General features: G+C 43.3%; 5 protein-coding genes and 1 long non-coding RNA gene across 8 annotated transcripts; 4 read left to right on the top strand and 2 right to left on the bottom strand.

Moving 5' to 3' along the window:
* Window positions 1-77892: 77892 nt before the first annotated feature.
* tarbp1 (TAR (HIV-1) RNA binding protein 1) lies at window positions 77893-298623 on the bottom strand. Of its 2 annotated transcripts, XM_033025902.1 has the most exons (30): window positions 297658-298622; window positions 290261-290358; window positions 288353-288422; window positions 285945-286093; window positions 285252-285304; window positions 285070-285167; window positions 281646-281781; window positions 280824-280920; window positions 271446-271535; window positions 246902-247040; window positions 244991-245090; window positions 243741-243919; window positions 238010-238104; window positions 226011-226172; window positions 211074-211267; window positions 190914-191175; window positions 190492-190674; window positions 172903-173102; window positions 170038-170109; window positions 168348-168468; window positions 164112-164222; window positions 163541-163690; window positions 152198-152284; window positions 148384-148586; window positions 147607-147688; window positions 145662-145836; window positions 131396-131590; window positions 120334-120458; window positions 109753-109889; window positions 77893-79377 (listed from the first exon to the last, which is right to left on the bottom strand). In XM_033025902.1, exons 1-30 carry the CDS (start codon window positions 298529-298531, stop codon window positions 79212-79214), a joined length of 4803 nt encoding a protein of 1600 aa, XP_032881793.1. In that variant the 5' UTR covers window positions 298532-298622; the 3' UTR covers window positions 77893-79211. The 2 variants fall into 2 exon arrangements, with proteins under 2 accessions (XP_032881793.1, XP_032881794.1); XM_033025903.1 differs by lacking the exons at window positions 77893-79377; window positions 109753-109889; window positions 120334-120458; window positions 131396-131590 and having other exon boundaries at window positions 145672-145836; window positions 147596-147688; window positions 297658-298623.
* LOC116976223 lies at window positions 160812-180711 on the top strand. Its single transcript, XR_004412898.1, has 3 exons — window positions 160812-160853; window positions 168243-168246; window positions 180702-180711. It is a non-coding gene; the product is annotated as an uncharacterized LOC116976223 (long non-coding RNA).
* A 1695-nt stretch (window positions 298624-300318) lies between the features above and the next one.
* c8h1orf198 (chromosome 8 C1orf198 homolog) lies at window positions 300319-321888 on the top strand. The gene is made up of 4 exons (XM_033025900.1): window positions 300319-300706; window positions 307085-307135; window positions 309865-310452; window positions 320363-321888. The coding sequence occupies exons 1-4, from the start codon at window positions 300377-300379 to the stop codon at window positions 320417-320419; spliced, it is 1026 nt and encodes a 341-aa protein (XP_032881791.1). The 5' UTR covers window positions 300319-300376; the 3' UTR covers window positions 320420-321888.
* Window positions 321889-325885: 3997 nt separating this feature from the next.
* Window positions 325886-380265, bottom strand: ttc13 (tetratricopeptide repeat domain 13). Of its 2 annotated transcripts, none has more exons than XM_033025898.1 (23): window positions 380026-380265; window positions 368708-368802; window positions 363721-363796; window positions 362959-363029; window positions 362455-362520; window positions 359388-359480; window positions 359142-359258; window positions 357102-357212; window positions 356527-356609; window positions 356066-356207; window positions 354686-354860; window positions 352538-352694; window positions 350517-350647; window positions 348129-348261; window positions 342989-343081; window positions 341136-341219; window positions 338850-338934; window positions 336444-336550; window positions 334834-334969; window positions 333182-333261; window positions 332211-332289; window positions 327853-327932; window positions 325886-327313 (listed from the first exon to the last, which is right to left on the bottom strand). In XM_033025898.1, exons 1-23 carry the CDS (start codon window positions 380246-380248, stop codon window positions 327199-327201), a joined length of 2532 nt encoding a protein of 843 aa, XP_032881789.1. In that variant the 5' UTR covers window positions 380249-380265; the 3' UTR covers window positions 325886-327198. The 2 variants fall into 2 exon arrangements, with proteins under 2 accessions (XP_032881789.1, XP_032881788.1); XM_033025897.1 differs by having other exon boundaries at window positions 336444-336553; window positions 380026-380256.
* Window positions 380266-380337: 72 nt separating this feature from the next.
* On the top strand, window positions 380338-396019 carry arv1 (ARV1 homolog, fatty acid homeostasis modulator). Its single transcript, XM_033025901.1, has 5 exons — window positions 380338-380589; window positions 388431-388550; window positions 389250-389403; window positions 393192-393416; window positions 395463-396019. Exons 1-5 carry the CDS (start codon window positions 380350-380352, stop codon window positions 395567-395569), a joined length of 846 nt encoding a protein of 281 aa, XP_032881792.1. The 5' UTR covers window positions 380338-380349; the 3' UTR covers window positions 395570-396019.
* A 66930-nt stretch (window positions 396020-462949) lies between these two features.
* desi2 (desumoylating isopeptidase 2) lies at window positions 462950-504215 on the top strand. Its single transcript, XM_033025896.1, has 5 exons — window positions 462950-463083; window positions 484927-484999; window positions 488212-488305; window positions 490512-490653; window positions 501111-504215. The coding sequence occupies exons 1-5, from the start codon at window positions 463045-463047 to the stop codon at window positions 501348-501350; spliced, it is 588 nt and encodes a 195-aa protein (XP_032881787.1). The 5' UTR covers window positions 462950-463044; the 3' UTR covers window positions 501351-504215.
* The last annotated feature ends 27591 nt before the right edge of the window (window positions 504216-531806 follow it).

Genomic DNA, 531806 nt, shown 5'->3' with positions numbered 1-531806 from the left:
CCTCTTCCCTGTAGGCCGACTCATCGTTGTTGCTGATGAGGCCAATCACCGTTGTATCATCTGCATACTTGTTAGTACCATGTACAGGTGTGCAGTCATAGGTGAAGAGGGAGTAGAGGAGGGGGCTCAGCACACAGCCCTGTGGAACGCCGGTGTTCAGGGTGAGGGTTGAAGAGGTGTGCTTGTCTAACCTAACAGACTGGGGTCTGTTGGTTAGAAAGTCCAGTATCCAGTTGCAGAGGGAGGGGTCGATGCCCAGGTTACCGAGTTTGGTGATCAGTTTTGATGGTATAATGGTATTGAATGCTGAGCTGTAATCGATGAACAGCATTCTTACGTAAGTGTCTCTGTTGTCGAGGTGGGAGAGGGCGGAGTGAAGTGCCGTTGAGATGGCATCCTCCGTACTCCTGTTCTTGCGGTAGGCAAACTGATAGGGATCCAGTGTGGGGGGTAGGCAGCTTTTGAGGTGTGCCAGGACCAGCCTCTCGAAGCACTTGGTGATGATGGGCGGAAGTCGTTGAGGCTTGCCGCAGTGGAGTGTTTTGGCACTGGCACGATGGAGGTGGTTTTAAGGCACGTGGGGACAACTGCTTGGGCAAGTGACAGGTTGAAGATGTCAGTCCAGACGTCTGTCAGCTGCGCAGCACAGGCCCTGAGCACGCGCCCGGGGATGCCGTCAGGGCCAGCAGCTTTACGTGCATTAGTCCTACTCAGTGCCACGAATACGTCGTAGAGGGTGAGTGTGAGGGGTTGGTGATCGGCAGGTAGCACAGCCTTGATGGCTGTCTCTAGATTGTCCCTGTCGAAGCGGCCATAGAAGTGGTTAAGCTCCTCAAGGAAGGAGGCGTCGCTGGATGTGGGGGTGGTGTTGGAGGGTCTGTAGTCCGTGATGGCCTGGATGCCTTGCCACATGCGTCGGGGGTCGGAGTTGTTGTTGAAGTGCTCCTCAATCCTGAGCTTATGGCAGTGCTTGGCCTTCTTGATGCCCCTCTTCAGGTTAGCCCTGGCTGAACTGTAGGCTCGAGCATCGCCTGACCTGAAAGCGGTGTCCCGTGCTTTCAGCAGTAGCCTGACCTCGCTGTTCATCCATGGCTTCTGATTCGGGAATATGGTCACCTGTTTGAGGGAGGTGACACTATTGATGGTGGAGTTTATAAAGTCCAGAACAGAGGATGGGTAGGAATCAATGTCCGTGTGGGAGTCAAGGGTGGCCTGGGCTGCAAACGCCTTCCAGTCAGTGTTTCCAAAACACTGCTGAAGTGTGAAGTCCGCTTCCTCTGACCAGACTTTAACTGTCCTCACAGTTGGTTTAACCCGTCTGATGAGTGGGGAGTACTTAGGGAGCAGGAACAATGAGACGTGATCAGACTGACCAAGGTGGGGGAGGGGGATGGCTTTGTAAACTTCAGCCATGTTGGTGTAGACTTTGTCCAGTGTCTTGTCTACTCTAGTGGGGAAGGAGACATGTTGGTGGAATTTGGGGAGTACAGTCTTCAGGTTAGAGTGATTGAAGTCACCCGCAACAATGAAGGCTGCCTCGGGGTTGTGCGTCTGTTGATTGCTAATGGCAGTATGCAGCTCTTTCATTGCAAGCTTGGCATTAGCATCAGGAGGGATATAGGCTGCAGTCACAACAGTGGAGGTGAACTCTCTGGGCAGATAGAACGGTCTGCATCTAACCAAGAGGAACTCAAGGTTAGCTGAGCAGTGACTTTCGATGATGGTGGAGTCCGTGCACCATGCTTCATTGACATAAATGCACAGACCCCCACCTCTGGTCTTACCGGAGTCTGATGTCCTGTCCGCTCGGAGTAAATGACGCCCCGATAGCTGGATGGCGCTGTCAGGAACGTCAGTGTTGAGCCAAGTTTCCGTGAAGATCAGGATGTTGCAGTCCTTGATCCAGTTGTGGAGGTGATCCTTAGCCGGAGTTCGTCCATTTTGTTTGCCAGTGAGCGCACGTTGGCGAGGAAAAGGCTAGGAATCGCTACCCTGTGTGGGGCTAGCTCTAACCTGGCCTTTAACCCACCTCTGCGTCCCCGGCGGTGTTTTCGTACGCGTCGCCGTCTGTTGGTGCTTCTGGTCGGCCGAGCTGGCTTGGTGCGCGCTGGTGTTCTGCCGCTCCGTTGCTCCGCGTCTGCGTCTCCGTGACTCCGCAGGCGTTCTTCAGCCCCGCGGCTCTGCTGATGGTCTCCAGCCCTGGGGCTTACCTGGCGTTCTCCAGCCCAGCGGGTCGGGTGGCGGTCTCCAGCTCCGCGGTGTTCTCCAGCTCCACGGGTCGGGTAGCGTTCTCCAGCTCCACGGGTCGGGTAGCGTTCTCCAGCTCCACGGGTCGGATGGCGTTCTCCAGCTCCACGGGTCGGGTGGCGTTCTCCAGCTCCACGGGTCGGGTAGCGTTCTCCAGCTCCACGGGTCGGGTGGCGTTCTCCAGCTCCACGGTCCGGATGGCGTTCTCCAGCTCCACGGGTCGGGTGGCGTTCTCCAGCTCCACGGGTCGGGTAGCGTTCTCCAGCTCCATGGGTCGGATGGCGTTCTCCAGCTCCACGGGTCGGGTAGCGTTCTCCAGCTCCACGGGTCGGGTGGCGTTCTCCAACTCCGGCACTCACCTGGCGTTCTCCAGCTCCACGGGTCGGGTAGCGTTCTCCAGCTCCGGGGCTCACCTGGCGTTCTCCAGCTCCACGGGACGGTTGGGCTCCGCGGGTCGGGTGAGGGCCGCGGGTCTGGTGAGGGCCGCGGGTCGGTTGGGCTCCGCGGGTCGGTTGGGCTCCGCGGGTCGGATGGCGGTCTCCAACCCCGCGACTCACCTGGCGGTCTCCAGTCGGGTGCTCTGTTGCTCTGATGAGCTCAGACGGAAGACGGAGATCGCCCAGAAAGTTGTTGCAGCCACAGGAACCGAAGTCCAGAAGTTCCTGTCGGCTGTACGAGATGGATACAAGACTGCTCCGAGTGAGCAGCCTTGAAACAGGTAAGGGGATCGTCGCTATTTTTCCCATTCTAGGGAGACACAGGGCGTCGCGGTGTGCCCGCGTCGCCGCCATTTTGGAAGGAAGTTCACAGACACTAAATTTGGTGTTATAGTGGACAATGATGGAGGTTGCCTAAGGTTACATCAGAATCTAGATAAAATGGGTAAATTGGCAAGGGAATGGCTGATGGAATTTAACAACAAGTGCAAAGTGGTGTAATTAGCTCCGTTATTCCCTGGGAAACGTCTTCTCATTTTGCACTGTACAATTGTTGCTTTGCAAGATGACAATAAAGGTTGATTGATTGATTGATATAAAAGTGAATGGGGAGTATTACTGAACAGTGAGGTCCAGGAGAGCCAAGGGCACATATACCTAGTTCCCTGAAAGTGGTGACATAGAGATGAAAAAGATATGTGGTATTGTTGACTTCATTGACCAAAGCATCTATATAACTAAAAGTCTCAGCTTCACCACTTCCTGTATATTGATTTTAGAAAAAATGCTACCATATATCGCTATGATTCTTGGCCATCTTACTCACAGTCCTCCTCCACTGAGGCATCCCTGAGGATTTTTTCGATCGATGAAAAATAAAAAAGTTATGAGTGTTTAAAAAATCGTGAGATCAGCTGATTAGTCCTCTCACCTGTCAATCACCATGATAAAGGTAACGCCCCTTCCGGGGGGGGGGAGGGGGGGGAGGACAGGACTATAAAACCCCGGATGCCTGGACGCGAGTCAGTCACTCTGGAAGATCGTGAGGGAGAGTCCACAACTGTGAATCCAAGCTGTGAATCAACTGAACTGTGAGCCTGCAATGTACTGCAATAAATGATTTGTTAGCCCTTAATGACAATGTAATGAGTTGTTTGGCAATTTGGTGGCCTGCGCTCTGCTTGAAATGCTATGAAATTGAATTTGGTGGCCTGCACTCTGCTTGAAATGGAATATTAAGGAATAGTCGTGAGTGCACTGCCGGCCCACCAGCCCTGAGTGACTGAGCAGCCAGCCCACCAGCCCTGGGTGACTGAGCTGCCATTCCTTGTCTATCTGTAAGATCAAGGAATTACGCCAAAACAATAGTGCAAACATTTTCGCAGAATCTTACTCAGCTTGCGTTGCGTTGGGGAAACGGGGCCCAACGGGTCAGGGGGGTAGGGAGGGGAGAGGGGTTCTGGAGGGTGGGAGAGAGTGACTGAGGGTAGGGAGTGACTGATGGTAGGGGAAAGAAGAGGGAGGGAAAGGTGAAGAAGGGAGTGGAGGAGGTGAGGGGAGAGAAGAGGGAGGGTGAAGAGGAGGGGGAGGGAGTGTTGGGGGATGAGGGGAAATGAACCGCACCTGCACAGTTGGGGCTTATGGGTGAGCGGTGGAATATTGCGTTGGGGCGAATGAGTTACGCTGGGGGAATGGGCGATGGGGGTGATTGGCTTCGGGGGGGGCGCCTGTCTCCGGAGTGAGTGCCAATGCCGCATTCGGGGACCAGCCCTCCTGTGTGATGTTACGCCCCACCTCCTTGCGTTTGGGGACATTGCCCAACGGGTCCTACTTGGTCTAGTACATAATACAATCCTCACACCACTCCAATGGTAGAATATCACAAACATACTACTATTATAAATCCATTAAAAACCCATAAAATATCAATAGTCCCAGATAAACCCTTGCAACTATGGAAGAGAAAGATTCAATCCTTCAAAACCCAAGAAAACTTATATAGTTGAATCGTTATCGGGGACCATATCCCCCTTGCACCAACAATAAATCCAAATGTTGCAATCCAAATTCCTCCACAGTTTATTTTTCCTCCACTTGCATAGCAAATGCACTGATTATTAAATCAGCAACTTAACCGTTTCCTATAACACCTGATGAACTGTCTCAGACCTGAAATGTTAACTATTTCTCTTCCCACGGTTGCTGTCTGATCTGTTGAGTTTTCTGTACTACAGTGCCACTTATTTCATTTTCAAATAGATCCACAATTGACTTTAGTTTTTGTGTTCTGTACATCTATTATGAAATTAAAAACTGCATGAGATGTTTAATGTCTTTGTCTACTGATTAATGTTTTTAATAACATATGAAGTCAACATCCCCCACCCCCTGTTTCTCTGCTTTTCCACACCATCCAACCTTTTCAATCTATATTTATTTTCTTACCAAAATAAACCACTTCCCACCTACTGGTTTAATTAAAACTCCAGCTTTTTGTTGCTCATTTCACCATCTTGATACCTCACTGCAGTTCAATTTGGCCCTCAGAATTACTCATAATGACCTTCTGTTGACCCCATGCCGTCCTGTGCAACCTCCAAATCATTAATGCTTCACCCACTTTGAACTACTCTGACAAACCTCTTTTAAATCCTGTTCTTCTTCCAAACAAGTTTTATTCCATTTTTATATCTTCCTTCAATTTATTCACCTTAATCTCCTGTACTAATAGCCTATTTATAAAATGTCAGCATGATTGATTCTTCCAGGTGGGAACTGTGTTCTCACTTTTGGCTCTCACAGTCAGAGTGCCATAAAACTAAAGTCACAAAACTCTCTGTAGATCTTCAGTACTCACTCCGAATAAATTCATGACCTTGTTTATTTAGCTGATAATGGAGTAAAATAATGAAATAAGTGACCAATGCAAAGCATCATGAATGATAGTGTCTGCAAGTTTAAATGTGGCATTTAGGAGGGGGAAAGGGTAGGGGATTTACAATCAGTATCATATCTAATTAAAGGTACACAAAAATATCTAATTAAATCTTATACGACTCCCAGGATCAAATATATGTATATTGGTTCAACAATCTTGTTATCAATTAGTGTCATTAAATCATTATTAAACTGCGTTCATTAGACAAACAGAATATGATGGCTAATTCTATACAAAAACATGCTGTTCTTTATAATATACTTTATATTACAATGAAAGTGTCAGTGTCAGTAAGTGTCAGTAAGATTTAGGTTTGTCAAAGAATTTAAAATATATATTTTTATAGAATGAATTACAGAATTGCACAGCACGGGACGAAGCTCATGGTGCCTGTGTCAACTCTTTGGTAACGCTCTCCCAATTGGTCCCAGTCCCCCTTATATTTATAAAGATTTAGCCACACTCGTATTTGTGTCTCTATTTATAGCATGCTTTTTACCAGACTTGTCAACTCGTCCTGCTGTTGTCAAAGATTTATGTATGTGAACTCCCCAGGTCTCTCTATTCTTGTAATTCCTTTAAAAATTTACCACTTAAAGATCGCCCTGAAGAAATTAATACAGCAGCATGGTAGATTATGTACAAATGAGTTTGTATATTATGTTTGAAATGAAAAGAAGCCTGCAGTTCTAAAATTGCAATCAAATATTCATAAGAATTCAGCCAATCCCATCAAAACATTTTTATTCTTACAAACAAAGACTTGGGTTTCAAATTTCAAAACCACTGGTCTCCTGCAAGGTTACTGGTCTGGAGTGAGTTGTCAGAATTGGTAATCAGACAATGTAATGAATGGGATGTCAGATTACATTCTGTGAACTGTCATGTTGCAGCCAGAGAAAACTTCTAAATGGCAAGAGCTTCTGATGTGATTAGTATTTATTATAAGAAATAAATGTGATGGTGAGTGATTACAAGGTAGTAATCATTGTGTCATCTCCTGGACCTTGTGAATAATTGCCTGCATGTTATACAATCCCAGTCATGTATTATTCTATATAAAGAACAACTTGAAGCTCTAATGACAGGAAGCTCAATCATAAAAAAAAAGTTTGCTATCGATGACATCAAATGCACCAGCCTCATTAACACTACTTGTTACCTCCTCAAAACATTCATTCCAGTTACTCAGGCGTGACAATCCCTTAACATGTAATTTTTGACTGCCCCTGATTACAGTGCATTTTTAAATGAAGATTTACACTGCACCTCAGAATGGACAATAATATGCCCAACACCAAAATCAAACCAAACAGGTCAGGCCTGTAATTAGTTGCTTTACTCAATGTTAGCAGTCCTCCAGTCCTGTGGAACTATCCCAATAGCCAGAGAGCTGAGAAGAATTAGCAGAGCCTTCAAACATTCCCCCTTTTTAACAGCCTAGGATATATTGCATCCAGGCCCAATGATTTATTCACTTTCAAAGATGATGAACACCTTAACACTTCCACTGTGTTTATTCTGTCTGATATTTCATGCTTGTTCATGTTATGTAAATCAACATCTCTTTTGTGAAGACAGTCACAAAATATTCATTTAGATCCTTATCACATTAGCTGCCTCCACAAACAGGATACATTTTTTGGTCTCTAATAGGTCTTCTCTTTCCTTAGTTACCTCTTGCTCCTTATAACATTCTTTGGATTGTCATTGATTTTACTTGGTGGCATGTTGCCACACCGTATCTTTGCATTCCTAATTTCCCATTTAAGTTCATGCTGACACTTTCTATGTACATCCAGGATTTTAAGATTCCATACAAGAATACAATTACTTGCGAAACTATATATGCCAGTTGCAAAGAGCTGGATCCTAGATAGAGAGAACTGTGCTAATTTAATGGTCCCACAGATGTTCTATCACAGCCTCTGTTTGTGTACACATGCACAAGTAACTGTTACAGCTGTGACTTTTAACAAGTCGCCGTTTAGCAATGTCTTCACCCATATAGCTGCTCTCAGCTCAAATGCATCGTCTGTTTTCAACCACAACATAAGAGGTTTCTAAGCTTCTACATCAGCAGGGATATCAGTCACCAATTTTTTGTTAAAGTAATGATTACTAGACAAATGCTCTAATGTCTTAATGGAGTCATATTGGTAACAACAAGCATGTTGGGTGAAATGACACAGAAGCAGCTGGCTCAGCGCATTATTGAAGCTGAAAACTCTGACAAGAGGTGAGTTACAGGAAATCAAGCATATTGATGACTTCCATTGCCTGTGTATAGATAATGCTAACAGGGATACACCCACACAGCAAAATATAAAGTTAGGCAACAGTGAACAAACCTTGCTCCAAAGGTTAAGGAAAAGATATACACATTGTAGAAATGAACAATGTTTAAAAAGTGGACTATATTCACAATGGTAACCCTAGTTATACACCCAGTTTGGGCATTACCACACTGAGCCAGGGCTCACTGGCCTACCTGCCTGCCTTACCAAAACTGCCTGCATCTTTACTTACCTGGGCCAGGTGCCAAAAGCCAATCTCCACTTCCCCTTCCTACACCCTGGACGACCCCCATAGGAACAGGGCCTCAGGTGGCATATGAGAAGGCCCCACCATGAAACATTACCAACAGACATTGGCTGCTGGCAAAGATGGAGGTGGGGTTAACTGCTGCCATTGATTTTGCATTGATCTGACTTTCAGTAACATTTAAAATTGAAATAAAAATAATTTAAATTAAAAATTATTGCAATTTATTGAAAAATATTAAAAAATAAGATTAACTGAAAATTCAAAGATAATTTAAAAAAAAAGTGAAGATAATTTATTTTTTAACAAAGTAACTAAACTATCAGTTTGTCTCCTAAATCTTTGCCCTATAATTAAATCAACAAGACTTCAGGATTATCTCTTTTATATTTATATAACTTTTCACATAACTTTCAGCATAAGGTGGACAACATGTGCTTTTCATTCAGTGCATGGGAATCTCAAAATTCTTGAAATTCCTAATTCAGTAACTTAAATACAGTTTGTTGATTGGGAACAATTCCTTAGTGTATATGGAGCTCCTCAGATCCTTGATGTCCACAGTGTTCCGCTACGATGCAATTTTACATCTTTCATTATCATTGGTAAATTATTATATTTTAAAAAAGCAGTTAGAAGCAAGGGACCAGTGATGTAGGATAGGAGAGACCAGTAGAAGAGATATCCCTGCCCACTGACCCACATTGGTTCCAGATTTGGCAATGCCTCAGCTTCACAATTCTCATGTTGAATTTCAAACCCTCCTCTGCCACACCCCTCGCAGTTTCTCTGACTCCTCCCTCCCTGCAATCCTTTGGGTTCTCCACAAAATCCAATGCCTGGTTTTCTCCTCAGTTCAGCTACTGCACCACTAATGCACCACCACTTTAACTGCCTGAATCCAAAGATCTTGGAGTTTCTTCCTGAGACCTTTCCACTTCCTTCTCCTCCTCCAAACACTCCCTTGGACTCCTTGAAATCTGTTTGATGAAGTGTTTGCTCACTGGTCCTTGTAGAATGTCCTTGTTAATTCTTCTAGAAGAATTTTCAGATGGTTTACAGTAAATAGGCTATATGAATGTAAGTGTTTATTGTTGAAAGTGACAATAGCTTTCTTTTCCTGGAAGATATTTGTTAGCAACAATCCAAAGGTTTTCTTGACCAACGATAGACTTACTATGTAATTTGGACTTATGATGCCCTAGTTAATGCTCTATTACTGTTATATTTAAGCAATGAGAAATATTGTAATGGGAAGTAGATAGATCCATAACATATCTTTGTGTCAAGATAAAAGTGATGTTTATAGCAATGTGGCGAATCATTTCACAAACTCCATTTTATCCTATGCCAAGTATGGCTGCCCTGCCTGCAGCTGTTTGTCCTTTCAAAGTTTTTGTTTTGGAGGTCTAGTCCTTTTATGTGGGGGGTGAAGGGGGGATGGGGGGGGGGAAGGGGGAAGGGGGAAACTGTATTTCTCAGTCCCTACCTGGTCGGAGATGCGGCTTTCCTCCGAGCCGCATCTTCGCCCTTTCCTCATGGCCTACCAACGGGACTGGAGCAGCGTTTCCTGCCGGGACCAGCCAGAACCTCAGCTTCGGCGGCGGCACAGCGCTGAAGCACCATCGCGGAACGGGCGATGCCTTACCCGGGTCGCCGTGTGGTAAGCTCCGGATTTAAACTGGTATCTGCAGTTCCTTCCTACATATTCTTTAAATAATATTGATTGACTACAAGTGTGAGAGTGAAGGAAAAGTTTTCACCATTGGTGTAACACCTTCTTCTTGCTGGAAACCAGAACAAAATGCATGAAAATATCAGATCAATGTGAGGCTGCGAATGGGAATCAGATATTTTCCATTGATCAAATTTTGGAACAGAGATAAATATGCAGAAGGGATCTGGATCTGAAGAAGGGTGTCGACCCGAAGCATCACAAATTTATTTTCTCTGGAGATGCTGCCTGACTCGTTGTGATACTCCAGCCTTTTGTTTTCTTTCTTCAAAGGGATCTGGACATCATTCAAAGTAACTGAAGAGTAGATCTGGGTCAAGTTCCAAGGACCCAGAAATAATTCCCTCCAAGATGCCACAAACAATAATTGATGGAGCGGAAGAATGTCCTACTTTAGGCATCGTTATTCAGTCATATCAAAAGGGAGCAATCAGAACTTCAAATAGGCTGTCATAAATGTATTTGTTGGAGATCATGAAGTTGGATCTTGAGATGTTGTGTTATTTTAGAAGGTGGATGTTTGCTTATTTTCCAGTACTTTTTACTCACAGGTGATAAAGGCTAACAGATATTTAATTATGACATGAATCTGAATGTTCTGGAATCAGGCACAACACAGCAGGCAGTTATTTGGCTAATTGAATCCCTGCCAGCTAGTTCAATGAGCAATCACCCTGTTTTCTCATATAATGTAAATATTCTCCTTTGACTATTTATTCAATTTCCTTCTGTGAACAATGCTTGGATCAGTCAGGCAAAACGTTCCAAATCTTAATATCTCCATTACATCTTCCAGGATTCTCTGTTCTACATGGAACAAACTCAGATTCTCCGATGTATCCAGGCAAGCATATCTCCCGGAGATGCTGCTGGATCCATTCAATTATCACAGCACTTTGTGCTTTGCTCAAGATTCTTGCATCTGCAGTTCCTTGTTATCCATGTAATCATTATCTATCATTCCTATAACCAATCCAATAAAGAATATATGTCCTCTCCAAATGCTTAACATCCTTGCTTAAATTTGGCACTCTGAACTGAGCATTCTGGTTGCCTAACACTGTTTATTTTCAATGTTGTATAACAGAAGGTCAATTCTTTTGAGAATGAGGGAGAAATTCTCTTTAAAATTGAATGCATTCTTATGGAGACACAATAGATGGCAGATGCTGGAATCTTGAGCAAAAATCAACCTGCTGGAGGTACTCAATGGGTCAGGCAGCAGTTGTGGAGGGAATTGCACAGACTATGTTGTGGGTTGGGTCCCTCCTAAAGATACCTGTCTATTTTCTCCATTGCTGCTGCCTGACTCATTCACTTCCTTCACCATTTGTTTTCTGCACATGTACACTCATGGTTCAGGTTTGTGTCTCTTGTTCCAATGTAGATTTATCACCATGCCCCTCCCCCCTCCCCCAAAAAATAATTCTCACAATCAAAGATCCTATAGCAAGCAAGATAGACCACTCCTTCTAAATGCAATCGGCTGACGTGTAGTACGCAACGGAGCGGAACGTGGGCCTTTTTTCATCCATTTCCGTAACCTGACCCGACTCGCAGTGTAATCAGCGTTGCGGGGGAACAGTCTGTGTTACTAAATTATAATTCTGAAAATGAGGAAGACTTTTCCCAAATAACGTTTATTTTTACGAGGATGTTTCCGTAACCGGCTTCCATCTCCCTACTAGTATCCTCTGGGATCTTTGGTGCGGAGACGGAAGCCGGTTACGGAGATGGGGCCGTAAATTACCCATGAATCTGCCCATGACCGTACTACGTCTCTCTCGTCGAGTGATCTATCTTGCTTGCTATAGGATCTTTGCTCACAATGGAGACTAGGTGCAAATGGCCAGGCCCACATTCTCTGAATGCTTGGCTTCTGACTGCCTAGTAGACCCTACCCTTCCAGAGAGCTCTGAGTATTGGGGAGTTCCTGCATAACTATCATTAGCTCCAGAACCTATTTCTTTAAAATCGTCATGTCACCCGATGCTCAGAAATGTATCTTCTGTCCAAACCTGCAGACTTTGATGTAATTTCTTACAGAACTAAAAGGTTGCTGCTCTGATTACAAGCATTTTTTGATTTCGTCCTGCACACATTATAAAGGGCAAACCACATATGTATTCTAGGCTGACAGAGTCTCAGGATGTGGACAAATCTAGGTGAAGAACAGACTCAAACATGAGAATTTTCTGGTCATGAAATGTTAACAAATACAGTTTCCAAATAGAGCACTAGAACAATGGGCATGGTGGTGCAGCAGTAGAGTTGCTGCTTTACAGCACCAGAGACCCGGATTCAATCCTGATTATGGGTGCTATCTGTACAGGGTTTGTACTTCTCCCTGTGACCACATGGATTTTCCCCGGGTGCTCCCGTTTCTTCCCACACTTGAAAGTCGTACAGCTTTGTATTTTAATTGGCTTCGGTAAAAATTGTAACTTGTCCCTAGTCTGTAGGATAGTGCTAGTGTAAGGGGATCGTTGGTCAGCGCAGATTTGGTGGGCCGAACCTTCACCCAACCCTCTTTAACCCCATGATTACCCCTAACTCCACTGCACCATTTGTTGCTTGGCCCACCCCTCAAATACTTTCCCTCAAACCCACGCCAGTCCCCCATTCCCCAGTCATTGCACCAGGATTGCTAGGAAGATATTCCACGCTGGGTGATAAGCAGAGTTTTATAAAGGTTCAGCATAATGCCCTGACTTCCGATCTTCATTCTTTAATAAGCCTAGGATTGTATGTACATTATTAGTTATGTCTTGTTGGCCTATCCTGTCATAATCAAAGAATTGTGTAAATGCAGCTATCAGTCACTCCCAAATCGTAACCTAAGTAAAATTTAGCATTTACTAGACCAAGTGTAGACCCATTAGGTCTGCTCCCCTCAGATTTTTGAACATTTTCATTAATAGCTCGAGAAACAAAGCATAATTTTTCAGATAAGGCGATTTTGGACTCCACGGAAAAAATCTCCACCGGAATATGTAAAAATGTTACCGTTAGCACGTCGTTTTTTCGAGAAGATGCGATTATACACAAACAAATAAACACACAAACAAATACAGGTACATATAAGATCAGACCTTTAATGGGTACTAGACCAAGTGACGACCTGTTGAGTCTGCTCCCCCAAAGCACCCGTCCCCTACCCGTAGCCCTCACGGGAGGCGGGAAGGGGACAGAGAGGGAGAGTGAGGGGAAAAGGGTTTGAAGGTTGGGGGGACACCCCTACCCATAGCCCCCACATGGTCTGCTCCCCCAACGCACCTGTCCCCTACCCGTAGCCCCCACGGGAGTCGTGGGGGGCAGAGAGGGAGCGGCAGGGGGGCAGAGAGGGAACGGGGAGGCAGGGAGGGAGGGGGGTAGAGTTTGAGGGGTAGGAGCGGCGCATCATCACTGGTTCCTGAATGCTGGCAGCTCCCAGCTGCAGGCAGCAGGCTCCAGGCTCCAGACTCGAGTACGGGGGGGAATGGTCGGGGTGGGGGGGGGGGGGGGGGGGGGGGGGGGGCGACATCAGGCAAGAAGACAGTGAGGTTTTTTCAAAGTATTTTTAGATTTTCTAACATTTTCATTAATAACTCGAGAAATAAAGCATGAATTTTTCAGAAAAGGCGATTTTGGACTCCACGGATAAAATCTTTATCGGAATTTGTAAAAATGGTACTGTTTCTTCGAGAAGATGTGATTATACACAAACAAACACACACTCTGATCCAAGACCAACTCTGAGGGAGAGGAGGGGGAGAGGAGGAGCGTGGTGAGAGGAGGGGGGAGAGGAGGAGGGGGGGAGAGGAGGAGGGGGGCGAGGAGTAGGGGGGAAAGGAGAAGGGGGGAGAGGAGGAGGGGGAGAGGAGGAGGGGGGAAAGGAGAAGGGGGGGAGAGGAGGAGGGTGGGAGAGGAGGGGGAGAGGAGGAGGGTAGCGGAGAGCAGGGAGCAGCGGGCAGCGGGGAGCAATGGGGAGGAGCAGGGAGGAGCGGGGGGAGCAGGGAGCAGCGGGGAACGGGGAACAGCAGGGACAGCGGGAAGCAGTAGGGAGCAGCGGTGAGGAGCAGGGAACTAGCGGGAGTGGGGGGGAGTGGGATGGAGTGGGGGGAATGGGGGGGAGCGGTGAGCAGCAGGGAAGAACGGGGGGGGGCGGGCATCAACCAAAGGGCTGCGAGTACGGCGGGGGGAGGTTGATGTTACTCGCAGCGCGAGCAAGAGCAAAGATCTTAGAGCAGAGCAAAATGGCCCATTGTGACATCATCAGTGAAAGACAGAATGTTTTTTCGGATTTTTGAGCATTTTCATTAATAACTCGAGAAATAAAGTATGAATTTTTCAGATAAGGCAATTTGGACTCCAGGAGGAAAATCTCTACCGGAAGATGTAAAAGTTTTAATGTTAGCACGTTGTTTTTTCAAGAAGATGTGATTATACACAAACAAACAAATACACAAACAAATAAATACACACACAAACAAATACATCCACATGCAAGATCAGACTTTTAATAGTTACTAGACCAAGGGGGACCCGTTGGGTCCCGTCCCCTCAACACGTGGTTGCGGGGGGCGGAGCCTGTGGCATCCCACACACACTAACCCCCCCACACACTCAGGGGGTGGGAGGAGGGTGGAGGGGGGGGATTGGAGGGGGCGAGGCAGAGGGGAGGGGGGAGAGGGGGCGAGAGGGGGAGGGAGGAGAGGGGGAGGGGGGAAGAGGGAGAGGAGGGAGGAAGGGGGGAGAGAGTGGGGAGAGGGGGGATTGGAAGTGGAGGGTGAGGGGAGAGGGTGAGGGGAGAGGGTGAGGGGAGAGGGGTGGGGAGGTGGGGAGAGGGTGGGGGGAGGGGGGAAGGTGGGGAAAGGGGGAGGTGGGGAGAGGGGGGAGGTTGGTAGGGGGGAGGTGGAGAGAGAGTGGAGGGGGAGAGAGAGCAGGGGGAGAGAGGGGGCGAGAGGGGAGGGAGGTGAGGGGGAGGGGGGGAGAGGGAGAGGAGGGAGGAAGGGGGGAAAGAGTGGGGAGTGGGGAGAGGGGTGATTGGAGGTGATGGGGAGGAGCAGGGAGGAGCGGGGGGATAGTCATTAGAAACGGGAATAGTGCCGGAGGATTGGCGTACTGCACATGTTGTTCCATTGTTTAAAAAGGGGTCTAAGAGTAAACCTAGCAATTATAGACCTGTTAGTTTGACGTCAGTGGTGGGCAAATTAATGGAAAGGATACTTAGAGATAATATATATAAGCATCTGGATAAACAGGGTCTGATTAGGAACAGTCAACATGGATTTGTGCCAGGAAGGTCATGTTTGACTAATCTTCTTGAATTTTTTGAAGAGGTTACTCGGGAAATTGATGAGGGTAAAGCAGTGGATGTTGTATATATGGACTTCAGTAAGGCCTTTGACAAGGTTCCTCATGGAAGGTTGGTTAAGAAGGTTCAATGGTTGGGTATTAATGGTGGAGTAGTAAGATGGATTCAACAGTGGCTGAATGGGAGATGCCAGAGAGTAATGGTGGATGGTTGTTTGTCAGGTTGGAGGCCAGTGACTAGTGGGGTGCCACAGGGATCTGTGTTGGGTCCACTGTTGTTTGTCATGTACATCAATGATCTGGATGATGGTGTGGTAAATTGGATTAGTAAGTATGCAGATGATACTAAGATAGGTGGGGTTGTGGATAATTAAGTAGATTTTCAAAGTCTACAGAGAGATTTATGCCAGTTGGAAGAGTGGGCTGAAAGATGGCAGATGGAGTTTAATGCTGATAAGTGTGAGGTGCTACATCTTGGCAGGACAAATCAAAATAGGACGTACATGGTAAATGGTAGAGAATTGAAGAATGCAGGTGACCAGAGGGATCTGGGAATAACTGTGCACAGTTCCCTGAAAGTGGAATCTCATGTAGATAGGGTGGTAAAGAAAGCTTTTGGTGTGCTGGCCTTTATAAATCAGAGCATTGAGTATAGAAGTTGGGATGTAATGTTAAAATTGTACAAGGCATTGGTGAGGCCAATTCTGGAGTATGGTGTACAATTTTGGTCGCCTAATTATAGGAAGGATGTCAACAAAATAGAGAGAGTACAGAGGAGATTTACTAGAATGTTGCCTGGGTTTCAGCAACTAAGTTACAGAGAAAGGTTGAACAAGTTAGGGCTTTATTCTTTGGAGCGCAGAAGGTTAAGGGGGGACTTGATAGAGGTCTTTAAAATGATGAGAGGGATAGACAGAGTTGACGTGGATAAGCTTTTCCCACTGAGAGTAGGGAAGATTCAAACAAGGGGACATGACTTGAGAATTATGGCACTGAAGTTCAGGGGTAACATGAGGGGGAACTTCTTTACTCAGAGAGTGGTGGCTGTGTGGAATGAGCTTCCAGTGAAGGTGGTGGAGGCAGGTTAGTTTTTATCATTTAAAAATAAATTGGATAGTTATATGGACGGGAAAGGAATGGAAGGTTATGGTCTGAGCGCAGGTATATGGGACTAGGGGAGAATACGTGTTCGGCACGGACTAGAAGGGTCGAGATGGCCTGTTTCCGTGCTGTAATTGTTATATGGTTATATATGGTTATATGGTGAGGGAAGGGGAGAGGGGAGAGAGGGAAAGGGGGAGGGGAGAGGTGGGGAGGTGGGGAGGTAGAGAGGTGGGGAGATGGTGGGGGGAGGGGGGGAAGGTGGGGAGAGTGTGGGGGGGAGGGGGGGAAGGTGGGGAATGGGGGGAGGAGGGGGGAGGTGGGGAGAGGGGGGAGGTGGAGAGAGAGGGGGAGGTGGGGAGAGGGGGGAGGTGGAGAGAGAGTGGAGAGGGAGAGAGAGGAGGGGGAGAGAGAGCAGGGGAGAGAGAGGAGGGGGAGAGAGGGAGGGGGAGAGAGGATGGGGGAGAAAGAGGGAGGGAGAAAGAGGGAAGGGGGAGAGGGAAGGGGAGAGAGGGGGGGAGAGAGAAGGGGAGAGAGAGCAGGGGAGAGAGGGGGTATAGAGGGGGGATAGATGGGCGGGAGGGGGCGGGAGGGGGGGAGAGGGGGTAGAGGGGGGAGAGGATAATGGGGGGGAAGAGCAGAAGCCTGGCGGGCGAGCGGGCTGCAGTCACAGAAGAGGGCTGATTCCCAAACGCTACCGTTGGTGGCTGCAGGCTTCAGGCTTCAGGCATCATTCAGGCTTCAGGGCCTGAGTATGGGGGGTGGTTTTCCTGAGAGCAGATTTGCTCGGTTTAGCAAGGACAGGTTCCATTATGTCATGTGAAGGCAGCCAACCCAAAGCTAGAATCCTGAGGCATTGCTTTCTCTTTCAAAGGCTGCATTAGTCCCTGTCATGTTTTGATCAATATTGATCAACAGTTTACACCCCATTAGGCTTTTAATTATATCTTGCTCATTATTTATTATTAAATATAACTTGTTTAAAAAGGAACTGCAGATGCTGGAAAATCGATGGAAGACACAAATGCGAGAAACTCAGCGGGTGAGGCAGCATGTATGGAGCGAAGGAAATAGGCAACGTTTCGGGTCGAGACCCTTCTTCAGACTTAAATATAACTTGGTTTCCCTCATTGTTCGTTGTAGAATATACTTTTGCTAAAACTTCAATGTATGGATTCCAGAATGACCATCCTAACCAAAGATAGACGTTGCCTCACCTGCTGAGTTTCTCCAGCATTTTTGTCTATCCTAACCAAGGAAATCATTGTGTATCATTGACCTTTGGTATTGTTTAGGTAATGACGTGGATGAGGCCACATCATTGATGCAATCACAATGAGAAACTCCAGGCCGCACCTGGAGTATTGAGTTCAGTTTTGGTCACCCTACTATAGGAAAGATGCTACATAGCTGCAAAGAGTGCAGGAAAGATTCACAAGGAAGTTGCCAGGATTCAAGGGCCAGAGTTTTGGGGAGAAGTTGGGCAGGCTAGGACTTTATTTCATGGAGTGCAGGAGACATAGGGTGATCTTATAGATGTGAATAAAATCACGAGGAGCATGGGTAGGATAACTGATAATTTATTGTATTATTGTTTATTGTATTCATTGAATTATTGTTTATTATATATTTATTTGTTGTGCTGTTGAGTTAATGTACTTGCAAAAGGTGCAGTAAGTAAGAAATTCATTGTTCTATTCCCAGTGCATTTGACAATTAAGCACTCTTGACTCAAATGGTGAGAGGAGAAAGATTTCATACTGTATTCTGAATGGTTTGACTGTCTTCATCTATGGATGTTTCATCTGGTCAGCTGGCAATAATAAACCAATATGAAAATCAATGCACCTCATCACTGCTTTGGGCGCTGCAGCTCTAGCTGCTCTACCAAGGTTTCTTTTTTCTTTTTTTTTTACTCCAATTCAAAATGTCCTAACTTGAACATCCTTAAGATGATTAATGTTCCTGACTTTAATGTGTATTATAAGCCAGCCAGCATTTTCCTGTGGCCTCACCTGCACTGGGCAACATTCAGGCTGCGGCTTTTTGTTTACATGTTTTCTAGGTTCCTCTCAGCTGCCCTCATGCTCTTTTCACAAGTTTCTCTGCCTCCCACACGTGCTTGTCACGTGTTCCTAGGCTGAGGGAGGGTTGTGGTTCGGATTGTAGTGTGGTTCAAGAGTGATGGTTGATGGAAAGTTGTTATGGAACCTGGAGGTCATGGTTCACAGGCTGCTGTACATTCTTCCTGATGGTAGCAACAAGATGAAAATATAGCCAGAATGGTAGTGTGGATTTTTGATTATGTTAAGTGCCTTTTAAAGGCAATGCTTTGTGCAGATCCCCCGAAGTGGGAGGTCATTAGCCTTGATAGACTGGGCAATGTCCACCACTTTCCGAAGTCCTTTTTGTTCTTGGGCGTTTATGTTACCGAACCAATGCGTGATGCAATCAGTCAGTGAGTTCTCTACTGCACTTGTGCAGAACTTCAAAAGAGTATTTGGCTGCATGCCAAATCTCATCAAACTCCTGAAAAAGTAGAGATGTTGATGAATTTTCATTGTGATTGCATCAATATTCTGGCCCTAGGAATTCAATGAATACGATCTAAATGCAAAACTGCAGATACCTGAAACAAAGGCAGTAAATACTGGGAACACCCAGCAGCTTGGACAGCTCTGATGAAAAGGTCATAGATGTGAAAAGTTCACATTTCTCTCCATAGCCACTGCCTGATCTGCTGAGCTTTTTAAGTATTTTCTGTTTTTTATGATGTATGTAGACAAGAGTTTCCTTGACGCTTAGACACTTGTCCATGTATGTGTGGTTCGAGTGCATCTGTGTCTTTGCATTTTTGTCTGCATTTGGCTCTTTGCGTATGAGTTTAAAAGAGTGTGTCTGTGTATTCATGTTCATGTGTATCTTTGTGCTTGTCTGTTCTGTGTGTTTGTCCATGTTTGTTCACCTGTGTGTGTGTGTGTGTGTGTGAGTGTGTTTGTCCATGTTTGTTCACCTGTGTGTGTGTGTGTGTGTGAGTGTGTGTGAGTGTGTTTGTCCATGTTTGTTCACCTGTGTGTGTGTGTGTGTGTGAGTGTGTTTGTCCATGTTTGTGGTGTATTGTATATTGTATATTGGTGTGTATTGGTGTTCTCCATTTACATCAATGCTACATATGCGCAGCAGATTCACCATTTTGTATTGACATCCTTGCCATTGAACCAGGAGCTTGAACTTTATCAAGTACATGTGGTGGCCAGACTACAGACATCAGCCTACAATAAAATAATTCATACTATGTGGATAAATATTCACATAATGTGGGAGCAAGCCACATTTGATCCCAAGGGACAGCCTAAGAGGGAGAGGAATTAAATATCTTTCAACGTTTCTACTAAGTTTCCCATTCTGTTCCTATGTACCATTATTATTTAAACTAGAACACTTCTTACATGAGACCAGCAGGAGTTTATGATGAAAATTGAGGCCAGAAACATGTTGACTCCACTTATTCTCAATGTATTCATACAATGTGCCTGTTCCTATCCCAAATTCAAGATCAATTTGCGGAGTAACCTGGGAACATCTCGGAGTTTGGTCTGGCATGCGGCTCTTTCTCCATTAACCAGTTCCCCTTTTCAACATTTTGCCTTTATTGCATCAGTGAGCTATGAAGTCCTCAGGCAAAGTAAAGAAGACATGTATACCTTCCCTTGCACTCTGCGTGCATCAGATCAATTCTACTCTACTTTTACCAATATTTTATATGATTTTTGTTTCTTATTCTGAGTCCCTGTTACTGATCTGTTTCATTGTTAAGTTACAAATGCTGCCTGACCCGCTGAGCTACTCCAGCCTTTTGTGTCTATCTTCAGTGTAAACCAGCATCTGCAGTTCTTTCTGACAAATTGAATACCTCATGTACAAATGGACAAGCTGACAATAACACTATTAGATGGACACAATTACCTAGAGGTAGAAATCCCATTGCATGGTACATGTTTTGGGGTCTCAAATGATTTAAAGGAAGAGCAAAATCAATTGAAAAACTTTGTTTAGGCTTTAGCAAGAAACGTTAAATTCATTCAGTGGTTTCCATGCATGTGAACATTAGAAATGCCAATTGCCATTGCCGCCACTTGTCCCATTAGGTCCTATCCCAGTTGCCTTTTCTCTAGAGATGTTGCCTGACCCGCTGAGTTACTCCAGCTTTTTGTGTCTATCTTTTATGTAAACCAGCATCTGCAGTTTCTTCCTACACCCATTGTTGGTCTGGCATTATCAGCCACTTTGGATGCTACAAAGAAGGAGTGGAGGCAAGTTATCCTTGCTCGTGAAGTTTGGGTAAGAAGATGAAGAACAAAAGAGAATGCACATGGTTTGAAGAAGCCGTGTAGACCTCAACTAGAACACCAGGCCTCAACAACTGGAGGAAGGACTGATTTAGTGGAATTCAGGAACATATCACTGCAAACCAAGAAATCTATCTATCTATCTATCTATCTATCTATCTATCTATCTATCTATCTATCTATCTATCTATCTATCTATCTATCTCTAAAACTCTAATCTAGTGTTCTTCCAGTTAGCACGCTTTTCTATTTGCGCAAAATCGGTACGCAATAGCGCTACGATTGTTTGCCAGCTCACTCACAGTTCTCCTATGCTGCGAGTGCAAAAAGTTTTGTTCCGATCGGTGGTATATTGTAAAAGTTAGTGAGGATTATAAAATCTTAAAAACCGCGCGTACGCAGATCGATCTCCTCTCCTGCCAGTCAGCGCCGTGCGGATTGGTCTTCTGTCACACCCCGGGATGGTCCGCCTCTTCCTGCGCCATCACGCCTTTACTGGAGCTGAGGATGGTCGCCGGAGGTCTCCAAGTGCTATAACTGCCAGAAGAAAGGCCATATCGCCTCAGTATGTCGGGCCAAGCTTAAAACAGGAAACCAACCCCCCCTTTCCCCACAAACCCCCTCCCCCCCCAATCCGACACCCCCCGTGCACACACACCCCTTCCCCTCCCACTCCACACCCCCCAGCAACACACCCCCCTTCCCTCCCCCCTCTCCCCCCTCCCCTCCCACACATGAAGAGGAGAGGGAGGGTGTGCTGGGGGATGAGGGGAAATAAGCCGCACCTGCACAGTTAAGGGCCTGTCCCATGAGCATGCGACTGCATGCGGCAAGCGCGACCAAACCGGAAGCAGGGGCCGCGTGGAGGCCGAGTGATCCCGTACGAGTTGACGTGAAGTTCGAACGAAGTCCGCGGGAGGTTCGCGCTAGGCATACGCCGTCAAGACACTGTGTACGGCGTCGAGACGGTGCGTACGGCGTCGAGACGGTGCATACGCCCATCGAGGCGGTGCGTACTGCCTCAATGCAGATGCGGTCCGGGAGGCCGTTGCCGCGCGGAATTTTTGAACAGTGTCAGTTTTTCGGAGCCCCGCGCGATGTCGGGAGCAGCTCTGCACAACTCCATACAGCTCCGGCGATCGAAGTGGGACCGGCCCCGCGAGGCCGTACGGCTCGAGCGACCACGTTAGGTCACTCTTGCCGCATGCAGTCGCTTGCTCGTGGGACAGGCCCTTTAGGGGCTATGGGTGAGTGGTGGAATATTGCGTTGGGGAATGGGTTGCGTTGGGTGACCAGACCTCCCGTGTGACTGGGGCCCAATGGGTCCCACTTAGGCTGGTCTCCTCTAAAGGGTCAGAAAATATTTTCTTTCTTGGGAACCACAACTGTCCTGATATTTTCTCCGTGTCCACCTCCGTAACAATGTCAAATAAATGGTTGGAGACATAGATGATAAGATTTAAATTTTTTCCAAAGATTACAGATTGCCTGAAATATGAAGCAATAGGACCATTTTATTGGTACACAAAGAACTGCCATTTACAGTAAGTATCACAAAAATAAGATAAAATAGACAGATGTGATGATTTGCTCAGGGTGTATGGTCGGTCAGTAACCAGTGAGATATCTCAGCATTGGCTTTTGTACTCAACCCTGCAGGTCAACCAGGGTTTATGCAGGATGATAGAGACCTAACAATTCAGGCCTTTTATGAACATCTGTTAGTTTTGTGATTACAGTTACATCTTTTCCAGATTCTCATTTATTAGTGGAATCTAAATTCCTCTGGTGTGGTGGTAGGATTTGACTTTGTGCATCTGGGTTAAATATTGAGATGTTTGTCCAATAACTTCTGAAGTTTACATTGAATCTACACTTTCAGGCAGCGAATTACAGATTAGACTAACTAATGCTTGAAAAAACATTCTCCTCAGCCTGGTTCTATCCTGTTGCCTATTATTTATATGTCCTCAAGTGATCATGGTCATACATCATAGAAAGCAAATCTACATCAAGCACCCATTTACACTTTAGTTTGGTCTAGTTTAGTTTAGAGATACAGCACGGAAACAGGCCTATCAGCCCACCGAGTCCGCGCCGACCAGCGATCCCCACACATTAACACTACTCTACACACACTAGGGACAATTTTACATTTATACCAAGCCAATTAACCTACAAACCTGTACGTCTTTGGAGTGTGAGAGGAAACTGAAGATCTTGGAGAAAACCCACGCAGGTCACGGGGAGAACATAGAAACTCCGTACCCGTTGTCAGGATGAAACCTGGGTCCTTGGCACTGTAAGGCAGTAGCTGTACCCCTGCCCCACCGTGCCGCGATACATCTTCAGCAGTCCCCTCAGATTCCACCAATTACCAAAGCAATGGTTCAATTTGCAGCCTCCAATTAACCCACCAGCTCACATTCATCCATGGGATGTGAGAGAAATGCAATGCACCGAGGAAACTCAGTGTACAAACAAGCACCCGTTGCAGGATTGAACCCGGGGCCACTGGGACCATGTAGCTGCACACTTCACACTCCTTCGTTACTCTCCGTTGGTAGAAAGATTTCCCCCAATTTTATTCAGGTCTCCCACTATTCTGTTTATTTTCCCTCTATGCCTTGAATAACTCCAACATCCTCAGGTAGCTGTAATTACCAGCCCACGATACACACAACATTATTTTAATGGGAACATTTTAAGAAATTGGAACAAACAATGAACAAAAATAGTAAGATTAAACGAGAATTTACCAGTTTGAAGTTTGATCTGTATTTTATGAGGAGTTACGATGAGGGATTACGTGAAGAACCCGCTCAGCACGCATGCGCGGCATACTTCAAAGCAGCGGTGCGGAATCACAGATAGACACAGTTATTGAAGTAAACATAGTAAAGACAAGGAGACATCAGTTTATCAGTTTGACCCATATTATTGAGGGTGGGAGCGGAGGGCACGTAATCCCTCATCGTAACTCCTCATAAAATACAGATCAAACTTCAAACTGGTAAGTTCTCGTTTAATCTTACTATTTTACTTCGGAGTCACGTGAGTGATTCCGTGAAGACTTCAAAGCTCTGTGATTTCAAACCGTGTAACAGGTATTATTTCACGCACTGCCGAAGTCCTTGAGGGAGGAAGTGTGTTATCGTAATCAACCAATGAATCTGTTTGTAGAAAAACACAATGGTATTTTTTAACAATAACAATAAAGAAATTAAATTGCTCCCCTGGGCTTAAATTAAATATTTGCAGTCTGTAAAATCTTTTCTGCAAATAAAACAGGTTTTGCCAATGGCTTATTATAGAATTTCTGAACGGTCTTTCCCCCCACCATCCTACTGTAGCCAGGATGTGGTCTATAAGCACATCCTTTCTTTAGCCGTCGACGTGGATGCTGCCCTGGTGGAATAAAATTTGTACATGTTAGTGTTTATCCCAGCAGTTTTTAGCACCTGCTTGAGCCATCTCGCAATGGTTTGGCTCGTCACCCGACCATAAGGTTTTTTATGACTGACCCACAAGGCTTTTCATCTCCCTCGAATATTTTGGTTGTGTCTATGTAGGATAGTAGGTGGGTCATGGCACATAACCGTGGTTCTGGCGGTTAAGCCCGGAATTCCACGACTGGATTAGGTGTTCCTGGTCTGCTCTGTTTGACCAGTCTCTGGATAACGACAGAGATCTGGTCTGGAGCTGTGAGCATGCTGTCCAGTCGCAATAGGTGTAGTGACTGGACCCGCTGTGCAGATACAAGTGCCATCAACATGAGTGTTTTTGAGCATAGATTGTTCCAGGTTGAGGGATCTGGCTGGTGGCCATCCCCTGAGGTATGTCTTGGTGAACAATCTTGGGCTGATGTGAACCCATTGGGTAACGCTTTAAACTGCTATAGCTGCCCCATCCAGGTAAATTTCAGGTATCTGCGATGATCCTTGTGAATGGTACTAAATAGTAAACATCTTAAGATGAATGCTTACCATGAAGTATCCTTTGGAATTTAGTTGTTTGGCAGTAACAACCGGTTCCATTTTGAAATGTATGTACTTAACAAACATATTTAGTGAAGTTAAGTCAATGATGATGCGACATCCACCATCTTTTTTGGGTTTAGTGAATATATTTAATACGAATTGCAAGGGTTCAGGTTTTCCCATGATACCCTTTGTAATTAGTCTCACCAGTTCAGCTTGTCCCTCTCGTTTCTTTAACGGAGAGGGGAAAAATACCCTCTGGGGTGAATGTTGACCTGGTGGCAATTTTTCTAGTATGAATGTATTTGTATTCACTAATGCCATTGAGTATATACTGATCACTCGTGATAGACTCCCATGTGTTAGTATTACTCTATATACTGGTAGGAACCAGACCCACCTACCTCCATGGTTATGGGTATTCTTCTGTTTCCTGCCGGTCCAACGAGTGTTGCACGTCGTCTGACGTGGCGGTGACGTTGGGGGGTGGCACATTTTCCATGGGGTCCGCTCTGGGCCCTGGTCTAAAGAAGACTTTCGGTGATAGAATGCGGACCCCGAGCTTTCATCAGTTCCATATGGTAGACGTTGACTGATGGACGCGATGGGGTGCTGCTGCGTAGGAATTACTGTTTTTGGTTTGCTCGTCCCGGCCCTGCCCTCATGAGCCGAAAGCTTTGTAAAACCTCTTTCATGTCCTTCATATGCTTTGTGAGGTTTTTGCCAAAGAGCAGTGGGTCTGGCTCAGTGGCTGGGGTATGCACAACCCCGCAAATGTAGGATTTTTATGGCAGGTCTTATGACTTGTTTACGAAGGTTGTGGTCATCTCCGTATTTGTCCACGGAACGAGGAAAACGATGTGATGGCTGACGTCAGGCTTTTAACGGCCTCCTGCACATGGGGTTGCCACGTAGCTGTCCACCACACCTAGCAGCTCTTCCTGTTCCTGCACCCCTTGCATACTCCCGAGATCTTCAGCCATTGCCCCTGTTCTTGACCAGCCCAGTCCTGGTCACCAAAGCTATCCTCTGGAAAGGAGGAAGCAATGGACAGTGCACAAGGCACTGTGGAGGGAGTGCCTGACCTCCCTCTGCAAGAGTGCCCCTCCTGGGGTGCACCTCGCTGGAGCTTCTGCTCCAAGAGCCGCTCCATGCGACTCAGGCGGCTGTCTCTCCCCCGCCTGGGTGGAGAGACGTCCCCGTCCGACAAGTCGGAGCCACCGGCCGGATGCCTCTTCTGTGGCTTTACTTCCAGCCCGCTGCTCAGGCGCTAGCGGGGCTGGGCTCGGACGCGGTGTCGGGGAATAGCGGACCGCCCGGTAAGCGGTCCTACCGCCTTGTTGCTGCCCCCGCCAGACGGAACGTTCCTCCGTGGAGTCGAGCGGGAGCAGGTCTGTTCTGTTGCTGCCCCCCCCAGATGGAACGCTCCTCCGTGGAGTCAAGCGGGGGACTGGTTTGTTCTAGAGCCTTTCTTCTCTGCCGGAAAGCAGAAGGCTCCCTGTGAAAGAAAAACACGACCTCAGCTTACCTGACGGTCCGTTCTTTCACCTCCGTAGCGGGAGCGTCTGACTCCCGATGTGCCGCTGTTGCTCTGCTGAACGTAATGCCGCGCATGCGTGCTGAGCGGGTTCTTCACGGAATCACTCACGTGACTCCGAAGTAAAATACTACATTTTACCACACAGTTTCATATGAATACATTGTGTTTTCTAACATTAGCAACAGTAATTAATGGTGCATGATAACTGTTGTATCACCATTAACTGATAATTAATGACAATTTAAATTTGTGCAACAGAGCTTGATTATTGTGCGCTCAACACAATATTTGGATTAATTCTGCTACAAACTGAATTCTATGTTGAACCCACTGATTTTTCATGAGAGGACGTTTTCTCCACCCTTACCTGCTCCACCAACTCCTCTCGGCCTTTCCTTTCCTTCTTGTTTGCTTCCCAAATGCTTCTGGTGCTGATCTAGAATTGCTTGGTGTTTCCCTTTCGCTTTTTCCTGTCTTCTTCCAGATCCTCTACCGTGACACATTATTCCCTGAACTTTCCATCTCTACATTGCACCTTGTCCTCATTATCCACAAGGAACCAGCATCACAGACTTGCCGTGGGTACCAAAGTCACGGATACCTCAAAGGCACTGGCGATGACACAGAGACGGCAATGACTATTCACAAATGGGACCAGCATGGATGAAGCATCTTGGTTGGCATGGACGAGTTGGGCTGAAAGGCCCGTTTCTATGATGTACGACTGTGAAACTATGATATACAATGGTCAAACCCTGCATGGATAGAATGATGGCTAAATAACGCTGGAGTGTGGCGATCCTTTACCTGCTAGTCCTAGAAGAGCATCTAATATCATCCACTACAATTGTTCTACTCTTTTAAGTCTCTATTCCAATTATAATTCTATCAGGAACACTATATTCTGCACCGGTATTTTTCTCTTTGCACTACCTCTTGTACTTGTGCATGGCTTGATGGCATGATTTCGCTGGATAGCATGCAAGCAAAGTTTTTCACTATCTCAGTGTATGTGACAAGAATGAACCAATTCCAATACCAATACCAATACTGTATGTATGTATGTTTCATCTTGTATATTGCAGCTTGCTAAACCTCATGCATTCTTTTTTTGACTGAAGCAGCAAACAGCAGATTTGTCAGCATAACTGCTCATGTTCTCAGCCACACTTCTCCTGCCCCTGTCCCAGGGGCCCTGTAAAGCTGGTCCTTAAGCCCTTCACAAATCTAGTTCTCTGTCCCTTCGTATGCTGCCCTTTGGCTCCCGGTCACATTTGCCATCACGTTGAGCATGGGTTTTTCAATAGATTTGCAGTGTTAAGTTGTTCGCTAAATGCAATTGTGCCTTCTATGGGTGCTGAAGCAGTAGTGCAATCATGCATGCATGTACCGTGCTCACCCACAGAGACCCCTAGCAACACTGGTGCCATGCCTGTCCAATTTTTAATGACTTTGGAATTAATGGTGGTCACTTCATGTGACTGCATAGAGGGTGAGGATTTGCAATCCATATGCACAGGACACCTGGAATATCATGCATATAAAGAATGGTCCCTAACAAAACTGGAACGGGTCTCCTTTACAGCACCATCTTAGCACAGGAATACCAAAACCCCTGTCTCCATCTCACTACTCTCTCCCGATATATCCTCCCCTCTTTGTTGGAGAGATGATCACAAAACATTTCAGAAACAGAGGAACATGAAAAGAATGCCGCTGACTTAAAAGACTAATCTATCTCTCTATCTGTGGCCCCTTCTGATTAACTACTCAGCCATCGGTATAAATATTCATGATTATTCACTGCCTGGGGTCCTCACACTTCACATGCCAGTAATTGCTTTCCTCAATTTAACTGATTTAATAGGCCTTTTAATCCAGTCTAGTCAGAACCAGAGACCTTGGGGAGGTCCATTTTGTCTAAATATTGTGAGGTTGCTGGAAAATTTGAGCCTTCTCTTGGAAAGATGCAAATATCAAAGGGGGGGTCTGTTCACAGGTAATGAATACTCTAACAAACTTCTACAGATGTACTATAGGACGTATCCTCACCAGTTGCATGGCAACACCAATGCACATAAACACAAGAGGATGCAGAGAGTGGTGGGCTCAGTTCGGGCCATCACGTGCCAACCTTCTCCACCTTGCCCTCTTCCCACTGCTACCATCGGACAGGAGGTGCAGAAGCCCAAAACTCCACACCAACAGGTTTGGGAACAGCTACATTCCTACAAACATCAGGCTCTTAAACCAACCCGCACAACCCTAATCCTACCTCATCAATACGGGTCACTTGCTCCACCATGGACTTGTTTTTCTAATTGTGTTTTGCACTGTCTTGCTTTTCTTCATTTTTATAATCATATAGAATCTATGTGTAATTTAAGTAGAACTTATGTGCAGGCTGTGTTTTTGTGTGTCAGAGTGTATGTGCCTGTGATGCTGCAGGCAACATATTTGTTGTGCCTGCATATGACAGACTTGAGAACCAAAACCATCCGATTTTGAGAGAAGTTTCAAGGGCCTGAACTTAACCCTCACCTTGATGGGCAAAAGGCAACTTATTTCAAGCACGGTCTTGCAGCGGTAGAGTTGCTGCCTTACAGCAGTAGAGGCCCAGTTTCAATTCTGACTACCGGTGCTATCTGTACGTTTTCCCCGTGACCTGCATGGGTTTTCTCTGTGATCTTTGGTTTCCTCCAACACTCCAAAGACCTACAGGCTTGTAGGTTAATTGGCTTGGTGTAAATGTAAAATTGTCCCTAGTGTGTGTAGGGTAGTGTTAATGTGTGGGGATCGCTGGTCAGTTGAGACTCGGTGGGCCGAAGGGCCTGTTTCTGCGCTGTAACTCTAAACTAAGCTCAAACTAAATTAAACCCATACACGGAATGGAGTTTCAAATGGAGGACAGAACCAATTTGAGGGTTAGAGAGAGTATGAGCAAGTGAATCATAAACTATTCCTGGATAAATGTCCAAGGATGGATTAGGTGACTTGCTCTATGACAACACCATCTGAGGTCATTCATGTTCTCCAGGTAATGGATAGCCTTCCCTCTCCTCCTGTCTGGAAAGCAGGCCATTTGTTGTCCTTTTGCCTTCTGTTCAGGTTGTGATGACATGCAGCATGACAGCATCAGCTGCTTAAAACAGTTGATGTGAGGACCACGATCGTCATTCATTCGCCTTTGCTTCAGTAGACTCGAGCAGATTGCACAACCCGAAAGACAATATGCTTTCGAATTTTCTTAAGGCATAGAAGGAGATTGTTCATCCCATCAAGCCTTTGCTCCCTCTCAGAACAGTCCAATCAATCCCAGTCCCTGACCTAGTTCCCAGAAAACCATTCTCTCTCATGTACTCATCAGTTTCATCGTGATTCTCCTACCGCCCACACCAGGATGGCGTGGTTAATGGCCATTAACCTACTAACCGGCATGTCTTTGGGGTGTAGGAGGGAACTGGGCAAACATGTAAATTCTGCTTATTGAGCGCCGGAGCTCAGGATTGAAGCTGGGTGGCTGGAGTTGGCAGGGGTTGGGATAAAAGTTTAGACATTTTCATGGTCAGTTATATTTGCATTTCTGAGCACAAGAAAAGGAACAAGCCATGCTGAGTTTCTCATTTGTTTGACATTGATCCTCATGGTAGGGATTCTGATTAATTTTATCAGATCACCTTCTTTCATTTCTATGAAAAGTCCTTAAAATTGTTACATTTAGTGTGAATTACAAGTATGCATGTGATGCCAAGTGTTAGTAACACAGATGGTGATAATTTTGGATACGTTTCTATCTTGAAGGACTACATAACAAATAAATCTGCATAGAACCAATTGAATGTTGTAATGACACAGCACAGTGAGCGATTGCAATCAATTCTGCCCCCACACTTCAGGAAGGAGGTCATGACCTTGTAGAAGTTGCAAAAGGATATTGACCTGGACAGAGCCAACACTATATGCAGTCACTGGAAAAGCTGGTTCTGTGTTACAAAGTTAAAGGTGAAACTTAAACACAAGATGGTGGGATCCAAACACCAACTCAACCAAGTTTACATGAGTCTATAACTTGTTTTCACCTAACCCACAGCTAACAATGGCCTGTTTCCTTTATCATCATTACTTTTTTGCATATCTTTCATTCATTTGTTCTATATCTCTCTGTATCACTCTATATCTCTCGTTTCCCTTTCCCCTGACTCTCAGTCTGAAGAAGGCTCTCGACCCGAAACGTCACCTATTCCTTTTCTCCACAGATGCTGTCGGACCCACTGAGTTACTCAAGCTTTTTGTATTTATCTTTGCTAAAAACTGATAATAGCAGAAGCACAGCAAGACTCAAGTCAACAGTGTTTAATTGTCATATGCACTGGAAATGGAACAATGAAATTCTTACTTGCTACAGGCACATTAACGCAACAAATAAATATACAGTAAGCAATAATACAATAAATTATTAATTAAACTAAGCAGATCCTATAAACAACACATTTATTACTATCACATCTATAACCAACACATTTATATCTATGGATCCTTCGCCCAACCATGTAAATGATTTGTCCAACCATCTGTCTATCAACCACCCCCTCACCTCTACCCACCTATCACTCGCCAAGCCTTCTCCTGTCCCTCCTTTCTTTCAATGTTCTTTCTCCTCATCACAATTAGTCTGAAGAAGGGTCCCAACCTGAAATGGCACCTATCCATGTTCTCCAGAGATGCTGCCTGACCTGCTGAGTTACTCCAGCACTTTGTGTCTTTTTTTGTTGTTGTAAACCAGCATCTGCAGTTCCTTGTATCTCCAATCCAGGCGGGATTCAGCCTCAGTCAAATACTTTGACCAGCCTTCTGCTTCTACAGATGCTGCCCGACCCACTGAGTTCCTCCAGCAGTTTGTCTTAGCTCTTGCTTTGCAGCTGCCAGAGAGAGCCTGTTTCATGTCCAGCATGTATATGTGACTGGCACAATGGCATCACTGCAGTTCCCTCCTGACAACATATCAAGGTTTCAGGTACACAAAAAAATGCTGGAGAAACTCAGCAGGTGCAGCAGCATGTATGGAGCGAAGGAAATAGGCGACGTTTCGGGCCGAAACCCTTCCTCAGACTGATAGGGGGTGGGGGGGGGGGGGAGAAGGAAGGAAAAGGGGGAGGAGGAGGAGCCCGAGGGCAGGGGGATGGGAGGAGACAGCTCGAGGGTTAAGGAAGGGGAGGAGACAGCAAGGGCTAGCAAAACTGGGAGAATTCAACGTTCATGCCATCGGGACGCAAACAACCCAGGCGGAATATGAGGTGCTGTTCCTCCAATTTCCGGTGTTGCTCACTCTGGCAATGGAGGAGACCCAGGACAGAGAGGTCGGATTGGGAATGGGAGGGGGAGTTGAAGTGCTGAGCCACCGGGAGTTCAGGTAGGTTATTGCGGACTGAGCGGAGGTGTTCGGCGAAACGGTCGCCCAACCTCCGCTTAGTCTCCCCGATGTAAATCAGCTGACATCTAGAGCAGCGGATGCAGTAGATGAGGTTGGAGGAGATGCAGGTGAATCTTTGTCGCACCTGGAACGACTGCTTGGGTCCTTGAATGGAGTCGAGGGGGGAGGTGAAGGGACAGGTGTTGCATTTCTTGCGGTTGCAACGGAAAGTGCCCGGGGAGGGGGTGGTACGGGAGGGAAGGGAAGAATTGACAAGGGAGTTGCGGAGGGAGCGGTCTTTGCGGAAGGCAGACATGGGGGGAGATGGGAAGATGTGGTGAGTGGTGGCATCACGTTGGAGGTGGCGGAAGTGGCGGAGGATTATGTGTTGTATTTGCCGGCTGGTGGGGTGAAAGGTGAGGACTAGGGGGACTCTGCCCTTGTTGCGAGTGCGGGGGATGGGGAGAGAGAGCAGTGTTGCGGGGTATGGATGAGACCCTGGTGCGAGCCTCATCTATGGTGGCGGAGGGGAATCCCCATTCCCTGAAGAACGAGGACATTTCCGATGCCCTGGTGTGGAACGTCTCATCCTGGGAGCAGATGCGGCGTAGGCGGAGGAATTGGGAGTAGGGGATGGAGTCTTTACAGGGGGCAGGGTGGGAAGACGTGTAGTCCAGATAGCCATGTGAGTCAGTTGGTTTGTAGTGTATGTCGGTCAGAAGTCTGTCCCCTGCGATGGAGATGGTGAGGTCAAGGAATGGTAGGGAAGTGTCGGAAATGGTCCAGGTGTATTGGAGTGCCGGATGGAAGTTGGTGGTGAAGTGGATGAAGTCAGTCAGTTGTGTGTGGGTGCAGGAGGTGGCCCCAAAGCAGTCGTCAATGTAACGGAGGTAGAGGTCGGGGATGGGGCCCTGGTACGTCTCGAACAAGGATTGTTCAACGTACCCGACAAAGAGGCAGGCGTAGCTGGGGCCCATGCGTGTGCCCATAGCTACGCCTTGTGTTTGGAGGAAATGGGAGGAGTCAAACGTAAAGTTGTTGAGGGTGAGGACCAACTCCGCTAGGCGGAGGAGGGTGTCAGTGGCTGGGTATAGGTTGCTCCTCTGGTCGAGGAAGAACCGGAGGGCTTTGAGGCCATCGTGGTGGGGGATGGAGGTGTAGAGTGACTGGACATCCATGGTGAAGATGAGGAGGTGAGGGCGTAGAGAGTGGAATGCGCGGAGGCGGCGGAGGGTGTCTGAGGTGTCTAGAACATAGGTGGGAAGGGATTTGACCATGGGGGATAGTATGGAGTCAAGGTATGTGGAGATGAGTTCGGTGGGGCACGAACAGGCAGAGACAATGGGTCTGCCGGGAGAGCCGGGTTTGTGGATTTTGGGGAGAAGGTAAAAACGGGCCGTGCGGGGCTGGGGAACGATGAGGTTGGAAGCTTGGTCGGGTAGGGCGTGGGAGTTGATGAAGTCGGTGATGGTGCTAGATATGGTGGCCTGGTGCTCGTCAGTGGGGTCATGGTCCAAGGGTAAGTAGGAGGAGGTGTCCGAGAGTTGGCGAGTGGCCTCAGCTTTGTAGAGATCGACGCGCCAGACTACCACGGCACCTCCCTTGTCGGCTGGTTTGATAACCCAATCTGGGTTTTTGCGGAGTGATTCAATGGCAGTGCGTTCAGGGGGGGAGAGATTGGAGTGAGACAGGGGAGTGGAGAAGTTGAGGCGGTTGACGTCGCGGCGGCAGATGCCTGGATGACTGGTTGCAAGGGTCACAAAATTCTCATCTGCACTTGGAACAGGAGCCAGGACAAACTGACTTTGAGAATTTAAATGTCCTAGCGATCCCTTTTGTGGCACAATTGCACAGCGGCTAGAGCCGCTGCCGTACAGTTCCAGCGACCCGGTTTCATTCCTGACCTCGGGTGCTGTTAGTATGCTGGTTGCATGTTCTCCCTGTGATAGCGCTGGTTTCCTTCAAGTGCTCCTATTTCTTCCCACATCCCAAAGAAATGTGGGTTGACAGGTTAATTCTCTACTGTAAATTGCCCCTTGTGTAGGTGAGTGACAGCATTTTAGGATAAGTATTTATTTTATATATATGAAAGATGGAGTTCCACAGTGCAAAGTGCACTGCTTCCTCAAGTATATATTCCTGCTTTTGACTTAGGTCTACAGGGCGCTGTTTCCAAACGTGCAAATGTGCATATTGATGATGAGACCAGAATGATGCCTGATCAGGGCATATTGGCTAGAGGGAGAGGTTGGACAGACTTGGATTGTCCTCTCTGGAGTGCTGGAGGCTGAGGGAGACCTGATAGAAGTATATACAATTATGAGCGGCATTGCTAGGCTAGAGAGCCAGAACCAATTTCCCAGGATGAGAATATCAAATACTACAAGGCATAGCTTTAAGGTGAGAGATGTGGATGTTGGAAGGAGATATGAGTGGCAAGCATTATACACAGAGAGTGGTGAGTGTCTGGAACGCGCTGCCGGGGGTGGTGGAGAAGGCAGATACGATAGTGGCATCTAAGAGACTTTTGGATAGGCAATTGAATATACAGGGAATGGATGGATGTGAATTATGTGCAGACAGGTATGGGTTAGTCTTAGCATCATGTTCGGCACAGACATTGTGGGCCAAAGGTCCTGTTCCTGTGCTGTACTGTTATATATTCCATGTTCTATGTTCTATGCTAATTCAAATACATAGTGAACTGCGAGGAGGATAGTGATAGACTTTAAGGATAAATAAATAGGCTGGGGGGGGAATGGGTAGATCGGTGGTAAGTGAATTGTAATGCTGATAAATGTGATGTGATATGTTTTAATAGGAGGTGAGAGAAGAGGCATTATAAGCTGAAGGGCATAACGTGCTTCAAGAACAGAGAGATCTGGGGGCAAATGTGCATATTTATTTGAAAGCGGCAGAACATGATCACTATACACTTTACAATGACAATGATACTCAAAAACACATCACTGGCCTGTAACTGTATGAATAGGTAGCAGCAGTAGGCCACTCAGCTTCCCAAGCCCAGTCTAACATTTGCTTACAGCGTAGCTGATCTGATTGTAATCTCAAGTCACCATTCCTTATCAGGATCTATCTGCCTTTGCCTTCAAACCTCTGCTTCCACTGTCCTTTGAGGAAGAATTCCAAGAATCACAACCCACTGAGAGAAGAAATGTACCTCATATTTGCTTCTAGTTCTGGATTCACCTACGAGAGAATTAGGTTTCAATTACGTGTATTCTCAGTGTTCTTAGGGACTACAAGCCCAGCCTGAGTAACCTTAACCCACCAGTCAACCCACCCACCCCAGCTACTAATCTAGTCAATCTTCTCTGATCTACTAATCTATGAATATATTTTCTTAAATTAGGATACCAATAATGTACAAAATAGTCTGGATGTGTTCTTATTGTCATTCTATATATAACGGCGAGGGTGAAATGCTCGGAGAAGGAGAAAGAAGTACAGCACACAGGCCTTGAACCTGGTGAGATGCAGGAGGAGACCGGCCAGGACTCACCCCACAGAGCCCTGTCCCTCCACGCACCAGTCCCTCTCCCAACCCCTGCAGAGTAGTTATTAAGATGGCTGATCCATGGGCAGTTGCTGATCAACCCCGGCTGGGTCGCCTGGGCGAGGGTGTCTGATGTTGTGAGACCCGAAACACCCGATGACCCCAGATCACATCACTGCGGATGCCTCCCAGCGCATCTAGAAGATGTATATTTTTCACACTCAAACATAACCACTATACTTTAGTATTTAATTCCCTGTGCAGTAGATGAGAACATGCAGTTAGCTTCCCTAATAACCTGCTGAACGTGCCAATTGTGAACTGTACACTAGGACACCAAGATTCCTCTGCATCTCCGAGCGCTGCGGTCTCTCACCATTTAGACAACATATGTTTTAAAATTTCCTACCAAAATGGACATATTCCCAGTTTTTACAACTTTGACCATTCCCTTAACCCATCCATATCTTCTTGTACCCTCTTTACATCATCTTCACAGAATACTTTCCTACCTATCCTTGAGAGACTGGTGGTGGCACATTAACTCCAGCCTTCCAAACAGTCTTGATCCACTGCAGTTTGATTATTGTTGCAATAGGTTCACAGCAGACACAGCGCCCTAGTCCTACAGTCAACGCTGGAACATCTGCATTACAAGGGCACCTATGTCAGACTCCTATTTATTGACTATTGTTACGCTTTCAGCCCCATAATCCCAACCAGCCAAACTCATCTCCAGACTCCAGAACCTAGGACTCAACGACACCCTACCCCCTCCCCCGCTGCAATGGACCCTCGACTTACTGACCCATAGACAACAATCAGTGAGGATAGGTGACAGAACATCCTCCATGATAATTCTCAACACCAGTGCTCCGCAAGGATGCTTTCTCAACCCCTTAGTATATTCCTTGCATACTCACGCTGTGTGTCCTAATTCTGCTCTAACTCCATTTACAAATTTGACACCGCCGTAATGGGCCAGATCTCAAACAATGACAAGATGGAGTTCAGAAAGATGTCGAGATGTCGAGATGTGTAACATGGTGTCAAAACAACAACCTCTCCCTCAGTGTCAACAAGAGGAACAACAACAGCAACAAGACCGCATGAAATTACAGAGGTTGTGGATTTATCCCTGTCCATCACACAAACTAGCCTTGGGAAAGCAGTCAATATAATCAAGGATCATTTACACACTGGTCATTTCCTCTTCTCCCCTCTGGCTACAAGATAAAAAACTTTGATAGCACATACTACCAGATTCAGGAACAGCATCCACCCCAATGCTAACAGCCTACTGAATGGTTCTCTCATAAGTTAAGGCAGCAGTTCATCTTCCAATCTACATCATTGTGGTCCTTAAACATTTTTCATCTGCAGTTTTATTATATGCTTTGTTCTGTGCTCTGGTATTTTTCTCTTTGCACTACCTTTCGTACTGGGCTTGATTGTACTCATAGGTAGTATGATTTGACTGGATAACACACAAAATGCATTGTATCTCGGTACACATGATAATAATGTACTAATACCAATATAAATCAGAAAATTTAGGAACCATATATTTGGTGCCTTCATCCAGGTCCCATTTAACACGTCAGAGGTTGTGTCCCCAGCACTGAGTCCCGTGGTACACCCCTCTGGACATCTTGCCGACCAGAAAGAGACGCACATGTCTACTCCCCATTTCCAGTTAAACAAGCAAACTTCTCCCCATGCCAACGTTCCCTCCAACGCCATGAGTTTTTATTTTCTGCAATAACCTTAGCAAATGCCTTCTGGCAATCCAAATATAATATTTTCAATGGTGCACTTCATCCACAGCACAAATTATTTCTTCAAACTGATTTCTCGTTCTCAAAGCCATGTTGACTTTGTCTGATTCCCTTGAACTTTTTAATGTGTCAGGACATTATTTTTAATAATAACTGAGGGGTGACATTGCAGAGGTATATAAAAACATGAAGGCCATAAATAAGTTGAAGAGCCACAGTCTTTTCCCATAGTAGGAAAGTCTAAAATTAGGTAAAAGGCATAGGTTTACAGTGAGAGGGGAAAGATCTTAAAGGGACCGGAGGGGCACTTTTTCACACAATGGGTGGTGCGTAGATGGAATGAACTATCAAATAAAGTGGTAGAGGCGGATGCAAGAAATTTCAGAGAATTGTAGATGTGGTGCAGACCATCATGTAAACCAACCTCCCTTCCATTGACTCCATTTACATTTCATGCTGCCTCAGCAAGGCCACCAGCATAATTAAGGACGAGTCTCACCCCGGACACTCCATCTTCACCACTCTCCCATCAGGCAAGTGGTACAGAAGTATGAAAGTGCATACCTTCAGATTCAAGAAGTTTCTTCCCAGTTGTTATCAGGCAACTGAACCATCCAATCACCGTCTAGAGAGCGGCCCTGGCCTACTGATTACCTCATTGGAGACCCTCGAACTGTCTTTAATCAGACTTTACTGGACTTTATCTTGCACTATTTCCTTTATCCTGTATGTGTACATTGTGGACGGCTTGATTGTAATCATGTATAATCTATCCACTGACTGGATAGCACGCACCAAAAAAGCTTTGTACCGGGGTACAGTGACAATAAACTGAATTGAAATAAACTAAACTAAACTAAAAGGATCTTCATCAGCTGGGCAAATGGGCCAATAAATTGCTAATAGAGTTTAATGAAGATGAGTGTGAGGTGTTGCATTTTGTTAAGACATACCTGGGCAGGATCTTCACACTGAATGTTAGAGCTCTGGGGGGTGCTGTAGAACAGACGGTGTAGTGATCGCAAGGGAATTTAAATACTCAAAGTTAGTTTGTTCTGGCCCTGGTTCCAAGTATATAATTTCCTGAATGTGGTGTTGCAGCTAGATAAGGTTGTGAAGAAGACTTGTTGGTCTTCATCACTCGGGTACCGAAGTTGAGGCATTATGTTACACATGTTCAAAACATTGGTGAAGTATGTTGAAGCATTGTGTTCAGTTCTGGTCAACCTCCACAAGGAAGGAAGCCATAAGCTGGAATGAGTGCAGAGAAGATTTACAGGATTTTGATAGGACTCAAAGGTTTGAGCTATAGGGAAAGGATGGGGAGGCTAGAAATTTATTCCTTGGAGCACAGGAGGCTGAGGGATGATCTTATAGAAGTGTATACAATCATGAGGGGAATAAGTGGATGTATGCACTGTGTCTTTTTCCCACGGTGTACGGGAATCATAAACTGGAGGACATGTTTAAGGTGAGAGGGGATAGATTTAATGGAAACCTGAGGGAGAACCTTTTCACACCCCTTATGGTGGGTACATGGAATGAGCTACCAGAGAAAGTAATTGAGGCAGATACAATCTATCTATATCTATATCTATATCTTCTATTCTATCTATATATATCTGTATACAATTAAAAGTCTTGTCTTGTTTGTCCGTGAGATCAAGAAACTAAGCCAAAACGGTACACAACAGTGCTAATTTTTGGTGAGATTGGTTTGCGTAATGGTCTGGGTTACATCCACAGCTCTTGTGGAAATTTCCTGTGGTCTTGGATGGAGCTGTTCCCAAACCATGCAGTGATGCATCCTGTCTTGACACCTGGTTACAAGGTTCTCAATCTCTTTCCTGTACTCTGTCTTGTCATTAATTGATATCCAGCCCACTACGATGGTGTCGTCTGCAAACTTGTAAATTGAGTTGGCAGCACAGTCATGGGTGTATAAGGAGTATAGTAGGGGTCTGAGAATACATCTTTGTGGGGCACCAGTGTTGAGGATTATTGTAAAGGATGATTTGTCATCTATCCTCACTGATTATGATCTGTTAGTCAGGAAGTCGAGGATCCAGTTACAGAGGGGAGTGCTGTCCAAGTTCCATGAGTTTGGAAATGAACTTGGTTGGGATAATCATATTGAAAACAGAGTTGTAGTCTGTGAATAGCTGTCTAACATAGGTGTCCAGGGATGAGTGTAGGGCCAGGAAGATGGCAGTCCCCCTGAGCTATATAAAATCAAGAGGAACATAGATAGCATGAATGGACACAGTTTTTATCCAGGGAATGGGAGTCTAAAGCTTGTGGGCATAGGTTTAAGATGAGAGGGGAAAGATTTAAAAGCGACCCAAAGGACAACTTCTTAAGACGTTGGTGGGTATGTGGAAAAAGAAAATGGTAGAGGTGGACAAAATGACAACATTTAAAAGATGCTTGTACATGGCATGGAAAATTTGAGGTGGTTTAGGCAAAATGTAGTTAAATGGGACTGGCTCAGGTGGGCAACTCGGTCAGCATAGATGGGCTAGGCCGAAAGGCCTGTTTATATGTTGTATTACTCTGTGACTCTCTGATGCTGTCTCAGAGGGAAACATTGCCAATCCCTCTGCCTCCACAGATGCTACCAGACCTATGGCGGATGTGCGGGAGTGGGCGCCGTCTGTGTATGGCAGCCTGCCCGCAGTCCGCCTCTACACCTTTCTTTATTTTATTTTATGTTAGTGGAGGTCTTCTATGTGGGGGGTGGGGGTGGGGAAGGGGGAAACTTTATTCTTAGTCCCCTACCTGGTCGGAGAGGCAGCATCCCTCCGTGCTGTTTCTTCGCCCCGTCCTCGCGGCCTACCACCGAAAGGGGAGCGGCGTTTTCCTGTCGGGACCGGCTGGGACTACAGCTTCGGCGGCGGTGGCGCAGCGCTGGGATACCAACAAGGAGCGGGCGATGCCTACCGGGTCGCCATGCGGTAAGCTCCGGAGCGCTTTGGTCGCCGACTTCCAACATCGCGGAGCTGTGGCTGCGGGCGTTCGGCCGCGGGCGGCGCTGGATTTGGATTTGGAGCGCCGCAGAGCCAGAGATCGAGTTCGCCGGGGTCGGAGCTCCAGCCGGCGCGGCCGGAGGACTACAAGTGCCGCGGTCTCCGCTCTCCGGGGAGGGGACAGCCGCTCCAGACTTTTCCAAGCTGCTGAGGAATGTTTCACCCGACGCCGATGTTTCATCTTTACGGCAAGAGGGCCCTGAAAATCATCGGACTGGCTGCACGGCCACAGATGGGCCCTGACCTTGGGATGTTTCACAGAGGAAGAGGACTTAATTTTCTGGTGCCTTTCCCCCGCAGTGGAAATGTTTTGATTCTGCTGTGGGGGGATGTTTGTGTTGAACTCTGTAATATGTTGTGTCCATTTTTATTCATTTTTTAAAAATTTTTTTTTTTTAAACCTTTTTCTATGGTTTGCAATGGAACTTATTATTATTTAAATTATGTAAAGCGCTTTGGGGTCAATGCAAATTGGCTTAAAATGCGCTATATAAATAAAGTTTACTTACTTACTTACTACTCAGTTCCTCCAGCAGTTTGCTTTATTTGCTCTAGATCATGGCATCTGCTGTCTCTTATGTCTGATAAACCGATTTGCCCCATATGTTCTTCACACTTGCAAAAGTCACATCAGGGCATCAATAATGCAAGAAAGGATTGAGAGAGAAACCACGATAGTCCAGAGGTGAACATGTGGACTGCAGCTTGCATCATTGGGGAAAGCCCAATGTATTTCTCAATGATTCGATAATTAACTGCAATGTGATTGACTGATGGATCCCCTGAAATTATCCAGAAGCCATCTCAAGTCAGGGGCAATAAACATCAACCTTGCTAACCATGCCCATATCTTGTGGACTGTTCTATGAAGTAATTCTCCCCATCACTCCCCTCCCCACTATCTGAAATCTGTCTGATGTAATGTCATCAACCTGAAACACTGTTTTTCTTCCCACAGAAGGTGCCTGAGTATTTCTAGAATTCTATTTTAGCTTCAGCCTGTTCCTAATTTTAAAAACTTCTGATAAGTTGTCTCTTAAAAAACCCCAAAAGAGATAGAGTATCTGAAAGAAGCGGCAAGAGAAGCGGCACAACAGAAACAAGCTAATTCCCTCAGGTTTCTACCAGCAACTGTGGGCATTGCCCAGAGCTGTGGCCAACTTTGTTGTAAATGAGTTATGTTTCATGTTATAAATGCCTTTCTTTGCATCACAATGCAACAGTCAATGAGAAAGGGAATAACAATTTCTCCAGTTTCCCTTGTCCTTAATCCACAGAAGGTGACATTTCCGAATGATTTCCCCCTTCAGATTCCCCATTAGAAAGCAATAAATCCTCTTAATGATGCTATAGATGTAAGGGACCTCTCGGAACACAGGAGATCTGGGTATGGGGAGGTGATCTGCACAACTCATAAGTAAGGAAGCACAGTGAAAGTGTGTGCATGTATTTAGTTTACAGCTGATTTTACTGGACAGTTTGTACATGCTTAGAAGAAGATTGTTCTTAGCTCTGGTGCCTCACCTCTGGATAAATCTTAAATTGGGATACTCGGAGTAGAATAGGATATAAATAATTGGATGGGAATCTGAATTTAAGCAGTACGTGGGAGCTCATGGAGACTAAATATCAGATATCACTAATTTTGTAAATCTCTGATCACATGATTTAATTGAATTATGAACAAAAAAAATTGTCTTTGCTTGCAAGGGTTAAACATGGCACAGGGAAAGACTTCAGTTGTACACGCTTCTATTGAAACTGTTCAGTGACAATCAGGTTCAATAGTGTTAAAGTGAAACTACCCCTAAATTGGTCCATTCCTTGAAGTAAGTTTTCCATTTCCCCTGGAGATAGCGCGGCTTTCAGGCAGATAGAAAACTATGTGAACGAAGAGAAGGGGTTGCGGCACGGTGGCGTAGCAGTAGAGACTGCTTTACAGCGCCAGAGACCCAGGTTCGATCCTGACCATGGGTGCTGTCTGTACGGAGTTTGTATGTTCTCCCTGTGGCCGGCATGCATTTTCTCCGGGTGCTCCGGTTTCCCCCCCACACTGCAAAGATGTACAGGTTTGTAGGTTAATTGTCCGGTAAAAACTGTAAATTGTCTCTAGTGTGTGTAGGATAGTGCTTGGATCGCTGGGAGGTGCATTCTCAGTAGCCCGAAAGGGCCTGTTTCTGTGCTGTATATCTAAACTCAACTAAACAAAACTATATCTTACATCACTCAAGGCATTGAACTTGCATTGAATGGGTGGGCTACAAGGGGTAACCCTTTCCTGCCCATCACTGTTCAAATGTTTATCTGATACTATTTCTACATTGAATTGAATTGAATTGAATCCTTTATTTGTCATTCAGACCTTTCGGTCTGAACGAAATGTCGTTGCCTGCAGTCATACATGTAATAATAAACAACACACAATAAACACAAATTAACATCCACCACAGTGAGTTCACCAAGCACCTCCTCATTGTGATGGAGGCAAAAGTCTTAGGGTTACTGTCTCTGTTACATTGTGGATACAAACCCAGACCATAGCTCAAGCAGCTGAATTATAGCTCTCAACCTGCCCCCACCCCGCTCCCACTGAGGCCTCCCCCTCCATGTGTACCTGAGCAGCACTTTGGCACATCCTGAGGAGGACGTGTAAGACTCTGCATAAATACGTCATTATTTTCACTTGAATTAATTAGGTTCTGTATCATTGGCATCCATAGACTGACTCCATTATGTCCCAGTGTGAAACCATATCCACAGGCAATAGTTCAGTTTAGTTTAAGAGATACAGCACGGAAACAGGCCCTTCGGTCCATTGAGTCCGCACCGACCAGCAATCCATGTACACTCGCACTTTCCTAGACACTGTGGTCCATTTACAATTTTTACTGAAGCCAAATTAACCTTCAAATCTGTACGTCTTTGGAGAGTGGGAGGAAACCGGAGAACCCGGAGAAAACCCATGTGGTCAGGTGGAGAACATACAAACTTCATACAAACGGCACCCGTGGTCAGGATCGAACCGGGGTCTCTGGCACTGTAAGGTAGCAAGTTTACTGCTGTGACACCGTGCAGGCCTGGAAAGTAACAGGTAAGAAATGCAGAGTCTAATCAATCCTCCATTTCACATTCACTTTTAAATTGTTCAGATGATTTATACCTTTTTCTATGAATACCAATGTAAACGTTGAGGGACTGACACATTCAATCAAAAGCCCCTCATGTAATAATTAGCAAATGAGATAGTCCAGCAAAGTCGGCTAATGCCAGACTGCGTGTCTTTTTGTCTGCTTGGCTGGATGGGAATACATTGGGAAATCATTTCCAAGTGACGAAATAATATAGATATGGTGGCTCAAACTACATCCTGCGTTTATTCACACTCAGTGAATCTGATCATTCCTTTGCCTTGTTTGCAACAAGCTTGTGTGGACCACAAAACACTGCATTCTAAATATAGTTCCCTCGTGTCTGATTTAAAAAAAAACCATCTTTAGCTTCTTCAGGTGCTCTTCAGTGACATTTCTGACTGGCTGCTTAATTAAATGTTGATGGATTCAGCAACTGAAGCCTTAAATATCTCTTGCCTGAGGATTCGGAATTATCGCAGATTAACATTTTCCTCTCTGGGGTTTGGCTGCAGGTCTCTGTGCAAGATGACGCGATATGTAACAGAACAAATAAAAGGAATGCTCAGGGGCAGCACAATGGCTTAGCTTCGAGAGCTGCTGCCACACAGCTCCAGCGACCCGAGTTCGATCCTGACCTCGGGTGCTGTCTCTATGGAGTGTGCATGTTCTCCATGTGACTGTGTGGGTGGTTGTTAAAAATTGCCAGTGGTTCAGGGGAACGTTGGGAGAATTAAACAGAATTTTTGTTGAATTAGTTAGGTGGGTGTGTGTTGATTAGAATAGATTTGTTAAGCTGAAGATCCATGTGATTCCATCAGTATGAATTCAGCAGGTATCCCTCCACAAAAATTGGATGAGATAGTCATCTCCTGGTGTATATCTTATTTTTATTAATTCATTCACTAGATATGGAAGTGACAGAATCTGTTTCGGAAATTTTAGATTGATTAGCTTTCATCAAAACTGACAAAACAAGAAAACAAGAGTATTTCAATTTGCAGAGAATGGGGACCGATGGAGAGAACATAGGTAATGTCTGTAACTTACAAGGCATTTGTTCTCTCATTTTCCCAGCTCATTGACCCAGGGCAATAACTCGCTTTCTCTTTCCACAGATGCTGCCTGGTCTGCTGGGTTTTTCTGCCATTCTCTGTTTTTACTTCAACTGGTGACGTTTGTTTTTTGCCACTGAATCTATTTAGGATCCATCTTTAGGTTTTCTCATGAATATCATGGAACTCTCTTTCCCTGATCAGAATTTCATGTTGGAGATTCTCAAACACCTCATCAGTATCCAATGGAAATCAATATAACTACAGGTGCTGCAGATTAATGTGGAGGCTATGGAAAAGGTGCAGAAGTGAGTTGCCAGGAAGCTCTCTAGATTAGGGGGCATTACCAATAAGGGGAGGTTGGAAAAACTTAGATTATTTTCTCTGGAGTATCGAAGGCCGAAGAGAGACCTGTGGAAGTTTATAAAATTCTGGTAGGGTAGACTTTCAGAACCTTTTTCCCAGGATGGAATTGTTGTAGATTAAAGAGTATAGCTTTAAGCTCAGAAGGGAAAGTTTAAAAGAGACCTGTGGGCAAGTTCTTTACACAGAGAGTGGTGGGTGCCTGGAAAGGTTGTGTCCTGACCAGTGGGTTGGGTGAGTAGAAGGACAAGGAGGAGGTATAAGGTTCAGTGGGCAGGGAATGGTGTGCAGAAAAATGCAAATGACAAATGCTTAAGATTCAGCTATCTTTTAAATAGATTATGAGATTATTCCATTAATTCCATAATAATTCCAATTCCTATAATTCCTGTCAATGAGCAGAAATCTTCAGGAGCTCATATTACTGATTCATTACACCCATTTCCCCACTCTGCTATCACCACATCCACCATGTGCAGAGACACTCCACATGGATACAAAATATTGTGGCTGAATTACTCAATTAGTTGTCCAGGAGATACTGTATGAGGTTAAACTCAATAACATAAACCTTACCATACCAGCTGGAGATTTAAAGTCAGTTAATTAAATAAACCTTTAAACCATTAAAATAAAACCCAGTATCAGTAATGTCGACAATAAAACCACCAGGCAGTCATAAAATCCCATCTGTTATCAAAAAGAAATATGTCACCCTCAATAAAAGCAGAGGATGCTTGAAATACTCGTGAATGTCAGGCAGCATCTGTGGAGAAAGAAACAGAGACAAAGCTTCAGGTTGATGGGCTTTCATCAGAACTGAAACATTTTAAGATAAACTGGTTACATGTTGCAGAGAAAAGGAGGAGAGTGGGAAGGACGAAAGGAAAGTGTGTGATAGACAGGGGAGATTGAATGATAGAGCGGGTGATGGAGTAGTTGAAAGCAGTGGTAAAGGTACACTGAGGGAGATGTAACTGGAGGGGGACAAATTAAATCTGAATTACCAAAAGAAAAGAGAGGAAAATATTGAATGTTGGAAATGGAAGTAGCAGTATAGTGTGGAGATTAGTAAAAGATTTAAGAGAGATATACACACTAGTGGAATGCGAGGATAGATGGTGGATGAAATGCCGTGTTAAGGACTGTGAAATTATATATTTTGGTGAGAAGAATGAGAGGCAAATCAACCACAAGTTATAATTCTAAAAATGGGGCAAGATCACAGAGATCTGGGGATACAAGTGGGCCAAACGTCCTGTTCATGCGCTGTGCTGTGTTGTTCTACTTGAATATATTCCCTCAGACGTGACATAGCAGGTTGAAAAGTGGTTACAAGAAAATATGAATACTGCGAAAAGATACTATGAAAGAAAAGAGCCTTTTTGAATGAAAGCCCCACATTCACTCTCAGTAAAACATGTGCCCATCCCCATAAACTCCTAATGATGTTATTTGCTACTGCTCTCAGGGAGTTGGGCTGTGACGAGGGTTCTCAAGAACCTCTATGGATGCGGCAGCTGCTGAGCTGAAAATTTTCATTAATTTTCACAATTATTGGTTGGCTTCCGAACTAGCACCTCAATTATTAACCTTTCACACACCTCCATAACCCATTGTTCCCCCAGGTACACGAGCATTGTGCATCCACTATATTTCATGGGGGTGGGGGAGTGAGAAGAGCTGAATTAAAAGGTACTCTCCCACTGAGCTCTGCGTGCTCCTGACTGATTAAAAGGAAATCACAGCAGGACATTAATGGAACCCTCACAACACAGCACAAAGTTCATCAGAGGAACGGCTCATATAATTCTGCCATTCTATCTTTTATTTTAAAATAATTAAATACAGCTTGACAGCCCTAGGAGATGGAGCAAGATGAATTATTAATTATAAGATTTTTTTTGAATGATAATCTGATAGGCAAATTTATTTTTAAATTGGTATAATATGACTTTTGTTGGCTTATGTACTGCTGCTCTGCGATATTTGTGTTTGAGCCAGCTTTTAACTCGGATTAAAAACATTAATATGGTTCCACTGTAAGTAATTAGCACGGTAGCAAGCTTTCTGATATAAGTGTGCTGCTTAAAATAATTAAATCATTCTGTGCTGATCCTGATATATATATATATATATATATATTATATATCCAACCCACTGGAATGATGGTGTCACTCCCAATAGTCACACTTTTGTAGCCACCTTCATTTCAGATTTCTGGCATCTTCAGTACTTTGCTCCTGGGTAATTATTTTGAGAACATCTGAGAAAATTTGTTATTTAGAGATAAAAAAAACAAAATGTTACATTTGATGGAAATCCCACATAAAACAAAAATGTTGGAAATATTCAGGCAGCACCCATGGAGAGAGAAACAGAGTAAACAGATTAATGACCTTTTATCTGACAACATTACAGAAACATATTATCTGGTCTTTTACCCTTGATATTTACGGTAGCTTTTATGGGTGCAAATTGCTGTTCCATTTCCAATATTTCAATACCACTGCTCTTCAAAATTACTTAATTGGATTACTTAATTACTTGAGGCTAGATTTTGGAACATGGCTTAAACTGCTGACCTTCCAAAAAGCTGAGTGGGCTGCCACAGAACGGGTCCTAAACGCTCATGACAATCAGGTTAAGCCACAATCAAAGCACCGCTTCCAGTTGTAAGGAGGATACCGAGGCTTTGAATGGACTCCAAAAAAGGACCAGGGACGAGAGCATTCAGTTACATGGAAAATCTACAGTGAGGAGTAAAGTTAAAGGTTAAATAGATGTGTTCAGTATTTTGAAACGATGTTTTTTCATTGCAAGAGCCTCAGAGGATACATATTCAGGAAAACTTGCGAATGACTCACAGACGAGGTTTAAAAAAAATGAGCAGTTTGGTTTTATGGACTGGAATCCATGCCTGAAAGGAAGGTGGAGACAGATTGCAATGAGTATATTTTTTCTGTAATATACGAGGTAATGTTGATGGTTAGCAATCATTGGTGTTTTATGGCTGCACTGCTTGAACATAAGATTGGAGGCTCTCTCTGTTGTATAGTGTAGAATTAACCAGAGCCAGTCTCCCTGTACGGCAGCAGGAACGATATTCTTCAATGTAGATTTTTCTTTTATCTTATAAAGTGTCCTTGTCATTCTCTTAAATCATCAATTATTTTCCAGGGAAATGCTGAGGCACTTTTCAAATGTCAGAGCAGACATGATCGGCTGAACGGTTTCCTTTTTTTTCTGGTTACAGATACAAGCTAACTCAAATATGTCTAAATTATAAAGAAGTTCTTAGCACACCACTTGTTTAATAGCATACATTCAGGTAACTATATAATAATTCCATGTCTTTCAGTTAAATAATGGGGTGCGGGGTGGGGTTAATAAACAATTATAGTATGGTTTACATAAGAAGTTAAATCAACGTGAATATGTTAGATAGGATTTAATGAATGCAAGTGAATAAATTGATCAATAACATTTAAATTGCTGAGGTATTATTTTAAATAATCGTAAAATTCCATGTAATTGCCTGTTGACATAAATCCATGTGACAGTAACAACAGTGGTATAATATATTACCAGCGGCTCCAAGCTAATACTTAATAAATAATACTGTTCAAAAATTACTTTCAGTCATTCCAGGTCTCAGTGGATGGCTAGAATGCATAGGAGGTTACTGTAGTGGTTAAGTCAGAAGATTCCCTGAGTGTTTATATTCTTTCATTAGATGCAGAAATCATGGCAATCCCCGCATTTATTACCCATCCTAATAGCCCATCTCTTGAGAAAACTGAGTCAGATCATAGAAAGGTTACTAATTTCCATCGCCTGAATAATTCTGATGACCCATATGGTTCTTCATAGCAATCCAGAAGTTTTACAATCATCATTAAGCTTTTCTTAAATTGTAAATTTGTTTATTCACAGCAGGTAACGATGAGTTATAGTACAGGAGATCGTTAATCTGGTTGAATGCCAGGATAATAATCTTGCTGTAAAAGTTAGCAAGGCCACCGAGCTGATTGTTGACTTCACTACGGGGAAGTTGATGATCCATGAATCTGTCTTCCTCGATGGGATGGTGGTGGAGAGAGTTAACAGCTTCAAGTTCCTGGGCATGCATACTGTATCTCTGAAGATCAGTCCTGAGGCCATTACACTGATGCGATCACAAATAAGCCTCTCCTGGACTGCAACCTTGACATGGAGGAGAGGCTTGTGTACTCCAGTGATCCTGAGAGCTATGCCGGATGGAGTTTCATACCCCTGGCAGGTTCAACCAAACCGGACAGGTCTCGGGTGAGGAGGCAGACGAAGCAGTCCCTGGCCCTCCAGGTTGGGGGTTGGGCGTGGGGTTAACTACCCCACCCTGGAAAAAAGTGTGAGTTACAGAAACATTGATGAATGAAAACCAAATTACACACTTGGTTGAAGAAGGTGCCCCAGCGATGGGGAAAATTACGCTTCCCAGCCAAACCTGCAAGGGCGCTGGGAAGCTGACACACCTTCTAACGCCAAAGAAATCCATCCTTGTGGGGACATGGAGTGGGCTCAACTGGGGAGATCTCGAAAGAACTGCCAACAACCGAGTGAGGTAGAGGACATTTGTAAATGGCCTACGCTCCCTGGCGGAGCAAAAGGTTTAAGAAGAAGAAGGAGATCACAAAGAAGCTCATCGATGCTGCTTGTTCCTCAGCAAGTTGAGGAGATTTGGATTGTCACCAAATATTCTGTTGAACATTTACAGCTGTACAGCAGAGAGCATACTGTGTGCACAGTATTACTGTACCTCGGTACACGTGACAATAAACTAAACTGAAACTGAGCGGTTGAATCATAGCTTGGATTAGTTCCTCAAATGCCCAAGAACAGAGGAAGTTGCAGAAAGCGATGGACATTTGTGGCCCGTCGCAGACGACGATAGCATGGTTGTGCAATCTCATGTCTTGTGGGATTGAGTGTGGCTCACAGGTCCAATGTGCGAACCACATATGTGGGAGCTGTGGGGGTACATGAAGGTTATATTACAGAACTTAATTCTCATGATGTCTGCATTGTTGGTAAGGCTCCCATTACTGTCGATTCTGAGCAATCCGGTGCTTGGTTAGAGGGAAGTTAGAATACACTGCATTCAGAAAGTATTTAGACCCCTTCACTTTTTCCACATTTTGTTACGTTACAGCCTTATTTTAAAATTGATTAAATTCATTTTTTTATCATCAATCTACACATAATACCCCAGAATGAACAAGCGAAAACAGGTGTTTAGAAATTAATTAAAAATAAATAACTGATTTATCACATGTTCATAAGTATTCAGACCTTTTGCTATGACACTCAAAATTGAGCTTAGGTTCATCCTGTTTCCATTGATTATTCTTGAGATGTTTTCTGCAACTTGATTGGCGTCCACCAGTGGTAAATTAAATTGATTGGACATGATTTGGAAAGGGCCACCCCTGTCTATATAAGGTCCCACAGTTGACAGTGTATGTCAGAGCAAAAACCAAGCCATGAAGACGAAGGAATTGTCCGTAGGCCTCCGAGACAGGATTGTGTAGAGACACAGATCTGTGGAAGGGTATAAAACAATTTCTGCAGCATTGCAGGTCCCGAAGAGCACAGTGGCCTCCGTCATTCTTAAATGGAAGAAATTTGGAACCACCAGGACTCTTCATAGAGTTGGCCGCCCGGCCAAACTGAGCAATTGGGGGAGAAGGGCCTTGGTCAGGGAGGTGATCAAGAACCCGATGGTCACTCTGACAGAGCTCCAGAGTTCCTCTGTGGAGATGTGAGAGCCTTCCAGAAGAACAACTATATCTGCAGCACTCCACCAATCAGGCCTTTATGGTAGAGTGGCCAGACGGAAGTAACTCCTGTGATGAAACCAAGATTGAACTCTTTGGCCTGAATGCCAAGCGCCCTGTCTGGAGGAAACCAGGCACCGCTCATCACCTGGCCAATACCATAACTACAGTGAAGCATGTTGGTGGTGGCAGCATCATGCTGTGGGGATGTTTTTCAGAGGCAGGAACTGGGAGACTAGTCAGGATTGAGGGAAAGATGAACAGAGCAAAGTACAGAGAGATCCTTGATGAAAACCTGCTCCAGAGCATTCTGGACCTCAGACTGGGGCAGAGGTTCACCTTCCAACAGGTCAATGACCCTAAGCACACAGCCAAGACAACGCAGGAGTGGCTTCGTGACAAGTCTGTGAATGTCCTTGAGTGGCCCAGCCAGTGCCCGGACTTGAACCCGATCAAACATCTTTGGAGGGACCTGAAAATAGCTCCCCATCCAACCTGACAGAGTTTGAGAGGATCTGCAGAGAAGATTGGGAGAAAGGGGTCTGAATACTTATGTAAATGTAATATTTCAGTTACTTCTTTTTAATTACTACTGAAGGTAACTACCATTGTGTACATTATACTACTGTTCTACTGAATACACTATGCTGTACTACTGTAATACATTATTCCTTATTATGGTATATGATATATACCCCAATATAAACTATGTAGCAATGTTACAAAATTTTGAGATTTTAAAAATCAAGTATGTAATTTATCCCATCAGATAAAGCATAAAAATAAGTTTAATTTGACACCTAATTCACTTTCATATCTCAAGTATTTAAAAAGTTATGGCCATTTTCATACTGGGAAATGAGCATCTTGTTCCCTATTGATTTTCTATGGACATAACAAAAAAGCTGTGATCGTGAACAGTCAAAAGCCCATAACTTTCTTAAAAATTAAGAGAACTGAATGAAATTTTCAGTTATCATAGATTGAAGCATTCTGAAACAAATATAAAATAATCTTACTTGGATGACCTGAAATTAAAGCATATAATTAGTTAGTTACCTAATTGTAGCTAATTTCAGACTTCAATTACTAGATCTAAACATCTATCCATTTCTTAATAAATGATTAACATTTTTAAATAGCCTAAATGTCCAAATAATATTCACAAATAATTCACAATAAAACATGATTTTTAAATCTCATTTACATTAATTTATAGGCCAAATGGAAGGAATTTAGTGTTTAATTGCTGTAAATAAATGCCCATTTAAATCAGCTTTCCAGTGGGTCCCTGTGGAACGCGCTGGTTTAGAACGTTCACATTGCGGTAGATTTGTGCCCCAAATGCCGAGAAAAATACTGCGTGATATAATGGGCCCAAATTGAGCTACTCGCAATATTAAACTTTGTATAAAGGGATCTTTAGAAGCCCTTTTTAATGTAAAAATATACAACCTAACTTCTGCTATTTGCTTTATGAGACCCTGCGGTTGCTGGCGGTCGCGGGTTTAGAGATTGATTTTTAAACTACTATAACTATTATTCAAGGCCTTTAAACCTAATAATAGCTTTTGCGACGGGGTCTTCCAGCGATTTTTCGTTAATAATTAACTAGGCTGAACATTTTCGATTGGAACAGCTTAGAGAAAATCGCGTTTTAAACCCGCCCCCTCTAAACGGCGCCAAAATCGCGCACACCCTCAGCAGCAGATCTTCAACGACGCTTCAGGTAGGCTTTGCAACATACCTAAACTATGCAACTGTACTCCTCATAATCCCACCTATATTGCTGTATTAATCTGATAGCACCATTAAACAGCTGCCCAAGGCAAATTAGACTCCATTGACCCGAGAGCTTCAGTGTTCATTGTTCTCTCCATTAATTGACAGGCTTGGCTTTTCAGATCGAATCCCGTGATCTTCCCCATCCTAAAGTAGCTGAGAGTTCCTCAGCCTGGCTGCAGCTTCCAATCCCGTGTTCGAGATGACCACTAGCACAAGGGTAGTGAGTCACTGCTGAGGAAATAAATGTTTTCGTGCCCCCTGAGATCACCATTATGTTTTGTTTAGATATATTCATACTAAATGAGTTGAAATTTAGTTGAAGTTTTCATTAATTTATTTTTCTACAGTTAGAACAACTATACAAAGTAATACATTTTAATTGCACAGGATCTTGGTGAGACTGCACCTTGAGTATTGTGGACACTATTGGACTCTTCAGATATATCAAATAAACTTATTTTAGAAGGGGAAAAAAATATACAAAGTGCTGGAGTAACTCAGTGGGTCAGGCAGCTCCCCAGAGAACATGAATATTGAAGTTTCGGATTGGGACCGTTCTTCAGACTGTTTTTAGGGAAGGGGTGAGCTAGAAGATAGGAGGGGCAGGGCAAACTCAGAGGGAGTTTAGTGCTTCCAAGATGGCATCCAACCTAGGCAACTATTTGCATGCTAGCCACAGGAGCAGATCTACAATCACATAGTACAATCACTTCACACTCTTTAATCTCTGCACCTACTGCAACATTTCGTACATTAACTATAATCTTCTTAAACTCCTCTCAGATCTGTATTCCCTTTATCATGTATCTGAACACTGTGGAGGGCTCTATTGTAATCATGTATTGTCTTTCCACTGACTGGTTAGCACGCAACAAAAGCTTTTCACTGTACCGAGGTACATGTGACAATAAACTAAACTCAAACGCAAAGATTCCCGAGACTGATGTGAGGGGAGATTGAGCAAAGTGAGAGGGGATTTCATTTGATGGCGTTCATTAGGTTCAATGCAGGGAGAATGTTTTCCCTGGCTGAGGCATCAGTGAAGACAGCTTCCCTGGGACCTGGTCTCATCATACGGATGAACCATTTAGGACTGAAAGGCAGAGAAAAGTTTTTATGCGGAGAGTGGTGGATTCTGAAATTCTCTACCTAAGAGTGCCTAAGAGGGATCTCAATAGATTTCTGGATGTTTATGGAATAAAAGGATAAGAGGGTAGAGCTGAGAAAAAAACTCATGATCTTGAATGGTAGAGTAGATTTGAAGGGCCGAATGGCCTCCTCCATTCTCAGGTCTAATGATATAAAATCACAACGCAACTCCCATTCAGTGGATCATTTTTTCCTGCGGATAGCCGGCAAAAAGCAGCAAATGCTGGAAATGTGTAAGAAAGAACTGCAGATGCTGGTTTAAATCGAAGGTAGACACAAAATGCTGGAGTAACTCAACGGGTGAAGCAGCATCTCTGGCGAGAAGGAATGGGTGATGTTTCGGGTCGAGACCCTTCTTCAGGCTGGAAAGGCTTACCTGGAACACCATCGCATGCCCAGAGACCTGGACAACACAGAAAAACAATTATACATAAATTACACATAACATTCCTAAAAGAAAGAAAACTGCCAAAAAAGAAACCAATCAATGAATCAAATAATTACTTGTCTTCTCGTTGCCGTGTTTGGTTTAATCCTTTTGCAGAATTTGCCGTCTGACTGACCCTTTTGGAACATACAAAATTTTACTTTCACGATTATTTGCATCAGGAATAAGATCAATAGGTGTTCATCTTTTAAGACTTGTTTTAAGACGTCAATCTCCTGTTAGCTGCCATAACTTTTCCCGTGCAATAGAGGTGGCCTGGGAAACCGAATACTTCCAAACTTATTTAACATAGATCCTCCACCGTTTGTTTGTAAATGTTCCTAACCATTTTTGGAAACAAACATAAACTTAAGGAACAGAAGATGAGGCCTGGGGGAGTCGGTCATAATCATATTGATGGGGTGGGGCAGACGTGCAGGGCTGAATGGTCTACTCTTGCTCCTACTTCAATAGTTCAATGGTGCTTTATTGTCACGTGTGCACGTCACAGTGAAATTCTTTTAGCACAGATCACACATGTACAAGTTGCCATTTTTTGGCACTATTTATAAAATATCCAAAGTCCAAATATCCACACGCTCGATGTCCTGGAGCAACTCCTGATCCAGGTAACCCCTAGGCTGCTGCAGGGCCGCCTTGGTCGTCCTCAACCGGCTTGGCCCGCGAACCGACGTCCCTCTCCTTGCCTGACCGACTTACTTTCTAATATTCTTATGCATGCTCTGTGCTGAGAATACCCTGCAATGAACCATAGCTTGGAAATCAGTCTCACGTTGCTTGGCAACATAACTCACTGAATTGTCACATATTGGAGGAAATCCTATTCCTTAGCCTTTGATACTAAGCTCAGCATTATCTTTGCGATAAACTAAGAAATAAGCTGTTAGTTGCAATGACATCTTTTCAGTTGACCTTAGAAAACGTATTTCCAAATCTACTCATATTGTCCCAACTTCCATCCTCCGTGGAATCCTCCCTTGTAAGGAGAGTGACCTCTTGTTTTAAAATTCTATTGTCCCTAAATCAATATTTTATTTAGGTTTAAAAACGATGGATTTCAAACTATCCACCACCTTTGATTCTAATTCCTTCTAAATGTCGCTATGGACGTCTCACTGCCTCCCAAGAGTTGTGCTACACATGTGGGGTGTTGCACTTGGACACGATTGTAAGTTATTTAGTTTAGGGTTAGGAGGTCTGACAGTGGCAGTTATTTTCGCAGAGGTAGGCTGCAGCCTGTGGTGTATCACCAGGGACAGTGTTGGGGCTCAGCTTTAGACTTTAGAGACTATGGAGATAGAACACAGAATCAGGCCCTTCAGCTCACCGAGTCTGCACTGACCAGCAATAATCCCATACACTAGGGACAATTTACAATTGTTTTTAACAAAGCCATTAACCTACGAACTTGTACGTCTTTGGAGTGTGGGAGGAAACTGGAGCACCTGGGGGAAACCCACACGGTCACAGGGAGAATGTACAAACTCCGTACAGGCAGTAGCCGTGGTCAGGATCGAACCCAGGTCTCTGGCACTGTAAGGCAGCAACTCTACCGCTGCACCACTGTGCTGCTCTGCATTCCACTGCAGGGTTTCCCCAAAGCAGGCAAAGCAGGCAAAGTTGCTTAACTATGCCGGTAGTCCACATTTTGTCATTATCATCACCAGCCTATTGCAGATATGGGCATGGGTCAGGAACCAAGTCATCTTTGACTCGGCAATTCACCTCACGTGAAGCTGAGAGCATGAAGGCTGCAGTCGGGGTACAGGCTCCAATTCCCTGTCGAGAAACACACACCAGCTCAAAGCTGAGGTAGTGAAGTCTCTTCAGGTTTGGGTGCAGGGAAGAGTTAGCATGTGGCTTGCAATCAAAGCCATGTGCTGTCTCTGCTTACTTGTCTCTAGCAAGAAAAGGAACAATATAGTTCTCCTCTGTCCTAATAGAGAGTGTCAATAGCTTCTATTCTGCGCTCTGGATGGTGATTTCCAAGGCTCTGTAAAGATCTCCAGCTCCAGCCTGTAATTAGTATTCTTATCCCACAGTCACTGGCAATGCAGTCCTGGCCATGCTCTGAGATTGCCTTTATGGCAGGGGCAGTTAGCAATTTTCAGTGAGGATGTCAGAAGGAAAGACAGATGCCTCACACATTGCTCTTTGCGGAGGATTAGATGGGGGAATTACTCCTCGAACAATATATCGCTGGGTCCTTTCTCCCTGCCTCTTCCAGCAGCTTTTCCTGTTCTTTGTGGCTTCTGCTCATTCCCCGACCAGATCAGCAAGGTGTCAGCAACCAGCAATCACTTCCCATCCACTTCCACAACTTGATTCAATGATGAAAAGCACCAAGTTTGAGTATTGCTGAAAATCCAGACCATAATCTTACATTTATGGTCCCTTTCAGTAATACTTATTGAATCCTTCCCTGTTGATGAATTGTTCCGTATAAGCGGTGGGGCAAGAGCTGGCAAAGGTGACGTGAATCCAGGTAAGGAGGGATTAATTGGCAGATACGTTTGGTGGGGGAGCAAAGGGTAGAGATGGTAACCAAGGAGGTGAAAAAAATGTGCAAATGATGGGACTGATCAGAAAGGATCGTAGGGAAAGGTGTAAATAAGACATTGGTATTGAAGCCTCTCTGATTCTCTGACGCCTCTAACCAAATGTAACGTTCACATTGTAAGTTCCCAAGAATTTATCCATAAATCTGTGATCTCACTAAGCTTTGAGAGCACAGTGAGCAGTTAAATCCAGCAGCACAATGAAAGTGTTCAGTTCGCTCTGGTCTGTATTTGACCTGTATCCACGAACAAAGAAATATGACAGCTTGGTATTGGTGAACTTTGTTACTCTGTCATTTGTCAAATTAATTGGTTGCTGGATCATACCATCCCCTCTCATTTACTGTACTTAAAAACTCCTTGTTTCATGGTGTAAAAAGGTGACTGTGTCAGCAGACTACTCAGGTTTATAAGGGACAGCTTAAAAAGCAATGGTATTCAATTTTCTGGCGTGTTATCAACCTAAAATGCTTATATAATTGCCGGCTCATGAGGTTTTGCTCTTGCATAAATAATATACCCTCTTTTTGACCTCTGAATACAGTAAACTGTTTCCATTGCCCTAAGGATGCAAGTGATTTATGCTGATAAGAATTTCTGGCCTTAAGGGGCCAGGCCATCTTATTGAGAGCTCTACTTAGGCTCAGGTTAACATCTAATGTGCCATGATATCGGCCTTATTTATTTTACGCAATGGTGTTGAATGTAGGCACTGTTGTAATGTAGGAAAACTGGCTGCTAAATTGCACACAGGAAGACTCCAGAAACACTATTGTGAAAATGACCTGGCCATCATTTTCTACTGTTGATTAAGGGATGCATATGGTTCACCACACTGGAGAGAAACTCCCTCTTTCTTAAAATGGCTCCCCAGGCAGGGGAGCCCCAATTTTAGCATTAACCTGAGCATTAAGATTTGACATCTGACATTTACTTTAGTGGGATAACTTCGGACTAGTGTGAATAGGTGATTGATGGTTGGCATGGTTTCCATGCTGTATCTTTCAATTAATGAATCACACTAAAAAGGCACTCCAACAGTGTTGCGCTACACAAGTATTGCACTGGAACCCCAATCTGGGTTCAGCTCTTTGTGGTGGAATACGAAGCTGCAACTTTATCAGTCAGAGGTACTATTTCTGAAGTTGAACAACAGCTGGAACTAAAGTCAAAGCCATTAACATGCTCAAGACAAATAAAGTCTGCATAAACCTGATTACACTTTAGATATAACATCTAAATAACATCAATGTTAAACTGGGTGTGCATGTGCGTATGTGTATGCCTGCATGCGTGTGCGTGTGAGTGCATGTGTATGTATGTGCACGATCAATTTAATAAATGGGTCAACCAACCATGCAGAATACACACCAATACCCTTTGCTTTTTTCAAAAGTTCAAGAAAAAGACAGAAGTACTACAAACAATGCTTTAACATCTTTCCCACCTCCACTTTGTTTACGGGGAGTACAATATACAAAATACAGTATTTGTGGTAATATAATGTGGCCAATATCTTACACTGGTGAAAGAGATCTTCAGAATACCAAATATTAAGACCCGAGTAAAAACTAAAGATCAGGTCAGCGTTCATGGTGTTAAATGGTGGAACAGTCTTGGTGACCAACTGGCCTACTCCTGCTCTTATCTTTTATGTTCTTACATAAGCATATGATATATTTGTGCAGCAAAATATTCATATCACATTAATGTTAACTGGTTCCTATTTCAGTTTGAAAATGCAAACAAAGCAAATTCATTCATGCTGTGGTTAACAAACAGGTTCTTTGATTCCTCCAGGTTGCTTTGACAGTTTACTCAAAATGATGATCAATTATGTTCTGTTACTTCAGTAGGTTCTTTGTCTGCACGTTATCAAATCACAGAAAATAGTCACTTATTTAATTCTATTCCACAAAGTTAAATATACATTGATACCTTTCAGAGATTACTATTGTCTCGTGTCACCTGTACCGAGATCTTGTTTGACATCCGTGCAGCCATGGGTTATAGTGGAGAACAATACTGGCCCTTATTTCTACCAAGTATACAGAATTCAAACCACTACAATCTGACCCTCTGTTGGTGAGGGTGTTTGAGGAAAATATTCAACTCATTCTGAGATCAATTATAAGCCAAAACCTATGCAAATGGAGCAACAAACAAATTACTGGTGGGTTTCAGCCCTAAATATGAACAATCCCTTTCCCTCCCCAAGGATGCTGCTCAACTCATTGCGTTCCTCCAATATATTGTTTGTTGTGCCAGATTCCAGCATCTGTTGTCTCTTGTATCTCCAATACAAATGGCGGCCTGTTCAGGTATGAACTGAAAACTTGAACCCAACCCAAGCCCTAAAATACTTCCAACACCCAACCTTACTCTGTAGTTCATGCATGAGTTGTTAGCCTAACTGCAGAATCCCTCTCAAGTTAACTTTAGCTCTTTTCATAAGTGGATCTCACATGCTCAGTATTTGCAGTGCAACTTTCCCCACCTCTATCCATCCTGCATGGTGGTGCAGTGGTAGAGCTTACAGCACCGGAGACCCGGGTTCAATCCTGACTGCGGGTGCTTGTCTGTACGGAGTTTGTACATCTCCCCGTGACCTGTTTGGGTTTTCTCCGGGATCTCTGGTTTCCTCCCACAGTCCAAAGACATAGGTTAATTGCCTTGGTATAATTGTAAATAGTCTCTAGTGTGTGTAGGATAGTATTAGTGTTGCGGGGATCGTCGGTCGGCATGGACTCAGTGGGCCGACGGGCCTGTTCTATGCAGTATCTCTAAACTAAACTAAGCCCCTCCGCCTCCTCCACCAACCCCCATCCGCACCCCTTTCACCAACCCTCACCTTGAACAGCTCCTCCACCCGCCCTCTCCCTGCCTCCCTCCATCTCAACCAATCCCTCCTTCATCCTTTTCATCAACCCTCCATCAATCACTCTACCATCTTCCCTCTCCCTCCACCAACACTCCCCTCTCCTCCCCCCCCCCCCCCCCCCCCACCCTCATCACTGCCTTCTATTCAGTTAATACTGGCTGCATAAAGAGAACATACTCCACCCTGCAAATTCTCTTTTCTCACAGAACAATGGGCTAGCTAAACATTTATTCCAAATAAAGGCAGCCTTTGAATCAATAGTTACATTTATTTCTATAAGATAAATGAATAAACAGAGATGGGAGATTGCAACCTTCACGTGGTCCACCCTGTTTCGACGAATGCAATCAACCTGGCGTGCACAATCAAATAAGATCAAATAGAACAAATTGTCCTGCAACTTTAGGCTGTGCACGCCATACACAAGAAGAAGTATGAATAAACAGAATGCTGTTGAACCCTAAGATACTTATTTCCCATTTTACGCCTTTCCTATAGAACAGCAAAGACTCCATTATTTGCATGGTTGGCCCAGGATTCATCTTCATCCTTTTTCATGTTTAATTGCAGTTTAGACAGGGTATCCTCGCCGATATAGAGTTGGGATGAAGGGCCTGTTTCCGTGCAGTATGACTCTGTGACAAACAAATTGCTGGAAACACTTAACAGGTCTAGCGATCTCTGTGGAGAGGGAAACAGAGTCAATCTTTCAGATTGATGACCACTCATCAGAACTGGGAAATCTGAAGACAAACTGGTTTTAAGATGCAGAGAAGGAGCACAGAGCAGGGGCAAAAAGAGCAAAATGGAAGGTCTTTGATAGATGAAATCAGGACGATTAAATGCCATAAGGTGATGGGTGAAAGATGATGCAAAAGGGATTAGTAACGCACAAGAAATCACTCTGAAGGAAGCAGATATAGCAGACACAGACCGTTATCCAAAATGACCAAAGGGTAATGCCATCGATATCAAAATCTGAAAATAAAACATATTTCACTGAAAATGCTGATTACCTTAAATTATGAAACTTAATGTCAAGTTCTGAAGGCATAGTTGGGTGCTGTACCCAAGCTTAAATTGAGTTTTGTTGTAAAAGTGTCGAAGGCCAAAGACCGAGAGATCACAGTGGGAGTGCAACCGAGAATTAAAATAACGGGAAATGGGAGCTTAGCTTCACGTAGACTGAAAGCATGTGCCCAGGAAACAGTCACTTCATCTCTAATTGTTTTCCCCAGCGTAGAATAGCCTGAATTGTGAGCAACGAACACAGGATGATAAATTAAAATAAATACAAGCAAATCATTACCACATAAGGACAGTACCTTTTTGGCTTCTGCATGGTGGGAAGTGTGGAGGTAAAAGAGCAGGGGTTGCACTTGGATAATGTGCAGGCTGTAGGGATTTATTAACATTGGCATCATGTTCAGCACAATTATCGTGGGCTAAACGGCCTGCCGCTGTGTTGTACTGTACTGTTTTACGTTCCATGAACCCACCCTTCTGCCAATCATTTTAAACCCGCTTGAGCAGCAGTAGCTTTGTTAGCTGTTAGGATTTTCAATTTTTTTCTAAATGTCAATGACAAAAACCCAATAAAAAATAAAAATTTTAAAAGATTAAGAATTTTTTTTTAAATCATCCAAAAATACTTAAATTGGTAAAAACATTAAACAAACATAACTGGGTTGAAGGCCAACATGCAGATGAAACAAGTAATTAAGATGATGTATTAGCCTTTATTACAGGAGGATTTGATTACATTAATAAGGAAGTATTATTGCAATTGCATGGGGCTTCAAAGGGAATGCCCCTGAAGTAGTGTGCACAGCTTAGTGTGTACCGATGGAAGGATGTTCGTGCTGGACAGGATGTGCAGCGATGAAGAGATTGAGTAGACTGGGACTCTGTACCCGAGAGTTTGGAAGAATAAGAGATCTCATCCAAACCTACAAAATATTTAACACAACTGACAGCCGAGATGCAGGAAGGATGGTTCCCCCTGCTTGAGGAGTCTGGGACCAGGGAACCCAGCCTCAGAAGAAGGAGAATTTATTTCACTCAGAGGCGGGTGTACTTGTGAAATTCACTCCCTCAGAAAGCTAATCCGGCTCAATTGTTGCATTCATTTAAATCAGAGATAGATACATTTCTGGTCATTAAGGGAATCAAGGGATATGGGGATAGAGCAGGAAAAAGGAATTGAAGTGGAAGACCAGACATGATATTGATGAATGGTGGTGCTGGCTGGGAGGGTCAGATGACTATCTCCTCCTCTTAGTCTGTTGTTCTATGTTAACTAATTTTCTTTTGGCAAGAGTCAGCCAATGTTGACCTTGCCAGTGGACCTCCTGGGGATTCCAGCAACGGGTGATGGAACTTAGCCAACAAGGTGAAAACCCCCCATTTATTTGTCGTCCCTCACATGGATACGGGCTTGCTATTCCCAAGGGATATTCAGGAAAAAAATGAAAATCCAAGCTACATTTCCAAGAAATTACCTTTTTCAAAAGTAATCTGTTACCTTTAATTTGTAATTTTTATATTTTCCTAATTACTGTACATGGAACATAGAACAGTAGAGCACAAGAATAGGCCCTTCGGCTCACAATGTCTGTGCCAAACATGATGCCAAGTTAAAGTAATCTCCACTGTCTGTATGTGGTTGATATCCCTTCATAATCAGGTGTCTGTCCAAAGGCCTCTTAAACACCACTATCATATCTGTTTCCACCACTCGTAGCATGTTCCAGGCACCCATTACTCACTGTGTAAAGACTTGTTCCACACATCTCCTTTAGACTTTCCCCTCTGACCTTAATTAAATAAATCTTTGACATTCTCACCCTGGGAAAATGTTCAGTCACCCGACTCTATCTATGCCTCTATATACTTTTATCAAGTCTCCCCTAAACTTCCGACTTCAGAAAAAACTATCCAGCTTGTCCATCTTCTCCTTATTGTTAATACCCTCTAATTCAGAGTGCATCCTTTAGACGTTAGACTTGACTTTAGAGATACAGCGTGGAGACAAGCCATTCAGTCCAAGTCGACCAGCGACCACCCTGTACACTAGGGACAATTTACAATTTCCCAGAAACCAATTAACTTACAACCCTGCACATCTTTAGAGTGTCGGAGGAAACCAGAGCACCCAGAAGAAACCATGTGATCTCCCTATCCATCTGCTCCTGGGCCTGGCCAAGATGGCCATTCGCGGGTCCAGGCAGCGGGTAGTCGACGGACGCACCAGGGTTGACTGCCTGCCCCTTTTCCGGGCATACGTCCGTGCCCGCCTGTCCCTGGAGAGGGAACATGCAGTGTCCACGGGGACTTTGGAGTCCTTCCGTGGACGCTGGTCGCCGCAGGAGGTAGAGTGTTTTGTTGATAAAGTTGGCGTTATATTAATTTGATGATCGTTTGTAAAACTGTCAACATAGGCAGTCTTTGATTGTGTTAATTTGTATGTTTATTTTTATATATTTAATAAAAGTATTTGGATAATAATTTAAAAAAAAGAGGAAACCATGCGGTGACGGGAAGAATGTACAAACTCCATACAGCCTGTAGTCAGGATCGAACCCGGGTCTCTGGCATTGTAAAGCAGCAACTCTAATGCTGCAACATTATGCTGCCCACTGCATCGCTCACATCCTGGTAAACCTCTTCTGTATCCTGTCCAAAGCCCCCACATCCTTTATATAATGGCATGACCAGAAATACACATAATGCTATAAATGCAGCCAAAGCAAAGTTTTTGTAAAGTTGCAATATGACTTCCTGACACTTATACTCCATGCCCCACTGATGAAGGCAAGCATACAATAGGCCTTCTTTACCGTTCTAACTTCTTTATTTGGCACTTTCTGGTAAAATGCTCAAAATGCAGGATTCTTCTTGAAATAGTGGAGAGTATTGTTCGCCTTTTAATATAGGCGCGATTCTTCTCTCTCCAACAAATTTGAAGAACACACTACATGATAAAAATCCGATTATTCACAGCACTCTACAAATCTGAAGACAAGTAAAATCAACTTTTAAACTAAGAAATGTATTGCTTCTTTCACCAATAGCCAATAACCCTTTGTTCAAGCCATCTATTATAATAATAATAATAATAATAATAATAATAATAATAATAATAATAATAATAATAATAATAATAATACATTTTATTTATGGGCGCCTTTCAAGAGTCTCAAGGACACCTTACAAAAATTTAGCAGGTAGAGGAAAAACATGTAAGGGGAATGAAATAAATAGTAGAGACATGACTAGTACACAAAGTAAAGACAGAAATCAATTCAAAACACAATATGAGGCAATTAATGCACAGATGAAAAGGGAGGGGGACGTGGGGCTAAGGATAGGCAGAGGTGAAGAGATGGGTCTTGAGGTGGGACTGGAAGATGGTGAGGGACACGGAATTGCGGATCAGTTGGGGGAGGGAGTTCCAGAGCCTGGGAGCTGCCCTGGAGAAGGCTCTGCCCCCAAAACTGCGGAGGTTGGACTTGTGGATGGAGAGGAGACCGGCTGATGTGGATCTGAGGGACCGTGAGGGTTGGTAGGGGGAGAGGAGGTCAGTGAGATATGGGGGGGGCCAGATGGTGGAGGGCTTTGTAGGTGAGGATCAGGATTTTGTAGGTGATCCGGTGGGAGATGGGAAGCCAGTGAAGTTGTTTGAGGACTGGAGTGATGTGATGCCAGGATTTGGTGTGGGTGATGAGTCGGGTGGCTGCGTTCTGGACCAGTTGGAGTCGGTTGATGTAGGTGGAGCTGATGCCAAGGAGAAGTGAGTTGCAGTAGTCCAGTCGGGAGGAGATGAAGGCATGGATGAGTCTTTCAGCAGCGGGAGGTGTGAGAGAGGGTCTGAGTTTGGCGATGTTGCGGAGATGAAAGAAGGAGGTTTTAATGACATGGCGGATGTGAGGCTCAAGGGAGAGGGTGGAATCAAAGATCACGCCAAGGTTGCGGGCCTGGGGAGATGGGGAGACAGTGGTGCCGTCGATGGTGAGAGTGGGGTTATTGATTTTGCTGAGTGTGGCTTTGGAGCCTATGAGGAGGAATTCTGTCTTATCGCTGTTGAGTTTGAGGAAGTTATGTTGCATCCAGGTTTTTATAGCTGACAAACAGGAGTTGATATGGGAGAGGGGGGGGTTGTGGGGGGATTTGGTGCCGAGGTAGATCTGGGTGTCATCGGCGTAACAGTGGAAGTCCAGGTTGAAGTGGCGGAGTATCTGAACAAGGGGGAGGATGTAGATTATAGATAAAACATTTACATATTGGGAAAGACTAGGAATCAAAAAACTTGGAGATCTTTACGAGATGGGAACTCTTCTCTCATTTCAAGAATTACAGACGAAATATCACTTGAAAGGTAATCAATATTTCAGATATCTTCAATTCGAGACTATGTGAAAACATATACCCAAGACGACCAAACTTTGCTACCAGATATACTAGACGAAGGTATGAATAGAAATTCAGAGTCAAACAACTTAACATCATATTTGTATAACACCTTTTTAAATATAGAAATCCCATCATCAGAAGTAATTAGAAGAGACTGGGAAGATGAACTAGGCCTAAAAATTCTAAAAGACAGATGGGAAGAAAACCTATATATACACAATTGTTCGATTAACGTTAGACATACGTTAATTCAATTTAAAATACTGCATAGAGTCTACTATTCAAAGTCTAAACTGAATAAGATCTTTCCAAATGTATCTCCTATTTGTGACAGATGTCTCCTTCAAGAAGCAACTATAACACATCTTCGCTTCTTGCATAAAATTACATAATTTCTGGAGAGGAATTTTTGAAATTCTCTCAAAAACACTAAAAACTAAATTGGACCCCGACATGGAATTGATTATTCTAGGAACGTCAAAAGCGTGCTCTGAGCTATCAATATTTCAAAGACGTTTCCTCAATTATGGCCTGATAACGGCAAAAAAACTGATACTCAAATTTTGGAAACATACATCTGTCCCTACTCTTAAAATGTGGATTACAAACATGTCTAAGACGCTACATCTTGAAAATATGAGACTTGTCATTTTTTGAAGACATGGACACCATTCATTGATTTATTACAAGGTGCAACACAATTTTGGAGTTAAATCTAATTACGGGTTGGGTGATGGGTGGGGAGGGATACGAAGCAGGTATAGTCAAGTCAAGTTTATTTGTCACATACACATACGAGATGTGCAGTGAAATGAAAGTGGCAATGCTCGCGGACTTTTGTGCAAAAAGACAAACAACCAAACAAACTATAAACACAATCATAAACACACATATACCTTTACATCATAAATAATGAAAGGAAAAACGTTCAGTAGAGTTAGTCCCTGGTGAGATAAGCGTTTACAGTCCGAATGGCCTCTGGGAAGAAACTCCTTCTCAACCTCTCTGTTCTCACCACATGGCAACGGAGGCGTTTGCCTGACCGTAGCAGCTGGAACAGTCCGTTGCAGGGGTGGAAGGGGTCTCTCATGATATTGTTGGCTCTGGAGTTGCACCTCCTGATGTATAGTTCCTGCAGGGGGGCGAATGTAGTTCCCATAGTGCGTTCAGCCGAACGCACTACTCTCTGCAGAGCCTTCTTGTCCTTGGCAGAGCAATTCCCAAACCAGATGGTAATGTTCCCGGACAAGATGCTTTCCACCGCAATTGCGTAGAAGCACTGGAGGATCCTCGGAGACACTCTGAATTTCCTCAATTGCCTGAGGTGGTAAAGGTGCTGCCTTGCCTTACACACGAGTGCTGAGGCGTGTGATGCCCATGTCATTTCCTCGGAGATGTGGACTCCCAGATATTTAAAACAGTTCACCCTATCCACAGGATCCCCATTTATCCTCAATGGAGTGTACGTCCTCGGATGATGTGCCCTCCTAAAGTCCATGATCAGCTCCTTCGTTTTTTTGATGTTCAAGAGGAGACTGTTATCCTGGCACCAGAGTGCTAGATCAGCCACCTCCTCCCGGGAGGCCTTCTCATCGTTGTCTGAGATCAGGCCCACCACCACAGTGTCATCAGCAAACTTAATTATTGAGTTGGAGCTGAACCTAGCCACACAGTCATGTGTGTACAGGGAGCACAATAGGGGGCTGAGGACGCAACCCTGGGGCGAACCTGTGCTCAGGGTGAGGGACTTCGATATATTCCCTCCCATCTTGACTACCTGGGGCCTGGCGGTGAGAAAGTCCAGGACCCAGGCACACAGGGAGGTGTTGAGCCCCAATTCCATTAGCTTCCCGGCCAGTCTGGTGGGGACTATCGTGTTGAAGGCTGAACTGTAGTCTATGAACAGCATCCTCACGTAGCCCCCCTTCTGGCTGTCCAGATGGGAGAGAGCGGTGTGCAAGACCTGGGAGACCGCATCGTCCGTGGATCTGTTCGGACGGTATGTGAACTGCAACGGGTCCATGTTCCGAGGGAGGAAGGCGCAGATGTGTTTCTTCACCAGCCTCTCAAAGCATTTCATGACTACCGAGGTAAGGGCCACCGGACGGTAGTCATTCAGACAGGCTGGGGAGGCATTTTTAGGTACCGGTGCAATGATAGATTTTTTGAAGCAGGCAGGGACAACGGAGTTGTCCAGGGAGAGGTTGAATAATGTAGTGAGCACTGGAGCTAGCTGCGTAGCACAGGACTTGAGTACTCGCCCCGCGATGCCATCGGGGCCTGCAGCTTTTCTCGTGTTCACCCGTGTCAGAGCCCTCCTCACGTCGTGCTCGGACAGCGAGAATGTGTGCACATTCCTCCCTTCAGCTTCGGTAGCCAGCCCGCTGGCGGTATTGTCGATAGTCGGCAGACCTGGGGTGGTGTTGCCCCTCTCGAAACAAGCGTAAAAGGAGTTCAGGTCATCAGCTAGGGAGGTGCCGGCACTTGCGGATGAGGGAGGGGTGCTCCGGAAGTTGGTTACAATCCGTAGCCCCTACCACAGGCTTCTGGTGTCCTGCTGCTCCATATGTAACTCCATCTTGTCTCTGTACCTCCTCTTTGCGTCCTTCACCGCCCTTCGCAGTCGGTAGGACTCTGCCTTGTAGACGTCCATGTTTCCTGATGCCAGGCCCGAGTTGTAGGCAGTGGTGCGAGCATTCACGGCCACACGGACAGACCTGTCTACCCAAGGTTTTGGGTTCGGAAAGGTGCTTACCCTTACCGTGGGGACGATGTTGTCGGTTATTGTTGCGATGAAGTCCGTGACTGCTTCCGCGAACTCACTGACGTCACTGGAACTTGCTTCGAACATATTCCAGTCGACATCACTCAGTGCATCTTGCAGCATGGCCTCTGACTGGTCGGATCACCGCTTTACGTCCCTCGTCTCTACCGCTTCACGAACTATCCTCTGTTCCCGAACTATCATCACCTTTTGTTTTTCTTTCTGTTTTTGTCTTTTTATTTCTCTACGTCTTCCTTATTTCTTTCCCTTACTCACTCTTTGGCTGCACCACTTTGGTAGTCTAGGGGTTCTATCCTTGCACAACCACTTTTCCTCTCTCTTGCTTTTTCTTTCTTCTTTTCTCTCAACTATAGCTAAAAATTAAAATTGAAGCTGTACGATAACTGTATTATGTCATATGCCGCTGGTTATATTTTTGTACACTTGCTTCTAATAAATAAATAAAATAAACAAATATATAAATAAAGAAATAGACAATAAACAATAGACAATAGGTGCAGGAGTAGGCCATTCGGCCCTTCGAGCCAGCACCGCCATTCAATGTGATCATGGCTGATCATCCCCAATCAGTACCCCGTTCCTGCCTTCTCCCCATATCCCCTGACTCCGCTATCTTTAAGAGCCCTATCTAGCTCTCTCTTGAAAGTATCCAGAAAACTGGCCTCCACCGCCTTCTGAGGCAGAGAATTCCACAGACTCACAACTCTCTGTGAGAAAAAGTGTTTCCTCGTCTCCGTTCTAAATGGCTTACCCCTTATTGTTAAACTGTGGCCCCTGGTTCTGGACTCCCAAAACATCGGGAACATGTTTCCTGCCTCTAGCGTGTCCAAACCCTTAACAATCTTATATCGCTTGTTGAAAAAACTTCACGAGTTTCCGCGTTTCCTTAGTACCTGCCGAGTACGTTCGCATTATGAGACGCTACGAGACATCCACGAGCTCCGACGTACCCGCTACGTACGTTCTACGTACTTACCACGAGTCTGATTTTTTTTTAAAACTCGATAGAGCTCTTGGGTGAACTCGCATCGTGGGACAGGCCCTTAACAAAATCATCTTAAATACATCTATAAAAACAGAACCCAATTGATTTGGCCTGCTGACTAATAACTCCATAGATGGTCCTGATATTGTTTGATCATATGAGAAGTACTGTAGGAGGAATGCAGCATAAGTTCCTTGACTCATGCATTGCCATTCAATTAGATCAAGGCCTACCTGTTCCTGTGCCAACTACACTTTACTGCCTAATCTCGAAGACCCTTGGTTCACCCATAACTCAAATAGGCTGTATTTTCTAATAGAAACACAGAAAATTGGTGCAGGAGTAGGTCATTCGGCCCTTTGAGCCAGCACCATTCAATATGATCATGGCTGATCATCCAAAATCAGTATCCCGTTCCTGCTTTGTCCCTTACTTATATAAAATTTATATTAATCTGGCTTACATTGAATTATTCAGCCTTCAGAACTCTCTGGGGTAGAGAATTCCAAATATTAATCACCCTTGGAGATTAATATTTCCTCCTCCTCATCTTAGTTTCAGCCAGAAGACCCCTTAGTCTGAAACTGCGTCTAAGATAATGTAGATTCTTCATAAGGAGCTATAAACATTCTTAGCATCTATTTGGTCAAAAACTTATGTTTTAATAATATTTCAATTATATTCTTCAATAAAAACATTGCTATGAACAAAGGAGCTCAATTATAACACCTAAAGCAATCTTGAGGTTTTGGTAAATATAAATATGTGGGATCTTTACACAACCATACTTTTGGGGAGATGCTGTTTTAAAATGTTTTATCATTCGACGGATGATCATACAACTCCTGAAAAATATGAGATATACTGGTTAAAAAAAAATGGATAAAAGGGTACCCCAAGTTGTAAGTTAAACAAAAAAGGATTTTGTTTGCTACAATTCAAATGTGGAACTCCTGGGAGACAATTTAGAATAAAAACAGATAAGCAGGAGCAAGGGTACACCATTTGACCCCTTGAGCCCCCTCTGCCGCTCAGTATAATCATGACTTTGTTTTAATATAATTTTACCACTGTCTGCCCTACACCCACTGATGTATTTTCTCCAGAAGAAACTGGATAAAATTAGTGATCTGATCTACTTCTACAGGGTAGAAAGGTTTGGAACCAAAAAGAAGGAAACAACAACCCCTCCCAAGCTCAGAAGGCAGCGAGAAATCGAGCGCCTAATCAAAGAGAGATGGGACCTGTGGAAACGGTGGAGGAAATCCTCACTGGAGGAAAGAGTGGGCATCAATCTCCTGCAAGCAGATCTAAAGGAACGCCTGGGAAGACTGCGGAGAGCAGAAACCCTCAGAACTCAAAGCAAGAAGAAGGAGAGGGCAAGAACATCCTTCTACAAGGATCCCTTCAGATTTGTGAAAGGACTCTTCACAAATGAACAGAGTGGGTCACTTAAGGTGTCAAAGAGGGAATTGGAGGACTACCGGAAATCAATGTACATAGACAACTAAGATTTGAGTAGAGGGGAATAGCTCCAGACATGCCACCCATTCCTCAACCAGAACACCAGTTGGACGACAGCCTCCCAAGGTGGAGTGAAGTCAAGAAAGCCGTAAGGAAGGCAAGGGCAGCTTCAGCTCCAGGACCAAACGGAGTTCCATACCGGCTGTACAAATATGCTCCAAATGTTCTACAGTTCCTATAGAGGCAAATGAAGAAAGCATAGAGAAAGCAAACCATCCCAAAAACATGGCGAAGAGCAGGGGGAGTGGTGATCCCCAAGGAAAAAGATGCCTCAAACATCGACCAATTCCGGCAAATCAATCTCTTGAATATTGATCTTCTTTAGCATTGTTGCTCAAAGGATGATAACCTACCTGAAACAGAACAACCTGATTGACAGAAAGCTGGTATACTAGGCTTCTCTGGATGCTTAAAACACACAAGCATGATATGGCATCAAATCCAGTCTGCAAAAAGGGAAGGAAGAGATCTGCACGTCTTATTCCTGGACCTAGCCAATGCTTTTGGATCTGTTCCCCATTCTCTCTTCTGGACAGCCTTCGAGTTCTTCCATGTGTCAAAGACCATTACAAACCTGGCCATAAACTACTTCCAAGATTTGCAATTCTGTATTACAACAACAGAATACACAACATCATGGCAATCACTGGAAGTGGGAATAATTGCAGGTTGCACCATCTCCCCACTAGCCTTCACCATGGCGATGGAAGTGATCATCCGAGCTTCCAAGTGGGTTGTAGGAGAGCGGCTGCAGTCTGGGCAGTGGCTACCTCCCATTCGTGTCTACATGGATGACATGACCACCCTGACCTCACACATCGCATGTACCAAGCGCCTGCTGGAAAAGCTTCATGCAAACACAACATATGCCCGGATGAAGTTGAAACCCAGCAAATCCAGGAGCATATCCATCATCAGAGGAAAAATCGTAGACAAGCGATTCCACATTGATGAAACACCCATTCCAATGGTGTCAGAGCTGCCAGTCAAGAGTTTAGGACGGTGGTACAATGCAAGCCTCAAAGACTCAGACCAGTGTGACCAACTGAGGGAAAAAACCATCAAAGGCCTTGCTAGCATAGACAAGACCTAGCTTCCTGGTAAGCTGAAACTGTGGTGCCTGCAGTTTGGATTGCCCCCCCGTCTGATGTGGCCTCTGATGGTCTACGAGGTCCCCATCACCAAAGTCGAGAAGCTGGAGAGTTCATACATCAAGAAGCGGCTTGGACTCCCGCGTTGCCTCAGCAATATCGGCTTGTATAGACACAGCACTCTGGAACTGCCTGTCTCTAGCCTCACAGAAGAATACAAATGCACCAAGGTGAGGCTGGACATGACCCTGACCGAGTCTCAAGATGATGCGGTACGAGAGGCTGCTCCCAGACTGGCAACTAGGAGGAAGTGGACCCCATCGGAGGCCGTACAGCGAGCAAAATCTGCTCTCAGGCATGGAGACATTGTAGGACAGGTGCAGCAGGGAAGAGGTGGGATTGGACTCGGGACAAGTCGACCCACAAGGCACAAGGCAACATCCATCCAGGGAAGAAAGCTGGTAGTTGCTGATGTCCGTCAACAAGAGGAGGCGGAGAGATGCACAAAGGCAGTCTCACAGTCCAAACAGGGCCAGTGGACTACTTGGGAAAACCTGGAGCATCGTAAGCTTACCTGTAAGGACCCGTGGGAAATGGAACAAAGCCATCTTAGCTTCATCATCAGAGCCACCTACGGTGTTCTTCCCACACCCAAGAACCTAAACCAGTGGCTTGGAGAGGTTCCATCATGTTCTCTCTGCCAAACCCCAGCAACATTAAGGCACACCCTCACTGGCTGCAAAACCTGTCTTTCACAAGGCCGCTACACCTGGGGGCACAATCAGGTGCGGCAACAACTGGCGATTATCTTGTTAGGAAGGAGAACCCTCCCCCAACGCCTGGTTTCTCGAACACCACCCCTTTTGTAAACGCAGGACAACTTCCAGAGAAGCCATTTGCAAGAAAGGTCACTGCCTCAAAAAGGCTGGCAGTATCATCAAGGACACACACTATCCTGGCCACACACTCATCTCCCTGCTACCTTCAGGTAGAGGGTACAGGAGCCTGAAGACTGCAACGACAAGGTTCAGGAATAGCTACTTCCCCACAGCCATCAGGCTATTAAACTTGGCTCGGACAAAACTCTGAACATTAATAGCCCATTATCTGTTATTTGCACTTTATCAGTTTATTTATTCATGTGTGTATATATTTATATAATGGTACTAGACTAAGTGGGACCCGTTGGGTCCCAGCATCACACAGGAGGGCTGGTCATCCAACGCAATATTCCACCTCTCCACCAATTCTAATATTGGTGGCCAGTTGGGGGAGGGGGGGGGGGGGCTTTCTGGAGCGCTAGTATGGGTGTTGTGGGCTGAAGGGACTGGTTTCCAGAGGGCTAGTATGCAAATTGTGCGCCAAATGGATTCTTGGGCTGGCGTCTCAGTCAATCAAGCCTGTTGTGCTGGCAACTCACTCACTCACGGCTGGTGGGCTGGTAGTTGACTCACGGCTAATCCTTGAAATTCTATTTCAAGCAGGGTATAAGGCCACCAAATTCAAGTGCAGTTTCTTACCACTTCTAGCAGGGTGCAAGGCCACCAAATTCAAGTGCAGTTTCATACCATTTGAAGTAGGGTGCAAAGCCACTAAAGACAGCGAGTCGTGACCTCTCCCTCCTCCATCTTGCAGAGACTGAGCCACACCCACATTTTAGCTTCAAGCCATTGCACCCAAGCCACCATCTGCAGTAAGTAGTGCCTTTCAACTTCAAGCCACACCCAAGCCACCATTTGCAGTAAGTAGTGCCTTTCAACTTCAAGCCACACCCAATCCATCATTAGCAGTAAGAGGTGCCTTTCAACTTCAAGCCAAAGCTCCCAAGCCACCATTTGCAGTAAGTAGTGCCTGTCAACCTCATGCCACCATTTGCAGTAAATAGTGCCTTTCAACTTAAAGCCAAAGCAACCAAGCCACCATTTGCAGTAAGTAGTGCCTTTCAACTTCAAGCCAAAGCTCCCAAGCCACCATTTGCAGTAAGTAGTGGCTTTCAACTTCAAACCAAAGCTCCCAAGCCACCACTTGCAGTAAGTAGTGCCTTTCAACTTCATGCCACCATTTGCAGTGCCTTTCAACTTAAAGCCAGAGCACCCAAGCCACCATTTGCAGTAAGTAGTGCCTTTCAACTTCAAGCCACAATTTGCAGTAAGTAGTGCCTTTCAACTTCAAGCCAATGCACCCACGCCCCCATTTGCAGTAAGTAATGCATTTTAACTTCAAGACATTGCACCCAAGCCACCATCTGCAGTAAGTAGTGCCTTTCAACTTCAAGCCACACCCAAGTCATCATTAGCAGTAAGAGGTGCCTTTCAACTTCGTCAAAGCTCCCAAGCTACCATTTGCAGTAAGTAGTGCCTTTCAACTCAAGCCAAAGCAGCCAAGCCACCATTTGCAGTAATAGTGCCTTTCAACTTCAAGCCAAAGCTCGCAAGTCACCATTTGCAGTAAGTAGTGCCTGTCAACCTCATGCCACCATTTGCAGTAAGTAGTGCCTTTCAACTTCAAGCCAAAGCACCCAAGCCACCATTTGCAGTAAGTAGTGTCTTTCAACTTCAAACCAAAGCTCCCAAGCCACCACTTGCAGTAAGTAATGCATTTTAACATCAATCCATTGCACCCAAGCCACCTTCTGCAGTAAGTAGTGCCTTTCAACTTCAAGCCAAAGCTCCCAAGCCACCATTTGCAGTAAGTAGTGCTTTCAACTTCAAGTCAAAGCTCCCAAACCACCATTTGCAGGAAGTAGTGCCTTTCAACTTCAAGCCAAAGCAACCAAGCCACCATTTACAGTAAGTAGTGCCTTTCAACTTCATGCCACCATTTGCAGTAAGTGGTGTCTTTCAACTTCAAGCCACACCCAAGCCTCCATTTGCAGTAAGTAGTGCCTTTCAACTTCATGCCACCATTTGCAGTAAGTAGTGCCTTTCAACTTCATGCCACCATTTGCAGTAAGTGGTGTCTTTCAACTTCAAGCCACACCCAAGGCACCATTTGCAGTAATAGTGCCTTTCAACTTCAAGCCAAAGCAACCAAGCCACAATTTGAAGTAATAGTGCCTTTCAACTTCAAACCAACGCTCCCAAGCCACCATTTGCAGTAAGTAGTGCTTTCAACTTCAAGTCAAAGCTCCCAAGTCACCATTTGCAGGAAGTAGTGCAAGCCAAAGCAACCAAGACACCATTTGCAGTAAGTAGTACCTTTCAACTTCATGCCACCATTTGCAGTAAGTGGTGTCTTTCAACTTCAAGCCACACCCAAGCCTCCATTTGCAGTAAGTAGTGCCTTTCAACGTCATATTTTTGCAAGCTTTAGAACCAATAGACATATTTTTGCAAGCTTAGAACCAATAGAGACATTTTTTACAAGCTTGAGAACCAATAGAGACACTTTTTGCAAGCTTGAGAACCAATAGAGACACTTTTTGCAAGCTTTAGAACCAATAGAGACACTTTTTGCAAGCTTTAGAACCAATGGACTTTTTTTGCAAGCTTTAGAACCAATAGACATTTTTTTTGCAAGCTTTAGAACCAATAGACATTTTTTTGCAAGCTTTAGAACCAATAGACATTTTTTTTGCAAGCTTTAGAACCAATAGACTTTTTTTTGCAAGCTTTAGAACCAATAGAGACATATTGTGCCAGCTTTAGAACCAGTAGACACATTATGCAAGCTTTAGAACCAATAGACACATTTTTTGCAAGTTTTAGAACCAATAGAGACACTTTTTGCAAGCTTAAGAACCAATAGAGACACTTTTTGCTAGCTTTAGAATCAATAGACATTTTTTGCAAGCTTTAGAACCAATAGACATTTTTTTGCAAGCTTTAGAACCAATAGACATTTTTGGCAAGCTTTAGAACCAATAGACATTTTTTTTGCAAGCTTTAGAATCAATAGACATTTTTTGCAAGCTTTAGAACCAATAGTCTTTTTTTTTTGCAGGCTTTAGAACCAAGACATTTTTTTGCAAGCTTTAGAACCAATAGACACTTTTTTTGCAAGCTTTAGAACCAATAGACACATTCTGCAAGCATTTTAGAACCACTAAGGGCACTTACATTTGAGTAGACATGTGCTCAGTGTTATACACAGCTCAGAGAAACGTGACCCTCTGCCTTCCTCCATCTTGAAGAGGCTGTGTGGCACACCACTTCCTGGTTTTATAGTCCCTCCCCCCTGCCACCAGCGGGGGCAGCAGAGAGAATGGGGAATTTTGTAAAAACATTAATATCTCTGTCATTTTTAATCGACGGGAAAATTCCTCGTCACACATATGGCGAAGGGGGGCTCTGAGCAAGGTGGCCAAAAATGACGGCCGTAGGTGGCGGCGTTCTCTCGGAAATCGCAGCACAGATGGCCAAAACCGGTCAAGAACAGACTTTTAGTAATATAGATATGGACACAATGATCTGTTTTGTAGTCAATGCCTACTATATTCTGTTGTGCTGAAGCAAAGCAAGAATTTCTTGTCCTATCAGGGACACATGACAATAAACTCACTTGAACTTGAACTTGACCCTCCTGGACACTGCCTGGGACTGGAAAATGCAGGCTGATCTAGACCAGAAGCTCAACTTTCCACCAGAGATGATCACAACTAATCTCAGGCCGGACCTGATCTCGTGGTCAACCTCACAGAAGTCCCTGTACATCGTGGAGTTAACTGTGCCTTGGGAGGCTGCAGTTGGTGAAGCGCATGAATACAAATGTCTGAAGTATTCAGACTTAGCAGCCGAGGCAGAGTAACGCGGCTGGCGTACCCAGGTGCTCCCTGTAGAGGTTGGTTGTAGAGGGTTTGTAGCCATGTCAACAACCAGACTCCTGAAGGGAATGGGAGTTCGAGGACAGGCCATCCTGCAAGCCGTCAGGTCGCTGTTAGAGGCTGCCGAGCAAAGCAACAACTGGCTGTGGCTGAAGAGGAAGGACTCCAACTGGGCTGCAAAATGACCAGCAAGAGGGGTAAAACGGAGGGGAGCGCACCTGGGATGCCAGGTGTTACTGTTGAGCCCTCTGGACGTGTCGTGGGCCTATCAACGAAACACCAAGGAAGGAGGGTGCCCACCTGATGACCCCAATGAAGTCTTTACCCCGACCCCCACTCAAGATATTAAGAAGGTGCCAATTATAGTAGGGATTGTAATATCAAGTCCTATAAGCTCAACTACATATATGCTACCATTTTTAATATTCAACATACAGTCCCCTCCGTCCTGACTGTCTTGCCACATATCCTAATATTGTGACCCCTGATTCTAGATCCCACAGCCAAGGGAAGACATTCTCCCTACATCCAGCCTGTCAAGTCCTGTCAGAATTCTGTGTAAAAACACTGAGAAATACCACTCAACTTAGATTATCCGATGAATGATTTAACACATTTTCTAAAAGATAAATCATTCCTTTTCTTCATTCCTTTTTCCAATCTCCAAAGAGAGCCAACTTTGTACTGCGGTGCTGAACCACAAACATGTTTCAGCTTATTCAATCACGAGTCAAATCTGGGCCTGTTTTTACATGATATCCACATCTACATGGAGAAATGTACTTTCTGAGGGCTTGATAGCCAATATGCTAATCAATTCTGTAATCACATTGAGGAAAATAAAACTTTCCTTTCATATTTTAAATGCTACCCTGAGATTCTGTGTCCAAAATACTAACTATCTGGAATAATTGTACTATATTTGTGAAAATGTTAAGATCTCCATGAAGATCCTCATCTTCAAAACTTCACTCAAAGTGAAGGCAATATTTTAATTTCACTATATCTTCACATCTGCTCAATCCAGAGAAACCAAGGACCGTTATACTTCTGCAGTTAAGATTTACTTGTTCAGCAGTGAATAATAGTCGGGCAGGATTTCTAACCTGTGGCTGCCCACTGCGCCAGCAAGAACTTTTATGCACTTGGTCAGGTCCACATAAATGTTCTGCTCAACTGTCTTCCAGACACCAGTTGGATGTGACCAATCACTATTTCTCTCGCAAATAATGCTGCCAAGTATAAATTTACTGGTTCTTCGGGGGGGGGGGGGGGGGGGGGGGGAGTTTGATAGCTTGTGTGATTTTGATAGCTTGTGTGTGGTGCAGTGCTGCTGTTTGACGGGGTTGTAATTGGTAGCAACAGTTTATCTGAGACTTTGGCAGTATTCTTGTGGATAAGAGACTAAATTGTACAGTTAGGCATTTTGTATGTATTTCTATAATTGGTTTCTAATTGTATTATGATTTATTAAAGTTACCTCATTGTCATACCATTAATATACGCTAGTTTCAACTCTGTCCCTGAAAGTGAAACGGCTTTACATTATTCAACCTCATCTCATGAAATGACAATTTGTGAAGCCTGGTAATCATAAAGGGCTGTAGTCAACATCCCTTGGTCCTGACTAAAAACATCACCTATCCATGTTCTCCAGTGATGCTGCCTGACCCACCAAGATGCTTCAGCACTCTGTGTCTTTGTTTATCCCTTGGTTTCGATTCTGTTGAAGTCACGGTTTGAAGACAAAATTCAAGCCACCAGGTGTATGAGAGCTGTGAAGAACCAAATGGCCACTTTTTAAATCTATTTGTAAAATAACTATGTTTCAAAAGAATCCATTGGAAGTGAAATGGCGGGAAATATTTCAGAGCCCTGTGTGGCTTCAGGGTGCAGCATCTGCAAAATATCTTGCAGTTATCTTTCTAGATGACTCTGATAGTACATTGCAAATGAACACAGCAATACTGGTACTCTTTTCAATAGCATTGGGAGAGTAAATTCTTCAGATGAACTGTAGGAATTCACTGCCAATTTCTCAAGGGCTTTTATGTGTAAATGCTCCTATTGCTAATAATGCACTCATCCTGTGAAATAAATATTAAAAACGTCAATTTTAAATCTATTTAGTCATAGAGATGGACAGCACAGAAGTCAGCCCAGTGGACCACTATTGAAAATACAATTCTAGAAACCCTTTTGCTTCTGTAGTGGAATTTAACTAGGAAAAACATTATTAATCTGACTGAACAATGGTGCTCTTACTGGTCTTTATTAGAAAAAAGTAAAAGATTGAATCTGGAGAACTACAGGTTTGTCCCAACATTTATATGAACAGTTACCAATTTGTTACAAACACATGCACTGATTTTATTTATAAAATGGATGCTGATGTTGAAACGAGCAGCTGAAGATACTGGGATTGGAGTAAAAAACTGCTGGATGAACTCACCAGGTCAGGCAGCATTTGTGGATGAAATAAACATGTTTCGGGTTGAGACCCTTCATCTAGACTGAAGTGTAGAGGGGGGAAAGCAAGTATAAAGAGTTGAGCAGGAGAATTGGGTCCACATAATCTTCCCGCTAGGTTCCCTATCCCTATGCCCCACTGTTCCCATTTGCCCACCACCTCTCTTATTTGGTTCCACCCTTCCTTTATTGGAATACATAATCTGCATCCATATTCTCCACATCACTTCCCAGCCTCTGTCACCGTCTCCACCCTCCCCTCTCCCACCTGAATCTATCTGCCAATCAACCCCTGTTTACATGAATCCATCTATTGCTTGCCAGCTCTGAAGCCACCTCATCTCATCTCCCCTCTTCTCTTTCAGTCCTGATGCAGGGTCTCAAATTCGAAATGTGAACTGTCCATTTCCCTCCACGAATGCTGCCTGGCCCACTATGTCCCTCCAGTAGCTTGTATTTTGATCCTGAAGGTGAAGCCGTCTCCAAAGAAGATAATGTGACTAAAATATTGGAGAGATGTTTGTTTATAACTTATTGTGACTCAACACAAAGCATTTTGTCTAGTGGGGGAAGCCAAAACAAGAAGTCATAAACTTTAAGTTACAGCCAGGGCACTGACATTAGGGAGCACTTCCTTACACAATATGCAGAGGGAACCTGGAATACTCTCCTCCAAGATGCAGCTCACATTAGAAATCAACTGAAAATTCAAAGGTGAAATTGATGGATTTTATTTTTATAGGAAGGGATGGTGTAACAGAGTAATCGGAGAGGAGATAGAGATCCGATCAGGGGCTGAACAGTTCTCTCTTCTCTTCCCAATCTTTTATACAAAAGAAAATGTTCTGTGTGTTAACAAAAAAGATATATTCTTATTCATACACAAATGTCAAAAAGATGCAAGATATCCATCTATGTCAAACGTGGACAAAAGCATAATGACATCATTGTCTTCTGACAATCTTCAGTGACACTCCATTTTCACCACATCATCCAGGGAATTGCAGACTTCCTCTGTAGCAACACAGTTATTGATTTGCAAGTGGCAAAACGTGTATTAACAGGAGATGATGTCTTAATTTTCACATCTGCGCAATCCCAATTCATGGTCTCACACTCTGCTTCATCATCTGCTGTCGTGTGTATTCCCACACAAGCAAAGCTCCACTCACATGGACATTGAGTGATCGGATGATACCACACTGTGGGATTTCCACACACACATCCAAGTGCTGGATCAAATTGGCTGGAATTCCCTCCCGTTCATTCCTAGAAAAATCAAATTAAATGCAACATTGAGAAAATAAATCTTAATCGACATTTCAGAATAGTAATAACAACACAAGAGGCTACATTATTTCAAGAGTAGATGAGGATATCCACTTCTAAACCATAACAATTAAAAATGTCTGATATACATTTAAAATATCAATAATTTTATGCATTTTAAAGCAAGAAATTCTTCAATTTTATTCCAGAGACACAAAATTAAAATATTGTAATGTTATCTTATTTGGGCTAAGATGTTGCTGATGCCACCAAAAAAATATTTCCTATCACATTTAACATATATAGTTATCAGAGATCAAGGGCTAAAAATAAAAGCGACCCTGTCCACTTCACATTAATCCTTGACTCTAGTTATATAGCCTGAAAAAATAACAATTACTAAAAAAAAACACAGTAAAGAAAATGTTCTAACATTTAGGTCAGCATAAAGAGATATATGCAAACAATCCAATAAACACAACTCCTTAAAGAAATGTGACAATGTTCAATTGAGTTTTATAATTTAACTGACAGTAATCAATAATTTTCCTGGTGCCTGCTGCTGCCAGGCATCAATTCAGGCACATCCTTGGGGCCCTGCAACAGCTTCGTCATCAGACTGACTGAACAGCCAATCACCAAAATAATCTTAATTCACAGCAAACCAGGAAGGAATGAGCACAATTTTCCATTAATATTTTTCAGCAGCATGCACACTAAAGAGTGATTGGAGTACATATGCTACTAAGGTAAAAATAGATAAAAGTAGAATTGCAATCATTAAAACTGTATTTTAAAATCTCATCTAGAAATCTCTAGGTGAGTAATATGCAATAAACACACTCTTAAATGCCTTCTGAAATGCCCCAGCAAGTCAGTAAGTTCAAGGCCAATTAGCAATGGGCCCTGCCACATTCCATGAATCAATCCTATTCATTCTTACATCCAAGAATAATCTGCAGAATGACACATCGCTCAGGATCACCACACCATCTTATGTTTCTATCACTAGATTTATATTGTTGTTTTAATAATGCAGATATCTGAAAGTGCTTCATAGTAGTATTATGTAACAAAACAGAGTCACAAATGGTGACAAAAGGTCAAACAGTCGGGTTTTTAAGAATAGAGGGGTATAAGGAGTGAATTGATGAGTGATGATGACCCCTACTTGTGATCTAGCCACAGTTGCAAATTTTGGTTTAGTCTCCATCCCTTTGCCACTAACCAGAATATCGACAGCAATTTTAGACAATAGACAATAGAATAGAAATAGGTGCAGGCATAGGCCATTCGGCCCTTCGAGCCAGCACCACCATTCAATGTAATCATGGCTGATCATCCATAATCAGTACCCCGTTCCTGCCTTCTCCCCATATCCCCTGACTTCGCTATCTTTAAGAGCCCTATCTAGCTCTCTCATGAAAGTATCCAGAGAACCGGCCTCCACCGCCCTCTGATGCAGACTCACAACTCTCTGAAAAAGTGTTTCCTCATCTCCGTTCTAAATGGCTTACCCCTTATTCTTAAACTGTGGCCCCTGGTTCTGGACTCCCCCAACATCGGGAATATATTTAAGAAGCTGCAGATGCTGGAAAATCGAAGGTAGACAAAAGTGCTGGAGAAACTCAGCGGGTGAGGCAGCATCTATGGAGTGAAGGAAAAATGTTTCCTGCCTCTAGTGTGTCCAAACCCTTAATAATCTTATATGTTTCAATAACATCCCCTCTCATCCTTCTAAATTCCAGAGTATAAAAGCCCAGCCGCTCCATTCTCTCAGCATATGACAGTACCGCCATCCCGGGAATTAACCTTGTTACCTAAAACCTACACTACCTAAATAGCAAGAATGTCTCTCCTCACATTTTGTGATAAAATGGATGATGGTCTCTAAAGGAAGTGACTGAGAACCTTATAAACTGTGATGAAGCTGTAAATGATTGCTGTTTGTATATCTAAAGCTTTTAGATGAAGCATGTAGATTCATTTTCTGCCAACTCAGTTTTATTTATTGCCTGCCTAATTCATTTGTTATTTTTTCCATTTTACATCATGTAATGGTCATATGAACACTGTGAACACTGATTAGGTTTCCAGTTTTCCATGTAGCAACACTGTTTATCGAGAGTCTGCTGAATGATAACAGAGTTAGCAAATATTGCTGAGGACAGTTAAGTGTTGAGAGAGATAGATTTATAAAAAAGCGTACTTTCCCACAAACATTTATCATACTTAATTAAAATTTGCGTTAAATCTATGTATCTGTTGAAGCAATAAAAACAGAAACTTGAAAGAGAGCAAGCATCTATATTATACTTTCAACAGGATGTTACAATATGCTTTGCAGCCAGCAAAGCAGTTTTTAACTATCGTCACTGTGGGGCGGCACAGAAGTAGAGTTGCTGTCTTATAGTGCCAGAGCCCCGAGTTGGATCCTGACTAGTGGTGCTCTCTGTACAGAGTTTGTATGTTCTCCCTGTGACCATGTGGGTTTTCTCAGGGTGCTTGTTTTGCCATATACACGTTCCAAAGATGTGCAGATTTGTAGGTTAATTAGCTTCTGTAAATTGTCCCTGGAGTGTCGTACTGGAACGTGTGTATGGCTGATTGCTGGTTGGCACAGACATGATGGGCTGAAGGGCCTGTTGCCACATTGTATCTCTAAACTAAACTAAACTAAACTAAACTAAACTAAACTATTGTAATACAATGAACATGGTTTCCAAGTTGCGCATAGCAAGCTCGCACGACAACAATGTTACTGTGGTATTGTTTGAGGGTATATTTTGGTTAGAATACTGGTTATTTCTTCAAATTTATGTTATCTAACCTGTTAAGTTTATTTCAGAGAGTAGATAGTAGACAGTTCCTTAGTTTAAATGTATGTTGTGAAACAGGCAGCAAAAGGAAGGTTAACGTGGCAGGAATGGTTAACTAGTCAAGAAAGTAACGTGGGGTTAACAATTCCAATGGACGACCTTGTATTTATGAGCTGCTGTGTTCCTTCCTCTCCCAATGACCACACTGGCCTCCAACCCTGCACCCTGCATCTCAGCACTATGCCAATGCACTGCTGCTCGGCCCCTACTCACCCAACACCAGCCCTCACAGGCAATCTCTGCAGACTGCCCTGCTAGTTCACTCTACACCCGCCCATACAGCGATGGGGTAATTGGAGGGCAACGGTCTGTGCCAGATACCTGGACCAGTGAGGCACAGCCCCAGCAGACACCATTACATTTTGGGATGGGTGGGTGGAGGAAGAAATGAGTGTTCAGAGACCAGAACAAAGAATGTTATGACAAAACAACACTTTACGTGGTTTTACTGATATCAGATGTTAACACAGCAAAATCAAGAAGTAATCAATATTCAGTGCGCTGAAATTGGATGATAAAATTATACTCTTGTCTCAATGGTACATACCATCGTTATTTTACTACAGCCTTGATACATACTGGTAGCCTAAAGTAGGGGTTCAATAACATGCATCATATGTTATAAGATCCATTTTAATCACTGGGTTTAAATCCACATTGGAACTTGCAGTGCAAGTGATTCAGTCCCATTCCCCCTCTTGTTCTTGTTCTCGGTTGTCCTGCAAATTGTATTCTCTCAATTGCCCATCTAATTTTCTTTTGAAAAAATTTGAATGACTTTGCTTCCACCTTCCTTTAAGGCAATTGGTTCACAATCATCTCCTCTCTGTGTAAAACAAGTTACTCTTCATATCCCTATGCATCATTTACCCTTCACTTCACAATTTATGTTATTAGTGTTGCCAAAAGATCTAATATCGAGAATAGCCTCCCTCCATCTAAAACAGACATGATTATATGATCCTGCATCCATCTACCCACTATCCCTCTCTCTGGTTCTACATTTCACTCCCAACCTTCCTTTCTAATCAGATTGCACCATTTGCACTATTTTGATCTCCACTTATCACCTCCATCCAAGGTTAGCATATCCATCCTTCTCTCCCCCATGTGATTAATCTGCCAATCAACTCCTCCATACCTGAATCCTCCTGAAGAAGGGTCCCGACCCGAAATGTCACCAATCCTTTTTTTCCAGAGATGCTGCCCCTCCAGCGCCTTGTGTCTATCCACCATATCGCTTGCCGGCTATTGCCCTACCCTTTAACCTCGCTTCTTTCTACTAGCTATCTCCCTTCTGCTCCGTCAATTTGCAGAAGGGTCCCAACCCGAAACATCGTTTGTCCATTTCCCTCCACAGATGATGCCTGACCTACTGAGCATTTTATGCATCTTTGTCAAGCCTTAACAGTTTCTCCAATTAAACCTTTGGTGGAAAGTTCTCATCCCTGGCATAATCTCGTAAATCTCCACAGCCATTTTCTACGAATTTGACATCTTTCGAGAATTAGACACAATAGTACAATTGTGATTTAATATGTTGCTGACGTCTGAGCAATTAGCACCGTTCTGTTGAGCACTGTTCCTGAGAACCACATGAACAATTGATTATTTTCTGCTAATAAGCGTTGGTCAAAGTCATTGCAACAGATCAGCCGTGTTTTGTGGAAGGAATCGATCCATTCCATTCACTTGCAAGCATCGTTTGTGACTGTTTGTAGAGCTTTCTTGTTTCTGTGGCATTCGGAGTGCTGTGTTAAATTTCTACGAATGCAGTTTTAAACCTGTTAGATCTTGGAATTCTTCAAAAGAACATATATTTTGGCAATAACGTTTCTGAGCCTTCTTGGAACCAGCAAGCATGTGACCACAAACTGGTATTAAGCAATGAAAATAAAACAAAATCATGCTAGAAATCTAAAGTAAGAAACAGAAAATGCTGTAAAACCCTCAGATGTTTTGGTAGATTCTGTGGAAAGAAGATAGAGTTATCGTTTCTGGACAAAGACCCTTTCCCAAAACTGGGGAGGAGATCAAACTAAATACTTTTACTTGCAGGAGAGAGAATGGATAGGATATGAATGCTGCCTGACCTACTGAGTGTTTCCACATTTTCTGCTATTGTTTTAAAGAAGCTACCACTTCAAATACCAGTTTTAAAGGAAAACAAGATAAAGTATATGGGCAATTTATACTTCCTATGAAAAGCAATGAGACTATCATTATAGGTAACATATTTAAACCTCAGCATCCTACTACATTCCAGCTCATAGGTGAGACTGCTAACACTGATTAGGTGGCTTTTTGTGATATCATACATTGCCTGTATACTACTTAAGTCTTGAATCTAAATCTACTGTAGGAGATATTAAGCTAAGATATTAAGCAAACTGCTCTTTGTGAAAAACATAAGATTGTCTTCAGGGTGTGATGAGAGATTTCTAATGCAAGGAGAATGTTCAAGGGGGGAAACTAAAACTGTGCAAGACAAAATTAGTTATTGACCTTTGGACCCATAATTACCACCGGAGCATGTTGCTTCAGCGTAACTGAATAACATAATCAACATTATTAGAAAACTTAACCTGAAATAATTTGTTCAGTAAAATATTGCATGTTTATTATATGATAAGCGTGAGCACAGTAAAAAGTCACTTTCCAACAATTAGTTATTTAAAATTGTGGAAAAGTGGTTCCCAAAGAACTTCAGTGAGATACATAACATGACAAATACAATGAATAATAGATTTCCTTCCAAGGACAAATCCAACACAACAGCAATACATCTATGACTCATGTAATACAAAAGCACCTCTAATCTTGTCAATAGCAATTTTAACAACTTCCATTTTTGTCACAAGATATTCGGGTGATCTTTCATGCAATGAAAGAAGAAGAAGTCAGCATCGGTAATGTCAACAATCGCTATCAACTCCCCACCTGATTCACTAAAGCATTTTATGACAAGAAGTTGCCCTCAACAGTCTATGCTGAATGTGACCTCAAATTTACCAACTCACAAGTGGCTTCTGAAACAGAAACCATTTTGAGTGAGGGCAATTAGTGAAGGGCAATAAATGCAGGTCTAACTACAGTGCCCTCCATAATGTTTGGGACAAAGACCCATCATTTATTTATTTGAAGGTACACAAAATTGCTGGAGGAACTCAGCGGGTGCAGCAGCATCTATGGAGCGAAGGAAATAGGCGACGTTTCGGGCCGAAACCCTTGCCTCTGTACTCCACAATTTGAGATTTGTAATAGAAAAAAATCACATGTGGTTAAAGTGCACATTGTCAGATTTTATTAAAGGCCATTTTTATACATTTTGGTTTCACCATGTAGAAATTACAGCTATGTGGTCTTTGTCTCAAACATTATGGAGGGCACTGTACAATTTAAACATTTAGGAACAAATAGCAAATTTATAAAGTCATCAGTCTTGACTTGAGGCATTCAAGTCACAGCTGGATTTTGCCTTTCAGATTTGTCATGCCTGAACATCTTTTACAGTTTGGTTTCAGTTCACTTTGCTCTTCGTAGTTAAAGAGAAAACATCAATTACAATAAAATGCTTAGTGGTCCGCGATTGCCATTTCTCATCTCATGAGGCAAAAAATTCAAGGGGATATTGATCATAAATTGCAGATGATATGGAAATGGCAAATGCAAAATATTAATTTAAGCCAAATGGAGAGAAGGACAGAGACAAATAGAAATATAAAAATTAGACTTTAGGATGGAAATTAGAAAGATCGAGACACCAAAAGGAGATGGAATATCAGAGGCAACACCATGATATCATGAATGAAAGATTTGCAATGAGAATGATGTCCAGACATCATACACAAAAAGCTGGAGTAATTCAGCAGTTCAGGCAGCATCTCTGGAGAAGAGGAATAGGTGACGTTTCGGTTTGAGACCCTTCTTCAGAACAAGAGTCTCGACCCAAAACGTCACCTATTCCTGTTCTCAAGAGATGCTGCCTGAACCGCTGAGTTACTCCAGCTTTTTGCGTCTATCTTCGGTTTAAATCAGCTTTCACAGTTCCTTCCCACACATTATGTCCAGAGGTCAGTCTGGACAGAAGAGTGTTTCGGAGGCTGACTTTATCATCTGATTTTTGGTTTCCTTTGTAAAGAAATTGGCATGCTTTGAATGGTCTAGTAAAGGGCAAACTATAATTACATAAGAGATTTCACAGCTTGATCCAAGTTATGTATATAAAACGTAAAAAAATGGTTGAGGACCCAGCACTGATCTCTGTGGCAAATTGCTCTTGTTGCTCAACAACCAATCTTGCATCCACGCCAACATGTTGCCTCATACACCCTGAGCTAAAACCTCTGATATGGTATCTTATCAAATGTAATCCGTCATTCTAAATATACAGTGCATTCAGAAAGTAGTCAAAACCCTTCATTTTTCCACATTTTGTTACGTTACAGCCTTATTCTAAAATGGAATAAATTCTTTTTTTTTAAATCATCAATCTACACACAATACCCCATTATAAAAAAGCAAAAACAGGTGTTTAGAAACTTTTGCAAAGTAATTAAAAATAAATAACTGAAATATCACATTTACACAAGTATTCAGAACCTTTGTTATGACACTCAAAATTGAGCTTAGAAGCATTGATTATCCATTGATTATCCTTGAGATGTTTCTACAACTTGATTGGAGTCTACCAGTGGTAAATTAAATTGATTGGACATGATTTGGAAAGGCACACACCTGTCTATGTAAGGTCCCACAGTTGACAGTGCATGTCAGAGCAAAAACCAAGCCATGAAGATGAAGGAATTGTTCGTAGACCTCCGAAACAGAATCGTGTCGAGACACAGATCTGGGGAAGGGTATAAAACAATTTCTGCAGCATTGCAGGTCCCAAAGAGCATAGTGGCTTCCGTCATTCTTAAATGGAAGAACGTTGAAACCACCAGGACTCTTTGGCTGCCCGTCCAAACTGAGCAATTGGGGGAAAAGGGCCTTGGTCAGGGAGGTGACCAAGAACCCAATGGTCACTCTGACAGAGCTGCAGAGTTCCTCTATGGAGATGGGAGAAACTTCCAGAAGAACAACTATATTTGCAGCACTCCACCAATCAGGCCATTATGGTAGAGTGGCCAGACGGAAGTCATTCCTCAGTAAAAGGCACATGACAGCCTGCTTGTAGTTTGCCAAAAGGCACCTAAACAAGATTCCCTGATCTGATGAAACAAAGATTGAACTCTTTGGCCTGAATGCCAAGCGTCACGTCTGTAGGAAACCAGGCACCGCTCATCACCTGGTCAATACCATACCTACGGTGAAGCATGGTGGTAGCAGCATCGTGCTGTGGTGACGTTTTCAGCAGCAGGAACTGGGAGTAGTCAAGATCGAGGGAAAGATGAATAGAGCAAAGTACAGAGAGATCCTTGATGAAAACCTGCTCCAGAGCGTACTGGACCTCAAGAGGTTCACTTTCCAACAGGACCACAACCCTAAGCACACAGCCAAGACAACACAGGACTTGGCTTCGTGACAAGTCAGTGAATGTCCTTGAGTGGCCCAGCCAGAGCCTGGGTTTGAACCCGATCGAGTATCTCTGGAGGGACCTGAAAATAGCTGTGCATTGACGCTCCCCATCAAACCTGACAGAGCTTGATAGGGGGTGGGGGATTAGAGGGAGGGGAGCGAGGGAGGGGAGAGAGGGAGGGGAGAGAGGGAGGGGGGGCAGGGAGGGGTGGGCAGGGAGGGGGGGGCAGGGAGTGGGGGGGACAGGGGGGGCATGGAGGGGGACAGGGAGGGGGGGACAGGGTGAGGGGGGAGAGAGGGAGAGAGAGAGAGAGAGAGAGAGGGGTGAGGGAGAAAGAGAGAGGGGGAGAGAGAGAGAGAGAGAGGAGGGGGGAGAGAGGGAGAGAGGAGGGGAGAGAGAGAGGGGGGGGGGTGGCAAGATTTTGGAGTGGGTGGTGGGCGGGCGGGCAGGCGTGGGAGTCCAGCTGCGGGAGGCGTGGCGCGAGTGTACTTGTGCGCAGGATTTAGTCCACAGCAGCGGCGCCTGGAGGCAGGTGGGCCTCGATTGGTGGGAATGTGGACATTGTGACGTCAGCAGCTCAAGCGGCGATCATATTTTTTAAAAAGTGAGCTTTGTGATCAATTTTATTCAAAATCTCGGGAAATAATTGACCAAGGAGTGGATTTCTGAACTCATAAGATAAATCCCTACTGAAATTGTAAAAATCTCCCCGTTTTTGCGTCGGATTTTCGAGGAAATACGTTGCAAAGGCAAAATGCCGTACACCCACACACACACACACACACAGAGTTTTAAAAGTATATAGATTCTGATATATTGTTCTTAATAATAGCTTCAAACATTTACCTCAGACAGGAATTAAACTTTTTAAAACTTTTTGTCTCTCTCTTCCCTTTTGGAAAAAAAAAAGGAGTTATATTAGCTATTTTCTTATCTTATGGAAACTTCCCCAAATCTCAGGCATGTATGGCAATTAAAATTATTGCAGCAAACACGTCATTGGCCAATTTTTAAGATTTCAGGACAAGTCTACACATCTAACAATTTGCTCTTTTGCATTTCCTGGTTTAATAACCCTGACCAAAGTTCTGTACAGCTGAAGCATGACTTCCACTCCTCTAAAATACACATCCAATGAGAGAAACAGCAGCATCCCATTATTCTTTCTGCAAACTGCGACACAGAGAGAGAGCACAGATCTTCAGTAGTTTTCTCGACCTGTTATTTTAAGCCAAATGTGAATTGTTCCCTGTGATTACAGGTGGATATTTCACTGCACAGCTGAATCTGCAGGGATCGTGATGCAAGGCCAAATGGAGAACTAAATTGATGCTCCTGTCATCAGTCAAAATTCACCCCAGGCAGGTGAATGAAATTCATTGCTTGCTTCCTGTTCTTTTCTGTTTGAAGTTCAGGTCCCAGAAGATTCCTTTGCAAGCAATAAGATCTCATAATGCACACTTGTCATGGTAGATTTATGGCCAGGTGTCTGAGTCACTGATATTGGGTGAGGTTATGGTCCCATAAAACATGATTATTTGTGGCCCATGACCATGCACTTCACAAAGTAGGGATGTTGTTGGAAATACAAGTAACCAGCACCGCATGCATGGTTAAGAATGACCTACCATGCAGATCAATAAATCTGATAATCAGCTACCAATACTGAGCCAACAACCAACAAGATGGATCCAGGGAACACCAGTGATTCAAAGAGTTCATTAAGGAACTTAACACAAGAGAACGTCAACACATCCTGAATGCAAAATTCCCATAAATTTAACATGAGATTTTCATAAAGAACACTCTGAAAATGCATGGAAAGACCCCTAAGAACTCATATTAACCGTGGCAGAACCAATATTAAGCAAAGTTTGCAAATAACATCTCAAACACTTGGCTATGACAGGCTATCATAGTAAAGACACAGGAGAGAGCAGGTGCTGAATTCTAACAAAAAATTCGAACCCATCAAATAGTCTCTCTGGGTAGTCTAGAACCCAATGGTACGAACAGTAATTTTTTCTAATTTCAGGTAACCCGTACTCCTGTTCCCCTTCCAATCCACCTGCTCCTCCCATTTTTCTCCTTTCCCCATAACACCCTCCTCCAGCACCCCCATCACCAGTCTTCAGCCCCTCTCCCTCGTTTCCATCCACTTACTATCCAAACACCATACATGCCAGATTTGTGCCCTATCTTGTTTCATGTGCCCTACACCTTTCCCTTATTGTTTCCTATTTTCACCTTCCTTATTTATCAGATTGCAGTCCATGCAGCCTTCATGCCCGTTTATCCTTCTCCAGCCTGTCTCCACTTTTGCCCTCACCTCTCCTCACGCCAGCTGCCCCTTTCTTTTCTTATCTGCTTCCACCTATTACCACTCTGCCTCCCAACTCCATCCCTTTCTCTCCCCCACCTGCTTCCTTTCTCACCATCACCTCTCGCCCTCCTTGGTTCTCCTATTATCAACTGTCCCTGTCGCATGTCTCCCCCTCTCCCTTTAATGCTGGCTCACTTCCCTCTCCAATCTTAATCCTGAAGCAGACACAGAATGTCGACAATTCCTTTACCCCCCCACCACAGATGCTGCTGGACCCGTTGAGTCCCTCTGGCAATTTTTGATTTTGGAACACTTTACAATAATTTTGGTATATGGTACCAAAATCCTGCATTTTGGTCGACAGCTTTACATTTTCATTTGGAGGTGGTTGGAACAACAACAAAGCTGTAGCAGAGGCAGTGTACACTTTGCAAAGTACATTGTTCTCAGATGAGTGGCAGGCATGATCAGCAAGAAATACATTCCTTCTAAGTAGTGGAGAGGCATACACAAACCTCCTAGACCTCAAGTAATGGTCCTCAACTTCAAAATATTTATGGTTGTTCCAGGCCACAATATTGCCACATACCAGGTTTCACAAGTGGGTTTGCCACTGTGCAGGTCTCCCTCAGACTGAAGTTATAACTATACTGTGATGGAGTTGGGACCGCTTCTTTCACTCCTGAAATATTCCCTTGCTTTGGTTGTGGTGAGTGTAGAGATAAAATGAGGTTTGGGTGTAGCCTAGCAGGGTTTTGAAACAGTTCCATCCAATACAGCAAGAAATTGTAGAGAGTTTTGGACGTAGCCCACACCATCATGCAAACCAACCTCCCTTCCATTGATTCCATCACATTTCATGCTGCCTCGGCAAGGCCCCCAGCATAATCAAGGACCAGTCTCACCCCGGTGACTCCCTCTTCTCCCCCCTCCCATCAGGCAAGAGTACAGAAGTGTGAAAACGGATACCTCCAGATTCAGCTGTTATCAGCTGACTGAACCATGCTATCACCAACTAGAGAGTGGTCCTGACCCTCGACCACTGCTACACCACCATCATTCTATCCCTTGCCCTCACTTCGGTAAATCCGACCATATCGCGGTGCTGCTTCTTCCTGATTAAAGAGCGCACCCCCAGAGGTGAGGACTGTACAGAGCTGGTCGGGGGGGGGGGGGGGGGGGGGGGGGGTTCATAAAGAAATGTGTGGAGGACTGTATTCCTACAAAAACCTTCCGGGTGTTTCCCAATCAGAAGCCTTGGATGAACTATGAGATCCGCACTCTTCTGAAGACCAGACACCACCGGGCTTTCATGTCTGATGATACAGAGGTCTACAAGAAGTCCCGATACGACCTTGGTAAGGCCATCAAAAAGGCCAAAAGGGACTTCTGCTCCAAGCTGGAGGATGAGACAGATGTTTGGCAGCTGTGGCGGGGGCCTGAATGCAATCACCTCCCACAAGGCGAAATCAGGAGGTAGCTCGAATGTCGGCGTAGAATCACTCCCTAACGAGCTCAATGCTTTTTACGCACGCTTTGATAGGGAGAACGCTGATGTGCCTCCCAAGCCCCCAGAAAGTACATCAGCGCCTCTACTTCCTGAGAAGATTACGGAGAGTCGATATGTCAAGGAGGACTCTCTCGAACTTCTACAGGTGCACAGTAGAGAGCATGCTGACCTGTTGCATCGTGGTTTGGTTCAGCAACTTGAGTGCCCAGGAGTGGAAAAGACTACAAAAAGTAGTAAACACTGCCCAGTCCATCATCGGCTCTGACCTCCCTACCATCGAGAGGATCTATCGCAGTCGCTGCCTCATCAAGGCAGCATCATCAAGGACCCACACCATCCTGGCCACACACTCATCTCCCAGCTACCTTCAGGTAGAAGGTACAGGAGCCTGAAATCTGCAACATCCATGTTCATGAATAGCTTCTTCCCCACAGCCATCAGGCTATTAAACTCAACTCAAACAAAACTCTGAACATTAATAGCTCAATGCACTTATCTGTTTATTTATTTATGTGTGCATATATATATATATATATTCAATGGTATATGGACACACTGATCTGTTCTGTATTCATGCCCACTATATTCTGTTGTGCTGAAGCAAAGCAAGAATTTAATTGTCCTATCTGGGACACATGACAATAAACTATCTTGAATCTTGAATCTTGAGGGAGGAGACTATGCCAAAAGTTGGAAAGGGTGAGATGCAGTGAAAAAATGACAGGTAAACTGGTTCAGTGTGATGCTTGCAGGATGTGGTAGGTCAGGGACACTGTTGGTGTCTCTGGCTGCTACAACTGTGGTAAGTGTGTCCAGGTTCAGCTCCTGAAGGACCGTGTTGGGGCACTGGAGAGGCAACTGGATGACCTCAGAGTTTCCTGGACAGGACCTGCAGCGAGATCGTTACACCGAAGATACCGAAAGAGAGAAGGTGGGTGACGATGAGGAAGGGAAGGAAACTTGGAGTACAGGAGACCCCGGAGGATGTATCTCTTGAAAGCAGGTTCACCCTCTTGGAAACTGTCGGGACAGGAGACACTGCCAGTCTGAGCGGCGGACAGGTCTGCGAGTCAAAACGTGGGGCTGAAGCAAAGCCAAAGAGACAGACGTCACGCAGAGCCGTGGTAATAGGGGAGAGGTACAGACAGGGGTTTCTGCGGCAACAGGCAAGATTCAAGGATGGTGTGTTGCCTCCTTGGTGCCAGGATCCAGGACGTCACGGACCGATTGCAGATCATCCTCAAGGGTGAAGGTGAGCAGCCAGAAGTGGTAGTGCTCATCGGCACAAATGACGTCGGGAAGAAGAGGAAAGAGATTCTGCAGCGTGACTTTAGAGCGCTCGGAAGAAGGCTGAATATGCAGGACCTCCAGGGTGGTTATCTCCGGTTTGCTTCCAGTACCTCGTGCTGGTGAAGGCAGGAACAGGGAGATAGGGGATCTGAAAGTGTGACTGAGGAGCTGGTGTAGGGGGCAGAGATGTAGATTCTTAGACCACTGGGATCTGTTTTGGGGTAAGGGCGAATTGTACGAAAGGGACGGGTTGCACCTTAACAGGCGGGGGACCAGCATTCTGGCAGGCAGGTTTGCCACTGCTAGACGGGTGGGTTTAAACTAAATAGTGGGGGGGGAGACAAATTGTAAATACAAGGATGGAGCTAAAGGGAAAGAGAGTACAGGAAAAGTTAAGAAAGACACCAGAATTAATGGGACAGAAAGCTCACGAAGGGATAGGAGAGTATGGCCATGTGAAGCAGGAATCGATGTGAAAGGTAATATGAGTAATGGATTAAAAGTATTATATATGAATGCGCAAAGTTGAAGTAAAGTTGATGAGCTTGAGGCTCAGTTAGAGATTGGTTCATATGACATTGTGGGGATTAGATAGACATGGCTGCAGCAGGATCGGCACTGGGAACTGAATAGTCAGGGTTATACATCCTATAGAAAGGACAAGCAGGTGGGCAGAGGAGGTGGGGTAGCTCTGTTGGTGAGGGATGAAATTCAATCCCTTGCGAGGGGTGACATAGGGAATGTAGAGTCACTGTGGATAGAATTGAGGAAAGAGTAAGAAGACATTAATGGGAGTTATCTACAGGCCCACAAACAGTAGCCTGAATATAGGGTGCATGTTGCAGCAGGAGTTAAAATTGGCATGTAACAAAGGTAATCCCACTGTGGTTATGGGAGACTGGGAAAATCAAGTTGGTTCTGGACCCCAAGAAAGGGAGTTTGTTGAGTGCCTCCTGGATGGATTCTTAGAGTGGCCCTTGTGGCTAAAGAGATCAGGGGGTATGGAGAGAAGGCAGGTACAGGATACTGTAGGATGATCAGCCATGATCATATTGAATAGCGGTGCAGGCTCGAAGGGCCGAATGGCCTACTCCTGCACCTATTTTCTATGTTTCTATGTTTCTCGAGCAGCTTGTATTGGAGCCTACCAGAGAAGGCAATTCCGGATTTAGTGTTGTTTAATGAACCAGCTCAAGTTAAAGGTAGTGACCATAATATGATGTTTTAATCTGCAATTTGAGAGGGAGAAGGTTAAATCAGAAGTGTCAGTGTTGCAGTTGAACAAAGGGGACCATGAGACAGGAGCTGGTCAAGGTCGACTGGAAACAGGAATTCCTAGCAGGAATGATGGTGGAACAGCAATGGCAGGAATTTCTGGGTATAATCCAGAAAATGCAGGATAATTTCATTCCAAAGAGGAAGAAAGATTCTAAGGGAAGTAAGAGGCAACCGTGGCTGACAAGGGAAGTTAGGGATGGAATAAAACTAAAATAAAAGGTGTATAACATAGCAAAGGGCATGGGAAACTTTCAAAGGACAACAGAAGGTAACAAAAAAGGCAATACGAGGTGAAAAGATGAAGTACGAGGGTAAGCTGGCCAAAAATATAAAGGAGAATAGTAAAAGCTTCTTTAGGTATGTTAAGAGAAAAAGATTAGTAAAGACAAATGTGGGTCCCTTGAAGGCAGAAACAGGTGAAATTATTTTGAGGAACAAGGAAATGGGAGAAGAGTTGAACAGGTACTTTGGTTCTGTCTTCACTAAGAAAGACACACGCAATCTCCCAGATGTACCTAGGACAGAGTATCTAGGGAGACAGAGGAACTGAAAGAAATTTGCAATAGGCGAGAAATAGTATTGGGTAGACTGATGGGACTGAAGGCTGATAAATCCCAAGGGCCTGATGGTCTGCATCCCAGGGTACTCAAGGAGGTGGCTCTAGAAATCGTGGACGCATTGGTGATCATTTTCCAATGTTCTATAGATTGAGGGTCAGCTCCTGTGGATTGGATGGCAACTAATGTTATCCCACTTTTCAAAAAAGGAGCGAGAGAGAAAACAGGGAATTATAGACCAGTTAGCCTGACATTGGTGGTGGGGAAGATGCTGGAGTTAATTATCAAAGAAGTAATAACGGCGCATTTGGATAGCAGTAAAAGGATTGGTCCAAGTCAGCATGAATACATAAGGGGAAATCCTGCTTGACTAATCTTCTGGAATTTTTTGAGAATGTGACAAGTAAAATGGATGAAGGAGAGCCAGCGGATGTAGTGTATCTGGACTTTCAGAAAGTCTTTGATAAGGTCCCACACAGGAGATTAGTGGGCAAATTTAGAGCACATGGTATTGGGGATAGGGTATTGACATGGATAGAAAATTGGTTGGCAGACAGGAAACAAAGAGTAGGAATAATCGGGTCCCTGTCAGAATGGGAGGCAGTGGCGAGTGGAGTGCCACAAGGCTCGGTGCTGGGGCCGCAACTATTTATAATATATATTAATGATTTAGATGATGGAATTAAAAGTAACATTAGCAAATTTGCAGATGACACAAAGCTGGGTGGCAGTGTGAACTGCAAAGAGGATGCTAGGAGGTTGCAGGGCGACTTGGACAGGTTGAGTGAGTGGGCAGACAGGTTGAGTGAGTGGGCAGACAGGTTGAGTGAGTGGGCAGATGCAGTATAATGTAGACAAATGTGCGGCAAGAACAAGGAGGCAGATTATTATCTCAATGGTGTCAGATTAGGAAAAGGGGAAGTGCAACAAGACCTAAGTGTCCTTGTATATCAGTCACTGAAAGTAAACATGCAGGTACAGCAGGCAGTGAAGAAAGCTAATGGCATGTAGGCCTTCATAACAAGAGGATTTGAGTACAAGAGTAAAGAGGTCCTTCTGCAGTTGTACAGGGCCCTGGTGAGACCACATCTGGAGTATTGTGTGCAGTTTTGGTCTCCTAATTTGAGGAAGGACATCCTTGCTATTGAGGCAATGCAGCGTAGGTTCACGAGGTTAATCCCTGGGATGGCGGGACTGTCATAGGAGGAACGATTGGAAAGACTGGGCTTGTATTCACTGGCATTTACTGGATGAATTTAAAAGAGAGCTAGATAGAGCTCTAGGGACTAGCGGAATCAAGGGATATGGGGAGAAGGCAGGCACGGGTTACTGATTGTGGATGCTCAGCCATGATCACAATGAATGGCGGTGCTGACTCGAAGGGGCAAATGGCCTTCTCTTGCACCTATCTTCTATGTTTCTATGTAAATGTTAGACCCTTTATCCTGTATCTATACACTGTGGACAACTGGATCGTAATCAAGTATATTTTTTTCGCTGACTGGATAGCATGCAACAAAAAGCTTTTCATTGTACCTCAGCACATGTGACCATAATAAACTAACTATGTCAAATAATCTTAGATTCAGCTCTAACAAACTATTTTCATTCACTCAGGACATTATCTTCTTCCTCATTAATAAATATTTTTTAAACATGAACTATCATCATTTTGATGTACTGAGAACTGCTAGAACCAAGATGGCCTGCTTCAGCAGATAATTGTTCAGATGTAGACTAATCAGCTGCAACATTCATCTGTTGCATGGTTGCAGGGTCTGTGACATTTGCCATCTGCTCCATTTGCATATGATTCACGTTATCAAATTAAAGCATTAACAATCTACACAGGCTGCTCAACACCTATATGACAGTGCAAACTCCAGCAGCGTTCAAACTGAACCCTGCTTCCCAATTGTAAATCAACATACTGTACGGTTTAGTTTTTCAGGGATTTTACTTACCGTTTTGAAAGGAATATGCTTTTTTCAAGCAATAACTGGATTTATTACTCATGGCCTGTTTTCCATATTATTGCTTCTTTGAAAATGCATGTTCCACTGACATCAGCCCTACCTCTGCCATCAGTCAAAATAAGTAGATCTGGATAATAATATAGTGTTACGTGAAAACTAGTATGTAGTGGTAGTGGGAAATTTCTCTCTCAATGTCTCCACCTCTCTTTCCTCTCACCAGGTCTGAGTGACTGAGCTGTCAGCCCACCAGGCCTGAGTGACTGAGCTGCCAGCCCAAGAATCCATTCGGCCCACAATGTCCATACTAGCCTTCTGGAAACCAGTCCATTTGGCCCACAACACACATACTAGCACTCCAGAAAGCCCCCCCACCCCCCACTGGCCACCAATATTGGAATTGGTAGAGAGGTGGAATATTGCGTTGGGGGACCAGCCCTCCCGTGTGAACATGGGACCCAACGGGTCCTACTTCGTCTAGTATTGTCCTAAAGACACATCTGGTAACAAAGATCAATATACCATTTGACTTCCTGAATGCTGTACAGCTTTTATTGACTTGTGTATAAGAGCACCCAGATTCCTTCGAACATCAACACCATTACCCAATCTCTCACTATTCCAATTTTGGCTTTGTATACCAACGTGCATGACCTTACACTAGCAATATTAGAAAATTTTGAGATTTTAAAAATCAAGTCTGCAATTTATTCCACCAGATAAAGCATTAAAATAAGTTTAATTTGACACCTAATTCACTTTCATATCTTCCATATTAAATAAGTTATGGTCATTTTCATACTCAGAAATTAGCATCTTGTTCCCTATTGCTTTTCCATTGACTTAACACAAAAGCTGTGATCGAGGACAGTCAAAATCCCATAACTTCCTTAAAAATTAAGAGAACTGAAAGAAATTTCAGTTATTATAGATTGAAGCATTCTGAAACAAATATGAAACAATCTTACTTGGATGACCTGAAATTAAAGCATATAATTAGTTAGTTACCTCATTGTAGCTAATTACAAAATTCAATTACTAGATCTAAACATCTATCCATTTCTTAAGAAAAGATTAACATTTTTAAATAGCCTGTCCAAATAACATTCACACAAGAATTCACAATATAACATGATTTTTCAATCTCATTGTCATGAATTTATAGGCCAAATGGAAGGAATTTAATGTTTAATTCCTGTAAATTAATGGCCATTTTAGTCATCTTGTGAGTGGGTATTTGTGGAACGTGATCGATTGGAACTTTGCGGTTTGCGGTGAATTTGAACCCCTTATCGGCAGGAAAAACACTGCCGGTTCGTATATTTACATAATCACATTTTCGCCAATGAAAGTTCAAAACCCTAGACATCCATTGCATCCCTGGAGGCCAAGACTGAGCCTCTGGGACGAGTGCCTGGGACAAGCCAGATAATGCCCATGCTTCACAGTCAAGACTGAACTGTCGGGTTAAGACTGAGCCTCCAGGATGTGGTTCCTGAGATCGCCAGTGTCCTCTCACATACACACTGATGATGAGGGACAGCGCCCCCACACAGACCCAGACCTTCTGGTCGCTATTGTCCGTCACCATAAATAAACATATCACCTGCGTTCACCCTACAGTGAGTGTCACTGTAGTCATTGTTGACCCGGTGTCATCTCTGAATTACAGTCTCAGTCTTTCACAAAGAAAGACACAAAGTATCAATTTCTCTGCCTTTTCCTTCGACTCCATTATAGGCGCTCTGTATCTTCCCTCATTTATCTTATTCCTGCCAGTGTACCCTCGTTGTATTTTCCCTGTATCAATTTCTTGGTCTTCCTTTGCTGAGTTCTGGAAAACACTCCAAAGCCTATTGCTGATCTGTCAACGTTATAGCATACCTTCCCTTGATAGCATACCATCTTTTAGTTTTCCTGTCAGTTGTGGTTGAGCTATTTTTCTCCATTGTCTTTTTTGTGGCTGAAAGGTACACTTTTTTCCCTTGTCATAGTTATAGAGTCATTCAGCTGTAAACAGACCCTTCGGTTAAGAGAGTCAAGAGTGTTTTATTGTCATATGTCCCGGATGGGACAATGAAATTCTTACTTGCTGCAGCACAACAGAATATGTGAATATGTAAACATAGTACATAACGGGGGAAGAGAAAAAAAGAAACCGTTCAATAAATGACAAATATAGTGCAAATATAGGGCAGTGGGCAGGTGCTATAGACCTGCACGGGAAGGTAGACGCTCCCGCCCCCATGAGTTTTGGGCAGATGGGGCTCATCAGCCTGAGAAGGTAGTCCATCTAGGAGAGGGAAAACTCTGATTTAAAACCTCCACTGCCTTGTGGCCATATCCAGTCATGGAAAAGGCACCTGGAGTAAACCTCAAGAAAATCCGGAGTCGTAGCCCCTAAGGCAGTTCGTTGTTGTCTACAACCTCGCTCTGGCAGCTCCTGCGACGGCGCTGGTGCCAAACTGTAACGGCCCTGCTGTTCCTTTGGATCGATCAGCGATGTGCAGAGGGGGGACGTGCTGCATGGGCAACAGCCTGTGACATATGACATCGCCCAGGCTTGCATTCGACCACACATCACCTGCAAACTAGGATGCATCACCCATGGTCAGTCATGACTGAAGGGGAACTACTATAATTCAATAATAATAGTCTTTTGCAGTTCAGAGCTCAGAGCTTATTCGTTGTTGTGTTTAATAGCCTGGTGGCTGTAGGGAAGAAGCTGTTCCTGAACCTGGACATTACAGTTTGCAGGCTCCTGTACCTTCTTCCTGATGGCAATGGTGAGATGAGTGTGTGGCCAAGAAGATGTGGATCCTTGATGATTTGACTGCCTTTTTGAGGCAGCGACTACGATAAATCCCTTCAACGGTGGGGAGGTCAAAGCCGGTGATGGATTGAGTAGTGGTCACAACTTTTTGTAGTCTTTTTCGCTCCTGGACGTTCAAGATGCCGAACCAGGCCACGATGCAACCAGTCAGAATGCTCTCTACCGTGCACCTGTAGATGTTTAGTCCAACATGCCCATGACAACCAACATGCCCAATCCAAACAATGGTCCATTGTTGGCTGTGGAAGAGGTGATCATGAAGGGATACGCACAGTGAAACTTCACTGTTCTCATCCCTTTGTTATCACCTTTCCTGAGTCGTTGGTGCATTAGGTCTGATTTGTTCTGTATCTTTTCATATCTCTAATTTCCCTCTCACCTGACTCTCAGTGTAAAGAAGGGTCTCAACCCGAAATGTCACCTATTTTATTTCTCCAGAGATGTTGCCTGACCCGCTGAGTTACTCCAGCATTTTGTGTCTATCTCACTTGCCTGCCTTTGACCCATGTTCCTCAAACCTACCCTATCCATGTACCTGTCTAAATATTTCTTAAATTTTGCAATAGTACTTGCCTCAACTACCTCCTCCGACAGTTTGTTCCATTTACCCACTCCCTTTATGTAAAAAAGTTACCCCTCAGGTTCCCATTAAACCTTTTTCCCCTCACCTTAAATCTATGCCCCCCAAAAAAGTAAATTTAATTTTAATGCGAGCCACTGTCACCTTTTTACTTTTTAATATAATTTCCCAACCAACCACATCCAACCTTCTCTCATACCTTCATGGTCTCCTTTGTTTATCTTTTAATTCATTTGTTTTGGCAATGAATTGCAATTTGGCCCTATTTTTACGCTGCTTAGCTGAAATTATTGTGCAAATTAAATTTAAACACAAATAAAATCTGGATACACTTACTCTAAAATCATACTGTTGTGTTACCATAAAAACATTAAAATCCATAATGTGGTAGTTAGTTTTCTCGATTAGACTTGCTAGTGACTGTAATTCTGACATACATCATGGGCAAATAATAATAAAAATTGGCTTCAATATCACAACTATTGGTAACTGGTTTGAGTTGAGCAGTTGAAACACCTTCTCTAGGAAGATCCAATGCCAGGTTTATGGCAAACTAGCTGTGGTGGACCAGGAAACAACATTAAAAGGTATGATGGCAGGTGAAAATAAGAGTCTAGAGGCACACAGTTTTCCAGAGCCGATTCTCCTGTTGATCTGTTGAAATTCAGCCATTGATGTTGGAGAAATTAAATTCAACAATTCGAGTAAATAAGGAAGTTTAAAAAAAACAATGTGTAATGGTGACAATGAAACTATCATGATAACACTCGTTGGTCAGTCTCTTGCTGGAGGAGGAAATCCTGGGAAGATTGACCAGCCGGTCACTAAGTAAATGTTCTCTGACGTGTTGGAAGCATGAGCTCATTTTAAGCACATATTTTGGATTTCCAGCTTACAGTGGAATTTTGCTTTTGTTACCCATGGATGGTTTTAGGATGTACTGCAGCATAATGGTGGGTCAAAATCAGAGTACAGAATGGCTAGGAAGTAAGAACAAAGGTATGGCTAAAGGGCCTATCCCACTTAGGCTATTTTTAGGCGACTGCCACAGTCATAGCAGGTCGCCGAAAAACCGGCAACTGGACCCCCCTTCTACATGAAATTTTAAATAGAATCATTACTTTTACAACAACAAAAAAACGAAGTCAGCACTGGCGTCAACCTATGTTAACCTGGCGACTTACGTTAACCTGGCGACAATTACGACAGCACCTATTTCAGAAGAAGTCAAGCTACGCGCATTGGCATCGAACCCACTGTCGCCGACTGTCTCCGAAAATTTTTCAACATGTTGAAAATCCAGCGGCGACCAGAAAGACACCGCGGCGACTCTTTGGGCGACTGAGGAGACTACTGACGATCATACAGGCGACACCCCGGCGACAGCCTAGTCGCCTGTAGTCACCTAAAAAATGGGACAGGCCCTTAAGACTATGTTTTTTAACAGCTTGGCTTTACAACACCATTACCATAAATAATCAGTATCATTGTTTTTAAAGGGCCTTGTACTTCAGCTCAATAGAATCCAACATAGAGTCATGGAGACAATACAGGCCCTTCGGCCCAACATCCATGCTGACCAAGATATCCCATCTACGTTAGTCCCATTTGCCAGCATTTGGTCCTTATCCCACTAACCCTTTCCTATCCATGTACCTGTTCAAGTGTCTTTAAAATGCTGTTATGCTTTAAAACTACCTCCTCTGGCAGTTCATTCCATACAGCCACCACCCTCTGAGTGAAAATGTTGCCCTTCGCATTCCTATTAAATCTTTCACCTTAAACATAAAGGTGGTCTGGTTCTTGATTCCCCTACCCTGGGTGAAAAACAGTGAATTCACCTATTAATTCCCCTCATGATCTTATACACCTCTATAAGATCACTCCTTATCCTCCTGCACTAAAGGAATAGAGACCTAACCTGCCCAATCTCTCTTTATTGCTCAGGGTCTCGAGTCCTGGCAACATTCCCGTAAATCTTTTCTGCACTCCTTCCAGCTAAATAACATCTTTCCCATAGCAGGATGACCAAAACTGAATACAATACTCAAAATACTAAGCACAATACTCCAAATGCTGAATGCAATATTCCAACATACCTTGTTTAAAGAGAGCTAAGATTTACGTGCGTAAAAGTCAACATATTTATGAGCTAATGCTATTGATGATACTATTACCTTAACTACAATATACTCAGTGATGGTGTTAAATATAAAATTGTGTACTCTTCCATAAAATTCAATGCAAGTGATAAAAATATTAATATGTGGCTTTAGCATTTCCATTAGGTTATTGAGTAATTAGTGTTTGAAATATTTAATTTATGTCATCTCCTATTTAAATATCACTGCCAATTTCTAAATGGAATTTTACTATCCATACGTCATAATTTTTACACTTTACCTTTATAATTATTGCTCAAGCAGTAAAAGGAATGTAAAGATTTTAACGTTCTATCCCATGGTTTTCTGTAAAAACATATTTCTATAAGATAAATTGCAATAAATCATAATATATCAAACCAGAGCATGTTAAGTATATTTTCTTCCAGATAATTCGGTAGGCTGTAGTGTACTTTGCTTTGGCTTTGTAAGCTTTGGCTTCTTCCTGCTCCTTTTCGGACACATACGATTTCATTTATTTATAGATATTGTTTATGACACTTTATAAATATTCTTGTTTTGTTTTTTGTATGCTGTTTCACACTTGCTTTTTATTCTTTTATTCTGTTTGAAATAAAGAATTAAATACTTTCAGGGATTGACTAATATTAGTTAGTGAGCTGAATCTCAGTCAATAATTCATCATCTATCTTCCCATCCCACCATTTAGGAAGCCAGCTAGCACTCCGTGTCATATCATGAAACTGCTGAGTGTACTTTTTACAATAAAATCAAAGGGTCTTGACAACACCCAGTTTTAACAATTATTCTCCAGGAGCAGCAACACCTATGTACACCTATGTACAGGTCAAATATATTCAATTCATAAAATATAGGGCAAATTTCAGTGGGGTAATTGACTTCCCTTCAATCTCTCTCAATCATCAACAAAAAGGACGGTGTTGTTGACATATTATCAAGTGCTACGGTATACTGTTGGTCTAGTTGGCATAAGGACCACTTGGCTCTCATGTCTCCGCTAAACTCAGTCCAAATGGAGAAAACACTGAATTGCAGAAGTGAGGCAATGCCAACAATGCTAAGCAACAAGGGTGGACTTGATATGTGTAGCAATGAAAGAGACTAGGTGAACTTGAAACCGGTGACATTTTTTTCACTGGTCAAGTCAGGTTTATTGTCATAGGCACATCCCGCCACCCTACCAATCTAGTTTAAACCCACCCGTATAGCACTAGAAAATCTGCCTGCCAAGATATTAGTTTCCTTCAAATTGCATCTGAACTGGAGGGGAAGCAATATCCTGGCAGGCAGGTTTGCTAGTGCCACACGGGGGGTTTAAACATGATTGGCAAGGAGACGCAATCCGATGTAGGACCGAATGCAGGTGAGAGGCTGGTAGTCAGTAAGGAAGATGATGAAAGAAATTTCAGTGGACATTATAGACAGTAGCATGGCAGGGAGCGAGGAAAGACCATTGGATTGAATTGAATTTACTTTAATGCAAGAGGCTTCATGGGTAAGGCGGATGAACTCAGGGCATGGATAGGTATCTGCAACTGGGAAGTTGTCGTCATTATGGAAACCTGCTAAGGGAGGGATAGGACTGGCAGCTTCCTTGCAGAGGATTCCAAAACACAATGTAGTACATTAATCTATTTCAATCATTGTTTATATTTTAACAATGAACTACTTAAATTGTACCGAAGAGGGGGAAACAATTCACTTATTTATACTTCATAGTTTGTGTGCGTGTGTGCGCGCGCGTATATCCGCATGCGTGTGTGCGCACGGGTACCCGGACGTGGCGCCGACAGACAAGAAGCCGAAGCAATGAAGTCGAAGCCAAAGAACCGAATAGAAACGAGGCCTAAACGCCAATGAAGCGAAAGAGTCCGAAGACGAAACGCCTACTAACCGAAAGGATGGGATGCCTAAATGCAAACTAACTGAAAGGGCAGGATGCCGAAAAGTCAACAAACCGAAAAGCTGCGGCGCCTAAAAGCAAACTTACCGAATGGCCGCTCTGTCGAAACGCCACCTACCCGAAAGGCGGCGTCGCCTACACGCCAAAGGACCGACTGCCGCTCAACAGAAAAGTCCAATAACGGACTTGACGTTGCCGGGGGGCGGGACTTGTCAGCGATTGGTCCAGACCCCCGTGTCCATCACATCACTGTGAAGGCATGAACATTGTCCCAAACCTCCGCTCCACCCGACCCGCAGCCCGCGGAGGGTGACGTGGGAGAGTGGGGGCTGTCCTGAAGAATGCACACCTTCGGCCGCTTTCAACTTGGTGCTTGGGTTCAGATTGCCCCGTCACCTATGGCTTGTGTGGGGAAATGAACCCCACGCTCCCATCTCCCCCTTCTCTCTCCCCTCTTCTCTCTCTCCCTTCTCTCTCCTCGTCTCTCTCCCCCCTTCTCTCTCCTCCTCCCTTCAGACGCACTCTCTCTCCCATTCCTTCTCTCCAGAGATGCTGCCTGCTTTGTGCGTGGAAGCTTGGGTGCGTTCCGCAAACAGCGAGACGGTAATAAACCGTCTGTCCCCGTGACCGGGGTGAATCAACCTGGTGTGGGTGTCAAAGTCCTGGGGTCGGAGGGGGGGAAACAACCCTGGTGTGGAGGTTGGGGTCCAATGGCAGTGCATCGTGGTCATTGACTGTGGGACGCTCCTGTGGGTGGAGACGGAGGAGAGAGAGAAGGGGGAGAGAAGTGGAGTGAGAGAAGGGAGAGGGGGGGGGGGGGGGATCACCCTGGTGTGGGTGTTGGGGTCCAATGGCGGTGCATCGCGGTCAGTGACTGTGGGACGCTCCCGCGGGTGTGGATGGAGGAGAGAGAGAAGGGGGAGAGAAGGGGGGAGAGAGAGAGAAGGGAGAGAGAGCGGAGGGGGGGAGAGATGGGGGAGAGAGGGGGAGGGGGAGAGGAGGGGAAGAGAGAGGAGGGGAAGAGAGAGGAGGGGGAGAGAGAAGAGCAGAGAGGGGGAGAGAGAGAAGAGGGGAGAGATAAGGGGGAGACGGGAGCGTAGGGTTCATTTTCCCACACAAGCCATCGATGACTGGGCAATCTGAACCCAAGCACCAAGTTGAAAGCGGCCGAAGGTGTGCATCGCTCGGGACAGTCCCCACTCTCCCACGGCCACCCTCCGCGGGCTGCGGGTCGGGTGGAACGGAGGTTTGGAACAATGTTCATGCCTTCACAGTGATGTGATTGACGCGGGGGTCTGGACCAATCGCTGACAAGTCCCGCTCCCTGGCAACGTCAAGTCCGTTATTGGACTTTTCTGTCGAGCGCCAGTCGGTCCTTTGGCTTGTAGGCGACGCCGCCTTTCAGGTAGGTGGCATTTCGACAGAGCGGCCATTCGGTAAGTTTGCTTTTAGGCGACGCAGCCTTTCGGTTCATTGGCTTTTAAGCGTCCCGCCCTTTCGGTTAGTTTGCATTTAGGCGTCCCATCCTTTCGGTTAGTAGGCGTTTTGTCTTCGGACTCTTTCGGTTCATTGGCGTTTCGGCCTCGTTTCTATTCGGTTCTTTGGCTTCGACTTCTTTGCTTCGGCTTCTTGTCTGTCGGCGCCGCGTCCGCACACGGTGCGCACATTTGTGTTTGTTTACATACACATGCGCACAGGAGCCTTGTTAATGACAACTTTTCTGCCAAAAATAAATCCCACCAACTATTCCTATCAACAGATTTACATGGGTGTAGAGTAACAATTTTGACATAATTATAAAGTTAAACATTATTAACATTATTTGGCACATTGTTTAATATGATTTTCCATGATAGGTTTGAGCTCTAAAAGTCTTCCTTCTGGGAAAAATCAGTATTTCTTCCCCTGCAAATCCACATGGCCACCCTCTCCCACCAGCAAAGGGTGCTAGCTGAAGACAAATCCAACAATCCACTGGGATTGGTGTACTCAGTTCCTCTGCATTCAAATTACTCAGCACATTTTCATCAATTTCCTTCCAATTCAGTGTTTTTTTTTAATATTCTTAGTTCAGAAAACGACATGCGCAGAAAGCTCAAAGAAAATAATCTTATCTGTGGTTGAAATGTAATATTTTCTGATTGCTTCATCTTATATCAGATTCATATTAATCTTAACATTAATATTAATTCACAACCCTCACCAACATCATGTTATCAGTTGGGATTTTAACTGAATTTTACACATTGTTTACATTGCATATCAAGTTTTATAATGCAGAATCATTACCGTGTAAAAGCCCAAAGCACTTTGATGCGGTAATACATTGAAAGAATTAATGGCACTACCTGCATTTTCTAGGATACAATTGCCACTATTAGAGATAAGCTCATCATAGAAACAGGAAGTTAAATACATATTGGTGATGCACAGATGTGAAACAGCAGGGGCCAATCTTATCTGGTTTACGAGATACATAATGGATGGCTGGAACCTGAAGCTACCAAAGAACAAACAGAGAGAAACCAGCGCAGTGGTATTTACATGATGTGAAATTTCTGAGTTTAGAGCAAGTTAAAAGATGGCTAAAAATGTCCAATTTTTATTATATTCATTAACTAAAATTTTCTGATTCTATTTTGCTTAGATGTATAATCAAAGGTAAATTACACAGCTGAAAGGACATGATTAAGGTAGGAAAGGTTTAAAAAAGATTCACAAGGATGTTGCCTGGATTGGAGTGCTTGCGTTATCAGGAGGATTTGAATATGCTGCTATAATAGAGATGGCATAATAGAACATAGAAAAATAGGTGCAGGAGTAGGCCATTCGGCCCTTTGAGCCAGCACCTAATGGCTGATCATCTAAAATCAATACCCTGTTCCTGCTTTTTCCCCATATCCCTTGATACCTTTAGCCTAAGGGCTAAATCTAACTCTCGCTTGAAAACATCCAGTGAATTGGCCTCCACTGCCTTCTGTGGCAGAGAATTCCACATTCACAACTCTCTGGGTAAAAATGTTTTTCTTCATATCAGTCCTAAATGGCCTATCCCTTATTCTTAAACTGTGACCCCTGGTTCTAGACTCCCCCAACACCGGGAACATTTTCCCTGCATTTAGCCTGTCCAATTCTTTAAGAATTTTATATGTTTCTATAAGATACCCTCTCATCCTTCTAAATTCCAGTGAATCAAGCCCAGTCGACCCATTCTTTCATCATATGTCTATGGCCAGTGGTGTGTTGTAGGGATCAGTGTTAGGCCCCCTTTTGTCTGGATGATGATTTGGATGAGAATAGAGGTGGCATGATTAGTTAGTTCGTAGATGACACCAAAATCTGTGATTTTGTTGAGACCACACTTGGAGTATTATGTGTAATGCTGGTCGCCCAGCTATAGGATGGATGTGATTAAGCTGAAGATGGTACAGAAAAGATTAACAGGGAAGGTGCTGAGACTGGAGCACTTTAGTTATAGAGAGACTACATAGGTTGGGACTGTTCCCCCTGGCGTGAAGGAGGTTGAAGGGTGACCTTATAGAGGTTTGTGAAATCATGGATTGCTACAGTCTATTTCCCAGTATTGAGGAATCCAAGACTCGAGGGCAAAGGTTTAGGAACTGAGGGGAGCAACTTTAGGGCGCCGTCCTATGGCTGCCTAGCCTGCAGCTGTCTGTTTTTTTTCGTCTCTTTTTCTTATTTTTAGTTAGTTTAGTGTTTTGGTTTGAGGAGTTCTAGCTTTTTATGTGTGGGGGAGGGGGGAGGGGAGGGGGAAACTAATTTTCAGGGTCCCTACCTGGTCGGAGATGCAGCTTTTCTCCGGGCTGCGCTTCGACCCGTCCCAGCGGCGGGCCTGGAGCGGCGTCTCCTGAGGGGACCGCCTGGAGCTTCGGCATCGGCGGCGGCAGTGGCACCGGCTCAGCGGCGGCAGCACCGGCTCAGCAGCGGCGGCGGCACCGGCTCAGCACCAGCACCGGCTCAGCACCGGCAGCGGCACCGGCTCAGCAGCGGCGGCGGCACCGGCTCAGCACCGGCGACGGCACCGGCTCAGCATCGGCGGCGGCACCGGCTCAGCACCGGCTCAGCACCGGCGGCGACACCGGCTCAGCACCGGCGACGGCACCGGCTCAGCAGCGGCGGTGGCGGCACCGGCTCAGCACCGGCGACGGCACCGGTCTACGCGGCGGTGCAGGCGGGAGGCAATGGCCTCAGCACCGGCGACGGCACCTGGCTCATGCACCGGCGGCGGCACCAGCGGAGACACCGGCTCAGCACCGGCGACGGCACGGCTCAGCAGCGGCGGTGGCGGCAACCGGCTCAGCACCGGCGACGGCACCGGCTCACGGCAGCGGCGGCGGCGGCACCGGCTCAGCACCGGCGACGGCACGGCTCAGCAGCGGCGGCAGAGCTGCGGGTCGGAGGACGGCGGTGCAGCGCTGGAGCGCCATTGCGGGGCTGGCGGTGACTTCGCTGAACTGGAGCTGGGTCTGTTGCGGAGCTGCGGGTCTGTGGAGCGGTTTGCGGGCGGCGGCGCTGAACTTTCCATTCGGCGCGGCCCTGTCGGCTCCGGAAGCCACGGTCTCGAGTAAGGAGGCCCGACTATGGGTGGACTTGGGGATGGGACTGGAATTTGTGCCTTTCCCCACAATGGGAACCATTGTGGGGGGATGTTTTGATGTTGAAACTATCTTTTATTGTTATGTTGTATTTTTTTTTATGTGCTGCATGGCAAAAAGAATTTCACTACACCGAAAGGTGTATGTGAGCAAAATAAAATTTGAACTTTTGAACTAAAGGGGATCAGACGGTCAACCTTTCCACACAGAATGTGGTGGGTACATGGACTGAGTTGCGGAGAAAGTAGTAGTGGAATGGACAGTAATAACATTTAAGAGGCAACTGGACAGATTGCTGAATGAGCTGGGAATCGAGGAATATATAACTGATGTAGGCAAGTGAAATTAGTATAGGTAGGTATGATGGTTGGCACAGACTGAATGGCCTGTTTTAATGCTATACATTTTTATGACACAGGAGCTGACTGGGAACTGGGATTCTGTACAGAATCAACATTTTGGTCTTTTTTTACACAGGTTAGCTAATATCAACAATGCTGTCTAGTGCATGCAAATAAAAATAGTAAATGCTTGGCTCAAAATAGCCACAGATAAAAGCAATTACCACCTCCAAAGGTTCTGCAGTTAACAAAGTACATTTAATTGCTATATTAATTCTAACATTAGAATAGAGGCAATCAATTTATGTACCCCAGTAAGCTCTTATATTATAAAGAAATGCTAATTATAGGATAAGGGAGGAAAGTAGAGCATCCAGAGGGAACCTAAGCAATCAAAAGTTGAATATAATGCAAAGGAATGTAGTTGGCAAAATAAACTGGGCTCTTTTCCAGACACACCAATCAGCAACAAGATTAGCACATTCATTCCCGTGTGGATGTATAAAAGTGTTGCTCTGCAGCTTATCATTTGTCATCCAATCAAAAGCACAAAGACCATGATTATTTCCCTGTTAAATTCAACCTGTTATCAGTTGAAAATCTGACTGTTTGAGGGACATAACTCACCCTAACAACAGCAAGGTTTTATCCGGGAAACTGTAGTGAGCAAGATCTTGGCTGTTGGCTGTCTGTTCCACTCCAATGATTGTGTGCCCCTCAGTTTTCTTTTGCTGCAGGTAGTCAATTAGTTGATCAGGTCTCACCTACAAAATGGAGAGATTGAAGATAAAGAAACACACGGCATTATAACTCGCTGGTGACTTGCCCATCATGATTCACTCTTTACTGAAGGACTATGCAAACGTTTCACCTTTCTTCAAATGAGGTTCCCGTGTTTCAGATATGGACTTTTTAAAATTGTGTTTAGCACTAATGCCTTGTGTTTGGCACAGCCTTGTTATTTTCACCTATTTTCTGACATCCACTTATCCTCTTTTCTCCTCTAGGTTTTCTCACGTATTCCACTCATCTGCCAATCACACAATCCCCCCCCCCCCGGTCACACTGTATCTACTTATGACTTTCCAGGTTTTGTCTCATCCCCACCTCTCTTTTCCAGTTTTTTCTCCCCCCCCCTCTCCCCCCACCTTCTCCTTCAGTCTGAAGAAGGGTCCCGACCTGACACATCGTCTGTTTACTCCCTCCACAGATGGTGCCTGACCTGCTGAGTTCCTTCAGCACTTTGCAGATGTTGGAATCTTGAGCAAAAAACAATCTCTAAAGTTTGTATTTTTTCCAGCAAGGTTAAATCTCCCCTCAGTGATCTTTGCATGCTTCCAATTCTGGCTTGATAACCTGTGCAGTGCAACCCCGAGTATACTCGAATTATGGCTAATAGTGAAAAAACTTGGCAGCAAACAGATTAAAATGTTCATTTACAGGATTAATGGACTTCATCGACGAAGACAGCATTTACTGTCCATTCCTAGACGCTCCTGAACTGAATGCCTTGCTCGAGCAATTTAGAGGCCAAGCAGAAGCAAACTTCATTACCCTTTATTATCACTAACTTGCCAGACTGAGCTAGATCGGCAAATTTTCTTTCCAATAGGACTAAAGTGTACCATATGGATTTATACAGCAATCTGGTCATTTCAAAGTCACCAATTCCACTATTAGCATTATATGACTGACTATTTAATTAACTAAACTCTCCAGCTGTTCTAACAAACCCAATTTATTCACTGTATCACTGACTTTCTGTTCGCTTAGCCCCAAGTTCCTCATAAATCAAATCCTTTATACTGTTCCTTAAAGTCAAAGGTTTCAAACGTTTCAAAGATCTTTTATTGTCACATGTACCAATTAAGGTACAGTGATATGTGAATTGCCATACAGTCAGACGGAAAAAACAGCAACAAGACACACAACTACATAAAAGTTAACATAAACATCCACCACAGCAGATTGCCCACATTCCTCACTGTGATGGAAGGCAAAAAAGACCAATCTCTTCCCCTTTATTCTCCCGCGGTCGGGGCAGTCGAACCATCCATCGGGGCGATCGAAGCTCCCGCAGCCGGGGGTCAAAGCCCCCGTATCAGGGCGATCAAAACTCCGGTGTCGGGGAGGTCGAAACTCCCGCAGCTTGGTGTTCCCAGTCAGTCTCTGACCAGAGACTGCAGGCTCCATGATGTTAAGTCCGCAGGCCCCATGGTGGGAGCTCCGAGGTCGACCCCTAGCAAAGGGATCACGAGCTCCGCGATGTTAAAGTCCCGTAGGCTCCCTGAGGTGGAGATCTCGAAATCGGTCTCTAAAAAAGCCGCCAACTCCTCGATGATACGCCGCAGTACGGACGGAGATACGATACAGAAAAAAATCGCATCTCCGTCAAGGTAAGAGATTAGAAAACGTTTCCCCCAACTCCCACCCCCCCTCAGCCCCCACATAAAACAAGCTAAAGAACACTAAAAACATGCATTTAACACATACTATTAAAACACAAAGAAGGAAAGGACAGACAGACTGTTGGTGAGGCAGCCATTGCTGGCACCATTGCTTTAACTACATTTTAGTTGCCAATCCCAGCGTGTTGTATAGCAGGGTTTGTTTGATCACACTCCCTAAAACACATTGAGATGTTCAATAAATTAAAGCCTTTAGGAACATGACAAGAGCATGGGTGGGAATTCAGATCTGCTCCAGCGTTCAACACCATCATGACTTATTTTCTATGAGGCACACAATTTTCCTGCCTTACCTCCATATCCCTTAATCCTTTAATTCTCAGAAACCTTTTAATTTCCATTATGATTGCAATCGATAGCTGAGTTTCCATAGCACCTCAAGTGAGTGCGATGTTTAAGAAGCAATTAGACTGGTACATGGATAGGACAGGTTTGGAGGAATATGGGCCCAATGCAGACAGGTGGGACTAGTGTAGATGGGACATTTTGGTCAGTATGGGCAATTTGGGCTGCAGGGCCTGTTTCCACACTGTATGAAGTGAAATGCAAGAATTCACCACCTTCAGAAGAAATGTCTCCTGTTCCAATCCAAAATGATCTTCCTTTTCTTTTCAGACTTGTACTCCTCATTCTTTACATTTAAATGAGGCACCTCTCATTCTTCTAAACTCCATGGAAGAGGCTGAGCACGCCTCATATGACTGACATGCCATTCTAAGAATGAGTGTGGTGTAGTGGCCATTTGGCCTGTTTTGCATGTCATTGTGGATGGCATGTGCCTTTAAATTTTAGACTGCCCGTTATAATGTGGGTGGGATTTATGACGTGTTTTTGGGCGTGTTTGCAGCTTAACTGCTTGCGCAGAAGTTTAGTTTTTAGATTCGTTTTGGAGAGACGATGGAGAAGGTTAATCCTTCGACCATGTCATTGCATGTCATTGTTACGGAGACACGAGAAGCTTTCTAATATCTGAAGTAATGAGCTGGAGTTCGAAGAAGATTGCCGTAACAAGTCGGAAAAACCTTGGATGAATCTTACTGTTTTCTATCTACAATAAAGAAAATATTCATTAAAAGACTGTGTGCTGAAGCTTTATGAATGGAGAAGCTCTGAAGGTCTCTGAGGCAGCTTGCATGTGTACCGAAGATATTCCCCTTATCCATTCTCATCCAATTAGCAGCTAGGGTGCTAATTACCTGAAAGATATGAAAAATACGAGGTCGCGTAATTTGCGTGCCATGGACACGTAAGTGGGACAGGCCCTTAAATCACTGAAAAGTGGATAAACGCCAGGTCTTTACGGGCTCAGTAATGAATTTTGTAAAAAATTCAATTATTCAATTTCCCCACGCTTACGAGCCCTTTATATTCAAGCATTTAAAGAACTGACTTTACCACAAACCCTTGCCGAATCAACTATTACATTGATTCCAAAAAAAGATAAAAACCTTGAAGAGCCTGGATCATATAGGGCAATAGCTTTTTTAAACCAGAAGATATTAGCCAAGACTTTGGCACGTAGATTAAGCCTGGTTATTAGTAAATTAATACATCCAAATCAAACTGGGTTTATACCTAATCGACATTCGTTTTATAATTTGAGACATTTATTTAATATAATATACTCGCATAGAACGACAAACAAAGATTTAACAATTTTCTCTCTAGACGCAGAAAAAGTTTTCGACCAAGTGGAATGGGCTTATCTTTTCACAGTGTTGGGAAAATTCCAATTAGGAGAAAACTTCATTTCATGGGTGAAGCTGTTATATACTAATAGGACAGCCAGAATACTGACAAACCAAATGCTTTTACCTAAATTTCACTTATCCAGGGGTAACAGACAAGGATGCACCCTTTCACCAATGTTATTTGCCTTAGCCATAGAACCCCTTGCAGAGAGTATTAGATCACATTCGGGCATTCATGGATATAACACTAAATATACCAGCAATAAGATTTTGTTATATGCAGACAATGTACTTTTATACATTACTAATTCCCAACTTAGTATCCCAAATGTATTAAACGTTATAAAACAATTTGGTGCTTTTTCAGGTTATAGAATAAATTGGAATAAAAGTGAAATGATGCCAATAAAAGCTCAAGATCCTTCCCAACTTCAAACATTTCCCTTCAGAATTGTTACCGAAAAATTTAGATACCTCGGAGTCTACATGACTAGAAAATACACCTCTCTAAAACAAATTTCCCACCTTTAATTACTAAACTATATGCCTACATTCAATTCTGGAAAACACTTCCTAATTCCCTTATAGGTAGAGTAAATGCCATAAAGATGATCTTCCTTCCACAACTCCTATATTTATTTCAATCAATACCGATATATCTCCCCAAAAGTTTTTTTTTTAAATGACTCTACTATTACTAACTTCATTTGGGACAACAAAACCCACAGAATACACAAACGACATTTGTGTAAATATAAAGAAAACGGAGGATTAGCTCTTCCTAACTTTCTTTTCTATTACTGGGTGACTAACATTAAAAATATAATTTTCTGGATGGATGATACATGTCAACAGGTAAATTGGTTAAAAATGGAGAGGGAAGGTGGTTTGCCTTTTAACATAGGCTCGATTCTTCTATCTCCAATACATCTGAATAAGTCAACATATGAGCAAAATCCGATAATACACAGTACCCTACGTATCTGGAAACAGTTGAAATTAAGTCTCAAACTAAGAAATTTATCTCTCCTTCTGCCTATTGCTAACAATCCCTCGTTTAAACCATATACTTTAGATAAGGTGTTTGTTCAATGGAAAAACCTTGGAATTAATACTGTGGGAGACCTCTATAAGAAGGGGACTTTCCTCCCTTTTCAAGAACTACAGGAGAAATATCATTTGAAAGCAAGCAATCTTTTTAGATACCTTCAAATCCGAGATTATGTGGAAACATACACACAAGACTGTCGTTTTATGGGTCCAGATATACTAGACGATTGTCTGAATAAACATGCCGACACAAGTAAGTTGAAATCTTACATTTATAACACTCTCTTAAATGGTGATACCCCATCTTTTGAGATGTATAGGCGAGCATGGGAAGAGGAGTTGGGTTAATGTATTTCAAAAGATATATGGGAGGAAAGCCTACTATACATATGTAGATTGATTATGCATGTCAACCAATCACATATAAGTTAGAATCACTAACCCCACCCCACTATAACGTTTATATTAACACTTGCTTCCGGCACTGCTCAGTTCGAGCGGCAGTTAGGATGTTCTGACATCTAACCATCCTTTATGCTGTTAAAGTCTATGTGCTGATTAAAGATGACTTTGGATCACATAGCGTGCCTGTTGCATGTCTACATGGTGTCAGAAGTGGGATTACTGTTCTTTCAATGTCAGGCATTCCCTGATACAATTCAAAATATTGCATAGGCTATACTATTCAAAGACTAAATTGAATAAGATCTTCCCAACTATCTGTGATAAATGTCACCTCCAAGAAGCTAGCCCTTTCTTTGCATCCTGCATAAAGATACAAAACTTCTGGATGGGAATATTCGATATCTTCTCTAAAACACTTAAAATTAAACTGGAGTCAGATGCAAAACTAATAATTTTAGGAATGTCAGAGGCCTGTTCTAAGTTAACGATATTTCAAAGACGTTTCCTTGACTACGGCTTAATAACTGCAAAAAAACTTATACTCAAATACTGGAAAAAGATAAGTTCCCACAGTGAAGATGTGGATCACTGAAATGCCCGAGACACTATATTTAGAAAAAAATTAGGCTTGTTTTGGCTGATAAAGTAGACCAATTTTCCAAAACATGCTCTCCTTTAACTGAATGTCTTCAACAACAGAATGGTTGAACACAAATTTAAAACCGATGCTTGGGATGGGTGAGCGGGGGGGGGGGGGGGGGGGGGGGGGGGAGGGGGAGATGGACAGTGGGGCATTTTTTTCTTTTTCTTCTTTCTCTTTTTTCTTCTCACACTTCTTTGGTGGTTCAGGGATCTTTTCTCCTCTCTTTTTTGCATCTTTCTTGTTTTTCTTTATTCTTTTCTTTTTTTCTTTTTCTCGATTTATGTATCAATTTATCCTTCTCGATTCATGTATCAATTTATAAAATGTTTAAAATGAAGTTGTATGGAAATTGTATAACTCCCATGCCGATTGTTTATTCTTGTACAATTGCTTCTAATAAAATAAACATATCAAAAAAAAAGAATCTTTTCAAGTTGATGATCTCTCGACATTCCACTATTATTTTCTTTTTCAGCTGTATTTGAAATCATACACTCTCCTGCTCCCCTACCTCTAATGAAGATTGAATATGATGTGCTGCAATGGATACATGAATGTAGTGAACTTCATTAGAGCAAAGTGATCCATTTGAATGCCCTCAGAATGGTACAGGTTAATTGTTATTTGTAGCTAAGACTGCCAGTAAAACAGTTTGGCTCGCTGCATTCCGTTTGCAGGTAATTTTGAGAAATGTCATTGCCAATATCATGAATTGCCTTGTAATGATGGCCAACAGCAATTACATATGGTGCCTTGGTCAGCTAATAAAATAGCACTCAAGTGACACGAGTGCTACCTGTCTTACCAATCATCTTACCATGAAAACTTCCAAATCAAAGGCTATCCCTTAGCTTGTACCTTAGCTGCAATTCTCATTCCAGTAAATAAGGAACAGTGGGTACACAAAAATGCTGGAGAAACTCAGCGGGTGCAGCAGCATCTATGGAGCGAAGGAAATAGGCAACGTTTCGGGCCGAAACCCTTCTTCAGACTGCACCCGCTGAGTTTCTCCAGCATTTTTGTGTACCTTCGATCTTCCAGCATCTGCTGTTCCTTCTTGAACAAATAAGAAACAGTATTGGCTTCATTGAGGCTGTTTACTTTTACTTGCTCTTGTTTTTTTTTTGTTCATTCCATATTAAACAAGCTGGTATTGATAGCCTCCTTCATAAGCTGATTCCTGAGGAACTAATGTAGAAACTAATAAAAGAATAACTAATTACCCACATTTATAAGTCCAAAGAACACAGAAAGATGACCGCTGCTGCATAATTTCTAAGGCCTGCACACAAGGGCTGTGATGTGTACCATCTACAAAATGCACTGGATATAAACATCTAACCTATTCCAACAGCACCTCAAAAGTCCACAATATCTGCCAATAGGAAGGACAAGGGAAATTCACTATCTGTAGATTTTCGATCAAGTTGCACAGCATCCTGATATGGAAATATATCACTGGTCCTTCATCATTGCTGCATCAATACGCTGGAACACCCTTCCCATCAGCTTGATGGGGAGTACCATCAGTGGAAGGACTACACTGGTTCAGGGCAGTCGCTCATCACCAATGTTTCAGGGGAATTTCCGGTTGAGTAATAAATCTTGGCCTTGTTAATGATACCCTGATTGTGAAAAGTGAATACATTAAAAAAATTAACAGCAAATCATGGAGAGGTTCACTTAAAACATTAAGATCAAAGAGCTCTGAACACCAGCTTTTCAAGGACAGATTACTTGGAGGAATCATAGAAACATAGAAACATAGAAATTAGGTGCAGGAGTAGGCCATTCGGCCCTTCGAGCCTGCACCGCCATTCAATATGATCATGACTGATCATCCAACTCAGTATCCCGTACCTGCCTTCTCTCCATACCCTCTGATCCCCTTAGCCACAAGGGCCACATCTAACTCCCTGTTAAATATAGCCAATGAACTGGCCTCGACTACCCTCTGTGGCAGGGAGTTCCAGAGATTCACCACTCTCTGTGTGAGAATCAGAGCACCAACACATGTAAGATGCTCTTTACACCAGTTACTATCACAAAATACGTTTCTCCAGAGTCCAAACACTATAATCAATGAAATGCGCATTCCCGAGCTATTGGGTGGAAATGAATAAGGCTACAAATAGAGACATTATGGCTCTCAGAAACAGAACAGCAAGTTCCATTGGGCATACAATGTAGATTTTTAGACATGAAGGTTACGCTGATTTGTAACACATGGCTTATAAGTGCGACATTTAATTTGTCTAATTTATTATTTAGTAAGTTAACATATCAAAAATTTCAGTAATACAATTTTCTATTTGATATTTCAGGTGAATTATTTAATTGAATTATCACCCCTTGTATTACATATGCTTAACCGAAATCTCACTCAGATACTAGCTTAAAACTGACAGACTGCCAAAACTCAAGTTAAATGTCTCATGAAATAGCTTCAGCATTTTCAAATATGCACTCAAAAACAGACCTATACCAGGATGTAATCCGAGACTAATTAAATCCAACTCCACATTCACACCAGTTACCAGAGAGGCTTCAAAAACAAACTGCTCCATTTAGCTGATGCACATTGTGACTGCTCTTCTTCAGTACCTTAAATATCAGATTCTCACTTTGCATTAAAGTGCTGGCATTTAAAATTAACAGGGAAACAAGCCAAAACTACATCTTGACGAACCAGGCCTGAGTGAATGGAGCAAAGAATTGCAAATGCTGGAAATCAAAAACAATAAACAGAGAAAGCTGGCAGTTCTCAGCAGGTCAGGCAAAATCTGTGGAGAAATTGGCTCTGTTTCCCTCCACAGATGCTGCTTGATCTGATGAACGCTTCCAAGATTTTCTGTTTTGTTTCATTTCTGAGTGGTGCTTCCTGAATGAGATGTTGCAAGTGCCAAGTTTGCTATAATAGCCACGTTATTAACTATGCTTGTTTATGGATACAAAAATAGAACATGCAGGTGCTTGGCAGTTTCACTAATTCCCACCCCTATTCCACCAGATCCTCAGAGGGCTTTACTAATCATTTCAAAATATCATATCTGCTGCTGAGCTGTTCACTTTTGCAACTGAAATGTAGCCCATTTCACATTTGTATACTGCTCTTTTCAACAATGGAAGTCAAAGTTCATGTAAGGTGAAGTTGTTTTGCTTATAAGTAATCATTTGAACTCTATATTATATCAGTGAACCGACCTGATATTTTACAATAGTAAACCAAAACCTGGATCGTTATGCTTTATTAAAACAAGGTCATTGTATAACTGTCAAAACATAAAATATTGGTGTAACTCAGCAGATCAGGCAGCATCTGCAGAGGGAATGGAAAGGCGAAGTTTCAGGTCGGGGCCCTACTTCAGTTTCAGACTGATTGTAGTAAGGCGGAGAAAGCTAGAAAAGAGGTGGGAGCGGGACTAAGCATGACAGTGAAGTGGATAGAGGTGAACACTAAATGTAGTAGACAAGTTTTGAAGTGGTGGATGTGAGCTTTTGTATCACCCTATATCCCACTGATGATAGTGTAGGACGAGGTGTATGAAAAGTGTTACATTCCTGTGGTAGCAGGAGAAAGCACCCAAGGTGGGGTGGAACTTTGATTTCTTCAGTTAAGTAACACCCTCCCTTCCCCCCAACCTGGTGCACACCTATTTCTCACACTATCCCGTCCCTCCTTACTCCCTTCCAACCCGCCCCCTCACCTTCCACTGATATCTGGCTTTGTATTTCACTCCTCCTCCTTATCTGACACCCTTTTGTCTCCTTTTCATCTCTAGCCTTTACTCCACCCATGTGCCAATCAAACCCCCCTTCACCTGTACCCATCTATCACTTGCCAGGCTTAGTCCCGCTCCCACCTCTTTTCCAGCTTTCTCCCCCCTACTACAATCAGGCTGAAGAAAGATCCTGTCCCAAAGCATGGGTTATCCATTCCCTCACAGATGCTGCCTGATCTCTCAGTTACTCCAGCAATTTGTGTTTTGTTCAAGATTCCAGCATCTGCAGTTCCTTGTGTCTCCATATAATCCTGCAGCAAAGTATTAAATCGGTTGATCATATCCCTACGCAAGCATGTGCATAAAGAAAATAAGCAAAATAAGAGTTTAAGAGTAGTTTTGTTTTAATTGACCCATTGACAATTATAGGTGAGAGCACTGCAATCCTTTAATTGTCTATAGGTAACAACCGACTGAAATTTAAATCTTAAGTTTAATCACACATTAATTATACGTCCAATATACTGTATGTTGTGGTGTGCTACCCAATGCAGTCTGATGCCATCCCCTTCAGTTTATTAAACACACACAGGTCTCTAGAATAGTATACAGCTGGAAAATATGTTACAAGTTTCTTTGTGACTTCACTTATTTATCAGATATTTTAGCCCAATAGCCTGATATTCACTGAGCAATTGTAACTCATATGACCTTCTCATTTGCCAATGGAAGGGCTAAACGGCACTTTCAAAACATAGGGTGAGGGCATTGAATATATCCGATACACCATTCAGAAGTAACCACTGGTTGGAAACACTATTCCACACACATGCTTGCTGGAGTAACCAGATTACTTACAGCTCAACAAAGATAGAGGATTATGGAAGCACTCAGCAGTCAGGCAGCTTTGGTGGAAAAATAAATGGTGCTGATGCTCAAGGGCCCATAATCAGAATGTGTAAAGTGAGAAGACAAGCATGTTTAAATTGCAGAAAGGAGCAGGTAGGAGAGAACAGAGGGAATGTCATGACATGTTGACTCTGTTTCTATCCATACTGATGACAACATAAACATTTTCTGCATTTGCTTCATATTTCCAGCTTCTCCAGTTTTTAGTTCCTAAGCCTCAAGCTCATTTCTCTGCCCAGAGTTCTGCAGTGGAATCACTCTTTCCTCTGTTAATTGATGATTTATGAAACCAAAGATCAAACAGACAACCTTGTACTCACCTCAATGACAGTTAGCCATTGTTCTGCAGAAACGCTAAGGGCCTGAAATTGTTTGTCATTCACACAATGTATGTTGCTCACAACCAGTGCAGAAGCCCCAAATATCTCGCTTGTTCGACACAAACCTGAGAAGAGAATACATAAAATATAACGACTTGCAAGAATAAATCTGAATCACCAAAATAAAATCTGAACTCAGGAGAAAAAAACAACTTCTCTCAGTCGATTTATTCAATGTTTGCCAAAAGTAAACTTGCATTTTCATTGAAGCCACTTTGAACCATTCATACAGCTGAATAAAAGAATGCAAATCACAAGTTCACAGCAAAATTAAACAACATCTGATTGAGGACTAAGGAGAAACTATTAGTTAATTAAAGGAAACTTTTCTTTCTGCACCAACACGTCATGAAACTAAAATAAACAGAGAAATGTATTGTGTGCAACCACTTTAAGGAGTTCTTGAATTGCAAAAATAAAATGATCTACAAGGGAGAATTACAGAAAATCATTGACATCAAAGAGTGCATCATAATTTAAGAAACATTTAAATAGATTCCATTTAATGAGTTTTTTTAAACTGCATATAATGGAAACAAAAACAGAAAATGCTAGAAGTACCGAGTAGGTCAGGCAGCATCTCTAATCATAGTAACACAATTAACTTTTCAAGCCAAAGCTTCTTTGTAGATAAACTCCACATTTTATTCTCACACAGAGATATTCTTATGTTTTTAGAAAAGATTTCATGTACAAAACAGAGTGATCACCACAAATACATCAAAAGATGCAAAGATAACACTTACATTTTTACAATGTCAAAATCAATTACAATTTAAATTCAATAGAGACTACGTAATATTAAATCTGATAAATTAAACTAACTGAACTGTGGCAGAACATAATGAAGCATGGACATTTAATTCAGAGACCTCGACAAGATTTCCATGAAGAATTGTCAGCTGCAGCTGGAATACGTGTTTACTGCCAGAAATAGCATGCTATAATTTTTGTGTTGTATAATACAAAATAAGTCCAAATTGAAGAATATAGTGATTTCATAAACAAGGCTTGGCTTTTCTTGCTAAATTCATTTATGGGAACAGTTACAGTGCCCTCCATAATGTTTACGACAAAGACCCATCATTATTTATTTGGCTCTGTTGTCCACAATTTGAGATTTGTAATAGAAAAAAATCACATGTGGTTAAAGTGCACATTGTCAGATTTTAATAAAGGGTATTTTTATACATTTTGGTTTCACCATGTAGAAATTACAGCAGTGTTTATACATAGTTCCCCCATTACAGGGCACCATAATGTTTGGGACACATGGCTTCACAGGTGTTTGTAACTGTTCAGGTGTGTTTAAAAGGGAGCTCTGAGTACATAGTCTTTCCGCCAATCATTCCATCACCTTTGGAATCTTTTATTGCTGTTTATCAAAATGAGGACCAAAGTTGTGCCAATAAAAGTCAAAGAAGCCATTATGAGACTGAGCAACAAGAATAAAACTGAGACATCAGCCAAACCTTAGGCTCACCAAAATCAACTGTTTGGAACATCATTAAGAAGAAAGAGAGCACTGGTGAGCTTACTAATCGCAAAGGGAGTGGCAGGCCAAGGAAGACCTCCACAGCTGATGACAGAATAATTCTCTCTATAGAAAGAAAAATCCCCAAACAACTGTCCGACAGAGCAGAAACACTCTTCAGGAGTCAGGTTTGGATTTGCCAATGACCACTGTTCGCAGAAGACTTCATGAACAGAAGTACAGAGGCTACACTGCAAGATGCAAACCACTGGTTAGCCGCAAAAATAAGATGGCTAGGTTACAGTTTGCCACAAAGTACTTCAAAGAGCAACCACAGTTCCGGAAAAGGGTCTTGTGGACAGATGAGACGAAGATTAACATATCAGAGTGATGGCAAGAGCAAAGTATGGAGGACAGAAGGAACTGCCCAAGATCCAAAGCATACCACCTCATCTGGTGGTGGTGTTATGGCCTGGGCATGTATGGCTGCTGAAGGCATTGACTCACTTATCTTCATTAATGACACAACTGCTGATAGTAGTAGCATAATGAATTCTGATGTGTATAGAAACATCCTATCTGCTCAAGTTCAAACAAATGCCTCAAAACTCATTGGCCGGTGGTCCATTCTACAGCAAGACAATGATCCCAAACATACTGCTAAAGCAACAAAGGAGATTTTCAAAGCTAAATATTGGTCAATTCTCGAGTGGCCAAGTCAATCACCCGATCTGAACCCAATTGAGCATGCCTTTTATATGCTGAAGAGAAAACTGAAGGGGACTAGCCATCAAAACAAGCATAAGCTAAAGATGGCAGCAATACAGGCCTGGCAGAGCATCACCAGAGAAGACACCCAGTAACTGGTGATGTCCATGAATCGCTGACTTCAAGCAGTCATTGCATGCAAAGGATATGCAACAAAATACTAAACATGACTACTTTCATTAACATGACATTGCTGTGTCCACAAACATTATGGTGCCTTGAAATGGGGGGACTGTATAAACACAGCTGTAATTTCTACATGGTGAGACCAAAATGTATAAAAATGGCCTTTATTAAAATCTGACAATGTGCACTTTAACCACACGTGATTTTTTCTATTACAAATCTCAAATTGTGGAGTACAGAGGCAAATGAATAAATTATGGTTTTTTGTCGAAACATTATGGAGGGTACAAAATAAGTCTAAATTGAAGAATATCGTGATTTCATATACAAGGCTTGGCTTTTCTTGCTAAATTTATATATGGGAACAGTTACTTGTGACCATAGCTTGGACATAAGGAATATGGCTAGTTAAAAGTGGTTTATAATAAACGTAAATTTCAGTTAACAGTTGCATGCTTTTGTTCGATATGCATCAGATACCAGCAAAATAGTCAAAGGTCTTTGAAATTTTGATCTTTAAATGTAGTCATTAAATGCTTGTTTTCTGCCTCCTTTTAAGATAGCACATCAGTTGACTTATGGAAATGGCCCACTCTTTATGGGGCTTTTTCACGGGGCGAGTTGACGCAAGATGTCACCAGAGTGAAGTGGTCGTGGTCCAGCACGAGTCTCGCACGATATAACGGGGGGTAGATAAAGAGTTCCCACGGTACTCGGCATTTCTGTTATTTGTGCGAGTGACTTGTCCGTCTCCCGCGCTTTCGCGTTAAATCTTGAATGAACATCGTGAACTACACGTGACACAAATGATGTAACTTTTTTTTTCACACACTATAAATATCCTCCCTTGGTTGAATTGGCTCATTTGGAGACATGTTTTACTGTGTATGTGGGAGACACAGATGGACTGAGCACAGTATCTCGGTCTTACTGTGTGTGGGAGAGGGGGAGAAAGAGACGTACACTCAGAGGCAGAGTCTCTCAGCCTGTGTAAGAGGGAGGGAGAGAGAGAGAGAGGCACACACAAGGTGGATGTGAAATCTCACCTGCCTGTTTCAGTGACAGACACCCGCCGCCAGTAAATGAAGACACCCCCATCTGTCTCCCCCTCCTCTCCCTCGACTCCCCCACCTTTCCCTCCCAACTCCAGTCCCGTCCCGACCCCCTGGGAAACTGAATAGAGCAACAATATAGATATAGAAACTGAAACAATATAGAAACTGAATAGTGCAACATGGCAAAAACATCTCTGACACGCTTTACCCCCTTTCTTTGAGATTTTCTGGGAGCCATCTCTGCAAGTGTTCCTGTTAAAAAGATTATCCAACAATGACAATTAGGTGGGACGTCCTCGAAGGACACATGTTCCCTTGTCGATATTGAGACCACCTTTTTTACTCACCTTCTGTCCCCTCTGTCCAGCTTCCGGGTTTACCGTTCGCAGGAGTTCCCACGCGCTATATCTCTAAAATCTGAAGTTAGGTAATGTCTAAAGGAACTGCAGATGCTGGTTAATACGCACAGAAGGACACAAAATGTTGGTGTAACTCAGCAGGTAAGTCAGATCTGGGAAGAAAAACATAAAAAGCTGGAGTAAGTCAGCGGGTCAGGCAGCATCTCTGGAGAAAAAGAATAGGTGGCGATTCGAATCGGAACCCTTTTTCAGACAGCCTAATCGGAATTGAGTCTGAAGATGTGTCTCGTCCCGAAACATCAGCTATTTTTCTCCAGAGATGCTGCTTGACTCGCTGAGTTACTCCAGCTTTTTGTGTCTGTCTTCGGTTTAAACCAGCATGTGCAGTTCACTCCTTACACGGGTCTCTGTACAACATTGATTGGTAGCGTTCCGGACCCTGCTTCGGAAAGGCATCGATCGCTAGTCGGCGAGGACTCCGACCTGTATCTCTCAAAGAAGTACATGTGAAAATTTTCTCACGGACCATAAAAATGCGTAACCTTTCAGTAAAGTCCCTTTTAAAGTCCCTTTTAAAGATTATAGTTATTTTCTTGAATCTCATTAACATAACTCATGAATAAGTTGATGTCCATATGCGGATGCAAATCTTTATTTTTATTTATTTTTTAAATTCAATCCCACAGAAGACAATTTTTACTCACCTTCTGTCCCCTCTGTCCAGCTTCCGGGTTCACCGTTCGCAGGAGTTCCCACGGTACCCGCAAGAGTTATTACGGATATCGCACTGGCCACTTGTTCATATAATGTTGCAATGCTCAACCACAAGTGTACAAGTCACTCTTGGAGAAATTCAAACTTTCTTGAATTTTCTCCCGAGTGACCAAGATACACGATTACCTGCCGTTAGCGCTACGGTGGTCCACGGTGGTCCACGAATGCCGTACTGTTATCGCACGAGGTTCCCACGATGTTAAACTCTGGTTAACTCTTGCGTCAAGTCGCCCCGTGAAAAGGCCGCTTTAAGCCCCTGTCCCACGATGCGAGTTTACCCAAGAGTTCTCCCGAGTTAAAAAAAAAAATCAAACTCGTAGTAAGTACGTAGCGGGTATGTCGGAGCTCGTGGATGTCTCGTAGCGGCTCGTAATGCTAACGGCAGGTATCCGGGAAACACGGTAACTTAAAACCGATGCTAGGGATGGATGAGGGGGGGTGGGGGGTGAAGGTATATCTCCATCTTCCTTTTTCTTATTTCTATTCTTTCCTCTTGCACTTCTTTGGTAGTTTAGGGGTCTTTTCCTTTCTTTCTTTTATTTTACTTATTTTTCTTCATTCTGTCCTTTTTTCTCTTTTTTTCTTTTTTTTAATTTAGGTTTCAATGTTAAAAATGAAGCTGTACGATAATTGTATAACTGTCATGTCGATTGCCTTATTCCTGTTACAAATAAATTCAACAAAAAAAAAGAAAAATGTCCAAGTAACCATAAAACATATAACCATATAACAATTACAGCACGGAAACAGGCCATCTCGACCCTTCTAGTCCGTGCCGAACACATAATCTCCCCTAGTCCCATATACCTGCGCTCAGACCATAACCCTCCATTCCTTTCCCATCCATATAACTATCCAATTTATTTTTAAATGATAAAAACGAACCTGCCTCCACCACCTTCACTGGAAGCTCATTCCACACAGCTACCACTCTCTGAGTAAAGAAGTTCCCCCTCATGTTACCCCTAAACTTCAGTCCCTTAATTCTCAAGTCATGTCCCCTTGTTTGAATCTTCCCTACTCTCAGTGGGAAAAGCTTTTCCACGTCAACTCTGTCTATCCCTCTCATCATTTTAAAAACCTCTATCAAGTCCCCCCTTAACCTTCTGCGCTCCAAAGAATAAAGCCCTAACTTGTTCAACCTTTCTCTGTAACTTAGTTGCTGAAACCCAGGCAACATTCTAGTAAATCTCTTCTGTACTCTCTCTATTTTGTTGACATCCTTCCTATAATTAGGCGACCAAAATTGTACACCATACTCCAGAATTGGCCTCACCAATGCCTTGTACAATTTTAACATTACATCCCAACTTCTATACTCAATGCTCTGATTTATAAAGGCCAGCACACCAAAAGCTTTCTTTACCACCCTATCTACATGAGATTCCACTTTCAGGGAACTGTGCACAGTTATTCCCAGATCCCTCTGTTCACCTACATTCTTCAATTCCCTACCATTTACCATGTACGTCCTATTTTGATTTGTCCTGCCAAGATGTAGCACCTCACACTTATCAGCATTAAACTCCGTCTGCCATCTTTCAGCCCACTCTTCCAACTGGCATAAATCTCTCTGTAGACTTTGAAACTCTACTTCATTACCCGCAACCCCACCTATCTTAGTATCATCTGCATACTTACTAATCCAATTTACCACACCATCGTCCAGATCATTGATGTACATGACAAACAACAGTGGACCCAACACAGATCCCTGTGGCACCCCACTCGTCACTGGCCTCCAACCTGACAAACAACCATCCACCATTACTCTCTGGCATCTCCCATTCAGCCACTGTTGAATCCATCTTGCTACTCCACCATTAATACCCAACCATTGAACCTTCTTAACCAACCTTCCATGAGGAACCTTGTCAAAGTAAAATACTCGTGATGAAGTACCACGAGTTTGATTTTATTTAAACTCGGGAGAGCTCTTGGGTAAATTTGCATCGTGGGACAGGGGCTTAAAAGCCCTGTCCCACTGTGCGAGTTCACCCAAGAGCTCTCCCGAGTTTAAGAAAAAAATCAAACTCGTGGTAGGCACGTAGAATGAAAGCAGCGGGTACGTCGGAGCTCGGGACGTCTCTTAGTGCTAACGGCAGGTACTCGGGAAATGTGGTAACTCGTGAAGATTTTTCAACATGTTGAAAAATGTCCACGAGTAAAATATACTCGGGATGTAAAAATTTGATACTTTTTAACTCCTAGTTATACCGTAGTAGCTCGTGAGTTTATCATAGTAGCTCGTGAGTTTACCGTAGTAGGACCTGGTGTCCTATATCACTATTGTATGTTCATGATGGAAAATACTCAACGGACTATGTATGGTACATGCTTGCAAATTAGTAAACCAAATGTTCTTCTTTGGGTACTGTTGTTCCTGGGATGGGGTGACTGATTACAAATAACCTACATTCTATATTTTGTCATAATGTAGCTGAAACAATGGCGCATTTTGTGATATTTATTGAGATAGAAAGATACAACTTAGTTTGGGCAAAATATTACCTTGCAACATTCTGTATGTCTGATAGATATTGTGAAATGGAACTCAGAAATGATGGGAGGATTACATAAAACTACAATTCAAAGGTAATGAATATACAGGGTATTCTTATTTCCATCATGAACAAACAATAGTGATATAGGACACCAGGTCCTACTACGGTAAACTCACGAGCTACTACGGTAAACTCACAAGATACTACGGTATAACTAGGAGTTAAAAAGTATCAACATTTTCCATCCCAAGTATATTTTACTCGTGGACATTTTTCAACATGCTGAAAAATCTTCACGAGTTACCACGTTTCCCGAGTACCTGCCGTTAGCGCTAAGAGACGTACCAAGCTCCGACGTACCGCTACGTTCATTCTACGTGCTTACCACGAGTTTGATTTTTTTTTAAACTCAAGGGAGCTCTTGGGTGAACTTGCACAGTGGGACAGGCCTTTAAGCCTTATCAGCATTTATACTGGGACTCAAAAACTAAATCCAGGACTGAGCTGCAAGAAACAGTTCTCTTTGTTTGCAGATGGATGCTATGCATCACTGAAAAAGGAGGGCAAGGGCCAGTTCCAAACAAAAAAATATTTAAACTCCAAACCCCTCCTGGTTCTCATATCAGACTCCTTTCATCATCCTGGAAAGTTATCTATGAAAAAAATGTGGAAAGTAAACCAAACAAAATCAGATACAGATGGATCAATTTCCTCAGGGGGAACTTAAGGGAAGTTCTCTTTATTCCTCAGAAAATAAAGGTGACATCAATCTAAATCTATGTTTTGCTATCATTTTTCTTTCCACCTTTACTTTTTATTGAACTAAGTACCAGTGAGCTCAGAAAAGACCGCTGCAAAATCCCCTCGTTTTCAGAATACAGTATGTATTACCGCACATTACATGAGAACCACAAACAAAGAAAATATGAAATAAAACAGGAAACAAAAATTGAGAAGTAAACTACTTTAGAATATGCAGCCAGCAAAGGTGCACGTGTAATGGACTGAAATTTCTACAATAACAAGGAACTAATTTGAGATCAGTGCCTCTCAGCACTTTGCTTTGCTTGGGAAACCCCAAGACAAACTAAGCACTATTCAACCACTGAAGATGGTGGGGAGAAAGTATGCCTCAAGAGCTTGAGTTTATTTTCCAACCATAAAAGTGAAATGCGCCCACAAATTCTAATTTACACTAATAAAACACAGTATTGTCAATGTGTCACATCAACCATGCATTTTGCTGATAGAAGGCAACATTCAAAATCTGGATATTATGCATAAACTACTGACCATTAAATCTATTTATGGACACATAATAGAATATGCAAATCCAAAATGAAACAGAGCGGTGGGAAGGGAATAAACTAAATTAGTAAAAACTTGGGAGGCAAAGGATATCTTAGAGTGTAGGTAATGATACAACCAGGGATTATTTTTGGTCATTACCAACTTACAGTACTTGCAATTTATTCCAGAAACCAAATGTTGATGCCATTGCCTTAAGATTTAACGAAACAAATATCCAATTTTGCCAAATCAAGATAACAGAAAATATCCACAAACTGAACAAAAAATAAAAATTGAATACATCCCACACATGTCATCCTACAGAAACCGGTGTCTAATAACATTCAGAGCTTCATTCATCTAATTAAATTAAATAATGTCGTTTACCACTAATAAAACATTTAATCAAATGTGAAAAATGCCTTACTTTGATTTATTTCTCATTTTAACACTGTTTGAGCAACATTTGTAGTCTGGACTGACATCTTCAACCTGTCACTTGCCCAAGCAGTTGTCCCCACGTGCCTTAAAACCACCTCCATCGTGCCAGTGCCAAAACACTCCACTGCGGCAAGCCTCAACGACTTCCGCCCAGTTGCACTTACCCCCATCATCACCAAGTGCTTCGAGAGGCTGGTCCTGGCACACCTCAAAAGCTGCCTACCCCCCACACTGGATCCCTATCAGTTTGCCTACCGCAAGAACAGGAGTACGGAGGATGCCATCTCAACGGCACTTCACTCCGCCCTCTCCCACCTCGACAACAGAGACACTTACGTAAGAATGCTGTTCATCGATTACAGCTCAGCATTCAACACCATTATACCATCAAAACTGATCACCAAATTCGATAACCTGGGCATCGACCCCTCCCTCTGCAACTGGATACTGGACTTTCTAACCAACAGACCCCAGTCTGTTAGGTTAGACAAGCACACCTCTTCAACCCTCACCCTGAACACCGGCGTTCCACAGAACTGTGTGCTGAGCCCCCTCCTCTACTCCCTCTTCACCTATGACTGCACACCTGTACATGGCACTAACACCATCATCAAGTATGCAGATGATACAACGGTGATTGGCCTCATCAGCAACAACGATGAGTCGGCCTACAGGGAGGAGGTCCAGCACTTAGCAGCATGGTGCGCTGACAACAACCTGGCCCTTAACTCCAAGAAGACCAAGGAGCTCATTGTAGACTTCAGGAAGTCTAGGGGCGGCACGCGCACCCCCATCCACTTAACGGGACGGAGGTGGAACGTGTTTCTAGCTTCAGGTTCCTGGGAGTCAACATCTCCGATGACCTCTCTTGGACCCACAATACCTCAACTCGGATCAAGAAGGCTCACCAGCGTCTCTTCTTCCTGAGGAGACTGAAGAAGGTCCATCTATCTCCTCAGATCCTGGTGAACTTCTACCGCTGCACCATCGAGAGCATCCTTACCAACTGCATCACAGTATGGTATGGCAACTGCTCTTCTCCGACCGGAAGGCATTTCAGAGGGTGGTGAAAATTGCCCAACGCATCACCGGTTCCTCGCTCCCCTCCATTGAGTCTGTCCAAAGCAAGCGTTGTCTGCGGAGGGCGCTCAGCATCGCCAAGGACTGCTCTCACCCCAACCATGGACTGTTTACCCTCCTACCATCCGGGAGGCGCTACAGGTCTCTCCGTTGCCGAACCAGCAGGTCCAGGAACAGCTTCTTCCTGGCGGCTGTCACTCTACTCAACAATGTACCTCGGTGACTGCCAATCACCCCCCCCCCCCGGACACTTATTATTATTTATTCAAATCATTTGCTATGTCGCTCTTCCAGGGAGATGCTAAATGCATTTCGTTGTCTCTGTACTGTACACTGACAATGACAATTAAAATTGAATCTGAATCTGAATCTGAATCTGATTTGTAGTGCTTACTTCATGGAAGAACATTTTTTTAATGGCCGTGAAACTCAACAAAGAGCATAAATGTAATAAAAATGAACTGCAGTTGCTTTTTATACCTAAGATAAGATAAATGCTGGAGTAACTCAGTGGGTCAGGCAGCATCATTGGAGAAAATGGACAGGTGACGTTTCAGGTCTGGACCCTTCTTCAGACTGATTGAAGGGGGGAGGAACTGGAAGCAAGAAAAGACCAGGACAAAGCAAGGTGGTTCCGATAGGCCGATTGTTGGCCAGTGACAGTGTGATGGCAATGTTGAACTCTTAATTTGAGTTAACTTATACAAACACTCCCCTCCCCTTCCACAGTTCACAACGATGTATATCTGTCTTGGGGTCAACACTGTCCCGAGCCAACAATCAGGCCTATCAAAACCACTATGCCTGATGTCATCTGTTGCTGGCCCTGATTTGTCCTGGTCGTTTCTATGTTCTGAAATCATGATTGATGTCCAGTGGAGGAACAAGTGCCAAATAATTTGTGATTCGAAGGATGTAGCAAAAACTGTCCAAACAAAATAACCAGAAAATCTAATTAACGGGTAAAAATGTGGAATCACCCTTTTGTAAATAATTTAATGCATTTATGATTTATTCCCATTTCTTACACATTCTAATGAATTATGTTTGAAGGTGCCAAAGAAATCCAAACTTGCAGGTACACATGCTAAAATAGAACACATAAAAATATCTTATAAACTTAAACATCACCTCCCAGGTTAGTTGACTTATCAATAAGTGATGCCACAACAATAAGTGTACTGTTGGTTGACCTTCCAAACACCGTGGCTCTTTCCTGATGGAGCAGCTTCAGATGTTGATCTGGGATGTTATTTTTCCATGGCATTATCTTCTTTTGTACATCTGTCCAGTCAGTATCTTGATCTATGTCAGACAGGCCATGACCTGCAAAACATTTCCAACCAATAATGAATTTATTGAATTTGTGTGTTGGCCTCTGATTAACTTGATGTACATCATGCTAAACTGAAAAGATGAGTTCTGTAATCACTATTAATATTTCTTAACTAAAATAAAAATAGGATTAATTTGCACATTAGTTCAAAGTCCTGGAAAGATGAACTAAAGTAAAAAATAAAACAAAAATGCACAAAATATTGTTCAAAACACTACAGATTTGCTGCACTTGCATCCACAACAGCAGATATTAATGCTGAATAGTTAGATTATATTTTTAAAACACATTTTCACAATTCTGGCACTTCTTTTGAAGGTCATGAGCTTCACGAGTGCTTGATTAAGCAGTGTGCATACTAAATTAACTACCTAACCTACGCTGTTGTGTTCCAGTGACTTGTAATATTCCCCGAGGCTGGAATCAGCTGGGTTACATGTTCCAATTATCCACACAGGATATGTCCAATTACCTTTGAGACTTCAGTTTTTAAAATTGGATGGCAAAATTCTCACTCTATTGAAAGTAATAAAATAGTTAATGGGACCAAGTCTGAAGAAAGACTAAAATAAAACTGGAATTCGTTTTATGAGGAACGGGGAGGTTATGAGGTGATTTGATACGAAGTGACAGGAGATTGACAGAAATAGGTTGTTTCCATTTATTGAAGATCTAGAATGGAAGACACAGTGTTGAAATTGAATGCAGGCGATTTAGTGCCAAGAGTAGAGATACATTTTTATTAAATTTAAAGTCAAGAGATGCATTGCAGTCAGTTAATGACATGCAGACCATTCCGATGTATAAGCTTGGTTGGAGATTGATGAAAAAGGGGACATTGAAATAAGACGAATGAGACGAGGGAGACTGCTTGTGCAAGGTAAAGATAATCTGAATTAGATTGGTCAATGCTTCATCTGTGTGGCATAATTTGACGTCAGTCATTATATTCTGCATGTGTAGAAAGGAAATGCAGATGCTGCTTTACACTGAAGATAGACACAAAATACTGGAGTAACTCACTCTCTCTGTGAGCCAGTTTAAACCACTCACTCTCATCGTCTGAATCATTTCCCGTTCTCTCCCCTGTACCTGCCATCCCTTTGTTGCTGTGCACGTGTGGAATTCTGTGCCAGAATCTGATTATTTGTTTAATCGATGTAATTACTATTTAATTCTGCTTTCAAAACGGGAACTGAATGCTTTAGTTCTTTTTGGTTTTAGAGATACACACTAGGAGCAATTTACAATTATACCCAGCCAATTAACCTACAAACCCATACATCTTTGGAGTGTGGGAGGAAACCGGAGAACCCGGAGAAAACCCAGGCAGATCACAGGGCGAATGTACAAACTCCGTACAGACAGCAATTGTAGTCAGGATCAAACCCGGGTCTCTAGAGTCGTAAGGCAGCAACTCTAACGCTGCGCCACCATGCCGCTTCATTAATTCTGAAAGGAACGATAACAGGGCCTTGCCCAAATTCGTGGATGGAGGTTACAATGGTGGAATGTGTCCATGAAGGAACTCTTCCACCTCAGCTCAATGAAGGCAATTGTTCAACTCATGAGCTGCAATTACTAACTATAGTCCAAGAGAGAAAGAGAAAGAGAGAGAGCGAGTGAGAGCGAGAGCGAGAGAGAGAGAGAGAGAGCGCAAAAACAGGCCCTTCAGCCCACTGAGTCTGTGCCAACCATCACACTATTTACACATGTTCACCTGCATGTATGAAGTGTTCAAAACTATACTGTACATACTTCCATTCTTCTGAGAGTCTCAGCCACAATTTACAAAACCCTTGATGTTCTGCCACATATCACAAAAATGATACTAAAGACTTGGAAGATGATAAATATTACATTGTTCCTAAGAGAAGTCTACAAACCTATTGTGAGGAATGTCACACATCAGAAACTGCAAGTCTAATAAAAGGAATAAATATATTTAGGTCAAGTCATATGCACAAGTACAGGTACAAAGAAAATCTTGCTTGCAGCAGCACCACAGGTACATAGACAAACACACAAAAACATCAAATATGCATGAATTATACATAAATGACACATTAATTCTACAAGGCACTGCAAAGAAAACAATTGTACATAGAAACAAGAGATGCTGTAAGTGCAAAAATACCCAATTAGAAAACAAGGCAATGGTAGTGCATGAGGTGGTTTGATGGCAGAGGTTGATTAGGCTTGATTCAACAACCTGATGGCTGTTAGAAAGTAGCTGTTCCTGAATCTGATCATGTGAGACTTCAGGCGTCAGTACCTCCAGCCCAACAATAGTAGCACGAAGAGGGCATTTCCCGGATGTTGAGTGATCCTCGATAATAGATGCCACCTATTTTAGACAGCACCTCATGTAGATGCTTTTGATGGTGTTGAGAGCTGAGCCTGAGATGGACCAGGCTGACTCCACCACGCTCTGTTACCTCTTCTGTTTGTTAATTTTTCAGTGACATGCCAAATATCCTTCAACTTCTAGTAGAGGCTCTAACTCGCCTTCTTCGTGATTATATCTCTGTGTGAGGCCCAGGATAGCTCTCTCGCCACCATTAAAAACTGGTAATGTGGTCTGGCATAGTCATGGGTGTAAAGAGTGCTGTCTGAGGCTAAGCACGCAGCCTTGAAGTGCACATAGGGTTGCCAACTGTCCCGTATATTGGGCTAAATTGGTTTGTCCCATACGGGACAGCCCTTTTCCCGTATTTGACTGCTACTACTCGTGTCGAGGGGACTGTCGGGTCGGAGCGCCGCGTCCGGCCCGGCCTCACCCATCCCAACGTAGTGCAAGCCCATGGAGTGCAGCAGCAGCGCCTCGCCCGTGGCCCCGTCGATCGGCAGCCCGGCCAGCTTCGAACCATCGCTTACCGCCGACACCACCACCCCTCCTTCTCATGGCCGATCATCGGTTCAGGAGTTGGATGGGGTGCCGGGCTTTGCGCGTGCCTGGGCCAAAACTCTGCAGATGGCCCGCTGGCTGGGCTTTGTGTGCAGTCCAGCACCCGGGCCAACTCATCATTCACCCAGCCACGGGATTAACAAATTGCCGTCGGGAACATGGCCCTTATTTTGATATTTTGTCCCTTATTTGTGAGTGAGAAAGTTGGCAACCCTAGGTGCAACACATCTTGCTGGGGAGTGACGAGGAAACTATCGTAACAATATTTACCAACAGAGGAAGATAAGGCTCAACATAACTTTAAGATTAAAAAGTAGTGGGCAGTAAATGTCAGCTTTGCCAACGGTACTCACAAAATGAATGAGGCAGAAGACAAAGGTAGACAAAGATATGCTTGATCTTCAAAAACCACATGATAAAATGTGTAGGAGAAAAATTCTAATGATGCATTTCATGGTACGAAATAAAGAGCAAGGTTGTGGACAAAGGATGGCTGAAAAGAAACACTAACAGGAGATTTTTTTCCTTTCGGAATGTGTGGCTATTGGTGGACCTCTGGGACTTTACTGCTACTACAATAAAGAAATGAATTATTCCTGAGCACTGAGAAACTAATATCGGGCAAGGATATTCAATTTACAACTGTCCTGGAGAGCAAGGGAAAGATTGAGAAGTACCTTCACACAAAATGATTCCCGAAGGATAAACAAAACACTGTTAAGACATTGCTAAGAATTGGATTCTGGAAATGCTGTAAAGTGAGGAGCATAGACAGCCGTGGGATTAGTTTTGCACTGTTCCAGATTAGAAGCCACACCACACAAGAAAGGCTGATTGGTTTCCTTATGTGCAAACCTCTTATTTATAGAGTCATAGAGTCTTAGAGTGATACAGTGTGGAAACAGGTCCTTTGCTCACACCGGCCAACATGTCCCAGCTACACTATTCCCACCTGCCTGTGCTTGGTCCATATCCCTCCAAACCTGTCCTATCCATGAATCTGTCTAACTGCTTCTTAAACGTTGGGATAGTCCCAGTCTCAACCAGCCTTTGTGTGGAAAAGTTACCCCCTCAGATTCCTATTAAATCTTTTCCCCTTCACCTTAAACCTATGTCCTCTGGTCCTTGATTCACCTACTCTGGGCAAAGCGACTCTGTGCATCTACCCGATCTATTCCCCTCATGATTTTATACACCTCTATAAGATCACCCCTCAGCCTCCTGCTCTCCAGGGAATAGAGTCCCAGCCTAAACCTTTCCTGACAGCCTCTAATCCTGGCAACATCCTCGTAAATCTTCTCTGTACCCTTTCCAGCTCGACAACATTTTTCCTATAACATGGTGCCCAGAACTGAACACAATACTCTAAATGCGTGTTACTCTAAATGCGTTCTCATTTATGAAAGATATTTCTCCTTCAACACAGACAAATTTCAACGGAAAACATCTGGTTGAAGACTTTGGACAGCAATTAATATTTTTGACTAATTTTAAGACATTGGCCAATCTCATATTAAATTTAAAATTTGATAGTCTTTTATTTACCGTTTAAATCTTTAGTGAAAAGTACCAACGTGTGTTGCTTGCACATAAATTCTAACATGCAGGGGTGCCCTGTCAAAAAACAATGTGCTGCAGCATTAAGTTCTAACTCTGTGTTTCTATTTTGAGACTTGATCCTTCTTTGCACTGAGGAAGCCAAATTTGCATTCACATTGTTTGGTTCCCAGTTTTTTTCCAAATCTTAGTTTATTTTTAGCATACTGAATGCTCCAGTTCAGCAGGATAATATCTGTAAGAATTAAAATTTAACAAGCTCATGTAAGCCAGGTAATTGATCAATAAAAATTAAATTTTGCAAAGTCATCTTAAACATCTCGCAATCCTGAGAACTATCAGGGAGATAAAGTTGAAGCTCAAAAGAAACGTAGAGATATATAAAGGAATGAAAATCATTTAAAATACGTGGAAAATAAATGAACTTAATTGAGAATATTCTGACAAATAAATCTTTTAATTCCCAAGTTATTGCTGGGAACAAAGTGGAAAAATTGGCAAAAAATATTCCATCTAACTGAACAATAACACAAGAATTTTTAATAATGTTCAAAGATGATGCAGCAAAAAAAAGCACACCAATGCCTCTACTTCATCAGAAGACCAAGGAAAATCAGCATATCTGTAATGGCTCTTCCCAACATCTACAGATGCACCACAGTAAGCATATTATCAGGATACATCACAGCCGCATCATGGCTTGATTTGGCAACTGTTTTGCCCAAGACCGCAAGAAACCAGAGAGTTTTGGAGGCTGCCTCGGAAAGCAACCAACATAATCAAGGACTTTTTTTATCCAGATCACCCCTTCTTCTCTCCTCTCTCACGAGCAGAAGATACAATAGTTTGAAAACATGTACCACCACATTCAGGAACAGCTTTTTCCCCGCTGTCTTAGCACGATTGAACAATCCTCCTGTAAGCTAGGGTGTAGTCCCGATCTTCCAACCTACCTCATTGTGAAGTTTGGACATTTTTTCTACAACTATAATGCTGTAACATATATTCTGCACTCTGGTAGTATTCTCTTTACACTACTTGTTGTTTTTATGTATGGCTTGATTATTCTTGTGTATTGAATGATTATGTATAGAATGAAACACAAGTTTGAAGAAGAGCTTGTTTGGGATAATGGTATTGAAAGCAGGGCTATAATCTATATTATTCTATATTATTGACATAGAGGTTCTTCTTGTCACGTGTCCCAGGGATGAGTGTAGGGCCAGAGAGATGGCATCACCCATGGACCTGCTTTGGAAGTAGGTGAACTGCAGTGGATGAAGGATGCTTGGTATCCTGGATTTAATGTGTGCCGTAAACAGCCTCCTAAACCACTTCATGATGGCGGATGTCAAGGCCACTGGGCGGCAGTCATTAAGGCATGAGGTCATCGGTGATATTCAGAGGCTTCCTTGATGATTCAAAGGCAGCAGTCCAAATCTCTACATGACTGCTAGAGCTTCAGAAAAGGGAATAAAAAGGAAATGCAAATGCTGGTTTATACCAAAGATAGGCACAACATGCTGGAGTAACTCAGCGGGTCAGGGAGCATCTCTGGAGAAAATGGATAGCTGACGTTTCTGGTCGGGATCCTTCTTCAAGCTGAATATAGTAAGGAGAGTAGTGAACAAAAAGCTGATTTTTGGATAGACAGGTGTGAGCCCAAGAGGGATACATAGTTGTGAAATGTGAAGCTGGTTAACAGTCCAAGCATAGACTCGGTGACCATTTTGCTGAACACAAACACTTGGTCCGCCAAGGCCTACTGGATCTCCCTGTTGCTAAGCACTTCCATTCCCATATAGATCTTTCTGTCCTGGGCCTCCTTCATTGCCAGAGTGAAGCCACATGTAAACAGCAGGAACAGCACCTTACATTTTGCTTGAGTAGCTTACAACCCAACAGTGCATGCACATTGAATTCTCCAATTTCAGGTGACTTCTACAAACCCCCTCTCTTCCCCTTTCCTCCCCTCTCCCACTTCCTCGCCTGTCTCTATCAAAAAATCAGCCTATCAGGGAATCTCCTCTCCTGAGGTCAAACGTTGCTGGCCTTGAATTGTCCTCTTTTCTTTCTTCGCTTCTAGTTTTCTTCCCCAACTCTCCCTACTAAGGTAGAAGAGTTTCTGGTAGAAGGTAGTAAGACCTTCTGAAGAAAGGTCCTAACCCGAAGCATCGCCTGTCCATTTTCTCCAGAGATGCTGCCTGAAATGCTGCCTGAAATGCTGAGTTACTCCAACATTTTGTCTATCTTCTAAAAAGTAACTCTACTATCACAAAACCATGACCATTTAAGGCACTTGAATAGGCAAATTAGATTAAAACGTTGAGATGGAATAGTAAGTCCATGTCTTGTCACTGAAATCTTATGAATCTCAGGGTATTCACATGACTTTTCCTGTGCATTATTTAAAAGTTACCTTACCTGGTCCCCCGACATCATAACATATATATGCTGAAATTTCAGCTTGTTACATTAAGAATAACGGTAATCTTACATTGTCATTTAACTTGAGGAGGAAACAGAATAACATAATTCTTGAATGCAAGTTATGGCTTGAGTAAATATATTAAAAGAGCATCAGAAACTATATAAAATGCCGCATTACATCTAGATCAACAATTCTCCAAACTTGCATATTTCTCTCTCTCAAACTGAACACTACAAGATCTTTATCCTGTCCTACTTGACCTGCTTTATAATGGAACTAGGGATCTGTAATTCCTAAGATATCGTTGCCTACCCACCAGTAATTTAATACTGTTTTCCTTAAAATGTGGAGCAATCATTTATATATCAGTGCATCGCACTTGTTTTACACAATAGACAATAGGTGCAGGAGTAGGCCATTCGGCCCTTTGAGCCAGCACCGCCTTTCAATGTGATCATGGCTGATCATTCCCAATCAGTACCCTGTTCCTGCCTTCTCCCCATATCCCATGACTCCGCTATCTTTAAGAGCCCTATCTAGCTCTCTCTTGAAAGTATCCAGAGAACCGGCCTCCACCGCCCTCTGAGGCAGAGATATTCCAGAGATTCACAACTCTCGGTGTGAAAAAGTGTTTCCTCATCTCTGTTCTAAATGGCTTACTCCTTATTCTTAAACAGTGGCCCCTGGTTTTGCTGGAGTGCTTACTTATTTTTCATTTGGAAATGGATATGGTTTATTCTGCTCTACACAACACATCAAACATTATACGTTATTTTTCTTCAAAACAAGCAATTGCAGCAAGAGATGGGAGATGATACAAAAAGCAGAAACAGATAGAAAATGAAGTGCTAAGCTTAGCAAAACAAAGTTTTGATAGAAAGGATAAATGTAAATGGTAAAGCTACAACCAAAGAATGAACATCTACAGTAAATATTCTAATAAATGCTCCTTTCACACTCACAAGGGGTGAACACTGAGTGATAAACAGGCTATGCTTCTGTTCGATGAAAAAAACTGGAAGGAAATGTTTGTCAATACCAAAATACTAAATTAAGTTTTCAGATGGATTTTCGAGGGAAGCAGGCTCGGTTGACTGATGTGGAATTAATTAGGAAAACAGAAAGTTTGTGCTGCTGGTAATTAAAGTGTGTATGGCCAAACCATTCGTAGTCCTTGGATACTGCAGAACATGTGAGCAACTGCTCATCTGCATTCAATGCCATTTCAGCTTTAATCATGGGTGACTGACAAGCTTGACTTTAGAGGCTTATGAACTGATTAAATACGAGGAAAACTCTGCATATGGCTTTTGTTCTGCCAGTAAATTCATATGCCATGATCAAACTGAGATTCACACATCTATGTACATCTGTATGCTCAAAGCAAAGGTTTTTGCAAAAACAAAATTTCTTCAAAATTGTTACGATCAGACTTAAATGTCTTGCACAAATGTTTGACCCATTTACCGTCAATTGCTAAATTTGCTGTTTTAAACGTTTTTGATGGGCTGATATCTTCTTGTAACAATAGCCTTCGACAAATTACAGCCACAGAGCTATATAGCACAGAAACAAACCCCTCGTCCCAACTCATCCATGCCGACCAAGTTGGCCGACAGAGGCACTTGCCTGCATGGCTCATATCCCTCTAAACCTTTCCCATCCTCTACCTGACCAAGTGTCCTTTAAATGTCGCAATTGCATCCACCCCTACCATGTCCTCTGGCTGCTCATTCCATATACCCACCACCCTATGTGTAAAAAAGCTGTCCCAGGTCCCTTTTAAATCTTTCCCATCTCACATTAAACATAACCCCTCTAATTTGAGACTTCTAACTTGGGAAAAAGACTATGGCTATTCACCTTATCTATGCCCATCACGATTTTATAAACGTATCTATGCCCCTCATCATTTTTTTTCTTGCAGCATAGGAGGCTGTGGGGAGACTTTCTCCCCACAGGTCACCTCATAGCTTCCCACGCTGCAAGGAAAAAAGTCCTAGCCTTCCCAGTATTGCTGTATAACTTCAACACTCCAGTCCTAATGACATCCCCATAAATGTTTAGCGCTTTTTCCAGTTTAATGGCATCCTTACTTTAGCAGAGCAACTAGAACTGCACATAGTATTCCAAGTGTGGCCTTACCGACAATAGACAATAGGTGGAGGAGTAGGCCTTCGAGCCAGCATCGCCATTCAATGTGATCATGGCTGATCATCCACAATCAGTACCCCGTTCCTGCCTTCTCCCCATATCCCTTGACTCCGCTATCTTTAAGAGCTCGATCTAACTCTCTCTTGAAAGCATCCAGAGAACCGGCCTCCACTGCTCTCTAAGGCAGAGAATTCCACAGACTCACCACTCTCTGTGAAAAAGTATTTTCTCATCTCCGTTCTAAATGGCTTATCCCTTATTCTTAAACTGTGCCCCCTGGTTCTGGACTCCCCCAACATCGGGAACATGTTTCCTGCCTCTAGCGTGTCCAAACCCTTAACAATCCTATATGTTTAGATAAGAAACATAAAAGAACCCATCTCATCCTTCTAAATTCCAGAGTATACAAGCCCAGCCGCTCCGTTCTATTAACATATGACAGTCCCGCCAACCCAGGAATTAACCTCGTGAACCTACGCTGCACTCCCTCAATAGCAAGAATGTCCTTCATCAAATTTGGAGACCAAAACTGCACACTCCAGGTGTGGTCTCACTAGGGCCCTGTACAACTGCAGAAGGATCTCTTTGCTCCTATACACAACTCCTCCTTATGAAGGCCAACATTCCATTCGCTTTCTTCACTGCCTGCTGTACCTGCATGCTTACTTTCAGTGACTGATGAACAAGAACCCATAGATCCCATTGTACTCCCTTTTCCCAACTTGACACCATTTAGATAATAATCTGCCTTCCTGTTTTTGCCACCAAAGTGGATAACCTCACATTTATCCACATTAAACTGCATCTGCCAGGCATCTGCCCACTCACCCAACCTGTCCAAGTCACCCTGCATCCTCATAGCATCCTCCTCACAGTTCATACTGCCACCCAGCTTTGTGTCTTCTGCAAATTTGCTAATGTTACTTTTAATCCCTTCATCTAAATCATTAATATATATTGAAAATAGCTGCGGTCCCAGCACTGAGCCTTGCCGTACCCCATTAGTCACTGCCTGCCATTCTGAACGACACCCGTTAATCCCTACTCTTTGTTTCCTGTCTGCTACCCAATTTTCTATCCATGTCAGCACCCTACCCCCCCCAAAACAATTTGCTCTAATTTTACCCACTAATCTCCTATGTGGGACATTATCAAATGCTTTCTGAAAGTCCAGGTACACTACATCCACTGGCTCTCCCTTGTCCAATTTCCTGGTCACATCCTCAAAAAATTCCAGAAGATTAGTCAAGCATGATTTCTCCTTCGTAGATCCATGCTGACTCGGACCGATCCTGCTACTGCTACCCAAATGTGCAGCTATTTCATCTTTTATAATTGACTCCAGCATCTTCCCCACCACTGATGTCAGACCAACTGGTCTATAATTCCCTCTTTTCTCTCTCCCACCTTTCTTAAAAAGTGGGATAACATTAGCTACCCTCCAATCCACAGGAATTGATCCTGAATCTTTAGAACATTGGAAAATGATCACCAATATGTCCTCGATTTTCAGAGCCACTTCTTTAAGTACCGTGGGATGCAGACCATCAGGCCCTGGGGATTTATCAGCCTTCAGTCCCATCAGTCGACCCAACACCATTTCCTGTCTAATGTGAATTTCCTTCAGTTCCTCTGTCACCCTTGATCCTTTGGCCACTAGTACATCAGGGAGTTTGTTTGTGTCTTCCTTAGTGAAGCCAGATCCAAAGTACCTGTTCAATGTCTGCGATTTCCTTGTTCCCCATAATAAATTCGCCCTTTTCAGTCTTCAAGGGTCCAATTTTTGTCTTAACTAATTTTTTCCTCTTCACATACCTAAAGAAGCTTTTACTATCTATATTACTAAAAGTTCGATCTTGACCACTTCCTGTTGTTCTGTATATTGATTTTAGAAAAAATGCTGCCACTTACGGCTGTGATTTTTGGCCATCTTACTCAGAGTCCCCCTCCGCAACGCAGGAAAAGAGGATTTTTCCCATCGATTAAAAATAAGAGTTATTAGTGTTTAAAAAATGTTGAGATTCTCTCTCCTGAAGGCCACGCCCCTTCCATTGGGACTATAAAACCCGGAAGTGTTGAGTGCCTCAGTCAGTCTCTGCAAGATGGGGGAGCGATAGGGTCACGTCTCTCAGTCTGAGCTGTGAATAACACTGAACACATGTCTACTAAACTGTGAGTGGTTTTACTGTCAGTGCCCTTAATGTGGTTTGAAAATATAGTTTGAAAATGCTAAAGCTGTGTTGCCTTTGGTTTGGAAATGCTAAAGCTGTGTTGCCTTTGGTTTGGAAATGCTAAAGCTGTGTTGCCTAATTAAAGATGCCTTGCCTAATTAAAGTTGCCTTGCCTAATTAAAGTTGCCTTGCCTAATTAAAGATGCCTTGCCTTCTATATAATTAAAAGTCTAATCTTGACAACTTCCTGTTTGCGCTTTATATTGATTTTAGAAAAAATGCTACCACGTACCGCTGTGATTTTTGGCCATCTTACTCAGAGTCCCCCTCCGCTCATCAGGTGACGAGGATTTTTCCCATCGATTAAAAATAAAAGAGTTATTAGTGTTTAAAATATGTTGAGATTCTCTCTCCTGTCAATCACGCCATGAAGGCCACACACCTTCTGGTGGGAGGGGGAGGGACTATAAAACCCAGAAGTGTGGGCATGGCTCAGTCTCTGCAAGATGAAGGAGGGAGAAGTCATGACTCGCTGTCTTTGGTGGCCTTGCACCCTGCTTGAAGTGGTATGAAACTGCACTTGAATTTGGTGGCCTTGCACCCTGCTTGAAGTGGTAAGAAACTGCACTTGAATTTGGTGGCCTTACACCCTGCTTGAAATGGAATTTTAAGGAATAGCCGTGAGTCAACTGCCAGCCCACCAGCTGTGAGTGAGTAAGCTGCCAGCACAACAGGCTTGAGTGACTGAGCTGCCAGCCCAAGAATCTATTCGGCCCACAATGTCCCACACTAGCCCTCTGGAAACCAGTCCCTTTAGCCTACAACACCCATACTAGCGCTCCAGAAAGCCCCCCCCACTGGCCACCAATATTGGAATTGGTGGAGAGGTGGCATATTGCGTTGGGGGACCAGCCCTCCCGTTTGATGCTGGGATCCAACGGGTCCCACTCAGTCTAGTCCTCCTTTATATTCTTGGCTAGCTTACCTTCGTACCACATCTTTTCTCCCCATATTGCCTTTTTAGTTTTCTTCTGTTGCTCTTTAAAAGTTACCCAATCCTCTGGCTTCCCGCTCATCTTTGCTATGTTATACTTCTTCTCTGTTATTTTTATATTGTCTCTGACTTCCCTTGTCAGCCACGGTCACCTCTTACTCCCCTTGGAATCTTTCTTCCTCTTTGGAATAAACTGATCCTGCACATCCTGTATTCCCAAAAATACCTGCCATTGTTGTTCCACTGTCATCCCTGCTAGGTTATCTTTCCAGTCAACTTTGGCCAGCTCCTCCCTCATGGTTCCATAGTCCCCTTTGTTCAACTGTAATACTGACACTTCCGATTTACCCATCTCTCGCTCAAATTGCAGATTAAAACTTATCATATTATGGTCACTACCTCCTAATGGCTTCTTTACCTCGAGTTCCCTTATCAAATCCGGTTCATTACACAACACTAAATTCAAAATTGCCTTCTCTCTGGTAGGCTCCAGTACAAGCTGCTCTTAGAATCCATCACGGAGGCACTTGTACACAGACTACTTGTCCAGCTATAACATGACACCCCAAATCCTATATTCAATATCCTGATTGATGAAGGCAAATGTTCCAAACACTTTCTTCACCCCCCTGTCTTCCTGTGTCACCACTTTCAAGGACCTCTTTACCTGCACCCCTATGCCTTTCTGTTCTGAAGCAATCAGCAGGGCCCTGCCATTTACTAAGTAAGTCCTGCCCTGAATCGTCTTACCAAAATGCATTTATCCAAATTATACTCCATCTGTCATTCCTTATCCCATTAGTCCAGTTGATCCATTTTTTTAAATCACAACATTTATTTGTTAAATTTGTAGATATCAGAGGACAGTTTGCCTCCTGAGATGGAGGCAAGGAAATCAAGAAAAGGAAGAGAGGTGTATGAAATGCTTTGTGAATTTAAGGGCAAGGAGGATGATAGTGGTGCAGGTAATGAAATTGATGCGTTCGGCATCAATGCAGGAGGCGGCATCAATGCGGTCGTCAATGTGGCAGAGAGAGGTGGGGAATGATGCTGGAGGAGGCTTGGAATAAAGTGCGCAAGATAGCTAGAGGCAGGCATAGCTCGGCCCAATGTGAATACCCATTGATGTTCCCATCTCCTACTAATTCGGTGCCATTCTTTATCCCCCTCTTCTATTATACTCCAGAATCTACAGCCTTTTGTTCTTCACTTGTTGCTATCTGCCTTCTCTCTCCACCTGGCTGCAACTGAAAATCTACCCCTCCTTGCCTGTATCCATCAATTGCTTGCTAGCTCTTTCCCCACTTCACCCCCACCTCTTTATACTGTCCATTACCCCTTTTTTCTCTCAGTCAAGGGTCTTCAAACTCTTGCATCTGCTTTACCAATCAATTAGATCATGGCTGGTTTATACTGGTCTTCGGGCCCTCTGCTGTGCAGCCTTCTGTGCAGAAATAAAGTCCTGTTAACTAGCTGGAAGTTGACAGTGCATGCCCTTTCACCTATTTTTGGAGCAATTGGCAAACTCGAAAACCTAATATTTTGTCCCTCCTCCAGATCATTAATATAAATAGCAAATAATTCAGGATCAAGTCATGGGGAATCCACTAGTTTCATGATTTTTGTGTCTTCCAGCTAGTTTGCATTCATGATGTTTGGTTGTTCAGGACACATCAGCCACTATTCATGGATTTTGGTGTAATATTTTAAAAACTTTTGAAGTAGCAAGGTCAAAGCCATTATTGAAACCTCTCACCATGGTTGCGGCCATTTCAAACCCAAAGAGACTGGGATTGAGTAAAAAATATTAAAACATTTTAACAACTGGAGATAATTCAAATTTTACCTTTGTCTTGCTGAACCCAGTCTGTGGGTTTCATATCGTGAAACTGATTTCCTAAGTTAAATACATTGACTGAAGAGCTGAAGGGAAAGAGATCCACAATTCGACTAAACTTCCAGGTAGGGATCCATTCATCTTCTATCACATCTGATAAGCTTGGAAAGATATAAAATATTGTCTGCAAGAGATAGAGGAAGATACATGAGTTAGGCAGAAAACCTCATGGATCTGAATTGCAAGCCACATTTTTAAGCACTATATTATGGCTTGCTCTTACTTTTCATTAAACTTTGTGTAAGTTAAAGACTGTCTGACGAAACTAAGCACATGTTAATTAATCAAATTTGCATCAATGTGCGCCATTACACAGGAAAATGGAATCCATTATTTTTTACGGTCTAGATTTCATTGCATTAGAAAATAAATGGATTGAGGTGCATGGAACCTAGGAGTGAGAAGAAAGTTAAGGAGGCAGAATAACATTATTGCTAAGAGAAAAGATGTAACAGCTGAAATTATTTGTGGCAAATCATGCCAAGAGCCAATCATGCCAGTTCAGTTTTGCTCAAGATTCCAGTGTGTGCAGTGTCTGGTATCACAGCTAGTTCAGTTTTGAAAGGCAAATTAAGGATCCTGCTCAACAAGAATTTTCACCTCCAGTTTAAATTCCATTTGGGGGTGGAAGATTGCAACCTTCACTTGGTCCACCCTGTTTCGATGTATGCAATCAACCAGGCGTGCACGATCAAATAAGATCAAATAGAACAAGTTGTCCTACAACTTTAGGCTGTGCACGCCATACGCAAGAAGAAATTCCATTTGGAATATTTTGGAGGACCAAGAACCAAGTGTTTGTTATATTCTATACAAAAATTTGATGCTCAATTATTGGAAGAATGTTCAAGTATTATTGGAAGTTTATAATTTGGATTTTTTTATAACTTTACAAACATCTACAGCAGGAGTCGGCAACCTTGTTCTGCATAGTGGCCAGGACCCATGTCTGAGCGGATGGCAGGCCATATCTATCGCGATAGTGTGACACTTGGTGTTGTTTTTTGCATTGGTTTTCACGTGTTTTTCAATTAGTTATCTGCAGTTCCCAGGTCCCTTGCGCGCCCTTGGCTTTCTTCCCAACCAATTGTTCAAGCGCTTTTGATTGCAACATGCGCCTTAATTTAGTTCAATAAAGAAACTGACAAGTTACTAAAGAACCTTGTTACTAAAGAACTGGCTGCTTTTCCCAGGTCGGCTCGCCTGCCCCGGGACTGGCTGCAGTTCCCAGATCAGCTCGCGTCCCGGGACTGGCTACAGTTCCCAGGTCGGGAAAACTAATTGAAAAAAATATGACTGCGGGCCGGTCTGGAATTTTTAAGCATATTTTCAAACTGTATATACGCTCATAAAGACATTAAAGGCACATCTTACAGTTGGCAAGTAAAGTATAATTAAAGGAATCAAAGTCATGTTGTGAGATAAACATTTGACCATAAACTTATATTGAATTAAATATTCATAGCTGAATTTTCACATGAACTATATTTGGATACTATAAATATATCTATTGGACATACTTTAATGAACTCCTAATTACATCTGATATATACCTCCTACTGAATCCATATGAAATTTCACGAAGATGCTGTAGGAGGCATAAAATCACTATAAAAGGTCATAAGAATACAGTAGGATGTATATATTATAAAGTGGTCAAAGTATACATTTTAGAAAGAACTGAGGAAGCTTCATTGATCTTGAATACTTTGGGATTTTCTGAAAATGATATGACATGTGTCATGTTGGTCTTTCTCGTTATTTATTCCATATTAAATCTGGCTGAGAATTGCTGTCCACAAAGCTAAAATGGGAAAACTTGACTGAAAAATGCACTTTACCATAAAGCAATAATTAAATAAAATTTGGAATATTTCCAGCACCTCGTCTGTACCTCTAGACTGTAGTCTTCCACTGGTTGGAATTTCCCAAAAAAGAAATGGTCCTGAATTCTCTGCCAATTCCTTCCAGCATTCCTTCACATAATAAGAAAAAAAATAAGTTAAGGGATTTACCTCAAAAAACAAAGTTAAAATACAAAATGTACTGTTCAACCTTTCGAAAGATGCTGAAACCTGACTTATCCATTGTACCATATGTAACATATGTATATAATTAATAGGAAATTAATTGCTAGTCGAGTGCCGGAGGTCGGACGCATTGCCGAGAACAAAGGAGGACCCGGTGTGGGAGAACCGCCAAGAGGGAGAACAACGAAGAACTAAGGGGGACCACAAATGGGATGTGTTAAAATCGGACACGTGAAACTTTGTCTGCACCCTTTATGTGGCGACTCTTTGCAAACCTTGGGTATGCAAAACAAAGATTATCACCGTGACTTGTCACATGAGACATTAAAGTATTATTCATTCATTCATTCAAGCAAAGAGGAAGAATTATCCTAGATTCCCAAGTGCATCTTGTAGTAGCCACAATGGAGAAGGCCTGCCTACCTGCATGCTGTTTCTCCACCTGGGAGGCAGAAAACCTCAGAAAGAGGTGGATAAAATATAAAAATATAACTTTAATTCCTTCTCAGCTTATTCTCAGTGCTGAAAGTGCACAGGGCACTAATTTCCACAGGAAATCTTTTGAAAGAGTTGACTATGGAGAACCTGGAACAAATAGCAGCAAACTTTTAGATAAAAGTACATAATTGTCTCCCACTGACCCTGTAGTTTGCTTCTGTCCAACTTGCTCCAGACAGGATTCTATTATTGGTTCCAAAAACTTCAATTCTTCACCCTCCAGTTTAGACTGTAGACATGCCTCCCAAACCTTTTGTAAAGCAAGTAGGGCATACAGTCTCACACTGAAATTGTGGTTCAGACACCAGGGCAATATTACACTCAGTGCCTTCTTCAAATATTGGCCCTAGTTAATAAAATACAAAGATCAACAGAATTAAAATTAGAATAAGCACTGGCATATTAATAAATATGTATCTGATGAAATAATATATGTGGATGATTCATCACAAGCCACTTCTAATTTAAAAATAAACATGTTTACAAGTCATTATTGATTTATTTTTAAAACAAAAAATATTGCCTTGATTTGTCTGTAAAGAATGCAAATAAAAAGTATATTTTAAATGCTAAAAGTAGAGAAAAGCCCAACCCATGCTATCAAGGCCACGATTTTTACTTAACGCAGTACCAATGGCCATACTATCAACCCACATTCTCTGAATACTCCTTCTCTGAGGAGGTGTACCATACAATAAATGACCCTGTAACCTTAATTTCATTCACCGACCCAAAATGTAGTCTGAACTGACACCTTTTATCACAAAATGAATTTTGTAAATAAACCAGGAGGGATTTAGGTCATAGATATTGCCAAATTCCCCTTTTGTCTATTTTGAGAGACTTTCAGGATCCTATTTGAAATACTTAGAAATCTCACACTTAAAAATCAATGTGTTTTACAGTTCATTATTGATTTATTTTTAAATACAAATATGTATATGTGGTAGTTAGGTTCAAACACATCACTAAGCAGCTGGAGAGGGAGGGGGAAGTACCAGAAGTTGTGGCTCACATCAGTGTCAATAACAAAGGGAGAAAAGGGATAATGTCACACAAGCAATTTTAGGAAAGGATTAAAAAGCAAAACCTCTGTAAAAAGCTCCACGTTACTACCAAAATCATGCACCAGCGAGTACAGAAACTGCAAGATGAATGTGCTGCAGGCGAGATGGTTCGAGAGGAAGAGCTTAAGGTTTTTGGAAAAATGGGTCTAGTTCTTGGAAAGTATAGGGGTATATAAAAGAGAAGGGTTGCACTTCAACAGATTCAGATCAATGCTTTTATTTAGAGCAGGTGTGCTCTGCTGATGCTGTTTAGAATGATGTAAACTGGCTGGGCATATGGTGGGAAGCTGATATAAACTGAAAATGGAAAGTTAGGGAGAGATTTTGGTAATCAAAGCAAACAAAAGTTGGAAAATAGACAAAAGAGGAATTTGGCAATGCCTATAATATAAAGCTAAATGAAACAAGTCTAATGGATAAGGCAGATGAGCTATGGGAACATGAAAATTAAAAAATGCCAGATGCTGGAGATTAGGCAGCCTCAGTGGAAAGAGAAACAGAGTGATCATTTCAGGCTGAAGTCTCTTCGTCAGAACTGGGGAAGACAGGATGCCAGTGGATGTGGAAATATGATATAGCAATTACTGAAGCAAGACTTGACAACAGTGCAGAAATGGTGGCTCAGTATTCCTAGTTATAGCATTTTCAGATGAGATAGAGAGGGGAGTAATAAAAAAAGGATGTCCAAAATTGGTTACAGAATCCCCCCCTAATGAACAATGCATTCTATGCTAATTTTGAACAGAATGCAAACAGGGCGATGACATCTGTCCTGACAGACTCGAATGTGCCCATTCCCATCGTCACTATGGCAGAAGTAAGATTGACCTCCTGAGGGTGAACCCAGGGAAAATAATTGGGCCACATGGAGTTGCTGGCCGCGTCCTTAGGAACTACGCAGACCAACTAGTGGGAGAGTTCATGGACATCTTTAACATCTCTCTACCCTGTTCTGAGATACCCACCTGCTTCAAGAAGACGATTATCATCCCGGTGCCAAAGCAATGCAACTCATGCCTTAATGACTACCGTCCAGTGGCCTTGACATCCAACATCATGAAGTGCTTCATGAGACTGCTTATGGCACACATTAACTCGGGCCTACCAAACAGCCTGAGTTCGGAAGGAAGTTTTATTCATTGCTGGTCTACGTTACACATCTGACTACATTAGTTTGAAAATATGCAGAAATATAGGGTGGAAGAGGTTGCTGGGGAATGAACTGATAAACCTACAGTAGGGATTTGATCAGCAACCAATTCCCTATTCATTAGTTTAGATGAAGAGACTTTTAGACGATAGACAATAGATGCAGGAGTAGGCCATTCAACCCTTCGAGCCAGCACCGCCATTCACTGTGATCATGGTTGATTATCCACAATCAGTACCAACTTCCTACCTTTACCCCATATCCCTTGACTCCGCTATCTTTAAGAGCTCTATCTAACTCTCTTGAACGCATCCAGCGAATCGGCCTCCACTGCCTTCTGAGGCAGAGAATTCCACAGATTCACAAAAAAGTTTTTCCTCATCTCCGTTCTAAATGGCCTACCACTTATTCTTAAACTGTGGCCCCTAGTTCTGCATACCCCAACATCGGGAACATGTTTCCTGCCTCTAGCGTGTCCAATCCCTTAATAATCTTATATGTTTCAATAAGACCCCCTCTCATTCTTCTAAATTCCAATGTATACAAGCCCAGTCGCTCCATTCTTTCAACATATGACAGTCCCACCATCACGGGAATTAACCTCGTGAACCTACGCTGCACTCCCTCAATAGCAAGAATGTCCTTCCTCAAATTTGGAGACCAAAGCTGCACACAATTCTCCAGGTGTGGTCTCACCGGAGCCCTGTACAACTGCAGAAGGACCTCTTTGCTCCTATACTCAACTCCTCTTGTTATGAAGGCCAACATGCCATTAGCTTTCTTCACTGCTTGCTGTACCTGCATGCTTACTTTCAGTGACTTTAGTTTAACTTAGTTTAGTTTAGAGATGCAGAATGGAAACAGGCTCTTTTGTCCATTCAGTCCATGCTGATCATCGATCACACACGTCGACCCAAAACATCGACTGCCAATTCACAAATGTTGCCCGATCCAGTGAGTCCCTCCATCAGTTTATTTTTCACTATATTCGTAATATTTTGCATATTTATGAAAAGATATTTAAATGAATTCAGCCTTGGCAAAGAAGGTATGCAGAATAATGTGCCAAATAGGAAACGTTCAGAAAGGAAGCTTGAGATGGTAGAATGTACAAGGTAAAAAGCAAACCGCCAGAGAAATTCAGCAGGTAAGGCAGCATCTAGCAGGGAAATGGACAGGTCAGGACCCTTTGTTAGGCTGATGGAGTAGAGGAGAGATGGCAGGTAGGGAAAGGTGAGAAGGAATGGGCTAAGAATGAGCAAGTGATAGGTGGATTCAGGTGAAAATGGGTTGATTGGCAGATGAGTTAGGTGGGGAAAGATGGATGGAGATAGTAACCAAGGTGGGAATGTGGAGGTAACAAAAGAGTGCAGATAGCAAAATAGAGTGAAATATAGAAAAGGGATGGTGGGTGGAAGGAAATGGGAGGGGAGAGGAGGTAGGCACAAGGATATCCAGGAACCTGTGTAGGGACGAGTGGGTTAGAAGCTGATCGCAATCGTTTTTTGTGACCTGGTACACAAGATATTGACAAAAAATTTTTTGGCACCGACTGTATTGAATAAGCAGATGGCATCAGAATCAATTTTTGTTTTATTTTTGCTGCAAATGTGACTCCACTTGGTCTCCAGCAGCTGTTGTCATCTAACAAAATTATCATCACAATCACCGTTCCCATATTTTGCCATGTTGCTTCTGGATATCTAAAATGAAATTGGCTCCGAAAGTAGAAATATTTACCTTCTCAAAAATGTTCTTAAGTATCACGTTGATGTGAACCAATATGGCCAGGAAAGTGCAGATACTAGTCTTTGAACTGTCTGGATTCTGGATAAACACAATAAAAGTTATAAAGCTAGAGCACTGAAATACCTATGCATTATAATGAATTACAAATATATATCTTCAAGATATGTAGCCATTTTCCGCCAGCACCAATCTTCAGTAAAACCTCATATAAGGGATTCTGCATCCAGAAAGAAAGTAAATTGTTTTTTGACAACAGGTAATTGTGTTACAAAGTCTAATCTCAACCTGAAAATATAGACAGCTGGCAGGATCACTGAATAGAGCAGTAAAGACAGACTACTGGGTCCGATTTTGCAGTCTCAATGACAGTAAAACCACCTGTTAAAAATTATGTTAAAAATGATAGCTCTTTCAATTTTCAGTACATACCACTGTACACACCAACCTGAATATCTCAGTGTTACTGTCAGCAGAAAAGATCTTTAAAACTACAATGATTTTAAGGAACAAAATCAGTGATCTTCTGAATGGTATTTGTAAACTATTCTTGCCACAATTACGGCTTAGCAAATTCTCTGCGCCCAGGAAAAAAAGTGTGTGGTTTATCATTCTTTTGATAAAACATTAGAAATTATAATGCATTCAAAATAAAAACTGGTTTTCATTTTTTCTCAGAATACAGAATTCAGGCGGCACAGTGGCGCAGCGGTAGAATTGCTGCCTTACAACGCCAGAGACCTGGGTTCAATTCCAACTACGGGTCCTGTCTGTATGGAATTTGTACGTTCTCCCAGTGACCCCCTGGGTTTTCTCCAGGATGCTCTGGTTTTCTCCCACACTCCAAAGACATCCAAGTTTGTAGGTTAATTGGCTTCAGTAAAAATGTAAATTGTTCCTGGTGTGTAGTGTACGGGGTGATTACTGGTCAGCACAGACTCAGCGGGCTGAAGGACCTGTTAACGCGCTGTAACGCGGTACCAAAAATCTAAAGTAAAGAGAGACAGAGAGAGATAGTTGGCAGTATAAACAAACCACAGAAACGTGGTAGACACAAAAAGCTGCAGTAACTCAGTGTGACAGGCACCATCTCTAGAGAAGGAATGGTCGTTTCGGGTCGAGATCCTTCTTTAGACTGAAAGTCACGGGAAAGATCTTATTTCACAAGGATAAACCCTTGGAAACCCTGCAATAAATTGACCACTGTCTTCATGACATTTTCAACCTCTCACTCCAGCCATACCCATCCACCTCAAGGAAACCACCATCATTCCAATTTCCCCCAAAAAATGAAGTGACCTGTCTACTCTGGTTCTTGCTTCTCCAATCCTTGGTTAAAGAATCTGTGCATTCACCCTATGTACTTCCATCATTATTTTATATGTCTCTATAAGATCACACCACAGGCTTCTATGCTCCAAAGAATAAAGTCCTAGACTGTCCAACCTTTCCCTATAGCTCAGGTGCTCGAATCCTGGCAACATCCTCATAAACGTCTGCATTTTTTCCATCCTTCCGATAGCAGGGTGAGCAAAACTGAACACAATATTCCAACTTCTGGACCTTGGCTATGGGCATCCGTCTGCAACCGACCTGGACTTACTGACCACAGACCTCAGTCTGTTAGAATTGCAATACAATAGAACCTCAAAACTGGTGCTCCTCAGGGTTGTGTGCTCAGTTCCCTGCTCTAATCGCTGTGCACGCATGACTGTGTGGCCAACGCTAGCACCAATATGATCTTTAACTTTACCATGATGCCGTTGTTGTCAGCTAGATAAACAACGATAAGATGAGTAGAGGAAAGAGAGTGGGAACATTGTATCATGATATTAGAACAATAACCTAGACTTTAATGTCAGCATGACAAAATATATGGTTGTTGACCTAAGGAAGGAGGGGTGTGAACACAATCACCCTCATCAATGGAGCCGCTGTAGAGATGTTCGATGGCTTCAAGTTCTTAGGCATCCATACCACCAGTACCATAACATGTTTCCTTCAAACTGATGCAGAAAACAAGAAAGCACCTCGGCGTATTTACTTCCTCAGGCATCTGAGAACATTCAGCATATGCAGGAGGATTTTTTCAAACTTCTACAGATGCACTACAGAAAGTATCCTGATAGGATGCATCTCAACCTGGTTTGGCTCTTGACTGCCTGAATCTACAGAGAGTGGTGAACATACCCCCAGGCCATCAGACTCATCGCTTCCTTCTACCCGGAACATCTTCACAGTGCTTTTCATCAGGAAGCCTGGCTTGATCGGCAAGAATACCTGCTCTCCTAGTCATTCACTTTTTTCTCTTCTACCTTGTAGAAGAAAATACAGCAGCTTGAAAGCCCAGATGTTCAGACTTAAGAATAGCTCCTTCCCCACTGCTATCAGACTTCTGAATCAATCACTTATTTCTCATCTCCTTCCCAGAGGTCTGCCATGTGCTCTTAACCTTAACTCTACCTCATTCTGTTATTTTGTTATTGTACTTAAGTATTTTCTTGTACTGCAATCATTGCTCCATTCTGCATTTTTGCATGTGTCATATTTATTGCTATATCTATCATTATTATCTATACTGAGTACTCTATAAGTTTCATGCAAACGAGAAAGTTCATCGCACATGTATGTGACAATATGTGACAATAAACTCATCTGAATCTGAATCAGAAAGAGACACAAAGCCATTGTTCATGTGAACTCCCACAAGATCATACTGTAGGTTCCCACTCTGCCCTCCATAGAACCTGTGTCTGATCTTGACCACAGCCCCCACCCTGTTTTATCCGCCATCTCCCTCGACCTCCCCCCTTATGCTCATTGCTCCTCAACACCTACCTCTGGACCATTACCCTACTGACAAACACCTGGCCACCTTCTTCCAAACCATCAAAGATCTTGTCTTCTCCAACGATCTCCTCCATCTCAGCCTCCAATCTTACAGTTTCTTAAACTCACACTGCACTTTGAATGAATGAATGAATGAATGATATCTTTATTTCGAACGATTAAAAAAAAAAAAAAAGATGAAAATGAATAAATAAAAGGAAAATTATATATATACATATATATATACATAAATACATACACACATACATACATATACATGTACATATATACATACATATACACACATACACATATACATAACATATATGTATACATAAATTAAAAAATCAAAAGCCAATTTCAACATAATACACATTAGACTCGTTCGAAAAGGGATAGGAAGAAGCCTATGCTTGTCAAGTCCTACCCCCATTCTTCACCATTAACAATTGCAAAATTCAATAAAATAAACTAAACTAAACAGACAATTCAAATAAAACTACTCCAATCAAGCTATTAAGAAAAAAAGAACAAAAAAAGTAAAGAACAAAAAGAACAAGCACCATTAACATCTGTGAGATTTACATTCTCCTTCCTCATTACTGTACTTTTCAAAGATATATCTTTTGTACATTTTTTTAAATTGCATTATATTCATACTTTGTTTAATCGTTTCGTCAAGACCATTCCACAAAACCACCCCACAAATGGAAACACACATACTTTTTAAATTGGTCCGAGCATAATGCTGTTTCAAGTTTAGTTTCCCTCTAAAGTTATAACCCCCCTCTCTGGCTTTGAACTGTTTTTGTATGTTTACAGGTAGCAGTTTATTTTTTGCTTTATAAATTATTTGTGCAGTCTTAAATTCTACCAGATCCTTAATCTTTAAGGTGTGTAATTTTAAATACAGTATATTGGTGTGTTCATGATATCCTACATTGTTTACTATACGAATAGCTCTTTTTTGTAGTGTGCTTAGTGATTGTAAGGTGGTTTTGTAGGTGTTGCCCCATACTTCCACACAGTAATTTAAATACGGTAATACAAGTGAGCTGTACAGAATATACAGTGCTCTCTCATTCAAAACATGCCTTGCTTTCCCCATCACTCCAATACTCCGTGCTACTTTTGCTCTCACATGTTTTATATGGGGTTTCCAGCAGATTTTGTGATCAAGAATCACACCCAGAAATTTATTTTCATACACTCTTTCTATTTCAACATTATTTATCATTACTTTTACTTGTGTATTTATTTTGCGTTTTCCAAACAGCATAAGTTTGGTTTTGTTTAAATTTAATGATAATTTATTCAAATCAAACCATGTTTTTAGTTTACTCATTTCTGCTGTGACCACCTCCAATAGCTGCTGCAAATTGTCCCCATCACAAAAAATATTAGTGTCATCTGCAAATAACACAAATTTCAAGAGGTTTGACACCCTACATATATCATTAATATACAAAATAAATAATTTGGGGCCCAAAACCGACCCCTGTGGGACTCCACAAGTTATTTCTAAGCATGTTGATTTGCAGTCCCCTATTTGCACAAACTGATGTCTTTTATTTATGTAGCTTCTCATTCACTCTAGTACAACCCCTCTGATTCCATACTTTTCCAGTTTTTTGATTAGCAAATGATGATCAATTGTATCGAATGCTTTTTTCAAATCTATAAATATACCCACTGCATATTTCTTGTTATCTATAGAACTGGTAATGTCTTCAATTAACTCCATTAATGCCATGGATGTCGATCTGTTTGACCTGAATCCGTATTGACTATCAACTAGCAATTCGTGCTTCTCGATAAAGTTATCTAATCTACTTACATACAGTTTTTCTAATATTTTTGAGAACTGAGAGAGTAACGACACCGGCCTGTAATTTGTAAATTGATTTCTGTCTCCAGCTTTGTATAGTGGGATGACTTTGGCAGTTTTCATTTTACATGGAAATACACCAGTTTTGAAAGATAAATTGCAAATATAAGTTAAGGGTTTTACAATTACACCAATGACTACCTTGATTAAAGCCATATCAATGTCATTCCAGTCTGTAGACCTTTTAGTCTTACAATTACTAACAATGTCAATAATCTCCTTTTCATCAGCTGCTTTCAAAAACATTGAGTTTGGGTTGCTGTCTAACAAATCCACAACCTTCCCCTCTCCTTCTTCTGACTGTGGATTATCGATTTCTTCTGCCAGTTTTGGTCCCACACTTACAAACAATTTGTTAAACCCATTAACCACATCATTCATATCGCTTACAGTTGTATCATTGTCTTTAAAATACTGAGGGTAGTTTATATTCATTGATCCATTCCTGATAATATTATTTAACACATTCCATATGCCCTTGATATTATTTTTATTATCGTTTAATATTTTATTATAATAATCTTTCTTACATATCCTCATAATACTAGTCAATTTGTTTTTGTATCTTTTGTATTTACTTTCTGCTTCTATAGTTCTGAATTTTATGAATTCTTTATACAAGATATTCTTTTTTTTGCATGCATTTTGTAGTCCTTTACTATCTTCCTCCCAAAAACCACAAACAAGATTGCCCTGGCAAACCCATTGTCTCTGCCCACTCCCTCCCAACAAACTCATCTCTAAATATCCTGATTATATCTTGACCCCCCTTTGAGTTTAGAAAGATGAGGAGGGAGGGCCTCATTGAAACGTACAAAATAATGAAAGGCTTGGATAGAGTAGATGTGGAGAGGATGTTTCCACTAGTGGGAGAGTCTAGGACTAGAAGTCATAGATTAAGAATTAAAGGACGCTCTTTTAAGAAGGAGATGAGGAGGAATTTCTTTAGTCAGAGGGTGGTGAATCTGTGGAACGTTTTGCCATAGAAGGTAAAGTCAGTGGATATATTTAAGGCAGAGGTAGATAGATTCTTGATTAGAATGGGTGGTAGAGGTTATGGGAAGAAGGCAGGAGAATAGGGTTAGGAGGAAGAGATCGATCAGCCATGATTGAATGGCAGAGTAGACTTGATGGGCCGAATGGCCTAATTCTGCTCCTATCACATGATCCATTTCCAACGTTCTTCATCAATTTAATTCCTTGTCCTTTACCATGGACATCTCGTCATTTTGTACCTCCATTCCCCATCAGAAATTGCTCTGGGCCCTCCAGTACTTCCTTGAACCAAGACCCAATCAGTTTCCTTCAACGCGCACCCTCCACTGAGGAACTTTTTCTCACCCTTAAAAACTTTTCATTTGACTCCTGATAGAAGTATATAAAACTATGAGAGGCATAATAGGGTATACAGTCAGAATCTTTTTCTCAGGATGGATAAATCTAATAATAGGGGGCATAGGTTTCGGGTGAGATGGGCAAAATGTAAAGTCGTGGTGCAGGGCAAGTTTTTTCCTAAAAAGGTGGTGAGTGTCTGGAATGCGGTGCTCAGGTTGGTGGTTGAGGCAGATGGGATGGTGCCATTTAAGAGATTTCTGGATAGGCATATGGATATGCAGGGAATTGGGGTATATGGAATATGTGCAGACAGATAAGAGTTGTTCTTGGCATCATGTTCGGCACAGACATTGTGGGCCAAAGGGCCTCTGCTTACGCTGCACTGCTGTTCGATGGTCTATGTTTCAACAAAAACTTGCGCTTTGTCCGCCAAGGCCTATTGGAACTCCCAAATGCTAACCATTTTAACCTGCATTTGTATTCCCAGCATCATACCAATCTTTCTGATCGGGTTCGATCCTGACTACGGGTGCTGTCTGTACGGAGTTTGTACGTTCTCTCCGTGATCTGCGTGGGTTTTCTCCGAGATCGGTTTCCTCCCACACTCCAAAGATGTAGAGGTTTGTAGGTTAATTGGCTGGGTAAATGTAAAAGTTGTCCCCAGTGGGTGTAGGATAGTGTTAATGTGCAGGGATCGCTGGCCGGCGCGGACCCGGTGGACCAAAGGGCCTATTTCCGCGCTGTATCTCTAAACTAAACGAAAAAAACGGAACAATTAAACTGCAAAAGCAGCCTCGGTAGGTAAAGCAGCATATGTGGAAACAGAAACAGAATTAAATGCTTCAAGTTATCGACCCTTCGTCAGAAGTGTTAATGCTATTTAAAACTACATTACAATAATGTTTACGCTGTTGATCCTTCTTCTCTTTAAACAAATGCTGCCTAACATGCTGAGCTATAGATACATTTTGCTTCATCATTTTGTGGACTAATACAAATTGGATTTACTCAATACTTCACATAAAAAGGGCTACAGAACAAAAAAATAGATAGCTCAAGTTTTGAAATGCAAGATCATCTGCCATGATTTTGCTGTGATATAGCAGCCACAACTAACTGTGCTTTCAAATTCCAGTGAGGCAAATTCTCATCTTTAGAAATCATAATGTGCTGCATTTAACAGCTGTTAATTTGACCAGGAAGTAGTACCAATTCAGTTACTTTGCTGAAATAGTCACGCAAATTAGGAATACGGCACTGGGTTTCAATTAACTATAAAAGGATTTTTACTTTGAACCATAATTATAACTGGAGATTCCTTTTAAAGCTCCACTTACAAAACAATTCCCTACATAATGAGTCTACACTAATTAGAAAAAAATAATGAAACTGTCCTTCCTTTTGTGAAATCATTTTACCATTAATCATTTTATTCTGTAATTTTGCTTTTAGGTCAGATGATATTGCAGCAATTAATTTTGTTATAACGCAACATCCACATTAATGATCTACTATAATGAGGACAGGTGCATATCTTAGACAAATTATGGTGTGGAGGCATAAATTGGAGAATTAAGGCAGCAGTCAGATAATGAATTGTCAATAGTACTGCACCAAATGGATTATCTTTTAAAAAAGCACTTTTAATTTGAGAGGATGCTCTTTCACTGTCCTCTGCCATCAACGCCAATTCTATTAGTCCGTCTGAAGAAGGGTCTCGACCCGAAGCGTCACCCATTCCTTCTCTCCAGAGATGCTGCCTGTCCCGCTGAGTTACTCCAGCATTTTGTGTCTATCTTCGGTTTAAACCAACATCTGCAGTTCCTTCCGACACCATTAGCCCCCTGGCAAGTATTCTAGACTAAAAGTGAGTGTTCACTAACTCCGTGGGGTAGTCAAACTCAGATGACACATATTAGTGAGACGATCTCAAATAATGATGAGCCAGTGTCTAGGAAGGAAATTAGAGACCAAAGTGGCATGTTTTCCAATCCACATGATTTCAAACATCGAAATTCTTTACTTCTCCTGACGCCCTATATTCTGCAAGTGCCACAAAGACACATACCTGTGCATTTGTCACTGCCACAAGGCTGTGCTCTCAGCCACAGTTTGTAGATGACACCACCGTAATGAGCTGGATCTCGGACAATGATGAGACAGAATGCAGAGCTTAGTAACATGCTGTCAAGACAACAACTTCTTCCTCAAAGTCAGCACAATGACAGAGTTAGTTAGGATGCAGGGTGGAGTACATGATAGAGTCAGCATCAATGAGTGGAGATGCTGGAGAGGAGATGGTCGAGAGCTTCATGTTTCATGGTATAAACATCACCAACAATTTGTCCTAGTCCAACCACGTGGACACTATGCACAATAAATCACACCAATGTTTTTACTTTCTCAGAAGACTCAGGAAATTCAGCATGTCTCCAATGTTTCTGACCAACTTTTACAGATGCACGATAAAAAGCATGTTTTCAAGATTCACAACAGCTTGGTATGCCAACTGCTCTGCCCAAGACCACAAGAAATTGCAGAGATGTCAATGCAGCCCAGTCCATCACGCAAACCAGCCACCCTCCCATCGACTCCAACGTTGCCGCAGGAAGCCAGCCAACATAATTAAGGACCATTCATATCCCGGCATTCCTTCTGCTCGCCCCTCTTCCATCGGCCAGCAGACACAAAAGCTTGAAAGCATGGATACAATTCAAGAACTTCTCCTTCGTTTTCAGACTATTGAATTGATCCCTCAATTATTAATGATGAATTTCTTATCTTCCTATCTACCTCCTTGCGTCCCTTGCACTTTTTAATCTGCACTTTCTCTAATACTACAACATTATATACTGCACATTGTTCCCTCACTCCTCTGCACTGCCTGTTATACATGTATGGTATGATTATACTCATGTATGTACGATTTGCCTGGATAGCATGCAAAACAAAGTTTTTCACTATACCTCATCACGAGTGACAATAATAAACCAATACCAATGCTATCAATACGAATACCAGTACTAATCCAAACTCAATTACATAAATTTCCCCTAATGCCCTCCATCCTTTAGATTTCATTCTAAATTCTACTAGTTTTCCCATCCCTGGGCCACATTGGCCTTTCATATCCCATCTGTTATAACACATGATTGTCTCCTAACTCCATAGTTTTTAAATACTCAGCCTTTATTTACAAATCCCACAGTCAACTTGCCTGAACTTTTCACTGTAAACTTCTACAGCACAAGAACCAACGTCAAATTCACAGTTCAAGCTCAGGCATCTCCTCCTCCTTCCACACCATCAATATTAACCATGCTTGCATATGATGAAATTGGAAAGTATTCATCATCCTACTTGCAACAACATCTGCGTGGCATTAGAAAGCATTCAGTCTCGAATAAATCAGAAAGAATTGCTGATGTATGGATTTGCATTAACCAAAATTTTACGTCAGCATATCTCTGATAATTCTGCCTCTTGCTTCCAGGAGAGGCAATGAGCACAATTCTCAGGGATGGCAGCTTACCTCCTGGTTAGTTTAGATGCGACTGATGAAGCTGTCAGCGTGAACAATGTTACAGATCACGTCGTCAGCAAGTAACCAATCTTTCATATTGTTGCCCACTTACTCAGCATATCTATATCATCTCAAAACCTCGTTGCATCATCAGTAATAACTCATTCCACTTAATTTTGTTTTATCAGCAAACTAAGATGGTTTACATTTATTCCTTCAGTCAAATTGTTGGTATTAATTGTGAGTAATTGGAGCCCGAGTACTGATCCTTGCTGGATGCCACTAATCATATTCTGCCAATCTGAAAAAGTTATTGCTTAATCCTGCTTGTTACTTTCTACCCATTAATCAACTCTCAACCCCACTACTATATCACCCTATATATGCTATCTTAGTTCAGCAACCTTCTGTGAAATCTTATAAAAAGCCTTTTGATAATCCAGATGCATCACGTTAACTAGTTTCCTTCATCTATTCCGCTGGACATGTCTTCAGAAATCTCCAATGGATTCATCAAACATGAATTTCCTTTTCTTAATATCAATGTTTCTTCTGCTCAATCTTCTGCAACATAATTTCGTTCAGACCGAAAGGTCTGAATGACAATAAAGGAATGTAATCTAATCTAATCTAATCTTACTACGTTCTGAGTGCCTTTATATCCTCATTGGTGCTCTATTCCTGCTCTAACTTGGGATTCAAAAGCTCTGGTGACGTTAGCATTTATTGCTGTCAAGAAGCTCCGTCCCGTTGAAATGCTGCAGTCATGGGCGGCACAGTGGCAGAGTTGCTGCCTTACAGTGCCAGAAAACCCGGTTCGATCCTGACCTCGGGTGCTGTCCGTATGGAGTATGTACGTTCTCCCTGTGACTGCGTGGGCTTTCTCCTGGTGCTCCGGTTTCCTCCCATGCTCCAAAGATATACAAGTTTGTAGGTTATTCGGCTTCTGTAAATTGTAAATTGTCCCTAGTGCATAGGATGATAATGTTAGTGTACGGGGTGATCGCTGGTTTATGTGGATTCGGTATGCTGAAGGGCATGTTTCCGTGCTGTATCTCTAAAGCCTAAAGTTCATTTGATGAAGTTGTCCCCATAGTGCTGTTGGGGTAGGACAGTAGATCCAGTGACAACAAAGCACTGGTGATACATTTACCAGTCACAATTGTGTGTGTATAGGACAGACCCTGCAAATGGCATTGGTCAAATGCACCCGATGGCCTGGCCCTTTCTGATGTCTTCAGTTTAGCAGAGTAATGGCAGGAACTTAGAGGTATTAGTGTTTAGTTTAGATGATGTTACCAATCAAACTTGCTAACTTATCATCACTGTTACTCAGGGCAACAAGTGGCAAATATTATGTCCTTGGAAAGTTATGAAAACATTAAAAATAAATTAACTTACTCATTATTAGCTCTTAAAAGATCAAGTGTTTGAAGAATCATATTTTAGGCCTATTTCCGATAATTATTTTCCATTACAAATATGTAACTGGAAGGAATTTATACTAATGGGTGTGACTGAACTTTTTTTTAAATCAAGTTCAATACTTCCAATATTGGCACATTTACAGCAAAATGAAACAGACCAGGAAAGTAAATTCAGAAGCATGACCTATAAATTCCTGCAACAGTGAGATTTTGAGGAAAATTAATGTCCTTCAGAATGCACCTCAGTGTTTGTCATGTGTTGGTAAATAGACTACGAGAGTAATGTGAGGAAATAAATGGGAATTATTAGATATAATCAATACTGCGTTACTTACATAACTGAAGCATTTCCAGAAAGAATCAATAAATTCTGGACACTTCTGTAGTACCAAGATGATGAACCATTCGATTAAGTATTTTACAGATGCCTGGTTATCACTCAAGCCAGATCTGAAGACAGTTTCAATAATGCCAATCAGAAATACCTACAAGATAATATTGATGTAGTGTTAACTCAAGCACACGGGAATTTGATCAACAGAATGTCAATTGCTATATGAAAGAAAACTTGTTTAGGCATGACTAAAATAGAAAACATTGTGGAAATTGGCTTTATTAACCACTGACCTAACTGAATATAATTTGCTTTGCATCAGAATTCTATTAGTGTTTTTAATGAGCAATTACCAATGCTATCTTCTGCATCAATTAAAATCACCAGAGGATAAGAAATCAATTATTTAAAAAGTGGTGTATCTTCAAAATGGGAATAGCTATGGGAAAAATAAAAAGGGTCATATTCAGATACTAAAATTGGAAAAGATTCAAATTACTTCATGCTTAAATACTTTTAGTCTCATTGTGCACATAAAATACCATCCCTTGTCTGATAATACCTTACCTTACCTTATCCAACTGGGGGAGGAGCACGAGCAGTGTTTGCCAAATTCTGTTCTTTAGTCGATGCATCATGGAGTTTACATAATAACGGCCTTTGGTATTCCTCAGTTCATCTTCCTGTGAATAGGTCAAATTGTACAATTTGGCAACTTCTGGAAATTAAACATTCAGGGTATTTGCACAACAAATCCAAAAAGATGATGGAAACCATTCTGTACCCATTTACAGTGTGAATGATTTTATGAACAGAAAGGACATACAATTACAATTCTATGAAAGGTAACCTATCAATTCCGAAGAAATTTGCTACCTAAAACTTAACATGTTCTGTTTTTCTAAAATTCTGATGAAAGGTGCTGAACATGAAATGTTATCTGTTTTTTAAAAAAATGTTCATAGATGGGGGTATTTATTGCATTTATCAGATTCAGATTCAGATTCAGAAAACTTTATTGTCTGTCGCAACAGAAAATCTTCTTTGACGTGGCTCCACATACAAACAGGACAATGTACTGACAAGCAGTCATACAACACAGACTTCTGCGAGCACACACAGTGTGCATAGATCTCAAAAGCAAGTACAAAGATTACCGTGGTAGTCATACTTGCTGTCGTTAAATACCGCACTTAATGACTCTCAGAAAAACACTAAACTCAGAAAACATGCAAACATACGGGAGCAGCGCGCCGCGGGTCGCTCACAGAGTAGCGCCCCGCCCCTTGGGTTGTCAGCAGCGATACAATAATAAAGAACACACAAAATGTAACACAAGCATCCACCACAGCACAAAAATTTGGCCAGTCCTCCTCCATTTCCCCCCCCCGTGGACCGGACCAGAGTCCAGAGTCAGTCCAGGATCGGTTCTTCTACGTTCACCGGAGACTTTGTTGTTGTAGGCCGCAGGCCGGCGATCAAGATTTAAAGTCCCCGCCGCAGCCAGAAACACCGTAGACCGCAGGGCCGGCGGTCGACGCTCCCCTCCAGGGGTGATGGTAAGTCCATGCCGGCCCCGCGGTAGAAGTTGGCCGCGTGCCGGCAGTGATGGCTTCTTCTTCCCCCGGGTCCCCCACGAGGGATCCCGAGCTGTAGGCGCCGCACCAGCTGGAGCTCTGCAGACCGCGGCTTCAGGCTGCGACTTCAGGCTGCCGGCTGCCCCGGGCCAGCGAAACGGAGTGCTCCCCTCCGGCGAGCCCCAGCGAGGGCTCGCCCGCTCCACGCTGAGAGTCCACGCTGCGCCCGCCGCTGAAGCCCCGGGCACGTCTCCGGGAAAGGCCACGCCGATCCTTGATGTTAGGCCACGGGGGAGGCGACCTGGAAAAAGTCACCTCTCCATGGAGGAGGCGACCGAAGCGGTTTCCCCCTTACCCCCCCCCCCCCCCCCCCACCCAAAACACACCGAGAAACACAAAATACATACTTTAAAACATACTAAAAAATAAGAAAAGTTTTTGCCACTCATTAATTCTCAAAGAGGCAGTGAACAGTCAACCACATTGAGTACTGGAGGCTGGGTAAAAATAGTAGATTTCCTTCCCTGGACATTGATGAAACAGATGGATTTTTATGGGAATCCATTGAACAAATCCATCATGATATAATTTGATATAATATTTTCATGGGAATCCACTGAACTTAGTCATTTTGATATGTTCAATTTTAGTTAAGATCTGCACATATTTTGTCTTTGCTCTGATGTCATTGTGCCGAAATAAAGCATTTTAAACATTACTACTGCAAATCATTGACAATTCAGTGATCCTACACCCTGATTAAACCCTTTATCCTGTTTTTTTCCATCCACCTATCCAATCTAATCTTCATCCCACAATGCAGAGCCAATATAGGACACAGCAGTCAAACAAACATGCTGTTTCAAGTGCAAACTTTTCCTCAAAGGCTCTTTACGTGCATGTGCATTGGGATTTTTCAGATGGGAATCCTTGACATCGCATTTACTAAATGGCAAACTCCCATTTTCTTGTGAAATAGACGACATGTATGCCCATGACCTACTGACAATCATCTGTAAAACTCACCCAATATTAATGTTATTAAGCATATAGCTTTTTCAATTCTTTCCAGAGGTGTTAGACTTCAGAATATGGATAAATATTTTAAAGGATTCATAATTAATCTACTGATTTACGAACATGTTGCCAGGACTCCCTGAAGAAATCATTTTTTGGGAAAAATAAAGGTTGAGATAATGGGTTTACCAAGACAGCCCTGCTTGTGGTTCTTAGGGAGGGATATAATCCTTATCAGTGTTGGGGCTGGGGGACCATGAAGTAGATGGTTGTGTTGGAATAGCTCCAGAGGAAATGTGATCAATGATTAGGAGAAAATAGATGGATGTATGAGGAAGTGTCAGAGATCTGGTATTCAGCCTCTGTGAGGTAGAGAATGGTGTCCCAAACAACAACTGTTCAGAATGGTTCTTAATGAGCGGAGCACTGAAGTTCAAAGGGAGGTTGATCAGAATGTAGATCTTTCATACAGTTCAGCTATGGTTAAGAAGTCTTGGTCTCCACCACATCACTGAATACCCCTTGTTCAAGTTGAAGTTCAAGTGAGTTTATTGTCATGTGTCTTGCTTTGCTTCAGCACAACAGAACATAGTAGGCATTGATTACAAAACACATGAATAAATAAACTGATAAAGTGCAAATAACATATAATGGGTTATTAATGTTCAGAGTTTTGTTCGAGCCAGGATGGCTGTGGGGAAGTACCTATTCCTGAACCTGGTCGTTGCAGTCTTCAGGCTCCTGTACCTTCTACCTCAAGGTAGCAGGGAGATGAGTGAGTGGCCAGGATGGTGTGGGTCTTTGATGATACTGCCAGCCTTTTTGAGGCAGCGACTTCGATAAATCCCCCCGATGGAAGGAAGGTCAGAGCCGATGATGGATTGGGCAGTGTTTACTACTTTTTGTAGTCTCTTCCTCACCACCACCTTTCTGTAATTTAAACATGTTCTATTTCTAACTTATCTCCGTTTTGACGAAAGTTCTTTGACCTGAAAGGTGAATTCTATTTCTCTGTCCACAAATGCTACCTCACCTGCTGTGTATTTCGAGCATTTGCAGGGTTTTTTGTTGTATGACCACAATGAGAACAATTGTTTTCTAAAATAGATTTTCAATACAACACATAATAACTGTAAAGAGATCAGATATTCTCAGGACTTTATAGTATGGTGTGGAAAGTCTTGTCTTGAGCTAAATATAAGCAAAACCAAGGACATGATTGTGACCTTTTCCCCCCAACAGAGACAGATGGCTGAGGCAGCCACCACTATCATCCAGCAGGAGCCAGTGGAGATAGTGGAGGTATACAAATACCTGGGAACAGCCTTCGACAACCTGCAAAGGTTTTCCTCTAACACAGAGGAAATCCTTAAAAAGTGCCATCAGAGACAGTACCTACTCAGGAAGCTGAAGTCATTTGGGATTAACAAAGACATTCTCACCACATTCTACTACGCATTCATTGAAAATGTAATAACCTTCTCTTTCACGAGCTGGTTCCACTCCATCACCCTGCAAAACAGAAACCGCCTGTTGAATGTGGTTAAGGTCTGCTCGTCCGAACTCTCACTGCCCTATGCGACCAACAGTCTGTAAAGTTAACACGCAGGATTCTTCAGGACCCCTCTCACTTCCTGTTTCCTGAGTTTGAGTGGCTCCCCTCAGGACGCAGACTCCGCTGTCCGGGTTGCTGGACACAGAGGAGGAAGGCAACCTTCATCCCCAGGGCTGTCCAGCTTCTTAATGCTGATCACTGACTCATGAACAAATGAAATGAAATAACCTTTTATATGCACTTTTTAATTGAAGCACTAAGGAAGCACTTTAAAAACTATTACTATGTGTTGAATGTTGATGTGCGGTGTGTGTTGTGTGATTGTGCAGTGTGTCTGTGAAATGCGTGTGTTGGTTGATTGTGCAGTATGCGTGCTGCTTATGTTTGTTGATTGTGTCCCTCTTTTTTTTTTAAAGCTACTGTAATGCGCCTTTTTAAATTGCCCCTCGGGGACGAATAAAGTGCTTTGAATTGAATTGAATTGAATCAACTCCTCTGTCCTGGAAAAGTTCTGCTATGCTGTTAAACCACTCTACTCCCTACAGATATCCTAGTACAGTGCTTTGTAAAGAATCATTATTCCTGGTAAAAATGTCATGTCAATACAATGTACAGCATTGTACACAATGTGCAAAATTGTGCAAAGTAAAAAAACTTACTTTCTCAAGAAGTTTTTTGACCAGATTCTCCATGAATTTCTTGTGCAACAAATTTGATCCATTCAATTGACAGAGGAAGTTAATGGCCCAAATCCGCACAGATTGATCATCGCGGTTTTCACTGCAAGGTAGCGAATTGGGGGGGAAAAAAACTTTTTTAAAGGAGTTATCCAGTTGATTTATAAAATCTAGCTAATGGTTGAACCGCAGACTGCAGATACTGGGATCAGATGCAAAGAAAGAGGCGCTGCTGGAGGAACTCAGCAGGTCGGACAGCATCTCTGGAGGGAAATGGGTAGTCAACGTTTGTGGTCGGGACCCTTCATCTGGATCAGATGAAAGGTCTCAATGTGAAACATTGATTGTCCCTCCACAGATGCTGCCCAACCTGCTGAGTTCCTCCAACAGCTCTCCTTTTTTTGCTCTTGATAATAGTTTATCAAATTATTACTTTTTAAATAATCAAGAAGCAACTTCATGATAAGAAAATCATAAAACCTGTTTATCTGAGAGCAGTTATATTTTGTTTTGTTTTCTTGGGCTATGCACCAATATATAATTTGTGTACCCATATGAATGACCAACCCTTAGGTGCCTGCTCATGGCATTCCAACATGGCAGGTAGAAAATCGACACAAATATTCTATGCAATCTCCAATCTTACATGTGTGGAGCAGGAGAAGATAGGCGAGGTTCACAATAAATATTTCCCCCCTGTTTTTTTAACCACGGAGAAAGACATGAAGACGAGAAAACTTGGGAAAGTTAATGGTGATATCTTGTGGGTAGTCCATATTACAGTAGAGTACATGCTGTATACCTGAAAAAGAATGAAGGTAGATAAATCTCTTGGATCTAATCAGATATATCCAAGGACACGGTGGGAATCTAAAGAAGAGATTTCCAGTCCTTGCAAAGATATATGAATCATTATTAGACATGGATCAGATGCCAGTAGATTGAAGGGTGGGTAATATTGTGCCTCTATTTAAGAAGGAATGCAAAGGAAAACCTGTGAATTATACAGTGGTAGGAAAGCTAGTGAAGAGGATTCTGAATGATATGATGGAAATATTTTTGGAAAGGCAGGGTATAATTAAGGATGTTTAAGAAAGAATGCAGATGCTGGAAAAATCGAAGGTAGACAAAAGTGCTGGAGAAACTCAGCGGGTGAGGCAGCATCTATGGAGAGAATTAATAGGCGATGTTTTGGGTCGAGACCCTTCTTCAGACTGATGTTGGGGGGGGGGGGGGTGAAAGAAAGGAAGAGGCAGAGACAGTAGGTTTGTGGGAGAGCTGGGAAGGGGAGGGGATTGGTGATAATTTTCCAATGTTCTATAGACTCAGGATCAGTTCCTGTGGATTGGAGGGTAGCTAATGTTATCCCACCTTTTAACAAAAGGCGGGAGAGAGAAAACAGGGAATTATAGACCAGTTAGCCTGACATCTGGAAGGAAACTGAAGCATTCATACGGGTTAAGTGGAGAATGTCTAAACACCACACAGACAGCACTGGAAGTCAGAATTGAACCAGGGTCGCAGGAGCTGAGACAGCAGCACTATCTGTTGCACCACTGTGGCTTTGTGAATGTGCCAAAATTGTTTCCAAATTCACAAACTATTCCCAGTATCCAAATGAGCTGTTCTTCTACCGGACTGTTAAAAATTCAGTGGACAACTATTCGCTTACTTTTCAGTTGCCATGTTGGCTGTACAATCATCTCCCAATAGCTCTATGTAAGTGTGTACATCTTGGATGAGCCTAAATGAAAAAAAAAGATATGACAATTCAAATCCAGTGAATAACAACAATATATTTATTATATATAAAAACCAAAGAGCAGAACATTTAAACATTTGTATTTGATTATACCGTGTGCGGATGTGGCGCCGACGGACGAGAGGCCGAAGCCAAAGAACGGAATGGAAACAAGGCCGAAACGACAATAAACTGAAAGAGTCCGAACACGAAACGCCTACTAACCGAAAGGATGGGACGCCTAAATGCAAACTAACCGAAAGGGCAGGACGCCTAAAACCCAAGGAACCGAAAAGCTGCGGCGCCTAAAAGCAAACTTACCGAATGGCCGCTCTGTCGAAACACCACCTACTCGAAAGGCGGCGTCACGTACACGCCAAAGGACCGACTGCCGCTCAACAGAAAAGTCCAATAACGGACTTGACGTTGCCGGGGGACGGGACTTGTCAGCGATTAGTCCAGACCCCCGCGCCCATCACATCACTGTGAAGGCATGAACATTGTCCCAAACCTCCGTTCCACCCGACCCACAGCCCGCGGAGGGTGACGTGGGAGAGTGGGGGCTGTCCCGAGCGATGCACACCTTCGGCCGCTTTCAACTTGGTGCTTGGGTTCAGATTGCCCAGTCACCTATGGCTTGTGTGGGAAAATGAGCCCCACCCTCCCGCCTCCCCCTTCTCTCTCCCCTTGTTTATCCTTCTCCCTGGTTACGCTCTTGCTTCTAATGTAGGTACTGTTTTTAAGGTTTTGGGATTTTCCTTAATCTGACTCATTAATGCCATGTTGTGGCCTCTTTTGGCCCTTCTAATTGTCCACTTGAGTTATTTCCTCCTTATGGGCCTGACCCACGGCGACTTTTTAGGCGACTGCAGGAGACTATGGTCGCCTCACATCTGGCGACCATCGTCACGGTGTGTGCATGACCACATGGTCGCCACATGTTCGTGGGTAGTTGCCGGGGAGTCGCCTTCATGGTTGTGAGGAATTCCCGCATTCTGGGAACTATTCGCGGCCTCATTATGGTCGGCGCAAATTTTTCAATATGGAGAGTAGCGAGAATTCTCGTGCCCTAGGTGGGCCGCCAGGAGGTCCTAGTGGGTTGCCAGGAGGTTGAAGGTTCTCGTAGGTTGTAGCCGGTGCAAAAACGTAAGCAGTAGTTTTCAGAACCAAGGATAACCAAGTGTTAATGTCCGCCGAGCTTCACAGCTGTGTATCTCTGGCTTCTTAAAAGTTAGAAACATAGAAACATAGAAAATAGGTGCAGGAGTAGGCCATTTGGTCCTTCGAGCCTGCACCGCCATTCAATATGATCATGGCTGATCATCCAACTCAGTATCCTGTACCTGCCTTCTCTCCACACCCTCTGATCCCTTTAGCCACAAGGGCCACATCTAACTCCCTCTTAAATATAGCCAATGAACTGGCCTCAACTACCTTCTGTGGCAGAGAATTCCAGAGATTCACCACTCTCTGTGTGAAAAATGTTTTCCTCATCTCGGTCCTAAAAGATTTCCCCCTTATCCTTAAACTGTGACCCCTTGTTCTGGACTTCCCCAACATCGGGAACAATCTTGCTGGCTGGCTCGAAGGGCCGAATGGCATACTCCTGCACCTATTGTCTATTGGTCCTTTACTTTCCCATCCTCATCCCTCCTCTTTACCGGAACATGCCAGTTCGATGAACTGGCCTTTAAACCACTTGCCCAATAACAACTGCTCTCAGTGTACTCTCCCAAGCTCCTGTCTAATAACATTGTAGCTTGCCTTGTTCCAATTTAGCATCTTCCTGCAAGGGACAGCTTTCTCCCTGTTCAAAATAATCTTAAAGCTTATGGAGTTGCGATCACTATCCTCAAAATGCTCTTTCACTGTAACACCAGTCACAGGTCACCAGCCTGGCCAGGCTCATTTGCCAACACAAGGTCCAGTATGTTCACTTATCGGGCCGGACTATCTACATGCTGTTTCAAGAAACCCCCTTAGATACATCGCACAAATGTTGCCTCACCTAAGCCTTTGGCACTGAGCAAGTCCCAGTCAATAATGAAGAAGTTAAAGTCACCCACTAAGACAACCCTGTCGCTTTGGCATCTTTCCGTAATCCATCGATATATCTGTTCCTTTATCTCCCGATTGATATTGGGAGGCCTATAATACAATCCCATTAGAGTGCTTGCATCTTACTTATTTCTAATCTCTACCCATATCCCTTCAGTGACAAACCCTCCAGTATGTCTTCTCTGAGTGCCAAGTGACAGTCTCCCTAATTAGTAGCACAATTCCTCCACTCTTTTGCTTCCCTCTGAGATCACATCTGAAACCCTGAAACTTTGAGCTGCCAATTGTGTTCCTCTCGCAAACATGTTTCCACAACATCATAGCCCAAAGCACCAAAGTTCATCTGCTTTCTACTTAATACTCCTTGCTTTGAAATAAACACTCTTCAACCCATCCGCGTCATCATATTCCTTCGCCTCTCCCTGCCTGTCCATTTTTTGAGACTTTCTAGTCTTAACCTGTAATTTCCCACCTGTGCATCCAATTTCTGACCCACTACTCTGGTTCCCACCCTGCTACCTCTCTAGTTTAAACCGTCGCAAATAGCACTAGCGAACCACCTTGCAAAGATATTGGTTCCCCTCCATTTCAGATGCAACCACTTGTGCAGTTCACCTCTGCCCCAGAGAGATCCCAATGGTCTAAAAATCTATTAAAAATAATTGAAATTGAATTTAACAATAAGATACATAATTTCTTTGGAGAATATATTTCTTAAAACTACGTTCTTCACTTTACCTTTGATCCTTCCGAAAAACAGGCCCAAATAAACAAGCTTCTACAAAGAGATCCACGTGGTGTTCAGCGCTCATGAAAGAATTTGGGAGGGAATTGTTGGTACCAGAACCAGGAGACAGCCATGTTTGGCAGCAATGAGTAATTAGTACATTGAAGACTCCAGTTTTGGATTGTGAAATGTTAAGCAACTTGCTTATAATCTGCAAAAGGACAGAAAAATTGAAATTGCATTTTTACAAACTGAGTCCGAAAACACTTCACGGCCGGAACTGTCACAATGTGGGTAACAGAAGCAAATTAGGTACAGAGTAAGACTCCGCAAACAACAGAGAGATATATGACCTGATGTTATTTCATTCAAATTAGTCAACGGATATATGTTAGACACCTGTAAAACATTGCTATTCTCTTTCATATGGTGTAATGGGAATTGTAACATTGATAGGAAGGCAGACTGGGTCTTAATTTTAAATTAGCAGTTGAAAGACAATGACGTTTCAATTTAAATATATTCAGGTCCCAGGACGGGCTTGATCTCATAACCTTCTGACTCGAATGTGTGTTCTGCCATACGTCAATGCTGACTATTAGACATAAAATAGACTGAATGTCCACAGGATTTTGAAAGCAGGATAACCTTTCAAGTAGAGGCTCGTCATCAGAATACACTAGGTATTTCCTGTCAAAATATGAACATATTTTATTTTCAAAATGTCTAAGAGGTTAAATATTTTTCAAAAATAATTTTTAGAGGAAATAATTGGTTTAGATTTGTCCTGAAATGCATTACTTATATTTGCCAGTTGTTTTCCTATCCTTGCACCCTGGATGTCCTGCATCCGAGTAGGTAGAACAATCTTCGCAAGTATGTTGCCATTATTTCCCAAGCATATAGGAAAGTGTCTGCTCCATGGCTCCTTCACAATGCAATTTCTTCATTTGTAATATACAGACTAACGTGCTCGCAAACAGGTAGATATAGGAGTACACTCAATACAATCAGGAGGACAAAAAGAGGACATGAATGGATCTTGCAGACAAGGTAAAGAAAAATTCTACGAGATATGATAGGTAAGTTAAGAGTAAAAAGGTGGCTGAAGAACGTCCTCTCAAAGATCGATATGGCTCTTAGTGTAGAGCTGCAATAAATGGGGAGATATTAAATTAATATTTCTTATCATATTTACTGTGGAGAAGATCATGCAAGCTAAAGAATTGAGTACACGTTGAGATGTCTTAGACTATATATGAATTACCAAAGGATAACAGGAGGGGAATGGAACTGGGCGATGGGACTAAGGAAGTGTAACGCCTTTCTTTGTTGATTGAAAATAATAAGGTGCATAGAATCAAAACCCATAGCGACCTGTGACATGACCTAATTGCCTGGGGTGGATGGCCTTCTGCTTCCTATGTTTTCAATTTAGTGATTTTGAATCCTGCAATCAATTAAAACTTCTAACCTAGAATGTTAATTGTTTAATACATTTGGAAGTATGGTGGCTCGATTTATTGATTCGTATCAAGCACTTTGAATTACCCACTATATGTTACTGACACAAATAATGGAATTAATCCCAACAAGGAATCAGAGAATGAAGCAAGATTCTGTCTTGCACGTGATGCATGTAAATGCAAGGCAATTACGGGTTATGTAACAAGTGAAAGAACCCCCTCTTCTTAGCATGGTCCCAAAATAAACACGCTTGCAGTGTGTGGGATTCTCTGCATATAGCATGATCGAGGGGCAATTACACATTGATGCAAGGAGAATTATTTCAGATTCTAACTATTTCAGATGAACCATTAAACTTAATAGGATCACTGGCTTGCTTAATAACAAGTTGTCATTTAAAATCTGACAACTTTACTTTTGGTAATTAGCTCAACATGTCATTGCCTGGTATTCACTTGGTTTGAATCACATATTAATAGGCATTTTGTGCTAATTTCATGTCATTACACCTGACTTGCTACAATTGCATACCAGCTTACAATGTTAAAATTTAAGTGACTACCTAATTGCTTTAGAAAAAACTTGTTAATTTACAAGAATTACTGTGCATTTTAGACTATAAAATAATTTCAAAAGTCTGTAGAATTGGTAACAATCTGCCAATTACCAGGTCTACTTTACTCTGGTTCCCTCCAAAGTAAAATGTGCTTCACTCATGCTATTAACCATTTCCATTATATTTATTATACCACTAAAATGACCGTGCACTTAAGTTATTTCCACTCCAAATGTCAATATCTATTTTGACTTGAATGTAAAAAGTAAGTTAATCAAACAGATTTGCCACTGAGTATTGGGTTTTTCAGCAGCATTGCAATTTTTCTGCAGTTTAATTTGATTGTACTTTGCATCGCTGAGCATCCATTCTGTCATTTAAATATTTGTTCTGGGGCCATCATACATTACACATTCACTGGCAATGTTTTGAAAATAACTCTCCTATTAATTTTACTTAGCTAGCTTAGGGGTGAAATATAACTGGCAAATGATAAACTACTTATTTTGTATGGCTGCCTCACATGGCTCTAAAAGAGAAATCACCGTATAACAGGCTGTTGCATATTCGGTTTACATAAGTAAAATCAATTTAGGACAGTGCTTTACATTAGGACCAGAAAATCATATCACAGAGGGTCATCTGTACATGGAACGAGCGGTGTTAGAAGTACAATTACAACATTTAAAAGACACTTGGACAGATACATGGATAGAAAAGATTTGGAGGGATATGGGCTAGGCACAGGAAATTGGGACTGTCTCAGTTAAGCAACTTGCTCAGCATGGACAAGTTGGGCTGAAGGGCCTGCATCTGTGCTGTGCAGCTTTATGACTTTCTATGACTATGTTTAACTGATGTCTTAGCTAATTAACAATATAAAGGCATCAATTAATAAAGATGACTTAAATATGGTCCCAGATATGGCAGGACAAGAAATGTGCCTCAACGCATGTGGGAGTTTGTTGATGGCGAGAATGTCACGCGTTTTTACCATCTTAAAATCTCTGGCTCCGAGTCAGTATGTTGTGGTTTAGGTTTATTATTATTGTCACATGTACCAAGGTACAATGAAAACCTTTGTTTTGCATTCTATCCAAACATATCAGATATATCATGCAATCGTCAAACTCAAATACAACAGATAGAATAAAGGGGAAGATACAAGGTGCAGAATATATGCATGATTGTCTCCAACTCTGTTAGCCTGTTTTCTTTCCACTGATACCGCCTGACTTGTAGAAACATAGAAACATAGAAAATAGGTGCAGGGGTAGGCCATTCGGCTCTTCGAGCCTGCACCGCCATTCAATATGATCATGGCTGATCATCCAACTCAGTATCCCATCCCTGCCTTCTCTCCATACCCCCTGATCCCTTTAGCCACAAGGGCCACATCTAACTCCCTCTTAAATATAGCCAATGAACTGGCCTCAACTACCTTCTGTGGCAGAGAATTCCACAGATTCACCACTCTCTGTGTAAAAAATTATTTTCTCATCTCGGTCCTCTTATCCTTAAACTGTGACCCCTAGTTCTGGACTTCCCCAACATCGGGAATAATCTTCCTACATCTAGCCTGTCCAACCCCTTAAGAATTTTGTAAGTTTCTATAAGATCCCCCCTCAATCTTCTAAATTCTAGCGTGTACAAGCTGAGTCTATCCAGTGTGCTTACAGCATTTTCTCTTTGCATTTTTGGAGGCTAAAACTGAAAAGCAGGGATGTTATGATCATGAATACTGTATACAGTTCTGGTTCATCATATAATGTAAGAGATTGAAGCACTGGGGATCAAAGCAGAGAAATTTACCAGGACGATCTGAAAAAGGTGAGGGCATACAAATAAAAAAAAGAACACATTGCGTCTCTTTTCTCTTGAGAATAGAAGGTTGAGGTCCATGTAAATGTAAGTAGGTCCACCACCAATCATTCGGCATCCTAGGTTGTAGAGCGTTTCTGGATTAACTGTTTTGCCAGACAAATAGGTCACGGACTCTGAGAGGACTATAATGGTATCAGAACGGTCCGCCTAGGCTGCTGAGGAGCCAAGATATCGGCTCACAGAGTCGGCTGCAGTAGTCGGCTATGGGAACGGATCTTCCGGCTCTGGCCGGGCCAGAGTTCCAGAGCCGCTACAGAAATTAGACACTCCAATCGGTGAGGGGGATTTCAAGTGCACTCTCATAATATTGTCCGGATTAAAGGAGACGCCGGATCACCAGTTGCTGGAAAATCGGTATTGGATCTGTTGCAGGAAGAATGACGGAATGAGTCAAAAAAGTATGATTTCTGTAATATATATCTCATGTAATACAATTTATTCTGCATCCCCAGGTTACAATAGGAGTCCATTCCTGTGGACTGTTCACACGCAAACTATTTGTAAGTCAGAAACAAATTCCAGTATGTGGGAGTGGAACCCAGAAACAGCTGCTAGACACAAAATGCTGGAGTAACTCAGCGGGACAGGCAGCATCTCTGGATAGAAGGAATGGGTGACGTTTCGGGTCGAGACTCTTCTTCGGACTGAATCAGGGGAGAGGGAGATACAGAGATAAGGAAGTGTAAGGTGTGAAAACAAGACAAAGGGGGCCACTTTTCAACATAATTGTATAAGGGGTAAGAGTGTTGTAAAAACAAGCCTGAAGGCTTTGTGTCACAATGCAAGGAGCATTCGTAATAAGGTGGATGAGTTGAATGTGCAGATAGCTATTAATGACTATGATATAGTTGGGATCACGGAGACATGGCTCCAGGGTGACCAAGGCTGGGAGCTGAACATCCAGGGATATTCAGTATTCAGGAGGGATAGAGAGAAAGGAAAAGGAGGTGGGGTAGCGTTTCTGATTAGAGAGGAGATTAACGCAATGGAAAGGAAGGACATTAGTTTGGAGGATGTGGAATCGGTATGGGTAGAGCTGCGAAACACTAAGGGGCAGAAAACGCTGGTGGGTGTTGTGTACAGGCCACCTAACAGTAGTAGTGAAGTTGGAGATGGTATCAAACAGGAAATTAGAAATGCGTGCGACAAAGGCAAAACCGTTATAATGGGTGACTTCAATCTACATATAGATTGGGTGAATCAAGTTGGCAGGGGTGCTGAGGAAGAGGATTTTTTGGAATGTATGCGGGACAGTTATCTAAATCAACATGTAGAGGAACCAACGAGAGAGCAGGCTATTTTAGACTGGGTATGAAGTAATGAGGAAGGGTTAGTTAGCAGTCTTGTTGTACGTGCCCCCTTGGGCAAGAGTGACCATAATATGGTTGAGTTCTTCATTAGGATGGAGAGTGACATTGTTAATTCAGAAACAATGGTTCTGAACTTAAAGAAAGGTAACTTTGAGGGTATGAGACGTGAATTGGCCAAGATTGACTGGCAATTAATTCTAAAAGGGTTGACGATGGATATGCAATGGAAGACATTTAAAGACTGCATGGATGAACTACAAAAATTGTTCATCCCAGTTTGGCAAAAGAATAAATCAGGGAAGGTAGTGCATCCGTGGATAACAAGGGAAATCAGGGATAGTATCAAAGCGAAGGATGATGCGTACAAATTAGCCAGAAAAAGCAGCATACCAGAGGACTGGGAGAAATTCAGAGACCAGCAGAGGAGGACAAAGGGCTTAATTAGGAAAGGAAAAATAGATTATGAAAGAAAACTGGCAGGGAACATAAAAACTGACTGCAAAAGTTTTTATAGATATGTGAAAAGAAAGAGATTAGTTAAAACAAATGTAGGTCCCTTGCAGTCAGAAACAGGTGAGTTGATCATGGGGAACAAGGATATGGCGGACCAATTGAATAACTACTTTGGTTCCGTCTTCACTAAGGAAGACATAAATAATCTGCCGGAAATAGCAGGGGACCGCGGGTCAAAGGAGTTGGAGGAATTGAGTGAAATCCAGGTTAGCCGGGAAGTGGTGTTGGGTAAATTGAATGGATTAAAGGCCGATAAATCCCCAGGGCCAGATAGGCTGCATCCCACAGTACTTAAGGAAGTAGCTCCAGAAATAGTGGATGCATTAGTAATAATCTTTCAAAACTCTTTAGATTCTGGAGTAGTTCCTGAGGATTGGCGGGTAGCAAACGTAACCCCACTTTTTAAGAAGGGAGGGAGAGAGAAAACGGGGAATTACAGACCAGTTAGTCTAACATCGGTAGTGGGGAAACTGCTAGAGTCAGTTATTAAAGATGGGATAGCAGCACATTTGGAAAGTGGTGAAATCATTGGACAAAGTCAGCATGGATTTACAAAAGGTAAATCATGTCTGACGAATCTTATAGAATTTTTCGAGGATGTAACTAGTAGCGTGGATAGGGGAGAACCAGTGGATGTGGTGTATCTGGACTTCCAGAAGGCTTTCGACAAGGTCCCACATAAGAGATTAGTATACAAACTTAAAGCACACGGCATTGGGGGTTCAGTATTGATGTGGATAGAGAACTGGCTGGCAAACAGGAAGCGAAGAGTAGGAGTAAACGGGTCCTTTTCACAATGGCAGGCAGTGACTAGTGGGGTACCGCAAGGCTCAGTGCTGGGACCCCAGCTATTTACAATATATATTAATGATCTGGATGAGGGAATTGAAGGCAATATCTCCAAGTTTGCGGATGACACTAAGCTGGGGGGCAGTGTTAGCTGTGAGGAGGATGCTAGGAGACTGCAAGGTGACTTGGATAGGCTGGGTGAGTGGGCAAATGTTTGGCAGATGCAGTATAATGTGGATAAATGTGAGGTTATCCATTTTGGTGGCAAAAACAGGAAAGCAGACTATTATCTAAATGGTGGCCGACTAGGAAAAGGGGAGATGCAGCGAGACCTGGGTGTCATGGTACATCCAGTCATTGAAAGTGGGCATGCAGGTGCAGCAGGCAGTGAAGAAAGCGAATGGTATGTTAGCTTTCATAGCAAAAGGATTTGAGTATAGGAGCAGGGAGGCTCTACTGCAGTTGTACAGGGTCTTGGTGAGACCACACCTGGAGTATTGCGTACAGTTTTGGTCTCCAAATCTGAGGAAGGACATTATTGCCATAGAGGGAGTGCAGAGAAGGTTCACCAGACTGATTCCTGGGATGTCAGGACTGTCTTATGAAGAAAGACTGGATAGACTTGGTTTATACTCTCTAGAATTTAGGAGATTGAGAGGGGATCTTATAGAAACTTACAAAATTCTTCAGGGGTTGGACAGGCTAGATGCAGGAATGATTGCTCCCGATGTTGGGGAAGTCCAGGACAAGGGGTCACAGCTTAAGGATAAGGGGGAAATCCTTTAAAACCGAGATGAGAAGACCTTTTTTCACACAGAGAGTGGTGAATCTCTGGAACTCTCTGCCACAGAGGGTAGTCGAGGCCAGTTCATTGGCTATATTTAAGAGGGAGTTAGATGTGGCCCTTGTGGCTAAGAGGATCAGAGGGTATGGAGAGAAGGCAGGTACGGGATACTGAGTTGGATGATCAGCCATGATCATGTTGAATGGCGGTGCAGGCTCGAAGGGCCGAATGGCCTACTCCTGCACCTAATTTCTATGTTTCTATGTTTCTATGAATCAAGGAAAATGTACAATAAATCATTGTTAGCTAGGAGAAGGTAAGAACAAAACAAACAGAGATAAAATGCAAACGAGGACAGTCAGACAAGTCAGAGAACTTGGAAGGGGGGAGGGATGGGGAGAGAGGGAAGGCAAAGGTTATTTGAAGTTAGAGAGGTCAAAAGTCATACCGCTGGGTTGTAAGCTGCCCAAGCGAAATATGAGGTGTTGTCCTTCAATTTGTGCTGAGCCTCACTCTGACAATGGAGTAGGCCCAGGACAGAAAGGTCAGTGTGGGAATGGGAGGGGCAGTTAAAGTGTAGAGCAGCCAGGAGATAAGGTAGGTTTAGACGGACTGAGCGGAGCTGTTCGGCGAAGCGATCGCTGAGTCTGCGCTTGATCTCGCCGATATAAAGGAGTCCAAACCTGGAACAGCGGATACAGTAGATGAGGTTGGAGGAGGTTCAAGTGAACCTCTGCCTCACCTGAAAAGACTGTCGGGGTCCTTGGATGGAGTCGAGGGGGAAGGTATAGGGACTGGTGTTGCATCTCCTGCGTTTGCAGGGACAAAGTACCTGGGGAGGGGGTGGTTTGGGTTGGAAGGGATGTGTTAACCAGGGAGTTGCGGAGGAGGTGGCGAAAATCGCCACCTCCAACGGGAACCAACCACTCGCCACCCCTTTCCGCTTTCTACAGAGACCATTCCCCCCGCAATTCTCTGATTAACTCGTCCCTTCCCACCCAAACCACCCCTTCCCTGTGTACTTTCCCCTGCAACCGCAGGAGATGCAACACTGGTCCATAAGTTGGGTGTTTGTAAATTGGGGGAACTTGTAAGGTTTTCTAGGAAGTAATGCCTCTGAACAATCTCAATATTTAACTACATCATAAAAATAAAAAATACAGCAGGTGCTGGAAACTTGCAATGCTCAGTTGTTTGGGTTACATTACAATGACTTTACATAGAATGACAATGTGGACCTTGACTGTTCAAATCAAAGCTGCTGTAGTGTTTGCTGTGTGGTAGGAAAAGCATTACATGGAGATCAATAGCTCTATTTTGTGCCAACAAATATTCTGAGTATAAACCTATTGCCCTGACTAACACGGCAGCTGAAAAAAGCAATGTGACAGCAGAATCTCATCATGTGAATATAAAGTACTGAGGGAGAGGGAAGAAAACAATAACTAGATTAAGATACTTATTTATCACCTGTGGAGAAAATTGTATACTACAGCCAGAAATAAATGGGAAATTAAATTCAGAAAATTTACTTCATAGTACATCAAACCTTTAGATGAAATGGTCATTAGTTAAAAAAAGATTAGTGCTCGGTAAAAATGAGAAGTGAAAACAAAATTCTAATATAATGAAAATATTATTGCAGAGTCTCTCCAGAAAAAAAGATGTAAATCTATAACTGAGTTCATGAATAATTCAGCAGTAGTCATTAGAAGCGAATTAGGTCATGCCCAAAGCTAATTTGTGGAGAGATTGATGAACACTCAAATATTCCCCGGTAACAGTAGACAGTTATCAGCTACATTTTTTTTTGCAGTTTAAGATATGGAACAATAAATACTGTGAAAGCACGACCTTATCTGAGATGACATAATTGAGATTTTATGAAGGCTATCTGAGTCTAATTGCATAATTCCAACAAATATTTTTAGTCATCTAGGGAAAGATGACAGGTCTTTTTTAAGATTAAATTTTCACTGCCAGATTATGCCTTCATGATTTAGCTACCAAACAATTTAATACATAAAATCAAAAATAGCAGCAAGAGGCCTTCAATAACTGGTACTGCTTGGGAGGATGCAGTCTTCATCAACATCAATTACAATATGGAGGCACCATATAATCCTTGAAGCCTTTCCATGAACTTAACACACAAGAAAACTATTTTCCCTAAAGATTTCCCCCCCTAATGCATCTCTTATATGCTGATTTTCCCAGGTTACAAAATACTTGTGCAGGATTGAATCAATATGCCATTTACGGCAGGCTTGAGATCATTTTTCCTTCCTGTGAGAAAACATCTGGAAATAATTGACTGCCTTTTTGCAGCTTTTTGCAAATCGAGGCAATAATGCTTCTAAAAGCATGTAAATCAATTTTTACACCGCCAATGATACATTTACTGTGAAGATACACAATTAGAGTTTAAACATTCCTCTTGAGATTTAAGCCATTCCTCTCAGAGGACTTTGCTTATATGGTATTGGTATTGATTGATGGCAGACAATTGCATTTAGATCTATAGCTGGTGCACAGTAACCAGTAACCTGGTGTACAGGTCGAGATCCTTCTTCAGAGTTTCTTACAGTTTCTTACGGCCGGGTCCAATCGCCGTCGTGGTAGCTCCGTGGAGACTGTGCGTATTTTTAACTTGCATGTTCATTTTAAATTTATTTCTAAGTAATAACACTCTAGCACTAACAACGTACGACCAGGAAACTCTCGTAAAACTAAACTTTAACGTAACCGGAGACTTTTTAAACACTGTACTCACCGATCCAGCGTGGCCGGCAGAGATCATAAGAGCGCGCCGCTGCAACAACAATGGGAGCGCGGCTCCGAGAAAAACCCAGAGAAAACATCGGGGCAAGCGGGGGGGTGGGGGAGATTCGAAATAGGCTGAGAGTCCAAGCCTTCCATCCACCTCTGCTCAGCATTCTTCTGGTGAACGTCCAGTCCCTGGAGAACAAACTGGATGACCTCAGGGCGAGGATCAGATTCCAGCGGGACATAAGAGACTGCAACATCCTCTGTCTGACCGTGACATGGCTGACCCCGCTGGTGCCGGATCAGGTAATCTGCCCAACCGAGTCCTTCACTGTTTACCGTCCCGACAGAACGGAAGAATCTGGGAAATCCAAGGGTGGAGGAGTCTGCTTCATGACCAATAATAACTGGTGCAACCCTGGAAATATTAAGACGCTTTCTCGTTCCTGCTCGCCGGACCTGGAGCATCTGACGATCTCATGCCATCCATTCTACCTTCCCTTGTGAGTTCAGCTCAGTGATCATCACAGCCGTCTACGTACCACCGCATGCGGACCCAGAAGTGGCACTATCGGCCCTATACGATGTGTTATCGTGTTATCGACACGGAAGTGGCAGCGCTGCCTGGTAGCTGCGGCTTCCTTGCAGTCTGTTTTTTCTTTTTTTGTTGTTTTCTTTTGTCTGTTTTAGTTAAAGTTAGTTAAATTTAGTTTATTAGGTTGTGTATGTGTGGGGGTTGGGAGAAACAGGGTTTTAGTCTCTTCCTTCGGGGGGAGGCGACTTTTTCTTGTCGTGTTCCCGTTTCCGTCTGCGCTGAGGCCTAATGGCGGAGCTCGCAGCCTCAGGGCTGGGATGGCGGAGCTCGCAGCCTCAGGGCTGGGACGGCGTTCCGGTGGCGGACCCGACTTCGGAGGCCCGGCCGCGGGCCCAGTGGACGGTAGCGTCTGGAACTCTCAGGTCAGGGGTTGGTGACCTGTTTTTCTGGAGCTCCCGCAACAACAGCTGCGTCCGCTGGACTGGAGGGCGGCAGCTTTGGCAGCTTCGACCACCCCGGGCCGCGGAGTTTGAACCGACCCATTCGCGGAGCACGGTTGAGCCGCGGGACTTACTTACCATCACCCGGTGGGGTCACAACATCGGAGGCCTGGAACGCCTCAGCGCAGAGGGAGAACAAGGAGGGAAGAGACAAAGACTTTAAAACTTTTGCCTTCCATCACAGTGAGGAGGTGCCTGGTGAACTCACTGTGGTGGATGTTAAATTTGTGAATATTGTGTGTTTTGGTTATTTTTATTATATGTATGACCGAAAGGTCTGAATGACAATAAAGGATACTTTGACTTTGACTTTATGTCGACACCAAAACAAGAACCCTGATGCGGCTATGGTGGTGGCTGGAGATTTTAATAAATCAAATCTCAAAAAGGTCATGCCTAACTTCTGCCAACACATCACGTGTGCCACCAGGGGGGAAAGAACTTTGGACCACTGCTATACGCCGTTCAGGAAAGGATACAAGGCCGTTTCACTCCTGGAAAATGTGACCACGCTGCAATTTTCCTGCTGCCGGAGTATAAACAACGGATAGTACGTGAAGCGGCAGTGACGATGGATGTAAAGCGGTGGTCTGACCAGTCAGAGGCCATGCTGCAGGATGCACTGACTGATGTCGACTGGAATATGTTCCAAGCAAGTTCCAGTGATGTCAGTGAGTTCGCGGAAGCGGTAACGGACTTCATTGCAACAATAGCCGATAACATCGTCCACACGGTAAGGGTTAGCATCTTTCCTAATCAAAAACCCTGGGTGGACAGGTCCATTCCCTTTGCCTTGAATGCTCGCACCACTGCTTACAACTCTGGCCTGGCATCCAGAAATATGGACGACTGCAAGGTAGAGTCCTACAGACTGCGAAGGGCAGTGAAGGACGCAAAAAGGAGGTACAGGGACAGGATGAAGTCGCAGATGGAGCAGCAGGACACCAGACTCCTTTGGCAGGGGCTACGGACTATAACTAACTACCGGAGCAGCCCCCCCTCACCTGGAAGTGCCAGCACCTCCCTAGCTGAACTCTTTCTATGCACGATTCGAGATGGGCAACATCACCCCTAGCTCGCCGGCTAACGACAACACCGCCAGCATGCTGGCTAGCGAGACTGGAGGGAGGTCCTCCGCTGGGGATGTGCACACATTCTCGTTGTCCGAGCACGACGTGAGGAGGGCTCTGACACGTATGAACACGAGGAAAGCTGTCGGCCCAGATGGTATATCTGGGCAAGTACTTAAGTCTTCTGCTACTCAGCTTGCTCCAGTGCTCACCACAATATTCAACCTCTCCCTGGCCAAGTCCGTGATCCGTGCCTGCTTCAAAAGATCCATCATTGTACCAAAGAATGCCTCTACAGCTTGTTTGAATGACTACCGTCCGGTGGCCCTCAGCTTGGTAGTCATGAAATGCTTCGAGAGACAATAGACAATAGGTGCAGGAGTAGGCCATTCGGCCCTTCGAGCCAGCACCGCCAGTCAATGTGATCATGGCTGATCATCCCCAATCAGTACCCCGTTCTCCCCAGATCCCTGACTCCACTATTTTTAAGAGCCCTAACTAGCTCTCTCTTGAAAGCATCCAGAGAACCTGTCTCCATCGCCCTCTGAGGCAGAGAATTCCACAGACTCACCACTCACTCTCTGTGAGAAAGTGTTTCCTCGTCACCGTTCTAAATGGCTTACTCCTTATTCTTAAACTGTGGCCCCTGGTTCTGGTCTCCCCCAACATCGGGAACATGTTTCCTGCCTCTAGCGTGTCCAAGCCCTTAACAATCTTATATGTTTCAATTAGATACCCTCTCATCCTTCTAAACTCCAGAGTGTACAAGCCCAGCTGCTCCATTCTCTCAGCATATGACAGTCCCGCCATCCCGGGAGTTAACCTTGTAAACCTACGCTGCACTCCCTCAATAGCAAGAATGTCCTTCCTCAAATTAGGGGACCAAAACTGCACACAATACTACAGGTGTGGTCTCACTAGGGCTCTGTACAACTGCAGAAGGACCTCTTTGCTCCTATATTCGATTCCTCTTGTTATAAAGGCTAACATGCCATTCGTTTTCTTCACTACTTGCTGTACCTGCATGCTTACTTTCATAGACTGATGTACAAGGACCCCCAGATCCCATTGTACTTCCCCCTTTCCCAACTTGACGCCATTTAGATAGTAATCAGCTTTCCTGTTTTTGCTACCAAAGTGGATAACCTCACATTTATCCGCATTAAACAGCATCTGCCATGCATCTGCCCACTCCCCCAACCTGTCCAAGTCACCCCGCATTCTCGATGAGAATGCATTCTCGAACGAGCGAGGTGGGTACAGAACCACATTTGCGCCTTCCTCCCTTGCAACATGGACCCACTACAGTTCGTATACCGTCCGAACAGATCCACGGACGATGCGGTCTCCCAGGTTCTGCACACCGTTCTCTCTCACCTTGACAGCCAGAAGGGAGGCTATGTGAGGATGCTGTTCAGCCTTCAATACGATAGTCCCCACCAGACTTGCTGAGAAGCTGCTGGAACTGGGACTTAACACTCCCCTGTGTGCCTGGGTCCTGGACTTTCTCACCGCCAGGCCCCAGGTATTCAAGATGGGAGGAAATACATTGAACACCCTCACCCTGAACACAGGATCCCCCCAGGGTTACGTCCTCAGCCCCCTACTGTACTGTACACACATGACTCTGTGGCCAGGTTCAGCTCCAACTCTATAATCAAGTTTGTTGATGACACTGTGGTGGTGGGGCTGATCTCCGATAACAATGAGAAGGCCTACCAGGAGGAAGTGGCTGATCTGGCACTCTGGTGTCAGGACAACAGTCTCCTCTTGACTGTCATAAAAACTAAGGAGCTGATTATGGACTTTAGACGGGCACAACATCCGAGGACATATACGCCACTGGAGTAAATGGGGCTACTGTGGACAGGGTGAGCTGCTTTAAATACCTGGGAGTCCACATCACAGAGGATCTGACATGGACATCACATGCTGCCGCACTGGTGAGTAAGGCAAGGCAGCGCCTTTACCACCTCAGGCAACTGAGGAAATTCAGAGTCTCTCTGAGGATCCTTCAGTGCTTCTACTCAGGGGCTGTAGAAAGCATCTTGTCCGGCAACATCACAATCTGGTTTGGGAACTGCTCTGCCCAGGACAAGAAGGCTCTGCAGAGAGTAGTGCATTCGGCCGACCGCACTATGGGAACTACATTCGCCCCCCTGCAGGAACTATACATCAGAAGGTGCAGATCCAGAGCTAGCAACATTATGGGGGACCCCTACCACCCCTGCAACGGACTGTTCCAGCTGCTACGGTCAGGTAAACGCCTCCGCTGTCATGCTGTGAAAACAGAGAGGATGAGACGGAGTTTCTTCACACAGGCCATCAGGACTGTAAACTCTTATCTCACCAGGGACTAATTTACTGTATCAATTTACTGTTGTGTTGTGTCTTTTTTAAATTGCTGGGGGGTTTTCTAATATGTAAATACTGATTCTGTTCTATACTTTTTTGCACAATCCGCAGGCTTTGCCACTTTCATTTCACTGCACATCTTGTATGTGTATGTGACAAATAAACTTGACTTGACATGACTTGACTTAAGACTTTGAAGAAGGGTCTCGACCCGAAACGTCACCCATTCCTTCTCTCCAGAGATGTGCCTGTCCCGCTGGGTTACTCCAGCATTTTGTGTCTATCTTCGATTTAAACCAGCATCTGCAGTTCTTTCCTACACATTCGGTGTAAAACGTAGTATTTGTAGGTAAATAGTGGTCCACATTTGGCTATGGATAATGGAGTTGTACAGTGAGCAAAGATTACTGCATAGTGAACCGAGGCAGATTGTACTCAACACATTTGCACAAGACAGCACCTTCATTTTCTATTTATGAGGGAGACAGCTACATTGCAGCATGGTGATTGAAGGCAATTACAGTAGGTGCAACCCAAAGCTCTCTTTGCAAGTTGTATCCCACTAATTCCTTCGAGGGCACCCCAGTTAATTACATTTTCTGTGGTGACCAGCCGAACAGTTTTCAGACCATGGTTGATTCTTGGTCTACACCTAGACGGGCCACAATCTGCTATTGGTGAGATATGGTGAGAAGGCAGGAATGGGGTACTGAATGTGAATGATCAGCCATGATCACAGTGAATGGCGGTGCTGACTCGAAGGGCGGAATGGCCTACTCCTGCATCTATTGTCTATTGTCTATTCACTTACACCAATCATGTCCTGCAATTCATATAAAATGTCGATGGCCTGCTTTCAGCTATAACCATCCTTGCCCGCTATTCATCTCCACTTGCTGCAGCCTATTATACACCTTAAATGGCTGAACTGTCATTAATCTATGCTAGCTGTAGACAGCTATACACAATATGAACTGAAACATTAACACAAACATAATGTTCTTCTAGCATTTTGGTGGCTGCTTTTCAAACAGGTATTGGAAGTGAAACACACATAGTATACTTTCTCGAAAAGTGATTCTCTCTCCCTAAAAATTAATGTTAGTGTCATCTTAAACATCACAGATCATCACTCTGACCAAAATTTGCTTGTATAAGTAGTTCTGCTCTCATGCTTGTTTCCACAACTTGAATTGGATATAATGCAATTGATGAATTAGGAATATTATTTGCATTGTATGTATTACACAGGCCTAAGGTTATAATGCAATTTCCATTGGGAACTAGAAAACCATGTTACTTTGGAAATTGGCAAATGTTGTCTTAGAAATAAAAACTTTTCCATCTAGACTACAGTAATCAGATACCACTGTCTCTTAAAAACACAGCTGCTACTTTCACCGCAGGCCATTAAAATTGACAAGCAATCACTTGTATTGACAGTAGTGCATTATTACTCTATTCAACAATGTAACATACAGCCTTTATTATTTTTTAACTTGCAGCAACAAAAATAGACGTTATAGCTATTAAAAAGATTTTAATGTTTGAAAATACTGCAGAGAAAAATAACATTGTTGTTGCAAGTCTTAAATTCTCCGGCCCTTAACCCCGTTTTCCCTACTGACATAATAGACTTTATAATGCAATTTTCAACAACACAAAGGTTCTTAGCAATGCAACTATAACAGAACTACCTGAATATTTAATACCATGAGTCTGCTGCCTTACACTTGGGTGAATCTGATGCAAGGTGATTATTATATTAAGATATAGTGAAGCCAGTAATACCCATCACATCAGCATATTTAGGTGAAGATCATAAACTTGCAGTATCATATTTGAGCATAAGCAGTTCTGTTGTGTTCATAGGCATGTATTATCAATTTTGCAAAAACTATGGTGCTAACTTAATTCACATCTCATCATCTATTTGAAGCCTCCAAAGTTTTAACATTTTATTTCTATGTGTTGTTAGATTCAACTGGTAATTAAATAGTCACTGAATAGTTCAGAGATATCTCCCACAAATTACTCAAGATATATTTACTTAAACAAAACCGGAAAATGTGCCAGGCAACATTGTTGGTGGATGAAACAGAGTTAACCTATTGATATTGAGGACCATTCATCAAAACTTGGAAAGAATAAAAGACAACTGATCTTAAGACATGGAGAAAGTAGCAAGTAGTGGAAAAGAGACGGCCTAATGAGGGGTAAAGTGAAAAAAGATGGTTGTAATTGGAAGGAGGTAATGGATCGGCAACTAGAGATCAATCTGGTAATGGCATATTAAATGATATATTTGCTATTATATTATTAACTAACACATTATTGGTTTACAAGCAGATTTTCCAATCACTCTCTTTCATAAGATGATATATTAATTTTTCAGCGGTCTATAAAATGTCAACATGACTTGTAAAATGCAAAAATACACCATTTTATTCAGATGATTAAAGAAGAGCTTGTAAGAAGAAACTTACAATTTGTGAGCAGTCAACAGTATAAATCATGGGCACAAAGTATAAGTGTTTTTGCTTTCCCAGCCTCTCACAGCATATTGCAAGTTCTTACAGGGAATTAGAAACCGTAAAATTACATGGGGAATAATGAGTTGAGTCAAAATGTCCCTGGATAGGTAATACAAATTTAGAAAAGTACTATGGCAACAATGAATTTGGAAGTGTGATAGTTCAATTGTTTTAATAATGAGAAAGTGGAACAAATGCACAAGTGCAATAGTCCTAGAAACTATTCTAATTTTCCATGTAATCATTGGAAACATGAAACGTTTCTTTGATCTAAAACACTCTTAATGTTGTCTGTCACTGCTACCTCAAGAGACCCCTAATGTTGGAATCCTATTATGAAAGTGATTTGTCATACTTATGATATGTTTACATCCTTAAATTTAAATCCTTTAAATTTTAACTGCAGGGGAACATTAGGGGAGCTGGATGAAATAGATTGCTCGTTCGAAGAGCTGGCAGACGCAACATAGGCCAAACTGCATCCTTGTCTTGAAAACCACAATTCACAGGTATGAAAGATGATAAAATACATCTTACCTCCTTCAGTTTCACTCGAATGGGACATTCCTCTGTTATACCAAGCAGTTGGTGGTGAAAGGCAATATGCACAAAAGCACTTAAAGTAGGCCAAAAACGTAGCTGGTTGCTATTCAGATCCACAACTACTTTCCAAGCTAGGTCAAGTGATTTGACACACAGAGATTCTTCAGACCTATAAAGCTAAACAGTTCAAGAATAATTTCTAATGGACAATAAAACATACTCAGGTAAAAATAATATTATCAGTATGATAGAATTTAAAACTGCTTTTGATATATTTTGTTTCAATAAACTCTTGTGTAGACTTCCAAAAAGATTAAAATTACTACAATAGTAGTTACACGATCAAATTTCAGATGTTAAATTTTCAGGAAAAATTCAGAGATCGCTTTCTTCTGACAAGCCCTTCATTTGCTCACCTTAGGCACGACAATTCTCATGCACTGCAGAATGGGAAGTACTTGGTCCGCTGGAACTATGTTCAAAGCTTCAATGCAGGCATGGAGCATGGGAACTGCATTTTCTACATTAAGTGAAGAATGATCACAACTCTTCTTGGCTACATGCTCATGCAATGGAACAGATTTCTTCAACATAAAATAAATGCAGACCCATTGATCATGAACATACTGTGTAGACACCTTTCCCCAGCCCTTCACTGAAGATCCATCCTCGAAAAATCTAAAGGAAAAGAGAAGAATTGGTTTATTTTTAAAACCTGGAACAGTACAGCATTATGTGTAGTAAGGAACTGCAGATGCTGGTTTAAACCGAAGATAGACACAAAAAGCTGGAGTAACTCAGTGGGGTAGGCAGCATCTCTGGAGAGAAGGAATGGGTGATCTTCAGACTGGTTAGGGAAAAGGGAAATGAGAGATATAGATGGTGATGTGGAGAGATAAAGAACAATGAATGAAAGGTGCAAAAAAAGTAATGATGATAAGGGAAACAGGCCATTATAAGCAGTTTGTAGGGTGAAAATGAGAGCTAGTGTGACTTGGGTGGGGGAGGGATCTCATATTTCACTTGGGCAGCTTACAGCCCAGTGGTACGCATATTGATTTCTCTCACTTCAGGTTGCCCCGGCATTTTCTCTCTCTCTATCACTCCCCCACGCAAGTCGCACTTCACGCATCCGGTTCTGTCTGTTCACCGTGTGACTGTGTGGGTTTCCGCTGGGTGCTCCAGTTTCCTACCACACCTCAACAACATGCATGCAGGTTAATTGGAAATTATAAATCCCTTGTGTGTATGTGAATGGTAGCATCTGGAGAAAGCCAATGGGAATGTGGGACGGACAGTTACAGGAAAATCGATGAAAGAATGGAATGGCTTGATGAGCCAACAAATGGCATAGTTCTATATCAAAAGGAAATTTGTGGTTTGAGAGGTAGATGGAGTAGATGCACTAAGCGAGTTCTCCGGTAAACTTTACATAACTCCAGTAAACATTTCATAACATTCCGCCCTCTAACTTTTACACCGGGGCGAGGTCAGCTTTTTTACTCGTCTGCCATTTTTTTTAGAGTAAGTGTGGCCGTCTCTCCGGATGGCTTCAAAGGGTGCAAGGTCGAGTAAAAAAGAGGATGCTGACGTTAGCTTGGAGGCCATTATCAATCTGCTCGAGCAACACCGAGAGGCACTAGCCACCGAGTTTAGAATTTCGTTTGTTCGGCTCAACTAAAAGTTCACAGTGGAGGACCATGATCAACGTGTCTCGTCCCTGGAACTTTCTGCAGAGGACCTTAACCAGCGAGTCGTCGACCTGGAGAACATTTGTTCCACTCTGAGTGGTGACAATACTAAGCTAAAGGCTAAAGTGGGCGACTTGGAGGGCCGAAGTCGGCGACAAAACATATGCATCCTCGGTCTACCGGAATCCACTAAAACCGGACGACCCAATGAGTTTTTCTCAAGTTTGCTGCGAGAGGTTTTCGGGAGCGAGACATTGACGTCCCCTCCAGAAGTCGACAGAGCCCATCGCTCCCTAAACGTTAAACCGGCCCCTGGCCAGAGACCGCGGCCAGTCATTCTCCGCCTGCATCGGTACCAGACGAAGGATCTCCTCGAATTTCGCGGCAAACCAATTCGGATTGTGGAGGATTACAGTCCTGAAGTTCAGAGCCAGCGGGCAGAGTACAGAGACGTCATGGCAGAACTTTACAAACTGGGACTAAAGCCTGCTCTGCTATATCCAGCTCGACTCCGTCCCACATTGTCCGGTGGAGACAGAAAGTGGATAAACTCAGCCGAGGAGGCGCAGAAATACATTGACAGCCTCCCTAGGCCACCTAAACCCCCATAAAGAATCTGTGGGACTTTGAACCCACTGGATGAGAGGTAACACTGTATAGCTCTACCTATTGGCACGACGTGTAGCATATCAGCTAACGTCTGTGGTTCGTTTACATGGCTGAACGTGTTCATTCATCCGGGTGTGCTGCTTATGTACTAAGATACTTATATAAAATGGCTACAGCCAAATATCACTATATGTGCACTGTAAATTAGAAATGATTTCCAGCTGGGTTTTTTTTCTCTTGTGTGCTGTTACCACATATGGCCTGGCCCTATATCTGTGTGCGGTTGCATTCTAACTTCGGCTTTTTAAAAGCTTTTATGGGCCAGTAAGTAACTTTCAAGCTGCAATCATATTTTTAAGGACATGTTAACCCATGTGAGTTTTCGGTTACATATAACCATTTAGTCCACTGTTGACACAGTTCAGTGTTTGCACTGTTCAGTTATTCCAAAGTTGATATTCAGTCTTCAGAGCCATATATTTTTGGGGGGCTATTTGGATAAGCCAAAATGTTATTATAGAATGTAATAATGTATTACATTAAATGTGCTTAAATGTATTTTTTAGTACATAATACTGGAGAAATAGTTTAGCGTTAGACAGGAAGATTCGATTTGTGTAAAATGTTTGTTTGGAAGAGCTTGCTGCTTCTTTCTATAGCAGCTATCTTGGGTGGGGCGGGGGGTTATGTCACTGCCAGTAACATTTTAGCAATTTATATAAACACATCATTACACACTAGTCATTTTCAACCTGCACTGACTCGTTGCTTCGTTTTCAGCCTGTCATATGGTTCATTGTATTTACATTACAACTTAACGTTTTTCTTTATTATGCATGGATAGACACATAAAGCTAGTGAGCTGGAATGTCAAAGGTTTAAACCATCCTGTTAAAAGAAGAAAGTTTTTTTTGCATCTTAAACAACTCAAAGCAGAAATAGCCTTCGTGCAAGAAACTCATATCCGTTGCTCAGACAATGGTCGGCTTGTGTCAGGTTGGGTGGGGCAGGGGTTCCACTCTTCCTTTCAGGCTAAAGCCAGAGGAGTTTCAATTCTTATCAGCCAGAACATTTCCTTTGAGCCACATAATGTGATCTCTGACAAGTTTGGTTGGTATGTAATTGTGACTGGAAAATGATCCAATACACTGGTAGTATTTGTGAACGTGTATGCCCCTAATGTAGTCATGATGGTATATCCGGCCGTGTTCTAAAAACCTGTGCGGACCAACTGGCGGGAGTTTTTACGGACATTTTCAACCTCTCACTTCTGAGGTCTGAGGTCCCCACCTGCTTTAAAAGGGCATCAATTATACCGGTGCCCAAGAAGAGTAAGGTGACGTGCCTCAATGACTATCGACCAGTGGCACTAACGCCGGTGGTGATGAAGTGCTTTGAGAGGCTGATCATGGAGCAAATCAACTCCTACCTCGACAAAAACCTGGACCCACTGCAGTTCGCTTACCGCCACAACAGATCAATGGTGGATGCGATCTCGCTGGCCCTCCACTCCGCATTGGACCACTTGGACAACAAAAACTCATATGTCAGGCTGTTATTCATCGATTACAGCTCGGCATTCAACACAATCATCCACTCCAAACTGGTTACCAAACTCGCAGAACTGGGTCTCTGCGCATCCCTCTGCAACTGTATCCTCGACTTCCTCATCCACAAACCACAGTCTGTTCATATTGGTGGAAATGTGTCAGCCTCGATAACAATCAGCACGGGAGCTCCTCAAGGCTGCGTGCTCAGCCCCCTGCTGTACTCACTCTATACCCATGACTGCGTAGCCAACCACAGTGCGAACTCCATCATCAAGTTCGCTGACGACACCACTATTGTGGGGTGTATCACTGATGGGGATGAGTCAGAATATAGAAGGGAGATCGAGCAACTGTCCATATGGTGCCTGCGCAATAACCTGGCCCTCAACACCAGCAAAACCAAGGAACTGATTGTGGACTTTGGAAGGAGTAGGAGGGGGACCCACAGCCCCATTTATATCAACGGGTCGATGGTTGAAAGGGTCAAGAACTTCAAATTCCTGGGCGTGCACATCTCTGAAGATCTTTCCTGGTCCGAGAACACTAACGCAATTATGAAAAAAGCTCATCAGCGCCTCTACTTCCTGAGAAGATTACGGAGAGTCGGTTTGTCAAGGAAGACTCTCTCTAACTTCTACAGGTGCACAGTAGAGAGCATGCTGACCGGTTGCATCGTGGCTTGGTTCGGCAATTTGAGCGCCCTGGAGAGGAAAAGACTACAAAAAGTAGTAAACACTGCCCAGTCCATCATCGGCTCTGACCTTCCTTCCATCGAGGGGATTTATCGCAGTCGCTGCCTCAAAAAGGCTGGCAGTATCATCAAAGACCCACACCATCCTGGCCACACACTCATCTCCCTGCTACCTTCAGGTAGAAGGTACAGGAGCCTGAAGACTGCAACAACCAGGTTCAGGAATAGCTACTTCCCCACAGCCATCAGGCTATTAAACCTGGCTCGGACAAAACTCTGATTATTAATAACCACTTTCTGCTATTTGCACTTTATCAGTTTATTTATTCATGTGTGTATATATTTATATCATGGTATATGGACACATTTATCTGTTTTGTAGTAAATGCCTACTATTTTCTGTGTGCTTAAGCAAAGCAAGAATTTCATTGTCCTATACAGGGACACATGACAATAAACTCACTTGAACTTGATGTAGGTTTTTTCGAGCAGTTATTTTAATTACTTCCAGACCTGAACATATACTCTCTTATACTTGTTGGAGATTTCAATTGTTGGTTAGATCCTCTTTTAGACCGATCCTCTACAAACCCCAGTACAGTAAATTAGCTTGTTTCATCCAAGCCTTTCTCTCCCATTACGATGTTTGTGATGTGTGGCGCTCTTTACATCCACAAGATAAGGAATACTCATTTTTCTCACATGTCCATCATACGTATTCTAGAATTGACTATTTCTTTCTTGATATTGCTCTGGCCTTCAGATCTCCCTCAAAAGAGTAGGCAGTGGCGATTCAATTCAACTTTGCTCTCGGATGATAAGTATGCAGAGTTTATGGAAAGAGAGAGATAGCCTTTTTTCTTTCCACTAATATATCCCCTGAAATCTCTAGCCTGATCGTATGGGATGCCCTTAAAGCTTACCTTTGGAGGCAGATCAGATCTTACACTGCTCAAATGAAGCGGAAATCCAATAAAGAGCGTTTAGATCTTGCTCATCAAATTGGAGAAATTGACAAGCAATATGCGCAAACTCAAAATCCAACTCTTTATAAAAGACGATTGGAACTCAAAACCAAATTTGACCGACTCACTACTCACTCAATTGAACACATACTTTAAAAAAATAAAGCCATGTTTTATACATGTGGAGATAAAACTGACAAATTACTTGCAAATCAACTTAAAGGTGCTAAAGCGAGACAGCATATTTCTAAATTTTGCATGCTTAATGGCCAGTTCACTTCGGATCACTTGCAAATTAATTACGCTTTCAGAGACTTTTATTCCCAGCTTTATACTTCAGAATCTCAACCGGATCATAAGGTAATGCAGGACTTTCTGAGCAGTCTAAATATTCCCAAATTCTCATTAGATTTTAGGGAAAGATTGGATGAACCCATATCACAGGCAGAAATAGCTTCAGCCATTTCCTCAATGCAATTAGGAAAATGTCCGTGCCCTGACGGCTTCCCGGCAGAGTTTTTTTTAAAGTTCTCTATGCTCCTTTCCCCACAGTTGTGTTCCATTCTATCTGAATCCTACAGACAAGGTTATCTTCCTCCATCCTTTGCCGAAGCCTGTATTACTCTTATTGCCAAAAAAGATAAAGATCCAACCGAATGCGCCTCCTACAGACCCGTCTCCCTTCTAAACACAGATGCTAAAATTTTAGCTAAGGTTCTAGCTCGTAGAATATCATCCCTATTGTTATATCTGAGGACCAAACCGGCTTTGTTAAGAGCAGACATTCCTTCTTTAACATACGTCGATTATTAGATACTGTCTACTCTGCTTCTGAGGATGTCCCTGAGTGTGTTGTATCTATTGATGCAGAAAAAGCATTTGACTGCATTGAGTGGGTCTACCTATGGGCTGTTCTGGACAAATTTGGTTTTGGAACGAACTTTATTTCATGGATCAGGTTACTATACTCTCATCCCACAGCCTCAGTTCGGACTAATTCCCAGTTGTCCAAGCCGTTCGACTTGCATCGGGGAACCCGCCAGGGGTGTCCTCTGAGCCCCATGCTTTTTTACTTGGGCATCGAACCACTTGCCATGGCCTTTGGCAGCTGTGAGGACATAGCCGGTATTTGGAGGGGTAGTACACAGCATAAGGTCTCACTATATGCTGACGACCTTTTACTTTTTGTCTCAAACCCAGGCACCTCTCTGCATTCTGCTATGTCACTGCTCAATCATTTTGGTCAATTTTCAGGTTTTAAGAAATCTTGGAAAAAGCGAACTGTTTCCCATTAACTATGAAGTACAACCCTCGGATCTGCCATTCAAAATTGAAAAAAAACAAGCTCTCATACTTGGGCATTTCAGTTACGAGGAAATACAAGGATCTTTTCAAAGAGAATTTTATCATTCTGTTAAACCAGATCAAACAGACGCTAACACAGTGGTCACCCCTGTCAATGTCACTTGTCGGCCGTATAAATTCAATCAAAATTACCATTTTACCAAAATGTTTGTACCTTTTTCAGGCCTTACCGATTTTTATCCCCAGGTTCTTCTTCGACCATCTTAACTCAGTTATTTCCTCCTATATATGGAGAGGTAAGCGGCCTTGTCTTAATAAGGCCCACCTTCAAAAAACCAAGGCTGCTGGTGGCCTGGTTCTCCAAATCCTTCGCTTTTATTATTGGGCTGCTAACCTGCGCTGCCTTGCATTTTGGTCTTTCTTTCACAACCAGCCCGATTGCCCTGACTGGGTAGCCATGGAATTACACACAGATGATAATATGTCCATACCTGCACTACTTGGTTCCTCACTTCCACTCCCCTCAATTAAATCTGTAAAAAATCCAGTGATTAAACACTCTTTGAGGATATGGGTTCAATTCAGGAAATGCTTTGGGTTGCATAACTTTTCTCTACTGAGCCCTATTGCATCAAACCACCTTTTTAAACCATCAACTCAGGACTTTGTCTTTAAAGAATGGCATAGGAAGGGTGTTGTGCGCTTCAAAGACCTGTTTATGGGTAACACTGTAGCATCATTTGAACAATTACGTAATAAATTCAATCTTCCAAAGTCATTAACAAGACATTATGTAGCAATGTTACAAAATTTTGAGATTTTAAAAATCAAGTCTGCAATTTATCCCATCAGATAAAGCATAAAAAGAAGTTTAATTTGACACCTAATTCACTTTCATATCTCAAGTATTAAAAAAGTTATGGCCATTTTCATATTCGGAAATTAGCATCTTGTTTCCTATTGATTTTCTATGGACATAACAAAAAAGCTGTGATCGTGGACAGTCAAAAGCCCATAACTTTCTTAAAAATTATGAGAACTGAATGAAATTTTCAGTTATCATAGATTGAAGCATTCTGAAACAAATATAAAATAATCTTACTTGGATGACCTGAAATTAAAGCATATAATTAGTTAGTTACCCAATTGTAGCTAATTCCAAACTTCAATTACTAAATCTAAACATCTATCCATTTCTTAAGGAAAGATTAACATTTTTAAATAGCCTAAGTGTCCAAAGAACATTCACAAAGAATTCACAATATAACATGACTTTTAAATCTCATTTACATTAATTTATAGGCCAAATGGAAGGAATTTAGTGTTCAATTGCTGTAAATTAATGGCTATTTAAATCCTGTGAAACGCGCTGGTTTAGAACGTTCACATTGCGGTAGATTTGTGCCCCCAAATGCCCAGAAAAATACTGCAGGATATAATGGGCCCCAAATTAGCTATTCGCAACATTAAACTTTGTATAAAGGGATCTTAAGAAGCCCCTTTTAACGTACAAATAACCAGCCTACCTCCCGTTGTCACCTGTATGAGATCCGGCCCGTTGTCGCGGTCGCGGGTTTAAAAGTTATTTTTTAACCTACTATAACTATTAAATAAAGCCCTTAAAGCTAATAATAGCTCCAGCGACGGAATCTTCCAGCGATTTTTCGTTAATTATTAACTAGGCTGAACAAGCTCGATTTGAACAGCCTAGGGAAAATCGCGTTTTAAACCAGCCCCCCTCTAAACGGCGCCAAAATCGCGCACACGGGCCAGGACAGATTTTCAGCGACGCTTCAGGTATGTTTTGCAACATACCTACATTATATGTTCTATAAACTGCCCAGCTATACCAAAAGAAACAACCCTTGTTGATACAGTTCTTTCTTTAAACCCATCTCAGAATAGACTTGTCTCAGCTTTATATTGCAGGATGTTGGATCTAAGGCGCATGGACAAGCTCAAGGCAGCATGGGAGGAAGATTTGGGCTTCTCTCTCTCGGAAGATACATGGAGTTCCATTCTTAAACAGGTTAATTCCACCTCTCTATGTGCTCGTCACTGCCTGATCCAATTCAAAGTGGTACATAGGGCTCATATCTCAAAAGCCAAATTATCTACTATTTACCATGAGGTTAGTCCATTCTGTGTTAAATGTAAAATTTCTGAAGCCTCTCTTATCCATATGTATTAGTCATGCCCCAGCCTTAACAAGTTCTTCCCAGAGGTCTTTCATACATCATCCCAGGTGTTAAACATTAAATTGGAACCAAAGCCTCTCATCGTTCTTTTTGGGGTCACTGGTGAGGAGGTTAGATTAACTGCAGATAAACGCCGCACTATATCTTTTGCTTCTCTTCTAGCTCAGCGAACAATCCTGCTCAGGTGGACGGAACCTACCCCGCCCACTCATACACAATGGCTGACAGATATTATGTGCTGCCTAAAACTCGAGAAAATCAGGTACTCACTTCAACATTCAAATGGAAGGTTTCAGAAAGTGTGGGGACCTTTTTTAAATGCATTCCAGGCTTTGTAAATGCTTGATCATCAAGTACAGTTTAATAGGTTAACAGTCTACCCATTCACTTATCGTGGATTATTGTTGTGACAGGCTGATATTTGCATATGCTCACTGGCAGTGACTGGGGAGGGATTATTTTTGGTATCTTGTTTTTCTTTTATTGTTGTTGTCTTGTTATATGTTGGCATAAGTTGTTTTTTATTTATTCTTTCCGTACACTCTGTCTGTAACAAATGGACAACTTTGCACTTTGTTATGTCATGAAAACTAAATAAAAAAGATTTTAATTTAAAAAAAAAGGAAATTTGTGAATATAAAAGAAGTGCAGCGAAGGCTCACCATTTTGAGGTTTGAGATGTTATATTTTCCTAGTTAAGCAGACTGGGCTTACACTGATATCAGTTTAGAAGAACACCGGTGATCTTATTACATACGATGTCCTTAGGGTTTTGCAGGATAGTTCGGGAGTTAATGCTTTGCCTGACTCAGCAACTGCAGATCTGTTTCATTCCTCATCAGGTGTGGAAGAGTTGCCTTTTGATATAGAATAAGGCCATTTGGCCCACTGAGTTTATGCTAGCTCGTCAAGCCATTCCATTCTTTCTAATTTCAGGGTACTCATCGTCATTCTTATCCAGTCCCAGTATGGTCCTAGTTGAGAAGCCAATAGTTTCTTCACAAGGGGTGGGAAATTGGCATAGTGGTAGAATTGCTGTGTTACAGTGCCAGAGACCCAGGTTTGATCCTGACCACGGGTGCTGTCTGTACGGAGTTTGTACTTTCTCGCGTGACCACGTTTCTACATGTGCTCCGGTTTCCTCCAACATTCCAAAAATGTACAGGTTTGTAGGTTAATTGGCATTGGTAAAAATTGTAAATTGTCCCTAATGTCCCTTAGTGTACGGGGGTGATCGCTGGGTCTGCGCGGACTAGTTGGGCTGTAGGGCCTTTTTTCCACACTGTATCTCTAAAGTCTAAACTGCTAATTAAGTGGGATTTCAGAACAGTCCTAATGCAATGAGCATTCTTTATCTCTAGCCGGTTGGATGTTCTCTGTGTGATACAGTCTGAGAAGAGTCTTCTTTGCAGAATCTTTGAGTCCTTCAACATTGATTTTCTTTCAGATGATTATGTTATGGTCAGTCGAACAATCATCGCTACTTGTTATAGAGCATCTTATGCAAACATCCTATAGCAAATCATTCAGAGCATAATATACCCTGGTGCTAGTTTTTATTGGCCATGTTGCCAAAAGGTTTGTGCTCCGGTGAGGGTATTAATCATTAAATGTACTTTCAAAACTAAGTAACATCTTTATAATTAGTTAAACATGCCCTTTAAATTCGATATATACAAAAAAACGATAAAAAAACATTAAAATTTGATAACACATTGAATTTGACAAAACGTCTGGACCGTGAACAACTGCACTCAATTTATTTGAACATTGCCAGTTCATCAAATTATATTTGCTGACAGATTTTTGCTATTAAAATACCAGCCTTCTGCCTGATACAGCTTTTAAAACCATAAATGGTGAATTTACAGTTGATGGATCCACATTTTGAAATGCTTTTAAAAATGTAAGCAATTGTGCAGTTGTTTTGCAATTATATTAATCATTGTAAGCATATTCTTTGTTTATAATCTTTTGCTATTTAACATAACAAATTCTTGAATATTCTCCAGTGGGCTGATTAATTTACTTTTGAGAAGGCAAAATAAAGTGCTGATACCTTTAACTTGAAGTTCAAAGGCAATTAAAATAACTAAGTGGATGCAATATTATCAACCAACAAATATTTAATTATTAGGAAAGAACACTGTTGCTTCATACATCGTTTTACAGCAGATTGTGCTTAACTGACCAGTCATCAGTTTGATGAAAAACATCTGATTCGTAGACCCACCCAGCACGAAAAGGCTGCTTTAAAGTAACTCGGTGATCTGTTCCAAAGCCACCATCAATGTTGCCTATTTCATAATAAACTAGACCAAGTAGGACTCGTTGGGTCCCATCCCCTCAACGAGCGTTTGCGGGGGGGAGGGCGGCCTGTGGCATCAAACACACTAACCACCTCTCACAGACACACTAACCAACCCCACACACACATACTAATCCTCCCCCTTGATATTATATTAATATTATTCATTCACTCCTTTTACCCCATCCCCCGCCCTATCCACTCACGCACAGCCCCCATCTGCGCAGGCGCAGCTAGAGGGGGGGGGGGGGTAGAGAGAGAGGGCAGAGAGAAACAGAGAGAGAGGGCAGAGACAGGGACAGGGTAGAGGCAGGGAGAGGGCAGAGACAGGGAGAGGGCAGAGACAGGGAGATGGCAGAGGGAGAGGGCAGAGACAGGGAGAGGGGAGCTTGCTGCCTTTTGGAGCTGGGGTTTCCGGGTGTCCGCTGCCTTTTGGTGCTGGGGTTTCCGATTTACGCCATCTTTTTGAGACAGGGAGAGGGCAGAGAGGGAGAGGGCAGAGACAGAGAGAGGGCAGAGACAGAGAGAGGGCAGAGAGGGCAGAGACAGAGAGAGGGCTGCGGGCGGACGTGGACTCACGGGAGGCCGCGGGCGGGCGGTCATGGACCCAAGGACCCTGAGCGAGGCAGCGGGCGGCCCCGGGCAGCGGGCTGCGGGTGACGTCACTCGCAGCGTGTGGAAAACACAGCGTGCAGACCCATTGTGACGTCATCACGTCATCAGCCAAAGCCAGCCGGTTTTATTTTCTAAGTTATTTCAGATTTTTGAACATTTTGATTAATAACTCGAGAAATAATGCATGAATTTTTCAGATAAGCGATTTCTGACCGTGGGATGAATTTCTGTAAAATTTTTACCGTTTGCACATCATCTTTTCAAGAAGTTGTGATTATACACACACAAATACACACACACATATACAAGATCAGAATTTTAATAGTTACTAGACCAAGTGAGACCCATTGGGTTCCATCCCCTCAATGCACGGATGTGTGTGGGGGGGGGGGGGGGGGGGGGGGGGGGGGGGGGGGCGGCCTGCGGCATTACACACGCACTAACCACCCCACACACACACTAACCACCTCTCTAGACATTATATTAATATTATTCATTGGCTCCTTTTACCCCATCCCCGCCCTATCCACTGACGCAGAGCCCCCAACTCGCAGCCACATCTAGAGAGGGGGCGGGGCTAGAGAGAGAGGGCAGAGAGAGAGGGCAGAGAGAGAGGGGGCAGAGACAGAGAGAGAGGGGCAGAGACAGAGAGAGAGAGGCAGAGACAGAGAGAGAGGGGCAGAGGTAACTTTTTAAGGGTAACTTTTTCCACACAAAGGGTGGTGGGTGTATGGAACAAGTTGCCAGAGGTAATTGAGGCAGGGACTATCCCAACATTTAAGAAACAGTTAGACTGATACATGGATAGGACAGGTTTGGAGGGTTATGGACCAAAAGCAGGTGGTGTAGCTGGGACATGTTGGTGGGTGTGGGCAAGTTGGGCCGAAGGGCCTGTTTTCAAACTGTATTACTGTATGACTACATTATACCTCCACCATGCATGAATGCTTCAAAATCAAGTGGTCGAGTTTTATTGCCATATAATCAAGCATAGAAACATAGAAAATAGGTGCAGGAATAGGCCATTCGGCCCTTCGAGTCAGCAGTGCCATTTAATATCTTATATCTATATTACTAAATCTCTGTTCTTGACCGCTTTTGGCCTTCTGCGCTGCGATTTCAGAGAGAACGCCGCCACCTAAGGCCGTCATTTTTGGCCACCTCGCGCAGAGCCCCCCTCCGCCGCATGTGTGTCGAGGATTTTGTTCCGTCAATGAAAAATGACAGAGATATTAATGTTTTTACAAAATTCCCGATTCTCTCTGCTGCCCATGCTGGAGGGAGGGGGAGGGACTATAAAACCAGGAAGTGGTGTGCCTCAATCAGTCTCTGCAAGTGGTGTGCCTCAATCAGTCTCTGCAAGTGGTGTGCCTCAATCAGAGCTCTGAATAACACTGAACAAATTTCTCCACAGCTGTGAGTACCCATAATGTGGTTTGAAAATGAAAATATGTTTAGTTTGAGGGGAAAAAAGCACTGCCTGAAAATGGTTGTTTGGGTTGAAGTAAAAAGGCACCCTCTCTCTCTCCCTATTCCTCTCTCTTTCTCTCTCTCTCTCCATCTCTCTCCCCTCCTCTCTCTCCCCCCTCTCCTCCCCCCCCTCCTCTCCTCTCTCCTCCCTCCTCTCCTCTCCCCCCCTCCTCTCTCCCCCTCCTCTCCTCTCCCCCACTCCTCTCCCCTCTCCCCCACTCCTCTCCCCCACTCCTCTCCCCCTCTCCCCCTCCCCTCCCCCCCTTTCCTCTCCCCCCCCTCTCCTCCCCCCCCTCCTCATCCCCCCCTAGGGTGGTTATGGTGTAAAAGGAGCAAATTAATAATATTAATATAATATCAAGGGGGGTAATTAGCGTGAGTGCGGGGGGGGAGATAGTTAGTGTGTGTGACGCTGTATGCCGCCCCCCCCCCACCACAGCCGCACGTTGGGGGAACAGACCCAACGGGTCTGCACTTGGTCTAGTATATATATTACTAAATCTCTGTTCTTGACCGCTTTTGGCCATCTGTGCTGCGATTTCCGAGAGAACGCCGCCACCTACGGCCGTCATTTTTGGCCACCTTGCTCAGAGCCCCCCTCCGCCGCATGTGTGCCGAGGATTTTTCCCGTCGATGAAAAATGACAGAGATATTAATGTTCTTACAAAATTCCACATTCTCTCTGCTGCCCCTGCTGGCGGCGGGGGGAGGGACTATAAAACCAGGAAGTGGTGTGCCTCACAGTCTCTTCAAGATGGAGGAAGGCAGAGGGTCACGTTTCTCTGAGCTGTGAATAACACTGAACACATGTCTACTCAAATGTAAGTGCCCTTACATTTTCTAAAATGCTTGCAGAATGTGTCTATTGGTTCTAAAATGTTTGCAAAAAGTGTCTCTTTTGGTTCTACAATGCTTGCAGAATGTGTCTTTTTTGGTTCTAAAATGCTTGCAAAAAAATGTCTATTGGTTCTAAAGCTTGCAAAAAAAATGTCTATTGGTTCTAAAGTTTGCAAAAAAATGTCTATTGGTTCTAAAGCTTGCAAAAAAATGTCTATTGGTTCTAAAGCTTGCAAAAAGTGTTTATTGGTCCTAAAGCTTGCAAAAAGTGTCTCTATTGGTTCTAAAACTTGCAAAAAGTGTCTCTATTGGTTCTAAAGCTTGCAAAAAATGTCTATTGGTTCTAAAATGCTTGCAAAAAAGTGTCTCTATTGGTTCTAAAATGCTTGCAAAGGTGGGAGGGGGAGGGACTATAAAACCCGGAAGTGGTGTGCCTCACAGTCTCTTCAAGATGGAGGAAGGCAGCGGGTCACATTTCTCTGAGCTGTGAATAACACTGAACACATGTCTACTCAAATGTGAGTGCCCTTAGTGGTTCTAAAATGCTTGCAAAAAATGTCTATTGGTTCTAAAGGGGCGGGGACTGGACATTGTGCCTTCCCCCACAGTGCTATCCACTGTGGGGGGATGATTTTTTTGTCTAATTGTAGTCCTGTAGGTCTGTGTCCAAGATGGCTGCCGTGAAGAGAGAGTGGACGCTGGCGCGCTTTGGCTGCCGCTGCTCTCTCTTCACACTGTGTTTTTGATTTTCTGTTTTTGAATTGAATTCTGTTTTTAATTTGTGTCTCTGTGATGTCTTTATTACTTGTTATATTCCGATTATATGTTATTCCGATTACTATGTAAGGTGTCCTTGAGATGTCTGAAAGGCGCCCATTAAATAAAATTTATTATTATTATTATTAAAGCTTGCCAAAAAATGTCTATTGGTTCTAATGCTTGCCAAAAAATGTCTATTGGTTCTAAAGCTTGCCAAAAAATGTCGATTGGTTCTAAAGCTTGCCAAAAAATGTCTATTGGTTCTAAAGCTTGCAAAAAAATGTCTATTGGTTCTAAAACTTGCAAAAAGTGTCTCTATTGGTTCTAAAGCTAGCAAAAAATGTCTATTGGTTCTAAAGCTTGCAAAAATATGTCTATTGGTTCTAAAATGCTTGCAAAAAGTGTCTCTATTGGTTCTAAAATGCTTGCAAAGGTGGGAGGGGGAGGGACTTTAAAACCCGGAAGTGGTGTGCCTCAGTCTCTTCAAGATGGAGGAAGGCAGAGGGTCACGTTTCTTTGAGCTGTGAATAACACTGAACACATGTCTACTCAAATGCGAGTGCCCTTAGTGGTTCTAAAATGCTTGCAAAAAGTGTCTATTGGTTCTAAAATGTTTGCAAAAAGTGGCTATTGGTTCTAAAATGTTTGCAAAAGTGTCTCTTTTGGTTCTACAATGCTTGCCAAAAAATGTCGATTGGTTCTAAAGCTTGCAAAAAAATATCTATTGGTTCTAAAGCTTGCAAAAAAAGTCTATTGGTTTTATAGGTTGCAAAAAGTGTCTCTATTGGTTCTACAATGCTTGAAAAAAGTGTCTCTATTGGTTCTACAATGCTTGAAAAAAAGTGTCTCTATTGGTTCTAAAATGCCTGCAAAAAGTGTCTCTATTGGTTCTACAATGCTTGCATAAAAATGTCTATTGGTTCTAAAATGCTTGCAAAAAGTGTCTCTATTGGTTCTAAAATGCTTGCAGATAGTATCTCTATTGCTTCTAAAGTGCGTGTGCGCGTCGTGTGTCTGTGCATGCGTATGTATGAGTTGCTGTGTCTGTGTGTGAGTGTCTGTGTATGAGTGTGTGTATGTGTGAGTGTCTGTATGTGTGAGTGTTTGACTGTGTCTCTGTGTATGAGTGTCTGTCTGTATGTGTGTGTCTGTATGTGTGTCTGAGTGTGTGTCTGCGTGTCTGAGTATCTGTGTGAGTGTGTGTGAATGTGTGTACGTGTTTGTGACTATGTGTGTGTGTGTGTGTGTGTCTTTGTGTTTGTGTGTATTTCTGTGTGAGTGTGTCTGTGTGTGTGTGTGTGTATTTCTGTGTGAGTGTGTCTTCGTGTGCGTGTCTGGCTCTGTGTGTGTGTGTGTGTGTGTGTGTGTGTGTGTCTGGCTGCATGTGTGTGATTGTCTTTGTGTGTGTGTGTGTGTGTATGTGTGCACTCTGCTTGAAATGCTGTGAAATTGGCTTGGAGTGCTGTGAGGTTGGACTTGCGGCCTGCACTCCATGATGACTTTTGAGGTAAATTCTCAGATTTTCTTTGTTAAAATTTGACCGCTTAATCTCTCTGTATTAAAATTGTCTTTTTTTTTTAATATCAAGAGGCAGTGAGCAGCAGAACACAGCAAGAGACACAACAAAAAATAACTTAATAAATCTCATCTTTAACGTTTAAATTGTTGTTATATTTTAAGCCATTCACATTTTAAACTTTAATAAATCCTTTTTCCACTTGCCATGCCTGCGTGCTCTTCATCACAATAGTAACCTAATAGGCAGGAATGGTTGCGCTGTCGGAGAGCCACTAAGAGTGCATGGGGGGAGATTGAGGGGAGATAGACTGCATGTGTGTGGGGGAGGGGAATGGCATGGAGCAGAGTGGGGGGAGAAGGGAAGAGGGGTGACTGAGTGAACTGCCACCACCAGCTGTGAGTGACTGGGCTGCCAGCCCACCAGCCATGAGTAAGTGAAATGCCAGCCCACCAGCTGTAAGTGACTGAAGTGCCAGCCCACCACCCATGACTTGGTGAACTGCAAGTCCAAAAATCCATTCAGTCCACAATGTCCATACTAGCCCTCTGGAAACCAGTCCCTTCAGTGCACAACAGCCTGAGTGACTGAGCTGCCCGGCCAGAGTGACTGAGCTGCCAGCCCAAGAATCCATTCAGCCCACAATGTCCATACTAGCCCTCTGGAAACCAGTCGCTTTGACCCACAACACACATACTAGCGCTCCAGAAAGCCCCCCCCCTCCCCAACTGGTCAGCAATATTGGAAGTGGTGCAGAGGTGGAATATTGCGTTGGGGGACCAGCCCTCCCATGTGAAGCTGGGACCCAACGAGTCCCACTTAGTCTAGTGCTCATCTAAAATCAGTACCTCTTTCCTGTTTTTTCCCCATATCCCTTGATTTTGCTAGCCCCAAGAGCTAAATGTAACTCTCTTGAAAACAACCAGTGAATTGGCCTCCACTGCCTTCTATGGCAGAGAATTCTACAGATTCACAACTTTCCGGGTGAAGAAAGTTTATCCTCATCGGCACAGTGACTCTCACAGCAGCGGTGCAACGCTTCCGACGAACGCCCGGGACTCTTGCACTGAGGCTGCTCCACGGCCGGAGCTGCACGAGCAACTCGCCGGTCCCGCAAATACTCGCCAGTCCCGGCTCCCCGTCCGCATCTGCCCCTGCCGCTCCATCCCTCCCTCCGCCCCGGCTCTCCAACACCCGCGGCCCATGCAGTTGATATTAGTTTTGAAATTCTCGTTGTTCACAGAATTTCTCACGATAGAGCATGAGAAATTTGTGATCAGCGTGAGAGCGTGAGAATTTGGCGAAATGCGGGATTCTCACGCTCATTGCGTGAGAGTTGGCGGCTCTGGGGGGGGGAGGGAGGGAGAGAGGGGGCAGAGGCGCAGGGGGAAGGGAGGGGGGGAGAGAGGGGGGTAGGGAGGGTGATGGGGGGGAGGGGGTGGAAGTGAGGGGGAAGGGGAGGGAAGGGAAGTTCAATCGGTGAAAAACCGGGGTAAAAAATGGGGAAAAGCAACGTAAGAAAATAGTAAAAAAGCGTAGAAATCACGGAGAAAACCGCTGTCTTTGAAATTCGGTTAAACGTTAAATGTTAAACCTGGAAGTCTTTAAAGCAACGTTAATGTATTAAAATTTTCGAAGTTAAAGCAAAAAAATGAAGTTCAAACCCGAGGGGGTCGGGGGGGGAGACATCACTCACAGCGCGTGGAACACAGCAAAAAACTAGGGGGGGGGGGGTTGGGTGGGGGGGGAGAGGAGTCAGGGGGTGATGTCACTCGCAGCGCGTGGAACACAGCCGAAAAACCGGGGGGGGGGGGGAGGTAACATCGCTCGCAGCGCGTGGAACACAGCATGGAGCAGAGCCATTGTGACATCATCAGCGAAAAACAGTTGGTTTTATTTTCTAAATTATATCAGATTATTGAACATTTTGATTAATAACTCGAGAAATAATGCATTAATTTTTCAGATAAGGCGATTTTGGATTCCACGGGATAAATCTCTACCGGAATAAGTAAAAATTTTACCATTAGGGTGTAGTTTTTTCGAGAAGATGTGATTATACACATCGACACACATCCAAGATCAGGGGAAGGTGGGGAAGGTGGGGAGGGAGTGGGGGAGGGTGAGGAGAGGGGGTGAGGAGAGGGGGGGGGGAAGTGATGGAGGGGGGGAGAGAGGGTAGAGGCCGGGGGAGGGGAGAGGAGGGGGGGTGAGAGGAGGGGGGGGGGGAGAGGAGGGGGGAGAGAGGAGGGCGGGAGAGAGAAGGGGGGAGGGGGAGGATGAGGGGGAGTTGAGGAGGTGGAGGGGGAGAGGAGAGGGGTGGAGAGGAGGGGGAGGGAGGAGGAGGGAGAGGGGGGAGAGAACAGGAGGGAGAGGGGGGAGAGGAGGAGGTGGGGGAGGAAGAGGGGAAGAGGAGGAGGTGGGAGAGGAGGAGGTGGGGGAGAGGAGGAGGTGGGGGAGGAAGAGGGGGAGAGGAGGAGGTGGGGGAGAGGAGGAGGGGGGCGAGGAGGAGGGGGAGGTGAGGAGGGGGGAGAGATGGAAGGGAGGGGGGAGCGGGCAGCTGGGAGCAGGCAGTGGGGCGGGCGTCAACCAAAGGACTGTGCCTTCAATCCAGAGCCCGGGGGAGGGGTCGGCACAGCGGAAGGCTGGTTCCCAAACACAATACTCCCTCGCTCCAGGCTGCAGGCCACGGGTATGTGGGGGAGTGGTCGGGAGGGGGGGGAGTGACGTCACTCGCAGCGCCTGGAACTCAGCGCAGGCCGCGCGAAGCAGATCCATTGTGACGTCATCACGTCATCAGCCGGTTTTATTTTCTAAGTTATTTCAGATTTTTGAACATTTTGATTAATAACTCGAGAAATAATGCTTGAATTCTTCAGATGAGACAATTGCGGAGTTCACGGGATAAATCTCCACAGGAATATGTGAATATTTTACCGTTAGCGCGTCGTTTTTTCAAGATGATGTGATTATACACACACAAACACACACACATCCAAGATCAGAGTTTTATAATTATAGAGATATATGGATATCTATATATATATATCATCTACATATGGTTTGTCCTCCAAGTTGCCCCTCCCAAAGGCAACTTGTCAAGTCCAAACAACACGCCAAGTTATTGACCACCAACAAGAATTACTAAGGCAGAAAATCAAGTGTGAAAACAAATTATTCTGAAAGAGCACTATCGCATCGCTAACCTAGATAAAATTATCCTTCCCTTTCAGATCCAGATTCAGTTCCTTAATATTTTCTCTGCATCTTTCCCAATCAGACCCATGAAAGGTATTAATTTAAGATGTCTATCTTCTCTCTCTACGCTCCAGAGCCCCGAGTTCGATCCTGACAGGGTGCTGTCTGTGTGCAGTTTGCACGTTCTCCGTGACTGTGTGGGTTTCCTCCAAGTGCTCCGGTTTCCTCCTATTTCCCCAAAGACATACAAATTTGTAAGTTAATTGGCCTCTGTAAATTGCCCCTAGTATGTGGGATGCGAAAGTGGGATAACATAGGATAGCATAAGCTACGATCAATGGTTGGCATGGACTCAACGGGCCGAAGGGCCTGGTTCCATGTTGTATCTCTAAAACTGAAAACTAAAACCAGAAACATAACACACCACGAGCTTTATGTAAGCATTTGAGGCCCTGCTGGGCATTTATGGATTATTAACCAACAAATGATATAGATGTATGCTGAATTTATATTATAAAGCAATGGAATATTAATTCAAGCCCAGCTACAACTGAGAAATAAAAACTACACAGTTTCCATGAGAAAAAAATCTCAGGTTCTACTTTTAGTGATGATGGAGGTGATTCTTTGAAAAAAAACACTCAAAGTATACCTCTAAAAATTAAATCGTGAATAAAAGCAAGATTTCCACCATCTGGAGTTTGTTTTTGATTTTTGTCACCTGTTAATAATCTATTAAAATATCAAGTCATTGGGTTCATTAGGAATGGTTTATAAATTACAAAGCACAGTGTATTCAAATTAAAAGAAGCTTTACATTAAATATTGCCTTTAAATATTGAAATATTATCTCCAATTTCTTACCCATTGTTTTCATTGCAGCAGGAAGGCTTCTCAAGGTTATGGTTGAAAGGTCCAATTAGGATATTTTTTTCTAATGACTTGACAGCATCCAGGGAGTCAAGCAGCAGCTCTGGATACTGGGCAGTCATCTTGCAAACCCAAGCTAACGAGGCCTGAGCAGCCACCATTTGGATTTGTCTCCCAAGCTTCAAGAGCTGTGACAAAAAACAAGTTTCTTTCAGATTAAAAATACATCTTGTATACATGTTGAGATGAGACCATTTTTCATTATTTTCACAATTTATCATTTCAAGAGTAAATGCATTTTAAAAGCAATTTCTATAAATTAATACAACCTGAGAGAACACTAACTGCACAAGATAGGAAGTAACAACAAAGCTAAAGTAATTTATCATTCAACTAAAAGAGAAAGCCCAAAACAACACCTTATTTTAGAGCCTTGTATGGTACAAATTAGCAATGTGAACTTCAAATTTTAAATCTGAAGCTTGAAAATTGAAGTCAAGATGTCTGGTATACTGAAGACTAATGCCAGAAGACCTGACCACAAATACTGGCAAAAAATCTCAACATTGCCTTCAAGGTCTGAATGACAAATAAAGGATTCAATTCAGGAAGGAAGGCTGGCATCAAGATTCTATCTGGCCAGGTAATAATGCAAGCCCGCAATGCCTTTTAGAATAAAACGTAATCCAATTGTACATTCATCACTGTTCAGGAAGACAGACGACCCACTTATCTTGCCAACCAGACAAGGGACACAAATGTTGCCTTGTCATCAAAACACATTCTAAATCTAACAATTTTGTTTCAGAGAAATACTTTTAGCAATATTCATCAAAGGGATGAAGAGACGATTGAGGGTTCATTGGTAAGGGTACCAGAATCCTCATCATGATTGTAAAATGACACAAAATTGGAAGGGATTTTCCGCTTCTCATTTGTAAAGAACTGGGAGCAGATGGCCATAATGTTCTAGGTGTATGGGTTCCTTCCAGACCTCTGTGAAGGCAACAGTGAGGTTCCTGAAGGAGGACGTGGTTGCAAATTGAAAAATGTACGAGGAAGTTTGCTTGACTGCACTAGGTGTCAGCAAACAAATTCCTGAAGATACTTGCCCCCTATAATATCGCAATCCTTGTTAGACAATAGACAATAGGTGCAGGAGTAGGTCATTCGACCCTTCGAGCCTGCACCATTCAATGTGATCATGGCTGATTATCCCTAATCAGTACCCCGTTCCTGCCTTCTCCCCATATCCCCTGACTCCGCTATCTTTAAGAGCCCTATCTAGCTCTCTCTTGAAAGTATCCAGAGAACCGGCCCCCACCGCCGTATGGGGCAGAGAATTCCACAGACTCACAACTCTGTGTGAAGAAGTGTTTCCTCGTCTCCATTTCTAAATGGCTTACTCCTTATTTTTAAGCTGTGGCCCCTGGTTCTGGACTCCCCCAACATCGGGAACATGTTTCCTGCCTCTAGCGTGTCCAAACCCTTAATAATATTATATGTTTCAATAAGATCCCCTCTCGTCCTTCTAAACTCCAGAGTATACATGCCCAGCCGCTCCATTCTCTCAGCATATGACAGTCCCGCCATCCCGGGAATTAACCTTGTAAACCTACGCTGCACTCCCTCAATAGCAAGAATGTCCTTCCTCAAATTAGGGGGCCAAAACTGCACACAATACTCCAGGTGTGGCCTCACTAGGGCCCTATACAACTGCAGAAGGATCTTTTTGCTCCTATCCTCAACTCTTCTTGTTATGAAGGCCAACATGCCATTCGCTTTCTTCACTGCCTACTGTACCTGCATGCTTACTTTCATTGACTGATGAACAAAGACCCCCAGATCCCATTGTACTTCCCCTTTTCCCAATTTGACACCATTTAGATAATAATCTGCCTTCCTGTTTTTGCTACCAAAGTGGATAACCTCACATTTATCCACATTAAACTGCATCTGCCCACTCACCCAACCTGTCCAAGTCACCCTCCTCCTCACAGTTCACACTGCCACCCAGCTTTGTGTCATTTGCAAATTTGCTAATGTTACTTTGAACCCCTTCATCTAAATCATTGATGTATATTGTAAATAGCTGCGGTCCCAGCACCGAGCCTTGCGGTACCCCACTAGTCACTGCCTGCCATTCTGAAAGGGACCCGTTAATCTCTACTCTTCGTTTCCTACCAACCAATTTTCTATCCATGTCAGCACTCTACCCCCAATACCATGTGCCTGAATTTTTCTCACTAATCTCCTATGTGGGACCTTATCAAATGCTGTCAGAAAGTCCAGGTACACTACATCCACTGGCTCTCCCTTGTCCATTTTCCTAGTTACATTCTCAAAATTAGCTGCTTTATCAATGCAGCAGTGATAATAAAGTCAATAAGGGTGCAGAGCAAAGCTAATAGGTAGAGGTTGCTGACCAGACTAAATACAAATACATTATTTTTGAAGCCTCAGGGAAATTGCAGAAGGTTTTGATTATTCAGTAAAGGGTAGCTCTACAAATAGACTCACAGAATTTGGAGCAAAGACAGGTTTGAATGCTTTGAGAGGCCATGTGGTAACATAACCTTTATGTGTAAAATATATTTAAAGACAGAAAAGTAGGCCTAATAGAACCCAGATGCTTGACAGTCCTCACAGATGTGAAGAGTGAGCGATGCATCTTTCATGCCAACTGGAACAAAATCAGTTGCTAGAGTAACACAGGTAGATAAGTCAAAGAAATGAAGAAAACAGCCAAATCGGGGTCAAGGAGCAGCTCATCTCGGCGACCTTATGGGTCAAGTAAGTTAAGATTCCAGAGCATTAAGAGTCCTCCAAGGAAGAGTTATGGATGAGGGAGTTGTGGTGGGAGGAAGAAATTATCAATATGGTCTAACAATTAATACTGAAGGTAAGGAAAATATCCAGGAGAATTTACACATTTGGTATTTACTGGTAGGATGTTTAAAAAAAAAATAAAAGCATATTCTTATTTCTTTTTTGTACAATAATAAAAAGATTTAAAGCATACTAGATTAAGTGGGACACGGGAGGCCTGGTCACACGGGAGGCCTGATCCCCAAAGCAACCCGTTCACCAACGCAATATTACACCACTCACCCATTCCCCCAATGCAACCCGTCCGCATACGCAATATTGCACCACTCACGCATAGCCCCCAACTGCGCAGGCATGGCTCATTTCCCTCATCCCCCAGCACTCTCTCCCCCTCCTCTTCACCCTCCCTCTTCTTTCCCTTCTCCTCCTCTCCTTCCCCAATCCCACCCTCACCTCTCCCTTCCTCCCCTTTCCCCTACCCTGTCACTCCCTCCCTCCCTCCATAACTCCTCTCCCTACCCCCCTCCCATCCCTATCTCCCCACTACTCACCTCCCCCTATCCACCCCCACTATCCCTCCTGACCTCCCCCACTGCCCTCCTCTCCCTCTATTCCCCACTCTCTCCCTCCCCACTCTCTTCCTCCTCCTCCACTCCTCACCTCCCTAGTTTCCCCCTCTCCACCCCCTTCTTCAATCCCCCCCACTCTCCCTTCTCACCTCCCCAGGATCTTTCCCCTCTCCTTCCCAATCCCTCCCTTACCTCTCCCTCCCTCTCCTTTCCCCTACCCACAGTCACTCCCTCCCTCCATCCATAAAAAGCAGCATCTGCAGTTCCATCCTCCACAGGTCATTCATTAGCTGTGGGTTAGATCCCGTTGACTTGACGATTGGACCAGTTTGGGGATGGGGAGAGAGGGAGGGAGGGAGAGAGAGAGAGAGACACAGAGTGAGTGTGTGTGTGTGTGTGTGTGTGTGTGTGTGTGTGTGTGTGTGTGTGTGTGTGTGTGTGTGTGTGTGTGTGTGTGTGTGTGTGTGTGTGTGTGTGTGTGTGTGTGTGTGTGTGTGTGTGTGTGTGTGTGTGTGTGTGTGTGTGTGTGTGTGTGTGTGTGTGTGTGTGTGTGTGTGTGTGTGTGTGTGTGTGTGTGTGTGTGTGTGTCAGGAGAGGAGGTTAATCTGCGTGCCGCTGACTGAAGAAATCTGCGTACGTGCAGTTTTTAAAGTTTTTAAACCTCGATAACTTTTACAATATACCACCGATCGGAACAAAACTTGTTGCACTCGCAGCATAGGAGAACAGTGAGTAATCTGGTGAAAAATCGTTGTGCTATTGCGTACCGCTTTTGCGCAAATAGAAAAACCGCACAAACCGGAAGAGCACAAGATCAAAGTTTTCGTTATGTATAGATACTAACGAACAGAACAAGTCTACAATTTCCATTCCTGAGGATAGTACAATGGGAAAAGGTGCAGTGGGAATTGGAAGTTATGCTCGACAACCCTTGTATATTTTGAGGCATGTGTTAAGAGCAGAATTGTCAAAGGTGTGCCAAGACACCATGAACGTAACGCTATGCTTGCGTGAGAGAGAAATGCGGAGTGGTGGGAACATTCAGAACCTCCAAATAGGAATATAAATGTACATTGCAGCTTCTTGGTGTTTTACAAAGATTGCCAAAAAATGCTTAACATGCAGGGGCCACAGCCAATGCTTTTATGAAACGGGTCATTAAAAAAATAAGATATGAAAAATTAAATCTGGAGAGGAAAGTGGAATAATTACCAAATACAGAAGCTATTTTAATAACTGAGTACTTTAGAATTTAATATATTTCATATATTTTTCTCACCACTTTATGCTGACTACTAAACCCAAGGTCAGCGGCTGAAGCATTATCTGTTTTACTCTCCCTCAGGAGGTGCCCGACACACTGAATATTTCCAACATTTTATTTTGTATCAGATTTCAAGCGTTTGTGGTATTTTCGTTTGTGTTTTAAACCATTATATCACTTCCTAAACATGCTTGGTATTTAGAAGTGATGTAATGGTTTAAACGTGTGTTTTAAACCATTATATCACTTCTAAATACCAAGCATGTAATTCTATAGAAACTACAAAGTGCTAAAAAACACTCTCTCACATCATATTCCATGAAGGATAACTATGGAAACTACTTTTACTTTTAAGCTAGAATATCCCACTGATATGAATGGATGCAAAACAAATTTCTTCTATCAGGATAATGCCTGGAGGCAAACTTTTAAAATTAATCTTTGAGGTCTTCTTTATTTGAACTTCCGACCGATTACAATAAATTCATCGCAGACCCTTACATGGGTTAAAACATTTTATTCCAGTCATGGATTAGAACAGAAAAAGAATTGTACACCATAAAATAGTCCCCTTTGACCCAGCATTGGGCCCGTATCCCTCTACTCATTTCTCTTGTCCAACCTTCTTTTAAACTTTGTAATTGTATCCAACTCTACCACCACCTCTGGCAGCTTGTTTCACATAAATACCATTTTCAGAGAGAAAACAATAAAATGAATATTGAATTCTCCAAATTTAGGTAACCCCCACAATTCCCCCCCTCCCCTCTCCCCCACACCCCTTTTTCTTCTCCCTCCCATCGCATGTGTCCCAACTGTATGCGCACCTTTCTCCCCTCCCTTTCCATTCACATTCCTTCCTCTGGCTTCACAATTTGCAACTTCAATCGTTTTGTCGCATACCTTCGATTTTAATCTCTGACCTTTGTTCCAACCATCAGCCTATCAACCCCCACCCCCTCACCCATGTCTACCTATCACCTACTACACCTTATCCTGCCTCTCCTCCTTCCTCCCTCCCCCCACCACCACCCATCCTCCCCCACAAGCAGTCTGAAGAATTGTCTGGACCTGAAAACTCACCTATCCATGTTCTCCAGAGATGCTGCGTGACCCAATGAGTTACTCCAGCACTTTGTGGCCATTTAAAAAAAACTTAACCCTTAGATCTCTTTAAAAGTTTTCACCTCTCACCTTAAAGCTGTGCTCTCTCATTATGGACTTCCTGTCCTGCAAAATGACTCTGAATATCTATACTATCTACTGTATACTGCTCATCTATCTATATTATTATATTACTAAAACTCTTATCTTGTTTGGATGTCTGTCTGCATGTGAGTGAGCTCAAGAAACTATGCCGAAACGGTACACAATAGCGCTAAAAAAATTTGCACCACCTTACTCACCTTTGTCCCGTGGTCATTTGTATAAAGTTTCGTTCAGATTGATGTTATATTTCACATTATTGACATTTAAACGTTTAAAAAAAGCCCACTTTGAGAAGAATAACTGTGACTGTGCTGTGAGAGATTTCTGGCAGTTGCAGCTATGACGTCACAATGGCATCTCACAGTCCTCCAATCACAATGGCATCTCATTTACATACGCTGCCATGAACAATCCGCCACCTGACAATGACATCACAATGGGATCTTAGCTGCCACCCACCTTACTCACCTTTGTCCCGTTATCGTTTATGTCAAGTTTGATGTTATATGTCACAAGTTATTGATATTTAAAAGTTGGATCGGAAATTCTGGCAGTTAGTGCGTGTGGGGGGGGGGGGGGGGGGTTAGTGTATGTGAGGGCGGTTAGTGTGTGGGGGTTAGTGTGTGTGTGGGGGGGTTAGTGTGTATGTGGAGGGGGTTAGTATGGGTGTGGGGGTGGTTAGTGTGTGTTGGGGGGGTTAGTGTGTGGGGGGGCTAGTGTGTGTGGGGGGGTTAGAGGAGGGGAGTGAGCGGGTGAGGAGAGGAAGCAGAGGAGGGTTGGTGGGTGAGTGGTGGAATATTGCGTTGGGGAACGGGTTGCTTTGGGGGACTAGGCCTCCCGTGGGGGCTATGGGCGATGGTGGAATATTGTGGTGGGGGAACAGGTTGCATTGGGGGACCAGGCTTCCTGTGTGACAGGGACCCAATGGGTCCCACTTGGTAGGTCTGTCTGTCTGTCTGTCTGTCTAACTAAAACTCTCGTCTTGTTTGGATGCCTGTCTGTGCGTGCGTGATCCCGGAACTACGGCAAAACGGTACAAACGAGCGCAAAATTGTTTGCACCAATGTCAATTTTCCTTCAGATTTGATGTTATATTTCACGTGTTATTGATATTTACAAGTTTAAAAAAGCAAACTTTGAGAAGAATAACTGTGACTAGGCTGTGAGTGTTTTCTGGCAGTTGCAGATATGACATCACAATGGCATCCCGCAGTCCTCCAATCACAATGGGATCTCATTTACATATGCTGCTGTGAACATTCTGCCACCCGACAATGACATCACAATGGTATCTCAGCTGCCACCCGACAGTGAGTGAGAGTAGGCAAAAGAAGAGGGAGGGAAAGTTGACAGAGAGACAGATAGAGATAGAGTGAGACAGAGAGACAGATTATGGGGTTGAGGGAGTGAGATTTTTTTTTAAAATCTGTTTTAATCAGATTCTTGGGGAGAGCTTTCCTTTGTTAAAACAAATTCCAGAATTTTCCTTGTCGGGATGGAAGATGGGGTAGACGCCCACGTGGGGGTTTTCATTGTGGGTGGGAAAGGTGGAATAGGGGAGAGGTTTCATTTCCAGAACTTTCCTTTATTGACAAAAAATAAAACGGCGCCCCAATTGCCCCGCCCCTCCTGTGTTTACTTAAAATCCACTTTGATAATCAATTAGAAGTGCTGGGGGAGGCAGGAGAAGTGCTATTGGAGTTTTTTTTAAAGTCCAATGCTGGGGGAGACAGGGGAGTGGTGGAATCATACGTTGGGGAACGGGTTGCATTGGGGGACCAGGCCTCTCGTTGGGGCTATGGGTGAGTGGTGGAATATTGTGTTGGGGGAACAGGTTACATTGGGGGAACGGGTGAGTGGTGGAAACGGGTTGCGTTGGGGGAACGGGTGAGTATGGATTATTGCGATGGGGGAACAGGTCCAATGGGTCCCACTTGGTCTGGTGTATATATTGTGGCGGCACCTGGTGGTAGGCCACTGGCAGAGCAAACCCTCGGCTCTGGAGGGAGGAGTTAGCTGTCTCTGTGTGGGAGGCGCAGGTCATGGGGTTGACCCTTAGGGGTATTTAAGGTCGGGTAACGCCCGTGCCCATTTGAGGAGTAGGGAGCTGTATCCTAACACGTCTCAAGCACACAACTGGCTTCCGCTTAGTTTTTGGCAGGACTCCTGCGAGTCCCCGCTATACTGGTGACCCTGACGTTCAGAAGTGTAATCCTGGAAGGGAAATTTCGTCAGAAGATGCATTCCACCGCTGCCGCCTACGAGGCACACATGGCCGAACTCAACGCGGTCTCCCTGAAGCTGCCTACATTTTGGACCTCGCAGCTGGGGGTTTGGTTTCTACAGGCAGAGTCCCAGTTCTAAAACTGCGGTGTATCGGCCAACGAGACTCGTTACCACTATGTGGTAAGCGCTCTGAATCAGCAGACAGCCGGTCAGGTCGTTCCTTACCTCAATAACCCACCGGCGGCGGATAAGTACATAGGCCTCAAGGAACTGCTGCGCTGGATCTACGGGACAAGATCGTATGGAGCGCGCCTGTCGGGTCCTCAACATGGGTGGGCTCGGCGACCAGAAGCCCTCGGCCCTAATGAGCTAAATGCTCATGCTCATGGGCGACCACCAGCCCTGCCCGCTGTTTAAATTTACCCACCTGCAGAAGTTGCGGCGAGACATCCGCCGGCAGCTCTCAGGCGAGAGCTTTGAAGATCCCATCCGGCTAGCAGCGCACGCCGACGAGCTGTGGCTGTCTGACCAACAGCAGGTGGGTGCATTGGAATCCCTAGAATCGGTGGAATCCCCGGAATCGCTGGACCAGATCGATTCAGCGCCCTGAAAGGCCCAGCGACCGAAGACCACGCCCATAAGAGGCCCACGCCCATTAGGGACCCACGCCCACTTGAGCCACATACCAGACAAGTGTCAGAGGAGAGGAGGATGGCTGAGCAGGATCCAATAAAAAGGATGTGGTGTTTTTACCACCAACGCTGGGATTCAGCGGCCCGCCATGTTCATTTCCAGAAAACACGGTGCCGGCCGCTGATAGTCACCACGGTAGCCGGCAGGATGCATCGCCTGTAGGTCTGGGACCGGCACTCGGGGCTCAGGTTCTTGGTGGACACCGGGGCAGAGGTCAGTGTTTTGCCCCCCTCCGGAGTGGACACGCGTGCTGGTATGCGGAGGACCCCCCTTGACCGCTGCGAATGGCAGTTCCATCTGCACTTAGGGCGTCTGCACCATCCCGATCATCTGTGGTGCATGCCATTTCACCTGGCCATTCATTGTTGCGGACGTGGCACAGCCGTTGCTGGGCGCATATTTCTTGCGGGCGCAATCCTGGTGGCCATGAGAGGACAATGCCTTGTCCACGCTTCAACATTGGAGGAGATCTCCTTGCACCCTACTGCATCCGCCGCACCAATCCACAACCCAGTGGCGGCGGTGACAATATATATGCACAGATACTGGCCGAGTTTCCGGGCATTGTGACACCGAAGTTCGACTCGACCAGCCCGAAACATGGTGTGCCGCATCATATTCTTACATCAGGTCCACCGCTCCACGCCCACGCCCGCAGGCTTGCCCCCGACAAGCTGCTGATAGCGAGGGCGGAGTTTTGGAAAATGGAAGCCATGGGCATCGTCCGACGCTCCAACAGCTCATGGGCCTCCCCGCTGCACATGGTGCCGAAGGAGGCCTTTTGGTGACTACCGCCGCCTGAACGAGGCGACAATCGCCGATCATTACCCCGTTCCCCACATACAAGATTTCTCAGCCCATCCGGCTAAGGTTTCTCAGCCTCAGCCGGGGCTAAGGTTTATTCTAAAATCTACAGTTCAGGGATATAACTAGATCCCCGTGCGAGCGGAGGATGTCCCGAAGACGGCTATTATCACCCCATTCGGCCTATTCAAGTTCCTGCGGATGCCCTTTGGCCTCAAGAATGGCGCACAGGCCTTCCAGCAACTGATGGACACCGTGGGGCGCCGGCTCGATTTCCTGTTCATCTATTTAGATGACATCCTCGTGGCGAGTCGCTCGTGGCAGAAACACTGCGCCCATTTGCGTTTATTGTGCTAGCGCCTTAGTCAACAAGGCCTGGTGATTAACCCTGGCAAATGCCAGTTAGGCCTCCGGGCCATCGTCTTTCTGGGCCACCGGGTGATGCACAGAGTTGAGGCGATCCGCCAGTTTCTGGGGCCTTCCACAGTGCGGGGCCTCCAGGAGTTCGTGGACATGGTAACGTTCTACCATCGGTTTGTGCCGGCGGCGGCTAAAATTATGCGGCCACTCTTTCAGTTGTTGACTGGCATGAGGCGGAAGGTGCAATGGGACGCCATCGCCGTGGAGGCGTTTGAAGGGGCAAAGGAAGCCTTGGCTCGGGTGACAATGCTCGTACATCCGCGGGCTACCTCCCCTACAGCACTTACCGTGGATTCCTCGGACTGTGCAGTCAGCGGCGTTCTAAGTAGTCAGTCAATGGCAAATGGCAGCCTCTCACCTTTTTCTGCCGCCAGCTCAAGCCTGCAGAACAGCGCGACAGTTCTTTTCTCCGGGAGTTACTTGCATTGCACCTTGCGGTGCAGCATTTACAGTATTTCCTGGAGGGCCAGGAAATCGTAGCCTTCACGGACCATAAGCCCCTCACCTTCGCATTTGCCAAGGGCTCAGATCCTGAGTCCGCCCATCAGACGTGCCAGCTAACGTCTAGTTCGGAGTTTACGACAGACGTCCGACACATCGCCGGTAAATCTAACCTGGTTGCAGACGTCTTGTCCCGCCCCGCGATAGCAGCCGTTCTCAACCCAGCCTCCGGAATAGACTACTCAGCCTTGGCTACAGCGCAGCTGGCGGAAGAAATGCTGGTGTACCGCACCGCGATCGCGGGTTTGGTGCTGGAGGATGTGCCGTTGGGTCCCTCGTGTACTTCCACCCTGTGCGACGTGTCCACGGACCAGCCGCGGCCTGTTGTTCCGGCGGCCTGGCGCCGTCGAGTGTTCGATGTCATCCATGGGCTAGCTCACCCGTCTATCCGGGCCAAGGTTGCCATGGTGGCCGCGAGATTTATATAGCATGGGCTGCGGAAGCAAGTCGGATGCTGGGCATTCCGTGCCAAATGTCTAAGGTACATCGACACGTCCGGGCGCCCGTTCGTTCATTTTGCGGTGCCACGCTGGCGGTCCGGCCACGTGTACGTGGACATCGTGGGGCCGCTGTCTCCGTCCCGGGGTGTTTCGCACCTGCTGATGGTGGTGGACCGTTTTACACGGTGGCCAGAGGCCATCCCGCTAATGGACACTTCCGCCATGTCGTGCACTCGTGCCCTCGTGGCTAATTGGACGGCCCGCTTTTGGGTTCCTCTGGACATCACATCGGACCGGGATGCCCAGTTCACTTCTGAACTATGGTCTGCAATGGCCCGCCTGTTAGGGACGCAGCTCCACCATTCGACAGCGTACCATCCCCAGTCGAATGGGTCAGTGGAGCGGTTCCACTGCCGTCTGAAGGATGCCCTGAAGACTCGCCTCACGGGCCCTGAGTGGATGGACAAGTTGCCATCCACTCCACGGATTGCCGCCAAGGAGGATTTGTCATCGTCCTCGGCGGAATTAGTGTATGGCGCTCCGCTCACCGTCCCCAGGGAGTTTGTCCCAGCTGCTTATGGGAACTACGTCATCTGTGTTGGTGCACTTGCGGGAGAGGGCTGGCGCCCTGGCTCCTGTCCCGACGTCTCGTCATGGAGTGGCCCCATCCCATGTGCCACCGGCGTTGGTGGATTGTCCGTACGTCTTTCTGCACCATGACGCCCACAGGTCGCCCTTGCAGCACCCTTATGAAGGTCCCTTTCGGGTGCTGCGGCAGTAATTGGAATCAGAGCAGCATCCAGGGGAGGCGACACTGTCACTAGAGATGCAAAGGTATCATGAAATTCTGAAATTAACGTGCTGGAAGAATGGTGAGCCAGTGTAGATAAGTAATGACAAATGTGACAAATACATGTGATTAGTTGCAAGAAGAAACACTGCTCACACAGCTTCAGTACTATTTCACTTACTGCCGCTCATCCAACACTTACTCCATTTTCCTCAAATCTTAACACCATGGAGTTGATCATTTCATCCAATTTTATTTTCTTCGTATCAATTTTCCAAAATACAAACCCAACACATAAGCTACACTATTTTACCCTCTTCAATATCAGAAGATTCCTTTACCATAGCCATTAATCATGACTCAATCTAAAAGAATAAAACATTAGATTGTAAAAGTTCTCTTGGCTGGTAGTTATTATCATAAATTATGTAAGAATGAGGCACCAATTACATGATTGTGGAGAGCTGTGCTAAACCAGATGTACCTAAAGATAAAAATTGTAGAGCTTTGGAAAAAAGTCTTGGATAGCTCAGGCCAAATTGTCTCATCCAGAGCTTTATGATACAATATAATCTACCATTTCCGTGCATTTGCCAATTATGTTAAATTATTAAACAGCATTTAACACTTGCAGGTGAATTATTTGGAGAAGGCATCATTTGCTTGAGTCACATGTTCAAAAGCTTTTATTGGATAATGCCAGCTTTATGACAGGATGAGAGAGGCGAAACAGCAGCAGCAGAAACTAATCATCCAGAAGAAAACTAATTTGGGAAGCTTAACCACAATTATCTCATAAAATAAAAACATTTTAGAAATTAAAATCAAGGAAAGTTTGGAATTAATTTTATCTGTTTCTAGATACATGGCATCTGTAATTCCATATTTTAAAATTATTTATTTACTGATTAATACTGGTATGCCCACAGGTTTGACATTTTTATGGGGATTTTATTTAAAAAATTGCTGTAAATTACTCATTTTCATATCTACAAGCCCATTTTCACAACTAATAACCTTTTTGATCCAGTTGCAGAGTTATAATGAAATAACTTTTATATTTCAGTTATGTATCATTTTAATGACAAATTGTTTCCACTGGCAGGAAAGTCATTAACTTAATATCCATTCATTTGCAGAAGTACTGGAGGACAAATGAGAAGAATTGCTTCCATGCAGAGCCAGTTGCTGTGATTTGGAATTGAGGCAAAAAACTGCACATGCTGGAAGTCTAAAATAAGTACAGACAATGACAGAACACTTGGCAGGTTAGGTAGTCACTGTGGTGATCTGAGTCAACGTTTTGGTCAATTATACTTTATGAGAATTGTAAAAGTGAGAAACAATTGGGATTTTAAATTGCAGAGACAGGGAGGAGTGACGAGAACAAAAGAATGTCTATGATAGAGCAGAAACCAAGATTAACTATTTGATTAGTAAGGGTGTCAGGGGCTATGGGGAGAAGGCATGAGAATGGGTTGAGAGAGAAAGATAGATCAGCCATGATTGAATGGCGGAGTACTGCTTGATGGGCCGTATGGCCTAATTCTTCTCCTATAACTTTAGAATAAAGCTACATTACCATTTTCTGTACTGTCCGTTTAAGAAATGGATGATGGAATTTAGAGGGAGAGGAAAGGTAAAAAAAAAAAACATGCTGGAACTGTGGGAAACAGTGGTTGTGGTAAATATGGAAGAGATTATGAGATATACCCATCAGAACAGGCAACACCCATGGCCAATTCTGAATGTAGGCGTCATTTATTTAATTCTTTATTTCGTGAAGCAAGTGTGAAACAGCATACAAAAAAACAAAACAATATTTATAAAGTGTCATAAACAATATCTTTCAATAAATGAAATAGTATTTGTCCGAAAATGTCATGATTCGGAAGTTTGCAGATGCACCAAAATAGACGGTTGAATAAGATATACATCAACCAGGGAAGTGGGCAAGGTAATGGCAGATGGAATTTAACTCACACAAGTGTAAAGTGATGTACAGACGCTCCCTGACTTAGGTAAAAGTTACATCCCGTGGACCCTTGCGTAAGTCTGATAGATTATGTAAGTCGGAAACAGAAGTGATACTGCGCACACATCAATTTACTATTAGTACTGTGTAGTACCAGTGGGAGACCACGTGGGAGCTCCGACATGGAGACCACATGGGAGCATCCACGAGATTAGCTGACTGGCTTGCTGCAACTCTTAAAGAAAGCAGTGGGCTTAAAGAATTGCTTACGTAAGTGGGAGTTTACTTAAGTTGCCTATTACGTAAGTCGGGGAGTGCCTGTATTTTGGGATGTTGAACCCTACTGGGATTTACGCAGTGAATAGCTGGACCCTAAAGAGTGCTGTTGAACAGAAACACTTAGGGATACAAGTCACCTGAAAGTGGTTACACAGGGACATACAGTTGTGTAGAAGGCAGGACACATCAGCTGAGACGCTGAGTATAGAAATTGGGATGTCACCCGCCTGCATCCTCAGGAACTATGCAGATCAGCTAGCAGAGGTATTCACAGACATTTTTAACCTCTCACTACTCCATTCTAAGGGCCCCATAGCAGAAGCATCCACGTCGCATGGTTGGAAACTAATTCTGTGCTAATTCTGCTATCACCATCATCTATTGCAACAAGTAATGGATGCCACTGATAGTCGCCGGAAGCTTGTGTCCTTTTCAGGACAGACGATGACAGCGAGGTCAACATTTGTAACAAGATGGATTCGAAAGAAGAAGATTCCATTCTAAGGTCCAGCACATTCTATTGTTGCTTTTCTCTCTGAAGTACTGCCCCCATTCATCCAAATTTTCTATCTGCGTTATGAATTGAAGTTTATCATGTAAAAGGCGAGGGTGTAGAAGGAGATAGTTAGAACTTCTAAATGGGAATTAAATAGACGCCTGAAAGATAAAGATGTGTGTGGATATGAGGGAAAAGCAGAGAATATGATTAATTAGAAACCTATTTCAAAAACTGACACACACAGGATGGACCAAATGGACTGTATTCTATGATTCTTGATTTATTGCTTCAGAAAACTAGAAGCGGTCATTCAGCAGAGGTGTTACGGGTAAAATAGAAAGAAAAGCAAGGGGAACGAAGGTGAAGGAGGAGGAACTATATGTGAAGGTGACATGACAGTTTAGACTATGAACATTGGAATAGGGTAGAGTACCTTCTCATCATTTGCAGCCTGCAGATGTCGAATTGAAGCCTGCGTCAGGGAAGAGATGAATCGCCACATCCAGGACCCCCTCATTGGGCCAAACAGTGAAAGCATCTTTGCCATCTCACTCAGTAGAGCAAGATACAGGTTGCATCTGTCAAGATCGAGGACCTCAATAAAAGAAAAACAAAACACATTTTAGAAAAATGACGGAAGGGTGCTCCTTATTCCCTGGCAAATATGGCAACTGCTGGCTGATAAAATGAAACAATAATAAAGCTTTACTTAATACATACCCTAAATAAAATAACATTTGACCAGATCTTACAGACCTAGTTACACCACTCAGAATAGCCACAGATAGTCCACATGTCACAGGTGGACAAGGTGGTGAAGACAGCTTTTGAAATGCTGGCTTCCATCAATAAGGGCATTGAGTGTAGAACCTGCCACTTTATGATTGCAGTTGTACAAGACATTGGCAAGGCTGCACTTGAAGTGTTGTCTTCAGTTTTGGTCATCCTTTTATCAAACCGATGCCAATTAGGTGGAAAAAGTGCAGGAAAGATTTACAAGGATGTCACCAGGTCTTGAAGAACTGAGCTATTGGGAGAGGTTCCTCTAATTCATGTTGACTCTTTGGGGCCTATATTACTGAGCTATCGGGAGAGGTTGGGCAAGCTGGGGCTTTAATCCTTGGAGTGTAGGAGGCTGAGGGATGTATAAAATCATAAGGGATGTAGATGGGGTGAATGTGCACAGTCTTTTTCCCAAGGGGAATCAAGAACTAGAGGGCAGAGATGAGGTAAACAAGGAGGGGGAGTTGCTTTATTGATTAATGAGAACATCATGCAGTAGTCCGAGTTAACACTGAAGGTTCATCCAGTGAAGCTATATGGGTGGAGCTGAGGGGGAAAAAAAGGGATGATTATGTTATTGGGATTGTAATATAGGCCACAAAGAGTCAAAAAGAATTAGAGGAACAAATATGCCGAAAGATTGCAGATAGCTGTAAGATTCATAGGGTCATCATAGTAGGGGATTTTGTTAAGGTTCTGCATTGTTGGCTGCTATGGAAGGTTAGATCGCATGGGATCCAGGGAGGTCAAGCTAACTGGATACAAAATTGGCTTTGTGGTAGAAAGCAGTGAGAGGTGGTGAGAGGTTGTTTCTTGGACTCGGTCTCAGGGATCAATGCTGGGCCTGTTGATGTTTGTCATCTATATGAATGATTTGCATGAGAATGTACAAGGGATGTATAGTAAGTTTGCAGGTATCACTAAAATTGGTGGTATAGTAAACAGTGAAGAAGGTTATCAATAATTACAGCCAGACGTTGATCAGGTGGGCAAGTGGGCCGTGGAATGGCAAATGGAGTTTAATTCTGATAAGTGTGAGGTGTTGCATTTTGGGAAATGAAACCAAGGGCAGGACCTTCACAATGAATGATAGGGTCCTGGGGAGTATTGTAGAGCAGAAAGATCTGGCAATACAAGTACATAATTCCCTGAAAGTGGCAGGTAAGTGGCAGGTGAAGAAGGCTTTTGGCACGCTGGCCTTCATTGGTTAGGAAATTGAGTATAAAAGTTGAGACATTATGTTAGTAAGGGCGTCAAAGGTTACGAGGATAAGGCAGGAGAATGGAGTTGAGAGGGGAAAATAGATCAGCCATGAGTGAATGGCGGAGCAGACTCGATCGGCCAAATGGGCTAATTCTGCTCCTACGTCTTACGGTTACAGTTATACGAAATGTTGGTGAGGCTGCACTTGCAGTATTGTGTTCAGCTTTAGTCACATTGCTATATGAAAGATACCATTGCACTGAAAAGAGAACAGAGAAGATTTATGAGGATGTCGCCAGAATCGAGTGCCTGAGATTCATGGAGACGTTGGGTAGGTTAAACTTTATTCAATTCAATTCAATTCAATTCAATTCAATTTATTGTCATTTGGACCCCTTGAGGTCCAAACGAAATGCCGTTTCTGCAGCCATACATTACAAACAAATAGACCCAAGACACAACATAATTTACATAAACATCCATCACATTGCTGTGATGGAAGGCCAAAAAAACTTCTCTCTCCACTGCACTCTCCCCCCCCCCCCCCCCGATGTCAGAGTCAAAGTCAAAGCCCCCGGCGGGCGATGGCGAATTGTCCCGTGGCCTTTTAAGCCACGCCGGGTGATGCAAGGTCGCACACCGGGTCTTGATGTTAGAGCCCCCGGCGTTCGCTCGCAGTCCCGCAGCCATTCCAAGCCGCGCGGGGCGGTGCTGTAAGGCCCCGCTCCAGGAGCTCTTCAACCCCGCAACTCGGGCGGGAGAAGTCGCCGCTGCGGAAGCCCCGAAAAGCGGTCTCCCTCCAGGGACCCGCGGGCTCCCGATGTTACCGTCCGCCAAACCCGCAGTTGCAGCCACCGAATCTCCGGGGGTCGGACCGCAGCAGCGTCCACCACAGCTCCACCCGCTCTGGACTCGGCCAGCTCCGCGACGTTGAGTAGACGGCACCACAGCCCCCGGTCTTCCTGTTGGAGGCCGCTCCTCGTTGCAGCCCCAACGACAACGGAGACCCGACAAAGAAAAGGTCGGGTCTCCCGTGCAGGGAGAGATTTAAAAGTTACCCCCAACCCCCCCACACCACCCCCACCCCCCCACACACATACCCCAACAAAAATAACAAAAACTACATAAAAACATAGACATAAAATAATAAAAACGCAGACGGACTGCAGAGGCCGCTGCAGACGAGAGTCGCGCCGCCTACCGGAGATGAAGCTTCTAGCACCTTAAGGTGCTAGAAGCTGAGAGATGATATAGCAAAGGTGTATAAAATTATGAGGGGAATAGATAGGGTGAACACACAGTCTTTTACCCACAGTGGGGAATCAAGACCCAGAGGGCATAGGTTTAAGGGGACGACAGATGGCACAATGGGCTAAGTGTTCGGCTGGCGACCGGAAGGTAGCCGGTTCGAATCCCGCTTGGAGTGCATACTGTCGTTGTGTCCTTGGGCAAGACACTTCACCCACCTTTGCCTGTGTGTGAATGTGTGTGAATGAGTGTGAGTGATTGGTGGTGGTCGGAGGGGCCGTAGGCGCAGATTGGCAGCCACGCTTCCGCCAGTCTGCCCCAGGGCAGCTGTGGCTACAGAAGTAGCTTACCACCACCGAGTGTGACTGAGGAGTGAATGAATAATGCGATGTAAAGCGCCTTGAGTATTAGAAAGGCGCTATATAAATCCCATCCGTTATTATTATTATTAAGGTGGGAGGGGAAACATTTAATAGGAAACTGAGGGGTAATATTTTCATATAGAGGGTGCTACATATATGGGATGAGCTGCCAGAGGAAGTGGCTGATGCAGGCACCATAACAACATTTAAAAGACATTTGGACAGGTACATTGATCGAAAACGTTTGAGGGATGTGGATCAAACACAAGTAAATGGGACTAACATGCAATAGGGCAGCCATGGTGGTACAGCGGTAGAGTTGCTGCCTTACAGCGCCGAAGGCCCGGGTTCGATCCTACCTACGGGTGCTGTCTGTACGGAGTTTGTACGTTCTCCCCATGAGCGCATGGGTTTTCGAGATCTTCGGATTCCTCCCTCACTCCAAAGAGTAGGTTAATTGGCTTAGTGTAAGTGTAAATTGTGCCCAGTGTGTGTAGGATAGGGTTAGTGTGCATGGATCGCTGGTCGGTGTGGACTTGATGGGATGAAGGGCCTGTTTCTGTGCTGTATCTCTAATCTAAACTAAACTAAACATCTTGGTCATCATGGACGAGTTGGGCCAAAGGGCCTATTTCCATGAGGTATGACTATGACCAGAATAACCTACAATAATTAGTAATCGCAAAGTGGTGCGTCAGGTAATAAAACTGTCTCACTGCTCCAGTAACCCAAATAATTTCTTAACTCAGTTCATATTTGTGTGGAGTCTGCACGTTCTCCCTGTGACCACTTGGGATTCCCCTGGTGCCTCACTTTCCTCCCACACCCTAAAGACTGTTGGCTGCCTCTATAAATTGTTCCTAGTTTAGTCAGGTAGCAGGATAATCAGGAGGCGTTCATGGATATGCGTGAGATAATAGGAAGCAGGCAAATGTGGGGAGATGAATTGGGTGGATTACTTTAAGAACTATTGTAGCGAGTGTGGGTGGAAAGCCTTCTGGGTTGTCAGGAAATATGAAATAAGTTTGTCAATTTTAATAGACTTTTTTTAATCAAATTTTTTGTAATTTTAAAATACACATATTTCCTGTCAGCCAAAAATCTAAATGTATCTCGTTATACGTATCAGGTTACTCAAAATCTGCATTTATCACAAATAGCTGCAAAAATTACTTAATTTTGCTTTTACAAAAGAATTAACACACCTTGCTTATACAAAGTTTTCGTGCCTTGTTAATTAATCTCTTGTCGATAAAACCGAAAGACTCAACACATCTCTTGAAATTCCCCTTTAAAATAGCCACAGAAAAATTTAAATATTTAGGAATTGAAATCACTAGAAACTATCACGCTATGTTTAACGCCAATTATAGCCCCTTACTTAAGAAACTAAATAATCTAATCAAATTCTGGAAAATGCTCCCGATGTCTTTAATGGGTCGAATAAATGCTATAAAAATGATCTTTTTACCACAAATCCTATATTTATTTCAATCAATTCCAATATATCTTCCAAAAAAGTTTTTCAAAAAACTAGACTCAGACATTACAAATTTTATATGGGATTATAAATCCCACAGAATACAAAGAGCACACCTTAGTAAACCAAAAGAGATGGGTGGTCTAGCGCTTCCTAATTTTATGTACTATAATTGGGCAGTAAATATTAAAAATATGATTCACCTGCTGGACAATTCTGCCCAGCAGGTGGACTGGATTGTAATGGAGAGAGAGGACTGCTCTCCGTGTAATACAGGAGCGACTCTCCTCTCACCAATGAATCTGAATAACAAAAATTATAATAAAAATCCAATGATACATAGTACAATTAGAACTTGGAAACAAATAAAACAGAATCTAAAATTAAGAAATCTATCTCTTTTAATGCCAATAGTCAATAACCCGTCGTTTAAACCTTCAATTATAGATAAATCATTTACACAATGGGAAAGAATGGGAATCAAAACGCTCGGAGACTTGTATGAATTAGGAAAATTATTATAATTTCAACAATTACAACTGAAATATAATTTGAAAAATAATCAATATTTTAAATATCTTCAAATCCGTGACTATCTGAAAAAATACACAAAAGACTATCGTAACATGTCCCCAGACTTATTGGATGAAGCCATGAAGACAAAGGCTGAATCAGCAAATCTAATATCATACTTATACAACATTATTTTAAATACTGAAATACCTACAACTGATGGTATTAGAAGAGACTGGGAACAAGAACTAGCTATAAAAATTTCAAAAGAGAGCTGGGATAAACACTTACTATATGTGCATAAATGCTCGATCAACGTACGACATACTCTAATTCAATATAAAACATTACATAGACTATATTATTCAAAAACTAAAATAAATAAACTTTTCCCCAATGTCTCACCCATTTGTGATAAATGTCAGTCACAAGAAGCTACCATAGCGCACTCTTTTGTTTTTTGTATAAAAATCCAAAAATTTTGGAACGAAATATTTGAAATCTTCACAAAATCATTTAAAATAAAACTTGTGCCAAAAGCAGAATGGATCATTTTTGGAATATCAGAAGGTAACCCCGAATTAAACGTGTTTCAAAAGAACTTACTTAATTACGGGCTAATAATGGGAAAAAAGCTTATACTCAAATTTTGGAAAAATGCTCCAATACCAACAATAAAAATGTGGATTTCAAACATGTACGAAACACTACACTTGGAAGAGATGAGACTCCTCCTAGCAGGCAAAGCAGACCACTTCCAAAAGACGAGGTCTGCATTTATGGAACTATTACAAGCATAAGGTGCAATAGTAATTTAAAATATAAATGGTACCAGGATCTGGTAACGGGGGGTATAAAATAAATTAAAAAAACAAAAAAACACGGTTGGTATATCCTTTTTTGCGAGTTTTGTGTTACAATAGAGCGATTGTTTTTCCTTTTTTTTCTTTTCTTTCTAGGGTCTTGTTTCCTTTCTTTACTTCCTTCTCTAACTTCCTCCCTAACTTCTTTTCCCAACACTTTCCTGCACCTTCACGATTCTTGCTCACTTTCCTTACTTCTTTTATTTCTATCTTTTTTAAAGCTCGAAAAACGAAGTGGTACAACAAATGTAATAAGATATATCTGATGTGTATTATTGTAATTTACTGTACTTCTAATTTAAAAAAAATAATAATAAAAATAAAAAAATAAATATGAAATCTGGTCCAAAATAGCTTATGACGACAGACACAGCATTCCATTTTCAACTCATAACAGAAATGGCAGCATCTCATTTTGCAAACATTTACAATTTCACTACAAATTGACAGGTAAGAGATTAATTCATAATTTTGACAATTTCCTAATCTGCTTCCAATGTCTACACAGCACAAAAAGAAACTCAAGAAACTCAGCAGTATTTTGGAATTTTTTAAAATTTAAAAACTGATATACATTCAACATGTTGGATGTTTATTTGCTTCATTTTGAACCTAAGGAATGACTGAATCATATTTATTTTTGTGTCAACAAAGAGGTCATCTGTTTTTCTCCAAAACATACTGTAAATATCAACTAAAATGGCAATCTATAAAGTGAAAGGATAGTTTGTCAATTTTAATTGACTTTTTTTTATCAAATATTTTGTGATTTTAAAATACACATATTTCCTGTCAGCCAAAAATCTAAATGTATCTCGTTATACGTATCAGGTTACTCAAAATCTGCATTTATCACACATAATAGCTGCAAAAATTAGTTAATTTTGCTTTTACAAAAGAATTAACACACCTTGCTTATACAAAGTTTTCGTGCCTTGTTAATTAAATCTGTGATGTCTGATTAAATGGATCTTTCTTAGCACCGATAATTCTCAACGGAATATTTCCTTTTGTGGAATTGCTTTATCCTTATAAAGTCAGCAATTTTCCTTGAAATAACATTATATAACCATATAACAATTACAGCACGGAAACAGGCCATCTCGGCCCTTCAAATCCGTGCCGAACACTTATTTTCCCCTAGTCCCATCTACCTGCACTCAGACCATAACCCTCCATTCCTTTCCCGTCCATATACCTATCTGGACATTCTGGACACAATAGGTTTGTAGAAATACTGGAGAAGTTTACATTCACCATTCAGTTCCCTTAATAGAAACAAATTCATGTTCATCATATTTAAACTATCCTAACAAAGTTACTCTGAGTTCATAGGGACAGTAGATCATTAACTGCACATTCAGCTTGAGACTGATGTGTAGGAAGGAACTGCAGATGCTGGTTGACACCAAAGATAGACACAAAATGCTGGAGTAACTCAGCGGACAGGCAGCATCTCTGGATAGAAGGAATGGATGAAGTTTTGGGTCGAGACCCTTCTTCAGACCCTTCTCGACCAGAAACGTCACCCATTCCTTCTATACAGAGATACTGCCTGTCCCACTGAGTTACTCCAGTATTTTGTGTCATTTTGCCTTTGAAACGTATCTCCTCGTAAACCAGATGCCGAAACGGGGAAATTTTTACATATTTCAGTAATTAATTTATTTAGAAATCCACTCCTCTGTACATTTGGTACATTATTTTCCTGACTTTTTAATTAAAATTGTTGACCAATCTGACCTTTTTTTTAAATCTGACCGCTGCCCAGCTGCTGACGTTACAATAACAGTGACATTTTTACATCTTCTGGTAGAAATTCTCCTTATGATTTCAAAAATCCACTCCTCTATAAATTTGGTCAATTATTTCCCGAGATATTTACTAAAATTTATCACAAAACTGTCATTTTTAAAAATATAACGGTTGCCCAGCTGCTGACCTCACAAGGCCTTTCCTCGTGGCCCCGCCGCTCTGGATTCTTCTTCTTCGAGTCCGTTGCAATCTCAGATGTCGTTCTGCCAGTATCTGGCGCAGGTCACAGCTGGTCGGGTCGATTCAGCCAGGTCCTGGGGGCTGCACTGGGGGGCGTCATCACACTCCAGTAGGTGGGACATTGTCTGTACTGCTCCACAGCTGCATGTGTCTTCTGCCTGGTAGTTCCATGCTTTCATAAGTGCTTTGCACCTCCCCTGCTCCACTCGTAATCTGTTGAGGGTCTTCCAGGTTGGCCATGGGAGGTCGTGCCCGCTGGCGAGGCATTCAGTCGGAGTGCTTCCTCTCTCCATCCAGTCGTGGGCTCGTGTGTTGAGCTGGTTCCATTCATCTTTCCAGATGTTGGTCCTTGCTGTTTCTTTGGTTGTCTGGAGAGGTGGGACTGTCTGCAAGAAACTGGCTCTGGATTTCAGTCGGGGTGGAGGTGCTGTGTGTCCGTGCAGGGGGTGCCTGGTATCGATCTCCTGTGCTCTCCGCTCGTCTTGGGCGACGATGGATCGTCTGATATGGGGGGGGGGCAATACCAGCTAGGGCGTAGAGGCACGGGACTGGCGTTGTCTTTATGCATCCCGTGATAATGCGGCAGGTGTCGTTGAGGGCTGTGTCAACCAGTTTGGTGTGGTGGGAGCGGCTCCACCTTGAGCACGCGTATTCAGCTGTGGAGAAGCACAGGGCTAGGGCAGTTGCACGGATGGTTGGTGGATCAGCGCCCCACTTTGAGTTTACCAGTTTGCACAGGATGTTGTTGCGAGTGTTGACCTTGGCTTTGGTGTTCTGAAGGTGGGTTTTGAAAGAGAGTGTCCTGTCGAGTGTGACTCCGAGGTACACGGGGTGGAAGTGGTTGGAGAGTTTGTGGCCACCCATGAGACGCTCAGTTGTTTTCCTGCATCTCGATTTTTTAAGATGGAAGCTGCATAGTTGGGTTTTTGATGGGTTGGGTTTCAGGTGGTTGTTATTGTAGTAGGTTGTCATCTCTTGGAGGGCGCTTTCCAGGACAGACTCGATCTTCTGGAAGTTCTCCTGTTGGGTGGTGATGCAGAGGTCATCAGCATAGATGAAGCGGCGGCATTGTGGGGGAAGTGGTTGGTCGTTGGTGTAGATGTTGAAGAGGAGGGGGGCCAGTACGCTGCCTTGTGGTAGGCCATTCTTTTGGGCTTTCCATTTGCTCTTCTTGTCGTTTAGTTGAACGAAGAAGCGCCTGTTGTTGAGAAGGCTTTTGATGACTTGGCACAGGTCGAGGTCACCAGTCATGTCAAAAAGTTTCCTGATCATGGTGCGGTGCTGGACAGTGTCGTAGGCAGCGGTGAGGTCTATGAAAGCTGCTCCGGTGATGAGTTTGCACTCAAAACCGTCCTCAATGTGTTGGGTGAGGTTCAGTAGCTGCCCGGCACAGGAGCGGCCAGGGCGGAAGCCAGCTTGATCTTTAGTAAGCTTGGAGTCTATAAGTGGCATAAGGCGTTGGAGTAGTAGCCTCTCGTAGAGCTTGTAGGTGATGCAGAGGAGGGAAATGGGTCTGTAGCTCTTTGGGGATGATGGGTCCTTTCCAGGTTTGGGAATTGCGACAGTCTTGGCCTTTTTCCATACAGGTGGGGTTGTTTTCTGTGCCATGCATGAGTTCAGCATTGCTAGGAGCCAGGTCTTTGCTTTAGGTCCAAGGTGCTGTATCATTTCCGTCAGTACATCATCGATTCCTGCTGCTTTCCCAGGTTTCAGCATGCTCATTGCAGCTTCGAGTTCTTCTAGGTCGAAGGGCTTGGTGAGAGCGCTGGCTGGTTGTAGGCGGTCTGTTACCGCTGTCCGGTGGTATTCTCCTGTGGGTCTGCGCCGGTTTTGGCTACGACCGTTTGCCACCAGCTGTGCTGCAACTGAGTTTGCTGTGACTGTTGTGAGCGTGGGCGGTGTGGTATGGTCTTCACCGAGGCGGCGGATTGTGGCCCATGCCTTCCTGCTGTTATTGGTCATGTTGGTGTTTTCTATCAACTCCTTCCAGACTTGCCTCCGCTCTGGATTAATACAGCTGCTGTCAACGCGCATGCGCAGTTTTCCATGAGTTTTCCAAGACCCCACCCACCCCCCCTCCCATTCTTCAAAAGGCGCAGAAAGAACGAGAAAGTTCTGCAGCAAAGATCCTACAACTCCGCTCAGCTATCGGATCTTTGTTCTGCAGATTCCGAGGACAGCGGTGCTCACGCGCTGAAGAAGTTTCTCCGTGCTGCCCGTGCAGCTTGTGAAGCCACGCACCTCCCCTCCACCGCCCACCCCCTCAGTCAGCCGGTTCTGTCTCTCTCCGCTTTTCGCAGCCCACACACTTGCCCGGCTCCCCTCCACCTCCGGCTCCCCTCCACCTCCCCCCCCCCCCCCCCCCCCTCCCCTCTCCTCCCTCCCCTCTTCTCTCTACCCGTCACAGGGAACGACATCCTCTCCGTGTCCGTGTCCTCGGCCCGATCGTCTGTCACGCTGGCGGAAGCCATGATCGGCCGGTCCTCCACTGCTTTTGGCAGTCCTCAGCAAAGAGCCTATAGCTCGCTAAAGGATCTTTGGTCCTCGGATTGCTCCGTGCCTCGCTCGGGCCCCCGCGAGCTGCCGCCCCCGCCCCCCCCCCTCTCCTCTCTCCCCTCCTCTCTCTCTCCCCCTCTCACTCCCCCCTCTCTTTCTCTCTCTCCCCCCTCTCTCTCTCCCCCCTCTCCCTCTCTCCCCCCCTCTCCCCTCCCCCCCTCTCTCTCTCTCTCTTTCTCCCCCTCTCTCTCCCCCTCTTTCTCTGTCTCCCCCTCCCTCTCTCCCCATTCTCTCTCCCCATTCTCTCTCTCCCTCTCCCCCTTTCTATCCTCCCCTCTCTCTCCCCCGCCCTCTCTCTCCCTCCTCTCTCTCTCCCCCCTTCCTCTCTCTCTCCCCCTTCCTCTCTCTCTCCCCCCCCTTCCTCTCCCCACCCCCCTTCCCTCCCCCACCCTCCCTCCCCTAAACCCCCTTCCCCCTCCCCTACCCCCTTCCCTCCACCTCCTCCCCTACCCTCTTCCCTCCTCCCCCTCCCTTTCCCCCACCTCTCCCCCTTCCTCCCCCCCTATCCCCCCTTCCCTTCCCTCCCTCTCAGCCTCCCTCTCTCACTCTCTCTCCTCCCCTCTCTCTCCCCTCCCATCTCTCTCCCCTCCTCCCCCTCCCTCTCCTCCTCCCCTCCACCCCCTCTCCCTTTGTCTCTTGCCTTTCTGTCTCTGCCCCTCCCTCTGTCTCTCCCCATTCTCTCTCTGCCCTCACTCTCTCTCCCCCCCCCCCCCCCACCCCCACCCCCACCCCCTCCCTCTCTAGATGCGCCTGCGAGTTGGGGGCTATGCATCAGTGGATAGGGCGGTTATGGGGTAAAAGGAGCAAATTAATAATATTAATATAATATCAAGGGGGGTAGTTAGCGTATGTGCGGGGGGGTATTTTGTGTGTGTGTGGGGGTGGTTAGTGTGTGTGACGCTGCATGCCTCCCCCCACAACCGCGCGTTGGGGGGACAGACCCAACGAGTCTGCACTTGGTCTAGTTTCACATAAATTTTTTGTAATCCTGTCATGCCATCCCCCTTTTTGAAAAGCTTCATATGGGCCTGCCTTTAGGACCAACATATCATCGTTGCTGATCTTACTAAACAGCATTGTATACGAACCTCCAGATGAAGGACTGCAGTGGTTTAAGGCAGTGACTCACTATAACTCTCTCAAAGGTAATAACAATGGGCATTAATGCTCAGATCCTGTAAATGAAGTGAATAAAAATTGCAGCATACGACTTGCTGGTGGCCACTTCATGCAAAATAGCGAGCATCAAGGAAAATCCAATTCAATGGTATATATTAAAAGAACCAATGTTATTAGATTTCCATTTAAGTAATACATGACACCAGTTGTTGCTGTATTGGAAATACTATTTCACTTCTGTATAAACAGAGTTATTTGAACCAAGCAGATTTTAAACTAGAATAGATTTAACCAAATTAGTCATACTTACAGTTTGTAATTCACTTGTCAACCTCCTGAGTGCGTACTCCAAAACTTGCTCCATTGAAGACATGATGCATTCTTGCAGAACATTCAGGATCCTACCTGTAGACAAAGAGAACAAATGGTTTACACAAATTATCTACTTCGTAAAAATGGTTTGCTCCTGTAAGTTAGCAACGGCCCGACAGCAAAAAAAAAAGAGAATCATAGATTAATAATTAGGAACATGTTCACTAAATTGCAAAACATCACAAATCTTGAAGCAAATAATCAGTCAACCTCATATTGCACAATGCTTGACAGCAACCTATTAATGTTGGGTGCAGAAAAGCAGTTCCTGAGGCAGATCTTCAAGGCATTAACCCCAAGTTTTCTAAATACACAATTCTAAAACACCTATCATTGCATTTCAATGAAATTCATTTAAAAACATGTTGTTGCTTTGAGGTTGAGTTTGTCAACAGGAGACTTATAATAAATGGAATGCAATCATGTGTCAGTGCATATAACTAATTAATATTAAAATATACCCCTGAGGAACATGCACAGAACTTGGAATTGAGCCAAATGAAAATAGAGCAGCAAAGGTGAGGGACATGGTAGCAGTTATATCACCACACTAATGGAAGTGTTTGAATCCCTCCATGGCAGCTGCAGAACTAATTTCAAATATAAATTGGCAATGCTCAATATAAAACTATTCAAAATATAAACCCACAGCGCACAATAAAGAATAAATGAATGTCAAACAAAGACAGATCAATGTTTCTTTAAATAAAGAATTCAATTTTTCATGTGGATGAAGACAGACACAAAAAGCTGGCGTAACTCAGAGGATTCGGCAGCATCTCTGGAGAAAAGGAATAGGTGACGTTTCGGGTCGAGGCCCTTCATCAGACTAAGAGTCAGAGAGGGGGACACAGGTATGGGAAGGTATAGAACAAAGCAGGGCCTGCATCGACGACTCAGGAAAGGTGGAGTCCACAATGGTCCATTGTTGTCTGGGAACGAGGTGATAACGAAGATATATATAAATTGTGAAATTAGCACGAGGACTAGGGTGTGGATGGAGAGAGAGGGAATGCAATATCATTTTATGGATGATATTGAATTTTAATACTCAGTTTGCTGAATTGGATGTAGGTTCACAACCACAAAAGCTCACATGAAAAGTTCATGTTGATGGTGGCACAAGAAAAAGAAGCACAGTGAAGGTCAGAAAGTGGGTAGGGAGCTGGCGGAGAGGGTTTTGTGTCTGTAGTCTGATGGGAGGAAGGCTAGGAGAATGGAAAGGATGGAATGAGAAGGCGATGAAGAAAGTGGAAGAAGGAGGGTTCACGTAAATTTATATTTGCAATTATGACATCCTCCATAAATATTAGGTACCATCAATTACTTGGAAGTGTAAATAGATGTAATTAAGTTATTGCAATTGCTAATTGTATACTATAAAATCACACAGTTTACTGATTAATAACCAAAACATATGGTCAAGGAAAAGAGGCCCACCCTCCTGCAAAATGGTTTAATGACAAGCATTTTTTGATTTGGAATAGAGTTTGGCAAATCAAAGGAAGGCAAGTAAAAGAGCCAGCTCCAAGTAAAAAATTATAATTTAACTCGTGTGAAGACTAGCTGTGACAAATGTTATTTTTAAAGCAGCTGAGAATTGCTATTCACATCCTTCTTGTCCTTTGTTAACTATTACGTCACTATCTATCTATATTACTAAAAGTCTGTTCTTGACCCGTTTTGGCGATCTGTGCTGCGATTTCCGAGAAAACGCCGCCACCTACGGCCGTCATTTTTGGCCACCTCGCTCAGAGGCCCCCCTCCGCCGCATGTGTGCCGAGGATTTTACCAGTCGATGAAAAATGACAGAGATATTAATGATTTTACAAAATTCATTATGGCGGCAGGGGGGGATCCCACTCACCCCCTCTCCTCTTCCCCCCCCTCTCCTCTTCCCCCCCCCTCTCCTCTTCCCCCCCCTCTCCTCTCCTCTTCCCCCCCCTCTCCTCTCCTCTTCCCCCCCCCTCTCCTCTCCTCTTCCCCCCCCTCTCCTCTCCTCCCCCCCTCTCCTCTCCTCCCCCCCTCCTCTCCTCTTCCCCCCCCCTCTCCTCTCCTCTTCCCCCCCCTCTCCTCTCCTCTTCCCCCCCCCCCTCCTCTTCCCCCCCCCTCTCCTCTTCCCCCCCTCTCCTCTCCTCTTCCCCCCCCTCTCCTCTCCTCTTCCCCCCCTCTCCTCTCCTCTTCCCCCCCCCTCTCCTCTCCTCTTCCCCCCCTCTCCTCTCCTCTTCCCCCCCTCTCCTCTCCTCTCCCCCCCTCTCCTCTCCTCTTCCACCCTCTCCTCTCCTCTTCCCCCCCCCTCTCCTCTTCCCCCTCTCCTCTCCTCTTCCCCCCCTCTCCTCTCCTCTTCCCCCCCTCTCCTCTCCTCTTCCCCCCTCTCCTCTCCTCTTCCCCCCCTCTTCTCTCCTCTCCCCCCCCCTCTCCTCTCCTCTTCCCCCCCCCTCTCCTCTCCTCTTCCCCCCCCCTCTCCTCTCCTCTCCCCCCCCCCTCTCCTCTTCCCCCCCTCTCCTCTCCTCTTCCCCCCCCTCTCCTCTCCTCTCCCCCCCCCTCTCCTCTCCTCTTCCCCCCCCCCCTCCTCTTCCCCCCCCCCTCTCCTCTCCCCCCCTCTCCTCTTCCCCCCCTCTCCTCTCCTCTCCCCCCCCCCTCTCCTCTCCTCTTCCCCCCCCTCTCCTCTCCTCTTCCCCCCCCCCTCTCCTCTCCTCTCCCCCCCCCCCCCTCTCCACTCCTCTTCCCCCCCCCCCTCTCCTCTCCTCTTTTTAACTATACTGACACTATTTAAATGTGAGTTGAGGTTGTAGTTAGACAAAAATGCTGGAGAAACTCAGCGGGTGAGACAGCATCTATGGAGCGATGGAAATAGGCGATGTTGTGGGTCGAGACCCTTCTTCAGACTGTTGATTGTTTATTCATACACTTGAACATCAAGCAGCAACATGCTTGTTTGCATTTCCCCAACAAATTCCTTTAATAAAGAACTATTTCCTCAGGACATATAACACAAAACAAGGGAGCATAATCATAAGATTAGAAATTAGCTCTGACTTTTTTCCCTCTCTTATGGTTTCATAAGACATTGATGCTGCGTGAATAACATTTTTTTATGGAGATGGTTGGAATTTTGTTAGATATGGCTATCGAAAGCATACACCCAAAAATATATATAAAAGTCAGTAACAGTGGTCAGTGACAACTCCTTGCTCGGTGATACGAGTGATGGTTTTAGCCCACGCTAACTGTTTGCTAAAAATACTTCCATGAAAGCATTGCATTTTTAATTGTTCAGGAATCTAACAGAAGCTTTCTTCACGTCACCACAAGATGTACTCATTTAGCACATTTAAATGCTTGTTCTCTACTGCTCCCTGATGTGCATATGTTAAATATAGCAATCAAATGAAACGGGGTGAAACACAATGGGAACAGCACAAGACTGCTTGAGGAAAATTCACTATTCTGTTCAATAATTGTAAACTATTTTGTTATTTTACGTACAGATCAGTAATTTAGTAAATAATGTATGTAAAATAAGATGACATCTCTAACACAGCACACTGCTTAAATATTTTCACTGAAAGTACAACATGGAGATTTATAGTTGTATTCCACAAAGTGTACATCCTGTAGGAAGCAGATAGCAGTGGAGAAGGGGCATTGCCATTGCTCCATCAACACAGGACTGGCAAGAGAACATGTCCCAAATAACTAAATATAGGCACAAATGATCAACTGTTATCTGGCCAATTAAACTAATTTTTTCGTTGTTACTTCAAGGAATGTGGACGTCACAGCCATGCCAGCAATTATTGTCTCTGAATTGAAGAAGTGGTTAACAGTCAACCACTTTAATGGATCTTGAATCACCTGATCAGTTAACAATGGCAGATTATCTTCCCTGAAGGAGACTGACAAAGCGGATGGCTTTTGCTAGAATCTAGAAGGCCCATGATTTATATTATTGAGGTCAGCCTGATTTTGCTGAAGTTCCAGGTTTTCAATTATTTTAATTCAATTCCCACAGCTGCCTCGGTAGAATTCAAACCCACATTTCAGATCAATAGTTCAGAGCTCTGGCTGCTACCTTCGTAACTTAACAACAATACTACAGTACCCCATAAAAAGAGCATTGCAATCTTTGAGCAGGATTTTGCATTTGATCCAAGGAGATGTTATAACTGTGCCTCGGTTGATTAAAACACTGCAAATTGCCATCTGTTTAAGTCTACTTGATGATGAACAAACAGCTTTGATTGAATTTCACAGCAAGCTTCCCAAAGTCCCAATAAACAATGCTTAAAAAGAGAATGCAATTGGACTTTCTCTCCTAGGTAGTGTACCACACAATTATTGGGGAAGTGGGGAAGAACAGTTGGAAAGAGAGATGTTGCAGGAATCAGTGAGCAAGGGAGGAAAAATGAATTGAAAGATATATGCCAAAATAAACAAGATAACGTACTCTAATTTAGACATTCGAGGTAAATTAATTGGGCTACCTTGACAAAACAAAAGCAGACACATTAAAGCACAATTCTAATTTCTTTGTTCTGTAAGCTTACTTTGAATCTGAATAGGAACATTCAACCTTCAGCAGTCGGCAAGTGAACATTCACAGCTGTACCACACTATTTTTTCTGCAATTCAAATAGCGCAGGAGTATAAAAGAAGCACATTTCTTGTATCTGGTAACTTTCCACCACATTTGAACTCTTGTAAAGAAAACAGAAATTACAGTATGGTATCTTTAAATAATGCAATCTGTTTCGGTGCAGGAATAATTCCATCCACGATTTAACTAAACCAAATACGGAAACCATGAGTAAAACTCCTTAAAATAGAAACCATTATTGTTATCCATCCTTGCTTCATTAATACTTTTGCCTGCCTAAATATCAAAGGGAAAAGGACAGATATCCGGTTTCATATAAAAATGCAATATGAATGAATAAATTACACTGTCATAATTATATTATCTCCTGTCCACGAATTCATGTACCTAAGTGGTATGTAGCTGATAATAAAATAATTTGTGAATTTTAAAGAACATAGCCAGCTCCCAGAAAAAGCAATGGCTCTGGGGTATTGTCAATGAAATGTCACAGTATTGGAAACATATTAATCAGCTACTGAAAATATGCCACTGCTTACATGGGAGCATTTGGCCTCTTCTAACATTGTTCCCAGCCAGCTTCTGATATCTGTTGCAGGTTGGATGTATTAAAAAATATCTAGGGGACAAGGCGCAGAGCTTGGGCAACATTCAGTGCATGTTTCCTTGCAGGCTGCTGAAGATACTGTTAAATACTTTGTCATCCCTTAAGAGCTCAGTAAATTCCACCATGATTTATGTGAAACGGCATCAAATAGGTCAAACATTCAAATTGACCACATTGGGGGGAAAAATCTACTGGAACATTGTTTTGCACCAATGTTCGCCACTTGGATTGCCATCAGATTGAAAAATGAATGGCTCTTTCATGCATTCTGATCACTTGACATTGTGGAATTGCAGTTGCAAACAAAAGCAAACCAAGCAGGGCCGAGGAGGGGAAGGATAGGGGAAGGGTTAGGGGTTAAGGGGGTGGGGGCAACAAAACTATAAGGAAAATGTTACTTTTAATGTACAGAAGTGCCAAATCTGCTAGTATGCTACTAGATTTTTTTAAGGGTTGACTAACCTTCTGAAGTTGTTGCATTGTGCATTGGTGCGGACATCTCTAACAGTTTCAACAATAGCTGTAAGCTCTTGTCTGCTTTCAGTAAAGGTAGGTAAGCATGAGTATTTAACTTTGTTAAGGCATTCAGAAGGGGTTGTAGGAAGCAAACCAAGGCATTCTGATCCCTGCCATCTATAACACTAAAATTAAAAAGAAAAAACAGATGCAGAATACTTTTCAGAGAAAACATTTTTACCACACTTGCCTTTGAACAAACAGAGACTCAAATATGCACTTTCTATTGTCAGTCCTAGAAGAGCATGGGAACATGGTTAGGTTGGTTCATTCACTAGCACATTTTTCCCATCCATATTCAGCTGCAGGAATTTGATTTTCCACCCATATCATTGCCTCCAGGATCTGTCAATGACACAACGTCTCAAACATGCCTCATATGCAGACTGTGCCAATGTAATGCAGGTGCTCAAATACATTCTATCCATCATGAATAGCGTAACTCTTCCCAGTAGAAAACATAGTAAAATAAAGGAATACCAAATTAGAATGACAAGTGGTGCAATGAGTTGCTGCATCACAGGTTCAACAACCTCCGGGTCAGTCTTGATCTCCTATGCTGTCTGCATGTTCTCCCTGTCTCCAGTTTCCAAAGACTGCTCCACTTTCCTCCCATATGCAAAGATGTATGGGCCACTATAAATTGGCCCTAGTGTGTACGTGAATGGTGGAATCTGCGAGGAGTTGATGAGAATTTATTCTTCCATAATCCCATAAATCGCAGCAAATAGCTTAATGTACATCAAAAAAAAATCTATACACACAGACAATCTGCAGACCAAGCAAACAGAAACAACTGCAACCTCACGATAAAACTAGGATAATTTCTCAAGAAAATGCAATGGGTGTAGGATAGAAGTATGTACATTATTGGCATGAAATTAAATCCATTTACATACAACAGCCTGGTTGACATAAGAATTACCCAATCATCTCCATTCTGGATGGATACATTTACACCTTATGCAGGTATTTGGGAATGAAAAGTTACAAACGTTCTGTGCAATTAATTTCACAATTTATCACCAAGAGAACAAGCACTTGAATGCATTAATTAATGTCTAGTATTACTTCTTCACACTCATGTTAACACACCAAGAATTTTATATGAACATGGCAATATTATAGAAACCAATTTTGCTTTTGATGTGCACTTAAAATAGCTAAACACATACATTTAGAATAACAGACATTACCCTTCAGTGCAATGTTGCTCTTCCACATCTGCTGCGAGGAGAATCATCCGAGCAACAAGCTGGGCCTCAAACAGGTCTGGCAAATAACTGCCCTTTTCTCCTAGTTATTAAGAAAGCACAGCAGAAGGGCATTAAATTTATTGTCTATTATTGGACGACGAATATTTCTGCAGTCGTGTTTTCCAGGTAACATCAGTCTTACAATTTTGAAGATCACTATTACAATGGCTCAACATTTCAGAGAAATGCACTCGCCCACAATTCTGCATAATCGTTCATTTAATCCAAGGTAAAGTAGCGGGTAGTGGCGGAGTGGTGGTGGTGAGGACAGGTTATTTCTCCTATGGAGAAGAAACAGGATCATCCAGATAAAGAGACATTCCATTTGTGCAGCTTCAAGGTGGAACAGGTTGCACTTTTTACAATGAAGGTAGACACAAAAAGCTGGAGTAACTCAGTGGGACAGGCAGCATCTCTGGAGAGAAGGAATGGGTGCTGTTTCGGGTCGAGACCCTTCTTCATAATCTCAGGACATCCTGAAGTACCTGACAGTTGATGAAATTATTTTGAAGAGTATTTATGATTGTAATGTAGAAAGTGCCGAAGCCATATTCTGCATAGCAAGTTCCCACAAACAGTTAGTTGAACAGTAAACAGTTTCACGCTGTCATTACTTAATGACTGCATTAAACAGTCAACGAGTAATGCACCAATGACCATTTGATCTAATTTTGATAATGGTGAGAGATAATTAGCTAGTATACTAAAGTTGCTGCTCTTCTTTGATGCAGATTTATGTGATCTTTGTTTTACTCAATGACCTGATGGGCTTTGGTTTAATGTCACATCTGAAAGATGGAGCTCTACACCATTCCAGCCCTCTCAGTAATGCAATGGATGTCAACCTACCCATTGTGGTCAAGTCGCTAGATCAGAACTTGAATTTACTGACTCGTAGGTGAGAGTGTCGCTCATTGAGGAACCCATATGTTATAATTCAAGTTAATATCATTCTGAACTGAAACATATATGTAGGAAAAATATCAGGGCTGAAAAAAAAATTTCAGGGCTCGTTTACACTATGAGATACTCATATATACTGCAGGTTACCTCGATTGAAAAATGCCATCTAGCCTGAAAGAAAATTGAAGTATATTTGAATGTTTAAAAATAGCTTTGTACGGTTTCTTAGATATTGCAGAACATCCCAAGGCATTCAACAGAAAAATAATCAGGCAAATGCTGAACGAGGCAAAGTAAGAAGTAATGGAACGGAGCTAAAATCTCAGGCAAAGACAAAAGCTTTTAAATACCATCGTAACAGATTTCTTGAAGGAATGCCAGAGCTAAATAATTGTACAGATGAAAATATCGATGTTATTGATAAGCCTCATAGGAAATTTAGTTTAGTTTAGTTTAGAGATACAGCGCGGAAAAAGGCCCTTCGTCCCACCGAGTCCGCACCAACCAACGATCCCCGTACATTAACACAACCCTACACACACTCGGGACAATTTACATTTATACCAAGCCAATTAACCTCCAACCCTGTACGTCTTTGGAGTGTGGGAGGAAACCAAAGAGCTCGGAGAAAACCCTCGCAGGTCACGGGGAGAACTTACAAACTCCGTACAGATAAGCACCCGTAATCAAGATCGAATCTGGGTCTCTGGCGCTGTAAGGCAACAACTCTACCACTGCGCCACCGTGCCGGAGATAGAGCATGAGAAATCAGAATGGGATCAATGCAGGGTTTCAGAACCTCTCAGACATGGAAAGGGGCAGGGCCATGGAGAAATATAAAATGAGAGATGATCATTTTTTAATTAAGCAATTGGAAAGTGATACAGTTCTGGTGAATTCACGCATGGATCGTGTTAGTCACATGAATAATATAAATAAGTCTCTTACCATCAGTCACTGGCACCTTCATGTACTGCTTCACCAGATTCTGAACATACGTACGTAGTGCAGGTCGCTTCAGATCTAGTTCTGTGGCACTATCTTCAAGCTTGAAACTCCTGTTGTTGCTGTGCAACCACTCGCACACCTAAAAATAACGACAACACCTAAGAAATTATAGTCATGTTGCACACACTAACGGCCTGTTTCCTCATGGCGTTAACAGGTTTCTCAATAAATTATTTTTGCAGATTTAATTACACTTTAAAAAAAAAAGAAGTACCATTTCTTCTGATCTAAATTGATGAAGAAACATACAGGGTGTGATGGAAACCCAGACAAGAGCATGATATGAATGCCAAGATTGAGCTGGGCACACCTGGAACAGGCTGAATTTGGGTGATTACCTGGATTCACACGTGAGAATGACCAGGTTGACCAAGTCCCCAAAATGCCCTGAATGACTGCAACCATTTGCTAATTCAGGTATGCAGAAACATAGAAACATAGAAACATAGAAAGTAGGTGCGAGAGTAGACCACCAGGTCCGTCGAGCCCGCACCGCCATTCGCTCATGGCTGAACACTAAACAGACACACTTACCCACAAACAGTAGACACAAGACACAGAACACAAGACACTACCCTCCCCTTTATACCGCTATCACCCCTCTCCACCCCAAGAACCGCGTGATCTCCTGGGGGAGGCAAAAAACCGGATAAAAACCTAGGTCCAATTCGGGAAAAAAAATCCGGGAAATTCCTCTCCGACCCCAATCCAGGCGATCAACACTTGTCCAGGAGATCACTCAGGTCTTACTATACTAACCATACCTAGGTCCATATCCCTGCCCTCTCCCCGTAGCCCCTTATCCCCTCGGCAGCTAAAAAACCATCTATTTTAGACTTAAATATATTTAACGTTTCTGCTTCCACTGCTCCCTGGGGCAGTGAATTCCATAAATTAACCACCCTCTTGGTGAAGAAGTTCTTCCTCATCTCAGTTTTAAAAGAGCCCCCCCTTATTCTGCAACTATGTCCCCTAGTTCTAGTTTCCCCGATCATTGGGAACATCCTCGGTGCATCCACCCGATCAAGGCCCCTCACGATCTTATATGTTTCAATGAGATCGCCTCTCATTCTCCTAAACTCCAAAGAGTAGAGCTCCAGCTTACTTAACCTTTCCTCATATGTCAATCCCCTCATTGCAGGAATTAATCTTGTAAACCTTCGCTGCACTGCCTCCAGGGCTAGTACATCCTTCCTTAAGTATGGACCCCAGAACTGTACACAGTATTCCAAATGTGGTCTCACTAATACTGTGTACAGCTGCAGCAAGACCTCCGTGTTTTTATACTCAATCCCCCTAGCAATAAAGGCCAAAACTCCATTGGCCTTCCTGATTGCTTGCTGCACCTGCATACTGACTTTTAGTGATTCATGTACTAATACCCCTAGATCCCTTTGCGTTGCATTACAACGCAGCTCCTCCTCATTTAGAAAATAACTTGCCCTATCATTTTTTTTCCCAAAGTGAATGACTTCACATTTATTAGTATTAAATTTCATCTGCCAAGTTGTTGCCCACTCACCTAGCTTATCTATATCCATTTGCAGACTCTTCCTATCCTCCTCATCCCCAACTTTTCCTCCCATTTTTGTATCGTCCGCAAATTTGATATATTACACTTGGTTCCCTCCTCCAAATCATTTATATAAATTGTGAACAACTGGGGTCCCAGCACCGACCCTTGCGGAACCCCGCTAGTTACCGGTTGCCATCCCGAGTATGAACCATTTATCCCCACTCTCTGCTTCCTATTTGTCAGCCAATCCTCTACCCATGCTAATATATTACCCCCAATCCCATAATTTTTTATTTTTAGCAATAGTCTCTTATGTGGCACCTTGTCAAAAGCCTTTTGGAAGTCCAAGTATACCACATCCACCGGTTCCCCTTTATCCACCCGGGTTGTTACTTCCTCAAAGAATTCGAGCAGATTCGTTAAACAGGATTTCCCCTTCACAAAACCATGCTGGTTCTGTCCGATGAAGTCATGTTTATCCAAGTGCCCCGTTAGTGTTTCTTTAATAATTGTCTCTAACATTTTACCCACCACCGATGTTAGACTAACCGGTCTATAGTTACCCGCCTTCTGTCTACTTCCTTTTTTAAATATAGGTGTTACATTGGCCATTTTCCAATCCACTGGGACCGTTCCTGCCTCCAGGGAGTTTTGGAAAATTATCACCAATGCATCCACAATCCCCACCGCTATCTCCCTCAAGACCCTTGGATGTAATCCATCAGGCCCAGGGGATTTATCCTCCTTCAGTCTCATTAATTTCCCTAATACCACCTCCTTGGTGATCTTAATAGTATTTAGCTCCTCCATTCCTACCGCCCCCTGTTTATCCAGCGTTGGAATATTTTTTGTGTCTTCTATGGTGAAGACTGATACAAAATACTCGTTTAATGCCTTTGCCATTTCCATGTTCCCCACCAACAACTCTCCAGTCCCACCCTCCAATGGACCAACGTTCACCTTAGCCACCCTTTTTCTTTTTATATAGCTATAAAAACTCTTACTATTAGTTTTTATGTTGTTCGCTAAATTCCTTTCATAGTCTATTTTCCCCGTCTTAATTAATCTCTTAGTTATTCTTTGCTGACCTTTAAATGCTTCCCAATCCTCTACCCTCCCACTATCTCTGGCTACCTTATATGCCCTTGCCTTCAGCCGAATACTATCCTTTATAGTTTTACTGAGCCATGGCTGACTGTTCTTACCCTTACCCCTTTTTTTCTTCATAGGAATAAATTTTTCTTGAAGGTTATACAGTAGATCCTTAAACGTACACCACTGCTCATGTACCGTCTTATTCTTGAGTCTGCTATCCCAGTCAACTTTGATCAGCTCAGTCCTCATACCTTCATAATCCCCCTTATTTAGACTAAGCACCCTAGCCTGAGTTTCAACCTGCTCCCCTTCTATTTGAATATGGAATTCGACCATATTGTGGTCACTTGTTCCCAACGAGTCCCTAACTATGACATTTTTAATCAATCCTGCTTCATTACACAGGACCAGATCCAAGATTGCCTCCCCCCTTGTCGGTTCTGTGACATACTGTTCTAGGAACCCGTCTCTAATACATTCTATAAACTCTTCCTCTAGTCTACCCTGCCCAGTTTGGTTTGCCCAATTAATATGAAAATTGAAGTCCCCCATGATTACAGCAGTTCCCTTTTTACATGCGTCAACTATTTGCAGATTTATGTTCTGACTAACAGCGTCACAGCTATTTGGAGGTCTATAAATTACACCCACTAGTGTTTTTTTCCCCTTGTTATTCTCTATCTGTACCCAAGCTGTTTCACTATCCTGATCCTTCAACGCAATATCCTTCCTCTCTATTGCCGTTATTCCCTCCCTTATTAAAAGGGCCACCCCTCCTCCCTTTCTTTCCTGTCTATCTTTTCTAATTGTCGAGTACCCCTCTATATTTAACTCCCAGTCCTGATCCCCTTGCAGCCATGTCTCCGTAATGGCCACGATATCATAACCATATATACTTAATTGCACCGTTAATTCATTTATCTTATTTCGAATACTCCGTGCATTTAGATAAAGCACTTTCAGATGATTTTTACTACCCTTCCTTTCCGTTTTTGCCCCTTTTACATCTAGAGCTTTATCTTCACACATTCTGGATCCTCCTGTCACATTTTGATTTTCCGCTTCCCTAGCCTCCCTAGATGAGCCCTCCAATCTATCCTTCCAAAGCACTGCTGTAATATCTTCCCTGACTAGCAATGCAACACCACCACCTCTTGCCCCTCCAATTCTATCACACCTGAAGCAACGAAATCCTGGAATATTTAGTTTCCAATCACAGCCCTCCTGCAACCATGTTTCACTGGGAGAAGAACTGCAGACTGATGGGAGAAAATTACAATCCAAGATCTGAGCCTTCTTAAACAATTACTGTATAGCATCAAATACCATGAAAAATGAAAAAAAAAACCTAAGTTCCAGGAAATTTCCAAATCCCAATACTCAGAATATTGGAGGTACACAAAAATGCTGGAGAAACTCAGCGGGTGCAGCAGCATCTATGGAGCGAAGGAAATAGGCAATGTTTCGGGCCGAAACCCTTCTTCAGACCTTCGATTTTCCAGCATCTGCAGTTCCTTCTGAAACACTTAGAATATTGGTCTGATTGATTGATAGAATATTGGTTCTGAAGAAGGGTCCCGACCGGAAACATCACCCATTCCTTCTCTCCAGAGATGCTGCCTGTCCTGCTGAGTTACTCCAGCTTTTTGTGTCTAACTTAGAATAAGATGCTCAGTAAGAACAATGGCTCTCCTTAAATGTGGAATGGACACTACACGATGATTGCACAAAACTAATGCATATGTAAATTGTTATCCTCAAACTAGGCTGTCCCTGTTTTAAGAATGACTTGCTTTCTATCTGTGTTTGTGGCTTCTGAGGTAGGTTAATGAAGCAAATGTGGAAACAGCACGCTCTTTCACAGATAAGGCTTTTGATGCCTAACCAGGTGGGTAGTTTTAGAGGTGATGTGCTATTTCCGCTGCTGAAGAAAAGGCTTCTGTTTACTCCTGACAAATGGAATCATAGTTCTCAACAACACATTGAACATTTCTTCTTCCATTTGAGAAGCTTTGAGCCAAAGATAACCAGAAATCAGTAGAACATTGCACATCCTTGAATCTTTCCCTGTCTGTTGATAATCTTTTCACATGATAGGGCGTGGAATAGAGTATCCACTTGAGGAGTCCTATGCCTGACACCCGAACAATGAGGTCTTCTCAACATTGCTCACCTAAGACTCTAATACTGGGGATATTTAAATAATTAAGGCAGATGAGCTACTACTCTCCTCTACCTAGCAGAGCTGGTCCTTACCCACTAATAACTTTGACTCCTCGTTTGACTCCTCCCATTTCTTCCAAATACAAGGCATAGCTATGGGCATGCGCATGGGCCCTAGCTATGCCTGCCTCTTTGTAGGGCACGTCGAACAATCCTTGTTCGAGGCATATCGTGGCCCTATCCCCGAACTCTATCTCCGCTACATTGATGACTGCATTGGTGCTACCTCCTGCACCCACACACAACTCACTGACTTCATCCATTTCACCACTAACTTCCATCCGCAACTCAAATACACCTGGACCATTCCCTACATTTCCCTACCATTTCTTGACCTCACTATCTCAATTGCAGGTGATAGACTACTGACCGACATCCACTATAAACCCACTGACTCCCATGGCTATCTGGACTACACTTCTTCCCAGCCTGCTTCCTGTAAGGACTCCATCCCCTACTCCCAATTCCTCCGTCTACACCGCATCTGCACCCAGGATGAGGTGTTCCACACCACGGCATCAGAGATGTCCTCATTCTTCAGGGAACAGGGGTTCCCCTCTTGTACTATAGATGAGGCTCTCACCAGGGTCTCTTCTATACCCTGTGACTCTGCTCTCACTCCCCATCCCCCCTCTTGAAACAAGTGCAGAGTCCCCCTTGTCCTCACCTTCCACCCTACCAGCCGTCACAAACAACAAATAATCCTCCGACATTTTTGCCACCTCCAACGTGATCCCACCACTTGCCACATAGAAACATAGAAACATAGAAATTAGGTGCAGGAGTAGGCCATTCGGCCCTTCGAGCCTGCACCGCCATTCAATATGATCATGGCTGATCATCCAACTCAGTATCCCGTACCTGCCTTCTCTCCATACCCTCTGATCCCCTTAGCCACAAGGGCCACATCTAACTCCCTCTTAAATATAGCCAATGAACTGGCATCAACTACCCTCTGTGGCAGAGAGTTCCAGAGATTCACCACTCTCTGTGTGAAAAAAGTTTTTCTCATCTCGGTTTTAAAGGATTTCCCCCTTATCCTTAAGCTGTAACCCCTTGTCCTGGATTTCCCCAACATCGGGAACAATCTTCCTGCATCTAGTCTGTCCAACCCCTTAAGAATTTTGTAAGTTTCTATAAGATCCCCTCTCAATCTCCTAAATTCTAGAGAGTATAAACCAAGTCTATCCAGTCTTTCTTCATAAGACAGTCCTGACATCCCAGGAATCAGTCTGGTGAACCTTCTCTGCACTCCCTCTATGGCAATAATGTCCTTCCTCAGATTTGGAGACCAAAACTGTACGCAATACTCCAGGTGTGGTCTCACCAAGACCCTGTACAACTGCAGTAGAACCTCCCTGCTCCTATACTCAAATCCTTTTGCTATGAAAGCTAACATACCATTCGCTTTCTTCACTGCCTGCTGCACCTGCATGCCTACTTTCAATGACTGGTGTACCATGACACCCAGGTCTCGCTGCATCTCCCCTTTTCCTAATCGGCCACCATTTAGATAATAGTCTGCTTTCCTGTTTTTGCCACCAAAATGGATAACCTCACATTTATCCACATTATACTGCATCTGCCAAACATTTGCCCACTCACCCAGCCTATCCAAGTCACCTTGCAGTCTCCTAGCATCCTCCTCACAGCTAACACTGCCCCCCAGCTTAGTGTCATCCGCAAACTTGGAGATATTGCCTTCAATTCCCTCATCCAGATCATTAATATATATTGTAAATAGCTGGGGTCCCAGCACTGAGCCTTGCGGTACCCCAATAGTCACTGCCCGCCATTGTGAAAAGGACCCGTTTACTCCTACTCTTTGCTTCCTGTTTGCCAGCCAGTTCTCTATCCACATCAATACTGAACCCCCAATGCCGTGTGCTTTAAGTTTGTATACTAATCTCTTATGTGGGACCTTGTCGAAAGCCTTCTGGAAGTCCAGATACACCACATCCACTGGTTCTCCCCTATCCACGCTACTAGTTACATCCTCGAAAAATTCTATAAGATTCGTCAGACATGATTTACCTTTCGTAAATCCATGCTGACTTTGTCCAATGATTTCACCACTTTCCAAATGTGCTGCTATCCCATCTTTAATAACTGACTCTAGCAGTTTCCCCACTACCGATGTTAGACTAACTGGTCTGTAATTCCCCGTTTCTCTCTCCCTCCCTTCTTAAAAAGTGGGGTTACGTTTGCTACCCGCCAATCCTCAGGAACTACTCCAGAATCTAAAGAGTTTTGAAAGATTATTACTAATGCATCCACTATTTCTGGAGCTACTTCCTTAAGTACTCTGGGATGCAGCCTATCTGGCCCTGGGGATTTATCGGCCTTTAATCCATTCAATTTACCCAACACCACTTCCCGACTAACTTGGATTTCACTCAATTCCTCCAACTCCTTTGACCCGCGGTCCCCTGCTATTTCCGGCAGATTATTTATGTCTTCCTTAGTGAAGACGGAACCAAAGTAGTTATTCAATTGGTCCGCCATATCCTTGTTCCCCATGATCAACTCACCTGTTTCTGACTGCAAGGGACCTACATTTGTTTTAACTAATCTCTTTCTTTTCACATATCTATAAAAACTTTTGCAGTCAGTTTTTATGTTCCCTGCCAGTTTTCTTTCATAATCTATTTTTCCTTTCCTAATTAAGCCCTTTGTCCTCCTCTGCTGGTCTCTGAATTTCTCCCAGTCCTCTGGTATGCTGCTTTTTCTGGCTAATTTGTACGCATCATCCTTCGCTTTGATACTATCCCTGATTTCCATTGTTATCCACGGATGCACTACCTTCCCTGATTTATTCTTTTGCCAAACTGGGATGAACAATTTTTGTAGTTCATCCATGCAGTCTTTAAATGTCTTCCATTGCATATCCATCGTCAACCCTTTTAGAATTAATTGCCAGTCAATCTTGGCCAATTCACGTCTCATACCCTCAAAGTTACCTTTCTTTAAGTTCAGAACCATTGTTTCTGAATTAACAATGTCACTCTCCATCCTAATGAAGAACTCAACCATATTATGGTCACTCTTGCCCAAGGGGGCACGTACAACAAGACTGCTAACTAACCCTTCCTCATTACTCAATACCCAGTCTAAAATAGCCTGCTCTCTCGTTGGTTCCTCTACATGTTGATTTAGATAACTATCCCGCATACATTCCAAGAAATCCTCTTCCTCATCACCCCTGCCAATTTTATTCACCCAATCTATATGTAGATTGAAATCACCCATTATAACTGTTTTGCCTTTGTCGCACGCATTTCTAATTTCCTGTTTGATACCATCTCCAACTTCACTACTACTGTTAGGTGGCCTGTACACAACACCCACCAGCGTTTTCTGCCCCTTAGTGTTTCGCAGCTCTACCCATACCGATTCCACATCCTCCAAACTAATGTCCTTCCTTTCCATTGCGTTAATCTCCTCTCTAACCAGCAACGCTACCCCACCTCCTTTTCCTTTCTCTCTATCCCTCCTGAATATTGAATATCCCTGGATGTTCAGCTCCCAGCCTTGGTCACCCTGGAGCCATGTCTCCGTGATCCCAACTATATCATAATCATTAATGGCTATCTGCACGATCAACTCATCCACCTTATTATGAATACTCCTTGCATTGAGACACAAAGCCTTCAGGCTTGTTTTTACAACGCTCTTACCCCTTATACAATTATGTTGAAAAGTGGCCCTTTTTGATTTTTGCCCTGGTTTTGTCTGCCTGCCACTTTTACTTTTCACCTTGCTACCTATTGCTTCTACCCTCATTTTACACCCCCCTGCCTCTCTGCTCTTGTACCCATCCCCCTGCCACATTAGTTTAAATCCTCCCCGACAGCACTAGCAAACACTCCCCCAAGGACATTGGTTCCATTCCAGCCCAGGTGCAGACCGTCCTGTTTGTACTGGTCCCACCTCCCCCAGAACTGGTTCCAATGCCCTAAAAATTTGAATCCCTCCCCCTTGCACCATTTTTCAAGCCACGTATTCATCTGCAATATCCTCCTATTTCTACTCTGACTGGCCCGTGGTACTGGTAGTAATCCAGAGATTATTACCTTTGAGGTCCTACTTTTAAGTTTATCTCCTAGCTCCCTAAATTCATCTTGTAGGACCTCATCCCTTTTTTTACATCTTCCCATCTCCTCCCCTGTCTGCTTTCCGCAAAGACCGCTCCCTCCATAACTCCCTGGTCAATTTGTCCCTTCCCACCAGAACCATCCCATCTCCGGGATCCTTTCCTTGCAACCGCAGGAAATGCTACACTTGTCGCTTTACCTTCCCCCTTGACTCCATTCAAGGACCCAAGCAGTCTTTCCAGGTGCAGCAGAGGTTCAACTGCACCTCCTCCAACCTCATCTATTGTATCAGCTGCTCTTGATGTCAGCTGCTCTACATCAGTGAGACCAAGCGTAGGCTTGACGATCGTTTCGCCGAACACCTCCGCTCGGTTCGCAATAATTAACCTGATCTCCCGGTGGCTCAGCACTTCAACTCCCCCTCCCATTCTGAATCCGACCTTTCCGTCCTGGGCCTCCTCCATGGCCAGAGTGAGGACCACCGTAAATTGGAGGAGCAGCACCTCATATTTCGCTTGGGCAGTTTGCACCCCAGCGGCAGTGTTAGGTATGTGATATAATTAGCATATGTGATGTCTTGTGCAAAGACAACATTGACTTCTCTAATTTCAGGTAGTCCCTAATTTCTCCTCCCCTTCTCAGCTCTCCCTCAGCACACTGGCTCCACCTCTTCCTTTCTTCTTCCCGCCACCCCCCACCCTCAAATCAGTCTGAAGAAGGTATTCAACCCAAAACGTTGCCTATTTCCTTCGCTCCATAGATGTAAAGGAGGTGGGGGAGTTGCATGACTGATCTGACAGAATGTCATAGATGCATTTATGCTGGAGAGCACAGGATGGGGGGTGGGGGGGGGGAAGAGTGGTAGAGGGGTGGAGGGGTGGAGGGGGGGAGGGGAGGGGGGGGGGGAGGGGGGAGGTGGGGGAGAGATGCCAGAACCAACTGTTGAGCCGTCCTGAGGTGTCGTGGGCCTAACTCATCGAAACACCAATGAAGGGAGGTACCTATTTGTTAACCCCAATGATATACTTGCATCTACAGGATTTTTTTTTTCCAAGAGAATTGATATGTGGGTAGCTGTTTTTAAATAATAGATACCCCTAGAGTCTACGAGAGCAGGGCGGAAGATGACTCACAGATGGACTACCCGGCTACAGACCACGGAACGGAAAAGACTATGAGTAGGAATAGAGCATCAATGAAGGACCCATCAATGAAGGATCAATTTGATTCACCCAATCTATATGTAGATTGAAGTCACCCATTATAAGGATTGAGAACACAAACTTGTTCATCTGGCTTGAAGTTCCTCTCCTTTTTGTGAGAGTCAAAATGGTGTTTTTGACTTAACTGTTTTTGCTCAACTCTCAAGGCCAAATTGGGTTGAAGCCACTTGGGCCGTCACTTACGTGACAGGCCGGTAGTGACGGTCGCGCGACGGTCCAGCGAGAGTCGCGCGCGTTTTCATACAATACAATACATTTATTTGTCATTTGGACCCCGTTGAGGTCCAAACGAAATGCCGTTTCTGCAGCCATACATACAAAACAAAAAAGACCCAAGACCCAACACAATTTACACAAACATCCTTCACAGCGCATCTTCTCCTCGCTGTGAAGGAAGGCAAAAAAAACATATCTCTCCCCTGCACTCCCCTCTCCCCCCCATGTCAGTCAAAGACAGAGTCAAAGCACCCGGCGGGCGATGTTAAATGTCCCGCAGCCATTAAAGCCACGCCGGGTGATGCAAGGCCACGCACTGGGTCTTGGTGTTGGAGCCCCGGCGGGCTCTTGGTGTTGGAGCCCCCGGCGGGCGCTCACAAAGTCCCGCGGCCATTCCAAGCCGCGCGGGGCGGTGATGTAGGCCCCGCTCCAGGTAATCTTCAACCCCGCAACTCGGGCGGGAGAAGTTGCCGTTGCGGAAGCCCCGAAAAGCGGTCTCCCACCAGGGACCCGCGGGCTCCCGGTATTACTGTCCACAGACCTGCGGTAGGAGCTTCCGAATCTCCGGGTGTCGGGTCACAGCAGCGCTCCACCACAGCTACACCCGCTCCGGACTCGGCCAGCTCCGTGATGGTGAGCAGATCCGCAGCTCCGCGACTGGAGCCCCAGGTCATTCCTGTTGGAGGCCGCTCCACGTTGCAGCCCCAACGACAACGGAGACCCGACAAAGAAAAGGTCGGGTCTCCCGTGCAGGGGAAAGACCTTAAAGTTCCCCCCACCCCACCCCACCCCCACACACATACCCCGACAAAAAAAACAATAAAAACTACATAGAACAAGACAGAAAACAATAAAAAGACAGACGGACTGCAGAGGCCGCTGTTGACAAGAGTCGCGCCGCCCACCTGCACAGCCGTCTGGAGCACGTGATGTAATTTGAAGATAGACACAAAATGCAGGAGTAACTCAGCGGGACCGGCAGCATCTCTGGAGAGAAGCAATGGATGATGTTTTGGGTCGAGACTCTTCTTCAGTCTGAAAGAAGGGTCTTGACCCGAAACATCATCCATTTTGTGTCTATCTTCAATCTTCTTGGCCATGCTATGGGAGTAGATGGGGGCAAATCCGGATCCGCAACGGCCGTGAGCCCCAGGCTGAGTTCGACGATCGTTTGCCTGCTTCTGCTGCTGTTGGAGGTGAGACGTTGCGTCGCGCCAGGGTCTTTCATGTTGAAAAATCTTCACGAGTCTTCACGAGCTTACCGCGTTTCCCAAGTACCTGCCGTTAACGTTACGAGCCGCTAAGAGACGTCCCGAGCTCTGACGTACCCGCTACTTACATTCTATGTGCTTACCACGAGTTAGATTTTTTTTTAAACTCGGGAGAGCTCTTGAATTACCTCGTACAGTGGGACAGGCCCTTAACAGACCTTTCCACCGCCCCGCTGGAGGCTGGATGGTATGGGGGAACAAGTGTGTTTTACACCATTCCGCTGCATGAACTCTTTGCACCATTCTGAATGAAACTGAGGCCTGTTATCAGAAACAAGTTCTTCTGGTTAACCATGGCATGCAAAAATTGATGACCATATGAACCTACGCTGCACTCCCTCAATAGTAAGAATGTCCTTCCTGCAAATTTGGAGACCAAAACTGCACACAATACTCCAGGTGTGGTCTCACTAGGGCCCTGTACAACTGCAGAAGGACCTCTTTGCTCCTATACCCAACTCCTCTTGTTATGAAGGCCAACATGCCATTCGCTTTCTTCACTGCCTGCTGTACCTGCATGCTTACTTTCATTGACTGATGAACAAGGACCCCCAGATCCCATTGTACTTCCCCATTTCCCAACTTGACACCATTTAGATAATAATCTGCCTTCCTGTTTTTGTTACCAAAGTGGATAACCTCACATTTATCTACATTAAACTGCATCTGTCATGGATCTGCATACTCACCCAACGTGTCCAAGTCACCCTGCATTCTCATAGTATCGTTCTCACAGTTAACACTGCCACACAGTTTTGTGTCATCTGCAAATTTGCTAATGTTACTTTGAATCCCTTCATCTAAATCATTGATGCATATTGTAAATAGCTGCGGTTCCAGCCCCGAGCCTTGCGGTACCCCACTAGTAGCTGCCTGCCATTCTGAAGGAGACCCGTTAATCCCTACTCTTTATTTCCTGTCTGCCAACCAATTTTCTATCCATGTCAGCACTCTACCCCCAATACCATGTGCCCTAATTTTGCCCACTAATCTCCTATGTGGGACCAATGCTTTCTGAATGTCCAGGTACACTACATCCACTGGCTCTCCCTTGTCCATTTTCCTAGTTACATCCTCAAAAAATTCCAGAAGATTAGTCAAGTATGATTTCCCCTTTGTAAATCCATGCTGACTCGGACCGGTCCTGTTATTGCTATCCAAATGTGCGGCTATTTCATCTTATAATGATTGACTCCAGCATCTTTCCCACCACCGATGTCAGGCTAACTGGTCTTTAATTCCCTGTTTTCTCTCTCCCGCCTTTCTTAAAAAGTGGGATAACATTAGCTACCCTCCAATCCATAGGAACTGATCCTGAATCTATAGAACATTGGAAAATGATCATCAATGCATCCACGATTTCTAGAGCCACTTCCTTAAGTACTCTGGGATGCAGACCATCAGGCCCTGCGGATTTATCAGCCTTCAGTCCCATCAGGCTATTCAACACAATTTCCTGCCAAATGTGGATTTCCTTCAGTTCCTCCGTCACCCCAGATCCTCTGGCCACTAGTACATCAGGAAGATTGTTTGTGTCCTCCTTCGTGAAGACAGATCCAAAGTATCTGTTCAACTCATCTGCCATTTCCTTGTTCCGCACAATAAAGCAGAGGACCCAGAGCGCCACGCTACAATGACTTTGTTCTAAGAAATTCTACGAAGATTCTCCTGGCGATGCTTTTATCAGGTATCCTTCTGAATGTCAGCTTGTGCTGATTAAAGACTTCAATTCTACAGCACCAGTCCCTGTGGGACTCATTCAAACAGACATGAAGGCAATGCTACCTTTACTAACAATACAAAGAGGCCCAAAGTAATGAAAAACAGATGGTTGCTAATAAGATTTCTTCTCGTGCCATGGAAAATAGTTTTCTAAAGTGTAAAATGAAGCAGCTAGAATATAGAGCTGGCCATTTCTATGGTGTTTCAGAAAATGTAAGGTAACTGCTGGCTAAGACAACTCTGTACTTTTGACTGTTATGCAATTGTAGAATTGTTTATGAAGCATGATTCAAGCTTGGTACCATTGTCTTGGGTGGAACATTATTGTTTGCTTTTTTGCAAATATACATTCCTGGCGGTACTGTTGGAACAAAAAGAACAACCCTTGCAATTCAGTTTTGGATTGGGAGTCATATTCACACGTCGGTGTTAGAAGGCCTTTGGTTCAAATCCCATTTCAAATTTTTGAAATTCCTACCCCAAATGTAAGCAAAAAATATAGAAACACTCAGCAAGTCAAGCAGCATCTGCGCTAAGAGAAACAGAGTTACAATTTAAGGTCAAAGACTTTTGTCAGAACTGGAAAAGAGAAGAAACAAACTAATTTTAAGGAGACATAATTGGTTAAGGAGGATGTCACGGCTGTGTTCAGAGGTGACACTATGGACGGTTCATCTAGTGAGGCTATATGGGTGGAGCTGAGGAACAAGAGAGATATGATCACCTTGTTAGGGGTGTACTACAGACCCCCGAATAGTCAATGGAAATTTGAAGAGCAAATGTGCCGGGAGATTGCAAACAGCTACAAGTCAAATAAGGTTGTTGTAGTAGGGGATTTCAACTTTCCCCAATATAGACTGAGAAAATCATAGCGTGAAGGGTTTAGATGGGATGCAATTCCTCAAAAATGTTCAGAAGAGTTTTCTTAAACAGCATGTAGAGGCCCCCGCACGTGAGAGGGCAACGCTGGATCTAGTATTGGGAAATTGGGAAGGACAAGTTAGGTGAAGTGTGTGTGGAGGAGCTTTTTGGGACAAGTGACCACAGTTTGGTTAGGTTTAAGATAGTTATGGATCGGGACGGAGAGGGTCCAAGTGTTAAAATGCTCAACTGGGGTAAGGCCAACCTTTAGGGAATGAGAGAAGGTTTCGCTCAAGTTGACTGGAACAGGTTATTTGAGAGGAAAGGAACATCAGCCAAGTGGGATGTTTTTTAAAAGTACTGAAGAGGGCTCAGGATGTGTACATCCCCGTTAGAGTGAAAGGCAAAGCAGGCAAACGTAAGGGTACTGAATGTGGATGATCAGCCATGATCACAGTGAATGGCGGTGCTGGCTCGAAGGGCCGAATGGCCTACTCCTGCACCTACTGTCTATTGTCAGGAAGCTTGGCTGACAAGGGAAATTGAGACATTAGTCAAAAACAAGAAGGATGCATGGGACAGGTATAGACAGCTGGGATCTAGTGCATCCCTGGAGGAGTTTCGGGAACTAAGGAGCAAACTAAAAAAGGAGATCAGAAGGGCAAAAAGGGGCCAGGAGATAGCTCTGGTGGGTAGCATAAAAGACAATCCCAAAAGATTGAATAAATACTAGACCAAGAGAGGGGGAGGGAGAGGAGGAGAGAGGAGGAGGGGGGGAGAGAGGAGGAGAGGGGGGAGAGGAGGGGGAGAGGAGGAGAGGGGGGGGGGAGGAGGAGAGGGGAAGAGAGGAGAGGGAGGGGGGGGGGAGGAGAGGGAGGGGAAGGAGAGGAGAGGGAGGGGGGGGGGGGGGGGAGAGGAGAGGGAGGGGGGGGGGGGGAGAGGAGAGGGGGGGGGGGGGGAGAGAGTGCCTTTTTACTTCAACCCAAACCCAAACAACCATTTGCAGGCAGTGCCTTTTTACCTCTAACCATATTTTCATTTTCAAACCAAATTAAGGGTACTCACAGTGCTGTAGACATTTGTCAGTGTAATCCAGAGCTCTGATTGAGGCACACCACTTGCAGAGACTGATTGCGGCACACCACTTGCAGATACTGATTGAGGCACACCACTTGCAGAGACTGATTGAGGCATACCACTTCCTGGTTTTATAGTCCCTCCCCCTCCCTCCAGCAGGGGCAGCAGAGAGAATGGGGAATTTTGTAAAAACATTAATATCTCTGTCAATTGTCATCGACGGGAAAAAGACTCGGCACACATGCGGTGGAGGGGGGCTCTGAGCGAGGTGGCCAAAAATGACGGCCATAGGTGGCGGCGTACTCTCGGAAATCGCAGTACAGAAAGCCAAAACCGGTCAAGAACAGACTTTTAGTAATATAGATATTAGGGCAAGGGTCGGCAACCTATGGCCCCCGGGCCGAATGCGGCCCGTAACCCAAAATCATCGGCCCACAGGCGGATTTTTTCCCCGTAATCATACGGCCCACCGAGCACGGCCAATCGCTTCCCCGTGCACGGCCGTGCTCTTCCCCGAGCGCGGCCGAGCTCTGGCTGTACTGCATCCTGCGCAAAGCCGCCGGCACGGCAGCGCACCTTCTGTGAACAAGTTTAATAAAGAACTGCCGATGCTGGAAAAAACAATGGTAGACAAAAATGTTGGAGAAACTCAGCAGGTGAGACATGCAAGGATTGCATGAGGCTGCCTCACCCGCTGAATTTCTCCAGCATTTTTGTCTACCTTCTGTGAACACGTGATTTGATGCCTGCCATCCGGGGCGGGATGGGGGCAGGGTCTTTGTGTGCATGTGATAGATGTGGCCCACCATCCGCTCACAGACATGCGTCCCGGCCCCTATGCAGAACAAGGTTGCCGATCCCTGCATTAAGGGGATAAAGGTAACTGGAGAGAGAGTGGGACCTCTCAGGAATCAAAGTGGTCACCTCTGTGTGGAGCCACAGGAGATGGGCAAGGTCCTCAATGAGTATTTCTCCTCTGTATTTATCGAGGAGAAAGACAGTAGGACGGAGGAAATTGGAGCTGTCATTGGAAGTGTCATGAGAGCAGTCATTGTTACCGTCAAGGAAGTACTGAAGATACTGTCGTGTTTGAAGGTAGACGAATCTCCAGGGCCTGATCGGATATATCCGAGGACATTGCGGGAAACTAGAGAGGAAATTGCGGGAGCCCCGGTTATGAGTCGTCCTTAAATACAGGAGAGGTGCCAGAGGATTGGAGGATGGCAAATGTTGTGCCTCTTTTCAAGAAGGGCTGCAAGGAAAATGCTGGGAACTATAGGAAGGTGAGCTGAACACCTGTCGTTGGTAAGTTACTGGAGAGTATTCTGAGGGATAGGATATACAGGCATTTGGATGGGCAAGGACTGATTAGGGACAGTCAGCATGGTTCTGTACGTGGGAGGTCATGTCTTACAAATCTGATTGATTTTTATGAAGACGTGATGGTTGATGAGGGCAGAGCTGTAGATGTTGTGTACATGGACTTTAGTAAGGCGTTCAACAAGGTGCCGCATGGTAGGCTGCTCTGGAAGGTTAGATCTCATGGGATCCAAGGAGAGATCACGGTGGCGCAGCTTTACAGCAAATTGCAGCGCCAGAGAATCGGGTTCGATCCCGACTACAGGTGTTGTCTGTATGGAGTTTGTACGTTCTCCCCGTGATCTGCGTGGGTTTTCTCCAAGATCTTCGGTTTACTCCCACACTCCAAAGACGCACAGGTTTGTAGGTAGACAAAAGTGCTGGAGAAACTCAGTGGGTGCAGCAGCATCTATGGAGCGAAGGAAATAGGCAACGTATCGGGCCGAAACCCTTCTTCAGACTGATGTAGGGTGGGGTGGCCTGGGTGAAGAAAGGAGAAAGGAAGAGGAGGAGCCCAAGGGCTGAGGGAGAGCTGAGAAGGGTAAGAGACAGCAAGAGCTACCGGAAATTGGAGAAGTCAATGTTCATGCCGCTAGGGTGCAAACTGCCCAAGTGGAATATGAGGTGCTGCTCCTCCAATTTCCAGTGGTGCTCACTCTGGCCATGGAGGAGGCCCAGGACAGAAAGGTCGGATTCAGAATGGGAGGGGGAGTTGAAGTGCTGAGCCACCGGGAGATCAGGTTGGTTAATGCGGACCGATGGAGGTGTTCGGTGAAACGATCGCCAAGCCTACGCTTGGTCTCACCGATGTAAATCAGCTGATATCTAGAGCAGCGGATGCAATAGATGAGGTTGGAGGAGATGCAGGTGAACCTCTGTCGCACCTGGAACGACTGCATGGGTCCTTGAATGGAGTCGAGGGGGGAGGTAAAGCGACAAGTGTAGCATCTCTTGCAGTTGTAAGGGAAAGTGCCCGGGGAGGGGGTGGTGCGGGAGGGAAGGGAAGAATTGACCAGAGAGTTACGGAGGGAGCGGTCTTTGCAGAAAGCCGACAAGGGGGGAGATGAGAAGATGTGGCGAGTGGTGGGGTCACGTTGGAGGTGGCGAAAATGACGGAGGACTATTTGTTGTATGTGGCAGGTTTGTAGGTTAATTGGCTTGATAAAATGTAAAAATTGTCCAGTATAAAATTGTACAACTTCCAGTGCTGAGTGATGCTCTACCTAGAGCTTTTCAGCGTACTACATCCAAATCCAGATCCAGATAGCTGAATGGATAGCAAATTGGCTCCATGGAAGGAAGCAGAGGGGGATGGTGGAAGGTTGCTTCTCAGAATGGAGGCCTGTGACTAGTGGTGTACCACAGGGTTTGGTATTGGGCCCGTTACTGTTTGTCATCTACATCAATGATTTGGATGAGAACATACAGGGCAAGATTAGGAAGTTTGCTGATGATAGAAAAGTGTGTGGTTTTACAGATAATGAAGATGGTTGTGAACGATTGCAGCAGGATCTGGATCGATTGGCCAGGTGGGCGGAGGAATGGTTGATGGAATTTAATACAGAGAAGTGTGAGGTGTTGTATTATGGGACGTCGAACAAGGGCAGGACCTACAATGTAAACAGTAGGCCTCTGGGTTGTGTTGTAGAGCAGAGAGATCTAAGAGTACGAGTGTATGGTTCCATGAAGGTTGTCGCAGGTAGATGAGGTGGTCAAAACGGCTTTTGGCACTTTGACCATCAGTCAGAGTATTGAGCGTAGAGGTTGCGAGGTCATGTTGCAGTTGTATAAGACGTTGGTGAGACCGCATTTAGAATAATGTGTTCAGTACTGGGCACCATGTTATAGGAAAGATATTGTCAAGCTCGAAAGGTTTCAGAAAAGATTTACGAGGATGGTGCCAGGACTAGAGGGTGGGAGCTATAGGGAGAAGTTGAGTAGGCTGGTTCTCTTTTCCATGGAGCGTAGGAAGATGAGAGGAGATCTTATAGATCATCAACTTCCACTGAAGTAGATGCACAGAGTTTTTTACCCAGAGTAGGGGAATCGAGGACCAGAGGACATAGGTTCAAGGTGAAGGGGAAAAGAATTAATAGAAATCCGAGGGGTAACTTTTTCTCACAAAGGGTGGTGGGTGTATGGAACAAGCTGCCAGAGGAGGTAGTTGAGGCTGGGACTATCCCATCATTTAAGAAACAGTTGGACAGGTACATGGATAGGACAGGTTTGGAGGGTTATGGACCAAGCGCAGGCAAATGGGACTAGGGTAGCTGGGACATTGTTGGCCGGTGTGGGCGAGGTGGGCCGAAGGGCCTGTTTCCACACTGTATTATTCTATGACTCTATGTAGGATGTGTTTAAAAATCTCCATAAAAATAAATATAGACACAAAATGCTGGAGTAACTCAGCAGGACAGGCAGCATCTCTGGAGAGAAGGAATGGGTGACTTTGGGCTGAGACCCTTCTTCAGGCTGATGTCAGGGGGGAGGGAGACACAAAGATAAGGAAGTATAAGGTGTGAAAATAAGACTAAGGGAATGGGGATCAAGGAAAATGTAGAATAGATCATTGTTAGCTGGGAGAAGGTAACAACAAAGCAGAGATAAAATGTAGTCGGAGATAGTCAGACTGGTCGGAGAACTGGGGTGGGATGGAGAGAGATGGAAAGCAAGGGTTTTTTGAAGTTAGAGAAGTTAATATTCATACCGCTGGGGAGTAAGGTCCCCAAGTGAAATATGAGGTGCTGTTCCTCACTCTGACAACGGAGGAGGCCCAGGACAGAAAGGTCAGTGTGGGAATGGGAGGGGGAGTTAAAGTATTTAGCGACCTCAATAAAACTAATTTGTTTTTCTCTCTTTCCAAATACTTCTTCTTCTTATCAAGTCCACACACAAGATTAGAAGTTGTTCAGCCAGAGCTGAACACACTTCTCGGCATCTGCACAATGGTGTCTGTCTTGCACTTCTTGTGCGTGGTAGTGGAATGATAGGTGGAAACAGGGCCGCGATGTGAACACTTTTTCCTTGACCCCTTTCCCAATACTGATAAAAGGTGTTCTTCTTGAAACTTTTTATCTTTCCATACATTCTGTCTGACCTGCTGAGTGTTTACAAATGTTTCTGTTTTTATTTTTGATTTCCAGCATTTGCAACTTGTTTGGTTTTTAATCTCACCGATGGCCCCCATCCAGTACTGAAGGAAGGCTGCATGATGCTATGTATTAGTCAAATGCCTGCACAGGCTCTTCAAGAGGACGTGAAAGTTCTCAGAGAAATTGTTCAACCACCACAAATAAGAAAGATATAAATTGCTACAAACCATCTTGCTCACCTTCTACTAGCGGGGTAATTAAACCAAATGGTAATATTGGGTTGCTCACTACCCTTTATCAATCTACAGCAATAACTTGAAGCCAAATAGCACTTTTACCATAATAAAATATGCCATGGTGGGTCATAGGAGCTTCACTCCATGAATGGTCACACAGTCGAATAATTGCCATTTGTTACCCCTAGCTCGTGATCTATTCCTAAATCAAATTCTACATCAAAAGGACACCGCCCTGCCTGTTGTACCTGTCCATGTGTTCATCCCAGATCTCTAGCTTGGTCTGAAATTACCTCTTAGCATTAAAATATTACACTACATGAGGTTTCATGATGAGATTTATAAAGGCAGGGTTTCAGACTACGGTAGTATTCGTTCAGGGAATTATGCTACTAGGACCATTGATACTCAGCAAAGCAGTAGCACCATCTACAGGAACGTCAAGCTGCAATTTATGAACCATACCACTGGATATATAACGTCTCTTGAGGACATGAATGAGTGGTTCTGTAACAAATACTTTACTCAATGCAGCTCAAAAATAAAAATTCTGCAGGAACAGAGTACATCCACTGATCTCCTAAAATTTTCCAACCAGCTCCTACTCGGTTACAAATCCACAGCTTCATCTCTAACAGGACGAGGATGTTGCAGTCGATTTCAGAGATGCTGCAATTGTGACTGTCTTTGCAAAATGAGATGTCCGAGTGTGGTAGTTACAGAGGGGCCTATCTGCCGTGTCTTTTTCGGTTTCTCTCAGCAGCTGAAGACCTGCTGCCCAAATTGCAACGTAGATTCTGTCCATGAAGGAGCACATTGGGCACGATCGTCACATTTCCAAGAAAAATCCTGGGAGAAAAAAAGCCATTATACATGCCCTTTTCTCAACCTCAATTCAGCATTCGATTCTTCAATTGGCAGTCGACAGATTTCGATTCGCATCTTATGCTTACTCCGCATCAGCCAATATCCTTTCGAAAAAGGCACAAGTTACACTCTGTCAGCTACACTGGGCAGGCCACATAAACCACATGCTTGACACCCAAGTCTTAAAACAGACACTCTAGTCTGAGCTCTGTCCTGGGAAGAACTTAAAAAGAACTTGAAAAGTGAATGGAGGGTTATATTCAAGGATGTGCTCCATGCTTCCTTGAAGAAATTAAACATCTCCACTGACTCCTGGGAATCTCAGTCCATGTTAGCTGAATGTGAAGAAACACGAGTCCATGCATCAAGAATAAACAGCGACCTTGCACATGTGATAGAGGAAGCAGACCATCTCGCAAACTACCTGTGTACATCCTGTCAGCCACCTTCTGCCCTATGTCTGGAAGGATCGTGATTTTCCACACTGGCCACTGCAGAATCTATAAAACCAGAGTGAATGCAAGTCATTCTCGATCTCAAAGATGAAGCAACAGCAGCACCATCTACAGGAGCCTAATGGTACAATTAGTTTGTCAACAATATTGGGTATGAAATTATCTAGGCTGAGTGATACTGCAGTACTTGTTTAAGTGTCCAATTTTCATATCAAAAATCAGATGGTTTAAAATGAGAAAGCATTTTAGTATTGTTCATTTTCAAGACAATTTTAGATTGCTTTATTATTGGAATTGGTTTATTATTGTCATGTTTACCGATATAACAGTGTAAAACTTTGTTTTGCAGATCATACCATATATAATTAAAACAGACGGTGCAAAAAGAGAAAGGAAACAGGAAAGGAAATGTGCACCAATTACAAAGAAAGTGCAGGGCTACACAACTGTGCAAGGGCCACACAAAGTAGGTTGGAAGATTAGGAACACTTCCTCAGCTGATAAGAGGTCCTTTCAAGAGTCTGAAAACAGCGGGAAAGTAGTTGTCTTGAATTTAATAGTATGTGCTTTCAGAAATTCTTGTATTTTCTGCCTAACGGGAAAGGGGAGAAGAGGGAAAAACTGGGGTGTGAGAGTGGTCTTTGATTATGTTGACTGCATTCACAAGATAGCGTGAAATGTAGATAGTAGCAATGGTGCGAGGGGGCAGGGGGTGGCATGTTTACATTATGGACTTGGTTATAACCACAAGTCTGCAATTTCTTGCAACCTTCGGCAGAACAGTTGCCAAACCAAGCTGTGATGCATCTGTACTATGTTGCAACTGTAGAAGTTGCAAAACTCTCAAATCTTCCTAGTGACATGCATTGGAAAAGGTGCTTCATACCTGGAATTCTTGAACAACCCAAGATAGAATGTATAATATAGAAGAAGTTACTTCAATTATTGATTTCACTGCTACATTGATTTACACTTAGAGTTATTGATTTACACTACTCCACTTCTTCTTCTTCTTCTTCTTGCGTATGGCGTGCACAGCCTAAAGTTGTAGGACAACTTGTTCTATTTGATCTCATTTGATTGTGCACACCGGGTTGATTGCATTCGTCGAAACAGGGCGGACCACGTGAAGGTTGCAATCTTCTACCCCACACTACACCACAAGATGCAGGACAGAATGTCACAGGAAATCCTTCTTCCCTGCGGCCATCAAACTGTACAACTCCTCCCCCTTCTGTCGTGGGTTAGACTGACTCCCCTCCCATCCCTCCCCTCCCCAATCTTTCCACATCCACAATCCTTTCCACATTTTAATTTCATGTTTCATGGGGGTTTTTTATGACTATTGGCAGATCAATTTCCCTCCTGGAACAAATAAAGTTCAATCTATTTTTCTGAGACTTTTGAATCACTGATAACTTTGTTCATAAAGAATCCCCAAGGAAAAAGTGATAACAACCTTGGGCAAGATTGCAATGATGGTTTCCCAAAGAATTGCCAACTTGCCACCATGCCCAAGACAGCCCATTCCAGACATCCCTGCCTGTGCAATGCTACAACCCTGGGGCATTTTTGGTCAGTTACTGGGATAAACAGTCAAGACACTTTGTATCAGACCGCTCAGCTTTATGCAAATCTGTTAATGTAATTGATTAGATTTTGCTCAAAGCAGGAAATTTTACTTTTCAAAAAGTCACCATTGAAAATCTACCTCAATAGAGCAACTTGAATTCAAAACTTCCCCAAGCACCAAAAAAAGATTGGTGGCATTCTTTTTGTGGGATGAAAGTGGTAATGTTCAAAATAAAGTTATCTAAAATGTCATTTAAAAAATGGAACTTGTTGAAGTTCTAAGAAGGCAAAGAGTTAAAAGGCAGATGGATTAAGTGACACACCTGCCTCCCTGGTGCAACAGCAGCCAACACAGCAGACCAAAGCAGGATGAGTGGAGAGCGATCATGTTAAGATGGAAAGATTAAAGATTACAACAGCATAAAGATGTATTGAAAAACGTAAAGAAACATGTTGCATTCATGGAAAGCCGAGGCCTCTGAGAAGGGACTCGAGGAAGAATTCAAAATGATGCACTGCAGGAGGAGCCAATTAATTCTGAAAATAAGAGAGCTTCAAGAGATTTGAATGTTAGTTGGAAGCTTGACCACAGGCAACTTGATGCGAACATTAATCCTTTGTCAAACAGAAAGCGAATTTTCTTATATTTCTCTTCCTTTCCTACATTTATGACACAAAAACGCCTAGGGCAGCAATTCCATTTGTCCCATTCCAAACCCTCCCATTTCTCTGCACCTCCACACCTTTTTCTCCCTCACACATGCCCATCAACTCTTTGATTCCCTTTGTCCATTAACCTACAAGAATATACACAAAGCTTAGAACGTTGGAGAAAAACAGAAAACCCAGAGGAAATCAACATGATCATAGAGAGATATGTAAATCCCAAAATAGCACCCAAAGTTAGGATTGAACTGGTACCTCAAAAACTTCCTAATAATGTTTTAAGACTTTTTAGCTTCCATACATACCAGACTGACCTGGGAATGGCAGACTGAGTGAAATTAAGACAATTTCCCCCCCCCCCAAATTAATGCACTATGCAAACAAGAGATTACACAACTCTCGACGGAGAAAACAACTCTTCAAGAAGTCACTACAACTTGAATTTATATAGCATCTTTGCAACTGAACATCCAATTTCACTGGAACATCATTACATCATTAAACAAAAAAAAGGTACTAGCAGTTGAATACATGTTTAGTCAAGGAGGCAGACTTATGGAGTGCCTTAACTGAGGATATACTGTAGAGGAAGAGAGACTCATGTGCTTAGTGAGGTTCAACTGAGATTCAAATGCTTAGGGCCTTGAAAGCCAAAGGCAAAGCTATCAATGGCAGAGAAACTAGTGGGAACAATCACCAGCTCCAGAATTTGAGTGGAAGGAAATTACAGGAGTAGGGAGGAATGTTACCACGTTGGGATGTTTAAAAATGTTGCAATGTAAATATTGGATGATTTTTAAAAACTGTACAATATGGCCAGGGGAAAGGAACAATAATGCAGAAATATTCTAATGAAATTAGGACTTTGCAAGAAATAATACAGCCGGCTGGTTCAACTCTTCATGGCTGCACTGCCCAATAAGCTCTCTTTGGTCTTACCTCCATCCACAATTTTGTTCCCTGAGTTAAAGCCTCTTCAGTCCGTATGGATGCCAGAAAGCTTGCAATGTCAGAGAGCGTCACCATTTCCTAAAAGAGCAAAAATAATTAATTAACAAGAAAATGGGTTTAATTATCCCGAAATTTCAAAAGCAGGAAATTATTTTTTATTATTGTTATACCAACAACTAAGAGTTATCAATGTTTATACAGGAATTGCCAACAGATCGCACATAAATGCTTAAGTGGAGCAGGTATGAAATCAGATTTTTTGCGAAAAAACAAAATGATCTCACAAATAAAGAGATATCACAGATTTATTTTTCAAACCGTGATATCGAAGAGTCCTCATGTCCACTCATGGATAAAAGCGCAAGGGGAAAATAAATGAACAAAGCTGTCAAGAAGAGTGACAACTTTGCCAGCTCGTTATAACTTCTAAAGTAGAGGCAACTCGTGTTTTACACGGGGGTTATGTCACAGCTGCCAAGTTTTCTCAGAGCATTTCAGCATTCTAGTACCTAAAAATCAATATTTTGCTGAGAAAATCAGTATTTTTACACGGTGCTAATTTGCTGAAATTTTTTTTAATGTGCGGTCATACCCATGTAAGAGTACAAGAATGCATAACTTAGTTTATTGTTTATTTGTAATACCAAAGTCAAAGTCAAAGGCAAAGTAGCCTTTATTGTCATTCAGACCTTGCGGTCTGAACAAAATTTCGTTGCCTTGCAGTCCTACATATAGTAAAAAATGACAAAAACACACAAAAAACACAAATTAACATCCACCACAGTGAGTTGAATACTCCTCACTGTGATGGAAGGCAAAATTCTTTAGTCTTTGTCTCTTCCCTTCTTATTCTCCCTCTGCGCCGAGGCGATTCAGGCTTCGGATGTTGTGACCCCGCCGGGTGATGGTAAGTAATGTCAGTCCCTCGGCTGAATCCAAGCTCTGCGAACGGGCCGGTTCAACCTCACGGCCCGGGGTGGTCGAAGCCACCGAAGCTGCGGCCCTCCAGTCCAGAGGACGCAGCTGTTGTTGTATTATATGTCATAGCTGCCTTCTTGCATTTGTCCAGAAGTTTATCATTGAAAGTAGTTTATCATTGAAAGTCATGTCCTTAAGACTCTCTCTCTCTTTAACTTTAAAATTAAAGATAGACACAAATTGCTGGAGTAACTCAGCGGGACAGGCAGCAAATCTGGAGAGAAGGAATGGGTGACGTTTTGGGTCGAGACCCTTCTTCAGACTGAACTGAACTCTCATCTGTGGAGAATACATCAGTATTCTCATCGCATTTCCGTACAAAATATGGAAAATCCATACTGCTTGCCAGCTCTCTAACACCCCCAACGCTAGCCTCTGTACCGCACGACGCCAGCCTCTATATAGGCATGTTACAAAACTTACCTTCAGCGACGCTGCAGTTCTGTCACTGGCCGTGTGCGCGACTTTGGCGCCATTGAGGGGGGGGGGGCGGGGTTAAAATGCGGTTTTCTACCGCCTGTCCTGGATTATATTTTCTCGGGGAGCTAACTAACGCTGAAGATTTGTTCCGATTTTTTTTTTTTAAATCGCTGGACCATTTCAGCGCTGGAGTGAAATAAAAAGCCGCTTCTAATGCCGTGAACGCCAACAACAGGGACGGATTTCAGGTACGGGACAGCTAAAGGAAAGCCGTTTATTTTACATATAAACGTGCTTCTTAGGATGACCTTAATCCACATTTTACATTGCGAAACGGTGATTTAGGCTCCATACGAACCGGCAGTATTTTTCCTGCCGATATGGGGTTTAAATTCACCGCAACCGCAACGTTCCAATCGATCGCGTTCCACAAAATCCCACTCACAAGATGATTTAAATGGCAATTAATTTACAGGAATTAAACACTAAATTCCTTCCATTTGGCCTATAAATTCATGACAATGAGATTAAAAAATCATGTTATATTGTGAATTCTTGTGCGAATGTTATTTGGACACTTAGGTTATTTAAAAATGTTAATCTTTTCTTAAGAAATGGATAGATGTTTAGATCTAGTAATTGAATTTTGTAGCTACAATTGGGTAACTAACTAATTATATGCTTGAATTTCAGGTCATCCAAGTAAGATTGTTTCATACTTGCTTCAGAATGCTTCAATCTAAAATAACTGAACATGTCTTTCAGTTCTCTTAATTTTTAAGAAAGTTATGGGCTTTTGATTGTCCTTGATCACAGCTTTTGTGTTAAGTCAATGGAAAAGCAATAGGGAACAAGATGCTAATTTCCGAGTATGAAAATGGCCATAACTTTTTTAATACTGAAGATATGAAAGTGAATTAGGTGTCAAATTAAACTTCTTTTTATGCTTTATCTGATGGGATAAATTGCAGACTTGATTTTTTAAATCTCAAAATGTTGTAACATTGCTACTCTATATCGCCCGACACCAGTCTCTAGTGCCCCCAACACCATCCGCTAGACCCCAACGCCATCCGCTATACCACAACGCCAGGGGTAAAACCCCAACGGCAGCGGCAAAACCCCAACGCCAGCGGCAAAACCCCAACGCCAGCGGCAATACCCCAATGCCAGCCGCTAAACCCCAACGCCAGCCTCTAGGCCCCAACGCCAGCCTCTAGGCCCCAACGCCAGCCTCTAGGCCCCAACGCCAGCCGCTAAATACCAACGTCAGCCACTAGACTCCAACACCAGCCGCTGAACCCCAACGCCAGCCTCTAACCCCCAATGCCAGCCTCGGCGTGCTTGCCCAGTGTCTCACACCAGTCGTTCTCACGTATTCAAAACAGTCACTGTTACCCTACATTAAATACATTTTCACATTGTAAACCATGCAGCTGATTGATTTGTGATTTACCATGTATTATTGTGATGCTAAATGGGATTACTTTCATTGGTAACCAAATTTCAAATCAAAATAACAAGAAATTGAACATTCACTGGAGTAAGGTATGGTGGAGACAAAGTGAGTCTTCACTCCAGTTTTGTTTTACACTAACCTAGTAATTATCCTTGACGTCCATGACCACATTGAATGGCGGTGCTGGCTCGAAGAGCCGAATGGCCTACTCCTGCACCTATTGTCTATTGTCACCAAAGATCACCACCTTGCTGGAGCTGACATTAAACAGAACAAATGTAGTGGGTTGGGGGAGGGAGGGAGGGGATGGTGGAGGATTTCAATCTTTGATAAGGCAGGAAAAAACAAAGGTTCCAAGGAATTGATGTTCAATAAGCCAATGGTTGTGCCATCCTTACACTCACCAGTAGTCATTTATAGTCTGCGCACATTTCTGATGAAATTTATCGAAGTCTAGAATTCTTGCTCAACATTTAGGAAGACAGTGGTTTATCGGCATCCTGAGCCTTGCAAATGGCCCTCCGTAATTCACCAACGAAAGGCAGACCACTGAAGCAGTGGAGCCCTTGGCTTACCTTTCCCTTACAGCAAACATCAATGATGATTCAGCATAGGTTGCAATACCCTAGGGGCTCCCATTAGAAATATTTTGGTGGAAAATCACCATTTGCAACCACTGGAATGACACCAAGATCCAAGTAAACAGTTTGGATATCATTCATACCTATCACAAACTGAACATGTCTCACATTATTAACCATGCAACTGCTTGATGTGCAATTTAATATCTCATTCACACGGTGATTTGCAGATCAACACATTAGCATCTGAAGAAGGGTCTCGACCCGAAACAATAGACAATAGATAATAGGTGCAGGAGTAGGCCATTTGGCCCTTCGAGCCAGCACCGCCATTCAATGTGATCATGGCTGATCATCCCCAATCAGTACTTTGAGATCCCATTGTACTTCCCCTTTTCCCAACTTGACGCCATTTAGATAGTAATCTGCATTCCTGTTTTTGATTGATTGATTGATTGATTAACTTTAATTGTCATTCAGATATACACATAGACACAGTGCACATTGAACGAAATTTTGTTGCATTGACTCTTCAAAGTAGCAGCAGAATATAACATTTATATCAGGCGATCAGTAAAAGTGCTTAGTGTGTCCATAAAAAGTGCTTCATGTGCATAGTTCTGTAAAATAGATATGTAGGAAAGTTATTAAAAGTGGCAATGTATAAGAAAGTTATGGCATCGGTTTGATTGTGAGTTCAATAGTCTTATGGCCTGGGGGATGAAGCTGTTGCAGAACCTGGTTGTCCCGCTCTTCATGCTGCGATACCTCCTCCCAGAGTTCAGCAGTGTAAACAGTCCATATTGTGGGTGTGTGGGGGCTCTGGTAATGCCCTTAGCTCTTGTCAGACAGCGTTTGTAACCAATGTCCATGATGGAAGGAAGAGAAGTCCCAATGATTTTTTCCGCTGTCCTCACCACTCTCTGAAGGCACTTCCAGTCCGCAGCTGTACAGCCGCCGCAACACATAGAGATGCAGCTGGTCATGACTGATTCAATGGTGCTTCTGTAGAATGTGGTGAGGATGGGAGGGTGGAGGTGTGATCTTCTCATCCTGCGGAGGAAGTACAAACGCTGCTGTGCCCGTTTTACCAGAGATGTGATGTTTGTGGTCCAAGTTAAGGTATCCGTTATATGCACTCCCAGGAACTTGATGTTTTTCACCTGCTCCACTGCTAAGTTGTTGATGCACAGCGGAGTGTGACTGGGCTGATTTTTCTTTCTGAAGTCGACGACAATCTCCTTGGTTTTGTCCACATTTAGGAGAAGGTTGTTCCTGCTGCACCAGCTCACCAGCTGCTCCACCTCCTCTCTGTATGCCTGGTCGTCGTTGTTGCGGATGAGGCCCACTACTGTTGTGTCATCCGCGTATTTGATGATATGGTTAGTAGTGGACCTGGCGACACAGTCATGTGTCATCAATGTGAAGAGCAGCGGACTCAGGACACAGCCCTGAGGGGAGCCGGTGCTCAGTGTGATGACCGAGGAGGTGTTCTTCCCCACCCGCACAGACTGGGGTCTTTCAGAAAGGAAATCCAGGATCCAGTTGCATAGTGTGGTATTGAATCCTAGGGGTGCCAGTTTGCTCACCAGGTGCTGGGGGATTATCGTATTGAATGCTGAGCTGAAGTCAACAAACAGCATCCGCACGTGGGTGTTCTTCTCCTCCAGGTGTTGTAGGCTCAGGTGGACTGCAGAGGAGATAGCATCCTCTGTGGAGCGGTTCGGGCGATAAGCAAACTGGAACGGGTCAAAACTGGAGGGGAGTTTAGAGACCATGTGCTGCTTAATAAGCCTCTCAAAGCACTTCATTATTATTGGTGTGAGTGCTACGGGGCGGTAATCATTCAGGCAGGTTATTGTGGACTTTTTGGGGACTGGTATGATGGTGGCTGTCTTGAAACATGATGGAACAATGGCCTGGTTCAGGGAGGTGTTAAAAATGTTTGTCAGAACCAGGGCCAGCTGGTCGGCACATCCCCTACGCAGACGCCCCGGTATATTATCCGGTCCGGCTGCCTTTTGCTTGTCAATGCCCTCCAGGATTCTGCGGACTTCAGCAGTTTCAAAAGACAGTGTCTGTTCTCCTGGTTGAGGCTCTAATTTCCTCACTGTAGTGGTGTTCAGTGCCTCAAACCTGCCGAAATAATTATTGAGTTCATTGAGAAAGTCTGTGTCATCCTTACAAGACATCTGAGGGGCCTTGTAGTTTGTTATGGCCCGGATGCCTTCCCACATGTTCCTGGTGTTGGTATCATCCTGGAAGAAACCCTGGATTTTCTGTCCGTGGGCGCGCTTTGCTTTCCTTATTTCACGGTTGAGGTTGGATCTCGCTGTTCTCAGAGCTCCCAAATCACCAGATTTAAAAGCCGCATTCCGTGCTTTCAGCATGGCACGCACCTCTGCAGTAATCCAAGGTTTGTGGTTGGCCCGGGTTATGATGTTCCTGATGACAGTGACGTCCTCCATGCACTTCTGTATGTATCCCGACACAGACATGGCATACTCATCCACATTGATGTTTTGGTTGTAAGTGGCTGCTGTCCTGAACATGTCCCAGTCCATGCACTCAAAGCAGTCCTGGAGTGCTTCTATAGCTCCCTCAGACCAGACTCTAACCTGCTTCACAGTGGGTTTCTCTCTGATCAGCAGGGGCTTATAGGCTGGGATGAGCATTACGGAGAGATGGTCAGAGGAGCCGAGGTGAGGCCGGGGTGCTGCTCTGAAAGCCTGCTTGATGTTACTGTAGACCCGGTCCAGCGTATTCTCTCCACATGTAGCAAAGTCCACATATTGATGGAAATGAGGGAGGACAGTCTTCACGTTGGCCTGGTTAAAGTCCCCAGCAACAATGACAACGCCCTCTGGATGATTTCTTTGCAGCTCACTGATGGAACGGTAGAGAATACGCAGAGCCTCCTTAGTGTTGGCCGCGGGGGGGGATGTATACAGCAGTAATGCTAACCACAGTAAACTCCCGTGGCAGATAGAATGGCCTGCATTTCACAGTCAAAAACTCTATGTCCGAAGGGCAGTGGCTGGAAACAGCGGTAGCATTATTACACCAGCTGTTGTTTGTGTAGATGTACACACCCCCACCCCCGGGATTTACCAGTCAAAACAGTGTCCCTGTCAAGCCGGAATGTTGTTAGCCCCCCTAAGCTAACAGCCGCATCAGGTACAGATGAGTTTAGCCATGTCTCTGTCAGAACTATAACGCAGCAGTCTCTCACCTCCCTTTTTGTTGTGAGATCCAGATGTAAATAATCCATTTTATTTTCCAGAGTGCGGACATTCGACAGAAGAACGGATGGGAGCGGTGTCCTCCACGGGTTAGCCTTTAGCCTCGCCGTTAGCCCACCTCGACAGCCCCGCTTCCAAAGTGGATAACCTCACATTTATCCGCATTAAACTTCATCTGCCATGCATCTGCCCACTCCCCCAACCTGTCCAAGTCACCCTGCATTCTCATAGCATCCTCCTCACAGTTCACACTGCCACCCAGCTTTGTGTCATCTGTAAATTTGCTAATGTTACTTTGAATCCTTTCATCCGATTAATTGTTGTATATTGTAAATAGCTGCAGTCCCAGCACCGAGCTTTGCGGCACCCCACTAGTCACTGCCTGCCATTTTGAAAGGGACCCGTTAATCCCTACTCTTTTTTTCCTCTGCCAACCACTTCTCTATCCATGTCAGCACTCTACCCCCAATACCGTGTGCCATAATTTTGTCCGCTAATCTTCCTATGCGGGACCTTATCAAATGCTTTCTGAAAGTCGAGGTACACTACACCCAATGGCTCTCCCTTGTCCATTTTCCTAGTTACATCTTCAAAAAATTCCAGAAGATTAGTCAAGCATGATTTCCCCTTCGTAAATCCATGTTGACTCGGACTGATCCTGTTACTGCTATCCAAATGTGCGGTTATCCCATCTTTTATAATTGTCTCCAGCATCTTCCCCACCACCGATGTCAGGCTAACTGGTCTATAATTCCCCGTTTTCTCTCTCCCGCCTTTCTTAAAAAGTGGGATAACATTAGCTACCCTGCAATCCACAGGAACTGATCCTGAGTCTATAGAACATTGGAAAATTATCACCAATGCATCCACGATTTCTAGAGCCACTTCCTTAAGTACCCTGGGATGCAGACCATCAGGCCCTGGGGATTTATCAGCCTTCAGTCCCATCAGTCTATCCAACACCATTTCCTGCCTAATGTGGATTTCCTTCAGATCCTCTGTCACCCCAGATCCTCTGGCCACTACTATATCAGGATGATTGTTTGTGTCCTCCTTAGTGAAGACAGATCCAAAGTACCTGTTCAATTCATTTGCCAACTTTGGTCTTAACTAATTTTTTCCTCTTCACATACCTAAAGAAGCATTTACTATCCTGCTTTATATTCTTGGCTAGCTTACCTTCGTACCTCATCTTTTCTCCCCGTATTGTCTTTTTGGTTATCTTCTGTTGGTCTTTAAACATTACCCAATCCTCTTGCTTCCCACTCATCTTTGCTACGTTGTACTTCTTCGCTTTAATTTTTATACTGTCACCCATTCCTTCTCTCCAGAGATGCTGCCTGTCCTGCTGAGTTACTCCAGATTTTTGTGTCCATCTTTAGTTTAAACCAGCATCTGCAGTTCCTTCTTACACATTAACATCTGTGTTTACATTAAAGCCAATATCATTAGCACTGAGGTAATGACCTGCAGGCAGCTCTCTTCACACAGAAATATTTATAGTTTTGACCAATTCAGATGAGAGCATGGGATCATCCATGAATCAAAGGGATTGCCGACAATGTTGAGACATAAAAAGATGAACATTTTAAGCACAAATTAGACTTCTAATTAGCTTTATTTCTTTCAGTCAAATGAAAGTAAAACTAACATTTCATGTTTCAAGCATGCTGCATTTGTACTGACGTACAAAGTGCACACTGGTTAGGCAAGAGTGTTTTATTGTCATATGTCCCAAAATGGAAGTGAAATTCTTACTCATAACAGATATGTGAACATCGTACACAGTAGACACCATAATAACCAGCAAAAATACATTCAATATATAAAAAAAACAATATAGTGCAAAGACAAAAACAATGCCCCAAAGTCTCTTGTGCAATCAAGGCAGTTTGTAGTTCAGTGTTTAGTTGTAGTTTGTTGTATTGATTAGTCTAATGGTTGTTGGGATGAAGCTGCTCTTGAACCTGGACGCTACAGCAGAAGGCCGAGAAAAAAATGGAACAATATAAAAAGCAAATGCTTGCTGGTTCCAAGAAGTAACCCTTTATAACATGTATTATATGAAACTAGCAACTGCACAGAGAGCATGAAGCATTTGTCAGCAAAACACAAAGTGCTGGAGTAACTCAGCGGGTCAGACAACATCTGTGGAGGGAATGAATAGGCGACATTTTAGGTCAGGTCCCTTCTTCAGACTCAAGCATTCACCAGGTCTGTATTTGGAAAGGAGCAAAGTCCTGATGAAACAGCTGCAGCAACTCATGATGTACATTATTACAGATATTTTGGCATTAGATATTGTCCATGTCGGATTTATTCAGACACATATGTTGAATCAAAGTATAGAACTGCCCCTATATACAAAGATTACTGCCAAGTTCATAGATACATAGAAAATAGGTGCATTAGTAGGTCATTCGGCCCCGTCGAGCCAACACCGCCATTCAAAGTAATCATGGCTGATCATCCACATCCACTTCACCCATATCCCTGGATTCCACTAGCCCTAAGAGCTCTTACTCTCTTTGGAATGCATCCAGTGAATCGGCCTCCACTGCCTTCTGTGGCCCCTGGTTCTGGACACCCAACATCGGGAACATGTTTCCTGCATCTAGCGTGTCCAATCCCTTAATGAAATCCACTTAATCCCCAAATGAAAGTTAAAAAGCAACATTTCCCTTACCACATTAGTCAGGTGCATAGCAGTTTGTAGAAGGAAACACTGAGTTGCTCCTCGCAATAATATTTGGTGATTGGCCAGAGTACAACACAATACTTCTCTGTAAATAATCAGATATAAAATTAAACACCAAAATATTAATATCAACTTCAAATGAGTCAAACATTAAAAATTGATGTTAAAAAGTAATATTTTTATAATAAGGATAACATAATGGTTCATACTGTACTCCATTAATGTTTTTAATATTTAGTCAAAAGCACATTCCATGACAAAATGGAAGGATCATGCCATTAGGAGTTTTTGCGTTGAAGGTATCTTATTTACTACCAAGATGTCTTATGTTTTTTTAAGTTGTGTTTAAAAACAAAAGATTCAACCTATCCTTGTTGGTACTTACCCTCGCATGAGCAGAACTGTATTGTACACCCTTTTCCTATTTACCTTCTATCATACATCATTTAATCAACTTTATATTTCCAATCTCCATTTCATTGGTACACTGTGAAATCGACAGAAGGATGTTGGGCTGGGTGTTTATGCGTGCTATTTTCATGATATTTATTTTAGTTGTTTATCTTTTTTTAATATTTTACCTTGTATGTATCGTTAGCTTTTAGAAATGTATGAATGGATTTTTAAATTCCGTTGTACATGGTTCATGTTACAATGACAATAAAGAAACTATTCTATTCTATTCTATTCAATCCAATCTCCAATATTGACAGTTTCCAGCTCAATTACAATACCCATTAACAAAAAGTAAATTTGCATTTAAAATCGATATGGGTCAGTTAAAGCTACTTTCCTAATAATTCTCCATACCGTAGAGCCTGAAGCCCTTCTACTCCCCAGGTTTTGCGTGATGGGATGTGTTCTAGAGCTTGAGAGATGAAGAAAATGGGGATGGCACACCAATGCTTGATAGCCATGCTCTTAATCATCTTTGTGAGAAAATCACCTGATCAAAGGAAATTAAAGACTTTTTGGTTATGCACATAAATTGGTTATAGTACAAGACTTTTTGAATAAACTGCAAATTCTTTCCAGCTTCCAAGCCCTCTGGGTTTTCTCCCATGTTATGACATACTAGTATTTCCAAATATGTTGTAATTGTAAAATATCTTATTTTTATCTATACACAAAACAAGTGGGGCCCGTTGGGTCCCTGTCACACGGGAGGTCTGGTACCCCAACGCAACCCGTTCACCCAACGCAATATTTCACCACTCATCCTTTCCCCCAATGCAACCCGTTCCCCCAACACAATATTCCACCACTCACACATAGCCCCCAACACAATATTCCACCACTCACACATAGCCCCCAACTGCGCTGGGGCGGCTCATTTCCATTATCAATCAGCACTCCCTCCCCCTCCTCTTCATTCTCCCTCTTTTAAACTTTAAAAAAAATGCAAGCACTTGCTGCCAGGACTTTAAAAAAAATTCCAATTCCATTTCCCATGCCTCTTCCAGCACTCCCTGCCCCTCCTGTTCAACCTCCCCCTGCCAGGACACAGTGTTCTGTGATTGCACCATTGTTGCAAATGAGATCCCATTGTGACATCATAGCTGTAACTGCCACTGCAACTGCCACTGCAGTGTTCAAGTCATTCTTTCTCAAACTGGATAGATATATTGACAATATTCAACTATTGCAATAACCCAACGTATAAGGTAGATTTCATGCTGTTCAATATCATTATGATTATATCAGATTAGCACAATCTTATAGGCATGCAGTAAAACTATTATTTATGGAGAGAGACGTGCATCTTTTGCTGACATTTGCGGAGCACAGCACCTGGAAGTCTGCTGCTTATCCAGATAACAGTGTTCTTGTTTGGACTAGGGAAGTTTAAAAAGTGGAGTATAAATTGTGAATCTAGCAGAGAAAACAAGCTAAAAAATGCTTAATAATTCCTATTGCAAAATCAATTTGATTTGTTTTTATTAAATTAATGAACCACATAAAGACAGCTGCCTGCAGTAGCCAGATTTAATTAGTAGTATAAATCTTTGGATTGGCCAGATTTATGCTATTCGTGCTTGCCTGTGAAGGAAATCGGAGCATTAAGCGTGTGGGCTGAAATATAAAAAGCAGTTAGAGTTTAGATTTTTTAATCATCATTTAATGTGCGCTCGTGAACATTATTCTATTAACTATGATGCTTCCCATAGTGAAACAGCCCACTGGCGTGGCTGCCAATAGAATCGTGCCTGGCAAACCTAATGTAATCTTTTGAAGAGATAACTACAATAGTGAAGGGAGGATGTTTATGCATATTATTTATATAGATTTCCAAAAGTCTTTTGATCAAGCTTTCAGAAGAGACTGCTACTGTAAGTAAATTTAAAAGCCATTTAATGATCTGGCTAGGAAAGAAGCTGACAAATAGAAGATAAGAAGGGGTGTAAAGAATCGGTAATCAAGGGAGCTGAAGCTGACAAGTTGTTATAATGGACCGGGCGGGGGGGGGGGGGGGGGGGGGGGGGAGGTGTCCGTTATTGCCAATTGTCCTCTATAACCAAGTACGGTATTATTATTATATAAGTATGTGGATAAATGTGAGGTTATCCATTTTGGTGGTAAAAACAGGAAAGCAGACTATTATCTAAATGGTGGCCGATTAGGAAAAGGGGAGATGCAGCGAGACCTGGGTGTCATGGTACACCAGTCATTGAAAGTAGGCATGCAGGTGCAGCAGGCAGTGAAGAAAGCGAATGGTATGTTAGCTTTCATAGCAAAAGGATTTGAGTATAGGAGCAGGGAGGTTCTACTGCAGTTGTACAGGGTCTTGGTGAGACCACACCTGGAGTATTGCGTACAGTTTTGGTCTCCAAATCTGAGGAAGGACATTATTGCCATGGAGGGAGTGCAGAGAAGGTTCACCAGACTGATTCCTGGGATGTCAGGACTGTCTTATGAAGAAAGACTGGATAGACTTGGTTTATACTCTCTAGAATTTAGGAGATTGAGAGGGGATCTTATAGAAACTTACAAAATTCTTAAGGGGTTGGACAGGCTAGATGCAGGAAGATTGTTCCCGATGTTGGGGAAGTCCAGGACAAGGGGTCACAGCTTAAGGATAAGGGGGAAATCCTTTAAAACCGAGATGAGAAAAACTTTTTTCACACAGAGAGTGCTGAATCTCTGGAACTCTCTGCCACAGAGGATAGTTGAGGCCAGTTCATTGGCTATATTTAAGAGGGAGTTAGATGTGGCCCTGTGGCTAAGGGGATCAGAGGGTATGGAGAGAAGGCAGGTACGGGATACTGAGTTGGATGATCAGCCATGATCATATTGAATGGCGGTGCAGGCTCGAAGGGCCGAATGGCCTATTCCTGCACCTAATTTCTATGTTTCTATGTAAGTAGTAGAAACAAAAGACTGCAGTTGTGGATTAATACACAAAAGGTCACAAAGTGCTGGAGTAACTCAGCAGATCAGGCAGCATCTCTGGAGAGCATGGATAGGTGCTTTTTCGGGTCGAGACCCTTCTTCAGACTCTGTCCAGAACTAGGCCTGGAATCCAGGTGAGTCGACCGTTCCAGCCTGCTGGCAGCCGGGAGAGAGGCGAGAAACGATGGAATCAATGGTCGCACCCGCAGGCGACTGGAGTGTAGTTGAGGGTCGTTGTTGGCAGTGGCAGACGCGGCCTGGAAGCAGTCAAATAACCTGTGTGAGCCTGCGGTGGCAGCAGAAGGTCCAGCTGGATGGCGGCGCATGTCCGGGGTGGAGTGGGCAGCCGGAGCTGTAAGAAGTAGGGCAGGCGGCGTGGGCCTGGGGTGGAGTGGGTAGCCGGCACTGTAAGAAGCAGGGGATGCGGCGTGAGACAGGGGTGGAATGGGAAGATGGCACTGTAAGAAGCAGGGGAGGCGGTTGAGCCAGGGGTGGAGTGGGAAGATGGCATTGTAAGAAACAGAGGAGGTGACACGAGGTGCCAGGGGTGGAGTGGGCAGTCTTTGGTAGGTCAATCCACTATAACCGAAATCCGTTATAAAGAGTTCTGCTAAAATGAGGGTTTGCTATACATGACCATTTCTTTAAATAATTAAGAGGAACAGTAAATAGAAGCAATAAAATCACTGGCTATAACCAAAATAACTAAGATTGCACTTCCGCAATGTGCCTCAAACATCCTGGCAAACCTAGTTACTCAAATGTCATCCTGAAATGCACACATAAGAAAAATTCAATTCATCTGTCTCTTTCAGAACAAGTTTTATAAATCTGAACAGCTCACCTTTAAATTCTACAGGCATATTTTCCATAAAATCAACCAAGAATGTTTGTAACTTCACACCTAAAACAGGACAGTTGCCAATCATTTGTTCAGGAGATCTGAAAAGTTAAAATGTAATTAAATATCAAGGCAAGCAAAGAAGTGATAATGCCAATAAACAAAAAGAAAATTGGGCTATTTACCTGCTGTAAAATGTACTTTCTGAAAGAGCATCCATCACCGGCCCACAGAAAAACTTAAATTAGAGAGAAAACCTTGAATTAATTTAAATTTAGAGCGCAAAAATGGAGAAAAAAATAAAATTAGATAGAAAGAATTAAAAAGTACACCATAAAAACTTTTCACATAAAAAGTACATAAAATACTGTATAAAATATATAAAATTATGAGTCATCGAAAGATTACACAGTCAGAACCTTTTTCCCAGGATGGAAGATTTTGTTATAGAGGGTGGCAAATACCTGGAATGCGCTGCCAGGAAGGTGGTTGAAACAGATACGATAGTGGCATTTCAGAAACTTTTGAATAGGCATATGGATATGCAAGGAATAGAGGGATATGGATTATATTGCAGGCAGATAAGAGTTAGACTTGGCATTATGTTCAGCACAGATATTGTGGGCTAAACGGCATATTCCTGTGCTGCTCTATGTTCATTGTGCACAACCTCAAATAGCAGATGAATGTTAATTATTGCCAGTTTTGACACAGAAGCGGGATGCCAACTTTACCTGATTATAACCAGGATCATAAAATATTGATCCAAGCAGCAACATCCAGCAACGTAGATTAACCAAACACATGATTTTCTTCTTTCTGTTGTAGGATAATTCAAAGCCTTCATTTATTGATTTAAGTAAATTTAAAAGACTTACATGAGACAGTTCTTGAGTTCTGATTGAATATTTCATGACATCAAGATCCAGGAAATGAAACAGGCCTTCTTTTATCACTGTTTTATTTTCACTTGCAAACATTCGTTTATAAGCACAAAGGACCCAAGATGAGTGGAAAAGTGAATTACCTAGATGATATATAAATATGCCCTGTTGTTAATCAATGTCAATTGCTGCTCTTCTTCCATCTAGTTCTACTTAAAATATAAAAAACTGAATTAACTAGGAAAATTGTCTGAAGTAGAATTCCGACCCGAAACATCACTATCCATTTTCTCCAGTACTTCTGTCTATCTTTGGTTTAAGCCAGCATCTGCAGTTCCTTTTTATTACGTTAAAAATCAATATATGACACCCTTAAACATCATTATTTTCCTTCTTAGGTGCTGCAAGGTTGAATGTATAGAACAACACACATGCATGCATTCATGCATTAGCAGAAAATTAATAAAATACTCAGATCACATTTAAAAGCAAAACTGGTTAATTACAGTGAAAAATAGGCATCCACTTTAATGATTTTTCACTGACAGGGAAATCTCTGGGACAGAATAGAGTGGCATAGTTATTGTTCATATTCTACTGTACTATTCTGACTGATACATTAAAGCATGACATTCTTCCCTACTGCTCAGACGCTTGAACAGATCTCTCATGTGCTAAAAATATATTCCCAAAAACCCAATCCATCTCAATGAGGCTCTTGTACATTTTTTTAAATCTGCACTTTGTAGCTGTAACACTCTATTCTGCACTTTGTCTCCATTCTCTTTTTGCTCTACCTGTTGTAATCGTGTATGGTTTGATTATAATTATTATGATATGAATTACCTGAATAGCATGGAAAACAGTTTCACTTTGTATGTGTGACATTAATAAACTAATACGATGCCAGTGACATAGCTTCAGAATAGCTAGTCAAAACAAGAATACACAATTATTTCTGTCAAGAGGTGATATAGAATACATCCACGCAATGTTTTGCCTAAATCATACAAAAACACAACATTCAAAATAGGAAATTGCCCCCATTATAGTGCATGGGGTTTGGTTCCAATGGCTGCCGTGAACCTCCCCCTGTTGACTTGGGTCCCCTGGCACGGTATGTGAAGCCAACAGTTTTGAACTTGGGTTTTAGGATGGACAGTGATTTTAAATTAGATCATCAAATAGGCGCGGTAGTTAAGTCCAGCTTCTTTCATTTAAGGCAGCTGGCAAAGGTGAAGCCCATTCTTGAGCGGCAGCATTTTGAAGCAGTAATCCATGCCTTCATTACATCTAGGCTGGATTACTGTAACGCACTCTATTTTGGAGTTACTCGATCTTCCCTGGCTCGTCTCCAGTTGGTTCAGAATGCTGCTGCTCGTCTCTTAACTGGAACTCGAAAGAGGGAGCACATAACGCCAATTCTGGCCTCCCTCCACTGGCTGCCGGTGTACTTTTGAGTTCATTTTAAGATTCTTCTATTCGTTTTTAAATCTTTAAATGATCTCACCCCGCCTTACCTCTCTGAGCTGCTTCATCCCTACGCTCCTGCCCGGTGCCTCAGGTCAGCTGATCAGCTGCTCCTGGAGGTACCGAGGTCTAAGCGGAAGCTCAGAGGGGATAGAGCCTTCTCTGTTGCTGCTCCGACATTATGGAACACTCTGCCGTTGCACATCAGACAGGCCCCCTCACTGTCCATCTTCAAAACCAGTCTTAAAACCCTTTTCTATTCCTTGGCTTTTGACCCTGCATGAGACTTTGCTCCTGTTTTAGTGTTTTTAATGTTTTTTATTGTTTTTACTCTCTCTTTTAATGTTTTTATTGTCTTGTAATAATTTTTTGTTCATGATTAGTCATGTACAGCACTTTGTTGCAACAGTGGTTGTTTTTAAAGTGCTCTATAAATAAAGTTATTATTATTATTATTATTATTATGGATAGAAAACTAAAAGTGTTCCAGAACCTGCAGAAAAGAGCTCCCAAAGAAGACGATTTATGAAAATAAATCATGCAATATAATTAACATTAATTTGCTAACCTCAACAAGTTACAGTATGTTCAGCACAGTTTCCAGCTGACTTTATTCTTTACTTTGCTTTGCAATTGAAAATGACTTTTTAAAAGTTGCCATAATAGGGACAAATGGATTCTAGGATTATGCTTCTGATATATGCCCATGAAATGCACTTTCCATCCTACTTCTCAAACATTACCAAAATACAGCTTAAACAGAAAATAAGATAACCTTGTGTGCCAAGAACAAGCTCCTTAACAAGTTCAGAACTAAGCAAATAAACTTTCAAACCTTGAGCTGCTTCTTGTGTCTTGGACTTTGTCATTGGGTTAAAATATTGATAGATAATGTACTGGGAGAATAAAATGCAACACAGTGTCATTATCACCTTTTTCATTGGAAATAGTGGCATCCATTATACTTTTAAGCCTTGGCAAAATTGGTCTTATCACGTGAACCTAAGACAGAATACCAAAGAATTCTTGTGTTAACTTGACAATGTGTGTAGATATTACAAACATGAAAAGTAAAACGGTTTTCGAAAATTTCACTGTCGTTTTCATGGTGGGACTCAGTACCTCCCTCTGAACTGGGTCCTTGACTTCCTGACCCATAGACCACAATCAGTAAGGACAGGTGACAAAACATCTTTATTCTCATACATGATACAACATGATTATTTTAATTCCGATATCACTCGATACAGCTATGAGTGTTGGCCGACTGGGAAACATAATTGTTGTATGATATTTCCACTAGAATCTCAAATTTATTTTCTTAGTGGATATGTAAGCACCCATGTCTCAGGGAAAGTGCAGGTATTCTTAATAATATGTTACAATTCGCTTGCCTGGATACATTTATTTTACAGTCAATATCATTACTTTACTCACTGCATGCTGATACTAACTAGTTTTCAAAGTCAAACTAAATCTATCCAAGTGAACTGAACCGGTGGCAGTCGAGGACGGGCCCGCAGTGGATGCCGGAGATCGGACGGGCCCACAATGGGTGCCGGAGGTGGGACGGGCCAGCATGGATGCTGGAGGTTGGACGGGCTCGCGCTGGGTGCTGGAGATTGGACGGGCCCGCGGTGAGTGCCGTAGGTCAGACGGGCCCGCATCAATGCCAGGGACCTGATGGGCCATGTGGGTACCAGGAGTCAGACGAGGACGCGCCATTGAGAGCAAAGAGGGAACTGGTGTGTGGGGACCACCAAGATTAAAGAGGGACTAAGGGGACTAAGGGGGGGCTGAGAACAACAAGGAACCCGGCAAGGGGGGACCGCAGAGAACAAAGAGCGACCATTAGGGTCTAAATGGAATACATGGCAACTTTGTCGGTGCCCTATATGTGGCGACTTTGCATACTTGTGCATGCAAAACAAAGAACCTCCCTGTGACATGTCACACGTAATAATAAAGTATCATTCATTCGAATCTTCTCTTGTCATAAGCTTGAAAACATATATCACCAGATTCAGGAACAGCTGTTAATAGATTACTGAGTGGTTCTCGCTAAGGCTCTAATCCTGATCTCCCAACCTACCTGCTTATTGCCCTTGCACTTTTTCTGTCTGCACTTTCTCCGAATCTATAATGCTGCAACATTACATTCTGTACTCTTGTATTTTTATCTTTGCATTACCAGCTGTAGTACAGCAGATAGTATAGGACATGATTGTATTTATATATGCAGTAAATCTTTGCAATAACAGACCACCATATAGCGGATTTCGCCCGCTGCACCCCCTCCTCCATTTCCACCAGTTACCCAATGTGATGCCTCTTCGTGCATGCTAGCGGTTGCGAGAGCACAGAGAGCGAGCAGACTGAAGGCATCGTGCCCATCCTGGGCGCACTGCATGCGAGGCCGGGAGCTCCGTGAATTTGTGCTTGTTTCAACCCCATCCCCTAATGCCGTGTTTCTTCCCTCTCAGCCTTGTGTCACACTTTATCCCCCCCCCCCCCCCCCCACTCCGTTACAGCAGACAATAGGCAATCACAGACACCAATCCCCCCCCCCCCCTCCACCCATCCCCCGTGCCCGTTATAGCAAGGTATACTGTAGCGTGATTTGACTGGATAGCATGCAAAAAAGTTTCCTACTGTACCACAGCACATCTAACAATACACCAATCCCACCCTTCCACAAAGTCAACAATCCAACATTTCTGCTGTCTCTATCATTTAAATTCTTTGCATTGCTGAATATAATTTAAAACCTGGAATTTGAAATTTGTAAACCGTGATGGTTTTCGGTGGGGTGTGACATAAATTACACACAAATTACTCACTTGATTTTCTTCCAATGTCTCCATAATTAAAATGTAATTTTCCCATAATTGTACAAGTTGTTTGCTTTTTTCACCCAGCCACCAGAAAAGGCACGTGTCTAAAATAAGAAAGTTCAAATTAGGGTGAAACTAGGAAATCGCCACATTTGCCTCAAAACTGAGACCAGACATAATATTGCATCCCTCTGCAATTGGATCCCCGACTTCCTCATCCACAGACCACAGTCTGTTCGAATTGGAGGAACCACTTCATCTTCAGTAATAATTAGTCCGGGAGCACCTCAAGGCTGCGTGCTCAGCCCCCTGCTTTACTCACTCCATATCCATGACTGCGTAGCCGGACGTAATGCGAACACCTTCAAGTTTGCCATCAGGAAGAAGGTGCAGGAGCCTGAAAACTGTAACGTCCAGGTTCAGGAACAGCTTCTTCCCTACAGCCTTCAGGCTATTAAACACAACAACAAATAAGCTCTGAACTCTGAACTGCAAAAGACTATTATAATTGCACTATATTTGTCATTTATTGCACTTTTTCTTTTTTTCTCTTCCCCCGTTATGTACTATGTTTACATATTCACATATTCTGTTGTGCTGCAGCAAGAAAGAATTTCATTGTCCCATCCGGGACATATGACAATAAAACACTCTTGACTCTTGAAAATGCTGAAATTGCAGATCAGTGGAGAGCTACACTGAATTAACAGTCTTGGTGAATAACCTTGCATTTGAGTGAGGAAATCAAACATATAGGTTGCAGATAAATTTGGAGGGGCCTAGGCTGGGACAGTGGTGTGTAGAGAGCAAAAGGGATACCTGTGATATGGCAGAGATTAAATCAGACAAATTTATCTTAAAATATCAAGTTATTTAACTCATTTAACCATGTTGATCAAAATTACAGAACGTTCCCCATTCTGCCCTTAAATGATCACATCTGACACAAATAACCAATTTGTTGTCTGGTGATCGCTGGCAATTTAACTTCCCATGGTACAGGTTCTATAAGCGAGCTAGAGGTGGGTGTAAAAGAGGAGGGAGAGTTGCTTTACTAATTAATGAGAACGTCACGGGAATTATTTGAGATGTCATTAGAAACATAGAAAATAGGTGCAGGAGGACGTCGTATGGCCCTTCGAGCCTGCAACACCATTCATTGTGATCATGGCTGATCATCCACAATCAGTAACCTGTGCCTGCCTTCTCCCCATATCCCTTGATCTCAATCTAACTCTCTTTTAAATTCATCCAGTCAATTGGCCTCCACTGCCTTCTATGGCAGAGAATTCCACAAATTCCCAACTCTCTGGGTGAAAACGTTTTTTTCTCATCTCAGTTTTAAATGGCCTCCCCTTTATTCTTAAACTGTGGCCCCTGGTTCTGGACAACCCCAACATTGGGAACATTTTTCCTGCATCTAGCTTGTCCAGTCTTCTTATATTTTATATGTTTCTATAAGATTCCCTCTCATCCTTCTAAATTCCTGTGAATACAAGACCAGTCTATCCAATCTTTACTCATATGACAGTCCCGCCATCCTAGGGATTAACCTCTTGAGCCTACGCTGCACTGCCTCAATAGCAAGAATGTCCTTCCTCAAATTAGGAAACCAAAACTGCACACAATACTCCAGATGTGGTCTCACCAAGGCCCTGTACAACTGCAGAAGGACCTCTTTACTCCTATACTCAAATCCTCTTGTTTTGAAGGCCAACATGGCATTAGCTTTCTTCACTGCCTGCTGTACCTGCATGTTTACTTTCAGTGATTGGAGTACAAGGACACCCAGGTCTCGTTGCACTTCCATTTTTCCTAATCTGACACCATTGAGATAATAATCTGCCTCCCTGTTCTTGCCACCGTTCTTATCTACATAGATAAATGTGAGGCAGAGAGAGAGAGGGGCAGAGAGAGAGAGGGGCAGAGAGAGAGAGGGGCAGAGAGAGAGAGGGGCAGAGAGGGAGAGAGCGGGGCAGAGAGGGAGAGAGCGGGGCAGAGAGGGAGAGACAATAGACAATAGGTGCTGGAGTAGGCCAATCAGCCCCTCAAGCCAGCACAACCATTCAATGTGATCATGTCTGATCATCCCGAATCAGTACCCTGTCCCTGCCTTCTCCCCATATCCCCTGACTCCGCTATCTTTAAGAGCCCCATCTAGCTCTCTCTTGAAAGCATCCAGAGAACCAGCCCCCACCATCCTCTGAGGCAGAGAATTCCACAGACTCACAACTCTCTGTGAGAAAAAGTGTTTCCTCGTCTCCGTTCTAAATGGCTTATCCTTTATTCTTAAACTGTGGCCCCTGGTTCTGGACTCCTCCAACATCGGGAACATGTTTCCTGCCTTTAGCGTGTCCAAACCCCTAATAATCTTATATGTTTAAATAAGATATCCTCTCATCCTTCTAAACTCCAGAGTATACAAGCCCAGCCGTTCCATTCCCTCAGCATATGACAGTCCTGCCATCCCGGGAATTAAACTTGTAAAACTACGTTGAATGTCCTTCCTCAAATTAGGGGACCAAAACTGCACACAATACTCCAGGTGTCGCTAGGGCCCTATACATCTGCAGAAGGACCTATTTGCTCTTATACTCAACTCCTCTTGTTATAAAGTCCAACATGCCATTCGGTTTCTTCATTGCCTGCTGTACCTGCATGCTTACTTTCATTGACTGGTGAACAAGGACCCCCAGATCCCGTTGTACAACCCCTTTTCCCAATTTGACACCATTTAGATAGTAATCTGCCTTCCTGTTTTTGCTACCAAAGTGGATAACCTCACATTTATCCACATTAAACTGCATCTGCCATGCATCTGCCCAGTCACTCAACCTGTCCAAGTCACCCTGCAACCTCCTAGCATCCTCTTCGCAGTTCACACTGCCACCCAGCTTTGTGTCATCTGCAAATTTGCTAGTATTACTTTTAATCCCATCATCTAAATCATTAATATATATTGTAAATAGTTGCGGCTCCAGCATCGAGCCTTGCAGCACTCCACTCACCACTGCCTGCCATTCTGACAGGGACTCGTTTATTCCCACTCTTTGTTTCCTGTCTGCCAACCAATTCTCTGTCCATGTCAATACCCTACCGCCAATACCATGTGCTCTAATTGTGCCCACTAATCTCCTGTGTGGAACCTTATCAAAGGCATTCTGAAAGTCCAGATACACTATATCCACTGGCTCTCCTTCATCCATTTTACTTGTCACATCCTCAAAAAATCCAGAAGATTAGTCAAGCAGGATTTCCCCATCATAAATTCATGCTAACTTGGACCAATCCTTTCACTGCTATCAAAATGCGCCGTTATTACTTCTTTAATAATTGACTCCAGCATCTTTCCCACGACCGATGTCGGGCTAACTGGTCTATAATTCCCCATTTTCTCTCTCGCTCCTTTCTTGGAAAGTGGGATAACATTAGCTACCCTCCAATCTACAGGAAATTATTCTGAATCTATAGAACATTGGACAATGATCACCAATGCATCCACGATTACTGATAGACTATCCAGTGAAGCTGTCCAGTGAAGCAGAGAAATAAAAAGGGGATGATCACCTTGTTGGGAGTGTACTGAGGACCCCCAAATATTCACCAAGAACAAATATGCCGGGAGATTGCATGCAGCTGCATGACTAATAGGGTTATCATAGTAGGGGATGTTAACCATCCCAATAAAGACTCGGACCACCATTGTGTCAAGAGATTAGACAGTGGAATTTGCAAACGTGTTCAGAAGAGTTTCTGTAGCCAATATGTAGTGGACCTTACAAAGGAGAGGGCAAAGCTTGAGCTACTCTTAGGAAATTGGAATGGGTAAGTGAATGAAGTGTCAGGGGGCAAGCCTTTTGGGACCCATACCCACAGTTCTGTTAGCTTTAAAATAATTATTGATAAGGACAGGGTTGGTCCACATGTTAAAGGTTACCAGTTTCTCCTCTCTCCCTCCCCCATCACCTGCATTCCTTCCGTCTGTTACACAATTCACAACTTTTCTACCCTTGAGTTTCACAATTCGCAAATCTTTATCCTTTCGGACTCACACCTGTCTTTTCATCTCTGGCCTCTGTCCAACAACCTGCTTATGAAAACCATCACCTGTGTTCACATATTACCGGCCATGCTCTGTCCTGCCCCTCCTCTTTTCCAGCTTTCGTTCCAACCCATCCCTCACCCTGCAGAAGGATCCCAACCCTACTCATCATATCCATGTTCTCCAGAGATGCTAAGTTACTCCAGCATTTTGTGTCTCTCTTTAGCTAAAGCTCTGAATTGGGGCAAGGCCGACTTTGATGGTATTAGACACAAACACGCAAAAGTTGATTGTAGTAGGTTGCAGGCAAATGGGGCATACAGAAAGCAGGATGCTTTTAAGAGTGTGGTGGTGAGAGCTGAAAACATGCATATTCCTGTTAAAGTGAAGGTCAAGACAGGTAGGAGTAAGGAAGCCTGGATGACAAGGAGAGTACGTGGAGACCACTCTCGAGCATGAAGGCGAGTTACGAAGACCTCCTACGACCTCACGCCAACCATGCTGCGATTATGAGTCGAGGGCAAACTCGCCAGAACTCGCGGATTAGGTCGCCCAAGTGGGACAGGCCCTTTAATATTCCAACAGCTACAGTTCTTTGTGTCTCCAATGAACTAGTATTTGATCATTAATGAAGATCGTTGTGCTTAGGATATTCCACCGAGGAACTCCTGTGAAGATATCTTGGGGCTGGGATGATTGATTTCCAGCAAACACAACCACCTTCCTTTGTACAAGGTATGAGGCAAGACTGACAACTTCACATCAAGGCTGTATCTGACCAAGTGTGGCTTGACTGCAACCACTGTAATGTTTATCTTTGAGGCATTGATTTTTTTTGTTTCCAGGAGCCCTTTGATGTCACACATTCAAATATTGCCTTGTGTAAAATGCAGACAAACATCTGATTTCTGGAATCCAGCCACACCAAGGCAAACCACCACCTTTTCTCGGATGTTTAGGGATGGGATCTGGAACCGAGTAATACTAGCAAAACACAAAATAAGCTTTTTTGAGTTGATGTCTTGTCTTTGAAACAGACTTAAACAAACCTCTGACGTGATGGTGATGATAGTGATCCACAATGGTGAATATTGAAGATCTGTACATTTCTGCTACTGTGATGGTCCACAATACCTCGTAGATTTCCAGTTTTTAGTGTGTTTATTAAATTTAGCATGATTGTTATGCTACTCAACATACCAGAAAATATCTGTAGTGCTTATAAAGATTTTTCACATGAAAATAAATGGATAGGAACATTCTAAAAGGAATATATGTGGTCACCCATTTTGCTGCACAAAAGGCAAAAGCAGACTTTTTTTTTTAAATTGTGTTGGCGAGGGAAATGTCTATGTTTAAAGTAATCTAGGTGCCCTTGTGTATGTCACTGACATTGTGCCCTTGTGCATTAGCTGACACACAGATGCAGCAATAAAAAGAAAGGCAAATTGTATGATGATATTTATTTATGAGGACTTTACAAGAGTAAAGGTGTCCATGTGCAATTATACAGGGCATTACTAAGACTGCACTGGGAGTATCCTTGCCTGAAATGGGACATACAGGCCGCCCTGGGTTACAAATGCCCTACTTTTGGACGTGCGTGCATAGACAAATTCAAAAGCCTGATATACATACATATGTGCGTATCTGTGAACGGCAGAACTAATTTCCTCTTGCTCCACTTAGTAATTGTTACTTTTTTCAGTCTTATGTGCTTTTGATGCCTTTCATTTCAATAACGTGGTAGCACAGTTACTGCAAGTGTGGGTATTTTCCTACTTGCGTACAAAATCGACATGGACGGCTTGTAAACGTTTAAGCTGATTACCCGAGGACAGCCTGGACTTGCAATAAAGCGTTACTAGACTGGTTCCTGAGATGATGACTTTGCCACAAGAGGATAGATGGAACAGACTGGGACTGCAGTCTCTAAAGTTTCAAACTCTGTTGAAACTTGCAAAATTACAGCTGGCTCAACAGGGTTAATGTTTCCCTTCTTGGTCGAGTCATACAAAACTAGAGGTCACGGACTCAGAATAAGCTGTTTTTATTACTGAAATGAGGCACCATTCAATGGCACTGGGTCCGAATAAAACAGCACAAGGGGTGACATTTCGGGTCTGTCTGAAGAGTCTCGACCAGAAACGTCACCCATTCCTTCTCTCCAGAGACGCTGCCTGTCCGCTGAGTTACTCCAGCATTTTGTGTCTATCTTCGGTTTAAACCAGCATCTGCAGTTCCTTCCTATCATTTGGATGAAGTGATTCAAAGTAACATTAGCAAATTTGCAGATGACACAAAGCTGGGTGGCAGTTTGAACTATGAGGAGGATGCTATGAGAATGCAGGGTGACTTGGACAGGTTGGGGGAGTGGGCAGATGCATGGCAGATGAAGTTTTATGCGGATAAATGTGAGGTTATCCACTTTGGTAGCAAAACAGGAAGGCAGATTACTATCTGAATTGCGTCAAGTTGGGAAAAGGGGAAGTACAACGGGATCTGGGGGTCCTCGTACATCAGTCTATGAAAGTAAGCATGCAGGTACAGCAGGCAGTGAAGAAAGCAAATGGCATGTTGGCCTTTATAACAAGAGGAATTGAATATATGAGCAAAGAGGTCCTTCTGCAGTTGTACAGAGCCCTTGTGAGACCACACCTGGAGTATTGTGTGCAGTTTTGGTCCCCTAATTTGAGGAAGGACATTCTTGCTATTGAGGGAGTGCAGCATAGGTTTACAAGGTTAATTCCCGGGATGGCGGGACTGTCATATGCTGAGAGAATGGAGCAGCTGGGCTTGTACACTCTGGAGTTTAAAAGGATGAGAGGATATCTCATTGAAACATATAAGATTGTTAAGGGCTTGGACACGCTAGAGGCAGGAAACATGTTTCCGATGTTGGGGGAGTCCAGAACCAGGGGCCACAGTTTAAGTATAAGGAGTAAGCCATTTAGAACGGAGCCGAAAATCCACTTTTTCTCACAGAGTGGTGAGTCTGTGGAATTCTCTGCCTCAGATGGCGGTGGAGGCAGGTTCTCTGGATGCTTTCAAGAGAGAGCTAGATAGGGCTCTTAAAAATAGCGGAGTCAGCTGATATGGGGAGAAGGCAGGAACGAGGTACTGATTGGGGATGATCAGCCATGATCACATTGAATGGCGGTGCTGGCTCGTAAGGCCAAATGGCCTGGTCCTGCATCTATTGTCTATTGTCTAGCCAAAGGGTGTAGCTTTATGCTGCATCTGTATGTCAGATTTCTCTATACCATTAGAATAGGGTCCACTTTCTACGAATAACATTGCTCATGTGTTGCTTGAATAAAATTATTACTTATTACAAAAGGTGAACTATTCTTCAAAATACCGTTTTCGGTCTGATAGTCCAAGGCGATGTCCTTTTCCAATGCCCCAGAAACATCCACAGCCCTTTTCAACAAGTATAATGCTCTTTTGCGCGTTGTGTTGTCCGGCTGCACCAGTCCTGCCTGCACCACTTTCCAAAAGTCAGTGCACGTCCGTAGGTCGAAGCTGCCGGAGGATGAAAGCGAACTGAGCAGCAAAAGGAGTCTGGACACGCTACAGGGGAACTCCCACAGTCTCACCCGGTCCCAGATATCCCGCACGGTCACGCTCTCCTGCTCCAGGAGGGCCGGGATCAGCCCGGTGACCACCGTGGCAGCCACGCCGTCCTCGCCGACCCTCAGAGCGGTCAGGGCGAGCGGCAGCAGCTGCCCGGCGCCGGTGCCCGAGTCCCGCTCCGACACCAGAGGCCACAGCTTCACCAGCATCTCGACAACGACGCGGATGTCCGAGTACTCGGCGCCTGGGGCCGGGGCCGCGCCGCTCCGCTGCTCGCTATAAGCCCGCAACTCCCGCAGACAGGAGGCGGCCACTTGCTCCAACAGCTCCGGCCGAGCCAACCGACAGCAGGCCAGCAGCAGGCCGCACAGAGAGAGCGCCAGCCGCCGCTCGCCCGGCTCCTCCAGCCGCAGGGTACGCAGCAGCGGCAGGCAGCGCTGCTCGGCCAGTTCACGCAGGCCCTGCCACTGCAGCCCGAGGCCTCGGGCCTCCCGCCGCCAGCACAGCTCGTCGAGCAGCAGGCGCAGCACGTCCACCCTGGCCGCATTCAGCGATCCGGCGCCCTCCTCCTCCCAGCACCATCGGCACAGCTCGGCCACTATCCGCGGCGGGTCGTGGCCAAGGCGCAGCAACAAATCCGCCACCAACCGCGGCTCCATGATCACAGCAGCAGCAGTACCCGGACTCAACGGCCCGTCGGACCGTACAGCAGAGTCACACACTCAAACAACCCGCGGAAACGCACACGCAAATATAATATACCGCAGCTGTTGCAACCTGGGATAAAGGGGGAAATGTCAGAATTACTCCGCCGTGTTGGCAACATCTGTGGGAAGAGAAACGGTATTTTCAGCTCCATTGTCTTAAATCAGTTAATATCCCAGATGGGGTTCCTCATGCTGCAAATACAACAAACGGCAAAAAAAAGAAATGACATGAAAGGATCAGCACAATGTTATTTGCTGGCATTTCTTGGTGGTGGTGGCAGTGACCAAAGATCTTAGAGCAGAGCTTGCTCTAAGATCTTTGGCAGTGACCAGCGCGCCTCATCCTTCTCGACCTGATCTTCTCGGTCATAGGTCGATTCTCCCCATAGTTGGTGATGTGGTCCCTCCAACTGACATTTTGACCTTATCTATGCCACTTGTAATATTATGTACCTCAGGCTGCCAACAATGCAAAAACTGGAGACCAGTTTGTAACAACTGTCAGGGAAAAAATAAATGGTCGGATTGGAGATAACAAGGTATGAAGACTGGATTGTTCGAACTATCCAACTGCTTATGTTCTCTGATTGACTGGAAAAATATTTATTTACCCCCCATGGTCACCCTTGTTTTACCCTGGAGATACAATCCCCATCTCTGCAGCTATATGAACTTGTCTTCTTGCAGGGCCTGAAATGTGGACTTTAGTTCCTCTTCCCACAAATGCAGCCTCAACTGGAATAGATGTAAATAGTGTCAATCTTTTCGTTTGTATAGGGGAGTCTACAAATGAGGGGTTTAAGGTGAGAAGGGGAAAGATTTAAAAGAGACCTGATGGACCAATGTTTTCCACAGAGGGTGATCCGTACATAGAACAAGTTGCCAGAGTAAATAGTAGAGATGTATTAAATTAAACATTAAAAAAAAAACTTTGAACTGGCACATGAAAGATTTGGGCGAAGATGGGCCAGATTGCAGCCAACAGAGACCTCCTTTGGACAACGTGGACGAGTTGGACCAAATGGCCTATGCATGACCTGCTGCATATTTCCAGCATTTTCTGTTTAAACTGTTAGTCTGAGTGTTAAGTGAAAGTGCTGGAGAAGCCCCAGTGAGTATGGCAACAAGTCATTCACTGCGAGGATGTAGAAACAGACAACTGCGGTCTGAAGAAGGGTCTCGACCTGAAACGTCACTTTTTCCTTTTCTCCATAGATGCTGCCTGACCCGTTGAGTTAATCCGGCATTTTACGACTATCTTCAGTGTAAGCCAGCATCTGCAGTTCAAGAATCGAGTGTTTTATTGTCATATGTCTCAGAAAGAATGAAATTCTTACTAACAGCAACACAACAGAATATGTAAACATAGTGCACTGTAAACAATATAATAAACAAAAAAAATTGTTTAGTGTGTGTAGGAAAAATACATAATCCTTCCTACACAAAGAATTACAGATACTGGTTTATACCAAAGATAGACACAGAATTCTGGAGTAACTCAGCGGGACCCAGTCTCGTCCCGGAACGCTACCCATCAATGTACTCCAGAAAAAAGGAGTCGGTGACGTTTCGGGTCGCTTAATCCTATATCTCCAGAGATGCTGCCTGACAGTTGGGTTAGTGCAGCGCTTTGTTTGTGTCTGTTCCCTGAAATGTCTTTGCTGCCGGAGCCGCCCTTTGTTACCCAGCGCCGCCGCCGCCCGCGTGACGCCACGGAGAGCTGCGTGGCTGCGGAGGAAGGCGCGTGCGCAGAGCGGCGACGCTGAGCCGCTCGAACGTCCTCCCCAACGGTCAGCGATGGCGTCGGCGGTGGTCGCCGTGGCCGGAGGTCAGCGGTCAGCGATGGCGGGCACGGGCGGGCTGGAGCAGAAGAAGTTCGAGTACTTCTCCTCCATCAGCCCAATGGCGAGGAAGATCATGCTGGAGAAGCAGAAGATCCGGGAGAAGTACGGGCCGCGCTGGGACAGCCTGGATCCCCGGGAGCAGGAGGAGATCATCGACTGCTGCATGGTGGAGCCGCAGGACCGCGGCCGCTACAGCCGGCACCGGGTGTCGCGGGAGGAGGCGGCCAGCTACCCCCGCCTGCAGCTGCAGACCGGACAGAAGATCGTGCACTTCGGGGAGGAGGTGAGGCTGAGGGGAGAAGGGATGTTGCCCCGTTCGCGTCTCACTCGCCTCCCAAGTCCATCTACCCCTTCCCTGCCTGCCTTCCCCGCCCCCTCCCACGTCTACCCAACCCCGTCCTTCCATGTCCTGTCTACCCCCCTCCTCCCGTCCTGTCTACCTCCCTCCTCCCCGTCCTGTCTACTCCCCTCCTCCCCGTCCTGTCTACCCCCTAATCCCCGTCCATCGACTCTCCAGTGTCCGTCCCAGACCTCGTTCCCCGTCCCCTGAAACAGGCAGAAAGGCTGGGGATTGGGGCCGCTGACACACCGGCCCTTGGCCGCTGTGGGTGTGCCGGGCATCGAGCCCCAGCCCGCAGTATGTCAGGAATGCCGGCCACTGTGAAGCCACTGTGGCTTCCCCGCTCCTCTTTCCCCCCCAAGAATAGTGGTTTATTGTAAGTAACACTTTAAATAAGCCTGGGGTAACCTGTGAAAATTACCATGACGACCAAACGAAAGTTGCTGCGAAGGCCATTCGGTCCATCCTGTTCATGCCGGCCAATGTACTTAGTTTCCTGCCTCCCCTTCCGGACTCCAGTTATTACCCGGGCGTACTGGAGGGCAAAGTGTTGGAGACAGAAATCTCCGTCACCGTTAGAAGCAGGGGTCTCCGGACGCCAACATACAGTTTGGGGGTGGGATGGGAACGACCAGTTCTGTTTTTGTCCTTTTGAAAGATAATTTAGAACTATGTTTCCGAGACATTGACTGGGAAGACATGGATATTTCCCCTCACCTGTCCAGGCTAAATCACTCACTCCACAGTTATCCTTTGTTCCAAAGAAAACAACCCCATTCTTGCCATTCTCCGAATAGTAATTCTTCAACCCAGGTAACGTAGTCGTAAAACTCCTCTGCGATGATATAAAATATCTAGAGACGTGTTAATGGGTGGCACTCCTAATGGAGTTAATTTAATGGACTGTGGGTTAATGCTCCATGTGAAGACTTCACTTAATGGATACAATGGGTGGAGGGCTAAATGGAAGGTATTGCGGAGCAAGTGGTCGCTCCTGGGGAATGTGTTAGGATTTCTGAAGAGATCTAGAGGAGAGTAGATAATACATATAATCCAGTTAAAATAGTAAATAATTCCCTAAATACCAAAGTTCAGGATTGCATACTGAATGCAAAAAATGAGAAAGGTTTAGCATGATTCATGCTGAAGACATTGGAATTATGTTTAAAGTCTCTACCATGAAGGATATATACTACTTCCCATTTCAAGGAATCAAACAGCATGGGTGTTTTGTAATGTGAGCACTCATGGGCATGGGATATTTTTCATCTTCGCCCAAATTACTTGCAGAAGAGTAAATAGGGCAAGGTGAAGATATAAACCAGTTCTGTAAATGGTAAGGAAAAAATCTTCATTTTCAGAAATTGATGAGGCAGAATCAGGGCGATTGGGCAGTTCCCTGATTAAGACATATGCGCTGCATAAGAAACAAGGCATGAGAGTTGGAAACACAAATTCCATTTAAAGTGAATGACGTAGAAATAGCAGAACTATTCTGTGCGTTTTAGACAGTTAAATATTTCAGGCATTTGAAATATTGGGATTCTAAGCTGCAGTATTTTTTAAATAACTCAGCGAGGCAGTAGAAGCGACATACATACGGGAAATACATAAGATGTAGGACTCCAGTTTGATTTGCTTGCTGCTTGATGCTCTTGGGAGCCAAGACTTATAAATAATCAAGATCAGGAATCAAGTCACAAAATAATGTGATTAAGCTGGGGGGAATGGAATGACTTCCATAATGGACTTGGACAAGAGTTCAACATCAGTATCATTTAAATTAATAAGCGATCAGGCCAAACTAGCTTTGGAGATATAACAGGCCAGCGTACAGCAAATCCTGCACATAGATAGTGACTGTAATTTGACTGAATTTAATATTAGACTTGATTGGATGCTTTCTGTGGTGCATCTATATAAAGTGGGAAGAGTCATTTGAGATGCAGAATTTCCTTAGTCTTCTGAGTAGGTAGAGGAGTTTGTGTGTTTTCTTGGCCTCAGTGTCAATATGATTGAACTAGGACAAATTGTTGGTGATATTTACTTCTGCAGTTCCTTGTTTCTACTACTTGCTACATATGACCTCTTCCTAGAAAAATCCATGCTGTTTGATTCCCAATATCTTCAACATGAATCATAGCTAAACCTTTCTCATATGATATGAAAGATGATGCATCCAAGATATTTTCCTTTTAGGCTGTGGGCCGAGCATCAAAAATGTGTCTAGAAATCAACTTTCGTGACCCATATCTCGGAACTACATTAAATTTTGCACAGATTTAGATAAAATATAATTGAGAAGCAAGTCATGACTCGTCAGTGCCAAAAGTTGTACATTAATTCATTAAACTAATTAGAAAATGAGATCGAAAAAGTAAGCGGCATCTAGTGTCCAATGCCCATATTACACCACGGGGAGCCTATTTTCATGTTGCAGTCTATTTAAACCCTATTATTATACCATATACAGTGGCTTGCAAAAGTATTCATATCCCTTGAACTTTTCCACATTTTGTCACGTTACAACCACGAACGTAAATGTATTTTATTGGGAGTTTATGTGATAGACCAACACAAGTGGCGCATAATTGTGAAGTGGAAGGAAAATTATACATGGTTTTCAATTTTTTTTACAAATAAAAAACTGAAAAGTGTGGCGTGCAAAAGTATTCAGCCCCCTTTACTCTGATACCCCTAAATAAAATCCAGTGTAACCAATTGCCTTCAGAAGTCACCTAATTAGTAAATAGAGTCCACTTGTGTGTAATCTAATCTCAGTATAAATACAGCTGTTCTGTGAAGGCCTCAGAGGTTTGTTAGAGAACATTAGTGAACAAACATCATCATGAAGCCCAAGGAACACACCAGACAGGTCAGGGATAAAGTTGTGGAGAAGTTTAAAGCAGGGTTAGGTTATAAAAAAATATCCCAAGCTTTGAACATCTCACGGAGCACTGTTCAATCCATCATCCGAAAATGGAAAGAGTATGGCACAACTGCAAACCTACCAAGACATGGCCGTCCACCTAAACTGACAGGCCGGGCAAGGAGAGCATTGATCAGAGAAGCAGCCAAGGTAACTCTGGAGGAGCTGCAGAGATCCACAGCTCAGGTGGGAGAATCTGTCCACAGGACAACTATTAGTCGTGCACTCCACAAATCGGGCCTTTATGGAAGAGTGGCAAGAAGAAAGCCATTGTTGAAAAAAGCCATAAGAAGTCCCGTTTGCAGTTTGCCACAAGCCATGTGGGGGACACAGCAAACATGTGGAGGAAGGTGCTCTGGTCAGATGAGACCAAAATTGAAGTTTTTGGCCTAAATGCAAAACGCTATGTGTGGCGGAAAACTAACACTGCACATCAATCTGAACACACCATCCCCACTGTGAAACATGGTGGTGGCAGTATCATGCTGTGGGGATGCTTTTCTTCAGCAGGGACAGGGAAGCTGGTCAGAGTTGATGGGAAGATGGATGGAGCCAAATACAGGGCAATCTTGGAAGAAAACCTGTTAGAGTCTGCAAAAGACTTGAGACTGGGGCGGAGGTTCACCTTCCAGCAGGACAACGACCCTAAACATACAGCCAGAGCTACAATGGAATGGTTTAGATCAAAGCATATTCATATGTTAGAATGGCCCAGTCAAAGTCCAGACCTAAATCCAATTGAGAATCTCTGGCAAGACTTGAAAATTGCTGTTCACAGACGCTCTCCATCCAATCTGACTGAGCTCGAGCTATTTTGCAAAGAAGAATGGGCAAAAATTTCAGTCTCTAGATGTGCAAAGCTGGTAGAGACATACCCCAAAAGACTTGCAGCTGTAATTGCAGCGAAAGGTGGTTCTACAAAGTATTGACTCAGGGGTGCTGAATACTTTTGCACGTCACACTTTTCAGTTTTTTATTTGTAAAAAAATTTGAAAACCATGTATCATTTTCCTTCCACTTCACAATTATGCACCACTTTGTGTTGGTCTATCACATAAAATCCCAATAAAATACATTTACGTTTGTGGTTGTAACGTGACAAAATGTGGAAAAGTTCAAGCGGTATGAAAACCTTTGCAAGCCACTGTATATATAATCAGGGCTCGAAATTAGCTGTTGCCCGGGTGCCAATCCACCCAAAGTGCTTGGCACTGCAGATGCTGCTTTATACCGAAGATAGACACGAAGAACTGGAGTAACTCAGTGGGTCAGGCAGCATCTCTGGAGAAAAGGAACGTGATGTTTCATGTCGGTGGCGACGACGTAGTGCGGAGCAAAGATACGGGGTGTGGGGTGATGAAGGGTCGGAATGAATGACAGGCCCCGCACAGCAGCGGCCAAAGATCCTATAGGATCTTTGGCATGGCAGTGACAGCGGCTGCGATATCGGCTGCGATAGCGGCTCCTCCTCCAGCACCCCGCCCACCCTGATAGCGGTCGCTGCTTGCGAATCCGCTAACGGCGATACCGCTTTGAAAACAAATTAAATTTTTTTAAATTTCTTTATTTATATAGCACATTTTTAGTCAACTTGCATTGACCCCAAAGTGCTTCACATAATTACATCCACACACACAGGCAAAGGTGGGTGAAGTGTCTTGCCCAAGGACACACACAGGCAAAGGTGGGTGAAGTGTCTTGCCCAAGGACACAACGACAGTATGCACTCCAAGCGGGATTCGAACCAGCTACCTTCCGGTTGCCAGCCGAACACTTAGCCCATTGTGCCATCTGTCGTCCCCGAACAAACCCTCACACACACCGAGGCCGGGATGAGGGGGGGAGTGAGAGGCCCCCTTCCGCCGTCTGAAGCAGACTGGCGGTGGGGAGGAGATCTCAACTGCCTCCCCCTTTGTCGGCGGCACTAGACGGTGGACAGGGACGGCCAAGGCAGCGGGGCGATGATACCGTCCCTGTCCGATGAGCGCTGACCTTTTTCTTTCTTTTTCCCTCTCTCCCTCTCTTACCCCTCCCCCTATCTTGGGACCCTCTCCACTGATTCCCATTTCCGCCTCTATTCAGTCCTCACTGACATCCCCTGTGCTCCCCTCCCCATCTATTCATCCTGCACTCATCTCCCTATCCACCTCGCATTGATTCTCCTGCTCTCCCCGGCCCATCCATCCTACACTGGTCCCCCAATTCATCCTGTACTCACCCCCTTTCCCATCCATCCTGCACTGCCTCCCCCCATTCATCCTGTACTGATCCCCTCATTCATCCTGTACTGATTACCCCAATCCATCCTGTACTGATGCCCCCCGTCAATCCCGTACTGATCCACCCCATTCAACCCCACTGACATCCCCCGCGCACTCCCCTCACAATTTTACCTATACCAACCAACACGCACTAATTCCCCTGCCTCAATCCATCCATCCCGCACCTTGCCTTCTCACCCCCCCCCCCCCCCCCCCCCCCGCCATCTATCCATCCCGCACTGATTCACAGCCCCAATCCTACTGTGCTGGAAATGTCTTCAGAGCGAAAATTGACTATGTTTGATAATGGAATGCAATTAAATGTGTTTTAAATCCCAATGTTATTATTTGTTTTAATCCATGAAGATGGATTAATTAAATTGTGAACACGTGAAACATTAAAACCGCAGTGTTCGATTGTCACTGCTACCGTTGACACATTATTACAGAGTTCATTTTAACAGCAAATCAATGCTCTTAATATGGAGTATCAGTACTGTGGTTATTTAATGAGCAACATTCACAACTATACGTTGGATTTATCCAGGTTTTACTTCTACAGTCGGTCATATATATCACATATTTGGTCAGGAGATATTTCAGTTGAAATTTTAACGTTAATTCTGAAGTGGGAATGATGGAAACAGCGTTTATCAATAATTTAAAAAAAAATCTGTGCCATACAAACTGGGTATCTTCATTGCTGTTCACAACACATATATTTAATCTGAATGTCCAGTAATGTGGCGTTTTGACACCTTTAAACGTATTACCAAAATAACAGTTGCTGCAGTTATGTCCTTCGGCCATCTCTTGTCAGTTAGTGTAATGTTAGATGGGTATAGTCGGGATTGGTCAATTTGCGTCGGACCTCAATGTCAAACGTGCATTGATTGGACAATTACTACGCTGAAAATTGGACGTTTTTGTCATATTTAAAGAAAATGTGTAGGTTTTGTTCTTGACGAGTTTCAGGTATGATTTATATAATATTTTTACACAATATGTTAAAAATTCAGGTAGTTCCGTGAGTTGGGTCACGAACTTGAACGAAAAAGCTCCTCGGCCCACAGCCTATTTGTATCTTGTAGAATAACAAATATACTTAATTTGTTTATTTTTCAATCTTAGGATATTACTTGGCAAGATGAACACTCGGCTCCATTTTCTTGGGAAACCAAGGTATGCTCAATCTTTCTTCCTCGGTAATGTTAGTCACTTATGTCATTGCATAAAAAAATGTTTTAACAATATTTTGTTCTAAAATTATAAAACACGTGCACAATGAACAATTTGAAGATTTTATGTTTTTTGCCTTTTAAGTGAGGGGCAAAATTTGTATCTTGTGTTTAGAAAAAAAGACACAATAGTAAAACATGACAATCTGCTATCTGATTGTTCAGCATCTAGTTCATTGACTCCTGGTTTCCACATCTTCTGACATATCAGAGCTGCTTGGAAATTCACCATGTTCACAAAAATGTATTATACAGTAGTTATGCTATAATAAGACCTTAAGACAGGACCATTGAGTCTGCTCTGCCATTCGATTTTGATTGATCTATTTTTCCCTCTCAACCCCATTCTCCTGCCTTCTCCACAACCTTTGACGTCCATACTAATCAAGAACCTATCAATCTCCGCATTAAAAATACCCAATAATTTGACCTCCATCGCCATCTGTGACAATGAATTCCCTGATTCAACACCCTCTGGCTAAAGAAATTCCTCCTCATCTCCATTCGAAATGTACCATTTTTTATTCTGAGGCTGTGCCCTATGGTCCTAAACGTTACCGTTGCTGGAAACATCTTCTCCACATCCGCTCCATCTAGGTCTTTTATTATTTGGTAGGTTTCAGTGAGATCCCCCATCTTTCTAAACTCCAGGAAGTACAGGCCTATAACCTTAAAAATAACTTTGTACGTTACCGCTGGCAACATCTTCCCATCTCCTCCCCTTTCGGCTTTCCGCAGCGACCGTAACTCCCTGGCCAATTCTTCCCTTCCCACCCAAACCTCCCCCTCCCCTGGTACTTTCCCTTACAACCGCAGGAAATGCTACACTTGTCTCTTTATCTCCCCACATGACTCCATCCAATGACCCAAGCAGTCTTTCCAGGTGAGGCAGAGGTTCACCTGCACCTCCTCCAACCTCATCTATTGCATCCGCTGCTCTACGTGTCAACTGATCTACATCGGTGAGACCAAGCGCAGGCTTGGCGATCGCTTCGCCCAACACCTCCGCACCGTTCGCCTTAACCAACCTGATCTCCCGGTGACTCAGCACTTCAACTCCCCTTCCCATTCCGAATCCGACCTTTCTGTCCTGGGCCTCCTCCATGGCCAGAGTGAGTCCCACCACAAATTGGAGGAGCAGCATCTCATATTTCGCTTTCGGGTAGTTTATACCCCAGCGGTATGAACATTGACCTCAAATTTCAGGTAGTTCTTGCTTTCTCCCCCCTTCGCCTCCCATTCCCAGCTCTCCCACAGCCCACTGTCTTCTTCTTCTTCCCCACCCACACATCAGTCTGAAGAAGGGTCTCGATCCAAAATGTCACCTATTCCTTCGCTCCATAGATGCTGCCTCACACGCTGAGTTTCTCCAGCATTTTTGTCTACCTTTGATTTTTCCAGCATCTGCAATTCTTTTTTAAACATTGTACGTTAACCCAATCATCCCCAGGATCAATCTCGTAAGCCTCTGGACCCTCTCCAATGACAGCACATCTTCTCTCCGATACGGGGTCCAAAACATGCTCACAATATTCAAAATCTGGCCTGACCAGTGCCACATATAGCCTAAGCATTACATCCTTGCTTTTATATTCTAGTCCACTCAAAATGAATATTAACATTGCATTTGCCTTCCATACTACTGACTCATCCTGCAAATTAAATTTTGGGCAATCATGCACCAGCACCAAATAAGATCAAATAGAACAAGTTGTCCTACAACTTTAGGCTGTGCACGCCATACACAACAAGAAGAAGACTCTTCTTGCACCACTGATTTCTGAATCCTGTCCACATTTAGAAAATAGTCTAATCATTTCCTCCTTCTACCAAAGTGCATGACAACACACTTTGCTACGCAGTTAATGCTTGGATTAGGGGGGCTTTAGCTACAAGGAGAGGCAATGGAATATTTTCTCGGAAGGTTGTAGGGACACTTGATAGAATTATATAAAATTAGGTAGACAGAGACAGTCAGAACCTATTTCCCAGGATGGAAATATCAAATACTAGAGGGCACAGATTTAAGGTGAGGGTAAAATTTAGAGGTGATATGCGGTTTGTCACCACAGAGGGTAGTGCGTGTCTGGAATACACAGCTGGGGATGGTGGTGGAGGCAGATACGATAGTGACATTTAAAATACTTTTGGATAAGCACATGGTTATGCAGGGAATGGCGGATATGGATTATGTGCAGATAGATAAGAGTTGTTCTTGGCATCATTTTCACCACAGATATTGTGAGTTGAATGGCCTGTTCCTCTCCTTTACTGTTCAATATTCAAACAGTTTGATGATGTTATCAGTGATCTATCTCAAATGGCTTATATAAAATGGGTTTGAGATAATAAAATAGTTTGTGACCTGACGCGAGAGAGAGAGAGAGAGAGAGAGAGAGAGAGAGAGTGAGCATGGGAAGAAAAGTACACACTAGATGTGAAATACCCTGTTAGCCTGAGTGTCTTTCCACTTGAAATTGGAGGACATAAGAAATATTTGTTTAGTCCATATGTATAATCTTGAATCCTGCTCTTCCAAGCAGCTACTAGTGAAAAATACATGAGAAAACAAAAATATTTTGGTGAATGTACTGTTCTCAGTATACATTAAATGAAATGTACTTTTCACCAGACTCACCTTCCTTCAGTTCAACTAATTTTTAATAATTTCAGAGTCAAATGGAATTCAGCTTTGCCTGCACTCCTGCTGCAGAACCAGTGGTTTCTGCACAGAGTGAACACCGACAGCCAGTCAAGATATCCCAAGGAAATCACCAACATAAAACATCCCAGGGAAGTCAGCCAATCAAACAACCGCAAAATGGAAAGGTACCAAGTACGGATTGTCCAGCACAGGTCAAAAAGGAAGAGTCATCGTCCTTCTGGAAACTGAGTACAGAAAGATCTAAGATGGAAGGTGATCAATCTGATTACCAGTATGTAACTCCAAGTCAGATCAAGTCAATGGAGAAAGGAGAAAAGCCAGTTCCTTCCTACTTGAGACAAGAGTCTTCAAAGGAGAAGGATGAAAATAAATCTGAGAAACCTTGGACGAAGAAACAGGAACGAATAATCAACACCAATGTCTCATCCGTGTTCATTGACAGGCCGCGTGCAAGCCAGCCTTCATTTAGCGTACGTGAAGATGTTTTGGCCCCTGGCCAAACTGAGAAATCTCCAGATAAAAAGAATGTTGCAAAGGAATCAGAAGATGAAGAGAGGGATGACTCCTGTGCATCCGATACACCATTTTTCTCACAGGTACAGTATGGTTTAATGTGGGTTGCAGTGACTTTGTAATAACTATAATGGTATAACTGTGCATCCATAGAGTATCAGAGTGAATGGTATTATTTTGCTTTAAATTAATTTTTAATAATATATTATTATACAAACCTATTTCAAGCACAAATCAAAAAATGTTTCGGAGTGGGTAATGCTGATATTCTTTTGAATAATTTCTTCCTTCTGGATCAAGAAAAATATTTAGTGCGTCCAAAAAGATTGGGAGTTGCAACGGGAATAAATATGGGAAGGCAAGCATGGCAGCATGGTGGCGGACTGGTAAAGTTTCTGCCTTACAGTGCCAGAGACCCGGGCTCGATCCTGACAATGGATGCTCTATATACGGAGTTTGTACATTCTCCCTGTGACGGTTTTTCTCCGGGTGCTCCGGTTTCCTCCAACACTCCAAAGACGCAGAGGTTTGTAGATGAATTGGCTTGGTATAATTGTATATTATTCCTAGTGTGTGAAGGATAGTGCAAATGTGCGGGATCGCTGTTCGGCGCAGACTCAGTGGGCCGAACGGCCTGTTTCCGCGCTGTATCTCTAAACTAAAACTAGTGTTAGGTGTTTATTGCAAACCTGTGGTAAGTTTATAAGTTTATAAATTTAATTTATCTTAAAATAATTTAAAACTAGTTGCTGTCTTCAAGTTTTGACAGGGACCTTTAATAGAAAAGGCCATAGAATCATACAATATGTAAATTGGCCATTTGGCTTACCACCTCCACGCTAACCAGTGGATATCCCTCCATATTAAACACACCTTTCAGCATCTGACTCACTGCGTTCTACACCTAGGTGATTCAGGTGTTCATGGAGACACATCTTAAATGCTGTCTGTGACTGCTTCCACCATTCTCTCTAGGAGTACATTCCAGTTACTTGCCACTCTTTGGGTGAAAAACATCCCCCGCCAATCCCCTCAAAATCTCTAACTCCCTAGTTACTCTAAATCATAGCTGCCAAGTAGTACGTATTTTCCATATTTTGTACGGAAATGCGACAAGAATGCGGCAATACAAATTCAAAAAGCCATCTCGTCTCTTAAAACTGGTAAAGCACCAGGCCCACATGGACTTCCAAGTGAATTATACAATAATTTAATGATACTCTGACACTGTATATATAGAATGTATAGACAAGCACAATCGGACGGCGCCCTACCACCAATACTAACTGAAGCAACAATTACAGTGATTCATAAGAAAGGAAAAGATGCTCAAGAAGTAAGTTCATACCGTCCGATCTCACTGCTAAATATAGATTGCAAGCTATTTGCTAAAATCTTAGCCAATAGATTAAGCCCATTAATAAGTAAATTAATACACAAAGATCAAACGGGGTTCATACCTAATAGACAATCCACCTTTAACTTGAGACGTCTGTTTAATATTGTAATGAGTCGAGTCAAACACAATGCGAAATACAACACATGTTTATTAAATCTACCTACAGCATCAAACTGCAGGACATTAGATTTCCAAGCAGCTACTCATACTGACTGGCGTAGGCAAACGCTTGTTAATATAAAACACATGTTAGGCGGTCACTACTAACAAGCACTACAATTGGCTTGTAGGAAATAACCAATCTACATCTTTCCATGTAGAAACAAAAGAAAGCATCGGTGGCTGAGCAATATAGGTGGCGGAACGTTAATAACGCATATCGGGAAGTTTGTATAGTTACACAAAATCACTGTATCTAATGGGTGGCCTGCTAATCCGTCCAGCGTGTGTATTGTATTGTATTGTATTCAAATTTATTGTCATTGTCTCAGTTAGAGACAACGAAATGAATTTCCCTTACAGGCAGTATCATAAAAATAAAAATAAATAAATAATAATAAATAATATTAATAATAATAATTAACTGGTAATAATTAATCATGATTAATAATATAAATAATAATAATAATAAAACATATTAAAAATAAAATAGAATTTAAAAAAAAGCACAAACACTGAAAGTCCACGACACAACATAACACAGTGGCACCAAGGTGAGGAAGGCACCATAGTCCAGCCAGCCTCCCCTCCGTTCTTCCCAGATGTTCACTCGTGGTCGAGGCCTTCCTAGCACCCGCAGTCGCCACCCCGGGTGGCCCGGTGTTCAGGCCCTCACGCCGGGCTGGTGGAACGCCGACGCCGAACCCCGACGGTGAACATCCTCCTCCTCAGCGGCCCGGACCTCCTGATCAGCCGCCTCCCGCAGCCGGCGTCCGCAGCTCCCGAGTCCGCAGCGCCCGAGTCCGCAGCGGCCGAGCCGGGCAGAGTCGCAGGACCCCGCGCTGTCCATCAGCGCCGCCCGCGATGGGAGCCTGCAAACCGCAGCTCCATGATGTCGGTGCAGCAGGCCCAGCACTCCGGGCTCCAGACGGCGATCCCCGGTAAGGCATCGCCAGCCCCGCGATGTATCAGCGCTGTCCCGCTGCTGCGGGAGCTCTGGTCGATCCCGGCAGGAAAGGCCACGCCAATCCAGTAGGTAGGCCGCTGGGGGGGGGGGGGGGCGAGGACGCGACTCGAATAATAGTCGCGTCTTCACCAGGAAGCGGCTGAAGGACGGTATCCCCCGCACCGTACCCTCTTCCCCCACATCAAAACACAAAAAACCCACAAAAAAACACACTTTTACAGAATAAATAAACAAAAAAACAAAAAGATACCGGGCTGTAGGTGGAGGCTGCTGGCACCAGCACCACCAGAAGTACAACACCGTGCGGTATGAATCCGCATCACCTCCTTTCACCGGAGAAGATATCGGGGAGGGAATGGAGGAAATGACTGGGGACCCGACGAGGCGGGGAGGTGATGAGATAGGCGAGCTGGGCACCAAACGCCGCGGGGAGGCCGTGGTGGAAAAGTTTGCTGATAGTGGGGCAGCAGGACCGGCAGTGGGAGGGTATACGAAACACAAGACATCTGGATATGGAGTCGCAGGACGCGGTTCCTTCACTGGAAGGATATGTTGACGGTTGTGTCTGTAAATGGCTCCGTCCGCTTCAACCAGATAAACCAAATTCTTTGGATTTAGCGCCCGTATCAACCTTAGCGATCAAGGGTCTGTTATTCACAAACATGGTTACCTCAGGGTCAGGTTGCTCGTTAGACGAAGGGAGGAGAGAGTGGATGGCATAGCTGGTATCTGTACTTTCTGAGAACTGAGCAGGGGATGGCAAGTCAGGCTCTTGGAATTCGGTATCATCAAGCTCATGTTGAAACAGGTGCTGGCTTGTCTTGGAGCTGATTGAGTCACACGGGAACGGCAGCATCTAGCAAAGTGGTTTAATGTCTTGCAGAAGTTACAGGTTTTACCATAAGCAATACAGAACTGTCGACCCGTAGCATGAAAGTAGTTGTAATTTTGACATTGGACAGCAGATCCTCTCTGCTGCCAGGCAGGAGAGGGTTGGGAGCGGCTGTTATGGGAGGAGGTGTCTGTAACACTATACTGCGAACACTGACCGGAGGGCACAGACTTAGTGTGAGAAGATGTTATCTTCACAATCCGACAGGCATGCTCTGCTTGATTAAGGGTTAGGTCAGTATTACGAAGCAGTTCGTAAGTTGAGTAATACGGAAGCACGCACATCAGGGGGGTCGTTGCGGTGAACGATGCGAACATAGTGTAGTCACACTCGAAAAGACGCCAGCGTTCAGCAATGTCAGTCAAAGATCAGAGGACTAGGACGGCGAGCCAAGTTTGCCATGATAGAGATAACTGGCACATAAACTAACTAAAAAAACAAAACCCGATAAACGTGAACGGAGTAGGTAAGACTCACTCTCTGACACCATGTAATGAGTCGAACACATATCAAAATACAACACATGTTTATTAAATCTACTTACAGCATCGAACTGCAGGACATTACATTTCCCAGCAGCTACTCATACTGACTGGCGTAGGCAAGCTCTTGTTAATATAAAATGCATATTAGGCGGAGTTACTACTAACAAGCACTACAATTGGCTAGTAGGAAATAACCAATCTACAAATATCATGTACACAAAAAGAGAAGGAAACAACGACTTGGCTATATTAACGCTTGACGCGGAAAAAACATTTGACCAGATTGAATGGCCTTACTTATTCGAGCTCCTCAAGAGATTTACCTTTGAATACAATTTTTTGGAATGGATTAAGCTTCTGTATAAAAATCTAACAGCACGAACTCTCACAAACCAAACGCTCTCATCTCCCTTAATTTGTTCTGGGGAACAAAACAGGGCTGCCCCCTATTAGCATTAATATTTGCCCTTGCTATAGAACCTCTTGCTCAGAGTATTCGATTAGATCCCCGTATTCATGGTTACGACACGAAAGAGACTACAAATAAAATATCTTTGTACGCGGATGATATTCTCCTGTACATAACGGAACCTCAAACCACTATTCCAGCGATACTGGAAAAAATTAACCTGTTTGGTACATTTTCAGGCTGCAGTATTAACTGGAATAAAAGTATACTGTTGCCAGTTCATACCATCCCCTCAGATACATTGGAGAATTTTCCTTTCAGAGTAACAACAGATACATTTACCTATCTAGGGATTGAGGTTACAAAGCTTTACTCTTCCCTTCTACAGGCCAATTTCCTTACTCGGAAGAGTGAATTCCATTAAAATGATCTTACCCCAGTTACTATATCCAATTCAGAACATTCCTATTTCTCTTACAACATTTTTTTTAAAGAGATTAGATTCGATAATAATTACTTTCTTGTGGAATTACAAAACTCATAAGACAAACAAAAATCAGCTCTACAAATCAAAAACTAAGGGTGGGCTTGCTCTTCCAAATGTCAGATTATATTACTGGGCCTCTGCCATCAAGTCCTTTGATTTCTGGCTTGACACCTCAAACATCCCTCTGAATTGGCTAAAAATAGAACAAGAAGATTGCCACCCATACTCAATAGGTACCATCCTACTAGCTCCTACTTCAATTGATAAATCATATTATGGATTTAATCTTGTTATACACAAGTTGATACGTATAAAAGCAAATCAGAACACATTTTGAACTTAAACCTATATCTCTCGCTTTGCCCATAGCAAACAACCCCACATTCAAACCATATATTTTAGATAAGACTTTCTCTACATGGAATGAATTAGGAATGCACAGTGTCAGAGACCTATATATCGATGGTACGTTTGCCATCTTTACACAGTCACGAAAGAAATTTGAACTCCCAAATAGTAACTTTTTCAGATACTTACAAATCAGGGATTATATACGAAAGCATCTGTCGGGATTTGAAGTTGAGAGGCAGTCTCAAATAGATGACTGCCTTAAAACATCACCATATAAAGACAAATTCATCTCCTATATGTATGATGTCCTTCTATCAATAATCTCTCCATCCTCTAGCAAGTATAAGATCAATTGGGAAAAAGACATAAATGTGCAAATACCAGATGAAATATGGGAGGAAAGCCTCAAACCTACACATAGGTGCCCAAACAATGCTAGACACTGCCTCATACAGTTCATAATTATACATAGACTTCACTACTCCAAGGCAAAAATACACAGTATATATCCAAATGTTTCTCCTACTTGTGATAAATGTCATTCCTCAGATGCTAATCTTTTTCATAACTTTGTATCGTGCCCTAAACTCACCTCTTTCTGTTCTGATATATTTAAGAATATCCCAGATGGGTGACGTTTTGGGTCGAGACCCTTCATCGGACCCTCCATAGATCCAGCCTGACCTGCTGAGTTCTCCAGCACTTTGTTTTGCTCTTAAAATAAATCCGTGGTCCGCTGAAGAAACAACTCGATAGACCACTCTGGAAGTGCAAATGTTCCTGTACATTTCATACTGTAGAACACATCCTAATACACCTTGAATGAATTGATGGGGTTAGATTATTTTTTTAATCTGTTGTCTAGAATTAATCGATATCCACCCTATGTACCTTATATCAGCTTTATTATATGAAACGTTCATAAATGCAGCATCGCAGATGTCGTTTACAATTGTCCATAGTGTTTACGGGTGTGTGTTTTCAATAGCTACTGTTTCCAACTCCGACCAGATGTCACATCTGTTCAGATTTACATATAAATAGAAGTCCCGCTGTCCCATGCCTCCAGGTTTAAACAGAGCGCTGTCAGTTTAACACGTGGGAATTTAAACGAAGAGCTGTCGGCTGCAGCGCTATGGAAATGTAGCGCTACCGGCTGGAGCGCTATGAGCTTTAAGCATAGCGCTATGGGCTTTACACATAGCGCCATGGCCACAGTGCTATGGGTCACAGACTGTTCGGGAAAATTCTTGTATAACAATGAGTCTTTGGAATTCTCTTTCTCAGTGGAAGTTGAGCCTTTCATTATTTTTCAGGCAGTGGTAGAATTCTGGATAAGCCCGACGCGGCTTTAAGTGGCTGTGGGACTTGCTAGTCTATCATTCAGTCAGTGAGCTGTAGATGTGGACGCCATGACGGTAATCACGAGTACATTAAGATGGCGCGAAAAATTACCCATGACGTACTACTGCTATGATCTTTGGTCGGGGCTTCACGGGCGCTCCCGCGTGTTACGTACCATGTGGCGTGGTGGATGCAAAGCTGTTGCGGGTCGAGGGATGAGACGCAACAAGATTAGAAAGAATAGGGATTAAAAATGCAAAATGGCTTCTACATCATCATCTGGTGCTAAAAGCAGGAAGCAGCCGTTCAAACAGCAGTATACAAAGAGATGGCAATGAATGCACTATCAAGTAAAGTGCATAGAAGACATGTCAATTGGTAGCAAAGTTATGCATTCTTGTACTCTTACATGGGTATGACCGCACATAAACAACTTTTTTTTCAGCAAAATGGCACCGTGTAAAAATACCGATTTCCTCAGCAAAATACTGATTTTCAAGTACAGGTGCACAACCTTTTATCCGAAGATCCAAATAACGAAAACCTCCGAATAGCGGCCATTTTTTCGGTCCTTGAAGAAAGGTCCTTGAAAACGTTCACCGAGGGCGGCCCGCAGAGGTGACAGCGGAACCTCCGGTCGGTCCTCGAAGAAAGGGGAACTAAATCCCCATTCATAAAAGAGAAGATGAGGGTATATTGCGCGGGAGGGTTAATAATTGACAATATGCTGCTGCCTGCCCGCTGAGTTAAAAAGTTCCCACGGTAGACTCACGATACACAGTCTTTCGTGAGTCTTGCGTGGGAACTTTTTAACTCAGCGGGGCAGGCAGCAGCAGATTGTCGCTCGCTTCAGTTTCACCCCACCTACACCCCTCTGCTTCCCGGCCATGTGTGTGACCCCTTCCCTCCCCTCTCCAGCTCCCCGCCCATTGCACCGGCGCGGGGGCTTTGCACTGTCTTCACGTCGGCGTTTTCAGCAGGACCGTGCCAGTCACCGGAGACGTCAGGACCAACGGGACACCGACCCCCAGGCCCACCGCAAGCATGGAGATCCCAGAGACCCACAGCCAACAGCAGCCCAGCCCAGCCCCGCTCCAACTACAGAGGAACCTGGGTTGCGGATGACGAGGCGCAGCTCGGGGCGTCGTAGGGGCCCATCGGGGAGCGGCCACTCAAAGCCACGCCGGGAGATGTAGGGCCCTGCCCCAGGTCTTGATGTTGGAGCCCCCGGCGGGCGCTAGCAAGTCCGCGGCAATTTACAGCCGCGCCGGGCGTTGTAAGGCCCCCCTCTAGGTCACTCTCAACCTCTATGATCTTTGCTCTCAAACCCGTAATTCGGGCGGGAGAAGTCGCCGCTGCCGGTGCCCCGCAAAGCAGTCTCCCACCGGAGACCCGCGAGCTCCCGGTGTCACCATCCACCGGAGTCGGGTCGCAGCAGCTCGCCCCCGCAGCTCTCCACGCTCCGAAGCTGGCCAGCTCCACGGAGGTAGGTCCGTAGGTCCACAGCTCCCACCGCCGCCCACCGACCCCCAGGCCCACTGCAAGCACGGAGATCCCAGAGACCCACAGCCAGCAGCAACTCCAGCCCAACCCACTCCAACTCCAGAGGAACACGTAGGGGCAGAAGCTGATGGTGTGCAAGGTACGTCTTGTTCTTGGGGTGGCGGATGAGGGGGCGCAGCTCGGGCTGTGGGCGAACTGCCACTTGTCGCTGTAGCGGCCAAAGATCATAGAGGAGCTCCTCTATGATCTTTGGTAGCGGCCCATCGGGGAGCGGATTCCTCTGGAGTTGGAGGGGGAGGGGGGTATTGTGCTGTTTGATCGCCCCCTGCTATCCCAGGGACAGGGAGACACAGCGGCTTTTTAGACTGGTGGGCAATCACTTCCAAAGTTCTGCCCACACAGTCAGTACACTTCTCCTACACTGTATTTCATACAAACATTTATTCTGCAAGAAAAAACGACATTGAAGACTCAAACTCGCGATCGAGTAACTGCCAGGATCAAGGCGCAAACTCGCGACTTTGCGGATATGAGCCGAGCACCCTACCACTGAGCCAGCCATTAAAATCTACGCTAAAAAAATTCCATTCCAAAGACCGACAAATTCTGAATTACGAAAAGTGTCTGGTCCCAAGGCTTTCGGATAAAAGGTTGTGCACCTGTACTAGAATACTGAAATGCTCTGACAAAACTTGGCAGCTCTGCTAAACAAGTGTTCTCTAGTTTTATTCACCTCTTGTAAGAGGTTAAGGTTCCTGCAGTCTCCCCTATGTATACCCCTCTTAACTTTATAAACCCAAAATCATGTCCTTTCTTAACTTGCTCCATTCCAGGGACAACTGGCCTATCCTCTCCAGTCTCTCCTCCTAAAAACGGTGCATCCCGGGCAATATCCAGACATATCTCCTCTGCACCCACTCCAGTACTCTCGTAGGCCAGTTATGCATTCCTGATATTCCTATCTACCTTGTTTTGGCTCGTACTTTAAAAAAAAAACTGCACATTCTCTTTAGATCTAGTTCTATATTTATCATTGTGTTTGGGTTTTTTTGTACTACCTAATGTACTGGTGTATGGTATGATTTTCTGGATAAACCAATACATTATTGCATAGTTGGTTCATTGTTGTTGATCTCTGACAATAATAAACCAATTGCTGTGCAATAACATTTATTTTATTTATGATTTACGATGCAATAATTCCTAATATCCCTGGGAAAGGTAGTGATGAGTTGCCACCTGTAACTATTGTAGTATATGTGGAGAAGTTGTTGCCATATTATTGAAATCCACGGTCCAAGCCTGAAGAAGGGTCTCGACCCGAAACGCCACCCATTCCTTCTCTCCAGAGATGCTGAGTCTCGCCGAGTTACTCCAGCATTTTGTGTCTTATCTTTAGTTTAAATCAGCATCTGCAGTTCCTTCATACACTGAGATCCAGGAGTTGGACTGATGGATGCTGAATGACAATTATATCTCCAAAATCAAAATTAAAGGTGATGTTCCCATGCACCTATGCTGCAATACTTGGAGAAAGATTGTGGATTTGAGAAGTTCTGCCAAAATAGCTTTGAGTAATTGAAACCAGTTTTCTTGGTGGGAGAGAATGAAAGTTTAGGATATCTGTCAAACTACTTTGCCTGTGGCAGTTCGGAGAAGATTCATTAGTCTGATTCCTGGAATGAAGAGGTTGTCATATTGTAAAAGGAGTCCAAAAGAATGAGAGGTATACCTCTTGAAATATAATTGATTCCAATGCAGCTAGACAGAGTAGATATTCAGAGGACATGGAGGGTGGGGAGCATCTAGAATTCAGTGCATAATTTCAGAATGCCGAATTCCTTGCATAAGATGGAGGTAAGAAGGTATTCCTTCATACAGTCATGAATCTTTGGAGTTCTCGATGCAAGATACCTGGGAAAGCCAAATCATTGAATATATTTAAAACCAAGATGGATATGGTTCTAGAACATTTTTTTTGTATTCTCTTCCTACAGATCAATATGGGCAATTCCATTCGAAAAACAGGCTTTGACTTCTTGGACAATTGGTAATCTTCCTACTTGCTTCAGAATTCTTAACAGCCAAAGAAAAACAGTCCAACTACAAGCATGGATCACACTTGGATTAAACTATTGCTCAAATACTCCAGTTCATCATTAAAACTAACACTAACATTTTTACATTGTGCTCTTCGTAGTATGTATGAAATGGGTTGACTTTCTATAAATAGGAAATGTCCTTGGATTATAGGCAAATGGTTACATTGAACAGAATCTGTTTACCTTCTAATATCCTAATGCATGGCACATATACATTTCAAGTCAGAACTCTGAATTCGAGGGAGAATTCTGCAGGTAACTATTCCATCAGTTCTCATGCAAATGACATTGCTTTAGATAATTGTCTTAGCTCCCAAGGAAACCTGGATCACAGCAGATAATAAATGGACGTTATGGCACATACAGGTAGTGATATCAAATTCAAAGCTAACTTCAGTTATATGCAAGGCAACTGTCGTCTTTTCCTAATTAAATGAAATCTACATTATTCCAGCAGATGAGTTTTTGACATTTGTTCTTGCTGCAACACACTTACTGTATTAGTTTTACCATATTGGATTCCAAAGTGTAAACATTTCACTGAAGTGATTAGTGAAAGAACTGCTGTAGGAGGAATAATGGTATTTGACTGGATTCAAGACTGGTGATGAAAATCTCAAAGCAGCAGCTGGAACCTTAAAATGTTATAAAGTGTTTTCTTTTGAAAATGGATATGAAACAAAATGCTCAGTAAAAATGGACACTGTCTCTTTATGTATAAATATTAACCTTTACCTTTATTTGTGTCAAGCACGATCAGCTGGAAGCTGTATGATGAGAAGACTGTTGCTGGTTCCAAATGTAGTTTAGATCGTTAAATTATATAATTTGAAAAATCAATTTAATAGTAAAATTAGTTCATTGTTTAAAAGTCCTTGCAGATTTTAAAAAAAACTGCAGTTATGTTTGATTCATTTTATAGCTGTTTTTCATTGAAACAAAATACATTTTCTCTGCAGAGAGAGACTCACTCTTTGGACATACTCATAATAGAATTACCATATTCACAAAGATATGCAATAAAAGTAAAATCCCAATTTCAAAATCCCAATCCCCTTTCAGTGTGACATCAAAAAAATTTAAACTTTGTTTGATAACAGTTCAAATGGGAGCCAGTAAACAGTTCACTTGTTAAATTCTCTTCCATCTGATGACAAAACCTGTTTACATATAATTTAAAATGTTCTGTGCTTATACCTAAATGTATATATAATGTATTATATTGTTTTATAATTCATACTTGTAGATGCTGTAGACTATATCTGTCATTTATCATCATGTAACAGTCTTCTCTAAAGATTGACCATTGTAAAGGCTGTCAGTTGTTCACAATTCTGCAATTTTCAGCTGGCTTAATGTTTTTGTTGAGATTGAATTGCATTAAATTAAAGGCCCAACTATTGTCTAATGCTTTACTGAAATGAACTGCTTTTGTTTTCATAACAACACCCAGTACATTGCTGTGCCATAACCCCAGTTGTTGATTGAATTAAAACATGGGCTTTGCTTTGTATTTTGTGGAATAGAGATGTTGCTGGCAAGGGTAACGGCTGTCGCTCATACATAATTGCTTTGCCCTCATTAGGTCCATATTGTCACCACTTTTAATAAAGTTCAATCAAGTTTATAAGACATGAGCTGTTGTGGACAGTCACAAAAATTCCAAATTCCACTTTATATTCTGCAAAGCGCCATCTGATTTAATTTTTCTATACTATATATATATATATATATATATATATGGAATTCTTTTCATTTTAAACCAATTTACAAACTTTAGGTCAAACGCAGTTTCCGTTACTTTGCTCTCCTTGTCTTCCTTCTCACTGGAGCATGCTGGTCATAAACTTTCTTCAGATGACCTTTAAACAATTCCCACATGTCAGGTGTGGACTTGCCCAATAACAATTGCTCCCAATTTACTCTATAACTCCTGCCTAATGATGCCTGTAATCTTCCTTACCTCAATTTAGGACCTTCCCCTAAGGTCCAAATTTATCCATATAACTTAAATGTTATGGAGTTGTGATCAGTTAGTAAAATACTCTTCCATTGAAACCAGGCTATTGTTACCATTCAAGGCCCAGTATGGTCCTACCCAAAGATCTTATAGCGGAGCTATAAGATCTTTGGTCCTACCCATGTTGGATTATTCACACTATTTCAGGAAACCCTCTTGGATGCACATAACAAATTCTGCCCTAATCCAAGCCTTTTACTAAGTTAGTCCCAAATTGTATCAGTAATTTGTCTACATACTGTTCCCCCATCTCCCACTGGCCTTTAGGGGTGTTATGGTATAATCCCATTAGAGCAATTGCAGTTTTTTTATTTTTGAGCTCTACTCATATTGATTCAGTTATCCTTTCCTGACGACCAGAATTGTAGCAAAAATGGACAACTCACAGGAGTTCACATTTGCAATGCTGCTAGAACCTGGCTTAGGCATACATGGGACAAGGATGCAGTATCTGTAAACATACAATCACATTCAATCTACGCAAGCACCCCATCACAAAATCTTGCATTCAACCATTCCAATTTACTCAAATTCAGATCGAAGACAAAGCAGCCAATTTGAACGACATCTCTAATACAAACACCATATTCACAGTCTGTTATTCACAATTGCAGCAACTTCACAAGGCTTTTTTTGACTGCACTTTGTAAACCCATGATCTTCATTCTCAAGGACAAGTGCAGCAGGTGAACGAGATTTCAATTTGTACACAATATCCTGTTCAGGATAGGTAGGTAGGACAAACAAAATTTGTGCATTTATATTGACATTAATCAGCATGGTCATAGACTTGTACAGTACAAACAGATCCTTCAGCCCACCATGTTCATGCTGATCTTTTTGACGGGTACAGTAATTTAAAACATATTTGTTATGTCCTCTTCATATCTCTACAAAGGACCAGTCACACCCCAGCCACTCCCTCTTCCCATCAGGCAAAATATATAGAGGTGTGAAAACGCACACCTCCAGCTTCAGGGACAGTTTCTTCCCAACTGTTATCAGGCAATAGAACCATCCTACCAACAATTATAAAGCAGTCCTGAGCTGCTATCTATCTCATTGGAACTCTCGGACTATATTTGATCAGGCTTTACTGGGCTTTATCTTGCACTAAACATTATTCACGTTATTCCCTTTATCTTGTATCTATACACTGCGCGTAGCTCAATTGTAATCATGTATTGTCTTTCTGCTGACTGCTTAGCATGCAACAAAAGCTTTTCACTGTATATTGGTACTTATGCCAATAAAATAAACTAAGCAATGGCACATGTCTGGTTTGCTTTATGAATGATCATTTATCTAAAATATGAACTCACATATGCTGAGAATTTCAAGCAATTTATTTTGAATTTGTAGTTTGTTTGGTTGTTTGTCTTTTTGCACAAAGTCTGCGAGCATTGCCACTTTTAATTTCACTGCACATCTCGAATGTGTATGTGACGAATAAACTTGACTTGACTTGATTCTATGACAAATAATTGGTTAATTGGTGAGTGCAGACAACATTTGCATTGTCCAAGTTCATAAGTTATAGGATCAGAATTAGGCCATTTGGCCCATACAGTCTACTCCGTTGTTCCAATCAGCAGCACAGCTCCATTCCCAAGGGTTATCTCAGCAAGTTGGTTGATTGATTGCAACTTGCAGAAACTGAAAGGTGAGAAGCTTGATCAATGTTGATGCCTTTTAAAACTGAAGGGACTCACATTATGCAGTGACAGCAGAACTCATGAAGGCAGTTGAAGATTCTGTGCAAACAAATCCCACATCAGCTAATTCACAAATGGAACTTCAAACCACTTTCACTGTGAGCCACCATCTGACATTTCCTGGTCAATCAGCATGAAGCAAATTCTATACTTTTAGTTAGAATCGTAGTCATTCTGCCAAACCATGTCGATGGTAACCAGTGAATAGCCATCTTCCCAATGATCCCATCTTCCAACACTTGACCTGTAGTCTTCAATATGTAACAAATTCAAATAGTCATCTCGATATTACTTAATGCTGTTTGTGATTTTGCTTCCACCATTCTCAGGCAACACATTCCAGTTACTCGCCATTCTCTAGATGAGGATCCTCCTTAGAGCTCTAAATCTTATGCCCTTTGCCCAGTGTTTAGGTCCTTTCAAGATCCCACCCACTCCCCAGCATTCCATTATTATGCTTCATTCAAAACTTGCGCCTTATATCAGCAATACTTTGACTCATGTTCATCTGTATTCGCCTCAAATGCATTCATATGACCCTGTGCTGATCCTTGTGGTCAGCAATTCCACATTCTCACCTCTATCTGGTAAGAGTTCCTCTGTATAACGAACTCAACACATTGGGAGTAGTCAAGAAAATTAATTTTAAGACTACCATGAGCATGCAAGCAAAAATCTCGCCAAATGCCTTGTGCTGAAATTTGTATGTAGCAAGACCTAGATGCACGTTCACGCATGGGCAGATAACCAGCAAGAGACATTCACAGGAAGTGCAGGGAATGACCATTTCCAACAGTAAAATCTAACCACTTACCTTTGAAGTTCAATGTAATTTCTATTGCCAAATGTCCTGTAGGTCACTATAAACTCGAACTCAACTGGACCAGCCAAATAAATATTGTTGCTACAAGACGCAGGTCTGAGGTCAAGTTATTCCCAGGCAAATGACTTACCTTCCCATACCCCAAAGTCTCTCCATCATCTCTAAAGTAAGTCAGTATCGTAAGGAAATATCCACTACTTGCTTGGACACGAGCAGCTCTAAAAACACCCAATGTGCCCTGCACCATCCATGACTAAATAGTCTGCTTGATTGGTACCCCATCCACCACCCTAAAGATTCATCCGCTTCACCAACAGTCTGCGACGACTACAGACACTATCATCTAAAAAATGCACTGTAGTTAGTTACTTGTCCAGGCTACTCCAACAGCAGGTCTCAAACTGCAATCACAGCCATCAGGTACATGGGCAACAGATGCATGAGAACATCACCGCCCGCTTGTTCCCCTCCAGATGACACATCATCCTGACGTGGAAATATGTAACTAGTCCTTCATAATCAGTGCCCACATCATTGTGGGACTATATTCTCTTGGAAGACTATGATTGTTAATGAACATGACTCACCAGTAGATTATCATGGATCATTATGCAATAAATGCTGGCCGTACCTACCACATCAACATTATGAAAATTGATTAAACCACCTAAATGATCAACAATGAAATGCTCCAATGTTTTGCATTTATATTAAAATGATGAAACAAATGTCAAAAGCCAGCAGCGGTACAGAAAGAGGTGCAGAGAGAAGCTATTTAATCAGCTACTATCCTCGTTGCAACAGCTCATTATCCATCACTCAACATTCGTCAAAACCTTAGAGACTATGTAAAAAGCAACTCCAGATTGAAAGCATATTTAATAAGACAAAACTGATCCCTTAGAAAATGTTGATAACATGAACATAGAATTTTAAGTAAACAAAGCACATACAGAATACCACTGGTAGTTCTACCATAACGTAGAAGAAAAGCATATTTGTAATTAGGTTTCGGCAAAACACAGTAAGAAAATAATAGTGCAAATTTAAAACAGAATCACAGTGGCATTGAGAAAAGCACAAAAATGAATTTGTGTCAGTGGAAGATCGATGCCATGGAAGATGGTTGGACAATACAGAAAATTTTGTTCTATGGGGTAGGTACAGTTCCCCTTTATTGAAGCACATAATTTAAGACAAAATGCATTTAAAAATGGTGTACAAGCAACTAAACCAAATGTCAAACAACCAGGAATTCAAATAAAATAATTTCTTTAAATGAAAATATACATGTTGATAAAGGCTCAGATATTTCAAAAATGTTTGCTTTGCAGTAAACACATTGCACTTTTCTAAGTAAACATGTCCCAGTTTCCAGTTGCTGTTCCTACAAAGCTGAAGACTTTAACCCCTTTGTTTAGCCTTCAACCAGGCAGGGGTTGAACAGAAATTGTAACCCCAAAATAAATCTATATTAATGGAGGTATTCCTGACTAAGATGTACCATAGGCACGGCAGCTTTGAAGCTCCAACAGTATTTTTTATGAAACTCTTACACCCTAATTTATTTGCTGAGCTGTTTTAACTAGAGGCCCCTAAAGAAGATAAATTGAAAATAATTTAAGTTACAGATCCAGCAACTTCACAATACCCCTACAAATTATGATGGTCTGCTAAAGCCAAACCACCAAAAAGCAATAAACCAAGCCAGTATCTCATCCACTAAATCTACAGCTGCTTTAGGGAACATTTATTAGCCAAGCAAAGTAGGAAGAGATATATGTGGAAACACATTTGATAATTCTTGCAGCACTATACATGATGTAGTTAATCAATGTTTGTGTTTGAAAGGGCCAGATTGAAAAATAATTTACAGTAGTTTGTTCGCCAAGAAAATTGCTTGCATTTCATATAGGTAGTAGTCTCTTTATGTTGTCAACACGTTCTTTAAGTACTGTACCCTTCTATATCTTAGTAAGGAATGATCAACACCCATTCTTTTATATAATGAAATTCTGAGGTTTGTCTTTTCCAAATATTAAATTAAGCAGTATTAAAAAGTACCAAAAAATCAAAATGGACCTCATTCGTTTACATCTTTTTTTTTTTTTTTAATTATAAAAATAACTTAATGTGAAGCTCAGCCTGCACTTTGCTCAGTCTTCAGACATTCCTATGAGTTTTTGGGACAATGAGAAGATGTGTCCGTGTTAAGTGCTTCTATCATTGTTCTTTTTGTTGGAAAAGTATCCAATACAGCTGGAAGACTGGAGTATGATGCCGGCAAGCTAAAGGGAAAAATAATAAAATAAGCAATAATATTATTTATTGCATCAGTAATTTCATTTATGTTTAAAACAATTCAAAATTGAGAATGCATTTTCTTTCAAAAATCTAGTAACCACTCAAGCATCAGCTTTCTCAGTGAACCAGTGATGATTCATCTCCTTTGGTATTTGTAGTATTCAGTTATACAAAGATTACATTCAATTATTCTGTGCACCAGCAAACAATTCTTACCAAATCATTGAAAAACATGAATATTAAAGAGACGAGGAAATATTTACAAAACGACTACAATTGTATTCATATATTATGAAAAGAAATGAGTGCTCATTTATTACTAGATGGCACAATTAACAAACCGTTCCACCCACCCATCCACCCAAAACTACATAGTGAGAGTTGGTACAAGTTATTCTGTGTTAATGGACTGTATGGTTGCAAATTGTACCAAACATTGGACAGGATTAACCTGTTGATTTATTTTGATTGGAGCCGTTGCTATTCAACCGAAGAATCTAATGTTTAATCCTAAATTCCCCACCTTTTCAAGTTCATCCAGCTTTTTCCTATTTTACTGAATGCCTCTGGGCTTGGTGTTGTCATCGCTTCAAAATCTACTAACTGAAAAATATGAAACAATGTTTAAAATTAACATTTAATACATTTATCCAACAAGGAATGATTAAAATAAAGGTCAAATGTTTAACCCATGCCTAGTTGCCCAAATATGGATGGGCTGCTTTGAACCCGTCTAAGCCAATCCCATTTGTCCACATCTGGCCCATATCCCTCTAAATATTTCTAATTCACCTACCCAAGTGTCTTTTAAATGCTGTTATAGTACCCACCTCAACTAGCTCCTCTGGCAGCTTGTTCCATATACCCACCACCCTCTGAGAGAAAAAGATGCCCCTGAAGTTCCTATTAAATCTTGCCCCTCTTACCTTAAAACTACACCCTCTGGTTGTTGATTCCCCTACTCTGGGAAGAGTCTGCGCATTCACCCAATCTATTTCCCACATGATTTTAGACACCTCTATAAGATCATCCCTCAGATTCTTGCGCTCCAAGGAATTAACTCTTAAATATTTCCCTATAGCTCAGGCCATTCAAAGTCCTTTAGACAGCTCTTTGGTGAACCTTGTACATAATGTAAGATATTACATAGAAACATAGAAATTAGGTGCAGGAGTAGGCCATTCGGCCCTTCGAGCCTGCACCGCCATTCAATATGATCATGGCTGATCAATTCTTCATGACAATTCTTCTACAATTCTCCCGGTCTTCATGATGACTGAAGGTTAAGATCATTGTCAGATATTTCAGCATACAGTGGCGGTCAATTATTTGCCAGTTCAGCTGCTGTTCACCTCGATGCTGAAGCGTTTCCATGTGAAGAAGGGCAAGACAAAAAGCAGGACCCAATTGAGATAAAAAATTTGCTTTCTGTTCAATGGGTGATACCCCGGCAGTTCGCAGAGTTGCATTATCACTGAAAATGGTCGAGCAGTCTAACACCAGAGCAGTGTGTTACTACTTCAATCCACTATTCTCTTCTGCCCATCCAATCTATGTGGGCCAAATTCAGGCAAATGGGACTAGTCCAGTATGCCTACCAAATTGTCTTTTGCCTGCATTTGTCCCACAGACCTCAAAACCCTTCCTATTTATACATCTTCCAAATGTCCTTTAAAGTATTAATTGAATCCGGTTCCATAGCGTCCTCTGACAGCTCATTCTAGATACAGTCCTGAGTGAAAAAGTTGTCCCTAATGTCCCTCTTAAATCTTTTCCCCCTCATCTTAAGTCCATGCGCTCAAGCTTTAGAATCATCTCCCCTGGGAAAAAAAGACTGTGTGTGTGTGTGTGTGTGTGTGTGTGTGTTCACTTTATCCATACCCTTCATGATCTTGTAAACTTCAATAACGTCACCCCTCAGCCGTCTACACTCCAAAAAAAATGTTCCAGCCTATCCAACCTCTCTCTATAATTCAATATAATGGCAAATATCTTTTGCACTTTCCAACAACGATATCCTTGCCATACTGCACACAGTACTCCTAGTGTTGTCTCACAACGACATGTACAATTGCATCATGATGTCCCTACATTTGTACTCAATACTCTTCCCAAAGAAGGTACGCATGCCAAATGTGTTCCTTGCCACACTGTTCATCAGACTCGCCACTTGCAGGAAACCATGCACCTTCCCCCCCAAGATTTCTGTTCAAATCCAGCCCTGGTTTGACATACAAAATACAACATGTCAGAGTTACAGTGCATTCAGAAAGTATTCAGACCCCTTCACTTTTTCCACATTTTGTTACATTACAGCCTTATTCTAAAATGATCACATTCTATTTATTTTTTTTCATCAATCTACCCACAATACCCCATAATAAAAAAGCAAAAACAGGTGTTTAGAAATTTTTGCAAAGTAATTAAAAAGAAATAACTGAAATATCACATTTACATAAGTATTCAGACTCTTTACTCAGTACTTTCTTGAGGCACCTTTGGCAGCGATTACAGCCTCAAGTCTTCTAGGGTACAAGCTTGGCACACCTGTATTTGAGTAATTTCTCCCATTCTTCTCTGCAGATCCTCTCAAGCTCTGTCAGGTTGGATGGGGAGCGTCGATGCACAGCTATTTTCAGGTCCCTCCAAAGATGTTTGATCGGGTTCAAGTCCGGGCTCTGGCTGGGCCACTCAAGGACATTCACAGATCTGTCACAAAGCTACTCCTGCGTTGTCTTGGCTGTGTGCTTAGGCTCATTATCCTGTTGGAAGGTGAACCTCTGCTGCAGTCTGAGGTCCAGAATGCTCTGGAGCAGGTTTTCATCAAAGATCTCTCAGTACTTTGCTCTGTTCATCTCTCCCTCGATCCTGACTAGTCTCTCAGTTCCTGCCGCTGAAAAACATCCCCACAGCATGATGCTGCCACCACCATGCTTCACCGTAGGTATGGTGTTAGCCAGGTGATAAGCGGTGCCTGGTTTCCTCCAGACGTGACGCTTGGCATTCAGGCCAAAGAGTTCAATCTTGGTTTCATCAGACCAGAGAATCTTCTTTCTCATGCCTTTTGGCAAACTCCAAGCAGGCTTCCGTCTGGCCACTCTACCATAAATGCTGCATATATAGTTGTCCTTCTGAAAGGTTCTCCCATCTCTAACAGAGGAACTCTGGAACTCTGTCAGAATGACAATCGGATTCTTGGTCACCTCCCCAACCAAGGCCCTTCTCTCCCAATTGCTCAGTTCGGCTGGGCGGCCAGCTCTGTGAAGAGTCCTGGTGGTTTCAAAGTTCTTCCATTTAAGAATGACGGAGGCCACTGTGCTCTTCAGGACCTGCAATGCTGCAGAAATTGTTTTATACCCTTCCCCAGATCTGTGGTTCGACTCAATCCTGTCTCGGAGGTCTCCGGACAATTCCTTCGTCTTCATGGCTTGGTTTTTGCTCTGACAGGCACTGCCAACTGTGGGACCTTAGACAGGTGTGTGCCTTTCCAAATCATGTCCAATCAATTTAATTTACCATTGGTGGACTCCAATCAAGTTGTAGAAAAGATAATCAATGGAAACAGGATGAACCCAAGTTCAATTTTGAGTGTCATAGCAAAGGGTCTATGTAAATGTGATATTTCAGTTATTTATTTTTAATTACTTTGCAAAACATTTTAAACACCTGATTTTGCTTCTTCATTCTAAGGGTATTGTGTGTAGATAGATTATAAAAAAAAGGAATTTCATCCATTTTAAAATAACGCTGTAATGTAACAAAATGTGGAAAAGTGAAGGGGTCTGAATACTTTCTGAATGCACTGTATATTCCATTTGACAGTCCTTGGCACACCTTCCCAACTGATCTAGATCCTGTAGTAAATTTGGACAGCCTTCCTCACTGTCTACTACATTATCAATTTTGGCGTCATCTATAAATTTACTAACAATGTTAATGTTACATTGTCATTCAAATCGTTAATGTAAATTAACGGGAAACATGTTCCCGATGTTGGGGGAGTCCAGAACCAGGGGCCACAGTTTAAGAATAAGGAGTAAACCATTTAGAACGGAGATGAGGAAATACTTTTTCACACAGAGAGTTGTGAGTCTGTGGAATTCTCTGCCTCAGAGGGTGGTGGAGACCGGTTCTCTGGATGCTTTCAAGAGAGAGTTAGATAGAGCTCTTAAACATAGCAGAGTCAAGGGATATGTGGAGAAAGCAGGAACGGGGTACTGATTGTGGATGATCAGCCATGATTACATTGAATGGCGGTGTTGGCTCGAAGGGCCGAATGGCCTACTCCTGCACCTATTGTCTATTGTCAAATAATAGCATCTACCCTTGGGGCACTCCATTGGTCACAGGCCTCCAAAAAACTGTCCACAAATATCCTTTGACTCCTTCCTCCACACCAATTTTGAATCCAATTAAGTTAGATCACCTTGGATTCCATGCATTTTAACCTTCCAGACGAGCCTATCATGCGAGACCTTTTCAAAGGCCTTGCTAAAGTCCATATATCCCAAACAAAAGGATAAATATGGTCACAAAGTGGTGGAGTAACACAGCAGGTCGGGCAGCATCTCTGGAGAACATGGATAGGCGATGTCTCAGGTTGGGACCCTTCTTCAGACTGAACAAGTGACCAGGCCTAAAACATTGCCTTTCCATGTTCTCCACATATCCTGCCTGACCTGCTGAATTATTCCAGCATTTTGCGTTTTACTTTGTAAACAAGAATCTGCAGTTCCTTGTGTCTACATTAAGATAATTATGGCTAAAGTATATTTTGAAATTAATTGCACATAAATCCAAGAGTCTTTTAACCTCCAGGCTAAGCACAATGTAGAGAAAAGGCCCACAATTAATTAATTTATTATAGCACATTCAGCTTACCTTTCCTTTGGGGATTTTCCCTGTGATCTCCTTTCCACTGGCCATTAGGGCTCCCATAATGACTGAATATGCTACTACGCTGGAAAATAAAGCACAATGTCATTAGAACACAGCAGAATTCAACACATTTTACAGCATAATATAACTCTGCAGGGTTCGACATAAAATATCAGGGACTTGTCCGGACGGGTCTCAGGTTCTTCTTTCAGAGAATTGCAGTTGCTTGTTAATGCACAAAACAACTGAATCAGTCTGAAGGGTCCTGGTATGAAATGTCACATATCAATGTTCTCCTAAGATGCTGCCTGACTCACTGAGTTACTCCAGCACTTGGTGTTGTTTCACCTTAAAACTAGGTACAGACCGGCACCACCTTTCTCACCTGCTGCCGCACCGTCGGGTCGATGCAGCTCATGTTGTAACCCCTCGATGGCAGCATTGTCAACAGGTCGCCGCAACCTACAGGGTGCGCACATTCACCGTGCAGCTCCCTCCCTTCTCACTAACTGCCGCCTCTTTCTGTCTGCAATTGCTTTTTCCACTGCGCTGCTGAAACCAAGGTGGAAGATTTTTGCAACTTCAGGGAAGGAGGAGGCGGTGGCGGGAATTGTGAAGTGGGCAAAACGACAGGAATAATTTCACCTGGAGGACAGTTAGAATTTGGAATATATTGCTTGGGGGGGGGGGGGGGGTGATGGAAGCATGTGTCCTCACAACACTGAGGTAGGAGCCAGATAAGCATTTGGATCATCAAGGCATAGAAGACTATAGACCAAGCGCTAGCAAGTGGGATTAGCAAAGAGATGATGGTCAGCGTGAACATGGTGACCGAAGGTCCTGTTCTGTGCTGCATGACTCTGTTTAGAAACAAATTGCCGAGCTAATTGTTTGGAACGTACTTCCCATTCAGTTTATCCATTTTTTCCGTTACTCTTTTACAAAAAAATGTAAAAATGTTATACTCCACTAACCTGGATCCTCTTGAAAGAGGCATCAGATTGTAAAAGTAATACACTAAAGAAAGGATTAGGTTGCACACTGCGTCGGCTTCCTGTTAAAGATAAAACAAAACCAGAAATACTGCTTAAAACTGCATCATTATAATTATTTAAAGACAGACAAGGCATAGTTCTTGTGACAAGCACCGTGGTTTCCACGTGTGATTTTGATGGTGTATTGGCCTATTTTTTATTTCAATATATTCTTTATGGTCACAATACATGGGAAACCTCCTGAAAGGTCTTGTTTAGAGATACAGGCCCTTCGTCCCACCGTGCCCGCACTGACCAGCGATTCCCACACATTAATCCCATCCTACACACACTAGAAACAATTTACAATTATACCAAGCCAATTAACCTACAAACCTGAATGGCTTTGGAATGTGGGAGGAAACTGAAGACCTTGGAAAAAACCCACGCAGGTCATGGGGAGAACGTACAAGTTCTCGCTACTATTGAGTTTGCTGGATCTCAAGAGTGATTCAGAAATTATTATAAGCTCATAAGACATAGGAGAAGTAGCCCATTCAGCCCATCATGTCTGCTCCGCCATTCAATCATGGCTGATCTATCTTTCCCATTTAACCCCGTTTTCCTTCCCCTAACCTTTGACACTCTTACCAATCAAGAACCTATTAATCTCCATTTTACAAATACCCAATGACTTGGCCTCCACCACCATCTGTGGCAACATGTTTCACAAATTCATCACCCTCTGGCTAAAGAAATTCCTCCTCAACTCCATCTAAAGGTACATCCTTTTATTCCGAGGCTGTGCCCTCTGGTCCTAGACTCTCCCACTTCTGGAAACAGTCTCTCCACACCCACTATCTAGGCCTTTCATTATTTGGTAGGTTTCAATGAGATTCTCCTCATTATACTAAACTCCGGCGAGTACAGGTGCAGAATCATCAAGCGCTCCTCATACTTTAACCCAATCATCCCTGGGATCATTCTCATATACCTCCTCTGGACCATCTCCAATGCCAACACATCCTTCCTCAGATATGGTTACCCAAAACTGCTACAGTTCTCTGTCATTGACTATGATTCAACCCAGCCACCCAAATAATTGTTATTACTGCTTTGTACACACTAATATAATATAGATTAGAATCTACAATTTAAAACAGCCATGGTAGGTTGCTTTGCAAAACAAAACAGTGGCTTCAAAGTAACATCCCCACATATCCAAACATTTGTTCTATATGATCTCCAAGTGAATATTGAACAAAATTAAAATTACTGACTGACTTCTACAAACTAATACAAGTTGTAAATAATGAATCAATGGATGCTCAGAGATTCCATTCTTGCTGCAAGATGACCACAGGCAATTGGTGATCTTAATCACCATTAATAAATCTTTGACTTGCCACATTAATGAAATTACTGCTGTAATGACTAAAATTACCTCAATCTCCTTAACAATTTTAACACTTTAAGAAGATTGTTTGGGGAATTTGAGGTTATTTCTGTAATCCCAAACAAACCATTGATTGAAAAATACTTTTTTATCCATCTTTTGAATATATATCCAACCATTTTCAGAGCATTGTAACTAGTAATACTTCTAGATGTACAGCTTGAAGAAAATGTGATTTTAAGTAAACCAATCTTACCCCAAGCTCAGTGGAAAGTATCAGTGCTTTTCCTTTGCTGCTAAGGTCCTTGTACAGTGCTTCTATTTCATCATGATACTGCTGAGTCCGCTCCTCAGTTGTCTGCGTTTCCACTGAAAACAGCATGTTGCCCACTCTGACATAAAGGGCAGAGAAAGGTAAGAAATCACTCGATTTATTTAATTTCTTCTTCCCAACTTTAGGTTGAAAATTTAAGAATCAAACGTTATTGCTTTTAACACAGTGATGGGACATGTGTCCAGTGTAATTGGTAGCACACCTATTTTGGAGTAAGTTGGCGGCGCGACTCACCCGTTGCAGCGGCCCCTACAGCCTGTCTGTCTTTTTTTATTTTTTGTCTAGTTAAATGTAGTGTTGGTGTTTTTTAAATACTAGTTTTAAATGTGTATATGTGGGGGGGCAGGGAGGTGGAAACTGTTTAAAACCTCTTCCCTGTCCGTGAGACCCGACTTTTTCCCTGTCGGGTCTCCGTTGTCGTTGGAGCCTAGCACCGTGGAGCGGCCTCCAACCTGAACGACCCGGGGGCTCGGGAGACTGCGGAGCTGCGGACTACTCACCATCGTGGGGCTGGCCGGCCTCGGAGCGTGGGGAGCGGTGGTGACTCGCTGCTGCGACTCGACTCCTGGGGCTCAGAGGCTCCAGCACCGCAGCCGCAGGTCCGGTGGACTGTCGGGACATCGGGAGCTCGCGGGTCCGGGGGGAGAGAGAGACCGCTTCCCGGAGCTCCCGCAACGCGACTTCTCCAGGGTTGGAACGACCTGGAGCGGGGTCGTACATCGACCAGCACGGCTTCATGGCTGTGGGACATTCCAGCGCCCGCCGGGGGCTCCAACATTGTGACATTTAGACCGGGAGCGGGGCCGTAAATCGCCCGGCACGGCCTAAAATGGCCGTGGGACTTATCATCGCCCGCCTGGGGCTTGGACATCAGGAGAGACATGGAGAACAGGGGAGAGAAAAGACTTTGCCTTCCATCACAGTGGGTCCACTGTGATGGATGTTTGTGTGAATTAAATTGTGTGTATGTCTAGGAAATTGTCTTTGTTTGTATGGCTGTGGAAACAGAATTTCGTTTGAGCCTCACTGAGGCTCAAATGACAATAAATTATATTGTATTGCATTGTATTGTATTGTAAGTTCTGCACCACACCCTAAAATGCGTCTGAAGCTCAGTCCCAACAATTTACGCACACATCTGCTCTAGCTCAATACTCCCGTTCTCCACAACTTTCATGTACGGAGATTGACCACGCCGATTAATAATGTGAGAAACCTACATTCCTGAGAAACCAGGTTAAAATTCCCAGCACTCAGGCACAGAGAACAGAAAGTAATGGCAATATTTGTCCAGGCCAGATCTGGTCAATTATTCTCGGACCCATTCCCCAGACAATTTAAGAGGATATGTCATGTAGTTTGTCAAAAGTCATCCTCCAGTTTATTTATTCATTCCAATTTATTTTCAAAGACCATTTTTGGCTTTCAATTTGACAGACAAATCTTTCCAATTGAAGGGCGATTAAAATGTGAATAAAAATAAAAAAAAACCTCATACAAACTATTAATTTCACTTGTGTAGGTCAACCTACCTGTCACCAGTTATTGTGATGGTGAATCCGTCATACTCCTTCCCATGAAATTTTAAACTGGGCACCTTTGTGTTTACAGTGAAACCATCTCTGGTTTTACTGTTGAACTGCTTCCAAAAGAAAGAACAAATGTAAAGATTACCAGGGGATAATTTAAAGATTACACCCAGATTCTGTACAACACCATTAAGAATACAGAAGCAGATGCCCTTTTCTTTGGAAAAGAAAAGATTTAACTGATGTGCATAAAATTCTGTGGGACCTGAAGGATATATTTCCAGGAGCTTGGATTTAGATTAATTGGCAGAAAGATGAGGAGTGGTGGAAACATTATTTTCATCCAGATCATGGTTGGGCTCATTGCCTGAACGGATGCGAGAGGCAGACACCATAATCACATTTGAATAATGCTTGGATGTGTACTTGAAGAATTTGATATACAAATTAGGAGCAGGAGTAAGCCTTTCATACCTGCTCTGCTACGAACAAAATCATGGTTGATCTGACTGTAACTTTAGTTCTGCATTCGGGCCACCTGAACAACTTTTCACCCTCTTGCTTATCAAAAGTCTATCTATCTCCACCTTTAAAATATTCAATCACTACTTCTGTTGTCCTATGAAGAAGAGTCAAAAACTGCATAATCGATTATTTCTTTAATGGTAGCCAATTTTAATAAGCATGGTGTGCTGGTTGGCTGTAAATAGTGATGTTTTGCATGAAGTGTTGGACTATGGAAGTAGGATTAGGCTGGGAACAGAACAGATACAGTAGACTGAATAATCTCCTTCTTACACGTGAATTTACTATGATTTTAGGATTCATCACGAGGCAAGTAACTCAAATTGAAACAGGGCAAAGCATTTAGAGAAAATATAGAAATAGATACAGGTGCACAACCTTTTATCCGAAGTTCCAAATAACGAAAAGCTCCGAATAGCGGACATTTTTTCGGTCCTTGAAGAAAGGTCCTTGAAGACGTTCACCGAGGGCGGCCTGCTGAGCTGACAGCGGAACCTCCGGTCGGTCCTCAAAGAAAGGGGAACTAAATCCCCATTCATAAAAGAGAAGGTGAGGGTATATTGCACGGGAGGGTTAATAATTGACAATCTGCTGCTGCCTGCCCGCTGAGTTAAAAAGTTCCCACGGTAGACTCACGATATACAGTGTATCGTGAGTCTTGCGTGGGAACTTTTTAACTCAGCGGGCAGGCAGCAGCAGATTGTCGCTCCCTTCAGTTTCACCCCACCTACACCCCTCTGCCCCTTCCCTCCCCTCTCCAGCTCCCCGCCCATTGCACCGGCGCGGGGGCTTTGCACTGTCTTCACGTCGGCGATGCCAGCAGGTCAGTGCCAGTCACCGGAGACGTCAGGACCAACGGGACACCGACTGCAAGCACGGAGATCCCAGAGACTCACAGCCAGCAGCAACTCTAGCCCAGCCCCGCTCCAACTCCAGAGGAACCCGGGTTGCGGATGAGGGGGCGCAGCATGGGCTATGGGCGAACTGCCACTTGTCGCTGTAGCGGCCCATCGGGGAGCGGGTTCCTGTTGGTCCTGATGTCTCCGGCCATCCCCCGGACAGGATCTGAGAGACGTCAGGACCACCAGAAGCCGCTCCCCGATGGACCACTACGACGACAAGTAGCAGTTTGCCCACAGCCCGAGCTGCGCCCCCTCATCGGGACACCGACCCCCAGGCCCACTGCAAGCACGGAGATCCCAGATCAGCAACTCCAGCCCAGCCCCGCTCCAACTCCAGAGGAACACGTAGGGGCAGAAGCTGATGGTGTGCAAGGTACGTCTTGTTCTTGGGGTGGCGCAGCTCAGGCTGTGGGCGAACTGCAACTTGTCGCCGTAGCGGCCCATCGGGGAGCGGATTCCTCTGGAGTTGGAGGGGGAGGGAGACACAGCGGCTTTTGAGAATGGTGGGCAATCACTTCCAAAGTTCTGCCCACAGTCAGTACACCTCTCCTACACTTGTCTCCCGCACTAAGATGATCTCGCAGAGAATGATCCCAGCCTAACCCTCCCTATTCTCTCCTATTCTGCAAGAAAAAACTACATTGAAGACTCAAACTCGCGATCGAGTAACTGCCGGGATCGAGGCGCAAACTCGCGACCTTTCGGATATGAGCTGAGCACTCTACCACTGAGCCAGCCGTTAAAATCTACGCTAAAAATCTTCCATTCCGAAAGCCGAAAAATTCCGAATTTTACGAAAAGTGTCTGGTCCCAAGGCTTTCGGATAAAAGGTTGTGCACCTGTACAAGTAAAATCATTTTGCATTTACTTATCGTTATCAAAAGATGCCTAGTCCCAAAGCCTGCTACGTTTTAATGACATTTCTAGATTATTCAAGCATAAACTATTTTTAAAGCAAAAGCATTTTCCTTAGCAAAATTACTTTCATGATTGGGAGAAGGTCTTCCACTTTTTTTACTTTCTCCAGGGCAGTCCTCACTTCTGAAAGTCCTTTGGGATTGTTTGCACTAGAGAGGAGGAGGAAAAGGTTACTTTTTCAAAATGGTTATTTGATTACAACTATTCTAATATCCTCTATTCATTTTCTACATTCTTAAAAACTATAAAACTATAAATCTGAAAAGCAGGAAAAGGTCAGCTTTGCGCATAAACATTCCTTCCTTTCCCCCACTGGCAGCTGCAAGAGGAGGAGAAAAAACATGGACAAAAAAACAAAGCAACAGTACGCAGAGAAACACTCTGGGGGAAAATTCTTCCATAAGATAGAAATTAGTCCAGCAAATGGTATATAACATGGTGTGATGCAAGATACTTCACATTGCCAAATAAATCAACCAGTGTGAAATGAAACCACTTCATGATCTGCTTGACAACAGCAACACTCTAAACCAAGCCAAACAGGCCACAAAATGCCAATTCAGACTGATGATCAGTGATGTGGCTAATGTGGCTCGTTTTCACTAAGAATAGAAAAAAAGTTTCCTGCTCCCAAAGATAATGACCATAGCTGGAAAATCAATGAATGGGCATACAAAGCAAGGAAGATATAGGATACATCTCTTAATAAAATAGGTCATCAACACTCCTTTCTTAAAACAGGTAGCTCTGTGCAATAAGCTGTTTTCTTTTGTTACAGATCATGGACTAAAATATATACTTCAATCCAAAGGATGAATGAAACAGTTGGGAAAATCCTTTCAAACTTATAACCACCCAATACAAACCCCATGAAAACACTCCAAAGCATGCAACAACACAACTAGCATACTTATTCCATTTGAATGCAAAAACTATTTGCTGCATTTTCAGCTCAATTGATAATCAAGTACTTTAGAAATGCTGGGGCAAAAGTTGGAGTTCCTGAAAGATTTAGTTTTAAATTGCACAAAGTTGGCAGAGATATTTCTATCATTTTTAGCCACGGGCGAGGTATTAGAAGACTAGAGGATTGTTAATGTACCTTTATTTAAGAACTACAGGCCAGTAAGCCCATCAATAGTGGTAGGTAAATCACAAGAGTACTGTTCTGAGGGGTAGGATCTACCAGCATTTGGATAGGCATGGACTTTGTGCCTGGGAAATCATGTCTTATAATATTGTTGAAGATGGCACCAAGAGGATCAACAAGGGTAGTGGTTGGATCCCTTGGGATCCAGAGTGACCTCGCAAACTGGATAAAATATTAGCTTTGTGGGAGAAGGCAGAGATTGCTAGCAGATGATTGTTTTTTATATTTTAGGCCTGTGACCAGTGGGTTGCCGCAGGGACTGCCAGGCCCACCGTTATTTGTTGTCTGTATTCAGGATTTGGATGACAATACAGTTAACATAGTTTATGAATTTGTGGAGGACACCAAAATTAGTAGTAGTGGACAGTGAGCAAGACTATCTAAGATTACTAAGTATCCGGATCAAGTAAGGAAGTGTGCCAAGCAATGGCAGATGGAATTTAACAAGAGTGAGGCAATGCATTGTGGCGAGTCAAACCAAGGCAGGTCTTCACAGCAAATAGTAGGGCCATGAAATGCGTAGTCTTGCAGAGTCAGATGGGTACCAGTATACAATTTCCCGAAGAGGTGACACAGGCGGACGGAGTGGGGACATACTTTACTTCATCAATAAGGGTACAGAATACAGGAGTTCAGACTTCATGCGACAGCTGTATGAAATGCTGTTGGAACCACACTGGGTGTGCAGTTCTGGTCCAGCTGCAGGAAATATGACATACATTTGGAAAGGGTGTAGAAGAGACTAACCAGGATGTTACCTGGACTTGCGGGCTTGAATTTATAGGGAAGGGCTATGGAAGGCTGGGGCTTTATTCGCTGGAGTGGAGGCGGCTTAGGGGCGACTTCACAGAGGTAATAAAAATATTCAGGCATGGATGAGGTGGAATTGTCAGTCTTTTTCCTCCAGGGTAAAGGAGTCCTGAATAGATGACATAGATTTAAGGTGAGGGGAAAGACTTAAGAGACCCGAGGGACAATTTCTTCACACAGTGGGTGGTGTGTATATGGATCCATAGTAAGGCTTGTGCCTGTCGCGTAATGATGGAATGTTAAAATGTGGTTCTACTTTGGTAAACTATAGAATGTATCATTTTTAGGTCACATGCGTGAACCATTTTGTCAAATAAATGCTTGATTAATATAATTATTTGAATGCTGATAGTTAATTTAACTCTGCAAAATAAAAGGAAAGTGAATTACCCATGATAAACAAGTATTCTGTCTTTTATAAAATTCAGTATTTTGTCAAAATATGCCAGGTACCGCATGTTAATGATTTGACCCCTACGGGAAAAGAAAAAATAAATATTAATGTTCATATACAGACAATATTTACACAACCAACGAGCTTCAGATAATTCGATTGTGGTTATGTAAAGTTAGAAAACCACCATGAATACAATATGCCTACATTGGACTGTTAGGTTTCTGTATACTAGGAAATCACTCAGAACTGAAAGGCAACTGTTCTATCTTCAGGTAACATGATAGTTCATGTTACTCATTAAATGCCAAAGTACCGCCTTCACATTCACTTACTGTCCTTTGCAATGTACTGGAGAGTTTTGGAATTTCATCTCATAGATTTAAAGCAGGAGGAAAATTGTCCACTGCCCACAATGTTGCAAGATGTTTGTTTTCAGCTTTCTTGACAATTTGTAACATTACAACTGTAACTATACCTTAAAAGTACTGGCTACATTCTGAGCTTGGGAAATGCAGTGTGTTTTTTTCATTTCAAGGCCATGATACATAGGATGTACATCTGTAACTGAAGATCGACACAAAATGCTGCAGTGTACTCAGGGGGAGAAACAGCTTCTCTGGAGAGAAAGAATGGGTAACGTTTAAGGTCAAGACCCTTTTTCAAACTAGAGTCAGAGATACTGCCTGTCACGCTGAGTTATTCCAGTACGGTGGCTATGCGGTAGAGTTGCTGCCTTACAGTGCTTACAGTGCCAGAGACCCAGGTTCGATCCCGACTACGGATGCTGTCTGTACGGAGTTTGTACATTCTCCCCATGACCTGTGTGGGTTTTCTCCAAGATCTTCGGTTTCCTCCCACTCCAAAGACGTACAGGTATGTAGGTTAGTTGGCTTGGTGTATGTGTAAATTGTCCCTAGTGTGTGTAGGATAGTGTTAATGTGCGGGGATCGCTGGTCAGCGCGGACTCGGTGGGCCGAAGGGCCTGTTTCCGTGTTGTATCTCTCTAAACTAAACTAAACTCCAGTATTTTGTGTCTAACTTCAGTTTAAACCAGCATCTGCCGTTCCATCCTACACATGTACAGTTGTAACCTGTGCACCATATTGAAAACAATGCTCCCATACATTTGCATGCATCACCAGTTGTTCTTAAAGATCGTGGTGTGGTGATATTGGGTTTATCCACCAAAGAAATCATTGAACAAGGAGCAGTCATCATTAAACGGGTAGGATCACGCAAGTTGATCACAAATCAACATATAAGAAACATATGTACATATGGGAATGAGTCGCTTAGGCGCTAGGAGCCACACTATCAGGGCACAGGGAGATAATCTGGCACTGTTTCAATCATGAAATTCTGCATTACCCTACACAAAAGCTGCAGCAATAGAAGGCTCCATGATCTGTGCTTTCAAGGCAACAACAGCAATTTGATATCTCCCCACTAAATGAAGCCCATGCCTGCACGCAACATGACCAAGGCAACATTCAGACATAACTTTGTTATGTTTGCCTGCTATGTAGGTTTTTTCCCTGTTTAACATCACATGAAAGATAGCACCGACAAAAATGGTCAAATCTGTTCTTTGTTGCAATAGGTTGTCGATTATCACCTCTGCTTGACAGTGAATTTACTCCCACAGTGCTAATAGGGTAGGCAGATCCAGGATTTAGATCAGGGACAGTGAAGAATCGTGTGCAATTTAGAGATGGTGGGGTTCTCATGCATCTAATCTCCTCAACCTCCTGGGTGGACAAAGTTTCATGGCATAATGCACAGAGTGGTTCTCTTTGGCCAAAATTTCTCTCTCAATCATATTTCTTTCCGCAAAATCAAGATGTACCTTATAAGGTTTATATGATTATTAAAGCCACGGCTGAGGCTTTGAGGTGGCATTTGGTCCAACCACAGTACTGGCTGATCTGGATCCGCAATCCTAAGGTCAAAAGGCAAAGGAAAGCCAAGTTAATTTATGACAACCTTCCAACCACTTGCTTATTAATGCTCTACCCAAACCTGTCAGCATAGCATTCAATAGAAAAATACTTTGTTGGCAAAATAAATAAATGCTGCACAGCCAATGGTCTGTTGAAGGGCACATGGGGGGGGGGGGGGGGGTTCTTGCAGCATCTGCAAATTATGTTCTTGATACCTCCAGAAATTGGCCATTATCTACTTTATATTGAAATCTCATATTAATCTTAATTCTTTCCCGAGGGCAGAACCTCCTGCCAAGTAATGCATTACAATAATACAAAGAGATGCCAAGTAGGACAATCGACCCACCATCCCCATTCTGCTGTCCATAAGCATTATACCTCATCTTTTAATTCAGCCAAATTTTCCTGCATTAACTTTAAATTTGCTTAATAAATTAAAAAAATCATCTATCCTAATGGTCAGCAACCAAGTCTCTACAGCCCCCTTGGGCATTTCCAAAGATTCATTATCTTCTCAATGAGCTATTTCATGCCCCCATTTTGAATCTCCATCCTTTGAGACTGTACCCCAGCCAGCAAAACAAAATGGCTGCATCCGCCTCAAAGAATTAATATATTTTATGCAATCACAACTCCGTCTCACTAACAGTCTCTGCAATCTCAGGAAGACTCTCCTATTGAAATTCTCTTGCAATAAAGGCCAACATTTCATTTGTGATGTGAACCGTTTGCTTCACCTGCACATTAACTTGGAGCGTTACGAAACACTCCAAGGCCTTTCTCCTATCCCTTCTCACTTTCCCCTTTTGCCTTTCCGTTCTGAAAGGCAAGTATCCTGGATAATTTAATTCCTGACACAATCATTTGTCAAACATTTGTCAAACAATGTCTCTATAATGACCATCAGATCGTAACCATTTACAATAAAACTCCAGATAATTTGGCATACAGTTCTTCACAGATCCCAAATGTTAGCCGGACGTCGAGAGTACAAGCAGGGTTTGCAGCCAGAGTATGGACGAAGAATGTCAGTAGGTTTACAGTTGGAGCTGGGATCCAGAGTAGTTCCCACTCCCTTTAAACTTACGAGGTTCATTGGACAATTTATTATACTATCACATAACGTGTAAAAAATAAAAAATCTACACCAATCTCTGAACCACACATTCAATTATGATCTTGTTGATTCCATATTTTGTTTTGAGGTTTTTGTTCCAGGATGGTTATAAAATCATTCATGATCCACAATCCACATTCATTAACTGTAAATGTCACTAGATAGCAAATGCAATATTTTATTGGGTATTAATAGGAGGAACATCCAATCATCTGGTGCATGATTACTAGATTTTACAAACTTCGAAGGATTCCCAATTAAATGAGTTTTACTGTGCACTCTATACTCATGACTGTTTAGCCGGACAGAGTGCGAACTCAGGTTTGCCGACGACACCACCGTTGTGGGACGAATTACAGATGGTGATGTCAGAGTATAGAAGTGAGATCGACCGATTGATCAAATGATGCCAGCACAACAACCTGGCTCTCATTATCTGTAAAACCAAAGAGCTGATTGTGGACTTTGGAAGAGGAAAGACGAGGACCCACAATCCTGTTAATATCAATGGGACAATGGTGGAGAGAGTCAAAAACTTCAAATTCCTGGGTGTACACATTTCCAAAGATCTTTCCTGGACCCAGCACACTGATGCAATTATAAGGAAAGCGCATCAGCGCCTCTACTTCCTGAGAAGATCACGGAGATTCGGTATGTGAAAGAGGATTTTCTTGAACTTCCACAGGTGCACAGTAGAGAGCATATTGAGAGGTTGCATCATTGCCCGGTTCGGCAACTTGAAAGTCCAGGAGCGGAAAAGACCGCAAAAAGTTGTGAACATTGCCCAGTCCCAGTCCATCACCGGCTCTGACCTCCCCACCATCGAAGGGATTTATCGAAGACATTGTCTCAAAAAGGCAGCCAACATCATCAGAGACTCACACCATCCTGGCCTCACACTCATTTCACCACTGCCATCGGGAAGAAGGTACAGGAGCCCAAAAACTGTAACGTCCAGGTTCAGGAACAGCTTCTTCCCTACAGCCATCAGGCTATTAAACACCACAACCTCATATAAGCTCTGAACAACAATAGATTATAATTATTATTATTATTATTGCACTATTTGTTTTTTTTTGTTTATATATATATATATACATATATATATATATCTTTTTTTTACTCTGAGTATGTATATATATACACACGGAACTTTTATTTTCTCTCTCTCGTTTATCATATCATACTATGTTTACATATTCTGTTGTGCTGCAGCAAGAAAGAATTTCATTGTTCTATCTGGGACATATGACAAGAAAACACTCTTAACAACGAGTTCCTTTACCCTATTATGAATGCTGCATGCATTTAGCGAAAGAGACTACAATGCTCTTTGTACTATTTTTTCTAGTAATGACTGTAATCTCTTGTTTACATTCTTTATCCCTCCTTAGAAACTCGGGTTATCATTACTCATTTCTGTAAGCACACAACTGCCTAACCTTCCTTTTTAACCTTCTAAAATTCCCCTCATATAGAATCCTTCTCACGTTTCTCTACTATTTAGCGTACAGTCTCATCTAAACCCAATGATTGATTCACTGGCCCTAGTTTGATTCAGGTGATGTGCAGGTCAAGGGAACAGCTCCCCCCTTCCCCAGTGTTAACACCAGTGCACGATGAATTGAAACACTTTTCTTCCACACAGCCTCTGAACCAGGGGCGGAAATCCGGGGGGTGGGGCCCAGGGGGGACATGTTTCCCCCCCCCCCGTTTTGAGAGGAGGGGGACGAGCACCCTCATTTTTTGTAATCCGGGTTTTAAAACCCGGTGAAATCTCCCCTTTCCGCGAGATAGTGGGGGTGGGACTACTGATCGAGGGCGCCGATTGGACGAGAGTTACGACAGTCAGCAGGCAGTAGGGGCGGGACATGATGATTCAGTGCGATGATTGGAGGAGGGAGGAGTCGGTCAGAAGCGGAAGTAGGGGGGTGGGACTGAGGATAGAGCGCAGTGATTGGAGGGAGACGTGCCCAAGTCAAAGGGTCACAAGCGAACAATACTCTCGGCAACCTTGGACATAGACCTGCGCCTCATCCGCAGCCAGGATCGATCCCGGCTCTCCAGCGCCGCAATCGCTGCCGAACCGCCACTGTCCCCATCCCCAACCGAGTGTCCACCCCCTCCTCCCCACGCCCGGGGTGGCCAGAGACGTCGGGAGTCAGGCGGGAGGCCCACAGCCAGCACAGAGAAGCAGCGCTAAATCTAGCTCAACTCTGCCTGTCCCGCCAGGTTAACCTACAGCCCTCTCCGGACTTACAGGAAATATGGCCCAGGCTTAAAGCCAGCGTGGAGAAGCAGCGCTAGCTCCACGGCTCCGGACTGGTGTCCCATCAGTCCAAGCAGGGCTGCAGGTTAACCCGGCGAGACAGGCAGAGTTAAGCTGGATTTAGCGCTGCATTAAGCTGAAATTACCGTTCACAGGGCCCACGGCTGAAGCCTCGCGTGAGTGTGAGTGTCCGCATGCGCGCGCGGCCGCCAATAAATTGTGTCCCCACCCATATTTTGATAGCGATTTCCGTGCCTGCTCTGAACCATAATTCAGCTCTCTGATCTTGTTGGTTTCATGTTTTGTTCATGGCTAGATAATTGATTTTGGAGGATCTTGTTCCATGTTGGTCATACCATCAATCCTTACAGTGCATTCAGAAAGTATTCAGAACCGGTCACTTTTTCCACATTTTGTTACGTTACAGCCTTATTCTAAAGTTGATTAAATTCTTTTTTTTATCATCAATCTACACACAATACTCCATAACAAAAGCGAAAACAGGTGTTTACAAATCTTTGCAAAATAATTAAAAAGAAATAACTGAAATATCACATTTACATAAGTAAGTATTCAGACCCTCTGCTTTGACACTCAAAAATTGAGCAAAATTGTCCGTAGACCTCCGAGACAGGATTGTGTTGAGACACAGATCTGGGGAAGAGTATAAAACAATTTCTGCAGCATTGCAGGTCCCAAACAGCACACCGGCCTCCTTCATTCTTAAATGGAAGAACTTTGGAAACACCAGGATTTTTCACAAGAGCTGTCCGCCCGTCCAAACTGCGCAATCGGGGGAGAAGGGCCTCGGTCAGGGAGGTGACCAATAACCCGATGGTCACTCTGATAGAGCTCCAGAGTTCCTCTGTGGAGATGGGAGAATCTTCCAGAAGGATAACTATATCTGCAGCACTCCACCAATCAGGCCTTTATGTAGAGTGGCCAGACGGAAGCCACGCCTCAGTAAAAGGCACATGACAGCCTGCTAGTTTGCCAAAAGGCACCTAAAAGACTCTCAGACTATGAGAAAGAAGATTCTCTGGTCTGATGAAACCAAGATTGAACTCTTTGGCCTGAATGCCAAGAGTCACATCTGGAGGAAACCAGGCACCACTCATCATCTGGCCAATACCATACCTACGGTGAAGCATAGTGGTGGCAGCATAATGCTGTGGGGATGTTTTTCAGCGGCAGGAAGTGGAAGACTAGTCAGGATTGAGGGAAAGATGAACGGAGCAAAGTACAGAGATCCTTGATGAAAACCCGCTGCAAAGCGTTCTGGACCTAAGACAGGGGCGGAGGTTCACCTTCCAACAGGACAACAACCCTAAGCACACAACCAAGACAACGCAGGAGTGGCTTCGTGAAAGAGTTCAAAAATAATCTAGAGTTAAAAATTATACCCTTCAGACATCTTTAACCAGAAAGTGCAATTATAGACAATTCCAATAATGGAACTTGTTTTTAGCACAATCAATCCATCTTACTAATTCTGCTTTTAAATTCATGTTCAGGCTCTTACCATTCTTCATAACTATAATTATTTAGCCACTGCAATGTTGTGATTTGTGTGAGCAGCAATTGTTTATGTTATGGCACACACATTTATTTTATCTCCATTTTAGTATGATCCCACCAAACCTCATTATACCATTACCTCCTCCATTTCACACCAATATCAAACATGTCCTTCCATTGCATCACTCTGGTTTTGCCAGCAACACGGATTTTTGAATTTGCCCATGTTCGTTGTATAACCTGCATAATTTCTAATGTTGCGAGTCCCATAGCTGCAAACATATAATAAAAAGATACAATTGATTAAAAAATGTTCTGTCATAAATATTCAAATGTAATTCTTGGTGGGATTGATTATTTTATTATTTTATTCTGCATCCTTCTGCACTGCACAAGTGAAGGAACAATGCTGGCAACTCTTTAAGTGGGCTCTTCACAACCCAGCCGAATCTTCTGTCGTTTTTATGAAATATAACACCTCAGAAAACCAAGCAAATTTTACATAGCATTTCCCTTACCTAAAGGCATGAGTTAGAAACTAGAGAACAGTGAGAAACCTTGTACATGTAGTTCCTTTAATGTAGTTAATTTGTTCAAGGCTCTTCATAGGGCCATTATCAGGATTTGACACGAGGATTTACTTCGAGAGATGACCACAACCTTGGTCAAAGAGGATAGTTTCTTGGAGTCGAGGAGCAGAGAGGATTTTCTTTGGGTGAGTAGTGGAAGGGGAGAATAGGGTAGGACCTCAGCAGCTTAAAACAAATCCACACTGCTGGGATGAGCAAGAACAAAATTCTCAGAGGTTTGGAAACCTGGAGCTTAGAGGTAAAGAGTGACAAGACTAAAAAAATATTTAAAAATAAGGATGGAATTTCCTTAATTGAAATGTTCTTCATCTGGCCACCAGGGTTTGACAGAACACGAGGATATGAATAGCAGAGCTTAAGATGAGCTCAGTAGGAAGAGGATAGAAGTAAGGAGTCTGGTCAGGAGAGCCTTGGAATAGTCAAGTAGCAAAATGTGAGTTTGAACTTAGGAGCAAAGCCCATCACGGATTTATGCAATCAATGGTAAATCTTCAGTTAGCTTTTTTCAAGTGCTTGTGAGAAACCAACAATATGCACAATTTCTACAAAGATTTTATGTTCAGAAGATACATGGAAAATTGCACAGAACGGTCTAATAGTGCAGCCCCTCATGAAAGGGTTATCAATTACTTTGTAGATGTAAAAATCAGAGCCATGGTCAGGCCCTGGAAATAGATGCTTTGTAGAAACATCAATGCAGGGTTAAAATCCCATGGCATGGTGAAAATAAAAACAGCTTTACTTTAAATATACAAAAATATTAACAAAAATCATAAATCAATAAAAGGTGTTGAAGGCAAGATGAAATTTCAAAGGTTGCAAAGGTCTTTTATTGTCACATGTACGTATTAACGAATTACCATACAGCCATATGAAAAAAAAGCAACAAGACACACAAATACATAAAAGTTAACATAAACATCCACCATAGCGGATTCCACACATTCCTCACTGTGGTGGAAGGCAAAAAAGTCCAATCTTCTTCCTCTTTATTTCTCCCGTGGTCGGGGCAGTTGAACCATCCATCGGGACGAGCAAAGCTCCCGCAACCGACGGTCGAAGCTCCCCCGTCGGGGCGATCGAAACTCCCACGTGAGGGCGGTTGAAACTCCCGTGGCTTGGAGTTCCCAAAGTCGGTCTCTGACTAGAGACCGTGGGCTCCGTGATGTAAGTCCGCAATCACCCACGGTTGGAGAACCGAGGTCGATCCCTGGTAAAGGGATCGCAGGATCCAATGTTAAAATCCCATAGGCGCCCGCGGTGGAGCTGTCAAAAGTCTGTCTCCATCAAAGGTGCCAACTCCTCGATGTCAGGGCGCAGTGCGGACGGAGATACGATATGGGGGGAAAAAAAAAAATCGCATCTCCGTCGAGGTAAAAGATTAGAAAAAGTTTCTCCCAAACGTATGACAATAATAAAAAATAACAGACAGAACAGCTCAGATACATGGATTTATAGCTGCAGAAGTTCCAATAGTATAGTGTACAATGTACAGTGATGCCAAGAAATGAAAACCCATTGTTAAAAGTCATAGATATTTCTTGTGAAACTTGAAGTTGCCAGCCACTTTTGGACACAGTTGATTAATGGTGATGATACGTACATGTATACACTTCAATTATTGCATAGTTACCCAAATGCTTGCAAAAGATTTGTAGTGACAGAAAAAACTTGAGGCATCGGCTATTTCTGTTAGAGCTACCCGAGTTTAAAGTTTAAAAGTTACTATTGAGCAAAAGGGCAACTGGCTGAACCAGCAATCTTTTCAGCAAAATTCCAAATCAAAACACGCTGCATTGTGATAACCTTAAAACGTTACACTTAACACATCAAATCACATTGTTCACTTCATCAATAAGAGGGGTAAATTCAAGGGGTTGAAAGGAGCTTAAAAACTATTCAGAAACTCACAAATCCATCAGCATTTTCCAGCTCACCTCTATGTATCCTTTTGTTTGGAAGAAAGCCTGGTGTGGCATATTGCATAAGTGAACCCAAACGGTCTGCAGTGCAAATTAGCCCTTGCACATCTTCACTATAGCTCTCAAATTTCTGAGGTAGAACATCCCTGTAAAGAACATCAGCATATTACTTATAAGAACTTGCATATGTCAATATTCAAAATAGATGACATTCGAAGCATATATGAACCTATTTCGTTAGACCCATCTCAATAAACACTCTTCTCTTTACTGCCAATCACATGTGCAATGACATTTTTCCAATGTGCTAATGTTAGGAGCAGGGATTCTTTTGATTTACCATTGTGCATTATTTTTTAAACATAAAAGCAGGAAGAGGCACGTCCCCTTCGAAAGCTGCCCCTCTACCTTTACGTCCTCCCAGTCAACGCGATTACGGCTGATCTGCCTCAAACTTCATATCTCCCCTAGACCACCTTGCTTCCCTCACAACTATCTCCTCCCCCCCCCACCCCCCACCCCTTCCCCTCTACCCTGTGCCCTACCTGGACTTACATCCATTTCTCACCTCCCCCTACATTCCTTCCTCAATGTTCACAATTAGCAACTCTCCAGTCCTTGTCTTAAACCTTGTCTTAAACTGAGTCTGAAGAAGGGTTTCGGTCCGAAACGTTGCCTATTTCCTTCGCTCCATAGATGCTGCTGCACCCGTTGAGTTTCTCCAGCTTTTTTGTGTACCTTGTCTTAAACCTTCTGTCTTTTCATCTCAGGCCTTTGTCCACCATATTCCTATCAATAATCACCTCCCCTGTATCAACTGATTGTCTGCCAGACCTTGTCCTGCCTCTCTTCTCTTCCAGCGTTCTTCTTAAACATCACCTAAACTTGTACTTCAGAGATGCTCGAGAGATATTAACAAATGTGCTGGAGCAACTCAGATGGTTACTGAGTTACTCCAGCACTGTTTTTTAATACTTTAAAATACTTCAGTAAGATCAAGCGTAATTATTCCTAACTCCAAAGAATATCAATCAAATTTCTATAGCTGCTCATGACAGAACAACCCTAGCATCCCAGGAATCAGCCTAGTGAATGTCTTTTGGTCAGCTCCCAATGCTTGTATATCCTTTACGTAATTAAAACCACCAAAAAAAGAGATTGGTCCCTGTCCCTCCGAATCCATTTGTCCACATCTCACTTCTTCTGTCTACACTGAATACATTTATTGGGCATTCTGGGATGCCTTAATAATCCATATCCAAATATGGAGAGTGTGGCACTGGTGGTGGGAGGGAAGAGGAAAACAGGAATTTCTAGACGTTCTTCTAATACGTTTGATCGTAAATCGAATATCACTGTACCTTAATCGGTACACTTGACAATGAACAGACCTTTGAACCTTTGTATCATGATGTTTTTCTCACAAGATTTTAATCAATCTGTCTAGTCTATATTTAATTTCCTTTAAGTCGTGTGCTCTAAATGCTCTTTATCCCCTCCACCAACATATGTTAAACAACAGCATTATGATCTTCTTTAGGACCTTTGGTGGTTCATTAGAAACCATATTTTTTCACCAGAGACAATCTCAGCATAAGAATTATCCCATTAGAATTAAGATAAAGTGAAATATCGTCACAAAAGGGTTGTAAATGGAATTCCATCAAAGGCTGTAGATAGTTAGTCATTGATACATTTAAAAGACAAATTGATAGAATTGTGCACACTTTTAGAATCAAGTGAAATGGGAGGGATAGATGTACAATATCAGTTATGGTCTGACTTAATGACAGAGCAGATTCATGCGGCTAATGTGGCCAGCATCTACTCTAGTTTGTATATTCTTATTTATTTTATGGACAGTTTAACTATGTTTTTCAGTTTCATTTAATAGTTATCTTTCACAGTTAATAGTTATCTTTCACAGCTCCAGCCTTAGACATTAGGCACGCCCAGTTAAAAGCTTGGCCAAGGAAACAAGGCAATCAACAGATCAGCAATTTTCTAAAATTGCAATTCTGTTTAATGAAACTCACTTTATATGAGGCTGTAATCCTGGTTGTTCTTCGTATTCTTCAATAAGGAAAGGAAGGTTCTTAGCCCAGTGATCCTTGAAATTGCCAGGAAGATCAACATCTATATTGTACTCAGTCACTGGCACATCGAGGTGTGCATGTAAGTAACGTGAATATTCTGCAAAGGATTAGGCAAATTTAACCATACAAAAGCATTCTCACCAATTCAGAATAATGATTAGAATTCACACAAAATTCCAGTCTATTTAAGACACTATAACATAGCCACTCTGATTGTCAAGACTTCACATAATGATATCAAAAAAGTTTGCTAAAACCTTCAAGTTACTGACCTATTTGTGACTTTACAAAACACTGGTTAGATTGCACTTGGAGTACCATGTGGAGTTCTGGTCTCCACCCATTGGGAAGGATGTAGTTGCACTGGAAAGACTGCAGAGGAGATTCACTAGGGTATTGCCTGAATTGGAGGACTTTAGTTAAGGGAAGAAATTGGATGGCTAAGTTCATTTTCTCCGGGGGGGGAAAGGAGGAAGGGTTGGTCTGATAAGAGGTATATAAAATTACAGATAATCAGAATATTTTCCCTATAGTATTGAAAACATGAGGCCACAGTTTAAGAAGAATATAAATAATGTTAAAGGAGGGCTGGGGGGTACATTTTCTACACACAGAGTAGTGAATATCTGGAACACTGCCAGAAGAGGTGGTAGAATCAGATATAATGACCATATTTAAACAACACAAGCACTTAAATAGGCAAGGCATGGAAGGATATGGTCCTAATGTGGGGAAAATGGGATTAGAGCAGATGGGCAAGAAGGTCGGCAAGGATATGGTGGGCCAAAAGTCCCGTTTTTGTTCTGTACAATTCTATGACCCAGAAAGAAGTATTAATGGACGTGAAGAGCACAAGTGAGGCCATAAACATGACACCAGAAATTGCTGAAGTTTCATCACATTATGACATATACAGATGATAGGCGTCCAACTATGATTCTATAATTCTACCAATGAATAAGATGAGGGTGTTGCATATTACCTACAGGTAATTTTTTTTTAAGCAGGATTATTGAGCTGCAAAATCCAGACAGCCAATTAACACCACACTCCCATACACCAACTACACAGGCAGAGTTTGCCACCTTTCCTGCCTCTGGGGCAGATTTGAGACTTGAGGAACAATGTGAAGCATGAAGAGCAGTCAGCTTTTATGTTCCAAGTAGTAAAAATAGAGGACTGATAGGTAACCACATTTTCTCAGCAGGCTCTATTAGGTTTTGATTGGATCTTGCAATAGAAATATTAAAATTAACTTCAGCAAACCAAGAAGAAAAATAATCTGCCAGGGTTCCAAATTCTAAAGACTATTCTGCAACCTTGCTGGAACTGCACAAACCATTATTCATCCACAAGTGAGAGTCACGGAGCTAAACTACAGGACAGCAAATGCGACAAATGAAACTATATCCTGGCAATGCTAACAGAAAGAGGCAGAGTAAAACTTGTGGAAACATTTAATAACAAAAAAGAGGAAATAAATAATAAAAATCATAGCTATGCAGAAAAAAAATCAGAATTGCCTCTTGGATTATATTGAATTACATCCATCGTAAGCTAGTCACAGTTTTAATGATCAAGTCACAGTTGATATTGTTCCATTCCTAATTAAAGTAAGGAAATATTTAGAAATATATAAATATCATACAAATATTAAAGAAGGTAAAGACAGCAATCCTTCTGCATAAAACTAGCTGTATGAGGAGAATGTATGGATAAGAATGAGGTTTGTGGCATTTTTAAATTGAACATAATTAGTTAATGATTCAATTACTGCTATTTCTGTACAGTTTAAAATAGTTTAAATGGTTTGCATAGTGAAGTATTTTATAAGAGCATTACAAATGCCATACCAAATTTCAATGTAGCAATGGGTCTATACTTAAGCTATATTTAAAATCATTTGCCTGAATTAATACTAGGATATGATAGAATATAACATCTGTATATTATTTACAGCATGCTCAGTGAAATAACTTTCAATATGTTCATGACTTGTTGAAATAAGCCTTTAAATGTCAATGTTAGTTATTACTTTAATGAACATGTTTTCCTCACACGCATCAAATGTGATGTAGTACAACTCACCTCTGAGGTATTTCACTTTCAGATATTCAGAACTCGCTTTCTGACCTGGAAGTGGGTCATTTAACATCACTTTAGTCTGTGCTTTAATTCCTTCATAAAACTGTCCCATAGCAACATGACCCAGGCCCCTCATGTACTGGCAAACTTCATTGTATGGCTCCAACTGCAGGCACCCCTGTTATTTAAAACAAAAGAAACCAAGCACAATGTTACGTTTTCTTTTCAGTTTTGCTCTTTCAGTGGTATAGACAAAAAGGGTATGCACTTAAAAATATCTTGTTTGTTTTATATCCTACACTTCATCATGAATTCTCTTGCCTAGTTTACCCTCATCAAACCTGTTAGGTATCAGTTCCCCATGTTCAATTGCATTTGCCACTTTTATGCCCTCCCAACTAGTCCACTGATATTTACCTGCAGCCGAGAACAAGGGTTCCCAACCTTTTCGTCCCGTTTACCCCAGGCAACTTTAATGGCACATAACAATGTTATTTCACTTATTTATGAACAACTAATGATGAACAGATACTGGTGTTCCAGAACCAAACCCAGTCAGTCAATGAGAAAAAATGTACCAATCCAGAATCAACAAATTTACCCCCTGGTTAGGTGAAATTTACCCCAGGTTGGGAACCCTTGGCCTTGAACCTCTCACCAAGAACCACGTCAACTTGTTAAATCCGCTTTCCTACATTTAAACCTATGTGAGTAACGTATACCATAAGAGCAGACTCACTACTGAACCATTTGAAAGCCCTTCACATAGCTTTCAACCAACTGAAATAAAATGTTGACCATTACCCCACTTTAATGCAGCTTGCTTCTTGCCCTTGGCCTGCATTTCTAACCAATCAACCGTCATAATTTGTGAAACACATAGTTTAAATTCTTGTATGCTCCATTAAATGCATTGCCCTTATTACTATTCCATATTTCCACATTTACATCCAGAGAAATAATTCTTTCCATCCTTCCCTATTTCTGTTGTCATTGCCAATTCAACAGCAGACAGCATGTCACATTATCCAAATTAGAGTCTGAGGAATATTCATATACATTCAATTGTCAAATAATCCAAATGATGGTGCATTATGTACACAAAGACTTTATTCAAACCCAAACTTTTGATTCTGGTGGATTAAGCCACCTCTGTATAATGAATTATGAAATTACTCTGACACATGGCAAAGAGTGGAAGATCATTTCTCAAGGCAGTTTGCAAGATAGCCAGCAGGTTATTGATGGAGGGCAAAGACCAATTCAAATACCTGCTGCCCATCTCATTGGAGTAATTCAAGATAAAAGGGGGAGAAAGTGAAGAAAATAAAAATGAATCTAAAAAATAAATATGCATTAAAAAACGTCAATATATTCAAATACCTTAAAGTCTTTCAATGCCTCCTGAAGAGTACCATGATGGTAGAGCATCATTCCTCTCAATTGCAGGGACTGAATGTGGTTTTGATTTAGCATTAAGGCCTTCTGGAAACTTTCCATAGCTGCTTCAAAATCACCCAACTCTCTATGGAAAAATGCATTATCACAGCAGAACTGATCAGATTTGCTAGAAGATGCAATAGGTGACCATTTATACACAATGATCTTCATTCAAAATGATCATGTGAAGATTTAGAAATTACAGGCTAAAATAGATTTTCCTTGTACAGTGCAGCAAGAATAAACATGCAGGATTCCCAAACATAAATTACTCTTACATTAAAATATGTGGGTCAATTCCCTGTAATCATCAGTGCTGTGACTTCACTTTTCTTGTTTGTTACCAAATAGAATCAACTGAAATATAATTTGTTCCTCCCCGCAGAAATTAAAAGTAAACCAACCTGTATGCTTGCCCTAGACTTCTGTAGGCATCTGTAAAATCTGTTTTAAGTTCAAGGGCTTCTTTGAATGAATCAATTGCTTCCTAAGAGATAAAATTAAATTAAAATCTGTTCCCTTTCATCATGTAAACGTACAAAAATCGGTGTAGCAGAACACTTCCCTATACTTTTCATGTGATCTATCCTGATCATCATGAATCTAAATTTACACCGTTTACCAAAAAGGCAGAAGATATGTTTTTCAAATGCTCAAGGCAACAATGTACTCCATGGTGCTAAGTGTCAATGCAAGTAAAATATTAGCTTGCGCTGTGATCCTAAATGCATTTTTTTTCTATATCTGTTCTTGTAGAGGAAAGCATGGCAACTAGCTTGTCCATTCCTACTGCTTAAGTCTTGAGGTCCTGAAAACATTGCCATTGGCAAGTTTATAGATTTGAGATTTTAATTTAGATTAATTTATCAGTTGCTAATTCTAAAATCATCCCTCCACAGGATCCACCATTCTGGATTTATCAGAATTTTAAAGCAGACAGACCTGCTTCAAAATTCATATCTTTGTGCAATGTACTCACCTTCAACATACCCCTGTGATAGAAAGTTAGACCTTTATAAAGCATTGCAATCGGCTGATATTTCTTCATTTCTAAGGACAGTTGAAAATCGTCATGTGCTGCTGCATAATCCTGGATGATAGATCAAACAGAAGTCAAAAACGTACTTAGAATGTTGTAATAAAAATGGAGCATTTCTTTTTACTTGTAAACAGGTACAACTATGTTGTCAGTTCTACTACATGAATGGGTCAAATTTAATATTTTCTTATAGATTGAGTTCAATGCATTAGAGTGCCAGTGCAAATGGATACTTCAATTAGCCCTGCTTTCAAAAAGACAAGCTTACGGAAAATTGAAACATGAAGCTGGCAAGGAATCTATTTCTGCGAGAAAATGTCAACATTTACAAAACATTTTCCCCTAAGTGTGTGCAGTTTCCTTATTGCTACCGTACCCACCACATGACATCCTGATCAAATATAAATTAGACAGGAGATTGTATTCCTCAGCCAAGGCCACTGTACCACAGGGAATTACCACAGCCCCCTCACAGATGGCAGCATTTAAATTGCAATGTTACAATAGAAGAGTTGAGGCTTCCTGGGTATGTGCAGCCCAGTCTTTAACCAGCGAATCCAAGAGAAAAGTTTACAAGAAGAATCTGCCTGCCTCAAGGATTCATGTTTTAAATGTAAACATCATTGATTTTCATTTCTGGTCATGGCTTTCTTTACAGACTCTATACTAGAGATTTAGGTTTCTTCCTGTTGCATGCTTCAATCGTTTATATATACACCGAAGAGCTTCACCGTTAAACTGTAAAGTGCAAGCTTAATTATATTTTTACAATAGCAGAAGATGTTTTGTGGAAGTTTGCTTTCACAGCTGCTTATTCAATTGTAACTAGACCAAGTGCGGACCCGTTGGGTCACATTCCCCCAATGCAATATTCCACCACTCACCCACAGCCCCCAAGTGCGCAGGTGCAGTTGACGTTTTTAAAGTTTAAAATGGCAAAAACTTGTAAAATATGAGATCAATGTGAACGCATCTCACTCTCCCTCTTCAGTCCCCTATTTCCCTCCTCCATTATCCTCCCTCTCCCCACCCTCCACCAACCCTCCTCTGCTTCCTCCCCTCACCCTCCGCCCCGCTCTTCCCCCTCCCCTCCTCCATTACCTTACCATCCCTCTTCCTACCCCTATCCGCCTTCATTTTTTATGTAAATGAGATTCGGGATCCCATTGTGACGTCACTGTGACACGGCTGACGGTCTGGAGCCGGGGGAGGGAGAGGCCGAGGCCGCGGCCCAGTCCTTGCCCCGGGTCCTGCTCCTCTCCCTCCCCACGGACCCGGAGGAGCAGCACTGCTGCCCCCAGAGCTCACCCCTGTCTCAGCTCCGCTGTCATTTCAAATCCCACAAGCGCTGATACCAAGTCCACTGCGCAAGTGTGGAGACTTTCAGATATTTTAAAATCCGCAAGTGCGGATACCCTCAGTCACTCCCTCACTTCCCCCTCCATAAACCCTCTCCTCACTACCACCCTCCTCTCCCTCTATCCCCTGCTCCCCCACTCCTCACCTCCCCCCACAATGAAAATCACAATTTTTATTTAGAATGAAAGCTCCCCCCATCCCACCACCCCCCCCAACAATGAAAATGTCTAAACATTTTTTTTAATGGAATTCTCAATGAAAATCGCATTTTTTCTTTAAAAAAAACAAAACACAATACAAGCTGTTAATGAAAACGGAAGAATTTGATTAAAACTGATTTTTTTAAATTTTATATAAATTGTGATTTTTTATGTAGATGAGATTGTGATGTGCCTGATGAGCACAGCAAGTGGAAACGTGCTGAAAAAGTCTCTTTTTTAATCCCAGGACAATGGTGAGTAAGGTGGGCCAAAATTTGTAGCGCTATCGTGCACTGTTTGGCGGAGTTTTGAATCGTCACGCACTCACACGCATATATACAAACAAAGACAGTTCCAGTAATATATAGATATATTGCATTGTGTAATTAAAGAAACAGAAGAAGCATGATCACCTACTCACCTCAGAAATAAAGTATAGTGTGCCTCTGTGCCTATATAGACGTGCAGATGGGCGCAATTGTATCGCTCTGCTGAGGTCATTTAAAGCTTCACTTAACCGTCCCAGTGGTGACAAAATCTGAAGGGGGTTAAAAAATTAAGAGCAAACACACAAAATTGAAGTTGAGCATACAACTCTACTAAATGGGCCATTATAACATTTAAATCATACAAAATATTGGAATCAATGAATAATGACAGAATCTACCTCTGCTCTTTGTTCAAATACCTCGGGTGCATTCGGCTCTAAGGCTATAACTCTATTCAACTCCAACAGAGCAAGTTCAGCATTTCTGATATCCTGCAAACAAAAAGGTTGCTTAAGATAACAGCACTACAAGAAAAGTTAATCCACTTTTCTTTTATTTTTATAATCTTCCTCCATTATTCAAACAAGCATTTCAGATGTCAATTGCAGATGCTGGCAATCCAAAATAAAAACACAAAATACTGGAAGCACTTAGCAGGTCAGTCAAAAATTGTAGCACTAACGTGTACCGTTTTGGCGTAGTTCCATGATCACATCCACACACAGGCAGACACACACACACACACACACACACAGTAACAAACAAGATGAGAGTTTTAATAATATACTAGACCAAGTATTGACCCGTTGGGTCTGTTCCCCCAACACGCGTTTGCGGGGGGGGTGCAGGGCGGCGTGCGGCGTCACACACACTAACCAACCCCACACTAACTACCCCCCTTGATATCATAGAGGGGGGGAGAGAGAGAGAGAGAGGGGGGAGAGAGAGAGAGGAGGGGAGAGAGGGAAGGGGGAGAGAGAGACAGAGGGGGGAGATATATTGGAGATGGGGAGAGAGGGGGGGGAGAGAGAGAGAGACGGGGGAGAGAGAGAGAGAAGGGGGAGAGAGAGAGGGGGGATGGATGGGGGGAGAGAGGGAGGGGGGGGATGGAGGGGGGAGAGAGAGAGGAGGGGGGGAGAGAGAGGGGGGGGAGAGAGAGGAGGGGGGGAGGGAGAGAGAGACGGGGGAGAGAGAGGAGGGGGGGAGAGAGAAGGGGGAGAGAGAGAAGGGGGAGAGAGAGAGAAGGGGGAGAGAAAGAGAAGGGGGAGGGGGGGAGAAAGGAGGGGGGGGGAGAGGAGGGGGGGAGGGAGAGGAGGGGGGGAGAGAGAGGGGGGGAGAGAGAGGAGGGGGGGATAGAGGGGGGGGGATAGAGAGGAGGGGGGATAGAGAGGAGGGGGGGATAGAGAGGAGGGGGGGGATAGAGAGGAGGGGGGGGATAGAGAGGAGGGGGGGGATAGAGAGGAGGGGGGGGGATAGAGAGGAGGGGGGGGATAGAGAGGGGGGGGAGATAGAGGGGGGGGGGGAGATAGAGAGGGGGGGGGGGTGTCACAAGGTTTTTTTCAAAGCTCGCTTGCCCGCTCGCAAGGTTTTTTTCAAAGGACTTGCGTACGGCGCGACTGGCAGCGCGTTCGGTTTGCGGCTCTGAACGAGCGGCGGCTGTGAGAGCGCGGCGGTGACCTCCGGGTCTGCAGACGCTCTTTCTTTCTGCGAGTTTTGAATAAAGGGGGGGGGGGGGGCGTAACGCGACTCGTGGAAAACTGCGCATGCGTGTTGACGGCAGCTGCATTAATCCACAGCGGCGGGGGGGCGGGGCCGGGAAGCAGGTGGGCCTCGATTGGTGGGCATGTGGACATTGTGACGTCAGAAGCTGGCAAGCGGCAATTTTTTTTTTTTAAGTGAGTTTTGTGAACAGCTTTATTCAAAATCTGGGGAAATAATTGAGCAGATTGAGGAATGGATTTCTGAAATCATGTTAAATCCCTACCGAAATATGTAAATATCTCCGCATTTTTGCGTCTGGTTTTCGAGGAAATATGTTTAAAAAGCAAAATGACGCACGTGCACACACACACAGTTTTAAAAGTATATATAGATAGATACTAGACAGTGGGGAAAGAAAGAGCTGACATATCAAGTCATGCACCCTTCATTAGAACCCAAAAAAAGTGTTCCTCTGATGCTGCTTGACTTGCTGAGGGCTGCTAGCATTTTCTGTTTGCTTGCATTTCAATGGCTATCTAGGCAAAACTATATTTGCTTCTAATTATCAGTAGCTTAACTTATTAAACATGAGGAACATCCTTCAAAATACAGGTTAGTTCTGTTATAATGTGCGTTCCATACCACAAACTTGATAGAACATGATTAATGGATTAGTGAACACTATGTGTATGTATTACACAGCCAAATAGTTCAATGGATATTTATAGTCACATGTGCCATTGAACATTCCATAGTGAAATTAATTTTGCATATAATGTTGGCGCCGCCATATTTGGCGCCATTTCATTAAGTACACATTTCCGGCCTGGCCAAGCGCAGCCCTGGTGTTGTCCGCTGCTGCAGGTCGCATCCAGTCCACGTGATCGGCCTCTTGGAGCAGCGCACAGTCCAGCTGAGCACAAGGCTGTTGCAGAGTCTCCAGTGGCCCACTCCACCGTCGAGGCAATACACTCCCTCCTGCAGCCGGTCTGCCTACCGGCCCTCCATCTGACTTTTTCCACTGGGCGGGCAAACCGGGTCTCCAGAGGTGGGTTCTCGGTCCACGGCGCGAGTCGGTCTACACGACGAGCTGGGCAGTCCGGGCAAGTCCCCGGTTTCCGGCAGCAAGTGGGGCTTACTGGGCGGGTCCTCTATCTTCGATACTCCTGCCGCGCGTGAGGCTCCTTGGGATTGGTTACAACGTAATTTCAATCATGAACTAGAGAACTACTTAAAGGTTACTTTGGAAATTTACTAGCCGGAAAAAAAGTGTCTTGAAAAAAAAACTCCAGCAAAAAAAATGCTTCCATATTACCTCCCCACAGTAATCAGATTCCAGAGAGTATAGTCTGTCAATTTCATCGTAGGTGCCCACTTAATTTGGCAAGCAATCACTTTTATTAAGACTTTTACAATAATACTCAATTAAATAATAAAACATACAGCCTTTAGTATTATAGCTTGCAGTAACAAAAATAAATATCGCTTTTTAAAATAGCTTTATTTTTGAAAAATGCTACGGGAAAAATAAAGTTTGTTATTGTGAGTCTGAAACAAGCTCCCCACCGTGTTGGCCCCATTGACATAAATGTTTCTACAATAACACCTTCTATAATGCAAGGTTTCTTAGGAACATAAATGTTGCGTTATAGCAGAACCACCCTTATACAAGTAGAAATTAAAGCTCAAAATGCCTTAAAATAAATATCACAAGCTTTCTAGAATCATGAATTTGGTGTTATTGCAAACAGATAGAATACTGACCTGTAAGCCTTTCTTTCCATATGCTATTCCTCTTCCATAGATCGCACTCACAAGTTCCGGGTTTCCCTACTCTCGTACAAAGACACAAAATAGAGTAAAGGCAAGGTGCAATAAAAATCATAAAAAGTTGTTCAATTGTATGCTGCTTCTATGTGATAGATTCGCAACTAATTTGAAATATCACAGAATATTTAAGACATTAATTTCACATTAAATTTGAATACTCAAAGATAAATCTCCAATAAAAGCAAGGTTCCTTGATGGCAGATGTTAAACACTTTGTTGCTAAGCAATTTCAAGCACTCATTCACCAGATGTAGAAAGATGTTCCATCTCCACCTTAGTAAGGCACCAGTAAGGCAGTCTTACAATGCAAAATATTTCCATGCAGTTCTAGATTTGCATATACCAGGTACACATAATTATATATTTAAAACATTATGTAAATAATTCCCATAAAGGAATGATACCGTTTGTGTTGTAATTTTAATAAAACATACATACCTGTAAAAGGGCTGAGAAGCGCTTTATTGCTTCATCATATAAGCTGTTTCCAATCAAGGCATAGCCAAATGCTGGGAAAATATTATGTACAAACAGATGGTAATTAACATCATCTTAAAAAGACTATTTAAATTAAGTAGGCAGTTTAATCCCAAAGAACTCTGGATGTTATTTTATTTTATCTCTATGCAAATTTTGTTGAAGGTGTAACGAGAAAGAATAATTCATATCAGTGGGGACCCAGAAGAGTTCAGCCAACAAAGAGTTTACTTCAATTCCGGATATTTTAGCTCCGTAACTGCTAATCAGCAGTCTCAATGGGTCAAGAGCACTTTCAAATATTGAAGATCAGCAAAGTTACATCCATATTTTGGATTATTTTTTGCATATATCTTCTTAAGATAGTAAAACTAATTTTTTTTTTTTTAAATGGAATACAGAACATTGATGCTGATTGCGGTGCTGATAACTGGATCTCTAGTTGCATCAAATAGATTCAAGGGGAGAAAACTGTTTTTTGTTAACTATTCGAAAACAACACTGGGTATACAAAGATATGAATGTACACATATGCGGAAGTGTTTCTGAGAGACACTCAGAAAATCCTTGCTATCCTGCTCCTATTAATCACCAGTTAATATGACAAGACCCAAAAGGAGAAGAACACAAGATTTGTTTCCCTTTCCAAAAAATGTTTTTTTTCTTGATCTGATTATCCATCTTCAAATTCACTGATATAAAATATTAATGTACAATGCCTACCTAATTCCTCATTTGTATTTGTATCAATGGTAGAAAATGGAAACCTCTTTTGTTCAGCCAAAACTTTAGCTTGACTCTGGAAGCAAGAAACATAATGCATTAGTGCAAGGAGTATCAACCATGCAACCATAAAATGAAGGGTAACATATAAAATAATATTTCTCCATCATTATCATAATCACTTCTCAATATTCAGTGAAAGATGCTTCCATTATGTCAAAAGTTTTACATTTATTTCCCCAACACGGAAATTTCAATATACAGACGCTCCCCGACTTGGATAAGGGCTCCATCTCGCAGACTCGCGCAAGTCAGATGTTACATAGGTCAGAAACAGAAGTGCTACTGCACACGCGTAAATTTACTATTCCTACTGTGTATTACCAGTGGGAGACAACGTGGGAACTCTAACGTGGAGCATCCACGGGAACAAGCGACTGGCTCGCGGAAACGGCCATATGCGCAATAGTACACAGTTATCAAGACTACCGAGATGTGCAACTCGGAAATAAAGCAGTGGGCTTAAAGAATTGCTTAGGTAAGTGCAAGCTCACGCATGTCGCCAATCACATACGTTGGGTAGTGCCTGTAATCTGGTTGAGGTATTTTTGATGAAACACTGTTGAACATTCTCTGTATGTTTTGGACAACTGCTATGATTTGCCTGATAAACTTCCACCATTTCTTGGTTAAAACCATAAGAAAATATACTCTCTAAAGAGTTGCTCAAATAATGTTGACACAAGGAGGGATGGCAAGAGCTTTGATGGAAAGAGACATTCTCCCCTGGAAGAATTGGGGTGCAAGTCTACAGCCCCTGAAAATAGCAATAGATGAAGGGCTGAGACAGGATAATCAGAATATTTTCTCCCAGGGGAGTCTAAACCCGTGAGCATAGGTTTAAGTTGAAAGGGAATAAATGTAACAGTTTTTCCACATAGAAGGTGGTGATTATATGGAACTAGCTGCCATTGGAAGTGGTGAGGGCCAATAGAATTACAAAGGCATTTGGACAGATACTCTGATAGAAAAGGCATAGAGGGCTACAGGTCTAACATGATGGATTGGAGACTTTAATGCGCATAATCCTTTATGGGGTAGTGATCACAGGGATAAAAATGGTGTTATTGTTGAAGAATTTCTAGACAAGTATGAGTTGGTATTGTTAAATGATGGAAGGCCGTCTAGGTATAATATTGTGAGAAACACCTGCAGCCACATAGATTTATCAATTGCTTCATCAAATTTAGCAAGAATTGGTGAATGGGATGTAATGGATAGATATACACTGGGTAGTGATCATTATCCAATTTTATGTAGGTTTGGTAGGGATTTGAGGAGAGAAGTGGAAAAGAAAGTCCCTAGATATAACTTTTTTCACGCCAAATGGGATAAATTCCAAGAGAAGGCTCAAAGTTTAGTTGGAGAGGTTAATATTGAGGGTTCTGTAGATAGTTGGAATACTTCCATTAGTCTCATGATTCATGAGGCAGCTTGTTGTACTATTCCTGTGAAGCAGGAACCTAGGTCCCGTATGTCTGTTCCTTGGTGGAATAAAGAATGTGATGAAGCTGTAAGGAATAGGAATATAGCCTATCGAAAATTAAGAAAGTATCCAATTTTGGTCAATGCAATGGAGTACAAGCGGCTAAGGGCAGTAGCAAGACGAGTTGTAAAGGATGCAAAGAGGAATAGTTGGAGGAAGTTTTGTGGTACGCTAGGCCCGGAAACTCCAGTAAGGCATTTGTGGTCAGCTGTGCGTAGAATGTCAGGAGTATACAAAAGAAGTTTGTTACCAGTGTTGCAGAAGGGTGAGGTGGTAGCAGTCTCCAATAAGGAAAAAGCAGACATGTGTGTTGACAGTTTTCAAGCAGTGCATAGATCAGAGAGCATGGGAGTGGAGAGGTGTAGAAAGAGAACTGAGCTGATGGCAGTTAATCAGTGGAAGCTGGAGAGGAGTTTAGTAAATGATAATACCTTTAATCTGTTTTTTACCATAAAAGAGTTGAAGGATGCAATTATGTCTGGGGCAAATACCACCCCGGGGAGAGATAGGTTGTCGTATGAGTTATTTAAACATCTGGATGATATTGTACTTGATGAAATCTTAGCTTTGTTTAATACTGTGTGGGCAGAGGGTTATTTACCAAAGGAATGGAAACATGCAGTCGTGGTCCCTATTTTAAAACCAGGCAAAGAGGCATCTGACCCTAGTTCATATCGCCCTATAGCGCTCACAGCAGTGCTCTGTAAAATTATGGAGAGGATGGTAACCAACAGACTAGTTTATTTTTTAGAAACCAGAGGACTACTTGTTGATGTACAGAATGGCTTTAGGAATGGAAGGTCTACAATGGAGTCTGTATCAGTTTTGGATCAGGATATTAAAAGGGCATTTAGAAGCAAGGAAACAGTAGTGAGTGTATTCCTTGATATTGAGAAGGCATATGATTCTTTGTGGAAGGAGGGATTAATGATTAAAATTTTTGACTTGGGAGTCAGGGGACGAATGTTCAACTGGATTAAGGATTTTTTATTGAATAGAACAATACAAGTAATGGTTGGTAGTGTCAGCTCAGAGACTGTAGAAATAGAGAATGGAACCCCGCAGGGAAGTGTTATCAGTCCAGTTTTATTTAATATCATGATAAACGACATATTTTGTAAATTAGAGGGAGGATTTGGTCTGTCTTTGTTTGCAGATGACGGGGCCATCTGGAAAAGAGGTCGTAATGTAGAGTTTGTTTTAAAACAGATTCAAAGAGTGTTAGTGTCTGTAGAGGAATGGGGGAACACATGGGGCTTTAAAATCTCTGCCTCTAAGACTAAATATATGGTATTTGGTTTTAAAAGAAAGTTACCTAAGTTAGGGCTGTATATGTATGGGTCTCTATTGGAGAAGGTAAAGGTTTTTAAGTTTTTGGGTGTTTGGTTTGAAGAGCGTATGACTTGGGCTGTGCATGTAGGTAAAATTGTGTTGAAGTGTGGAAAAGTTCTGAATGTTATGAGAAGTCTGGTTGGGTGTGAGTGGGGGGCCAACAGGGAGACAATGCTGCTAATTTATCAGGCCATGATCAGATCTTCTCTTGACTATGGGTGTTTTGTGTATGGGTCTGCGTCTAAAACTGTTCTGGCTAGGCTAGATGTGTTGCAGGCAAAGGCTTTGAGGCTTTGCTGTGGAGCCTTCAGGACTTCCCCAGTCCCTGCCCTGATTGTTGAAATGGGAGAAATGCCCTTATGGTTAAGGCACATTAAGCTAGGGTTACATTACTGGGCTAAACTTTGTGGGCGTAATGATACCTTCCTAGCAAGGTGTTTGTTGCAAGAGGTTGATGATGGTAACAAATATAACACATTTTTTGTCATTATAAATCAGTGGGCTAAGAAGCTGGGTTTGGAACAAGGGGGTATTATAGAGCATACAATATGGCTACCTGTGCCCTATTGGGTTCTTCCTGAACTGTTTATTGAGCTTGCTTTTCTTCAGGAAAAGGATAAGCGCGAGGTGACTCCAAGAGTAGTGGAATATCTTAATTCAATCAGTGAGAGCACTTTGATTGTTTTTACAGATGGATCTAAAGATCCAGTTAGTGGGAGAGCTGGGTTTGGAGTGTATGTGGAGCAGCTTGGGTTGAAGATTGGCCGGCGCATTTCTGATGGAAGCTCTGTTCTCACGACTGAATTAATGGCAATTCAATGGGCTCTATGGTGGATTGAGGAAGCCAGTTTTAGTGAAGTCATTATCTGTTCTGATTCTGCAGCTGCTCTTGAAACTTTAAGAGTAGGGAAATCTAAAGCTCGTCCTGACATTCTAAATGAAATCATGAGTGTGTTTTCTAGAATTGGGTTTGCGTGTAACATCACTTTTTGCTGGGTTCCCGGGCATGCTGGGGTGAGGGGGAATGAGCAGGTGGACCTCATAGCAAAGGAGAGTTTAAGAAGAGAAATAGATATCCATGTATTATTGGGGAGAGTGGAACTGAGAGAAATAATTAAAGAGGGCTTAACAAAAGAATGGCAGAGAGGATGGGAAATGGAAGTCAGGGGTAGACACTACTTTTCTATACAATCTGAAGTTAGGAAAATATGTTTCTGTACATCTTTGTCCCGTAGGGACTCAGTTAAACTGTGTAGATTGAGGTTGGGACACTGTGGGTTAAATTACTATTTGTGCATTGTAGGGAAACATGTTTCTGGCTTGTGTGAATGTGGGAGTAATGAGACAGTTAAGCATGTTTTCCTAGAATGTAAAAAGTACAGGGTAGAAAGAGAAGTATTGTTTGTTAGACTGACAGGACTTGGAGTTGAGGCTTTTTCTGTTTCATCTTTGTTTGGACACAGTGAGAAACATGAACTGATATCCAGGGCTGTTCTTCAATTCCTGCAAGTTACAGGACTGTATGTAAGGATTTAGTTCAAACTTTGACCTGTGGAGGGCAGTAATACGCTTAGCAGCGTCTACACTGCCGGAATCCTACAAGAAGAAGAAGCAGAAGGTCTAACATGAACAAATGGGATTAGCATAGTCAGGCATTACATTCATCATGGATGAGCTAAAAGGGCTCAATTTTGTGCTGTTTGTATCTGCAATTCTGGTTACAAATCAACAAATTTATACGCTGTAAGTCTCTAAACATCTGGAACAAATGAATGACTAAATGTTTTATAGTATCTTAATGACAAATTAAGATACTCTATGTAATAAGCAGGCTTTAACAAGATGAATTGGAAATGTTGCACCTTAAAATTGTTCAGATTTAATTTCAGATGAATGATTTAATGAATTCAAGTTTTGGTCTACCTTAGATTTCCTTAGACTTCAAGACTAGTATTATTATTCATATATTAAAAATATAAAGGGACGTCTAGGTGCACAAGAACCATGTTCAAATCAATTTCAAAGCAATAAAACTATAGCACTTTCAGAGCCAGCAATGTCACGAGTTTAAAAAGCCTGTGTTCTGCTTTATTGTACAAGATATCATACCAGAATTTTTTCCGTATCCAAGGATGGCATTGGTTCACACGGCGGAGCTCCTCTTGGCACACAATCTGTGTCTTCAGGATTCAAAAATGAAGACTCTGAAACATTAAAAGAAAAGCTTACAGTAATTTAAAGCACTGACCCTGTGATAAATGTTTTCTTAGAGGTGACATAAATAAATGTATATAGAATCTGTTTATTCAAATAACCAGTTAGTGTTCTTGGATCAGCAATTACAGCTGGTATACAGCAATTGGTCAACACCTTACATAGAAAATAGGTGCAGGAGTAGGCAATTCGGCCCTTCGAGCCTGCACCGCCATTCAATATGATCATCCAACTCAGTATCCTGTACCTGCCTTCTCTCCATACCCCCTGATCCCTTTAGCCACAAGGGCCACATCTAACTCCCTCTTAAATATAGCAAGAGGAAGTTACAACACATCCCTTTGCCCTGAATGAACACAGAAAAAAACAAATGGACAAACTCAATTAGTCAAACAGCATCTGTGGAGGCAAAGGATGGTGGTCAACATTTTGGGTCAAGACCCTGCATCAGTACTATGTTTTATACTCCAGATTCCAGCATCTGCAGTCTCTTGTGTTTATGGTTTTATAGATCACATAATTACTCCAAGGGTTGTCAATTGTGTAGATTGTTTTAATACAGTTAAATGGTATAAAGATGCAAATATTGTTTTTAAATGATCGACCAACATAAACTCAAAATATTTTCAAACTAAAAAACTAAACTCAAAAAAGAGTAGATGCTGGAAAGCTGGGAAAACACAACAGCGCTGTCAACACCTGTGTAAAGAGGTTTCAGGTCTGAAACTTTCGCTTCAGAATCGAGAAAGAGACAAACAGGTTAGTCTAGGCAGTGGAGAAGTGGGAGGGGAGGCAATTAGGTGGAACAAAGGAATTTTCTTTGATAAGGTGAAGAAATGTACAAAAATGCAAGACAAAAATAGCCTGGCTTGATACGAACAGCCAGAAGGAGTGGTTATCTGAAGTTGGAGAATTGGATTGAGGCCTGCATGCTGTAACATGCCGAGACAAATGATATCGTACTCTTTCTCAAACATATGTTGGTTTAACATGCAGGTCACAGTGGGACTGGGAGAGCAACGGAAGCTCAGTGTCACTCTCATGAACAGACTGCAGGTGTTCCAGAAAGTGATCACCTAATCTGTTTGCTTTCTCCCATGCAGAGGAAGCCACATTAATGCATTACTCTACACTAGAAGTGCAAGGGATGGAAATACCATTTGCATTTCTGGATGGTGACTCAGGAAGAGGTGAAAGGACGGGTACTGCATCTCCTGTGGTTACCTGATGAACTGACATGGAAGAGTAGGCAGGGACAGGTTGTTGGAAAATTGTGAAGCTGCTTAAAGTTGAAAAAGATGATTTGTTGAATGTAAGGGCGATAGGATGGAAGGTAAAGACCAGGAGAACTTAAGAAAGGTCCCGACCCGAAACGTCACCTATCCGTGTTCTTCAGATATGCTCCAGACCTGCTGAGTTACTCTAGCACTTTGTATCTTTTCTGTAATTCAGTAATCCACAATACCTTGTTTCTGTGGAACTCTGTTCTCACTATGTTTAAGAGATAGAATGAAACCAGAGAAGCAGGAAATAGATGAGATGCAGTCAAGCGCTCTGGCCACTATGATACAGGGGAAACCATGGTTTAAATATTTCCGAAGCACCGAGGTGGAATGTTATTATCAGAGCAAATGTGACCCAGAGGAAGTGAGAGAATGGAATGGAGTCTTTACAGGGAGCAGAGAAGGAGGAAGTATAATCTAGGTACCTGTGGGAGTTGTGGACTTATAGTGGATATTGGTGGATAGCCTTTCCCTGGAGATGGAGACAAATAGTTAGAACAGAAAGAAAGGAATCAGAGATGAAACATGCAAAAGTGATGATTATGCGGGAAGTAGCACGGTCCTAATCTCACAACCAACCTCATTAAGGCCCTTGCACTTGTATCTGCACTGTCTGTAAAACTATAATACTTTAACACTATAGTCTGCACTCTGGTACTGGCTCCGGCCTCCCCACTATCAAAGGGATTTATTGGAATCACTGCCTTAAAAAGGCAACCAGCATCATCAGAGACCCACACCATCCTGGCCACATACTCATTTCACCCCTGCCATCGGGACGGTTTAGGAGCCTGAAAACTGTAACGTCCTGGTTCAGGAACTGCTTCTTCCCTACAGTCATTTGGCTATTAAACACTACAACCTCAAATAAGGTAGGGGTGTGTGTGTGTGCGTGTCTGTGTCTGTGTGTTCTATCTGGGACATATGACAATAAAACCTTCTTGACTCTTGGTATTTTACTCTAGGCATTTCCCTTCGTAGTTGTGCATCTTGAATGTACTCATGATTTGTCTGGATACCATGTTAACAAAGCTTTTCTCTGTATCTCAATAAACATGATAATGATAAACCAAACCATAAATTCAAAACTATTTATTGCAAACTGCCAGTGTGATATTGACAGTTTCATTCTTCTCCTGCAATTATTCCCATTAACGAATATTCTGTTAACCTCTCGCACATCACGCAAAAACATTCTTTGGTTTCTTACGCAGGTCCTTAGGAGCGAGATGACTTGCTTCCACTCAGGTTTTGTGGCCTCACCTGCCACATGAAAAGCTAGTACCGGACCTGCAGACACACAAATGGGGTAGGAATTGCCTCATTATGGTGAAATAGGGTAGGAGGTTTGCAACAATTGCATATTTTGAGGTAATTGCTCCTTCCATCGTTTACACTTGCCTTCGGTATTCACCTGGTGCGCACTGTTGAGGTTTTAAATACTGTCCCAACTGCCCCTTCTGTAATCTTGAGCAATCATGGGCCAAGTTTTCCCAGGTGACCGTCTTCTTCTTCTGTCGTATGTCTTTTAGACCTGCAGCTCCGTCGAGGCGAGCCAGGCCAACGTGTCATCGTCCAGGTCAATCAGACCTCGTTCACCATTCAGTGGCCGGTGTTGGGGCAACTGGTGACTATGTGCTCCACTGTCTGTGTTGGGTCGCCACACTCGCAGGAGGCACTGTCCACGAGGCCCCACCTCTTGTGGATGATGCAATTTCTCAGATGCTTTGAGAAGATCCGAGAATCTGTTCAACTGTCCATGTGGCAATCCCATCCCATGGCAAAGCTATAAAAAAGTATTTGTTTCAGGATTTGGTGTTGGGAATTTAAAAAATGAGGCTTGCTCACTGGAGGTTTAATTAGTGCCTCAGTGATGGGGAAGCTAGGCTAGCAGAGGCTACTGATATTGATTCACTTATCCTTTTAGATTTGGAGAATTTTTCAGAAAGCAACTTGGTGGAATCTCTCCAGTGCCTTGAGTTACCTATTGGAGGCAGTCCATTGGAGGAGTACATTGGAGAGCAAGGATCACTACTACCCAGCAGAGAGTTAATTTAATGCTGGTTCTGAGGGATTAATCTTAACCGTCCTTTTCATCAGTCCACCAAAAGCTATGTTATCACAGTGAAGGCTGTGCTGAATTTCATCATCAATATTTCCCTCGCCGAGAGGCACCTCCCGCAATAAGGGAAGTGGCTCACGTTTTCTAGGGTTTTGCCGTGAATTTTCACTGTTGTAGGTTGGTAAAGTGATAGATGGGTAAATGGCCTTTGTTTTTCAGAAATTTAGTGAAGTGTCTTTCCTATATCCTCATGTGAACATATGCAAGAATTTTCTGTATATTGTACCTCAATGTCCAATGTTGCTGCAAGTTTAATTCAGAAGTTGAGGCAAGGTAAACTAAGCAGTTTCCCTAATGATCCTGTAGATTGGTTACCTTTCAACTTTGTTGGAGGCGAGTTGCAGAATATTAGCAAGAAAAATTGAAAAGTGCTGGACCCTGCATGACAGCAGAATGTACCGATTGATCCCATTGATTCAGTAGTTAGAACAAGATATTTTTCTGTTGCATCCATGACTATCATGCAGAACCAAGATTGTGTATTTCTGGCACAAATCTCCACTCGGTCCACACTTGTAGATAGTCCACTCAAGAACCCCATCACTCACGGTCAGTGAGTCTAACAGAACTAAGTTAGAAGAGTGGTAGGGAGCAAGGAAATGCAGATACTAGTTTACAACAAAAAAAAACAGTGCTGTAGTAACTCAGGCAGCTTCTCTGGAGAACATAGACAGTGGACGTTTTGGGTCGAAACCCTTCTCCAGACTGATTACGGTGGTGGGGGGAGGGGTAGAAAGCCAGAAGAGAGGAGGGACAGGAAACAGCCTAACAAGTGATAAGTAGATACAGGTGGGGAGGGTTGAAAAAAAAAACCTCACATATATCCACCTATCACTTGCCAGGCAGTGTCCTGGCCCTCCTCTTTTCAGTTTTCTCCAGAAATGCTGCCTGACCTGCTGAGTTACTCCAGCATTTTGTATCTTTTTTTGAATAGGGTGGGGTGAGTTTAGTTAAGAAGAGGCAGAGTCAAAGGGTGTCCAAATTCTGTAGTGTTGTTGATGATCAGCCAACCAAACCACAGAAAGCATTGGTTAGCATATCCAGCCCGTCATAACTTAGCTGCTGAAATAGTGTGAACAATGGCTGTTGTTTCCTGCTAAAACAATATCGCAAATTTAAAATACTCATTCTTGGTTAAAAGTACTACATGACCTTATATCGCATATGCCCAACCCCACCCACAATCTGGTAACCTTGCAGCATCTACGAGCTCTGCGGCGCTGAAATGCTTAACTATGAATCAGTGATAGTGCTCTTGCCTGAAGCAGTTTGAAAGCTCAGATTCCATTTTAGGTATGTAAGTGGTAATATTTCAGCAAACAATCAAACACCGTACTGAGCTAATGCTATACTGTAAGAGATGCTATACTTCAGAGGAGATCTAAAATCAAAACACAACTGCTTTCTCAAATGGATGCAAAAGATTAAAGTGCTGGAATAAACACAGAACATGTTGAAAATAAAATTAAGTGTTAGATCCGAAATGTTAACACAGTTTCTCCTCCGATAGATACAGCCGGACGTACTGAGTATCCAACTTACTGAGTGTACAACGTATTCAGCAATTTCTGTTTTTATTTTAGATTTTCAGCATCTGCAGTTTTTTTTCCCCAATGAGCTGGAATAGCTGATTAAACTACTGCACTCAGGAAAACTGCAGCACATCTGCTTCAAGCAAGCATTTGCTAATCTTTATACAAGAATCTTAGATCCTGCACTAGTTACTAATTATTTATAAGACAACAGCAAGTCTGTGCATAAGATACCCAAGAATATATGGCTATGGTATCTTATTTATTATTAATTATTATTTTGCCTGGTATGTATATTGCATGTCAGCACTAAATTTCCCATTTGGGCAGGTAGAAATCCTTGCGTTACGTGCATGGATGTCATGAGCACATTTACATTTTTTTTTTTAAAAGCATTTGCCACATGCTTTAGCCAATTTATAACCCTGCCTCCCAAAAATAAAACATCCAAGTAGTCTGTGGGCCGAGGAGCTTTCTCGTTCAAGTTCGTGACCCAACTCATGGAACTACCTGAATTTTTAACATATTGTGCAAATATATTATATAAATCATACCTGAAACTAGTGAAGAACACAACCTGTACATTTTTAAAACTATGAGAAAAACCTCAAATTTTCCGAATATTAATTGCCCGTTTGATCAATCAATGCACGTTTGACATTGAGGTCGGACTCAAATTGACCAATCCCGCGCTTTGTTTTATGGTCACTCGGCAGCGAGGACCCTGGGATCATGGCTGCCTCCTAATTACATCAAAACAATAGCAAGGTTTAGAAGGAATAACGGTAATGCTAATAACCTTGATCATTTTGTTTTTCAATTGATTTATCTTTGTAAAGTTATGATGTGAACTGTTAGATAAAAATGATAAATAACAAATGTGGAGCTAGGGTTAGGATCAGTCAGTCGGGCATTCGGTCGGTTGGGCATTCGGTGGGTGCGTGGGTTGGGCATTCGGTGGGTGGGTGGGTTGGTCGGTGGGTGGGTGGATGGGTCAGTCAGTCAGTCGGGTTTGTTGGTAGGCCAATGGAAGTTGTCGAGGATCGGTCGGGCCGCCGGGCCTCCGGTGGGTGGTGAGAGTTGGGCCGGGCCAGGCCTCCAGTGGGTGGTGAGAGCGGTTGGTCGTGCCGTGCCTCCGGCGGGTGCTGCGAGAGGTTGGATGGCCGGTGGGTGCTGCGAGTGGTCAGTCGGGCTGTCGGCCGGCCAGTGTTGCAGCGAGCAAGCGGGCCGGCGTTATGGGAGTGCTGAAGGCGGCCCGGGCGGCGTGCAGGGCATTGCTGCTCCCCACCATCTTCACCATGATGATCCAGGGCATGCTGGCCGAGGTGGACGCGCTGAGGGGCCACACGTACGGAGCCCACAGCCGGTCCCAAAGCGGCTCCAGCTCCAGCCGTGGACAGCTCTGGAAGGGGGGCGAGTTAGGGTTAGGGTTAGGCATTTTCCTCTCATAGAAACATAGAAAATAGGTGCAGGAGTACACCGCCATTCAATATGATCATGGCTGATCATCCAACTCAGTATTCTGTACCTGCCTTCTCTCCATACCCCCTGATCCCTTTAGCCACAAGGGCCACATCTAACTCCCTCTTAAATATAGCCAATGAACTGGCCTCAACTACCTTCTGCGGGAGAGAATTCCAGAGATTCACCACTCTCTGTGTGAAAAAGGTTTTCCTCATCTCGGTCCTAAAAGATTTCCCCCTTATCCTTAAACTGTTACCCCTTGTTCTGGACTTCCCCAACATCGGGAACAATCTTCCTGCATCTAGCCTGTCCAACACCGTAAGAATTTTGTAAGTTTCTATAAGATCCCCTCTCAATCTCCTAAATTCTAGAGAGTATAAACCAAGTCTATCCAGTCTTTCTTCATAAGACAGTCCTGACATCCCAGGAATCAGCACTGCCCTAGTCCCACTGTGGCCTATACTATATATATAGTATAATAATATGGTTTAAATATACTGCAACACGGAAATAAACTCCCCATGGTGTAATATGGGCATTGGACATTAGATGGCGCCGCTTACTTTTTCGATCTCATTTTCTAATTAGTTTAATTAATTAATGTGCAACTTTTGGCACTGACGAGTTATGACATCCTTCTCAATTATATTTTATCTAAATATGTGTAAAGTTTCATGTAGTTCCAAGACATGGGTCACGAAAGTTGATTTCAAGACACATTTTTGATACTCGGCCCACAGCCTGAAGATAACACTGAACCCCGCGTTTCAGATGCATTTCCAATAAGAGGGTTAATGTTTTGCAATGATGACCTATTTTTCTCTCTATAGATGCTGCTTGACCTGACAGTATATACGCTCTGTTTTTAATCCAGAGGCATTATTCTTAATGAAGAGTTTGATATCTTATCTCTGCCAATCAACACAATTAAAATCAGCAATGAAATAGACAGAAGAATGCCTGAAAGAGAATTGAGACTGATACCAGTATCAGCAACTGGCTTGATGCTACATCATGATCGATATCTGCTACATAGCCAAAGCAGATGTATAAATCGGAGATAGACAAAATGCAGGAGTAACTCAGCAGGACAGGCAGCATTTCCGGAGAGAAGGAATGGGTGACATTTCGGACCGAGACCCTTCTTCAGACTGATCAGTCTTCAGTCTGAAGAAGGGTCTCAACCCGAAACATCAGCCATTCCTTCTCTCCAGAAATGTTGCCTGTCCTGTTGAGTTATTCCAGCATTGTGTCTATCTTGGATTTAAACCAGCATTTGCAGTCCTTTCCTACACATGTATACTCTGGAGAGATGCTGATTCGGAAACAATCTCTCGTTCAAACGGAAATCTTATACTCAACAATCTTTGTCATTCTTGCACATTTCCTTCCTAAATTTATCTCAAAAGAAAAAGGAGAAAAACAACTTTTCAACAACAAAATCTCCACAAACTTCCACGATAAGTCTACTACTGTTTAATTTTAATAAAATTATATTAGATAATTGGACCAGTCTTAAAGGGTCTGGGAATTTAATTGTTTAAATGTGTTGAAATACATTCACACTTCACTGGTCACAAAAGCGTTGCAAGATGACTGGTGGCCAGCGCATATCATATCTTTATTTAAGAAGGCCAGCAGGGATAAATCAGATTACAGAAGTGACTCTGACATCAGGAAGTTACTGGCGAGGAAAATATAAGGAACAGGATGGACCTGCACTTGGGAAGGAAGGGTTTCGTTAAGGGAGGGCATATCTCACCAACTTGAATGAGGGCTGGCAGATGGAATTTAATCCTGCTAAGTGTGAGGTGATGCATTTGTGATCTAAAAAAGGTAAAATGTAGAGAATTTTTCCCCATAGGAAATATGTTTAAAACTATTGGTTATGGAGTGGAAGAAGTTTGGAAAAATCTGAAGCAGTAGTTAAAATATAAAATGCACCACCCGAGTAGGTGCTGTAGGTAGATACCTCACAATAGGAAAGCATCTCGACAGCTATCTGGTCATTACGACAGCTGACATCACTGACAACACACCAAAAATTAAGTTTCTTTGGAATTCTAAAGAAACAATACAAATACATCCTTCTTTTTACGATGAAGAGGAAAGCCTCCGGATATATGTACCCAATAAGGAAAGCAAAACACAATTCCCAATTTGTCTCAGCTAGCTGAATTCCAGGAGAAAATGTGTTCAAATTTCCCCATGCCTCGTGGTATTGATATGATTCTCTAAATGTGTACTAAGCCAGACACTGCATAACAGTACAAATTGGGTTTGTTCTGCTACTTTTAGTGGTTAACTTACCAACATTACAGTTGCGGCTTACAAACAGAACTAGAGGAAGTGGCAAAGAGAAACTTAACACATAAAAAAAGTTGAGAAAACAATACCATTCGTGTCACTTGAAAGTGTTATTATTAGTATTGCATCATTACTATCTAAATGGCATCAAGTTGGGAAAAGGGGAAGTACAACGGGATCTGGGGGTCCTTGTACATCAGTCTATGAAAGTAAGCATGCAGGTACAGCAGGCAGTGAAGAAAGCGAATGGCATGTTGGCCTTTATAACAAGAGGAATCGAATATAGGAGCAAAGAGGTCCTTCTGCAGTTGTACAGAGCCCTAGTGAGACCACACCTGGAGTATTGTGTGCAGTTTTGGTCCCCTAATTTGAGGAAGGACATTCTTGCTATTGAGGGAGTGCAGCGTAGGCTTACAAGGTTAATTCCCGGGATGGCGGGACTGTCATGTGCTGAGAGAATGGAGCAGCTGGGCTTGTACACTCTGGAGTTTAGAAGGATGAGAGGTGATCTCATTGAAACATATAAGATTGTTAAGGGCTTGGACACACCAGAGGCAGGAAACATGTTCCCGATGTTGGGGGAGTCCAGAATCAGGGGCCACAGTTTAAGAAAAAGGAGTAAGCCATGTAGAACGGAGACGAGGAAACACTCTTTCTCACAGAGAGTGGTGAGTCTGTGGAATTCTCTGCCTCAGAGGGTGGTGGAGGCAGGTTCTCTGGATGCTTTCAAGAGAGAGCTAGATAGGGCTCTTAAAAATAGCGGAGTCAGGGGATATGGGGAGAAGGCAGGAACGGGGTACTGATTGGGGATGATCAGCCATGATCACATTGAATGGCGGTGCTGGCTCAAAGGGCCAAATGGCCTACTCCTGCACCTATTGTCTATTATATGCAAAGAATTGCTAACTGGTTTGCTAATTATCTTTGAAGACTTTGATGTGTTTTTAATAGAGAAATACCAAACGTGCTCAATCAGCATCAATCTCTCATTGTATACGCCATTAAAATATGGATTTCCAGCTACTGGTCTCTTCACATAACAGATCACCCAATACATTAAGCTCTCATTATCCATGGCATGGATTTCCCGGAGACAGTAAAAAATTTGGATATATTAAGGCCCTCTTCGTTGCACCCAATACATTCAACTAAATAGATAAGCCATATAAATATTCTAAAACCATTAACATTAGTAAGCATACTGAAATATTTAAATATCCAAATGGAAAATCTAATTAATTGGTAACTACTTTCATTGAAGCAAACAGTGATCCCATTCGAATTCAAAGTGGAGCTACGTAAACAGAAATCATTTGTTATTAAAACAGCACACCACAGAGACCTACTTGGAACATTGTATGGAAACAGATCAATGAATGGAAACAGTATTTATTCAAAGATTGGCTCAAATTAATATAATATTTGTAAGAAAGAATTGAGATGGGGCCTGGAGGCATCCTCGCAAATATACACATTTGTGGATAGCAAGTCAGAAGGGTCGAGATGGCCTGTTTCCGTGCTGTAATTGTTATAACAAGAATTAAGGGTATTTACAAACACGTAGCTAGTCTATATAAATCACATTGTTACTAATCATCTAATAAGTTACCAGTGATAAATTGATCACCTACATTAGAGCTTTCAATGTCATTTCTCATGAAATATACAGCAGATATGGTTTTGTCCAGAACATAGTTGCTTCTATTACTGCTGAATCTTGAGATCAATAATAGTGTACTTCTCTGATAAGTGTGTAAAACAGACTGGCTTAAAAAAAATAGGCTCATTGCCCAAGCTCGTAACTCACTCTATGAACTCCTATTTCTTTCCTTACCTTCGAGAAGCATAGCAAAATCCATTTGTCAGTGCTTCTGATCACCTATACACATCCTACAAACAAACACTCACTACACGTTCTTCCTCCATCTCTGAGCCACCTTGACACGTTTATTACCCTTGGCGACACGACTACAGATGCTGAAATCTTGAGCAAAAAAAAAACACAATCTGCTGGAAGAACTCTGGGTTCCTCCGGCAGCTTGTTGTTTCGCTAAAGATTGACACAAAATGCTAAATAACTCAGCGGTTCAGGAGAACATGGATAGGTGACGTTTCGGTCGGGACCCGTCTTCAGACTAATCTTTGTTGTGTATATCTTTGTTGCTTTGCTAATGTTTATTGAATCAAAATACTCCAGTGTTATTTGCACCTACAAGGCACGAGGAAATAGAACAACGCTGACAACTAACAGATACTATTTGCATAGCAATTGAAGCTCAACGAACTTGACGTTGTACATAAACGCCGATCAGCTTGTTTTTTATAACTGACGCTGCATGAGGAAACTTCGGCGTTTTTAGAACGTCTCATAAATATACATTTTGCAAGGACGAATAAATGCTGTTTAGACCCACTGACTTTGCAGTCGTCTGTCCCGGCCAAGGATGCGGAAGTGAGCAGGAACCCGCACTGAATAAAGGGGGCACACAAAGTATAGGCTCTCACCACATTCCACGAAGTCCTCCGAGTTCCCAAATTCTGACTGAGTGACACAGCCTTGCTTCTGCAGGTGGCTGTTACCGTTGAAAGACAAGAGCGAGGAAAAGTATTCAGCTCGGGCCGAGCCATGTAAAGTAAACAATAAAAGTTGAGCAGCAGCAACCACCGCCGCCGCTCTCTCACTGGCAGCTGCCATGTTTGCGCCGTTTCTCGCCGGGGAGGGCAGCATACGGGTAACCGGCGGAGTGGGAACGCCGTGCACACTGGGAGCTGTAGTTCTCCTAGCGGGAGCGACAGTGACGCAATTCCTCGGGTTGAACTACGTTTTCCATGATGCTTCGCGGCGCGGCGCCGTCGTCTCCATTTCGCTTTGGCGCGCGAGCTGGTAACCAGGCAGCCGGGGTGGAAGGGGAAGGGGTGACGGAGCGAGTGCTCAGGCCTGGCAGTTTCAAACGGTGGGGGTGCCTGGTAGATGTAATGGCGGCACCGTACAGATGCGTGGAGTGCAACGAGGAAGCGCTGGAACTACACAGGGACTACAGCCACAGCATCATCAAGATCACCATTTGTGTGAGTGTGAAGAAGCGTGAGGGGCGTCTTCTGCACTTCTGAGTCACCACGCTGCGACACCTCGAACAAGAAGCTTCTCTGAGTTTTGTGGCCTTGCACCAACCCCATTTATTCGGAACCTCTGCTTCCTTTCATATTCGCATCCCCTTTGGCAATTTTACATCCTCTGCGTATAACTTTCTCCTCCTTTAATGCAGCAGTCCCCCCGATAACAACCAGGTGCAAACTGAAAATAAAAACAGAAAATGCTGCAAATAGTGTGGGCAGGCCCCAACTGTGGGAAGAGAAGCAAATAAAGTGTCGTGTCAAGCTGAAACATTCATTCAGTCTGCTTCTTCTTCTTGTAGGATTCCGGCAGTGTAGACGTTGCTAAGCGTATTACTGCCCTCCACAGGTCAAAGTTTGAACTAAATTCTTACATACAGTCCTGTAACTTGCAGGAATTGAAGAACAGCCCTGGATATCAGTTGATGTTTCTCACTGTGTCCAAACAGAGATAAAACAGAAAAAGCCTCAACTCCAAGTCCTGTCAGTCTAACAAACAATACTTTTCTTTCTACCCTATACTTTTTACATTCTAGGAAAACATGCTTAAGTGTCTCATTACTCCCACATTCACACAAGCCAGAAACATGTCTCCCTACAATGCACAAATAGTAATTTAACCCACAGTGTCCCAACCTCAATCTACACAGTTTAACTGAGTCCCTACGGGACAGAGATGTACAGAAACATATTTTCCTAACTTCAGATTGTATAGAAAAGTAGTGTCTACCCCTGACTTCCATTTCCCATCCTCTCTGCCATTCTTTTGTTAAGCCCTCTTTAATTATTTCTCTCAGTTCCACTCTCCCCAATGATACATGGATATCTATTTCTCTTCTTAAACTCTCCTTTGCTGTGAGGTCCACCTGCTCATTCCCCCTCACCCCAGCATGCCCGGGAACCCAGCAAAAAGTGATGTTACACGCAAACCCAATTCTAGAAAACACACTCAAGATTTCATTTAGAATGTCAGGACGAGCTTTAGATTTCCCTACTCTTAAAGTTTCAAGAGCAGCTGCAGAATCAGAACAGATAATGACTTCTCTAAAACTGGCTTCCTCAACCCACCTTAATCTCACGCCATTAATTCAGTCGTGAGAACAGAGCTTCCATCAGAAATGCGCCGGCCAATCTTCAACCCAAGCTGCTCCACATACACTCCAAACCCAGCTCTCCCACTAACTGGATCTTTAGATCCATCTGTAAAAACAATCAAAATGCTCTCACTGATTGAATTAAGATATTCCACTACTCTTGGAGTCACCTCGCGCTTATCTTTTTCCTGAAGAAAAGCAAGCTCAATAAACAGTTCAGGAAGAACCCAATAGGGCACAGGTAGCCTTATTGTATGCTCTATAATACCCCCTTGTTCCAAACCCAGCTTCCTAGCCCACTGATTTATAGACAAAAAATGTGTTATATTTGTTACCATTCATTCAGTCTCTCTTCCCGCTAGATGCCGCCTGACCTGCCTTGTAATTCCAACATTACCTGTTTTTATTTTGCATTGCAACGACAACAAGTCTGCCCACAGTGAGGACATTGGGTATCTCAATGTCAATAAGCAAGAAGTGCAATCTCAAAACAAGGAGCTGTCCATTCTGGATTGGATAAGAAGAGATTGATGACCTTGGAATTCAAAGCTCTAGATCTGTGGGTTCAGTTATTCAGTAGTTTAATATAATTCCGGCCCTTTTTTCTTTGCGTTTGTCTAACTAACGCTAGAACGCTGTAACACCATTCCCTGCACTCTGACATACTTCCCTGTATGCCTGTTGTACTTATATGAATGGCTTAATTGCATTTATGTATAGCATGATTTGACTGGACCGCACACAAAGTTTTTCCCTGGATCTCAGTAAACGTGAAAATAAACCAATACCATTATGGGATTAGTACAGGAAATTAACACGAAGTTAATAGATCAGCCATGATCTTACTGTAAAGTAGGTGCTGAATGGTCAACTCCTATATCTTTGGTCCAATAGAGTCTCGGTGAAGTAATGGTTTCCTTGCATTTCTTTTGCTTTTAGTTTATTTGTAGACTACATCTTTCATTTTTTGGAAACCAAATGCAGATATGGTTTTGGGAGTGGTGTGGGGAATGGCTTCATGTCTGGAAGCAGGACCTGGAGCTCTATCCTTAACTGTTGTTTCCAATCTCTATCTTACTCCATTTCTGATCTTTGTTGTCAAACTCTTGCACTGTATCAATTAATTTTATCACATGCTTAGAAGCAGCACTTTATTCTGAAATGACACCAGAAAGGTATTAGGGAGGAAGATATTTTACTGAATTGTACATTCCAAGAGGTTCCCCATAGACAGAAGATTCAACTTATTAGATAGGTTTCAGATTCAGATTCAGAAAACTTTATTGTCTGTCGTAACAGAAAATCTTCTTTGACGTGGCTCAACATACAACCAGGACAATGTACTGATAAGCAGTCATACAACACAGATTTCTGCGAGCACACACAGTGTGTATAGATCTTAAAAGCAAGGATAAAGATTAGAAACTGTAAAAATAGACAAGATAAAAGTTGTGGATACGTGTAAAGTGACAGTGCGTCAGGGTTAATTTGTCCCTTGTTCATTTTTTTATTTAAGCTGTTTATGGCAATGGGTATGAATGAATTTTTGTGGATGTTTTTCTTGGATAGGGGGACTTTATATCGGCGGCCTGATGGCAGAAGTTGGAAGGACTTGTGCAGGGGGTGGGTGGGATCCTGTGTAATGAGGTTGGCTTTCCTTTTAACTGCCTGGGTGTGGAGTACTGATAATTCATTTTGAGTTTTGCCAGTTATTTTACTTGCTTGATTGATGATCCGGGAAAGCTTTGATTTGTCTTTGACAGAGGTGAGGGTGAACCAGGATGTGATGTTAAAGGTGAGTACAGATTCTATAAGTGATTTATAGACAGCTGTTAAAATGTCCTGTCTGACAACAAAGCTCCTGAGTTTCCTCAGCAGGAACAGGCGTTGCTGTGCCTTCTTGTACACAGAGTCTGTGTGCTGGGAGAAGGACAGGCGGGTGTCAATCTCTGTGCCCAGGTATCTAAAGGCCTCTACCTGCTCAACTGTCTGCCCATTCAGCCTCAGAGGTTCAAAGAGAGGTTGGGGGGAAGATGTTCGCCTCCCCCCACAACACAGCTCCTTGGTCTTGGAGATGTTAAGCTCCAGAGAGCTCTCTTTGATCCACAGCATCAGGGTGTTGACCTGCTGATAGTAGGCAGCCAGAGAAGTGTGATCCTTGATGTGGGCCACCAGGGCCATATCGTCTGCATACGTAAAAAGGGAAATGTCACTGTTATTGTTTGTTATGTTGTTTGTGTAGATGGAAAATAAAATCGGTGATAAAACACAACCCTTCTATGCAGAAGAGTAGTTAAAGATGGGAATGACAAGATACTTCAGAATTTGCGCCGCCCTCAAACCTGCACGTTGTATTTGAGTGCTAGATTACGCGAAAGAATTGCAGCTCAGATTGGAGGCACCGCAAAACAATCCTAATTAGAGATTTCATTGTACATTTATGATTATAGTTGTGAGTCCTACAATGTGCATTGCTTCTCTGATGTCCAGGATAAAGTGAGCTGAACGTTTAGTTTATGAAATAGAGTTGTTGTACATAGAACATGTATTGAGGTTCTATGGTCTGACTTCAAGAAATCATGAAAGAATATAGAAATTAGGTTCTTGAAGATGGGAATCTTTAGACTTTTCCCAGTCTCACAGGTCAGCAGTGGGTGTAGAAATTGGAGATTAAGATCAATGTGCCGCTTCAGGTATCTTTCAGGGGATAGACACAAAAAGCTGGAGTAAGGAATGGGTGACGTTTCAGGCCGAGCCCCTTCTTCAGACTGGTTAGGGATAAGGGAAACAAGAGATATAGACGATGATGTGGAGAGATAAAGAACAATGAATAAAAGATATGCAAAGAAGAGATGACGATAAAGGAAACAGGCCATTGTTAGCTGTTTGTAGGGTGTAAACGAGAAGCTCGTGTGACTTGGGTGGTGGAGGGATAGAGAGAGAGGGAATACTGGGGCTACCTGAAGTGAGAGAAATCAATATTCATACCACTGGGCTGTAAGCTGCCCAAGTGAAATATGAGATGCGTTCCTCCAATTTGCATTTATCCTCACACTGACAATGGAGGAGATCTATGACAGAAAGGTCTGTATAGGAATGGGAAGGAGAATCAAAGTGTCCGGCATCCGGCAGATCAGGTAGGTTCAGGTGGGCTGAGCGAAGGTATTCTGTGAAATAGTCGCCCAGTCTACTTTTGGTCTTCCCGATCTATAAGAGTCCACATCTTGAACAACGGATACAGTAGATGAGGTTGGAGGAGGTGCAAGTGAACCTTTGCCTAACTTGAAAGTACTGTCGGCTCCCTGGACACAGTCGAGGGAGGAGGTATAGGGACAGGTGTTGCATCTTCTGCAGTTGCAGGGGAAGGTACATAGAAAACATATGTTTTTCAGATTCATGGTCATTAGCCAATTTAGTGAGATATGACACACCTATTTGAAATGGTAGGTTGAACCTCAACAGGGCAGGGATCAATGTCCTTCTGGGATTGGAGAGGTTTTAAATTAGATGAGCTGGATTATAGACAAGAGCACATAAAAATAGAAACCAGATGCAGAAAAGAGTTGCAATGTTGCATCATGCTGGGAATGGAAATAGTCTAATGCTAGAAAAGAACAGACTGCAGAGGACAACGAGGAATACAAAAACAAGTTTACCCTACACATGTAAATGTACTTGTGAATAATGTTGGTGAGTGAGAAGTATATGTGATATGATATTGTAGCAAAAATGAAAGGCTTAGAAATGGTGAGGAGTGGCACTTAATGTCCACAGATACAAAGTGTTCAAAAAAAGATAGGAAAGGAAGAAAAGCATGATGTATTGGATATATGGATTGGGGATGATATAATATTGGGAAGAGACTCTGAAGAAGGCTCTCGACCCAAAACGTCACCCAATCCTTCTCTCCAGAGATGCTGCCTGCCCTGCTTAGTTACTCCTGATTTTTGTGTCTATCCTGGGAAGAGACAATATCTTTGATTGGGTAAGGACAGAATCCATCCATTTTAGGCACAAAATGTGGGAGTAATTGAGTAACTTTCCCGCTGAGTTATTCCAGCATTTTGTGTCTATCTTCGGTGTAAACCAGTATCTGCAGTTCCATCCTACACCATCAATTTTAGAGTTGAGAAGCAAAAGGGGATGGTTTCATCAACTGGGAGTGTTAAGCAGGCCTCTAAATAATGAGAAGAAAATATAGGAGCAAATCTGCAGAAAAATTACAGAGATGAGTAAGAATTGTAGAGCACAAATATTAGGGAACTTCAATTAGCCCAAAAAAAGACACACAGTGTTGGTGTAACTCAGCAGATCAGGTAGCAAATCTGGAGAACATGCCAATCCATGTTCTTCAGAGATGCTGCCTGACTTGCTGAATTACTCCAGCACTTTGTGTCTTTTTTCATAAACCAACATCTGTAGTTCCTTGTGTCTACTTTCAATTACTCAAATACCAATTTCAGTCAAGCTGAATGGGGATATTTCTGAAATGTATTCTTTGATTAATTGGACAGGAGATATTGTTGAGTTAGGTGCAAGGGAATGAGGTGGACCACAGGTAAATGGAAAAACTCTTTTTTGATAATTATATCATCAGGTTGAGATTAGGAAGAAAGCAGAGCGAGGAGCCATCTGGTGTAAAATGGTATGAAAGGGAATTCAGCCAAGGTGAAATAGAGCCAACATTTTGACAGGTTAAACGATAGTAGTACAGTGGATGATCTTTCAGAAGGAGCTGTTTTGGCTACATATGCACAAGAGGAAAGAATAGAGGAGCAAAAATCAGCAATTCTTGAATGATGATTAGAAAATATGATGCAATAATTTGGATGGGGAAGTAAAGACAAAGATAATATAGAAAGAGAAAATATGAGATTAAAATGGTGATTAACAAAAAAAAGGCACCCAAAACTATCCTCTGTGCATGGTCAGTGTGATGGAAGGCAGTGAGGGACCTCTTGGGACAAACGTGATGAAATATGATTGCAAGTGAAAATGGGGCAGGATATACTGGAAAGGCTGGTTATGCTAAGAGTGAGTAAGTCATTGGGGTATGTCTTGATCTCGGGTGGAGATTGCAGTAGTTGTTACCGTGATCCCTAGAAATGGGAGGTATCAATGAATTGGCAATAAGCGTGTTCGGTATTCCGACTGCGCATGCCACGGTCATAGGTCAATCGCTATAAACATTCTCGGCAACTGTGGTGCCGCGTTGTGTGCAGGCTTGCGTTTCGTCCGTGGTCGGGGTCGGGCCCGGGTCTCCGGCACTGTTGAGTTGCTGCTGGGCCGTTCCAGTCCCCTCCCAGGTGTCCTGTCCCTGTCCGGGGGTGGCCAGAGGTGTCCGGGGTGGCCCTGGCGGCCTCGGACTTGCAGCCACTCTAGCTCGGCTCTGCCTGTCCCACTGGGTTGGCCGGCAGCCCTGGACTGTCCTGCCGCGTTGGCCGGCAATGTGGGGCTGGCCAGGAGCGGTGGCGGCCCCGGACTTGCATCCGGCGTGGTGGGGGGGGGCGCTGGCTGCAGCTCGGCTCTGCCTGTACCGCCGGGTTGGCCGGCAGTCTGGGGCCGTCCCGGAGCGGGGGGGGGGGGGGGGGGGGGGGGATGTGCTGGCTCCGGCTCTGCTCTGGGGGACCCGGGTTCGATCCTGGCTGCGGATGAGGAGTGGGTCTGTGTGCGCGCAGCTGTCGAGAATGTCTCTCCGCCGGTCCAGTCTCTCCCCCTGTCTCCCATTCGCACCTGCCCCCTCTCGCTGTTATGCCTTGCTCTCCCGCTACCTTGCACCCCCCGTTCCTCAGATTAAATATTTTTTTACACATAAATCATGAATAAAGATAAGAATTTATACACAGTTTATACAGCCAGCGCTTCGTTCGCTTTTTCTTTAAAGCGAGTGACCTTTGACAAATCCCATGATTCCTTGCGTTTTTTGGAATACCGAACTTGCTTATTGGAAAATGTTCAAAGGCTATATAATATAGTTTAGCCCAGATTTGTGAAAGATTAATCCAATTAAATGTTCTCCTGAAGGGAATGGAATGAATGTTGTTTCTATCAATTTAAGGACGTGCGTAGGTTGGATTGTATCTGGGAACTAGAAAGTGATTAATAAAGCAAGGTTTATGAAGGAAACAATCTGGTGCGGGCAGAGAACAAAAGACCAGGATATTAGCCAATTGGTATGGTACTGGCTGAGATTGGTGAACACAAGAAAGTGGAAGCAAGAGTAGGCTACCAGTCCCCTCAATCTTCCCCACCAATTAATATGTTCATGATTGATCAATACCAGCCTCAATTCCTTTTCCATGCCAGTTCCCCATTACTAGAAATTCCTCGCTTTCAAATATTTATCTAACTCCATCTTAAAAGAATCCAATGATCTGGCCACCACAACCATCTCAGTCGCAGAATTCTAGAGATTATCTATCTCTGAGAGAAGACATTACTACGCACCTCAGTTTTGAATGACTGACTCTTATTTTGCTGCAATGTCCCCTTGTTCACAAGTGAAAGCTGGGATAAAAATTAATGAGTAACCGGTTCTGTTTGGTGATATTGTTTCTATTCATTAAAGGTCAATGTAAGATCTTTAGGGTCTAGTGCTCACGACAGGAAGTTCCTCTATAAATCAATATATGTTGCCCAAGGTTTGTATTTAATGGAGAAATTAATGGTTCTTGAGACTGAAAATGTATTTTTCCCTTGCAGAAATCATGCCAGAAACCAGTTGACAAATATGTAGAATATGATCCCGTGATCATTCTTATTGATGCGATCTTATGTAAAGTTCAAGCTTATAGACACATAATCCTCAATGCCAACATTAATGTAAGTACTTTAAACTACCATATTATGTTACTGAGTAATTATAGTAAAATGGTTAAAAATCTCTTGTGTACAAGTGATATGACAATTTCTTGTAAAGTGTATCTATTAATCATATTATTCCACCGTTGACACCATAGAGATATGTTAGCATTGCAATTATCTTATTTGACTAACATTGCAAAAGCCTAGATTAATCTGATGATTTAAATTTAGATTTTACCATGGAAGCTGAATAATTTATTTTCAGCTCATTAAATAAAACCAACAAAATGCATATATTAGTTGGGTAAGTAATAGATTATCCAAAAATCATATATGGTTTACGATTGTTTTTTTTAAAATGAGCCATCCTTATCCTGGACAAGTTAATCACAACTACAGACCCACAGCAAAGTTCGTCACTCATACGTGTATTCAAGTAAAACCTGGCCAATTACCCAATACAGGAGCAGTTATGCATGTACACAAATGCGAGCCTTCCGTCATCTACATCCTATGAATGCATGTTTTTATTTAAATCAACATTGTTTTATCCCTGCCCCTCCATATTTTATTTTTTGAAGTCATTGATTTTTCATTGTTGGCTGGTTTATGTTTTTTTCCCTCCCTCAGAAGCATCCTTCACAAGCAAGGCATGTTGATGAACTGTTTTATAATATAGGCATTGATAATCCATCAAATTTTACACTTTTCCTTCAGATTCATTGGAAGCTCTGTATTTTCTGTTTGTTATGTGAAGCATATCTCAGATGGTCGCATCTACAGGACTCACAGCAAACGGTTGATCCTACTGATATAATTCGTTACGCCAAAGAGTGGGACTTTTACCTAATGTTTGGATTAGCTAGTCTGGGTAAATTCACCTTTTTTTATACCTTTATTGAATTTTTTATTGTTTCATACTTTATGCATCATTCATTGTGCCAATGTGTTTTTGTAGATTTTGTCCTTGCTTGATTTGGTCTAAGTAGAACATGTTAAGCCCACATTTATTCTCTCCCTTTTCATAATTAGTTGTCTTCTTCTCCGATGCTCATTTGATATTAAGTATACGAGAGGCCCAACAATAGGCTTTGAGTAACATTGCTGCAAACTGAAATCTAGATCACCTTTCTACCTTGACCACAGAGTCCCATAGTACTGGGAAAACTAACTGAAAAATAATTGCTGCAGTCTGTGCATGATTTAACATAGCTATTTGCTTTGAAAAAAATGGAAATGCTTGAATTAATTTATTTAGTTAACAATTTATATTGGTAATATTACAGAAATTTAAATTATCAGACAAATCATGCCAATTTAATTGATGAATAAATTACTTCCCAAAGGTTATACCATAAACATAATATTTTTTGTTATTGATGCTAGAGACTAATTAGCATACATTTCACCTGAGCTACCTCTGGAGCATCACAAGGATTGTCACATTGACCATGTACTTCTCATCCGCGCGCTGTCCAACTATTAATTCCACCAACTCAATCCAGGAAAGCTAACATCGTAATTTATGGTTCTCTGCTTCAAACTCTTCCTTTCTTGTCACCAATTCCAATTCTCTCTACATCTGAGGCAGACATAGTTAACCCCAGAGGTGGAAATCGCTATCAAAACATGGGGGGGGGACACAATTTCTTGGTGGCCGCGCACGCACACACACACACGCGCGAGGCTTCGGCCGTGGGCCCTGTGGATGGTAACATCGGGAGCTGACCTGGTTGGTGACTGACCCCAAACTCCAGCAACAGCAGCTTCGTCCGCCCCGATTCGTGGGGCTTCAATCAGCCCGTTCGCGGGGCCTTTCATCGCCCGGCGCGGCTTAAATTCGGCCGCGGGATCGTCCAACCCCCGGCGGGGGCTTCAACATTGGGAGCCTCGATCGCCTCGACGCAGCAATTTGACCGCGGGGCGGTGGAAGATCCCGCTGCCGATTTTAAGCCGCGCCGGGCGATGAAAGGCCCCGCGAACGGCCGATTCAAGCTCCGCTCTATGATCTTAGCTCCACCAGGACGTCTCCCTCCTCTAATCACCGCGCTCTATCCTCAGTCCCACCCCCCTACTTCCGCCTCTGGCTGACACCTCCCTCCTCCAAGCATTGCGCTGAATCATCATGTCCTGTCGTCCAATTGGCGCCCTCGATCATCATTCCCACCCCCACTGTCTCATGGAAAGTGGAGATTTTTAATAGATTTCTTTTCACCAAATTTCAAAATCCGGATTACAAAAGAATTCAAAATCCGGATTACAAATTAATTTATTTAGTTAACAATATATATTGGTAATATTACAGAAATTCAAATTATGAATTGTCCCCCACGTCTCAAAACATGGAGGTGACGTGTGTCCCCCCCCCCCCCCCGGGATTTCCGCCCATGGATAACCCCAGAGCACACATACTTGCCTTAGTTAAAGCTGTCTATTCCACCTGAGTAACATCCCCCAACATCACTCTGTTGCACGTCATCTGCAGCTGTAGAGTTTATCTACAGTGCATTCAGAAAGTATTCAGAGCCCTTCATTTTTTCCACATTTTGTTACGTTACAGCCTTATTTTAAAATTGATTCAATTCTTTTTTTTTTTATCATCAATCTACACACAATGAAGAAGCAAAAACAGGTGTTTAGAAATTTTTGCAAGTAATTAAAAATAAATAACTGAAATATCACATTTACATTCATGACACTCAAAATTGAGCTTAGGTTCATCTTGTTTCCATTAATTATCCTTAGTTTTTTTTCTACAACTTGATTGGAGTTCACCAGTGGTAAATTAAATTGATTGGACATGATTTGGAAAGGCACACACCTGTCTATATAAGGACCCACAGTTGACAGTGCATGTCAAACCAAAAACCAAGCCATGAAGATGAAGGAATTGTCCGTTGACCTCCAAGACAGGGTTGTGTCGAGACACAGATCTGGGGAAGGGTAAAAACAATTTCTGCGGCATTGCAGGTACCGAAGAGCACAGTGGCCTCCGTCATTCTTAAATGGAAGAACTTTGGAACCATCAGGACTCTTCATAGAGCTGGCCACCCGGCCAAACTGAGCAATCAGGGGAGAAGGTCCTTGGTTAGGGAGGTGACCAAGAACCCGATGGTCACTCTAACAGAGCTCCAGAGTTCCTATGTGGAGATGGGAGAACATTCCAGAGGGACAACTATATCTGCAGCATTCTACCAATCAGGCCTTTATGGTAGCATGGCCAGACAAAAGCCACTCCTCAGTAACAGGCACATGACAGCACGCTTGGAGTTTGCCAAAAGGCATGAGAAACAAGATTCTCTGGTCTGATGAAACCAAGATTGAACTCTTTGGCCTGAATGCCAAGCGTCACGTCTGGAGGAAACCAGGCACCGCTCATCATCTGGCCAATACCATACCTATGGTGAAGCATGGTGGTGGCAGCATCATGCTGTGGGGATGTTTTTCAGCGGCAGGAACTGGGAGACTAGTCAGGATCGAGGAAAAAATGAACGAAGCAAAGTACAAAATGATACTTGATGAAAACCTGCTCCAGAGCGTTCTGGACCCCAGACTAGGGCGGAGGTTCACCTTCCAACAGGACAACAATCCTAAGCACACAGCCAAGACATCGCAGGAGTGGCTTCGTGACAAGTCTGTGAATGTCCTTGAGTGGCCCAGCCAGAGCCCGGACTTGAACTCCATCGAACATCTCAGGATGGACCTGAAAATAGCTGTGCATTGACGCTCCCCATCCAACCTGACAGAGCTTGAGAGGATCTGCAGAGAAGAATGGGAGAAATTACCCAAATACAGGTGTGCCAAGCTTGTAGCGTCACACCCAAGAAGACTTGAGGCTGTAATCGCTGCCAAAGGTGCCTCAACAAAGTACTGAGTAAAGGGTCTGAATACTTATATAAATGTGATATTTCAGTTATTTATTTTTAATTACTTTGCAAAAATTTCATAACACCTGTTTTCGCTTTTTTATTATGGGGTATTGTGTGTAGATTGATGATTTAAAAAAAATAATTTAATCCATTTTAGAATAAGGCTGTGACGTAACAAAATGTGGAACAAGTGAATGGGTTTGAATTCTTTCTGAATGCACTGTATACTTTTATTGCTTTCAAATGTCTAATATCGTCCTGGCCAGACACTTAACCTGCGCCCTCCAGAAACGTAGTCATTCAAAACTCTGCTGCGCTTATCCAAACTTACACCCAATTTGTATTGGCTCCCAATTTGACAACCATATCGTGTTAAACTCTCACCCTTTTATAGAAATAGCTCCATTACTTCCTTCTTCACTATCACCATAATCTTCTCCAGCCCCACAGTCTTTTGAGTTATCTGTATTGTTCTGATTTTGACTTGATAGCATCCTATGATTTAATTATTACCCTAATTGATGACTCTCATCAGCTTCGTAAATTTTAGCACCGGAATGCCCTTCCTGAAGCTCTCAACTGTTTTTTTTTCCTGTTTTCTGAGATGCTCTTTAGTCAAGCTTTTAGTCATAGATTTCAATTTTCAGCTTGATTTTCTTTATTTGAAAACATTTTTAATGAATTATTTTGGAACATATTAATGTAATAAATGTGAAATGTGAATGTAATTCATTTGGTTTTTGTATCAGTAATCATGGGTAAAAATGATATAATATTTTATTTCTCCTAGAGCTAACAGCATTCCTAAGCGGGGTATTTTTCTTCTTGTGGTTAACAAAACAGGAGTTCATTCAGAAAAAATCAAACCTCAACATGCTGCTAATAGCCTTATTATTATCTGGTTACGGGAAACTCCTTGTGATTCCAGTTGTCATCTGGGAACATGACGACTCACCTCTGTACATTAACCTCATCAAGTTCTTTGTTCTTGCATCAAACGCACAAGCTGTCAGAGGTAACCTTTCAATATGAAATTCACTGTGTCAAAATCATGAGTTGAAGATTTGTAGCTTTCCATGTTCACCATATTTCATTCTTTGAAATGCTGTGATATTTTAATGTACAAACAAATTAATACATGTTGTATGTATAAGAAGGAACTGCAGATGCTGGTTTACACAGAAGATAGAAACAAAATGCTGAAGAATACACATTGTAGTGTGTAATGATAGAATATAATCGTCTTTAGATAGAATTTAATACTTGATATATAATACTGACATTTGATAAGAATGCACCGAGGGAAGACTGAGAAAGAAACTTCTGAGAAAGCCAATCCTCCTGTCAATATGATACCCCCTTCCACTGCACCAAGAAAGGCTATCTATCTGAAAGACCAATCCTGTTCCTCTTCCCCATTGCTGTTGTCTGAACTGTTGAACATCCTTAGCATTTCCTGCTCTTGTATCTGAACTGGTCAGTTGTGACACAAACTGGAAAAGCTGGCTATCTGAAATTGTAAATTCATTGTTGAACCCCAAGGGCTGCAAATGTGCATATAAGGATGATGTCCCTCAAGCTTACATCGAGCTTTGTTATAATAATTTAAGAAGCCAGCCATAAGTGGGAGTGGGAAAGTAAATTCAATGAAAAAAATAGTTTCGTATGCAATCCAGGGAAATCATACCAGACATGTTTACCACAGGTAGTGCAAAAGAGAAAATAAACAGGGTACAGAATATATTGTTACAACCACAGATAAAGTACAGATTAAAAGTGCACTGGCTGTAACAAAGTAGATTGGAAGATAGGGAATTCATCCTCAGCATACAGAAGGTCCTTTCAAGAATCTGATTACAGCAGGGAAGACACTGTTCTTGAATCTGGTGGTACGTGCCCAACAAAAGAGGGGAAAAGAGCGAATGACCAGGGTGTTGACTGGACCTTGCATAAAGTACCATGGCAGTATTTCAGGGAAGAACAGGGGAGTTCTCATTCATGTTTAGATGAATATTTATCTATAAACCTGTGCTTTGAACGAAGCTTGGACAAAGCAGGTTATCAGCTGTTGGAGTTTAGATGCGTAAGAGGAAACAATTGAAACGTTTAAGGTCTTGTGGGTTCTTGGCTGTGTCATTGTGAAGGGGATGTAGAATCTAGAATTAATGGTCACTATTTAAAAAGGCGGATTTCCTTTTTCAATAAATAAAAGAAGATATTTTTTTTTCCTGAGGATCATGGTCTTTGGCGTGGAAGCAGAGCCTTTCAATATATTTTCAGCACAATAGAGATTCTTGACTATCAGTGGTGAAATATTGTCTGGATAGTCAGGAACGTGGGTTTACAGTTATAGTCAGATTAGCTGTGGTCTTAATGATGGAGCATGTTCAAGTGGCTGAGTGGCATACTTCAGCTAATTCTTAAAATATAATGGCCTCGTTACTTTGCTACTTTTGAGATGCACATGTGCACAAATTGGCTGTGGCATTTCCTTTGTTACAACAGTAATAACATTTCAGCTCTAAAGTACTTTTGGGATGTTATTAAATTGTAATAGGCAATGTAATTCTTTGTGGTCGCTTATAAATTTTCTGCCTATCCAACAATAACTTTTTTTTGAAGTAACTCAGCGGGCCAGGCAGCATCTCTGGAGAGAAGGAATGGGTGACGTTTCAGGTTGAGACCCTTCTTGAGACTTTCTGTCCTAGGCCTCCTCCATTGTTCTCCACAAAAGTCTGAAGAAAGGTCTCAATCTGTAATGTCACACATTCCTTCTCTTCAGAAATTCTGCCTATCCCGCTGAGTACTCCAGCTTTTTGTCTATCTTCAGTTTAAACTAGATTCTGCAGTTCCTTCCTACACAATAATGTCATCAAGTGTTTTTCTTTCTGCACAATTACTAAATTTAGACTCCAGTGTCTCAACAGTAACAATATATAGGGCCTTCACAAATGATTAAAAGTACTGATTGATTTAAATTCAAGCAATGTTAAATTTCTAAGTATACTCTAAGTATTTCTAAGCTTTGAGCATTTTGCCTTTGGTTTGTTTCCTCTTGCAGTTGTGCTGAACAGCAGCAGAAAGTTTGCATTGTCTGTCATTTCTGTTGGATGGATGGTGGAACGATTTACAGCCTACATTTTTCAACATCTCAAATGGAGTACATAGAAGACACCAAATTCCAGGCTGGAGTGCAAAAAATGACTGGCTTGAAAGCCCTGTTCTATCTGAGAAAACCTTTACATTTTTTACTGACACATATTGAACAATGAATAGTGGTTGGCAACAGATGTAAAAGGCAGAAGGAAGGAATATGAAAAAACGTCGAAAAGACAATTTCCAATTAACTCCAATTATCCATCCAACTTGGCTGCTCTTAATTGGAAAATCACATTCAATAACTTGCTGTGTATTTTTGTCCTGCATCATAGAGAGGAATTATAACATTTTGTGATTTTTATAAGATAAAAGACAGTTTGCACTAAAAAATACACCAGTTTTCCAATCTATAATTTGATCTCTGCCAATAAAAAGGTTTACATTTTTAGTAGTTTCACTTTTTGTTCTCTATTGAAGGAATGATTCTTATTTACTAATAAAATTGCACGTAAAAGGAGAGTAGTACTCTATTTTTGTTTTGCCATTTTTATTATCAAAGGGAAAACTTTCAACTAAATGCCTTTATACAAACATATGCTGTCAAATGTGAATATTCTGATGCAAGATCATTTTGAAATGTCAACAATTACATCCCTTCCTCAAGCAGATTGTTTGTTGTTGGCTTGCAAACAAATTGGTTTGGTTTGATTTCATGCTGATAATATAATGATATTGCCGTGTTGCTAACTGAACATTGCCCATTGTAGACTTTTATTATTCATAAGAAACTATTACCACATGCTTGGTGCCAAGAATATCTCAAGGGAAGTAGAAGCAACACTGGAACAGAATCATAGGTTTACATGTCTCTGCAAGTTTGTTTGGTTAAATATCCTTTTGAATGTGAACTGTGTTTGCTGAAGTTAATTTATTTTTAGAGTGAATGTAATTTCTCTTTTTTAATGCCTATCTTTTTTGCAATCAGCTGCAGTGTAGAAGAGTGAGAGATGACTTGATTGAAACATTGAAGATCCTGAGGGTTTTGACAGGATGGATATGGAAAGAATGTTCCCCTTGTGGGAAAATCTCAATCTAGGAGTCACAGTTTGCCCATTTAAAACAGAATACAAAACCCTCTGAGAATCATGAGTTTTTGGCAATGATGGAAGCAGATTTTTTCAATCGTTTTAAGGCAGCGGTTAATAGATTCTTAATTAGCAAAAATTAAAAAATTACTGCAGGTAGACCAGAATGGGAAATTGAGATTATAATCACATCATCTACAATTTTGTTGAATGGCGGCGCATGCTTGTGGGGTCTAGTGAAACCACTAGTTGCAAAATTTTGTATAATCCATTCATCCAATCACCAACCCATCCAGCCTAGTGTGCAATGTAGAATTCCTCCAAATGAAGAACAGCAATAAAAAAGTATCAGCCTATGCACTTACATAGAATATCATAGTTAGAACTTCAACCAGTCTCTTCCCTGTTTACTCAGCTCCTGCCCAGCTTTATCTCTGTTAATCCTGCAAGAGCTATTTGCCCATCAGGTTAAAAGTATTGATATTAAGACAGGAAGGATAATCTTCCTTATTTTCCGACACTAGAGGGCTACGAAGGGATATAGATGAACCAAGTAGTCAAAAATCTAGCAAATGTAATAATGTGAAATTATCCATTTTGATCTGAAAATTCATATCTTACGAATCTGAGTTTTTTAAAAGAAGTAATCAAAAGGTTGATGATGGCAAGACCGTGGACGTTGTCTATATGGACTTCAGCAAGACATTTGACAATGTTCTGCATGGTAGGCTTCTTTAGTAGATCAGATTGCATGTGATCCAGAAAGAGCTAACTGACTGGATAGAGAATTAGCTTCATAGAAGGAAGCAGATGGTGGAAGGTTACTTTTGGACTAGAGGCCTGTAACCAGTGGTGTGCGTCAGAAATCGATGTTAGGCCCATTGCTGTTTTTGGGTTATTTCAACGATTTGGATGAGTATGTACAAGGTATAATTAGTAAGTTTGCAGATGTTACTAAAGTGGGTGGTATCGTAGGTAGTGAAGACGGTTATCAAAAATTACAGCAAGTAGGCAGAGGAATGGTTAATGGAATTTAATGCAGATGTGTGAGGTGTTGCATTTTGGGGATTGGTAGGGCCCTGGGGACTTGTAGAGCAGAATAATCTAGGAGTGCATGTACATAGTTCCTTGAACGTAACATCATAGGTAGAATGGGTGGTCGAGGCTTTTGGTACATTGGCCTTTATCAGTCAGGGTATTGAGTATAGAAGTTAGGATGTTATGTTATAGTTGTACAAGATGTTGATGAGGCCGCACAACATATTGTGTTTGTTTTTGGTCACCCTGATATAGGTAGGATGTTGTTCAGCTGGAAAGGGTGCAGAGAAGATTTATGAGGATGTTGCCAGGGCTTGAGGGCCTGAACTATTGAGAGAGGCTGGGCAGGCTAGGACTTTATTTCTTGGAGAGCAGGAGGCTGAGGGGCATCAGAGGTGATCTTATACATCTGAGTGAGGTGTAAAAGAGCACGAGGAGCACAGAGTGCTGGAGTGACTCAGCAGATCAGGCAGCATCTCTGGAGAACATCGATAGGTGACGTTTTGAGTCAAGACCGTTCAGACTGATTGTAGGGGGAATGAAGAAAGCTGGAAAAGGGGAGAGGCAGGACAAACCATGGCAGGGTTAACGTAGGTGGAGGGGGGTTTGATAGGCAGATGGTTGGGGAAAAAGGGCCAGAAATAAGAACAGACGGTGTGAGGCAGGTTTGAAAAGTTGTGGATTGTAAAGCGAGAGGGAGGAAAGCAGCTACTAATAGGCACCTTTCACACAGAGAGTGGTGGTTAACTGGAATGACCTGCCAGAGGGGTAATTGATGCAAGTACTATAATGGCATTTTAAAGACATTTGGAAACTACATAAAAGTTAATGTAAACATCCACCTCGGTGGATTCCCCACGTTCCTCACTGCGATGGAAGGCAATAAAGACTAATCTTCTTCCTCTTTATTTTCCCGCGGTCGGGGTGATCGAAGCTCCCGCAGCCGGAGATCGAACCCTCCGCGTCGGGGCGATCGAAGCTTCCGCATCGGAGCGGTTGAAGCTCCTGTGGCTTGGAGCTCCAGAAGTCGTTCTCTGACCAGAGACCGCGAGCTCCACGATGTTAAAGTCCACAGGCTCCTGTGGTTGAAGCTCAGAGGTCGATCCCTGGCAAAGGGATCACGGGCTCCACAATGGTAAGTCTGCAGGCTCACACGATGGAGCTTCCGAAGTCGGTCTCCGGTAAAGGCCGCTAACTCCTCAATGTAGGTCGCAGTGCGGACGGAGATAAGATACAGATTAGAAAAGGTTTCCACCAACCCCCCCACCCACCACATAAAACAAGCTAAAGAGCACTAAAACATACATTTAACACATACAAACAAATAACAAAAGAAGGAAGGGACAGAGGGACTGGTGGCGAGGCAACCGTTGCTGGCGCCACCCGGTGGATTATCATATGGATCCTAAAAGATTCTATGTATATTAGAAGGATAGCTATGGAAGGAGTAGATCCTCCGAAGGATCAGTGTTACAGTGGCTTGCAAAAGTATTCATACCCCTTGAACTTTTCCACATTTTGTCACGTTACATCCACAAACGTAAATGTATTTTATTGGGATTTTATGTGATAGACCAACACAAAGTGGTGCATAATTGTGAAGTGGAAGGAAAACGATACATGGTTTTCAAATTTTTTTACAAATAAAAAACTGAAAAGTGTGTTGTGCAAAAGTATTCAGCCCCCCTGAGTCAATACTTTGTAGAACCACCTTTCGCTGCAATTACAGCTGCAAGTCTTTTGGGGTATGTCTCTACCAGCTTTGCACATCTAGAGACTGAAAATTTTGCCTATTCTTCTTTGCAAAATAGCTCAAGCTCAGTCAGATTGGATGGAGAGCGTCTGTGAACAGCAATTTTCAAGTCTTGCCAGAGATTCTCAATTGGATTTAGGTCTGGACTTTGACTGGGCCATTCTAACACATGAATATGCTTTGATCTAAACCATTCTATTGTAACTCTGGCTGTATGTTTAGGGTCGTTGTCCTGCTGGAAGGTGAACCTCCGCCCCAGTCTCAAGTCTTTTGCAGACTCTTAACAGGTTTTCTTCCAAGATTGCCCTGTATTTGGCTCCATCCATCTTCCCATCAACTCTGACCAGCTTCCCTGTCCCTGCTGAAGAAAAGCATCCCCACAGCATGATGCTGCCACCACCATGTTTCACAGTGGGGATGGTGTGTTCAGGGTGATGTGCAGTGTTAGTTTTCCGCCACACATAGTGTTTTGCATTTAGGCCAAAAACTTCAAGTTTGGTCTCATCTGACCAGAGCACCTTCCTCCACATGTTTGCTGTGTCCCCCACATGGCTTGTGGCAAACTGCAAACGGGACTTCTTATGGCTTTTTTTCAACAATGGCTTTCTTCTTGCCACTCTTCCATAAAGGCCCGATTTGTGGAGTGCACAACTAATAGTTGTCCTGTGGACAGATTCTCCCACCTGAGCTGTGGATCTCTGCAGCTTCTCCAGAGTTACCATGGGCCTCTTGGCTGCTTCTCTGATCAATGCTCTCCTTGCCCGGCCTGTCAGTTTAGGCGGACGGCCATGTCTTGGTTGGTTTGCAGTTGTGCCATACTCTTTCCATTTTCGGATGATGGATTGAACAGTGCTCCGTGAGATGTTCAAAGCTTGGGATATTTTTTTATAACCTAACCCTGCTTTAAACTTCTCCACAACTTTATCCCTGACATGTCTGGTGTGTTCCTTGGGCTTCATGATGCTGTTTGTTCACTAATGTTCTCTAACAAACCTCTGAGGCCTTCACAGAACAGCTGTATTTATACTGAGATTAGATTACACACAAGTGGACTCTATTAACTAATTAGGTGACTTCTGAAGGCAATTGGTTGCATTGGATTTTATTTAGGGGTATCAGAGTAAAGGGGGCTGAATACTTTTGCACTCCACACTTTTCAGTTTTTTATTTGTAAAAAAATTTGAAAACCATGTATCATTTTCCTTCCACTTCACAATTATGCGCCACTTTGTGTTGGTCTATCACATAAAATCCCAATAAAATACATTTACGTTTGTGGTTGTAACGTGACAAAATGTGGAAAAGTTCAAGGGGTATGAATACTTTTGCAAGCCACTGTATATTCTATCTGTGGAGCTACAGCAAATGGGTAAGATACTTCTCATCTATATATCCGGTGAAGAAGGATGTGAAAACTAGTGAGTTCAGGGGAGGGAACAGTAATATCCTGGAGCATATCAACTTTACAAAGGAGGTACTGTTTGAAGTGTTGAAATGCATAAAGATACACAACTCCCTCGGGCCTGACCAGATGAATCCTTGGATATTATGAGAAGTACAAATATGATTGGGTTTTTTGAAGCGGTGACCAAGACAATTGAGACGTAGCAGTAGACGTTGTCTATTTGGACTTTATAGCAAGACCTTTGATAAGTTGCAAATGGTAGGCTGGTCTCCAAGGTTAGAGTTCCAGGGTGAGCTAGCAAATTGGATACAATATTCCCTTGGTGTCAGATGTAAGGGATGGTAGTAGAAGGTTGGTTTCGATTTGGAGGCCTGCGGTATGCCACAGGGATTGGTGTTCTTGGGATTGATCTCCCCCTGAATGTCAGTAAGGTGAAGAGAGTTAGTTATTGATTTCAGGAAGCATGGTGGAGTAAATGCCCTCAGTCAGCATCAATGGTGCGGATGTGGAAATGGTGGAGAACTTCAAGTTCCTTGGTATTAATATTACCAATGATCTGTCACGGACCGCGAACATCCAACACTAGAGTGAAAGGATTAGGGTGAGAGGGAGGTAGTTTAAAGAGGATCTGAGGGATAATTATTTTATACAAAGAGTTGTTAGTATCTGAGATGAGCTGCCAAAGGTGGTTGTGGAGGCAGGAACAGCCTCAAAATGTAAGAAGCATTTGGATAGGTACTTGAATGCTCATCGCATAGAGAAAATGGAATGAATGGTCGGTGGGGGCGCTGCAAGCCGGCTGCCCTGCCCGCAACATGTCAGTTCTTTCTACTTTTTGTGTATGTCCTAATGTGGGTTTTTAATGTTCCTCTGTGTGTTTTGTGTGGGGGGTGAAGGGGGAAACCGCTTCGGTCACCTCCTCCACGGAGAGGCAACTCTTTTCATGTCACCTCCCCGTGGCCTAACAGCAAGGATCGATGCGGCCTTTCCCGGAGACGTGCCCGGGGCTTCAGCAGCGGGCGCAGCGCGGACTCTCGGCGTGGAGCGGGCGAGCCCTCGCTGGGGCTCGCCGAAGGGGAGCACTCCGTTCGCTGGCCCGTGGCAGCCTGAACCCACGGTCTGCAGAGCTCCAGCCGGCGCGGCGTCCGCAGCCTGGGATCCCTCGTGGGGGACCCGGGGGAAGAAGAAGCTCCGACTGCCGGCCCGCGGCCAACTTCTACCGCAGGCGCGGCGTGGACTTACCTTCAGGAGCGGGGTCTCTCGCCGGGGATCCCTGGAGGGGAGCTTCGACTGCCGGCTCTGCAGTCTGTGGTGCTTCTGGCTGCGGCGCGAACTTTAAAGCTCCAACCGCCGGCCTGCGGCCTACACCAACTTGAAGCCGCGGTCTCCGGTGGGGGAGGCACCGTTTCAGGACTTACCTGGACTTTTACCTGTTTGCACATCTGGACGCCCGCAGCGACGGCTGCGGAGGGTTGAGGTCCTGACCACGGGGAAAATGGAGGAGGACTGGCCAATTTTTGTGCCTTCCACCACAGTGATGAATGCTGTGGTGGATGTTTGTGTTAAATTTTTATTGTGTTTTTGTTTGTTCTTTTTCATTGTACCGCTGCTGGCAAATTCATTTCACTTGCACTTTATGTGCAATGTGACGAATAAAGCTGATTGTATAATACAAACAAGTAGGATTAGTGTAGATAGGCATGATGGCAAAGACACAGTGGGCAAAAAGAGTTGTTTCTGTTGCTTACAATTCTACAACACTATGACACATTTGATAAGGTGCCACATAGGAGATTAGTGGGCAAAATTAGGGCACATGGTGTTGGGGGTCGAGTGCTGACATGGATAGAAAATTGGTTGGCAGACAGGAAACAAAGAGTAGGGATTAACGGGTCCCTTTCAGAATGGCAGGCAGTGACTAGTGGGCTACCGCAAGGCTCAGTGCTGGGATCGCAGCTATTTACAATATACATCAGATCAAGGGACTCAAAGTAACATTAGCAAATTTGCAGATGACACAAAGCTGGGTGGCAGTGTGAACTGTGAGGAGGATGCTATGAGAATGCAGGGTGACTTGGACAGGTTGGGCGAGTGGGCAGGTGCAGTTTAATGTGGATAAATGTGAGGTTATCCACTTTGGTAGCAAAAACAGGAAGGCAGATTATTATCTAAATGGTGTCATGTTGGGAAAAGGCGAAGTACAACGGGATCTGGGGGTCCTTGTTCATCAATCAATGAAAATAAGCGTGCAGGTACAGCAGACAGTGTAGAAAGCGAATGGCATGTTGGCCTTCATAATAAAGAGGAGTTGAGTATAGGAGCAAAGAGGTCCTTCTGCAGTTATACAGGGCCCTAGTGAGACCACACCTGGACTATTGTGTTCAGGGGATTTACCATCAGGGGCCCACCTCCAGGGGTCTTACTGCGGCGGGGACTTACCATCAGGAGCGGGATCTCTCGCCGGGGACTCCTGGAGGGTAGCTTCGACCGTCGGCCCTGCAGTCTGCGGTGCTTCTGGCTACGGCGCGGCGGGAACTTTAAATCTTCGACCACCGACCTGCGGCCTACACCAACCTGAAGCCGCGGTCTTCGGTGCGGGAGGCACCGATTCAAGACTTACCTTGACTTTCACTCATCTGGATGCCCGCAGCGGCGGCTGCAGAAGGGTGAGGTCCCAACCACAGGGGAAAATGGAGGACTGGCCAAATTTTGTGCCTTCCACCACAGTGATGAATGCTGTGGTGGATGTTTGTGTTAAATTTTTATTGTGTTTTTGTGTGTTCTTTTTCATTGGACTGCTGCTGGCAAATTCATTTCATTTGCACTTTATGTGCAAGTGACGAATAAAACTGATTGATTGATTGAGTTTTGGTCCCCTAATATGAGAAAGGACATTCTTGCTATTGAGAGATTGCAGCGTAGGTTCACAAGGTTAATTCCCGGGATGGCGGGTCTGTCATATGCTGAGAGAATGGAGCGGCTGGGCTTGTATACTCTGGAGTTTAGAAAGATGAGGGGATCTTATTGAAACATAAGATTATTAAGGATTTGGACACGGGAGGCAGGAAACATGTTCCCGATGTTGGGGGAGTCCAGAACCAGGCGCCACAGTTTAAAAATAAGGAGTAAGGCATTTAGAACGGAGATGAGGAAACACTTTTTCACACAGAGAGTTGTGAGTCTGGAATTCTCTGCCTCAGAGGGTGATGGAGGCCGGTTCTCTGGATACTTTCAAGAGAGAGCTTGATAGGGCTCTTACAGATAGTGGAGTCAGGGGATATGGGGAGAAGGCAGGAACGGGGTACTGATTATGGATGATCAGCCATGGTCACATTGAACGGCAGTGCTGGGTCGAAGGGCCGAATGGCCTACTCCTGCACCTATTGTCTATGACGTCTGTTGAGGACCATGGTTACTATGGCTACATCTTACCTGGTCTTGGGCCCCTCGCCAGATTGACCATGATTTCTGAAAGACGTGCATCTCCTCTGTGTTCTGCTCTTGCTCCTCCTCTCCCCAGACGAAACATGGGTGGAGTTTCCCTGGTCCTCGTCTTTCACCCCACCAGCCTGTGCATCCAATGCCTCATCCTCCAACATTTCCATCACCACCAACGTGATCCCACCACCAGTCATATCTTCCGATCTCCACTACTTTCCATCTTGCGCAGAGACTGTCTCCTCTGCAACTCCTTGGTTCATTCATCCCTTCCTAAATACCACTCCCTCCCCAGGTACTTCCCCCTGCAACCACAGGAGATGTAACACCTGCCCCACTCAATAATCTGGGATAGATCCATTCGGGCCCTGGGGATTTATCCACCTTAATGCTCTTCAAGAGCCCCAACACCACCTCCTTCTTAATCTCAAATTGCCCTTACATATTATTATTCTCCACTGTTCTCAATGTCCTTATCCTTGATGAAAGCTGACGCAAACTACTTGTTTCGTAGCTCTCCTCCAACCTCTGTAACATAGAAACATTATTTTCTTTATCTTTGAATGGTCCCACTTACTCCCTGTTTACTCTCTTGTTTTTGATGTAGGTATAAAAAGCTTTGGTGGGTTTTTTTTAAATCTAACTCACAAAGAAATTTTGTGGCCACTTTTGACTCTTAATCGCCTGCTTGATTTCTTTCCCTTTTTCTTTATATTCCTCAAAAGCCCTGTTTGATTCCATCCTCTTAAATCTTGCATGCACTTCCTTTTTCTTTTTAACCAAATGTACAACCTTTTTGGTCATCCAATATTCCCTTACTTTGCTTTCCATATTGGATAATGCTGGTCCTGAAACTCGACAACTGGCTTTTAAATGATTCCCACATGTAAGATCTGGACTTGCCCAATATCAACTGGCCCTAATGCATTCTCCCGAGCTCCTGCCTAACATTGCCTGCCTAATAACATTTTAATTTGCCTTATTCCAAGTTAGTACATTCCTGCAAGGTATAGCTTTCTCTCTGTTCAAACAATCTTAAAACTTATGAAGTTGTGATCACTATGCCTAAAATGCTCTTTCACTGTAAAGCAAGTCACCTGGCCAGGCTCATTTCCCAACACATGGTCCAGTATGTTCCCTTCTCAGGTTGGGCTATCCACATTCCTTTTCAACAAATCCTCTTGCATACACCTAACAAATTCTGCCTCATCTAAGTCTTTGGCACTGAGCAAGTCCGAGTCAATATTGGGGAAGTTAATGTCACCCACTAAAACAACCCTGTTGCTTTGGCATCTTTCGATAATCTGTTTACATATCTGCTCCTCTATATCCAGCTTGCTATTTGGGGGGGCTATATTACAATCCCATTAGAGTGCTTGCACATTTCTTATTGTTTTAGCTAAAACCATATCACCTCAGTGGACGAACCCTCCTGTGTGTCCTTTCTGAGTGCCACCGTGACATTATTCCAGTTTAATAGCCCAACTCCTCCACCTCTTTTCCCTCCCTCACGATCACATTTGAAACATCGAAATCCGGAACATTGAGGTGCCATTCGTGTCCATCTCATAACCAGGTTTCCACAATGACCACTATATCATTAACCGAAGCACTGATCCAGGCTTTAATTTAATCTGCTTTCCCCATAAGACTCCTTGCTATCAACTAAACACATTTCAGCCCATCAGCTTCACCATATTCCTTCACCTCCTCCTGTCTGTCCTTACTTTGAGACTTAATAGACCATATCTCAACCTTCCCAGCACGTCCACCAATTTCTGGCCTACCTATCTTGTTCCCACCCTCGCTTAAACCTTCCCAAGTAGCATTAGTGAACCTCCTGCAAGGATATTGGTTCCCCTCCAGTTCAGATGGAACCCGTCCCTCTTATACAGGTCACCTCTGCCCCAGAAGTGATACCAAGGGTAAAAAAAATCCAAAACTCTGCCCATTGCACCAACATCAATCATATCCTTACCTTCCTGCTTTCTGCTTCCCACAGAGTCCACTCTGCCTTCCTGGTTTGCTCATTCCTCCCCACCCATCCCACACCCCAGATGTTTTCCCCTATGACCATAGAGTTGTAACATCTGTCCTGACATATCCTCCCTCACCACCGTCTAGCGACCCAAACAGTTCATCCTGGAGAAGAGATCAACATGCATCTCCTCCAATCTTGCATTCAATGCTTTCGCTCTGTGTCCTCCTCTGTATCAGTGAGACCAGGCAACCGCTTTGCCAAGCACCTGCACTCTGTTTGCCATGGTCAGTTGGAACTCCCGGTTGTGAGTCATTTTAATTCCTCTTTCCATCCCACACTAACCTATCTGTTGTCCTCAGCTTCCTCCACTGCCAGGGTGAGGCCCAATACAAATTAGAGGAAAAATATCTAATTTTACCTGGGTAGTCTAGAAGATGGCATGAACGTTGAATGATACTTTTTCAGGTAACGTGCGACTTTCTTCTGAGTAGATCTCTCTCACCAAGTCTTCTTTTCAAGCCCACCCCCAGCCTCGTATCATTCAGTTTATTTTGCCTCCCCCACGCACTCGATCTGTCCATCACCCACAGACTCCTTCCAACATGTCCTCTCCTGCCACTATTCCCATCTGCCCACCATAACTCCTTTATTTGGTTCCATGCTTCACCTCCCTCTCAGTTTCCATCACCAGCAGCTTTTTGTTGCTGCCACCAATCACCTCCCAACCACTGTCGCTATTTCTAGGCTTCTGTCCATCACCTGATTCCATCTTCCTGAACCAAGCCCTCAGCATTTGGATTCACCTACTGCTTGCCACCTCTTGCCCCACCCTTCTCCCTCTATACTGCCCATCACTCCCCTATCAACCCAAATGTCAACTGTCCATTTCCCTGCATAGATGCTACCCATTGAGTACTTACAGCAGATTGTTTGTTGCTACAGTGGCCTAGAGATCTCTGCAGAAACTATTCAACAAGATATTACAAAATTTAATGGTTCAATGGTTTCTTTATTATCACGTGTACCAATGTATAGTGAAATACTTTTTTTGCATACAGCTCAGCAAGACTATCACCATACATAAGCACAATCCCCTGGTTAGTACAGAACAACCCACTGAGTCATAAGGTCATAAGTGATAGGAGAAGAATTAGGCCATTCGGCCCATCAAATCTACTCCGCCGTTCAATAATGGCTGATCTATCTCTCCTAACCTCATTCTCCTGCCTTCTCCCCATAACCCATGACACACGTACTAATCAAGAATCTATCTATCTCTGCCGTTAAAATATTCATTGACGGCCTCCACAACCTTCTGTGGCAAAGAATTCCACAGATTCACCACCCTCTGTCTAAGTGCAGGAGGCACCATTTTGGAGCCATTTTACAGTCCCAACTGCAGCTGGCCACAAAGGCACGTTGCAGTTATCTCCTCCATTCCGACCAACTTGTGAACTTTCGCCCTCTCCTCACACTTCCTTCTTCAGCTCTTGTTCCTGACCTTAAGGTGCGGAAGGTAAGACACCCTTGGTTCTTCCTACCGGGTCCTTTGTGTAGCATCCGCTGCCATCTCCCTCCATCCACTTCTCCACGGCTTTCCTCTCCAGGTGGGTTCCCGGTTCCACGTTGGTCGAGCCAGACCTGCCGTTGGGATAGATCCGCAGCTCGCTGAGCTTCCCTCACCGGTGGGTTCCCGGTTCCACGGCTTGCCCGGATTCTTTTCATCACGTTCGGCTCACCAGGATTTAAAAGGAACCTGAGGGACAACTTATTCACACAGAGAGTGATGGATATATGGTACAAGCAGTTAGAATTAGCTGTAGAGGTGGGTACGATTATAGTGTTTACAAGACATTTAGGTACATGGATAATAAAGGTTTAGGGTAATATGGGCCAAATGCAATCCCATAAGACAAGCTCAGGTTGACATCTTGGTCAATATGGATGAGTTGGGCCAAAAGACCTGTTTTCATGATGTATAATTATGACTCCACTTTGTAATCAGTACACATTAAAGCACTGGTAAACTAAAGTACAATGTTTAAAAAACACTTGCACAAGTACATGGATAGGAAAGGTTTGGAATGATATGGGTCAGGCATAGGCAAGTGAGACTGGCCATACCCGACAGCAAGCCTGGCTTGCCCGCCACGGAACTGGGTATCTGCCAGGAGAGAGAAGTCACCAAGCCAGGCCCATGCTCTTCCCTTGGACCAGAGAGGAGGGAGTCAGACAGAGGGCTGAAAAGCAAACCAGCTGTGGAAGGCAGTGCAGTGTCTCGATGGTGTATTGGGCCGCTGGAGGCCCTGGAACAGCCTGGGACTCGGCTGGACCGGGTGCCGCTCCAAGAGGCCTAGTGGGAGGACTGACATGGCCTTGCAGCTGCACGGAGTGGTGGAGCAATGATGGACAACACCAATGGCTACCCTTGGCCAGGCTGACCCTGAAACACCACCAGGACAACGGGCCTTCATGGACTAATTAAGAACTCCACATCTATAACAACTGGGACTAGAAAATGGCGCCCAATCTTGTGACTCTGTCATAGTGCCCTGCTGCTATAGTACTGTATCTGAGATGCTCATCTAAGACGTATCTAAGTACTTATGTGTAGTGAATTGTATTCAAAAAGTATTTCACTGTACCTCAGTGCCTGTCACAATAAACAACCTCTTATTTGAGCTTGGTTCAGTTTCTTGGTCAGCATGGACAAGTTGGGCTGAAGGGCCTGTTCCATGTGGTCCTCCTCTTATCCTACTTATTGATTTAAAGACGTCGAGTTTATTGTCATATGCACATTCTATCAGGTACAATGAAAATCTTGCTAGCAGCAGCATTACATTCAGGGGACACAGTTAAACATTATCCATAATGTACACATAAATCTATAAGATAGTAAAACGAAACAAAAAACCCCCTGCAAAAAGACCCCCAAGACGATTGTGCGAAATTCAATTAGGACAAATGTCCATGGTGGTGAAAGAGATGGCCGGTGCTGTTCCAATGCTGAGGTGGGACTAGGGTTGTGCGGGCTGGTTGGTTGTATAACTATAATATAAAGATAGTGATTAGATATATAACAGGGCGAAAGTAATTTGCAGGGGGTAAAGTTAAAAATCTCGAGCTTAGCACTTGTCAGAATTTTAGGCATGTTCAGAAAATTCTGAACAAACTTTTTAATGGGGCTATTCTGCCGCTAGTGCAGACACAAGAGCCTAGGCTGTTCATGCTGGAATCTTGATCATAAAAGCACATTGCTGGAGGAACCCAGCGGGGCCAGCAGCAGCGGCAGCGGGGGGCCAGCAGCAGCGGCACCAGAGGGATGTCAGACCCGCTGAATTCCTCCAGCGTTGTGTTTTCCTTCCATTGATTTTACCGAGTGGCGCATCGAGCGGCGGCTTTAACCCGTCACTGCTCCCGCACGGTGGCAACACGCCCACTTCGAACCATCATACCCGGGTTTCGAGGGGAACAGATACGGTTTAATGTAACCACCTCCGTGCCCCACCTCACACCTCACACTGTCATTTTGAATACCCAGTCATGCGGAAAGGATCGTGACGATAGCATTTTGAACGTTGCGTTGGAGACGCAATAATGTAAGTGACTGGCTGATTCCTGTCGGCGTGGGAACTGCAGCATGGCGGGCAGGGATGGGAGAGACGTGTCCCACATCAAAACGAAGTCTCATTTCATCACATTGAAAAAAGGAAGAGCAGGTGGGGTGAAAATAAAACGTCGTTGGTGTCTTTAATCACATTAGGAATTGATATGTAAATTGCCACCTGTTATTAAGCCAGTCAACACCCTGGTTTGGCAGTGCTGCGGTATTGAAATGAATGCAATAGTGTGCTTGGGTAGTATACAACCCAAAGATATGAACATTGAATACTACAATGAAGTAAATCTTCCCCACCCACCTCTATTTCCTGTGCCCCCAACCCCGTGTGCACCCATTCCTCTCACTATCCTGCTCCTCTTCCCCGTTCACCACTGCCCACGCCCTGTTCCCCATCCCCTTCCACCTACATCCCTCCCTCTGGCTTTACATTTCACTCCCCTCCTGATCTAACACCTCTTTGTCTTCCTTTCATCTCTACTTTTGTCACTCCACTCATTTGCCAATCAACCCCCCTTCCTTCCACGTCACCTGTATCCACCTCTCACTTGTTTAGCTTTGTCCCACCCTCACCTCTCTTTTCCAGCTTCCTTCCCTCAACTACAATCAGTCTGAAGAAGGGTCCCAACACAAAACATTGTCTATCATTCCCTCCAGAGACTGCATCTGACCTGATGAGTTCTCCGGCCTTTTGTGTTTTGCCTGGGGTTCTAACATCTGCAGTTTCTTGTGTCATCATTGTTCTTACAATGTCATTTTTACAATAGTTTAATGACTTTCACAGTGATGAAACTATACACTCAAGTTGAATTTTAAATAAAGCTCCCTTGACTAAACTTAATGGAAAATTATCCCTCCTGGCTAACTGAGGTTAAGAATACAATTAGAAGACAGAGTTAAGATGGCAACAGTCAGATTGTAGAACCAGCAAAGGATGAACAAAGAACTGAAGTAGCTGGAGAAGATAAGTCATGAGCATGAAGTAGAGATAGAGAATAGACCAATGGCAAAATCTATTAATTTTAAAATGTAAGAAATTCCATAGCTATGTTAATGAAAGCAAGTAGTTTGATAAATTTATAAGGGAATCTAACTCCCTAAAGTCATGCGGAAAGGGAATTGAAGGCAATATCTCCAAGTTTGCGGATGACACTAAGCTGGGGGGCAGTGTTAGCTGTGAGGAGGATGCTAGGAGACTGCAAGGTGACTTGGATAGGCTGGGTGAGTGGGCAAATGTTTGGCAGATGCAGTATAATGTGGATAAATGTGAGGTTATCCATTTTGGTGGCAAAAACAGGAAAGCAGACTATTATCTAAATGGTGGCCGACTAGGAAAAGGGGAGATGCAGCGAGACCTGGGTGTCATGGTACACCAGTCATTGAAAGTGGGCATGCAGGTGCAGCAGGCAGTGAAGAAAGCGAATGGTATGTTAGCTTTCATAGCAAAAGGATTTGAGTATAGGAGCAGGGAGGTTCTACTGCAGTTGTACAGGGTCTTGGTGAGACCACACCTGGAGTATTGCGTACAGTTTTGGTCTCCAAATCTGAGGAAGGACATTATTGCCATAGAGGGAGTGCAGAGAAGGTTCACCAGACTGATTCCTGGGATGTCAGGACTGTCTTATGAAGAAAGACTGGATAGACTTGGTTTATACTCTCTAGAATTTAGGAGATTGAGAGGGGATCTTATAGAAACTTACAAAATTCTTAAGGGGTTGGACAGGCTAGATGCAGGAAGATTGCTCCCGATGTTGGGGAAGTCCAGGACAAGGGGTCACAGCTTAAGGATAAGGGGGAAATCCTTTAAAACCGAGATGAGAAGAACTTTTTTCACACAGAGAGTGGTGAATCTCTGGAACTCCCTGCCACAGAGGGTAGTCGAGGCCAGTTAATTGGCTATATTTAAGAGGGAGTTAGATGTGGCCCTTGTGGCTAAGGGGATCAGAGGGTATGGAGAGAAGGCAGGTACGGGATACTGAGTTGGATGATCAGCCATGATCATATTGAATGGCGGTGCAGGCTCGAAGGGCCAAATGGCCTACTCCTGCACCTAATTTCTATGTTTCTATAAGCCACAGAAATTATAATGATTTACAAGTAGCTGATGCTTAAAGCACTGCCCTTTCGTATATAGCAAGTGTCCAATGAAAGAGAAACTTAAATAAATACATTTATGCAATCTGGGCGATAATGGCTTGCTAGCTAAATCTATTGCCCACCTCTAATTTATTTTCAGAGGGTGTAAGTGACCAGTGTTCAGTTCTCCCGCAGTACGTACTCCCATCGTGTAACTGGGTCGGGAGCTCCAATACTTAAAACAAAATGATGATTTACAAAATGGTAATTTCAATGTAGGTTGATATCTCCTGTTAAGTAAGTGGCATCCCTGACAATGTAGGATTTTTACAATACTGTACTAAAGTACCGACCTAGACTATGTGCTGACGTCTCCATGAATCATTTTTTAAACACTGCAGGGGAATAAATATCTTTCTGTTCGATATGCATTTTCAGTATCTTGGTCAAAAATATAATATTCCTCTTTAATGCTAAATTATTAGTAGAGTCTGCAGCACATTGAGAGCTGTTGCATCAATGGATGACAAGCCGCGATCACGCCAAACTAATTCAAGCCACTTTTGAGACATCTTCACCATTTTAGTTGTAATACTCCACTGGCCTAGTTTCAAGTATAAACTCTCTCAATCTGTAATAAACGTTTGGACAATATTATGTAGTTAAATTATAAAACTGCAAGCATTTAGAAAAACCTTTAGCGTGCAGTTAGAATTTGCTGCCATGCATTAGTTTTGAAACCATCCTCAAATGACTTAGAAAATTGAGGCGAAAAAGGAATATTGAACGGCAGAGTACACAGTGAGTGGAATTATTCTGGGAGATTGCTGCAGAGAACAACACCAGCATCATAATAACATCATGAATTGCCTGTCTTTGGAGTAAAGTACTTTAATTCTATGAAGCATTTTAGCAATATCAATTTGTGTAGATGGGCAAAATGATCGGCAGGACGAGGCAGATTGAAGGGTCTGTTTCTGGGCTGTACGGTCCTATAATTATCTTAATCATGATGATGCTTTGAAATGACGGTCGACTCTTCAACTTTTCAAATGTATATGTTTTGGTCTCAATTCAATGGGAGTCTATTTAAAAAACATTAGAAGATTATGAAGAATAAACTGAGGTAAATGATAAAGGAAATCAGGCAGCCTGCAAAACCATCTTTTAAATATTTGCTATCACCTGTTTGAATAATTACACAATTTTTTATACCTAGTGTGAGTTGTACAAAATTGTACAAATTTTCATCTCCAGCGTACATTCTGTAATTCTGAAAAGGATGATTATTTTTCCATGTTTAAATACGAATGTTGTGGTTTCAAGGGGAAACAGAGCATCAATCAGATAGTTATGGACAAATCCCTCCAGCCACCATCCTGATTGAGAAATGGTGTGTATATGTATGCTTAGAAATTGGTTAATTCTGGGGTTTCCACAGTTAGCTGAAATGAGTAGTTATTGGTCACAATGCCTCTGTGCTGAGGTGAGGAAATCAATTGTGATTCCGCATCCTTTAACCATCCAGTGCCTCCTGGATGAGGTGGATATTTTGTTTAGTTTAGTTTAGAGATACAGCGCGGAAACAGGCCCTTCGGCCCACTGAGTCCGCACCGACCAACGATCCCCGCACATTAACACTATCCTACACACATTAGGGACAACCTATAAATACCAAGCCAATTTACCTACATACCTGTATGTCTTTGGAATGTGGCAGGAAACCAAAGGTTAGAGAAAACCCACGCAGTTACAGGGAGAATGTACAAACTCTGTACAGACAACGCCCACAGTCGGGATCGAACCCGGGTCTCCGGCGCTGTAAGGCAGCAACTCTACCACTGTGCCGTGCCGGATATATCCGTTAATGCCAGTTTAGGATAGGATCAAGGTTGGTTATGGTGCCTTCACGATCAAACATCTTCCCAACTATATTTGTTCGCCACTGGCAAACATAATGGATGGCAGGGGGTGAGGTCTCTTACGATAGTAATCTTTAGAATTCTACAACAACAGATACTTTAGATGTGAAATTCACTGCGATATGAATAGGTAACATTTTGCCTGCCTGTTACACAGGGTGCCAGATTTTCTTTTCTATTGCTGCACCCCTGTCATAGTTGAACTTCACCTAATGGCATTACAAGTAAATGGAATGAACCCAGAATTTGCAATTAGTGATGTGTAAGATTTGCTCATTGGCATTTCATTTAACATAAAAGAGCCTTCTTCATGACAACAAACCACAGTGGGTACAGAAGTATAGATTATAAGCACTAGAGATATATTAAATAAGTTGCATCTGGTATAAAGAAGCAACACTTAACAAAGACAACGGTCACAGTCTGTTTCACAAAACCCTGGAGGATTGGTGAACAGATCTTTTCTCTTGCTGTGTTCAGTCGACTGCAGATAATGTTCATTGAAAAATATACATTAATCATAAAAGTACATACAGGAAATACTGCAATATACCATCATTTTTGCATTCAGCCTTCCATCAGACCAATGGATAGTGTTACAGTTCTTGTTAAACAATACACCCAGGAAGTGTTGGAGAGGCTGTTAGACAAGATCCAGCTCTGAGTGTGCAGTTATCTTGCCCTTTGTATCTTTCAAATATGCAATTTAGGTTTTATGTATCACATGTCCAACTACGGCTTCTGCAGATTGTGCTATTCTTTATCATCCTTCTTCATGCTTGCACAAGCTGAGCTACTCCTTGAATAGTAATACTTGTGATTAATGCCATTTGATTCAGTAACAAGATCCTGTGGATGTTGCAGAACCACAGAAGGGGAGCAGTGAGAGAGGTTGTTGCAGAACCAATCTGAGGAAGGGTCTCGACCCGAAACATCACCCATTCCTTTTCTCCAAAGATGCTGCCTGTCCCACTGAGTTACTCCAGCTTTTTGTGTCTATCCTCTGGATGCCTTGGTCTTCCCTTTGTCCTCTCTGTCTCTTGATCAGTATAAAAGCCCTACTTGTTTGAGGTATCATTCTTTGTTAGCATGTTCCTGGACAAATTTAATGTCGTTATTCTGTCCTAGGCTATCTGTCTGCATCAAGCACACAACGTAAATTCCCAAAACATAAATTAGTATTCTGGCTTTCATATACTGCAAGTTTTAAATTAATTCCGTTTCATCATATTTTCTCAGCTGCATTATTTTTCACAACGTAATAATAATAATAATAAATTTTATTTAATGGGCGCCTTTCAGACATCTCAAGGACACCTTACATAGTAATCGGAATAACATATAATCGGAATATAACAAGTAATAAAGACATCACAGAGACAAAAATTAAAAACAGAATTCAATCCAAAAACAGAAAATCAAAAACACAGTGTGAAGAGGGAGCAGCGGCAGCCAAAGCGTGCCAGCGTCCACTCTCTCTTCACGGCAGCCATCTTGAACACAGACCTACAGGACTACAATTAGACAAAAAAAATCATCCCCCCACAGTGGATAGCACTGTGGAGGAAGGCACAATGTCCAGTCCCCACCCTATGTTCACCCCAAAGTCAGGCCTATTGAGGCCACCGCAATTGCCTCTACGGAGGCCCGATGTCCCTGGCCGTTCTCACCGGGTGGTCTTGCCCCGGCGTCGGGAGAGTCCTTTCGGCGGCTGGGCCACCTGGAATGGCCGCTTCCTGGTTGGATCCCGCAGCTGCCGAAGCCGACAAGGCCGCGCCGGTTTGGAGCTCCTAGGCTCCCGATGAAAAAGTCGGCGCCGCCTCTCCGCACGCCGCCTCTCCGCTCCGCAGACCCGCAGCCCGGAGATGTTGCTCTCGGCGGTCCAGCTCGCCAGAGCTCCAGCGCGTCGCTCCAGCGCGGCGACCCATGCAAGGCATCGCCCGCTCCACTCCGCTCCGCTCCAGCGCTCAAATGCTGTGCCGCCGCCGAGGCCGAGGTGCTGGGCGGTCCCCGCCAGGAAACGGCGCTCCAAGCACGCAGGTAGGCCACGAGGACGGGTCGACGGGCAGCCCGGAGAAAAGGCTGCCACACCGACCAGGTAGGGACCTAGAAATAAAGTTTACACCTACCGCCCACATTAAAAAGACCATATCCCCTACAAACAAAAAACAGGACTCACTAAAAACTATTTAAAAAAATGATTTAAAACGGACGGCTGCTGGCTAGCAGCCGTTCACCAAGATAGCCCCTCCTCCTCTTTCTGTCAACGTACTGTCATGCTTTTTCATCTTCCTGATCTTACACTATTTTAGTATAGAATGGATGCAGGTTTATTTTTGAGTCCTAAAATCATACAGCACCAAAACAGGCGCTTCTGCCCCAAACATGTCCATGCTGACCAGGTTGCCTAACCAAGATTGTCCCACTTGCCTGCACCTGGCCCGTAGCCCACCAAACATTTTCTATCCACGTACCTGTCTAAGTGTCTTTTAAATGTTGTAATTATACCCATCTTTATTGGGTATAACTACCCAATTTTCCTTTATGTTTTCTCATGCCCTCTTTTTCACCTCCTAATTTCCCTTTTAAATGCCCTGCAGTCCTTAAGGGATTCGCTACTCCTGCCGGTATTTCCCTTTACTCTAACAGGAATAGGCAGGTCCTGATTTCTTTATCTCCTACTTACCAGATGTCCCTTTACCTGCAAACAGCCTCTCCCAATCAACTTCTGAATATCATCAAAATTGGTCTTGCCCAATTTAGCAATTAATTTTTTGGACCATTCCTATCCTTTTCCATAAATATTTAAAAACAAATAAAATTATGCTCAGTGTTCCCAAAGTGGTCCCAAATTAACACTTCAGTCACTTGCCCTGCCTACCTCTTAAGACGAGGTTGTGTTTTGCCAATAGGGCCTTATAAAATATTGATTTGAAAACTTTCCAAAACACATTCCACCCAATCCAAGTCCTTGCCACTATGGCAGTCCCGGGCAATATTTGGAATGTTAAAATCCCCCAATCAGCATCAATAATGCTGAAATTTAGATGGTTGAGAGCTTCAGGTCATAGGTATAAATATCAACAATATTCCTGGAACAGCCACATTGAAGCTACAGTAAAAAAGCACAACTTAGCTTCGATTTCCTCCGAAGTCTAAGGACGTTTGGCATGTCTCCAAAGGCTCTCCACCAACTTCTACCAATGCACCACAGAAAGGCTGATGAACTCAGGGCATGGATAAATACAAGGGACTGGGAAATTACAGCCAATGTAGAAACACTGCTGAAGGAGGGACAGGACTGGCACTTCAATGTTCCAGAGTACAAATGATACAGGAAAGATAGAGATTTATCCATGTCCTGAGTTCATCTGCCTTACCTGTCAGCCTCGTTGCATTGAAATATATGCAGGTTATTCTATCTATGACTCTATGACGAAGATAGTCACAAAATGCTAAAGTAACTCAGCGGCACAGGCAGCATCTCTGGATGGAAGGAATGGGTGATGTTTCAGGTCGAGACCCTTCTTCAGACCTTATGACTATGACCTCTTACTCTGTCGTGATCCTGCCTATCCTGTTTATTGCTTTTGTTCTTTTGACTTTGCATTTTCCTCAACTCTTCTCATCTGCCTCACTGCTGCTTTGGGTACCACCCCTTTACCTCTTAGGCTAGTTTAAACCCACCTGAGTAGCTTTAGCAATCTCCCTACCAGGATATTGATCTTCCTCCAGTTCCCTATTGCGCAGGTCACCTCTGCCCACAGGGGAGAACCAAATGGTTCGGAAACCCGAACTCCTACCCCCTGCACCAACCATAACAATCTTTACCAAATTGTTATGATATACAGCAAAGCACAAATTGCTTGAGGAACTCAACAGGTCAGGCTACATCTGGGAAGAGAATGGACATGCAACATTATGGATCTGGACCCTTCTTCAGATTAACACGCCATAATATTAGGCGCTGTGCACATAACAACCAGCCAACAGTCGCTTGTCTTTTTCTTTTTGTTTTCACTTTTAATTTCAAGTTTTTGTGTACCTAGTGTGTTGTGACTGTCGGCAGATAAATTTCCCTCCGGGGATGAATAAAGTTTTATCGTATCGTAACGTTTTGAGAGTAGGGTCGCTATCTAAACAGGTAAAATAACCCTAATCTAAAACATTCAATTATTTAATGAAGCTACTTCTTTCACAGTGAATCATCCACACTTGCCACCGACTGTCAAGAAACAATCACATTTATGTTGTGCACTTCCTTCAGCGAAATCCTGCTGAACTGACCCAAACCTCAGCAGCAAGGCTTTGCAAATTGACGGGGCCAGATATATGCAGATTTCCTCTGTGCTTCATTGGGTGTAGGGGTCAGTGGTGCTGATGAGAGGAATACTTAATATTTGAGTAGATTCAGTTAGAAAACAGCTCTATGAAAAAATAATCCCCTATTATCATTGCAACGTAGATTGTTCCAGTGAATTCCCCACCCAAGGTGGGCGGACTCATAAGTTGTTTAGTGTTGGTGCCTAGCTAGTAAAATGCAGGCAAACGGTCATCAGCAAACTTGAGGCATCCACATGTGTAAAAGGAGTTGAGGAGGAACTTCTTTAATCAGAGGGTAGTTAATCAATGGAACTCATTGCCACAGAGGGCTGTGGAGGCTGTCAGTGTCAGTGGATATTTTTAAAGCAGAGACAAACACATTTTTGATTAGAACTGGTGTCAAGGGTTATGGGAAGAGGGCAGGAAAATGGGATTAGGAGGCAAAGATCAGCCATGATTGAATGGTGGAGTAGACTCGATGTGCCAAATGGCCAAATTCTACTCCTATAATTTGTGAGCTTGTGAAAAATCCTGAATGTAAGCAAGGTCATCCTATCTTTCTTTCTAATGATAAAAGATATGTGAGAATTTATAGAATGCGGTGTGGTTCAGATCAACACAATCAATTTTATCATTCTCATAATCAATTTTATCATTGGAAGAATGAGACGTGGGAAAACCGTGAAGTTTACTCCAATCCACAATCACAAAGAAGATGACTTTCCTACATGAATAACTTTACACACACCTCTCCTTTCACCAAACCACACCATCCCTGGTGATTTGAAGTCAAGGGACTGGGTGGAATTCACTCATTCTGTTTAAACAACCCATTTCAAACAGTTGCTTTCTGGTCAGATGCAGACTATTCCATACTTTAGGTGGAGTCATTGTCATGGACGAATAAATGGAATGTCTACGGCAGGGTACAGATCCAAGGTGGAATGAATTACAAAAGCGGTGGAAATTGTATGAAATGCTACAGGACAGTGGTTGATAAACTGGAAAGAGTGCTGAGAAAATGTACAACGATGTTACCAGGGCTTGAGAACCTGAGCTATAGGTTGGACAGACTAGGACTTTACCCCTTGGAGTGCAGGAGGTTGAAGGGTGATCAGCTCCTGCTCAATGTCTGGTCATAATGAAACATCTTTGATTCAACCAGTGTCACATCCCTCCAAAGATCACGTGTAGTTAGCAGGCCTTTTACTAGAACAGGTCCTCCCCAAGTTTATGACAGGGTTCCTTCCGTTCCTGAGATTTATTGATAACCCACAAATCTGCAATGCAGCTGCCCAGCAATTTATTAAAATAAAAAATATATGCCAACCAAGGGATGTGTGATTAAACCAGGTAGCTGAACTCAATCATTCAGACATTTCTGCAAACCTAGTTTCCACATGGCAGATGATGCCTGCTGTCCCGCAGTAGCTGGCAAATCCATCCCACTCGTTCATATGTACGGGCTGTATATAAATCAGGCATTTGTAACCTGAGGAGGACCAGCAGTCATTTTCTTGTGCTGACCATTAACACTCACAAACAAATTGCTTATATCTTCATTCCTGCTTATGGCCATTTTATGCCTTAGAAAATATTCCATAGCCTGCCTATCCAGCTGCAGCCAGCTAGTGTTTGTTATATCTCTGCTTGTTCTTCTTGTGCTGCCTGCTAGCTCGATCACAGAGGCCAGGTCTGGCTTATTTAATAGGTCAGGGATAGTTATTCTGTTACAGCATCAGCTGCATCAACATCCAAATGTCTTAAAATTATAACCCTATATGTTTAAACAATTGTAATCTATTTTTTAATAATGTCGCAGAAGATACATGATCAAAATGGCATTGTGCACTTTCTAACATGGGCACAGTTGATCCTAGAATTTTAGTTACCAAGTAGTTTGTGGCAACATGAACACAGTACAGTACAGGAACAGGTCCTTCAGCCCACAATGTGTGTGCCAAACATGATGCCAAGCTAAATTAATCTTCTTTGCCTGTACATGATCTATATCACCATTCCCTGCATATCCATGTGCCTCGCTAAAAGCTTCTTAAATGGCACTATTGCATCTGCTTTCATCTAGCAACACATTCCAGGTACCCACAACTCTGTAAATAACTTGCCCACTTATCTCCTTTAAACATTCCATCTCTGATCTTAAAGCTAAGCCCTCTGTTCTTTGACATTTCTATGCCTCTCATAATACATACTTCTATCTGGTCTCCCCAAAACATCTTAATGCCCGAGAAAATAAATCCAAGTTTCTCCAGCCTCTCCTTGTAGCTAATACCCTCTAATCCAAGCCACATTCTGGTAAACCCCTTCTGCACCTTCTCCAAAGTCTTCATGTCCTTCCTATAATGGAGCGACTAGTGTCTTTTGAGACAGTGGTCAACGATCAAGCGTACTGGCACCTCTAAAACGTTATTATTTTGTTTTCCATCACATAACCCATATTTTATTGATCATGCGTACCAGCACCTTTTTATGTATAAAGTACTGAGCAAAACTTCACACAATACCCCGAATGCAAACTAAATGAAGTTTTATAAATCTGCAACATGACTTCCTGATTCTTATTTTCAATGCCCTGACCGATGAAGGCAAGGATATCACACAAGAGAGTCTATAGTCAAGAGTGTTTTATTATAATATGTCCCGAAACTGAACAATGAAATTCGCACTTGCAGGAGTCCAACAGATATGTAAACATAGTACTCTGTAAAACCCATAATAAACAAAAAAAAGTTCAGTGTATATGAAAGAAACAAACAGATAAATAGGCAATAATAGTGCAAAGTCAAAAATAATGTCCCCATGTCTATAGTTCGGAGCTTGTAGTGTTTAATAGCTTGACGGTTGTTGGGAAGCAGCTGCTTCTGAACCTGGATGTTACAGATTTCAATCTCCTATACCTTCTTCCCAATGGCAGGAGTGAAATGAAAGCATTGGCAGGGTCTTGTTGGTCTCTAATGATGCTGGCTGCCTTTTTGAGTGTTAAAATGGGAACAGAAACAGAACAACTCCACTGTAAAACAGTGTTACTTAAATCGACTACCATGTTTAACCAAATATTTCCAAACCAACTGCCCTTAAACTGCACTCAAATCAAGATTACACAGATCAGTCATGGTTTAACTGAATGTTGTTGCAGCTACTTGGGGATGAACAGCTTACAGTGTACGGCATTACCTCCTCTGCCACTGCATTTTCACTGTTCTGACATTTCTCCAGCAATTGTTTTGCATTCATGCTTGGAAAATAAATGGCCTTTGATAAAAGGGCTGGGCAGTATTGACCCATCTGAACCTCCCTTAGCCATTGAAGATCCTGCTTGAGAATCAACCACATTGATGTGGGGTTGAAGTCTCTTAGTTAAAAAAAAAAGGAATATGAATGACCGTGCTTGATTTTAATGTCAACCCAAAAGCTTCCGGTCGTTCTCCATTATTCAAATCTGTTCACCCTACGTATGTATTGCTCGTAATATAATCGAACAAAAGCCCTCTCTCACACCTGACCTGGGACTTTTGACAATTTTAAATAACTTGTTTAGTGATTCCATGTGATATAAATAGAAGATATTCAAGGCTTAAATTTTATGTTTAATTTTGGTTAAATTCAAGATTTTAAAATATTTTTGTCAATGTTTATCAACATAAGATTCATTAAAAACATCTCAAAAAGGTACAGTACATCTTTCGATCGTGGCTGATGTGCAACTAAGCTGAAGTCAAGTCAAGTCAAGTTTATTCGTCACATACACATACGAGATGTGCAGTGAAATGAAAAGTGGCAATGCTCGCGGACTTTGTGCAAAAAACAAACAAAGAAACTACAAACTACAAACAGAATAGAATCACATATTCACATATTACATATTTGTGGGAGGGAAGAAAAAAGAAAAAACAGCAATTTTAAAAAGACACAACACAACAGTAATTAGTTCAGTAAAGTTAGTCCCTGGAGAGATAGGAGTTTACCTCTGGGAAGAAACTCCTTCTCATCCTCTCCGTTCTCACAGCATGGCAACGGAGGCGTTTGCCTGACCGTAGCAGCTGGAACAGTCCGTCTAAGGGGTCTCCCATGATTTTATTGGCTCTGGAGTTGCACCTTCTGATGTATAGTTCCTCAAGGGGGGCGAGTGTAGGTCCCATAGTGCGTTCAGCCAAACGCACTACTCTCTGCAGAGCCTTCTTATCCTGGGCAGAGCAGTTCCCAAACCAAATCGTGATATTTCGGGACAAGATGCTTTCCACAGCCGCTGAATAGAAGCACTGGAGGATTCTCAGAAACACTCTGAATTTCCTAAATTGCCTGAGGTGGTAAAGGCGCTGCCTTGCCTTACTCACGAGTGCTGCAGCGCGTGATGTCCATGGCATATCCTCAGAGATGTGGACTCCCAGATATTTAAAACAGCTCACCCTATCCACAGTATCCCCATTTATCTTCAATGGTGTGTACGTCCTCGGATGATGTGCCCTCCTAAAGTCCACGATCAGCTCCTTCGTTTTTTTGATATTCAAGAGGAGGCTGTTGTCCTGACACCAGAGTGCCAGATCAGCCTCCTACTCCCGGTAGGCCTTCTCATCGTTATCTGAGATCAGGCCCACCACCACAGTGTCATCAGCAAACTTGGTTATCGAGTTGGAGCTGAACCTAGCCACACAGTCATGTGTGTACAGGGAGTACAGTAGGGGGCTGAGGACGCAACCCTGGGGGGATCCTGTGCTCAGGGTGAGGGACTTCGATGTATTTCCCCCCATCTTGACTACCTGGGGCCTGGTGGTGAGAAAGTCCAGGGCCCAGGCACACAGGGGGGTGTTGAGCCCCAATACCAGCAGCTTCTCGGCCAGTCTGGTGGGGACTATCGTGTTGAAGGCTGAACTGAAGTCAATGAACAGCATCCTCACGTAGCCCCCGTTCTGGCTGTCAAGATGAGAGAGAGCGGTGTGCAGAACCTGGGAGACCGCATCGTCCGTGGATCTGTTCGGACAGTATGCGAATTGTACCGGGTCGATGTTGCGAGGGAGGAAGGCGCAGATGTGTTTCTTGACCAGCCTCCCAAAGCATTTCATGACTACCGAGGTGAGGGCCACCGGACGGTAGTCATTCAGACAGGCTGGGGAGGCATTTTTAGGTCAGTAATAAGTTATGCTCATTTGCACTCACATTAATACTAAAACGTACTACTATGTACCTTGTCAATACTGTCTGGTTACTGTCCAACACATCCCACCAAGAAATAGAATTGATCAGTAGTCACATTTCGAAAGCTACTTTGACATTCTTGAAACAAAATGATAGAGGTAAATTCTGCACAGTTAACATTTACTGGCAGCAAATTGTTTTATTGGCGCTTTTTTTCACCCAGGTGAACTTTGAAAATAGTTTTACAATTTTCAAATTTGCTAAAACCAATAAAGTCTTAACAAATTCTCTCAGGTCTCCTGTCATATGCCTTCTCACTTTGGTATTAGTATTGGTTTATTAACATCACGTTTTTGTTTATTATTAGTTTAGTTTAGACATAGAGCGTGGAAACTTGCCCTTCAGCCCACCGAGTCTGCGCCGACCAATGATCACCCATACACGAGTTCTATCCTACACAATAGGTATCATTTACAAAAGCCAATTAACCTACAAACCTGCACGTCTTTAGAATGTGGGAGAAAATTGGAGCACCCAGACAAAACCCACGCGGTCACAGGGACAATAGACAATAGACAATAGATGCAGTAGTAGGCCATTCGGCCCTTCAAGCCAGCACCGCCATTCAATGTGATCATGGCTGATCATCCCCAATCAGTACCCCGTTCCTGCCTTCTCCCCATATCCCCTGACTCCACTATTTTTAAGAGCCCTATCTAGCTTGCTCTTGAAAGCTTCCAGAGAATCTGCCTCCACTGCCTTCTGAGGCAGAGAATTCCACGGACTCACCACTCTCTGTGAGAAAAGGTGTTTCCTCGTCTCCGTTCTAAATGGCTTACTCCTTATTCTTAACCTCCTTATTCTTAAACTGTAAAAGGGAGAACGTATAAAGTACATAAAGACAGCACTTGTAGTCAGGGCCTAACCTGGTTCTCTGGTGCTGTAAGGCAACAATTCTACCGCTACGCCATCGTCCCGCCTACGTGTACCGGGATACTGTGAAAAACTTTGTCTTAACAAAATGGCTATCATCAGTTCTGATAAGAGCAAAAAGATTTACTTGTATTTTATATTAATGTACAACATCAATATGAATCTGTTTATTTTATACTCACTTTCAGGGTTTGGGTTTAACATCTTGGGAGGCATAGATAAACCTTGCTATCCTGGAAATTGTGGAATATATGTGGCTAAAATAAGAGAAAATGAATCTGCAGCTCTTGATGGGAGACTTCGAGAGGGTGACAAGATTTTGGAGGTAGGTGCAATGCTATAATTAAAATTAAACCCATGTTTTGGGCGAGAATCTTGAGCAAGAAGTTAAACATACTAAAAGTGAAGATTCCTAGAAAGAGTAAGTTTGCCAGTATCTAAAAAGCTAGGTTAATCTTTAACGTACACTCCTCAAAGTCATAGTGTTGCACAGAACAGAAACTGGCTCTTCAGCCCACCATATCCATGCTGACCATCTGACAATCTGCACAAATCCCGCGTGTCCTTTAGGTCCATATCCTTCTTTGCCTTGCTTATTCAACTCTGTACAAATCTCTCTTAAGAAGAGAGTCTGAAGAAGGGTTTCGGCCCGAAACGTTGCCTATTTCCTTCGCTCCATAGATGCTGCTGCACCCGCTGAGTTTCTCCAGCATTTTTGTGTACCCTCTCTCTTAAACATAGTGTTTACTGGTCTGAGAAATGACTACTGGAGTTTTCAACAGATCTTTATTCAAAAGTTCAAGTTGCAGCATACAAGTTAATCAGACACGTCTGCCCACAACGGTGGTCAGCGCTGAACTAACGCGCGCAAGTGAAAAACCGCGCAAAAACAACAGCCCCTCCCGAGTCACGTGACCGCAGCTTCCGATCGCCGGGTTTGATATATGCGTGCGCTAGCAGGCGTCGCTACATGGCCCCCCCCCCCAGAATCCGCGGTACGGAAACGCACGGGTAAACGGATGGTACGACCGGAACGCGTAGTCCGAGGTCGCGGGGTGAGCGTAACATTTGGGACCGGTAAAACAGTACCGGAGGGACGTGAAAAACGCAAACAAGGGACAGGCATAACAAAGGGGACCGGAGAAACGCGACCGGAGGTAACAGGTGCAGAGGGCGGCAAAAAAGCAGGTGGACGTCCTCTACGCCGTGGAATAGCCACTGTCACCGGGCTATCCTCGTCAACGTGTGCAGGCTTAAGGCGGCTCATGGAGACGAACTCCTCCTTACCACCCATGTCCAACGTGAACGTCAAGACACCAGTACTGAGCACCCTGTACAGACCCTCGTACACCCGCTGTAACGGCGAGCGATAAGCGTCTCTACGGAGAAAAACATAAGCACAATCCCGTAACATAGTAGGAACATGCACCGAAGATGAACCATGCCGGGAAGTTGGAACTGGGACCAAAGCGCGCGCCCACTCGCGAAGGTCCGCCAACACCTGTGGGGTGGAAACCTCCTGGTCCGGAGGGACAGGCAAGAAATCCCCGGGAACCTTCAAAACCAAGCCATAAGCCAACTCGGCCGAGGAGGATTTGAGGTCCTCCTTAGGCGTTGTCCTGATGCCAAGGAGGACCCAAGGTAACTGGTCGACCCAATCAGGGCCGGTGAGTTGGGCCTTTAACGCCGACTTAAGGTGCCGATGGAACCGCTCAACCAACCCGTTGGAGTCCAGGTGATAAGCGGTAGTCTGGTGCAGCTTTGCGCCGTACAGCTGTGCCATACCTCACCACAATGAAGACGTGAACTGGGCCCCCTATCGCTGGTAATATGTGAGGGGACCCCGAAACGAGCTATCCACTGGGATACCATGGCCCTCGCGCATGCATCAGCAGAGGTATTGCCAATGGGATTGCCTCCGCCCACCTGGTAAACCTCTCTGCGGTAGTCAGTAAGTGGGTAGCCCCGTGCAAACAAGGCAAGGGACCTACCAGGTCTACATGGATGTGCAGGAACGTGCCGTCCGGGACGGTGAAATCCTGGACCGGCTGGTGCACGTGTCTCTGCACTTTGGATGTCTGGCATGGGATGCAGGAACGAGCCCATGCAGCGACTTGCTTCCTTAACCCGTGCCAGACGAACTTTGCCGCCACCAAGGCAGAGGTGGCGCGAATGGACGGGTGCGCCAGACCGTGGATGGTGTCGAAGATCCGACGTCGCCAAGTGACCGGGACATTTGGACGGGCTTTACTGGTGGAAATATCACAAAAGACTTGCGCGCCGGAGGGGCCACAAGGCACTTCGACCAGCTTCAGTCCTGATTCAGCATTGCGATAAATCTCCATAATGGCATCTGCCCGTTGGGCGGCTGCCAGCTCCTGGTAATCAACGCCAAGGCTAAACGCTGAAACTTCGGGCAGCGCAGGACGGGATAACGCGTCGGCCACAACATTCAACTTCCCTGCCACATTCCGCATGTCAGACGTGAATTCGGAAATGTAGGCGAGGTGCCGTTGTTGTCGGGCAGACCAAGGGTCAGACACCTTGGTCAAAGCGAATGTTAGCGGCTTGTGGTCGGTAAACGCGGTGAACGCGCGCCCCTCCAGGAAATAACAAAAATGGCGGATTGCTAGGTAAAGTGCAAGGAGCTCCCTGTCGAAAGCGCTGTATTTAACTTCGGGGGCTCGCAGTTGCCTGGTGAAGAATGCCAGCGGCATCCAGCGATTACATACGCGCTGCTCGAGGACGGCGTCTACCCCAACACCTGAAGCGTCCACGGTGAGGGCCGCTTGGGCTGACGCCCTAGGGTGTTCAAGCATAGTGGCAATGGCCAGTGCGGTCTTTGCACCCTCAAACGCCTTCTGTGCCTCTTTGGACCAGACCAGGTCCTTAGGCTTTCCGGCCAGGCATTGTAACAACGGCCGCATAATGGCAGCTGCAAACGGGACGAATCGGTGGTACAAGTTAACCATCCCGATAAACTCTTGCAGACCCTTGACCAATAGAGGCTTGGGGAAGCGACGGATAGCATCTACTTTCTCGGGCAGTGGCTGCGCTCCATGAGAGGTGATGCAATGACCCAAGAAAGAAATGGAGCGCAATCCGAACTGGCACTTCTCAGGGTTGATCACCAACCCGTGTTTGCGCAGCCGTTCGAAAAGTAGGCGGAGGTGCTTGACATGCTCCGCCTGCGAGCTGCTGGCTACCAGGATATCATCCAGGTAGATGAAGATAAACGGCAAACCCCGGCCAACCTGATCCATTAGCCTTTGGAACGCCTGAGCAGCGTTCCTCAAGCCAAAAGGCATTCTGAGCCATTCGAACAGGCCATTTTAGGGACGTCGTCGGGGTGGACCGGGATTTGATTATACCCGCGGATAATGTCGACCTTCGAGAAGATAATCGCACCTTCCAGATGGGTCGAGAAATCCTGGATGTTCGGGGCTGGATACCGATCGGCTGTAGTTACTGCGTTCAAATGCCAGCAAGGTCTCCAACACCCGGACGCTTTAGGCACCATGTGTAACGGGAAGTCCAAGGTCTATCCGACCGGCGGACAATCCCCATGTCTCCATAAGTTGGAACTCGTCTCGTGCGATGCGCAGTTTATCGGGCGGGAGACGGCGCGTGCGGGCGTGTACCGGTGGTCCCTCGGTGGGAATGTGGTGGGCCATGCCATGACGGGGCGCAGCCCCGTCGAATCCGGGGCATGAGCAACCCTGGAAAGTCGGCGAGCAGGGCTGCGAAAGGTTGCTGGATCTCAGCTACCTCGCCAGATTGCTATAGGGGAGTTGACGGGTTGCGCTGCTTGGCGGGGCGTGGGTCCGACACAGGGACCATACGACCACCTCGCACATCGACTAACAGGGTAGAACGCACGCTAAGAAGTCGGCCCCCAGATCGGTTGGGCGACGTCAGCAACGATAAACATCCACCTGTACTGGCGGGAGTCGAAATTTAGATTCGCGGTCCGCGTACCGTAGGTGCGAATATCGCTCCCGTTGACGGCCGAGAGGATGGGTCCCACCTTACCATCACGAACGTCTCGGGCGCTTGGAGGCAGGATACTAGCATGAACACCGGAGTCCACCAGGAAACGGTGACCGGTAAGGCGATCATGGACAAAGAGGCGTACGTTGTGGCCGATCGCGTTCGCCTCTATGGACAATCGGCCTGGGCGTTTCCTGGAAACGAACAAGGGCTCCGACATCTTCGGGCTTCGGATCCGTATCGTTGGTGGTAGCAGCACCATCTGCGTTGACCGTAGACCACTGGCCGCGGCGGTTCCTCTTTGACGCTGGGCTAGGTCTCTTCTTCTTGATGTCGACTCGGCTGCACCGGTTGTGTGACCAGGGGGCGGGCGACGGCATAAACGTCCCGCCGTCTGTGCGCCCACAGTTCGTCGGCTCTTTCCGTGAGCCGCTGCGGGTCGCTGAAATCGGCTCCCGCTAGCATCAGCTGTACTTCGTCGGGCATCTGCTCTAAGAACGCCTGTTCAAAAATCAGGCAGGGGCGGTGCCCGTCCATCAGGGCCAACATCTTTGCCATGATCGTCGATGGCCTTCAGTCGTCGATGTAGTCCATATGTAGCAGTCTTGCCGCCCTGTCTCTACGGGTAAGACCGTAAGCGTGAAATAACAGGGCCTTCAACCCTTCGTACTTGCCGCTGGATGGAGGGTCTCTGATAGAGGGCAACAGCCTCGAGGCACAGTCCTGTGGTAATGCTCCTACCACATGAAAATACATGGTGTCGTCGTGGTCGATGCGGTGTAGATGAAACTGTGCCTCCACATGGGTGAACCACACCTGAGGTTGATCAGGCCAAAAGGCTGGCAGTTTGAAGGCCGGTGCGCCCTGCCTCGTGCTGGCCGATTCTGCGGGAACACTCTCTTCCTGCATAATTCTTCTTGTCTAACGACGGCTAGACAGGTCGGGGTCACCAATTTAGTGGTCTGAGAAACGACTACTGGAGTTTTCAACAGATCTTTATTCAAAAGTTCAAGTTGCAGCATACAGGCTTATCAGACACGTCTGCCTACAACAGTGGTCAGCGCTGAACTAACGCGCGCAAGGGAAAAACCGCGCAAAAACAACAGCCCCTCCCGAGTCATGTGACCGCGGCTTCCGAACGCCGGGTTCGATATCTGCGTGCGCTAGCAGGCGCCGCTACAAGTGATTATATATTTTTCCACCACCTCCTGTGGTAGCAAGTTTCAGATATGAATTGCATTCTGTATAAAGGGCGGCGCTGCTAGTAGAGCTGCTGCCTCACAGATCCAGAAACCCGGGTTTAATCTTGACCTTTCGTGCTGTCTGTTTGGAGTTTACATACCCTGTGACCACATGGGTATTCTCAGGATACTCCAGTTTCCTCCCACAACCCAAAGACGAGCGGGTTTGCAGATTAATTAGCCTCTGTAAATTGCCCCTAGTGGGTAGGGAGTGGATGAGAAAGTGGGATAACAGAACTGGTGTGAATGGGTGATCAATGGTCGGCATAGACTCAGTGGGCCATAGGGCCTGTCTCCATGCTATGTCTCTAACTCTAAAAACATTCCTCTCAGATCCCCTTTAAAAATCTTCTCTCACTTTGGTATTGGTTTATTATCGTCATCTGTCCTGACATAGTGAAAAACTTTGTTTACATGCTCTCCGGTCAAATTATACGATGAGATAGTCATAGAGAAGAACAGCAGGTGGTGCAAAGAGAAAAATACCACTGTGCAGAATATAATGTTACAGTCTAATAGCGTAACAGTTACAGAGAAAGTGCAGATTTAAAAAAAGTTCAAGAGCTGCAATGAGGTAGGTTGGGAGATTGGGACTACAACCTTAATTTATGAGAGGACCTGTCATTAGTCTGATAACAATGGCAAGAAGCTGTTCCTGAATTTGGTGGTACGTATTTAAGCCTTTATATCTTCTGTCCGATGGAAGAAGGGAAAAGAGGGAATGACCAGGTGCAAATGGTCCTTGATTATGTTGGGTGCTTTCCAGAGACAATGTGAAGTGTAGATGAAGTTGATGGTGGTAGGGAGATGGGCCTGGTTTGTGTGATGGACTAGGCTACATCCACAATTCTATGCAATTTCCTGTGGTCTTGGGCGAAGCTGTTGCCAAACATGTGATGTAATAACATGCTTTTAACGGTATGCCTGTAGAAGTTGATAAGAGTGGTTGGTGACATGCTGAACTTCCTTATCTTCTGAGTAGAGTGCTTTATTGGCCGTAGCTTGCGGTTGTGGTAGACTCATTGTTGGTAATATTTACGCTTAGGAACCTGAAGCTCTCAACATCTCCACTTCGGCACCATTGATGCTGAATGGGGCATGTACACTACCTCATTTCCTGAAGTCAACAACCAGCTCCTTTGAAAAAATGCACAATGCTGAAGTAACTCAACATGTCAGGCAGCATAGATAGACACAAAATGCTGGAGTAAGTCAGCAGGTCAGGCAGTATCCCTGGAAAACATGGATAGGTTAAGTTTTGGATTGGGATCCTTCTTTGACTGCAGAAGGCTCCCGACCCGAAACGTCACCAATCCATGTTCTCCAGGGATGCTGCCTGACCTGCTGAGTTACTTCAGCATTGTGTCTTTCCTTGGTTGTCCAGCAGTTCCTTGTTTCTACATTTGACTCGCGCCTTTGTCTTACTGACATTGAGGGTGACGTTTTTGTCTTGGCGTTATGTTATTAAGCTCTTTATCTCTCTATCTCATCATTGTTCAAGTTCTGGCCCACTATGGTGATGTCATCTGCAAACCTATAAATAAAAGCAGAATTTGGTTGCACAGTTGTGATTGTATCGGGAGTATAATGGCTGTTACCATACGTTCTCAAAGTCCAACTTTGATAGCCATTACTCCTCGGGGATGGGTTGGAGGTATAGTTTACACACTCACGACACACCTAAGATAGTAAAAACGAACCTTCCAAATGTTGTTTCTTGATTAATTAGTCTTTTATTGAAGTAATACATAGCAAAGAAATAATCCATCACTTTCCGTTCTTAATCGCTGTTTCCTTCATTTCATATAAATCACATGAAAGTTTCTTCTTATAAAAGTATGTCGTCTCATTAACTTGTGTGTGTCATGATCATGATTCGTGTGTGGTAAAAAACTGTATTCTCACCATCCTTCCGAGACCCAACCGATTCCTAATCTGTGAGTCTGCACTAGTTCCCTCTAGAAATAGGCACACCCCTTCTACGTATCAAATCCCACCTACAAAAGAACAGACAGATAAAAACTAAAATATTAAAAATGTTAGACATGGCTATAGTATACTGACTTAAGCTTCTTCTTCTTATCGAGTCCACACACAAGATTAGAAGTTGTTCAGCCAGAGCTGAACACACTTCTCGGCATCTGCACAATGGTGTCTGTCTTGCGCTTCTTGTGCTTCTTGTGCGTGGTGGTGGAAAGATTGGTTGAAACAGGGCCGCGACGTGAACGCTCTTTCCTTGGCCCCACTGACTTAAGCTGAATGGCTCCTACATACCGGCCCCTAATTGTTCTACGTATATTTTGATTTGATTTATTTATTTGTTCCGAACAAGTAAAGACATAAATAGAAATAAATAACAACAACAAAATCGAAATAGTCAAACAATTGGACATTCCAGGCAATATTTGCAAAGCAATGAAAAACATAAAGCAAAATTTAAATGTCCAACACTTTTTCTTTACAAGCTCGAAAAGGAGTGAGAAGAAGAATAACTTATTTAATCTCACCCCTTCTCCCTAAACCCTTCTTCCATATTTAATAATTAATTAATTAATTAATTAATAATAATAATACCCCAGACAAGTTTTAGAGATGCATACAGACACATATATACATACAACTGATATACACATACAAGTAATATGTATGAAGTAACCAAAAAACATAAATAAATAATAAATAAAATAATAAATAAACATTAACCCCTGTTTGTCAACCATCCCCTTCATCCCTGTACCTTGTGAAAAAAAGTTTTTTGCACATATTTCACCTGCTGCCATCAGGAAGGCGCTACAGCTCACTGTCCGCCAAGACATCTCGATTTAAAAACAGTTTTTACCCACACGCAATACGAATTCTGAACACACTATGATAACAGCACATATCCTCCCCATGCATGTACTGTATATTGTATGATGTTGTGTTTTATGTTATGTTTGACGGGAATCAGCCTACCTTGTAACATCCTGTACTGAACCTGAATTCCACCACCTTGACTGTGTGGTCATTAAATAATCTAATCTAATCTAATCTAATTCTTCTTAAATTATAACCCCCCACTCGCTCATTGAATAATTTTTGTATATTTCCAGGTAAGTTTTTATTTTTGGCCCTAAACATTATATGTGCTGTTTTAAATGCAACCAAATCTTCTAATTTTAATAATTTTGACTGTAAGATAAATGGATTAGTGTGACCCAGATACCTGACATTGTGAATAATACGTATTGCTCTTTTTTGCAGAATAGTTAATGAATGTAGCGAACTTTTATAGTTATTGCCCCAGACTTCTGCACAGTAATTTAAATAGGGTAAGATTAGTGAACAGTAGAGAATGAGGAGTGATCCAGAACCTGCTTAACTTTGTGTAATACAGAAATGCTTTTTGACAATTTGGATTGTACATGTTTAATGTGTGATTTCCAGCTGATTCTATCATCCATTATAACCCCAAGAAATTTATTTTCATGAACTCGTTCAATTTCAACCCCATTTATCTTTATATTTGCTTGTGTATTTGTTCTGCAATTACCAAATAACATTATTTTGGTTTTGCTCAAGTTTAATGATATTTTGTTCCTGTCAAACCATGTTTTCAGTTTGCCCATTTCTTTTGTTATTTTATCCAGTAGTTGTTTTAAATTCTCCCCAGAACAAAAAATATTTGTGTCGTCTGCAAACAAGACCAGCCTCAAGGCATTGGACACATCACAAATGTTGTTTATATACATGATGAATAGTTTTGGACCCAACACTGACCCCTGGGGGACACCACAAGCAATGTCCAAATGTCATTAGAAACGGGAATAGTCCCCGAGGATTGGCGTACTGCGCATGTTGTTCCATTGTTTGAAAAGGGTTCTAAGAGTAAACCTAGCAATTATAGGCCAGTTAGTTTGACTTCAGTGGTGGGCAAATTAATGGAAAAGATACTTAAAGATAATTTATATAAGCATCTGGATAAACAGGGTCTGATTAGGAACAGTCAGCATGGATTTGTGCCTGGAAGGTCATGTTTGACTAATCTTCTTGAATTTTTTGAAGAGGTTACTAGGGAAATTGACGAGGGTAAAGCAATGGATGTTGTCTATATGGGCTTTAGTAAGGCCTTTGACAAGGTTCCTCATGGAAGGTTGGTTAAGAAGGTTCAACTGTTGGATATAAATGCAGGAGTAGCAAGATGGATTCAACAGTGGCTGAATGGGAGAAGCCAGAGGGTAATGGTGGATGGTTGTTTGTCGGGTTGGAGGCAGGTGACTAGTGGGGTGCCTCAGGGATCGGTGTTGGGTCCTTTGTTGTTTGTCATGTACATCAATGATCTGGATGAAGGTGTGGTAAATTGGATTAGTAAGTATGCAGATGATACCAAGATAGGGGGTGTTGTGGATAATGAAGAGGATTTCCAAAGTCTACAGAGTGATTTAGGCCATTTGGAAGAATGGGCTGAAAGATGGCAGATGGAGTTTAATGCTGATAAATGTGAGGTGCTACACCTTGGCAGGACAAATCAAAATAGGACGTACATGGTAAATGGTAGGGAATTGAAGAATACAGTTGAACAGAGGGATCTGGGAATAACCGTGCATAGTTCCTTGAAGGTGGAATCTCATATAGATAGGGTGGTAAAGAAAGCTTTTGGTATGCTAGCCTTTATAAATCAGAGCATTGAGTATAGAAGCTGGGATGTAATGTTAAAATTGTACAAGGCATTGGTGAGACCAAATCTGGAGTATGGTGTACAATTTTGGTTGCCCAATTATAGGAAGGATGTCAACAAAATAGAGAGAGTACAGAGGAGATTTACTAGAATGTTGCCTGGGTTTCAACAACTAAGTTACAGAGAAAGGTTGAATAAGTTAGGTCTTTATTCTCTGGAGCGCAGAAGGTTAAGGGGGGACTTGATAGAGGTCTTTAAAATGATGAGAGGGATAGACAGAGTTGATGTGGATCAGCTTTTCCCTTTGAGAATAGGGAAGATTCAAACAAGAGGACATGACTTCAGAATTAAGGGACAGAAGTTTAGGGGTAACATGAGGGGGAACTTCTTTACTCAGAGGGTGGTAGCGGTGTGGAATGAGCTTACAGTGGAAGTGGTGGAGGCAGGTTCGTTGGTATCATTTAAAAATAAATTGGATAGGCATATGGATGAGAAGGGAATGGAGGGTTATGGTATGAGTGCAGGCAGGTGGGACTAAGGGAAAAAAGTTGTTCGGCATGGACTTGTAGGGCCGAGATGGCCTGTTTCCGTGCTGTAATTGTTATATGGTTATATGGTTATGTAGAATTGTAGCTGCCCAGCTTCACAAAGTGTTGCCTGTTACTTAAATAGCTTTTTATCCAATCCAGTACTAGACCTCTGATGCCATACCTTTCTAATTTTTTTAATAAAATATCATGATTGATCGTATCAAATGCTTTCTTTATATCAATAAATATCCCAGCTGCATATAGTTTATTGTCAATAGCGTTTGTGATATCTTCAATTGATTCTATTATTGCAAGTGATGTTGATCTGTTTGATCTGAATCCATATTGACTTTCAGTGATTAGTTTATGCTTTTCTACAAATATGTCTAGTCTATTGTTGAACATTTTTTCTAGTATTTTGGAGAATTGAGGGAGTAAAGAAACAGGTCTGTAGTTTGTGAAATGATGCTTGTTCCCAGTTTTGTATATTGGTATGACTTTTGCTGTTTTCATTTTGATTGGAAAAGTACCGGTTTGGAAAGATAAATTACAGATGAATGTTAGAGATTTGGAAAGCCCCTCAATGACCATCTTAACTAACGACATGTCAATGTCGTTGAAATCAGTAGACATTTTGTTTTTATATGTTTTAACAATGTCCAACAGTTCTTTTTCATCTACTGCCATAAGAAACATAGAGCAGGGATTTCTCTCCAATAAATTCTCAGGAGTTTCTCCAGATGTCCCTGGATCAGGGATTTGTTTAGCCAGGTCTGGTCCAACATTTACAAAAAAATTATTAAAGCTATTAGCTACATCCTCCATATTATAATTTTCATTGTCCTTATCAATAAAATACTTCGGGTAGTTTGTTTTCCCCGGGCCATTTCTGATAATACTATTAAGTATACTCCATATTCTTTTTATGTTGTTTTTGTTATCATCTAATATTTTCTTATAATAATCTTTCTTGCTTGTTCTTATAATACAAGTTAACTTATTTTTGTAATTTTTATATTTATTTTCTGTATCTTTAGTTCTCTGTCTTATAAAATCTCTGTATAGTGCTTTTTTTTTTTTGCAGGCATTTTGTAATCCCTTTGTAATCCATGGACATTTAGTATTTATTGGTTTTCTGTTATATTCTTTGATGGACAGTTTTTATCATATAGTGACTTAAACATAGTAATAAATGTTTCATAAGCACTGTCAATGTCTCTTTTTTGGTATATTATGTCCCAGTTTTATGCCAATAAGTCATTTTTTAGTGCATTGATAGCTTCCTCCGATCTCACTCGTCTATATTCTGTTAGTTTGTATAGTTTGTTGTTTCTGTGGATGTAATCATAAACTATGAAAACTGGCAAGTGGTCACTTATATCGTTGATTAATAATCCACTTACTGTTTTGTTTTCAATGTCATTGTTGAATATATTGTCAATGAGTGTAGCACAATGGGAAGTAATTCTACTGGGTCTGGTGATTTTGGGAAATAGACTCATACTGTACATTGTGTTGACAAAGTCTTCTGTAAGGTTGTGTTGGTTAGGATTTAGTAGGTCGATATTGAAATCTCCACATTAAAAAACTGATTTGCTACTTGTTATTGAAAACATACTCTCCATCCAGCCCCTGAAGATTTCCACATATCCACATATCCACATATAATGCTACCCCTCCTCCACCCTTATTTTTTCTGTTAATGTAATTAAGGTCGTATCCATTCAGCTCGAAGTCAATTCCTTTTTCCTGATTGATCCATGTTTCAGATATTGCAATAACGTTGAATGGTTGTGAAAATTTGTGTAAATACTCTTTGATGTTATTGAAATTCGCATAGAGGCTCCTGCTGTTGAAGTGGATAATCGATAATTTAGCATTCAGACTTCTTTAGCGATTCTTCCATCTTCACCTTCGCCTTCTAGAAGCAGATATATCTTGGTTATCGGGCTTACCAAGACATTGTTCTTAGTCTGAATCGTACTGTAAGCACCAAACCTTTAATGTCCGGCATGATTTCCAGTATCTTTCCCACCAACTAAGAACCTCGTGGTACAGTAGAATCAACCACCAAAACAATATCACCTGGAATAAAATTTCTTCTTACTTTCAACCATCATTGTCGTTCTTGGATTAGAGGCAAATATTCTTGTGTCCACCTTTTCCAAAAAAGATCTGCCATATATTGTACTTGTCTCCATCTGCGTCTCATATACAAATCTTCTTTCACAACCTTTTCTTTTAGTTTGCCAGGATATGGAAGAGATATTATGTTGAGCTAGAGACTTGCTAATTTCATTTTGTTTCCTCACCAATTCACAGATTTCATATTTAAATCCCTCATTGGAATCAGAGGACCGGTAAACAGGCCTCTGATAAAAGCACTGGTCTGCATAAGTTTTGTCGCGAGCCTTGTGGTTAGTTGTTTGTCCCTGGCTGGGCGTAAATGGATGATAAACAGGCCTCTTCCAATCTTGGCTTGCTCGAGCCTGTGTATTAGGCCTCTGAGAAGAGTGCCGATTAGCTGGCTTGTCATAGGTTATTTGCTTTGGTCTAGCACCCGGTTGCTGAGATGATGTTTTGTCGCCCATCCACTTGCTCAGTGCTAGTTCTGAGTCATGCCAGATATTCTCCGGCTGCAGATTTGATTTAGCTGCTGTTTCCAGCTTAGCAGCTTTATTGGACTAAGGAACTCTTCTTCTGAGATATTCTTGAGCCGCATCTTGAACCCTGACCTTCCAGTGCCTCCTACTTCGTCTTGGCAACTGCCAACTTCGTGGCTATTTCCAGCTGTTCCTCTAATCCTCAGCTGTTCTTCTTGTTCCTCAGCCTCTCTATCCAACTGTTTAGCTTCTCTCTTTAGCTGTTTTCTTCGTTCCTCAATCTCATATTTTTTCTCCAAGGCGGCAGCTTCTAGCGAGAGAGTAGCTAATTCAGCTTCAGCTTCCTTTTGAGCAGAGACCCTAGTAATTGAACTGGCTACAGAACCAGATTTATGTCTTGATTTTCGTGACGAGACGTTTGAAAAACTATCTTGTGGTGCAATTTCTTCCTCAATTTCAGCACCTTGTTGTGTAGTTGTTCCCACTGTAGAGCATCTTCTATTGAAACCACTGATTTTGCCTTTGGCTTTCCTCCTCAGGCAGTGGTAAACCCAGTCTTGGTTTTGTCCAACCTGAAGGAGGAGGTTGACTAATCAAACCTGATTAGATTTTACTTCTTTTGTATTCTCTTCAAAATACATGAGTTCCTCCTGGTTCTCGATTAACTTATTAATCTGCTTCCATTACTTTTGTCTTTCCTTCTGGCATTTTTCCAGAAATGCAACTTTTCATTGAGTTTGACATCTCTCTTCTCATTTCTTCTCGCTTCTGGCTCCACATCTTCCTCCTGTGGTGCCTCTTCGTACTTACCCATAACTTTCTTAAAAATTAAGAGAACTGAATGAAATTTTCAGTTATTATAGATTGAAGCATTCTGAAACTAATATGATACATCTTACTTGGATGACCTGAAATTAAAGTATATAATTAGTTAATTACCTAATTAAGTAGCTAATTACAAAATTAACCGTTGTGTCGGAAATAGACTGCCTTGAAACACCGACTGCCTTGAAAATTCAAAAATGTGATATTCTCAAGATCAGAACCTTAATATTATTGTAACGTTAAAACAAATAGTAAATACCCAACAACAAATTCATATTCATCAGTGTCATCAAATCAATTAAATTCATCTAAATTCAATTACTAGATCTAAACATCCAATCCATTGTTTAGGTATGTTACTGTGTCGCTGCCCGTGTGCGCGACTTGGGCGCCTTTGAGAGGGGGGGGGTTTAAAACGCGATTTTTCTGCAGCCTATTCAAATCGATCTCTGTCAGGCTGTTTAGTTGCTAACGAAAAATCGCTTCGACTGCCGTTTTATTAAGTTTATTAATATTATTGTTGGAGTAAAATTAAAATCATCTTCAAATGCCGTCAACACCGACAACGGGACGGATCTCACGTAGGGGACAAGGCAAGGTATGCCATTTATTTTTTCAGATAAACCTGCTTCTTAGGATGCCTTTAATCAAAATTTCAAGTTGCGAAAATGTCATTATGTAAATATACGAACCGGCAGTATTTTTCCTGCCGCTATGGGGTTTAAATTCACTGCAACCGCAACGTTCCAAACCAGCGCGTTCCACAAAATCCCACTCGCAAGATGATTTAAATGGCCATTAATTTACAGGAATTAAACACTAAATTCCTTCCATTTGGCCTATAAATTCATGACAATGTGATTTAAAAATCATGTTATATTGTGAATTCTTGTGTGAATGTTATTTGGACACTTAGGCTTTTAAAATATGTTAACCTTTTCTTAAGATGTTTAGATCTAGTAAGTGAATTTTGTAATTAGCTACAATTGGGTAACTAATTAATTATATGCTTTAATTTCAGGTCATCCAAGTAAGATTGTTTCATATTTGATTCAGAATGCTTCAATCTATAATAACTGAAAATTTCATTCAGTTCCCTTAATTTTTAAGAAAGGTATGGGCTTTTGACTGTCCTTGATCATAGCTTTTGTGTTAAGTCAATGGAAAAGCAATAGGGAACAAGATGCTAATTTCCGAGTATGAAAATTGCCATACCTTTTTTAATACTGAAGATATGAAAGTGAATTAGGTGTCAAATTAAACTTCTTTTTATGCTTTATCTGATGGGATAAATTGCAGACCTAATTTTTAAAATCTCAAAATTTTGTAACATTGTTAAAGATTGTTAAGAAAAGGCTAAAAATCAAAAGAGAGCTGGGATAATCATTTACTACAGGTGCATAAATGCTCGATCAATGTACGACATACGCTTATCCAATTCAAAACATTACATAGACTATATTATTCAAAAACTAAATTAAATAAAATCTTTCCTAATGTTTCACCAATCTGTGATAAATGTCTGTGTCAAGAAGTTACCATAGCGCATTCTTTTGTTTTTTGTACAAAAATCCAAAAATTCTGGCATGGAATATTTGATATTTTTTCAAAATTAATTAAAATAAAACTGGTACCAAAACCAGAATGGATAATTTTTGGGATATCGGAAGGTATCCCTGAATTAAACGTGTATCAGAAGAATTTACTCAATTACGGGCTAATAATGGGAAAAAAGCTCATACTTAAATTCTGGAAAAATGCGCCCACACCAACAATAAAAATGTGGACATCAAATATGTTTGAAACATTACATCTGGAAGAGATGAGATTCCTCTTAGCAGGTAAAGCAAACCAATTCCAAAAGACGTGGTCTACGTTTATGGACCTATTACAAGCATGAGGTGCAATAGTAATTTTAAAAATAAATAAATAAATAAATGGTATCAGGGCCTGGCAATGGGAGGTAAAACAACAAAAACAGACTTGGTTGGTAGTCTTTTTGCGGAGTTTAATGTTATAATAGAGCGATTGTCCTTACTTTCTTTTTCTTTCTTTTCTAGGGTCTACTTTCTTACTTTACTTCCTTCTCTAACTTCTTTTCTAAGGGGCTTTCTTTTCCCAACACTCTCTTGCACTTCACGACTCTTGCGCACCTTCTTTACTTTCCTTACTTCTATCTTTTTCTTAAAGCTTAAAAAAAAAATGAAGCGGTACAAAAAATGTATTAAGATATATGTGCTGTGTGTTATTGTAATTTACCGTACTTCTAATAAAAATAATAAAAAAGAAAAAAAAGAAAAGGCTAAAAATCTTTTTTTTAATAGCCAAAGTATCCAAATAACAAACTGATCCCATTCACACAAGAATTCACAATATAACATGATGTTTAAATCTCACCTTGTCATGAATTTCTATGCCAAGTCGTAGGAATTGAATGTTTAATTCCCATAAATTTTACTCTGTTGGTTTATAACACTGCAGCAGGCAAGGGCTGTTTTGCACAGACATGTGTTCAAAATCCGCAAACATCTACTCTCAAGATAATCAAAATCATTATTTTTTGCACAATCATGTCATAAGAAAATCTAAATTATCTATATTTTGTGCTAACTTGAAGATAGCTGCTAGCGCGCTGAGCAGGTGTTGACCTTAAGAAGCTCAGTTTTAATTGCTGTTTTGGATTCCGTGGAGATACAGCGTGCCTAGCTAACGACTATTTACAACAGACACTGGCAAAGAAGACAATACAACCTTGAAAATAATGATTGATTTAAAGAAACAGAACAGATTGTAGCGTTGTTACAAATTCCTGTCATCATTGGCGCTCTTGATGTGCTCACTGCCTAAGCGTGCGACTCGAGAGGCTGTGGGGGGGGGGGGTTAGTAAAATGCAGGTTTTTAATTGGTTGTCAAGGAGGGATTTCCTCGTTAAACAAGCTTATGAGGAAATTTTGTTCTGTCATCCCATTCGCGATTTTATAAAAAAACGTTGCTTAACTATTGAATCGCTGGGTGAAAATCGGGACAGCTTCAACGCGTTCAAAATTACGGATCGCAAGTTCAGGACAATACATAAGGTATGTACTGTCGGGCGTTTATTTAACATCATATCTAGTTTTTGGTGTAATTTCATATGAATCTGTTGATACGAAATATGCTATTTAGGCCCCGATATCGGCCGTGTCCTGCCTGCCGGCTGTGACTGTGAGTGTGCGCAAAATCATGGCGGCGACCACAATCCGATCTCTGTATCATAATCCACAAACATCCACTCTCAAGATAATCAAATTCATTATTTTTTGCACAATCATGTCATAAGAACATCTAAATTATCTATATTTTGTTTTATTGTCTATCCATGATCAATATTTTAATACTAAATATCTGACTAAAAACTTCCACAGTAGATAGTTTTTAGTCAGATATTTAGTAAGAAAATATTGATCATGGATAAATCAATTAAAACTGAGCTTCTTAAGGTCAACACTTGCTAAACGCTAGCAGCTATCTTCAAGTTAGCATAAACTGACTGCATTCTTTACTTCTGCAAAATATTCTCATGGGGTTTTAAACTTTATACTTCTGGAAGCTTTCAAATACGACAAAATTGTAGATCTACTCTCGGTTAATGAAGTCTTCAATCTTCTTCTAATGACCCAGGCTCCACCATGTCAGTTGCCTGCGACCAGCAGATTCTTTGATCCAGGATTTAAGCTCTAATCTCTGGCAAAGATTCAGCTTCTTCAGTTCCACTGTTGAATCAGTCTTTGGCTTACTACCTCCTGGTAGTAACACAGTTTTTTACTTATTATATTGGCAGTTTCTATACGTTCTCAAAGTCCAACTTTGATAAGCATTACTCCTCGGGGATGGGTTGGAGGTACAGTTTACGCACTCACTACACACTTAAGATAGTAAAAACAAATCTTCCAAACATTACTCCTTGATTAATTAGTCTTTTATTGAAGTAGTACATAGCAAAGAAATAATCCATCACTTTCCGTTCTTAATCATTGTTCCATTCCTGTGATATAAATCATATGAAAGTTTCTTCTTATAAGAGTATGTCATCTCATTAAGATTGAATTAAATAATGGTGTTGAAGGCGGAGGTATAGTCAATAAATAGGAGGCTACGCAAGTACATTTTTTATCCAAATGTTCCAACAATAAATATAGGGCCAGGGAAAGGACACCTGCCGTGGACCTGTTGTGACGCAAGGTCAAAGCTGTTTGGGAGGCTGGAGTTAAAGTGCGCCATGACCAGCCTTATGAAGCACTTCATGATGGTGGATGTCTGAGCCACTGGACAACGGTCGAAAACAAACTGCTGGAGGAACTCAGCAGGTCAAGGAAGCATCCATGGAAGGAAATGGACACGCAATGTTTCAATTCTGATTAAGGGTCTTGACCTGAAAAGTATTTTGTTCATTTGCCTCCACAGATGTTGCCTGACCTGTTATATTCTTCCAGAAGTTTGTCTTTTGCTCAAAATTCCAGCTTCTGCAGTCTCTTATATCTCCAATTTATATCTCCAATTGACTCACTGGGATGTCTTTGAGATGTAGGAGGGAACCCAAGAACCAGTGAAAATCACAGGGAGAGTGTTCAAACTCCCCACAAGCAACACCTAAAGTCAGGATGGAACCTGGGTGCTTGGAGTAGTAAGACAGTGACAATAATGGCTTGGTCACCCCACTCTGAGGTCAATCGTGACAGCCAAGTTTGCAGAAACTAAAAGATGTTAAGAAATTATTTCTCAGATGATGCTCAGGTACAAGTTTAAATTAGTGGAGATTACAAAAGAAAATAGAAAGTTTAGGAAATAAGGGGTTTCAATTTTAATGAATGAGTTACTGCTGGAGATCCTACAAAACAAAATCCCAATTTGATTCTGTAGGAAAAGGGGGAAAAGTGCAGAGGAAGTGTTTTGGCTACATTTGAACCCACATTAAAAATGCGAAAAGACAGGAAGCTAATCAAATGCACAACCAAGTTCCCGCCCAATATTTTCATTATGAACCTCTGATTCCACCGCCACTAAATAGTCTCCATTTTGATCTTCTTTCTTCAGGCTGGTGGCATTTCACTTGATAATATACTTCATGAAGATGCAGCAAAGGTCTTCAGGAATACAACCAATGACGCGTTAGTATTACGAATTGAGAGGCAGGTAAGTAACAATTTTAAAGGACACATGGCATTCTTTGAGGGATTTTGTAGTTAAATTAAGCAGAAGTCAGCAAGACGATGACTAGTTCAGAGACATGTACGTGATTATTACTGGCTTAGAGTAAACAAGCAGAAGCTACTTTCACGAGCAAATAGTTCAAGGTCTAGGGGCATAAATTAAAAATCTTGGGGTAAAGACACAGATGATATGAGAGGAAAAAAACATTTCTACATATCTGGAACTTAGTGCCTGCTGGGATGGTAGAAACAAAATCAGTCAGCACTTTCAGAAAGCAATTGGGTTGGCACTTGAGAAAAAATAATTTGCATGGCCATAGGGAAAGATGAGGAGAATGGTACTGATAGGATTGCTCCATTAAATGGAACAGGCAGGATTGCTCTTCTAGTAAGAACACCTTCACTTCCAATTAGATGCATTATATGACCTACCTAATTACGTTAGGTGTGTTTATTTATATATGTACCAAAAATTGAACAATGAAATTCTTACTTGCAGGCCAGTAAACACAGTACTCATAGATGCCACAATAAATATAATAAAGTTTAATGATAAAAAAACAATATTAGTGTAAAAGAAAAGCCCGAAGGGTTCCATCCCCGAGAACAGTTCGTAACCCAAATAATTTGCAAGTCGGAAATGTGGGCGTGAATCGAGATCCCGCACGGCAGAAAATGCCTGCGTTGCTCCATAGGAATAGATGGGCTGGAGAAGTGTTTTTAATCTTGTTTTGCCACTGATTACCCACCAGGTCTGAGTTATTGTCTTCCTGGATGGGGTTATTCATAATCTCTTTCAAGAGGTCCATCTGTTTCAAAATGTTCAGCTTCTCTCTCTCTCTCTCTCTAGACCCTTGGTAATACGATAGAGCTCAAAATGCTTCAAAATTGTTGATCAAATGTGGTTTGTCTTTCCAAAGATGTGACCAAAGGCTTTGCACTTCCTCCTGATCTGTAAAGATGTTCTTCCTTCTGTATGGGTCAGCTTTACATGGCGCTGCAGGTAGTGATCAATCAGAAACACCTTGTTACCTCCTGGGTGGGGGCAAGGTCTTTCACGCACCTCTTCGTGCTGCTCTTTTATATGTTTCTTAAGTTCATCAACTGCTCTGTAAACAGCACAGCAACCCTTATACTGACATTGATACACGGTGGGGAAATCTTCCCTTTCCAAGTTTGACTTCAGTTTCCGGCCACGTTTTTGTCCAGATTGTTTCTTCACATCCTTAATATTGCACTTCTTAACTGGTAACTTACTCTTCTTCTTCTTCCAATATGGTTGAAAGGACTCATCTGAAGAGTCATTCTTAACTTTTGTTTCTCTGTCATCTTCACTTGATAAATACCTTTCAGAAAGATCACTGGACTCCAATCCATCCACAACATCATTTCTTATAGAACAAGTTGCTTCATTGCAGTTAACTGTGTTTTTTTCATATTTAATGATCCAGTTGCATCTTGTACCTGAACTCTGTACATTCAGGATCTTAGCGCAAGAACATATCCTTCTTCAATGGGGATTCCCAGTTGTCCATATCCACTGACCGCGAAGTGGTTCCACTATATGTACAAGACTGAAAGTCTGCTAACACTGGGACAGGTTGATGCTTCGCAACATTATCACCCTCACCATTTTCAGTCACTGTTCCATTCCGAGGTGAAAGGGTTATTGAACCATCCAGAACTTCCTCCATTGAGTCCTTATTTCTATTGAATGGGCACTGTCCCTCATTCAAAACAACACTGCGATTTGAATGCATGTCTAGGATGTAACTGTGGCCCTCTGTTCAGAGTTCTGAACAGTCCTTCCAATTGCTAGGATTCTGCCTAATTCACCTCTACCCCATTGCAGACATTGGACTTTGTCTCTGGAACTGGTGTGCTATAATGCTCAGAACTATGTTCTCCACATCAACCTTTCCTTTGTCTACCTATTTTAGGTGAATCTGGCTTGATTGCATTTATTCATGTTAATCCTTTGTGTCTTGCTGACATTGAAAAAGGGTGCAAGACACAAAGGATTAACATGAATAAATGCAATCAAGCCAGACGCTTCAACTCGTCATTTAGCTGTTGAATAACTATTAACTGGGTTCCTGCTTAATTAATGTTTCCAAACTTAGCTGACGATTCAATTTCAATAGGTTTGTTTTTATCTGTATTCTGGGTGAACCATGAACATCTGAACATTCAAATTGTGAGCCTTCTCGAACCACTTCTCACATAGGTCACAAGCAAATTCAAGTTCAGCTTCTGCCTTGTGCTTGGTCATATGTTATTTCAAGGATATCTCTTTGCCTGCATTGGAAACCACAAACTTCACACTGCAAAGGTTTTGCTCCAGTATGGCGCATTGGGTGAACTGACAGTTGTTTCCGCTTTTCTGGTATTACTGTGTTTAAACAATAAATAAAATGTGCTTTGTGTTATCAAGGGGTGGGGGGGGAGGGGTAGTGTGAGGAGATAAAATTGTTCATTGTCAGGCACACTTGTCATCGGCCCGCCAGGGAATTTGTGTCCCCCCCATTGTTTTAACTCACTCTGGTGTGGGGGGTCGGGGTCCGGTGGCGGTGCACTCTGGGTGGGCGGAGGGACCAGACTGTCCCCAACTCTGCTGCAGCTGACGGGGACGTTGCCGAGTTTTCATCCCCGTGTGCGTGTGTGCTGCCGACCCACAGCCCATCACAGTGCGGCTGCATGGGGGAGACGAGGCGGGAGGGCGGCCATGGCTGGACCGCGCTGACCCTGGGGGGAGTGGGGGCTGCCCCGAGGGATGTGCTCCTTCGGTCGTTTACACCTTGGTGCTCGGGTTCAGAGTGCCCAGTCACCCTCCAGCCCCAGGCGGTCTTGTGTGGGAAAATGACCTCCACCCTCCCGTCTCCCCCGGCCAGTGATGTGATGGACGCATGAGGTCTGGACCAATCGCTGACGAGTCCCGCCCCCCCTGGCGACGTCATGCCCTTTATCTGGCTTTTTGGCATTGCGTCCGTTCGGTGATTTGGCTTTTTGGCAATGGGCCCTTTCGGTTACTTGGCCTTTAGGCGTCCCGCCCTTTTTGGTTAGTTGGCTTTTAAGTGTTCCACCTTTTCAATTATTTGGTTTTTCGGCGTGCGTCCGTACGGTTAGTTGGCTTTTCGCCGTTGCGCCCTTTCGGTTATTTGGCTTTTCTGCGTTGCGTCCGTACGGTTAGTTGGCTTTTCGCCATTGCGCCCTTTCGGTTATTTGGCTTTTCTGCGTTGTTTCCGTTCGGTTATTTGGCTTCCACTTCTTCCCTTCGGCTTCTCGTCCTTCGACGCCACGTCCGGGTACCTTTGTGTATGCCTAGCTAAATGAACCCCGTAATTCAATTAATAAATAGCCAGTAGGAATTTTTATACATTTAACAATCTATTGTCAGGGGTAAAATTAGTACCAGAAATATTCCAAAGGTCTAGGGACATGATGCAAGAGGACCCAGCATCATCTGTGTGCTCAAGATGATAATCTAATTGCATCAGCCACTGAGGAATAGACTATTCAAATATTTGTGGGAGTATTTAGATAATTGTATCAGCTTAATGCCAATCTTAAACAAAGGAAATCTGCTTTCATGCTTATTTAGGTCTGCAAATAGCTGGAAATGGACTGCAGAGAAGAGAAAGTTATTATTAAAGGCTGAAAAGCCTGAGAATGTTGCTGAACCCAGGTGGATTTAGATAAGATTCATGACAATGCCTGATTCCTACCTGATCATAACTCAACATTGATAATTTGCTCTACGAGAGAACGCAGTGAGAAGTCAACAAATAGGAGACTCACGATGGGCTTAAGTTTTATACAGCTATATCTGGAGAGGAGACACAAGGCTTATCACCTCCAGCCTTGGCTACTTTCTCAATCTACCCTCCCCCCCCTCATCTGCTAATCAATCCCTCCTCACTTGAATCCACCTCTTAGTTGCATGCTCTTGCCCCACGCTTTTGCTCATCTCTCTCTATCAGCTTTCTCCCCTGTACAGGCTGAGTTCCAACCCAAAATGCCTGTCTATTTCCCTACATAGACGCTGCTTGACCCGTTGCTTTCCCTCAAAAGTTTGTTTTTACTTAATTTAGAGAAGTACCAAAGGAGAAGAAATCAAAACAGTTTTGGTATTGTGACTCCAGCATCAAGAAGCAGTTCATTTCGCACAATGAGGTTCACATATTAGGTGACCTACAGCCTGTATATCAAGGTACTGCAAATATACTACTGATGCTGTTCTTATAAAATCCTCAAACTCCACTGGAAACAAGTCAATATCAGTGTCCTATCCCAGGCCAACATCTCCAGCCTGAGTCCCTAATGACTTGCAATCAGATCCATTCGCCATGTTGTTTGCATGTCCGATGACAGACTCCTGAAATAGATACACTATCCAGCCTCTATTTTGGGTAGCGATTCATGAATCCCCATTGACTCCAAGTAATCCCTGATCCATGGCTGCTCAAAGTGGAGAAGGAACCTCTTTCCCCTGTAGATTGAGTCAAGTCAACCAAACGGTTTCTATTACCATTTCCCAGTCTGATGAAGGGTCTTGATCCAAAACATCACCTATTCCTTTTCTCCAGGGATGCTGCCTGACCAGTTGAGTTACTCCAGCATTTTTTGTGTTTCAATTTCCTCTCTTCCACTTCCCTCTCTATATTTGTTTGAACACGATTCTAGCTCACTCTAAGCCTCATATCTATTTATATTTTGGCAGTATATCCACTTATGGAGTGAAGGTGCTTTCCACATGGTATTGAGAATCTTAAACCCATACATTGGGAGCACATAGAAGCTCAGTGTGCCATCTGACCAACCACCCACCCTTCATATACAATACTGTCCTGTCCACACTGGCTTCATCTATCATTTCAAAATTTACAGAACTGGTGGAAACAAATCATCTTTGATCCTGAGGACCGTTGAAGATGAACTTCATGACAACATCGTACTGGGACCTCCTGGCAGATTGGAGATGCAAAGATGAGATTTCAGAAAAATACGGGAGGTGTACAGGACATGGAATTATCTTATGAAATTTGGCAGTAGATTTTGCAAAGTTTACATTGAGGATTTACACCTAGTTTATGATATCTGTGAAATGTAGCAAAGAAGACTGTGAGGTCTTGGGGCTAAGGGAATCAAGGGATATGGGGGGAAAGCCGGAATGGGGTACTCATTTTGGATGATCAGCCATGATCACATTGAATGGCAGTGCTGGCTCGAAGGGCCGAATGGCCTACTCCTGCACCTATTTTCTATGGTAGGTCAAAAATGTGTCCCACAAATGGAGAGGAGCTGACCTATGATATTACTGATGAGAGCCATGATGAGACAACCCCTTATGTCCAGAGTTGAATGATATTCCTACAACATCAAGGGAATCAATAAGTTCAGTTCAGGTGACGCAAGCACTATTGGGAGTGTGCAAGCCGAAGATGAGGTTATATTCGTAAATGGTGTAAAATTTGTGGTCTGTGGGGAGACCTTCAATAAAGGGGACATTACTTGTTTGTAGCTTCTTGTGTATCTATCTGCGCTCTGCAAACGGACTTTGTTGGATGTCAGGAAACTGCAAACAACGCATGTCCCACTTGCCCAATGATCTCCTCCCAGCTCTTGTATCACTACAAACTCAGTCCTCTGACCTGTTCAGGAAAAAGTTGAGTTGCCTGTTGCTTCCCACCATGAATGGAGCACCGCAGCTGTGAGGCCTAAGATGCCTCATGTATTCTCAAAATTCCACGACCCTATATTAATTCATAAAACAGTTTTTTTTTAAATTCCAGGGTGAACCAGACTTTGGTGAAGAGATGAGTCCATCCAATAAATGGAGTCCATCGCAAACCTTTCAGGTTATTAAAATATCTTGTACAAATTAAAACACTGATACACCTTTCTTTATGTTATCTTCTCTGGTGTTCCCATGTATTTAAAATGCAGAACGTACATTCCAGACTTTGTGACAGATGCAAACAAATGTTAAAAGAGAGTGAAGAAAAAACTCAATCATAAAACTGCTTCATTGTGTCCTGGAGGTGGAACTGATAAGCTCATTATTATTTTTTGAAAAATCCATGACCAAACCACAAGTAAATTCTGATTTTGCCTCGTATTTGAGGCATTTGGTAGTAGAATAGTTAAGTTGCCAGACCAGCAATCCAGACATTTGAAATTGTCAATTCTCTGAGTTTAAAGTTAAGTTAGCTGGCATGACATCTGTATATTTCTACTTTCTTATGCAGTCACCGGAGTCTGGAGGACATGATTCCATTCAGGTTTTATCAATTTTGAGGTTTGCTCCTTTCCCACTTACTCATGGCTTCTGCGTGCTCTTGATGCATAGCCTTAATATTGAATACTTCTCCACTTTGAAATTCATGGGCCAGTGATTCCTACGAGTTAGTGGGAATGTTGCCTTTCTTCAAAAGACTCACCATTTCCCAGAATCCTTTTCTTTGTTCACCTGCAATCTCTTCATATGACAGAGCTCTAAATAATGCATCTCTTTCAGAACTCTGGTGTCAGACATACATACAAAGTGGCCTGCACAATGGCTGATGTAACTAGGGCCTGAAGACTGGGAATAGACACAAAATGCTGGAGTAACTCAGCAGGACAGGCAGCATCTCTGGAGAGAAGGAATGGGTGATGTTTCGGGTCAAGACCCTTCTTCAGACCTCAGCTTCTTCTTCTTGCGTATGGCGTGCACAGCCTAAAGTAGACCTCAGCTGAGGCCAGACGACAACTCTCAGACACCTCCTCCTGCTTATCCTTGGACCATGGTCCCACAGACGAGCACCAGACCTTAATATCACACATTTCTGATTTCATTACTTCCGGCTCTCTGCTCTATAAAACCTTCAACCTTCTCATTCCCCAGCCCTGCACAGCCCGATTTTATCTTCTCCCCAAAATCCACCCTCGCTCTGAAGACTGGGGATGTTGGTCTGGGGGAAATCACCAATGTTAGTTCATTTGTCCCCTCTTGATAATAATTTTACAGACAGTATTGGTGATATTTTTTCAGAGCCTTGAGATGCCTGCTGTGAGTAAACCAGGTTTTCAGAGCATGCTGGCAGAGACCACTGCTGCCCAGTCAACCATGAATTTTGGGTCTGAGATCTTGTTCTTCATCTATCCCTTTCTTCAATTGGCCCCGGAAAATATCAGATGGTGAAGAATTAATTATCAATGTCTGCCTTCTCTGGGAGGTAGCTCCCAAAAGGCCCATAATTTCCAGGGTTTCATGGAATCTTTATTGTCAGACTATCAGATTATTTGCTGGTTAACATTTGGAATCTCTAATAAACATAAACAAGTTTATGAAGTATCTAAGGCAAAATAGTAAATGGCTCAAATTATTATTCAATTTTAGTTTGTTCATTCAATAATAATAATAATGCTTATTTGAACAATAATCTCCTAACCTCTTGCTTGTATCATGACAGTACCCTGGAAAGAAGCGTCAAAAATGGTACCAACACTCAAGGTTTCGCACAGCCAGATTACCATGGATCATCCTGGCATCTTCCGTAGTGACCATAGCCGTTGTGATGGGGGCACTGAAAATATCAGCAGTGAAGAAATGAAATAAATCCCCACTTATTTTCACAATTAGCCGAAATGATTGCCAGTATCTTTATTCCATCGCAGTGGCATTACTCTACACATCGCTTGGCGAAGTTACATCATAATATGGGAAATATGAGCAGATGTAGGCCACTTGGTCCTTCAAGCCTGCTGCAGCACTCCATCAATTTTGATCAGCATGTGTCACAGATAGTAGAGCTTTCCTCGCTCCTCCAGGGGCCTGGTTCATTCCTGGTTTCAGGTACTGTCAAAGTGGAATTTGCACATTATACCTGTGACCAAGTGGGTTTCCTCTGGGTGCAATAATTGGAGCAGAAAGATCTTGAAGATGTCAAATGGGTGGATTGGAAGTTGGTATGCTCATTCTGCAATTTAACCCCCACACTTGTGTGCTATTGATACAGACATGAGGTTCCTAATGCAATTCCGATAGCTTATTTTTTATTTGGAGTGGATGTGAGCTAGGGTTTCTCAGGTATTAGTGATGTCGTTGCATTTTTACATGCTTTAAGAATATTCTTGTATCATTTCCTCCATCCACCTGGTAATCTCCAGCCTTGAGAAAGTTCAGAGTGGTGTGTTTATTTTGGAGTCTGGTGTTGGGAATGACATTGCTTACTCATCAGACCTTTGTTTAACTAGTGCCAGGCAAGTCACCCTGGGAGAGGATGCTGATCTTAGTTCACTTACCTGCCAGTGATTTGGGTTTTTTACAGAGGCAGTATTAGTAGTATCTCTCCAATACCCTGAAGTCCCTGACATTGGTGGCTCAAGTCTCAGAAGTATACAGGAGGGCAGGGATCACTGTCCTCCTGCAACGAGTTTCATATCTGGGATGAGGTCTTGATCATCAAACTCCTATTTTGACAGTCATTAAAGACGGTGCTGCTGTGCTGGATTTCCTCATTGATATCTGCCTTTGTTAAAAAAATGGTATCCAAAGATATGTGTGGTGTTCCAAGCCAAGACACCAAGCAAATTCTAAATGCAAAAGCTGCTGATGATGAAATAAAACTGAAAATGCATAGAACGCACAGCTGGTCTTTTTCAGAATCATCATAGGTGAGGTGGCAGAATGTTGAAAATACAGTTTAAAACTATTTAAACAAAAAAGGCAAAAGGTATTGGAGACAATGTAATAATAATTGACAATATTATCAATTTAAAAATGTAAGACTGTAATGATGTAAATAGGTTGTGTACTTATCTCCAATAAAAAATATTTAAAAAAAAAAAAAAAAAAAAAAAAAAAACTATTTAAACATAAAATTATTAAAAGACCAAAAGGAAATAACATTGAAGAAGGGTCCAGAACTGAAAGGCCCTAGGGCAGCACGGTGGTGCAGTGGTAGAGTTGCTGCCTTACACCGTCAGAAACCCGGGTTCGATCCTGCCCACGGGTGCTGTATGTACAGAGTTTATACATTCTCCCCGTGACCTATGTGGGTTTTCTCAGGGATCTTCAGTTTCATCCCACACTCCAAAAACGTACATGTTTGTAGTTTAATTAGCTTGGTATAATTGTAAATTGACCCATGTGTGTGTAGGATAGTGTAAGTGTGCTGGGATCGCTGGTTGGCACGGACTTGGTGGGCCAAAGGGCCTGTTTTCACGCTGTCTCTAAACTAAACTAAGCCCTGTAAATAACTGAGACAGCAGAAACAAACGGGGTATCAGCAGAATTAAATATGGAATATCACAAGTGGAATATAATGCATTTCATCAAGTACTTTAATATATATATTGTGATATATGTTAATTTAGAATGTGAATATGTAATATATCACATACTTAAGACATCATTCTTCCTATTTTAAAGCATCGCATTCTTATCTGAAATGGAAAGTGTAACCCACTTCTGAAGCTGTCAACATTACAGATGGAAATACAAGGAACTGCAGACACTGGAGTCTTGAGCAAGACAAAAAGTGCTAGAATAACTCAACGGGTCAGGCAGCTTCTCTGGTGGGAATGGATAGGCGCAGTTTGAAGCAGGGACCCTTCTTCAGACTGATTACTACAGATAGTACTGGTGCAGAGATACCAGGGTTGAACTGGTAGTTGCCAGCAAGTCAGTGGATAGAGTTCAGGACTAGTAATTATTATCTACAAGGTTATACTTAAAAAGCACCCAAACGCATGCTGCAGAAAAGGGAAAACTCTAAACTAAATGTATTGTTGTGCAGCTGGTAGAGTTGCTGCCTCATAACACCAGAGACCTGGGTTCGATCTTGACCTCAGGTGCTGACTGTGTGGAGTTTGCACGTTCTTCCTGTAACTGCATGGGTTTCCACCAGGTCTTTTGGTTTCTCCCCACACCCCAAAGATGTGCAGGTTTATAGGTTAATTGGCCTCTGTAAATTGCCCCTAGTGTGCCGGAAAAGTAGGATAATATTGAACCAGTGGGTGATCGATGATCGTCGTGGGTGGACTGAAGGGCCTATTTCCATGCTGTAGCTATAAAGTAAAGTAAATAATTTGACATTAACAAATAACTGAAACAACTGCATTAAAATATTCAGTTGATTTATTTAAGTCTCCCTCTCATTTTACTGCAGGGCTTGAATATTTCAAATTTGTGAGAACTCTTAGTTCTCAGGGTTCTCAGAAAGTATTGAGTAGCTGCTGTTATTTCTGTTACAGTTTCTTCTTGCTGTGAGGTTTGTTCTCAATCTAAAAATACATTGTGGTACGGTGCTTAATCTCTCTTTTATTTAACACATTGGGTTTGTGTTAACCTTATCAAAAAGGAAATGATTCTGATGCTCTGTGGTTTATTTCTACAGAAAGCTCATTAAGCTAGTGTTGTTTTCTTCAGAATGGGATAGATAGGAAATTTTATTGAGGTGTATAAAATCATTAGGAACATGAAGAGAATGAATAGGAATGTTATTTCTATTAGTCCAAGGATTAAAAGCTATGGGGTACAGAAGGGTCCCGACCCAAAACATGATCTGTTCCCCTCCAGAGAGGCTGCCCGATCTGCTGAGTTCGTGCAGTCTGTTTTTGCTCAAGATTCCAGTGTCTGTAATCTCTTGTGTCACCAACAAATTTTAGATATGGAAGAAAACTTCACTGCTACATAATTTATGTGAGAAAAAATAACTAAACAAATATGAAAACGCAAGGAAACAACAAATGTCAATTTTTGTCAAGTGTTCGCATTTCGAGTTCAGGAAAATGCTGATACAGGTGCTTTTCTAGGAATGCAACTCCCCTGTAATATAGGGTGTACTGTGTTGTGTACATTTACAGTACACTAGATGATTTAAAGGTTTGGAGATGGAACAGAAATAAATGTACCATATTGATTCCATATCTGAAGGGCTTACGTGAATATATTGAGGAAGTTGGGATCTTTACCTTTTAGCAAGAGTCAAGAATGGTTAATTGTCCAATGCACTGGGACTGAAACAATGAAATTCTTATTTGCTGCTGGTTTACGGGTACATTAAACGGTGGAGGGCAGGAGGAGAACAAACTGTACTGCTCTTACATGGAGTCAGCATGGACTCATCAAAATAAATGATCTCCTGGCCTGTAAACATTATGTAATTATTTGGGTGATCAGTGAGGGCTATGTTATAGTGGGAACTGAACTGCAAATCATAGTAATTTATGACATGGACCTGGATCCAGGTTCAATTGTGACCTAGGGTGTTGCCTGTGTAAAGTTTTCATATTCCTCCTGTGACTGTGAGTTACTGCTGGGTACCCTAGTTTACTCTCACACCTCAAAGAGATGCCAGCAGGTTAATTGGCCATTGTATATCACCCCTTAATGCAAGTAAGCAGCAAAAGAATCAAAAGGTATGGGTGGGCTGGTGAGAACGTGTATGTTATGACACTACAGGAAATGAAAGCAGGAAGAAAACTGATGGGAATGTTCCATTGGGAGCTGGCGTACACCTGATGGGTCAAGGGACCTCATTCTGCACCATAATCAATGAGCCCGTTCATTCCCTCTTCTCCCCTCCCCCATCGGGCAGAACATACAAAGGTTTGAACATACAAAAGTCCAGACTTCAGGAGCAGCTCCTTCCCTGCTTTTGTCAGATCTTTGAATACACCTTTCATATGCTCCGGATGAATTCAGATGATAATGCACAAAACATTATTCATGTTATTCCCTTTATCATGTATTTTTAAACTGTGAATGGTTCGATTGTAATCATTTATTATCTTTCCGCTGATTGGTTAGCACGTAACAAAAGCTTTTCAGTGTACCTCGTGGCAATAAACTAAACTTAAACACAAATTCCAGATCTCCCAATCTACCTTATTGGTGCTCTGCCTAGACCTACCTGATCTCCCGGTTGCTAAACACTTTAATTCTCCTTCCCATTCCCACAGTGACCTTTCTGTCCTAGATCTCCTCCATTGTCAGAGTGAGGCTGAACGCAAATTGCAGGAACTTGCATCTCAAATTTCGCTTGAGCAGCTTACAACCTAGGGGTATCAATTTTGATGTCTCTAACTTCAAGTAACCCCTGCATTCCCTCTCTCTCCATCCCTCCCCCACCCAAGTCACACCAGCTTTCATTCTCACCAAGCTACAGATAACAATGGCCTGTTTCCTTTATCATTGTTATTTTTTTGCATATCTTTCATTTATTTGTTCTATATCTCTCTACATCATCGTCTATATCTCTCATATCCCTTTCCTGTGACTTTCAGTCTGAAGGGTCTCGACCCAAAATGTCACCCATTCCTTCTCTCCAGAGATGCTGTCTATCCCGCTGAGTTACTCCATCATTTTGTGTCTATCTTTTTTTATCTGCTCTTCCTCTGTAGCTGTAACACTATATTCCACACTGTTTCCTTTCTTACTTTGCACTACCTGTACTCATGTATGGTTTGATGGCACTCAAGGATGGATTATTCACCTAAATAGAACACAAAACAATGTTTCTCACCATATCTCAGTACACATGAAAATAATAAACCAATACAAAGTACCAAGTGACATTTGAATTCCCAGTGAACTACGCTCTTTGTGTAATTCAACTGTCAACAATTATGTGGTTGAAGATGAATGGAGTTTCCAAAATACCTTTCAATCCAAGTTTCAATAAAGTCAACTTTTTTTTTCAGGCATTTTGCCAGTCATTGGTGGAGTAATTGACAAAGGCTAGAGGTCCAAAGTGTGTCACATAAGGAGAGCGGATTAGGAATGATATGTAAAGTCAGAGAGAGAGATATGGGTGGAAGGAGACTGGTGGAGGGGAAACGGGGAGGGGATAAAAGAGAAATAGGGGACTCGGGGACGAGAGATTAATATATGAAGGTCATAAGTGACAGGAGTAGAATTAGGCCATTTGGCCCATCAAGTCTACTCCACCATTCAATCATGGTTGATCTATCTCTCCCTCCTAACCCCATTCTTCTGCATTTTCCCCATAAACCAACACCTGCACTAATCACAAATGTGTCTATCGCTGCCTTAAAAATATCCATTGTCTTGGCCTCCACAGCCTTACGTGGCAAAGAATTCCACAGATTCACCATCCTCTGACTAAATAAATTTATTTTCTGCTTCCTAAAGGAACGTCCTTTAATTCTGAGGCTATGACCTCTAGTCCCAGACTCTCCCACTAGTTGGAAACATCCTCTCCACATCCACTCTATCCAAGCCTTTCACTATTCGGTAAGTTTCAATGAGGGGGCCCCTCATCCTTGTAAATTCCAGCGAGTATCGGCCCAGTGCCGTCAAATGTTGAAGGAGGTGAAAGATTGTGCGTGTCTGAGCGATGGGATAAATATGTGTGCATCGGTGGGAATCATGAGAGGGAAGCGAGAGGGGAAATTACTTGAAATTGGACAGTACATTATAATAATAATAATAATAAACTTTATTACGGACTCGAGATCCAGACAAGAGGCAACATTACATTAAAAAATGCATTGCATATTAAAAAATATCATAAAGTACATATACAATCTTAGTATAACACATAAAAGCATCATAAATTATATATTTTTTTAAAACACAAGGTGCTCAACCTTTTATCCGAAAGCCTTGGGACCAGACACTTTTCGTAATTCGGAATTTTTCGGCTTTCGGAATGGAAGATTTTTAGCGTAGATTTTAACGGCTGGCTCAGTGGTAGAGTGCTCGGCTCATATCCGCAAGGTCGCGAGTTTGCATCTCGATCCCGGCAGTTACTCGATCGTGAGTTTGAGTCTTCAATGTAGTTTTTTCTTGCAGAATAGGAGAGAATAGGGAGGGTTAGGCTGGGATCATTCTCTGCGAGATGATCTTAGTGCGGGAGACAAGTGTAGGAGATGTGTACTGACTGTGTGGGCAGAACTTTGGAAGTGATTGCCCACCATTCTCAAAAGCCGCTGTGTCTCCCTGTCCCTGGGATAGCAGGGGGCGATCAAACAGCACAATACCCCCCTCCCCCTCCAACTCCAGAGGAATCCGCTCCCCGATGGGCCGCTACGGCGACAAGCGGCGGTTCGCCCACAGCCCGAGCTGCGCCACCCCAAGAACAAGGCGTACCTTGCACACCATCAGCTTCTGCCCCTACGGGGAGCGTGTTCCTCTGGAGTTGGAGCGGGGCTGGGCTGGAGTTGCTGATCTGGGATCTCCGTGCTTGCAGTGGGCCTGGGGGTCGGTGTCCCGATGAGGGGGCGCAGCTCGGGCTGTAGGCGAACTGCCACTTGTCGCCGTAGCGGCCCATCGGGGAGCGGCTTCTGGTGGTCCTGACGTCTCCGGCCACCCCCCTGTACAGGAACTGAGACTGGGAACTGTACCGCCCTTGCAGGTGAGCAGGAGAGTGGGGTTGTTTGCAGTTGCAGAGGAAGGGGGCAAGGGAGGTACAGTTCCCAGTCTCAGCTCCTGTCCAGGGGGGTGGCCGGAGACGTCAGGACCAACAGGAACCCGCTCCCCCTCATCCGCAACCAGGGTTCCTCTGGAGTTGGAACGGGGCTGGGCTAGAGTTGCTGCTGGCTGTGAGTCTCTGGGATCTCCGTGCTTGCAGTCGGTGTCGCGTTGGTCCTGACGTCTCCGGCCACCCCCCTGGACAGGAGCTGAGACTGGGAACTGTACCGCCCTTGCCCCCTCCCTCTGCAACTGCAAACAACCCCACTCTCCTGCTCACCTGCAAGGGCGGTACAGTTCCCAGTCTCAGCTCCAGTACAGGGGGGTGGCCGGAGACGTCACAGCCCGAGCTGCGCCCCCTCATCCGCAACCCCAAGAACAAGACGCACACCATCAGCTTCTGTCCCTACGGGGAGCGTGTTCCTCTGGAGTTGGAACGGGGCTGGGCTGCTGCTGGCTGTGGGTCTCTGGGATCTCCGTGCTTGCCGTGGGCCTGGGGGTCGGTGTCCCGTTGGTCCAGACGTCTCCGGTGACTGGCACTGACCTGCTGGCATCGCCGACGTGAAGACAGTGCAAAGCCCCCGCGCCGGTGCAATGGGCGGGGAGCTGGAGAGGGGAGGGAAGGGGTCACACACATGGCCGGGAAGCAGAGGGGTGTAGGTGGGGTGAAACTGAAGGGAGCGACAATCTGCTGCTGCCTGCCCGCTGAGTTAAAAAGTTCCCACGCAAGACTCACGATACACTGTGTATCGTGAGTCTACCGTGGGAACTTTATAAATCAGCGGGCAGGCAGCAGCAGATTGTCAATTATTAACCCTCCCGCGCAATATACCCTCACCTTCTCTTTTATGAATGGGGATTTAGTTCCCCTTTCTTCGAGGACCGACCGGAGGTTCCGCTGTCACCTCTGCGGGCCGACCTCGGTGAACGTCTTCAAGGACCTTTCTTCGAGGACCGAAAAAAATTCCGCTATTCGGAGCTTTTCGTTATTTGGAATTTCGGATAAAAGGTTGTGCACCTGTACATAAGTTAAAAATCCAGATTAAAAGAATGATCAATGTCCTACAACGAGACAATGATACCAGTGTCTCCACAGCTGGGATTCGTAGCATGTAGTGCTAACCCTTATGTTTGACAAGGCCACAATAATTACATTTATTAGAGTCATTTATCCTGCAAATGAATTTATACATGTGATTTCTTAGGATAGCTTCAAAAGTACTGACTCCTGCAGCCACAAACATATTACTGGCACTACACCATCTAGGTTTCCTTAGCAGTGTCTCATGGCATCGTTATATGCCACCTTTAGTCTCTACAAACTTGTCTTTCCATAGTTCGACCACAGGTGCGCAGTGTAGAGTGGTGTGCAGTATGCTCTAAATAGCGACATCTTCACCACATCTGCACACGCACCAAATTTACGCAAGAGAATATTTGCCTGTACATACAGCATCATCGTTGCCTATAAATATCCTTATCATCTGTCATTTGTTCTGTAATAATATGCCCTAGATATTTTACCTTATTACAGACACTAAGATTATTGTCAGACAATTTAAAATCAGGAAATTTTAGACATTTATCCTCTTTGGTTCTACAGATCATAACAGCACTCTTACTAGCATTATATTTAATGTCATGTTCCACACCATACATAGAACATATAGTAGGTATGTTGCAAAACCTACCTGAAGCGTCGCTGAAGATCTGTCCCAGCCCATGTGCGCGAATTTGGCGCCGTTTAGAGAGGGGCGGGTTTAAAACGCGATTTTCCCTAGGCTGTTCAAATCGAGCTTGTTCAGCCTAGTTAATTGGTGACGAAAAATCGCTGGATGATTCTGTCGCTTGAGCTATTTTTACTTTTAACGGGTTTATAGTATTGTTATAGTAGGTTAAAAATTAACCTCTAAACCCGCGACCGCCGACAACGGGCCGGATCTCATACAGGGGACAACGGAAGGTAGGTTGTTTATTTTTACGTTAAAAAGGGCTTCTTAAGATCCCTTTATACAAACTATTATGTTGCGAGTAGCTAATTTGGGGCCCATTAAATCCCGCAGTATTTTCTGGGCATTTGGGGGCACAAATCTACCGCAATGTGAACTTTCCAAACCAGCGCTTTCCACAGGATCCCACTGGAAAGCTGATTTAAATGGACATTAATTTACTGCAATTGAACACTAAATTCCTTCCATTTGGCCTATAAATTAATGTCAATGAGATTTAAAAATCATGTTTTATTGTGAATTCTTTGTGAATATTATTTGGACACTTAGGCTATTTAAATATGTTAATCATTTCTTAATAAATGGATAGATGTTTAGATCTAGTAATTGAAGTTTGGAATTAGCTACAATTGGGTAACTAATAATTATATGCTTTAATTTCAGGTCATCCATGTAAGATTATTTTATATTTGTTTCAGAATGCTTCAATCTAAGATAACTGAAAATTTCATTCAGTTCTCTTAATTTTTAAGAAAGTTATGGGCTTTTGACTGTCCACGATCACAGTTTTTTTGTTATGTCCATAGAAAATCAATAGGGAACAAGATGCTAATTTCCGAGTATGAAAATGGCCATAACTTTTTAAATACTTGAGATATGAAAGTGAATTAGGTGTCAAATTAAACTTCTTTTTATGCTTTATCTGATGGGATAAATTGCAGACTTGATTTTTAAAATCTCAAAATTTTGTAACATTGCTAAATGGACTAAAGACCACAAGATCATCTGCATACATAATATGGTTCACTAAAATATTACCAATCACGCACCCAGTGTTACAGGCTTTCAATTGTTTAGACAGATCATCAATATATAGATTAAAAAGGACTGGGGACAAAATTCTCCCTTATCTAACACCATTGCTAACCCCAAATGGGGCTGAGACCCTATTGCCCCCATTTTATTTGCATAGTCTGGTGGGCATACCAGTAGGCCAGAATTCTAACAATGTATTTAGGCACCCCTCTTTGACTCATTTTACCAAACAGCTTTCTGTGATTAACACGGTCAAAGACTTTGGAAGCATCAATAAAGCACATAAGGATTGAAGAGTTTTTGCCTCTATATTTGTTTACAATCTCCTTTAGCACATATATGCATCAGTCAGTGCCATGTATAGCTTTAAAGCCAAACTGGTATCTGTGGAGTTAACAAACTCATTTATTCTATCCAGCAGAACTTTTTCTAAGACTTTTGGACTTCCAGAAAGCTTTCGACAAGGTCCCACATAAGAGATTAGTATACAAACTTAAAGCACATGGCATTGGGGGTTCAGTATTGATGTGGATAGAGAACTGGCTGGCAAACAGGAAGTAAACGGGTCCTTTTCACAATGGCAGGCAGTGACTAGTGGGGTACCGCAAGGCTCAGTGCTGGGACCCCAGCTATTTACAATATATATTAATGATCTGGATGAGGGAATTGAAGGCAATATCTCCAAGTTTGCGGATGACACTAAGCTGGGGGGCAGTGTTAGCTGTGAGGAGGATGCTAGGAGACTGCAAGGTGACTTGGATAGGCTGGGTGAGTGGGCAAATGTTTGGCAGATGCAGTATAATGTGGATAAATGTGAGGTTATCCATTTTGGTGGCAAAAACAGGAAAGCAGAATATTATCTAAATGGTGGCCGACTAGGAAAAGGGGAGATGCAGCGAGACCTGGGTGTCATGGTACACCAGTCATTGAAAGTAGGCATGCAGGTGCAGCAGGCAGTGAAGAAAGCGAATGGTATGTTAGCTTTCATAGCAAAATGATTTGAGTATAGGAGCAGGGAGGTTCTACTTCAGTTGTACAGGGTCTTGGTGAGACCACACCTGGAGTATTGCGTACAGTTTTGGTCTCCAAATCTGAGGAAGGACATTATTGCCATAGAGGGAGTGCAGAGAAGGTTCACCAGACTGATTCCTGGGATGTCAGGACTGTCTTATGAAGAAAGACTGGATAGACTTGGTTTATACTCTCTAGAATTTAGGAGATTGAGAGGGGATCTTATAGAAACGTACAAAATTCTTAAGGGGTTGGACAGGCTAGATGCAGGAAGATTGCTCCCGATGTTGGGGAAGTCCAGGACAAGGGGTCACAGCTTAAGGATAATGGGGAAATCCTTTAAAACCGAGATGAGAAGAACTTTTTTCACACAGAGAGTGGTGAATCTCTGGAACTCTCTGCCACAGAGGGTAGTCGAGGCTAGTTCATTGGCTATATTTAAGAGGGAGTTAGATGTGGCCCTTGTGGCTAAGGGGATCAGAGGGTATGGAGAGAAGGCAGGTACGGGATACTGAGTTGGATGATCAGCCATGATCATATTGAATGGCGGTGCAGGCTCGAAGGGCCGAATGGCCTATTCCTGCACCTAATTTCTATGTTCTATGTTTTGACAATATGCTGGCTAAAGGTATGGGCCTGTAATTATTTAGGCTGCCTACTTTACCAGCTTTGTCCTTAATGACATTGTTCATACTGTTGAGCTAAGCTACCCAAGCAGAATATGTGGTGCTGTTATTCCAAGTTGCATGTGGCCCCACTCTTGTAATTGAGGCCAAGTTCATAAAGATTGGTAGTGGGGCTGGACAAAGCCTGGTGAGTGATAGGTGGATACAGGTGATTGGGAGGGAAGGGAGGAGTTCATAGGCAGATGGTTGGATAAAGGCCCAACTCTATATCTGTGCCGTATGGGAAGAGGGAGGACGGGAGCAGAATTACGGGACACAATGCTGAAGGCAACTGCTCTTATCTCCGTCCCTGTTTCGATGGTATGCAGAGAGTCTGGAGGCAAACCAAACATCAGACCTCTCACCCAGCTCTACCTCGATTGGTTCTCCAGAGCAAAGATCTTTGCTCCAGAGCAGCAAGGACGATTTCCGCCTCCGATTGCCTGACGGAATGTGTGGGAAGGAACTGCAGATGTTGGTTCACACCGAGGGGAGACGTAAAATGCCTGCCGTTGCAGTCAACTGTCGCTTGGTGGCGCTCTGAGTCTGCTCGGCTGACTCGGGAGGGGTTTGCCGTCACCCATCCCCCTCGCCCCACAGCGCCGCCCGCCGTGGGAGGAGATAACCTCTTCCCTGGGCGGAGGAGGCGCTCGCTTTCCATTTCCACCCCCTCGCCGCTCTGCGCGCGCCCGCCCTCCCTCCTTGCGCGTCCGTTTCGAACGAGGCGGCGGGTGGGCTCGCGGGGTGCGCGCGCGCAGGGGGAGTTAGGCGCGTCGCCGCGTAGTGGGGAGGAGCTGAGGGAGGCGGAGGAGGAGGAAGGGGAGGGGGGGAGGGGATGGGAGAGAAAGGGAAAGGGCTCGCCTAGGGCTGGGGTGAGGGGACCGGCGGAGGAAGAGGAACCCAGCCCGGTGCTGAGAGAATGGCCAACGAGCCGGTGGTCCTCAACATCTACGACATGGTGAGTGGAGCAGCGGCCGCAGACCCCCATCCTCACCGGCTTCTCGCTGAACTTGCTCGAGTGCCTGCGATCTGTTGCTAACACTCCCAACTTTCCTCATTGCTGCTTGCTTTCTCCGTGTTCATTGCCAAGACTGCCTTCAGGTTTCTAACTTTCCATTGTTAACATTAGTGGAGGAAATTTAGGAGCAAAGGATCTTAAGCGAAATGATTCTCAAACCCCATTCAAAATGTGTTCAGAGTAAATAGATGTATGAATTTCCCATTTTCTATCCCAGTAGATTTGAATTCTATTATCTGAAAAGAGTCTCGACCCGAAACGTCACCCGTTCCTTCTCTCCAGAGATGCTGCCTGGCCCGCTGAGTTACTCCAGTTTTTTTAATCTACCTTCTAGTATCTCTTGGGTTGAAAGTCATATTCCTGTTTTCCTATGAAAACGATGAGGCAGTATCCTGGTGAATCATGTGGGTATTTTTCCTCGCATTGCCGAGTCAGGATTGTTTTGAGTAATAATATTTACCATTTTCAAAGAGTTTATGTACTCGTTAGACAAAAAACATTTGCGGATGGTGGAAATGCTGAAATAAAAACAAAATTTTGCAAACATTAAGCAAATCAGGGAGCATCTGTGATAGGAAAAGCAAGTTGGGTCCTTCATTGCAAGTTGGGTCCTTCATCAGATTTTCTGTTATTGTTATGTATATTTATTAGTTAGGATATTGTTTAACCTAAATGGCATAAATATGTTTAAAATGAGTCTCTAAATGAAATTGAAATTGGGGATTTTCAAAGTTTGTCTAAAGCTCAATGGCATTATGCTAATTAAAATATTTTATGAAATTATGTAACTATTTTGTGCAACTCATTCATACCATTGTATATGAATACATATTTGTTAACTTTATACCTCTATGAAATGTAAAGTGTGTTCTTTGAATAACAATAAAAAGTATACATTTATGTTAATTGTTGAGATTTGCAAATATGATGCTTTGCAACAATGTTACATTAGTCACAGAGCGTGGAAACAGGCCATATGGCCCAACCCACACTGGTTAGTCAACATGTCCCAGCTACATTAGTCTCACCTACCTGCATTTGGTCCATATCCCTCCAAACCTGTCCTATCCTTGTCTAACTGTTTCTTAAATGCTGGGATAATACCAACCTCAACTACTTCCTCTGGCAGCTTGTTCCATACACCCACCACCGTTTGTGTGGAAAAAGTCACCTCTTGGATTCCCATTAAATCTTTTCCTCTTCACCTTAAACCTATGTCCTCTAGTCCTTGATTCACGTACTCCTGGCAAGAGACTCTGCATCTACCCAAACTATCCCTCTCATGTTTTTGTATAACATACCTATGATAACCATATTTATCTTGTACATAAAACACAAGGAGAAAGATTCATGTAGTTTGTTGTTTGCTCTCACCTTCTCCCTAATGTGACAGTTGCACTTATTTTGTGACAATTGTGTCATTGGCATAGGTTACAATTGTGATCTGCAAATCTTGTTTGTCCTTACCTCCCAAGTAAACGTGAGGTAAAAATTGCTTTGGTTGTATAGGAATTCACTAACAGTGGGAGCTGCTGCCTCACTGCATCAATAACCTCGGCTCAATCCTAACTCTGGTTCTGTCTGTGTGGAGTGTGACTGAATTTCTTCTGGGTGTGCTGGTTCCTTTCCACATCCTAAAAGTAATGCAGGTTAATAGGCCACTATGTATTCCTGAGTTTGTAGTTGAATGGTAGAATGTGTAAGGCAAATTAAAGGAATGTGGGGAGAATAAAATGTGTTGGGTAGGATTAGTGTTGAAATGGGGCGTGCTGTTTGGCAGGAATTCAGTGGTACAAGGGCCTTTTTTTTGTAGAACATTATTATGATTATGAGGACACATGATCATGATTATGCTGCACATAGTGAACAGGAAAATATTTTACCCCAAAGAACAGCATCAACTAAATGTAAGCATTATTTAGCAATTGTTTGAAACCAGTGTGCGTTGTGGACGTTTATACATAGTCCCCCCCCCATTTCAGGGCACCATAATCTTTGGGACACAGCAATGTCATGTAAATGAAAGTAGTCATGTTTAGTATTTTGTTGCATATCCTTTGCATGCAATGACTGCTTGAAGTCTGCGATTCATGGACATCACCAGTTGCTGGGTGTTTTCTCTGGTGATGCTCTGCCTGGCCTGTATTGCAGCCATCTTGAGTTTATGCTTGTTTTGGGGGCTGGTCCCCTTCAGTTTTCTCTTCAGCACATAAAAGGCATGCTCAATTGGGTTCAGATCGGGTGATTGACTTGGCCACTCAAGAATTGACAATTTTTTGGCTTTGAAAAACTCCTTTGTTGCTTTAGCTGTATGTTTGGTATCATTGTCTTGCTGTTGAATGAACTGCCAGCCAATGAATTTTGAGGCATTTGTTTGAACTTGAGCAGATATGATGTGTCTATACACTTCAGAATTATTTATATTACTACCATCAGCAGTTGTGTCATCAATGAAGATAAGTGAGCCAGTAACTTCAGCAGCCATACATGCCCAGGCTATTACACCTCCACCACCGTGTTTCACAGATGAGATGGTATGCTTAGCATCTTGGGCAGTTCCTTCTCTCCTCCATACTTTGCTCTTGCCATCACTCTGATATAAGTTAATCTTTGTTTCATCTGTCCACAAGACCTTTTTTCCAGAACTTTGGTTGCTCTTTGAAGTAGTTCTTGGCAAACTGTAACCCAGTCATCATATTTTTTGTGGCTAACCAGTGGTTTGCATCTTGCAGTGTAGCTACTGTATAACTGTTCATGAAGTCTTCTGCGGACAGTGGTCATTGACAAATCCACACCTGACTCCTGAAGAGTGTTTCTGATCTGTCGGATTTGGGGATTTTTCTTTCCTATTGAGAAAATTCTTCTGTCATCAGCTGTGGGGGTCTTCCTTGGCCTGCCAGTTCCTTTGCGGTTAGTAAGCTCGCCAGAGCTCTTTTTCCTTAATTATGTTCCAAACAGTTGAGTTTGATAAGCCTAAGGTTTGGCTGATGTCTCTAACAGTTTTATTCTTGTTTCTCAATCTCATAATGGCTTCTTAGACTTTAATTGGCACAACTTTGGTCCTCATGTTGATAAACAGCAATAAAAGGTTCCAAAGGTGATGGAAAGACTAGGTGCTGAGCGCTCTCTTATACCTGCATTAAGGAGGCAATTAAACACACCTGAACAATTAAACGCCTGTGAAGCCATGTGTCCCAAACATTATGGTTCCCTGAAATGGGGGGGGGGGGGGGAGAGACTATGTATAAACACTGCTTTTATTTCTATATGGTGAAACCAAAATGTATAAAAATGGCCTTTATTAAAATCTGACAATAAGCATTTAACCACATGTGATTTTTTTTTTCTATTACAAATCTCAAATTGTGGAGTACAGAGGCAAATAAATAAATGATGGGTCTTTGTCCCAAACATTATGGAGGGCACTCTAACTGATCGCATTTTTAAAACCTGCGTGGACAACTGGCTGGACTTTCTGCAGATATTTTCAACCTCTCGTTACTGAGGTGAGGTTTGAGGTTCCCACCTGCTTTGAAGACGCATCAATAATACCGATGTCCAAGAAGAATAAGGTGACATGTCAATGAATACCGATCGGTGACACTAATGTCTGTGGTAATGAAGTGCTTGGAGGGGTTAATTTCTGGCACATATTAACTAACTTCTGAAAGGGATTAACGGATCCCTTTCAGAATGGCAGGCACTGACTAATGGGGTACCGCAAGGCTCGGTGCTGGGACAGCAGCTATTTACAATATACATCAATGATTTGGATGAAGGGATTCAAAGTAACATTAGCAAATTTGCAGATGACACAAAGCTGGGTGGCAGTGTGAACTGTGAGGAGGATGCTATGAGAATGCAGGGTGACTTGGACAGGTTGGGGGAGTGGGAAGATGCATGGCAGATGAAGTTTAATGTGGATAACTGTGAGGTTATCCACTTTGGAATCAAAAACAGGAAGGCAGATTACTATCTATATGGCATCAAGTTGGGGAAAAGGGGAAGTACAACGGGATCTGGGGGTCCTTGTTCATCAGTATATGAAAGTAAGCATGCTGGCAGTGAAGAAAGTGAATGGCATGTTGGCCTTTATAACACAAGGAGTCGAGTATAGGAGCAAAGAGGTCCTTCTGCAGTTGTACAAGGCCCTAGTGAGACCACACCTGGAGTATTGTGTGCAGTTTTGGTCCCCTAATTTGAGGAAGGACATTCTTGCTATTGAGGGAGTACAGCGTAGGTTTACAAGGTTAATTCCCGGGATGGCGGGACTGTCATATGCTGAGAGAATGGAGCGGCTGGGCTTGTACACTCTGGAGTTGAGAAGGATGAGAGGGTATCTTATTGAAACATAAGATTGTTAAGGGTTTGGAAACGCTAGAGGCAGGAAACATGTTCCCGATGTTGGGGGAGTCCAGAAACGGGCCACAGTTTAAGAATAAGGGGTAAGCCATTTAGAACGGAGATGAGGAAACACTTTTTCTCACAGAGAGTTGTAAGTCTGTGGAATTCTCTGCCTCAGAGGGCGGTGAAGGCCAGTTCTCTGGATACTTTCAAGAGAGCTAGATAGGGCTCTTAATGATAGCGGAGTCAGGGGATATGGGGAGAAGGCAGGAACGGGGTACTGATTGGGGATGATCAGCCTTGATCACATTGAATGGCGGTGCTGGCTCGAAGGGCTGAATGGCCTACTCCTGCACCTATTGTCTACTACCTCAGCAAGCACCTGGACCCACTACGATTGGCCTACCACCACAATAGATCTGTGGGGAATGCAATCTTGTTGACTCTCCACACTACTTTGAACCAATTGGATAATCAAAACACATACATCAGGCTGCTGTTCATGGATTATCCTCATCCCCATCAAACTTGGTACCAGGCTCAAGGAACTGAGCCTCTGTGCATCCCTTTGCAACTGGATCCTTGACTTCGCTATGAAAAGAACACAAACGGTATGATAACACTTAAGATCGCTTTATGTATCCTCCTTTAAGTCCGCCAAAGACACCACCGTTGTTGGTCTAATTACTAGGAAAGAAGAGTTGGAGTTTAGGGGAAAGATCAATTGTCTGAATGGTGCCAGGAGAACCTTGTTGTCCATGTTAGTAAAACCAAGCAGCTGATTGTTGTCTTTAGAAATGACAAAAAAAAATTCCCGCACCCCTCCCCACACTCCCCAGCCCCCCCCCCAAGCTCCCCGCCCCCCCCCCCCCCCCCCCCAAGCTCCCCGCCCCCCCCCCCCCCCAAGCTCCCCGCCCCCCCCCCCCCCCCCCCACACTCCCCGCCTCCCACGTTCCCCGCCCGCACCCCTGCCCACACCCCCCCTTAATTGGAAGTAATTGTTAGTATTTTGACCAATAATGGAATGGATTTATTTGGTGCCATGTGTATTGTATATTTTCTCTTGTATTGTTAATACTTCAAAAGTATTAAAATTGGCATACTGCGTTAGCTCACGTTATAGTAGTAGAATTAGGCCATTCGGCCCATCGAGTCTGCCTTCTCCCCATAACACTTGACACCCGTTCTAATCAATAATTTGTTTATCTCTGCCTTAAAAATAACCGCTGACTTAGTCTCCACAGCCTTCCGTGGCAATGAGTTCTACAGATTAATTACCCTCTGACTAAAGAAGTTTGTCCTCATCTCTTTTCTAAAAGAGCGCCCTTTAATTCTGAGCTATGACCTCTGGTCCTAGACTCTCCCACCAGTGGAAACATCCTTTCCACATCCACTGTATCTGTGCCTTTCATTATTCTGTAAGTTTCAATGAGGTCCCCCTCAACCTTCTAAACTCAAGCGAGTAGAGGCCCAGTGCTGTCAAGCTCTCATCATATGCTAACCCACTCATTCCTGGAATCATTCTTGTAAACTTCCTCTGGACCCTCTCCAGAGCCAACACATCCTTCCTCAGCTATGGGGCCCAAATTTGCTCACAGTTCTCCAAATGCTGCCTGACCAGTGCCATTTGGAGCCTCAACATTACATCTCTGTTTTTGCATACCAGTCCTCTTGATATAAATGTTAGCATTGGATTTGCCTTCCTTACTACTGATTCGACTTGCAAATTAACTTTTTTGGGAGTCCTGCACCCGCACTCCCAAGTCCCTTTGCACATCTGATTTCTGTAGTCTCTCCATTTAGAAAATAATCTACCCATTTATTCTATGACCAAAATGCATGACTTTGCACTTTGCCACTTCTCTGCCCACTCTCCTAATCTTTCCCAAGTTCTTCCGCAGAGTCCTTGTTTTTTCTACACTGCCTGCCCCTCTACCTATTTTAGCATCATCTGCAAACGACAACATAGCATTCAATCCCCTTATCCAAATCATAAATATACAATGTGAAGAGAAGCGGCCCCAGCATCGACCCTTGCGGAGCTCCACTAGTCACTGGCAGCCAACCTGAAAATGCGCCTTTTATTGCAAGTCTTTGCCTTCTGCCATCCAGCCAACCCGATATCCATGCTAGTATCTTCTCATTAATACCATGAGCTTTCATTTCCCCTAGCAGCCTGATGTGTGGCACCTTATTGAAGGTCTTCTGAAAATCTAGGTAAACAATCTAGCTACAGCCTCCCCTCTGTGTGTGTTTTGCTATTAATTTCCTCAAAGAACTCCAGAAGTTTCGTCAGGCAAGATCTACCCTTCACAAAACCATGCTGACTTCGGCCTATTTTATCTTGAACTTCCAAGTGCTGCGTAGCCTCATCCTTTATAATTGACTCTCAAATCTTACCAACCACTGAAATCAGGCTAACCGGCCTATAGTTTCCGCTCTTCTGCTTTGCTTCCTTCTTGCACAACAGGGTGATATTCACAATCTTCCAATTTTCCGTAATCACCCCTAACTCTAGTGATTCTTGAAATATCACAACTAATAGACAACTCCACAATCTCCAAGGCCACCTCCTTCAGGACACTGGGGTGCAGTCCATCCGGTGACTTATCCACCTTCCGACCTTTCATTTTTCCTAACACCTTCTCCCTAGTAATCGCCACTCACTTCCAGCCCCTGACTCTCTAAGGTTGCAAGCACACTGCTGGTATCCTCCACTGTAAAGACTGATACTGCCATTTCTTGATTTCCCGTTATCATTTTTCCTGCGTCATTCTCCAGCGGCCCAACGTCCACTATTGTCTCTTTTTTACTCTTTATATATCCATAGAAACTCTTGATATCCTCTTTTATATTATTGGCTAGCTTACATTCGTACTTCATCTTTTCTCTCTTTTAGTTACCTATTGTTCTTTAAAAACATCTCAATCGTCTGGCTTCCCACTAATCTTTGCAATGTTATATGCCTTCTCTTTTGCTTTTATGTTGTCCTTTTATCGTAAGTATCTTAAAACTAACTTCAGTGGTGATGCAGTTAATGTACACTTTGCACTGCTTCAATGACCTTGACCCAGAACAGTAAAATGTGTTTGGGGGAGTATTTGCCTCCTTATGAGGTTATTTGTTCTCTCCCTCAAAAGTACAAAGTTGGCAGTTAGATGGAGATCATGGGAGTGAGCCACAAGAGCAGTTTTAGCGAGTTGCTGGGTAGGACATGTGTAATGTGATCATGGCCACAAAATTGAAGTTGATAACTTGGGGGAATGTGCATGGAGATAACACCATTTTGATCCATTCTTTTAAATTTAAGTTGAAGCAAATTGTAAACTTGCAGAGCTGCAGTTTTCAGAATCTACTTTGCCTTTATTGGTTTATTATTGTCTCGTGTACTGTGATGCAATGAAATTCTATCATTTGTATACAAGTTAGTGCATGAATGTGTTGCATCAAGAAGGAAATAATTAAACTACCTGTACTAACTTTGTAGTTAAAAACAGTAGGCATGTGCTTTAAAATGTTTGTGGTAAAATCATGCATAGATTAAACTGAATATATTCTATTAAAGTTAATGCAGAAGTTAGAACATGAGAATGGGAAAATGACTAAGTAGTTTGCATCTCAAGCCAGCTCAGCTATTCAATAGGATCATAGTTGATCTAGTCTTCAGTTCAGTTTATTGTTACGTGCACTGAGGTACAGCGAAAAGCTTTTCTTGCGTACATGATTACAATTGTGCCATTTACAGTGTATAGATGATAAGGGAATAATGTTTAGTGCAAGGTAGTCTGGAGGGTCACCAAAGATCAAGGAAATTCCGAGGGTCACCAAAGGTTGTAGCTGGATTGCAGCTCAGCACTGCTCTTTGGTTGTGGTGGGATGATTCAGCTGCCCGATAACAGCTGGGGAAAAAACTGCCCCTGAATCTGGAGGTGTGCATTTTCATATTTCATACCTTTTGCCTGATGGGAGAAGGGAGAAGACGGAGTGGCCGGGGTGTGACTCGTCCTTAATTATGCAGCTGGCTTTGCCGAGGCAGCGTGAGGTATAGATGCAATCAATAGAAGGGAGGTTAGTTTGTGTGATGGTCTGGGCTGCGTCCACAATTCGCTGCAATTTCTTGCGGTCTTGGATGGAGCTGTTCCCAAATCAAGCTGTGATGCATCCTGATAAAATGCTTTTCATGGTGCATTTGTAGAAGTTGGTAAGAGTTTAGAAGACATGCCGAATTTCGTAAAGGGTCTGTCCCACTTGCGCAACTTTTTTGGCGACTCCGGCACCAGTCATAGGTCGTTGCAGGTCGCCGAAATTTTCAACATGTTGAAAATTCAGTGGCGACCTGAAAGATGCTACGACTCTTTGGGCGACTGAGGAGACTACTCACGACCATACAGGTGACACCCTGGCGACATGTCGCGGGGTGAAGCCTGTATGGTCGTGAGTAGCCGCCCAAAGAGTCGTAGCTTATTCTGGTCACCTCTGGATTTTCAACTTGTTGAAAATTTTCGGCGACCTGTAACGACCTGCGACGGGTGCCGGCATTCGCCGAAAAAGTTGCGTAAGTGGGACAGGCCCTTTAGCCTTCTAAGGAAGTCCAGGCACTGGTGTGCTTTCTTGATCGTTGCTTCAATATGGGTTGGTACAGGAGAAGTTGTTGGTGACAATGACTCCGATGAATTTGAAGTTTTCAACCATCACTACTTCGGCATTGTCAATGCAAACTGGGGTACGTACGTGTACCTTGTAATGTGTATGATCAGCCATGATCATATTAAATGGCGGTGCAGGCTCGAAGGACCGAATGGCCTACTCCTGCACCTATTTTCTATGTTTCTATGTACCAGTTTGTTTTCTGAAGTTGAGCACTATCTCCTTTGTCTTGCTGACATTGAGAGAAAGGTGGTTGTCTTGACACCAGGACACGAGGTTCTTGATCTCCTTCCTATATTCCGTCTCATCATTATTTGATAGCTGGCCCACAATGGTGGTGTTATCTACGAATTTGAAAATTGAATTAGATTTGTACATGGCTGCATAGGGGTCACTCGTGCCAATTTTCCCTTCTGTTCCTTTATCCCTTGATTTACCGATCTGGTTACAAGTTGTTTAACCGTCTGTCAATTCTTCCATTAAAAATCTCTATGATATCACTTCCACTGCTCTCTGGCACAGAGAATTCCAAAGATTCCCAACCGTTGGAGTACAAAAAAATCCTCCTTGTCTGATTTGTCAATCCCTCAATCTTGTGTTTCAATAAATTCACCACTCATTCTTCTGTACTCCGGCAGCACTATTGGTTTAACCTTTTCTTTCCTACATCAACTTCTCGATTCAAGAAAAAACGAATGAACCCTCTCTGCACTGTTTTCAATGCTAGCACATTCTTCCTTAACTATGGAGACCAGAACAGCATGCAGTGCTCCATGCATGGTCTCATCAGTCCCTTGTAAAAATGCATCAAAACATCCCTACTCCCAAACTCCACAACAATCCATTAATCCCCCTAATAACTTGCTGTATCTACATGTTAATCTTTTGTGGTTCATATGTCAGGACTCCTGGATCTCTTTATAGTACATTTTCTATTGATGCTCTATTTAAATAATTAGCTTTTTCACTTTTTTACATTTGCAGATTTCAATATAATTTGCAATACTTGCTTTTCAAAGGTCTTTTATTGTCACGTGTACCAATTAAGGTACAGTGATATTTGAATTACCATACAGCCTTACTAAAAAAAAGCAACAAGACACACAACTACACAAGTTAAAATAAACATCCACCACAGTGGATTCCCCACATTCCTCACTGTGATGGAAGGCAATAAAGTCCACTCTTCTTCCCTCTTTATTCCCCTGCGGCCGGGGCAGTCGAACCATCCGTTGGGGCAATCGATGTTCTGCAGCCAGCAATTGAAGCCCCTTGCATCGGGGCAATCGAACCCCTCGTTGCCTGGTCGGTCGAAGCTCCTATAGCTTGGAGCTCTCAAAGGCGGTCTTGAACCAGGGACCACAAGCTGCACGATGTTAAGGTCCGCAGGCTCCCGCGGTTGGAGCTCCAAGGTCGATCTCCAGCAAGAGGCTGCCAACTCCTCGATGTTAGGCCACAGTGTGGACGGAGATACGATACGGAAAGAAATCTCATCTCTGTGGAGGTAAGAGATTTTAAATGTTTCCCCCACATAAAACAAGCTAAAGAACTCTAAAACATACATGTAACACATACTATTAAAACAACAAAGAAGGAAGGGACAGGCAGCCATTGCTGGTGTACCCCAGTGGAAGTTTTTGCATGTCATCTTAAAGTAGTCGCATTTACTCACTTTTAATGATTTCTGTATGAGTCATGTGATTGATCCATGAGAAGTGTTAATAAAGCTTGCAATTGAGATTTTATTGAATGCAGCATTAGGGATCCAATATTAAACAGCACATGGAATCTAAATATTGTGCTCACATTTAAGTGCCTAATTCCTGCATTCTTCACTTTATAATTTCATGTGTTCAGTAGCGTTGATTGTTCTTCCATTCTGGTAATTTTCAAGCTACATCAGAATAAGCGAGTTCGGTATCTCGATAAACATAAGGAATCATGGGATTTGTCAAAGGTCATTCGGGATTTTTTTTTAAAGCTAAAGTAGCGCTATATAAACTGTGTATAAATTATTAACTATTCTACCAAGGAATTAATCTAGAATTCTGTCAACTCAATCGCTTCCTTTCTTCTGCTGTTCACACAATACTTACAGTCCCAGCTCTAGTTCAGTTAGATTAGATTCCTTTATTGTCATTCAGACCTTTCGGTCTGAACAAAATTTCGTTGCCTGCATTATTATACATATAATAATAAATAACAAAACATACAATAAACACAAATTAACATCCACCACAGTGAGTTCACCAGGCACCTCCTCACTGTGATGGAGGCAAAAGTCTTAAAGTAGCAATGTTACAAAATTTTGATTTAAAAAATCAAGTCTTTAATTTATCCCATCAGATAAAGCATAAAAAGAAGTTTAATTTGACACCTAATTCACTTTCATATCTTCAGTATTAAAAAAGTTATGGCCATTTTCATACTCGGAAATTGGCATCTTGTTCCCTATTGCTTTTTCATTGACTTAACACAAAAGCTGTAATCGAGAACATTTAAAAGCCGATAACTTTCTTAAAATTTAAGAGAACTGAAAGAAATTTTCAGTTATTATAGATTGAAGCATTCTGAAACAAATATGAAACAATCTTACTTAGATGACTTGAAATTAAAGCATATAATTAGTTAGTTACCTAATTGTAGCTAATTACAAAATTCAATTACTAGATCTAAACATCTATCCATTTCTTAAGAATAGATTAACATTTTAAAATAGCCTAAGTGTCCAAATAACATTCACACAAGAATTCAGAATATAACATAATTTTTAAATCTCATTGTCATGGGTTTATAGGCCAAATGGAAGGAATTTAATGTAAATTAATGGCCATTTAAATCGGCTTGCGAGTGGGATTTTCTGGAATGGGACCATTTAGAACGTTCAGGATGCGGTGAATTTAGTCCCCCATATCGGCAGCAAATACACTGCCGGTTCTTCGGGGAGAAAAATCACCGTTTCGCAACTTAAAATGTGAATTAAATATATCTTAAGAAACACTTTTATACATAAAAATAAACAACTTTATTTTACCTGGTCCTCCATAAAATCCGTCCCTGTTGTCGGCATTGACGGCTTCAGAAGCTGATTTTAAAATCATTCCAGCGATTAACTTGTCGGGTGAATTTTTTTTTAAAACACACAGAACGGCCGTAGGAACGATTCTTTAGCAACATCTTGCACTCCAACAAATATAATTCAGGACCAGGTCTGGAAAAAACCCCGTTTTAACCCCCCCCCCCCCTTAAACGCACCAAAATCGCGCACACGGCCAGTGGCAGAATTGCAGCGCCGCTGAAGGTAAGTTTTGTAACATACCTACTTAAAGTCTCTTCCTTCCTTGTTCTCCCTTCATTAATCTGCAACTATGAGATATTCAAAAAGTTAAATAATTTATTATTTTCATTTAATCCTTAATGTGTTTGCAACTGGAATAAGAAAATATTACTTGTGTTTGAAACTTTTTCTTATCTTTATTCATAATTTATGTGTAAAAATATATTCAAACTGAGCCAGGCAGCGACTGTTTCAGTGTGATGTGGGCTGAATGTACCATTAAGGCAAAGATTAATCTCTGAGGAAAACTGAGTACGGGGTTGGCCCTGTGAAGGAGCTGCCAATCCGATATAAGATATTTAACTGTAAAATGCCTGCCCTTTAGTATTGGATAGATTGAGTGGAGGGACTGTGCTGTTCCAAGTTTGCGGTGGTTGCAGTGCGTTTCCCCCAGCCATCTCTACCCAGTGCACGTTGACCAGCACAGTTCGCCAGCCCTTGTTAGCAGAAGCTCTTTGTGCAGGTGTTCCCCGAAGCCCAAAGGTTTTGTGGAGGTTCTGCGTTAGGATTGGGCACGCAGCGAGCTAGCGAGAGGGCTGTCAGATCAGATCAGCCCAGGTTACCGAATGGCCGAAGGGCAGATTTTAATGTGTCGTTATTAAACTGTTCCATCTGTGCGGCATCCCCCATCCCAACTGTCGATAAAGTCTGACTGAGAAAATGCTCTCACTCATATTATGGGCTGGCACCACGTTTGCCCAAATGCTGGGGCAGGCAGCCCCTCCTTCAAAGAGAGCGACCCACTCCTGTATGAAGCCTCTAGCTTGACTGCGGTTGAAATGGCAGCAAATTCTCATAATTATTACTGCCCGGTCACCCAGACCCGGCTCCCAACTGTGTGCCCTGACAGACTGGAACCAACCCCAGAGGTTAAAGCGACAGCATCTTTATTTAAGCCAACCCACCTCGAAAGTTTAACCAGCCTATTCAAATCCAATCTGAACTTTCCAACCTACCCCACACACAGCACATTCTCCTCGTTTCCTTCAATCCAGGAAGGTTGTTTAGATAGGAATGTAAGGACTGTCTCAAATTGGTTGACTACACAACTTGCAATTCATGTAAATCAATATTGAATTTGAATGGCTGTGACTCGGGCTGATGCCAGGATTTGATAATTGACGGGTTCGTTCCAGACATTCTTGCGTTTACAAGGCTGGTGCTGTATTGAGTCAATAATTTAAATAGATACAATTGTGGATTTGTGCAGCCTGAAGTAAGCTGTGGCCTACTGCTGACATTTTTGTCAGATAAATGTATTTATTAATCTCATTGAAATGAATACAGTAGGTCAGCTGGCGAGAATGTTTATTCCGAATGACCCATGACCTGGGCATGCGCAGTTGTAATACCGAACTGGCTTATTGGTGGTAAGAAGTGTCTTGTGTGAATGTAAGCTAATAGGTCACGGGGTTGACCGAATTGTACTAATTAATCTTGACTGGAATTGCAGTCAGCGCTAAATAGCATTGGGCTACTTGAACTAAGTAATAAAACTACGTTAAACAGTACATTCTCATCACTCAATTCAAAGAGGTCTGTTATACAAGATGTATAATAGAAAATCATTGGTGATCAACGTTCTGTTGAAGTGCCATGCCCTCTGTTGTCGAGTAACCTGCAAATGTTTTTGTACTCTTCTAAATAAGTGGCCATTCACTGACCTGAGTTTGCCAAAGTCTGTGACAAAGATCAGTAATTTGATCAAGTGAGAAGAAAACTTGAGGGAAGTCATAATGCTTTACAGTACTTCAGAAAATTATTTGCTGTGTTTTGGCATTGTGCAATAGATTCGCAAGGAAGGTCAGGATACTGCATTGGCTGCCGCTTTTAATTTTGATGGATTGCCATAAAATCTGAAAGCAAATGAGATGTATTTTATCATTCTCAGTCTCGACCAAAATGGATGCCCTGCAGCATATCATGCTGAATAGCATACTGACGTGAGTCCATGGTATGTACAGATGAACGTCATTATGGAATGTTCCTTTTACTGATTGCACATCCTTGATAGAATCCCAAATTACAGCAGGGATTATTGATTCACCTATCTGATCTGAATCATATCACTGTATTACCCAATGTTTTATTTCTAAATAATTCCTTCTAATTCCATAATTTGTTTTCAACAAAGACTAACTCATGGATAAAAGAACATTAACTGTAAAAATTGAGGTTGTTGATTAGCATTTTAAAATATTTAACTAAGTTTTTCTATGTATAATCTTGCCACGTAGAAGTGTAGACAATGCAACTTAATTATATATTGTATGTTGTTTTTTGGTAAGTATGCATTGGATTCAGGCTTATTTGTTCAGCACTGTTTCCCTGTTCTGTGTCTGTGCAGACCAAGTGCACTATAGTGATGAGTTAAAATCAAATTCCTAATTTTCTTCACATTCTTTCATTTATGATGGCTAGAAAGTGGTTGGCTTGTTGTACGTGGAAACATAATGGATGTCGCAGCAATTCGAGCAATAAGAGATTAGAGTTCACTTATCAAGACATTGTAGCGTCAATGGACATATTAAAAGATGCTGGCTGTATAATGTTGGAAAATAAAGTAATTATTCACTTCATAATTTTACAATAAGTAGTGTATTTGGTCTGCAATCATTGTTGCCATGGAGTATTTTAGTGGTGCAAATATACCAGCTGTTTACAATGAAATTTGTAGTGTGTGGCGGCACCTGGTGACAACCCAAGGTCACAATGAACCATCGGCTCTAGAGGGCGGCGTCTTGGTGTGGGAGGCGCTAATCACGGGGGCGGTACCTGATTTGGTATTTAATAATAATAATAATAATAATGGATGGGATTTATATAGCGCCTTTCTAATACTCAAGGCGCTTTACATCGCATTATTCATTCACTCCTCAGTCACACTCGGTGGTGGTAAGCTACTTCTGTAGCCACAGCTGCCCTGGGGCAGACTGACGGAAGCGTGGCTGCCATTCTGCGCCTACGGCCCCTCCGACCACCACCAATCACTCACACACATTCACACACAGGCAATGGCAACGCCCGTGTCCTTGGAGGTGTAGGGAGCTGTATTCGAGAGATTAAACACGTCGAGTGCACACAACGTGAGAGCTTCTAGGATCCCATCTGGCTAGCAGCCCGTGCTGATGAGCTGTGGATCTCTGACCAGCAACAGGTGGGCGCGCTGGAATACCTGGAACCGCTAGAATCCCCGGAATCGCTGGACCGGATTGACTCAATGCCCTGGCAGGCCCAGCAACCCAGGACTACGCCCACAAGAGGGCCACGCCCACAAGCCACAGACCAGACAAGTGACACAGGAGAGGAGGATGGCTGAGCCACAGACCAGACAAGTGGTACAGGTGAGGAGGATTGCTGAGCAGGACTCGGGAGATCCAAGGAGGAGAATGTGGTGTTTTACCACCAGCACTGGGGTTCAGCAGCTCGCCAATGCCGCCAACCATGTTCGTTTCCGGGAAACGGCAGCGCCGGTCGCCAATACTCACTGCGGTGTCTGGCAGGATCCATCTACTGTATGTCTCGGACTGGCGCACGGGGCTCATGTTCTTGGTGAACACCGGGGCGGAGGTCAGAGTATTGCCCCCATCTGGACTTGACCTTCATGCTGGTAAGGGGGCCCCCCCGTTAACTGCTGTGAATGGCAGTTCAATCCACACGTATGGCGTCCGCACAGTTCCTGTCATTTTGAGCGCGTGCCATTTCACCTGACCATTCATCATCGCGGACGTGGCCCAGCCACTGCTGGGCGCAGATTTCTTGCGGGCGCAGTCGCTCCTTGTGGACGTGAGGGGCCAACCTCGTCCACGCGTCAACTTTTGAGAAGATCGCCTTACGCTCCACTGTGCCCACCGCGCCGGTCAGCAACCCCATAGTGACAGTGGTCAATGTCTACGCCCAGGTACTGGGTGAGTTTCTGGACATTGTCACCCCCAAGTTCGGCTCGGCCAGCCTGAGGCACGGTGTCATGCACCATATTGTGACATCGGGTGCACCGCTCCACGCCGGACCCACTGTCAGCCAGCAGATGTCAAGCTGACCACACAGCCTTGTAGATTAAAGTACTGAGATGCAAATCATGTCGGATAAAATATCATTACCTTGAGCATGTTTTAGTGTTAAGATACTAACAGATACTTATTAATGTAAAAGTGGAATAATTTTTAAAATTTGAATCTTATTTTGAAATATGTGTAAGAAAATTGCAGTCCACAGAAAATTAGTTTTCTATGTAATTATCAGTCATTTAAAAAACTATGAAGCTCATTTACAAAGTGCAACACTGGAATTTCAGTGAAATCATTTATGTCAATTAATCTAATTTCACTTTATTTCAGTGTAGAAGGCTGCAAGGTAAATATAGTTTACGGAGGAAGCCATGTGAAAATCTGCTTCTGCATAAATGGCTGTTTTTTTTGCAGGACACACAGGCATCACACAGGCATCCCATAATTCCCTGCATGTTCATGTGACTGTCTAAAAGCCTCAAATGTCCTTGATTATTTAGTTCATTGTGACAGCTAACGTGCTATATTTATCCACAATTTGATGTAGATTAATTCCTTGGCTCTTTGGGCTTACGAATTAATGAAATAATTAGGCCACAGTCAGTAAATGGTCTTTGCTGCATAATATCAAAATTCCAATAATATTGTAGTAGTCTGGTAAAGAGAGAATTCATTATTAAAATAATGATTTATTTAGTAGTTTAAGTGGTGTCTATTTTCTTTTTTTTTACACAAAAAACAGCGGTACATCTGTCAGTTTCTTCTAAATAACATTTTTAACTCCTTAAAGCTGTCCTTAAATTCTAATTATTGTGTCAGAATTCCTTTAAAATATATATACTCTGCCACATAAAATGGTGCAGGAGTTTCAGGAAATATGTTGTCTAATCATACAAATTATAGTTTTATCTTAATTTACTAATTTAGCTGTTTAATAATTCAATGTGACAATTCTGACAGTTTATGCACGCTGGTGTATTCGCAAAATGGCAGTAATTCCGTGAAGGGCAAAAGCTGGTTGCTAATTCTTGGGTTTAAACTACTGTGTGATGTATGCATTTCTCTTGTGTGTGCATTTTGTGATCACAATGTGCCCATTTTTACCTTTGTATCGTAAGGGAGAGGTTCGGCTCTGTGACATCAATGAGAATTGATGAGAAATGATGGCAAGTCGCATGTGTATCTTTATTATAGACATTTCCGGATATCTAAGAATTACGGTGCATTCTCTGCCTCCATTACCCTGTCCCTGTACCCAGAGGTGGCCCCTACTATCAGCTTCATGCAGGCCAGGACCCAAATGTGCAACCTCCTTGATCTGCATGTTTTAACCATATCCGCTAACCTGTCAGGATAGTGTGACAAAGGTTTGTGTGTTTTTGGGCAGAAAATTTGAAAACTTCTCGTATTCCATTGGATTGGTGAGATTGGGAATATTTAATATTCCAGTAAAGTCCTCACCTATACTATAGTAAAAAGTGCTCTTGCTGTGCATGTTAGAAAGTAAGTGTTGTACTTAAAGTTAAACTGTCTTTTTTGTTTACAAACCGCTCTTAGTAATTCTAAGATTTTAAGATTGATCTGATGACTTGGAAAAAAAATTGTTCATAGAAACATAGAAAATAGGTGCAGGAGTAGGCCATTCGGCCCTTCGAGCCTGCACCGCCATTCAATATGATCATGGCTGATCATCCAACTCGGTATCCTGTACCTGCCTTCTCTCCATACCCCCTGATACCTTTAGCCACAAGGGCCACATCTAACTCCCTCTTAAATATAGCCAATGAACTGGCCTCAACTACCTTCTGTGGCAGAGAATTCCAGAGATTCACCACTCTCTGTGTGAAAAATGTTTTTCTCATCTCGGTCCTAAAATATTTCCCCCTTATCCTTAAACTGTGACCCCTTGTTCTGGACTTCCTCAACATCGGGAACAATCTTCCTGCATCTAGCCTGTCCAACCCCTTAAGAATTTTATAAGTTTCTATAAGATCCCCCCTCAACCTTCTAAATTCTAGCGAGTACAAGCCGAGTCTATCCAGTCTTTCTTCATATGAAAGTCCTGTCATCCCAGTAATCAGTCTGGTGAACCTTCTCTGTACTCCCTCTATGGCAAGAATGTCTTTCCTCAGATTAGGAGACCAAAATTGTACACAATACTCCAGGTGTGGTCTCACCAAGACCCTGTACAACTGCAGTAGAACCTCCCTGCTCCTATACTCAAATCAGTATATATAATACCAGGGTGGGTAAATGTAGAACCATTCTACCTTATTATTTAAAAGCTGGTTTCCATCGACAAGTGGGCTGATGTTGGGCTACAATTCTTGTAGGCCCAGTCGATAACAGTGATATCATTGGCAAACTTAATGATCAGGTTTGTGTAGTACTTGGCTACAGAGTCATGCATGTACATGGAGTAGAGCAAGGGACTAATCATGCAACCCTGGTGTGACACCAGTTTTGAGGGCCAGGATGGAGGAAATGTTTTGATCCGTTGTAACAACTGAGATCTGCTAGTCAAGATCCAGAAGCCAGTGCAGATGGAGGCCCCAAGGCCAAACCCAGATGTTTAGGGATCTTAATCGGTATTTTGGTTTTGAAGGTTGAGCTGGGTCAATGAATAGCATCCTGACATAGGTGGTTTTATTGTCAAGATGATCCAGAACTGAATGGAGTCCTCCATGGACTTTTTTCCTGCCTATAAATTACAGTGGGTCTAGATTGTCCAGAAGATTGATGCAAATGTGGGCCATCTTTAAAGAACTCCATTATGGTCGATAGGACACTTCACTTTATTGTCAGGTACTGGAATGACTGTTTCCTTGAAGCAGTTGGGACTGTTGACGTAAGAGGTTGAAGATGTCAGTGAAGACTGGCCAGTAGATAGACACACTATTTCTGTGCCAATCCAGGGACTACATCTGGGCTGGCTGCTTCCTGAGTTTCCCCTCGTAAAAGCAGGTCTGATTTCTGTCACCCAGATGTATGGGACAAATGTAGACATCCTACAGCAGACACCTCGGGGCATTGGAAAGATACCAGCAATTTAGTCTCTGCAGAATTCTCTTAATCTATTGATAGGATTAGCAAAACACTATTAATTCCCTCTTCCAGGCCAACACCCTCAGCATTAAGGCTCTAATCATCCTAAACTAGCGGCATGCTTAAACCAAATAATTTGCACATTGTTAAATTTTCACGTTTATAATGGCTTCTTCCTTTGAATTTTTCTTCCTAATTTAGTTATCTTCTGTATCAAATATATCATTTCTAATATATTATGTAATATATAATTTCTTAACTTTAATGCTTAATTTCATCTTTTCAATTAATGGTTTTCAAATGACTCAACAAATGATTCCCTACTTCCTATTAATTTATTGCTTTCTCCACGTTAGAAAGCATCTAGTGAGGCATTCTCCTAATGTTTAAGAACCTTGAGTATTAACGCTTCCTTGTGCACTTGTGGCCAGTTTAAATTCCTGACTCTGAATTCCTAATCATGTAGAAACAGCGCTCATCTCTCTCAATGTTTCTGCTGAATTGCACGCCCACTTTTTATTATCAAATCCAATGTTTCAGACTATCTCTATTTTCTATTGCTCTGTAAATTAATTACTGTCTCTGTACTTTGACCTGTATTTTAGAACCATCCAGTGATTTTTGTCAACCTCTACTTCCTTTTGACAAACTTCCAAGAGAAACTGTCACCACAATTATTTGTCAGTACTTTCGATCTGTTGGCCTTCCCTCCTTCTGGCACTGCTTTCATTAAGTCTGCAGATATATCAAAATCTATAACATTCAATATGCCATTTTTATACATGTACCTTCATTCATTATAGACACAAGTGAGTGCAGATGCTGGAATCTTGAGCAAAAACAAACTAGTGGAGGAGCATTGTGGGTCAGACAGTATCTGTGGATGGAAGTAATCAGATGACATTTTGTAATAGGACCCAAATGCTGTTCCTCCAGCAGTTTGTTCTTTTTAATTTATTCATTCTTTAGTCTTCATGCTTTTTTCCTCACTTCACACTTCCCTAATTTGAATTTCTCCCAACTATTTTAATTTTTCAACTGAAATCTAAAATGAATGAATACTTTATTGTTGCATGTGACAAGTCACAGTGAAATTCTTTGTTGCATACCCAAGGTATGCAAATAGTCACCACATGAGGGCACTGATAAAGTTACAAAGTATACACAGTATCCGCCCCAGGCCGCCCTTTGTTCTCCACCTCCCCCTCCCACACGCCGAGATCTCCATTGTTCCTTCCATCAGCAGTGGCGTCCTCAATCCACGTAATCCGTCCTCGTCTGTCGGTCAACGCCATTAACGACCTCCGCAACAACGTCTCCACTATCACTGCCGGGTCCTCTGCTGATGCATCCGTGGCGCTGTGCAGGCCCCAGCCGTATGCCTCCAACTCACGGCGAGTGGGTTCCAACCTCGGGCGCGGGCTCCGCCGACCAAGGCTCCGTCAGCAACTCCGTGGCTCGCCAAGAGGCGTGAAATCAAACATCCAACAACTTGTAGCATATACTTTTTCATGCAAGTTTTACGGAAGAGATGGAACCAACAATCAGACTGCAGATTATTGTACAATACAACAACACCTGTGGCAAATGTTTCATTTTGTTTTATGCTGGATTGGTTCCCTGAAATTTAAGTATTTTAATGACATTTCCCCATTAACAGACTAACGACAGTCGTACAGCTAGTTCTGCTGTAATGTGATAGTTCCTAAGAAACCATGTGTTATAGTAAATTGCGTGAGAAAAAAGATATTTGTCAGTAAGGAAAAAGGGATTAGGGGCGAGAGAATTTCAGACTTGCATTAACAAGGTTATATTTCCTCATGGGATTTTCAAATATAAAGGTCTTTATTAGCCTGAAATTTATTTTTGTTTCTGCAAGTGAAAAACACTGAGAGCTGTATGTTGCATTGTTTAATAGAGTACCATTGCACAAGTGCCTAAAAAAGCTATTGCTTGTCAATTTCTATTACCACCTTTGGTGAAACTTTATATTCTTGAGATGCAATGGTATTCGATTACTGTAGGGAGGTTGCATGGACATTTTTTTTTCATTTAGGCAGCTTTTTTTCCTGCTTTTTTTCAATTTCTACTGTAGCTTTACTGATTCTCTTGTTCCTCATTGAAATTGCATTATAACCAATTTGGCCTGCATAATAAAAGTTGTGTTCCCTAATTCATTGCTTGCATTATATCCAATTTGTGGTATGGATGCAATATGTTGGACCAGAATTGCCAATATGCGGATTATCTGAATGCAGGTGCATTTAAAAAGTTTTGAGGAAAGCATTGTAAGTTATTTTGCTCCTTGAAATAATGCAGACGTTGGGAATGTTTTGCTCTGCATGTGAATTGTTGTTAACTTATTATTTCTTGTTATTTCTTTTGCTTGTTTTACTCTTCTAGTACTGGATTAATGAATACACCTCATCGCTGGGAATTGGGGTCTTCCACTCGGGCATTGAAATTTACGGTAGAGGTGAGGACAATAAGAAACACAAACTAAAGAATCCAGAATAAATTATAATGCAATTGAAGTACGTATGAAAATGGTCCTATGATTATCGTGGTTACTTAGTGTAATTTTTGTTTAGCACTGTATCTGCTAACGCCAGCTCATGATACATCAGACTCCTATTTATTGACTATAGCTCTGCCTTCAACAGCTTAATTCCAAACAAACTCCTCACCAAACCCTAGAACTCAGACACTCCCCCCTTCAAGGACCAAATTGCGGTCCTTGACTTCCTGACCCATAGACCACAATCGATAATGGTAGGCAACAAAAGATCCCCTATGATAATTCTCAATACTGGTCCTCTGCAAGGTTGTGTCCTTGGTCCCTTGCTATATTTCCTTTACACTCAACAGCATGGCCAAATTCTCCTCTTACTCCATTTACAAGTTTGCAGCTGACAACACCACAATGGGCAGGTTCTGGCACAATGATGAGACTGAGTACAGGAAGGAGATAGAGTTTAGTAGAATGCTGTCTAGATAATAATCTGTCCGTCAGTGCAATCATGTAAACCAGCTGCATCCCTCTGCACTTCACACTGTCTTGGGGAAAGTAGCCACCTGCACTCCAGTCTTTCCCTCCTCTCTCGTCCATTAGACAGGAGATACTAAAACTGGAAAGCACATCATCTGATTTGGGAACCGTTTCTTCCCTGCAGTTATCAGACTATTGTCCAGATGTCTCCTAAATTAAGGATATATTCTCGATGCCCCAATCTACCGCATTGCACACCTTGCACTTTTTTATCTGCACTTTCTCTGTAGTCGTAACACTACTCTGCATTTTGTTTTCTATTTTCCTGTTTTACTTTTATGTGGCATGATTGTACACATGTATAGTATGATTTGCCTGGATAGCATGCAAAGATTTTAACTATCTTGGTATAAGTGACAATAATAAAACAATACCAATAATTATCTTCTGTCTCCACAATTTACATTGCGTTACTTCACATTCCTATGAGGAATTTCTTCTGAGCGTTGGGGTTCTTTGGATTTCTCTACCCCAGAGATTTGTGGTAATAGGTCATTAAATATATCAAGGCCAAAGTAGATTGGATCTTTAAGATGGTCAAGGTAAATATGGAGGAGGTGCGAATGTGGGCCTGATCTGCCATGAGGTGGAAAAGTGGTCCTGATCTACCATGATCTTATTGAATGGTTAGCTAGTTTGGAGAGCTGTCGTGCTTGCTTCCGCTCATACTTGTGTTCTTAAATTTGAGACAATATTGCGGCTCAGCAATCCTTCCAGTCAAATTGTTTCTTGGATTGTCAGTGCCTGCTTTGTTTCTCCCTTAATGTTCATTTAATCTTCTGTACATTTTATTTCTTAAAGGGAAAGACTAATGTTAAATAAATTACCATTTACAACCAATTGTTCATTTTGGAGTTTAATTTGAAGCTAGAAATCTGCAGCATATACGTTCCATACTTTAGGTCTAGTCAGGTCTAAATGCTGACAGTTTTCAAATTTCAATATTAGGGAATATTGATTCAGTGTTCATTGACTTCACTATACAGTGCATTCAGAAAGTATTCAGACCCCTTCACTATTTCCACATTTTGTTACATTACAGACTTATTTGAAAATTGATTAAATTCATTTTTTTTAATCAACAATCTATACAAAATACCCCATAATAAAAAAAGCAAAACAGATGTTTAGAAATTTTTGCAGAGTAATTAAAAATAAATAACTGAAATATCACATTTACATAAGTATTCAGACCCTTTACGCAGTACTTTGTTGAAACACCTTTGGCAGCGATTACAGCCTCAATTCTTCTTGGGTATGACGCTACAAGCTTGGCATACCCGTATTTGGGTAATTTCTCCCATTCTTCTCTGCAGATCCTCTCAAGCTCTTGTCAGATTGGATGGGGAGCGTCAATGCACCGCTATTTTCAGGTCCCTCCATAGATATTCGATCAGGTTCAAGTCCGGGCTCTGGCTGGGCCACTCAAGGACATTCACAGACTTGCGTTGTATTGGCTGTGTACTTAGGGTCGTTGTCCTGTAGGAAGGTGAACGTCTGCCCCAATCTGAGGTCCTGAACGCTCTGGAGCAGGTTTTCATCAAGGATCTCTCTGTACTTTGCTCCGTTCATCTTTCCCTTGACCCTGACTAGTCTCCCAGTTCCTGCTGCTAAAAAACATCCCCACAGCATGATGCTACCACCACAATGCTTCACCGAAGGTATGGTATTGGCCAGGTGATGAGCGGTGCCTGGTTTCCTCCAGACGTGACACTTGGCATTCAGGCCAAAGAGTTCAATCTTGGTTTCATCAGACCAGAGAATCTTGTTTGGGTGCCTTTTGGCAAACTCAAAGCGGGCTGTCATGTCCCTTTTACTGAGGAGTGACTTCCATCTGGCCACTCTACCATAAAGGCCTGATTGGTGGTGCTGCAGATATAGTTGTTCTTCTGGAAATTTCCCCCATCTCCACAGGGAAAGTCTGGAGCTCTGTCAGAGTGACCATTGGGTTCTTGGTCACCTCCCTGACCAAGGCCCTTCTCCCCCGATTGCTCAGTTTGGCCAGGCGGCCAGCTCTATGAAGAGTCCTGGTGGTTCCAAAGTTCTTCCATTTAAGAATGCGGAGGACACTGTGCTCTTCGGGACCTGCAATGCTGCAGAAATTGTTTTATACCCTTCCCCAGATCTGTGTCTCGACACAATCCTGTCTCTGAGGTCTACGGACAATTCCTTCGTCTTCATGGCTTGGTTTTTGCTCTGACATGCACTGTCAACTGCGGGATCTTATATAGACAGGTGTGTGCCTTTCCAAATTGTGTACAATGAATTTAATTTACCAGTCGTGGACTCCAATCAAGTTGTAGAAACATCTCAAGTATAATCAATGGAAACAGGATGCACCGAAGCTCAATTTTGAGTGTCATAGCAAAGGTTCTGAATACTTATGTAAATGTGATATTTCAGTTATTTCTTTTTAATTACTTTGCAAAAAGTTCTAAACACCTGTTTTTGCTTTTTTATTATGAGGTATTGTGTGTAGATTGATGATTTAAAAAAAAAGAATGTATTCTATTTTAGAATAAGGCTGTAACATAACAAAATGTGGAAAAAGTGAAGGGGTCTGAATACTTTCTGAATGCACTGCATGAAAATGAGAAGGTTACATTTCTTATTAAATGAAGACTTCTTATCTATTACAGAGTTTGCCTATGGTGGACATCCCTATCCATTTTCAGGAATATTTGAGATCACTCCAGGAGATTCAAATGATCTAGGTGATGCATTTAAATTTAAGTAAGTAACATTGGCAAAACATATTCTATTTCTGCTGCTCATCCATTGAAATTATTAATTATTTAATCTAGGCATGCAAAAACAAAACTAGTTTCCAGGGAAAATCTAAAGCAACGCTTACACACAAAAATAGCATGTCATTGCAGATGGTCAGTCCCTTTTATTCTTGTTCCGCACATCGGATCACACCAGTTTGTTTCACCTTTGTTTAAAAAAAAATTATAAAGGCAAAACTGATTTTTGAGAACATTTACGAAAGCAGCTACAAAGACCGAAAGGTCACCTTTCATTGATGCATTATGGGGATTGGAAGAAACTGGTAATTCAGGATCGAGCAATTAATATATTTTGTTGGAAGTGGATGGAATAAATGGAAAGATGATGATCAAGGATATTCTCATGACTAGACTACACTTTTCTAGACTACACCTCTTCCCACCCTGCTTCCTATAAGGACTCCATCCCCTGCTCCCAATTCCTCCGTCTACGCCGCATCTGCTCCCAGGATGAGGTTTCACACCACGGCATCGGAAATGTCCTCATTTTTCAGGGAACAGGGGTTCCCCTCCCCTACTATAGATGAGGCTCTCACCAGGGTCTCTTCAATACCCCGTAACACTGATCTCTCTCCCCATCCCCCCCCCCCCCCACTCGTAACAAGGGCAGAGTCCCCCTAGTCCTCACCTTTCACCCCACTAGCCGTCACATACAACAGATAGTGCTCCGTCATTTTCGCCACCTCCAACGTGACCCCACCACTCGCCACATCTTCCCATCTCCCCCCGGGTGCTTTCCGCAAAGACCGCTCCCTCCATAACTCCCTGGTCAATTCTTCTCTTCCCTCCCGCACCACCCCCTCCCCGGGCACTTTCCCTTGCAACCGCAAGAGATGCTACACTTGTCGTTTTACCTCCCCCCTCGACTCCATTCAAGAACTCAAGCAGTCGTTCCAGGTGCAACAGAGGTTCACCTGCATTTCCTCCAACCTCATCTATTGCATCCGCTGCTCTAGATGTCAGCTGATTTACATCGGTGCGATCGTTTCGCCAAACACCTCCGCTCGGTCTGCATTAACCAACCTGATCTCCCTGTGGCTCAGCACTTCAACTCCCCCTCCCATTCCGAATCTGACCTTTCTGTCCTGGGCCGCCTCCATGGCCAGAATGAGCACCACCGGAAATTGGAGGAGCAGCACCTCATATTCAGCTTGGGCAGTTTGCACCCTAGCGTCATAAACATTAACTTCTCCAATTTCCGGTAGCCCTTGCTGTCTTCTCCCCTTCTCAGCTCTCCCTCAGCCCTCTGGCTCCTCCTCTTCCTTTCTCCTTTCTTTCTCCCCCCCCCACCCTTCATCAGTCTGAAGAAGGGTTTCGGCCCAAAACGCTGCCTATTTCCTTCGCTCCATAGATGCTGCTGCACCCGCTGAGTTTCTCCAGCACTTTTGTCTACCTCTGATATTCTCATACAACCAGTTTAGTTTGGGGATTATGTGGCAGTGTCAATATTGTTTTCATTAGTTGCCAGGCATTTATTACCATGCTTGCCAACATGTGAAAATGGTGTTCTTTAATCTCGGTAGCCCTCGTGATAATAGTATTTCAATGATTATATTTTGGGAGATTCAAAATAATGACAGGGCACAAATTTCTAACTTGAATTAATCAAAATAATGCCTCGATATAGAATGAGCAGATATCCTATCTGGTGCAATTTGCACTTTCCCTCTTATAGACAAACACCGAGTCCAAGATATTTTATTTTGAAAACAAACATTTTAGATTTCATGGAATTGTATGTTTATCCGATAATTTTGTCTGTATTGGGACTGATAAAGGGACAAGGAAAGTTCTAATTTTCAATTCGTGCTTCGAAATAACCAAAATATAAGATGGGAAAAATATAAGTGGGATCTAGAAAAAAAAATTGTAATATGCTTATTTAAAAAAAATTAAAGCACTCTGCACTAAAACACTTCTGCATTGAACACAAGCTTTTTAGTTGGGAAGAATGAATTGTGGACATAATTATTTTTGCATATGGTTTATTTTTAAATCTGAAAATATTCATCTGACTTAGTGGACTATATTGGGTAACTTTGATTCTTTAAGAAATTTAGGGCAGTCTAGAATCTTAAAATTGTTCAGATAAATGTTGAAATGAATCTTGAAAATGTTGGTTTCTTGATTGCATGTATTATATTCTCCAGACAAGCCATTGTAATGGGTAGTACTGACTTTACAGAAGATGATATAGAACGCATTGTTGAGGAACTTGGAAAGGAATACAAGGGAAATGCTTATCATCTAATGCACAAAAATTGCAACCATTTTTCATCAGCTATATCAGAGGCAAGTACATTGAAATTTGCAAATCTATCATACATAGTATATTTCATTTATTATTTTCCCTTTCTCTCCCCACCCTTAAATGTTCTTGTAGTTTCAGTTTTCATTGAACATTCATATCTTTGTCTATTAATCATACAGAGGAACGATTTCCTTTATTCTGATTAAGTTTTTGATTCTGGAAAGGCAGTGTGCAAATTGGAAAATCACAATTTATATAGAAATGGAGTTTGCATGGCCAAGTGTTACTTGAGTGCATTTCTAATCCAAAAGCTTAATGTTTTTTAGTTAGTTTTTCAGGATGAAAATCTTTCTTGGGCCCACCAAGTACATGCCGACCAGCAATCGCCACGCATTACCACATTTCTACACACACTAGGGACTATTTACAAACCTGTATGTCTTTGGAATGTGGGAGGTAACCAAAGATCTGGGAGAAAAACCCATGCAGCACGGGGAGGATGTACAAACTCCGTACAGACAGCACCCGTAGTCAGGATCGAACCTGGGTCTCTGGAGCTGTAAGGCAACAACTCAACTGCTGCGCCCCCGTGCCATCCCTGCATATTGGTTTATTTTGTAGATTTTCTTTCCCTTGAGTTATTGGACCCTGAGTGCAACCTCGCCCAAATGACCCTATTGTGTGAACCTCAACCAAGATCATTCAGCATTGAGAATCACACATTACTCCACTCTCTCTAACCCCCCCCCCCCCCCCCCCCCACCCCCCACCCATAGGCCAAACGCACACAGTGTACCGCATGAATTATGATATGAGATCAGGTAATCCAACAAGGATGTGAATCACCCAAGGACCTTTTCCAGCTCATTACAATTCTGCAGCTATGGTGTTTTCAGTAATCTATTAATTATTGTGAACACAGCATTTCAGGAAATGTTTTTGAAAATAAGTTCACTGAAGTTTTTAAATCACCAAGAACTTTTGAGATTTTAGAAATCAAGTCTGCAATTTATCCCATCAGATAAAGCATAAAAATAAGTTTAATTTGACACCTAATTCACTTTCATATCTTCAGTATTAAAAAAGTTATGGCCATTAGGAAATTAGCATCTTGTTCCCTATTGTTTTCCCATTGACTTAACACAAAAGCTGTGATCAAGGACAGTCAAAAGCCCATAACTTTCTTAAAAATTAAGAGAACTGAATGAAATTTTCAGTTATTATAGATTGAAGCATTCTGAATCAAATGTGAAACAATCTTACTTGGATGACCTGAAATCAAAGCATATAATTAGTTAGTTACCCAATTGTAGCTAATTACAAAATTCAATTACTAGATCTAAACATCTATCCATTTCTTAAGAAAAGGTTAACATTTTTTAAAAGCCGAAGTGTCCAAGTAACATTCACACAAGAATTCACAATAAAACATGATTTTTAAATCTCATTGTCATGAATTTATAGGCCAAATGGAAGGAATTTAGTGTTTAATTCCTGTAAATTAATGGGCATTTAAATCATCTTGCGAGTGGGATTTTGTGGAACGCGCTGGTTTGGAACGTTGCGGTTGCAGTGAATTTAAACCCCATATCGGCAAGAAAAATACTGCCGGTTCGTATATTTACATAATGACATTTTCGCAACGTGAAAGTTTGATTAAAGGCATCCTAAGAAGCAGGTTTATATGAAAAAATAAACGGCATACCTTGCCTTGTCCCCTACGTGAGATCCGTCCCGTTGTCGCCGTTGACGGTATTTGAAGATTATTTTAATTTTACTCCAACAATTATACAGCGCTAATTTTAATGAACTTAATAAAACGGCAGTCGAAGAGATTTTTCTTTAGCAACTAAACAGCCTGACAGAGATCGATTTGAATAGGCTGCAGAAAAATTGCATTTTAAACCCGCTCCCCTCTCAAAGGCGCCAAAGTCGCGCACACGGGCAGTGGCAGAACTGCAGGGCCGCTGAAGGTATGTTTTGTAACATACCTACTTAATTGAACTCTACAATAAGTTTGGGTTGGCTTTGAAAATAATTAACATGTATGTATTGTGTCTATTGATACTCAGGAATTATTGCTTAGATGCATAATTGTGTCTATTAAGTAACAGTGGAAAATTGGAGTGGCTCTTAAATTCTGAATAAATAAAAAAATCCTGAGAGAATTGTGAAGAACAATGAAGTAGTTTGACAGCATACAATGCCACAGGAATTCATTTTCATATACAATTAATTCCCATGACTTTGGAGTGAAGGACAGAGATTTTACAAAACTGTTTGACCACTAGTGGTTTGAGAGATTGGCTTTAGCTTCTACCTGCATGGAGGTCATCTGTTCTACTGATGACATAGTTGATGATGCCAACAAACCTGAATGCAGAGTAAATGCTAAAATACAGCAAATGCTTCTTTGACAAGGTGGCAGAACTGTGGCAGGTTGGTGTAGGTTGTAGCAAAAATATTAGAGCTCCCTGCTATTTTAAATTAGATTTGTTGATCAATCAAATAGATGTTAACATATGAACTAAATTATCATTTTGTGTGTGTAATGGGTTGGAAAAGAAAATCATGTTTAATAAAGAATGTATAAAAATATACAAGATGAGGGAAACCCTCTGCTTTCATTATCATATGTTATAGGAATATGGGTAGGAACAAGAAAATATCCATTCCCGTTTGGAGATTTCGCAACACATGGGTTCATTGTCACAAAATCATATTTGCAAGTTATCCTCTTTGAGTTGGGAAAAATAGTTTTTTGTGGCAAAACAAGTGTTGGAGGAACTCTGCGGTCAGGAAACATGTATGGTGGGCTTGGATAAACAACACTTTGGATCAAGACCGAAGCCAAAGAATCTACCAACCAATCTAAAACTGCCTGAAATGTGACCACTACATTGTCATCGGCAAATTACATCTGATAACTTAGAATGAACCCTTCTTGAATCTGAAGAAGACTCTGAAACCACAAGCATCTGTCCCTCCACAGATGCTGCCTGACCTGCTGAGTTCTTCCAGCACTTGGTTACATTCCTGGTTTAATAACTTTAAGATCTAATATAATAAGCCAGTCTTGAGTTTAAATTGATGGTAGCTGAGAATTTTTAATCTAGAATAGAATGTTGCTGGAGTGTTGGCAACAATGACGACTGGATTGTTGTAAAACCTAATTTCTTCAACTGTCTAAAAAGGAAATGAATGAACCACATCCAATTTTAACTGCCTACCCCAAAATCCATTGCTGTGTAACTTTCAGAAAGGACCTACCAAGCCAGTGTGATGTAATAAAAAGCATAGTGCATTGTAGCAGTAACTTTTTTTTAAATTTTCAATTATTGAAGACGGTGGCCTATCATCACCTTGAAGACAAATATTGTCTCTGACTCACACGCAAATTAAAGTTCTTGTCTGAGCAAATTCTTGTGTTTTGTTCCAAATTTTTGGATATATGGAACAACTTAAATCAGAAAGGCAGGAATTTAAATTCTTACTGCTTCAAAGTAATTTAGAAAAAACTATAGCTCTAGGCAGCATCATTTTAACTCCTAAAGCAATTGTTACAAAGATGCATGCATAGTTTTATGAAAATTATTCTTAGTTTTGTATGATCTTTCTTGTAGTTATAATTTTTAATATATTCTTCATAAACCCCCTAGGCTTTCAAATAGTTATCTATCCAAATGATGTTAATTAGGTCACCTCGACTTTTGAAATTTCACTTATTTTGAAATGTTTCAGTTGTACAAGTGGGCTTTATCAACTCTTGAAGTATTGCAGCACATTAAATGCTTTTGGTGACATAAATGCTTTATTTGGCAAAGGGCCAAACTTAAAAACATTTAAATTATGTTATGAAGTTTTAGTATCCATCATTTGTTAACTGAGCCCAAGCACAGTGATGTGCAAAATGTTGATTTAACTCCACTTCTCTTTTAGCAGTTTCCTCAGCACTGTCCTAAACAATCCAGAAAGCAATAAACAAATGTTGAGGTTACATTGAGCTCAGTATTTGATTAGAAAATGAAAGAGTAAACACAGAATGGGCACACAAAGCTGCTTCAATACTTTCCCACAGTGTGTAATTACAACACTTTATTCCCATGATGTAGGTGTTGCTAGCATTGCCTGTCCTTTGTTATAGTTAAGCTAGTGGTGAGTCATCTTGATCTGCAAGACTGTTTCTGGTTTAGACACACATTGCCAATAAGTTGAGAAACATAGGATCTTAATCACTGGCAGCGAAAGACTAAAATGGTATTTCCTAGTCGTCATATAGTGTACCTGAGAGTTGATGGTATTTACATGCCTTAACTTGCCTTGTCCTTCGGCTGAATGAAAGTCCAGGGTTTGATTGTTTAAAATATGCATCATTTTGGAAAATTTGATTTCTTCCAATTGGAAATTTTGTTAGACATTTTATACCATGTAACCTCCTTAGATTCAGCCTTAAGGACTTCTCTTACCTAATTTTTCTTGTGATTCAGAGTATGATTTATATATCCAACATTTGACTAAAAATAGACCAATCCAAGGCATACAGAGACCTTTATATTCTGGTTACTGGAATATGCCATGATGTGATCTTTAATTTAGAAAGACATAAAATACAATTGGACCTGGTTTAACCTTTAAATCAAAGCAAAGTTACTAAAGTAAATGTAATCAGTTTATTTAACAGTAATTGCTACCATTATTTCCCCCGGATTTCAATCACTTGACAACAGTATCACTTTAACTCTATCACATGGTCATTCATCCCAGGTTTTCAAGGGATGTTTGCCAATGACAATGTTGTGGCCATCGTTCAGGCATTTCTCGATTGGTTGGTAGACAGAGGCGCAGTGGGAGAGTTGCTTCCTTACAGCGCCAGAGACCCAAGGTTCGATCCTCACGATGTGTACTGTCTGTATGGAGTTTGTACGTTCTCTAGACTGCGCGGGATTTCCCCGGGTGCTCCAATTTCTTCCCAATTTCCAAACACGTACAGGTTTGTACCTCAATTAGTTTCAGTAAAAATGGTAAATTGTCCCTGGTGTGGGCTAGTGTATCGGGGATCTCTGGTCGGCGTGGACTCGGTGGGCCGAAGGGCCCGTTTCTGCGCTGTATCTCTAAACTAAATGGCTGCTATAATCTGCCACCAGTGTAGGCAGGAAATTGATAGGCTGGCAGTGATATAGAGCTCCATAGAAATATTAGTGGGTTGGGGTTGCACTATGATCCAAGCTAAACTCGATGGATAGAATGGCCCCTTTCTGTATTAAGATCAAATTGTGTGGTTGGATACATTGAACCAAAGGTGGGAGAAATGCTTCCTGAAGTTCAGCTGAAATTGCACAATGTTTGGTGTGGTGGAGGAGGGGGTTTCTGCAATATTTGCCCTTTTTGTGATGTTTTGGCCGAAGACAACTGAGTTAAGTACCATCCCCTTTTTTTTCTCTCGCTTGCATGGTTGACTTTCACATGCTCACATTCCCTCACAAAAATATTACTTTAGTTGCATTGTCAGTTGTGAATTGATGGCTTCCTTGTGATTTTGCATTTGACATCACATTGAAATACTTTTAAAATAACTGCATTTCTGTACTTGTGATCTTGTGACTGATGCCTTATAATTATACTACTATTTTAAATTGCAAGAGCATATTACATAACACAACAATTTGGATGTAGCTGGGATTATAGAGGTTTTCAAAGTCTTGCACAATAAAAAGATAAATTACCTGTCTTTTTGTTTTACTCTAAACACTGGGGGATTTGATTTTGGCATGTCTACCGTTGAAGAGGCAGGAGAACAACAGATTACTTTTGACCTAGGGAAATGGTTGACAAAAATGTTATGTATTGTTATAGTCCGGGAACCTGTTATGTAGTGATACATAACAACATGCTCAACACGGCTTACTCAGGATGGTTTATCATTAAAATAATTTGATATGGTACCTTTTTTAATCCTCTCCTCTTCTCTCAGCCCTCCAACTCCCCCTCTTCTCTCCCCCTCCTCTTCTTCCCCCCCCCTCCCCCTCTACTTTCTCCCCCCCTCTACTTTCTCCCCCCCTCTACTTTCTCCCCCCCTCTACTTTCTCCCCCCCCTCTACTTCCTCCCCCCTCTACTTCCATCCCCCCCCCTCTAGCTTAGCTTCTCCTCCCTCTCCTCCCACCCCTCTCCGTTCTCCGTCCCCCCCCTCCTAGTCCTCCCCCCCTCTCCTCCACCCTCTCACTCCTACCCCCCGCTCCCGCCCCCCTCTCCTCCCCACCCTCTCCTCCCCCCCTCTCCTCCCCCCTCTCCTCCCCCCCTCTCCTCCCCCCCCCCTCTCCTCCCCCCCCCTCTCCTCCCCCCCCTCGCCTCCCCCCCCGCTCATCCTGCCCCCCCCCGCTACTCCCCCTCCCGCCTCTCCCCCTCGCCTCCCCCCTCTCCCTCCCCCCCTCTCCTCCGCTCTCCCCCCCCTCCGTCCTCCCCCCGCCTCAAGTCCTCCGCCCCCCCCTCTTCCTCCCCCCCCTCATCCCTCCCTCAGCCCGTCTCCTCCCCCCCCCTCTCCTCCCCCCCCCTCGTCCATCCCCCCCTCATCCTCCCCCCTCTCCTACAGCCTCGTCCCTCCCCCCTCTTACTCTCCTCCCCCCTCTCTCCGCCCCGCCCTCTCTCATCCCCCCCTCTCTCCTCCCCCCCGTCTCTCCTCCCCCCCTCTCCTCCTCCCCCCTCTCTCCTCCCCCCCTCTCTCCATCCCCCGCCCCGCTCTCCCTCCTCCCGCCCCTCTGCCTTCCTCCCCCCCCTCTCCTCCCCCCCCTCTCTCCTCCCCCCCTCTCGTCCTCCGCCCCCTCTCTCCTTCCCCCCGCTCCATCTCCTCCCATCCTCCCCTCATCTCCTCCCCCCCTCTCTCCTCCCCCCCTCTCTCCTCCCCCCCTCCTCTCCTCCCCCCCTCCGCTCCTCCGCCCCCTCTCTCCTCCCCCCCCACTCGTCCTATATCGCAGCTCCACCCCCTCCTCTCCTCCCCCCCCCGTCCCTCTCTCCCTCCCCCCTCTCTCCATCCCCCCCGCTCGGCCCTCCCGCCCCCTCTCTCCTCCCCCCCTCCTCCTCCCCCCCTCTCTTGCCTCCACCCCCGTCTCCTAACCTCCCCCCCTCTACTCCTCCCCCCCTCTCATCCTCCCCCCCCTCTCCTCCGCCCCAAGATCCCCCGCCCCACTCCTCCTACACCCCCTCCTCCCCCCCTCCCTCCCCCCCGTCTCAATCCTCCCCCACCCTCTCCTCCTCCCCCCCCGTCTCGTCCTCCCCCCCCTCTTACACCTCCTCCCCCCCCCGTCCTCCTCCCCCCCTCTCTCTCTTCTCCTCCCCCCGTCTCACTCCTCACCCGCCCCCTCTGCTAAACTCACTTCCCTCCTCCCCCCCTCTCCTCCAGCCCCCCTCCTCGAGGCCTCTCCTCCGCCCCCTCTCTCCCCGCCGTCCTCCCCCCCTCTCTCTCCTCCGCCCCCTCAATCTCCTCCCAACCCCCTTCTCGAGCTCCTCCGCCCTCTCCTCCTCCCCCTCACGAGCCTCTCGTCCATACCCCCCCTCTCTCCTCCCCGCCCTCTCTACCTCTCCCCCCTCTCTCACTCCACCCCCCTCAGGGATGGCGTTCCCCCCCTCTCTCCTCCCCCCCTCTCATCCATCGCCCCCCTCTCTCCTCCCCCCCTCTCATGCCCATCCCCCTCTCCCGAATCGCCCCCTACTCTCCTCGCCGGCCCCCTCTCTCCTCCGCCTCCCCCCCTCCTCTCCATGCTCCCCCCCCGCTCTCCTCCCCCCCTCCTCTCCTCCCCCCCTCTCTCCTCCCCCCCTCTCTCCTCCCCACCCCTTCTCTCCTCCCCCGCCTCCTCATCCTCCTCCCCTCTCATCCTACTCCCCCCTCTCCCTCCTCCCCCCCTCTCTCCCCCCCCCTCTCCTCCTCCCCCCCTCCTCTCCTCCGCCCCATCTCATCCTCCCCCCCCTCTCTCCTACCCCCCCTCTCTCCTCCACCACCCTCGGTCCCTCCTCCCCCCTCTCATCTCCCTCCCCCCCTCTCCGTCCTCCCCCCCCCTCTCCTGCACCCCCCCCCTCTTGACAGTCTCTCCTCCCCAGCTCCTACTCTCCACTCCCCCCCCTCTCTCCTCCCCCCCCGCTCTCAGTCCACCCCCCCTCTCATCCCGTCCCGTCGCCCCCCCCCTCCCTCCTCCCCCCTCTCTCCTCCCCCCCTCGCGCGACATGCTCCCCACCCCCTCCTGGCCCCCTCACCCTCTCTCCTCCGACCACCACCATCTCATCCTCCTCCCGCCCCTCTCTCCACGTGTCACCCGGATCAAGACCCCCCTCTCCTCACCCCCCCTCATCTTCCTCCCCCCCCTCTCTCACCTCCCCCCCCTCTCTCCTTTCCCCCACCCTCTCTCCTCCCCCCCCCTCTCCTCCCTCCCCACCCCTCCTAAATCATCCTCCCCCCCCTCTCCTCCATCCCCCCCGCCCACTCATCCTACCCCCCCCGCTCTCCTCACCCGAAAACCCCTCTCCTCGCTCCCCCCCCTCTCTCCTCCCCCCCCACCCTCCTCTCCATCCTACCCCCCCTCATCTCCCCTCCCCTCTCCGCCTCTCTTCCATCCCCCCCTCTCAAATCCTCCACCACACCCCTCTCTTGGCCTCCTCCCCCCCCCTCTCTAATCTTCCCCCTCACCCACCACCCTCTCCCCTCTCCTCGCCCCCCCTCTCTAGTCCTCGCCCGCGCCTCTCTCTCGTCTCCCCCCCACTCGTCTTCCTCCCCCCCCTCCCTCTCCAGGGTTCCTCGCCCCCGCCCCGCTCAAACCTCTCCATCCATCGTCCTCGCCCCCCCCTGCATCTCCTCCCGCCTCCCTCTCTCATCACTCCTCCCCAGCCCTCAGTCGTCCTACCCCCCCCTCTCATCCTCCCCCCCCTCTCTTCCTCCTCCCCCCGCCTCTCTCCTCCCCGCCCCTCTCCCCCCTCGACCCCCCTCATCTCCCTTTCCCCCCCTCTCAATCCCCCTCTCCCCCCTCTCTCCTCCCCCCCTCTCTCCTCCCCTCCCATCTCTCCTCGCCCCCCTCTCTGCACCAATCCCTCCCCCCCCCTCTCCTCCCCTCCCCCCCCTCTCTCCCCCCCCCCCCCTCCCCCCCCTCCCCCCCCTCTCCTCCCCCCCCCCCTCCCCCCTCTCCCCCCCCCGCCCCTCCCCCCCCTCCTCCCCCCCCCTCTCCTCCCCCCCCCTCTCTCCTCCCCCCCCCCTCTCCCTCCCCCCCCCCTCCTTCTTCCCCCCCCCCCCCCCCCCCCCCCCCTCTCCCCCCCCCCCCCCTCCCCCCCCCCCCCCCCCCTCCTCTCCCCCTCTCCCCCCCCCTCTTCCTCCCCCTCCCTCCCCCCCCCCCCTCCCTCCCCGGCCCTCACCACCCCCCGCCCCTCCTCCCTCCCCCCCCCTCTCTTCCCCCCCCCTCCCCCCCCCCCCCCCCCCCCTCTCCCTCCCCTCCCCCCCCCTCTCCTCTCATCCCCCCCCCCCTCTCCTAGAAACATAGAAACATAGAAAGTAGGTGCGAGAGTAGACCACCAGGTCCGTCGAGCCCGCACCGCCATTCGCTCATGGCTGAACACTAAACAGACACACTTACCCACAAACAGTAGACACAAGACACAGAACACAAGACACTACCCTCCCCTTTATACCGCTATCACCCCTCTCCACCCCAAGAACCTCGCGATCTCCTGGGGGAGGCAAAAAACCGGATAAAAACCCAGGTCCAATTCGGGAAAAAAATCCGGGAAATTCCTCTCCGACCCCAATCTAGGCGATCGACACTTGTCCAGGAGATCACTCAGGTCTTACTATACTAACCATACCTAGGTCCATATCCCTGCCCTCTCCCCGTAGCCCCTTATCCCCTTGGCAGCTAAAAAAACATCTATTTTAGTCTTAAATATATTTAAAGTTTCTGCTTCCACTGCTCCCTGGGGCAGTGAATTCCATAAATTAACCACCCTCTGGGTGAAGAAGTTCTTCCTCATCTCAGTTTTAAAAGAGCCCCCCCTTATTCTGCAACTATGTCCCCTAGTTCTAGTTTCCCCGATCATTGGGAACATCCTCGGTGCATCCACCCGATCAAGGCCCCTCACGATCTTATATGTTTCAATGAGATCGCCTCTCATTCTTCTAAACTCCAAAGAGTAGAGTTCCAGCCTACTTAACCTTTCCTCATATGTCAATCCCCTCATTGCAGGAATTAATCTTGTAAACCTTCGCTGCACTGCCTCCAGGGCTAGTACATCCTTTCTTAAGTATGGAACATCCTTTCTTAAGTATGAACATCCTCCCTCTCCTCCCCCCCCCCTTACGGGAAGGAAGTTTTTGTGTAGCGTTGTGCACATCTAATTTAAGTCTTGGAATCTTCAGCTGTTTGCAAAGCAGTACATTCATTTGTTTCTGAATAATAGATTGCTTTCCATTCAAAAAGCTGTACATTTGGAAACGCCATAAAATGCCCAATTTTTATTTCCGTAACATAGATCCTGTGCGGGAAGGAGATCCCTCGGTGGGTCAACCGACTGGCACATTTCAGTTCGTGCATTCCATTTCTGCAGAGCTGCTTGCCAAAAGAATGGCTGACGCCCGCTGCCCTCCAGGCCAGCGTGAGCCAGGAGCTGCAGGAAGAGCTTGAAGAGGCAGATGCGGTGACTTCAACCACTGCTTCAGCATCCACGTCTAGGTCAGCCTTGACAAGACCAGGCCACCACACAAAATTATGACGCTGTACAGTGACTCATGACTGACTTTGTAAACTTGCAACTGACGTTATTTTTTTGAAGTGAAAAATAACTATTACAATCATTACGAACTGTTCTGCAGGGTGCTGAATGTTCTAAACTTTTTTCATTATGAATTTTTCTCAATGCTTTATCTAGAATCCACTTGTACCGTGTTTTATATATGACATTTTTTGTATGCTTCATGGACCTCAATCATTTCTCAGTGACCCCTCTTCAAGCCTCAAAGAACTTGCTTTTGAAGGTTCATATAACAGTATTTTGGATATTTGTTTACAAAGTCCCATGTTGCCAAAACTGGGAACAACACTAATGACCCTGTTGTAGTGATTTTTATCTTTTTTTAAGGAATCTTTGACATAGGGAATGAAGTTGTTCATTTGCTAGTAGTTATTTGCTGAAGAAGTTCAGTGGGTCTTCTGCGTAACTTTCTATCCCACACTCAAGTTGCTCGATTTTATTTAAAATGTTCTTTATTTTCAAAATCTGTTTTTTTTTTTAATGAAAAGCTTCCAAAACTGTACCCGTCTACAATGTTAAGTTAGTATGCAGTTGCTGGCCACAGAATATAAAACAGAGTGAGCAATAAGCTTTTCGCCAGCATTTTCTGAACAAGGAATTAGGTTTTTCTTTGTGTTCTTAGGGCAGAGTGTACAAAACCCATTCAGCTGCATTGACCAATAAGTGGATCAACCCTACCTGGCATGTTTATCAGAGTGCCTCGTTCGGCTGGTACCGTACATTAGCATTTTAAACTTTAATATCAGGAGTTGCATCTGAAGAGATTTTTAAAGCTTGAAACACTGGTTAATTACACTGTGGGAGGAGGAATTAGCACTTTAAAATATACACTTAGACTATTGTGAATCATGCAGTTTTGAGAGAAATATCTGTCTTTTTTAAAGAATGGAATCATTTTGACTGGGATTTGGTATTGGAAGGTTTTCTTCCAGAATTGATTTGCAGTATTCTAAGGTGATGTGTTTTGATCTCGTGCTGTTCCAGCCAGCTTGGTGTGAATGATGTAACTATCCCAAGCTGGACAAACCCTTATTCTTTGCCTTTGTTTTATTTTCTGACACATTATTCATCTCGGCAACCCTTAGCAAGCTGTCCTTGTAGTTGATACTCTGCACTGTTGTGTGCCTTAGAATGTTTGTAAATGGGATATTGCAGACTATCCTGAACTTGTATGAGGTTATTTAAAGGAACATTGTGTTTCAATAATCAGCAAATCATGTACATGAACCCACCTCGGGTATCACGCCAATCAGAATTTTGTAGTCAGCCCACAGTTAATTTACAAAACCAGGTTGATATTTTTTTAATTGGTTTTTATTCATATGCACTTGGTATAACTATCAAGTCATGTACATATACAGTAATATTACCAGATCTTTTCTTTAATCATGAACAGTGTGACACTATTCAGAAACTATAATTTTGAGTGAGGCCAACTTTCCCGAAATATTTCTAGTAATACTTCATTTCTGACACTGCCCAACTTTTGCCATCAACATGACTGCTGTCAAGATCACTTGCCATTGTTTATATAAGCATAAAGTAGATTCCAGTCCGATAACTTGTATATTCCCTTCTTGTTGCTGCCTCTGTCTTGGGAGACATATTAACTGGGAAGTGGCCAGAGGAAATTGTTTAATCAGATTAATTAAAATGAGCCTACTCCACCTTCCAACCTGAGTTGGTGCACCACACTGCCTGCTGTCTTGATAATGGTGTGATGCTTGAATTGGTAAGACATTTGCCACTGAAGGAAGGTAAACGTTATGAGCTGCTGCTTGGTTCATTTCTATGAATAGACTTGTTGCCGTATTGCCAGAAATTAGTTCAAAAAAATGTATACAGTCCCTCGAACCCTCCTGAGGAATAGCAATGGCTTAGCATAATATTCAAATAGCTTTGTAATTGAATTTGGTGCAAATTTTGTCTATTAATGTTGCAAGGATGAGTTCATTTTACTTAAGCTGCTGGTATGTCACCATATTTTGATAACATGCTAGTTAGTGTAAGTGTCTTGTCCAATGGACATTTTGAGATGGGACTTTATTCTTGCTCTAATCCTGATCTATGAATTCTCTGTAATAAATGTTCAAGTGCAGCTTGGATGGTAATATTTCCCAAGTTGCATCATATTTTGAGGCTGTCAAAGATATGGAATGTAACTGGTTAGCGCAAGGGTGTTGGCTCAGGGCCGCACCAGGATTAGGGAGAAATTGATACCTGTGTGGGATTTAATAGATTCTGATGCAAAGAGATTTCTAATAGCAGGGCAATGGCTGTCCACTAAATCTGAATCCTGCTTTTAATCTGTGGTCTGATGGGAGCTGGTAATGTCACTGTTTAAAAAGAAAATTTGATTTTCTATGCATTTAAATCTCGTGGAGGTGGTAAAGCTTATTTGCTGTTAATTTGAACTCTGGACTGAGGAGTTAAAAATGATGCTCTAGATATATTGGTTCTTACATTGCAGGCACTATACATTTGTCATCATATCTTGGATAAAGATTGTGCAAGACTGCATGGCACTGTTTCTTGTTTGGTATGGAGCACAAGTACCTGATTGCCAGGGTACATTTGTGAGGTGCCTTTTAATTATGATGAGGGTACTATTAATAATCCAGGTCCGTTCATTCAAAATACCTCATCCCTTACATTTTACACTCCAGTAGCTATAAGATTAATTCAAGTTAAATATTTAATTAAAAGATGTAGGTCGCAAACTCTTTACTATTCTAGAACTTGCACACTTTAAAAGTAGTTCTTGTACTTTATTTTTTGAACAAAATGATGTTATGTCAGCATTAAAGACAATTGTTTAATGTAAAACTTGATTGCATTTTTTTTAACCTTGTTTCATTCGATTTTTATTTTCTGGCACCCACAATTATATTATCTACAGATAGACACAAAGCTGGAGTAACTCAGCGAGGCACGCAATATCTCTGGAGAGACGGAATGCGTGGCGTTTCGGGTCGAGACCCTTCTTCAGCTGTCCAACTGAGTTACTCCATCTTTTTGTGTCTATCTTCGGTTTAAACCAACATCTGCAGTTCCTTCTTGCATCATATTACCTACATCTAGTTATTAGCTCTTCACTTTCTCCTTTCATTAGCCAACATTGACAAACAAACTTTCTAATCTTTTGGCATTGGATTTCTAGGCAAAGTGGATGGAAATAATGCAGCCTATCTTTTTTCCTATTAAGAGTAAAGGATATATTTTGTCGGGATAATAGTTTGACATTTTTAAAGATAGTAAATCCTTTAACAAGTGCCTAGAACCTCTGTTTCTAATTTCCAATACATCACTTGCTTACATTTGTACGTCTTGAACCATTCTCTGATCAGAGAAAATATACAAAGAACCCAATGGAACCTGACATGTGCCCTCACCTTCACACAGGCTACAATTTTGGTCTCTAGTATTTATTTGTTTATGTATCATTTGTTTGTAAATTAATTTTAGGATTTACCTTGAGTACTCAATTTTTTCACATACATTTTTTGCCTTTCTAATTTCGTTTATGATTCTACTATTGCAGTTCTGTCAACCTTATGTGCAGTTGAATTCTTGTTATTTGACATATACTTAGCTTTTGGGGCCTCACCCCCCACTTCCTATTAAATCTTTCCCCCTCGCCTAAAGTCTCTGCCCCTTAGTTTTGATTCCTCAATCCCGTGAAAAAGACTGCATTCACACAATCTATGCACCTTGTGATTTTACACACCTCTATAAAGTCATCCCTTAGTCTCATGCTCCAAGGAATAAAGTCCTTGGAGCATGAGACTTGGACTGCTACTCAAAGATACTACCTGATGAAGAAAATCTGTTCTTCGATTGCGCTCCCGTTTCTGCTGGATTTAAGTTAAACGCAATTAAATACGCCTTCAACATCATGGATCGCAAGTGCAGGACAAAACAAAAGGTATGTCATTTATTTAAGATATTTTCTTGCTTTTTGTTGTGGCTTCATTTTAATCTGCTGATGTGGAAAATGTCGAGCGGTGGTGGCAGCCTTCCTGCAGCTGTTCGTTTTTCACCCTTTTTTTAATTTTTAGTTTGTTAAAAAGTTATGTTCTGGAGGCCTTGTAGTCTTTTTATGTGGGGGGTGGGAAGGGGAAACCATTTTTCCCCAGTCCCTACCTGGGCGAGGATGCGTCCTTCCTCCGAGCCGCGTCTTTGCCCCCTCCTCAGGGCCTACCATTCGGATTAGCGCAGCCTTTCCTGCCGGGACTGGCCAGAGCTTCGAGCTGCAGCTTCAGCGCTGAGGTGCCATCGTGGAACGGGGCGATGCCTTACCCAGGTCGCTGTGTGAAGCTCCGGAGTGCCGACTTTAACATCGTGGAGCTGTGGTTGCGGACCTTCCAGCCGCGGGCGGCGCTGACTTTAAACACCGTGGAGCCTGGGATCTCTCGCCGAGATCGCCAGTGTTGGAGCTCCATCCTGTGGACTTCGGGAGCCACGGTCCCTGGTGGCAAGCAGCCGTTTCAGAACTCCAAGCCGCTGAGAGCGTTCTTCCGGCACCGGAGTTCCATCATCCGGCAAGAGGCCCTGAAACATCGGGCCGCCATGGCGGCGACTGTGGAGGCCTCAATAGGCCCCGACCACGGGTGAACATGGAGGAAGTGGACTGAACTTTGGTGCCTTCCCTCACAGTGGGAACGTTGACCCCGCTGTGGGGGGATGTTTTTTATGTTTAATGTTAAATTCTATAATGTTATTTAAATTTTATTTGTGTGCTGCAATATTTTCATACTAAATATCTGCTACAGTTTTAATCAGATGTATTGTGCAAAAAATAATGATTTAATTATCTTGAGAGTGGATGTTTCTGGATTAATTTATGGGAATTAAACATTAAATTCCTTCCATTTGGCATATAAATTCATGACTGAGATTAAAAAATCATGTTATATGGTGAATTCTTGTGTGAATGGGATCATTTTGTTATTTGGATACTTTGACTATTTAAAAATGTTAGCCTTTTCTCAAGAAATGGATAGATCTTTAGATCTAGATGAAATTAATTGATTAGATGAAATTAATTGATTTGATGAAACTGATGAATATGAATTTTTTTGGGGTATTTACTATTTGTTTTAATGTTTAAAAAGCATACTTGTTTTGTAAACGGTTTTTGGAAGCAGCTTTGATTCAGATTTGATTCAGATTTTGCAATATAATTGTCAATAAGGAACAATTCTTTAAGAAATATTTCCCAACTATTATACAGAATTATTATTTTTTCTTCACTCTAGTGGACCCCATTTTGTGAGAACATGTTTTCCCTTCTAATAACTGTTGAAGATTAATTTAATTTTTTATTTTTGGATTCTAATCTGAGCATGAGTAAAAGATTTGAAAGTGGTGCTAGCAAGCGCAAGAGAAAGAGACTTGAAAATGATATGGTAAAGAAGTTAAGACCAATCACTGCTTTCTTGGATCAGCCACAGACAGAGGCAACAAGTGCCAGCGGTGAAGCAGATACATTGCTACTAACACAAGGAAATCAGTCTGGTGGAGCTATCCAGCCATCTACTAGCATTCAACCAGAAGAAAACCTCCCTGAAACAGAAACAGCGAAGCAGGATGTGGAACAGCAAGCTGAATATGAGGAAGCAGCCATGATGCCGACTCAAAATGAAAATATAGAAATGATTGATGATGCCAAATATAGATGTACTGCAACAGACTTTGGTTTGTGGACAGGATTATCACATGAGGACGTATCCTATTTGGTAGAAAGGGGCCCCTATCAAGTTCAGCATCGTTGTGGACGATTTTCAAATTCCAAGCGAGTGTATAAAAAGCAGTATAGCTTTTGCACAAAGGCTCTTTTATTTATTCAACAAACCTCATAAGGAAAAACATAGCTGAGATTGGCTTGTGTATTCTCCCTCAAAAGGCCGGATATATTGTAAACTCTTTCCAAACATTGCATCTTATTCTTCTGCTACATCTTTAGCTTCTGAAGGGTTTGATGATTGGCAAAACCCCTATCTTATCCAAACTCATGAAAACTCAAAGAAACACAGGAATGCCATGTTGACCTACTTAACAGGAAAGCTACAGGAACAAATAAAAGCAGAGCAGCAGTACTGGCGGCATGTCATGGAGAGAATTATTGCCGTAATATGCACTCTTGCAGAACGAGACTTACCATTCAGAGGACACAATGAACAATTTGGATCTCCAAATAACGGTAATTATCTTGGTCTTTTAGCGCTAGTTGCAAAATTTGATCCATTTTTACGGGCTCATATCAATCGGTATGGAAACTCCGGATCAGGAAATCCCTCTTATTTGTCAAAACCTGTATGTGAGGAAATAATTCAACTCATGGCAAAAAAAGTTAAGGATGCAACTCTGGCTGACTTGAAAAAGGCTGGATATTACAACTTGTCAGTATATTCCACCCTTGACATTTCACATACTGATCAGTTGACTTTAATTATCAGATATGTATCACCTGAAGACAGTTTACCAAGTGAGAGATTTTTAACTTTCCTTGAGCTAAAAGACCACTCAGGAGAAAGCATGGCTGATTTAGTGTTTAACTATCTCACTACTGAGCTTGAAATTGACTTTAGAAAATGCCGAGGGCAGTCTTACGACAATGCTGCCAACATGGCTGGTAGGTACAAGGGTATGCAGCAAAAAATCATCGAAACAAACAAATTTGCAAGATTTATTCCATGCACTGCTCACTTATTAAATTTGGTGGGCCGTTCGGCTGTTGATTGCTGCCTTGATGCAGTGAACTGTTTTGGAATTATCAATGAAATTTATACCTTTTCATCCTCCACAAAGAGATGGGCAGTTCTAAAATCATTTTTGCAACCTCAGTCAAAAGTGCCTAAATATTTGTCAGATACTAGGTGGGAGGCACATGCAAAAGCCACAGAAGCTATTTTGGAAAGTTACAGCGCTATCACTGATGCCCTCGGTCATTTGTACTCTGATGTTAATGTGAAGGGTGATACCAGGCTTCAAGCTAACAATATTTTGCTGAAAATGGAAGAACTGGAATTTGTGTTTATGCTGCATTTTTGGACCCGTCTGCTAGGTAATTTCCACAAGGTCAACAAAGCAATTCAGAAATCCAAACTGTTATTGAGTACTTGTGCAAGTTTGTACAGTTCACTTCAAGATTTTGTAAGCAAAATTAGAGAAGATTTTGATGAGCTTGAGCAACAAGCAAAGGCCACCTTGCCAGATGTTAACTACAGAACTGTCACAGGGAGACAAAGAGTAAGGAAATTGCAAGGAAATGATGGAAGTGCACCTGCTCCTGATGCTTTAGATAAATTCTCTTCAAGAGAGAAGTTTAGGACAAAATCCTTTATTCCTATACTAGATTCACTTGGAACCAATTTAAGAGAAGAGCTACTGTGCACAGTGATGTTGCACAAATGTTTTCCTTTCTTGCTAATCTGACCGCATCTAAGCAAGAAATTCAGCAAGGTGTTGAACTGTTGATGGAACCAGACCCAGAAGATGTTGACCTGAAACTTACTGATGAACTTTTGCACTTTCAATTGTACGTGAGACAAAGCCATAGGCATACAGAAGAGCACTCTCTGTCTCATACAGACCTTTATCAAATTATTTACAAGAAAACAATTCAGATGGCCTTCCCTAATGTGGAAGCAATCTTGCGGCTGTTTCTTAGCTTAATGGCCACTAACTGCTCTGGAGAGAGGTTTTTTTTAAGACTCAAAATAATTAAAAATGAATTAAGGGCCACAATATCTCGAGAGGTTGTCTGCACTGAGCATTCTGTGCATTGAGAGTGACAAATTTAGACAAACAAATTTTGATGAACTTCTGGATGATTTTGCTATGAAGAAGGCTAGGAAAGAACATTTTTAGTCTTAGTGTATTTGTAATTTATTTATTTCTTAATAGTCAAGATTCAATTCAAGAGACATTTATTGTCACATGCACCAATTGGTACAGTGACATTTGTCGTCACCATACAGCCATACGAATAAAACACAGAACACGATAGTCTTTAACATAAACATCCCCACACAGCGGAATCAAAGTTTCCCACTGTGAGGGAAGGCAGCAAAGTTCAGTCATCCTCCTCTTTGATGTTTGATTGATGTTCACCCGTAGTCGGGGCTTGATTGATATTCACCCGTAGCTTCCCGAGCCCCCCGCAGTCGGGATGATGGCCCTCTCGCCGGGATGATGGAACTCCGACGTCGGAACGGAAGAACACCCTCAGCGGCTTGGACTTCTGAATCGGCCACTTCCTACCGGAGACCGCGGCTCCCGAAGTCCACAGGCTGAGCTAGGCGGAGATTCAAGCTGGCGGCCCTCGGCAAAGGGATCCAAGGACTCCAATGTTGAAATCAGCGCAGCTCGTGGCTGAGAGCTCCGCAAACCACAGCTCCATGATGTTGAAGCAGCAGGCCTAACACTCCGGAGCTTCAAACGGCGATCCAGGTAAGGCATCGCCCGCTCCACGGTGAATCCAATATGTATTTTAAAACTAACTATTTAATTGTTTAATGACAACATACAGTAGGATCTAAAAGTGTCACACTGTCACTGTCAGGTAGTCATGGTCATCTTATTAACACTTCCCAGGCAATAACATTCTCAAACTCACGTTTTTGTTTTGTTTTTTTGCTTTTGTTTTTTGATATAACAGTAAACTTACAATTTTATTTTCCTAAAAATTCCTGCTTATTCCACAAAATGTTTACAAAGTTCGGTTATAGCAAAAGTTTTACAGTGTTCATTTTATCATTTATGCATTTTTTTCAATCACTACGGTATTTAACAACAACATTTTATGTATTTAGAGAAGGAATTGCGAATTGCGAAATTTTAAACACCCGTCATCATCCTTGGCTTTAATCAAATTATTTAAAACACTCTTCCATCGTCCTTTAGTCGTGGGGGTGGGGGATTGGGAGGGGCCTCACAAGTGGAATAGCCTAGGGCCTCTCTTCATCTAAATCTGGCTCTGCCTGATTGAAATATTTAAATCTCATAGATAGCTGCAGGTGATGTGCCAGATAGCTGGAGATTGGCCACTGTGATAATTGTATTCAAAAAGGGTAGCAGGAAAAAGCCAGGTAATTACAGGCTAGTGAATCTAGCATCAACTGTAGGAGGTTATTAGGAACAAAATTGAATGACACGGTTAATCTACATTTCTGCATTTCTGCATAATCTGCAATATGCATAATCTGCATAAGAGGCAGGAATTGATCAAGCATGATCAACATAACTTTAAGAGGAGATCCTGTCAGACTGACTGAATTTTTTTGAGGAGGCAACTAATTGTGTCGAAGAGGGTAGTGCGGTTGATGTAGTCTGCATGCACTTCAATAAGATCTTTAACAAGGTTACACATGGAAGACTGGTCCAAAGTTTTGAAAACTGGTGGTGTTGTAGAATGTGAAGATGGTCATTTGAGACCACAGCGTGAAATAAATTAGTTGAAAATGTTGGCAAAGCAATGTCAATCCCAAATCGTGAAAAGGGATTAATATTCATAGGAAATGCTCCCTTGCAGTTTTGGGGATTGTGGTGAGGAATCTATAGCATCTAACAGAATATTCTGTCCGGCCATGGTTTAATATTTCAGCCATTGGACATGGGAATGGTTAAGACACGAGGGAGGAGCGGAAGGAGTGCGATGCTTTTATACTAGAACTCTTTTATAAAGCATCTCACTGAGCTCTAATTGAAACTTTGGAACGTTAGTTGTATCTGGAAGGCTCTGAAAACAAGTAGCAGAGTTAATAATTATCAAAAGTTTGCAGAAAAAGACAAAGTGCAGGAGTAAGTGACTGCCTCCTCGCCATATCCTCTGGCTCCACTATGAGGGAGCGTATGTTGTTGATCAGCATCAAAACAACACATGCTAATAGTTTTAAGCAAGAGAGGTTAGCAGTAATAAACTTTGGGCAGTGGCTGTCATTTTTATAAAAACACAGGATAAACCATAAAAAATTAAAAGTCGGCATAAGTGGAGCAGTCGATGCCTCTCTGGTCTTGGGGCACACCAGTGAATCACTGCCTGAAATGTTCCATATGTGTTACAATGCAATAGCCTGCACCAGAGCAGGTTACTCAAAGTGGAATTCTCTGCCATAGAAGGCAGTGGAGGCCAATTTACTGGACGTTTTTCAAGAGAGAGTTCGAAAAATAGAAACATAGAAAATAGGTGCAGGAGTAGGCCCTTCGAGCCAGCGCCGCCATTCAATATGATCATTGACTGATCACCCTATATCAGTACCCCATTCCTGCTTTCTCCCCATATTCCTTGATTCTGTTAGCCCTAAGAGCTATATCTAACTCTCTCTTGAAAACATCCCGTGAATTGGCCTCCGCTGCCTTCTGTGGCAGATGATTTCACAGATTCACAACTCTCTGGGTGAAAATGTTTTTCCTCATCTCAGTCCTAAATGGCCTACCCCCTATTCTTAAACTGTGACCCCTGGTTCTGGACTCCCCCAACACCGGGAATGTTTTTCCTGCATCTAGCCTGTCCAATCCCTGAAGAATTTTATATGTTTCTATATATGTTTATATGTTTCTATAAGATCTAATTGGTATACGACAATAAAAGACCTTTGAACCTTTGAGATATCCTCTCATCCTTTAAATTCCTGTGAATATAAGCCCAGTCGATCCATTCTTTCATCATATGACAGTTCTGCCATCTCGGGAATTATTCTGGTGAACCTACGCTGCATTCCATCAGTGGTCCCACCAGGGCCCAGTACAACTGCAGTAGGACCGCCTTGCTCCTATACTCAAATCCTCTCACTATGAAGGCTGTTAGGCGCTCCTCCCCCCTGGTGAATGCTATGTACTTACCTTTCTCTGTTTCTCTCCCGAGTGCAGGCCTCGTGGCTGTGAGTCTGGAATCAAGGGGTTAAAAGGCTCCTGTACCCGATTGGCCAAGCTGCATCAGATGACGGGTGACTCATCTGAAGCTTAAATACCAGAGTCTCCCAGGATTCTCTCTTCTTCGTCGACCCTGACTTGTGAGCAGACTGCTGGTGTGAGCTGCGGAAGGCCTGGCCACATGGCATAGAACTTTGTGTACTTTCACCATTACTTGTTAACAAATATTGAATTGGGACGGATAAGGGCTGACCTTAGTGTTTTCGTGTATTTTGTTTCAGGGTTATATCTCTTTAGGCAGGTTTTAGAGTCTCCGGTTTGACGGTCCATCACGTGGCTGGCTGGAGCACTGTTAAATTGTTTGTCAGTCCATCCATATCCCTGACTGGGTTGTTTGAATCAGGTTTGGGTTTTGTGTTCCATTGAATAATTAAAACTATTTTTGAACTTGAACCTGGTTTTTGAATTATGTTACGCGGCTCTGAAGTACCTGCATTCGGGAGTCGTAACAAAATGGGGGCTCGTCCTAAGTTTTGAGGACCCTAGACGTTTTGGGGTTTTTTTTGGTAGGCTTCTGGTGACTGAGGCAGTCTGTGTTGTGAGGGAAAATTTTCTTCCCTGTTTGTGGTAGCATTGGTGCCCAGGGTTTAGCTGGTGGTTTGGTGCTACATTTGATATAATAATAATAATAATAAATTTTATTTTCGGGCGCCTTTCAAATCTGAAGGTCACCTTACAAAGATTAAACAGAAGAGAAAAAAAACATATAGTCGGAGAAAAATAAATAATAAGGACATCATCAATACACAAATTAAAGATAGAAATCGCTCCAAAGACACAAAATCAAAAAATCAAAAAAAACACAATGTGAAGAGAGAGCAGCGGCAGCTAAAGCGCGCCAGCGTCCAATCTCTCTTCCGACAGTCATCTTGGACACAGACTAATAAAGTACCTTACACACAGAAAAATCATCCCCCCCACAGTGGTTACCACTGTGGGGGAAGGCACAAAAGTCCAGTCCCCAACCCCAGTTCTCCCAAAAGTCAGGCCTATTAAGGCCACCGCTGTTGCCTCAACGGAGGCCCGATGTTCCTGGCCGTTCTAGCTGGGTGGTCTTGCCCCGGCGTCGGGAGAGTCCTCACAGCGACTGGGCCACCTGGAACGGCCGCTTCCTAGCAGGGGATTGTCGGCTTCCGAAGCCGACAAGGACACACCAAGTTGGAGCTCCCAGGCTCCCGATGTTAATGTCGGCGCCGCCCGCTCCGCTCCGCAGACCCGCAGCCCGGAGGTGTTGCTCTCGGCGGTCCAGCTCACCAGAGCTCCAGCGCGTCGATCCAGCGCGGCGACCCAGGCAAGGCATCGCCCGCTCCGCGCTGGCGCTCCAGCACTGTGCCGCCACCGAAGCCGAGGTGCTGGGCGGTCCCCACCAGGAAATGGCACTCCAAGCCCGCTGGTAGGCCACGAGGACGGGTCGACGGACAGCCCAGAGAAAAAGCTGCCTCACCGACCAGATAGGAACCTAGAAGTAAGGTTACCTCCTTCCCCCCACAATAAGAAGTCAATTTCTCCGAAAAAATGATGAACAAAACTAACTAAAAACTGAAAAAAAAATGAATTAAACGGACGGCTGCTGGTTAGCAGCCGTTCCCCAAGATGGCTCCTCCTTCCTATGGAGTTTAAAGGGAAGGACTTTATTGAGGCTCCTAGTCGGGAGTTGTTTGATAGATGTACGAAGGAGCATTTGATTTTTCTGGCAGAGAACTATGACGTGCCTATTAACAAGCATTCAAAGAAACAGTCCATTAAATCGGTGTTGTGGGCTGCGTTGGTGGAGGGTGGGGTTTTGCCTGGCTGTGCAGACAGTCCCCCACCTTCTGTTCAGCCTGGTCAGGACATGGAGGCAGTCATTAGGTTGAAGGAGTTAGAGCTGGCAATGAGAGAGGAGGAGACCAAAAGAGCAGAGGAGGAGACCAAAAGAGCAGAGGAGGAGACCAAAAGAGCAGAGATTCAGCTGCGTGGGGCTGAGGAGGAAACCAAGAGGGCAGAGATTAGGTTGCGGGAGAAGGAGTTGGATGCCTCCCGGGTTCTTCTAGGGAACGGGAGTTTGATATGAGCAAGAACATCCGCCTGGTTCCTCCGTTTAGTGAGAAGGATGTGGACAAGTTTTTCACAGTGTTTGAACGGGTGGCTTTGTCCTTGAAGTGGCCTAGGGACGTGTGGACCTTGCTATTGCAGTGTGTCCTTGTGGATAAAGCACGGGAGGTGTACTCGTCTTTGTCTGTTGAAAGCAGTCTGGACTATGAGTGTGTGAAATCTACAGTATTAAGGGCTTATGAATAAGTTCCAGAGGCGTACCGGCAGAAATTCCGGCGCTTTAGGAAGTTTGATAGTCAGACTTATGTGGAGTTTGCTAGGGAGAAGGAGGCACTTTTTGACAGGTGGTGCGCTTTTCAAGGAGTGAACGATATTGGGCAACTGCGGGCCTTGATGATTATGGAAGACTTTAAGAACTGTCTCCCTGAGAGTGTTACTACTTACCTTAATGAGCAGAAGGTGAATGAGGTGTCTAAGGCCGCGGTGTTGGCAGATGAGTATGTATTGACTCATAAAACTAATTTTGTTGGGCGATCCTATAGTTTTGATGCACGGCCGGTTGATCGTGGTGGTGTCGCCGGTGGCAGTGTCAAAGGTGTTTCTGTGCCTGCAAGTGGCAGCACGTTGATACAGGGGGAGGTCCGAGCTGATAAGGTTGACGGAAATTTGAGGACTAATGAAGGTCCTGTGTGCTACTATTGTAGAGGGAGAGGGCACATGTTAAAGGCGTGTCCCGTTCTGAAGCAGAAAAATGCAAAGCCTGTGGCTTTGGTGGGTACACAGAAGGCACCTGAGGTGCCTGAATCTGATGAGTGTAGGAATTATTCTGCGTTCATCATGAATGGTTTTGTTTCTCTGGAGGATGGGGGTGATAGAGTTCCAGTATCCATCTTGCGTGATACTGGTGCTACTCAGTCCTTTATATTGGATAGTGTACTGCCGTTTTCTGGGGAATCATCGGTTGGGTCAAGTGTCCCTGTGGTAGGATTCGGGATGGATGGCATGGTAGTGCCTTTGCATACCGTGAGTCTCGAGTCCGAGTTGGTTTCAGGCCGGGTAACTGTTGGGTTACGGCCGTGTTTTCCCGTTGGGGGAGATTCTGTAATTTTGGGGAATGACTTGGCAGGAGGTAGAGTTTTAGTTACTCCTGAGGTGACGGCTGTTCCGATGGTGCAGAGTCCTGATAGATTGGCTATGCAGCATCCGAGTGTCTTCGCAGCTTGTGCTGTCACGAGGGCTATGGCTAAGAGCCAGGCGAAGTTTGGGGATGTAGTGGACCTGAGTGAGGGCATTTTTGGGGATCATAATGATGGATCCTGTGTTGTGAAGGGTGTTTCTACATCTCAAGATGGGGTAGTGTCTCGAAATGGGCCGGTGTCACTGTCACGTGACCGGCTGGTTGAGGAGCAAAAGAGTGATCCAGGTTTATCTGATCTGTTTGACTGCGCGGTGCCTGAGGGGGATATGGATTCCACAGCAAAGGGGTATTTTCTAAGGGAGGGCTTACTGATGCGAAAGTGGTCTCCCTTGGATATATCTGGGCATGATGATTGGAGCGTGGTTGATCAGATTGTGATACCTCGTCGGTATAGGGACGAGATATTCTGTTTGGCTCATGATGGTCCTCTGGGTGGACATTTGGGGGTCAATAAGACGTATGACCGTATCTTACGGAATATTTTTTGGCCAGGGTTGAAAAAGGACGTGAAACAGCAGTGCAGGTGTTGTCACATTTGCCAGGTGGCAGGAAAGCCGAACCAATCGATTGTTCCTGCGCCTTTATATCCAATCCCTGTGGTCGGTGAGCCATTTGAGCGGATTCTAGTTGATTGTGTGGGTCCTCTACCTTGGACAAGGGTGGGCAACAAGTTTTTATTGACAATTATGTGTGCGTCTACCCGCTTTCCGGAGGTGGTCCCTTTGCGTAGAATTACTGCCCCTACCATTGTGAAGTCTCTCACTAAGTTTTTTTCGTTGTTCAGTTTGCCCAAGGTTGTGCAGAGTGACCAAGGTTCCAACTTCATGTCGAAGGTTTTTGGTCGGGTAATGAAGTTGTTAGATATTAAGCATTGTTACTCCAGTGCGTATCACCCTGAGAGCCAGGGAGCTCTCGAGAGGTTTCACCAGACTTTGAAATCTATGTTGAGGACTTACTGCCTGGAGTTTGAAAAAGACTGGGATGAGGGGGTTCATCTAGTTATGTTTGCGGTGCGTGAGGTCGTGCAGGAGTCTTTAGGGTGCAGTCCTGCTGACCTGGTGTTCGCGCATACTGTATGTGGTCCGTTGAGGGTCCTGAAGGAGAAATGGTTGCAGGAGGATACAAAACGTAGTATTTTAGACCACGCCTGTACTTTTCGGTCTAGACTGAGGAGGGCATGCGAACTGGCAATGGGTAATCTTGCTTCTGCTCAGTCTAGGATGAAGGACTGGTTCGACAGGAAGGCTTCTAGTAGGAATTTTTCTCCAGGTGACAAGGTCCTGGTGTTGTTGCCTATTCCTGGTTCCAGTCTGCAGGCTCAGTATAGCGGTCCCTATCAGGTGGTTAAGAAGGTTGGTGAGAGGGATTATGTTATTGGTACCCCTGATCGGAGGCGTAAGACTCAGCTCTGTCATGTCAACATGATGAAGCAGTACCATGAGCAGGAGCCTGTGGAGGTTGATGGGGAGGAGCTGTGTCCTTCGGTTTCGTCTAAGCCTGTTTTGGCTGCAGTGGTGCTGCCCCCTGACACGGGTGGTGATGTGGGTGAGGCACGGTTGTCTGTGGCAGTGACGCAGGGAAAGCTGTGTAACTCTGAGGCTTTGGAGTCGCTTCCCTCGCGGTTGTCTCATTTGACTGAAGGTCAGCGGGGTGATCTGCTTGCTTTGGTAGAGTCAAATGGGTCACTGTTCTCGGATGTGCCTTCTCAGACGTCTGTGCTGCAGCATGACATTGACGTGGCCGGTGCTGCGCCAATTAAACAACATCCATATCGAGTCAACCCTGACAAGCGTCATCGTCTAAGGAGTCAGGTTGACTATATGCTGCGGCATGGCATTGCTGAACCTAGTTGTAGTCCGTGGAGTTCTCCGTGTCTACTGGCTACGAAGGCTAATGGGGAGGACAGGTTTTGCACGGACTTTCGGAAAGTGAATGGTGTAACTAAGCCGGATTGCTATCCTCTCCCACGATTGGAGGATTGCGTGGATCGTGTGGGAAGTGCATCTGTCTAAGTTGGACTTGTTAAAAGGCTATTGGCAAGTCCCTTTGACTAGGCGGGCGAGGGAGATCTCTGCGTTCGTTACGCCTGATGACTTTCTTCAGTACACGGTAATGGCATTTGGGATGCGCAATGCGCCAGCAACCTTCCAACGGTTGGTGAACATTGTATTGTCTGGTTTGTCCTTCTGTGAGGCATACCTTGATGATTTGGTTATGTGCTCCAGATCGTGGATCGAACACATCGGTCATCTGAAGGAGGTATTTCATCGTCTAGCGGAGGCAAACCTAACGATCAATCTGGGGAAGTGTGAGTTTGGCCAGGCCACGGTAACGTATCTGGGTAAGGTGGTGGGCCGGGGTCAGGTTCGCACTCTCAAGGAAAAGGTGGGGCATATTGTCGCATTTCCTGCTCCAACCTCTAGGACTGAACTCCGTAGGTATCTGGCTATGGTTGGGTACTATAGAGGATTCTGTCCAAACTTCTCTGCGGTGGTTGCCCCTTTGACGGATTTGCTGAGTCCGAAGGTAGCTTTTGTGTGGTCCGCAGAGTGTCAACAAGCCTTTGATCATACTAAGTCTTCTGGTGCGCGCACCTGTGCTTGCAGCACCTGATTTTGAGCGTCCATTTAAGCTGGCAGTGGATGCTAGTGATCGTGGGGTTGGTGGAATTCTTCTACAGGATGATTCAGATGGGGTGGAGCATCCAGTTTCGTACTTCTCTAAGAAGTTTAATCGTCATCAGAAGTGGTAGTCCACCATTGAGAAAGAAGCCCTTGCTATTTTAATGCCTCTGAATCATTTCGAGGTTTATGTTGGCTCCTCGAATGTCCCTGTCATCGTACTCACGGATCATAATCCGTTGGTATTTTTGCATAGTATGAAGAATAAGAACCGGCGGTTAATGAGCTGGAGTTTGCAGCTGCAAGACTACAACCTGGAGGTCAGGCATATCCGTGGCAAGGATAATGTCTTGGCTGACGCCTTGTCGCGCCAGTAGTGTTTTAGCTCCTGAATAGTTTCTGGGATTTGGTGGTGTTTTTTCTCTCTTCTTCCGAAACATATTCAGTATCTTTGGGTGGGGGTGTTAGGCGATTCCCCCCCCCCCCTGGTGAATGCTATGTACTTACCTTTCTCTGTTTCTCTCCCGAGTGCAGGCCTCGTGGCTGTGAGTCTGGAATCAAGGGGTTAAAAGGCTCCTGTACCCGATTGGCCAAGCTGCGTCAGGTGACGGGTGACTCAACTGAAGCTTAAATACCAGAGTCTCCCAGGATTCTCTCTCTTCTTCGTCGACCCTGACTTGTGAGCAGACTGCTGGTGTGAGCTGCGGAAGGCCTGGCCACATGGCATAGAACTTTGTGTACTTTCACCATTACTTGTTAACAAATATTGAATTGGGACGGATAAGGGCTGACCTTAGTGTTTTCGTGTATTTTGTTTCAGGGTTATATCTCTTTAGGCAGGTTTTAGAGTCTCTGGTTCGACGGTCCATCACGTGGCTGGCTGGAGCACTGTTAAATTGTTTGTCAGTCCATCCATATCCCTGACTGGGTTGTTTGAATCAGGTTTGGGTTTTGTGTTCCATTGAATAATTAAAACTATTTTTGAACTTGAACCTGATTTTTGAATTATGTTACGCGGCTCTGAAGTACAGGTACCTGCATTCGGGAGTCGTAACAAAGGCCAACATGCCATTTGCTTTCTTCACTGCCTGCTGTACCTGCATGCTTACTCTCAGTGACTGATGTTCAAGGACACCCCGATCTCATTGCACCTCCCCTTTTCCTAATCTGACACCATTCTGAAGAACGGCCTCGACTCAATGTCACCCATTCCTTCTCCCCAGAGATGCTGCCTGTCCTGCTGAGTTACTCCAGTAATTTGTGTCTATCTTCGATTTAAACCAGCATCTGCAGTTCTTTCTTACACCGTTCAGATAATAATCTGCCTTCTTGTTCTTGCAACCAAAGTGGATAACATCACAGTTAGATATAGCTCTTAGGGCTAACGGAATCTAGGGATAAGGGGAAAAAGTAGGAACGGGGTACTGATTTTGGATGATCAGCCATGATCATATTGAATGGTGGTGCTGGCTCCTGTACCTATTTTCTATGTTTCTAGGAACATGCTTCCAGTGAACTGAAAATTAACTCTGGAGCAAAATTGTCTCCACTATTGGGAGTGGCGGCGCCTAACGGCAGCGGCTCGACTATAGTCGTCTGTCTTTTTTTATTTTTGTCTTGTTAAATGTATGTCTTGAGTTAGTTTTTATTATATTTTTTTTTAGCTGTGTATATGTGGGGATGGGGGTGCTGTGGGGGAAACCGTTTTAAATCTCTTCCCTGTGCAGGGACCCGACTATTCCCTGTCGGGTCTCGGATGTCGTTGGGCCTAACATCGTGGAGCCGGCGGCGACCTCCGGCCAGGACTAACCTGGGGGCTCCAGTTGCAGAGCCTGCGGAACTGAGATCGCGGAGCTGGCCAACTTCGGAGCGGGAAGAGCTGTGGTGGCGTGCGGCTGCGACCCGACTTTGGAGTTCGGAGGCACCGGCCGCAGACCCGGTGGACAGGAACATCGGGAGCTCGCAGGTCCCTGGTGGGAGACCGCTTTTCCGAGCTCCGCAACGGCGACTTCTCCCGCTGGAACCGCGGGTTTAAAGAACATGGAGCCGGGGCCTAACATCGCCCGGCGTGGCTTAAACGGCCTCAGGACTTACCATTGCCCGCCGGGGGCTTTAACATCGGAGCCCCAGTTCGCCTCGACACTGCAGTTGGACTGCTGAACCGCGGGAGAAGGAACAAAGGGAAGAGATAAAGACTTTGCCTTCCATCACAGTGAGGAGATGTTGGAGACTCACTGTGATGGATGTTTATGTGAACTGTGTTAAGTGTGGGTCTTGGATTGTTTTGTAATGTAAAAAAAAACTGTAGAAATTATATTTCGTTCAAACCTAGGTTTGAATGACAATAAATAGCAATCTATTCTATTTAGTCGCATTAAAATAAAAAAAATCATGTATGTCAGCACAAGAGGAAACATATTTGGTGGCTGAAAGTATTGGTTCCTGGAGATTCCACGCTTAAGAGTACGTCTGAGCCATCTATCTATTTATTATACTAAAAGTCTCAAATTGACCACTTCCTGTCTACGTTGTAGATGAATTTTAGAAAAAACGCTACCCTATATTGCTATGATTCTTTTGCCACCGAACAGTCCTCCTCCGCTCCAGCCACCCCAAGGTTTTTTCCGATCGCTGAAAAAAACAACAACTTATGAATGTTTAAAAAATCGTGAGATCAGCTGATTGGTCCTCTCGCCTGTCAATCACCATGATGAAGGTAACGGCCCTTCCGGGGGCCAGGAGTATAAAGCCCCGGATGCCGGAGGTGAGTCAGTCACTCTAGAAGATCGTGAGTGAGAGTCCACAACTGTGATTCTACGCTGTGTCAACTGAACTGTGAGTCTAATGAACTGTGAGTCTGCAATGTGCTTGCAATAAATGATTTGTTAGACCTTAATGAAATGAAATGAGTTGTTTGACCTGCCCTGTGCTTGAAATGTATATGAAATGAAATTAGTTGTTTGGCCTGCCCTGTGCTTGAAATTGAAATTGAAATGAAATGAAATGAAATGAGTTGTTTGGCCTGCCCTGTACTTGAAATTGAAATGGAAATGGAAATGAAATGAGTTGTTTGGCCTGCCCCGTGCTTGAAATTGAAATGGAAATGGAAATTAAATGAAATGAGTTGTTTGGCCTGCCCTGTGCTTGAAATTAAAATGGAAATGAAATGAGTTGTTTGGCCTGCCCTGTGCTTGAAATGGAAATGGAAATTAAATGAGTTGTTTGGCCTGCCCTGTGCTTGAAATGGAAATGGAAATGAAATGAGTTGTTTGGCCTGCCCTGTGCTTGAAATGGGAATGGAAATGAAATGAGTTGTTTGGCCTGCCCTGTGCTTGAAATGGAAATGGAAATGAAATGAGTTGTTTGGCCTGCCTGAAACCACTCACTTCAGCCCATAAGGACCCTATTAGCCAAGAAATCAGTCCCTTTTGCCCCAAATGCCTGTATTAGCCCAGGAGGAACATTTTGGCCCAAAAGGCCCGTGCCAGGCCAGGAAAAGTCCAGAAAAAGTGCCTTTCACTGAGATTTCACTGATTTCATTTTTTAAAGAGTCCCTTGGGCCCATCAGTCCTGTACAAGCCCAGGAGGAGTCCCTTCGGCAAGTATTCCACCTGAAAGTATTAAACTTCACCCCAGTATTTTTCTCCCTCCCTTCATTGGCTCCCTGTGAGATCCAGGCCAGGATAGACTTTCCTCCTTCATTGCTGTGATCTGCAGAAAAATATGAAAAATGTCATAAATTGATTCTCCACCGTCTCTCCCTTCTCTCTCACATAGTCTCTCGCCTGTTTTGGGCAGAATTTCGGGCAGTTACTGAGCTGCCACCCACCAGCCCTGAGTGACTGAGTTATGATAATCGCGTCACTGATATGGCCGGTACGTAAGCCATCAGCAGCACAATTATTAAGAATGAATGGCTGTCTTCAAAGACTTTTGAATCTATGACCCTGTCTCCCAAGGCCTATTGGGTCTCCTGGTTGCTAATAATTTTACTCCCCTTCACAATCCCATATTGACCTTTCTGTCCTGGCCTTTTCTACTGCTAGAGCGAGTCCACATGCAAACTGGAGGAACAGCACCTTGTATTCTGCTTGGATAGCTTACTAGTCAACAGCATTGAATTCTCCAATTTTAGATAACCAACCAAATACCCTTCCCCCCTCCACCTATAAACTTTCCTTTGTCTTCATATTTCGTGCTGTTTCTCTCCTTTTCTGATCTGTAGCCTTTGTCTACCCATCTGACAAACAAGCCCCCTCTCACCTGTATCCACCTATTGCTTGCCAGGCATTATCAAGCCCCCACCTCCCTTCCAGCTTTCTTCCCCCTACTACAATCAGTCCGAAGAAGGATCCTGTCATAAAATGTCCATGTTCTACCGAGATGCTGCTTAACCTGCTGAGTTATCCCAGTATTTTGGGTCTTTTTTTGTAAACCAGCATCTGCAGTTCCTTGTGTCCACACAGTATGGGCCAAATGCAGGCAATTTGGATTAGCCCAGAATGGCATCTTAGTCAGCATGGAAAGGCCGGGCCATTGTACCTGTATACATACTGCCTCAGGAAAGGAACCAGCATAATCAAGGACCACTCACATCATGGTCATTCCTTCTTCTCCCCTCTCCATTGTGCAGATGATACAAAAGCATAAAAGTACATAATACCAGATTTTGAAACTGCTTCTTTCCTATTGTTGTCAGAGGCTTGAATGGACTTTTCATAAGCAATTAATGTATTCCCATTCTCCCAATCTACCTCATTGTGGTCCTTGCACTTTTTTAATCTGCACTTTCACTGTAGCTGTAACACTATGTTCTGCACTCTATTCATTTTCACTTTTGCACTATTTGCTGTACGCATGTCGTAGAGTCATATAGCACGGAAACAACTCTGCCTATCTTGCCCAGGCGACCAAGATGTCCTGTCTACGCTGGTCCCACCTGACTGTGATTGCCCTATATCCCTTTAAAGCTTTCCTATCCATGTACCTGTCCAAAGGTCTTTTAAATGTAGTTGCATCAACTACCTCCTCTGTCAGATCATTCCATATACCCACCACCCTATGTGTGAAAAAGTAGCACCCTCGGGTTCCTATTAAATGTTTCCCCTCTCACCTTAAACTTCTGTCCTCTGGTTCTTGATTCCCCTATAGTGTGTATTCACCCTATCTATCCCCCTCATGATGTTATACACCTCTATAGGATCACCCCTCAGCTTCCTGCACTCCAAGTAATAAAAACCTAACCTGCCCAACCTCTCCTTATAGCTCAGGCCCTCAAGTCCTGGCAACATCCTCGCAAATCTTCTCTGCACAGATCCCTGCATGTATGGTGACGTCTTGGCACTGATAAGGGTATTGCATGTCCATGGCAGTAGATTAAACTCTCTATTGTTAGAACTGGCATTCTTGAGATGAGAATCTTTCTACTTATCATCCCAAGCCTGAATGTTATCAGCGTCATAATCTGCATCACCGATATTTATTCCTCAGTAAACTTTGTGTAGCGTGCAATAAGTGTAGGAATGAGGAATGGGGGATGGGTGTGACGAATGCTGTGGAGTGGAAGATAGGTTCTGGGGAAAGGGATGGGGTCAGGTGGATGTTGGCAATGGGAATTGGGGTGAGGGTCTCAAATGGGAGTTGCAGGATGGGTAGGGGAGAAAGTAGTGGATAGGTGTGATGGATGGGGCTGTGGGATGGGATTGCCACACTGGCTGTTGAAGCCCATGTGTGAGAGCAGTGGGCACCAGTGGTCAGCCTGCTCTTGAACAGGCACGCGCTTGTCGATAATGATGAAAATGCTCACAGGTACTCTGGAACAAACTCAGGAAAAGGCTGGCGGTGATCTCGTGTGGTGCTGGGAAATAATCTGTTTACGCAGGTCTTCTCTTTTCATTCAGCTAGATGTCTTCTACTGGTTTTAGCTTCATATGCATGAAACTGAAGCCACCAAAACAGAACCGATATTTCACAAAGCCCACCAGCACCATCTGCTGGACACCCAACACAGCACTGGACTGTTGATCAGTGTGAAGAGTGTCCAGTGTGTGGTGCACTGTCTGACGAAGGGTCTCGTTCCGAAACATCACCCATTCCTTCTCTCCAGAGATGCTGCCTGGCCCGCTGAGTTACTCCAACATTTTGTGTTTATCTTCGGTTTAAACCAGTTCCTTCCTACACATGTGGTGCACTAAAAAGGTTGTGTTCAGCAGCAACACTTGACCAGAAGGCCATTTAAAAATTACAAAATTGGGACAGTTCACCTTTTTTAAAAAATTGAGGATAATTCTCATGTTCATTAAAGTGTGGAAGGGCCTTTAAAGGGAGATTGACCACAATAGATTAGTGTTCTGCATTGAGTTTGAAAGCAAAGTAGTTCAAGCTGAGTCATACAGCTTGGAAACAGGCCCTTGGCCAATTTACCCCTGCTAACCAATATGTTCCATCTATGCTAGTCCCACATATCCGCATTTGGCCGATATCCCTCTAAACCTTTCCCATCCATGTACCTGTCCAAATGTCTTTTAAATGTTGTTTTAGTACCTGCCTCAACTACCTCCTCTGGCAGCTAGTTTCAGATACCCACTGTGTGGAAAAAGTAGCACCCTCAGGTTCCTATTAAATCTTTCCCCTCTCACCTTAAACTTCTGTTCTCTGGTTCTTGACTCCCCTATTCTGGGTAAAAGGCTGGGCATTTACCCTCCCATGATCTTATATATCTCTTTAAGATCACCCCTCAGCCTCCTTCGCTCCAAGGAATAGTCCTAACTGCCCAAACTGCCTATAGCTCAGGCCCTCAAGTCCTGACAATATCCTCAAATCTCCTCTGCACCCTTTCCAGCTTAATGACATCCTTCCTTTTGCAGGATGTCCAAAACGGAACACAATACGATGCAGCCTCACAGAGACTCGGGTCCCAAATCAAAACAAACCAAACAATGAAGGTGTGATGAGCGAGGTGGTTTTGGTTGATAACAAAAATACATCGAATGATCCGATGATGGACAAATAGCATTTAAAGAAATGTACTGTGATTTGCAGAAAACAGAAACATAGAAAATAGGTGCAGGAGTAGGCCATTCATCCGAGCCAGCACCACCATTCAATACCCCGTTCTTGCTTTCTCCCTTGATTCCGTTAGCTCTAAGAGCTATATCTCACTCTCTCTTGAAAACATCCAGTGAATTGGCCTCCACTGCCTTCTGTGGCAGAGAATTCCAGTTTTACAACTCTCTGGCTGAAAAAGTTTTTCATCATCTCAGTCCTGAGTGGCCTACCCCTTACTCTTAATAATAATGGATGGGATTTATATAGCGCCTTTCTAATACTCAAGGCGCTTTACATCGCATTATTCATTCACTCCTCAGTCACACTCGGTGGTGGTAAGCTACTTCTGTAGCCACAGCTGCCCTGGGGCAGACTGACGGAAGCGTGGCTGCCAATCTGCGCCTACGGCCCCTCCGAATACCACCAATCACTCACACACATTCACACACAGGCAAAGGTGGGTGAAGTGTCTTGCCCAAGGACACAACGACAGTATGCACTCCAAGCGGGATTCGAACCGGCCACCTTCCGGTCGCCAGCCGAACACTTAGCCCATTGAACATCACTCTTAAACTGTGATCCCTGGTTCTGGACTCTCCCAACATTGGGAACATTTTTCCTACATCTAGCCTGTCCAATCCCATAATAATTTTATATGTTTATATTAGATCCCATCTCATTCTTCTAAATTCAAGTGAATACAAGCCCAGTCGATTCATTCTATCTTCATATGCCAGTCCCCCCCATCCCTGGAATTAACCTGGTGAACCTACGCTGCACTCCCACAATAGCAAGAATGTCCTTCCTCAACTTAGGAGACCAAACCGGCACACAATACTCCAGGTGTGGTCTCACCAGGGCCCTGTACAACTGCAGTAGGACCTCCTTTCTCCAATATTCAAATTCTCCTGCTATGAAGGCCAACATGCCATTTGCTTTCTTTGCTGCCTGTTGTACTTGCATGCTTACTTTCAGTGACTGATGTAGAAGGACACCCAGGTCTCATTGCACCTCCCCTTTTTCTAATCTGACACCATTCAGATAATAATCTGCCTTCTTGTTCTTGCCACCAAAGTGGATAACCTCATATTTATCAACATTATACCGCATCTGCCATGCATCTGCCCACTAACCCAACCTATCCAAGTCACCCTGCAACCTCATAGCATCCTCCTCGCAGCTTTGTGTCATCTGCAAACTTGGAGATGTTACATTTCATTCCTTTGTCTAAATCGTTAATATATATTGTAAATAACTGGGGTCCCAGCACTGAACCTTGCGGCACCCCACAAGTCACTGCCTGCCATTCTGAAAATCACCCGTTAATTCCTCACCCTTTGCTTCCAGTCTGCCTACCAGTTCTCTACCTATGTCAATACCCTACCCCCAATACCATAATCTCTAATTTTGCACACTAATCTCTTGTGTGGGACCTTGTCAAAGGCTCTTTGAAAGTCCAGATACATCCACTGGCTCTCCCTTATCCATTCTACTTGTTACATCCTCAAAAAACTCCAGAAGATTAGTCGAGCATGATTTCCCCTTCGTAAATCTTTGCTGACTTTGACCGATCCTGTCACTGCTTTCCAAACGCGCTGCTATTAAATCTTTAATAATCGATTCAAGTATCTTAGCCACTACCGATATCAGTCTAACTATAATTCCTTGTTTTCTCTCTCCCTTCTTTCTTAAAAAGTGGCATTACATTAGCTACCCTTAAAAAGTGGGGTTACATTAAGGAAAAACACATTCCTTAAAGGCTCAAAAATCCTCAGGAAGACAAAAGCAATCCTTCCTAATTTCTGCCATCTCCAATGAGATCACACAGATCTTCCCCGTCCCTTTTCAGTGGTTCAAAAGAACTATTATCTTTGACTCCCTGCCCCACTCCTCCATCCCCAACAAGCACTCCCCTTCTCACAGTACATTCCCATGAAAGCACAGGCCTAACATATCACCTCTTCCTTTTCCACCATCCAGGAACCCATTGTCTTCCCAGGTGAAGCATGATTTACTTGCATTGTTGCCTATCTTGTGTACTGCATTCAGCGCTCACATGTGCCCTCCTCATTTGAATGCAGATTGTGATTGCTTTGGGGAGTTCCTGTATTTGGTCTCCAGGGGCAATTCAGAGCTCCCTATTGCCTGCCGTTTCATTCTCTAATCTATCTGCCTGTGGCTACCTGCATTGGTATAATGAGACCCAACAGATGGTTGACAAGCAACACTTCATCTTCTGTGTGGGCGCGTTGCAGCCTTCCAGACTCGGAGTTGAATCCTACAACTGCAGGTAATTTGCTTTCCCCTTTACATCAGAAGTCAGGCCCTAAAGGGCTGCATTTTGCAATATTTAGAGTCATAGAATCATACAGCATGGAAACAAGCTATTCAGCCCAACTCATCCATGCTGATCACTGGGCACCCTTCCATATGAATTCCTACTCCACAGCATCTGCGTCTGTGATTTAAATACTTATTCAGATAAAATGCTGCCAGTCACCCAGGTTCAACTACTGTCTCAAGCAGTGCATTCCAGGTACTCCCCACTCGCTGGGTGAACAGGTTGCTCCTCACATCCCAAAGGTGCGCCTCATGCCCCATATCTTTATTCCTTTTCTGATGTTCTGACTAACAATTCACAGCTTTCCGGTATATTCTGCTTTTATTATAATAGATAATAACATCAGAGATTGACAGATTCTTGATTAGTAAGGGTGTCAAGGGTTATGGGGAGAAGGCAGGAAAATAGGGTAGAGAGGGAAAAATAGACAAGCCATGACTGAATGGAGCAGTAGACTTGATGGGGCCAAATGGTCAAATTCTGCTCCTGTGGCTTATGAACAATAGAATATTTCACAAAATACAAGAAAAATCCAGGAATCTGAGAGAAACTGACTGAATTTGACATATTCAGTAAACCAGCTCTTTTCGCACATTATCCTAGTAATCATACTGGAAACTCAATTAAATGTTGACAAAATGCAATTTCTTGTGTGGGCAATTGAATGTTGCCAGGTGACTGGCATGCAACAGGCCATTGAGTCAAAGAACCACAACAAATGAACAAATGTTTATTTGCTGAAATATTATTGCAGTTTTAATACTGAATATGACCATGTTAATACCATGAAACAGTAAACATAAAATATAAATAATCATGAACAACTTGATATTTCCACATATATAAAAAATTCAAGTTATACCAAATCTCAGATTCTTGTATCGAGATTCCACTTCACAGGCTTCGAATTCTTACACTTACTACACTTTGCTTTATTCTGCTTCTGATCATCCCAGGAATATTTCCACCATCAAAATCTTCAAGAAAAAGTTCTTAGAGGATAACCAATTATTTTGAAAGCTGCAATGCAGCTTGTGTAATTCAAAAGTTTAAAAAAAAATATTGCAATAAGATATTTGAAGGTCAGAGTTTATTCAGGTGTCCAATCTACTGTCATCAGCTCAGTAACAGATAACGTGTTCTGATTAAGTGATTTCCAAAAGAGATTGGCACTGATATCAGCCTGAACTCTCTAGGCTTCACTAGAACAGTGGAGATGGTAAGTGTGGGTCAGCCCCGGTTGTTTATGAAGAGCCATGTTCTATCATTGAGGGAAGATGGAGCTGTGGTACAGCAAGAGAGATGAGTCAGGTTGACTATGACTCTGGATCCTCACTGATGGAATGGGTGACCTTGCGGTGTTGCAGAAGACCTCAGCTTCCTTGCCTAGGGTGACACAGTGGTGGCGCAGCTGCATGGCTCCACGGCCCGGGTTCAATCCTGAACTACACTGGTGTCTGTGTGGCATTTACATGCTCCCCCTGGGACTGTGTGGGTCTCCCCCTGGTGCTCAGACCCCTGGTTGGTAGGTTAATTGGGTACTGTAAATCATTCCTAATGTGGTGGGTGGCAGAAGAGTTTAGGGCCTATGAGAGAATGAGTTACAGGGGGAATGGGACTAATGGCGATGCTCTGAGAGCTGGCTTATGTGCAAGAGGGTGATTGGTCTCCTGTGTTGGAAGGAAACATGAGAACCCATTATTTTAAAATCCCTGCCAATCAACACTGCTTCTGGATCTGGGGACCTGCGTGAGGTTATGATGCTTTCCTGCTGAATGTCATATACAGACCATCCCCTAGTTATGAATGCCTGACATAAACACTCCTACATATGAGCGAGCTCCCATAATAATAAATACAGGTCAGATGTACATACTTACATTTACTCCTAGTTTTCTCTCGCTCTCTCTCTCTCTCTCTCTCTCTCTACTTTTAGCAATTGTTCTTTCTACCAGTTTAATATGCTTGTTTTAGCAGCCATTAGGGTAATGTGGTGGCACGGTTATCATATCGGTGATTTTTTTTTTTGCCTTTTCCGACTTATGGACAAAATCAACCTATGGACGTCTGTAATGATGGATCCCGTTTGTTTCTGGGGATGGCCTGTGTATGGTTACTAGTATCATTTCATTCTGCTGAGCCCTCTTGGGTCAGATGTTGTGTGTGCAAACAGCTCAATGGTTGATCTCTCTCTCCCACTTCCCTGCCCCACAACACTAACCAACCTCTCTTCTTCAGATAGATAGATAGATAGATAGATATAATTTATTGCCACACAACCAGGGTCGGTGGAAATTTGGGTTGTCAGCAGCAGTACAATAATAAAGAACACACAATAAAACTGTAACACAAACATCCACCACAGCATTCATCACTGTGGTGGAAGGCACAAAAATTTGGCCAGTCCTCCTCCATTTCCCCCCCCGTGTACAGGACCAGAGTCCAGAGTCAGTCCAGGATCGGCTCTTCCTCACCGGAGACCGCGGCTTTAAGATGGTGTAGGCCGCAGGCCAGCGGTCGAGTTTTAAAGTCCACGCCGCAGCCAGAAGCACCGTAGACTGCAGGGCCGGCGGTCGAAGCTCCCCTCCAGGGGTGATGGTAAGTCCATGCCGGACCTGCGGTAGAAGTTGGCCGCGGGCCGGCAGTGATGGCTTCTTCTTCCCCCGGGTCCCCCACGAGGGATCCCGGGCTGTAGACGCCGCACCAGCTGGAGCTCTGCAGACCGCGGCTTCAGGCTGCGACTTCAGGCTGCCGGCTGCCCCGGGCCAGCGAAACAGAGCGCTCCCCTCCAGCGAGCCCCAGCGAGGGTCGCCCGCTCCACGTCGAGAGTCCACGCTGCGCCCGCCGCTGAAGCCCCGGGCGCGTCTCCGGGAAAGGCCGCGTCGATCCTTGATGTTAGGCCACGGGGGAGGCGACCTGGAAAAAGTCGCCTCTCCATGGAGGAGGCGACCGAAGCGGTTTCCCCCTTACCCCCCCACACCATCCCCCACACAAAACACACAAAGAAACATTAAATACAGACTTTTAAACATATGAAAAAATTTTAAAAAAGTTGAAAAAAACTGACGAGCTGCTGACATGGCTGCTGCACAGAGCAGCGCCCCCTACAAGATCTGACCTACATGATACTTTTGCAGGATTTTCTGCGGATAATGAGATGCTGACTTCCCTGCTGGGTATCTGCACACCTCACTGACTGGAGTGGAAGGACTGGCATTTCAACGGAACCTTCCCCTTTCCTTTCATAGATGCTGAACTCTTCTTGGAGGGTGCTTGCTGTTAAATAACATGGGAGATGTGAGTGGCAACTTGTTCACTGCAAGCTCCCATGCATGGCCATGGCATTATTACAGTGCGCAAACAAAGTGCTGGAGGAATGCAGTGTGTCAGTCAGCATCTGTGGAGGGAAGTGGACAGATGATGTTTAAGGTCGGGATCCTTCTTCAGACTGATGGAGTGGAGGGGAGAAAGCTGGTAAAGGGATGTGAGGGGAAGGGTTGGGGGGAAAAACTGGTAAATGATAGGTAGATTTGGGTGAGGAGGGGTTGATTTGTAGCTGGGTGGAGATAGTAATGAAGGCTGGAGGTGGAATGGAGACAAAAGAGTAGAGGTGTGAAATCATGTAAAAAGGAGGAAGAGCGAAATGTTAAAGTAAAGGGAGGGATGGGTGGAAGGGAATGTGGGGAATGAACGGGACTGCAAGGGAGAAGGAGAGGTGATAAAGAGAAAGGAGTGAAGGACAAATCAGACATAATTAAAGGAAAGGGGTGGATATTTTCCTCCTCTGGCCCCTCATCACTCCCTGATCCTAATGGCTCCAGCTGCCACAGCCTAATGGTCCCTATCCTTCTCCCAGTCTCTATTTTCCTCCTTTGAACCCTCCCTCTTTGACCAACCTGTGGATGATTTGTCCTGATATTTCATTGGATGACTGCAACAAACTCTATTTGGAAATGTTTTAGCGTATCATTGTGGCACATTCTTCTACAGTAAAGGCGCTATGGAAAGACAGGTTCTGTCAGGCTGCCTCCCACCAAGTGTTGCAGAGGTGCTAACATCGTTGCCGAATACTAACACCGTGCACCCAAGGTCAATTTTGTCTTCTCTGTTCTTTCTGATCTGCAGCAGATGAGTTGCCCTGTAAGTTGTACAGAAATACCGCAGCAAATCTATTTGCTGTCTCCCAGTCTTGCGTAGTGCAATCATATCAGGAATATTGAAAGAGTTCTCATATTCTGTGG

The sequence above is a fragment of the Amblyraja radiata genome, chromosome 8 (genome assembly GCF_010909765.2).
Source record: "Amblyraja radiata isolate CabotCenter1 chromosome 8, sAmbRad1.1.pri, whole genome shotgun sequence".
Taxonomy (NCBI): Eukaryota; Metazoa; Chordata; class Chondrichthyes; order Rajiformes; family Rajidae; genus Amblyraja; species Amblyraja radiata.
Note: the sequence above shows the minus strand (reverse complement) of the source record. Positions and strands in the feature narration are given on the sequence as shown.

Coding starts and splice junctions, on each gene's coding strand:
- tarbp1 (XM_033025902.1), bottom strand. CDS start 298,531: ATGGAGCCGCGGTTGGTGGCGGATTTGTTGCTGCGCCTTGGCCACGAC. Junction 243,920..244,990: donor GAGCAACATTGCACTGAAGG/GTAATGTCTGTT, acceptor TTTTAATTTTAG/TGTTATAGATGGCAGGGATC. Junction 145,837..147,606: donor TGGAAGACTACAGTCTAGAG/GTACAGACGAGG, acceptor TATCTCTTGCAG/ACAATATTTTATATCTTTCC.
- c8h1orf198 (XM_033025900.1), top strand. CDS start 300,377: ATGGCGTCGGCGGTGGTCGCCGTGGCCGGAGGTCAGCGGTCAGCGATG. Junction 300,707..307,084: donor TCGTGCACTTCGGGGAGGAG/GTGAGGCTGAGG, acceptor TTTCAATCTTAG/GATATTACTTGGCAAGATGA. Junction 307,136..309,864: donor CATTTTCTTGGGAAACCAAG/GTATGCTCAATC, acceptor TAATAATTTCAG/AGTCAAATGGAATTCAGCTT.
- ttc13 (XM_033025897.1), bottom strand. CDS start 380,248: ATGCTGCCCTCCCCGGCGAGAAACGGCGCAAACATGGCAGCTGCCAGT. Junction 338,935..341,135: donor AGAATACTTGTTTATCATGG/GTAATTCACTTT, acceptor CCTCCTCTCTAG/TGCAAACAATCCCAAAGGAC. Junction 333,262..334,833: donor TACTTTCCACTGAGCTTGGG/GTAAGATTGGTT, acceptor TATCTTTAACAG/GAAGCCGACGCAGTGTGCAA.
- arv1 (XM_033025901.1), top strand. CDS start 380,350: ATGATGCTTCGCGGCGCGGCGCCGTCGTCTCCATTTCGCTTTGGCGCG. Junction 380,590..388,430: donor TCATCAAGATCACCATTTGT/GTGAGTGTGAAG, acceptor TTTCCCTTGCAG/AAATCATGCCAGAAACCAGT. Junction 389,404..393,191: donor GTTTGGATTAGCTAGTCTGG/GTAAATTCACCT, acceptor TATTTCTCCTAG/AGCTAACAGCATTCCTAAGC.
- desi2 (XM_033025896.1), top strand. CDS start 463,045: ATGGCCAACGAGCCGGTGGTCCTCAACATCTACGACATG. Junction 488,306..490,511: donor GGTGATGCATTTAAATTTAA/GTAAGTAACATT, acceptor TATATTCTCCAG/ACAAGCCATTGTAATGGGTA. Junction 490,654..501,110: donor TTTCATCAGCTATATCAGAG/GCAAGTACATTG, acceptor TCCGTAACATAG/ATCCTGTGCGGGAAGGAGAT.